Source organism: Calliopsis andreniformis, chromosome 5 (genome assembly GCF_051401765.1).
Source record: "Calliopsis andreniformis isolate RMS-2024a chromosome 5, iyCalAndr_principal, whole genome shotgun sequence".
Taxonomy (NCBI): Eukaryota; Metazoa; Arthropoda; class Insecta; order Hymenoptera; family Andrenidae; genus Calliopsis; species Calliopsis andreniformis.
The window spans coordinates 21565967-22142682 of NC_135066.1; the positions used below are offsets into that span (position 1 = coordinate 21565967).

At 35.8% G+C, this 576716-nt stretch overlaps 2 protein-coding genes and 2 long non-coding RNA genes across 4 annotated transcripts; all 4 read right to left on the reverse strand.

Annotated features, from left to right (window-relative positions):
• Positions 1-5054: 5054 nt before the first annotated feature.
• LOC143179796 (uncharacterized) lies at positions 5055-5925 on the reverse strand. Its single transcript, XR_013002009.1, has 3 exons — positions 5739-5925; positions 5350-5483; positions 5055-5257 (listed from the first exon to the last, which is right to left on the reverse strand). It is a non-coding gene; the product is annotated as an uncharacterized LOC143179796 (long non-coding RNA).
• Positions 5926-25949: 20024 nt separating this feature from the next.
• Positions 25950-28178, reverse strand: LOC143179667 (uncharacterized). The gene has a single exon (XM_076378980.1). It carries the CDS (start codon positions 28176-28178, stop codon positions 25950-25952), a length of 2229 nt encoding a protein of 742 aa, XP_076235095.1.
• Positions 28179-56209: 28031 nt separating this feature from the next.
• On the reverse strand, positions 56210-475044 carry LOC143179325 (dipeptidase 1). The gene is made up of 12 exons (XM_076378510.1): positions 474715-475044; positions 449140-449448; positions 300039-300319; positions 296806-296962; positions 183658-183790; positions 173464-173614; positions 152346-152415; positions 99178-99354; positions 72193-72277; positions 57971-58046; positions 57128-57266; positions 56210-56299 (listed from the first exon to the last, which is right to left on the reverse strand). The coding sequence occupies exons 1-12, from the start codon at positions 474955-474957 to the stop codon at positions 56210-56212; spliced, it is 1911 nt and encodes a 636-aa protein (XP_076234625.1). The 5' UTR covers positions 474958-475044.
• LOC143179326 (uncharacterized) lies at positions 439963-441782 on the reverse strand. The gene is made up of 3 exons (XR_013001949.1): positions 441337-441782; positions 440960-441251; positions 439963-440854 (listed from the first exon to the last, which is right to left on the reverse strand). It is a non-coding gene; the product is annotated as an uncharacterized LOC143179326 (long non-coding RNA).
• Positions 475045-576716: the final 101672 nt, after the last annotated feature.

A 576716-nucleotide genomic window follows, 5' to 3' on the forward strand; every position in this document is an offset into this window, starting at 1 on the left:
ACTCTAATTCACAAAGTACTCTAATTCCTTTTCGTGGGATTTCGAGTTTTTTAAGACAGTCACAGAACTTTGATGACTGTCAGTAAGAACTAGAATGAGTATTACACCAAGGAATAAAAAGTACACTAAATCAAGGGATCGAGGAAGCGTTGATGATCCCTGAGGAATGATCCTCACGAATTTCTTCTTGCTTCATCATCCCTGATTGTCCTTGGAAACACGATTCCTTCAAGTTTAAGATCTCTAGATCACAGTGGGTGTTGGCTGCTCCTGGGAAGGGAAACTGGCTGAAAACGATACTAAATCACCGCCAGGATCAGGACTCGTGAGAGACGATCAGCGGTGACGCTTGAGGGAGTGTCTGTACTCTAACATCACCTGTTGGTATCTTATCCCGGTCAGGGTTTATACAGGGTGGCGAATGTATTCAGACTAGAGGATGAGAGCACGCCTGCGCGAAAGCAGATCGATGTGTTATATCGCACGCTTTTCTATACGAAACTCCTCTCGCTTTCTCTTCTTTGGTAATGCGCGATGTTGATGGGACGCCACGTACCGTAGATACTGATCGTCGATTTGACGAGTACTATTCAGTCTAACGTTGCATTATTTTCTGGTCACTTTTTGAGGGTTGAAGCTTCCTATTTTTGGACTTTACTTTGATTCGTTTCGTTGTTTTTACTTGTGGCTTGAGTTCACGTGAAAGGGGTGGAAACATATGAGTTACTGCCAATGCGTGGCATTCTTAGAAGAAAAGCTTTGATGACTGCTTTTTGTTTTATTGATACGCTTACTACTAGTGTCATATATGTACATTGTACATACATGTGACGTACCTATTCGATTTCGAAAGATTATCTTAAGGCCAATACAAACTGAGATACAATCAATCTCTATAAACATATTAAGGCATAAATATGTCTTTTTTCTAATGAGCAAGAAGATAGTCACTATACAAAGTTTTCAACGATTGTATCTCGTATCTTAGTCTACCAGTTTAGACATACCATTATTTGAACGAAATAAAACTGCTCTTTTAATAAGTGAAAACCTGCTCCTTTTTATGGAAAAAGAGATGAAACGAAGTATAGTATATTTACTACCTTCGCAGCAAACTTTTCAATACACAACTTTTTGATTACGGTTTTGTGACAACTCTGTTCAAAACAACTTAATCGTTACCATTCTTTTTAGTCTAAAGTATTATGCTAATTTAATGACAGATAGGACTCTAGTGATACTTTCCCTTCTAAGGAGTTAGTCCATTAAAAATATAGAACACTAGTTTCAAGATAGCATTTTACAAGGAGCAATTTCTTTATAATCATGTTCCACTTTTATAAAGTACACATATTCAATCTTATTTCAGAGTACTATTATTGCAGACTACAGAGTATTGTTATTCAATGTCATGACAATATAACATTGGTTAAGACTTTGACTATCATGTAATTACAGTACATAATACTTCAAATGAGTCTTGTGGTAGGCCGGTTAATCGGCGTCCTACTGTATTTATGTAATACTATCTTATGATTAGAGTATTCACAATCAATCTTATAATTTACTTATCTTCACACTTTTCAATCTATAGTTTGTGCTAATTTATTCAGAATCAGATTTAACTTCGAAAATAGGTAATGATTTCAAACTTTTGTATATTGGGTCTGGCTGAAAGAGGTATGAAGAACCGGAAAAATATTATAGTTGTATGGATATATCGGTTCCTGCTCATTTTGATTCTGATTCTTCGGAAATGTTTCAAGCACCAAAACCGATAAGACACCGTTATAAATGTTTTCAACACCTGAAATTTAAGTATTAAGAAACACATTTTGCACATTGGTTGGTCAGGTTATTATAACCATTTTAAAATTATTTTTTGAAATTCGATTGAAAATGAAATTAAGAATACGTTTCAATTTCATGCTTTTTTATTGTATACTTTCCTTGTATTTTAAATATTATATAATTAAAATATTTAAACTTCTTAATACAATATAATACTCCTTAATAAGTTACAATATTATTTAATAATATTAAAATAAATAATAATAACACAGATAACTGAAAATAAACTCATAAATGAACAATAGCCATACGTGGTTGACGAAAGACAGCAATATAAAGTGGCAGCCTGTCAGAAATATATGTCTTACTGTCAAGTCTGTGCTGGTACCCGAGAACACGGGTTCGTGTCGGGTCGACAAACTAAGGGCGTGATCGGGCGAACCCCCGAGAATATTTCTCTCATCGGGACTGATTGGTATCTCGAAAGTATCTAAGGCATCAGGACTAATCAATGTCCCGAAAGTATCATAAACATACGCGCTTTCAAGATCCCGAAAGTATCTTACTGTCCACAATTGTATCGGATATCAATGTTAGATTCCTGTATCGTGTTTTACGATGCGTTTAAAACGTTCCTGCAAATAACATAATTCAAGTAACCACAAAACAGTTTTATTAACTTTTTTGAGAACTAAAATTAAACAAACATTTTAAATTACCTTGAATGCATCGCAAATGATATAATACATTTTATTAATTATTATCGTACTGTGAGTATCATTTGATTCGCCGATTTTTGTATTTCCATTAATTTTTCTCTTACAGACGTTCAACACGAAAAAGCACTACTTGTGTTTTAACATTTTTTATGTACCAGGTCGTACAATTCAATGTTTTTCATTCTGTTTTTAATAATCAACTATAAACAATATGCAAATCACGGTATTCTTGTTCTGTTTACACGTATTTAGGGCTTTTAAAAGTTTTACGGCATTATCCGTTGTAAGAAAAATTGATTTTTCAAAAATAATTTTGATAAAATGTATCTAACATTTTATGTATTACGTAACATACATAAAGATAAGAAAGAGGATGTAAGAAAGTCAAAACGATTTACCTTCTTCAATATTTGTACAACTTTTGTTTTTAATCTGTAGTTTCAAATCATTATATATTTGTGAAATAATTGGTTTTGAAAAAGTCGTTACGATGTCAGTCCCGATGCGTTAAGCACTGTCGATCGGGATCCCGATCAGCCCGAAGCTCGGGAATCCCAAGATTTCGGAAACCCGCACACCACTACCTGTTATTAATGTAGCTTAATGAATTTTTTTTGTTGGAGATTTCGCAGAAAATTATTAATTTCTTATTCAAGATGAAATCCAGCGTTACTATTGGTCCTATTATCATCGAATGGATAACAGTCGAAAATATGACGACTTTACCATTATATCAGACAGTTCATTTATTTCAAACACTTTTGACACAATTTTGGTATAAAAATACGGTACTGACATTACAAAAATTAAATACTTTTCTGACAGGGCTTCTTCGCAATACAAAAATGAACACAATTTACTTAATCTCAGATTTTATTTAAAAGATTTTGGAATCCATGCAGAGTGGCACTTTTTTGCAACTTCACATAGCAAAAATAGATGTGACGGTGTTAGCGGGTCCTTGAAACGCCTTGCAGCTCGAGTCAGTTTACAAAAAGCACTACAGAATCAGATCACAACACTACAGAAATTGTTCAACTGGGCGACTGTTAACATTGAGAATTTTAATTTTAAATCCTGGTCAGTTGAAAAACATAAAGAACATTCAGAACTACTACCAGACAGGCGCCCATTAGCTAGACAAATTCTTGTAACAAGACATTTTCATTCGTATATACCAACAGACATACTGTTTAATTTGTCGGGTAAAATTTACTTTAACAGTCAAAATTGAAAAATTGTGAAGATTTTTAGATAATTAACTATTGTACACTTTCCTATACATTTAATTGGACACCCATTAATATGGTAGAATACTTATCCAATAATCCATCTTCTCATCATATTTTATTCTACACCGATGCAAGAATATTCACCTCTTCTCGTAGTTTCCATTGAACAATGACCACTTGATGTTACAAACAATAAGTATTACTGACAAAGAATGAGTTCTTAATATTTATTGAGCGAATTATATCTGGCAGTAGTCGTATACCCCTTATATTAATGCCAGGTATAGTCGCCTAGCCGCTAGTGCCGTAGGACCAGGCTACACACGGTACGCTTCGACGTGACGCAGCGTTACATTCAATCAATTTTCATTTGAACTATTTTCAAATGTCCATGTTCTTAAAAATATATTCGTAAAGAGAACGAATATATACTTAATTATATACTTAACTATACGAACTATATACTTAATTGTTATCAAATTTTTAAATTCGTGTTCAGTACTAAAAAATCGCATTTATTTAAAACAATTATAAAAAATATTTAAAAAAACTTTTTTGAAACGCAGTGCGTGAAATTTGATTTCTCATGCAATATGTAGCGTGCACGAAATATCCTATTCTCACTCTGAGACCGTGCCGTGCGCGAAGTAATAATTTCAGACACACAGGCATGAGAAATCGAATTTGTCACACTTTGTTTAAAAAAATAGTATGAGCAACACGTGCGCTCAGGTCACATTCGATGAGTGTGATTTCACACTCGACAAAAATCACTCGTTTCGCGCACTAGTTGCACAATGTATTGTTTCTACACTGAAATAATTTTTTTTAGTACTCTTATGTGTTCACAATAAATACCCAGACGCATATTCTCGTGCGTTTAGTGGTTCAAGAGTTATAATTTTCTAAAAAAAAGCTAGTCTATACTTTGAGTAGCTGTAAAATCAACAATATTCAAACTTTGAAAAATTTCTTCGACATACGTTTAAATATCATTAAAGACTACAATATATGCAAATTTGTATAAAATCCGAGGTGGTACTCCAAAAAGTGTTCGATTTACAACGAAGCTGTTCGTTGTAGCATTTATTCTAATATTGTGTGAATACTTGATTAAGCGTTAGCATTAATTTGTGATTTTTAAAATTAGCGGACTTAGTTGATGCTTGCAATAAACTACTGAAGGTATTGATATTAATTGCTATTTTTTGATTAGATAGAATTTTATTGAATAGCGGGAAAGTATTAAACTACTCGATTTATACTCAATAATAGGAATATCAAAGGACATAATTAAAGGAAAATCTGATTGTAATAAATCGTTTTATTGTTACAATACTTTTCTTGTTAGAATCACATTATCTGGTAACATTTAATTGTTTCAATTATTTTTGTGGCCTGATCCAGTCAGACATCGCTCTAACGTTCGTTCTCAATCCTAGGGAAAACCCACCTTTCTAAAAACCCTAAACAAAGCGACGGAATATTTTTTCTTTCTTCTTGTTGTTACGTTAGCTGCCAAGATGAATAAATTGATTTTAGTATAATTTTTTAGTTTAGAAATATTTCTAATCAATTATAAAACATTATTAAAAATATATCATTACTTATTTCCTTGTCTCCATCATTAGATATCCTCTTCTTTTTTCTTTTGCTCTCATCTTGTACTCTCTTTTTGCATTGTCCATATTTGATATTTCCCTGAAGGTAGTACATATACGAGTCTTCTTGTTCGTGTTTCCTACACATAAATTATAATTTTAGCTTTTAATCTTTTGTAAGGGGTTCTTCGGAAGAGAGGACAGAGGGGTAGAGAGTTTCAGAGTCCCGATGAAGACAAGTAAACACTTTATTTGGTTTCACACGGGTTCTCTCAGTACTCCGCGGTATTGACAATCTCTGCCACACACACTTTCTCTCTCTCACACTCCCATACTCGGACTCCGACTCAATTCCGATTCCGATTCGACTCGACTCTGCAATGATCGCGAATTACCTTATATTTATATGCATCGCGGATCTCGCATATTTATATCAGTCGCGTGCTAAGATCCCCGCCGCTATCGATGTGGCCAATCAATCTTAATTGATTTCTGATTCGTCACTCGATCATAGATGGGGGGGCCATATTTAGGCACTCTCGCGAGGACGAGATACCGCGATGGTCTCGCCGCGTTCTTGTAAACGCCCCAACACTTTAGTATATAAAAAATAGACATACTGTATTTTCTTCACGTAGTTTTCATTGATGCTCATAGAATATTAGGAATTGCACATTGAAAAATACGTTTACGCGAAGAAAACAATGTATGTTATAAAATGATAAAATGAAATCGAGAACATCTGATTTATGGCAATTTAGTATCTATGTAACTTCTACTAAGAAGATACAGGAAAAGATAAGTATGTAATAATATTTGTTGTATTCTGTACTATCACAGTTATAATTACGATTTTAATTAACTGTTTATTTATTTTTATATATAGAAAGACACAAGACACAAATCTGGTTGTCACGCTTTTCTATGACACGAATAATTAAAAACAAAGAGAAAAAGTAAAATCACTGCACCGAGATTCTATTACTATTGCCCAATTTGTGAGCCACGCGCTCGGACTTCGATAGTATGAATTCTCAGTGGAACGCGTCGAGCAGACAGAGCACACGGATATGAGCCGAGTACGCTGCGTGGAGAGCCGAGCGGTGCCAGTAGAGTGGGGGACAACAGTAGGTTATATGTAGTTGGGGTAAGCCGTTTGTTCCACGTTCCACGATTTTGGCATCACTGCCCGAAAGTATCTAACGCATCGGGATTGACATTGTAACGACTTTTCAAAAACAGTTATTTCACAAATATATAAAGATTGAAACTAAAGATTAAAGACAAGATTCGTACTAATATTGAAAAATTCGATTTTCTTACATATTCTTTCTTATCTTTATGTGATATTAAATTTTATAGTCTTTTCACAATTGAAAAGCATCACTTTAACATTTCTCGTCAATGGTTGGACGTCGTGCTCAGTAGAAAGTTACACATCTCTGACGCTGTATTTCATATCAAAAGATATAAAATTTTAATAATATATGTCAAGAAAATTACCCGAAAGCTCGTTCCTTGCACAAGGTTCTGGGGTAAGTGCCGTGGGGTTTATCACAGTCCTCTTACCAAAAGGCATAGCCTTCCCCACTCCGTGACCAGATCCTTTAGGAACAATATTCCCATTCTTTTGCAATACGGTATCGGACCGCTTGCCTTCTCTAAACACTCGCTCTTCTTTCAGTCACACAACACCCGATAGCTGGGAAGTCCAACGTAACCATCAGCCATCGGTTGCCAACGGGACTGTTTAGTCTCATGCACCCTCAATCAGCCACACGTAAACTAAGACCCTATCATATATTCATCAAAGACCAGTCATCATTTGGCCATCCTTCTCAAATTCTCTCTTAAAAATACGTTGACGCTAACATATATGTTGAGTTCACAAAAATTATCTGGGACACATACCCATAAAAATATTGGGGTGCCGCATGGGATTTAAACATGGAAGAATCAATTTTTCTTACGACGGATAATAACGCAAAACTTTTAAAAGTCCTAAATACGTGTAAAACAGAAGTTTATAGTTAATTATTAAAAATAGAATGAAAAATATTAAATTGTACGAATTGGTACGTAAAAAATGTTATAATACAAGTAGGGTTTTTTCGTGTTGAACAACTGCAAGAAAAAAATTAATAGAAACACAAAAATCGGCGAATCAAATGATACTCACAGTACGATAATTACTGAAATGTATCATAACATTTTCAATGCATTCAAGGTAATTTAAAATGTTCGTTTAATTTTAGTTCTCAAAAAAGTCAACGAAACCGTTTTGCGATCACTTGAAATATATGTTATTTGCAGGAACGTTTTAAACGCATCGTAAAAGATGATACAATAATCCAATATTGGTATTCGATACAATTGTGAACAGTTAAATACTTTCGGGATCACGAAAGCCCGTATGTCTATGATATGTAATTTCGGAAGCTCGATCAGTCCCGATGGATTAGATACTTTCAGGATCCCGATCAGTCCCGATGAGAGAGATACTCTTAGGAGCCCGCCCGATCCCGCCCGTATTTTGTCGACTCGACGTGAACCCGCGATCTCGGGTATTCGCACATCCCTGTTAAAAATGATAGTCTTTGTTTAAGCTTTGGCGTGTTAACGAGGTGCGTGACGTATTTTCCACCAAATTGATCGCTTTCAGTTAATAGTTTTTGGGATTTTGGTGAATAAAAATTTTGATGTAGTTCACAATACAATCAAGGGAGCAAGCGGTTATAACATTGGTTTAATGGTTTCGAACATGTTAGAGCGTAGATCACGCACGAGAGGGTAGTAGTGTATCGATTCGGTATTCAGAACAGCACGTTATATCTAATAACGTCTCGCATCGCGTCGCATACAATACAAAAGGTGAAGAACGCAGCGGTTTTTAGGTTAAGGTAACAAAAGACAAAGCCCAGCGACACTAGCGTCTCGGACGGGGGACTGTTAGAGGTCGGAATACGAAGGGAGCGAATTGTGAGCCTCAATAGAACATTTAAGAACACAGAACTTGAAATTAATTGTGCTATTTGTTATTATCGTCTCGCAAGTGGCTGTAGGTACACACTTAGAAATTTTTATTTTAGGATTTATGTATTATATTTAGCTTTTCTTATGTATTATATCTAGCTTTTCTAACACATTTTGTTTATAAACTTAATTTTGAGACAATTGAGAACTATCTAACCAAATTTGTCTTCGGCAAATTAGAGTTCGAAAGTAGGGTTTTGAAAATTTGGAAAATATTAACAAATCCTTGTAGCTTTTTTCTCAAATTTTCAAACAATCAATTTTTACTTATAATTATCACAGTAAGCTATTATAAATAGTGGTCCATTCGTTTTTTCCAATCTCTTTAAATCCATTACTTACACTTTTTAAGTCTTAAATTGATTAAGAGATATAGGGAACATTTAAAGAAAAGTAAAATTAAACAACGTACGATGCTCCAGCGAACTTACTGTGATACAGACTATGCTAGAGATGCATTAACGAGAAAAAGCACATCGGGATATGTAATAAAACTATGTGGAGGACCGAATAGCTGGGCTTCACAAAAACAACCTATTGTCACATTATCTATCGCGGAAGCAGAATTTATTTCGGTTGCAGACTGCTGTAAAAAGTTATTATATCTAAAGACTGTGTTGATGGAATTAATAGAAGAAATGGTAAAATGCGACATGTATATATATAATCAAAGCGCGATAAAGTTAATAAGAACCGGTGTTTAATCGTGTCGACTGTTTAACCGAAGGTCGAAACACATCGACGTTAGATTTCATTTTATTGTTGGAAAGGTTAGGGAACACAGTATTAACATACAGTATTGTAATACAGGCGAACAAATTGCAGACATATTTACAAAAGCTTTAGACGTAGTTAAATACGAAAACTTTAGGGATAATAAAGTATCTATTATTCAATTTGTCATTCAAATAATTTTTTATTTAAATGATACCGAACTCTAGTATCAGATATGTATCTGATTGAATGATATTTTATTTATAGTTTGAGTATCTATTATTTTATATATAAGCCCTGAATTGTTTACTGATGCTACCAAAGCTTTCATTTTCCTAAAATTTCGATACCTTTAATGTGTTAAGGATAGTTGAAGAAAAATCACGTTAGAATAACGGAGTATGTTTTTAAGTAAACGTTCGTATTATAATCAATCTTTAATTATCGATTTTAACCTTTCTCTTTAACCACGTTTCGCGGACAGATGACTTTCTTCAGTAAAAAAAATATCGATGAACGTTACCAGTCCATTGGCTTGCGAAAGCTCTGTAGTTACTTTTTGTACTTAAAGTGAAGAAACTGTGGTCTAAGCGTATTATTAATTCTTAGAATATTTCTGTATATCAGAATGCCAATATTTTGAAAAAAAAAATGTAAAACGTTCTTCATTCAAATAGTCTGTAGATACATATTGACACATTGCAGGTACAATGTAATTTTCTAATTACATATATTAATTACTAATTACTAATTGCTAATTACATTTCTTAGATGACTAGCTTCTCTTGTATTTGCTCTATCTCTAAGGTTCACATACAGTCGCGTCGGAAAGTAAGTTAACGTTCAAATCTTCTGTAAAAATTCTATAGGGATTTGTTACGTGCCGGTTTAATCATATCTTAATATCATATAACATTTTAACAGGAGTATTGCTTCAAACCGAGTGTCCCTGTAACCTGGTATTTTGACAACCTTAGCATTACACCAACCGTGTAGGTGTCAAACGTGTGTCGACTCCAATTCCCGATTCCCGAACACTCCGACGATCCCGAGGAATGCATACATAGCCTTAACCTCATATAAATACTGTATTTTGTCCCGGTAGCGTACCCGGGACGTAACAGAGTGTTCATTTGAAAAGTTGATGTCAAACTATCTCGAAAACAACGCATTTTTGGGAATAGTAAAAGATACAAAATGTTTCCCGGTTTCAAAGGAGAAATACAACCGTATTATTCATTTTTTATGTGTTGAGCGTTTTCTAGGTTATTTGAAGGTCAACTTTAATGTTTTAAGTAGAAACGTACATCTTTCTTTACAGGTAGATCAAGGAACTTTGATCGAAATACATTTCACCGAATAAAATTGATCGAATGCACATTTGTGCGAATACACATTTAACCGAACACACAATTGACTGAATAGACATTTGATCGCATTCATAGTTTGGTAATTAGTAAACTGAACCTAGTTTACTGATTAGGTTTATGTTTAGATGTAGGTGTAGATTTAGGTTTATATTTAAACATAGGTGTAGGTTTAGATTTAGGTTAGGTTTGGGTTTATGTATACATGTGGGTATATGCTTATGTTTAGTAGTAGGTGTAGCTTTAGGTTTATGTTTAAAGGTAGGTCTGGGTTTAGGTTTATGTATACATGAGGGTGTACGTATATATTTATATAACGATCTGATTTCGTCGTATATAAAATGTTCACAGATAGAGCGGCTTACCTGTGAACAGGGAGAAGGATTCGTGTAGCGTGCGGTTAAGAAATAAATTTCATAGACTAGGATCTCTCTTAAATTAATAAATAACAAAATTCGTTAAATTAAAGTTTATACAGTTAATGGCTAAACTTAAAATAACTAATTCTAGTATTATTGCTAATTAGCAAGAAAGGAACAATAGTCTGTTATATATTTTCACTAACTGAATGGGTAACTAGCACTGCTTATTTACCGACCAAATACTTATCGGCTTAAGATTACTTATGAGATCTGATTTGGGAAGATGGCAGTGTCGGATTATGATTGATAGGGATCGAGGATAGAATAAGAAGCAAGTTAAAGCTGCCTTGGTCGGTAATCGAGGAGCTGGCTAAAGCTGTCTTGATGTGGAGGATCCAAGGAGCTGGTTAACGCTGCCTCGGAGTGGTTTAGGATCAGCGGGACTGTTTGATCTTCAGAATTTCGAACTGCAGAACCCCCTTTTATAGCTGGCGACGCCTTATTTATTTTCGGAGGTTGCCTCTGTCCTTTGGACCTAGTGATTCTCCTGGGAGGGGAACAGAAGAGAAGTGTTACATTGCGCATGCATGCTAGGAAATCGTCGCAGGATAGTCGCTCCTAATAGACTCCAATACTTGGCGTATGTATGTGATAGAGGCTCGTCTGCTGGTAGGTCTGTGGTGTCATCATCCTGTCGCCATCCTGTCGTCAACGCGTGCGAAGAAACGTGCCATAGGATGTTGCTCGGATGACGGCCTGATGTTGTACGCATGCGTGGATGGAAGAGTCCTATTGCTTGTGCGCATGCGTGTTGTTCGTCTCTGGCGTGATCGTTTGAATTAGGAAATTGAAGTTAGGATATGGTTCCAGATTAGTCTTAGTACCAACTGTATATATCTATTCTAGTGCTTATTTTATTCTTAATGCTATTTGATGATCTTGATGAAAATTGTCTAAATAAATAGGTTTTAGAACTTTATGTCGTCGAAATTATTGGCGAAATTGTTATCGGTTGTTATATTTAGATGCAGGTGTCGGTTTACGTTTATGTTTATATTTAGATTTACCTTTATGTTTACGTATACGTTTATGTTTTGTTTACGTCTATATGTTTATACTTATGATCTAGCTCAGGTTTGAGGTCAGGTTTAGACTTAACAATTGTTTCCATTTTTTGTTTAGGATCAAGTTTAGGCCTGACTAATACATAAAATTATAATATTTGCGAAATAATGTTACATGCAATTTAAATATTTAAAAAAAAGTTATACAGGGGGTTGTAGTGTTGTAGTACAAAAATATTGTAGTTCCTTGAAAGGGGCGATTCAGGGGGCGAAATGAAACAACTTTTTCCTTAGCGAAAATGTTAGATGAGGCTTCGTTAACGAGTTATTAACGAAAAATACCGGCTAATGAGAGCGCGAGTTTGCCGCCCGAGCAGTTGCGGTAGCGTTGGGTACGCGCTAGGCGTTACGGCTGTACTTCGGACAAGAATTTGGCATGCATCGGAGGAAATATCATTAGTATGAAAACTGAAAGTGACATAACAAATAATACCGAGACCCAGCCAACAAAAACACACATCCAGTGTATGATCTGCAGTCTATCGGGCAACTCCCCCAATTGGCGTCTATATATCCTTCCATGTTTTCTGAAACAGAACCCCCAAAGCAAAGACCTAAGTTAATTGTACCTTTAAGGTATCGCAGAACTCTTTTCGCGGCAATCCAGTATGAATTGTCAAAACAATCATTAAATTGGCTTAAGACGCTCACAGAATGAGCGATATTCGGTCTAGTTCCAACCGCAATGTACATCAACGGACCTATTAACTCCCTGTATGATTTATTTATTTTAGAACCATCCTCAGTTTTCTTCTCTTTTAGTAGTTGAGTTCCAGCATCCATAGGGGTAGAGACCGGATTAGCCCCATTCATTCCAAATATATTCAAAATTTCCTTAATGTAATTTTCTTGAGAAAGTTTAATTTCTCTTCCCTCCTATTGTTCTGTTTGTATGCCAAGACAATAACTAGCAAGACCCAAGTCACGAACTTTGAAGTCTTTCATTAACTCCTTCGTAAGGTACTCACTTTCATTGTATGAATAATTAACCTTTTCAACAGTGTACCTTTACGAGCTGGGCCTTTTGATGCGTACACTTCCTCCAGCTTTAACCACACTTCTCGTGCAGTCAAACACGATTTAACATGTTGTAATTCTGATGCACTAGTAGATAAAATTAAATCCGATCTTACCTTTTTATCCTTGTGTGTCTAGTCTAATTGGGCGGCTGTAGATTCTTTCTCTCCAGTTCCGGCATCAGGTTTTACTCATTTTTCACTGACGTACATCCACTCGTCATTTTTAATTAATAAAGTTTCAGCTTGTATCTTCCACGTATCATAATTATGTCGTGTTAACGGTTTAATGCGTGTTACATTCATACCGAACGCCATCGAAGCACGTGTTAACTTAACCTCATTTTTCTTGTAATACAGAATATACTTGGAAATATATTTTAATTATGTAACCTGGGCCCATAACCTATTAGGGCGAGATAAGAAAATGCAAACAATTGGTAACTTATTACAATAGAACTATCCTAAGCTCTACATTATTAGATCTAATAGGAATTAAATACTGTCGTGCGCACATGTCTACCGCATAAGACTGATACTACAGACGGAAACGAAAGTCCCGTAAAAGCCAAACAAAACGTATAGAGAGCACTAACAATTTATATGTCTAACAAAGGAGAATCAAGAATAATAATTACTTAATGTGAAAGGACAAGGAATACGTAAATTTTCGTAAATACAAATTCGGGAAACGTATAAACGAAAAAGCAATGCAACAAAAAAATGAACGAGAATTGGAGAATTAACGTTGCAGATAAAAACGTTAAAAGTAGTCTGCGTTAGATTTAAAAAATAATAATCATTAATAAATTAAATACAATTCACCTGTAGTTTGTAAACTTGTGTCACTGGGTCATTGCACCGATCCTGGTCATCAACCGTCGAAATGGTCTATGCTAGGGTAGAATTTTTTCAGAGAAGTTCCTTCTACCCCCACGTAGTTTTCCATCGTTCTATTATGAGTTAACTCCCACTACGACAACAAGATTGAGAGAAAAAAAAATCAGTATCCGCCAAGAAAACATGTGCTTTGCAGAAGTGCACAACGAACGGACCATCAAGCAGTTTTACAAAAGCACTCACTCCACTCTTTTACTGCCTACGTATACAATGCTTCGAGACAGAAAACAGACACATCCTGCGTCGGTCCAAAAGTGTCCGCGAAGAAGAGAAAGTCTTTTTCGTCCTCGAAGAATAAGAGAAAAGTTTTTAGCAACACGTGTCGAGTTGTTGCTGCTACGACCAGTTTCAGCACCTTAGCAGGTAATTTATAGCTTTATTACTTTGGCTTCGAAGGAAACGTGATTTCGAAGTGTCCGAGAAAGGAAAGTCTGAGGTGCTTAAATTACGTGGGGGTACAAGGAGTTTCTTTGAAAAATTCTACTCTAGCATAAACCATTCCGACGGTCGATAACCAGGATCGGTACAGTGACTCAGTGACACAGGTTTACAAACTACAGGGAAATTGCATTTAATTCATTCATGATTATTATTTTTTAAATGTAACGCAGACTACTTTCGAAGTTCCTAGCTTCAACATTAATTCTTCAATTCTCCCTTCATTTTTTTGTTGCATTGCTTTTTCGTTTATACATTATGCCAATATTTTCATACTAATGCGATTTCTTTCGATGTAGGCCCACTTCGAATATTTCGTTAACGAAGTTTCATCTAACATTTTTGCTAAGGAAAAAGTTGTTTCAAATCACTCCCTGAATGGACCCCTTTCAAGGAACTACAGCATTTTTTTTACACCCTGTATAAAGCAGATGAACGCAAGGTGTCCTTGTCTATGCGTCCAGTGCATTCCAGCTCTAAAAAAAAATTAAAATGTTCACGTAGGTGACGCATACGTAACAAAATTTAAGATTACATAAATTACAAAACTTAATATAAGATTCTCTTGTGATTTAAACATTTTAAATAATATCGAAAGTATTGGAATAAAAATTGATATTAAATTTAATATCGTGTACTCAAGCACCTATCACTTGTCACTATTCCACTCCATATTTACATTTTATCAATCAATTCAATGTAAATGCGACCAATATACATACAATTTACGTTTTGTTAGAACATCTCATCAATGTGTATTAGCACAGTCAAGATAAATAATGTAGAAGTTTCTAATTATCAACTATATTTCAATAAGAGAGTATTAAAATTCATACGAAATTTTTATATTTCATTATTATTATCATCTCATATATCATATATTATCATCTATTATTTCAATATTATGATTTTTATATTTAATGTTTATACTAAATTTTTTATGTATGTTACAGAACTTTAATTTTGTACAACATTAAATTTTTAGTAGTTTTAATATTCACATTCATGCTATCATCCTTCCCAATTCATGCAATAATAATTCCTTTCAAGTAGCCTTCTAAGCCGCCAAATATAATTATCTTCTGCTTCAATCCAAAACCCATGTATAATTCAATCTTGTCGCCATTTCCATTGACAACTGCTAATAGCCTTTCAGTAATTGAAATTTATATAATCACTGATTGGCGGATACCTCTTCTTCTGTAAGATGGAAATTAAAGAAATATATATGATTATACATACCAAGTATGCAAATTGTTCAAGTCTGTTAAAATCTATCACTATTTTACACTTGTTTCTCCACAGAAAATGGTGAAACAATAAAAATTAACATTACATGAAATTAAAAAAATTTGTGTGGTACATTATACGTATTAGAATGAGGAATTTATTTTCTATCTATGTTTACGTTTCTACTTTCTTTTTTAATTAACAATATATGTTATAATGGATGCATTTTATATAATATTCATGGATATCTTAGGACCACTTCTCTACACAGAAAGAAACTATAGTCGAATTCTTACATTTCAAGATAACCTCACTAAATACTCTCTTGCGATACCATTGAGGCGAATAATATAAAAGAACTCCAAACTAATTCCGCTCTCAATTATTTTATTGTAACACTCAGATAATAGCTACAGGAATCTTTAAACGTTCCGACTCGGCTGCTCTGGACTAAGTGTTCCGCGCTTAGAATATTCTGCACCTGAATACTACACGAAAAGAAAGATAGCGATAGTCGAAAAAACGAAGAAGGAAAACGGAAAGGAGAGAAAACCGGAGAGAAAGTTGAAGAAAAAAAAACAGTCCTTAAGGTCGCCCTGGTCTGGTCACCAAATGTGCTTGATGATGACCAGGCCCGGACGAACCCTTGAGAGCGTAGAAATCGAAAGAAAAGACAGGAAATCGTAAATAAGTCAGGAAAACTAGAAAAGAGAAAGCTACGAAAACTAAATACAAATATATACTAACAACGAATTCATCGAAGCAAGGGTGTTCCGTACCGAGGAACACGTTGTACGAGTATTTCGAAAGCTATTTTTGAGTTTAACATTTTAATATTGCCAGCAATAGTAGTTTGCCTTTTTGTTCAATGAATTTAGAATCTTTAATTTTCGTTTCGTTCTCAATAGCTAAAACCATGTCATAAACTGGGTTTTCCCGAAGGGTGTTTCGACCGCGGTCATCTAACTGTATTTGGGCTTTTAGGGTCAACCTGGACGGAAAAACTCCGACGTCACCGGACTTTCGAGATTCTCTCGCGTACATCAAGTATCGCCCTCCCTCTCCTAGGAAAATTCGCGAAAATTCGCGAAATAACGCGTTGCTACGGACATCGCTCGGTTCGTCAACAAAGGGCGAGTTGGCTGCTACACACGCCACAGTACCCCCCTACCAGAATTCGACTCGCAGAACTAAATTAATACATGCTTAATAAAAACAATTACAGTCTTTAACTTTCACTGATACACACAATTAAACACATGGAATTTCCCGTATTTGCAAACGATTCGGAAATCGAACACGTCTACCTGACCACGTGATTCGAACCGGGGGTTCCAAAATAGACGCAGGTGATTACTGCCATCTCTCGGAAATGCTCTCGGAGTTGTTTAACAAAATCATCAGCACTATAGTCCCCTTCGACTGGATGTGGAGAGAGAAATTCCCCAGGTAAGTGCAAGGTCTCGCCATAAACCAATTCCGCTGCCGTTGATTTCAAATCTTCCCTCCAGGCTGCCCGAATTCCCAGCATAATGGTAAGAAGTGCTTCGGTCCACTGTGCGTCCTAATGACAGCGTAACGCAGCCTTTAATTGATGATGGAAACACTCCACCATACCGTTTGCTGCCGGATGGTAAGCTGCCGTTCGGAAATATCTAGAACCTAACAACTCATTTAGATGTCTAAACAAATGAGACTCGAATTGTCTCCCCCGGTCTGTGGTAATACGTCCCAAAACGGACGATCCATCCCTCGTAGAAGGCTCGTGCCACCGTAGGTGCCTCCTGATCCTTTAGTGGGATAGCTTCAGGCCATCGCGTAAATTGGTCTACGCAGGTAAAGCAATAACTGAATCCCCCCGAAATAGGTAACACCACAATGTCCAAGTGCACATGCTCGAATCTTCCAACCGGTGATACAACACATCCCAACAATGACTGCACGTGCCTGTGAACCTTGGAACGCTGACACTGCAAACAGCTACGCGTCCACTCCCTGCAGTCGGATCTGATGGACGGCCAAACAAAACAATCCGTAACTAATTTTACTGTCGCATTAATTCCTGGATGCGCCAATCCATGTACAGAATTAAAAGCTGCACGACGAAAAGCTGGTGTAACGTAAGGTCGTGCTCTGCTAATAGATATATCGCAATATAATTGAATCGCTACATCAGGCAGGCTTAATCTCTTCCAAGATAAGGAACTCCCTGATCGCAGAATACGCTGTAATTCTTCATCTTTGCTCTGTGATGCTGCAAGTGCCTCGTAATCGACGGTTACTAATTCTTCTACCCTTGAAAGCGTATCGGCTACAACATTTTGATCTCCTGAAATATGGCGTAAATTGACTGATAAAATTGAGATAACGGAACTGTCTAGGAGAATTTTGGTCTGACTTCTTTTGAAAAGCAAACGTTATGGGTTTATGATCCGTAAAGATAATAAAGGTTCTTCCCGCAATCATGTGCCTGAAATACTTCACGGCTCGGTAAATGGCAAGCAATTTCCTATCGTATGCAGCATACTTCCTCTCAGCAGGTGTCAATTTCTTTGAGAAAAACGCTAGAGATTCCCACACGTTATCCACTTGCTGTTGAAGACCGTTAAGACCGTCTTCCGTTGAAGATCGTTATCTGCCCCAATGGCAATGTCCGATGCATCGCAAACGATAGATAAGGGGGCATCTATTTCCGGGTGCGCTAATAATGTGGCTTCGGCTAGGCTGCATTTACATTTCTGAAAAGCCTCAGTAGCCGACGCAGACCAGCTAATGGGTGCGCTACCTTTTCAATAACTCGTTCAACGGTGCCTAAATTTTTGCCGCATACGGAATGAACCGCCTGTAAAAATTGATCATCCCCAGAAACTGCCTGAGCTGCTTAGCTATCTTAGGTTGGGGATATTCCTTAATTGCTGCCACTTTCTCAGGTAAGGGACGAGTACCGTCAGCGGAGACCGAATAACCGAGTAACTTCACACTAGGTTGTCCGAACACGCACTTTGCAGGATTAACCACAACACCATACTCTTTCAGTCTATTAAAAAGTGTCTCTAAATGCTGACGTTGTTTTTCGCGCGACAATGAAGCTATCAGGATATCGTCTATATACGCGAAACAGAAATCCAAACCACGCAGAACTTCATCAATAAAGCGCTGAAATGTTTGCGCAGCGTTTCGGAGGCCAAAGGACATAAATGGAAATTCGAACAATCCAAATGGTGTCGTGATCGCGGTTTTCTGAATATCCGGTGCAAAAACGGGTATCTGGTTATACGCCCGTACTAAATCTATAGTCGAAAAGACTTTTCGTGCAAGGTTTGAGCAAAATCTTCAATATGACGAATTGGATACCTGCCGGGAATGGTTCGTGCGTTGAGTGTGCGGTAATCACCGTAAGGACGCCAATCTTCGGATCCTTTCTTTGGCACCATATGCAGCTGTGATCACCAGCTGCTTTTTGAAGGTCGTGCTAATCCCAAACGAAGCATGGTCTCAAATTCCTTCTTCGTCACCTTTAGCCTACCTGGTGCCAGCCGGCGCGGCTTAGAGGCTACAGGTTGACCAGACGTTATTTTAATATGGTGCACCGTATCGTGCTTTCTCTCAACAGGTACCTCGTCTGGTTTAGTGATTTCCACGTATCTTTGTAATAAAGTATGGAACACGGAGTTTCCACCGATGGTCTTGACGCTAGCAATGGATTCGCAGTGATGAGCTGATCTTCCATGCGCTGATAATAACGTTATCTGATCTAAAAGCCGACGATTCCGCACATCCACCAAAAGTCCGAAATGAGATAAGAAATCTACGCCCATAATCGGTTTAAAAACATCCGCAACCACAAATTGCCAGGTGAAAAGACGACGAAGTCCGAAATTTAAATTTAAGACTATTGTCCCGTACGTAGATATAACCATACCATTCACGGCAGACAATTCGTAGTCCGTTTTGTCTCTTCGACCGCGAACAAATTTCCTCGGATACACACAGAGATCGGCTCCTGTGTCGATCAAAAACTGTGTTTGCGAGTCACGATCGGTTACAAATAGACGGCGAGTTGATGGGCTGGGGTCGGTAGCCGCCATTAACGACTGCCTGTGAGCGTCGGCCCCAAATTTCCAATGATACCAACATTTACCACCACGTTGCTGAATATGTCGCGAAGAGGATGATCGCGAACGCGGCCTTCTAGCACTAGGAGATCTTGGTCGATAACCCCGATCGCGACGAGAGAAACGCGATTCACTCGCTCGTTCCTGTCGAATGGCCGCTATTTCCTGTTGGAAGGACAAGGTAAGCTGGGCCAGCTTAAGATTTAGCAAAGATTCGTAATCATGACCAACCGCAGGTGTTATTTCTGTAAATGACCCACGAGCACTTGACTATTCAGCTACCTGTCTACGGGGATATGATGTCTCCGATGCCTGGCTGCGAGGATACACTGCCTTGGCTACCTGGCCGCGAGGACCCGTTGCATCGACAATTGCATCCGCTAGTTCCGCTACCTTGCCAAGGTCGGTATCTTTTTGGGTAGCCAATATTATCTGCATATGGGAAGGCAATCGTCCCAGCCACAAGGTTCGCAGTACACTGTCCCCAATGATAGTTCCTGCTAAGCCTCGCAGGTGACGCAGGAACTGCGACGGTTTTCTGTCCCCTATTTTTTTCAAAAGACGTCTAATCTTTTGTTCCTGGGATGAACTCAATCGCTGAATCAACTCCGTTTTTAGCTTCTGGTACGGCTCAGCAAGCGGTGGGCCCATAATAATATTACGTACTTCAGTAGCATACTGTGGATTCAAAGCTCCCAATATATATCCGAATTTGGTGTTCTCTGTTGATACCCCCGATGCATCGAAACTTAGTTCTACCATGAAAAACCACATTTCTGGATCTGATGGGCAAAAATCGGGTATCCGGACAGCTACACGATCCACACCTGATGTTCCTGATTCCTGATTGTTTGCCATTGTCTTTATGCACTAAATGTTCAACAATAAGAATCACAGCTGATCACGACACAGCACATCACTGCCATTAGAAATAAATGTTTTTTCTTTTTTTAAATGTCTGAATGTTCCACAATGGCACTACACTACGCGAAATAGTCCCTATCGGGGTCACCAATAATATAAAAGGGAATAATATAAAAGGACTTTGCATTTAGGAAATTCCTGATCGGGCGTATTTCGAGCCTTTGACGTCCAAAATTTAAAATCTTATTATTGTCTTTACCCGCTCTTTCCTTGGAATTTTTGTCGGTGGTCGAGGCTCTACGTGTATGTGTGTATGAGAGCGTATGTGAGTATCCGTGTGTGTTTGTTCTATGCGTTTTTCTGGAGCCTCGAGAATGTCAACGCCAGCATCTTTGTCAAAGCGAAAAGCGTTGTACATCGACATTCAAAATTTGCAGGTTCTCATTAGTCGAAATCGATGTAACTAGAGTGTGTGCGTTCTACACCTTAGTCCCAAAACTATACGTGTCGTTGCCTGTAATGGTTGTTAACACCCATTGCAAATTGTTCATGGAAACTAAGTGCATTCGTATCTTACATCATTAAAGACAGCTATGGCTGATTTCGGGAAGCGCCTTGTAACACGTCGACATGTTATAGAAGTTAAGATGAGAATCTGTCGGTGTTCAAATTTGGAGCTCGCGCAAGAACTGTAAACAGTGCGCGACACGACGACCGCGTGAGCGGCGATGTTGCATGACGAGCATGATATAAAATGTTCTCGAAAATAGCGAAATTAGGCTATTACCTACTTTTCGACCGTCTACGCGGATACTCACTTCATATATATGAGTTTTGCGTTTGAATTGCTGCATTTCATTTATCTCCCGTTGTTCTCGCGGCTTGTCCCGCGCGTAGTGTCCCATCCTCCCGCAGTTGTAGCATCTGTTTTGCCCTCGGTTACTCTCTGACCACCCTTTGGGGTGCTCCGTCGTGCCCGTAGAGCGGTTGGTCGCCTCCTTGGGACGATTCGCCATATCCTTGCCATTCTTCTTGCTGCCTGGTATCGATGGTGCTGGTTGCCTCCACCGCGAAGGTCCTGGTGCCGACTTTCGTTGTAGGTCTCCCATCGGCATCTCTCCAAGATTCCGAATGAAGGAGTATAGCTTGTCCACGTCGGTAAGTTTGGCTGACCGTATTGAACAGGCTATGGCAGCATCCGGTATGTCACCGATCACGGTATCAATTAAATTTTCGTCCGGGATCGCCAACTCGAGTTTCCGCAGTTTCTCGAGCTTCCGGAAACAATAGTCCCCGAGCCTCTGCCTCTGTTTCGCCTTGTATGCCGTAACGTCCTCCAAACGTTGGCTAAAGGACATTGTGCTCCGGAATTGCTTCTTCAACAAACCCCGAATGTCTCGCCAGGCTGTGGTCACATTCTGGTGTGTATCGAACCACCTCCTAACATGACCCTTCAGTCGCATCGTAATAAGCCGCATTACGGCGTCATCGCTCCAGCCGTATTTTTCAGCCAGAGCGTCCACTTGCTTGACCCAACGTTCGATGGTTGGGTCCTCCACTTTCGGGTCATAAATTGGTATCAACAATTCATCCCCCGGTCGATTGCGACAGGGAACTCGCGAAGACGATTGCGACCGTTGTCTGCCCAGCTTCTCCACCAATTGCTCCAATCGGTCCAACCGCTACACAATGGGGTTGAGTGCCATGGGTGGTGTGCGAGCACGCGAATCCGACCGCGAACGTGAGCGTACACGCGACGGAGAGCGGGAATACAGACGCTGATGTGAACGTGCAGAAGAACGCGTACGCGAGCGTCGACGTGAGGGCGAGAGAGAACGCGTACGTGAACGCGTTGTACGACCTAGCTGTTGCGTCCCTTATGCACCGCAATTTAGGAGTCTATCGGGGTCGTAAGGCCCAATACGTTTGATCCTGGCGATGCACGGGTCGCTGGATGACTCAATCGGTTTGATTGAGATCCTCATGGAAAGTGGCAGGTCGTGGATGAGAGAATCGATTGGTTAACGAATAACAACGATTTAATTACACTTCTACAGATCACGTCGCGTATTTGAGTATTCGTGTCACGAATGAATGGTGAATGTCTGATGTCTGATTGATGTCGGAATAGTGTCTCGCTAGTGTCTCAATAATGTCTCTTATATACTGATTTTTGTTGGCATCGGTCGACCAATCAGGAGCTTGACTAATTTCTATTGGTGCGGGGCTGCTTACATTTTCCGCAGCTAAAAATGGTGGTCAGGGAATTCGCGATCGGTGGGAAAACCCTGACCTAACGGTACGGAACGCGCGGTGTCCTGCGTTTATTGGGGGTGGTCATAAACGCGACGCAGAGTCGAAAGGTGTTCGTTTAGAAAATAATTGCTATGGCTAAACTTCGATTCTAAACCGAAACAGATGTGGTGTTTAACTAAAAAATGGTCCGATGGTGCGGGTTTTACAATGCTCTTATACGTCTAGAAATCGGTGTACTTTCAACAAAGTCCTTAGGACTGAACATGCCGCCCCCCTTGAACTATTTATAGTTCAATGTGAGTCCGAGTGATATATGTATCATGCATAGTACAAACTAGTGGGTGATAGTGTAATGTGAATTCTCAGACTTAATATTACGCGGTATTATGAAGATGAGTTAGTGTTACAGTTTTAACTTAATAACTACGTCGATATAAGAAAACAAACAATGGCTAAGCTAGTGTCGCACTCTTATTCATACAGTGGCAGGGGTGCTACTCGTTTAACGCAACGTTTATATTACCCTCTGGATGTCTTGATGGTAATGACACGGACCACTCCGTCGTCACCTGGATGAACTGCCGTGACACGTCCAAGAGGCCAACACATGGGTGGCACATTATCTTCCTTCAGGATGACTAGGCTGCCGATTGGAAACTGAGGAGCCTTTCCTGCATGCCATTTTGCTCGTACTGTTTGCTCCTGTAAATAGTCTTTCACCCATCGATTCCAGAAATGTCTACGCAATTGCTGTACATGTTGCCAGGAAGACAACCCTCCGGTTGGGACTGCAGATAAATCGTGGTCTGGCATACTCGTCAAATTTTCGCCAATGAGGAAATGACCTGGAGTGAGAGCGTGGAGATCGTTGGGAAGAAAGCGGAGTGATAGGACGGGAATTTAAGATAGCTTCTATTTGATTGATGACAGTCAACAATGACTCGTAAGAGAGTAGAGTATCACCGATTACTCGTGTTAGGTGGTGTTTTGTCCGTCGTACGGCAGCTTCCCATAATCCGCCAAAATGTGGAGATCTGGGAGGAATCGTATGCCAACTAATGCCGTCATTGGTTAATCTCGCGGTAATTGTATCGTTCGTGTTTTGTGAATTCAGAAACGCGTATAATTCCTTAATTTCACGTTTTGCGCCTATAAAATTTGTTGCATTGTCGGAATAAATATCGGTAGGCAGACCCCGTCGGGAAAAGAATCGACGAAGAGTTGAAATGAACGCGTCTGTTGTTAGATCGCTAACAATTTCAATGTGGACCGCCTTTGTCGTGAAGCAGACAAAGATGGCTAAATATACTTTGATTTTGTTGCGGTTCCTGTGGAGCTTTTCTTTTATGAATAGTGGACCACAGAAATCTACACCGGTTTGCATGAACGGTCGCGAATACGTTACACGACTGGCTGGTAAGTCACTCATTTTGTATTTACTGTCAGGCGGATTGGCTCGATAATAACGGATACACTTGTGTAAGATATGCCTGATAAGGGTTTTCCCCTGCGGTATCCAAAATTTTTGGCGTACTGCATTAAGCGTGGCTTGAATTCCTGCATGGAGCTGTTTCTCGTGTTGTTCGAGAATAATTAATTTTGCAATATGGCTACCCTTAGGTATTAATATTGGATGTCGCGTGTCGTAACGTACGTTCGCGCGAGATAATCGCCCACCCACTCTAAGCAATCCGTCGTTATCTAGGAAAGGGTTTAAAGGCGCTGTTTTCCCGGTTGGTGTACCTGCATTCTTTAACGCGTGAATTTCGTGATGGAATTCGCTTAATTGGACAACTTGCACGATGCAACGTTCGGCCCGGTGAATTTCGATTACGGATAAATTTCCTTTGTTGGCTTCCTTGCGTGAACTATTGTATCGAAATCGTAGTATGTATGCGACTATGCGCTTGAGTTTACTGTATGAAGAAAATCTTTCAAATATCTCTTCATTGATAGTGTGTGAGGATAGAGTGACGACCGGTCGCGTTTCGGGTATGTCGATCGGCTCTAAAACAGACTCCGGCCATTGGGAATCATCGTTTCTTAACCAGGGCGGTCCGTAAAACCACAGGTCATTGTGTAACAATTCTTGAGTTGTCAAACCGCGGGATACCAGGTCGGCTGGGTTGTCTAATGACGGGACGTGACGCCATTCTATGTTGTTTGATATGTTTTGAATGTCAGTTATCCGATGCGCTACAAAGGTTTTTAATGTGTGAGATGGAGTTTTTATCCAATGCAACGTAATCGTTGAGTCAGACCAAAAGGTGATTTTTTCAAACGAGATTCGACGTAATGATTGGACCGTGGTTTGATATAGCTCGAGACGAGGTAACGTTATCGTTTTTAGAGGAGCCACGCGAGATTTTGCCGAAATTAGCTGTGTATCTACTGTACGGTTCTGATCTACGGAACGCATATATAAACACGCACCGTATGCCTGTTCGCTTGCATCACAGAAGCCATGCAATTGTAATTTCACATGGCCCTTTAATGCCAGCGGTCTTGAAACTGAGATTTTATTTATTAATTCTAGTTCCCTGCAGAAGCTAGTCCATTTAGTGTGAATGTCGATTGGAACTGATTCATCCCAATTTAATTGTAATTTCCATATGTGTTGTAGCAAGACCTTTGCCCGGATGATTATGGGACCTAACAGTCCGAGAGGATCGAAAAGTGAGGCTGTTAATGAGAGAATGTTCCGTTTCGTGACGCGCGCTTTATGGTCGATGTGTTTAATACTATACGTGATTTTATCGTGTCGTGGGTTCCAATCTATACCGAGCGTCTTTATTGTGTTGTTTAAGTCGAGTCGTAAATGTGTAGCGTCTGTGCAGTCGTCCAATGTGTCAACCAGTGATTGATCATTGGAGGCCCACTGTCTTAATTTGAAACCACCCTTTTCGCATACCTGAGTCAATTCGTCGCGAATTAATTTGACTTCTTCTCGCGAGTTCGCGCCTGTCAACAGATCATCTATATAAAAATCTTCGCGTAAGGTTCGCGCGGCATGTGGGAATTGCTTTCCCTCGTCTATGGCAAGTTGCTGCAAAGTGCGTATGGCTAAAAACGGAGCGGCGGAAGTGCCGTATGTGACTGTATTGAGAGTGTATGTTTGAATGGGATCGTTAGTGTTGGTTCGCCATAGTATTTTTTGATATTTACGGTCATCAGGATGAACCCACACTTAACGGTACATTTTCTCTATGTCTGCGGTTAACACATAGGAATGGGATCGAAAGCGAATAAGCAAAGCGTATAATGTTTCTTGTACTGTTGGGCCAGCTAGCAGATGCTCATTAAGAGATGTTCCCGTTGAGGTTTTGGCGGACGCGTCGAATACTACCCGTAATTTTGTTGTTAAACTCGATTGTTTAATGATCGCGTGGTGAGGTAAATAATATCCGTCGTCCGTTGAAGAGTTCTCGATCAGCGTCATGTGTCCTAACCGAAGATATTCGTTTAAGAATTCAAGATATTGAACATTGAGATCCACGTTTTTCGAGAATTTTCGTTCTAAAGAACAGAACCGTCGTTTCGCCATTGAATAGGATTCCCCGAGCGCTGGTACGTTATCCTTTATAGGTAACCGAACTACGTAACGTCCAGTCTGCGCGTCGCGTGTGGTGTTCAAGACAAAGTGCTGTTCTGCCTTGCGTTCTTCGACAGAATATATTGCCTCGTGATACGGTTCCTCTAATTCCCAAAATTTCGCGAGTTGATCGTGAATACTTTCTTTTGCTAAATTACAACGTACGGGGTGTGTAGATTGAAGTGCGGTGACTCTACCTGCAAGAATCCATCCGAATTGCGTCTTCTGCAGCGCGATCGCGTTGTGATTTAACCTAATTTGTCCTACGCATAATAATTGTAAATATAGTTCTCCACCTATTAAACCGTCTATTTCTGCAGGAATGTTGAATTTCGGGTCTGCTAGCGGGATATTGTTCGGAATTGAAAGTTCTTCTATTGCAATAATTCGAGACGGTAACATTTCTGTAATGTGTTCAATTACTAAAAACGTGGCGTCGGTCCGGAATTTATTGATGCGCGATCGAATTGTAGTGGTAACAGAATGCTTTATGTTAGTCGTACCCCGGTTAATGCCTATTACTGGGATATTTATCCTTTTACGTGGTAATCCTAAACGTAATGCGGTGCGTTCACTTAAAAAGTGTGATTGGGAACCTGAATCTATTAACATTCGACACGGTTGAAGTTGACCCTTATTATCCACGATATGGACAATAGCGGTTGACAGTATAGTTTCTGACTTGATGTTCGCGCTCAGAACCGATGCGTTTACCCGAGTCGCGGTCTGCTCCTCAATATTCGGTTCTTTATGTAACAATGTATGGTGACGTCCATTACATTGTTTGCATGAACCCGAGCGACAGTTTTTGGCTGAATGGTTCGGGCGTAAGCAATTTATGCATAAACCAGCGTTTTTTACCAATTCCAGCCGTTGATTGACCGTGATATTTTTAAACTTTGCGCAGTTTGAGGTGAAATGATTGTCCTTGCACAAATTGCAGTGGACATCCATTGTGGCGTACGCGAAATTTGTCTTAGCACTTGGCTTTGAGAATCCATGTGCTTTGACTTCTGGCCTATGGTGTGACGCGGTCGCCACTTTATTAGATCGTTCACGCGTGTATTCTAATAATTTTCGATGATCGTGTAGAAATTCAAGCAATTCTGTCATGGTCGGCAGAACGCTTCCGTGAGTCCGTTCTTTCCACTTCAATCGCGTCGGTTCGTCAAGTTTTGATGTTATAGCGTAAATCGGAAATGCTTCTAGAAATGGTTTGTTTAATGCCTCTAACGCGCGATAATGTTTTGTAGCTTGATCCACTAAATCACCTAAGGAGCCAACATTGGACCGCGATTGAGTAGGTAATTCAAAAATTGCCTGAATCCGGTTGTTAATAATGATTGAGGGGTCGTTATAATAAGTATCCAGAATCTTCCATGCGACTAAATAATTCGCTGATGTGGTTTCGAGTGATTCTATTTTCTCCGCTGCCTTTCCGGTTAAGCATGATCGGAGATAGATAAGTTTTTGAGTATCACGGAAACTGGGATTTTCGTGTACTGCGGAGCGAAACGCGTCGGAGAATCCCGGCCATGCTTCATAAGAACCACTAAATTTTGGTAAATGCATGGTCGGTAATTTTACGTGTAAGTCGGACGAAACGGTTAACGGTGATTGTGATATGGGTAGTGCATTATTACTGCTTGGCGCGGCCATCGAATCGGTAGGGGCAGAATCGTTCGCGGATTGCAACATCATCGGCTGTGGTTGTGTTACGGCTTGCGATTTTTCCAGTGATTCTATGAGTAATTGTGCGCGTGTAATGTATCTAAGATAAGTTTCTTCGAATTCAACCCGTTCGTTGAGACGTTGTTCATGCATGTCGTCCGACGCGAGCATTTCGAGCGAATTTTGAATTGTTTCAAACGTTTAAAAATCGTGATCCATTTTTTCGCGACGTATGCGCAACCCAGGTACACCCCCGTCGACTACGGCATTGAATTCATCAATGTACTTCGTAAACTTCGTTAGTTTACTTTTCATCGCGGCACGTTTCCTAATCAGGTCTCTTTCGATTATTGCGTCTCCCTCACAAGCCATGGTTGTTAAGGAATGGTAAATAGGACCACGGAAAGGATAGCGCGTTTAACGAGTATGAAAGACTCACCGTTCTACAGTACCACCGGGTGAAGTCTAGTTCTGCTTCTGCGTGAAGTCCTCTGGTCAGCTGTACGACGATGACCTGGATGCTGCGTGAGATTGCCTTTGGTCAGCTATGCGAAGGTGACTTGACGGCTGTGTGTTCCGTGATGTTTCCTTTGGTCAGCTATGTGAAGGTGACCTGGATGCTACTTGTCAGTATCCCCGTGTTGGAAGTTCCAACCTCTTGCTGATCTGCAGCCGTGGCGACGTGATGTAGTGATGTCCAAGGGTGATGCACTGCCTGCCCAGCCGAATCTACCCTTGATGTCGTGATTGAATTGGACCCAAGTTTTCCACAGGCACTGAATCCGGCTCGAAGGACCAAAATGTTGCGTCCCTTATGCACCGCAATTTAGGAGTCTATCGGGGTCGTAAGGCCCAATACGTTTGATCCTGGCGATGCACGGGTCGCTGGATGACTCAGTCGGTTTGATTGAGATCCTCATGGAAAGTGGCAGGTCGTGGATGAGAGAATCGATTGGTTAATGAATAACAACGATTTAATTACACTTCTACAGATCACGTCGCGTGTTTGAGTATTCGTGTCACGAATGAATGGTGTCTGATTGATGTCGGAATAGTGTCTCGCTAGTGTCTCAATAATGTCTCTTATATACTGATTTTTGTTGGCATCGGTCGACCAATCAGGAGCTTGACTAATTTCTATTGGTGCGGGGCTGCTTACATTTTCCGCAGCTAAAAATGGTGGTCAGGGAATTCGCGATCGGTGGAAAAACCCTGACCTAACGGTACAGAACGCGCGGTGTCCTGCGTTTATTGGGGGTGGTCATAAACGCGACGCAGAGTCGAAAGGTGTTCGTTTAGAAAATAATTGCTATGGCTAAACTTCGATTCTAAGCCGAAACAGATGTGGTGTTTAACTAAAAAATGGTCCGATGGTGCGGGTTTTACAATGCTCTTATACGTCTAGAAATCGGTGTACTTTCAACAAAGTCCTTAGGACTGAACACTAGCGAAGCCTCTATTAGTCGTTCCAAACGTTCTAAACGAGCGTTCTGCTCCCGCACACCCTCTTCGTACGTATCCGAAAAGACGTTATGTCGCTTTTTACTCATTTCGTTCTCATGACTGTCGTTATCACGATGAGAGCTGCGGTCCATCTTGTCACTTATCGATAACTAACTTATGCACTATTATATATAGAATATATACACAATAGAGTCACTGTCTCTTCCACTATATACACTATACACAGCTCACAGTGAAGTAGCGTCTCTGTCGCGTCACCGTGAGCAGAATATCCGTTGGCCGTTCCACACGAAATCCGCGAAAGCGGCACAGCACGTGGCTGTATCCCACTTCTGATATGTGAGAAAATCTCAAAAACGAGCTGAGGACGTGGCGTGGCCGATCGGGGCTGAACACGCAGACGGGTATTCAGTGGAATAATTTCGGAGTGTAATATACTCGAACACAGATACAGAAGTACGCGAAAGGCTTCTACGTCGATCTATCCAGCTCGAAAGGTTGACTCCAAGTGGTCCTTGCAAAAAGGCCTGCCTATACCTCCCGCGACGCCGTTAAGGGATGACCTGACCTCCGTGGGTTTTTCCCGTGAGGGTCCTGGTCACTGTTGCTAACCAGCTGAGCGGTAGGCCGCTGCTGGCTGAGGCCCTCGAAGCTTCTCGAATATTGCAGCGCGTATCCGAGTTTTCTCACATTTGCTTAATTTATTTCCGAAAAATAATTTGATGTTCGCTTTACAAGTTTATTCATTTCAAGTGTATTCATTTCATTCACACGTTTGGTGTCTTCGAACTTTCACACTAAAACAGTAATATTTGTTCAATATCAGAAATACTCAGGACAGCTACAATGTCATTATCTATGAAATGAAGAACAAGGTAATCATTCTGAACACATATTTAACACTATCAGGCTATTTTTATTAGGCTAATTAATTCAACAAGGTGAAAGCTTTTGCTGCGTCGAGTTCGAGGCAGAACGGCTTGATAACTTCGCCGTATCCGCCCTGCACGTTGCTCAACAGAAGGACAATTGTCCGGCTGGGCACCAGGCACATTCGTACCAACTACTATGAAAATCGGCAGCAATACGTGACTCTTGCAGCGCAGGTACGGCGGAAAACCTCGACTAGCGTGAAGGGAGAAGAAAGGTCGTAGTCCGGATGCGCGGAGGAATCTAGCCTTCACGGCAAGGCAATGATGAAATGGCGAGTATCTTCCACAGGTGTTTTATTATACAAAATTCTCGACCGTGCAGATGGCACGGTTACGGAAGATTTTACAGGTGGTCGGTAGTAGCAACAAACACGCATCCTATCAATATCGGCACGCGCGGATTCGCCCGTTACAAAATTGTGTCGGTCGCAGTGACACCGGAATAAAGCGAAACTTTAGAGACGATTACACAATACCGCGATATCGGAGACGCCCTGGAGGAAATCCGAATCATGCCTAGCACCAACGGCACTCCATGCCTTATAATTAGGTCAAGGTAATGTATGCAGCTTACTCTAATTTCGCTGGTCGCTTTTGCGTCAGTCACTTATCGGCAACGAGTGACGACGCTCGGCACACGCACATGCGACCCCCCAGATTCGCGGCATGTCCCTCCCGCGCGCAAGCGCTACAGCCCCTCGGCGTACTCGCTATGGTCTAGGCGCGTATGCAAGAAGAGTGGAGATTTCCCCAGGACTTCCTATGGCTCCTGCCACTGGAATCTCGAACTCCGGGCTTGTTTGCACCCTTGTCTTCCTTTTGAGCCGCTGTAGAAGGGCAGCAAGGGCAGCCTCCTTTGGCTCCGCTGATCCTCCGCGGAGGCGGCAAGTCCCTCAACTCCGAGGGTGGAGGGCCCTTGTACCATCCGGTGTAGATACGATATCCGGAAACTGCACGGCCGGGGGACAGGGACGGCCTCAGGGTCCCTCAGGTTTCCTCTAGAGCCCTGAAACGTTGTGCAGGCTCGGCACGGAGGCACCCGAAATTAGCGGCGATTGAAATTCATGATGTTTTCCTCCGAGAGGTGTCTCTCGACATGTGTTCCGCACGGGGACCGTACGGTCCTTCTTATCACTTATTTCCGAAATTCACCAAAATGGAGACAGCGCAAATGCACAACGTCACAACACTTAAATTTAACACTTACAAAATAAGACGAAAATCAAGAACAACGATTTCGCGTTTGAGGTTTCATTTGTTAGTTATGAGCGTCTAGAAATCTGGTGAAAATCACCAAAAATGTTCTCGCGCAGTGGTCTTGAGAAGTAGTTATCTACACAGTATTATAGGTAACTCACAGTCAAACAGCTGATCTGTCCCCTCCCTTGCGTCTGGGCTGCACTGCTGTGCGGATAACTACTGCTCGAGACCACGACGCAAACTCGTTTCTGGTGATTTTTACCAAATTTTTGGACGCTTATAACTAAGAAACTATGCCTCAAACGCGAAGTCGTTAAAATTGATGTTTAGAATCACCCTGCAAAGTTATGCCGTGCTGTTCAGAAATTCCCTGTATGTATAAGATTATATGGAGCACTGGGTACACTTTCAGTGAGAGGCCAATGAAGGCAATGCCACAGTACAGATGTATATCTTTCTGTCTCTTTTCGTCACCTCTTTGACGCATGCGCATTACACTTCAGGGTATATGAAAGAGATACAGCTATACACTTCCTATATATTTCCATCCTTCCATAACGCATGCGCAATACGGTCAAGCAGACGTAAATATATATTTCCCATGTACACTGCGGGCAACAACAAGCCACTGCAAATCACGCGTTATTGGAATGGACTTGCTCGCCATTGCGTATAGCTCGTGGCTCGTAATTCGGTGGATCGTTTGCAAGGTGAGAAAGAAGCACAAGCCCACGGGCTGTTTTTGTTTGAACTATTCCGAATTTCGCACCAGGAATGCCAAAAGGAGTATTATCAACAAAACAACATTGTCAATTAATAACATAATAATTATGTAGAAATATTTAAAGGGTTCTTTACTATTACTAATATATGATTAATTAACAATGGCGATAATGAATTGATGAATAATGAATTTTGTAAGATTAGAACCAGGGGTGTACTACTCAACCAGTCTAATTGAAGCCAACGCTGTTTAGTTTATTTGGACTTTAGGGGCCATAGGTGGCGCATTTGTACCAGCACAGCGACCAATAGACAGCGTCAAAAGTAACGCTAAGTAATCGGTAGCCATTTTGATTTGGAGTAGTTTGAAGCAGCGTGATTTACATGGTGTATGTGCTGTACAGTGTTTGCGACGTATCTATTTGGTGTATTGTTATAATTTATAAGGAACTTTATCTTAGTATTATAAAACAGTGCAGGTATCTTTACAAATGTTAGTTTATGTATAAATATTGAAACATGTCATGTATTTATAATATTAGACAAAAATAGGTAATGGGCAAAGCGTGCTGCGTGATAGGATGCCTTTCAAGGATGAACGTACTCTTGTACTAGTTTTCGAAGGATTCAGCTTAATTTCAGCGTTGGAAACAAGCAGTTTCATCGGAAAAAACTGAAAATTCAGCTAACTACAAAATTTGACTAGTAGGATTACCATTGGTAAGAACTGCGAAAAAAAGTGTAATGGGAGCCTCTCATTATCATTTAAACATCTTTTAATAGAAGTAATAAATGAACATGGTGAGGAAGAACAACAGATAGATGTACTTTTAAATTTTGAATTTATTACTGACATACGGTATTACAGTAGATTGTCTTGTTAAAAATTAATAAATATTATGCTAAGACATAAAATCATTAAACATTGTAGGAGATGTATTGATTGCATATCAGAAAGAAACATATCTCTTTTATTTCAAATAGCGAATAAATTAGTAAATCATGTAATAAATACAATTACAAACGTTAAACAGATGTATTTACAATTACAAACGTTAAACAGATGTATTTACATTTACAAACTGCTATGTATATACATTTAGATTTTAATTTCATGTGCTGTGAACAACACGTTATTTTATTACAATCTGTTATGGTAGATAACATTGTACTTTTATGTTTACAAATATTATGTAATACTATTAATGATATTCTGTGCGGTAAGCAAACTGTATTTTTAAGAGATTCTAAAGTAACAAAACTTGTTTATATAACTGTAACGATCTGACTTCGTCGTACATAGGATGTTCATGGATAGAGCGGATTACCCGTGAACAGGGAGTGGGATTCATGTGGCGTGAAATTAAAAAATAAATTTTACAGACTAGGATTTCCCTTAGAATAATGTGTAACAAAATTTATTGACTAAATCTATTCAGTTAACGGTTAAACTTAAGGTAACTAGTCCTAATATTGCTACTAATTCAGTCTTTTAGAACAAAAGGAACAACAGTCTGTTGAGTATTCTCACTAATTGATTTGGTAATTATCACTGCTTATTTACCGATCGAATGTCTTTCGGTTTAAGAGGATTTATGAGGTCTGGTTCGGCAGATGGCAGTGTTGAATTATGATTGATAACGATCAAGGATGTACCAAGGAGCTGATTAAACCTGTCTCGGGCGGTAATCAAGGAGCTGATCAAAGCTGCCTCTATATGGAGGATCCAAGGAGCTGGTTAAAGCTGCCTCGGTGAGGAGTGATCCAGGAGCTGAATAATGCGGCATCAATCAGAAAGAACCAAGGAGCAGGTTAAAGCTGCCTTGGAGAGGTTTAGGATCATTATGACTGCATGTTCTATAGAACCTTGAACTCCAGAGCGCTCTGCTATGGCTAGCGCCGCCGTTATTCATGGAGGTTGTCTCCTTCCTTTGGAGCCAGTGATTCCCCTCAGCAGAAGAGAAATGTTGAGTTGCGTATGCGTGGATGGGAACCTTCGCAGGATACTCGCTCCTAGTAGGCTCCGACTTCCTGGCGCATGCGTGTTACAGTGTTCACGCATGCATACCGAGAGTCTCGCCTGTTGATAGGTTCGTGGTGTCATCATTCTGTCGCCATTTTGTCATCAACAAGAGCAGAGAAGCACGCCATAGGATGTTGCTGGGATGATATCCTGATATTGTGCACATGCGCGAATGAAGGGTTCTATTGCCCGTGCGTATGCGCATTAAGCGTCGCCGGCGCGATCGTTTGAATTAGGAAATTGAGGTTAGGACATGGTTCTAGGTTAGGATTACTGTCATCTAGGCATATTTATTCTAATACTTATTTTATTATTAATGTTGTAATAGAAATTGTTTAATTAATTAGGTTATTGAAATCGTCGTAGGTTGTTACATAACTCATTGTCGAAAAATGTGCGACGCGATCCTCACGGCCTTCAGTCTCGGGTACGGATGGCTCCTTCAAACTTGCAGGGCAATACCTGTAATCCTAAACGGTCACATGTGCGAGACACTCGTTATGGTCTCCTACACTAATCCGATATGCCTTTTCTTTCCTCCATGAATTTGATTTTCGACTTTTTCGACTTGAAGGAGAGACTACCACCTCCTCTAGAAAAAGTAATCAAGGAAGATCCAACCTCGTTGTTATTAATTAACAAATCAAATTCGAGTATTTCGACGCAGTTACACCTCAAGAAGTCGCGCTAGAGGAATGCGAGGATACGAGGAAAGGGACTTCGGACAAGATCGTCAGTATCGGTCCTAATTCCGCCGCTGAACTGTATAACATCTTGTTTTTATTTATGGAATGTTACGGCATTGCGAACGTCGCGCCGCAGAACGTTTCAAAAAATTCCACGGCCGTGGGGTTTTGAATTTAATGCGTTTCGCGATTGTTGGTCATTAGAAAGTCAAGTGCTCGTTTGGTGAAGTGATCAGTGTTAGTGATTGCAGAGTGATACGATGCAAGGTAGTTTCCTGTGGTGGTGTATACCTGCGATTAACAGGATCTGTGCTGTACGCTACCTGTGCATCATTCTCCAAAGATCGGGATCGGCACTATGACTCAATGGAGCAAGCGTTCAAGCAGCAGGTGAATTCCTCTCGGAATGGGTGAGTATTACCGATAATAATTACAAGTCTACTTATTCATCATCCAATAAAGGGTACAACCGGATGAGGGAGACATATTATTAACTTCAATTTATTTAAATATTTCTTGCTTTGGTCCGTCATAATGAAAAAAATAAAAACCGATGTTTCCGTGCTTTTTACCAATCACAGCAACTAATATGTCCAATTTTCGTTCATTTCTTATGAAATAAGTATTTTTGTAGAATTTTCAATGTTTTGATACACGGTAGAATAATGTATAATCCATAGGAACACTACGAAAACATTGCTGTTCATTCTTTTACTATGACGTATCAAGTTAAAAAATGTGAAAAAGAATGTTACACAATGGTATTAGTGACATTTATGTATTGAATTAATATGGTCACAAATCCGGTTTTGCTACAATACTAAATCGTCGTTTTTACATTCTTTTTCTTCGTTTTTCATTTTTGCGACTTGGATAATTAATTTAAAAATCTGAAAAAATTTCATAATACGTGGGGCGATAGATAACGTGTCCCCGACTTTTTTCATAATTTTCCATCTAATACTTTAAGAAAAATTGGGCAATAACGTAGAGATCTTGAATTTTTTCTACAAGACTCGACCATAGCGAGTAGTAAAATCGTTGGTGTCGGCGTCGGCGAATTGGAAATAATTCGCCACATATACAAAGAGATAACTAAAATTCGTTTACTCTTATTGTTTGTAAGTAAATTAATAGGAAATCATCACGAACTTGTTTTAATTGTTTTTAAAGGCTGGTATCAAGAACGTAGAATGTGTAAAACTTGTAAGTATATCATCTTTTACATTCAAGTTATATAAATTCGAAAAGTAATTTTTATTAAACTGATTTACTTTTGCAGATCAAATTAGAGTTTACACTCGAAATATTTTTCGGGAGTGATTCGTGCCGCTCAATGCCGTTTGCGGGTGACTTGCACCAAACCATAATAGCGTTTTAGAAACACGAGAGTAAGATATGACATTTGCCTTCTCTCTTGTCTTTCCGAAGCTATCCGAAGTGATCCGAAGGGCCGAATTCACGTACATACAGCTCGTATAGTAGTGTGTATAATGGAGGGGGAATCACAGTGTGGCTCCATCTCACATTCGTTAGGCAGCCACATGTCTGTGGATAATTTTATTTCTGTAAAGAAAACTGTAACGGCAGATACCGACCAAGAAATTTCGTAAAGTCACGTGACTACCCTAGGCCCTTAAGGACAGAGGAAAGAATCTCAATTGTACGATTATTTGGTTACCATACCTGTCTCCCCAAATCAAGCCGATGTTAGAGTACCTAGATTCTCTTCTAAAAGTATACCTATATGTAGTTTTTTCCAATACCTTGAGTACACGATCGATTTGTCTGAACAATTTTCGGGATACCACTTACATACAGTCAGCGTAAAAAGTATTCGTATAGTGTCTAAATTCAGTGAAAAGACTGTAAATCTTTATTTATAAATGAAATTTCAACGAATAAAAAATATGTACATACTTTTAGTAACCTTCAGAATAAATTTCGTAAAAAAAATTGTCCGATACTTATATTTTTTATAAATACAATAACAAATAACCAGAGATAGGCAAAAATATATGCGTAAGTAGTATTCGTACAGTTACTACTTTGTAAACATATTTCGAAGGCAGCAGGCACGGATGTAAACAATACCAGCGTTAGTTGTGATGATGATATTGTTAGAGTCAGCAGTAAACGAACTTGTGTGTTAACGTTGCAATACAGAACGAAAAGTCAGAAACAGCTGTAGAAAAAAAGAAAATTGTTATATAACTGCATAATGAATGTAAAACATTAAGTGAAATTTCTCGTATTGTACGTAGATCACGATCTAAAATACAGAGAATTATTAATCGACATGGTGAACGCAAAACATTGAGAAATAGTAGTCAAGAAGGATGTCCGCGTAAGATAAATTTAAAAAAATCCAAGAGCACCTGCTTCAGAAATCGCTGTTAATCTTAAAAGAGAGCTGAATATTATTTTAAGTTCCAATGCAGTATGCAATTTTTTATGGAGAAAAGGACATTATGGAATAATGGCTAGGAAAAAGTACTTTGTAAATGAAATTAATAGGAAAAAAAGATTGAATTTTGCGCAAAAATATATTAACATGGAAACACGTCATTTTCACAGACGAAAGTAAATGTGATAGTAATGGCAGTGATAGTGATGGACCTTCCAAAGTGTGGAGAAAGACGAATACGGCATTTCCGAAAGAGAATTTGTTACCCACTGTGAAGCATGAAGGTGAATCAGTTTCAGTATGGGGAAGCGTGAATGCAGTCGGTGTCAGATATCTTCACTTTATTGATAGAATCATGAACCACAACATGTATGTATATCGGTATCCTCAAGCAGAATATTTATTTAAGTATAGAAAAAATGGGCTTGATAGATAATTTTATCTTTCTTCAAGACAACGACCCAAAACATAGTCCGTATAACCCACGGACATAGATCCTATATAATGTTCTAAAGTATTTAGTAACACCTCCACAATCGCCGGATATAAATATTATCGAACATGTATAGAAATATTTGAAAAGAAAAATTCGATCACAACATATTTCCACAAAAAATGGTTTTAAAAACACGTTGTCAGAAGTGTGGAATAAAATCCCCAATACATTAACGAATAAATTGGTAAATTCTGTGCCATACCGACTGAAAGCTATAATAAAGTCTAAGAGAAATCAGACTAACAAGGAAGGGCATTTAGGTATCCCCCTTTGATTGTTTTGGTTGTTAAATATGTTATAGAGGACCAAAAAATAAGAGATACGTGTTTTTTTATATTGGTCCGTTTTTATATTTATGGGGTAAAATTACCACTCGAAGTTGATAAGATAAAATACGATAAATAGCTTACGTTAAAAAATTATTATCAGATTTGATATAAATTTAATTTGTGGCATATCTAAGTGGGTGAATAACGTGCCTGTTGTCAGTCACACTTATCATGGGGTAAACTACAATTAATGGTTTAAATACACATTTAAGACTTGAAACCTGCAAGAAGATTCTTAAAATCTTTAAGAAACCTTAGATTTTAAGAAAATCGACTGTAAGAAAAGTCTTTAGTCTTTTAAAAAAATTTATTAAATTTATTAATTATTTTAAAAAAATTATATTAAATTGTTGTTAAAAATGTAAGTCGAAATCAAAATACTGTAAGAAATAAAAACATGTAAAGAAATCAAGTGTCTATAAAATGAAACTTGTTTCCGTTCATACGGAATACATATAGTCAGCTGGATACTTTTTATTTTTGAAACGTTGTCAAATTACACGTTATTTTTGGCAAGACGTTGTTATTCTCTTCCTCGAAAACGTGTTTTCAAGTCATAGCCGACTACTTGACGTATTAGCAGAAGTAATTTTGCTATTCCAATGATTAAAAATGATTGTTAATCCGACAAACGTGTTGAATTTGTTATTAGCAACATTCAAAACAATGTACTTCATGGAAACTTCGATAACAAGGGAAGAAATTCAATTGAAGGAGTCTGTAGAAAAAATTTTGCTTCATAGCATATTTGAATTTAATGCAACTGAAATTTTGGAAGAGCCTTCATTGGATTTTCTCGATCAATTTAAAGAGTGTGAAGTTGAAGCTGTTGATGAAAATGATAACCATGAAAATTAGTCTGAAGAAACATACGTAGGAGTTTGTTTACAGCGTGATGAAGGTGTTGATATTGACTATAAGCAGAAAGCTGTTGCAATTTGGAAAGGTGGAGAGAAATACGTAAACTTAATACAGTTCAACATAATTTTAAACTTGTTTTTTCCGAACTATATGACGTAAGCGGACAATTTGGACCAACAGTTCAGAAAACATTACTCACGCCGATAAACGTCTACGTGACTGCATCAAAATCTGGGACACTCACTTCAGGTAATGAAGTATTTTGCAATTATCTTAATTAAGATATTTTTTATTGATAATTAATATATACATAGTTAATGCGAATGTTATTTTAATATTGCAGCTCATTTCAAAATCTGGTTGGAAGTGGTATTTTTTCCTAAAACTGGAACCATAAGTGTGTTATTATTAGACCCTTGGAATGGACACTATGAACAAGATGAATATGATGCGAAACAAGTCGGCAAAAAAGTTGCAATTAAGACGATTCCAAAGGGCACCACTGGACGAATCCAGTCTCTAGGTGTTGACGGATTTAGAGTGTGGAAGAATTACGTTAATCAGATGTTTTCACCAAGATATAAAAACCTATTTCAGTATGCTTGGTATAAAAGTGGATACATAAAAAATAAATTAGGAGATTTTGAGAATCCTGTAGATTTTGCTTTTGATCAGAATATGCAAATGAACTATGCACTATGTGATAATACACCGATATTTCGATGCTCATGGTGTAAAAAATCATTTTGTTTTAAATATTTTTATCATAAATACCACTTCTATAACAAATATGAACCATAAGATTTCCTGTATACACTTAAAATGAATCATTTAGTGAACTGCATATGTACCTTCTGCAAACAATACAGAATAAAATATGTAATACAATACGTATTGGTGTTTCTTGTTTATAATTATGTAAATGTGCCCTTGAGAGCGATTTTCTCAATAAGCAAGACTGCATATAACAATCGTTATCATTTAAAATTCAATTTTCAAGAAAAAATCTTTACTTGAATTTGATCGGCTCCTAGTAAGACAAATGTAGTTCACCAATTAAGGGTGGTGTACCCCTCGGTAAGAGTTGGAGGTAATAAAACCAGCAATTTGTTATTATGCAATAATTTATTAGCACAAAGTCTAAGGTTTCTTAAAGATTTTAAGAATCTTCTTGAAGGTTTCAAGTCTTAAATCTACATTTAAGCCATTAAGCATAGTTTACCCCATGATAAGGGTGACTGACAACAGGCACGTTATTCACCCACTCAGATGTGCCACAAATTAAATTTATATCAAGTCTGATAATATTTTTTTAACGTAAGCTATTTCTCGTATTTTATCTTATCAACTTCGAATGGTAGTTTCACCCTATAAATATAAAAACGGGCCAATATAAAAAAACACGTATCTCTTATTTTTTGATCCTCTATAACATATCTGAAAACCAAAACAATCAAAGGCAGACACCTAAAAACTCTTCCTTGTGAATCAAACACTGTTGTACGCATCTAGAGTTGGGTACTCGTCGGGTTATGCACCGTGCCTGCCGTGTAGTACTTTTTTTAAAAATTGGACAGTAACAAATTGTGTATTTTATTACTTAAGAATGTTGTCGTTTATGAAACGTGCATCTTTTTGTTAATTGAGGTAAATCTAATAGGTATAGGTATTACTGTCCTCTGTTTATATAGGTCTGGGTTAGGTCTGGGTTAGGTCGGGGTTAGGTGTAGTACTTTTTTTAAAAATTGGACAGTAAAAAATTGTGTATTTTATTACTTAAGAATGTTGTCGTTTATGAAACGTGCATCTTTTTGTTAATTGAGGTAAATCTAATAGGTATAGGTACTACTGTCCTCTGTTTATATAGGTAACAGGTAGAAATGGCGTATGATAATAGGTAAATGTTCTGTAGCATTAATAATTAATTTATTAAAACTTTCTATATCATCTTAATTCTCATAGTCTCTTTAGTATTTGCCTATACATTCCATTTTGCCTTTCTCTCTCACTCTCTCACTCTCTCTCTCTCGCTTTACGGTTCCTTTACAATATTCTCGTAAGTAGCTGCCATTCTATCAAACTCTCTTCTCCAGTTAAATTTATTTAAAATGATCGTCGAACAGCTCGAGACATATCTGGGCTTTACGTTCACTTTCGTCTGAAAGTATACTAGTACCGTTGTAAATGTACTATTGAAAGTTCTTTTTCATGAAAATCAAAATTCTGTATAAGAGAAAATTGTGTTTCGTGTCTTCAATTTAGATAATTTCTCACGTAGAATCTTTCTATCTCCCTAATTTCATATTAACCCTTCAAGAATGGTGTTTGTGTACTATATTTTTTTATGTATCATCATCAAATGCAGTAACTTCTATTAATATTCGGGCAATAGTATAATTTTAGCTTCAAACCTTTATATTCTGAATATTCTATATAAAACGAGTAACAAAAATATATGACATCTTATTATAGCGCAATATATAGATACTGAAAATAAAACAAATCGTTAATTTATTAGTAGACTGTGAATCTTTATGCATTTATGGAAAATTTCAATATGCAGAATAGTACACAATCCATATAATATGGACAATTGTAGGAAATATCGGAAGGTAAACAGAGTTTATAACATTTAAGGAATGAAACAAGTCTTTAATTAGATTCCATTTCTCTAATTTTGTACTCAAAAAGAGAAAGTTGCATAAGCATCCCCAATTTATATATTACATATGTCTTTTTAAATTTCAGAAGAGGATCTAATGAAGAAGCAATTTTCATGTGTCACAAACATTCAGAAAATATTTTTACGCGAATTTAGAAGCAGTTTTAATACCATTTTTGTTCAGTAACGCATTTAAAATAGTTTGACATGTTTGAAATTATTTATTGTACCCATAAATAGTCAACATTGAATGTTATTTTTCTGTCACACAGTCTTTAAAATCATTTTTAGTGTTGTTGTTTTTTTTCGAATTCAGTTATTCCTTTCATACGAATGCTTATGCTTTTGCAGAGAAATCGTTATCTTACTTTTGAACGTTTGTAAAATTTTCGAGTATTTGTGTAGTATTAGAATCTGTACCTTTTCAATTTTTTTCTATGTACTGTATTGTAACACGGTGCAATATATTACTGATACTCATTACATAGTTATTCAAAACAGGGAACTTAGAAATGAAGATCATATGATCAAATATTAATAAAAGTGACTGTATACACATATAGCTGTGTTTAACAGAATTTTTCTAAATAATCTTTTAATAATTAAAAATAATCTTCCAGTAATCAACTTGCATTATGGGAGTGTACCATTTAACTTTAAACATGCAAGCTGATAAAATTTTCATATTCATTTGCACAATTCTTCTGCAAGTGAAAGTATTGCGTTCTTAAAGGGTTAACATGTCTGGTATCACAGTAAAATCGGAGGTTGTCGTTAGAATTGAATATTGATCAGTTCAAAACTGATAAAAAAATTAATTATTAACATTTGGTTATAGGAAGATAGAAGTTACTTCAAAACTGTTCCCTCTTCTCTACTTGTTGTTTTACGTGGCATCAATTCTTTTGCATTTTGATCATAACTTTGATTAAGTACGGTAAACTTTACATGATTCTTCTCGAATGTTTGACGTTATGGCAAATCGAAGGGTTGAACGGACAAAGCGTATCGCGTTTTTCCGCTTTTACCAATTTACTTCGATACATAAGGACAGCATGTTCCGTCGTCTCGGGAATTGACAATATTTGCAATATCGCTTACTTGTTCTTACTTTAAGTATTAGTCAAACTCACTGTTCCATTCTTTCTGCCCGACTTAAAAACAGCCTGCGAATCCTTTAAACTTTTAATAGTCTAATAAAATTTCAGATCTAAAGTTCTTTCTCGTGAGATTTTACATAGAAGACATAGAAATCAAGAAAACTGTAGAAAAAAGAAGACATACACTAATAAACTTAAATATAAGTGTAACATAATAATAAACTAGAACATTGTTGTGCCTGAATATGATTTATATCAAACTGTTCGGCAATTTACATTCTACTTGAATCCCATTCGATCTAAACTGTCAAAGGGTTAAGTTTGAAACAATTTCAAAGTTCTCCCACTGTGGTTACTTAAACGACGAAAATTCGGGTAAGGTAAAGTACTCAATAACCAACACCTTGAGCAAAACCTAACGAATTGTTTACTGGTCAAATATGCTTAATGTACTACACGTATAGCACGTATAGTGTACAGTAATATCGTTACCATGGTACATTATATAAATTTTAAATTAGTAAATTCCAAACTAGAACCTTAGTTGTGAGTTAAAGTACCGTTTATTCGGTATTTTACCTTACACTGAATAAAGGAAACGAGATGAACAGAAATTTGATCACTTCATCCATTTATCCCTTCGATATTATAATCTATTGGAGGTCGCTTCATCACGAGTGATTGCATGTATACAACCGAAGGTCTTCTGAGGAATAAAGTGAAAAACCTTCTCTATGCTCAGACATAAATGGCTTCGAGTTCTCCCACGTCTGACTTTCGAGACTCCTCTTCTCCTTCTACTATATACACGTGGATTAGACGTCGATATATTCTATTTACATGCGCATATCTCGGTCTTGCCAAACTTGCCCTTTGTGCGTTTGGACATGTCGATTACAATTGTATATAATGTAGTAAGTTACAATATTATTAATCTGAGTTTCTAGGCAGTTGTGTGTTGTTTATATTACGTATGATAAGATTTATGTCTAAAGTCTCTCTCTCTCACTATGTCACCCTATCTTTCAGCGTGTCGCTTTCATTCTTCATGCGGACTTCTTTGGCTTCTGTGTTCTCGCTGTCTGTTCAAAACAGAATGTCCACGCATGTGTATTCAATCATTTCGCTACTGACTAGCTGGCGGGAAATGAACACGTCGAATGGGCTTCTGTTCGATGCTCGAGCATTTCAGGAAGATGGAATAATGACTAAGAAAACGTGTTCACTTAAGAGTCTCTCACAAAGGTTGCTTCGGAAGGCATTCTTAATATTATGCGAGACTGATTCAATTAATTATATGCTGAGAAAAAACGCACAGTGTTTCATCATGGTTATCTGGTTGCTAAGAAAACAATATTTTATTCATTTCTAATTATTTGATTTTTGGTGTCAAGTTACCGAACCTTTGAAAATCTGTATTTAGCATATTATTTATCTATAAAAGTTCTTTCATCTTTTGTGATCCTATGTTTGATTCTGACTCGATATCACGTTTCGCTCTAGCTGATCTTATGGTGAGTCTGACTCAATCAATCCCAAAATAAATAAAAGAACGTGGGCTAGCTGAAACAAAACGATGAAAGTAGCTCTGACTGCAAAGTGTTAAATTTTTAAATAGAGTAATTGTTAGACAGCATTCTGCAATTTCTATCATCTTTCAAAATGTTACTTAGCGGACTATGTTTTTCTTTCTAATAAAACTGACCTTAACTTTGAATCATTTCATATTTCGCGGATTATGTGCAATAAATCTACATACATTATTACTGCAATAAAAACAATTAGAAAAATTTATGATAGTTATGAGGAGATATACTTTTTAACTTGCAATTTAAGCTTAGTTTTTTTAGTTCTTTTTTTTTTTAAATTAGCTGCTGATTACTAATATAACCTATCGCTTGATTATTATACATTATCTGTAGGCTATATACTGACTGTACAGAGAGTTTATTCCTGGAAGAATTATTATTAATTTTATTACTGGTACGATTTTTATTGGAGATAAATTTGTGCTGAATTTTTTGTCTTAATAACGGAATTTGCTAGTAATGAAGCATTATCTTTCATCGGACGATTAATTCTTTAAACGTGAATTGAAGAACAGTACAAATCCAAAACCCACATTTTACAATATTTAATCCCAACGTATAGTTCTGGATATTTTATGTACATATCTGGACCTCAAACTAAAAGTGTATTAAGTCCACGTTTTCTATATGTCCTAATGCACTTTAGCTTTGGATTTCAGTTTTAGTTTTGTGGTTATTTGAAAATGATTAATTTTGGACTTGTGCTATTATTCAACTCACCGATTCAATGACGGGAAACGTAAATATTATACAATGTAAAATTGAGATACTTATAGACCTTATAATAGACTTTCAGAACCTTCCTTTTTTTGTCAGTTACATAATTCAGTGCTTCTTCAAGTATTCCAAAATCATAAAAGACTACTTGTACGTAAGGATTGTTGTAGTCCTTAATTCGATAGCTTATTCTCCATGACTTGTACACTTGTAAGGTGAAATATTACTTTTAGCGATTGGACAGCCATTTCAGAACACTGTGAGACATGAAGGACTAAATAGTTACAAGTTACCGTGTTTTCTTTACATAGGCTTTATGGTGAATTTACAGCATGGTTTTTAAATAATTTTAAACTGTAACAAACAGCAGCAAGACTAGAACCAGGAAGTATTCTACTCTTTCATACATTACTGAACTTGACTCTCGCAAATAATTTGTGATAGTAGTACTCTGATATGGACACGTATTCTTAGTAGTTAGGACATAGAATAGAACTAACTTCGAAAAGTAACTTTGACTGTTCGTAATTAACTTTTAACTACTGACACAGTTTTAGAGTACAAAGGCAATTCGACTTTCATTAAAACATATTGAACATTTAAAAAAAATTAATATACCACTAAGTACTAAAAATATTTATTAATAAATATTTATATATTGATATTTATTAATTTTATATTTATATGTTTATATATAAGATATAAACATAAGATATTTATATTTATTTATTTATTTATTTATTAATAAATATTTTACAGTTACATAAAGAAGACTTAAAATGCTTACTTACTATGAACAAATTTCTAAACACTAAGTCGTCTCTCAAACTTCATGTCAGTAGTTCAGGGTTAACCAAGTTTCATAGACGAAGTGTGTTCAGTCGGCTGTGGAACCAGCTAGCCTGTTTTATTTCCTTTCTTGAAATGCTCGATAATGTTACTTTGGGTTCCTCGTTTATTTGTATATGACGATTCACTTAGCTCACATTCGTTATTCATTCTTTCTCTCGCACACGTACTGACGCACACTCGAAATGATTATCTAGAGTTCTTCTTTACAAATCGTTTTGAAATATTTCTCCTCAATATCTCATGCGGCTTCGAGACTTATTCCCGTCAATTTCCAACCGAAAGGAAAACGATGATTTTTCCCCGTTCTTTCATCTTCTTTATACAAAGAATACATCATTGCAACTATATGAAACTAGAACGGTATCATTTGTCTACACGTGAGTAACTTGATGATTCGTTTAGTTGTAACGCTATCGTAAACGGAAGAGTGAGTCTTGGGTTCATTTCCGATCAATGATATTGAGCAATGTTCTGTCGTCGGATCGATTGTTTTGAATATACCTTGCATCTTTATCATGTGTCAGCTGTTAGCTGAATCGCATGATATCTATGTTTTAATTATAATTCATTTGCAATCGAATTACAATCTCAAATACAAAAAAGTTTAATAGGAAAAGTAGATCTGCTACAAATTTATTGAACCTAAGAATTTTTAAACACGGTGTTTAAATAACAGCACTACACGCGTAGTATTTGATTAATTTTATTTGATGAAACGAATGGTTGCGAGAATATCAATTAAATTGTTTACTCAAAAATAAAAAAATTGTTAATTTGTGATTGAAATCTTTCTTGACAGAGAAAAGAAAAATTAGCATTTAGCACTTATTAGAGCAATATTTCCCATTGTATAACTTTATAATTGGAAAAGAAAGTATAGGAAATTTGGTTGATAAATCTCTTTTAAACTTTGCTCTGAGTTAGTGTAAGTCAATAGTGTATTCAACTTGTAAAATATAATTTAGAAAAAAAGTGAGTTTCAAATTTGTACTTTTATGCAAATTAAAAAATTATTTAATTTAAATTAAAAATTCAAATCCATTAAATTATAATTCGTTAATTAATTAAGTCCTTTACAAGCTAAACTGATCAACTTTACTTTTGATGCAAGTTCAAATTTTATCATCAAAGCATGTGAATAATAGTCAGTTTTGTATAAACCAAAAAATTTAATTACATAATGACATTTATTATCACAAAATTTTAAAAATTGACATATGTGGTTTTTGATTAACATTTAATATATTTCTGAAGCTGTTTTGACGACTTGTAAGTCGATTGTTAATATTTCAGAAGCTAAGGAACAAAGCTAATCATCTTCCAAATAAATCACTACATTATATCAGTTTATTTATTTAATTAAATTGAACTTTGAAATACATTATTTATTATATTATCATTCTTTTTTGCTTCTTGTTTCATAGAATTGATCAGTTTGCTGCCTGAGTGATTTACAACCAGAGATGGTTATTAAAATTTATTAGGAAATTATAATGGATTGTGATTATAATGGAATAGAAAGTAAAGGCTGTTGAAAATACTTTAAAATATAGTAACAGTATGTGTTAACCAGATGACTTTTTAAGTAATCTTGATAAAAATCATTATAAGAACATTATTTTAATAAACTTCTAGCAGTCCAGACCTACGAAAAGATTTATAATTGTACTTAATATGAATAACTTAATTAAAAAATGATATTTCAATTTTCGGTGCAAGGTATTTATCGAACAATCCATCCAATCGATATTTTAACATGCTAGACTTACTCTTTATTAATTAGAAATCGTGTATATCATCCTATTGGTCTTTTACGCTACTTAATCATTCACTACATGGCGGTTATCAGTGTTATTGCTGCTAAGAGTTCATTCAATAGAATCCTGCGGTCTCGCTAACGTTACTTTAAACGGTAGACAATTAATCTTGCTCATCGGTTCGCACGTGATCGTTGCTAACGTCGAAGAAAATGCAAGCATTCGTATTTTTGCTTAGAGAAAAAAAGCTTTCGCTAACGATCGTACTCAAGACCTTTCGTTTCGTGCAAAATTAACAATGCGTCTTCCCTTTTAAACTGACATTTCATGACGGCACCTGGATTCACGTGAATATCAACTACTAGCTATTTTTCAATAAAAATATTTTGACGGAATAGATTATCTGATTATTTAAGGTAGTTACGTAAACATTAATTTTATAACAAAATTTTATTATCACATTAGGAGAAAAAGTTAATAAAAAGGATTGTAAAGTTTTAATCTTATCTCCTTATTAACATACATGTACAAGTTGTACGAAGAATTTCAGTTCGAAAGTTTTATTTTTGCCAGAAGTATTTTAAGTTTAAAATTAATTGATCAGAGAACTAATCATTTTATTTAATAACAATAATAATTTTATTATAAATTACAAGTAAACAAAATTTAGAATTCTTTATACTTTGTAAAGCATGTTATGGCAGTGCTCACTTTGCAAAACAATTTAATGAGCTAGTCCATGCACTTTTTTACCCAATTACATTTGTGAGAAAATCTGGCCATATTCAACATATTTTATACGCTTAGAACAAATTTGTACATAAGTATACATATAAATTCGTTAAAGTCACGTAATATGATTGATTTTGGTATAAAAAGTAAAATAGAAGTATACTAAAATTTGAACTCAAAAATAATCGTAGTTGATTTTCACTTGAATACTCCTCTTAAATGTACTGATGACTTATCAGTTTACGAGGTAAACCCTCTTGCTAATGTTTCTTCACGGGATTATCTGCTATCGAAGGTTCATAGAATGGTGTTGCGAGTCGTCGAAGGCGCCTTGGTTTCATTTATATATAATATATGTATATAATATATATGTATAGTCGTTAACAATATTAATTACAGGTACCTAAAATTTTCTCGCACGCGTTCCCCACGTCGGAAAAAGTAAGAAATGTCGAAATGTTTCATATATGTTAAGACAGTCTACACTAGCTTTCCGATTCACTCAGTTTCCTTTTCTCTTAATCGATCTAACCTTAATCGGGCGCCTCTGTACTATTTATCCGTGTACGTATCGTGATATTACAATGTCGAACTGGAAAAATGTTGCGAAAACGCAAAGACGCTGCAAGAGTGTCCCTGTATCGAATGAACACGAGGATCATCGATGTTTGGTAATACTAATGTAATACTGATGCGATCACACGTATACTGGTTGCCTTAAGTTACGTAGCAAATTTAAAACATTTCACCTCCAAAGAAGATTAAGAAACTTCACTGTTTCAAAATTCTGTAATTCGGGTTTAGAATTTCGAGTTTCGACACGCGCTGCTTTATCCTTACTCTGCCTGACACATGTGAAACCTTTCCTACATACATAGTCTTCTTTTAAATAATAATAAGTCTAAAACGTCAAATTTACTGCTTTGAAACTAATTTTGCAATGTAGGATATTGTTGCTTTGAGGCTGATTTTATGATGTACTTTTTCACATATACACATTGTCTAAAATATTACAGTCTATAAAATTAATGATTACAGAAATTAATATATCTCATATAAATAAATGCTAGTCATATACAGGCGCAAAAATCATGTACAGAAATCTTTCAGCTATATTTACTTAGTAATTATCTATTCACCAAATACTTATAGATGTTCACTTTCCACAGAACCTTTCTCTATATATCTTAAAGTATTTATTATTTGAGAAAGTGTTTCTGATGAAACTTGCAAAGAAATATTCCGAAGTAACAATCAGGGATTTCGATAAACTTTTGGTAGTATTTAGTTATGAAAAAATATTCTAAACGTATTTTCTTTTAATCGCAACAATACATGTTGGAGAAGCGAAATTAATCCTTAAAATTAGAGTTGTGAAACATATTTTATTTGGAAATAAAGAAGTGATTCAAGTGACAACATTGTGTATTTTCCAATAAGGAAGCCAGCTATATAATTTAACTATAAACCCAGAAGAATCCACTTGTTTAAAGAGTATATTACGAGAATTAACACTATTTTGATGACTTTTATGGACAAATGTTAATCTATTTCCTTATATATTTGTATGAATAATACATACTCAAGTATGTACTTTTATAAATTACATACTCAACAATTGACATACTCAAGTATGTACTTTTCATACAAAACAAGATGGAATTTTTTTTGCATTATAGAAGTTATTATTGTTGAGTAGTTGGTTTCGAATAATTTTATGAAAACAATCTGCTTATTAACGAAGTTTTAAATCAATGATTTTCACTTCGGGATATTCACTTCTTAATTCGTTCTCAAAGAAATATCTCCTAAAGTTGGTTATTCTCCAATAGTGCAAGTTCTTCCTAAAAAATTGTGCAATATAACAAATAGTTTGAAAGATAATCATATAGAAAATTGAGTGTAAAATCTTTTATGCGTACGTAACTAGGAATATCATCTTTGAAAGTTATAGCTACAATGAATAAAAAATGTATACTACTCATGATTCTTATATCTACTAATAAGTACAAGTATCTCTAAAAAATGTTACTAATTAAGCAGCGCGTGTCGAAGATCTAAGAATTCTATGATTTTAATTGCTCATATCATATAAATAAAGTCTAAGATAGCAAAATACTCAGAAACTTTGTGAGTTCTTTCGACAGGGAATTTACGTTTCGACTTGTCATGTGATTTTAAATACAGGTTTTATAGAGCATTTCAGAACTATTGAGCACGGGAAATAGAAACTTTCATTTCGAAGAACCTAAAATCAAACTTTCGTGTGCCAATTGGAAATCAACTTAACGTAAATTGTTCGGAGTTATTAAGAGCTATTGAAGAAATCGCATGTTTTAAGTTCTCTCAAAGAACAAGTCTGAGAGATTAATACATTTAAGGATTAGAAACTATTAGTTTCCACTATCTAAACAAGATTTATTTAATAAAAAAATGGGATGACATTATATTAAAAAGCCTTTAATTATATTAAAAAACAATCTATTGTTTTCTGTAAACACACGTGGGAATAAATGAATTCGATATTAAAAATATATTTTCATGTGACATTAAAAGTCACGACTTTTGCTGTCATAACAGTGCACAATAATGCAATAGCATGTTTCACTGTCACATTTAGTTTTCACGACGACAAAAGTCATAACATTTACTGTCAAGATCATGAAAGTCACGATTTACTATCACGTGAAATAATATCTTAAAGGTATTATAAACTCATGTATTAATTAAGAACCTGGCTAATAGTTCTGAAACACACACGTATCTCTACAATGTTTACAGTAGTTGATTTAATGTTGTTTCCCAATGTCTACAATATAAGTTTCGTTTTTTTCCATGTTCCGTCTTTTTCTAATTGAAATCTGCTTTTATTTTTCGTGTATGGAATCTTTAGTAGTTTTATAATAGAACGATCTAGGGCAGTGTCTAAAAGTAGTTGGCAAATCAGATAAAATTTTAGTATTGGTCGACTATCTAGTTAGATAACATCTCGAGGAGCTTCTATAGGTTTGTATAAGCATGTATTATGCTTCCTATTCATGCTTTCGTCCTCGAATTTTCAGCTTCTTTGGTGATTTAGCGACTACAAAATTTATTACTACTTGTTGGCTAGTATATCGGAAAAGGATTGGCGATATCAGTTCCTGTGTTAGAATGTTTCAGTACAAAGTGGCTTGACAGTGTTTAACATTGATGACCGTTTGGTGTTAAATAAGTCTGCCAATTTGTCTGAGTAATTATTTCACGATAGCGATTTGGGCCTAAGCGATATTCGAATATCCTCATTTAAAAATTAAAACATTCAAAGTATGCGATATGACATTAAAATAAGAATGTTTATATAAATAAACAATTTTTTTATAAAATAAATTTTAAATTTATAAAATTTTATGAGTGTAGTGCTTAAACATTTCGATAGGGAGAAATACTTTTTGATATTTATACAATTGAAATATGCATGTCTTGTGATTCAAATCTAATCAATTTAGAAATGTTTCAGACAGAGCCTCAGAAAACGGCGGTGTCATTGGTGATTTTAATTTCTTACTTTTGATCCGTGAACTAAACTGTACAGGTTCTTAGGAAAGTAGCGTAAGTGCCAGAACTGAAAAATTTAAGTATTCTTGAAAAATATTGGCCCTTATGCTACTTTTCGCAAAAGCGCTTGAATTGGTGTTGTACAACATTGAAGAATACCCACTTAATAATATAAATGAAGGAAAAATATAAAACTTGTTGTATAAGAATCACATAGGCATAAAAATGAATTATAAAATGATTTTTGTAACCTATTGTTTAACATTTATAGAGAATATATTTTAATAATAAATATAATGCAAACTCACTATCCAGGCTTCATTTCTTGAGTTATAATGACTTTAGAAATATGATTAATGTATTATGTAGAACTGGGCGTTATTTAAATGAATATTGATATAGATACGCATAGTAATGATTTTCGTAGAAGACGAGGAAATAATTCTTCGAAATTTCCTTTACTTTTTTAATTCCACTTAGTAAGTGGATTGAATCGATTATTAGAAGAAGATTATAAATGAAGTTCTATCCGCATAAATATTACTAGTTCTAGGATTTAAAAATTGTAAATAAAATTTTGTACGCTAAAATTCTTTTATAAAAAAAGTTCCAATTTTATTAAGTGTTATTTATTATTAAAAGTCAAATGTGTTCAACTTTGACAGTCTATATTTAATTATTTGGTTTTTGAACACTTTAATTATTCAATTTATCAATAACAAAAGAAGAGTTTCAGTAATAATCAAGCCAAAGTAAGCCCCATTGATTTTACTTCTGCCTGTTCCCCATTTTCTCGTAATTTGTGAAATGAAATCTCGATATTTTCTTATATTTTTAGCTTTTCCTCTCAAACAAATGCCACGCAATTGTTAAAGAGAAGTGATTGATTGTAAATTAAGTAAAATAAAAGACACGCATTCGATTTATATTTGGATATTCGAATATGGAGGGTGTCCGAAAACTCGCAGTCCTAACATGTGTTTCGCATAGAAATTATCGAGCAGTGAGTGCTTCGAAACAATTGCGCGATCCAGCTTTATTACGATAAACGCTTCAAATTGGTAATTTAAAATGATGAATAAGTCTTTCTCAGTTGTTCTAGTAACAAACTCTATAAAAGCTGCAAATTTGGAAAGTCTATAATCTTCAGATCTACAGGGTAATACAAAAATACGTGGCCTCATATTAATAACGTATTCGACTCTTCCTAAAGATCAACAGATTTGTAAACATTGGTCAGAAAACTCTTTCTTTTTTAAATAAAAACGTTTTTTTGTTAAAAATATTTTAAATTTAAAGAAATTGCTGGAAATGATTTCCTTTTGCAATAATACAACTAATGTTCTGACAACTATGTCTGAACTACGTTTTTATCGTACGAACAAGACAAGTTCGGACGTAGACGTTAGAATGTCAGTTCGTCAGAAAACGCATCCACTGTAATTGCAATCTTATGGACTAGTGTAGTACGAACTTCGTCACATGTGCTAAGAATCGAGTTTCTCTCTGTTTCCAAATTATAAATTCGTAAGTTGTAATGTATAAATAAAAATTTAAAGATGTTAGATCTAGGAAATGTTGAGGTTATGTAGTTCGATCTCCTCTGTTAATTCATCGAATGGTGTAATCATTATTAAAATAATCTTGAAGAGACCGACTAAAATACATAGACTGAAGTTTTATCGTGCATAAACCACATTCGAGTGCTTATTACCAATTCTACGTCTCCGAATAGGATAGGAAATTCACTTTCCGAAAACTGTATTCTTATCTTACTGTTAGAAAAGAAGTGTTTCTGAACCTATGTATGTTTATATGAGTTTTTTCTAAGCTTAGGAAAAGTAAAATATGTTATTAAAGTAGGACCACCTATTTTGTTACCCTGTATAATTATGTGTTAGAAATTTTACTCTGTTGTGTTTCTTTGATGTGTTTAACTCTTGTTTCTGTTGTATTTTCTCGACCTTAAGCGCACTTATTTAATTTTATACTATTCCGGCGTTCTAAGCGTTCAACTGAGGATCAATCGCGTTTCAAAGATACCATTTTTATAATACTATGTAGTGTTAGCAATTATTAATGTAAGTACTATTAAATGTAGAAAAGAAACAGATCTTCCGAAGAGAACCTAATGATAGCATTTAGAAAATTTGTCTACTTTAAGTACAATTAGTCTTAATTATTGTAATTCCTTGTTGCATTAATGTTACATTAACTTCAGTAGCAATAACTCATGCAGTTATTTACGAAAGTAAAGAAATTTAAAGACCTTCTTGATCGTTAGTCTGTCATTTATGGAATAGTCTCCAGTTTGTATTCTGTGCTACATAATCATCGCTTCAGACCTTACGGAATTATTCGCAGATATATGTGTATTGAAAAACGCATACTCTCACTCAAAATGAATTTTCTCGTGCGAGCAGTTCTGCTGCTTGGATTGTCCGTATCAATATCAGTTATTCTTGTAGGAACGCTGTTCTTACGTTTATAATTACTCGTTATTACGTCTTCGAGACTAGTTCAAATTTCTGAATGAAAGTTTTACCTATTCGTTTTGAATTATTTAGTTTTCTATGTAGTTATGCTTCCCTTAAAGGCAAATTAATTATCGATACTCTTGAATATTTTTTATCATATTTCGGCGTTTTAAACAAAGTACGTATTGTTTAGATACGATGATTTGTACAAGTTGAAAAGTTGAATGAAAAAATCTGTAAATAAGATTATCTGTACAAAGAAGTTAAGCTGAAACAAAATTAAGTGACTACTCAAGTCTGAAATTTCTATTATATTATATAATTATCACTAATAATACTGACTCATCTTTCAGAGGTGAACTTGAGTATTCCATCAATTTTGCTTCGAGTCTCTGTAACTGAAACTGAGAACGAAGAAATTTAAATTTTAACTAAACATTTCTTGAAATTCTCGCAAAGATAAATAATAGTAATATTTATGCGTACAATACTGACAAATATTTGTTCTCGTATTTTTATTACTATTTGTAATATTCGTTAGTATTGCATCGCAATAATACAATGGGTGATTAAATTACTGTGATCATTTTAAAATTATTGTTTGAAGTTTGAACAAGAATGGAATTGAAAATACAATCAAAATGAGACCTTCTCCTGCACTCAGAAGAATGATGTAAATTTTGCAATATTATTAAAAATGTATAGGACTATAAATGTGTTAATAGTATGTAACAATGATTTTAAAACTTCTACGAACCACTTGTAATTTTTTAAAATACAAGCATAAATCAATATTTCCTGAAGTCATCACTTGGATCTATAATTTTTCGAATACGTCTTGGAATACCTTCAATATTATATAATAATACTAAAATAAATAATAAATCACCATTAAGTATTTAAGAAAGACATTTAAGAAACTAATTAGTAATACTAAATTTAGTATCTGTACTTAGTGATACAGGTATTTAGAAATTATTATTTAAGAAATACAAATAAATAAACACAAACTCATACATCACTCATATCGTGTCACACTGCTACTAATGAACAAGCACCATAAAGTAGCAGAAAATGGCAACTTGTCAGAAAAATGCATCTGTATGTTGATTATACAACATACCATAGGTACTAAAACTAAATAATAGAATGTTGTTGTCGATATATTAAAATACAATCAAATTAACTAGCAGTGCGTTGAGTGTAGATGTATATTTTAATGTTAGTGTTGTCATAACATCATCGAAAGCATAAAATACGTAACTTTTTCATCTGATCATAATAATTTGATTACCCTTTGTATTACAAAAAATTTCATTCGTAACTAGATTCAGACGTCAGGAAATAAAAGTCGGTGAAACGCAGCGATGAAGAAAATTGAACTTGCTCTGAAAGCAATTCTTCGCAGTTTCGCTCTTGCTTACTTCGTAGGTGAATCTTATATTCTCGTTCGATTTTTCATCTTTCATAAGGCCCGATTGAATTCCCCAGAAAAGTCAAAAGGATTTGATCAGGGAGGAATGATGTTTCAGTCAATCCGGTCTGCGCGTTTACAGGGTCCTACAGTTCCATGAAACGTATCGAATCTTCGGCGATCGTGCAAAATCGAGGAATCCTTCTGCGAATGTCCTCAAAGAAGATCAAGACGCTCCGTAAACGCAAGCAGAGTTGTCTGGTGGACTGATCTTTTCCACTGGTAAAACTGCTGCTCTGTGCCACTCATCTCGCACCTAAGATTTAAGAAATTCATTTATTTGAAAATTTTATTATTTTACAAAAGGCTCACGTTAGAGATAATTGTGAAAGAAAGATATCAATGATTATCACTGAATATTATAAGAGTGGAAAAATGTGAAAAGTTATATTTTCAATTTTTGCAAGAGAGCTTTTTTGAAACTTAGAACGTTCTCAAACAATTGTATATTGTCAAAACTGAATTAAACAAACTACTCAGATATCACATCGAGTAACTTTATAGAAGAAAGAGTAGAGAAAACTAATGATGGAATAAGTCATTTATTTTAGAATTCAGATTTGAGGAAACTAACAAATTAACAAAGTGTTGTGTTTTATGTAAGATATGATTAGTTTTATTTTTAAAATATTAAATCCTTGATTAAGAACTTAAATTTCGTCAGGATGGTTTCGACAATGTATTAGTCATTATTTGACAGTAGATGTAAGTATACAGGTAAATTTTTTGATTTTTAAACAATTAACCATTAAATGTTCATAAATTTAGCAGCTGTCTTTCGTGTTTATAATCATTTTTTAGGGTTGTCTTAAATAGTCAATTTTTTTATATAGTTAATTTTTCGAAACACTCTATAGACTATGAACGATTTTAAATACAAGCCTGGTAAAATTTCAGAGAAACATATACGAGCTTGACACATTTCCAAAATCTGCATTCCTAAAATCGTACAAATGAAGGCTTGTGTAAAATTGGAAAGATAGATATAATATAGTATATTAGCTACAAGGAATTAACAGTTTAATTTTGCATTGAATTCAATGATAAATATCTGCACTCAGTTAATTAAAAACGTACAACCAACCTGTTCTACTTTAGCAAATACCCTCAACAAATTGAGGCCAGCTAATTTTTTAATGTCTTCCTCCGTCCATGTTGGATCCTCCAGCAGGGTAGCCAACAATTGAGGATACCTTGAAACGTCTTCCAATCCAGTAGGAGTACTGAAATCAATATCAGTGTTGATAGATATTTCTAGTCAGTTTTGCCATTCGTTTTACCACTCAGAGAATGAAAGGTCACAGGCAAGGTGTAATTAATTCCGATGCTGCGTATCAACGAAAATAGTGATGTATAAAGCTTAAGTCTTTGAAGTTGTACAGCTTAATCTTAACTCTTTATTAGCAATTATTTTGTTACTAACACGATCAGCAATCTGGATCGTTTATGTCCACCAAAGACTGTTTTGATGTTTTAAGCTTTTAAAAAATCTACGAAAATCCTGTGTTATTTCTCAATGTCTCTAGATTACCGTTTAATAGTTTTCATTCGTAAACGTTGCATGATTTCTATGTCTTAAAATATCCAAATTGCTGATAGAGAGTTAAAGGCTGAGAGTTTGACTACTGTATCGTTTAAAACTCAAGTTTTCGAAGCTTTAAAATTAAAGCTTTAACTGTTGTTCCTTGAAGCTGTCGAGATTAGAGTAAAGATATCGACAAGAATTCTACTTTTTGACTCAGTGTGCTTTAATAATACTAAATGCGAGCAATTTCATGATTTACAAGCTCGCCTAAATGTTCATGTTCTTTGCGAATTATTCTAAATTCAAACATGGGCACAACTGTTAATGCTTCATTGAGCCCAGCATCGGTAATGAGGATTCTCTGAATGCGCAATGTATCGAGGAAACTCAAAAGATAATTACAAATTTATCCCGTCGAAGCCAGCTCCTATTCCAACGTGATCGATCCCAGCCACCTTCCGAATGTGATTGATGTGTGCTGAAACAGCATTGCCCTTTAATAAACTTCATCGCGCCGAGGCGTTTCAAATGTCGACTTCATTATTTCCAATTTGCAGTGTTGCTAGCGTTTTACTTTTCAAGTAAAATGCGTCTCTGTTTGACTCTTAATTAATATCTATTCAATGGTTGATCGGTTTTCCGTCGATACATGCAAATACAGTTGAACCGAAGAAACGAATCAATTTATGCGAATTTGAATATGTTTACGTACTTTTAAAAACATTTATGTCTATATTTTTACTAGTGGCTGCAATATTGAGGCAAATATTTAATTAGATTATCTTTCGTGTACAAATTGTTTAAATTGTACTTTACAGATTTATATTTTAACCTTGAATATAAGCAAAATTAAATGAAAAATCATGCATGATCTGTTTGAAATGTATGGGTATTGGAAAATGTAGATAAAAAGTTTACAAATATTTTAAATGATTATATATAAGTTTGAAGCTTTAATAATTTGTAATTAACTGATGCTGATCTAATAATTCTGTTTTATAGCAGACGCATTTTCATTTGTGAGGATTTAATGGCTTTTAAATTAGTAACATCGAAATTATACATAATACTTCTATAAATATATAATGTATAATGTATAATGTATAATGTATAATGTACAATGCATAATGTAGAATGTATAATATACATATAATATATTGATAAAAGTAATTTCTAAGGTGAATGTGTGTCCTTTTAAAAACTGAATATGTCATTGTGTAAATGTTTTGATAATATGATATGTCTACAATAATGTAATGAGAATTAATTAATTTTGCTTTTGTGTTTTACATATTTATTTTTCCATAAAAACTTCCAAAAAGTTTGTCATAGACAGGTACGTGTTTGACATTTATTTTAATGTCTACTACAGCGATGTTCAAATACCTACAAGGCGAGCGCGAGTGGCCAAAAATGCCCGGAATTGCTGGCGAGCGGTTTTAAGGCTGACTTTGGCAGCAGAGAGGAGAGTTGTCGAAACTACTGTAAGGCCCTGCCCAGACAGGATTGCCGCGAACGCGACCATAGCTGAATATACCCCGCGACGATAGATACATAAAGAAGACGTGCTGCAGACAGAGTTAAAAGATTTCGGGGATGACGGAAAATACCTGAAAAACTTTGAAGGAATGCGTAAGCAATGTTCTGGGCGAACATCTCGAAGCTGTCTGAACGGGTGATCGCCCGCGCGGTGTCCAGATAGACCAAAGTGGCGCTGTCCCGTGCGCTGCGATGGGTATTTTTAGAAAAATGAAAAGCAAGTCGTTGTTTGTATATAAAATGCAGGTTACAACTACGTAGAAGTATGGCGCAAAGCACTATTTATATCAAAACTGCAATTGCAGTCGGATACAGGCAACTAGAATTAATAAAAGACCATGTATGTTATCATTAATACGAGTTGACTTAAAGTCGAACCGATCGCTGTACAAGGATTAGTGGTAAGTAACGGAAAAAACGTTCAACGGAAAATATATAACAATGTTGTACAGATTATTAGTAATGATAGTAATACTAATGTAGGAACAGAAAAGAAGTGCGAGTGTGAATGTGAGAGTAAATGCAAGTGTGAGTGCGAAGACAAGTGCGAGCAGGTCAAGGCGAGAGGCCAACGTACGCGAATAATAACAAACAAGAAAATAGCCGAATATGAAGAAGAATTATTAGGTGGAGACGTTAGTGTAACAACACACGGTCTTCCCTCTCACTCTATTTATTACTATCTCCCTCTATCTATTACTATCTCTCTCTATCTATTGCTATCTCTCTCTACCTATCACCATCTCTCTCTATATTTGTATCTTTCTAATACTTTATTATTCTATTACTGCGTATTCTATTACCCTAACACTAATTAATATTTTTGTACGTTATTTTTATACCATATATTATAAGTTTCAATTATATGTTAACATAAAAGCAACGTATATCGTCCGATTTCATTCACGATTAGAATAAGAACACTATTAGAAAGTAAGACATTACGCATGCGCTAACTCCGACTAGCGGGTATATAAGGAGCTGCGAAAGCAGCAAGACACACTTTTCTCTGGCATCGGGTTCCGAACAAACGAAGATTTTGGAGGCAGCTGATATACTCATCCAGTGAGGTCGAGACTGCTCCTCTAGAGGTAGCGACTGTTTTCCAGCGATCAACAGTATTTGATGTTCCTTTACAGGTTCAGTCTGAAGTAACCTTATGACAGGTGCACTACGACGATTCCTGTGAAGTGCAGTACGGGCGACATCTTGGAGGAAGCTGATATACTAATAGATCGAGACCGCTCCTTTAGAGGTAGCGACCGTTCTAGCAAATAGTAGTTGATGCTCCTTTAATATAGAGTTCGTGCTCGCCAGAAGCAGACGAATTGCCTGCCAACAAGCGCTAGAAGCCATTCCTAGTCGGACACACTTCTAAGACCGCTCCTGAAGAGTCTTTTCTCCAAGGTAGCGACTGATGTAGAAAAGACAACGAAGGGCTTACGGATGCTTAGGCAATTAAGGCAAAGATTATATGTTTCATGGAACCTTGAGACCGGTCTGAGGTTATAGCCACCTATAACTATGGCAGCGACCAGAGCGTGCGAGACAAGATCTATTGCATAAACACACATACAATACACTTCGCCTTGTATAGAGGATCCTCTACCACGAAGAATATAAATAATCACATAACCTAACTCTCGTTCAACGACATATATATCGTATTTTCATAACTCTTGCGTTGTCGAGATAATTGGTAGATAATTATAATGGTAGATAATTTATAATATATAAATAATCACATAACCTAACTCTCGTTCAACGACATATATATCGTATTTGCATAACTCTTGCGTTATCGAGGTAATTGGTAGATAATTATAATATAACCTCACATATAGATAATCACACATAATATAACCTCATATTATCTTATGATTTTATTTAACCAAATGAGAATAGTTATCAATGTTGTATTAACGTTAGGATTAGAATAGGTATTATTGAATAAATTATTGTTAAGAAAGATATAAGCTTTGGATTTTAACTCCTTAACCGCATGCCACACGAACCCCCATCTTTTCGTCCATTGGAAAGCCGCTCTTCCATGGACAACGTAGCATCGGTTTAGGGACGTTACATTAGTAAAAATAAAAGTCCGTGCTTTGAACTTAGGTATTGACAACCCACGAGGTCGAAGTGCGACCGAAAGGCGAAAAACGGAGTTGAGTTGCAACCGTCATGGTGATAAGTCGAAGCGAGGCGATAGGAATTTATCGTAGGGTTATTATAGCTGTAAGGTCCAGTTTCGAATATAGTGATTAAGACAACTTAGTGCAATTCATTCTGTACCATGAACTACTACACTTTCGAATCCCTGATCCTACACTAACAATAGTAAGTTATGTAGTGACAATTATTGTGAATTTACATGCTGTTGTAATAGAATGGGCGAAAGAAATTGGAAGACATTTGGTATCGAAAGGAATTGGATATACCGTTCTAATGATCTATCTGAAATGGCTTTCTGGATCACTGTATAGGTAAGTGTACATAACAAGTTCGACCAATGAATGAAACTGGTTATAAATCTCGTTTGCGTGGAAAGGACGAGTAAAATTCTGAACGAATAAGATTCGCGCTCTTATCAATTGTCACCTCGCTTGTTTCTACTTCAATTAGATAAGAAATTCCATGAGATTTGTAAACAAATTTCATTCATTGGCCGAAAGTGATGCACTAATATCTGCCTATTGGCTCGCTGTCTTTCAACACTAGTTCCGATCTCGGAGTTGTTTTGTCAAGTCGAAAGCGGTAAATGATACAAGGGTTCGATGCGACGAGCTCACTCACTCCTTTGTAAAACTATGCTCTGCTGCTCTCGCTCTAGCTTGCTACGAGCATAATGACAGTAGAACTTGCACTCCTAACTGTAGGTCCGCTACCTACCTTTAGCGTGTTCGGGCATCTTTTGCGTTCAGCGATTATGAATTAAATGCAATAAACGCGCACAAGTATCGGTCATTTACTTAAAACTAGGTATACTGTTGCTTCCACTGTTTCATTTATTTTTAAAAAAGATGCTTTTAAAATGGCCAGAGATTGAAAATAGGTGAGACAAATTTTTCAATGCAACAGACAATATACATCGCTATTAAAGGTATTTCTGTTCAGTCTTCTTAAGTCAACTCGTATTAATGATTACCTACATTGTCTTTTATCAATTCTAGATGCCTGTATCCGTCTGCAATTGCAGTTTTGATATAAATAAAACTTTGCACCATACTTCTCTGTAGTTGCCACCTGCATTTTGCATACAAACAACGACTTGCTTTTTATTTTTCTAAAAATATATCCCGTCGCAGCGCACGGGACTACGCCAATTTGGTCTATCTGGACACTGAGGTAAGCGATTCACCGCGCTGGCGATCACCCGTTCAGACAGCTTCGAGATGTTCGCCCCGAACATTGCCTACGCATTCCTTCGAAGTTCCTCGGGTACTTTCAGTCATTCTCGCAATCTTTTAACTCTGTCTGCAGTACATCTTCTTCACGTATCTATTCTCTCAGGATGTTCTCAGCTATGGTCGCGTTCGCGGCGATCCTGTTTGAACGGGGCTTAAAGACAGTCCTGAAGGAGTGAGGAAACCGCTCGGAGTAGGCCGCTTTAGAGCGATTTCAGAGAATGCCAGACGCCCGCGGGTACTCAACTTGAGAATATTTTCATTCGTGTTTATGAAAAGGTACAATTTAAAAAATCGGTTACTTGTTTTCTTCTTTTTGTATGTTAAAGGAACCATGAAACGTTCATTTTTCCTTGACAAAATGTTTATATGTATACAACAGTGGGAACGTTAAATGTCAAATTAAAATCTTCAGTACTATAATATTTGCACATAAATCAGTACTACATTATAGATATTATTTAAAATAGTATTTTATTTATTTATTGTATTTCTAAAATCATATTCACTACTTGTTGCATCGTTTTTCATTATAGATATAATATAATTTGTTTATAATCATTTCTATTAATTTTTATTCATAAAAATTTCCTAAGTAAAATGCAGCAGTTCTTGTCACTAGAATAATACTAACTTACCACATCAGATTGTCTTACATTTTACGAATATATTTACACTTTCAGCGTTAAGCTTCTGTCAGACACTCCTAGAATTTTCTTCGTATTTCACCCCAGAAGTGTAGGCATCTGGCCATCGTCAAATCCCAACAGTTCTTTCCAAACCCATCCCTACAACCATAAACGACCTCCCTGCCAAAAACACAAAACTTTCTCTTATCCATGTTTCCCCACTAAGCTTTTCCCTTGTCCTTTCACTTGCTCATTTCAGGCAGATATAGCTAGACCTCCGAATACTTCACATTGCTTTAGTGGAGAATTTTAATAAAGACTATCGAAAACTATACCTTATCATTTCGTTTCTAAATTTGTCATTCTCCGGGTATACGACACGAAAATTTTGGCGCGTTCGATAGGACCCGTCGTTGGTAAAAGAATAGTTAGACTTTAAAGTGTTCTTTACCTGTGGATTTTTATAATGTCGGAAGACAACAGTGTCGACCCCGAGAGTCTGCATGGATCCAACATCCATCACAGCGAAGTAAATCGACATTGGTACATCCAGAGGTGTACACATTCGGCAAGACGGCAAGTACACATTCGAATTTTGTTGCTTGATAATTGCCTTTGTTACTCAGTATCATATTACGATGTCGACACCAACTTCCCCAGATAATTTCTTAGATCCATCCAACTCTTCATCCGATTTCCCGACACAATTTTTATGTAACTTAATTCCTAAGAAATTTACCGATAATAGATTCGAGCTTGGACAATTTATAGCCAATTGTAATAACGCGGACGAACTAGCTTCTGACAGGCAGAAAACCCTATTATTATTCTTTTATTCTTTCGAGAATTTCCGGAAACACGAAGGAACAACTTGCTGTTTAAAATTTTCGCAACTGAAGAGAATTGAAAGAACAACTCAATAGGTTATACCGAGATAAAAAACATTACTGTCAAGTAATGGAGGAGTTAAACAACAGTAGGCAACTATCTGCTGAGACCATCAGCGCTTTTTATCAAAGGCTATTAACATTGTCGTCAAAAGCACTCAGTGCAATACAGTAATACGCGACTGACCCTTTAGAAATACCGGGAAAGAAAAAATCAGTGAAAGAGACGACTTTAAATCGATACCATACGACGTTTACCATAGTCACCCACAAATCTCTTAGATGCTCAAGTAGGATTTCGATAATTTAAATTCCGCGTATACCGCCGCGATTTCAGAAGAACGAGCTTTAAATATGCATAGATACACTAGGCAAAAATCTTATAATATTTGCGGACGGACTAATCACGATACATTCCAATGCAGATTAAAATCATCTATTTCCGCTTGTAATGGAACTGTTAATAACATTCAAGTTTCGAATCAAAACCAAAATCATTTTCGCAGTCAACGTCAGTATTAAGCCCGTAATGAAATTCAACAACTCTATACGCATAATCGTTTTCAACCAGAAAACCAAGTTAATTCGAACTCAAGTGTCAACCCCCCTAAGGTTTATAATTACTGTAAAAAATCAGGTCACTTGGTCGTCAAACACAGAAAAAGACAGAATAATAATAATCGAAAGAATCAATTAGCGAGTCAAAGCACCCCTCGGGCGGAATATGCCGCGGTACATTTAAACTCTCAGGAATCCCCAGCGACGGACACTACGCTGGAGGACCAAATTGCACAATTAACGGTGTTCGAGAACTAAACGTTTCAATCCAACATAATAACTTGGATTATATTAAAGCATATTCACTGTACTCGAAAAACATTGATAAAACCTTCAAATTTCTAGTAGATATAGGCGCAAACGTCTCTCTCATTAAAACTTGTAAATTAGATTCGAATACCCCCTTTAATTCAAAGCATAAATTGATATTACACGGTTTTAGCGCAAATATTCCCATAGAGATGGTGGGCAGCTGTCAGATCCCTATACAATTTCAAGATTGTATTATCGGTATTAAATTCTAGATCCTAAATCAAGCAACAAACGTCCCATTTGATGGCTTATTAGGAAGAGATTTTTTGCAGGAAGAATCTGCGACTACCGATTATCAATCTCATACACTAACACTTAAATCATTGCCAATTTCAATTCAGTAAGTCCTCAAAAATTCGAAAATCTAAGCATAAACCTAATTAATCTCAAAGCTCGAACAAAGACTCTTATTGAGATTGAGGTAAAAAACCCCGAAATTCGGGAAGATATTATTCCGGAATTTAAATTGCTAAAGGAAGTCTATTTAACAAAAGCAATCACTAAAGTAAGAGAGAATAATAAAGCCTATGCAACCATTTTGAATACGCGAATAATAGATCAGAAAATAGAGTGAATTTCTGTATGTTTAGAACAACTTCCGCAAAAGACTACCCCTCTGTTATTAAATAACTCAAACACTTTTCAATCAAATCGTAATGAGCTGTTGAAAGAAAATCTGAGGTTAGATTCATTTGAATTTAGATGAAAAAATGTTAGTCTTAGATATTTGCACAGAATATAACGATATATTTCATTTACCAGATGATATTTTAACTGTAATGAATGCTATCGAACATGAAATTTACGTAACCGATTCTACTCCTGTTTACACAAAATCTTATAGATATCCAGAAATCCAAAAGGTTGAAGTAAACAAATAGATCGACAAAATGCTCAAACAGGGAATAATACGACCTTCTGTATCTCCATGGTCAGCCCCCTCTGTGGGTTATACCCAAGAAATTAGGTTCGTCGAGTGAACGAAAATGAAAAATCGTAATTGATTATAGGCGATTGAACGAAGTAACGGTCGGTGACGCGTTCCCCCTACCCAACATTAAAGATGTTCTAGGTCAGGTAGACCATTCGAAACATTTTACAACTCTAGATTTAGCCTCCGGTTTCCATCAAGTTCCGATGCGAGATTCTGACAAACGGAAAGCCGTCGGGTCATTATGAATTCACAAGAATGCCATTTGAGCTTAGGAACGCGCCTGCAACCTTCAAAAGGCTGATGAACGCGATTTTAACAGAATTACAAGGTCTTCAATGTTTTGTCTATAACTATGATATCGTTTTTGCGCATCATCAGTTCAAGAGCATCCTATGAAATTGAGGGCAGTTTTCGATCATCTCAGAGAAAATAATCTCAAATTACAACCTGACAAATGTGAGTTTACGCGACAAGAGGTGGCATATTTAGGCCGTATTATATCAGGTAAAGGTGTACAGCCGAACCCAGAAAAGGTTAACGCTATTGCTAAATTTCTCACTCCTAAAAATCAGAAGGATGTCAAGGTTTTCTTAGATCTTATTTGTTATTATAGAAAATTTATAAAAGACTTCGCGAAGGTAGCTAAACCTCTAATAGCTGTATCCCTAAAAGATACTCCTTTTGCGTGGACCTCCCAACACTCAAATTCTTTCGATGAATTCCGGCGAATATTAGCTACGCAACCAATCCTCCAATATCCTAATTGTAATAGAGTATTTCTTCTCACTACCAATGCTTCTAATTACGCGATAGGTTCTGTATTAAGTCAAGGTACAAGCGGGAAAGACGTCCCCGTTGCGTACGCTTCTCATACATTAAGTAAGAGTAAACAGAATTATAGTACCACGGAAAAGGAGCTGCTCGCTATTTTGTGGAGCGTTAAACATTTTAGACCCTACCTATACGGCAGACAGTTTACCATTATAACGGACCTCAAACCATTGATTTGGCTGTTCAATTGCAAGGACCCGGGAAGTCGATTAGTACGCTGACGACTAAAGCTAGAAGAGTACAATTATAAAATAGTTTACGAAGCAGGGAAACTTAACTCAAACGCGGATGCACTGTCCTATTATCCGACAATAAACGTAGTTCAAAAGGCTCATTCTTTCGAAAACTTAATAGAGTTTCATTATAGAATTCTTAATATTCCAAAAATAAAAACTATCCCCTATGACAAATTTAAATACTTTCCACATGTATTGTTCTATTCAAAAGATTTAGATGATAATAATTTGTTCTTTGAAACCTTACGAAACAATTATGACATGTCCAAAAGAACCCGATGAATTATACTAATTCATTAGACTTGCTAAGGATTCTCAGGTAACATATCTTTGTATCTGTAAGACACTTCATTTTGATAAATTAGAATACAAGGAAGTATTTTATTCATTGCAGACTTTATATAAACATTTACAAGAAACCAACTATGTAGAGAACCTTTACATTCACGATGTTACAATCAATAATAAAAATATAGAAAGGGATATGTTGGGAGAAATTATACATTATATCTTCAGGGACGCGAATGTCATACCTATTATATTAAATATTGAACGAATTACTCCTAAGTCGCAGAAAGAAATCACAAGAATATTACAAGAAAATCACGATTCCAAATTAGCAGGCCATTCTGGTTTCCTTAAGACGTATAAGAGAATTAAAGAATATTATAAATGGGATGCTATGAAAAAAGACATTAAAAATTATATAAAGAAATGCTCATCTTGTCAGGCCAACAAAACTAATTTCCGACCCTCGAAAGCCCCAATGGAACATCCAATAAACCATTCGAAATATTTGCCATTGACGTTGTTGGGTCTCTACCTTAGACCATAAATAATAATCGCTATATAGTAACTATGCAGGACGACCAAACTAAGTTTTCATATGCCGTACCTATACAAAATCGTGAAGCGCAAACCCTCGCCACAGAACTTTCTAAATTCATAACACTATTCGGAATCCCTAGGATTATATTTATTGATCAAGGAACCGATTTTATGTCACAATTAATGAAGGACCTCATCAAGTTATTTAACACCAAGCACTTATTATCTTCTCCTTATCACCTTCAGACAAATGGAATACTAGAAAGGTCACATTTAACTCTAAAGATTATCTTAAATACTATATTAATGACAAACAAATAGACTGAGATGAGTTCATAATTTTCGCAATGCTAGCATACAACACGCACGTGCATAAATCAACCAGTATCACTCCATATGAAATACTCTTCGGAAATAAAGCTTCCCTACCTAGTAATATAACACGGGAACCGACATTAAGTTATTCTTACGACGGTTATATAGTTAACTTAAAACAAAAACTAAATTATACACAAAAGTTAACAAGAGACAACTCAATACAGGCTAAAACTAAGTCAAAAACTTATTATGATAATAAAATTGTTTCTCATAATTACAAAATTGATGACTTAGTTTATGTCCTAAACAAACAAGTTACTACGGGATTAAATAAAATAACTCATACCGAATTATAAAGGTCCATCCAAAATAGCAAAAATTAATTCAAATAGCAGTTCAAATTTTAAAAAACAGAAAATTAATAACTTACCATACTAACCTACTGAAACCTTCTGTTTCAGGAGATGAAGACGAATAAATACCAGCACCTATTTACTCTATTAACAGTAGTAGTATCCATCCTTACTATCCCTAATCATGCGTACGAAATTAACAAACCTTATTATGAAATATTTCATTTAAACGACCATACGGGATTATATTACAATCAAATGGGAACCATAAAATTATCGAATTCTCAACTCACTCTATTAACCTACATTAATCTCACCATAGCAGATCAAAAATACGACCTATTATTCCAGAGTTTATACAAAATCTTTGACTATGTGTACTTACAGTTCCAAAGAAACAGTATATAACAACGCAGATTTTTGTCAAAGCTCTCTCAAAAACATACATTCGTATATCATAGCAATCAAAAATAAAATTGAAACCATAAAGTATATGATAAGTAACCAACCGAACATAGGGAAGAAAATAGTAAAAAGAGCATTATTTGACGGCACGTCTCATGTTTTACGCTGGCTATTCGACACTACTAATACTGAAGACGCTAAGTTCTACAAAGAAGCCATAGATTCGATTGTTCTCGAAAACAGAAATATTAATTTACTAATGAAATAGCAAATAGCGGTTATAAGCAACACCATTCAAAATTTTAATTCATTTATCCAAAGCCTCCAAGCTGACGAAGATAAACTTAACGAAAACGTAAAGTTACTTAATAGTTTCTCAAACTCGATGAACAATTATTTAAACGATATTTTTATGCAACGTCTTATTTTAGAATAAATATTCTCATTAACATAGATGCTTTTAGAATTAGATGAGTGCTGTAATTTGGTTACTTCTTCCATTTCACTAGCAAGGTAAAATATATCACACCCACAAATAATATCTCCTCAAAACCCTTTTTCTCAATTGGGCAACATTGTTCTCCAGAATAGCTTGAAATGGCCCATTCCACTAACATATTCTGCTGTATATCAACTCTGAATTTTCCTCTTCTTTCTAAATCTCTATTATGTATCTCCTGCAAAGCTAAACTAATAGTCAATATGTACCCAAATTCTTTCCTTCATAAGTCCTTTCCATGAGTCATCCGTGAACCCTGTCCTCAGTTACTCATTCCTTATCCATTTTCAAACCTTGACCTCAGTGTCTCATCCTCTGATAATCTATTACATCCAAAACAACCTCACTCTTAAAATTGCCGAACATATATATAGATCTAATGCTGATTTCGACAGTCAGACTTTTACTTCTATTCGTCAACAACAGACCATTTAATTGTCCTAAGACTTACATATACGAATATCTATTATACGTTGACAAGTGTACGTTTTTCGTTTAATAATAATATAGTTGTAAGTTTCGTACTTGTAATAAAACATAAAGTTCACGGAACACAACAATTCTAATATGTTCAAATACGACAAATTATATAAATTAAGCGTGGCCTATATTAATAATATATTAGTGTTCGCCATCAAAATCCCGTTAGTCGTAGAAATGCAATATGAGTTTTACAAAATGTCTCAACCACGTAAACCAGACAACCGGACGACCAACGTGCGAGACAACGCTATTTACATCCAACACAGGAGAAATACCTTCATCATATCAGACCTGTACAGTCAAAGGTAACTTTGAGAGATGGTACCACATTCGAAACAATGAATGGATCTTCACCGCCACATATCCATTACATTTGACGCTTACATGCTCCTCGACGCATATCGAGGACGTCAAATTAAAATCAACTGGGATTGTCCAACTCGAGCCTCAATGCAAGGGTTATACCAAGCCGATTATTTTGGAACCGTCGCAAGGCATTATCGCAAATTACAGCCACAGCTCCATAATACATAAAATTCCTGAAGAAGATTGCTGCCCAAAGCATCATGAAAACTCCACAATCATTCTGATACGGTTAGCACCAATGAAAATTACTGATGTCAATACTGAGGAACTCAAATTCTCCAACCATAAGCTTATCCAGTTGAATAACCTCTTACAAAAAGAGCTGAATAAATCAGTCATCGTTCAGCACAATTGGTGGTACACTATCATATTGAGTGCAACAATATTCATTGTTGGAATAATACTCACCATACATTTTTTACGTTCGTGCGGTATGCTCCGCTCAACAGCCAAGTGCCTGTGCCACACTAAGGATCCGAGGTCAATAAACGACGCTTGCTGTTTCAAAATCATTAATACAAACGTCAACGCCGGACCCATAACCAGAAGGCAATTATCAAAACTCCTAGAAGAACAGGATAGATCCAGGTCAGAAGAGAGAACATTCGACCCACTACCAGTCTATTCTACCGATGAATGACGTCTAGACGACCTTTCAACCAGACCTGCTGGACAACACGGATTAAGAAGATCAAAATTTCGTGCACCTTCAATAAACATGGATTGTCCCAATTGCGACTCCCTCGAAAAAGAAAAGTTGAAACCCTATGATTCAGTCCAGTCACTTATTATTTGTTTAAACGATAAAGTAGTATAAGCGTGGATAGAAATGTATAGGACTAATAATTACTATTACTTTCAATTTCTCTAGATTTACTGACACTTACTCTTTAGATTAATCGATTATTTAGACATAAGCAAATATTTGTATGCACTTTATTCATACCTTTAATTTCAGAAGCATTCCAAAGTCCATTTTGTTGACTTAAACCTTTATAATATTTCTATAAAACTTAAACGTGTAAAGCAAATTTTAAATTTTACAAATCGTTTATAATGTTATATATAATTCAACGATGAAAAGAGATCCTAAGTATTCTAGAAATTGGTAAGACTTTATATTACCGTAACATTCTATATCATTCACATATTGTTAGAAAAGAGTTAGCATAGAATTTAATTAATTTACGTTTTGTGGAACCGTAAATTAATCTTAGGATGGGAGGTGTCAGATACTCCTAGAATTTCCTTCGTATTTCACCCCAGAAGCGTAGGCATCTGGCCATCGTCAAATCCCAACAGTTCTTTCCAAACCCTTTCCTACAACCATAAACGACCTCCCTGCCAAGGACCCAAAACTTTCTCTTACCCACTTTTCCCCACTAAGCTTTACCCTTGTCCTTTCACTTGCTCATTTCAGGCAGATATAGCTAGACCTCCGAATAGTTCACATCGCCTTAGTGGAGAATTTTAATAAAGAGTATCGAAAACTATACCTTATCATTTCGTTTCTAATTTCTCATTCTCGGGGTATACGACACTTCGCTCATTACCATTTACAAATATTCCTTTATGAAAAATTAATTAATTATACGTAAATAGAGCCACAGTGAATATGTCACTTAAATATTTTCAATTGCATCAGCATAAATTTTTGTTAAATATGCTAACAGTATCTTCAGATTTTCTAATGAGTAGTTTGACAAGTAAAAAACGACAATGATATCAGTTTTGCCAAAGGTGGATACACTACAGGGAGCAGTGCTGGGTTTCCTGAAAAATGTAGGTTGTAGATGTGTGTACAAAGTACAAAATATTTTTTTTTTAAAAGATCTATTCTAATTTAAACATTTTTTTCGTCGTATATGCATTCTCTGTCATGAAAACAGATCACTGATAATGAGAGTCAAAGTCAATATGAATCTAGGTGAATGAAAAGTTGCGAAAGTATAATCGCATTTCAATCGAAGCTGTTACGAAAAGATGTCTCTTACACAATCGATAGTAACATAGAGTATGAATGATAATATTTTACTTACCAATAACGTCTTTTATGGTGGCGGTGCTGTTGCACGTTATAAAGAATGTATAAAACGGAACCATTGCCACTCCGCCATTTTTAGCCTGTGAACAAATACATCATTGTTAGCTGATCATTGATATATACACACATGTGACATATATTTTGTTCCTATTATTTAGATATTCGAAGTACTCAACACAACTATTATTAAGGTAGTTCTTAGCGAAACGTAGACCTTATAAATTTCGTTAAAATTTTGAGCAGCACTAATTTGGACTACAAGAAATTCTTGTGCAAAGTATGGAATCAATTTACCGAAATTTTAAATGTTAAGAAATTATTAATAAAATTTGACGCATTTTAATACCGTAACATACGCTAAAATCGAAAAAAATGATTCTCAGACATTTTCTATATCTGAAATAGAAACAATATATATTCAAGGATGTTACCAAAATTGGAACGAAGTTATATGGAAATGTTATGAAACGAATGTATGTATTAATTTTAATAAAACTGTCCGAATAGCTTTTCGTAATTGCTAATGAAGACAGAGATTTGTATAAAAATTTGTCTCTCAATTGCAATAAAGCTATTCAATTGTAACTAAACACTAATTATATTAGTTGAATATTCTCCTTTTGTATTGCAATTATTATATTAAAATTTAACCGTTTTCAATTTTATGTTTATTGTTTAATAATGAACTCTCATTTGACCAACATAGTTGACTGAAAACTATCTTAATAAATTTTGAAACTGTTTTTAAGATATGCATAGAAAGTTTGTAAAAAGAATTCTAAGAAATCTAAAACTGTTTCTTTGCAAATTTCATTAATCTTGTTCAGATCGAACTTAAATATCGTACAAAAAACTAATACCCAGAGTCAGTCACACTTTTCAAAAGAGAAAGGTAAACCAAAGACACAAAAACCTTATAACATTGGAAGCCTTAAGTACCCTTAAGTAGCTTTACGAGCTGCAAATATGTCGATCTTGTTGCTGGTGTTATTTACGTATGAACAAATTTTGTATAAAAGGTTTGTCGAGTTAAATCTCGATGAAAATTGATATTTTTGATAAAAAGTGGAGTTAGGAATACAAGATTTTAATTTTTGTATCACTCTTGGTCCAGCAAACCTTTTTTTAAAAGTAACCATGTTTCACTGCAAATAAGTAGTACTGAATTATTAGCTCAACGTATCGCTGGGACTTCGTGGCGTCATTTTTTACTGCGTTATTAAAATTGCAATAACACGCAGGCGCAGTAAGTGCAAAAGTGGAAAGAAGGACGAATTCGTAAAGCCTACAGAGATTACAAGGTACATTCCTGGAATTGAACACGTAGTTTACAATTTCCTCAACTTTAATCTATAGTTCGGATGTATTACGTCGGCAAGGGATATTAAAAAAGTTGCGATTCGAGATGGCGTGCTTTTTGAATACGTCTACTCGTGTACGACTGCAGAACGCACATTAAAATTCGATAAGCAAGCTTGTTTGAACTGGCGTCGTATTCGTAGTCATTCATATTAATTTTATTTGACATCCATTTCCGAAAGACAATTGGAAACGATTTCGATGTTATCGAAATCACCAATTTCTGCCTGATTTTACGTCTATTTCTGCCTTTAGAGTAAAGGGATTGGTTTTCTAGTTTCTTTTTCTCCTATATCCTTCTTTTTCTTCCGGGGACTTCACAAAATATTTGTAAATAAGTACAGCATAAAACAGTAGTTAAATCGTTGGAGATAGAAGGAAACCTTTCTTATCATTTTTTATCCAGACTTTGATATTTTTGAATCTAAATCTCTGCCACATTCTTCAGTTATTTGTGTTTATATCGCGGTTATTTTACGTACGTTGTTTCTCACATATTAAATCTTTATTTTAGTAGATTAGAATTATTACGTTAGACTTTGGGTAAATATTTATAACATCCTTGTTTCAGTAGAATGAAAGCATAGAAATCGTAACAAAGCATAAAAATGAAAACACTGTGCAGGTAATTTACTTCACATCTATTTCGTCTATACATTTTTAATTGATATGACGTCAGAACTAGCTTGAGTGAATTATCAGTGCCGAATTCCCGATAAGAATCGAAAGAGTGGAAGGACATAATATTTATCCATCTCGGGCAGCTTGGAATGGACCAAGCCACTGTGCGATAGGTATCTACTTTTATCTGGTCCTTTTTATCCCCATTTCCCATCGAAAAGTACTGAATGAACTAATCTAAAAGAGACAATGGTCTGTTATCTACTCCATACCTAACCTGACTTAAACTATGTGGTAGCCGGCATTAATTGCGGCAGTAGTGTGCCCCAGCTAATATGTTACCAGCTAGCTCATCGTTCGCGTTCTGATTATTAGTGTAACTCATTCGCCTTGTTTCTTCGTTATGATCAAGCTGCTATTAATCTTGCTGAAAGAAATAGGAAGCATTTCGCTTGCTTATCGCAAAGAATTTTCCACAGAAATTGTAGTTAGGGCAATCGTTACACAGAGAGAAGCATAAAGAGCTTCATGTACCCAACTATTCAGTATCCAAATGTCCGAATATCTTAATATCTGAACATTCTACTTGAATATATTTCTTGGATATGTATAGACTCGTTGTGGTCATTCTGTACTTTAGTGACTTCTCCCAGTTTTTACTATTTGATTCCGAAATTTTTGTAGGAGCTTTATTTCACCCCAAAAGAAGAAATCAATCGGCGGAACTCGAAAAAATACTGTATTTCGAGGCCTTGAAATAAAATGAAGTGGTTAACACCGAGTTGTACGTGATAGAGAATATGAGGTGTATGGAATACGAAAATGAAATATAAAACATTCCCACGGCGATCGAAATTTGAACGATTAAACGGTACGGTAGTGCCGCCATGCCAAGTGTATGCGGGACGTAGCCGGCACTATCATGTATATTGTTTGGAATTTTGCGCATGAAAAACTTAATTGTGTGTATCATTGGATCCATCACTCAGATCTAAAATTCAGTGGAGAAAGCTACTAACAGCTAAGCTGCAGCATAAGCAATAACTTTTGTAAATGAATTTCCTGTCATAAAATAGAAGGCACACTTCATAGAGTAAAATATGATTTTCGTGTAGTATGTGCAAGTAGCGTCAAAAATATTTTTAATGGGAGTCACACTGTAGCAGTAGAAATAAGATTAAAAGTGATACTTCTTGGGAGTACAATATCGGTAGTTATGGTAGAAGATTCTATTATTGCGCTTGACGTTTTCCAATCATTTCAAAGGATTTGTTTGCTCTAATATCTTTAACTGGTTTTTTAAAATGACTGATGCTTTGTGAAAGATTGGATTCTATAGGGTAGAATTTTCAAGGAAACGCATATATGTATTTGGGGAGATTTCACACCTTTCTGTGTAATTGAATAAATGATCGATTATTGTTAATTAAACTAATTTTAGCCTAAAGGAGAAATGCTGTGCACTTTTAAAAATTGAAACAACTTATTTAATAATGTAAGGAATTGTTAATTTGATTCATGAAGTTTTTTAATATATCCTTGAATAAGAAAAGAATCCAATGTTGCTAGTCGTCAAGAGAACGGGAATTGAAGAGTTTGCAGAGTATATAGTTGACAATAGCTTATTAATTTCATAAATGGCTGCAAAATAAATACTTTTTCTTTTTCCTTATGTATAAATGGATTAAGCGTTGATTTGTGTTAGCGGAATACATACGGTCAGACATGGAAAGTGTATTACTGGTTTACAGTGCAGAAGTAATTATTATTGTCATGAAAGTAATTTGTTTAATTTTATTATTCTCTTTAAGCATATACACAAGCAGGAAGAAGAACGACTCTTATTCTTTACCGGTGCCCACACAGGATAATTAATATCATCAGTATCGAAAATTATTGACGACATTATTGATCGTTTACAGTCGATATTAATGTTGATGAAACTTCGATTTTTAAGAACCAAGCGTCGAGTACTGATTATCTGCCGTGCCAGGTATCTCTCGCATAATGTGTGGTTGTGCCTGCGGCTAGACGTAATGGACATGCAGCTATGCAGCATGCGGACATCCAGTCCTAGGAGAAGAAAGTCTTGAACTTAAAATGTTGATAGTGGTACTTTTCTAGATCGCATCATGAGATCTCAGTAACAAATGCACCGATTTTGATGAGACTAGGCTTAATCGAAATATCGTTACCACATTATTTTGCTATAATACTTGATTGAATATTGAATTTAGATCTGAGCTGTGAATACAATGATATACACGATGAAAGTTTTTCATGCTCAAAACTCCAAACAATATACACGGTAGTGCCGCTTATGCTCTGCATATACTTGATGTTAACGTACCACTGTGCCGCTTGATAACAGAATTTATTGAAACTAAGTTCTATACAATTAATATCTAAACTTAAGTTCTGCGCAGTTACTTCTAACTTATAATTTATTCAGTTTTTTAAGTTAATATTGTAGGATGGTAGATACGTTTAGTTTTAAGCATATTGTTGGGCATAGTAATTTACGACTGAGTCGCGGCGCGCGTTGAAGGACTGCAGGCCTGGCGAAGCGAAGAGTGCAACGTATTTTCTTCGCCCAGATAGTGCAGTGTTCTTGGTTTTGGTACGGGCAGTCGGTAGAAAATCTCGAAAGGAGGAACAATCAAATCGTTGTCATGTCGTATTGGGCGATATGTCATTTCGTCGCTAGATAGTCGCGTTTGTGTGGCATTATTACGTTATACTTATGTTTTTTCTGTGTGCTTATATTTTAAATACATTTACTTAACTCTAATTTTGATCGAGCTGACACTGTTTTCCACTTCACCATCTAAATAAATTCCACAATATACAAAGAACAATGGTCTGATAGGTACTTCGCTAAATTAAGTTGTTAATTAACACGGCTTACTTCGCGTCCGAATACTTTTCGCTCCGAGATCACTTAAGAGTTCTGCTTTAGGCAAATGGCAGTGATAAATTATGGTCAATAGTGATCGAGGATAGGCCAAGGAGCTGGTTAAAGCTGCTTCAGTCGTAATCGAGGAGCTTAAAGCTGCCTTGATTCGGAGGATCCAAGGAGCTGGTTAAAACTGCCTCGGTTAGGAGTGATTCAGGAGTTGGTTAAAGCTGCCTAGATCGAAGGAACCAAGGAGCTGGCTAAAGCTGCCTAGATCGAAGGAACCAAGGAACTGGTTAAAGCTGCCTCGGTATGGATTTGGGAGTTCAAGTTGGAATTCGAAGACAGAGAACTGCACCACACTCTGAAAAACTGTCTTCGTTCTATCTGAATACTGGTGCTGACGCCGCCTTATTTATACCAGAAAATTGTCTCCCTCTTTTGGGCCCGATGACTACCCTAGGGGTAGCGCTGTGTTGCACCTGCGTGTTTAGGAGTCATCGCAGGATGTGTGCTCTTAATTGGTTCGGAAATCTTGGCGTCTGGTGGTGCTCGCGCAGGCGTATTGAGAGTATCGTTCGCCGATTGGTTTGCGATGTCACTGTTTGATCGTCATCGTGTCGCCAATGCGTGTTCCATCGCATTCCATAGGATGTCGTTTCGGTGACGTACTGATTTTGTATGCATACGTAATGGGAAGCGTCCTGTTATATGTGCGCACGCGCGTTGCGTGTCGCTGGCACAAGGATTCAATCTAAGGATTTGAGGTTAGGGTTATGAGTTAGGGGTTTAGATCACTGCCACTGTTCAGATTTAGTTATCACTCACTATTTATTAAGGAAGAGATTGTCTTTTTTCTTAGAACTCGATTTCTTCGTAGACGAAATCGCAGCTAGTTGTTAGTGTTTATTTTTTATATCTGAAATAAGATACCAAACCACTAATGGTGTATTATTTATATTAATTTAATATTTCACTATTATTTCAGTAACTGTTACATACAAATATTTGTAGTACATATATATATTTCTATTGCACAGAATAGCATAACTCGAACTGCCTGATGAAAAAACATTCTTTGAGTTGTCCACCATTTCTTCTATGTGACACGAACCTTCTTAAATTACCATTCGAAATCGATACTTTTTTCAGTGGCCATAGAAAGGATGTTGGGAGTGCTTGCGGAAAAGAGAAGACGATAGATGCCAGACAAAGATAGACAATAGGTCAGGTCCCACAACTAAGCAGTCATAAGTAATTGGTTAAGATTCATTGAGAACGACGCGTAACCCGTGGAAGGAATACCTCTCACAAGTCAGAAAAGCGACAACACCGCATGTTAGATGCCCCGGCCACCAGCAATTTTCTTTTGAAATACACACAATATTTTCTAGCATCATGTCTTCTATTTGTAGATCATACAACAATAAAAATATATCCCTCATGAATTGATACACTGTTAACAATTCGCCTGGAAGTTCATGCAAGCATATATCAAACGATTTAAGAATACATTCACATTGTTCTCGTCTCAAATTTAATCCCAGAGATTAGTTTCAAGCATCTATAGAAAGTGATTGTCATTTCGGCATCAATGATTGGCAGAGCTCCAATAGGATTACGTTTTAATAGAGTTCCGTGTGCCAGGCTTGAGCACTCATTTTGTCGAGTATTGTGTCCTTAATTCGATACCAGTTATAAATCAAATATTTGCATAAAATCGCAGAGTCTGTCAAATATCTGAATAAAACTAGGCTTGGAACAAAGAAATATGTTTAAATAATTCTGACTTTTTACATGGAAAATTTATTATTTATTTTCTTATAAAAGAAAAATCATTAAACAACTCAATAGCATAACAAAATATACTGTAATTTTTCAATTTGTCTTGTAGCATGCATTGCAAAATACATATGTATGTAGGTACATTAGCATTTGATAGCTGGAAAATTATACTTTTGTTGAATAACATTAGATGCAAATATTGCAATGTATGATATTCGAATATTGAAGTTCTTAAATACATTTTGCGATTATTCGAATATTTGTTTTAATATTCAAAGAAAGAAATTTAACGAACAGTAGTCGTAATACTTATTGCACATTTGAATATAAAATATAAATAGTGAATCAAAGGATAAAGGTAATGCACAGAAGAGTACAACAAAAAAGGGATACAATTATAAATCACAAATGTAATATAATATTAAGTTGTATTTACCGAAAAGATCATTTATCACTGGCGTATGCTTTGTTTATCATTTACAATGATTGTTGGTTGCTTTTTATACAGAGATCGGCTATCTTGTTATAAGAAACCGTTCTAAAATTCTCAGTCTTCCTTTCAGTGAGGGACGTTCGATTATTTTAATTGAATGCGATACTTAAAAAGCTTCATGTCTGAGTTGCATCGAGCTGGCTTTTAATTGGAAAAAAAACAGTGGTAGGAACGAAATGATTTATTAAAGACGCTTATAGTAGGCGCACTATATTTGGAGGTATGTGTAAAAAGTGATTGAAACAAGTCAAGAGAGGAGATTTTGACTTAAGTGACAAAAACGCAGTGAAAAGTCCGTACAGATGAAAAGAGATGATTTGTTACTTGCAAAGCAGCTTGGAGTAGGAAAACTTGGCATGTGGAATCGGTTCAAACAATTAGAAAAAGTACAGAAGGAAAGAGAGTGGGTTCCACGCATTTTGACCCAAAGTACAATTTTGAATCGGTATAGAATTTGTTTCCTCCTGACTTATAGGTCAAAATGAGAAATTATTCCCCACCTAGCCTATTCTCCAGATGCTATAGTTCATTATCATTACTGTTAATTGATGGAACACAGTTTCAGAGAACAATCATTTCGAAAATTCGATGGAATGAAAAATTGAGTGAATGCATGCTTTAAATCTAAACCCTCATAATTCTAAGGAAGTGGAATCCAGTTCTTACAGGAGAAATGGAAGAAGGTAATAGAAGGTACCGATAAATTAAGGAACTAGAAAAAAATTGTAATCGTATTAGTTTTATACTAACTTCAAAATAAAATTCGCAGAACTTAATAAACGACCTAATAGTAACATCTGGTAATTCAAATTTAAAATTCAAAGCAATTCTTTACACAATTTTATAAAACACATGAATGAATTTACCATATTTTTATTTTATCAATTTTTTTATCGGCGTGTGTAATTTTCAACATATTCAAGATAATATACAATACATATTATTAATATTTTAAACTAAAATACAAAAGAAAATTACTTATAATTTCTATTGAACTTTCTCTACGCAAGATATTGCAAATCGAAATTTTTGAAGCTTTTTTTATGATCAGCTTTACTTCGTTACACTATATTACTATCTACACATAAGTATAGATGTAGGTGTCTACTTTATTTTTTCGCAATAGTATTTAAAAGATATTCGTAGTGCTAAAGATCTCCTTTACCTTGAAAAGTAAATTTTTGATCGTAATATGCATATAAGTGAAAAGAAAAAAATGAATTCCAAAACCTCTTAGCTAATTCCTTAATTCTAATACGAAAAATAAAATATCTTTAAAGTTTGAACATGTGAGGTTACAATATTACATTCCTATCTATATACATGTGGGTTACGGAAGCCTGAACGATGATTCCTGACACTTCCATCACATACTTGTTAAGTTCTGGTAAAAAATGTGTAGGTCTTGTTGATGATAGTACATTGTCCCCATTTTTTCGATTCGATGTTTTTATTAATTTTGTGAAACTCCTGTATCACTTTCTTTAATACAGAGACGAATGAATACGCTTTCGGTGAACTGTGTATCGTGTTAATAATCCTTCCTGAATAAATTCGTGAGTCACTGTGTATGAAATATCTTTTGTCTTATTTCTTGCCGTAACTTTGTCCTATGAACATGGAATTATAATACGTTGTGTGTTCACCGTTTTTAGGTCATGCACTGTTTCCCGTGAAAATAGGGAAGCATCGTACGCAAAATGGAAGCTTCACGTTTGTAAGGTCGTAAATATTTAGGCAATTGTTTTTCCAAGTGTCTATAGTACGCGTGAATATTTTGCAGCGGGTTGCTCCAATTGGCTAGCCTCTGTCGCATAAATCACGCAAATCCACGTATTGCAATCCCAATTTAATCCTACAGAATTCTCTGCGAAACTATTTTTTGCTGGCCTCATTGACCCGGGCCATTTGTTTTTTAATACAACCGCACCAGTAGTCCTCGTGACTTTTTTTTATTATTCACGTGTGAACTCTTCGTCGCTATTGATCATGTACACTCCCGTTCAAAAATATTAAGCCACTTGCCTGAACATAACAAATATCTGGAGAAAATAATAAATTCATAAACGAACTTCAAAAAATGTTAAGTAGATACTTTGTTTTTACTTATATATCTGTCTCCTGTTTTTATCACTATTGTTACAATTCTGGAAATCTTCGTTATTAATTTTTGTATTGAGTCAAATATCAAAACGAAACACAGTGAAGACATACCTTATAAAGGTCTAACAATTTCTTGAATTATTTTTTGTAAATAGTTAATGCTAAGTGTCAGATCATTTTTCATCTTTCTTTAGTGTTTATATTGTTTTTTGGAAACTATACGGACTGATTCACTTCTTAAGGTTAACCATGTCTTTGCAAAATAATCATCATTCTAATTTTAAAACAAATTTGTAAAGTCTGTAAGTATTTGTGTAACATTAAAATTTGCAAGTCTTCGATTTTTCCTCTAATACTTATACAATAGTATGTAACAAATCAACAATATTCTTACTGTTCTTCCTTTTGTGTATTCATATTCATGTACTGTATTGTAACTTAGAGTAATATATTTTTGTTACTCATTGCATAGCTATTCAGAACATAGCGCTGAGAAATCAAAACTATACATGCTTCCGAATACAGAGCGGATAAAGGTTATGTGACAGTTTAGATCGTAATTATTATTTTTAATAAACAAAGTACATAAATAAAGTGAAAAGCTTTGATTCAAGCACATAAAGGTAAGTTAGTTTATAAAATTTTCATCACTGTTACCTTATTTTTTCATCAATTCTTATGTTTTCATGACACTCTGAACTCATTCCTTGCTCACGTTGAGAACTCTTCTAAATTGTCTTTCAAAAATATAAAAGTTTTTTTTGATAATTTCTATTGTTCTTTTGACATGTTTATTTGTTCGAACTGATTTCAGTGAACTAACGTTTCGTTCACGATTATTGAAAACGACTTATGTACTTGTTTCAAACTTTTTAACTACCGTCATCAAACCTAATCTTATTGTTCTTTTTACATTAACTGTAGCGAACTTTGAGGGTTCTTGCACTTCTAAAGTGCTAAAGGACACCTTGATTAAACTTATCTTAGAAGAAATGAGTACGAGAACAGGAATAGTGAGCAGGTAGTTTATGGTTTGGGTTAACAGTTTCATATATTTAACAAGATACAAATTACGTACCAACTCCTCTGTGCTATCTGTACAGTCTCGTCACCTTGTAGGTTTAGCTGCTCTCTAGTCATTTCTGGTTGCTTTGCGACGCAGTTTCCTTATGGTACGCACTTTCCTATTTCGCACTTCGCGGATTCTCTCGACGCGGTCTAAGGAAGCGGATTCGGACATTGCGAAGTACACTTGCGACACCCCACGACTCTTAGGCGGTTTTCTGCTAAACGTTATAATATGCGATCGTTGTTACGGTGTTACAGCTCTCGCGTGGGTGATGACCAGAGATTCATTCTGATCCTCGACTGACTCGATATAACTCAAAATTCAATTTCCCTTGCGCGCTGTCAGTTCTTGCTCTTATAGTATTCCCTTTTGAGCCATAATTCCTAACACCAAAAAGGAGCATGCTTACGTACTGTTTTGTCGAAAACGAGAACTGCGGTCTATTCCCACTACCTTGTTTGATACGTGCCGCCGAGAAACCAATTCTTGGAACCATCGCGTTCCAGCTCGACGCTCGAGGACAAGGAGGACATAAAAAACAAGAATAGCATTAGGGATTTAAATAAGAAAAATTGATGTTTCTTATTCGCAAACGGATTTGCACGTAAGTAACACCAGTCAATTCTTTGTGCTCTCCCGATGAAAATGATATCAAACACGATATGATTTCGATTATTTTTAACAAAGATACATAAAACTTGGTTTGTAGAGAGAAAGGTCATGCTCATCGCGTTATACAGTAATGTTATGAACGGGAGTCGCGACCAGACTTGAACGCGGCTCTCGTCCGTAATATTACTGTAGCTCGGAGAAGTTAGTCGCAATGGTTCGCATACTTCTTTACACATTTCGAAATGCATCAACATTTCTCGTTCATTGACACCGAAAAAGGGGACCAGCTAAAAGCCGGATGTAACAAATGTATCGTCAAATGATTTCCTTTTTTAATTTTCGACTCTTGTGTGAAACAAGCGACCTAAATATAGTATTGTCAAAATGTTATTCTAATATAAAGTTATCCTCCAATATTTATCCACCCTATATTAATGGCATTCATACTTCTTTGGTGATAACACTCTTACCTACCAATACTTGTATTAATTGCAGAAACATCTCTCATCATGAGGTCATCAATGAGTCGTGCATATGTACGAAGGTCAGTCAATAACTAGCTGCAATGTAGCTATAACTTTTATTTCAATACAAATAGAAATTTGGTATCACCAACATTTTTTAGCATGGTTCTTTTACTTTTCAACATACTTTGTCCATCGTCCGAAAACTTTTTTATGTTCCCAGAAAATATTTATGGCTGAGCAATAAGCCACGCATCGCTTTCTTCATTTTCTGGTCCTAAGTGAATCCACAGTTCCTTACTCCTACTTGGGCTGGAACTACTCGAAGTAACAATTTCCGATTTTTATGAAACTTGGTTGGTTTGTAAAGTAACCGAAAATATTGGATGTGTATTTTTTATATCACTTCAAATTCACGTTAAGGGGGTGAAATTGGCCCCTAAAGTTGAGGTTAGAAACCGTATTTTACTTAATATCTCGGAAGCCTTTGGATGTAGAAAAAAATAAATAGATATGTCCAAAAACTATTTGCAAAGATGGGTTCGACGTTCAAAAATACATAATCGACTAATTTAAAGTTTGTTTCTACATCCAATGACTTCATAGATAGTAGGTGAAGTATGTTTTCCACCCCCAAGTTTGGGGTCGATTTTTGCCACCTTAATATGGATTTGAGTCAATACAAAAGATACGTGTAGAATATTTTCAGCTACTTTACAAACCTGTCACATTTCATCAAAATCGGATATTATCACTTCAGGTAGTTTCTTTGTTAGACAGAATCATCGTTATTGATAAAACATGGAATCTGAGATAAATGACAACATGTAATGAAAACGTCCACAATTGCCTAGCAGAAAATGTTCAAAAGGTAACCAACCACAGGAAAATTGATATTTATAGTTTTTCAGGAATCACATGGCTCACTACTGTCTCGTCTTGTCCCTTTTGTATATTACAGTAATGTTGCGGACGAGAGCCGTTTCGTCTACACGGACGAGAGCCGTGGTTTATCCCCACTACCTCGTTTGATACGTGCCGCTGAGAAACCAATTCTTGGAACCATCGCGTTCGAGCTCGACGCCCGAGAACAAGGACGTCATAAAAAACAACGATAGCATTAGGGATTTAAATAGGAAAAATTGAAGTTTCTTATTCGCAAACGGATTTTCACGCAAGTAACACCAATCGATTCCTTGTGCTCTCCCGATTAAAATGATGTCAAACACGACATGATTCCGATTATTTTTAACAAAGATACATAAAACTTGGTTTGTAGAACGAAAGGTCATGCTCGTAAACAGACCCGGGCGCGACTCTCGTCCGCGAGTGGTAGTCGATTTTAAGCACGACCAGTCCCGAACGCTGCTCTCGTCCGTGAATGGTAGTCGATTCTAAGGCACGACTAGACCCGAGCGCGACTCTCGCTCGCGAGTGGTAGTCGATTCGACGAACGCGGCTCTCGTCGTAGGGCTAACTCCCTATTATGTATTCCCTCATATTTTTGTGTTTAATTATTTAATGACTGAAATTATTAAGAAAATGAAAGCGTAATACAAAAAGTATGTATATAAGTTCCGTTTTAAATGTTTAGAAATTTTTATTTTTTTATTTTTAATATCTTCTTTCCGACATCGATTAAATATAATATACATAAATTCTGTTTATGTCATTTTTAGCTCGTAAAGAACTGATAGAAAAGTAACTTTGACGATTCTCCGTAACCGTCGCAGGGTTCCAACCTTTATTATTTAAATATCTTTATTATAAATAATAGGACTCATGTCGTATTTGATATCATTTTTATCGGGAGAGCACAAGGAATCGATTGGTGTTACTTACGTGAAAATCTGTTTGCAAATAAGGAACTTCAATTTTTCCTATTAAATCCCTAATGCTATCCTTGTCTTTTCTGACGTCATTGATTTCGGGCATCGAGCTCGAGCGAGACCCTTTTTTTTGCTTCCCCGGTCGTGTACCAATTATCTCGGCGACCGAGAGCAAAGGAAGCCGAATCGACTACCAGTCGCGGACGAGAGTCGCGACCAGACCCGAGAGCGGCTCTCGTCCGCAACATTACTGTACATGTTTAATCCACCCAAAGTAGCATCAAGGAACTGGCGATTGACGTTGAACCATGAACTGATGAAAGCAGTGACTGCGTAGATCACTGTTCAATCAAAACTGTCATTTTCTGAGAGCATGAGGAAGCTTTGTGAACAATGGACCAAATAAGTTGCAAAACAAACGGACTGAACTGAAAAATGATATTAACACTGATATTCTATTTATATTGAACCGCAAATAATTGTTGATTTTCTTCCGTATGTCAAGGAAACACTATGCATTTATGGAATCAAGCAATTTTACTCACTTAAAGTAATACTCGGTCGCTTAATACGGTTTCACATTTTAGTAAAAGAGTGGAAACGAAATTGCATGCTGCGTTCACCTGTCCACGAAATTTTACAACGAGGTTGATTGAGATCAACCCAGAATTTTCTAAAGCACACGACCTGGTTTTACTCACACGTTTGTTGAAGTAAAACCAAATAATCTCTTTATTGACCAAAGTGTACGAGCAGTTACTCGAAGAGACGTTAGAATTTTTAGATTTCAAATCTTCTTTTTATGACTAGAAAATAACATTAAAAAAAATTGTTAACACTCAATCATTTCACATTTCGTAAATTTAGTGCGAGACGGTCCACAGGTTATTTTTGCAATAGAAAAATTTAAAAAAATGTATGACAATTACATATAAACGTACTTCAAATAAGCCAATTTATTAGTGTAGTTACCTTGATTTTTGACATAGAATTTATGGTGTCTATAAATTCTGGCCAAAATTTCATCATCGACTTTAATTTGTGTTTATTTTTTTGGTTTTTGTAACAATCAGCTGCTGCACTTTGCTACTTTTTTATAACATAACTCTAAACTTAACGAACAGTTTGTGGATCGCTTAAAGATTAATATCGTCTATCATTTGGCCATTTGAAAACATTTGCAATTTATAGGTAAACTATATTTCCAGTGCCTCTATAACGTAGTGCTGTACAAGAGTCAAAACAAGACAACATTTGCAAGAATATTATCTTGTTCTTGAAAAATCTTGAAAACTTATATATTGTCTTGGTCTTGGTTGAAGGAATCCTGTGTTTTCTTAATATTATATCTAATTTAAGATACAATTTGTTAAGGTAATTTTAAAACACAGCAGACTAATTATTTAATTTATAATTTACTTTCTATAATTTTATATGAATATAATCAGCGCAAAGCAAGTAGCAAGTGGGTCAAACTAAGAACGTGAACGTCTTTTTAGAATAAACGTCACACAAGGTTTTAATTTAACTCTTTAAATTATAATATAATCTATGATGCCTAATAGTAAAAGTATAAGAAGAAAATAGTAAGAAATAACAACGAAGAAGGAAGCACATCTAAACGCCTTGTCTAGGTCACAGCCGACTCTAGTACTAGCCATGCTGAACGAAAAGCAACACTGCGGGAGAGCGATTTTGTACCTGTCAGAAAGAATACGCTGCATGGTGCATCTGTGTCTATCCAGTACAAAATCGGACACACCATGCGGCGTATTCTTTCTATCAAGTACAAAATCGGTGTCTCGTAGTGTTGCTGTTTTTCGTTCAGCACGGCTAGTACTAGAGTTGGCTGTGCTTACATATCAAATATATTTTCGTTACAAAAAAAAGTAAATATCGAGAAAATAGGAATGTGCTTACTATTTAAAGAATAGAACGTCACAAAAGAAATTAAAATGCAAAAACAGGAATATACCAGGTCTTAAATTTGACATGAATGACGATAAGGCGTTGTTACGAGAAATATTTTATATCTAACGTACATTTATGTATGCCCTGTGTTTTGGCCAGGATTTCATTCCATGCTGGATTCAATTAATGTTAACTCTTAACTATTGACAGAAATTCGGACAACCTCCTAAACGAAATTTTGCTAAAAATTTACAAAATACAAGTTTTATTTTTCTTGTAGATTTTTTAGTTCTCTTTTTGTAAGTATAAAATATTTTTTAATACAAATTTGTACCATATGTTATGTCTAATGTTGATAGTGGAGGATAATTAATGTCACAATAATTTTTCGTGGTTAAGAGTTAAAATAATTCATGCATTTATATACACTGATGCACAAAATTAACGGTCTACTAAAAGTTTGCGAAAAATTTGGTCATTTTCAAGTGGTTGTATCTCCGTGAAAAATAGGTATAAAAAATATTGAAAGCAGCCATATTTTAGCCTGAAATTTCTAGTTTCGAAATCATGTACCCAGCTAACTTTTTGTGCAGTATAATGCCATTCTTTTCAAGATAAAGCGCAACAAAAAAATTGTTAAAAATTTTTGTCAACTTTGAAATGATACATGGGATGAAAGAAATTTTTCTTCGCGAATCCATTTAAATACTTTTACGGCGGCAACCTTTCCCTTTAATTTCCTTTTTTTAGATTTGTTCTACCATTTTCTGTTACCACATTATGTACTGTTGCATGAAAAATGACACCTTTAACGTTGAGCACCTATAATTTACGACTGAGTAATCATAGGAAAATTGCAAAGGATGTTTTGGAAAGCTGAAAAGTTTCCCTTTAAGTGCATTTCCTCGGAAATTAAGTGAGAATTTTTTTTTACTTTGTGCCTTTGGTAGTTGAATACGCGATACGATCTGAAAAACGGCTAGATCACTTTTTCTTATGTACGATGCTTCTTCTAAACTCTTCCTTTCGTTCTCGCAGCGTGTGAACGGCAATATCATCTTTTTTTCTTGGTTTCAGTTTATTTACAAAATTTACAAAAACTGCAGGTACGAAGTGACGGAACAGTGCATATCGACTGCATATCGTGCTTTTTCTTAGTTATTGCAATAGATTTACTTTTTTTTATTGGACTTTATTTAAGATCGTCTAAGAGTGGTAATTCACCAACGAGGGGGCAATACCCATTATTAGACACTGTCGAGCGTACATCACTTGTCCTCCGGGTAGCGAATCGTCTAGGATGGCGTAGCCTTGGTCACAGCCGTGAGGATTTTACATGCGACGTTCTCCTATGTCTTGTTCAGTACGTCGGATATCTCTTATTCAGGGGATAATACAACTATCGTTTCAGGACAACCGTATTCACGTGTCAGACAGACGACAATGTCTGTCATCCTGAAGAATAAGTTACGTGGCGAATTTGTTTAATGCAAAGTGATGAACATGTGTTTGGGCAAACAATAAATCGCGTATTCAACTAACAAAGGCACAAAGTAAAAAAAATCTGATCGGTTCGGCTTTTGGCACAGGTGTTATGGGTACTTTAAAGTAAAAAAAAAAACGTGGACACTTGAATGTTTCCATGATTTTTCTAAAACTGGCATCATGTTTTGTGAAATATGGTAATTACCTTATTTTCTAGGTCATTTTGAAATGGCTTGTATACGATGAAAAAAAATTCTCACTTAATTTCCGAGGAAATGAACTTAAAGAGAAACTTTTCAGCTTTCCAGAACATCCTTTGCAATTTTCCTACGATTACTCAGTCGTAAATTATAGGTGCTCAACGTTAAAGGTGTCATTTTTCATGCAACAGTATATAACGTGGTAACAAAAAATGGTAGAACAAATCTAAAAAAAGGAAATTAAAGGGAAAGGTTGCCGCCGTAAAAGTATTTAAATGGATTCGCAAAGAAAAATTTCTTTCATCCCATGCATCATTTCAAAGTTGACAAAAATTTTTAACAATTTTTTTGTTGCGCTTTATCTTGGAAAGAATAGTATTATACTGCACAAAAAATTAGCTGGGTACATGATTTCGAAACTAGAAATTTCAGGCTAAAAAATGGCTGCTTTCAATATTTTTTATACCTATTTTTCACAGAGATACAGCCACTTGAAAATGACCAAATTTTTCGCAAACTTTTAGTGGACCGTTAATTTTGTGCACCAGTCTACATAAACAATATAGATCTAACAGTTGAAAATTAACTTACATATAAATAGGTAATAATGGTCTCTAAATAAATCATAGTGTTTAAAAAAGCGATGACATAACAAGCCTTTATCTCGTTCGCGAAATCCGTTGTCTGTTGATATACATGACCAACAGAAGGTCGCCTTCGGTTGGAGATTCCTTTGCACTAATAACAAACACGGTGAATTTGAAGTATGACTCGTTTTTAGCTTGTTACGAGTCCAGACGAGTTACGTAAAGTAACTATGAAAGGGCTCGATTCAAAGCTCCTTCCGTTAACCTTTGACTTTGCCTGGAAGTCACCATGTAAGGGCTGATAGGCATTTCCATTGCACCCAATTAATAGAATTCTTTGAAAGTAATATCCTTGAACTTTTCTCGGAAACTCTGCGATGCAACCGAGTCCCCACCATTTTTCCCATAGATTTTTGACTATAAAAAGGCCAAAAAATTCGGTCTAGCGGGTTCATTTCCAATCTAGTTCGAGTTTAGTACGCGGCTTAGACTGGAAGCAAGATCGAGCATTAGTTCTCCTTCGAGTAGAATCATAGAGTACAGTATGTAAAGTAAATTCACTGCAACGTAGTCTCAATGACGCGTCCCCCGCATACCTCTGTGCGTAATCTAGAGACAGAGGACTTAGTTCCGTGACACGTAAGTTCATCAACAGTTGTATTCCTTCGAGTCAACTTAAGCTCGGAATAATATACATTTTTATAAGGTTTGTTAAATTGGACTTAGTTCAATCAAAATCTTTCCTAAATCCAATAAGAAGCGAACGCGTAACGATCCCACAAATATTATATTTTTACCGCTCGAGATATATTATAAATTGGAAAGTTACGAGCCCATACTAATATCTTCGCAATCCTTGTGAAGATTCCCTTTCCTAACCTACAGGTGGCTCTCGGTGTTGGCCATTGCGCACTGGTTCGTCTACGTTCCGTGACTCCTGGCGAGTGCAAAGTTACTCACTGGTTCGTCCACAGTCTTTATTCCATCCTAGTGGCTCCCGATACTCGCCAAGTTCAGTGTCGGTTCGTCCACGAAAACCTATCTAAAACCTAAGGTGGCTCCCGGTGTTGGCCGTTGCGCACTGGTTTGTCCACAACCGTGAGGTGGCTCCCAACGAGTGCAAAGTTACCCGTTGGTTCGTCCACGAAACAATAACAATATTCCAAAAACCCTGACCCTCGGTCAGACTATCTAGACCTCGGCTCGTAACAAGCTATTACAGGTGAAGTCGAACAGGTGAACGACCTGTATCAACTGTTCGAATTTCAGGCCCGACGTCGAGTGGGGACGTCAGAGACTGGGAGACAGAGAGAAACTGTCGAACATTAGACAAAGACAAAATATAATAAGCGAGCGCCACGTAGTGACTAATTAGCGTGTTCCACGCTTTCGTGGAGACACACACGAATCTTGCAGTCAGTCTTGCGCCAGTCCTTCGACAGGTAGCAGGAAATCAGCGGGTTCATAACCATTCCGAGCCTATTTCGCTAAGAGCACCTTGGTTTATCCAAACGTTCGAAGTCCTCGAAGAGCTAGAAATCTAGCTGTCTGTTCAGTCTCTTGCGGCCTGATATCTTCGTCTGTTCGGCTATCACGTATTATACATGCGACAAATGAATCAGATCGCAGTAGAGGAATTTTTTGGCGAATTAATGCACTCTTGGAGTCGGTGATTGTCACGATTCTCTGAGTTTGCCAATCGTCATAAGAGCATCGAGACCACTGCTTAGGTGCATTGGTTGACGAGTACATTCGGACAGGGCTAACGTAAGTGCATATCACCTCTGCGTTACCCGCGCTCTACCACCCCGTGTAGAACCACCCCCGTGTGACGAATAGATACACACGGTGAGGTGAACGGCGAGTTGTAGAGCTTCTGGCCGTCACCAGCCTCTAAACCTACCACCAGCTAGGGACGGTGCATTTCAAGGCTCGCGAATCCCTGCTCTTGCGGTGATTCGCACGAAGCAAGCCTTTTTATAAGATGCATAACACGTAGAGAAGAGGTTTCCTCCTCTCTGTGCATTCGCCTATCGACGATTCCTTTAATTGCAAAGGAAAGTCGAAAATACAGTCCACTGCATTACCTTCGCGTTACAGACAAGGTATTGCTATCCCCTCCACATAGGCTTGTTGTCAAAGCCTGGAGTCGGAAGTCTTCGGTACAGCGCGAACTTACACTTTCGCTTACCGGTGCGGTTCCACCGCTATCTTCTGTTTTGAGGCGCTAGCGTCGCTGATCGGCGTCGCCGCCAAACGAGGACCCCACACTCTCCCAGCAGAACGAGCGCCCGCGAAGGACCATTGGAGCCTCAGCCTTTTAAAGCTTTAAAGTTTAACATTAAACATCGTATTTAAGCCCTTTCTAGAGCCGACTCAAATTTAACTAACGTTATAGTTTCTTAACTTAACAAATTTTATTATTTGTAATTAATTTATATACAGAAATGTTCTTATACGTAATTTTAGGTATATATTTATACGTAATTTCGTATATTTCTTAAACTGAAGAAAAGACTTAAATTATTATAAGAAATATGATATTGGTATTGTCTTTAAACTCGAGACAAAACAAGACTATATCAAGATTATAACGGAATTTCGTGTAACGGAATTTCTTAATGATTAAGCAGTATCTTTTGTCTAATAGTTAATTCTTTAAACTTAAGAATTCCAACGATATAACAATGTGACTTTTAAAGCAACATAATAATGTAGTAAAGGTAAATATTATGTGATATAAAATAGTTTTAATTATTAGTAAATTAGCTTATTCTCAGTGAATAATACACTTTTAAGTTGAAATGTTTTGTCTTGCGGATAAACAGCTGTTTCAGTATTGTGCTTGTCGTTTTTTTTCCCATCACTTTAATTCCCTCCAGTTTTATCTGTCACTTTATGGATGTGTCCTTCGGATTTTCTTCTTTTCGCATCTGCATGTGCGTGGATCCTTGTATCAAGTTTTTTGCGATATCGTTCCTTTTTGCCAGTTCCCCTCTGCTATTTGACTCTTCTTGTTTTGTACGAGCTTAGTTCATTTGCTAATTGAGATTTCACCGTTGCTCCTTTTGTCCGTTGTTTCTGTGTTCGCAGCGGTAGAAATAGCCGAGGAAAGTTTGGTGAGACACTGTTGGCTGAGAAGCAGCGAAAAAACGAGAAATTGCCAGGAAGCAACTCGTACATAATGAGTTGGTTCAGAATTGTTTCTCATTAACAAGATAATAAAATTGTTTAATTAGTGTTTGAAATTCGATTACGAAGTTTATAACTGCTCGGTCTGCGTGTCTTCTGAGGTTCTGAGAGTTCATTGCTCGTTTTTCTTTTAAAGAAATTCATAACCAAAAGAATTAGTTACTTCTATTTTCTATTCTGGTATTATAAACATTTGTCTGTATAGTTTGACAAAACTTTAATCAATTCTGTATATACTAATACAGTAGGATCTTGATTATTCGGAATATCACTAATTTGAATCTGAAACAGTCTATGATAACTAGTTTTATTATTTTCGATAGACAACTGTTAAATTAATTATTAATTAACCAGCTTAATAATAAATTTAATACACGAAAGAAAGCTCATAGTAATAGTCCATTAGCCCTGTTAATTGCTACCTTTTTGTATCTTTGTATATCATTATTAAATCATTATTTGAGTTTATCATAATACTGTACTCTTATTGCTAATACAACGAATAATTGAGAATCTAGATATTAAAGTTTGTAAGTAATTATGACTCGGTTAATGGAAATTCTATTGTATGTTCCTATTGTTATACCAAATACACAGAGTGTCCTAGATTTTTCCGTGTAAACATATCAGACAATAGCAATGTGTTCCTACACTGTGTCAAAAGAAATACCAGCTCGTCGTCATTTTATACGTTTATTTCAACTTTTTAATAAAGTATTTAAGAGTCTATGTTTATGTAACATCTTTCTCTTATTTTTGCTAATAGAATATCTATTTGTTTATCGTCGCATCGACTAATGTCATTAGCGACCACTATAAATTTAGATATTGTTACATATTATTTGTACTTGAAGTATTATATGTGTATGTATGTGTATGTATTGTAAGAAAAATGTTGTATATTATCTAAAATATTGTATATTATCTATTTTACTCGAATGAATTTATACGTTATTCTTAAGTTCTGTGCCTGTGATAAAGCTTAAGATCTTTCTATTTCTTCAGAATTCTCTAGGCAGATTTTGACGTCATTGATTAGTCTGTATCTTTCCCTCAGGGTTGGTTTTCTCGAATATGTGTATATGAGTTGCTGTTGGGTGTCCTATTCGTAATCTGTTAACAATGATTTATTGTGTCTGTTTAGTTTATTGGCTGGATTCTTAGATGTGGTGTTGCCCTTAATTTCATATAGCGATGTCTTTTTTGAAGTTTTCCATTCTTGGTTCCATTTGTTGCTTGTTATTTTGGCAAAGTATATTTGCGCATCTTCGTATGGTACTTTGGTACCCAGGGTGTTGTGTGGAATTTCTATTAAATCACTTGAATTGTTGGGTGGGTGTTTTAGATAGCAAAGTGCTATTTTAACTTCAAATTCTAGACTTTTGTTTTTATTTTGGAGGGTAATTGCTATGGTGTTTCTTGTAAAAATGTTTTTTACTTCTTTTAAAGCTGTTTTAGAGTCCGTCGATATGATGTATTTTCTATTTCTTTTGGATTCGAGTTTATCTATAGAGCTATTTCGACTGCTAGCATTTGGGAAAGGAGTTGTGATAGTGTGGGTGAAAGTGAGTACTTAATTCTTTCTTTGCCGATTATTAGAGTGATTTGATTTACTTCTTTCGTTGTAGATCCAAATGTGTATATATTCAACCTGTTGTTGTAATCTCTATTTATGTTGTGGTCTTCTAATATTTTGATTGCTAAACTAGATTGTTGATGCAGTGGAGTGTCTTTGACAAGGATTTCAGGGAATGTAAGGTTGTTTGTTTGTAAGCAATTCCTTAACCATGTACCCAGAGAGGCAGGGAATTGAGGCTTTTCGTGGAATAGAACTTGTCATTAGATGATTCGAATATACATTTAAAAGTTGGGTTTTTTAGTGAAGCCGCTTTCTTGTACGCGTAATTGAGCATTAGTTTGTCTCGTCTGTATTTTAAGGGCTCTGTTTCATTTTCGGCTAGTATGCTGGATATTGGGCTCGTTCGAAATGCACCTAACGTACAATTCGGAGACCGGAGTGATGGACGGAATTTAGACGAGTTACTTCTCTGCTTGTACTATACATGATAGATTCGTAGTCTAATTTTGACATAATTGTTGATTTATATGTGTTAATTAGAATTTTCATATCAGCATCCCAATTCCTAGCTGCAAGTATTTTTAAGAGATTTAACCGCTTCGTACAGTCCTTTTTCAGTTCTTCGATATGTTTTTTCCAGGATAACTTCTGATCAAAGGTCATTCCTAGTATTTTCATATTGGAGACTTCTGTAATTGATGTGTTACTAAGTGTAAGTGAGAGTTCGTTCAGTGGGGTATTATTTCTAGAGAATACCATATATTCCGTTTTGTTGAGTGAAAGTTTGAAACCAGTTGCCTTTGACCAATCAAAGAGGCTATTTAAGGACTGTTGTATTGTTTCTTTGGTAATATTAGTATTTTTACCGCTGCAGAAGATTGTAAAGTCATCAGCAAAAAGACAGCTTTTAATTGGGGATTTCACTTGATTAACAATGTCGTTTATTGCTATTAGAAATAGTGTGACACTTAAGACAGAGCCTTGAGGCACTCCGTTTTGTATCGGCGATTTACTGGATAGCAATCCGTTGATCTTAACTTAAATCGATCGATTTATTTTAAGAAATTCTTAATAAAAACTAATATTTTCCCTCTTACTTCCAGGTTGTACAGTATGTTAGTTAATCTATCACACCATATCATTTCGTAGGCTTTTTCTAGATCAAGGCGTACAACTGCTACGTGAACCTGTTTTATGAAAGCGTCGGTTATAAATTTTTCGACGAAAACGAGATGATCTAGTATTGATCTGTTCTGACGGAATTCACTTCAATTCGGTGAAATTAAGTTTCGTTCTTCTAGAAATATTGTATGATTCATCCATTGACATCGATAGAGATATTACTGTTAAATGTTGAATCGGCTTTTTCCTTGAGATTGTAATTGCGCTCTTTGTATTTTGCTTTTTATTGCCTAAACTCTTCTTGATAATTGCTGTCATTTGAATTGGCAACGAACGTTTTGGCTAGTTCATTTGCGATATCGATTGATTTGCTTATGTTATTTCCTTTATCGTCAATTAAGTTATTAATTTGGGTCGAGCGTTTTTCCCCGTGAATCCTTCTTATTCTGTTGAAAATTATAGAAGATGAAGTACTCTGGTTTAATTGATAAGTGTATTCTATCCACGATTTCCTCTGACTTTGCTTAAACACTTTTCTGCATATGGCTTTTGCTTTATTGTGTTTCATTTTATTTGCGATAATTTTGTGCTTCTTGTAGACGTGTTTGCAATTTTTCAAAGCCGTAGCGCATTCATCGTTCCACCAAGAAACTTACTTTTTATTTTTGTTAGTTTTAATTTCTGGAATTGCTTCGTTTGCACAGTTATTTATTAAAGATGTAAGTTCGGTCATTACGTCATTTATGCTGTGATTATTTATTTCCAGATGGTTTATTTTTGATAAGTCTATTTCTATTTCAGATTGGAAAAGTTGCCAGTTTGCTTTCCGAAAATTCCAAGTCGTGAGTAACGCGATGTATGTGCGGCTAATGTTAGATCTATAGCGCTTTCTTCTGTATTGTATTGGTTGAAATGAGTCATTTCATTAGTGTTTAATAAGACAATATCATCGGATTGATCGATAATTTCCTCTATAATTTTTCCTCCTGTATTAGTATTTCTTGATCCCCATAATGTATTATGGCTGTTAAAATCTCCTAGAAGAATAAATGGTTTAGGTAGTTGATTTATTAATTGTTTCATGTTATCTGATGAAAAGGTGAAACTATTTGGAAGGTATATGTTGCATATGCAAATTTTTTCATGTAAGTAACAGATGGCTGCCGTGGCTTCAATATCAGTTTTGATGTTAATTTCTTCAAAGTTATTATTCTCTTGGATATAAGTTGCTACGCCTCCACTCGCATGATTGTTCCTGTTCCTATTTCTAACAATTTTTGAATATCCTTTGATGTTAGCACAGTGTTTGTGTTTGAAATGAGTTTCTTGTAGACATATAATTTTAATTTTCCGGGCATAAAAACCATTTAGATTCCACTGTAGTATGTTGGTATGCATTATTGGTTTTTTTAGGTGTATTTTATTATTTAAAGATTAGTAGTATTCGTCTGAACTTCCGTTTTTTGTGTCCGTTGGAGTTTCGAGTTTTTTGATAATTCTAATGAATTTGTTTTTTAAGCTACGTTCGGTTAGTAGCGGATAAATTTCTCTCATCATAGTAGCTACTGCTTTAGAGTTTGTAGTGTATTCTTTGACTGTATCTTGAACAAGAGAGTTAGAATAGGTTTTGTCTATGAAATTAATCAAATTTGTGTAATCAAGAGGAAATCTGTTTTGGTTGTCTTCTATTTTTTGTTTTACAGTTAAGAGGGCTAATTCTATATTCTTCGTTTTTATTTTATCTTCTTCTTCTAGTTTCTTTTTCTTGGGCTTTGTATTGGGCGATTTAAAGGTTTTCCTTGCTTCCATTTACTGTTCTTCGTCAAGTTGCAACAGAGAGAATACGTTGGATTCGGAATCCGAGATTTCCGAATTTTCGTTGATTTTATGTGAATCGGCCTGGCTAGAAAGAGGCCGTTTCGATCTATTTGTATTCAAATTGTTTGTTATAGATGAAAGGATTTCGTTTAAATCATTAGTTGTATAGTTTGTTTTGTTATCAGTGGTCATATCGGTGGTTTCCATTAAGTTAAGTTCTTCATTATTAGAGGCAACTGTTTTTTCTTTTGGGATTGGAGTTTGGTTTACTATTTTGTCACTTCCTTGATTATTTGCTATTGAACATTGCCTTGCTAAATAATCTTCCTTTTTGCAGATGAAACATGTTAGGCCATCTGGTGACAAAAAATCCAGTAAGTTGAATTCTTATAGGTAATCGATATTGATTCGGGGATCTTTTTTACGTCGTCTTGATGGATATAAACTTGTTTTCGAAAGCTACAGATTTGAGACAGTCCAGGCTCAGATAATCCTGCGCTTATGAATGAAATTTTTGATTCAAGACGGATTCCCAAATGTTTTAATAATTTTTCGATTATTTCATGTGGTATTTCTGGGTTGACGTTGAATATGGTGACCCTTTTTGTACGTGCTATGAGTGGAGTTATGCTAATATTTGTATTTCCTATTTTGATCTCTTGTTTTGTTTCTATTAATTCATCAGCTACTTGTTTCGTGAATAAATATCTGCAAACTCTGCTATTTGATATTTTTGATCTAAATCTAATATTGTTCTGGTTCGTTAATTTTACAATTTGGCTTACGTACTCCTTAAAAGAGGTTCTTTCCAATGCCTGTAACACAATTGCTTGGTCTCTTTTGAGGAAGATTTCACTTTTTGTAGTATTTGCGTAGTTTATTGCTTGAGTGGTACTTGGCTGTTTTTCTTTGTTTGTCGGTATATCCTGAGACTGTAGCACTATTTCTCCTCTGTAGTCAGAGGAGTGCTTACCCCTGTACTCAGGGGTAAGGGGGGCACCTCCTAGAGAGGTGGTCATTACTTTAATACATTATACGAGGTGTTGGTAATGTATGTATGGTTCGTATTTAATTCACCGTTCACTTCTGTACACACGCGCGCGTCAAGACTCGTTCGGAAGTATTTTGTTTACTAACACATCTGGATTCTACGACGGTCGGAACAGGAATCTAATAGAATATGTTTGCTGTATATAATTTTTGATCAAAAGAATTCAAGTTCTACTGTATAAACTTAAATGTAAATATAAAAGGAAAAAGTAAAATGTCATCAGATTGTAGTATTATTATTCAATATTATTAAACTGTTCTTGAGACTATGAATGAGTTTTATTTCGGTTTGAATTGTCAGAAACTTAACGTGTTTATCTCACAAAATATGGAAGAAAGTAAGAAATAATTTTCAAATATTACTATAGTAGTTATTAACCATTTTACATGAATTATTTCCAAGATTCATTTTAATAAGCATTTATATAAGACAGCGCATGATACGTGCGGAGTGGGGAACGCGAATTTGTTTATGGCGGTACTTGGAGCGGGTCCCGAGAGGCATCAGCCGATTCTGGATAGACGATAATATTCATTCATGACACGACAGTCGAACCGATAGTACCTGGTATCGCGTTATCTTTGTTGAAACACATAGTTCTGTTTTGGCTAGAACGATTCCGAGTCCTTTTCGATTCGCCTTACTTTTTCTTATATTTATGTGCTAGAAATTCTAGGGAACCGGAAGCACATAATATTTATCCGATCAGATATCGTAATTCGGTGAACTTGTCTATGTGATTTTCATATAGTATTTTCATGCTAAAGATAAGTTTCGCAGGTTGGTAGTTGTTCGGAAACTTACCAGACTTCTAAGCACGTCGTCTGGCACGTTTCTAGTGGAATTGCAGAGTGCCCTGGCAGCACTGTGAGAGAAAATCACCGGTGCCATCGTCGTCTGCAGTGCAGCCCTCATAGTCCTTGTCGAGACATGAGAGAGGTCCACTAACATTCCCAATCTGTTTAGTTCTCTGACAACTGCCTGAAAAATAATAAAAAATATGCACAATTCGTAACTTTTACACGTTTGTAGAGAATGAAACATATTTTACTGATCAAGGAATCACTTCTTATCAGTGTTGAATGAATAATAAAAAGTTGTAGTCGAATCAAAGTTTCAGACTTTGTTTAAGAAACTAAAGTAATTCATTATTCAAATTTGCTTTTATATACTGTAGTTTATTTATTTCTCGTGAAATTTTAACAAACAAATAATTGAAACGTTCATAAAAGTAAGAATCTATATCAGATTTTATGATATTTTTAAAAACACTAATTTTGGCGGTCGAAAATGAGACTCAGAACATAATGGAGTTTTTTGGTTATAAAACCTATAACATATTGGAAAAGTATAAAAGATACTAAAATATTCTTTTGCTTTCCTGGAGAAACAAAAATTTATAAGCGCCGTTTCTATTATGAGCTCCTTAATTTAGAATAGTATCGTTAGACGTTGTTTACTATTATGTTGCAGATGTTACACATAGATTATGTACTACAAATATGAAAAGTAAGCCAAAAGTCATTTTTTGTTCTCTTTTGTCGCAAATAGTGATTAGGAAATTATTGGTCAGTTGAAATATTTTTTTTTCTTAAATCGAAGATTCCATTTTTTAATTTCATAGATATGGAAAATCCTTTTCGACCATTCACAAACTTCAATTCTTTCAACAACACTTATTTCTATTTAAGTTAATGCATCATGTGATTCTTTTCATCAAGTGGCACGGTATACTTGGCCACGACGCCAAGTACACAACGTGTTCCAAAATAATGGGACAATCCAAAACATGCTTATTGTACATGCAAAAAGAAATTAAAAAGTCCCACGCCACTTTTCAATTTGAGGCTTAGTTTCCAAGATATTAGCAGTTGAAAATTGGAAGATTGACTTCCGGAGCGAGCTTCTTAACCTTTTCACTACGAACGGTGACTATAGTCACCCAACGCCCGACGTGTTAAAATTTTTGACCAGATGTGTCCAGCGATGTCTAAATTTTTTCACAGATGTAGCCCACGTGCAATTACGGACGATTAAGTCCGGCTTTCGCTAGTATCAAAGCTGTCCTTTATACCGTACATTATTACAGCATAGTGGTTTGTTGTTAGTTAATTAGAAGTTTCAGCGTATTAAGGACGGCTTTGATACTAGCAAAAACCAGACTTAAACGTCCATAGTTGCAGGTGGGCTACATCCGTGAAAAAATTTAGACATCGCTGGACAAATCTGGTCAGTTGGTTTGGAGTGATTCATCTGGACCCTCCATATTCTCTCACAGGCATTACAGTTTCTTTATCATATACGTGGTAGAAATTTCTTCTATTATCCGAAATCATGACTTTCAGTTTATTACTTTTAGGACAATAGAGTTATTTTTTTGACATATCGTAAAACATTTCGGGAGAGTTTTGTTTGAAAATAAGAAAAAGTATTGACCTAAATAAGTTACTGATAACTGCGTACTTTGCAACTCTTCAATTCCTGTTCTTTTGATGACTAGCATCATTGGATATTACTAACTGTAGCATAAGCAATGATTTTCATAAATTAATACCTTATCATAAAAATGAAGACCTACACCATAGGGTGAAACATGATTTTCGTATAGCATGTGCAAGTAGCGTCAAAAATATTTTTCATGGAAGACACGCAGCAGCGGTAGAAATAAGATTAAAAGTGATATTTTTTGGGACTACAATAGTAGCAATATTTTGGCAGAAGATTAAATTTTTGTGCTTAGCGTTTTTAAATGATTTTGATAGATTTGTTTACCCTAGGCGTTTTCAAAATGATTGACGCTTTGTGGTAGATTCTTCAAGGGATCGCATATACTTGACGGATTTTTGTTTACTTTTTTAAGGTATTTGGAGGGTAAGATTTATTTCTGCAGTAATGTGCATCAACTTTTAACTCGCTTAAAGTATCCGATTTATCAAAATGTTAATTATTAATAGTTTGTTCGCTTTATAATTAACATTCTAATATATAATACGGACTGAATTTAACATTACAAATAATGTTAAAATTACTCCAAAATTGTCCCTGACTGGAAATAATTTAACAGCTGTTTCTGGAGTAACTTTTCACAATTCTTATATTCTACTAACATGTGTACCTATCTGTTATAAACTTTTTGAGTTAAAATTGTTTTTGGGAAAGAAAAAAATGCAATAATTATTGCATAAAAAGTATACGGTTTTTTAGAATGAAAAAGTGATTTTTGACCCACTCTATACAAAGTGTTACAGAAATTGTAACATCCTGTTTAATACTGAAACTATTTCATTGCCCTATTCATTTAAACTATTCACTCAGTATTAATAACAGATACCAGCTAGGAGAATTATTTCTTGGATCTTTTGATATTTAGAAGATGTTAAATGGTTCAGAAATTTTTGTTGTTGCTTGTTTACTATTCATAATGCATAATCGAGTAAACATTTGCTTATGATTAATCACTAAAGATGAATTATTTCTAATACAATTAATATTCGCATGTATTATACTCTTATAATAAGGAACCCATTACAAGTTGAAAACGTAAAATTGTTCAAAGATTGGAAAAATATTTCTATTTCACAATTATTTAATTAAAGTATTACATTATTGTATTCAAAAGTTTATATCTTAAATTTATACATGTGTATCAGAAGATACTTTGTGTAATTAACATCTATACAGACATCTATACAGACATTGTACGAACGTAAATGAAAATTATATCATTACAAAGTTTGTGCTTGGTAAGTTAGATGGTTCATATGCATTTTACAACTATTGAAAAATTATTCAGCAAAAATTTCTTAAATCGAATCGTGATAAGGTATTATTCCAGATAGCACACGTCTTGAAGACGTCTATTTTATGTTCATTTTATGCCTAAACGTCTTACGACATAATTTAGACGTCGTAAAAACATCCAAGAGCGTACATCTTAAAGACTTGCAAAGTTTACGTCCATAAAACGTCTTAAAGACACACTACATGGACGTCCTAAAGACTTACGCTTTTAGACGTCTTAAAAACGTATAATTTTTGTCTGAACGTCTTATATACGTAATTTGGACGTCCTTAAAATGTCTTACAAATGTTTCTTAATACGTCCTAAAGACATACTGATTTGTAACATCGGACGTTTCAGAGACGTTTTTTGGACACTTTTAGGACATTAGTAGATGTTTTTAAGACGTTTTTAAGACGTATTAAAGACATCCAGTTTTTAAAACGTCTAAATTATTTCGAAAGACGTTCAGACATAAAATGAACATAAAATAGACGTCTTCAAGACGTCGTATGCTATCTGGGTATACCCATATGGCACAGAGATGTCTTGAAAATGTTTTAAAGACATCTAGTAAAGTCCTAAAAACGTTCAAGAAACATCTGTGAGTCGTCCGATGTACAAATGAGTATGTCTTTAGGACGTTTTAAAAGACATTTATAAGACGTCTTAAAGACGTTCAAATTACGTTTATAAGACATTTAGACAAAAAATAGATGTCTTTACGATATTGAAAAGCATAGGTCTTCAAGACGTCCTTGGAGTGTGTTTTTAAGACGTTTTATAGATGTAAATTTCGTAACTCTTTAAGACGTATGCTGTAGCATACTCTTAACTCTTTAATACGTCCAAATTATATCGCAACATGTTCAGGCATAAAATAACTACTTAAATGTTTCATATTGATATGGAAAATAACGAAAGTCCCTACAATATACCAAGCTTGCCGAATAAGTATTTAAACCGTGCCCAGAGGACACCGAGTAAAAAATGTGAGTCTGCGAGCTAAACTTTGGTTTCTATTACTGAGATCGTCACGGAAAAAGGACGGGGAAGTTCGCGGACGATCTCTCCGACACCAATCATATGCTGGTGAGTGTGAGGGGTTCTCACTTCAGTTCGGATAGCAGTTTGTGGATCTCCGTTTCGGGCGACCAGGTCGAATTTTGATACCGACGATTGTGAATTTCGAACGGAACTATACACACACATATGCACTGTAACGTTGTACCAGTGCATGTCATAAAACCGAATCTTTCCTGGGGCAGGGGCGGCCTTTAGTGCGTATCAATAGGAGTATTACACCAAACTAACATCTATTTTTACGTACGGAAGTCAAGCGTCAACGGATATCTCGGTGACAGCAATGTAGCCATTGCCAGAAGAGAGCCAACTGCCCAGAAATGGAAGTAGCAGAGGATATGTTACGGTAGGTCTTTGGATTGGAGAGTAGCTTAGGTACCTGCCACTCCAGGATTACTGCGTCCAGGGAGTGAGGCGATGTCTCAAGGATAAGGAAGAGGCTGTTGTTGCCCGTCGAGCAGAATCACAAGAAAACGCCGACGAGATGACTGCACCACGGTTCTAGGGGACCTGCCAAGTCAAGGTATCCAACCGACGTCACTCAAGGAGGGTCTCCTCGGTCAGTATTCCGGGGGAGAAGTCCTTAAGGTGGAGGCGCTAGGGCCCAGTCACAGGCGCCACATCGCTAGTAGATGGCGGTGGAGGAAATCTGAAGGCTTAGAGGACCTGCGTCTCTTGATCACGACCGTGAGAAATGCCCTAATCATCGATCGATATCGATCTGTCGTCGTAATGAATTGGCTGCGATGTCACACGAACCGCGCGGTCCAATCATGAAAGTGATAAGAAAACGCCGCGTAACGAGATCCTGCTGCGAGCAGCGATCTCATCCTTCTTCTGGCGAGGGATGTCACTGAGACCACAGGTACGTTAATAGTTTCCCTACTTCTTCCCCCGTGTATCATAAATTCAAGAATATCGTGTGCGAAAACTGCGTATTCTCGGACTCCTGGTAATCGCTTAAGTCCGGGTGACAGAAGGAAAGCGATTTCGCGTGAGGATTACCTACGGCCTGAAGACTACGACACAAGTCGAGTTTGCGGTCATGTGCGAAATTTGGTTACCTAAAAATGATTAATAGTCAAAACTCTTCAAATTGACACGTAGTTACAGTTAAATGCAAAAGTTAAGAGATCGATTGGTTTTAGTTTAAGCCAACATAAAGCAATCGTTTTTACAGCATCCTCGAATATTCGAAAACAGTATGACAAATAAATCCTTAGACTTTACGTTTTTATTGTCTACGATATGATCTAACGCCGAACCTTTTCTCATACATTTAGAGTACTCTTTACCATCCTTCACCTTCAGAAATACCATCCTGTCTTAATGTTGGACACTTATAAACTGTATTATTGTATAGAACATGCTTTCCGCTTGAAATAGGCGGAAAAGCAGGTACACGAGTACTGGAGTGTGAGACGTTAAGCAAAGCGAAGTACAAAATAGTATTTTCCATATCATGTATGCACATTTCCAGTCTCTACTACCGAACATACCGGTTTCAATGTTTAAAAATTCGGAATTAGTCAATCACTATGTTTGTACTCGGAAGAGGGTAAGCCGGAATAAAGCACGTTGAGAAGTCACAAAACAAACTTTTACTTTATTCTAACGAGATCCAAAATGCAAAGACGCGACATATACAGTAGATGATTAGGATCTAACCGCTCCGCGATCGATCCGTTCAATTCGGCAGTGTAGCGGTGGGGGGACTCATCGCAGGTGGGGCCGATAGGCAGTGCGTCGATCACCGGCGATAAGGACGAGACGTGAGGTTACCGACCGGTGCCGAAACACACTACAAGATTGAATGCTACTCTGCGTCCTTTTAATGTTTTTTGTGAAGTGTGATGAGACCACTTGGCACAAGTGTAAACTTCGGCTCAAGTATCGGCGGTATCACAGGTCTCATCTGTTTAAGAAAGGATAAAATGTATCGTGCTTATTCACTTACTCTTAGAGAAATCGTCCTACTCTGACGATCCAAGATCATTGAGATCAGCGTGGCTTAATACGGACGGAACGGAGTCTACGAAACATCGTTCCGAAACTCGATGCGAATACTATTGTAATGTTAATGTTAATGAGTTCGTCCAGGACCTTTCCGTCTGCTACGCTCAAGCATTCCGTGACCATTTCTTGTACAGTCATTCTCTCGTCAGTGAACTCAGAGGCAGTGCCGCCGCCTAAACAACACGACTATAAACCCGTGTTCATATACTCGATCTGTCGATGTGTCTTTATTAGTACTTAAATAGCAGATATCGTCCCAAACCCAAAACTGCTATGTGCATATATGTGCGAACTGCAAGCGAGGGTCCCTCACTGAAGCATCGAGAAAAGAAAAAGAAATCGTTGCGAAATGTTCCGAATTTCTAGCGAGGAAATTTCGCATGGAAGTTTATATGCACTCATGTTTTTGAAAATTTTTCCTACAGAAAATGTCAAAACTGGTTTCTTCTGGATCTCGTTCTGCTGGGGTTCCTGATGCAACAGTAACTTTTTACCTACGAATAATCTGACTGTCGTTTATAAATTTCCACATCTGACAAATTTCGCTGTAAACATAATCTTCTGTGTTTTCATCAAGCAATGTGCCTCTTCCGGTCATAATCATGAAAGGATAGTTATTGCACTGCAGTCAGTAATAGTACACGAACTGACACTCAGTTCGGACACCAATTTTTGTTCCCGACTCACGAAACAATATGGTCGTAAACTAACGGTATCTGCAAAGCACTCCGACGATATCATTATCGCTAATCCGGAGTATCATTCTTTCTCCCCAAACTTTCCGGTACCTTTTTAACCTCAGAAACAGATTTCCTCCTCTAGCAGAGTGAACAAGGAAAATTCTTCTCCTTCAGGTCAATAGCCAATAACTATATATTTTCTTATCAACGTCCAAAACCAGTAAAACGCACTTCGGAAGAACGCATCAAAACTATTTGAATCGTTCAACGAAGCATATCGTTTCATGGCCACCGACAAATTCGACGAAATATTTATATTGTCCACAGAAATTAAAACACAGTGACATAGTCAGACTCGCGGGTTCGTACAAGAGTGTGGTTGTTGGGCGGTTATCGTGTAATTGCGACTTGTAATATTTGTGTAAAATGTATACCACAGAACAACGCGTTTTTATAGTACGAGAATATTATAGGAACGGTTCTGTGATAGAGTGCAGAAGAACATTTTGTTAGGAAATTGAGGTAAGCAAATGGCTAAGACAGGCCACGTGCTTTTTGTCAACGCGCTTTCGCCATCCGCAGTCAAGTAAGGTACCTCTGAGGGTACCATAAACATAGAAAGAGACAATACTGACGAAGGCGTCCTCACAGCTAACGGACGGTCAAAAGACCATTCTTGTACTGACTTTCGTCGTGTAAAGTAAACGTGCAGTCTTGAAAATGCCTTGTGTCTTTATTCGAAAAAATTCCCTGATTGCGTCTTACAATTTCAAGAAACGTTTAGTGAAACAATACCATGCAAGTCCTATATATTGCAATTAATTAAGAAATTTGACACCACCGGTAGTGTCCTAAGCCAACACGATGTAGCTGAAAAATGCCTGAAGGGACCGTGTAAACTGTAAAAGACCGGTTGTTAAAAACTCCGTCGATATCGCTAAGAAAATTGTCGCAACAACTGGAACTTCCGTATTTGGTGTACCAACGGGATGCTAAAAAAGCTTATTTTAACGCATATTAAGAGTTCACAGTTCAGGAGTTGCTATCACTAGATAATGCCAAGCATGTCTAGAATTTTTTTTTCGTTTCGGTGCTTCATGCTGGAAAATTCAGGTGTATTAAATGTAACATAGTTTACAGATGAAGCATAGATTCACCTATTGGTATATATGAATTCCCGAAACACCCGTATATGAGCAGGAGAAGACCCACATCATGTGCTTCCAGAACCACTACATTTGCAACAACTTGGAGTATGGTATGCTGTGTCACGCCGAAGGATCATTGAGTTAATATTTTTCAACACAACATTAAATTCGCAAACATATATTAATGTGCTATTTAACGATTTTGTGAATCAGGTTACCGACGATGAGTTAACGGTAGGCTGCTTTGAGTAAGATGAAGCAACATCTCACACGTTTGCAGCAACTTGGGAGGAATAGACACATCTTTTGATAATAGAGTCATTTACGAAAATGTCTGGCCACCAAGATCACCAGATATAACACCACCTGATTTTCTCTAGTGCAGATATCTTAAAACAGGCTTCGGAATTAACTGCTCTTTTCGGCCGATTTTCGAAGGCAACGTCTCCTTTCTCCCTCGCATGTTACTTCTCTCCGCGGCGGCCCTAGTGCTCGGAAGGCCTCAGGTGCGTGCCACAATAATCGCGTGTCAGGGGATACCACTCACAAAAAAAAAAACGGATCAACAATAGTACCTCAGGGGTGATGTGCAAATCTATTGATATAAGTGTCGTCGTCCTAATGCGCTACGCGCCTAAAACCAAGACTTTAAATGGTAAGAACCGACCCATCAGTTTGTACACTTTACACCTACGTTTTTGGAATATTTAATATAAATATTAAGTATTTTTGAAAAGTAAATATTACACAGCATCATAGATGCATCGTTGCATTAAAACTTGGTTGTAATAAACATATTACATCGATCGATGTCATATATGTTAGAGGGGCGTCATAGAATAAATCCGGATGAAGTGTTGTACAATTCGTTAATTTAATTCTTGTTTTGAGTGAAATAAATTCGTGTAGTGCACAGTTAGGACGATAAATAATTGTCAAATAGTTAAAAGTTGATGTGGGGAGAGAGAGAGAAAGAGGGGGGATACATGATTTTACAGCCGACAATGCGTTTGCCCTCGAAAACTTTATTAACGTGTGGGAAACAAGTCTAATTTTATTTCGGTGACAACATTTTAAGCAATATATTTCTGCTTTGCATTCATTGCTGCAGGTAATATCAGAGGAATTCACACCTAATTAAACCTAACAAATTATCCATGCTTCTCATCAACGTACCATCATACATGGTGTTGACGACACAGAGGTCTAAGGACTGGTTTTATTTTGTGTGATTATTACAAGTGTCGTTTGTGTTAATTAGCTGTATCGTTATGATTAGTTTATATTTTGTGTGATTATTACAAGTTTCGTTTGTGTTAATTATCTGTATCGTTATGATTAGTTTATATTTTGTGTTAAGTTCTGAGATTGTTACGATATATATGTAATCATTGTTGTCGTTATTATTAACACTGCGTTGCGTTGTACCAATGGTTGCATTATGTTCAGCCCTATAATTGTATAGTATTATTGAAGTCTGACCCGGGGTAGGGGAAGTAGAATAAGGCGCACCGCGGGGTCAGAATAGGGGCTTTTACTTTGAGAGAGGCACGGGTGACTGACGGAACGGTCTGGAAACGGGGGCTCGTGTCTTCTTGACGTTTTTCGGGCGTGGACAGTGGTTGAACATAGCAGAGTCGTGTTAATGCTCCGATCAGAGCAACCTTGTGCCAAGTAACACGACTCGGTGTAATCGCTCGATGGCAAGAGCTCATATCTTGGGAGAACATTCAGGGTCTTCTCCTGAGGCGCGTTTATGCTCGGTTAGGAGCAAATAGTGCCAACAAACGCGTCTCAGCAACCAGCTACCCGATGGCAAGGGTCCCTAGGAAAGACAAGCAACTGGGAAAGGTTCCAATGGATAAAACGGGTGCAGCCACTGTCCGCTGATCTTACCGTAAGCGGGAAAGAGTTAAGACGACCGTTTATAACTAAGCGCGGGTATGACCTATGAAAATTAGAGTTCCATCGGGTCACTCCTGTCTCTGTTCAACGTTTAATAAATCGGCCATAACCAGTGAAAGTGTACTATAAGAATCCTAAGAAATGGTGTCTGAGAGTATAACCCCTCCATTCGAAATTCGGTCGTACCATGCCGTAGTGGGAATGCCTGGCATTGTAACCCTACGGTGATGCGGTCCGGTACACATGGTCTTGAATTATTAGAACGAAACAGTGCATGCTGATTAGGCAGACCGTGTGCACATGCCTACTTTGACCACCTTGGACTGTTCTTCTTCACTCCACATACTACATTTTTACTTGTCTTCATACCTTGGCTGGCTGAATTAGCGAGAACGGACTCAACTAGACGCGAATTGTCTAGTAGGGCTGCGAGCCACGTACAGTCAGTCACTAGTTCGTGTAGGTCACAAATTAACCACTGGGTTTGTTACTCGCCAAAGCATTTGTGATGTTAATAAATCGTACTGGTAATGAGAGGCACAAGAAGCCACGGTTAATAGATTTATCACGAGACAGAAATTTAAAGCATTTCTCATAGCTAATTTTATTATTTTGTTTAGGTTGTCAATATCAAATTGGTAATCGTGATAAGGAGAAATCAAAAAGTGCGGTAGTCGCGATCCGACTTGCTGTGCTCGAGTCTTTTACAAGAAACTCAAAATCTCTATATTATTGCGCAATTTCTCTTAAATTATTAGGTGGAAAATTATGAAAAGATCAAGAACACGTTAACTATCGCGACACATATAGAATTTTTTCAGATTTTTAAATTAATTATCCAAGTAGTGAAAAATAAAAAACGAGGCAAAAGAATTTAAAAATGCCGATTTAGTAAAGTAATGCCATAGTAAAAAAAATAAAAAGTAATGCTTTTGTAGTTCCTCCGGATTTTACGTTATTTTACTGTGTATCAAAACATTGAAAACTGTACAAGAATTCTTATTTCATAATGAATGAACGAAAATTGGACATATTAGTTGCAATAATCGGTAAAAAGTACGGAAACATTGATTTTTATTTTTTTTAATTATGACGGACCGAAGCAAAAAATGTTTAAATCAATTGAGATTAATAATATGTTAGCGTCAATGTATTTTTAAGAGAGAATTTGGGACGGATGGCCGAATGGTGATTAGCCTTTACGTAAATTATGATAGGGTCTTAGTTTATGTGTGGCTGATCGAGGGTGCATGAGACTAAACAGTCCCATTGGCGATCGATGGCTGATGGCTACGTTGGGCCTCCCAGTTATCGGGTGTCGTGTGACTGTTTGGAAGAAGAGCGAGTGTTTGGAGAAGGCAAGCGGCCCGACGCCGTATTGCTAAACAATAAGGATATTGTTCCTAAAGGATCTTGCCACGGAGTGGGGAAGACGATGTCTTTTGGTAAGAGGACTGTGATGAACCCCACGGCACTTACTCCAGAACCGCAGCGCGATAAACCTCGTTAATTTGAACACGTCATTTCATTTCTAACAAATATGACTCTAATAATACGAGTAATGCTACGTTGTCCATGGAGGAGCGGCTTTCCAACGGACGAAAAGGTGGGGGTTCGTGTAGCGTGCGGTTAAGTAGTTGAAATCCAAGGCTTATATCTCTCTTAACAATAATTTATTTAATATACCTTAATCCAATCCTAACGTTAACACAATATTGGTATCTATTCTAATATGGTTGAATACTAATAAAATCATAAAATAATATGAGGTTATATTATGTGTGATTATATAAATGTGAGGTTATATTGAACGTGATTACAATTATCTACCAGTTATCTCGATAACGCAAGGGTTATGCAAATACTTTATATATCGTTAACCGAGGGTTAGGTTATGTGATATTATTCGCTGCAGAGGATCCTCTATACAAGGCGCAATGTGTTGTGTATGTGTCTGCAATAGGTCCTGTCTCATATACCCTGGTCGCTGTCAAAGTTATAGGTGGCTATAACCTCAGAGCGATCTCAAGATTCCATGAAACATATAATCTTTGCCTAATTGTCTAAGCATCCGTAAACCCTTCGTTATCTTTCCTACATCAGTCGCTACCCTGGAGAAAAGACTCTTCAGGAGCGGTCTTAGAAATGTGTCCGACTAGGAATGGCTTCTAGCGCTTGTTGGCAAGCGATTCGTCTACTTCTGGCAAGCACGAACTCTATATTAAAGGAGCATCAACTAGTATTTGGTAGAACGGTCGCTACCTCTAAAGGAGCGGTCTCGATCTATTAGTATATCAACTTCCTCCAAGATGTCGCCCGTACTGCACTTCACTTCGTAGTGCACCTGTCATAAGGTTACTTCAGACTGAACCTGTAAAGGAGCATCAAATACTCTTGATCGCTGGAAAACGGTCGCTACCTCTAGAGGAGCAGTCTCGATCTCACTAGATGAGTATATCAGCTGTCTCCAAGATCTTCGTCTGTTCGGAACCTGATGCCAGAGAGAAGTGTGTTTTGCTGCTTTCGCAGTTCCTTATATATCCGCTAGTCGGAGTTAGCGCATACGTAATGTCTTACATTCTAATGGCGGTCTTATTCTAATCGTGAATGAAATCGGACGATATACGTTGTTTTTATGTTAACATATAATTGGAACTTATAATATATGGTATAAAAATAAGGTACAAAAATATTAATTACTATTAAGATAATAGAATACGCGGTAATATAATAATAAGATATTAGAAGGGTAGAAATACAATGAGATAGAGAGAGATGGTAATAGATAGAGAGAGACAGTAATGGATAGAGTGAGATAGTAATGAATACAGTGAGAGGGGAGACCGTGGGTCGTTACACATGGAAGAAAAGGGTTCTGTGAACTATTGCGTATCAAGTACACGTCGCCCCGGTACAAGATGTGCAAGTTTTGAGCTACAAGTAACGTCGCGCGAACTTGCATATTATACGGTCAGAGGTATAAACAGCCATTATAAAGACATCCCTGGAATTTTAAAAACGCAAAGGCATAAGTCAATAGAAGAAATTCAAGAAATATTGAAGGAAATCCTACAAAAAGCATCAACTGAAACGATGTTATGAGTGTAGACGAATCGGACATATCGCAAAAAATTGTTGGCACTGCAGATGTGAGAAGGAAACGAATCAACACGGACGCAGCCAAAGCAAGAGCATATCGGGGAACTGAACTATCGCGAAGGGAAAACAGCACAACAAAGGAAAATCAGCCAGTAATATTGCAGAAACAAGCGACGATAATTATAGTAAGGTATACGCATTTAATATAAATAGCTTTACGAACGAAGGTAACGCACAATATATTATCCGTATATCTCTTTCTCTGTTTCAGGCTCCGGATATCGGATATCGGAGCCTGAAGGAGAGAGAGAGTAAAATCGGAACACTAGACACAGACAGACAATGATAAGCGAGCGCCGCGTAGCGGATTTTCGGGTGCTCCGCGCTTTTGCGGAGCGTCTCGAGCTCGTGAATCAGAGTCAGTCTTGCACCGATTGCTCGATGGGTCGCAAGGTTTCAGCGAATATAAAAGAGTGAACCGAGTTAAGAAATTTGGGCACCAGATTCCCGAACTCGCGACCTCTTCTGCGCTGTGTCTGTTCACTGCAACTCGTGAAATTGCTCGACTCGATTATCACGTGGGATACGTGCGATAGAGCAACGAGTGTCCACTGACGCATTATTGCAGGCGATTAACTGTACTCTTGGAATCGGTGGCTACCCTGATTCCCTGAGGTTGCTATTCGTCAGAGGAGCAACCATAGACCACTGCTTGGTTGAGCCTTGATAATTGGCAAGAAAACAGAGAGGCACCTCGTGTTGACGTAAGTGCGGTACCTCTGCGTTACCCGCGATTTGCCACCCGTTTAGTAATAGCCCACGTGTGACGAATAGGTGCATCCGTTGTGGTGAACGATGAGTGGTAGAACCTTTGGCCGTTATCAGCCAGCAAGGCTAGCAGCAGCTAGTGATAGTGTGTCTGAAGCTCGCGAATCTCAGCGGAAAGCCGAGATTCGTACGAAGCAAGCTTTCTTGGAAGGCAAGTTAAACAGAGAAAAGGAGGATCCCTTCCCTCTGTACATTCGCCAACCGACGACCTCTTCAGTGCGAAGAATTGTTGGCAATACAGTCCACTGCACTACCTTAGCATTACGACAAGGTACTTCTCTCCCCTCAACATAGGCTTGTCGTCGAGGCCTGGAGTCGGGAGTTCACGTTTCAGCTCTATATAGTCGAAAGCTAACTATTTTGGCTTTGCCAATCCCTCCTTGTTCCACACGCCAGCGTCGCTGACCAGGACCTCGGAGGTGACCCGTAGAGGACCAGAAGCGGCCAAAAATCCAGCACCGGATTGTTCCCTCTTCCTCCAATTGGGTTAATTTCAATAAAAGGTCTGTCCTTTTAAAGACAGACGAAAGAAAAATTAACGGCGTACACCTTTTTTGATTTACTCGATCTCTACAACCTATTCCGGACCTAGTTAAATCCCTGTATTCAGCGATTCTAACAAAGTTAAAGCAATTATGTTGCATCTTAGATTGACGAGTAACAGTGCAAGCAGACACATGGGAGTAAAGAAGGGTACCATTGATGTTGTTATACGATATGATATTCGGCAAGTTAAAATTACCAGCTAGGAGGAGTTCACTGCCGAAGGAGGAATAGAAGACCAGAACGAAGTAAACAGACTAGGATCACTGTACGGAGAATTATACACGGCACCTATAATGACGGTTCTAAAATGGCATCGAATGAAGACAAACAACTGTTTGATACATTGTACAGTGATCAAAACAGTACCGCCCAATGAGGACACGTGTCGCAATGTTAAAGTTATTAGGCCCAAGCTCAGAGGTCGGAATACTTTTATAAAGCCAAGTTTCAGTCAGTATAACACTATTAAATCGCTTCACTGCTCAAACAATAGCACTCCTCAGGTCGAACAATTTTGAGGACGATATGTCTAATTCCTATATGACTGAGATCCATTATAAAGACGATACGTTGTTACAATTTTTGGATTACCGTTTATAAAACGAATTGTTCTGTTAGAGATATCGGCTATTTGAAGACAATGTAACTCAGCACTTAAGTTTTATAGATGAATACGCTGCTTCATAGTGCGATTCTCTCCGATAAAGGCATGTGTGTTCTTCAGTTCTTCTTGTTCCTTAAGAACATTCTCCCCCAAGTTACAAGTTACAAGTGAGTCTAGGAGGTCTGGGATGGTTTCATCGCATAGATCCTATGCGGATCTGGTGGACAGACCCGATAGAGGAGGCTTGTGAGACATATGACCCTTTGAGGTTAAAAATAAGAATATTGGTAATTGTTTAGGATTAGGGCCTCCCCATCATTTTCTTTTGCATCTTTGCTACATTGTAGATTTTGATGTGCAGATTAAGAATCTGGAAGAAAAAGTTGTCACTCTTTTCTCGTTTTCGAAATATAAAGGTTTATATTATGTTGCGGACGCAGGCGTATCAGTTATACAATACTGGCAAAATGGAGCTCATGCGCATGCACATCTTACGCGGAGTCATGAGATGCGTATGCGTGCTAGTAAAATATAGTTCGCAATATAGAAAAAGAGCATTAGTTTATGTCCTCGCTAAACAAGTATTACACATAAACTATTGCTCTACTTTTATATTGCAAATGTATGAAGTGAATCGATGATTGAAAATGCTTACATTATAAGTACATAAAGTAATAATGTTCTTATACTACCATACGTTTGAAGTTAGCGTTATTGAAACTACTTGCTTTACGATTATATAAATTAATGATGGTTTTCATCAATGCGCCAAACTAATAAAGTAAATATCATTAAATATGCTCTCTTTATCAATTCCTTGCATAACAATACATACTCTGGTGACCTGTGCACGTCCACAGCGCGGCGTCACATTCCAAAGAATTCGGCGACGCATCAATTGCCTTTCATACGCGAGCAATTGTATATATTGCGTGTCACCGTTCTCCCCCAACGCGATAAGTCATCGCCTAATTGTCGCGTAGCTCTTCAATTGTTTAGAGAAAAGGCTACGCGACAGAGGCTGAGGTGAGGACCAAAGGGTTCGAAAGGCAGTCAGTTTTGGAACGACGACGAGCAACGATACTCTGAATAAAACCGAGTTCGCAGCGACTTTATGTGTGGAATTGATTTCATCTCCTTTTCCCACACATGTATTGTACTATGCTCTTCTAGAGGAACTTTTTATAATACTAGCTGCTGAAGTATGTAATACGTAGCAAACATATTAGTCTATGTACTGATAAAACAAACATGTACAATATCTACTTTACTAATTTGCAACATAGAGCAAGCACATGAACTTATATATTTATAAAGCAGGGTTTGTAGTCAAACTATTTCTTTTTATTTCCAGAAGCAAAGAAGTCAGTACTTATATGTTTATTTAAAAAATAATTTTTTTATAACTATTCCAAAACACATGATGAAGTTAAACCAAATACTTATTTCTACGTTAATTATTGTGACTCTGAAAAGAGCCGGTTTTTAACGATCAATATCGATTGTTTATATTCTAGGATATGTATCACAATTTAAGTAAAACATTCTTTTATGGAACACCAAATAGGAATACACGCGGTTCCGCCTTTCTTCTCCATACGTTACATCGGCCAAATACTTATAGCGAGCCGCTTTTTCATATCGTCTTCTTGTTGTGTAATTCTCTTTCAAGGTAAATCGTAATACCTCACGGAGGACGTGTTTGGCAACTCCATTTAGGTAACAAAAATTTGCAATAATTATTCTGTTGTGATCATTGAGATTTCTGTTTCCAAATGTTTGTCGATAAACAAGGGCCACTCACTCGCATTTCCAATTAAATCTTGAAGCAATAGCCAAGGGTTATTCATCATCTAAGTCACCGAATATTCCGCAATTACGGTAAACTATTTTTGCTAGATTTTCAAGTTTTGAGAAGCAGACATGCGCGTTCTATAACTCCGCAGAACTTGCGCATGCGCATGAGCTCCATTCTGCCAGTACTATACAGGGTGTTTCTAAATTCGTGGGAAAACTGGGAGATGTAGGTAGAAGACAGGAAAATAAATTGGAAACTTCATATGCAATATTCTCGGAAATGCTTAGTTTGTTAGTTATACGCGGTTTTATATTTCGTAAAATACCGAGTGACAGTGGCTCATCCTCTTTAAGTCTGTGGCGACCCATGCACGCGCATGGCGTCACATTTCGAGGAATTCGGCGACATGTCAATCGCTGCCTTTCACGCCCGGGCAGAACGGTAATTAGATTAAGATTGTATATATTTCGCGGCGCCGTTCTGCCCCAGCGCGATAAGTCGCCGCCTAACTGTCGCGTAGTCCTCGAGTGTTTAGAAAGAGAGGATACGCGGCAGGGGCGATCGAAAACCAAAAAGGTTCGGAGAGTCTGTTCCGGAACGCCAGCGAGCAAAGACGCTCTGAATAAAATCCTCTGGTAACAAACCTATATGTGTGAAAGTGATTTCATCTACATCACCTTTCCCACAAGTCAATGCCCGGGCTCCGACGAGGCCTCGAGCTTTTAACGGACTTGGCATCTCTGGGCCTAAGTGAGCCTCTGGCGACTCGCGACGCATATCGAGAGATACTTCATCAAATGGGAAAGCATACTTTCTAATTGAAAATACTATTGAAATTTATCTACGATTAAGGGGTTGATTTGGCATTTTTAGAAAGTCGAAAATTTTGCTTTCTCATAAAGGGATAGTTTGAACCTGTTTAAATAACATGGAAAAGATTTCATACCAAAATATTAAAAATGAAATTCGGTTTGAATAACCTGTTATTTCTCAAAATGTATTTTTACATGTAAACTTTTAACGCGACTCCGACTAGAGTATTAAAGAAGAACGCTATATGCGAATAATAACGACTTACCATATGTTTATAATCGATGTTTAAAATGGTCTCCACCCTCACGCAAACATATCTCTAGTCTTTTCCGAAAGGATTCCTGAATTTTCAAAAATATTTCCGGATTCACAGATGTTTTCAAAGTGCGTTCATACGAAACGTAACATAAAACAATAAAACACTTGCTAGGCTAAGAGTTCTTTCAATAATAGTCTTCGACGACTTTTAAACATGATTAGTCACATATCTAGACAACGTTCTTGCGACTTATTGAAGGGCTGTGAAAAATGGTCTATCTGTTGCTTGAGGAAAAAGACCGGTTCGTTAAAGGTTATTATTGAAGGAACTCTTGACCTAGCAATTATTTTATCGTTTTATGTGCTATACGAACGCACTTTGAAAATATGAAGGTACCACATGCAAAGGATTTGCGAACCATAAGAAAAGCGAGGGTAGCTGCCAATTAATGGCAGGTAGATAGCTCTGCGCGGACTGATGAATAGCCAATGAATACAATTATTTTTTTATCTTTCGCCAATAGCATTTTAGAGCTTGGAAATTAGCGTTTGGATGCTTTGACTTATGCCCCTTCTTTTTATCACGCGTAACGTAGTTTTCCTGCGAAAAACGCAACTCACAAAAATTCAGTTCCTGGCCAACGTTTTTGAACAAGGCATTCAAACCGAATTTCATTTTTAATATTTCAGTATGAAATCTTTTCCACGTTATTTAAACAGGTTCAAACTATCCCTTTATGAGAAAGCAAAATTTTCGACTTTCTAAAAATGCCAAAGCAACCCCTTAATCGTAGATAAATATTAATAGTATCTTCAATTAGAAAGTATGCTTTCCCATTCGACGAAGTATCTCTTGACATGCGTTGCGAGTCGCCAGAGGCTCACTTAGGACCAGAAATGCCTAGTCCTTTAAAGGGGATGGGCCACTGTCACATCAGTATTTTACGAAATATAAAACTGCGTATAACTAACAAAATAAGCGTTTCCGAGAATATTGCATATGAAGTTTTCGGTTTATTCCCTTGTCTTCTAGCTACATCTCCGAGTTTTCCCACGAATTTAGAAACACCCTGTATATCTGATACGGCGGCACCCGCATCGTAATATAAACTTTTATATCTCAAAACCGAGAAGCGAGCCACAATTTTTTCTTTCAGATTCTTAATCTACACATCAAAATCTACAATGTAGCAAAGGCGCAGAGAAATTTGTGGGGAAGCCCTAATCCTAAACAATTACCAGAATATTTTTGGCTGTATTATTTCTGTCCAAAATTTTGGCTATGACGTTCTCTTCAATTGATGAAGACACTGAAGACTAATCCTTCGAGCCAGATTCAGTAAGTTAAATTTGCAATGAACTTTAAGCGCTGTTATATTACTCAAATTGATATTTTAGTGTGACCTGTGTTCTGTTAAACGTGTATTGAATAACATTGTCAATTGAATTATACAATTTGTTGCTAGAAGACAGTCGAAGGAAATAAAAAATTACAGATCAACTTACGGATGTTGATTAAGATAGGCTTGCACCATCGAATTGCCAATCGTCCCTATAAATATTTTTTTCCTGCTCGTTAAATTTTCCTATCATTCTAATCGCTAATATGGAGGCCGACAATAATTCAAAGAAACATGTTCGCGGCTTGAAATAAAAAAGAAGAACATTTAAAGCACAAATAACATCGATGAATAATTATCTGGAAGTATATCAAGACTCTCCGAAGGAACGAATGAAATTACGAGAAAGAATCGGTGGAGTTCGCAAACAATTTGCAACTTTTAATGATATTTAGGATAAATTAGGAGCTGTTGAAGATTTTGATAATGCTGAAACCGAATGTGAAGCAGTTGCAGAGAATTACAATAATGTCATAGCTATCGCAGTTGCTCTATTAAAATAATTCGATAATCTTGCAAATTCGACTCAATCAAATACCGAATCCACATATTCTAGTTCATTTACACCCTCGACATCAACATCAACTCTACAGATAAACTTACCTAAGATAGATTTACCTAAATTTGTCGGGCGTATTGAAAGTTCGATAACTTTTAGAAAAGCATTTATATTCAAAAACACAATTATTTACGATTATCTATGTCTGGCAAAATTGAAATCGCAATTTGTGTGTTTACTATTAATAATAATAATTATAAAACTTTATAGAATCATCTCGTTGATATTTACGTGCTTTCATTTTACGTCATGCGTCTCTATTACGTGATTCTCCCATGATGCCTGATGATTTTAAGAATTCAATTAGAGATCTTATAAATCATATGCAATTGCATGTCCGATCATTACAAGCTTTAAGCAGAACGTGGAAGGATATATTAAATGTCTTACTAATTAGCATTATGGTATCAAGAAATAAAAAAATCCGTAAGATACGGGAAGAAACTTTATTACATATTGACGTGTCAAAAATTCAGACATTTTTAAACATTTACTTACCGCTTCCCATCAAGGCGAGGATTACTACTCAAGTTCTTCATACAATAGCAAGTCAATAATGGTAGATAAAACCACTGACCGAATAAATCGACCAATAAACAAAAGCACCAGACGTCATAATTCACCTTCTTCATCACCTATAGCTAAGAGACGTCAAGCATATATCACCAATATAAAACCAAAATGTGCGATTTATGATGTCGGTTCACATGCGACGTATCAATGTCAGAAATTTCATAACATGTCAGGTGAAAAAAGAATGGAAGCCGCACGTAACACACGACTATGTCTCAACTGTTTACGTTCAGGTCATTCCACAAATGAATGTAACTCTGGAAAATGTCGGGTTTGCAATAAACAGCATAACACACTACTTCATAAGGAATCAACATCGACTAATAGTTCTTGACTAAATGAATCCAAATCAAAATCATTTATTTACACACAGTGAAACTTTACCACCCGCACAGATATATTAACAAACAGTGTGATGATTACAGCAATTATAAATGTATTAAGGGGGTAGACCAGTCACGTGGCTTTCCGAGATTGCCAAGTCCGTATCTGCTGTTACAGTTTTTGTTACAGGAATAGCATTATCTACAGACACGTAGCTGTTTATTGAACGCGAGATGGAGCTATACTATGATTTCGAATTTGGGACACGGCTCAGAAAATTTCTCCTTCAACTGTACACACTACTCCACGAGCTACGTGTATGTGAGCTCGGCGCATCAGCAGCTGAGAAAAGTCGAGAGAGAAAGCAAATGTGATTCATACTCTCTCGCTTTTGAAACGCTGAAATTCAACTGTTCAAGTTACCGGCAAATGTCACGAGCGACACACGATCTTTTCAATTGCCCAAACATTTTCATTTTTCGAGCTGTTCAAAGGGAGCAGTGGCGGATCTACTGTTCAAGCGGCCCAAGACCCCAGCAATTTTTGGAGCCCCATTGTAATAAATAAACTATGAGCAATATGTATTGTTTTATTTTTATGCAATATTAAATACACATAAAATTAAGAATATTTGGTTCAAGTATTTGAAAAGGCATTCGTTTCATATTTATCGCGACAATAATGTAACTATGTAATCCACACTCTAGATGCTAAAGGTTAGCAATAACTCAATATACTTCCATCCGATTTTCTTGAAATTTTTGGTAGTTCTTGATAGTGCTTTTCTGTTCAATTGCATTGTTACACGTACGGAATTTTTGGCGAAATAATGCATATGCACGTATTTTTCGTGAACCTATCTTACGAGTTCCAAGGTTTTGTGGAATACCTCTATGTGTATTTTTTTATGAATAATCAAAACAAGTATATATATCTTTGAAAATTAATAATAGCATTCTGAATGAAGGCTGTTGGGTAGCTGCGGATGATGATTTCTTTTTGAGTGACAGATCCTGCGTTCAGTATCTAGTATGGAAAGAACCTTTTTTCCTGTTTAAAATATATAGATTACATATAGCATTATTTCAGAAATACTGCAGTTGTTTTATAAAATAAGTATGTACATATGTTATGTATGTATATACCAAAATCGACATCTTCAAGACGTCGTGTGCTATCTGGGAAGTGGGTGTGTTACAAACGAGTTATTTATGACACAAATATGTACATATTCTATATTCTAGATCTCGGTTAAGGCTTTAATTCGAACTTTTTGACATTGAAAGTGTGACATTGGGTCGTTTCACCTTACACCCGCAGGTATTTGTAAATTCCTAATTGGGTCAACTGTGACAAGTACTAATTTGTACTAACTCAACTTTCAATGCTTGGTATAAAAAATATTCGGTGTTAATTTACAGAAATTAATGAACTGTAAAGTAAAGAACTTCCTATATGTTACTATTAGCGAAGTTTAAGTAATTTTGAATGAAGTTTCAATAATTTAGCTAAATTATATTACAATATTAAAACCACATCAGTTAAGTGCTAAGAATTCAACTACAACAGTTCTAGACTCCTAATGTACTAAATCAAGGAAAATTAGTCCGAAGATCTCGACAAACATTTTCGTCCACACTCTATAAATAAGGCGTCGAATATCGAAAAACTACAGAAGCCGTTGAGTAAAGCCAGACACCATTAAATATAGCCTCAACTAGTCTGTAATTCTTCGTATCCTACGAAACGACGAAGAAAAGTGGAAACTGTAAATCCCACATGTGTTTAAAAAATGATTCTATATCGGCAAGAAAATACAAAATACTTAACAGCTAAAAATTCCATGACTGCCTTTGTATTCGTTTTTATAAAGCCGCGAAGTTTTTGCAGAAAACCGTTTTCCTGTTCTGACTCTCTTACTACATGGAACATATATTTTAAAATGGGTCTTCAATTCGATACGTATAAACCGTAATATGACACATGGTACGTTTCACACCACTATCGTTCATTCTATTGGAACTCAATTTTTCTCGATAATTCTGAAAAACTAACATGTAAAATTTCAGCCTCTCGATCGGTCAATTGATCAATTGATTGAGTGCAGTCGACATCTAATTTACAATTCGATAACGTACTGTGCCAGTAGTTAGTGCTAGGATCAAGTTCAATATTTATGAATTTATATCATATGAATTTATAAATTCAAATCAAATTCAACATCTAAGCTTCACTTCATAGAGCTCGAATATTATTTATAAGATATAATAGTTTCATAATAGAGCCTCTTACAAATAATAGTCGCAACATGAGAGTCGGAGAGTCACCTAACCTTACAGTTTTAATCATTACTAATGCAGTTATCATTCTTCAATTTTTCATTGCATTCTAAACAAGAAACTGCGGACCTAGAATGGTATTGTCAACTTCACGAACAACAAGGCATATGTACCTCTCATTGTTGATCATATAACATACCTTACATCACATCAAGTTATGGAATTAATTAGTTATGGAACTAACTGATAGGCAAACACACACGGTACTTTTTTCTTATACAGAACTTGAAATAAATAAATCATTGTACATGTATTTCGATGTTTACTAGATTTTTGAACTACGTTCATTATATTTTCATGAAATTTAGAATGTCAGCCAGAAGTTGAAAACTATAGCGAAGAAGGTAGGAATTTTTATTTCTTCAATAACAAAACTAAAATACACACATTAATTAGTACTCTTTAATGCCACAAGACAGAACTGGCGTGATTTGTATGCTTACTTTTGTCGAAAAATTGTTTCAAGTTAAGATAAATCCATTTATTTTTCATATTAATTGAAAAATGTAATATGTTAGTTATAGAGGTATAAGTAGTTATAAGGTTTAATTTCAAAATGCTGTATTTAGGTATTTCGAAATACATATCTATTTCACGTTAGCATTTCTAAGTTATTCCGGAAGAAAGTGACAATATGAACTGAAGCGATTTACAAACATACATAGAGTGTACAGAAAAAAGTAGCACATTTTTGGAAGGTAGATTCTAGACAAGAAAGCAATAAAAAAAATTCATATGTACATATATCCGAAAACGCTTAGCGTATGATACTTTTTTTAAGACCTACGATTGTGCGGCACTCATTCATTGGGCCCGGATATCTCTATTGGAAACACTTCATTGGATACAAATATATTTACTTACCTACATTTGAAAAATTTTTTTCCCTTTGCATTGTTGTATTTTGATTTGAAGTTAAATACTAAAATTTTAGTGTAAAGTATCATTGAGATTGCTTCAAGCTAACACTCTATTTTGACAAGATCTACTTTTACCTTTCTCAGGCCAGTCGTTATGAGATTTCCTACGTTACTATTGAAAGCCACATGAATTCAATATTGAGAACAACAGGAACGTACAGGACGATCCGTTCGAGGTGCCTGGTTACATCACGAAATTATTTTCAGTCTCTGGCGTAATAGCATCGTCGAAAGAGGTAAGTGCAGAACGGAGACAGCTGAGATAGCCTTAAAATCCTCAGATTAGTGGAATTTTGTAGTAAATCGTCTAGCAGCATTGCTGTACAATTCACAGAAACGATTCTATATCGATGTCGTTTTGATAGAGCTGACGTTCGCGTTTGAACAATCGAGACACGTTTAGCAATGTGGTTTCCTGTTTCCACACAAATGACAGATGCCACAGTCGAGTGTATGCAAATGAAGGAGAGGAAAAGGCAGTAGAAGGGTGAAACAAGAGAAACAAAAAGAAAGGAAATAAAGAAGAGGGTCGAGAGAGACAACAGAGGATTTCGGAGGAGAAAGATTAGAAAGGAGAGAAAGTAGGCAGGCTGGGGATGAGAAAGATAACAGAAATGGTTTACTTGATTTACGTTCCCGTTTGCATTGCTTCTTTCTCTCTTATTCTCTCTCATTCGTGGGTTCTAACGTTTACTGTTTTTTTTTTGTCATACGACACAAACTACCAATAGGAGGCTACAAATTTCGGGTAATCGATGAAAAAAGACTCTTTCCTGTATCCTTCACAAAAAGATTCACCACTGTATTTTTTTCTTTTTATCGCTGATATATTGCGTTCCCACCACTGACATCAGAAATTAGACAGGTAGATTTCTCCACTTTACATGAATAGTGTTGTTTAGGACCATACTACAATGCTAATAACTAAGAATGAAGTCAAGCTTAACAAGCAATCATTTATATGCTTCTTATTAGCTTCTGTAAGAGTTTCTTATCCTAGTCTAGTTTGCGATTCATCTTTTATGAAAATGCACTTAATTACTGTAATCTTTAATTGCTTGATTTTTTATCAATCGTTGGCATCAAAATTGGCAAATTTCGAAATGATAGATTAAGAGCTTAGGTTTTACGTAACTCAAAGGTAGAATTGCATAGATAGAATCCCCCCCCCCCCCCCCCCCCCCCCCCTCCCGCCCCATGAACTTTGCAAAACCATTGCACCATTTCAATTTACGAAATTGTAGATAAGGCGTACAAGTATCCACTATTTTAGCTTACAATGATGGGGCATGTAATATGTACACAATAAATACCGTTGCAACTTGGTTGGATTTTGTTAGATAACTGCAAATTAACTATAATTTTTTCTAAAATATTTAACTACTTGCATAGTCAGATTTAACCGGTCTGTGAATAGGTATAATAGAGCGTACTATAAGCTAAAATAGTGGGTACTTGCGCCCCTTATCTATGATTTCATAAACATAAATGACACAAAATTTTTGAAAAGTTCATTTTTTTCTAGAACAATTTTTGAAAGGTATAAAAGCATCTTAAGTACTTCATAAAGGTATCTGCATATATATATATATTAAATAGGGAGAACTTTACCATTGTACGAATCTTAAAATTCACTTATCTTTGACACACTATAGCTCAGCTTTCCGTAGACTAATTTTCTACCAGTTGCACTCACCTACTCTTCTACATGCCTCATCATTGTCGTTTTCACTTTTTTGCCGAAAAATGTTTTTTGCATAGTTTTTTACATTCCCGAAGATGGTTAATTGTTCGTAGCGGAAAGAGAATCTTTCTTTCTCTTCGAATGTTCAATAAGGGTCAAAATGATGCGAAGTTGTCTGGTCCCATCATTTGTTGCGAGGTATGACTTGAGGCAGGTCTCATTATGTAGAGCCGGGTTTAAAGTAATGCCTCAGATAATTTATAATTCTATTATGTCAGTTGCATCAGAAATACTGTTTTCCCACAGTATTTCATGCACACGAAGCCAGCCGCACACTACCGAGTAGTAAATATACCAACATATCTGCACTACATATAAGCACATACTGTCTCAATACCACCTTGCGACTTGGAATCAATTACGAGTTTTGAAATCGTGAGTAATTTGTTTTTGATATCAATTAATTCTATAGGGAATTTGAATGTGCTCTCTTAAAGACAAAAATCAGTTAAAACCAGAATAATTCCTAGTAAACATAAATGCACCATCGAGTTTATATCGAGACGACATTGCAGAGCGTAAATAGGTTGGCGATGAAATTAATTTAAGACGTGTTAATAAACGTCGATGAAAATTTGTAGGGAGATTGTTTTGGTTTATTACAATTTTCGATTTATCACAATACGGTTGTCTTTCTGAGGAATTTAAATATGATAATTTATTGTGTCGAAGTAGAAGTTAGTTCGTTTACATAAAATAGCAGGTACATAAGCCACATATTCCACTGTAGTTATCTTGTAACCGAAAGAAATAAATATCAAATACATTCAGTTCAGATTTTCGAACAGTATTAAACAGTAAAATCCTTTGCAAAAAGTTCCTACTGCTACTGAAGGAATTAAATTTTTCCTAATAAAATCTAGTAATTTTTCCCCTTTTCCTATTTTTTCTTTCCTTTTTTACTTATACTCCCTCACTGTACATACAGGGTGTTTCATAACATGTGGGACCCACCTAGGGAGTTAATTGTATGCTTAAAAACAATGAAAAAATGTCATATAAACACATACCTTATCTGTCTTTGTTTGTGAGATATAATGAATTTGCTGTTTTAATTACCTTTACAGAAGATGCTCGAAATGACCACCATCCATTTGAAGACAAGCCTGCGCCCACTTCATCATCGATCTTGTTACTCTCTCTATCATTCCTGCTGTTTCTAAAATTTCTTGGAAGTCTTGCTCTATTCTATTTTGTAGTATTTTACCATTTTCAATCGATGTTGCGTATACAATAGTTTTTAAATGTCCGCACAAATGAAAATTTAATAGATTCAAATACGGAAAACGAGCAGGCTACTTCCATGACCAGTCCATTTATTTACAAAATGTTGATTGAAAAATTGCCTAACTATTGCTCTATGGAAAGAGAGACCGAACGGAGAGTTTGCTGTGTTTATAAGATTCATCATGTCTCATAAAAGAAGACAGATAGGACACATGTTTATATGATATTTTTTTATTGTTTTTAGGCATACAATCAGCTCCCGAAATGGGTCCCACATGTTATAAAACACCCTGTATTACGAATTATAAATGAAGTATGTAATAGCAATCACTAATAACGGAATGGTGAATGTAGCTTTAAAGAAAGAAATTAAACAAAAATAACAGATAATTGCACTGCAACCTTTTATACTGAAATTACCAATTATTTTATTTGAATAATTTTATTCTAATAATATGTTCATAAATGATTTATTTGATCTCTACATAGAATATAATTGTTATTTATCCTACATTATGTCTAAAATAAAAATAATTAAATAGTTAAAATGCTTCATTATTTCAAAATGTTATATCTTAGTGTGATTTCGAATAAAATTTGTTTAAGTCTGTCGTCGAATATTGTCTACAGATTAAAAGTTTCTTGATTTTATCACGACCTACTGTCATAGGTAGAGTTAAAACTCATCGCGGAAGAATTAGTTGATAATTCTTTAATCTTTCCATGCACACACCCATGAGGTGCGTAGACATGGTTGACTGATTTGTGCAAGTTCATGATAATTGCATGCACAGTCAATGTACTCTAAAGCAGTGCTGCTCTAGTTTTCTTTGTGAGCAAAATGCTTTTCCTCTATTGTATCTCCTTTATCATGCGCATACACAGATAGATGTGATGCTGAACACATGTGTAGTCCATACAAATGGCATACAGCTTGCAAAGCGGCATAAAGCGCATGAGGCCCTACTCTTGTATTTCAGTATCAATTTTAAGTAGAAATGCGTACTAAAAACATACGACTGAAAACTGTACAGCGGATATCAGAAAATGTTGGACATTTTTGGAAGATAAGTCTTAGACATGAAAACTGTAGAATACAGGAGGGTAAGTTCAAGACAATGAAGGATATTAATGTGCACATACACTTAGATACGTTTAGTTTTCTAGTTATGCGCTACTTTGTATTGTGTCCAGTGTGCTAACCCCTTTAAGGTCGATGACCGTGCCGCAGTCATACACTTACCGACAAAAGTTAAGAAACAAACCACTTCCACATAATTCAATAACAGTTTATCATTAGGTTAGAAAAATAAATTAACATTATTTAAATTGTAGGAGTAGTATGATCTTATGATATAAAAAGTAATAAATATTATTTCAAATTTACGTGTTAGCCGGATTCTGTATTTAACAACACAAACGTACACTTAGCACACGGACAGAAGTTAAGAAACTGTATGTTTACATTGTTTTTTTACGGCGGTTGCGGCTGTGTGACTTCGCAGACGAAAAATACGATTTCACTGCAATCTTCCACTGATTCCTCTGCGTTCAGAAATGATATTCTACGATACAATACCAGACCATGTTATCATTTGTATTTTGAACTCGAATCGAAATGGACGTATATGCTAAGAAACGTAAATCTTTTGCATGTTTGGTTTATAAAAATTTTTTGAAAAAAAAAAAGAGAGACAATACTAAGTTCAATCTTTCATGAATACTCATATTTTAAAAGGTGCATTTATAACAATGTTTATAGACCTAAGAGAAAACTAAAATAAGTTTTTCAATTACTTTCAATGCCAATAAAGTCATTTGATGAATCGAGCGCCAAATCAAGAAAGGATACTGTTGTTGGCAATTTTGCAGAAATGGTACCGCCAGTAATCAAAATCATCGCTCAAAAAAAGAAAAAAAAAAATAAAAGAAAAAGGACAACCCCTCCACGCTGCGCTAGCCACTATTTAGTTTGCCTACGCTGAGTTATAAAAGGCGTTGCTCGGAGTGATTGAAGAGGTTTGTTGTCTTCGATTCGTTCGTGCGATAGTAGTTGAAATTCACCGCCCTGTATTACGTCTTTCGACAGCAGTTGATATACATAGTAGTACCTATCCAGTGACGTATGTTCTAAATGTTTTTATTTTCTTACACTGTCATGCGACATGCAATACCTCCATTGGAAATGCTGGCCCTCAGTTTACGATAAGTGAAAATATGTTATTATCTACATTATTTATATAGTCAGGTAGTTTGTATATTAAATACATATATATGTATATATAATTACTTATTTATGAAATCGTAATAACATTAACAGAAAAGAAGAAAAGTTAACAAAGAGGATTTTATAATATGGGAAATAAATCAAAATTTTCGTCCGTAGAATCTTGATTTGAATCTAATAAAACGGTACTATTAGGTGAAATATTTAAGGTATTTTTGGTTACCCCGTGTACGGATGTCGTTTGTGTAAGACAAAGTCGGAATGTTGTCTATATGAGTATGGTGAATTGTAGGTATGGAAGTGTTCTGAGTGGGATGCCTTGGTAGTAAGCATGTTTGAATTGATTCTGATTGATAGGGATGAGTGATCAAACTAAGTATGGACGAATATGGTGTATTTTGCTTCCTCATACTTGCTATTAATTTTGAAACCTCGCATCTAAAGCGTATTTTTTATCTAAAGTGAATAATGATACAACCGGCGATATTAATTAAAAAAATGACCTGTCTTCGTTAAATGCTTTCATTCTGGGGCTGCGGCAACGTTTTTGTTTCATTTTTGTAACTTATTTTTCAACTTCTTTCATTTTTAATAAAAAAGGTAATTGTCTAACATATATGTATGTGCGTGTTGAATCGGCTGCTTGTCTTGATTTTGATTTTTTCCGTACATTTCGCGTAAATGTACCCTTCATATTTTTTCATTTGTTCAACCATTTTTGGTCTGTAACTAAAATTGACATTTTCATATTTTTACAGATATCTAGGAAGTGCACGTAACCTCGTAGATCTGCATTATAGTTATAGAATTTGACATTCTGCAAATGACGTAATTATCAAAAAAGTTTGTAGAGACATCTGGTTTTGTATGAAAACAGAATATTTCCCTGTATTTTCAAAAGAGAAATGGTTAGAAATAGTGGATGGTTTTCAAAAAGTTGCTAATTTTCCAAATTGTTTGGGGGCCACAGATGGCAAGTACATGAGAGTAATAAAACCTGAAACAATTGGATCTTTATATTATAATTATAAAAAGTTTTTTCTCCATCATATTATTTGGAATAGCAGTTTCAAACTACAGACACATATATGTAGATATAGGAGCCTCCGTTCAAGAATTTGATAGTTACATATTTGAAAGAAGTGAATTTTATAAAAAAATAATGAATAATGAGATGGATATTCCAAGGAAACAACCATTTCCAGGAACAGAATCACCAAACATGCCATTTGTATTTATACGTAATGAAGCTTTTGCCCTATCACACAAATTAAGGGGGCAGACTCCTTCGGGGCCTACTCCGAATCGATCGAAGCGCTGTTGCGAAAAAACGGGCATTCGTGAAAACATATAATTTATACATGCGACATTTGATAATGTGGCATCTAGCGTTATCCTGTTGAATTACAAATGAGAAGTGCGAAGGTATAATTGCCAAATCGCATCGTAGGAAAGTTCTGTCACACTGTTGCCACATCAATTACAATTTTATGCATCAGTAAATCTGTACTGAATACGCCTTGAGCCGATATTTTGCTTCATACGGAATATAGAAAAGGACGGTGCGAGCGAGAAAGAAAGAGTATCACGAATGAAACAATACATATGTGCCCAAAATTATGAAAGTGGTCTAAGAAACAACATTTTCGTATGAGATTCACACAAAATTTCACATTTATAATAAATGTTCATTAATCAAGACTAATTATAATGTTACGTAATATAAAAATATTTTCCAATTTATTTAAGTGTAATCCTTTCAATATCCCAAAATAAGAAATATACAATTTAGACCACTTTCATAATTATGGGCATATATATATACAGGGTGTCCCACATAAGGTGGCGGAGCCGAAAAGGGGAGATTCCTGAGGTGATTCTAAACAACCTTTTCCTTTACAAAAATGTTCTCTGAAGTTTTGTTAACGAGTTATTAACGAAAAACATCGACCAATCAGAAAGCGCGGATAGCGAGCGCTCGGCCGACCAGCGACAGGGCACAAGATACGCGGAGCGTCTGCTATTCACCGTGCTCGAGGCTTGTACAAGAAACTCAAAATGTTTACGTCAATGCTCAATTTCTCCTAAAGTATTGGATGAAAAATTATGAAAAAAATTAAGACCACGTTAACTATTGAGACATATATTATAGAATTTTTTCAAATTTTTAAATTAATTATCTAAGTTGTAAAAAATAAAAAACGAGAAGAAAGAATTTTAAAATGCTGATTTAGTAAAGTAATACCATAGTAAAAAAAATAAAAAGCAATGTTTTCGTAGATCCTACGGATTGTACGTTATTTTACTGTGTATTAAAACATTGAAAACTCTACAAGAATATTTATTTCACAATGAATGAACAAAAATTGGACGTATTAGTTGCTGTAATCGGTAAAAAGTATGGAAACATTGATTTTTATTTTTTTAATTACGACGGACCAAAGCAAAAAACGTTTAAATGAATTGAGATTAATAATATGACTATAGTAATATGAGCAATTACTATCGGTAAAACTCACCCATTCGGAGAAGAATTCACCTGCTGCCTGAACACTTGCTCCATTGGGTCACTGTGCCAATCCCGATCACTGAGGGATGATGCCCAGGTAGCGTTGATCGCAGGTACAACAGCACGAGAAACCACTTTGCATTTACAATACTTCGCGGTCACTAACACTGATCACTTCACTAAACGAGCACTTAACCTTTTAATGACCGACAACCGATTACTTTGAAACATTCTGCGGCATTCCGTAAATAAAAACAAGATGTTACACACTTCAGCGGCGAAATTACGATCGATACTAACGATTTTTTCCGAAGTTTCTTTCCTTGTGCCCTCGCATCCCTCCAGCACGACTTCTCAGGGTGTAGCTTCGTCAAAATACTCGAATTTGATTTGCTAGCTGACACCAACAAGGTTGGATCTTCCTCGGTTACTTTTTTTAGTGGAGGTGGTAGTCTCTCCTTCGAGTCGAAAAAGTCACAAGCAAATTCATGGGGAAAAGCAAAGGCATATCGGATTAGTATAGGAGACCGTAACGAGTGTCTCGCAGATGTGGCCGTTTATGATCACAGGTATTGCCTTGCCTAGTTCGAAGGAGCCATCCGTACCCGAGACCGAAGGCCGCGAGGGTTGCGTCGCGCTTACCATGGAAGACCTTTCGATGCATTCGGACGGATGAAATATGGAATTGCCCGTTGTTAAAAAGCGAGTTGGGGAAACTCTTTTGCCCTTAAACATTTGGTCAACGAATGTCTGGCAGAGACTAATTCGTCACTACATCGGGGGTTAAATACATCAATTGTATTCGAATCCCTTTAACTATTTCGATGTCTGCGTCTTGCGACCGAGCCTTGCTTTTTATTACGCTGCACATGTAGTGACCGTACATTTATTCTTATTGTTTGCCCTGCTATCTTTCAAAATATTTTTATGAAACAAAATCGAAAAAATAAACAGATATTCGTTGAAATATTCCGAAGGAAAAAAAGTATTGCCATTGTATTGAATTTAATTTCCAAGTGGTTTATAAAGAAGGTCCTGAGTTTACATGTACCTAAATGCATTTACGTGTATGTAAAAGATCCGTCAAATCTTTAATACATGGGTAAGCCTCCCCTATAGGTCGAAAAGGTTTACGAAAATTGGGGAAGAGAGAAACAAACATCGGATGATCACTGTGTGTGTGCCGTAATAAAATGCATGCAAGAATGAGAATACAATTGCCGTATTTTCTCCTCATCGACGAGTTTGTCTGTCTATCCGAGACATCCGTTGACCAAATGTTTAACGTTCAGAAGCTTTCCCCAACTGGCGTTTTAACAACGGGCAATTCCATATTTCATCCGTCCGAATGCATTAAAAGGACTTCCATGGTAAACGCGACGCGACCCTTGCAGTCTCCAGTCTCGGGTATCGATGGCTCCTACGAACTTGCTGGGCAATACCTGTGATCATAAACGGCCACATCTGCGAGACACTCGTTACGGCCTTCGTTTTTCCCCATGAATTTCCTTGTGACTTTTTCGACCCGAAGAAGAGACTACCACCTCCACTAAAAAAAGTAACCGAAGAAGATCCAACCTCGTTGGTGTCAACTAACAAATCAAATTCGACTATTTCGACGAAGCTACACCCCGAGAAGTCGCGCTGGAGGGATACGAGGGCACGAGGAAAGAGACTTCGGAAAAAATCGTTAGTATCGATCGTAATTTCGTCGCTGAAGTGTGTAACATCTTGTTTTTATTTATGGAATCCCGCAGAAGGTTTCAAAATAGTCGATTGTCGTTTAAAAGGTCATTAAAAGGTCAAGTGCTCGGTTAGTGAAGTGATTATTGTTAGTGACCGCATAATGTTGTAAATGCAAGGTGTCTTTTTGTGGTCTTGGATACCTGCGATCAGCGCTACCTGGCCATCATCCCCCAATGATCGGGATCGGCACAACGACCTAATGGAGCAAGTGTTCAAGCAGCAGGTGAATTCCTCTCCGAATGGGTGAGTTTTACCGATAGTAATTACTCGTATTACTAGAGTCATATTATTAATCTCAATTTATTTAAACATGTTTTTCCTTGGTCCGTCATAACTAAAAAAATAAAAATCAATGTTTCCGTACTTTTTACCGATTACAGCAACTAATACTTCCAATTTTCGTTCATTCATTATGAAATAAGTATTATTGTACAGTTTTCAATGTTTTGATACACAGTAAAATAACGTACAATCCGTAGGAACTACAAAAACATTGCTTTTTATTTTTTTACTATAGCATTACTTTATTAAATCGGCATTTTGAAACTCTTTTTCCTCGTTTTTTATGTTTTACAACTTTGTTAATTATTTTAAAAATCTGGAAAAATTCTAAAATATTTGTCGCGATAGCTAACATGTTGCAGCATTTTTTGTTATAATTTTTCCACAAATAGTTTTAGCAAAATTGGTCAGTATCCTTCTTGTCTCTCGTTTTTTATGTTTTACAATTTTGTTAATTAATTTAAAAATCTGAGAAAATTCCACAACATTTGTTGCGATAGCTAAGGTGTTCCTAATTTTTTTCATAATTTTTTGTCCAATAGTTTATGAGAAATCTACACTAACATTGTCTTTTATTTTTCTACAACTTGGCTAATAATTTAAAAATCTGAAAAAATTCCACAATATGTGTCGCGATAGTTAGCGTGTCCCTAATTTTTTTCATAATTTTCCATCCAATACTTTAGGAGGAATTTGGCAATAACGTGTAAAAGTCTTCAGTTTCTTGTACAAGCCTCGAGCACGGTGAGTAGCAGACGCTCCGCGTAGCTTGTGACCTGTCGCTGGTCGGCCGAGCGCTCGCTATTCGTGCTCTCTGATTGGTCGATGTTTTTCGTTAATAACTCGTTAACAAAGCTTCAGAGAACATTTTTGCAAAGGAAAAGGGTGTTTAGAATCACCCCAGGAATCTCCCCTTTTCGGCTCCGCCACCTTATGTGGGACACCCTGTATACTAATATGTGAAATCCTAAAACTTATATATATAGAATAAATAATTCATTAAATTCATGCTATTCATTCAATCATTCATTCATACTTTTTAAGAAATAAACAAACGAAATTATTTTAATTTTTTTTATTTAAAAATAAAAATGTTATGAGTGGTATAATTGTAATCTGTGAAAAGGTATACAAAAATTAGAATTATTTAAAATAAAAATTGAAAACAAAAAAAAAATTAAAAGCCATTACGAGATTCGAACCAGGCACCTACAGATTATGAGGGAATGCCTAATTCACACTCAACTAAGATACTTTCGTGTAAAATTAGTGGATTAAACTATAACTTTTGGAACAATTCCAATTGTTTGTTTATAGTAAATAATAACTATTGAAGAATAATGATTTGTAAATCACCTTTACTTGCTACATTTTCATCGATGCAAGGGTCACTCACAATGAACCTCTCGTACTGTTTGCAACGAGTGCAAGACGTTGCGAGTATTCATTAGCAATGTTATAATTTATACATTTAGTGAACAATAAACAACATGTATCATAATATAATGACAAAAACATTATAGGGGTATATATTTTTCGTAAAACCACTCGTTTCAGGGTCCAATTTCGCACAAAATGCAGTTTAACTAGGAATGCTATTATTTTGTTTATGACGTAAAAATTCAAAATTCTATTTTAGCCGTATTTTGTGTTTTGGTTCATAGTATTTGCATACAAATTTGCAAAACGATCGATCAGCATGTTGTCAGTGAAAACAACGACAATATACTATTTTTTAATATATTTTTTAAATAAATTGATATTTTTAAAAACTATTTACACAGGTGGATTCGTCGTTCTAAAAAAAACAATCGCCCCATGTATATCATTTTGCTGTACGCACTAGTTTTGGAGATATTAAACGAAATATGTTTTCCACCCCCAACTTTGGGGGTTGTTTTCATACCCTTTAGATGAATTAGAAGCAATAAAAAAAAATACGTGTCGAATATTTTCGGCTATTCTACAATCCTACAAAGTTTCATCAAAATCGGAGACTTTCACCTCGCGATGTTTCCTTATTAGTAAGAATCAAAATCTCGGCTGGAGTTGGATTCGTTCAAGTTTTCCTGATGGGCAGAATTGTAATATGTACATACATATATGTGGCAACAGCGTGACCAAACTTTCAATACGTTTTGGCAACTAAGCCTTTCTTGCGTCTGCATTCGTGTATTCGATGAATACGCCATTCAGCTGTCAAATTCTAGATTACATTTACCGACTGATCTGTATTTTTATCGATGCTGATGGTAATATGACCAAATTAGTTGAGATATACCATCAACGCTTCTAACGGCAAATCGTTGAACTATTTTTGTGTCAAAACGGGTGCACAACGAAAATTACGCTTTACGCCTTCAAGAAGTGTTAAATTGAGGAAAATCGCATTTCCACGATATTGTGCTAATTCAAGGAAGGGTGCTCTGGTGTGATATGAGTGAAAAAACCATTAAATCGTGAGATATTTGCGAAAATGTCACTTCGGCAGCCATCTTGCTAGTTTAGAACAGCGTCTGTTTCATGCTTACAGTTTGTAATTTTACAGGTTTGTCAACGTATAGTGTTTATTGGAGTTTAAACGGACCAGAGCACCCTGTAGTGAAGTCTACTCGTGGGTTCTGTACCCGCGAAAAATTCATTTATGCAAGTATCGAGACGTAAAGCATAATTTGCGAAACCGTTTGTCTCTCTCGCTCATCGCGTATACGTGTATGACTTTCTTTGCTTGTGTGAGCATACGCACATAGCTTAAGCTTAAAACATGAAGAGTCTGCCCCCTTAAAAAAGTGCATTCAATTACAACAGATAATGCAAGCAACATGGTGAAGTCTATTCAATTATTATCAGAAGATGTAAGTGAAGAAGAAACTCATTTCACTGACGACGACACTCCAAATGACATGGACGATTTACCACACGATCCAGACAGTTTGCATGTTGAAGGAGTTAGATGCGTAGCACAAACTTGCAGTTGACAACGACGTTTTACAACTAAATGCGTTTAACCGAGTCATTGAAATGGCAAGAACACTACTGTAACGTCCCTAAAACGTTACGTTGTCCATGGAAGAGCGGCTTTCCAATGGACAAAAGATGATGGTTCTTGTGGCGTTCTTTCTTTCTTAACAGAAATGTATTCAATAAAAAAAACCTATTCTAAGCTTATCATTATTACAATATTAATATCTATTCTAATTCAGCTGAATTTTAGTGAAATTATAAAGCATAAGGTTATATTACAAAAATGAGGTTATATTGATCGTGATTATTATCTATCTATCAATTCTCTCAGTAATGAAAGTGTTCTACATCTACGCTTATTATGTCATTGAACGAGAGTGTTAGGTTAAGTGATTACGCTATCACTAATTATAGATATGTTAACTTATATAATTAGTGGTAGAGAATCCTCTGTACGAGGCACAGTGTAAGTGTATGTGCGTGTATCTGCAATGGATTTTGTTTCGTGTGCCTTAGTCACTGTGAAAGCTATAGGCGGCTATAATCTCGGAACGGTCTTAAGTCTTTGTGAAACAATTAACCTTTGTCTGAACTGTTTAAGCATTCGTAAGCCTTTCGTTATTTCGGTTATATCAGTCGCGACCCTTGAGAAAATACTTTTCAAGAACGGTCTTCATATATGTCAGACTGAGAACGGCTTCTAGCGCTTACTGACAGGCGATTCATCTGCTCTACGGCAAGGGTAAACTATAACCTTAAAGAAGCATCAATTACTATATTTGCTAGAACGGTCGCTACCCCTAGAGAAGCGGTCTTAATCCAACAAGGCTTAGTACATCAACTGCTTCTAGGATGTCGCTCGTACTGCACGAGCAGTAAGTCTGTGAAGGAGCATCGAATACTCTTGCTACCTCTAAAGGAGCGGTTGCGATCTCTGGATGAGTATGTCAGCTGCCTTTCAAATCCTCATGTTCTCATAACCCGATGCCAGAGAGAAGTATGTCTCCTGCTGCTTTTGCAGCTCCTTGTATACCTGCCAATTGGAGTTCGCGCATGCGTAGTGACTTATTCCTAATGGCGCACTTATTCTAACCGTCAATGTTTTAGACGAAAAACGTACGAAATACGTTATACTTTGTGACGTGGCCCAAGTGCCAGTAACAAAGCCGAACCCTTCCCGGAGCAAGAGAGGCCTTTAGTGTGCACCATCGGGAGTCTACGCGTTACTAACACCTCTTTTATGCTCAAGCTACCAGGGTTTTCTCGTCGGCCCAAATGCCAGCATTGGTAAGAGACAGGTGTGAGACAACAACGGAGCCACCGACAAGGTCTCTTGCGACGGATCTTCGGAATCGAGGAGCGGCCAAGCTACCAGCCGCTCCAGAGTCACTCCTCCCGGCAAGTGACGCGACGCCTAACATGGAAGACTGTCGTGGCCCATCGAGCCAACTCAGGGAGGATGCACGATGGGTGGGCTGCCCCACGGTTGTACGAGGACGCACCGATGGATGGGAACCAGCCGACGCGCGCGAGGTTGGCCACCTCGCACCGCGTTCTGGGGAGAAGTCCTTACCGGAGAGACGCAGGGACGTTGCCACGGGAGCCATCTCGCGGGCAGATGATGGCAGCGGACCCCAAAAGTGCGACATCTAAAGGTCGCTTCCCATTGCTGTAAGTTCGGGCCGCGAGAGCGTTCGCCGTCCACTTGAAAGTGTCAACTCTACGAGCAGGAGGGTCTGAAGTGCCCAGCGGACCTGCACCGTGATCTGCTTAATCACCAAACGAGCCCGACAGACCCAAAGCGACCATGCACCTATGCTCGCCTAGTGGGAACGTCTTTTCGAATAAAATTCGCCGAGCACGCACAATTTATGACCGAACGAGCCCGTTACAGCAATGGGAAGCGACCTTAATACTGTGTCTCGGATCCCCGCCGCAAGAAGAGTTTCAGGGGGACTCAGGGAGTCCCTGCCAATCAACCATAGACATTCGAACTGGTCGCGAGGTCGCGCGACACGAGCGAGCCAATCGGGGCACGGTGGGGGTAGCGTCGCGTGCCGAGATCCTGCTGCACGCAGCGATTTCGGCCTTCTTCTTGTACGGGACGCTGACCAGGTCGCAGGTGGTAAGTCTTCCCCCATTGTTCTCCCCGTTTAACTCAGAATAGCTCGGTTCGAACGCGAAATTTTGAGAGGGCAGACTCCTGGGGGTCGTGTAGGCCGTGTAACAGGAAGAAAGCCTTCGCGTGCGTGTTTCTCGAAGCCTGCGGACTCGAATAAACGGCGCGTCCGCGGCTTAGCGGCGTGATAACGAACGGTTGTCGCGTGTGGGTACATTGTCGGCTTGCTGGTGTAACCTCGTTGTAACAGCAGTCCCTCGGGCGGGTCTCTTACGCATGCCGAACGTGCGTTTCAACCTCGTCGCCGCCCAAAAACCATTGTAATGCGATCGCTGTAGCGGGAAACGAGTAATTGCCCGCGGCTACGTGTCGCGGGACTGTGTTAAATTTCGGTCGTTAGACATATTGTTTCAAATTAACGATAAGATCCCATTTAGAAGATAACAAGGTTATCACATTGAGGCGAATAATATAAAAGGACTCCAACTAATTCCGCTCTCAATTATGTTAAGGTAACACTCAGATAATAGCTACAGGAATCTTTAAACGTGCCGACTCGGTTGCTCCGGACTAAGTGTCCCGCGCTTAGAATATTTTGCACTTAAATACTTCCCGAAAAGGAAGATAGTACATTGTAATGATAGTAATTTTCGTTGTGCACCAGTTTTGACACAAAAATAGTTCAACGATTTGCCGTTAGAAGCGTTGATGGTATATCTCAATCAATTTGGTCATATTACCATCAGCATCGATGAAAATATAGATCAGTCGGTAAACGTAATCTCGAATTTGACAGCTGAATTCGTATTCATCGAATACACGAATACAGACGCAAGAAAGGCTTAGTTGCCAAAACGTAATGAAAGTTTTGGTCACGCTGTTGCCACATATATGTATGTACATATTACAATTCTGCCCATCAGGAAAACTCGAACGAATCCAACTCTGAAACGAGTGGTTTTACGAAAAACATGTACCCGTATAATGTTTTTGTCATTATATTATGATACATGTTGTTTATTGTTCACTAAATGTATAAATAATAACATTGCTAATGAATACTCGCAACGTCTTGCACTCGTTGCAAACAGCACGAGAGGTTCAGTGTGACGACCCTTGCATCGATGAAAATGTAGCAAGTAAAGGTGGTTTACGAATCATTATTCTTCAATAGTTATTATTTACTGTAAACAAACAATTGGAATTGTTCCATAAGTTATAGTTTAATCCACTAATTTTACACGAAAGTACCTTAGTTTAGTGAGAATTAGGCATTCCCTCATAGTCTGCAGGTGCCGGGTTCGAATCTCGTGGTAGCTTTTAATTTTTTTTGTTTTCAATTTTTATTTTAAATAATTCTAATTTTCGTATACCTTTTCATAGATTACAATTATACCACTCAACTTAATTCACCAATTTATTATTGGGTCCAATTTTGCCAGTCGAATGTCATTTACTACCATGTAGTATATTTTGAGTAAAAGCATTATTCAAGTTTGGATCAGATCGAACCCCAAAAGCTGTAAATGGAGTCGACATTATTACGTAACATTGTAATTCGTCTTGATTAATGAAAATTTATTATAAATGTGAAATTTTGTGTGCATCTCATACGAAAATGTTGTTTCTTGGACCACTTTTATAATTTTGGACACATATGTATTGTTTCATTCGTGATACTCTTTCTTTCTCGCTCGCACCGTTCTTTTCTATATTCCGTATGAAGCAAAATATCGGCTCAAGGCGTATTCAGTACAGATTTACTGATGCATAAAATTGTAATTGATGTGGCAACAGCGTGACAGAACTTTCCTACGATGCGATTTGGCAATTATACCTTCGCACTTCTCATTTGTAATTGAACAGGATAACGCTAGATGCCACATTATCAAATGTCGCATGTATAAATTATATGTTTTCACTAATGCCCGTTTTTTCGCAACAGCGTTTCGATCGATTCGGAGTAGGCCCCGAAGGAGTCTGCCCCCTTAAGTCGTCATTTATTGAGATACGACAATTTTCATGCGTCGTTATAACCTAGCAAATTGACACGTGTGACCAACTTCGCGTCGGTGCGAATAGCACGATGTTTTTTTTACAGATTTCTCGAAAACTAGAGGTGAGCAATTAAAACTAATTACAGAGCAATAATGGGCAAGAAAAGAGCATTTTTTTAAGCCATTCTGCAATGAGATAGAGCAATTTTTCGAATCGAAGAAAAATATTAGACTGGTCAATGTTACCAACCTAATGCAGTTGAAAGGACATCACAGTTTTTCGGAAATTTCTCGAAAAATAAGAGGGAGCAATTAAAATTAATTACAGAGCAATAATGGGCAAGAAAAGAGCAATTTTTTAAGCCATTCTGCAGTAAGATAGGGCAATTTTTTGGAAACTTGTATAATTATAAACTAATATATACTGCCAACTTAACGCAGTTGTAATTGCAAGATCATTCTGCCGAAAGTTTTAGAAGATTACGAGTGAGCAATTAAAAGTAATTGCAGGGCAGGAACGAGCAAATAAAGAGCAATTGTTTAAGTCATTGCGCAATGTAGTGGAGCAAGTTTTTGAGTTTTCGTGTGGATGCGGACGTACGATCTGTATTAATGTTACTAAAGATTTGCACATGCGCATTTAGAAGTTACTAGATTACAGTTTCATATTCTTATTTATAAAATTTGTTGTTTATTGGCCTAATTGTTGCGTATTAAAGGTTGAGCAATTAATTCTGAGCAAAGAGCAATTTTTTTGTAGCTTGTGTAGTTCGTTTTGTACATTATTTTAGAAATTTCGGGATATTGTATGTCGTTGCCAACCCATAAAAGTTCCTAGATGCCCAAAAAAGTTGTTTGGAAATATTTCGAAAACGAAAGGTGAGCAATTAAAAGTAATTGATGAGCAATTATGGGCAATTAAAGAGCAATTTTTTCACCCATGTTTTATTGGATTTGGTTACTAGTGTGAGCTAACTTCACATGAGTAAAGATAGTGATAGTAGAAAAAACGAAGCAGGAAAACGGAAAGGAGGGAAAACCGGAGAGACAGTTGAAGGAGAAGAAACAGTCCTTAAGGGGGTACGGTAGTCACGTGACATTTCGAAATTGCCAGGTCGGTATCTGCTATTACAGTTTTCGTTATAGAAATAGTATTATCCACAGACACGTGGCTGCTTGATGAACGCAAGATGGAGCCTTTCTATGATTTCAAATTCGGGAGGTAGCTTAGAAAATTTCCCCCTCTACTGCACACACTACTATACGAGCTATGTGTACGTGAACTCGACGCTTCGCGACCGACTTCGGACATTTGCGGAAAGTAGAGAGAGTGCGAATATGAGTCTTACTCTCTCACTCTTGAAACGCCATATTCAACTGTTCAAATCCCTGCAAGCGGCACGAGCCACGCGCGATGTTTCCGATTGCTAAGATATTTTCTGTGATACAATATAGCACTGAATCGTGTGAATGTAGTGGTATTTATAAAACGACACATGTCATTTGTATGTGTATAACTTTTACGAGTGTCACATTCTAAATACCACTACATTCATATTATTCATTGTTTGCCCACGTCGATGCCTTTCTCGAGATAGACACTTTTTCCAAATATCGTTTTTATATTAATATGAAGATCACGCATATGTGTGCGTGTACATAAGTATACGTATACATATACAGTAATGTTACGGACGAGAACCGCGCTTGGGTCTGGTCGCGGCTCTCGTCCGTGACTGGTAGTCGATTTGGCTTCCTTTACTCTCGGTCGCCAAGATAATTAATGCACGACCGAAGAAGCAAAAAAAACATAGAATATATAATATAGAAGTATATATTATTTTACATATATAAGTAGATACTAATGAAACTCAAACCAATTTTAAATAGAAATATTAATATATATATGTATTTGTGTATGTATATTTTGAGTTAGGTCTGGATTAGGATCGTTGGATTCTAAATACAGTAATAATACGATCGAGGGCCGTTTCGTTCACACGAACAAGAGCCGTTACGAGACCCGAGCACGGCTCTCGTCTGTAACATTACTGTATACGTAAATGAGCGTGACCTTTCTTTCTATAAATCAAGTTTTATGTATGTTATAAAGAATCGGAATCCTGTCGTGTTTAATATCATTTTCATCGGGAGAGCATAAGGAATTTACTGGTGTTACGTGCGTGAAAATCTGTTTGCGAATAAGAAACTTCAATTTTTCCTATTTAAATCCTTAATGATATCTTTGTTTTTTATGGCCGCCTTGTTCTGGGGTATCGAGCTCGTACGCGATGGTTCCAAGAATTGGTTACACGGAGGTACACATCATACGAGGTAGTGGGGATAGACCGCGGCTCTCGTGCGTGTAGACGAAACAGCTCTCGTCGGCAACATTACTGTATCTATACATATACAGGAAAAAATCTATTGGCTAGATGAAATTATCTTTCAAATTATTATTTTCAAAGATATGATAGTCAGGTTCACAGGAAAACCATTTCCAGAATTTAGGCCTACTGTTCCTGCAGCAGACCCTCCCGTATTGGTTTCAACGAACAATGTATGGCATGTGGCACTTGACGCGTAGGCGAGATTTCCTGCGGTGCTCTCTACTCGAGCAGGTTTTCCTGTGCTGAAAAACACTAAACTTTCGTATCCAATATCTCGAAGACCATTTGAAAACAGATACATAATTTCTATGTCCTTAAATTTATCTTGAAACGCACTACAAAATGATTTGAAAAAAAGTATATAGTTCTATTTAAAAAACTAAACTTGATTATCATATCTTTGAAAATAATAATCTAAAAGATAATTTGTTATAGCCAATAAATTTTCCCCCTTATACCATGCAAATGACATGTAAACACTTTTTTAATTTTGTGTTTTTCTTTTGTGTGTTACACGGGACACCCTGTACGTATACATAAGTGATAACGCGCTAGGTTAGGAGCGAGCAATGCGATATGCGACACGAGCCGAACATGACCGAGTGTTACTCGAAATCGCAATAGCTAATCGACGGTATTGAGATATTTCAATTCCCTATGCATGTCTGGTGGTGTATCCAAACGCACACGACTGTTTTGATATACATACATGTGATCTACTGCATTTATTTCTTCATTATACATAATCTGACTGCGACATCAGACGTGTATAGGATCTCACAATCTCACCTCGTAACCGTAATGAAATGATGAACGTCAAGATGCACGGATCCTATACCTGTCATCTATGTCTATACCATTGATCGAGTTCGGATCCCGTTCAAACCTGCAACTTTTTTTTTATTCTACAAGTAATTTTAATATGCAATTCCAATCTTTATATAAATTTGATTTTATATTATTATAACTCAAATTATTATTTCATTCCATAAAAGACTGGTTGTAAAAAAATGAGAACGATGCAACTGTGTTTTATGGCTATCTGTGTGGCTAAAATATGAATTATATTTTCTACAGTATTTTATAAATGAAGTAATATATGAAGCGAGGAATTCTAAAGTTAAAAAGCTACTACAAATTATGTATGAAATAAAAAAGTCACAGATTTGAACCTGCATGATAGCAAAAGACGGGCTCCGTATTCTAGTCTTCTCGGGCTTTCGTAAATATGTCTGGGCAAATGAAAATATAGCGCGCGGTTTGTGTCGTTTGTCGGCAACTTGGACAGTATTTAAAGAGCGAGAGAGTAAGGTTCACTTTACACTTGCGTTCTCTTTTGACTTTTCGAATATGGCCGGAGTGGCCCGAAGCGCCGAGCTCACGTACACGCGACTCCTAAAGTGGTGTGTGTAGTGGAGGGGGAAATTTTCAGTAACTCGCATCGTTAATTTGGGTATCACAGATTCCGATTCCACATCGGCAGCCTTTCAAATTAGGCGTCGCCTGGTTTGCAAATGCTCAACTAAATTTGTCACATTTTTTGCTCTGTTTTATCGATAACCCAGCCAAAAGCAATACTGTTGTATGGTTTTACGGCCTGACACTTTTCGTCCTTATATGAGAACATTTTGAACTGGGAAAGGGTTCATTCGATAGAAAAAAGTACAACGCAGCGCAGTCAACTCGCGATTTCGTTCAAAGTACTCTCTGAATTACATAAAAATGCTTGAATTTCCATAGCTGTCAATGGTAGATTTTTGCTCTACTTTACAACACTCGTATTACTAAATATCAGTAGAATTTCGTTAAATCGCGAGTTGACTGTGCTGCATTGAACTGTTTTTTTTAGAGTGAACCCATTCCCAGTTTAAAATCATCTCATATAAGGACGAAAAGTGTCAGGCCGTAAACCCCTGTTTTTGCCTAATTTTGTCGGTAATGTCGCCGCTCTGACATATCTGATCGTACCCCCAAGGTCGCCCTAGTCTGGTCGCCCTGGTCTGCTTGCCAAATGTGCTTGATGATGACCTGGCCCGGACGAACCCTTAAGAGCGTAGAAGTCGAAAGAGAAGAGAGGAAATGGTAAATAACTAAGGAAAACTAGAAAAGAAAAAGCTACGAAAATGAAAGACAAATATACACTAACAACGAGTTCATCGAAGCAAGTGCAAGTAAGAAAGTATTTAGTTTAAAATCTAAATAGTCCCACAAATTTGTTAACAGTAATAGCTATTATAATTACTAGTTTTTAATTATAGTATATTTGTTATATGTTATATCACTTATATTCATTATGTTTGTATGAATATACGTATATACGTGTGTACCTACGTACGTGTGTATGTATGTATTGTATATATATATACACACAAGAAGATATCTACGTACTGTGTTGTATTGTTTTCTATTGTATGGTACATATATAAGAAGGTATATATGTATACTTATTATAATATGGTTATTGCCTGATACAATCTTTACAATAAACGGGGCCGCAAAGTGCGCAAATTACGAAACAGAAGATTGATTAAACACGAGAGTAAGTGCGAAATGAGCGTCCAGAAGGATTTGGAATTGTAAAAATAAAGGAGTATAATGGAAGACTGAACGTGTCACAGATTTCCTCACTGCCATACATGCATTACTTTTTGTTTTAATATTTTACTTTTTTTACTACATATTTTGGCTATAGTCCCCTTTCGTGTGTTGATTCTTCTAAACGAAATCTCCTTAATTCACATAAGTAATGTTACCGACGAGAGCTGCGCTCGGGTCTGGTCACGTCTATCGAATCGACTACCAGTCACGGACGAGAGCCGCGTTCTAGTCTGGTCGCGGCTATCGAATCGACTACCAGTCACGGACGAAATCCGCGTTGGGGTCTGGTCGCGGCTATCGAATCGACTACCAATCAGGGACGAAAGCCGCGCTCGGGTCTCGTCGCTGCTCTGGGTTGGGTGCGCTCAGGTCTCGTCGCGGCTCTCGTCCGTAACATTACTGTATACGTGGATAAGTATGACTTTTCTTTCTACTGTAGCGCACATCGGCACACACAAAGGGAAACATTTAGGCCTCAATAGCTAATACAGGCATCATAAACCCGTGAATTTCTGAAAGGCCCTACGGTGTTGGGTGCGCGAGAGCGGGACCGGCGGTGGACACCGAGCTCGACCGCGCCGTTGAGCGAGGGTCCAGAGGAAATTCCGATGAATCATTGGGGTTTTTATGGGGGTACCTTCTCCCAAGTTGTCCCGCGCTTGTTCTTAGGTTAGCTTACGGAGTAAGAAAATAGAGGGTGCGAAAGTAAGTCGACGAGCTGGCTGATTGGTCAGCACTCGCATGCGAAACAAAAAAAAGAGGGCGCAAGGTTTCCACGCGCTGTTTTCGAGCTGACAAGAAGTGCGACCAACGACGGTTGACTCAAGCACTTCCAATTGTACTTATTGAGAAAGAAAATAAACTGTTAACGCAGTACATAACGCAGTACTACACAACAATACCAAGTATTATGTATGTTATAAATAATTGGAATCATGTCGTGTTTGATATCATTTTCATCGAGATTTGGATCACAAAATCCGTTTGTGAATAAGAAACGTCAATTTTTCCTATTTAAATCTCTAATGCCATCCTTGTTTTTGTGGCCTCCTTGTTCTCGGGCGTCGAGTTCGAACGCTATGGTTCCAAGAATTAGCTTCTCGGCGGCACATATCAAACGAGGTAGTGGGGATAGACCGCGGCTCTCGTCTGTGTAGACGAAACGGCTTTCGTCCGCAACATTACTGTACTCGTTTCTATAGAGCTATTTTTAGTATTCTACTACCCTTTTGATTCTCAAGGATTTTCGTTAGTTCAGACAATTAGTTCTTTCTATCAGTGTTATCTCTTTGATATGTTTGTATAGCTCGCTGTAAATAAATTTTATTTCCCTTTCTTCATTTTCTTCAAATAATTTTTTTAGAACGCAGTGCGCGAAATTCGATTTCTGGTGCCTGTGTAACGTGCATGAGATATTCTATTCTCCCGCTGGGACTGGACCGTGTGCGAAATAATAATCTCTGGCATAAAGGCACGAGAAATCGAGTTTCTCACACTATGTTTCAGAAAATAGTATGTTCAACATGTGCGCTGAGGTGACTTTCGACGAGTGTGATTGTCACCCTCGCTTCGCTCAGGTGACAAATTTCACACTCATCGGAAATCACCCGTTGCACTAGTTGCACAATGTTCTATTTTGCTTCCTCAGCTAGTACTTTCTGCTGCATACTTTCATATAGATTTAGTTTACTTCTTATTTGGGTGCTTCAATTCTTCTTGCCCGGTTTTGCCCTGCCCAATATTATTAGTCTTTCTCGGCATTACTATTATAATTAATATTTCATGAATTATTTGTTATTAATAACCGTAATACTTTCATTATGTCATATGCACAGGATGCTGCATTTAAATGGAATCATCTAAATATCTTGGTTATTTTTGGTCTTATGAAAAAATCCTCAAGACAAAATTACAGTATGTGAGAAGACACATGTAATCGCGGAAAGAATTTTTGATCAAGGTCAATTTTTTACAAGATTTCAAGAACATCGGTATATTTTAAAATTAAATTCTATATATTTTTTTCTTATTCCTAGAGAGCATAAGAATGTAAATTCAACGACCATATTAACCATACGATTATTAAATCTCGAGATATTTGCATTTCAAAGTTAAAATTTTTTGAAAAATCACTTGACCTCTCGAGTCACATTTTCATATAGAAACATAAACATTAGCTGTTATTAAATAAAAGCAAACATACAGAGACTTGTGTAACGAACCGCGCGTCGTAGTACATAAAACGTCCACAGATAGAGCGGCTTATCTGTGAACAGAGAGTAGGATTTGTGTGACATGCGGCTAAAAAATAAATTTCATAGACTATGATTTCTCTTTAAAATAAAACATGAAATGATTTATTAACCTAAATGTTTTACACTACTAAGGTACTTAATTCTATTCTTATAATCATACAAACTTCAGTCTTTTAATGAGATAGATTCTTATTAACATATGAACTGATATTTGTTACGAGGTTCTATATCCTCTTTAGTCATCTATTAATGACTTATAATCTAAGCAGATGGCAGTGATGATCAATGTCAATGTGGATCAATGAAAGGCCGAGAAACTGGTTAAAGCTGCCTCAGAGTGGCAATCAAGGAGCTGATTAAAGCTGCCTCAATTTGGAGGAACCCAGGAGCTGGTTAAAGCTGCCTCGGTTAGGAGTAATCCAGGAGCTGACTAAAGTTGCCTAAATCGAAGGAACCAAAGAGCTGGTTAAAGCTGCCTCGGTATGGATTTGGAAGTTAAAGAGAACTGCGCTGCGTACTACTACTTCTGTCACTCTCTGACTTTCTCTGTGTCTCTTTTGCTGGTGCTGATGTTGCCCTATTTATACGGGAAAATTGCCTCCCTCTTTTGGGCCCACTGACTGCCCTCGATGTAGGGGTAGTGTCGTGTTGTGCCTGCGTGTTCAGGAGTCATTGCAGGATACGCGCTACCAATTGGTTCCGAGGTTTTGGCGCATGCGTTTGGTGATGTTTGCGCAGGCGTATAGAGAGCGTTGCTTGTTGGTTGGCTCGTGCTGTCATCATCCGGTTGTCGTCCTGTCGTCAATGCCTGTTCCATCGCACGCCATAGGATGTCGCTTTGGTAACGTACTGATTTTGTGCGCATGCGTAATGCGAAGCGTCCTGTTATGTGTGCGTACACGGTTGCATGTCGCTGGCGCGAGGATTCGATTTAAGGATTTGAGGTTAGGGTTATGAGTTAGGGATTTATATCACTGCCACTCTTCAGATCTAATTATCACTTATTATTTATTAAATGTAATAGAAAAAATGTCTTTTAAAACTTGATTTCTTCGTAGTCGAAGTCGCAGCTAGTTGTTACATTTGCATTAATATTTAGATTCTATGATGTGTTCATAAATTTATTGTTGTATGTACATATACCTTTGTCCCTAACAATGCTAACTTATTGACTGTTTTCTATTAGGTAGATATATCAAAATATTCATTCTAAATAGTACAAACATATATTTTATCCATTTAATCCATATAATTTTTGTACATAACATGCATTAAGTAAGTATTCTTCAAATTTGACGTAATACTTTGTTAAATACCGTTTTTTGTGAGTAACTTGTTTTAAAGGTTACGTGTGTTAGAAATAATTTTTTTTAAATAATCGTGTGAAACAGTCTACCTCTTTTCTGTTAATTATATTTTCAATTCTTTCTTTGATTTTATTAATGCTTTACAAATATTATAATCTAATAACTAAATGTAGCGATTGTGTATTGACAGTATATTGCACTTATATCCCAAATAGCACAGAGACATCTTAAAAACGTCTTAAAAACATCCAATATAGTCCTAAAAATGTCCAAAAGACGTCTTTGAGACGTCCGATGTTACAAATCAGTATGTCTTTAGGACGTCTTAAGAAACATTTGTAAGTCTTTTTAAGGACGCCCAAATTGCGCATATAAGACGTTTAGATAAAAATTAGACGTTTTTAAACCGTTTAAAAGTGTAAGTCTTTAGGACGTCCATGTAGTGTGTCTTTAAGACGTTTTATAAACGTAAACTTTGCAAGTCTTTAATATGTACGCTCTTAGATGTTTTTAAGACGTCTAAATTATGTCATAAGACGTTCAGGCATAAAATGAACATAAAATAGATATCTTCAAGACATTGTGTGCTATCTGGGATGTATATTAATAGTTATACTAATATTTCTGATCGATTTTTGATTTATATGTCAAATCACTGTCTTGTTAAATATACAAAGTATCGCATATGTTCATAATTTTAGTATTTTTTAACGAATTCTCTGTCAAAATGACTATACGCTTGTTCTTCAAATATCTTGAGACAAAGTGATTGTATGGTTAATATGGTCGTTGTACGTAATCGTCTTTTCATGCTCTATAAGAATATGAAAAGAGATATACACAATCTCATTTAGAAAAAATTCTGATGACCTCGATATCTCGTAAAAAATGACCTTGAGAAAAAATACTTTCCGCGATCAGATGTGTCCTCTCCAATAGTATACCTTTATCCTGACTCTTTTTTCCGAAGACCAAACATAACGGATATACTTAGTTGTTCCTATTTAATGTAATAATTTACATTCCGCTGTATGAGACACATGTGCCTCATTGATAGTCTGTGTTAATTAGTATAGTATACTATATTCTTACATGTAGATACTATTTTCTCTGTTAACCCATTAGCTGCCACGATCCCCATTTGGGGATTTTGGAATTTTACGTAGACCACTCGGCGCCAAAAATATATTTGGTGTATTTTATCCGACCAAAAATTTCAAAAAAAATATCTTTCAGTTAATGTGTTAATTATCATATTTTGTTATGTATAATAATACATTGTTTTAGACGTTCTTTATATCAGACTAATTATTAACTATTGGTCCATGTATATAATTCAATATCAATTGAATTTCCTTGGATATTATAATACATATGTCTATCTACCTATTAATCAGACAATATAAGTTAACTCGTAATGTATTTAGTGTTAAGTAAAATAATAGTTGGTTTAAAGATAATTAGTTTCAATTTTATTATTGAATTTATTTCGAAAACAGACAATTGTATATCGTATCGTATAATTTATATCGTGTGTTAAGAGTTATATTTGTTGCATATTTTTAATACAAATAAAAATTAGACATTGTTTAATTATGTTTAATTATGTCAAGAAACCGTGATCAAGAAGTATAAACAAAAATAGCTTCAACGATTCACTTGTATCATTTTAAAATGTATTAAATAAATTTTTACTGGTAGTTTTTGTCAAAAGCTTGTACATATTACATTAAAAAACATGAAAATATATCAAAAATTGGAATTGATTTGGTTGATGAATTAGATTATTTCTTTATTTTCCAAGGTTTACAGCTCTCGTTGCATTTCACAAAATGTGTACTTGCATTATAATTTCTTTTTTGTATTTTAATTTTTTCTCCTTTGAATGGTTAGAAAAGCGTTTAATTGATACTAAAATTCATATAGCCCTTACTGCGTATAACAAAAGACCGAACATGAAACCTCTCGAGATTACGGTCAGAATTTCGGTACTCGTAAAATGTGGTCGCAGACTCATGAGAGAAATACAAAACGGTCAGCCGCTTTAAGTTATCAACAGTTCCTGTATAGATATTGCAAGCTGATTTTCGGTTTTTCGGAATTATGGTACCAGACAAATGACCGTAAAGGAACCAGTAATATATTCTGATTTATATTTCGGATTCGATTCTTTAATTTTGTGGAATCTGGAACATCCCTTAAAACATATGAATGGAAGGCTATCTACTGTGAGCCTAACAAGGGAACATCGCGAGGCATAAATCTCTGATTCTTGTGAAATTTGGCAGGACTGTAGAATAGTCGAAAATATTCGATACGTATTTTTTTATCGGCTCTAATTCATGCTAAGTTGTGCATACCAACTCCAAACTTGGCGGTGGAAAACATAAAACACAAAAGTACAGAAAATACAGAAAAAATTAAGGAAACATAATAACAGTATACTTTCGTTGTTTACACTGACTGAATGTTGATCGACCGTTTCACAAATTTATATGCGAATAGTATGAACCAAAACACAAAATATGAATAAAATAGAATTTTGAATTTTTACGTTATAAACAAAATAATAATATTCCTAGTTACACTACACTTATGCGAAATTGGGCTCTGAAACCAGTGGCCTTAAGAAAATATATATTCTTACATATATGTAATGTTTTCGTTATTATATTATAATACACGTTCTTTATTATTTACTAATTGTATAAATAATAACATCGTTAATGAATACTAGCAACGTTTCGCACTCGTTACAAATAGTACGAAAGGTTCAATGTCAGTGACTTTTGCATATATGAAAATGTAGCAAGTCAAGGTGGTTTATAAATCACTTTCCATAAATAATTATTGTTTACTATATGCAAACAATTGGGGTTTCTCAGGAAAATGTGGTTTAATGAAATAAATTTATGAGAAAGTCCAATAACCGAGTGGGAAGTGCTGACTCACAATCTGCAGGTCGTGAGGTTGAAGCTATAGATAGGTTTTTACTTTTTTTCAATTTTTATTTCAAATAATTTTAATTTTCGTATACCTTTTCAAAGATTAGAATTGTTTCATAAGTATAAGCGAGTCATGTGAGATTCAACTTCTCATCAATTATATTCGGGCATAATCACATTTGGAAATATTCTCGATCTGTGCGGGACCGGTTTAGAATGTACGGAATGCTCGCATATGCAAATGTACATTAAGTATCTAAAGTACCATACAGTTAGAACATTGGAAGGGTGAAACAAATTCCTACTTAGGTGCCATTCCCTTATTGAAGTTTATGAAAATATGATCTTGCATAAATTCTCGCAGTCCATTAATGGATAGCCCATTAAAAAAGAGTACAAAAAATATTTTACTTACAGCATAATAAAAAGAATAAATTAAGTTTAGGAAGGAATAAATTAAGTTTGTTCAAAAAAGTTACTACTTCAAAATTGAAATTAAAACCATTCCTAATTCAACACTTTTATTCTTTTTACTAACATATCAATTTGTTTAGTTGGATATAGAGACATTTTCAAATATTTATTATCATAAATAGTTAAAATATTTATTATTATTATTATAAATAGTATTCTCGCTGTAAGAATATTCCGCAGTTTCGCAAACTGTACCATTTATTACGTATTATTTCAAGAAAGTGCAAAATAGAAGATTCAAAGAGCATGGATGAAATGATAGTAATGCATAAACCACAGACCTTTATGTGCTCATAAGAAATTTAAGTACGCTAAAAAGTATAGAATATACATAATATGCAAAAACGTAAAAAGTATCAAAAATAAAATGCACGCTATAATTTTTGGTGACTGAAATGAATTTTCAATTCATTTTCATTTTTCTAATAGTGTCTATAAAAATTTCAATTTGTATAAATGTCCGCAGTTTAATAATGGGAAGAGTGTAGAATGATGGGGACATTTGTTAACTTACCTTTCCGAACTCACTGAGGCCTGGCGTCGAGTCCTGGGTACTGTTCGTTTCGCCAACTGAACAGACTGCCCTGCCAAGAAAATATCTGTTAGTACTTCTTCCTTCTCATGTGCAGAACCACTGGAAAATTTAATCATTTTTCAATGGCTCTGCACTTTTTTCCATTACAAAACAAATATCGATAATATGTACCAAAAATTCAATCGAGTTGTTTCCCAATGAACTGTTATTTCTTCAACATTTGTGACCTTGTTTAAAGCAGTAGATGTAAGTTTGAAACATTGCGATACATTATTTTATGAATTTTGTTATTGTAGGTACAGTTTAATTAAATACAGAAGTATAAAAGTAATATCTATAAAGTGTACCGATTAATATTTAAGAAAAAGAAGGGAGCTTGAGAAGAGTACAATTTCTATTATTGTAAATTCGTGTGAGATCACTAAGAAATACATATTCTACTTAAAGATACAATATTCGACGTTAGTTAGAAATTTTAAAGATGATTTGGAAATAAGACATGAAAATGAAGAATGACATCATTACGTTTTAGACTTTGTTTCTGAGTTATTAATAGGTAAAAAAAACGCCTAAAATGTGTGTAAAATGTGTCTGACTTGACACGTCATTGACTTGTTCTACTGATAGTACTGCGACTAACCTGCTTCGCGAATAGAATAAGTTCCATGTTAGAGATATCGTCCATATGCTCAAATATTTAAGATTTTTAAATTTTCTAGTTTTCGAACCTTGAAATTTTCAAAAATTTAGGATATAAGTCTTCAAAATTTCAATTTAACTTCTTAATTTTTTAATTTTTAATTCTTAAGTATTGAAAGCTTTTAGATTTTTAAATATTCAAATATTTTGGATACAAATATTCAATTTGTCAAATTTTTAAAGTTTAAAGATTCAAATGTTCAATAGTACCTAAAATAGTATTTTGGCAGCTTTGAAAAAATCTGACACCTGTTGTCGAACATCTAGTACATTGTATACACAGAGAAATATTTGTTCAAGTAATTTTCTACTACGTTATATGTTGCTACTTGAATGCATATAGAGCATACTGGTTTTAATAAGCAGTTGTTTTATTGAACGGAAAACATTCTCAAAGAGTGAAATGAAGTCTTAAAATTTATGTACTTTAAGTATAAGTATAAGTGTTAAAATTCACTTATATTTATATAAAATTCACTTATATATTCACTATATATTTTATAATGCTGGAATTAAGTTACTTTTCGAATACAAAATTTTCATTCTTTCTAGGATGTGATAGTAGTAACGAACATTTCAAATAGAGTTGAAAGAAGTTATATTAATAATAATATCCAATAATAAAAGTATAATACAGTTCAACGGTAATTAGTTTCTCTTATAGGCTTTTACTATTGTCATCATCATTGTCATCATCATCATTATTATATCAATGATAATTTTAGACCACAAGAACTTTAAAACGTCCTGTATCTAAAATAAACTATTATACCTTGGTCCATTGTCAAATAATTCCTTACGAGTCATTGCCAATAATACTATTACTTTCATGCAAAAGCAATTAAATGTTCATATTTAGGCTGAGTCTAATCGAAAACTACCTTCCCCAAGCTTTTCTTTCTGATCAGCTTTTTGTTTCCCAAAGTTTCAGCAGTCGGAGGAAAGGACTCCGAGACGCGATCTTCTGAATCACTTTAAATTCAAAAAAGAATTTGTCACAACGAGAAGTAATACCCAAGCTTAAGGAAGAACATATAATGTTCGAGGTAGTCACAGTTCAAAAGAAAAAAGGTCGAAGAATTGTCGATGACTTGCGAAGCCGTAGAAAATTTAATCCACTCGACGAAGCCGGTAATCTTTCTTCTACACTCCATTTTTGCTCGAATGCTGCGGTCCTGTCGCCACGAAAACGCTTCAGCAGAACGTTGGGAGAGGTCGATAACTCGTCGTCATCGAGAATTGCGAAAAATGCAATCGTCTCTACGATTCCCGCCGTTCCCACAGGGAATAACGCGGAGAGACAAAGAAGTATATGAAAAAGGTGGAAAAAAAGAGAGAGGAGAGGCCCAGAGATTGACGTTGGTTTGGGAGAACACTTTCTCCGATGCGACTCGGTCTATTGTTGTAACGGAGGTAGTGTTTTGGCAGTAACCGCGATTGGATGAAGTTTTATTCTTTTTTTTTTGGAGCGTATTCTGTAGACAAGGAAATTTTTGTATCTCTTAGGCTTTTATCATTTTTTTAGTGTCGAGTTTGTAAGGTGTATACAGAGCGTAAAATGTGGATTCATTTTGCGGATGGTTTTTGTACAAGTGATTCTTCAATTAATCTGATAGGAATATACAAATTTAAGAAGATGTGGAAATGCAGGTATAGTATAATTGAAAATGGGAAGGAAAATGGTGAAATAAAATGCTGCACTCGAAGTCACAATTTTATTGGATTTACTGCAGAACTGTTAAACTTTTGATATATCTACATGGGGTTAACGAGACTAGATAGCAATACTATTTTTCACCAATACAAGTAATTCTACAAATTTCCAAATTTCCAATCTTCAAAATTTAGAATATTTTAGACACATGTCTTCAATTCCTTAACAATTTTTAACGAATTTTTAATTTCTAATATGTTCAAAGTATGAGTTTCCAAATTTTTAAATCTTCAAATTTTCAAGTATTTAATACATTAACCTTGAATTTCTTAAATTATGAAATATTTTAATTCAGTTTATACGGGAATGACAAATAAAAATCAATTGGCTTTTAATTCCCTACGACTTACGCACATGCTTAATTGCACAATATTTGAAAATCACTGATTTATGTGTTAAAATATTATAGAAAAATAATTAGGAAAGATGGACATGTTGCTCAGTAGCAACACTATGAGTTTGAAGCTTAATACGTTCAAAAATTGTGAATTTTCTATATATATTATGTAATTATTTTCTTAATTACAATTCGGTCATTAAATGACTAAAACTAACAGTGAACACGTACATACATTCATGTACATACATCACATTGATTCCTAGTCATTGAATATTCTCGTTCTTTCGTTTACCTGAATTTCGAACACTGAGTGCAGATAAAATAATTCACAGCGATCGCGTAGTGGCTCCATACAACCAATACTAGAAAATTTATTGAACGGCAGAAGGAACGGAGTAATGAGCTCTTTTCAGATATCGGATTCGCCACTATTATAGTTAAGCATCAATTTTATAGGTGATATCTTGCTACCCTTCTTCTCTGAGCTACGAAGCCTTAAAGCATGTCCGCAGAACGACCCACATACTTTCTGCATCGGAAACTCCCCATTAAACCAGAATAATTTCGCGATTCCTTCGAGGATCAAACCTGGAATTTATACCCCGAAGAGTTGTATGAGATAACCTCGGCATGTCCCTGAATATCGTTGGCTGTAACTAACAATTCGAGGTCGAAGTGTTACACAACAGCGACCATCGATCCGATTCGACCAGGTTTTCAACCCAGACCTACTTTATGAGTCCCTCGAGTATCGCACCGCGTACCATCGTAAATAAAGGGTAGAGTCATGTTGCGCACGAACAAATTTCTTTTTTGATGCCACATATTTCTCTTTTCAACAGCTCGCCTAATGCTCGTTGCTTTGTGTTGAAGCGCTACGAAGGAACAAATGCATACATAAAACGAAACATGACATACAAGACAAGATTAATTTTAATGATCGAGACGCATTTTGTTAAAATCGGCGTTGTATCTCTCGTTGGTTAACATAAATCATGTATGGTAAATTTCTCAACAGCCGGATGCTTAAGGTGTCATATGTTCCAGTAAATGTACAAGCTAGAAATGTCTATCTAGATACTTGAATTATGACATCCCAGTAATTCAATATTATTATTATTGTAATCCTGTTATTATGTAATCCTATAATTGTAATCCTGTTTTTTGTTTTTAATTATATTAGAATTTAAGGTTAAAATTAAATAAGTGTTTGGATACCGGAACTTGCTTGGCTACTGGGACATTCACTTTACCTGCTTCTATTTTCAAAATACTGTTAGATTATTATGTAGATACAAATGCTCAAAGAATTATCCAGTCATCCTAATACAATAGTATCTAACCCAGACCATCATTTATTTATTACGCATTCATGTGACAATATACGGAGTTTGTTCGACGACTAGTGTCAGAAATTTTAATACGCGTATCTACATGCTAAAATAAAATGAAAATTAAGAATGACGAAAATGCGTTTATGGTTTCCTTTGAAAGTTGTTAAGTACTGAGGAAATGACTAATATTCATGGAAAGTATGTCTAACTTGAGACTTATACTATTTTTCTTTCTTTGCGTCTTATCTAGCTAATGCATGTCAGCAGTAAAATAAATCATAAATCAGAGACATTTCACACAAATTATTAGGCGTTTTTTCAACAATTAATAACTCTAAAATGAAACCTTAAACGTAGTCTTGTCGTTCATGATTTTCATCCTATTTTGATATGTAGAATTACCTCTTAAAATTTCTAAAACCTGTTATCGAATTATATATTTATTATAAATTTGTTAAAAATGCATTAGAAATTGTTTTCCTGCTTATAATTGTATACATGCAAATACTTACTGAACAGTTAATCTGGTCAGATATTTTTATGACTACCTGTATCTAGGTGGTGAAGATGGTGGAACATCAGATGGTTCTACAAACCAATTCGATCGAATTCTTTAGTCACATTTAATTTGAAACATATCCGCTCGTACTATGAACCAAAAAACTTGGAACGATTCATTGAAATTGACTAAATGGCGATGAAACCATTGACAGGAGAGTTGGTTACCCAGAAATGGAGCCAACTGAGGATATCTCACGGCGGATGTTTGTATTAGTGAGTGGTTCTGGTACCCGTCGCTTCAGGATCACTCTGCCCGGGGAGCGAGGCGGTGTCTCAAGGACAAGGAACAGGCTGTCGTTGCCCGTTGAACAGAATCACAAGAGGACATCGACGGGAGAGCTGCACTACGGTTGCAGAGAACGCGTCGGTTCAGGTGTCCAACCGACGCACAGTGGTGAAAAAGCCGAAAAACGTGGCAATAAGTCTAAAAATTAATTTTTAGCTAGAATTTCAATATTTGTCAAAATTTATTTATTAGTTAACAGTTTAATTATTGGACAATCAATCGCATACGAATATATTGTCTGATATATGTTGTCCGGATACCAAATAAATATTAAGTGTACTGTTGTTGATTCTACCTCGGTATCAATAATCACCAGTATTCCATAGAAAAATTAAGTTGATTATTTCTGAAATTTTTTAATGTACATAATATTAAATAAAAAGATTTGTATAGTGTATTATGTAATTAATTATTAATAATAGGAAAAAGTACATACATTTAATTAGAAATATTTGGCACTTTAAAGAATCTTATAACTTCCAACGGATAGTTTTTTGGCTTTTTTCGTTTCAGTCTTCTAATACTTGAAATGTATGGGTCTGAAGATGTCATGAGACCATGAAATACATCTTTTAAGTTTTGAATTCTAGAAATTTTACTTGCGTTATATTGCTTTAGCGGTTTGATATCCTTATTTCGTGCTTCCAGTGCCTCTTCACTGAGTTGACCAATAGGTAAAAGTGAAGGTGAAATCACTTCCGAACTATTATCAGGTGTTTTATTTCGGTAGGATGTTTTCCGAGAAGTTTTCCTGCGTCGAGTTGCCGTGAGCTCGAGGCACGACAGCCTGACAACTTCGCCGTATCTGCCCTGCAAGTCGCTCGTCAAAATGGACAATCGTCCAAATGGGCGGCAGGCACTCTCGTGCCAATTATAAAGAAAAACCAACAGCGATAAGCGGCACTTGCAGTGCAGGTACGGCGGCAAACGTCGACTAGCTCGGCAGAAGAGGAGAGGTCGTGGTTCGGACGCGCAGAGGAATCAATCCTTCACGGCATGTCAAAGACGAGACTTCGATTATCTTCCACAGATGTTTATTCGGCAATATAGGGCCGTGTAGACGGCACGGTTACGGAAGATTACAGGTGGTCGGTACAGAAACAACCACGTATCCTCACAATCTCGGCACACGCGGACCTGCCCGTTACAAAGATGTGTCGATCTTACTGATTCCGGAATATGCGAAACAAGACGACAAATTATACAAGATCGCGATATTGGAGACACCCTGGGGAAACCCGAATTGCGCCTAGCAATATTGGCACTTTGTGCCCGGTAATTAGAGACCAAAGTAATTTATGCAGCTTACTCTGATTTTTCGCAGTCTATCGCCTTCGTCGTTTCGGCAAATAGTGACGACGCTCGGCACGCGCGCATGCGACCCTCCCGATTCGCGGCACGTCCCTCCCCGCGCAAGCGCGTCAGCCCACGGCGTACTCGCTATGGCTCAGGCGCGTATGCTAGGAGCGTGACCGCTCCTCTCCGGCATTCTCTCGGCATCGTGGCGACTTCCCTAGGACTTCCTCTGGTTCCTGCCGCCTGGGCAACGATCTCCAGGCTCGCCTCCAGCCTAACCTTCCTCTTGAGCCATTGCAGAAGAGCAGCACCGCGGAACCATCCCTTAGCTCGTTGTTGGCAGAGTTTCCTTTGGCTCTTCTGGTCCTCCGCAGAAGCGGCAAGTCTCTGGACTCCGAGGGTGGAGGGCCTCTGTTCCCTCCGATATAGATATAACACCTGAATCCGGAAACTGCACGGCCAGGGGACGGGGATGGCCACAGGGTCCCTCAGGTTTCCTCTACGGCCCTGAAACGTCGTGCGCGATCGACATGGCGGCACCCGGAATTAGCGGCGATTCCAAATTCATAATATTTTTCCACAGGAGGTGTCTCTCGGCATGTTTCGCAAGGAGGGCTATACGATCCTTCTTTTCACTAGTTTCACTTACTTTGACAAACCGGGGACGGCGTTATATGCAACGTCACACTATGCATTAAAATTTTGTGCACGGTTGTAGGCATATAGTGTGTCCCAGAATAAGTGTAAGACCCGAGAAGGGGCATTCCTGTGGTGATTCTAAGCAACTTTTTCCTTAGCGAAAATTTCCTCCGAACTTTCGTTAACGAATTATTAATAAAAAACATCGACCAATCAGAGAGTGCCTATAGCAGACGGACGACTGTCCGGTGACAGGGCACAAGCTACGCGTAGCGTTTACTACTTGCTGTGCTCGAGTCTTGTATAAGGAACTCAGGATCTCTACGTTATTGCTCGATTTCTCTTAAACTAATAGGTGGAAAATTATGAAAAAAATCAGTAATACGTTAGCTATCGCGACACATATTATAGAATTTTTTTCAGATTTTTAAAGTAATTATCGAAGTTCTGAAAAATAAAAAACGAGGAAAAAGAATTTAAAAATGCTGATTTAGTAAAGTAATGCCATAGTAAAGAAAATAAAAAGCAATGTTTTCGTAGTTCCTACGGATTGTACGTTATTTTCCTCTGTATCAAAACATTGAAAACTGTACAATAATACTTATTTCATAATGAATGAACGAAAATTGGACGTATTAGTTGCTGTATTCGGTAAAAAGTACGGAAACATTGATTTTTATTTTTTTAATTATGACGAATCACGGCGACAAATGTTTAAATAAATTGAGATTAATAATATGAGTCTAGTAATACGAGTAATTACTATCGATAATACTCACGCATTCGGAGAGAAATTCACCTGCTGCTTGAACACGTGATCCGTTGGGTCACTGTGCCCATCCTGATCATTGGGGTGTGATACCCAGGTAGCGCTGATCGCAGGTATAGAAGACCACAAGAAGACACCTCCCATTTACAACACTTCACGATCACTAACACTGATCACTTCACTAAATGAGCACTTGACCTTTTAATAACCGACAACCGACTATTTTGAAACGCTCTGCGGCATTCCGTAAATAACAAGATGTTACATAGTTCGCATCCCTCCAGCGCGACTTCTCGGGGTGTAGCTGCGTCGATTGGTTTGTTATTTGACACCAACGAGGTTAGATCTTCTTTGGTTACTTTTTTCAGTGGGGGTGGTAGTCTCTTCTTCGGGTCGAAAAAGTCGCAAGCAAATTCATGGGGAAAAGTAAAGGCATATCGGATTAGGTGTAACCTCGTCGGTGTCAACTAACAAACCAATCGACGCAGTTACACTTCGAGAAGTCGTGGTGGAGGGATACGAGGTCACGAGGAAAGAGACTTCGGAAAAAATCGTCAGTATCGATCGTAATTTCGCTGCCGAACTGTGTAACATCTTGTTTTTATTTACGGAATGCCGCAGAACGTTTTAAAATAATCAGTTGACGATCAATAAAAAGTCAAGTGCTCGTTTAGTGAAGTGATCAGTGTTAGTGACCGCGAAATGTTGTAAATTCAAAGTGGCTTCTTGTGCTGTTGTACCTGCGATCAACGCTACCTGGGCATCATCCCTCAGTGATCGACATCGGCAGAGTGACCCAATGGAGCAAGTGTTCAGGCAGCAGGTGAATTCTTCTCCGAATGGGTGAGCTTTACCGATAGTAATTACTTATATTACTATAGTCATATTATTAATCTCAATTCATTTAAACATTTTTTGCTCTGGTCCGTCATAAATAAAAATATAAAAATCAATGTTTCCGTACTTTTTACCGATTACAGTAACTAATACGTCCAATTTTTGTTAATTCATTATGAAATAAGTATTCTTGTACAGTTTTTAATGTTTTAATACGCAGTAAAATAACGTACAATCCGTAGGAACTACGAAAACATTGTTTTTTATTTTTTTTTTACTATGGCATTACTTTACTAAATCGGCATTTGAAAATTCTTTTTCCTCGTTTTTTATTTTCTAAAACTTGGATAATTAATTTAAAAATCTGAAAAAATTCTATAATATGTGTCCCAATAGTTAACGTGGTCCTAATTTTTTAAATAATTTTTTATTCAATAGTTTAGGAGAAATCGAGCATTGACGTAGACATTTTGAGTTTCTTGTACAAGCCTCGAGCACGGTGAATAACAGACGCTCTGCGTACTTTTGCCCTCGCTCGCTATTCGCGCTCTCTGATTGGTCGGGGTTTTTCGTTAATAACTCGTTAACAAAGCTTTGGAGGATATTTTTGCAAAGGAAAATGTTGTTTAGAATCACCCCAGGAATCTCCCATTTTAGGTTCCCGCACTTAGTTTGGGACACCTTGTATATGTATTTTCTAAGTATACAAGCAGATCTGCATGATCCTATTGAATCCAGGGTCATTTCTAATAATTTCGAATTTTTAGGAAAAATCAATAAATTTTTTATTTTATTATTGTAGGAAATATGTATGCCGTTAATACCCAACATATGTAGTATAGCGCGGCGGAGTATCAGGAGCGAGCCTCTATCGCCCAGCCGCACAGTGGAACGAGTAACGTAAATTTTTGGACATATGCTAAAATCTGAAGTTTTGAATTCAACCGAATGCTATATTTATACTTGTAGCCAATGCGTTTCTCTGATAGGAAATGCAATTAAAAGCATAATTCCTTTGATTAAGCTATCCAAAAAAGTAGTGTAAAAACCGTCATCGTTAAGGTGACGATAGTGAACCCATTTTCAAGCAAGTTTCAATTAACGTAAGTTAGTACTCTAGACATTGTACTTTAATAATATTGTAACACTTCTTGCCACCGCGTGCCACCTTGAAAAAAAATTGAAATTTTGTAACTGGAAGTGTTACATAACCTCATTGTCCGGCGAGCGCTCGAGCCCAATTACTAATTAATTAAAATACTAATTAAGATAGCTGAATTAGATTTCGGACTGTGTTTCAGAAATGTTAAGAAAATATTGACGAAGTCGTGCTTGAAAATGGGTTCATTATCGTCGACCTTAAAGACGACGGTCTTTACACTACTTTTTGATATGCTTTAATCAGAGGAATTACGCTTTTAATTGAATTTTGTATAACGGAAACACATTTGTCACGAGTCTAAATACAGAATTCGGCAGAATTCAAAAGTTCAGATTTTAGCCTGTGTCCAAAAGTTTATGTTACTTGTAAATCATTTTACAATGATTTTGTTCAGATAAAATTAATCCAATTAATCTATATTTTGTCATTTGTTGAAAAAAAGTTCACTTGTTAATGCTACGTCTGCTTAGGCTTTTCAGAAATAGGCATGTCCAGTTTTACAGGCGTTTCATTCCACTGTGAGCCGTCGCGAGCCGGTAGACTCGCACTTTTTTCGGAAACCGTCGTTCGACAGTTAGTCGTTACTCGTCGGTCGGCCGATCGCTGCTCATCGCCAACGAATAAACCATTTACATTTCTCATATGAGCTTTATTAAATCGAGGCCCATCCTACATTATAAAAAAATAATTCTAAGATAGGTTATTTACGTCCTCGAATAACTTATGTGCCGACAAATGTTTTATTATTAATTCTTAAATGTGCAAAACTTATTTTTAATTTTGACAGCTGATACTGACATCTTTACTGCGTGCATATTTTTATAGTTAGAACAGTTTTCTTTGTCTAACATCAAACTATAGTTAAATTATTATGAAAATTGAGCTCAGAAAGTTTTTTCATAAATTTGCCTTTTTTCCGCATTTTTCGGTTTTTTCACCACTGTGCGACGTCACGTAAGGAGAATCCCCTCGGTCAGCATTCTGGGGAGAAGTTCTCAAGGAGAAGGCGTAAGGGTGCAGTCACAAACGTCGCATCGCTCGCAGATGACGGAGGAGGAAACCAGTAGACTTAGAGGCCCTGCGTCTCGGGATCATGACTCTGGAAGGAATGCCGAGGGGGGCCAAAGGATGGCTACTGCCAATCATCGATGGGCCCCAGTAACCTCGCGAGTATTGTTTTTTCAGAATAGTGTGTTGCTGTGGCCTTAATTCTCATGTAGTTCTGCCACATGGGCCCGCAAGGGACCCAGGCTGACGATTCCGCCTTCTCATGGTCCCTATTGGAAACGTCGCCTATGTGATCCGATGCGCTCGATATTCCGATACCTTGGGCAGAGGAGCACTGAGACGGCGACTAAGGGATTGCCTCCCGCACGGGACGGGAGGCTTCCCCTCTGATGATCTTGGAAAGATGACGGGAGGGCTTTTCCTGATCGGTCTTCCTTCGCAGCTATTTCGCTTCGACACCCCCGGAATAGGCGAAAATCTACCCGAAGAGCTGCACGTGGTGCTTGTACTTTAGCTCATATCTAACAGTAATTGCCAATCATCGATTGTTATCGATCTATCGCCGTAATGGATTGACTACAAAACCACGCGACAGGCAATCAGATAATCACGCAATCACGTCACACGCTAATCAGAGTAGTGGTACGTGAGCGGTACTGCCGCATCAACGATCTCGTCCTTCTTCTTGCGTGGGACACCTACGAGGTCACAAGCTTCCCTACATCTTCCCCTTCGTAAGCGGAATTACAAATTTCTTGTGCGAGAACTGCGTAGCGTTGGACTCTCCTGGTGGTCATCAAAGGCCGTGTGATAGGAAGAAGGTGATTTCGTGTGAGGATTACCTACGGCCTGAGGACTACGACACAACTTGAGTCAGCGGCCTGGTGTGAGGTTAGGTTACCGAGAGATTTTTTCGAACGCGAATACCTTCGGTCGCGAACGATGAATAACGAGTACCTCTCTCGCAACCACTTGTCGCAGGACATTCCGCGTGTAAAAATTTTGTCACCATCTTTTGTACGTTACTCGCCAAAATATACGCATTCATTTTAACCGAAAAACGGAGTGTTCACTGCCGTTTCGGTTAAAATATGCCGTAAGCATAGTCGACTTTAGTACTAGCCATGTTGAACGAAAAATGGCAACAATGCGAGAGTCCGATTCCGCACTTAATAGAAAGAATACGCAGTATTGTTCGCTCTGTCTATCCAGTACGAAATCGGATTCTCGCAGTGTTGTTGTTTTTCGTTCGGCATGCACAAAATTCGGTATGCACAAAACCATATTTATAAACGTAAGTAATGTTTGTTGCTAATTTAGAAACTAAGGTTGAGCAAGTGTTACATGTATAGAAAAGTTGTTCAGAATGTTGAGTGAGTTTTATAACATATTCCAATTTCGTAAAATTCGGAGAAGTAGCTTATTTTCTGCGTAATTAATTATAAATATGAACAAAGGAATCCCAAAACATTGTCAGTATTTTAGTCCCAACAAATATCAGTATTAATCTCATTTTTACCGCAACTGCGTGTCTTCCACGAAAATATTTTTGACGCTACTTCATCTTTGTAACAAGAAATCAACTGACAAAAATCATTGCTTATGCTAGAGTTACTAGCTTACTTGACTAAAAAATACTTGGTGCACCCTTTTGTAAAGAAGTTCAGTCATAATGGTGACAGAAAGATCCTCTGGTGACAGTAACAATAGTCAGGGGCGACGAATTTCTTCTTCACCGTGGGTCGCTCTCATATGGTCAATGGGTAACGAACAGACTCGCGGGCCACCAGTTCGTCACCCCTGCCCAAAAGGAACTACCGTATTGACATTTGCACCCTTGATGCACACATAGGGTTTCTATAACCGATTGATGTAAACTTAAAGACATTGACCACAATATTATGTGAAAGGTCTGTTTGTCTATAGCTACAAAAGTTTGGTTTGTACAAAATATTAAAAATGTCTACTTCTTCTGTAGTAACCCTATATTTATAAAAATTGAATTTCTTTACAAAGATGCCCACCAAATATTTCTTAGTCAAGTAAGCTACTAATTGTAGCATAAACAATGATTTTTGTCAGTTAATTTCTTGTCATAAAAATAAAGGTGTAGTTCGTACTGCGAAACATGATCTTTCTGTAGCATGTCCAATTAACATCAAAAATATTTCTAATAGAAGACACACTGTAGCGGCAGAACTAAGATCAGAGAGATGTTTGTTGGGATCATAATATTGGCAGTGGTTTGGTAGAAGATTAAATTATTAGGCTTAGCGTTTTCCAATGATATCCATGGATTTGTTTGCCCTAATATCCTAAATCGGGGTTTTCAAACAATTAATGCTTTTTAGGAAATTGGATTCTATAGTGTAGATTTTTCAAAGGATCGCTTTTCTTTACCTTTTTAAGGTTTTTTGAGGAGATTTCTCGCCTTTTTGTAGCATTGAATAAAGGTTTAATTATTGTTAAACAAGCTAATTTTAGCCTAAAAGAGAAATGCTACGCACCTTTTTCAATTAAAGCAACTTATTTAATAAAGTAAGGAATTGGTTAATTTTTTTCATGAAGCCCCATGATATACTCTTGAATAAAGAAGAGTATCCAACGTTGCTAGTCATTAAAAGAACAGGAATTGAAGAGTTGCAAAGTACACAGTAATCAATAACTTACTAATTTCGTAAATAGCTGCAAAATACAGATGCTGAAACATTGAAAGTATACGACTGGTTTACAATGCAAAAGTGATTATTATCGACATAAAAGTAGTACATAATTTGTTTAATATTATTATTCTCTTTAAGCCTGTATACAAGTAGAAAGCAAAACGACTCGTACCAACCACACTGCTGGGGATAAATAACAGTATAATATATGAGGTTTGGATTGCTCTCACCTTCCTCAAAATTGTCGAAGTATTCGTGATTAGGAATTTGTTGAACTGGTCGTCACTTAAGTACATGCGTGTAAGGGTACAGTTTATTTAATTATATCTCTTTTCGGAGATAGTGTAGATACGTTATTCCAATTTTACCTCTTTTCAGTGATAACAAATACACTTTAAGTTACACGACATCTTTTTTAGGAGATACAAAATGTAGTATACAATAGCTGACTATGTTCGGTTACCTTAAAACTAGCTTGCGAGGGAAAAGGACCCTAATGGATCGATATTAGAAGACTTACAAAGGTGTCTCTTCTTCTCGTTCCACAGTTTTCACGTTGCGTGGAACGCTAACTAACAACTGTGCACACGACGGACTTAGTATTCGATACTTATGTTCAAAAGAACACCAAAGCAAAAGTTACAACAGTTTATAAAGGATTTGATTGAAATTTGACTAAGTGGTGCAGCCAAATGACCTATTGCAATTAATGCTTACCTCTGCAGTATGTACAGTGCGTGTTCTGTAATCGCTAAGCTATTATCTATAATTTTGATTAATTTGGAAAAGGGTAGTTTTGGAGTCCTGAAATAAAGTATTCGCAAGAGCATAGTCTAATCTTCTTATTTCCTCGTAAACTACCTGCTGTATAAAATACCAAATATATACTAGGTCAGTCATCAACATACATTAGACACGCATGGTGTCTGAACTACTGATTCTGCCAAAATACCAGGTTACAGGGATACTCGGATATGGAACAACGTTCGTGCCAGAATGTTAAGCGAAATTATGATGTCATGATTAAAGGAAACGTAATAAATGCACCAATTTTGATGAGATTAGGCTTGATCGAAAGATCGTTTCGATGTCAGGGCGGTGACATTAGCGATTAAATTAGGCAACAACAGAGATTTATGCCCTGATGCTTTACGTCCTTATATTGAAAGATTTTGAACTGAGAAAGGCCTCATTCGACAGAGCAAGGTACAATCTAGCTCGCTCTGGTCATGATTTCATCAGATTCTGCTGATGTTCAGTAATATGAGTGTTCAAAGTAAAGCAAAAATCGACAAATTCACAGCCATGAAATCTAAGCATTTTTAGCTAATTTAGAGATTGTTCTGGGCGAAATTATGACCAGATCGGGCTAGATTGAATCTTCCTCTATCGAATGAGCTCTCTCTTAGCTCAAAATCTTTCAATATAAGGACGTAAAGCGTCAGGGCGATTTGGCAGTGTTTTTTGCCAAGTTAGAGGTAAAACAAAGTAAAAACCTGACAAGTTTAGTTCGGCTTAAGCACGCCAGGCGGCGCCTAACCAGGAGGCCTGTGTTGCCCTGATTTGACGCGCGAGTTTCGAGAATTTGCCTACCGCTACACATGCAACTATACGAGCTGCGTGTTTCGTTCATGTCCCACAAGAAATCCTACGAATAGTCATTCCAAGTGACATTGTGAGGTTCGAACAGAAAGTGAGCTCGGCGGTTCGGACCGCTTCGGACCCTAGGCTCTTAAGTGTATACACTTGAGTACTTCATTAACTATTAAAAATATAAAGGAACTATTTACATTAAAATGATTTGTTTTTGAAAAAATAATTATAAAAAAGAATAAAAGAATTATGAAATGATTATTCGCAAAGATATAAATATAAATTTTATGACTTCATATGCGAATACATATTATTAGTAACAATTTGTTACCTCTGTCTGATTACAAATTTTTGGGTGTATTCAATAAAGTGTATAAGGTATTTAATTAACAATTTTACAAATATTTGTATGAAGTTTATGTTAAAGAATGGACTGTCTATAATGAGTATTATCAGCTTAAAATTAGAATATAGAAACTATTAAATGATACTAGCAAGAAAGACGAAAAGTAATTGATATTGTTTGTAGCATACAAATATTTATTACAACAATTTTTTATCGAGAGCATACTTTCTATGTCTCATGGAATGAGTCCTAACACGTATAATAAATTGTATATAAAAAAGTATATTGTCTTATTTAAAAGAGGAACATAGAGATTGAAATCATTGATTTAATAAAGAAAGTTTCACTTTAAGTGTACCTTCGACTTCGTTCTCATTAAAACTTTTACCAATAATTTCAAAATGACCATAATAATTTATCACCTATTGCATAGTGACTGAAAAGGATCCCGCAGAAAATTTCGCTGTGGTGAAATTCTGATAAATCAGCTTCTCATAAAAGAAACTGGTTATCGATGTAGGGGCATCTAGTAACTTTTTGAAACACATTTTAGCTCATCTATTGCATGGCGCAGGGATTCTAGAGGAACTTTTATACAGCTTTTGGTTTCTAGCTATCTACACTGACATGAAGAATAGGAAGCTTCTCGACAGAAAATCCGCAAAATTTTGGTCGATACTATACGAAAGGCAAAATCGATAGGAAATTTGCTTGGTGGGTATTGAGTACGGGTCGCTAGTCCGAAGAAAAGTGCTTTCCTTTCCATTCCTTTCGAAACAAAGTTCTTTGGCCATTTCTTCGAATGTAGGACGTAAGTGTAGTTCCTGTCAGGACACTGAAATCGTTGAAATGAAAGAAATTTCTGTGCGCCAATGTTTCAGATTGCTTCGAGCTCTTTCAGCCTGATCGGTTGCGGGATAGCTTTTTCTATGACAATGGATTGCAGTGTAAAGCGGAACGAACGGACCAGCTAAAAGTATTTGTCTCGATGAAACAGCGGACTCTAAGTTTCGTTTGGCGATTAATCGTAATGAGAAAGGGTCTTTTAGAGAAATGTACGTTTCACACGAACTCACGAACTTGTTCACACAATTGAAATGGGAAGGAGTATTTACTGTCCGATCTTCTACATAAAATTGTGCTCTAGTGGCCGGAACTTCTGACTTGTAATGTGCCGCTCTTCTGGCTCCTGAATGGTATTTCACTCACGGGGCGCCCACCCTGCTCAATAGGTCTTAACCAATTATCTATGTTTGCTCAGTTGTGGGACTTTACCCACACTCTTACCCGTGAAACTTACCCGTGTGTTTCAAAGCGAATCCAGCAACGTCTAATTTATGTACCCTTTTTAATTAAATTTCGAGATATTGTGCCTACAAATTTAGTAATTTTCGTCAGAAGAGAACCTTAGTATTGGTTTCAAGGGGTAATTCGCCATCGGGAGGAAATAATAGACAGCCCGTAGAACCTGCTGGTCAGAAAGGTTCTCTTCCGACGAAAATCACTAAATTTGTAAGCACAATATCTCGAAAATTAATTAAAAAAGGTATATAAATTAGACGTTGCTGGATTCTCTTTGAAACACACTATCCACTGATCTGTAAGAAAATATATAGTTCCATTTAAAGAACCAAACTTGACCATCATATCTCATGTAATAATAATGTTACAAAAAATTCGCCTTCGCTAATAAATTGGCCCCTTCGAATTACGCAATCTTATATGAACAATTTTTTTTTTTTATCTCTAATACTTTTGGAATTAATGCACTGTACAGTGCTCGCTGCGACACCCTGTATATGAAAAAGGTAAGTGTATATGAAAATTTCAATCTAAAATATTCGTTTTTCTCAATGAAAGTGAAAGGAATGATTTCAATCAACACGCTTTCACGAAGAAAAGCAGAAATGTCAGGTTTCAGTGTCCTATGTGTAGTAGATAAATTCAAAATAAGCTAAACAGCGTCTTTAATTACCTTGAAATTTTATTTAAATCCATTTAAGATTGCATCGCGATCTAAACCTCTTACATTTGTTGAAAAAGTAAGTACATATTAATTAAGTATCGGTTAATTCACGATCTGCTAGTAAGTCATTAATGTCACACTTGTTTAAATTGGCAAAGCATTCTGTTTTAACCTCTTGTGATAAAGTAATAACACTGGATATTCCTTCTTCAGTTGTTGGAACAGTACTTTAACAGTATTTTACATTGCCTGGTGCAATTATTTGTGGCCATATTGCTTTCCAACAAGAATTTAGAGTTGAATGTTTTACATCACTTAAAGCTAAAGCAATATTCTTAGCATAACATAAAATATTATATTGTTTCGAAGCTTCTAAAATCGTTAAATGTTCATCATCCTCTAATTTATTATAAATATCCTGGAAAGTACGTTTAATGCAGTTAATTTTGAAGGTAGCAAAGGCTGGATTAAAGCACTTGTATTTGATGACAAAAAGATTATTTTCACGTTTGGATGCTCTAAGTTGGGTGGATGACATGGAGCATTATCTAATATTAGTAGTATTAAAAAAAAAAGACTTGTTTCCTTCATGTAATTTTCTGCTAGTACAAGAAAACAGTTGTAAAATCAATTACAAAAAATCGTATCAGTTATCCATGCCTTTTTATTTGCCACCCAATGTACGGGAAGATCATTTAAGTTTGTTCCTTTCATTACTCGCGGCCAAAGAGCTCGATTTATAAGCAGTGGCTTCATCAAGTGGTCCTCTTATGCGTTACAGCAAAGTAGCAATGTTGTACGACTTTTATTGATCGTAAAGCCACTAACACTACTTGCAATTTGTGTTACAAAAGTTCTGTTGGGGATCTTCTTCCAGAAAAGTGCTGTCTCGTCGGTACTAAATACCTGATTCGCAATCTGTCCGTTTTCTTCAATTATTCTAGTAAATTTTTCAAAAGATGCAGTTTCACCTTTGAATTTAAGGTTCCGTAATGAATATCTCTTTTTGAAGTTTGGAAACCGCCCTTTACTTGCAGAAAAGGTACCCATTTTATCAATTGATTAAATTTGTTCTTTTAACCTGTTAAAAATACGTACACTCTTTTCTCTTATCATTAAACTATCCATGGGAATTTTTTTTGTATGTTGTCGTCAATCCAAATCATCAGTGCTTTCTCCGTATTTTCTATTTCAGGGTTTCTTGTGTACAATAAACACTGTAAACTTCATAAGGTTCCAGCTTATAATAATCCTATCCAGCAGTATAGTAATAATGTCGTCCTCTCAACGTCCAAAGTCACACTGTTTGCTTCCGCACTACGGCCCAGTGGCCAAACACAACGCCTTGTGCGGGTCTAATGCAACAGAATTTCTTTTTGCACCATGCGTTCCGCTAACCGATCTTACAATACTGACTGTATAAAACTGTCAATTTTTAAATTTATAGAAAAATATATACACACTTGACCGCGTAAAATAGGATCGCGTTAATCAATTCCACGTAAATTCAGGTAAATTTGCCGCGTAAAACAAATACTCGCATTAAAAAAGTGCCGCGTAAATTGAGGAGCGAGTGTATTCGATTTGGTACGGTCGTCATTGCTTGAAGTTACCTACGGAGGAGTCTATGAGAGAGACGAATTTTCTCTTAAAGTTAGAACAAGAGACCCGATCTACTGCACAATCTGGTAACGTTGCGGGAAATACGCTTTTAGCGTTGGGTCCTCTCAGAGTTAAGGGCCTAGGGTAGTCACGTGACTTTTCGATGGTTTCGTCAGTATCTGCTGTTACACTTTTCCTTACAGAATTAACATTATCTACAGACATGTGACTGCTTAATGAATGCGAGATGGAGCTACACTGTGATTCCCCCTCCACTATACACACTACTGCACGAGCCGTATGTACGTGAATTCGGCCCTTCGGATCACTTCGGATAGCTTCGGAAAGACGAGAGAGAAGGCAAATGTCAAATCTTACTCTCTCCCGCGTTTCTAAAAGCGGCAAGCGGCATTGAGCGGTACGAGTCACTCGCGAAATATTTCGAGTGTAATTCGAATGTAAAAGATGATATACTTACAAGTTTTACATTTTCTACGTTCTTGATACCAGCCTTTAAAAAACAATTAAAACAGGTTCATGATGATTTCCTATTAATTTACCTACAAACAATAAGAGTGAAAGGATTTTACTTATCTCTTTGTATATGTGGCGAATTATTTCCAAATGGTTTTTCCTCCGGGTTTGGTCTGGCTATATGCAAAATAAAAGGAGACGTTGCTAAAAATACATTAATTTAATAGATTTATTTTCTAATTAGTTATAATAAAACTAATTAGTTATAATAAAACCAATACTGCGGCTTCTCCTGTACTTCTATTTACGGACTTTCTTTTTGAAGTCCTGGCACTGTAATATAAAAAACAGACACATGTTATTCCCGAAGTTTACTTCGTTCTTGAACAAAAAATGAATAGATGAATTACTTAGCGCTTTAGCATTAGATCATCTATGATCTACGTACCTTTTGTCGCCATGCCTCCTCTAAAGCTTGCGCCGACGCCGACGCCGACGCTGACGCTGACGCTGACGCCGACGCCGACGCCGGAATCGGTACAAGCTTTAGAGGAAGCATGGCGACAAAAGGTATGTAGATCATAGACGATCTTATGCTAAAGCGCTAAGTAATTCATCTATTCATTTTTTGTTCAAGAACGAAGTAAACTTCGTGAATAACATGTGTCTATTTTTTATATTACAGTTCCGGGACTTTAAAAAGAAAGTCCGTAAATAGAAGTACGGGAGAAGCCGCAGTATTAATTTCATTATAACTAATTAGAAAATAAATCTATTAAATTAATGTATTTTTAGCAACGTCTCCTTTTATTTTGCATATAGCCAGACCAAACCCGGAGGAAAAACCATTTGGAAATAATTCGCCACATATACAAAGAGATAAGTAAAATCCTTTCACTCTTATTGTTTGTAGGTAAATTAATAGGAAATTATCATGAACCTGTTTTAATTGTTTTTTAAAGGCTGGTATCAAGAACGTAGAAAATGTAAAACTTGTAAGTATATCATGTTTTACATTCGAATTACACTCGAAATATTTCGCGAGTGACTCGTACCGCTTAATGCCGCTTGCCGCTTTTAGAAACGCGAGAGAGAGTAAGATTTGACATTTGCCTTCTCTCTCGTCTTTCCGAAGCTATCCGAAGTGATCTGAAGGGCCGAATTCACGTACATACGGCTCGTGCAGTAGTGTGTATAGTGGAGGGGGAATCACAGTGTAGCTCCATCTCGCATTCATTAAGCAGTCACATGTCTGTAGATAATGTTATTTCTGTAAAGAAAAGTGTAACAGCAGATACTGACGAAACCATCGAAAAGTCACGTGACTACCCTAGGCCCTTAAGCGCCGTCGTTTGGCACGGGCAAGTCTCAATTTTAAAAAATCGGATAGTCATGGTTGTATATCCACACTGATTTACGAATTTATTTATACTGCGGTGTTCTAGGTTGGGCGTAATTTTTCAGTTCTAACTTGATTTTTGAATTTTCGAACAAAATTTCGTTTAAACAAATTTTGATGCAATTTTACATATTTATGCAATAAAATGAATATTATAAATGTCTTCATTTGATCAGAATTAATATCATATTATTATAACATAGAAGTATAACTTCATTATATTCATTTCTGAAATTCGTTTCAGTGACCCAGATTAAAATTGAAATAAAATTTTGTTCAGTAATTAGATTTGTGTATTTATTTTCAAACTATTCGAATTATTTTTTTTTCTCTCACAAATTTTATTAAATCATTCGGCGTGTAATATTTATTTTTGCAATGCTATGAAAGAGGTATGAAGTATACTCACCAGGAAGTATCGCAGGCATGTGTCAAGGTGAGGTATCTCGCACCCAGGCCGTAAAATGTCCTGAGAACACCCAAAGAATTCCCGAGGGAGTGACCACCTTCGACGCCGATAAGACTCGCGATTTTGCCTTCTCGGTGCGCCTCGATAAGACCTATGTATATGAAAAAAGTATTCGTCACTTCATTTTTCATCAAACGAGAGAGAGAGATGTTCAAAGCATCTACATTTAATCTTCTTTTATACGATTTGAAACTTGCTGGAAAATTCATATAATGCTTGTATCTAACACTACAGTCTAAACATTTAAATTAAATTAAATGTTATTACACTTTGCCCCCCCCCCCCCCCCCCCCCCCCCCTGTAGCTCCCACTGGTCTAAATAGCTTTGAGACGAATCCTATTTGAAAATATTGACAAATTATAAACTATGGATGGACATACAGTTAACAGTGACATACAGAAAGTTCTGGTACCGATATCGTATGATAGTATATGTACTCATATTTTATAAACGGAGTTTCTGTCTGTTTTATGAACAATGTCCAAAAACTGACCACTATGTTTTAATGACGTTTTATCTACCTTTTTATACATATGCTTAAATTTTCTGCAATTTGTTTCGTTCAATAATGCTAGACTTTTGTCTATAAAATTGTATAGTCGAATAGCTAGACAGAAAATTCCAGTGTTAGTATTATATCATTAAAAATACAGACAGTCACATACAAGGAAAACTTTTCTTTAAAGAAGTAATGAATATCAGTGAAAAATGCAAGAGAAAACATAAGTGCTTAATGTTTACGTTCCTTGTTAAAGTTGTTCAGACATGTTACTACTTTTTATAGTAAGGAATTACACTACTTCATACATAAATTATGTATAAATCACAAATAAGAATTGATAATATAGATTTATGTTGATTTTCATTAGTTTCAATAAGTATCCCATTGTATCCTACCAATTCGACAAAACGGGATGATTTCACTTTTTTCAAAGAAATACAATTTCACAGAAAATGATCAATCATAATTAAATGAAAACTATATATTATACGTTATACTAAAGTCGGGCCGCTCTGAGAGAAGGAACCGATTTTCCTTTCCTTCGGTCTACCGTTTCCTCCCACTCCCACGACCATTTCTTTGGGCCCAGCCCTCTTTAGTGCTATAGTCCTTCTTTGGTATGTGTAGGTACTAGAGGTGAGCGGGTACCCGGAATTTCAGGTTCACGTGAGTATCTGACATATATTTTACGGCTAGCTCAACTATTCTGGGTACCCGACTCTTTGTCTATCTCTCTTGATTCTTTCTTTCGAGCTATCCGAAGCAGTCGAGGTACCCGATAATTTAGATGTGTTGGGTACCCACCCGGGCACCTACCGGTTTTAAAAATAACCGACCTGATTACTCGGGTACCCGTGACTTCGGATACCCTAGTGGTTTCTAGTATGTGTGTATACCGAGTATCTTTTACTCCTCCAGGCACGTTTTGATTACATTTTTTGCGGCGTGTGTCGAATAGACAATCAATGTCCTGCTGGTGAGAATGTAGGAAGAAGGGCCTGCGCTCGCAACAACACAAGAGGGTGGCGAGCTTGAAGACGTGGAGGTGGGCATGAAAGGAAATGACAGATCGAAAGAATGGGAAAATCTGTTGCCGATTTTAGACATTTTCTCATGTATGATCAGAAGATTAAAGGCGTTTGATGCTCTTTTTGGGATTAATAGCGAAGGCGTCCAAACATACAAAAACTCGGAGTAATAAACCCAACGAACACATTCTGCAATTGTAAAAGACCACAGACCGTTCCGTTCGAGACAAGGTCTCTACAACTACAGCGATTGGAAACATCAGCAAGCCAAAGTGCAACACGAAGAAGCTTAATCGAGCATTCATGCCGTAACAAGCGCAGATAAGCAACTTAACGTTGGTGAGAGTGGCAGACCGTTCCGTTCGTGACAATGTACCGACCGTTATAGCGACTGAACTCTATACAAATCAAAAGTCGCTTAGAGATGCATAATCCATGAAGTCGATTATCTTTCTTATTCTAAAAGAATCAGGGGACCGCTCCTAAGTTATTTTTAATAACTGAGGCAGCGACTCAGAATTCAGCAGATCAAGATTGATGTTCGACATAACTTCTCCAAATCTCACGCCGCCTACATTATCGACATCAACAGAACACGTCGCGCTAATCTCACTTTCTACGTACTCGTGTATAAAATACGACTCGAAACGGACAATCATTATTGTTATTAACCATTAGAACACATCCCGCTAGTGTTTAAATTAAGAATTGGTTACAAATGATATCGATACTCGATGTTTAAGTTACGTCACGCACTACCGTGCTCAAGATAGTTAATAATTGTTGATATCATTTCGTTCTTTTCAGTATTTGATTATGCAATAAGTTTGAATAAATTATTAATGTTAAAGAGATCCAAGTCGTAGATTTCACTCTTTTACCACAAGTCACACGAACTCACACTATCCTAAATTCATGAGAAAGCCCCTCTCCTCTCGAAACCTGTTCCTTCCTTTTCGCCTAATGCATTGGAACATTGCAACAGAGACAACCAGTAATAGAATACATAATCCTAACAAAAAACTTTAAAAAAGTAAAAAGATTACGCCAAATACATGAAAAAGGCGGTACTGTGTCACAAAAAGATGTGAAATCGAAATCAGATGCAAGTACATACAGGTGCTTTCCAGCAATGTGCAAAGGCTACACCGTGTAGTGTAATGTACGATTCGGTGCTTTTTAACTACGCTTAAGATGACACATCTATGCACAGCTAAAATGCTGTGTTCGATTTGGCGAGGCCATGCAAGGTTAAGGCGTCGATGAATAAGAATTATTTAGAAATTGCAAACTAATGAAAGTGTACGCAATGTGTTAAAACTTTATTTAAATTAATGAGTCAGTTGCACGTCTGTGAAAGGCAAGGTATTGATATCGATAAATGACCTTAGAAATATTTTAAAAAGCAGCAATGAAAATCTAGACATATTGTCAGAGTTTTAAATTCACAAATTATCTGAAAGTCTGCGAGAGAAGGTATGTTGTTAATGATCTAAGAATACCTTGCCTGGCCACGCCAAGTCGAACACAAAATTTTAGCTGTGCATAGATGTGTCATCTTAAGCGTAGTTGGAAAGCACCGAATCGTACATTACACTACATGGTGTAGCCTCTGCACATTGCTGGAAAGCACCTGTATGTACTTGCAACTCATTTCGATTTCACATCTTTTTGTGATACAGTACCACCTTTTTCATGTACTTGGCGTAATCTTTTTACTTTTTTGAAGTTTTTTGTTAGGATCTCACTTCTTTTACAAAGATAATTTGCATAGGAAATGATCTCAGATAATTTTTAATATTATACATTATATAGTAAAATATACAAAATGGTTTTTGCACATTTATCGTGCATAAACATCCGCAGTTTAGTAATAACAACCATAATTAACACCTTTCGAAGTAAAATATATATGCATTTTTAGCACTTTATGGTCAAACTTGCTTTTCTATTCGTAAATCATCAACGGATACCCATGTTGTGCCCTTACCCCTCACCATACTCATGTAATGACTCGTGTAATGGTAGAAATTTTCCACTTTTGTTGTTCCACTACGATTGTGATCGAACAAAAGTAATTTTGCAATAATAATTTCTTTAGATTCAGTTATATTAACTTTCTTCATTATGTTTGTATTTGAACTATCATAATTATTGCAAGCATCTGTCATGTTTATCCATCCTGTGAAATTATGTTTTATTATGTCTTGAAATTCAAATGATTTTTTTAACATCTTGGACAGTGCAAGGTGTACCACACAATTTATACTGATAGTAGTACTTGTATAATTATATTTGTTGTAATAACCATACATTTCTATAATAGTAATTTTTCTTCGAATATTTATTATATCAATATTTGGAATTTCTGTTGCATTACAGAAGAGAAATTTATCAACTAGTTAATTACAAACTGAAAGCAGTTAAAACAATGAAATGATAATGTTTTAAATGAGAATTCTGGCTGCAATTTGTTGGAACATATTTCGCACAAGCATGTCACAAGTTTTTAAAAACTTGTGCGAATGAAGATGCTTCTCCGTTCTATAACCTTCTACTACAGGTAACCTCCCTGCCGGTGCGTCCGAAATGCCATTCGAAACTTGGCAGGTTCTCTTTCCAGTGACGACCGCCGAGCCCTGCCGGATGATCCCAAGAGTCGACGAACGAAACATGTGTTAGTTCCTTTTGGCTGAATGTGTGCGTGTAACGTGTATACGTATTATGTTGACGAAAATTTTCCTGAAGAATAAGAATCATATGAAGAATCAGAAGAAAAATCATATAATTTTCGACTGATCCATGACATGATATTACGATATCTCTCTCATAGGTTGACCGATTTTATTGAATTTGGTCTTATTGGAAATCTCAGATGCGGTTTACATAAGAAAAATGCTTTTAAATTTAGAAAATATTGCCCGTGTGATGAGATATTAATGAAATAAGTTTCAGGTAAGGTTGGAATTGCCGATTCTCCTGTAAAGATACACGGCAGCGACAGTCGACATATACATATATACAGGGTGTTCTTCTTCATGTACTTGGAGTCGAGACACTACCGCGTGTTTAGATAAGTAAATTGTATTGCGTAGTTGAGCAAATTTCAAATTCGATTTTCTCGAAAGCAAAGCCTCGGATGAAAAAATTGAATACTAAACTTTTTCCTTATTTTTTTTATGTAGAATTTCTGCCTAGTCAGTTGTACCATGATTTCCCACCGACCCTGTATACAGGTCTGCGCTTTCTATGGTACTCTAGAAGCATTCCCATTTCCCCGTTTACCCCTCATACGTCTAAAACTGTACTTCGGTACACCTACTGTATTCGGTCAATATTTAAAGTCAATTTTCTCTAAAACGAAGTAGTCTAAAATATCGACAATTTTTATTTTACATATTCATCTTATTTTTTCATGTAGAATTACTCCCGTTCCGTTTATGCCATCAGTTCTGACACACCTTGGATATTTGTACTAATATATATCAATAATTCAGAAACGACTATTTCTTTAATTATGTCAATATTGTAAGAGATGAGCGACTTTTGATTATTCTTTAGAACCAATAATATTACAATATTGGTAGAAATGATTGTTATGATTATTAAACTGCGGATATTTATGTAAATTCAAATTTTTATAAATAGTGAATTAGTAGTAAAAATAGTAAAGTAACGTATACTTTACTTTTGATGTGTTGAATATTTATGCATGTTATGTTTTGTTTCATATTATAGTAAAATAGGCCTGAAACGAAGGAAAAGCCTCAGCATGTATGTATTTTAAAGAAATCATTGAAAAGAAAAGGCCCTGTTCTTTCGAATCATGCGAATCGACTGCTCGCGATTAAATGAGCGAATGAACCGTTCACGTTATATGAGTTCACATATATGCGTTTTGTCCGCGCAGATTGAGGTGCTTAAGTTTCTTATATGTGCCTGATAGTGCGTTCAAACGTGCACAACGTTATACATGTGATCTATTGTATTTGTTTCTTCACTGTGCAGCGTCTGGCTGCAATGTCAAACGTCTATCGCTGCTCTACTCTACATGTTGCTCTCATGCACTTCGATCTTAATGATCAACATCAAAGTGAACTGACTGTCAGGATATGTTGAACACACTCCAGTAACCGGATTCTGTTAATTTCTACCGATAATTGTCGTTGCCGATAGCGAGCTCTATCGACAGTTGTCGATGAATGCAATTCTACAACATGAACCTATCGATATTTGATGTTAAAACTCTCTTAAGGGGGCAGACTCCTTCGGGGCCTACTCCGAATCGATTGAAGCGCTGTTGCGAAAAAACGGGCATTAGTGAAAACATATAATTTATACATGCAACATTTGATAATGTGGCATCTAGCGTTATTCTGTTGAATTACAAATGAGAAGTGCGAAGGTATAATTGCCAAATCGCATCGTAGGAAAGTTCTGTCACGCTGTTGCCACATCAATTACAATTTTATGCATAAGTAAATCTCTACTGAATACGCCTTGAGCCGCTATTTTGCTTCATACGGAATATAGAAAAGGACGGTGCGAGCGAGAAAGAAAGAGTATCACGAATGAAACAATACATATGTGCCCAAATTTATGAAAGTGGTCTAAGAAACAACATTTTCGTATGAGATTCACACAAAATTTCACATTTATAATAAATTTTCATTAATCAAGACTAATTACAATGTTACGTAATAATGTCGACTCCATTTACAGCTTTTGGGGTTCGATCTGATCCAAACTTGAATAATGCTTTTACTCAAAATATACTACATGGTAGTAAATGACATTCGACTGGCAAAATTGGACCCAATAATAAATTGGTGAATTGAGTTGAGTGGTATAATTGTAATCTGTGAAAAGGTATACGAAAATTAGAATTATTTAAAATAAAAATTGAAAACAAAAAAAATTAAAAGCTACCACGAGATTCGAACCCGGCACCTGCAGACTATGAGGGAATGCCTAATTCTCACTAAACTAAGGTACTTTCGTGTAAAATGAGTGGATTAAACTATAACTTATGGAACAATTCCAATTGTTTGTTTACAGTAAATAATAACTATTGAAGAATAATGATTCGTAAACCACCTTTACTTGCTACATTTTTATCGATGCAAGGGTCGTCACACTGAACCTCTCGTGCTGTTTGCAACGAGTGCAAGACGTTGCGAGTATTCATTAGCAATGTTATTATTTATACATTTAGTGAACAATAAACAACATGTATCATAATATAATGACAAAAACATTATACGGGTACATGTTTTTCGTAAAACCACTCGTTTCAGGGCCCAATTTGGCAAAATGTAGTCTTAACTACGAATCCTATTATTTTGTTTATAACGTAAAAATTCAAAATTCTATTTTCACCGTATTTTGTGTTTTGGTTCATAGTATTTGCATACAAATTTGCAAAACGATCGATCAGCATGTTTTCAGTGAAAACAACGACAATATACTATTTTTTAATATATTTTTTAAATAAATTGATATTTTTAAAAACTATTTACATACGTGGATTCGTCGTTCAAAAATACATAATCGCCCCATTTATATCATTTTGCTATACGCACTAGTTTTGGAGATATTAAACGAAATATGTTTTCCACCCCCAACTTTGGGGGTCGTTTTCACACCCTTTAGATGAATTAGAAGCAATAAAAAAAATACGTGTCGAATATTTTCGGCTATTCTACAATCCTACAAAGTATCATCAAAATCGGAGACTTTTACCTCGCGATGCTCCCTTATTAGTAAGAATCAAAATCTCGGCTGGAGTTGGATTCGTTCAAGTTTTCCTGATGGGCAGAATTGTAATATGTACATACATATATGTGGCAACAGCGTGACGAAACTTTCAATACGTTTTGGCAACTAAGCCTTTCTTGCGTCTGTATTCGTATATTCGATGAATACGCCATTCAGCTGTCAAATTCTAGATTACATTTACCGACTGATCTGTATTTTTATCGATGCTGATGGTAATATGACCAAATTGATTGAGATATACCATCAGCGCTTCTAACGGCAAATCGTTGAACTATTTTTGTGTCAAAACGGGTGCACAACGAAAATTACGCTTTACGCCTTCAAGAAGTGTTAAATTGAGGAAAATCGCATTTTCACGATATTGTGCTAATTCAAGGAAGGGTGCTCTGGTGTGCTATGAGTGAAAAAATCATTAAATCGTGAGATATTTGCGAAAATGTCACTTCGGCAGCCATCTTGCTAGTTTACAACAGCGTCTGTTTCATGCTTACAGTTTGTAATTTTACAGTTTTCTCAACGTATAGTGTTTATTGGAGTTTAAACGGACCAGAGCACCCTGTAGTGAAGTCTACTCGTGGGTTCTGTACCCGCGAAAAATTCATTTATGCAAGTATCGAGACGTAAAGCGTAATTTGCGAAACCGTTTGCCCAGCTCGCTCATCGCGTATACGTGTATGACTTTCTTTGCTAGTGTGAGTGCACGCACACAGCTCAAAACACAAGGAGTCTGCCCCCTTAAAGCTATTTACTCATAATGATAATCATCGACTTCGGAACATCGAATGTTCCGAAACTCATAAAGGTTGCCAAAGATGCTAACGACAGTTTTCGAAGAGCACGTTAGTCATATTTTGAAGGGTTATTTTGGTTATGTATGCTACGGTTATTCGAAACCGTGGCGTATAAGATTGTGAAAAAAGATTATACATTAACTTGCTTGTGAGTTACGCGAGTTGCTTGTTATGGAATAGTAATTCATATAGTTTTGAATATTCCCAATACTCAAAACTTGTATTTGACGAATAAATATTTATGGGTCCAAGCATTTTTACATTTTCGGTAAGAGAAATAGAAGAAGTTTCAATTACTGAGCGTGTAACTACATAGTCTTGGATACTGTCGATTTATACAAAGCAATAACGTAATTCCATAAGAAGAAATTTAAATTTCCCTCTGTATTATGAAAGTGCAACTAAATCTATTTTCATACAATAAGGAGATCGTTGCATATATCTCAAAATAAAGATTCACTACTGCAATGATCATTGACGCCTCAAAATCCTAGTAATATTCAAAAACTCTAACAAATTTATCGATACCACCAAATTTCCGGTTTGCATCGCTAAGCCTCTATAACGCTGTTTAACAGAATTGCCGTTTATCGACGCCATCGATTGCGTAGGCTACAAACATTAATATGTATCGATACCAATAATTGTCGGTAGAAATTAGCAGAATCCCGCTACAGGCGGACAAACCGTGCCGGATCACAATATGGCACGAATAAAAATTCATCGCATGAATCAACTGCTTTAGTGTGACACCTCTCATATTATTCTGTGTGTTGCTGAAGTGCAAACACGCTACAGGCGATCGATCCGTGCAGACGAAACGCAAATGTGACGCTGGCCTAATTGTTATAAACTAATATAAATTATAACAAACCATTAACTGAACAAGAGGGAAGAATTTTTCACCTATCCATATCTGAGGTCTATTTTTACTTGAGAATTTGTCAAATGTTACTTGTATCACCATAGAATTTATTACAATAAAACGGATCTCTTAGTAAACAATATTTTTAGTCCATCAAACAATAAAGAATAGATATTTCTAAAGACACTTTTCTCGTGTCTATTAAAATTTCTACTAGCATACGTAGCTTTGTAAGTATTTGTTTTCGAGGTATGTTTATTTATTATGTCCTACAAGGTCAGAAAAGGTTTTACTTTTCTGTACAGAAATAATGGAGTAAGACTGATGTTCTGTCTTCCATGTTATCAACGGAACAATTTTATCTTATAGAGGGTGTCCCAAAATAAGTGTAAGTCCTGAAAAGGGGTGATTTCTGGGGTAATTCAAAGCAACTCTTTCCGTAGCGAAAATTTCCTCCGAGCCTTCGTTAACGAGTTATTAATGAAAAACATCAACCAATCAGAGAGCGCCTACAGCGGACGGACGGCTGTCCAGTGACAGGGCACAACTATAATATCAATGTTTCAGTACTTTTTACCAATTACAGCAACTAATATGTCCAATTTCCGTTCATTCATTATGAAATAAGTATTATTGTACAGTTTTCAATGTTTGAATACAGAGGAAAATAACGTACAATCCGTAGGAACTACGAAAACATTGCTTTTTATTTTTTTTACTATGGCATTACTTTACTAAATCGGCATTTTTAAATTCTGTTTCTTCGTTTTCTATTTTTCACAGCTTAGATAATTAATTTAAAAATCTGAAAAAATTCTATAATATGTTTTGCGATAGGTAATGTATTCCTGATTTTTTTCATAATTTTCCATCTATTAGTTTAAGAGAAATTGAGCAATAACATAGAGATCTTGAGTTTCTGGTACAAGACTCAAGCACAGCAAGTAGTAAACGCTACGTGTAGCTTGTGCCCTGTCACCGGACAGCCGTCCGTCCGCTATAAGCGCTCTCTGATTGGTCGATGTTTTTTATTAATAACTCGTTGACGAAGGCTCGGAGGAAATTTTCGCTAAGGAAAAAGTTGCTTAGAATTACTCCAGAAATCATCCCTTCTCGGGACTTACACTTATTCTGTGACACCCTGTATATGTTGGTCTTACAGTACTCACCTTTTACGGAGGTAACCAAAGTTAAATGTTGAGCATTCATCTCGGCGAGGCGTCGGATCACGTCGATCTGTTCCAGCGAAAGTTGAACTGCGTTTAGTTGGGCAGCACCGCAAGGAACATAGGCGGACCAAAACTAAAACACAGATTTAACGAATGTTATCAATAAATCGTGTTTCAGAAACAAATCAGAGAATCAGAAATCAAGTAGTTAGAGATACAAGTAATAGCTACAAATAAATATTGGTAGGCTGTATTTAGGTCCTAAATTATATAGCAGGTTCCTACTGCTACAACTGCACCACGCAGACGAATTTTCGAAGTACGCAGTCAATTTTGTTCGCAATACTGTTCCCACTGGCGCAATATGCGGCCACGCATGGTCCTCAGGACCACTTGAAAGAGTCGAATTAGTGATGGTATGGGGTCCAAATTTACGACCACTCGCGCACGGATAGGATTGTATGCGCACCATGTCTAGAATAACATGCCATCTCGTGCATACGCAAATGCAGACGCACATCGATATTATTTATTACTGTTAACTAAATACACATTAATACAAGTAAAACCATGATACTTGTAGTTATAAACAACAATAATTATGTGATTATTATAGCTAGACAAGTTATTTTTTAAGAAATCGTGTAATTGTAATGCAATGTTTGTATGTATTATTAAATTATAATTATATACTTTTTCAACTTCAAATCATTCTGTAGTTTAAAGAAATATAATATCTTGTAGCCACATTTTTTTGATTTTTTAAGAAGGTCGTAGTAGATATAAGAAATGTAATTTTTCCTTTAATTGTAATTTTATTTTTGTTGTAATTGCAATAGGAAACATCTGAACATTTATGGATATAGAAAATTTGTCACAGAGGTCAACTAAATATTAGAACTCGAAATGCTTGGAATACTCCATACGTACTTCTTCGTCCCAAAAATGAGAATGACTCCCAAATGAAATATTATTCAAAAACTCTACATAGAATAATGTCATAGTTTCACTTGAATTGTTAATCAATTTTTAGAATACTTTCAAAAGATAGGGTAATTATTAAGGATTACGTATTCCTCATAAATTCCTTTGAAACTTTTTTATAACATGCATTTTGATACGTAGATTAATTAACCTAAATGAAATAATTGTTGCTCTCTTTTGGTTTTTGAGATAAAAATTGTGATATGTTTGAAAATTATGGTCACGGGCACTTCGATATCAGTCGTACAGTACTGGCAAGATGGATACTGTACGCATGCGCTTAAAGTAATGCGCCAAATGATGCGCATACGTATTGTTACAGTTTTAACCGAACTGTTGTTGCGCAACTTTGAGAAAATAAATAAAGACAGCAACTTATTAATTGAGTTCTTAATCGAACATAGATTGTTATCTAGAACAATAAACTGTGAAAAGCATGGGTGTAAAATACACATATGTAAAGAAAATTTATTATTTTCTTGTCGAAAGACATTTTATATAAAAAATGCCCATAAAAGACGGCAGAAAATGCAATGCGATTTTCGAAGGAGTACACAAAAAGGCACATGGTTTGCATATTCCAATTTGGATACAGCAACAACATGCCGATTTGTTGCATACTTTTTACTAATAAAGCCACCACGCTTAAAGTTTTTAGAAAATAAATTACAGTTATCTGAACCAACAATAGTAGATTGGTCGAGTCTTTGTCGTGAAGTAAGTGTTATTTATTTATTTATCATACAATGTTTCACAAGAAATCAAATAAATCCACTTTATATAAACCAACTGTGACATATATTGTAATTATAGATAATTTTGTTCAAAAAAATTCACAAAAATTAGGGGGGTCAAGGACAATCGTCGACATTGATGAAGCCATAATTGGCCGTAGGAAATATAATAGAGGCCGAATAGTAATAGGAAATTGGATATTCGGTGCAATTGAAAGAGATTCTAAAAAATGTTTCTTAGTTTCTGTGCCTAACAGTGTTACGTTCCGGTTAAATCATGCCGTAATATGTATAACATTTTAACAGAAGTATTGCTTCAAACCGAGTGTCCCTATAACCTGGTATTTTGACAACCTCAGCGTTACACTAACCAAGTAGGTGTCAAACGTGTGTCGATGACCGACTTAGTATATAATTCGCGTTTTCAGAATAGATTTCACCAGAGTAAGCATCAATTGCGGCAGGTCATTCGGTCCCACCATTCGAACAAAAATCCAATCAACTCCTTTAAAACCTGCCGTAACCTTTGTCTCACGCCGATTCCTTTACCAATATTCAAGTAAGGAATATTTCGCCCGTCCGTAGTCAGTATCACGCGACGTAAAACCACAAGTGAAAACCTTTGTAAGTCTCCTAAAGACGAGCCATTAGGTCTTCGTTACTCGCTACCATCATAGTTATAAGGTAAATCAATTATTGTAGTAACGTCTCATTTTATCTCCGAAACGAGATATAATAAATTAAACTATTGGTACACATATACGTAAGGGGTTAAGTGATAACAGCCTGACCAATTCCCGATTCCCGAACATTCCGACGATCCCGAGGAAGGTATACATAGCCTAAACCTCTTATAAATACTGTATATAGTCCCCGGTAGCGTACACGGGACGTAACAACAGAAATCTAGCAACGTTACTAAATATCATACAAGAGTGAATTTCGCACGGGACAACAGTTATTTCAGATTGTTGGAAATCATATGATTGTTTATCCAACCATAATTTCCTGCATTTAACAATAAACCATAGTTACAATTTTGTGGATCCAGACGTAGGTACGTTTCGCACATGAGCTCATTACATAGACTAATTAATATAGTATATGAAAAAACGTGTTTAGGTGCACACATTCAAACAATTGAACGATTATGGAGAGATGTACATAGCAATGTACCACGGTATGGAACTCGAGAAGCGCATATGATGGCGTACTTAGTGGAATTCATCTTTAAGCGAATGTACCCTCATAAAAAACGAATTTCTGCAATTTTTTAAATGCATTTCGGATTTATACCCATCAAATCCACAGAGTAATGAAGCAAGCAGTTCTAGTCATGAATAATTAACACTCTATGTTCGATTAAGAACTCAATTAATAAATTATCTAATACAAAACAGCCCTTTTCAAGGCTAACACATTTCAACGTAGTGACACTAAAGGAACAAACTATTATTTTATGCTTCACAAATGTAGAAAGTCTTAGTTTGCGAGTTATATACCAAGAGGTTTTAAATTCCTTCTTTAGAGACCATAAGCGGGGTGTGAGGGCGCAATTCTCACGCACACCGGAGGCCAGGGGCAGATAAATCTAGCAGGCTAGATTGAACCTTCCTCTATCGAATGAGCCTTTTTCCAGCTCAAAACCTTTCAATATAAGGACGTAAAGCGTCAGAGCGATTTGGCAGTTCTTTTTGCCAGGTTAGAGATAAAACAGAGTAAAAAACTGACAAGTTTAGTTCGGCTTGAGCACACCCGGCGGCGTCTAATTAGGTGGCCCGTGTTACCCTGAGTTGGCACGTGAGTTTCGAGAATTTGACGCACCACTACACATGCAACTATACGAGCTGCATGTTTTGTTCATGTCCCACAAGAAGTCTCATGAAAAGTCATTCCGAGTGACATTGTGAGGTTCGAATAGAAAGTAAGCTCAGCGGTTCGGATCGCTTGGGACGGCTTCGAAAAGATTCGGAAAGAAGCATGAAATACTTAAGTCCAAGTTACCGGTAAGCGCATCGAGGCACACGCAGTTTTTTTGATATACATATTTTCACTTTCCGACTCTGAAGGAGATTCTTTGGTGAGATCTCCAAAAATTTTTAAGAAATTTTGAGGGATGAGTCTAAAGATCAAATAATGACATTCTGTGCGTACTTTGTATAAAGAATTAAATGAAAACAAAATTATGTACAAGCTGGTACAATCGAGAAACGGCAATTCTACATGAAATAATAAACCAAAAATAAAGAACATAAATTGTTTATAAGATTTATAGTATTTTCCATGATATACGTGAAAAAGTGTGACATGTGGTATTGTGACTCTGCCTCCGAGCGAGTGAAAATCAGTATATATAAAGTGCTGAGATATATATGATATACATGGAACGTGATGAGGACCGTCTTTGACGGGGGTGGTGGTGGGTTTTTTCACACTCTCCTATTAATTTTTGCTTTCCGCTGTTTCTTCCTTACTTTATCCGAAGGAAAAAAGATTTGGAAATAATTCGCCACAGATACAAAGAAATAAGAAAAATCCTTTTACTTTCATTGTTTGTAAGTGAATTAGTAGGAAATCATTATGAACTTGTTTTAACTGTTTTTCACAGATCAGTATCAAAAACGTAAATCCTGCCGTAGGAAGCGAAGAAAGGAGGCAATAATATTTGCAACACATTTGACAAGATAAGTTAATTACGTACACTTTTCGTCGAAAATAAATTCATTGGAAATCGTTTTCACTATACTTGAAGTTTGATCATAGGTTTTGTGGCACCCAACTGTAATTCAATCCAGACCTAACCGAGACCAAACCCAGACCAAACCCAAAAGAAAAAAGACTTGAAAATAATTTGCCACTATACACAGGGATAAGTAAAATTCTTTTACTCTTATTATTTGTAAGTAAATTCATAGGAAATCATCATGAACTTGTTTCAATTGCTTTTTACAGGCTGGTATCAAGAACGTAGAAAGTGTAAAACTTGTAAGTATATCATTTTTTACATTCAAGTTATATAAACTCGAAAAGTAATTTTTATTAAACTGATTTACTTTTGCAGATCAAACCAGAGTTTACATTCGAAATAGTTCACGAATGACTCGTGCCGCTCAATGCCGCTTGAAGGTGACTTAGACCAAACCATAATAGCATTTTAGAAACGCGAGAGTAAGATTTAACATTTGCCTTTTCTCTCGTCTTTTCGAAGCTATCCGAAGTGATCCGAAGGGCCGAATTCATGTACATACGGCTCGTGCAGTAATGTGTATAGTGGAGGGGGAATCAGAGTGTGGCTCCATTTTGCATTCATTAGGCAGCCACATGTCTGTGGATAACATTATTTCTGTGAAGAAAACTGTAACAGCTGATACCGACCAAGAAATCTCGAAAAGTCACGTGACTACCCTAGGCCCTTAACGATTACCAAAGATAGTAATATTTGTTAATCAACTTAAAAGAACAAGTGTTGTAAAGAATTATTTAGCACTGATGTAGATATTGAATTGTTCAATAATTGAGATTAAAACTATTTCGCAAAACAGGAACATTATATTTACTTTATGTATATTAGAACATTAATAAATGTGCAGTACAGTCTTATAGAACGTTCTTCCCTACTTTCTAAAAATACTACAAGTTCATTGTGACTAACAATGAGCATATATGTTTATTAAAAGTAGAGCTAGGTGAATGTAAATGAAATATTTGTGTAATCGATATTTATGATAAAAGTAGTGTTATCATGACGTTTATTCTTATTCTTTGGTCGAAGAGTCAGGTATGGACTGGTGTGTGTATTCTAAGTTCAGATTTATCAATGGATTTTCATGCAGGGGTTCAATGAATACCCTTCGCCCTTGCCGACTATCAATGTTGATGACAAGGACAATACAGCAACCTCCTAGGGGCAGTTTAACACGTTGGGTACGGTGCCGATTTCGATATCCTTTCCGTTCGAACAGAGGGACCGATACTTAAACAAAAAGATCATTGTCGGTTCCTGTGGACGTGTTAAGTAACACAAAATATGAAAACCTTGTTTCGGTTACAGTACTGTTCCACAAAACGGTCGAATTTCAAGCTCCCGAAAAGGCTCGTGACTATCCGCATCACTTAGCGGGATTCTTGTCGTCAAGCGACCGAGAGGGTCCTTACAGTGACGAGCCACAAATTTTTCTGTGTGCTACCAAATTACCGTACGCCAGGAAAAAGACGGAATTGAGATATTTTTTCTCACTTTGACCAGTCAGTGCGAAATACATTTACAAATCACGCTCCGACTCAAATCACTGCCATGCACCTCTACTTATTTTAAAACATTAGTTGTAGTTACAAATAATAACTACTCTAACATTAAAGATAATATACGTACGTACTGTGACGTGGCATTAGTGCCAGTCACAAAGTCGAACCTTCCCTGAAGCAAGACGTGCCTTTAGTATGCCGTAGCGCGAGTCAAGCGACCTCAGTTATCTCGGCAGTCGAGATGAGAGCATTGGTAGGAGACAGGGGCTAAACAACATTGGAACCATCAGGGCGGTCTCTTGTGGCGGATCTTCGCAATCAGGGAGCGGCCAGGGTACCAACCGCTCCAAGGTCAGTTCACCCGGCGAGTAAAGCGACGCCTAAACTGGGAGGCTGTCGTGGCCCATCGAGCTGGTTCAGGGACGACGCCCTAAGGTTCTGCGCGTCCTCGAGCCCCAACTGCTAAGCTTATTTAATGGCTGCATGCGGTCGGGGCGGCTCTCACTTCTTTGGAAGCGAGGATGGATGGTCCTCGTCCCGAAGCAAGGAAAGCCCGCGGATTCGCTCTCCACGTACCGGTCCATATCCCTCCTCGACGAAGTCGGCAAGCTGTTCGAGTGCGTGCTCGCCCGCCGAATTGAGGAGGCAGTGTCCCGCGACGGTCCCGGCATAGCCGACTGTCAGTTCGGCTTCCGTGGGGGAAGATCGACGCTAGACGCGATCGATCGCGTCAGTTCGCTCACGGACACGGCTGTCCCAGCCAACCCAACCCAGGGTGGGGTTGCGTTGGCGATCAGCCTTGACATCGCCAACGTATTTAACTCCCTGCCCTGGGGGGCAGTAAGGGTGGCACTCCGAGAACACGGGGTGAGGGACAGGGAAATCGAATTCCCGGGCCGGGATGGCACCCAGCGGAGGGTGGTCAGCCGGGATGTGCCTCAGGGTTCCGTATAGGGACCACTCCTTTGGGACCTAGGGTACGACTCTGTGCTGCGCGGACCCCTCCCCACCGGAGCGAGCGTTGTCCGTTACGCCGACGACACGCTCCTCTTAGTGGTGGGGAGGGATTGGACGACGACTGTCCGTCTTGCCAAGATGGCCGTGGCCCTGGTCGTCGCCAGGATCCGGGCCTTGGAGCTTAGGATCTCGCCGCAAAAGACGGAAGTAGTCTGGTTTCACGGGCTGCCTCTGTCGCGGCCTGGCCCCCAGGCTCGGGTCTGGGTAGGTGATGCCCGCATCCAGGTCGAGGGAAGGTTCAAGTACCTCGGCCTGGACATCGATAGATATTTCGACCGCCTCGTCCCCCGGGTTGTGGCCGTGTCGACCATGCTTGGTCGACTTTTGCCCAACCTCGGGGGACCCAGTCAGAAGGTACGCCGCCTATATGTGGGAGTGGTGCGGGCCATGGCCCTCTACGGGTGTCCCGTTTGGGCCCGCGGCCTGGTGGTCAGCCGGAGCATGTTGCGCCGCGTGCTCAGGCTTATGGCTATCCGGGTCTTCCGTGGATACCGCACCCTAGCCCACGAAACGGCGGCGGTCCTGACGGGTGTCGTCCCCTTCGACATCAAGGCGGAGGCAAGCGCCGATGTTTATCGGCGTCTGCAAGCCCTTCGTTTGGCTGGGGACGACCCGCCGGACATGGCGGTCGAGTCCGAAATGAGGCGTCAGTCCCAAAGATCGGCCTGCGAAATATTGCGGCGTCAGCTCGTGCGGAGCGGCGCCGACCGTCAGCGGGCGGTAGGGGCGGTCCTGCCCAGCTTTGACAGCTGGCTGGACCGTGAGCACGGAGGGCTCATCTACCGTATGACCCAGGTGCTCTCCGAGCACGGTTGTTTCGGGGAGTACCTGGAGAAAATAGGCGCCCAGCGGACGACCAGGTGCCACCTGTACGGCGCGTAGCTGGACTCCGCGCAACACGCACTGGAGGAGTGTTTGAGTCTTTGCGGCTTAAAGGCGGGGCCTCCGGTGGGAGATGGGTGGCGACCTCTCGCTCCCAGCCGTGGTGGCCACGATCGCTGGCGATCGCGGCGCCTGGCAGGCGTTCGCCTCCTTTTGTTAGGAAGTAATGTCCCGGGAGGAGGCGGACGAGCGTAGGCGGGAGGCCGCAGACCCCGCCCAAGCAGAAAGAAGACGGGCGCGGCGGGCAGCGGGGCGGCGAATTCGTGCCGCCCCAGTCACGGGTGGGGCTGGTCCCCCCTGAACTGCTCGCCGGTCACTCCGCCGGGCGGAACCGTAATCCACCCGGCAGAAACCGGCGGTTCCCGCGCTCACTACGACGGAGGGCTCGGCCATTGAGCCCGCCAACCATGCGCGGGGCCGCCAGGGCCTGAGGTCACCAGGTTGGGGACCCGGTGGCCTCCTCTCGAAAGGCCCAAAAGGGGCGACGTCGAGGGTGTGGCCCCCTCGGCGGCGACAATCCCATTAGGGAAACGAAGGGATCGCAGGCGCTGCGCGCGTAGCGCGAGGCATCCGCGGCCCGGTGGGGAGGTCAAGCTCGCCACCCATATGGCACTACGTCGCGCTGGTAGTCGCGGAGGTGGCGCGGGGGGCTCCGGAAGTATTCGCAAGAGTTCCCGGAGTCCCTCCTCATGCGCCGATGACGGCCACCGTGGAGTTTTAGTAGGTGCAAGCCCCACACTACCCCGGGACTCCCCCCCCCCCCCCCCCCCCCCCGGGAGTGTGCGTTAGGCATTTCTCCACGTTAAAGAAAAAAAAAAAAAATGGGACGACACTCTATGAGATGGCTGCAGCACGGACACACGAGGACGCACCGAAGAATGAGAACCAGCCGATGCGCGCGAGTTTGGCTATCTCGCTCCGTGTTCCGGGAAGAAGTCCTCCACGGAGAGGCGTAGGAACGCTGCAACTGGAGCCATCTCGTGGGCAGACGATGGCAGCGAGGACCGGAAGTACAGTGTCTAATACTACGCCTCGGATCATCGCCGCAAGACGAGTTCCACGGAAACTCAATGGATGAGCACCAATCACCGATGGTTACTCGACCTGCGGGTATCTTACGCGTGCCGAAACATGCGTTTCAGCCTCGTCGCCGCCCGTAAACCATTATAACGCGATCGTCCTAGGAAGAAACTGGTACCTCCCCGCGACCACGTGTCGCGGGCCCTTGCATGTAAACACCTCGCCAAAAGCCTGTACTATAACATAACAATGTCGCACGACCTACGCAGACTGTGTTTCAGCCTGCACCGAACTACGGACCGACTGACCGCTACGCCTGAAGTTTCTTCTTTCGAAAATGAAAGTATAACAGGTTGGATCGCTAAATATTTTCTAACACCTTGTCCTGGGAAATGTCCTGGGAAACACATTTGTGTTTCTGTAGGTCGAACGTGATCCAACCTGCTAGAATATCTTTTTGTCTTTTTGTGTCGCACGTGTACCCTGGCAGTGCCAAACAAAATTTATGGCTCGTCTCTATCCTTCGCTGTGCCGTACGAAAGATGAAAGAGCAAACTATAGTATACCAGTTCTGTAAAAGAACCGTGGACAGTTTCGATGTGCGGCTGTTTTACGGGACAGTATTATGCTTACTACCAACAGCCGACCCAACCAACACAAAAACAGATGTTTACAATACGCACAAACCTTTCTTTGGGTCCAATGTGCGCGTCTAGCACTCACGTGCGAGGTTTGGTAATTTTTCAGAGGCTGATCGTAAAAATCTACTTTTTCGAATGGTTCAGGAGTTTCCGTGATTGCATTAGTGGGACCTTACCTTAAGGTGTTGATCCATTAAAATATTATAATTGAATAAATTTGAAATTATTTTTAAACTAAGAGTGGTTATACGACACACTGCATTCAGTTATAAATCAGTTCTAATGCAATTAGAGTCCGAAAACTGATGAAAAATTAATAACGATGACGAATATGAATTTAATAATAGATCAATTTCATTTTAGAAAATAGAACTTATTTATGACTCAACCCAACGAATATAAGTATGCGCAGTTTATGGTTGACATTAAAAGAATATATTTGATTACTATACGAACAAAAATCTTTTTTGTATCCTCTTGCGTGTAACATATGTTCCACAGATATTATTGTAATACTGTGTAGTTACGTTGCGTCGATTTGGTCGATACAGGGAACAATTTTTTGAGGGATAGTCAATTTTGTCAGAAGTTAGTTAAAGAGGAGAGTATACGCATGAAGCAAAAGAATAATGTTCACTTGTGCTAAGAAAATAGAAAATTTTTTTGTAGGAAATGTAAGAATACAGAAAGTTATATAATTAAACTGATAGAAACATATTCTTATCTTATTTCACCTTATAGCAGTAAGACTTATGTTAACAACTTAGCGACACATTCACTTTCCAATTTTTGTATCGTTTGTGTCACGGGGTTTCTTAGAAGTCAAATTGTAATAATGCAGTTTAGATTTTCTCAATAGTATACAGTGTACACCTTCATATAATTGACATTTAACCTTAAGTTATTTTCTTGCTTTATAATGTGCGATATATGTACACGTATGTAATTAATAGTAATTTTCAAATAAAATGCTGTATTCAGACAAACGCCAACTGTAGAAGTGTATTCATAAAAAAGCTTGTTTCTTTGTTCAGCTGAGTATAAGATAAACTAATTGTAAAAAAAAGCTATCAAAATGGAATAACAATCACGTATGAAGAGAACCTATCCATTTTGTATACAAGGTGCACACATTAAATTCTATAACCATTTTTTTGGCATTTTCGGTAGTGCAATAAAAAAATGTTTCAGACAAAAGTTTACGAGTTTCTAGTGGGCTACATGTTCGCCTATTATAAAATTTCAAAAATGCTTTTTACATTAAAAAAGTCAAGGTCACTTTGTTGGATTCCCAGGAATAATTAACTTGTATGTTAACTACAATATGCTTTATAGCAACAGTGCGTACAGTTCGACAGTCAACCAAAATCTGCCTTTCTCACCGAAGGCAAGCATCGGACCCTCTTGAGGGGGTAGGTGGTGATGGAAACTCTGTAGGCCTCTTCAAATGAGTTTATGGATTTTTCCATGGTTGTGCTTGTAAGGAAAAGCAAGGTTGCCACACGAATTATCGAGCTGAGAAATGCTAGGTTTCCAACAACTTTTAAATAATATCATATGTTTCGGACACCATCGAATTGTTGCTGACGTCAAGACGAATTCCATAGTGTAACACATTATGAGCTTCAGATGATCTTGGATTCAAAAATTTTGTATAAACGATATACAGCTCCGCTCTTTGTATTATACTTATTCGTTATTGCTTTATTTAGGGCGTTTTGGTTTATGTCATCACATGCTGTACGGTTCGCCATCACGTTTCTGAAATCTGATTCGGCTAAACTCTTATCTTAGAGGGTGTTTGCATTCTGCTGTATATACGAAACACCGGTCAATACTGTTCAAGAATTTTGGAACCGCATTAGAACTGTATATGGTAACATAAACCGAGACGCCTTATTAAAGCGACAACGAAAAGTCTAATTTAAATAGCCGAGCTCTGTATCACAGAAGACGAATTGCAGTCCGAACATATGATATAATCTGATTTAACTTGTAGATTTAAATAAACAATTTTTCATTAATATTACTGTCGCCAATAAATTTTAACGAATCAGACCCTCTACACAGATCTGTTTTTGGTTTATTCTGAATAAAACTTTACGTGGTCTTTCTTATTATAATATATTCACAACGATGTTACTTGATCAGCAGTCAAAGACAAAGTGCTGACTTGGCCTTACCTCTGAACGTCCTACTCTGAGGCATGAGATTACCCGAACGAAATGCGGAAATCCTGACCGTCCTATCGCTTTTGTATGGCTCATTGTATTTCTTTTATGGCCTGATGAACAACAACAAAATTCATGCCACATTACGCTTTTACAAAATTTTTGAGTCCCAGATCATCTCAAGCTCATAGCGTGTCACATTGTTAAATTCGTCTCGACGTCAGTAACAATCCTATGATGTCAAAAACATGTAGTGCCGTTTAAAGGTGACCTTGAATTTTTTATGTAAACAAAATTTCTTGAAATTTTATAATAGGCGAACATGTAGCCCACTAAAAACTCGCAAACTTTTGTCTGAAACATTTTTTGATTGCACTATTAGAAATGCCTAAAAATTGGTTACAGGGCTTAATGGGTACATCCCGTATACGCTAACTAAAATATTACACTATTAATTAGTGACTAATTTGAGAAAAATGGCTACAAAATCAATTCCTTTCACTTGTACACCTTGCAAACAGGACTTGTCATCAAAGTAACAACTTCTGTTTATTGTCTGCTTGAAGCAACATTTTTAGCCTAATTAGATTAGCTTGTAACTTTAAATGTAATATAACGAATCAACAAATAAAAAGTGTGAGGAAAATATTTCCTCAGAGATTTCTACTTGATTGCAATTATACAGACAGTTAAAAAAAATTGCCGAATGTCTTCAAGACAAATTACAGTGTGAAGAAGTAGATAAAAAAAAAACTTGACTCCAATTAACCTTTTTACACTGCTCAATTTAACATAAAACTTGAATTTAGTATTTAATACTTTTTTAATAAGTATTCAATTTTCATAGAATTCATTATCTTTTATTAATAGTATTTAAGTTTTGCATTATTTACATTGATTTATATGATAAAGATTTACTCAATTATTCTTGTATATGATATTTATTTCAACAATATACAAGCGTTAAAAATCTCATAATGTTACATTACGAAATTTTGTGAGCAAATATAGCTGAGGGAAAAATTCTTCCGCAGCAATTTTTAAGAAGGCATTCGCTACGGTTCAAGGCGGAAAGTAAAGAAGTAAGTTGCCGTGTTTTACCACGTTCCGCTTGGAGGAGCAACGTTATCAATTAGTCGGCAGGCTGATTACCGAAGAGTTTCTGCACCAGCGTAAATATTGAATTTCAGCTTTAGTCTAACCCGATTGGCATCCTCAATTCTCACGGTGTAGCTAGCGCGAAATCGACGTTATTATATTAATCGCCTGGGTGATACGGGGTCGACAGAAAGGTGCGGAAATATTTATGGAATGCTACCACAAAATTGTAAACAGAATAAACTACTTCTTCTCGAAAATATGACTTAAAAAATGACCCCCTTTGGGCTTTTTTAGAAAAAAAGATATCCGCTGAAATGAATTTCTGTTTCGTGTTTTAAATATATTTTGAATATTATTTAAAAAAAAAAAAAATATTGCAAAATTTCTTTGCAATCAAGACATGGTACTGAATATAGTCTATTTGAAAACAAGATTTGTTGGTCGATAGGGCGTCTTTAATATAACTCATCTAAAATAAGTAATTAAGCTATTTGCAAAGTCGTCTTATCAGTATCTGTCAAATTTTGAAAACTAATTTTTTATTTCGAATGCTATACTTTCCAAGCGAGGAAAATTGAACAATCAAGTAGTTTTAACCTTTGGAATACAGGCGATGAGAGTTGATACCTGGGTGATCCAAACCTTTGGAAATCTAGTTTCTGGAAACCTATTTTTTTGTGAGTTACCCTTAATTAACCGACAACAATTTCATCGACAATCGTTTCACCCATACGACTTCGTCGACACCTAACTTCGCTGACAGTATTAACTCACCGACACTTTGAGATCATCGACAGTCATTTCCCCGACACTTATTTCAATAGTCATTTTATCGACAATCATTTCACCGACAAATGTTTCCATTGATACCGAGTTCTACCGACAATAATTTCAACGACACTTTATAATTATTTATGTAGATTGCAATTTTCATTTAGCTAGTGATAATGTAGTTATCGGTACATGACAATGTATCATAACATCTATATTTATATCCTTGCATAGAAAAATAGCAATGCTACTGATATACCATTAGTTGTTGTTAAGCATTAACAATTTCGCTTTATTAATACCAATAATAATAAAAAATAATAATAAATGAAGATACGATATAAATTACCGTTTGAATTAAAATTTCATTAATCCTTACATTTGTTAATTTTTATTACGTAAACTGTTACATAAATAAACTCAAAATAACTTTATTTATAATGTAAAAAAATAGAACATCTTACATGATTAATACATAATTAATGCGAAATATGAAAGCTGAATCATTATATACGTATATTGTGAGCCTTGTATTTTTTCTTCTCTCATTGTATCTTTCTGTTTCTTTTTTACTGATAGTTCACCACGTAATACACGTTCAAGTGTATTTTATACCATAATTTAATATGATAATCAACTATGTACTGCCAATGTCGATGCCATGATTCAATGTAGTTTTACGTTCACTGAAAATCGTTTACTTTGTTGTCATACACTGACCACATATGGGGTGGAAAAAGTGGTTGCTGAATTACTAGACTCCCATTAAGTCTTTGTTTAATAGTACTATTGACATAATATTTATTGAACCATGTAAGGATAGGTTCGACTTCAGAGTGAAATAATGTATTCAAACTATTACACGTATCCTGAATTTCTACAAGTTGTAGGCATACAATAATACCTATTATATAAAAATATTTATTTACTAATCTATTCTTTCGTATGTTCCTATATACTGTTTGACAACGGTGAAAGAAACATACTTTTATTTTAGTGGATGAGAAAATGAATTTGACTGCAGTTATTACTGCAATTTCGAAATTTGTAAGACTGAATTCTGAACATAAAGTTATGTACAATGTAGCAGCTAAACATGAAATTTCTTTCAGTAACTGTTTAATCAAGGTGTAGTAGTTGTGACGGCGGCCGTACCAAGACTTTGGAATCGATATACTGATCGAGGATGGCGCGTGAAGCTGGCGTCCCAACAAGTGATCACGCCAAGCGACAGTCTCTCAGCTAGGAGAGCCCGGCCAATAAAGATGGTGCAGCAGGGCACAGTTTGGCCACGGCACTGTGTGCAGCAAGGCACAATACTCACAATCGAGTGCAGCAAGGCACGATAGCAGTACAATGTGTAGCAAGGCACAGAGGTTATGAACCTTACAAATGGGTGTAGCGACGGCACGGAGTCAAAGGTACCATTCGCGGGTGCAGCCTGACACCTTGCACTTAACTCGATCGTAATCTATCACTTGTGTAGCTCGACACGGTTAATTAGATTGTACGGAATTTTAACACAACAAAGAAAAACTATACGAAACTCCAAGCGGAGTCACAAATGGATCTTCCTACGTGTTTCAAACGGGATGAACTCAGCGCTTGACGCCCGAAGCCAAAAAAAAAACAAAAAAACTGCGAGCTGATATCACCGCCGTGCCGATGATGATACCAACCCTGCTCCTCTGATTTCTTGAGCCCTTCGTCGTATGAGCTACTCTTTATTCAGTAGCAATTTACAGGTTTCCTGTTTTTAGATGACAATAAAGCATAAATTAAAGGCATAGCTGCATGTTTTTCATTGATATAGCCATGTATACTGTATACTTGTCTAAAAAAAAGCAGGAACTATTTCAAAAGGTCCATCCATGTATCACGTCTTCATTTTTGATAAAATTTTAATATTGTCATGTATAGTAAATAGTATTATCTTTTCTGATTCTTCTCTTATTGTCCTAACAAACGAGTTTCCATCTAGGCTTTTACATTGATCATCAGACAGATTAATTTCATCTATGCTTTGAGGTTCTTGATGCTTATTAGTCTCTCGCTTCCGTAATATTTGTTCCTTCAAAGCATCGTTCGAAGGAAGTTGTGGCTGAATGGTTATCTTTGTTTCGGCAATTACATTTGTAACTATTTTACACGGTTTCTCGTCCGTAAGTTCAGCTAACTGTTTTATTTTGTATTAAGCTTCTATCACTAGAGACTGAGATACTTCTGGAGGATGATTGTGTTTGGAAGTATCGTGAGAACGAATGAACCCGCTTTTGAAAATACTATATTGACATCTATGAAAAACTGAACGTACTACGTTGCGAATTTCTTTTTCGTTTTCTTTCATTTGTTGGCAGATAAACTTTCATTTGTGAAACCGTAAATAAACTGAACCCATAAAAGACTTCACAAAAGTAAAAAACTTACGCCAAATACATGAAAAATTCGAGGATGAAAAGAGGTACTACAAAAAAATAGAAGACCCCGAAAAAGAATAGAGAATTACAATATAAAAAAAAATGTGAAATCAACATGAGCTGCAAGTACATATGATATGAATCACAAAAAAATAGAAGATAATAATTACAATATAAAAAAGGATGTGAAATCAAAATGTGTTATAAGTATATGAATGTGCTTTCCAGCAGCGTGTAAAGGCGACAATGTATAACACAATGTAAGATTCGGTGCTTTCCAACTGCGCTTATTAAGATAACACTACTATGCACAGCTAAAATGCTGTGTTCAACTTGGCGTGGCCAGGCAAGCATCAATACGTTCATCAAAATTGTACACTCTTTTAAATAAAAATTCGGTGATATAATTAGTATAATGGTAGTCACGTATGCCGTAGCGAGGAATGCTTGCTCTCAGGTCCTTCCTCGAACTCCAGTTTGAGGATTAACAAAATTAGTTAAATGGTTCACTGTTTTATATGTATAATTTTCATTAGTCAGATCGTTATATGCATGCCCATTGTCGTGTGCATGATTGAACCGGCAACAGTATGTTTTCGAATAATCGGTAGCAGTGTTTCAGTTGTTCGGTCTGATACTGGCAAAACAAAGACTTTTTTGGTGTTACGCTCAATACTACCAAGAATCCATTGTTCTCGTAATGTGCATCCTCTGTTATATTTTCTTTTGCCTATTTTAGCCTCATCTTTTTTAACAATTTTTGCTGGCCCACCAATTGGCTCTTGTTTAGTTAAAATCCATTGTTGAAGTAACTAAAATTAATTGAATGAACAAACGAATACCATTACTTAAGATCAAATATAAATGAATTACATAAAATGGTATCTACGGTATATACTACTTACTTCTCGACAGAAGTTTGTCCAATCAACTACATCTCTATACGTTAATTCTAATTCATTCATTATACATAGGTGTCGTGGTAGTTGTAATAATAAGAAATAGACAATGAAACGACATATTTTTGCAATACTCATGTGTACTTTCTCAAACCATGTTTCGTGAAGTGCACTCATTTTGAAATTGCATGTCACTCTTCGTCGCTTACGACCTTTTCTAACTTTAGAACATGTTTTTGTACAATGAAATAAACGATTTTCGGCATTGTTGAATAGTACTAGACACATTTTTGCATCTTGGACATGTAATATCTTTAAGAACCATTTTTTTCTCACACAGAAAGTTCCACAAGGAATCAAAATTGTGTGTCAAAACTTATAAATTCATGTATATGCATATTAAAAATTTCAAAAACTTACAAAACTTGCGACTAACGCACCGATGTATACACTGATCGCTATGGTACTGTAATCTGTTTATACGTATGTAACGAATCGTGTGTCGTTGTACATAAAACGTCTACAGATAGAGCGGATTATCTGTGAACAGGGGATGGGATTCGTGTGGCGTGCGATTAAGAAATAAGTTTCATAGACTCTGATTTCTCTTTTAAAATAAAACATGAAATCATTCATTAGGCTAAATGTTTTACAATACTAAGATTCTTAATTCTATTCTTATTGTAATACTGCCTTTAGTCTTCGGCGCGATAGATTCCTATGACTTTACAAATTGATACTTATCGCGAAATTCTGTATAGACAGAATATTAATTATTTTTAATTTGAGCAGATGGCAGTGATGATCGGAGTCAATGTGTGTCGAGGAAAGGCCAAAGAGCTAGCTAAAGCTATCTAGACCGAAGGGATCTAGCTACCTTGAATGAGGGAACCAAAGAGCAGGTTGAAGGTGCCTTGAATGAGGGGACCAAGGAGCTGGTTGAAGCTGCCTTGAATGAGGGAACCAAGGAGCTGGTTGAAACTGCCTTGGTGTGGTTTGAAATTTTGGAGAGAACTAGTATTTTAATTCTTATTATTTTCCACTATTCTTCTGATGCTGGCGCTGCTCTATTTATACGGGGAAACTGCCTTCCTCTTTTGGGCCCAATGACTGACCTCGGTGTTGGGGTAGCGTCGTGTTGCGCCTGCGCGTGTAGGAGTCATCGCCGGATATGCGCTCTCTATTGGTTCCGGGTTTTCGGCGCATGCGTCTTGTAGTGTTTGTGCCGGCGTATAGAGAGCATTGCTTGTTGATTGGTTTATGCTGTCATCATTCGGTCGTCATCCTGTCGTCAAGGTGTGTTCTATCGCACGCCATAGAATGTCGCCCTGATGACGTACTGATCCTGTGCGCACGCGTAATGGGAAACGTTCCGTTGCGTGTGCGCACGCGCGTCGCGTGTCGCTGGTGCGAGGGTTCGATTAAGGATTCGAGGTTAGGGTTTTCTATCACTGACACTGTTCGAATTTAATTATCACTTGTCATTTATTAATTATAAAAGACACCACTGGATTTCCTGTGGACTGGATTTCCGCGACAGGTGAGGTCGCGGCTGGTTGTTACACGTATATATGTACAAGGGTCACATTTCGATACGTGGATTCTTGTTATGTTTATCTCTTTAAGGTGTAGCTCATTCGAAACTATGTATGTAACGCTCACTCACATATATATACACTGATATGTAATAATCAGTAATTGTCCGGACATATGGGCGACTGGGGTGCTTCGCCCAAAAAAACCTAACCTACGCTTAACCCAGATTTCAAAAATATTTAATCCACGTCTAACTTGGACCTAACGAGTGTTGGAAATCTATAGAAATAACTATGATAAGTAGCACATATGTGAAAATTATTTTGTTAATAACTTCTTAAGAAAAAACGAGCGGCGGCTAAAACCTTCTGCAGGTCACTCAGGAGGGTGACCTTGTCAACATATGTCAAGGTCAAGGTCATCGGAACAGCAGATAGACGATGAAGGTGACTTCGTGATAAATTTGCAGCTCATTGTGCAAGCTGTATTGTAGTATAAAGGGTTAACTGTAGACACTGTTAAGATTACGATATTTTTAAAGTGCATACTTGTCGCAACTGGTCAACTTCGAGTACTCGTTTCTTATTTTGAATGTTATATATGTTATGCGAAATCTTGACTGATCAGTTAGTTTTATACATGAGATTTTATTAAATTTAATGTTTTGGACAAGGAATAGTAAGAAAGCCAATTTTGTTATGCAATTTTTGCAGATTCGGAACTTTGTGAAAGATGTTTCATCCCCGAAGAAAAACTGTCGCAAGTAAGAAATTTTCAATTTATAATTTTAAACACTAAATTTTCGAAGAAACGTTAGAGCCATTGTATGTTTTGTGATGTAATAATTAAAAAACTATGTAAATATAAATTTACTTTTCATTCTTTTAAAAAATGTTATGCTTTCGACTTGTGTTAGTTTTCTCATAGGGGTGCAATGTGCTAGAACTTTAAAGGGTTTATTAAAGACATTGGTAAGGAACATTGATTAGGATAGGGCCAGCCCAAACGAAACACCCTGTAGAAATAGTGATTCGTATTCAGCGGGAACTTATGCAGCGTGACAGCCGCAGATGAGCCTGTATGTATGAGTCTGTCTACATGTCATGACAGAGAGATTGTTATGTCAAGTTAAATTTTTGTATCCTGCCGACAACAGAACGTGCGAAATGAATCTTCACGTTTGTTCCTTTTATTTGTTTAATTGCTAGATTGTCGATGAGCGTTGTAGTGTATAAAAACAGTGTGTAATAAAAGATATGTTATTCTGTGTATATCTGCCTTTGTTTGTTCTAACACAACTAAGGTTTACTTTCTGAGACTGAAGTATTTCAAGCTACTATGTAAGACGTCGCATAGAAGAAATGAGTTCGTTATCTTCAGCAAGGGAAACGTATTGAATATGATGTGGGAGATTTCACGTGTGGCTTTTTACGCTTTTCATCATAAGCAGTGACGATAATTAAATTGTTAACGTCTTGTTGAAACTTTCCCAGTGAATTAAGTGTCTTTCAAAAAGTGCCAGGCTCTAGTGTATTGTAAATCTATACTCTACAATTAATTCATAATTCGCGCTATGTAAATCTCATCAAATTTTCATCATATTTCCCTAACCAATAAAACCATATCAGTTTATAATATGGGTGCAATTCTGTGATGTGTAAAATATTACTGCTCCAGAACTCTAAACTTAAGTAAATAAATTTTTAATTCAGTTATTAAATTTAATTGGCCCTACCTCTAAGACTATAAGATTTACGTAGATATAAATTTTTAAGGATTCTCGAGCTGCTTATACATTATTTTAATTTCTTTAATATTTTCATACGTTTTTATTATGTTTTATAAGACAAATGTTCCATAAAATTATTATTCTCTATATTCTCCTCCCAATTAACACAAATATATCATCTTCCTTTTGTTTCATACAACCGGCTTTCCATTGTGAGGTTTGCGAAAGAGGAAAACGTAAAACTGAACGGTTGCTAACTGATAGAGTTAGTACGGTGTTCAGTCGAATGAACCCTGACATTTCTATTTGCTTGACGCTATGTATAAGTATCGTCCTATAGCCCCGTAAGCATACACACACAGTAGAAATCAGAGTTAATAAGCAAGCGAAAGATAAAGCCGTCCAAGTGGAAAGAGACGTTCGTTCTTCCAGAAGGGAAGTAGATAATGTTGACAGGCTGGGTCACGTGTTTAGTAAAAACATGCAACCAGTGACCGTGAAGCATGCCTTTGATAATGAAAGAAAAGGAATACAATCAGATCGATAGGACTTTCAATAAAAACTCAGCCCACCCGTGTGGCTCTACTAGTCTAGCAAAAAATCTGCTTCTGGCTTTTAGACTCCTACAATGAGTGTTTGCAATCGAGCTTGTTAGAAATTTTCAGATTTTTCCTATTTTTGGAAGAAAGTAATTTCTTAAAAATCTCGTTGACTTGAGTAACGGACTAAAGTTTCTGCTTTATGCTAATTGTGACATACTCTGAAGTTCTTACAGAGTCACTGAAGTTCCTTGCAAAATTATAAGTTTCTTTGAGAATAGTATCGAGTAATGTAAGAACAGGCACAAACTGTTCGTTTAATATCGTTAGAACTCAACTTGACCTTAAGACTGTAACTGGTAGAATGAGGTGTTTCTTTAATGATGAAGAACTGCTTGAAAGGGATTACATGCACTATAATGAAATCTTTTATCAGAGGTAGGGGAAGAAGTTTTGGCGTTTTCCTCAAAGTTGCAATATTGAATAGGAAAATAGTATGTCTGATATTCTAATTTCGTTGTGCGTTGTCACTTTGGTATTCAAGATTTTCAAACTCTAGCATTGAAGAAATTAAACAGAATTCCAAGCGAAACTACCATGAATAGAATTAAAAATATTCAATTGTCACCCTGTATGTAACTCTTTTGGTATGTATTTATACAGGGTGTAACAAAAATGTCGCAGTTCCTTAAAAGGGGTGATTCAGGGGGTGATTTGAAACAACTTTTTCCTTAGCGAAAATGTAAGATGAGGCTTCGTTAACGAGTTATTAATGAAAAACAACGGCCAATGAGAGCACGAGTTTGCTGTCCGAGCGACTGCGGTAGCGTTGGGTACGCGCTGGGCGCTACTGTTATACTCCGAACAAAAAAGTCGGCATGCGTCGAAGGAAATAGCATTCGTATGAAAATATTTGCATAGCGTATAAACGAAAAAGCAATGCAACAAAAGAAATGAACGGAGACTTGGAGAATTAACGTTGAAGATAGAAACGTTGAAAGTAGTCTGCGTTAGATTTAAAAAATAATAATCATTAATGAATTAAATGCAATTCATCTGTAGTTTGTAAATCTGTGTCACTGGGTCACTGTACCGATACTGGTCATCGACCGTTGAAATGGTTTATGGTAGGGTAGAATTTTTCCAAAGAAGCTCCTTGTACCCCCCACGTAGTTTAAGCACCTCAGATCTTCCTTGTTCGGACACTCCGAGATCACGTCTCCTTCGAAACCAAAGCAATAAAGCCATAAATTACCTAAACGCGTGCTCTAGCATAAACCATTTCGATGGTCGATGACCAGGATCGGTACAGTGACTCAGTGACACAGGTTTACAAACTACAGGTGAAGTTTGTTCTCTTCTTCCTTTATTTTTCGTTGTATTGCTTTTTCGTTTATACGTTATGCGAATAAGAAATTTACATATTCGTGTTTTTACGTTGCACATAGTTTTCCTCGATTTTAAGTAATTATTCACTTCAAGTGATACACAAAAAAAAGGACTCGGTATTATTTATTATGTCGCTTTCAGTTTTCATACTAATGCTATTTTCTTCGATGTATGACGACTTTCTTGTTCGGAGTACAACCGTAGCGCCCAGCGCGTACCCAACGCTACCGCAGTCGCTCGGGCGGCAAACTCGGGCTCTCATTGGCCGATGTTTTTCCTTAATAACTCGTTAACGAAGCCTCATCTTACATTTTCGCTAAGGAAAAAGTTGTTTCAAATCACCGCCTGAATCACCCCTTTTAAGGAACTGCGACATTTTTGTTACACCCTGTATATTATGCAATCCCTTTAACTACCAATAAAACATAGTGTTTTACAGACTCTGCATAATACACTCCTTATTTTTTACTTCTACACATATTCTTCCCTCCATATAATTGCGAAATGTATTTACTAACAAGTTTCACTTCTACATACTAATTAGAATTTTAAATTTATTACATTAATTTTATAAGTATTTAGTAACAATATTTTTCAATGTGACTGTTCGTATTAAGATCCATTTATACACAATCGTGTCGTGTTCCGGCCACACCTCAGATCCGTATTGGGTATAAGAACATATGAATTTGTAAACATTATAACTAGTTCAGACGATGCGATTTTTTTACGGATACGGTCATTCTGACGAATCGATAATAACTGAAAGTAGTGCTCACACATTTTTACATTTTTGATCTCTATTCAGTTTCTAAATATATGAATTAATACCGATTCAGTTTGGTGTGAATAAGCTTTTACTGTTACACTTACTCATTCACACTACGATGAATCATTGATTTGCCAACTCAACTGTCTTATTGTCTTGTGCAATGGCAATGGCACATAAATTTTATATGTGAATGTATGCTGTAAAATCACAGATTCGGTCACGTTTTGATAGCCGGTTTTGTCAATGATCAGAGTGGTATCCGTATTCGTAACGTCTTGAAGTGATTCGATAATAAAACTGAATCAGTTTTTAGTAGTGGGGTCAATCAGTCAATTGACCCCCTCTATTGATTTATCGTACCTACTGGAAAGGGCGACCAGTCTGTGCAAAACGGAGAAAATAGATACAGATTTATTAATAACTTAAATGGAACAAAGGCTCGCTATATACGACAAGAAATTAGACACATATGAAGATAAAAATTTAGAAAAATTCGCATGGAAGAACATAGATTAACATAATTATGTGCATACTACCTTGTTACAGGCAGAATTATCGAAATGGTCAAAAAACCGCATCGTGTAATTATGAACTATGTAACTAGTTACGCTTGGATATGGTATGGACTCGAAACGGTTGTGTATAAATACATCTTTAATACAAGAAGATAGGTAGCAGTAGTTAAGCATTAACAAGCACATAAACGTGTAAAGTATACTAATTTTCTATCTGGTGGAGCATATAACATTTACACAATAAATATTGGTGCAACTACGTTGGATTTTGTTAGGTAGCAACAAACTAATTATAAGTTTTCCTAAAATATTCAACTACTAACATAGCAGATTTAATCAACTTATGAATACGTATAACAGAACATACTGTAAGCTAAAATAATGGGTACTTGCGCGCCTTATCTATGATTTCATAAATTTAAATGGCACAAAGTTTTCGGGAAGTTCATTTCTTTCTATAACAATTTTTGAAAAGTTTAAAGACATTTTAAGTATTTGGGGCAAACTTTGCATTTTTAATTCTTTGGGGGGAGATTTCACAAACTTTTGACAAGGTATCTGTATAGCTATTTAAGTTGAATAAGAATGTAGCAGTAGTGGAATGACGGAAAAATTGGTTAAACATAGTCAATAATAAGGAGAAGAACAAATTAAGATGAAGAAGTAATCGATCGTAGACATTGCTAAGTAGTACTTCTGATCTTTCTGCATGAAGGATTAGCAGCTCGAGGGCGAGGAGTCACGGAGAAGAAAGAATCGAGTCATAGAGAAAAAAGTGGTGATCACCGATGGTCACCATGTCAATTGATGTGTTAATTTTTGGACTACGTGTAAACCAATTTGTGAGAAACTGTATAGTAGAAGTTATACTACAGTTAAAATTTTAGTAGTTGGGTTATCACGATATTACGGGATGCATCACAAAACGATGCATCAAAATGATGCATGACTAGATTTTTTTATACGAAACAATGAAAAAGTTAATGTGCAAGTTGAGCTGTTTACTTATATACTATTTTATAGACCCTATGGTGTGGTACTTTCTTTAACTTCTTAAAGAAAGAATTTTTTCGAGGCCAAACAGAGTAATAGTATTTCACTTTGTAAATGTATTGGGTTAAGATGTATTTAAATAACTAAAAGATAACTGAACAGATAATTGGGAATTTCTTAGAAAACATTTACCCCCAAAAGTTTCCATTCCATTTTTTGTAATTGTGCATGAATTTAAGAGAAATTGAAAGTACATGTATGTATTAGTCTTTTTCAAAAGGTTAAGATCTAGGACGGTGCCTGACTCATAAAAGTTCGAGATATTCGTAGGCCTATCAAGATCGTGAAGGGAGTAATACATCATAGAGGCAAGTACTAAACTAGAGATTCACGCAATATAAAATACTGTACAAATAAAAAATTAAACGTTTCCAGGTAAAAGTGTACATGAACTTTTCCATTGTTTACTGCCACGTACATTCCTATCGTGCCATAGATAATTCGAACAGTTATGCAAACTAGACTTGCACGTTCCTGCCACCGTTAATTTATTTGAGTCGCCAAGTATTAAAGAGACCGGCTCGAGAAACGTGCGCCCCGATAGTTCCTACTGTTCGGACTCGCTGGAACCGCGGAGAGAAGGCTAGGTCATATGAGATGGAAAGAGCAGTTCTGGAATTTAAGTTCTTCATGGCGAGAACACCAATTAAATTATATTGTTGTGATAACGTTTACAAGTTTGAATGTAGATGTTACACGCAGGTTTGTAGACGCTGGACGAGAAACGAATTGCTGACACACATCATCAACGAGGACAACTGGTGAGGGATTAGATCTTCCATGTCAGTTACACGTGTAGTCGTGAAGCTTTTGAGTTTCATCGAAGCTTTGAGCAATCGCCAGGATCTGTTAGCGTGGGTGGGGGAGCGAGAGGACACGAGATATTTACAAGATGTTTTACAAAGTTGGCATCACTGGAGAAGTCGAAAGAAAGTGCTTACCACAATGCTGTCGTCAGGAGATCGTACAGATGAAGAAGCACAAGGCTTCAACCTTGTCAATATTGTTACGCTACGCTTCCTTACGACTACGACCACCTGGATTAATTCGTATGCATCACACCATTCCGTGGCCAATCACCAGCAGTGGCTTATGGATCCTAATCGATGATTGAGAGAGCTTCGACTCGACCACCGTCACGGCTCACAGCTGTGATCGAAGAACGGTGTTTGTTTAAGACTAGACTTGAGTCTCCTTTGTCGCCTTCTGCCGTCGTTGCAATGATCCTAGGCAAGCAGCATCGCTTCTTCTGTGGGAGACAATTCCCGGAAGGCGTCACGAGATGACCAGCGGTGGAGCTGCATCTCACCTGAACCTGGTGTAGTGAATCGTTAGCCGTCTCCCAACCGCGGATGTCTCTGATTATGACAGTTTTCTCCGATTGCCAGGGTTTCGTACTGGGTCTGATGCTGGGCAGCCAACTTACAGCATACCTACCAAGTGCTATCGGTGATAATTGCTGAGACGTGGTCGAGTAATTTCCCATACGTGGAACACATTTACGATTACTTTATGACGTGGTACAAGTGCGAGGGCACTTCTGGCGCCAAGAGGGGCCTTTAGTGCGCACCACCGGGAATCTAACGCGTTATTAATATCTCTTTTACGCTGAAACTACCACGATGATCTCGACGGCCTAGATGCGAGCATTGGCAGGAGACAGGGGCTAGACAACAATGGAACCACCAAAGCGATCTCTTGCCGCGGAACTTCGGAATCGAGAAGTGGTCAGGGTAAATTGGGAGGCTGTCGTAGCCCATCGAGTCAACTCAGGGAGGACGGACGATGAGAGGGCTGCACAGACGGTTGTATGAGGACGCACCGATGAATGGGAACCAACCGACGTGTGCGACGTTGGCCACCTCGCCCTGCGTTCCGGGGAGAAGTCCTTACCGGAGAGGCGCAGGGAGATTGCTACGGCAACCATCTCGTGGGCAGATGATGGCAGCGGACCCCGGAAGTACAGCGTCTGATACCGCGTTTCGGATCCTCGCAGCAAGAAGAGATCCAGGGGGACTCAATGCGTCTCTGCCAATCACCGGTAGTCATCAAGAAAGCCTTCGCGGACGGATTTCTTGGAGCCTGCGGGATCGAACGAACAGCGAGCCCGGCTTCACGAACGGTTTCAAACAGTTGTCGCGTGCGGAAATATCTTCAGCTTGCTGGTGTCGAATCTTTGGAATAGCAGCCACCCGGGCGGATCTCTTACGCATGCCGAGCGTGCGTTTCAGCCTCGTCGCCGCCCGAATCGCTGTAGCGGAAAATGGATGCCTTCGCGCGACCACGTGTCACGGGATAGCGCATGTAATAATCTCGACAAGAACTTGTAGTTTTCTCGTTAGAATATATTCCTCTTTACATCAGAAAACCGTGTTTTGACTGGGGTTCTCGCCGTGAGAACCCAAATCCTAGACACGTTCCTCACCCTGCGCCTGAAAGAACCTCGCTCCTCTCCGCGCAAAGAGCTAGCCTGGGCCCAGATTCAGAAAACGGGAGACGCGTTCCACGCTGGTATCACAAAATACCCGGCGCCCAGGAGAAATATCAAGGCATGGGACGCGTAGTGGCCGGATCCTACACACCTTTCCTAACCCTAATACGGCTCGACGGGGCGGTCACGATGCAATTTTAAGATCGCTAAGGTCCGGTGGTGCGCATTAAAGGACCCCTTTTCACGAGGAAAAAACTTGGCTGTTTTCCCTGTGTTACAACAAGGATCGATATATGAGGAAAGACATCAGTTGGTTTGTGTTTTCATGCAAATCTCCGTTGTGATGAACAACAAGGTTCTGTAATTTCTACATAAACATGGAACTTTTTGGTAAACAGGGTAATTTCCATGACAATCAAGCGGTACGGTAGTACCGTGACGCATAGTGTAGCCGGCACTACTGAGCACATTCTTTAGAGTTTCGCGTATGAAAAACTTTAAGTGTGAATATCATTGGATTCGTAACTCAGATCTAAAATTCAATGGTATAATCGTAATATAATGTTCGTACGATCTTTCGATTATACCTAGTCTCACTAAAACCCATGCGTCTGTTACCAAGATCTCGTGATGCGATCCAGAAAAGTGCCACTTTTAACATTTTACTTCGATGATTTCCTTCTCTTAAGGGGATACAACCAAACATGTCAGAGCGGCGACGTTACCGACAAAATTATGCAAAAACATGGGTCATTACGGTTTACTGTGTGTGTATGCGTGCATATGCGTACGCATGTGCATTTACGTGCGCGTGCCTGTATGTGTGATCACACTAGAGAGCGAATCGATAGATTGATGAAGGAGTTCAATGCATAAGCCAAAGATGTAAAGGCTTGTGTAAATTGTTATAATAACTAGTACTTCAGTTTATAGTAAATATGTTTATATACTGCGACGTTACGCATAGTGTAGTACCCGTTTTAGTGAATTTCATGAAATCAGTGATAAGAAGGACCGTACGTCTCCCTTGCGGAACACGTGCCGAGAGACGCCTCCTGGAGGAAAATATCGTGAATGCGAATAGCTTCTAATTTCGGGTGCCTCTGCGCCGAGCGCGCACGACATTTCAGGGCCGTAGAAGAATCTGAGAGATCCCGAGACCGTCCTCATCGCCCGGCCGTGCAGTTTCCGGATTCAGACGCCGTACCAACACTGGATAGCACAGGAGTCCTCCACCCCCGCAGTTGCTGAACTTGCCGCCTCCGTGGAGGACCAAAGGAGCCAAATGAAAATCTGCCAACTGCGAGCCAAAGGATGGTTCTGCGGTACTGCCCTTCTACAATGGCTCAAGAGGAAGGCGGGGGTGGAGGCGAGCCCGGAGATCGTTGCCCAGGCGGCAGGAGCCATAGGAAGTCTCCACGATGCCGAGGAAATGCGGATCGTCGCTGGAGAGGATTTGCCTGCCCCGGGGGTGCCGCTCCTCGCATATGTGCCTAGACCATAGCAAGGGACGTGCCGCGAATCGGGAGGGTCGCCTGCGCGCGTGCTGAGCGTCGTCACTCGTTGCCGACATGCTGACGATTAGGGACAGGCGATTCGACACCAGCGTAATTAGATTCCTCCGCGCGTCCGGCCCACGACTTTCCCTTTTTCCCTCCGATGTAGCCGAGATTTTCCGCCGCACCTGTGCTGCAAGGGTCGTCTACTGCTGCCGATTTTTATTGTAGTTGACAAGAAAATGCCTTGCGCCCATCCGGATGATTGTCCTTTTGTCGAGTGACTTGCAGGGCGGATACGGCGAAGTTATCAAGCCTCCTTGCCTCGAACTCATAGCAGTTCGTCGCAGAAAAAGCTTTTCCCAATCCATCCGGGAAAATAATCATCCTGATAAAAGTAACTAGCCTGATAATACTTAGTTTAAAAGTATAAATGTGCTTTATTAAACCGACCGACCAACAGGTTCACACCCTGAGACATTTTGTCTTTATATGAGAAGGTTTTGAGCTAGGAATGGATTTATTCGAAAGAAGAAAGTTGAATGCATCATAGTCAACTTGTGATTTCACAAAATTCTGCTGATATTTAGTAATACGAGCGTTATGAAGTAGAGCAAAGATCTGCCATTTACAGTCGTGTAATTCAAGCATTTTTATGTAATTTAGAAAGTGTTTTATATGGAATAATGAGTTGATTGCGCTCCGTTGAACTTTTTTCTTCCGAATAAACACTTTTGTAGCTCAAAGTCTCCTCATAAAAGGATGAAAAGTTGCAGAACGTAAACCCATGCCACATTACTGCTATTTGCTGGGTTATCGATCAAACAAAACAAGAAATATGACAAATTTAGTTGGACTTTCGTGAATCAGATGGCGCGGCGCCTAATTTGGAAGGCTGCCGATGTAGAATCGGAGTCTGTTGTACCCGACTTGGCGATGCGAGTCACTCCAAATGTCCCCCTCCACTACACACCATACGTCAACTATTATCACTTACCAATTTACAGTTAAAAGAGGACTCTTGAGTGTGGTTCTGAATTTAGAAATTAAGAGCGGTGTGCGGGTTTCCGAGTTTCTGGTCGGTTCAGCAAAACTCAGGCGCGATCGGGCGGGCTACCAAGAGTCTTTTTCGCAACGGGATTGATTGGTATCCCGAGAGTATCTAATTCATCGAGACTGATGAGGTCCCAAAAATATCATAGGTATACAAGCTTTCGAGATCTTAAAAGTATCATTTTTTACGATGCATTTCAAATGTTCCCACAAGTAAAATATGTTTTATTTAACCGCAAAACAGTTTTATCGACTTCTTGGAGAACTGAAATTAAACAAACATTTAAAATTACCTCGAATGCATTGAAAACGTAATGATACATTTTTATAATAATTGCACTTTGAGTAAGTAGAGACTATTTGTGTCGAGAAGTTTCCTAGAAAGCATTGCATTAAGGACAATGCGTATCCACCTCTTGTATTACTGGTAGGGACATTGCGTTCGCCGTTCGTGTCTATACATGTTTGTATTTTCATTAATTTTTCTCTTGAAAACGTACTACAGACAACGTAAACATTACATATTTTGTCTTGTCCTGTACTGAACTGAGAAAAATAGCATTATCATGTTTTACTTGTTCCATATTTTTTGTTATAACTTCTTAGCAAGGCATTTATGGACCTCTTGTTATATGATTTTTTAATCATTTTTACTTATACAACAGACTGCCAAAGTATGTCCGAAAAATGTGGGACACTCTGTATGTGTATTATTTAGTATTGAAGTATTACAGAAATTAACACTAATACTCACGTATTACAGAAGTAAGAAATCAATTTTTTAAGATTTTTTTATTAAAGTTACCATATGGTAAGTTATTTTTAATTTTTTTGTATGCTTCTATCTTTTCATTGTATTGCACATGTACTTCAAAGTGTCACAATTCAGAAAACATGATTTTTTAATTACAGGTATCAGTCAGTTTAGAAAATACATCTCTATTCATTATAAGAAGTTTGCTAGTTAAATATCAAAATTATAGAATTGGTTCAAAGAACTCTTCAAATGTAAATTACGAATTATTTAAATAATAATAAAAAAATCATTTACTGCAAACAACGCATAATTTCATTAAGTAAAACTACTTTTTATGTTTACATAGTATATTTAATAAATAATTTTTTCCTAAACTCATAAATAGTTTTTGTTTCACTTCAAAAACATACTTTTTTTAATTGTGTCACTTTTGAAATACATGTGCAATATGTTCAATTAGTTTTACAGAAGATTCTACTATACATTTCGAATATACATATTTCTCCTCATACAATATGTCCATTTTTTGCGGATTGACAAAATACCAGTCATGATCCTTCGAAATTGTTCTGTGACTAAGATTCCGATATGATCATATGCAGTAGAATACTTTCGGTGTCTCGAAGATCCGTATGCCTATGATAATTTCGGATACCCGATCAGTCCTGATGTATTAGATGCTCTCGGAACTCCGACCAGTCCTGATGCGAGAGATATTCTTGGGAGCCCGCCCGATTCCGTCCGAGTTCTGTCGACCCGACCCAAACTCGTGATCTAGGATACCTGCAAACTCCTAGAAATTATAGCGCGATTGTTTAGAGTTAAGCCCCAGGTGTGCCAAGCGGCCGACACATGGCCCAACAGGGTCCCACCGTTAGGTGCATATTTCAAGTAAAGTTGTCAGATTATGTACGCGTTCGAACCTCTCTTTCTATCCTTGGAAGCAATAGCGTCTCTCTCACTGATAAATTACCCATGATAAATTAATTACTCTTTGGGTATTCCTTTACCAATCTAAGAGATTCTGATAACGATTCAATATTGTACGAGCTTGCATAAAGTTGCGAAGTAATTTAAGACACTGTTTAACCTGTTTTGAGTTTGCGTTAAATGAAGCCGAGTTGTCCGCCATTCTTTCTGTGCGACACAAGCGTGCCTAAATTGTCAATAGGATTCGACATCTTCGACGATCACAATTAAAATAGTGCTAGGTGGTTCCACTGAGAAGGAAAACCGGCAGACGTCAGAAAAAGATAGGAAATGAACAAGAACCTGTGAAGACCGACAACTAAGTGTTCGTATATAATTGGATCAATCCGTATGAGTAGGGTACGCGTTTGTAAGACAATCCACGACAACGCGCAGAGTGGGTACCGGGAATTGGTTTATGGGAAATTGGTACCTGGAACGGGTCCCGAGAGGCATCAGCCGATTCTCGAGGGATGATAATATTCATTCCTTAAACGACAATCGAACCGATAGAACCATATATTGCGATGCCTCTTGTAAAATATATAGTTCGTTTTTGGTTAGCACAATTCCTAGTTTTCTTTTCGCTTTTCTTTACATTTCAGAAGTGTGATCAAAGTTACGTACTTAACACTAGATTGCCTAAGCAAGTCATTTTGACTGCTTTTGAATTTCAATTAAGAAAATAATGATTTAAATAATGACACAGCTTCTTATAATTTTGTGACTTTTTCTACAACATATAAATGGGTTAATTAATCATTGTTGTTGCCCCCCCCCCCCCCCCCCCCCCCCCCCCCCGCCCCGTCCTTCACTTCCGGAATATATATGTGTTATACCTATATTGCCGAAAAGCAGTCATTTTGACTGCTTGGAAAAGACCAGTTCGGCTCTGGATTGGAATAACATGATAACATACAAGTTCATGATAAATTGTCGATTTCGACATATTCTTGATAAGTTGCAGTTGTTCAATAACTAAAGTTATTGTTATTGTTATTGTTATTCGTACTTGTTATTCGAATCTTTATGCTAGGCCTGGCCACGCGCTTTGTTCCCTTTGAACGCGCTGTAACGTCATTCAGATGGGAAGGAGGATCTCTGAGTTTTTTTTCGAACTGAAATACATTTTTTTTATTGTTAATACTTATTAATAACTTGTTATATGACTGTAAGTGATATAAAATATATTAAAAATTACTGTTAAACAAATTTCTTTGCGCATTAGTTATTTTTTCACAATGCAGTCATTTTGACTGCTTTCAGGCAATATAGGTATGTACTAAGCTCCCGTCTTTCTAGTGTTAAAAAGTTTAACTGTGTTGTGCGATGTTTTCGATTTGTGTTAAGTTCAAAAAGAAAAGAGAAAGTGAATAAATGTGGTCGATCATAAATCGCGATTCGATAAGTCAAATTCCAGAAGAGCGAGTAAGAGGAGAAGAATTTCCCGTACAAATTTAACCGAAATCCGACAACGAGAACGTATCGAGCAATTAGAGAAAATGGTTGAGGAATTGCAACATGCTTGCCCGTCGGGATCACGTTCAAACGTTCAGACTGGGGATGAGAAAATGATCCCTATTTTCGATCCAGCGCAAGACGATCTGACGGTTGAGCGATGGGTAGAATACGTGGACGGATTGGCCGAACAATATGAATTGGACGAACGGTCCATTATGAGACTAGTAACAGGACAGCTACGAGGCCATGCCTGCACGTGGTACGATACTAACCGACAGGTAACAGCTACATGGGTCGACACAAAAAGCGAGCTAATTCAACTATTTCGTAAATCCCTATCTTTTGATAAATTACTTAGAGAGGCGGCGAATTATAAATTTAGGCCGGGACAATTGTTAGGTGATTGTTTTCAAAAGTTAAGTAAAATGAAGTTATTATACGTTAGTATATCCGACAACCATATCATCGACCTGATTATCAGTGGCGTAACCGATGAAAACATAGCACGAACTATACGATTGGCTCAACATACCAAATTAAATTCATTGTTCGCGTTTATGAATACTATGGGGTCTATACCCATGAAAAACTTGATTCAAAAAACTGTTCACAACCCCAAAACTCGAGAATATTTACAAAAACCACAAACACCGAAGGTTTCCACAACAGTTGAACAAAAAACGGAGAAACAAATAATAGGACGTTCGGTAAAGTGCTTCAACTGTAATAAAACGGGACACATAGCTAAAAATTGCTTTAAACCCCAAATTCAGTGAAACAGTTGCCAAAGACTAGGACACCAAAGCGATAAGTGTCCTGTTACTAGGAATAAGTACATTATATCTGTAACGGCCGATGCAAAATCGAATATTTATGAGCAATACGTGTATATTAATAATCATAAAATTAAGGAATTGATTGATACCGTTAGCGCGTGCACAATCATGCGCTCGTCCGTAATTATTAAATTAGGGATGGACGTACGCACGACTACAGTGGTCGCGTTGAAAGGGTTTTCGGGTCATACAATTTGTTCGGACAAAGTGGTTCAAATCGAACTACGAGTACAAGACGTTATTGCAAAGATAGATGCTTTGATTGCACCAACTGAGTATCTAGCGCGCGATATAATCATTGGACAACATTTTCTGGATCAAGATCACGTTGTAATGATTAAGACACAACACCAGCTGATATTTAACGGTATTGGGAGAACAGCCGATGTCTTTGAAGTAGTTGATGATAGGGAACATGGTGAAGAATACAATTTTGGAAATATTACCGCGAAAGAAAGATAGAGATGCACAAAACTACTTGACGAATTTAGTGATAGAATCTCCCGATCCATGCGATATCTTGGCAAAACGAACATAACGTCCCTTTCAATAAAGTGCATGACAGACGCATCCATAATTTACCTTCCGTATCGTATGACGGAGTCCGGAAAAATAGTTCTCAGGCAAATGATAAAAGAACTACTAGGAAATCGAATAATTTGGAATTCGCATTCGCCATACGCGAGTCCCATTATTATGATCAAAAAGAAAACAGGTGACTACCGGATGTGCATTGACTATCGTAAGCTAAACACGATCACAATTAAGGATAGATATCCTTTGCTGTCAATAGACGATCGATTGGATCGATTAGGGTGCCATTGATATTTTACGGTATTGGATTTAACTTTGGGCTACTATCAAGTTCCGGTAGAAGAATCGTCCATACCGAAAACTGCATTCATTACTCCTGAAAGGCATTATGAATTTCTGAGGATGCCTATCGGCTTCGCTAATGCTCCTACCGTTTTTCAACAGCTGATGGATGTAGTACTAGGGCCGTTAAAGAACATCATAGCCTTTCCATATCTAGACGACATCATAATTCCATCTAAAGAAGTTCAAGAAGGTTTGCAACGTTTAAGATGTGTCTTAGAAAAATTTGGGAAACATAATCTCACGCTTAAAATAAGCAAATACTCATTCTTCAAATCACGGATAGAGTATCTCGGAAGAGAGATAAGTGAGGAAGTAGTAAGACCAGGCGAAAGAAAGATTAAGGCATTAGCGCAGATGCCAGCCCCCAGTCATGTGTTTGGGAGAATTCTCAACAAAATGCTTTCCAAGAAATGAATGGTAGATTGACCTCTCGACCAGTGCTAGCAACATTTGAACCATCTTTAACAACAGGATTACGTACAGACCCCAGCACGTTGGGCGTGGGAGCTATGTTGATGCAACGCACGAATGGCGGAAAAACGGTGGTAGTAGTATTTTATAGTAAGCAAACTACGCCCGACCAACGTTGTTACCACTCTTGTGAATTGGAAACGATGGCCTTTGTGTTAGCACTAAAACATTTTTGTGTTTATCTATTAGAACGGTACTTCAAGATTGTTACCAATTGCAATGCGCTTAGCACTACGTTTGCAAAAACGGACTTGTTACCTCGCATAGGGCGCTGGTGGCTAGAGGTCCAAGATTTTGACTTTGACATTGAATATCGTTCAGGAACTAAAGTGGCACATGTGGATGCTCTGAGCCGAAATCCGCTGCCTATTGAACTTGAAGTAGACCGTATAGTTCTTACCGAAGCTGATTGGATATCGGCCGCTCAATTACAGGACGAACAACAGGATAGGATTAGGACCATGCTGACCGTAAACGGACTACCGATACAAAACAATACTTTGATAGTTATACCATTAAGAACGATAAGATTTATAGACGTTTGGAAGACGGATCTATGGCATGGGTGGTGCCTAAGAATGCGAGGATGCAAGTATGTAGACTATGCCATGACGACGTAGGACATTTGAATGTAGAAAAACTGTGGAGAGAATGAAGCCAAATTAATGGTTTGCCGTGGTGAGAAGATTCATTCTAAAATACGTACGAGCATGCTTGAACTGCACATACTATAAGAATACGAAGGGCAGAAAGCAATGTAAACTGAATCCTTGAAAAAACCCCGGCCGTCTTTCACACAATACGTTTCGACCACGTAGGTCCATTCGAGACCAGCAAACGCGGAAATAAATTTTTACTAGTGATGATTGATGCTTTCACCAAGTTTATCATCATTGAACCTTCAAAGGATCAGAAAACACTATAGGTTGTAAAAAATTTAATGAATATTATATATCTCTTCGGCTGCTCAGCAAGAATAATCAGTGATCGAGAGTCAGCTTTTATATCGAGATCTTTTAGAGCCTTTTGCGAAGCATACGGAATTAAACACGTACTAGACGCCGTTGCTATCCCAAGCGCCAGCTGGGCAATGTGAGCGCTACAATAAAACAATAGTATCTGTTCTAGCCACAACCACAGCTGGAAAAGATCCGTCACTTTTAGATGAGGATAGCAAAAGAGTTCAGAGTGCATTGAAGGCATGTCTGAACAAAGGTACAGGTACTACAACCATCAAAGCACTTATTGGGTACGAAACACGAAGTCCCGCCGAGGGATGATTATTAAGTAAAATACAGGAAAAGGTGGACCGTGTGGATCTAATACTGTTTCGGGAACAAATGAAAGACCATATTTCAGTGTCACAACAGAAACAGAAAGAATACTATGATAAGACGCGGAGAACCGCGTTCAAATATAAGCAAACTGAACTTGTTCTAATGGAAATCACTAGTGAGGCGGCTACCGGAGGTAGTCGAAAATGACTATCTAAGTTCAAAGGACCCTTCCGAATTACGAAAGTTCTACCCAACGATCGGATGCAACCGTGGCGGATCGGATGAAACCGTGGATAACGGTACAAGGAAACGTCGAAAAGGAATAGGCAGAGCGAACGTTGCTCATATACGGCGAACGTCGTCAGGTTTGAAGTAGAGCGAACGTCGCTCATATACGGCAAACGTCGTCAATGTTGAACTGAAGCGAACGTCACTGGTGTACAGCGAAATGTTGCTCGTTAAACAACCGGAAATTTTACGTCTGAGGACAGATGTATCACAGGTTGGCCGAATGTAAGACAACATATGACAACGTGCGGAATGGAGACCGCGAATTGGTTTATGGCGGTACCTGGAGTGGGTTCCCAGAGGCATCAGCCGATTCTCGAGGGACGATAATATCCATTCCTTAAGGGGGCAGACTCCTTGTGTTTTGAGCTGTGTGCGTGCGCTCACACAAGCAAAGAAAGTCATACACGTATACGCGATGAGCGAGAGAGACAAACGGTTTCGCAAATTACGCTTTACGTCTCGATACTTGCATAAATGAATTTTTCGCGGGTACAGAACCCACGAGTAGACTTCACTACAGGGTGCTCTGGTCCGTTTAAACTCCAATAAACACTATACGTTGAGAAAACTGTAAAATTACAAACTGTAAGCATGAAACAGACGCTGTTGTAAACTAGCAAGATGGCTGCCGAAGTGACATTTTCGCAAATATCTCACGATTTAATGGTTTTTTCACTCATAGCACACCAGAGCACCCTTCCTTGAATTAGCACAATATCGTGGAAATGCGATTTTTCTCAATTTAACACTTCTTGAAGGCGTAAAGCGTAATTTTCGTTGTGCACCCGTTTTGACACAAAAATAGTTCAACGATTTGCCGTTAGAAGCGTTAATGGTATATCTTAATCAATTTGGTCATATTACCATCAGCATCGATAAAAATACAGATCAGTCGGTAAATGTAATCTAGAATTTGACAGCTGAATGGCGTATTCATCGAATACACGAATACAGACGCAAGAAAGGCTTAGTTGCCAAAACGTATTGAAAGTTTGGTCACGCTGTTGCCACATATATGTATGTACATATTACAATTCTGCCCATCAGGAAAACTTGAACGAATCCAACTCCAGCCGAGATTTTGATTCTTACTAATAAGGAAACATCGCGAGGTGAAAGTCTCCGATTTTGATGAAACTTTGTAGGATTGTAGAATAGCCGAAAATATTCGACACGTATTTTTTTTTATTGCTTCTAATTCATCTAAAGGGTATGAAAACCACCCCCAAAGTTGGGGGTGGAAAACATATTTCGTTTAATATCTCCAAAACTAGTGCGTACAGCAAAATGATATACATGGGGCGATTGTGTATTTTTGAACGACGAATCCACCTGTGTAAATAGTTTTTAAAAATATCAATTTATTTAAAAAATATATTAAAAAATAGTATATTGTCGTTGTTTTCACTGACAACATGCTGATCGATCGTTTTGCAAATTTGTATGCAAATACTATGAACCAAAACACAAAATACGGCTAAAATAGAATTTTGAATTTTTACGTTATAAACAAAATAATAACATTCCTAGTTAAACTGCATTTTGTGCGAAATTGGACCCTGAAACGAGTGGTTTTACGAAAAATATATACCCCTATAATGTTTTTGTCATTATATTATGATACATGTTGTTTATTGTTCACTAAATGTATAAATTATAACATTGCTAATGAATACTCGCAACGTCTTGCACTCGTTGCAAACAGTACGAGAGGTTCAGTGTGACTGACCCTTGCATCGATGAAAATGTAGCAAGTAAAGGTGATTTACAAATCATTATTCATCAATAGTTATTACTTACTATAAACAAACAATTGGAATTGTACCAGAAGTTATAGTTTAATCCACTAATTTTACACGAAAGTATCTTAGTTGAGTGTGAATTAGGCATTCCCTCATAATCTGTAGGTGCCTGGTTCGAATCTCGTAATAGCTTTTAATTTTTTTTTTGTTTTCAATTTTTATTTTAAATAATTCTAATTTTTGTATACCTTTTCACAGATTACAATTATACCACTCATAACATTTTTATTTTTAAATAAAAAAAATTAAAATAATTTCGTTTGTTTATTTCTTAAAAAGTATGAATGAATGATTGAATGAATAGCATGAATTTAATGAATTATTTATTCTATATATATAAGTTTTAGGATTTCACATATTAGTATATATATATGCCCATAATTATGAAAGTGGTCTAAATTGTATATTTCTTATTTTGGGATATTGAAAGGATTACATTTGAATAAATTAGAAAATATTTCTATATTACGTAACATTATAATTAGTCTTGATTAATGAACATTTATTATAAATGTGAAATTTTGTGTGAATCTCATACGAAAATGTTGTTTCTTAGACCACTTTCATAATTTTGGGCACATATGTATTGTTTCATTCGTGATACTCTTTCTTTGTCGCTCGCACCGTCCTTTTCTATATTCGTATGAAGCAAAATATCAGCTCAAGGCGTATTCAGTAGAGATTTACTAATGCATAAAATTGTAATTGATGTGGCAACAGCGTGACAGAACTTTCCTACGATGCGATTTGGCAATTATACCTTTGCACTTCTCATTTGTAATTCAACAGGATAACGCTAGATGCCACATTATCAAATGTCGCATGTATAAATTATATATTTTCACTAATGCCCGTTTTTTCGCAACAGCGCTTCGATCGATTCGGAGTAGGCCCCGAAGGAGTCTGCCCCCTTAAACGACAGTCGAACCGGTAGAGCTTTGTATTGCGTTGTCTTTTGTAACATATATAGTTTGTTTGTGGCTAGAACGATTCCGAGTTTTCTTTTCGTTTTTCCTTACACGTCGCGTGGGAGAAGCATCATTCACAAAGTAGGGAAGCGACACAGTAAAATTGTCGACTATAGCAACTAATACGTCCAATTTTCAATTATGACAAAATATTTCAACTAATACTTATCTATTTGTTCAACTTTGTTACATTAAAATATTTAAAAACGTAACGAAATTCGTGTAATGTATTTTTGTCTCATCGTCCAGTTTTTCTGTGCGAGATATCCGTTGACCAAATGTTTAACATCGAGAAACGTTCCCCAATTCGTATTTTCACAACGGGAATTTCCATATTTCTGCTGTTCCAATGCATTGAAAGGTTTGTAGGGGTGATCGCGACACGACCCTTGCAGCCTCCAGTCTCGGGTACAGATGGCTCCTTCGAACTTGCAAGGCAATACCTGTGATCATAAACTGCCACATCTGTGAGACACTCGCCACCGTCTCCCATACTAATCGGATATACCTTTGCTTTCCCTCATGAATCTGTTTGTGATTTTTTCAGTCTGAAGAAGAAACTACCCCAGAAAAAAGTCTGACCGAAGAAGAACCTCCATCGATCATGCCAACCGTCAAATCGATTTTGAGTATTTTGACGAAGTGGCACCCCTAAGAAGTCGCACCTAGAACAATGTGAGGACAGGAGGAAAGAGAATTCGGAAAAAATCACCAGTATCGATTACGATTTCTGCTGCCGAAAGGTACAACTGTTTCTTTTCTTTTGCCGCGAAGTGCCGAGGCAATGCAGGAACCGTGGAATGGATATACTACGAAAAGTACCCGAACCGATCGTCACATTTCAGAACCAGATTGTTTTTAAACGTAGGAACGATCTCGTCCCAAAATAATCCACGAGCGTGGGGTTTTTAATTCGGTGCGTCCCGCGGTTGTTAGTGGTTAGGAGGTGAAGTGTTCCTCTAATGAAGTGATCAGTATTGGTGACCGCGGAGTGTTATAAACGTAAAGTGTATTTTTGTAGCACTGTATACCTGACGATTAGCAGGTCCTACGTTTGCTCTGCTTTATACCTCAAAGACCGGGATCGGCTGCGTAACCCAGTGGAGCAGATATACAACCAACAGGTGAATTCTTCTCCCAATGGGTAAGTTTGAACAATAACAATTGCGTGTATATTTATTCTCTTATCTAGAATTTTGGCCATCTTTTGAATTAGTGTGCTATAGTTAAAGAAATAAAAATCGTAGGTTACGTAGTTTTTACGGATTATATTTTGCAATATATGGCATTTACGGATTAGCCTCACATTTCTTAGGAAACAAACATTTTTACACGATTTCCAATAATTTAATACGCATAACAATAGTGTAGAATGCGTAAAAACTACGGAAACATTGCTTTCTATTTTTTCACTTGAGAACAATAGTATTAGTGATATTTATTTGCTAAATTAATACGATTATTATTCCGGTATTTGTACCATACAATATCAACATTTTTTATTTTTCCCCCGTTTTTTAGTTTTTACGATATGAGCAATGAATTAAAAAATCTGAAAATGTTTCACAATTTGTGTCGCGATAGCTAATGTCTCCCTCATTTTTTTCACAACTTTTCATGGAATTGTTTAAGAGAAATTGGGCAATAACGTAAAGATCTTGAGTTTTAAGGCTCGTACACGGCGGAAGCAAACGCCATGTGTCGCTTGTGCATAATCACTGCTCGGCCGAGCGCTCACTACTCGCGCTCTCTGATGTATCTACGTTTTTCGTTAACAACTCGTTAACAAAGCTTCAGAGAATTTTTGTAAAAAGAAGAGTTGTTTCGAATCAACCCCCCCCCCCCCCCCCCCCCCCCACCCTCAACGGCTTTCGCACTATGTTTGGAACACAATGTATACAGGCTGTATTATAACGCGTGTTGCACCTGCAAAAGACATCGACATGTACAAATAAACCGAAAATAATGACCACTATGGATATATGAAGTCCTGAAACAATAAGGTACACAAATACCAGATAGATGTTTAAATTTAATTTTCCCGAAAACTAAGTACCTTATAAAAAGGATTGTATTTTCGATTTATTTTTATATGTATGTAGAATCATCCTCTTCTAAGTTATAACGCGCACCCTGCCACATCGTACATGTTGAGAAGATAGTAGTATCCTCGAAACAGGCGGTTAGGTAACTACGGATCATAGTTACATTATAAGTAACACGTCCCAGGTTTGATACCCAGTATAGAAAGAACTATTCTTTTTAAATATTTAAATTACATGTAACAATATTTTACAAATATTGTATTTTCTTTATACAAATTTTCGTTTATGAACACATACCTAAGACATACGTACAGTATGTTACACATAAAGTGAACTACCCTGGTCTAGACAGTTCGTTTTAAGCGGGGTGGGTATGCGCTTTTCATACCTCTGATTTCTCGCTTGACCAGTTTTCTAAAGATTTCAGGGACGAAGAGTAAACAGTGTTATTTTGGATAAAAATTGATAACTCATCGTCCGAGCGACCTTCATCATGCAAGGATTTTCACGACGACACGCGACAAAGATGAAAAGGCATCCTGCAATGAAGCGTGAAATATTCCATACTGCCTAATTGAAGTTATATATTCTTCGTTGAATCTTCATGAAAATTATACAAATGCATTCTTTATATTTTTCTCACTTAAATGATATCAAACACTACATAATTCGGACTACTTTTAGTTATCAAAATAATACATATGTAAATCAAATATACGGTGATTTTTTTCGCTACAGACCCTGTCCCTTTACTCGGTAAGCTATTAAATGAGTCATCAACGGCGACGGCAGCTCCAGCGAACAGGTGACTTGTAAAGTGTCAAATGCTAAGCGTCCAAAAAACGAAAGAAATCGCTGTGAAATGTTTTGCGTTCCCAACGAGAAAATTGTTTTAAAAATTAATGCTTACTTCTTTGTAAATTCTTATTACATTAAACGTTGGAAGTGAACCCCTCCAACGTATATACAATTTACAAAGATGATATATAATCATGCATCTAGCCCTTAAACTTTACAGCATTTTAATATCATACATATGTATCCATCTATTATTTGAATTATGTATTGAGTTGATAAATAGACGTAGCCCGAAGTACTTCGTGTTTAATATTATTTTCATCTCAAAACCATAAGGAATTCATTCATTCTATTTTCATGAAGATCTAACGCAAAATAGATAACTTTGATCAGGCAAGAATAAGTATTTCGTGTTTCACTGCGAGGAGCCGTTCCAACTTCTACTTTCTCCTTATACCGATCATTCTTTTTTTGGGTTTCTAGCGTCGAGTCCTTCATTGTGGGGTTCTATTATCCAAGTGGACAGAAACTGGTGGATGGAATTAGACAGTTCGTGTTTATGTGAGCAGGACAGTTCATCTTAGACGTGAGTTACTCTACATGCATTTGAACATTTTTCCACTTTTTCCTATGTATTTTATTGAGGAATTTTAACTGCCCAGAGCCTAGATCACAGATTTCTATATAATATACACTACAGTGCTAGCTTCTGTTTGCGGGGGGTCGCAACTTTTATGTACGAATTTGGTACATAGACTAAAGCACATGCACGGAGAAAAGGTGTAAAATAAGCTCTAAAATTTGAACATCCATTCAGATATGTATTTATGCGAAAAGTCAATTTTATATAATCTGGTAAAATATTGGATGAATATAGTACTTATTATTAATAATTTTAAAGTTGACATGTCGTCGGCATTAGCACTACACGATGTGCATCATGGAAACATTACTCGGTCAAATTAGCCACCTTATATTCCTTATTTTGATATGTACCCACACTCCCATCACTTTTTTTTGTCAGTCAGTTTTTTTCAAAGCCACCGTGAAGCTCAATGTCTGACTGAGTAACCTACGCATGGTGTACATGGGACAACGCTAATGCCGGCGGCACATCAACTTTAAAAGTTAATATCTTAACAACGATTTAAACATGTACTGTTTTGAAAACGTTTCGATATCAGCTACAAAAAAATGCAGTAAAAAATATAGGGTTTTATTGAAAAATTTAAATATGACCTTCACAGAGCCCTCCTAGGTTATCACAATGTCAAATGAATGTTATTACCATATTTTTCCCTTAATGCTATACAACTTTTGTCTAAAATATTTGTTTGTATTTTTTATACTTAGAGAAATAACCACCTGTACATATTGTATGTATGTACCAAATATATACTTATTGTAGAAAAAAATTCAAATATATTTATTAGATATGTATTTACAAATAGTTGTGTACTAGCTGCCGAATGTGTCGGACGTGTTTTGATAATATAGCTAGAATTCGTGTGTTTGCGTTCGTGTTCGCGATCAAGTTCTAACTAATAGACTAGAATACAAAGCCGTGCTGGTGTGATGCGCCACATATTCGCAGGTACCATATAAATATCACAGCCATGCCGAGTAGTATACCTGTCTCGCTTCAAGATATAGTACTAAAGATGTACTAAAAGATCATACAATTCAATTCGCGAAGTGCAAACGAGTGTAACTAATAAAGCAAACTTCCAAGATAGCTGGGAAGTAATCAGGAGCAAGAAAGGACGACTAGAGTGTAACGCATCAAACAGCAGCAGCTATTACTCAACTCCTTCTAGTAAAAAACAAGAGGGTTCATTAAGAATGACGTTAAGAAAATACGTAAACCAACCTTCCAGTCCTGAAATAGCAACTAGTTCTCAAAACTAGTTCTCTGCCTACGTATGAAAGAAGTAACAGTAGCAAATGACTACAAAACAGAAGTAAAATCCCAACCCATTATCATACCCAATGTGAATAACATCAAAAATTTAAAAACTACGCTTGATGCTCTTAAAGTCACATATACATGTAAGGTAATAGGTCATCGTACTATTAAACTACAACCTGACACCATACAAAGTACAGAGCAATAAGAAAAAAGCTTGAGGAACTTGGTGTCGAATATAACACATTTCAGCTGAAAGAAGCAAAACGCTTCCGCGTAGTCATAAAAAATTTACACCCAACGACAGCTTCAAAAGCTATAGCTGATGAATTAAAAGAATATCGTCACAGAATTACCAGAAAATCCGCACTTGTAAACGAACAGAATAATGTTAGCAACACCACTGCTAAAAATTTCAAGCAATTCGGATAAATGTTTACGCCAATTTATAGAGTTATTGCTAGCTGTTAACACCTAGAGTATGGATCATAAAGCTACGTTATTATACCAATAAATGTGAAACAGATGTCTTTTCAAATGCTTGATCTAAATATTCTTAATTTTATGTGTAAATAATTTTGCATAAAAATAAAGTAATACATATTCTCCACAATTTATTTGTTTCAATGGAACTCCAGAAATTTGGAACGTCGCGGGCCTTTTGAATATTTCGGCAATTGAAAAAATTGTGCCTAGCTAGTGTCGCTTGCCAGCAAATTGAACAGCTGAATCTTAATGTTTCAAGAACAAAAGAGTAAGGATAACATCTGCCTTCTCTTTCGACTGTTCGCAACTGTCTGAAGGACCAAGTTCACGTACACGTAGGTAATATCGTATTACACGTAGTGAAGAAGGAAATTTCCTAAGTCCGGATTTCAATTTGGAACCATAGTGTGGCTCCATTTTGCCTTTATTTGAAAGTCTCGTGTCTGTATAGGTTGTGATTTGCGCATAGCGCCGTCACCGGGTTTAGTAAATTTTGTGGAATTTGTGACAAGAAGGACCTTACGGCTCCCTTGTGGAACACGTGCCGAGAAACACCTCCTGGAGGTAAATACCTTGAATTTGAATTGCTGCTAATTCTAGGTTACTCCGTGTCGAGCGCGCACAACGTTTCAGGGCCGTAGAAGGAACCTAAGGGACCCAAAGGCCGTCCCCGTCCCCCGGCCGTGCAGTTTCCGGATTCAGGCGCCGTATCAACACTGGATGGTACAGGGGCCCTCCACACTCAAAGTTCAGGACTTGCCGCCTCCGCGGAGCCGAAGGAAAATCTGCCCACAGCGAGCTAAGGGATGATCCCGCGGTACTGCGCTTCGACAACGGCTCAAGCGGAAGGCGAGGGTGGAGGCGAGCCCGGAAATCGTTGTCCAGGCAGCAGGAGCCACAGGAAGTCCTGGGGAAGTCTCCACGATGCGAAGAAATACAGATCGTCGCCGGAGAGGAGCGGCCCGCCCCGGGGGCCCCGCTCCTCGCACACGCGCCTGAACTATAGCGAGTACGGCGATGATCTGTCGTGCTTGCGCGGGGAGGGACGTGCCGCGAATCAGGGGGGTCGCATGCGCGCGTGCCGAGCGTCGTCACTCGTTGCCGATACGTGACGAAAGACGCTACTGACAGCGAAATTAGGGTAAGCTGCACAGATTACTTTGGTCTCTAATTACCGGTTAAGTGCCGTTAGTGCTAGGCGCGATTCGGGTTTCCTCCAGGGCGTCTCTGATATCGCGGTATTGTGTATTTTGTCGAATGTATCGCTTATTCTGGTGTTACTACGATCGACACGAATTTTGTAACGGGCGAGTCCACGTATTCCGAGATTGTTAGGACACGTGTTTGTTACCATTACCAACCACCTGTATTCTTCCGTTACCGTGCCGTCTGCACGGTCCAGTATTTTGTCAAATTAACATCTGTGGAAGATACTCGACGTTTCGTCTTTGCCTTGCCGTGAAGGCAAGGTAATGATTCCTTGATTTCTCTGCGCGTCCGAACCACGACCTTTCCTCTTCCGCCGAGCTAGTCGAGGTTTTCCGCCGTACCTGCTCTACAAGGGTCGCGTATCTTTATCGATGTTCATTATAGTTGGCACGAAAGTGCCTGGTGCCTATCTGGACAATCGTCCTTTCTGTCGAGCGACTTGCAGGGCGGATACGGCGAAGTTATCAGGCTATCCTGCATCGAGCTGCCGTGAGCTCGAAAATCTCTTGTCTACCACCCTATCGAAAAATTAACTTGATACCCCCCAAAAAACCTTAAAAAACTAAAAAGAAACACGCCAAGTATATGCATTCCCTTAGAAAATCTACTCTACAGAAACTGTTCAGTCCTAAGGACTGTATTGAACCTTTTACTAATCTCTAGACATATAAGACCATCGTTGAAGAGCTAAATATTAATTTGCGAACCCGTAAACCGTCAGACCCGATACCTCCATTTAGTTCCGATTGCTTTGTGACTATTACCTCGACCTCGCGTACCGCGCCATCCGGACGCCAGATGCGACGGACTGCTTTAAAGGAACAATGCCCATCGTAAAATATTGTTTCTTAAACTGCAAAAAGAAATTGTTAATACCGAAACCCCACCACTTTACCGTAGTCACTAAGCCAACCCACTAAGAAACACGACGACCAATAGAACATCTCATCCACCACCAACTTTTTCAACCCCCAACAAATGCTGATAAAAATCCGGATACAGCCGGAGCGGGCAAAATTTTAAAAAGCGACTCTCGAACGAAACAATAGCATAATTCGGAACTTGTTTCGATCTGTGTAGTTGTGATCATTAAGTAGTTGTGATTTTTGCTGAATAATCGATGTCCGTTCAATTTACGACCTGTCGCTTTCAACGAGGATTGCATTAAACGATTGATGCAATCCAGCGACCCGTGCATCATCACGGACAAGTGTATTGAGCCTTACAAATCCAATATATTTTAAACAAAGAAATTGCGATGCATAAGGGACGCAACAGAAACCAATCTCCCACAAAGTATCAATGATTTGAAGAAATGAATTTAAGATATTAGGGCAAACAAATCCATTGAAACCATTGGAAAACGCCAAGCTCATTACAGTACTCCCGGGATATAGCTTCGCTGCTCGGGACCGGTTTGCAAGGGTTTATTACGGCTGAGGTACTAGGTTCGCACCTCATTTGACTTCAACTGGATGGTTTATTAAGATGATAACGTCGGCCCTTGATGATCGAAGACAAGGATGGTTTTAAGAAATGTTGAGAGTGAGTGAGATAGAATGAATCACAGTCGAAGGAAAGGATAACATAGGGAAACAGTAAGAGCGAGTCAGAAAGAATGAAGCGATACTAAATGCACGTGATCTACGGCACGAACGACGAACCTATGCCATGAGAAAGAGTAAGAGGGATTGGGGCTGTATACATGTAGCATCGGTTCATTTGTACCTGATTACTTCCTCTTACTTTTTCTTACACTATAAGCTCGGTGTTCTGGCCTCAAACCGTGTGCATTTAGCATCGGCTTATTCTTTCTTTCTTATTCAGTCTTACTCTTATTCACAGCATAGGCTCGTTGCCCAAGCCTCTGTCCGCGCGTGTATAGCATTGGTTTATTCATATATTAGTTCCTTACATGATCAGAAAAGTATTTTTTGTATCTTATCATGAAAGTTGTTAAAATACTCACTTAAAAGTATTCGAATCATTTTGTCGTTAGTTTTATTTCCATCAGGAAAACTACAGAGTAATGTAATACAAATAATTTCAAAAAAATAAAGCTAGGAATTAAAAACTTTAAGTTTTCATTTTTAGTTCTAGTCTTTAAATACCTCCTTAACCTTTTAAATACCAGTTTACGACTGTTTACAAAGGAGCATCACGCGAGCCGAATCGTATCACATTTTATGCCTCATTGATTCCGAGGGGTCCCGAATTTCCTTGCTGGTGGGGATAGTGTTACGTTCCGATCAAGTTTTAACAAATTTTTCATCAAAATATGGAGCGACGTGATTCAGCAATGCATTGCATTGTGGAGTTTTCCTAGTTGAACACGTGCGCAATAGATTTATCGAACGTACAGGATGTAGATATCAAATTGTAAACCTCTTCTTCTTTGAAATGATGGTCGCTGAGGTGGTCCATAGCCTATACTCTCGTCGTAATATGCGATAAAATCGTTTACGAATTCCTCTGGCGACTACGTGGCGCGATAGCGCGTACCGCCGTGAGAACCTTCTTCAGCGAATGGAAAATTTGCGTCATTAAATTATTGTAACGTATCAATCAGTTCAGTCTGTTAAATTATAGTACTTTCGTGTGAATGATCGAACCAATACAATTCGGAATTGTTACAAATGCTATTATAAATGCAACGAAAATGTATGGAGGGACTCTCTCAACAATGCGATGTTGATAGTGCCTCTCTTTCGTAGATTATTCAGTATACGTAATAAAATTGCGAACCATCAAGGTTTATTGCAACAAAAATTAAGTATAAAATTATAATCAGGTGTATGAGAGTGAACGAAGTGGTATATGTGCATTGAGCTAAAACCGAACATATATGTATGGGTAATGAACATATGAATGAGTACTATGTGGGAGTCTGGGAGCCCGGGAGGGAGATGGACGCATAGTAGCGCACACTTCTTTCTCTTGGATCTGATTTGACTTAACCAATCACGGATCGTCGAGTGCCGAAAATCTTACTCTCATTAGCTAATGAGAAAGAACAATGCGGTTACGTCTTAATCGGAGCGGTCCGACTCTGGACGCTTCCGAACGCGCGAAGCTGCGACACTTTTTGACGAATAATCGCGAGGTGCGTGTCGATGGGTCCGTGAGTGGTGTTAAGCTAGAGTTTGTACGATAGTGCAAAAACTTTGGCTCACGTAAAGCCTAGTTTATAGTTTCTGCAAACTCATTCATTATTATATACATATATTTTTTCCTTTAAAATTCATTTTTCTTTTATTTCAAGTCAGTATTTTTATTTTCATTTTTATCATCGTGTGCATATGTCTGTCTGTCTTCTGTCCCTGGAACAGGATAGTCAGCCGAGCAGAAAAAGAGAGAGAAAGAGAGAGAGAGAGAGAGAGAGAGAGAGAGAGAGAGAGAGAGAGAGAGCAAAAAGGGTTATAGAAAGAAAGAGGAAGTTGCTATTATACAAAAATCCGATCAATTTGTATAGACAGGGTGAGTTCTTTCAATCATTAACATCTTCCGATATGGGTTTTATTTTATTGTCCGATAATAATCAATGGCAATAGTAATCTTCAGTAGTTATTATTAACTTTGGATTACCTGACTGAAGATTCCGTTCTGTTGCCTCATACTGTATAAAGAAAATGTCATTGGATTTTGAACTCCTTATAATACATATACATATATTCACAATCACTTGTAATTAAATTTCTTTATTTCTCTATAACAAGCCTCGAATTCCAATAGACAGTAAGACAAGCGCGAGAATTTCAATAAAGGTCCAGTTCCGGATTAAAGCGTCAACGAACTCACATATAAAAAATTATGTTACGTTGCCCGCCGTAACAATAGCAACGAGCGTTTATCCTGGGAGTACTGTAGTATAATCTTCTACCAAAACATTGCTAATATTGTAGTGCCAACAAATATCACTTTTAATCTTATTTCTACGGCTATAGTGTGTTTTCCATTAAAAATATTTTTGTCTACAGGAAAATTATATTTCTTTCTATGGATTATGTCTTCATTTTTATGATAAGAAATCAATTTCCAAACATCATTGCTTATGCTACAGTTAGTAGCCTACTTTACTAACAATAAGAAATACTTGGTAGACCCTTTTGTAAAGAAATTCAGTAAGAACAATGACAACACAATCTTCTTGCAACAGTAGTGGTAGTTAGGGGCAACGAATTTCTTTTTTACCACGAGTTGCTTTCCTGGGTCTAGTCCAGACAGGATCAACCTGAACGCGAACAGAGCTGATAACACCCTGAAAGGATAAATAAATGGAGAAGACGTGGTGCAGACAAAGTTAGAAGATTGCGGAGATAACCGAAAATAGCTGAAAATCCTCGAAGAAATGCCTAGGCTGCATTCGAGGCGAACACTTCGGGTCTTTCTGGACTGGTACTCGCCGCACGTGGTGAATTGCTTAATTCCGAGTCTAGATTAAGAGTGCCGATCTTGAATCCATTTTTCAAACGATGGATTTTTTCAGTAGCAGATTGATTTCTTGTATTGGTTTTTTATTAGCCAATTTGATTGTGAATCGATTTTTGTAATACAGAATTGAATCAACTTAAAAAAAACGCAATTTAAATTATTTAGTAAAAAAATTTATATTAGACAGTTTTTATTTTCACATCAAAGCACATGTGATAAAATATGATCGCACGTATAAGTAATATTTCCTTCACGTGGTAAGCGTAACAGAAATACGAATCTAAATCAAAAAATTATGCCGATACTTTATAATACGAAGAGCAATATACCAGCCTGACAGCGGTGATAAATCGGCGAGGAGACAAGCAACCGAAAAAAGAGGATAGGTGATGAGGTGTCGCTTTCTTTCACCGCGAGTTACATTTGTTTTTGGTCCATTTCTCGTGTCTCGTATCGGTCCTCAAATAAAGAACGCATAATACCTCACGATTTCACATTGCATTTTATAACAATTTTATACAATACATAGATTGATTGTGAATTGTGATTGTAGAAGTGTGCGAAAGCGTGTGCTTTTTTTATGAAACGTGACGTGGAATGTGTTTTTTTTAAACTTAGTCAGTATTCTTTTTGTTTCAATATAATTGTGTCGAACGCACAATCTTACCAATAAGGAAGAAGAAATAAACTACTATATGGCTGTTTGCCAGTAACCAAAAGAAACAGAAGAATATAAAAAACATGGTAGGTAATGATTATGTCTTTATTACAATTTTCTTTAAGTTAATACGCTTAGATATCTCTCTTGAGATTTACAAAATTGTCTAGTTATGCATTTTTTTTTTTAAATAATGCTAAACGTATACATCTGAGGTTTATACTTTATAGATCTTAAACTGTTGTTATCTAGATGTGTGTACTTTACACAATATATTTCTACTTAATACTTGAACCTTATTTATACATTAAATAATTTTTAAAGCGATTAATTATAAACATCGTTAATTAGTTCTAAATGCAAGCAATTTAACACAATCAAATATTCGTTTTGTTTGGCGCTAATATTTTGTAAAAGTGCCGAAGAATGATATTTGGTTACATTTTATAAAAACTCTAAATGGAGGAGATGTAAGCACTGTTTTATTGATGTAAAAATAAAAGGAAATACAACAAACCTTCGAAATCACATAATGAGAAAACATTCAAAGCTAGCGTCAAGGTATTTTTAAAAGCGAGTTTATGACTGGAGTTGAGGATGAATGGTTCCATGCCGTCCTACCTTCGAAGATTTTATGATTGGGACTTTGTCAACAGTTTATAAAGAATTTGATTGGAATTTTTCTAAGTGGTGGGACTAAATGACCTGTCGCAACTGATACAAGTTTACCTCTGCGATATTTATAGCGCGTGCTCTGTAATGGCGAAGCTATCCATAATTTTGATTAATTTGGAAAACGACAGTTTTGGTGTCCTTAAGCAGAGTTACTAGCTAAGGCATAGTCTAGTCTTCCGCCCAACTGCATTTTGTACTATAATGTGTTGCAATATATTTTTGTAGCTCGTTATATAGTTATTCAAAATACATATAAAGCTTACAAATAGATTACTATATATTTGAGTCATCGTGTTCAAATAAAAAGGATTCCATTATGAAATTCCTTATCATATAACATACATCTAACATTCACCGTTCATCAAAAGTTATGCACTGTTTGCAAATTACGTCATCTTCTATTATACAGGAAAAAAGAATATAAATGAGTTTGTACCATCTTGCGTCCTTTCTCAAACAGAAATACTGCACCATTCACAGAGCTTTTCTTTCACTTCCAGAGAAAATCACTTTGTACTGCGCTTTTTGCAACGTAACTAGCGCTTGTATTCGTTTTCCATGCAAAACACTCTCCAAAACAGTCCAGTTTCTGTATTCCCGGGGCTCTGTCGCGTAAGGGAACTTTCCCCTCACCGTGATCTGCATTGAAATAACTCGAAAAGGCATCGAAAGTGGATTAACACACGAAAAGAAATCTGCATCAGCGAAGTTTACTCCTCGCGGGTACTTATGCATAGATAAAAGCTCGGCGGGAAAATGGAGGAGGACTGAGTGCAAAATCGTTTTCAACCCGTCACTGAAACTCGAAGAAAGCACATAACCACGAAAGAGTTTCGGATACGGATTTCCACGAAAACTGGGAACAATTTACTGGGTCATTTGAGATCCTCCCCTGAAACGATCACAGAAATTTTGAGGTTTTGACTAGCGTGAATTCGATTAATTGCTCGTAATAGAACAATAGATATGCAGGTGAAAAGATTTAGAAGTTGCTCTATGAAAATGTCTGTTTTATATAAATTGTTCTGTAACGGATGGTGGAAGTGAGGATTTTGATTCCACGTGAAAAGTATGAAATAAAGTTGTTTAATACAGTATTATGATTCAGAAGAACAAATTCAAAAATTGCGCAAAATTGCAAAAGTGTACTACATACTCGGTTATATAAATGGAAAAATGCTGTCACACATTAAATATAAGAAAAGAACAGTACTTTGATGACAAGAAATCCTTTGGCAGGAATGCAGATCTGATTAGCCTCAGGAGAAATAACAACTTTTTCTGTTATGCAAAAATTGAAATTCCATTTTATCTGCATCTTATATTTCGGTACATACTTTTCATCTACAAGCGTATTGGAAAATAGATTAACTTTTCACTAGAAAAACCATTAAACTCCTGCTATTTCTTAATTTAATCTAATCTAATCTCGAACAAATGGATTTTTCTAGGATCTGATTATACAGTTGGCTTTCTTATTAAGAATTATCCAATACTGTCCTTAAAACGACTTTTCTAGTTCTAAAAGTTTCCGAGGTATTCAATAAAATGTTTTTCATTTCTAATTTAGTGGGTTTGTTTCCCCCAAAAATACATATCTAATATTTTTGAAAGAATTACTCGTTAACAAAACTTTATTGAAATTTTCACTTTGGTATGTTCTCTTGTTATTTGGGAAAAACAGTCGATTGAATCAGAAATAAACAATTTCTTCATCGTTTTGATAATGATGAATTTAACAATGTTCGCTATTCCTCGCGTCACATACATATAATGCATGATCTATAATTTATGGTAACGCAGAGTACGCTAGGAGACTAAACAGTGAAGCATTAAGAAATAAATAACACCAAATTAAAAAATATTCAAAATAATTTCTGGAATGGGAAACTGTTTAAATAAATTTGTATTTCGTACTGAACAAACGTACTCTGTACTTTCTACTTTCTACTTTGTATCAAAACTGATGTATCTTTTCAATCTAAAGATGCAAGCAATTTTATTTTAAAGTAACCATCTACGGATATTTTATTCACTCGTACATATGTTCCTTTTATCTTTTTGTTAAATTAGTCTTTTAACAGTAGGCAAATGTTAACATTAATTCTTTATGAATTCATTCAGAGAATTGTAATTTTTCACAAAATATAGTACATATAAGGAATTTAAGAAAATAATTGTTCGTTAATTGTATCGCAATGTAGCAAGTTCGCCATCCATTTAGTCAGAAACAAAGCAGATTTTTGAATAGTCTTTTATGGAGGAGTGTCGTGTAGTTAATTCTCGAGTACTCCAGGTGATTACACGTGAACAGCGGTAATTATTAAACTACAACGCTTGCATATAAAAGCTGGCGCATTTACGCTAATGGTTTCGAATGCATTAAGCGAAACTTGAAATCAATTTCCGAAAGAAAGGAGAAAACATACCGTTACACAGTTTCAGAAATTTCTATATTTAATAACGATAATTCTATCCTGTTTTTGTTACCAAAGAAGTTGGAATTCCTTCAATTTTATAGTTTATTTCTGTAGTAAGAAAGCAAACATCAGTATAAGAGTAACTTCATTCAAAAAGATAATATATTTTTACTAATTTATGTATGTGAACTCCTAATAAACTTATATAAATAATATTTTGTTGGTATAACGTTTTAAATAGTTAAATGTATAAACTTCTATTAAACATCTCGTTCTATAAATCACTTTGTTAAGGTTACTTACAAGGAAACATCTCGAACCCGGAAATTCAAAAAATTATGCAACTTTGCATAACTTTATTTTATAACTCGTGAACTATGCAAGATAGGAAAAAGCTTTCGAGACAAAAGTTATTTCTTTCGATTATATCTACCAAATGGTAAACTATTGATCAATTGTTTAAACAATTAGAAAAAAGTCATAAACAAAAATGTTGATAACTTTTAATAAAATTAGTTATTCACGTGAAAACTTAATCGGTGGTACAAATAATTATGAAGAAGCATAATCCATGTTTTTTTTCATATGTATATGTGTAACCTGTGTAGCATTGATTAGCTATTCCTCGACAAATTCTGGATACCATTGTATAATTGTACAAAAGCCGCACAAATTCTGGATACCATTGTATCTTATTAAATTGTATTATTGTATTATAGATGCGTGAAGAGCAGTATTCTTCTAAAATATATTAGAAAATACTACATTACGCAGTAGAACAACAAACCAAGTAGGAATAAAGGAAAAGAAAGATTCTGTTATATTTAGCTTATTGTTATTACAACTTTTTGTATTTAATATAATTATCATAATAATTAATATGCAGCAAATAATATTTGACGTTAAATGAAATAGAAATTTGTTCCAATAATAAATTTTACTTAACTTATGTCAATTCTACATAGACAGAATAAGAGTGATCATTGTTTTGAAATGTCATATTAATAAAAATTAATTCGCAGATTGAAGTAATCATCAATATCGATCTATAATAATAAACGTAAGTTTTACAAGTAGATTTTGATATTAAATATTCTGAACTTATTCATGCATCATGGTATATAATAATGAACCTATAATGACGAAATATTTTATTTTGAATTTTTGTTGTAACTGCTAAATGAAATATAAAATTTACTAGATATGAAATTAATTGTATACGGCCAAATATTTTCAATTGAAGGTATTAAATGAAAAGTTTAAATAATTGTTTGAAATACATAATGTTACTAACTACAAAACTTTGTTTTCTCATAAATTTTATGAATAAAACAGTCATTCTTACAAAATAATACTACAGATTATCAAATACCTATAGTGGCCCACAAATTCGTTCCTGGTAATTAGAACTTTAGTTATCCCTATGAATTATCGTAGTACTTTTTTACAATTTTCACATTTATCTCTTCTTCAGTTTGCTCGATTGTCACGCAAAATATAGAAAAGGTATCTCAAGGATTTAAATATATGAGTTTAATACTCCTTGATGAACAAATTTGTGAGTAACTGTATCTTTTTAATATAATTTAATATAATTGTTCACTCGTTTTTTTGTTTTAACTTCCGTTAAAAGCCGTCTTTGAAAATCCAATATTACAAGACCTACAAAAAGTCAGTACTACTCATCGTATTTGAAGTTACAGAGTCGATTTACTACACTGATCATAGAACGAAGCTGTATAGCGAGTTTTTAGTACAAAGGAAAGAAAAGTGATCCTTTAGGAAACCAGCTCGGATAAAATCTTCTCTGGAAACTATGAAATTTCCCACTCTGCCTTCGTGTTACCGTTTCAAGAAGGTGAAAATGAATCCGCTCCTGCTCTTTATTTTACGTACACACCCTTTTTGTTTCAACCCCGTCGATCAGTACGCTCGTTCTACTTTCGATTAACTTCGTACCTGGTGGTGGTAAAGTAAAATTTACGGTGATCCCCGGCCAGCATAAAACGAGTAAATATAAGCATCGTAAATCGCGAGCCTCGTACAGGACATGAATTTATGATGGATGAAATAGTTTTACAGGTTCAGTGGCTTTTGTTATCAAAGCATGGGTATTTACATTGTTAATGACATAATGGAAACTGTCGGACGTCGAAAGTTATAACTGGAACCCGTGTGTGTGTCCTACCGCAGTCAGGAAGTTGTCTTCCAGTTACTGTTAGGGTCATAGAAACGGTAGAGAAACGAAAATGGTTTCGTATCTGCTTAGAGTTCTATACTTCGCTACAGGAAAAGAAGATAGTACGTAATTTAAAAAAATAGAAATGGTAAATGTATACAATTACGTGAACAATAACATATATGTCAATTGTCCTCCGTATCGGTTAAAATTATTTATGATCCACGTTGTTAAATTAGTTTAACGTGAGGAAAAATACAAATTTTTTAACGACAGTAGTAGGGAATTTTGTATGTAAATAAAAAATTGTTCGTACTTTGATAGTATAATTTTAAGAAGCAAAAGGAGTATTAAATTTTCAGCCCAACCATTTTTTATATCTACTGTAGTTTCAAAGGCATATGTATAGAATATAGATAAATAAGAAACACCTAAATATATGCAAAGGTCATTTTCATCCTTGTTAATACCCCTCGTCCTACTCTATCGCCATCTCTCTCTATCTCACTCTATCTCGATATATTTACTTCGCTCTCTCTCTATTAATATTGTACGATCATTTATTACTTCATATTCTATTAATTATAATACTTATTAATATTTGTATACTTTGTCATATATTGTATATTATAGGTTTTAATTATATTTCAACATAAATATAGCGTATTTCATGTGTTTCTTATCTAAAACACTTACGGTTAGAATAAGTGCACCATTAATAACAAATCACTGCCCATGCGCGAACTCCAGCTAGCAAGTATATAAGGAGCCATGAAAGCAGCAGGAGATACACTTCTCCCTGACATTGGGTTGCGAGAGTACGAAGACCTCAGAGGCAGCTGAGGCACTCATCTAGTAAGATTGAAACTGCTTCTTTACAGGTAGCGACCGTTCTGCAGAGAACAAGAGTATTTGATGCTCCTTTGCAGGTTTAGGTTTGTATACATTTTATGACAGATGGTCTACGTTGATTCTAAGTGTATGCAGTACGAGCGACATCTTTGAGGCAGCTGATGTACTGAGTCTTATTAGATTGAGACTGCTCCACCAGAGGCAGCGACCATTTTAGAGCGAATTAGCAGTTGATACTCCTTTTAGGGTTATAGTTCGTGCTAGCCATAAGCAGACGAATCGCCTGTCAATAACCTCTAGAAGCTATTCCAAGTGTAACGACTGCACGATAACAGCTAAATTCAGGGCCCAGCCTAGCAGCGCCCTGAACACCACCTAGCGGGCGTTACACGAGAACACGTGTTCCCACTTAGGGAGCCGCCTTTCTAGAGACAATATAGAAATAGTCGTAACTGTCGCAATAAATGCACGTGTCGAGATATTGTATGTTAAAAAACCCTCTTATCGTTGAAAATATATTTTTATTACATTACATCATTTGTGTGATCATTCTCACCAAGCACGTTTTTGTAGTATCCTAAATATCACTAGGGGAAAGACCTACACAAGTATGACAGCTATTGAGACCGCTCCTGAAGAGTATTTTCTGAAGGGCAGCGATTGATGTAAACAAAATAAACGAAATGCTTATGGATGCTTAGACAATCGAGCAAGAAATTATTGTTTCATAAAGACTTGAGATCGCGCCGACGTTATAGCTGTTAGAGAGTATAATCTTAGTTCTATATACTTCATGTATAATGGATTAACGTTTATACTATGAATGATCTATGGTCGTTTTCTCTGCGTGTGTCATCTCGATGTTGTGGTGATCCGTGTGTGTATGTGTGTGTGACTGCCTGTGGTACAGAACACGTTACTATTAAAAAGGTTCAATACAGTTCCACGTTTATACAAATGCACGCAACTCATCTCTTTCTTAAATTCCAATATTCCATCAGGTTATGGGCCCAGGTGTGTTCACAGCATCTTATTTTCGGGCGATTTGTTGGATTTATTCTGCGTAGTGCATAATTAGTGAAAGAGGTTATACAACCACGTGCTTTTGCAAAAATGGAATCAGAAAACGCAGACACAGCTAGAACTAACGTTCAACAGTTACCGGCAATGGTATCATTTATACCACAAGTTAGAATCCTAAGCATTAATAAAATATTGAAAAACTTTCGGGCTCGGAAAATTACAACTGGAACTTTCTCATGAAAATGATGTTGATCAAGGAAGGCGTCTGGAACTGCGTTGTAGGAACTGATACCGACGCAATACATGATCAGTTGGCCCTTGCTATCATTTGTCTGAGTGTTTCACCAAAATGTTTTTCTCACGTCAGAAGCGCAAAGACGTCTAAAGAAGCCTGAACAAATCTTTAAAGTGCTTTCGCTAACAAAGGAGTTAGTAGACGAATTAATCTCATAAGAAGACTGATGAGAATCAAATTGGAAGATTTTGCAAATATGGCAGAATATGTAAACGGTGTGCTGTCTCTGGTTCTACAGCTGGAATACGTGGGCAACAAAGTCGATGATGAGGAAGTTGCGATTGTGATGCTGGGAGGACTGCCAACGGAATATGGGCCTTTAGTCATGGGCATTGAGGCTACGCAGGAGAAGCTTTCAACTGAATATGTGAAGAACCGCCTACTACAAGAAAACTCACTGAAGTCGTCTATTGGGACTACTGTCTCTTGTGAATCCGCATTTGTTGCGGCTCGTGGGCAACTAAGAGATACCTCTACGAACAAGGAACAGAAGAAACCATGGGAGCGGAAGCAGCTGATTTGTCATCACTGCAAGAAGCCGGGGCACATCAATCCTCATTGTCTTTTACTCAAGAAATCAAACAACAACTCCAACACTGAGAAACCTAAAAAAAACCCTTTTCACTGCCACATTGGAAACGTCAACGTTTGGTGACGAGGACTGGTATCTAGATTCGGGTAGTACCTATCATATAACCAAGTATAAAGACTGGATTAGTGACTTCACTGATTCTGAATTTAAAGATATTACTGTAGCTAATGATCAATGTACGCCGGTATAGGTAATGTTAAAGTTGTTTGCAGCGATTCTGAGCATAAGACTCTTGTTGACGTTAAGTATATTCCAAATAGTGCTGCGAATCTTCTGTCAGTGAGCAAAATCACAGAAAAGGGGTACATTGTTGTATTTGATAACGATAAATGTTGCATACAGGGTGTCCCAAACTAAGTGCGGGAGCCGGAAATGGGAGATTCCTGGGGTGATTTTAAACCGTACATTTATTCTTATTGTTTGCCCTGCTATCTTTCAAAACATTTTTATGAAACAAAATCGAAAAAATAAACACATATTCGTTGAAATATTCCGAAGGAAAGAAAGTATTGCCATTGTATTGAATTTAATTTCCAAGTGGTTTATAAAGCAGGTGCTGATTTTACATGTACCTAAATGCATTTACGTGCATGTAAAAGATCCGTAAAATCTTTAATACATGGGTAAGCCTCCCCTATAGGTCGAAAAGGTTTACAAAAATTGGGGAAGAGAGAAACAAACATCGGATGATCACTGTGTGTGTGTGCCGTAATAAAATGCATGCCGGTCGCAGGACTCTGATATTGAAGTAACTAAAGCATGAGAATACAATTGCCGTATTTTCTCCTCATCGACGAGTTTGTCTGTCTATGCGAGACATCCGTTGACCAAATGTTTAACGTTCAGAAGCTTTCCCCAACTGGCGTTTTAACAACGGGCAATTCCATATTTCATCTGTCCGAATGCATCGAAAGGATTTCCATGCTAAACGCGACGCGATCCTTGCGGTCTTCAGTCTCGGGTACCAATGGCTCTTGCGAACTTGCAGGGCAATACCTGTGATCATACAGGCGTTACGGCCTTCGCTTTTCCCCATGAATTTGCTTGCGACTTTTTCGACCCGAAGAAAAGACTACCACCTCCACTAAAAAAAGTAACCGAGGAAGATCCAATCTCGTTGGTGTCAACTAACAAATCAAATTAAAGTATTTCGACGAAGCTACGACCCGAGAAATCGCGCTGGAGGGATGCGAGGGCACGAGAAAAGAGACTTCGGAAAAAATCGTCAGTATCAATCGTAATTTCGCCGCTGAACTGTGTAACATCTTGTTTTTATTTACGGAATGCCGCAGAACGTTTCACAGTAATCGGTTGTCGGTCATTAAAAGGTCAAGTGCTCGTTTAGTGAAGTGATCAGTGTTAGTGACCGCGAATTATTGTAAATGCAAGGTGGCTTCTTGTGGTGTCGTATACCAATGATCAGCGCTACCTGGGCATCATCCCCCAATGACTGGGATCGGCACAGTGATCCAATGGAGCAAGTGTTCAGGCAGCAAATGAATTCCTCTCCGAATGCGTGAGTTTTACCGATAGTAATTACTCATATTACTAGAGTCATATTATTAATCTCAATTCATTTAAACATTTTTTGCTCTGTTCCGTCATAAATAAAAATATAAAAATCAGTGTTTCCGTACATTTTATCGATTACAGTAACTAATGCGTCCAATTTTTGTTCATTCATTATGAAATAAGTTTTCTTGTACAGTTCTCAATGTTTTAATACACAGTAAAATAACGTACAATCCGTAGAAACTACGAAAACATTGCTTTTTATTTTTTTTACTATGGCATTACTTTACTAAATCGGTATTTTATCGGCATAAAATCGGCATAAAATTCTTTTTCCTGGTTTTTTGTTTTAAAATTTTGTTAATTAATTTAAAAATCTAAAATCTTTCATCCGATAGTATAGGAGAAATTGGGCAATGACGTGTAAAAGTCTTGTACAAGTCTCGAGCACGGTGAGTAGCAGACGCTCCGCGTAGCTTGTGACTTGTCGCTGGTCGGCCGAACGCTCGCTATTCGCGCTCTGTGATTGGTCGGGGTTTTTCGTTAGTTACTTGTTAACAAAGCTTCGGAGGGTACTTTTGCAAAGGAAAATGTTGTTTAGTATCGCCTCAGGAATCTCCTGTTTCCGGCTCCCGCACAGGGTGTTTGGGACACCCTGTATATAGAACATTCATATATATTCATATATGGAACATTCTTATAAACAGAGACACTATCATGTCGACCTTCATAGTATCGCGTGGTTTCCTTGACGACGGAAACGGCAGTGGAAGAGCCCACACGGCTCGCAAGCCCTTGCTTGTACAGTACTGTGATAATGAGTCGGCGGGGAACCCTCGCGTGCAACCGCGACCCAAATACCATCATGTCATCATGAAATCGGATATGATATTTTATTTTCTAAAATGTATCCACATGTTGACTGATTTGATATTCCATTTATTTAAACATCTATAAAATACCTTTACCTCTCAATTTTTTGCAACAATCGTTCGGGAAAGCAAAGACTGCTAAGGAATAGTGAAATAGGCGTAAACGCCGAGCGCCATTCAAGTTATGTAGTAAATATAATTTTGTTTACAGGAATCATTAAAGCCAGGAATTTGACTGTCAAACATTTAAGAACTTTCTTCGCGTATGGACTCGGGTTCTAAGCCTTCAGTAAAGTTAACGGCCTTTAAGCAAAGATCCAAGTAGAGTCAGTCACAAAAATATTGCAACACCAATATAATCATGCATTATAAACCTTATACTTTGAATAAATGCACAATCAGCGACAAATCAATTTAGTGTTATATTATAATTAGTTATATTATATTACAGTACAGTATATACAGGGTGTCCCAGCAAACACTGTACAGTGCGTTAATTCCTAAAGTACTAGAGATAAAAAAATTGTTCATATAGGACTGCACGGTTCGAAGGGGTCAATTTATTAGCGAAGGCGAATTTTTTATAACATTAGTATTACATGAGATGTGATGGTCAAGTTTGGTTTTTTAAATGGAACTATGTATTTTCTTACAGATCAGTGGATAGTGTGTTTCATAGTGTGTTTATTAACAATAAAGTTAATAATAATAAAATTGCCATTCACAATGGATGCATCAACAACACACAGTGTTATGGGGAATCCCTTATTGATTGCATTCGTTCCCGTTATTTCCACATGAACAATAGTTTTGCGAATATTTCTCAAATCCTTGCCGAAATACTGCCTCATTGGTAAAATTATAATGTTCACCTTTGTATTATCATCCTCTTAATTTTATATTTTATACATATACATATTTTTATATACATATATCCGGAATTACTATTGTAAGAATGAATGCGAGTATGTAAGAATGTGGACTCAAAATTTAGAATGGTTGAGAGCATCACCAAACCTACTGGTTGAGGAGTGCAGAAGTCAAAAGAACACATATACCATGCACACACGCGTGATTTTAAGCGAGCCTCGTAAGAGCAACCGCGACTTGCCGTCGGGTTATAATATGCAGCATCAGCTTTTTGGTAGCTAGCCCAGACTAGGTCCCACCCGAGTGCTCCAAGCCTCGACACTCTTCGTTGACAAGTCGTGATGTATGCGACAAGGGGCCCGTGGGCTAATTATCCTGTTTTCTCTCAATAGTTTCGAGCAGAAATTCACTCAAAGGTGCAGTGAGCTAGGAGTGAATAGACTCATAGCCGCACGTTAAAATCTCAACTAGTTTTAAAGTTTCAAATAGTTTTAAAGTTTCGAATAGTTTTAGAATTCAAATTGTTTTTCTTTTTCTTGATTATTTCTTAATATCCAATAATATAGTACTCGGCTCAATAATATAGTAATAATATCTTTAATCGTGTGTGTGTATGTTTGTGTGTGTAGTTTTCCAGGTATATTCCAGTCTATAGTACTCCAGGCTTTTGGAAATAGGATAAAGATCGGATAAAGATCCGATAAAGTAATTCAAGGAAACATATAAAATTTCTATGAGAAGTAACCAGTAGATTGGTGAGTCCCTCATTGTACATTCTTTTCATTTCTTTTATGATTGTAATTCTTTTATTATTTTGTTTTACTTGACTTTCCTGTTTAATATTCTTTTAAAATGTGTTTATCATCAGAATATATTCACCTCTCTTAATATTGCAAACGCAATACAGTATATTTAATAATCAGACCTTCAAACAAGCCTCCACCCTTCCTCGAACAAGCATCCACTAGAGGGTCTGTATAGGACTAGACGAAAACGAACCCACAATAATTAATCTATAATCGAGGGTGAAGTAACTGCTCTACTTCATTGTCGAATGTACTGTTAACGCGCGTAGCGTTTGAGCAGAAAACATTCTGCCGACCAATGCGACCGCGCTACGCACGTTACAGAACAATCTAGAGAGAGAGAAAGAGAGAGTGTGTGCATCGTGACGATCATATTTCACGCAAGAGCCGGCAGTCGTGAACTACAGTATTGTCTCGATAAGTGTGAAACTCTCGAGTCCGAATAGTCACATTTATCGTATAGGTACTACATTATTTATGGATTACCAAACGTAGAAAGAGACAATTAGGCGGCGAAAGAGACGGACTAAGAGGCAAGGTAGTTTGGTGAAGATTAAAGGTCGTGCATTGGTGAACAATACTAATACATCAGCAAAACCTTTTCATTTGTGGCTTTTTTACACAACTTTTTTAACATATTCGTGTAATTTTTCTACTTAAAATGACGCTAAATACACTATAATCTAGGTTATATTTATTTATGTTATACATATAATTCTAGGAATCCATACGTTTCACGTACGCCTTCTCCATTCCATAACCAGATGTGAGGTGATATACTTGGTGAATAATGTGTTTGTATGTATTCAGAATAAAATGGTTTTTATTCAAAAAGGTCTGTAGCTTTTACAGAAACAATGCTTGTACAAAAACGACTAAGCACATCGTTTCATAACTGCACTTATTATGTTTAGTGCTTCGCCAAAAGTTTCTTTGCCCAGTATGTACATATTGGAATTTTTAATTTTCCGAGAGGGAATGTGACACAACACAGAGAAAAATTAGGGGTCAGCAACACTTTATTGCATGGTCTGTTCAAGGGCCTGAGGGCCAACTCGATGTTACTTGCAACGAGCCCAAAATTTTTTCTACGCACATCATATGCATCGCTACAGAAATTTCAAGAATAGAAGTTCATACATACTATTAAGATCAAGGCTTCTGCTTGTGTCGCATCTTACAACTCACGGCACAATTGAGGTGAGAAAGCTACAAAATTTCCTGTTTACATTTGCATTTATCATGTAGAAGACACAAATTCTACATCACATTACATATATTGCAGACATAATATGCAGACATAATCTTTATTAAAAACTTCTCTATTTCTAATTTATTAATAGTAATAGTAAAAGGTAATAAGTTATAATTTTATCAGTACACATAATCCGAATTATATCATATTTGATATCATTTTAATCAGAAAAATATCAAGAATATGTTAACGAAACTTGCGTCCAAAAAGAACCAAAAATGAAAAATTTTTGCCATTGCATTAGTATTGTCTCATATAGTAATACTCACATAATATTGTCACACGCTCCCGGATATGCGCTCCCAGACCCTATTCACACTGTTCGGCGGTCGAACTTTTGTGAGTCCCCTGTCGCCGCATTATTCGCTTCACTGGTTCCAAAGTTAATTATCCTAGTGGTGGAAATAAAACTTTCACATTTAACGCATAGGACTTTTTCACATTTATTGAGAAAATACTATACAATACTATAGACGAAGTACGAAATGTGTTACGACACAAACAAAATGATAGCATACGATGTGCGGAATATTTCGAAAGGAATACGAGATGGGCAAAAGAACGTTGCCGAATTTTCCATTACTAACCAGTATTACTTATGTGCTATGGGCAATGGAAATGGAGGCGACTTTAAGTTTGAAAAAATTAGATTAGGCAACATATAAGACGCGTCCAAAAGATTCAGCATTGGAGAAATTAAAAATGGAATGGAAAGCAAAAAACAAGGACGCAGTGGCGTACGTACATTTGCATCTATCCAATGAACAGGTACTTCAGTTCGCGACGGAGAATAATGCTCAAAATTTATGGCCGTCAATAAAAAATACATGCGCCTGGCTGACCGAGGATCAAGAGATTGATGCAAGAAAGACATAAGATTTCTACACATCGAAGAAAGTGAGTCGATAAATGATTATGTCGCACGTGCCCCTCCTCTGGGAACAAAGTACGTATCTCTCGGCGCAGATGTATCAGCACAAGAAGTAGCATATTATATAGTACATGGTCTTAATAACCTGTATAAAGACGTTTGCGAAATTTTGAAGACGCAGAGAGACAAATCTTTGGAAGACATGGAAGAAATTTTGAAAAAACATGAAAAAAATTTAAACCGATGGGTGAACTTCAGAAGAACGTGGAAGGGGCCGCCTATGCTACACGTAAAGGAAACATTAAACGATGTTAGGAGTGCGGCAAATTGGGTCACCTTACAAAGGCGTGCTGACACAAAAGGATGAATAAACAAACATAACAGGTAGAGCAAAAAGAAGATAGACAACGCGCCGATAATATCAGAAAGGTGAAGGATTCAATATTATGAAAACGATTAATGATAATGATAAGTCTTATGCGTTTAGTGTAGGTAAATATGATCATAAAGGTAATATTACAATTTTTCCTAGTAATTCATGGCTTTTCGATAGCGGAACATCGAATCATATGGTCAATAATTTGAGATGTTTTGATAATGTCGATTTACAGAATGGCAATCTAGAACAGGTTGGTGAAAATTTTAAATTACATTACAAAGGCGTTGGCACGGTTGAAATTAAAGTTACACACAATGCGGATAGTAATGAAGAACGTCCTTTACGTATCTAAGTTAAGAAAGAATTTATTATCGACGACAACGTTGATATTGAAAGGTTATAGTGATATGAAAAGGAGATACAACTGTGGAATACGACCAGGAAGGTACTCAAATATTATCCATTAAGCTTCGCGACATACAAGCAAATTTATAGCAGAAATTTGTACAAATAACAATGTCAAATGTTTGTCACTTAATATAGAGAAGGTTGCGGATACATATGAAATTTGGCATAAACGTCTCATATAAACGACGAATACTTTAAAAAAATGTGTAATCGCGATATAGTTGAAGACGTTAACGTCAATCGTTTTGATGAAAAATACATCAAAAAAGGTAGTTAGAAAACATCATAAGAACGTAATGATAGACCAAAGTGAATCACCGTTAGAGCCAATCCATGCACATATTTGCGGCCCAATGCCAATTGCTTCATTATGTGGATCTCGGTATATGTTAATGTTTGCGGATGATTATTTAGGGATGTACTTCACATTTTTTATGAAGCATAAAAGCGACATTAAAACTTAGTTGCATTTAAGGAAAAGTATGAGAATTTGCTTGATAAAAGAATTAAACGCATAAGAACGGATAACGGCCGTGAGTTTGTAAATAAAGACGTAGATGAGGTATTAGAGCAATACGGTATTACACAAAAAAAACTGTTCCATATAACCTGGAGAGTAATGGCAAGGTAGAAAGAGCAAACAGAACGATACTAGAACGGGCAGAAGTTTTGTTACATAATAGTTAACTACCCACTAGTTTCTGGGCGGAGTCAGCAGCATGTAGCAGTCACATTAGCAGCGTTACCCCACGCAGAAACAAAAATAAGACATCTTCTCAGTTATTTTTTAATAGAAAACCAAATGTCAGTTACCTAAGAGTTTCTGGGTCTGTTGCATATTACCATGTTCCCAAAGAGAAGCAGAATAACCTTAGTTTATCCGATAAAATCGGTATCATGTTAAAGTATTCACGGGAGAGACAAGCATGTAGAAGCTACAGTTTAGAAAGGCAGAAGTAGTAGAAAAAAGATCAGTTAAATTCGATGAAGAAGCATTAGACAGTAAACTTATCCGAAATATAGATTACGATGTAGGAACGTATCATAATGATCGCAATAGAGTGGGATACGATTTCCAATACGATAGTTTATTTTCAGACATTGATCAAGAACTGGATGCTGATGCAAACGACATAGCCTACGAACGCGATAATGTCAAAGAGTGTTTAGATGATAATTTTCATTCACAAATAGAGAGATCGGATAACAACGACGAATTAATCAAAGAAACTGTTGAAACACCACGACGGCCAAGAAAACCCCGAGGTACAACTAAGGAACATATAGAATTAAGAAATAAGTTACGTAGAATTCAAAAATTCGAAAGGGATACTTACAATGAATTTCGAAGGTCTGAAAGAATTAGGGAAAGAGAGCAGGCCAATCTTATAGGCAGTTGTAACATACCGATAAGTTACGCCAAAGGAAACCGTAATAACGATTGGCCAATTTGGGAACAAGCGATGACAAAGTTATGTTCGTTCGATAAACATTCGGTATGAGAGGTAGTGAAAAGTCCTCACGACAAAAGAATTATTAAGAGCAAATGGATTTTAACGACAAAAAACAATAAAATAAATAATGATATTAAATTTAAAACACAGTTAGTCACAGCAGGTTACAACCAAATTAAAGGGAAAAACTACGAGGAATCTTATACACCTGTTATAGTAATAGAAGTTTTGCGTATAGCGACAAATAGTTATTCGTAAAGATAAGTTTATTTTTATCAAATCACAACTATTTCACATAACACAGTTAACAATTAAACTTTTACTCCTCTTTTTAGGCATTTCATTTAAAAATTTTATTGAGATGAGGAGTAGTTAACATGGGAGTGTTTCCTGCTCCGTTCGTTGTAAATTCTCAGTTAAGACTGACTTTAAAGGACATATGGGGTTGTTCCTTGTGCAATTTAGGAGAGCGGGAAGGTTTAAGTGCAACGCCGAATGCAGTGCGTCCACCCAACTTCAGGCAATTCCTATTGTTAAGAATAACGAGACACAAACCAGCCGAGACACTCCGACTCTCCAAAACATCCAAACACCATCAGTCCCAAAGATTTTTAGAATCCTTGAGCGCTCACTCTGGTTCGTGTCAGGATTATCGTAATGAATCCAGACGACCGTGCTTGTACCATTCGGATAGTTCTGCAATGCGCGTGTGCAGTATTTTTTGGGCACTTTGTTTCTTTCCTATGAACGAAACGAATGCTTCGTTACGGACGTAACAGAAGCGTAACGATTGCTAATGGCTGTAGCCGTGAAATTACATTCGGATTTTAGATTTTTCGATATTAAGACCGCGTACTTGCACGGGGATCTGGAGGAGACCGCATATCTTGCCTTGCCTTCAGATTTTGAAGAAAAGTATGGCGAAGAAAACGTGTTTATGCTTGTTATGATACCAGGGTATGAGGACGAAAAAGTGACGCGCAGCAATTCACACCACTACATGTACAGAAAAATATATTGAACTTATTGAAACAGCGTTACATCGTAAAAAAATACCCGCAAGCTTCCTCAGCGTTCGGACGCGTTCAGAAGCGTTCGGCACGTCAGAAGACTACTAACATTGACCAGGATTACCGCGATATTCAACACTCCCCCTTAATCTTACAGTATGTGTTCAAAACAATAACTCATTTGCACAAGCCCAGTAAGTTTATATATTTGTTGTGTTTATCCTTTTGTAACAACCAGCTGCGATTTCGACTATGAAGAAATCAGGTTTTAAAAGACATTCTTCCTCAAACCATTCTTCCTTTCTAACCTCAAATCCTTAAATCCAATCCTCGCGACAGTGACACACAACGCGCGTGCGCACACACAACAGGACGCTTCCCATTACGCATGCGCACAAAATCAGTACGTCACCAAAGCGACATCGTATGGCGTGCGATGGAACACGTATCGACAACAGAGTTTTTGAAACAAAGTGTGAGAAATTTAATTTCTCACGCTTATGTGCCTGAAATCATTATTTCGCGCACGGCTCCGTCCCAGTGTGAGAATAGGGTATTTCGCGCACGCTGCATAAACACGAGAAATCGAATTTTGCGCAAAACATTTCAAAAAATATATATATCGACTTATTTTCCGTCTAATGCTATATAACACTTGAACAATGTATGCTTCTATTTTACACTAAAGGCAAACCTCAATTGTTCGTACACGCCCACGTTAAATGACCCACGTTCAAATGCCATTGAATGGTACGAAACACTATTGGAATGAAAGAAGTATATATTTCATACAATAATTGTATATTGGATCTTCATAAACAAACAAATTTTGCGCATAAGTAAATAACTGTTACAAACATAATGTTTCATTTAATGTTATCAATTCATTAGAGTAAATCCTCTCTTTATTGAATTTTGCAAATATTTAAACATTAAATTGCCCATCGGTATTTCTCTTAACAAAGAACATTTGATTTGAATTCTGAATGCAAATACAAAAATAGATGAACACGCTGTGCCTTGGACACTTAATGAACTATTTGTATTTGTCGAATCTATTTCGGCGCACAAAAGGGAATGAGGGTGTGTTAATTGGTGATGTACTTGAAATTTATCTTTGACACAATATGGTTGACTAATAAGTACCAAAACAATCTCATGTGCACACGGGAATTCGCATTTGTCTTTACGCATAACCATGCGTTGCACATGTTTCGTATTTATTGCGTTTGATGCACGCAGGTGCTCACTGATGCGAATCATTTCTGAGTGCATTTGGCTGTTACTTGTTTATTTGAGTTAGGACGTTCCAAATATTCAGTCTACATTCTCGCGTAGACTGATTTTTCTTAAGAACAAATTTGCAACAGAAGAGAATTTTACTATTGAAGAGAAAATGCTTGAAATCTTTTGATTAGTATTCTTGCACTGTTACTTTATAATCAAATACCTGTGTCTGAATATCTTTATTTATTGTTAGCTACGTCAGAAATAAATGATACAAGATAGTGTTTATATATTTTATATGAATAGATTAAATTAAAAGAACTTTTTCCTCAAGAAGACCAAAATATATGAAATTAATATCTTTATTGCTCTAGCTCCAGGATTGCCACCATGCACTTAATTTAGATGTATTTTCAGTTTTGCATTTAATTTTCTATATTCGTTTTCTAATTTTCACTTTTCTAGATTTTCAATTTCCTATCTATTCTTTACCCTTTATTAAGGTTTGTACGAGCCTCGTCATCATCAGACACATTTGGCGATCCCTAATTAGTCAATGCCTTTACATGGCGAATAAATAAAAATATTTTAAAATTTAAATTGTTGTTATTAAATAATATATAATATAGCATAATACATAATGCAATACCATTTTTGTAACATGTATGGACCATAACACTTCCAGTAATATCTAAAGTAAATCAGTTCATAAACTGTACGTATATATTTTGTAAAAAATTCGAAACAAAATTTAAATAACTTAGTACTTATTGGTGTTTATTGTTTCTTGGCGTATTGTTATTTACAGTAAGATAACTGGGCTTTTGAGGATTAGTTTCTTAATAAGCGAAATAAATTATAATTATCATTATTATTTGGTACTCATTTTTCAGAAAATAAATTTTACTTGAATTTTGTAAGCCCGTAGCAAGCTAATGTATTTAATTAATTAGGGACGGTTCACCTCCCTCTGAAAAAGAAGAGGTAAAAGGTTATAAAGTCACTAATTTGTCATCAGAAAACAATTTATATCTAATTGTAAGGTTTCGTGTGGATTTTATAAATTTTCTTTCAGGTTTCAAGTCTTTTAAATATGCATTTAAACAATTAGAGGCATTTCGCCCCTTGATAAGGGTGATTGATGACAAGAACATCATCCATACAGCCAATTATGATGCAGTTTTAATTTATATCAATTTTTATAATGATATTTCAGCCAATAATGTGAGTTTTCGTTTCTTACCTTATAAACTTTGAGGGGTAATTTCACTCCCTAAATATGAAAACGGACCAAAATAGAAAGCACGTATTTCTTATTTTTCGGTTCTCTATAATATCCGAAAATCAAAGCAATCAGAGGCGGATACGTAAAAATCATTTTGTCAGTGTTTAACACTCTTTTCCATTATAGCGTCAAATTTTAGTTCTATATGGCAACTAAGAAACTCAAAGTGACGTACTTACCTTACAACTTTTGTTTGAAACATTTTTCCACGTAACAAACAGTTTTCAGGTAATTTGGGTGGTCGATTTTTTTTATTTACCTTCTATATCTTCAACTTATTCTTCCGTGTAAAATAAGTTTAATTGTTGTACTATAGAAAAAGTTATTACACATAGATTTTTTTAAAGATTTTTTTATAGTAATATGCATAACCATTCAACCAACAATACATTAGCGCTGAATAGGTGTGTGAAACTAGACATGATCTGTTCCATTTTGACCAATAATCCCGCAATCCTTCCGTAGCACTTTTTTCTATGTATCTCTGTATAGTACAGTTCTGTTCCGGTAAAAGACCTCGCATTGGAATTTCGCTGATGGTACTCAATTCGGCATATCCTTAATCCCTGGAGCAGCGTAGTGAAAAAAAAGAAACTGAATTGTCGCTGTGAGGTCTTCTCAATCGCTTAATGAGATTCTGGTTATCTACAGTAACTACAAACACAGTGGCAGGTATAACACAGGATTTTATTTCGGCATTTAGAATTATGTAGAGTCTTATTTCGAGGACTGGATTGTATTTAGTATTTTCATCCGATCATAATAATTCAATTATTCACTATATGTATGCGATGCACGTAAATAGGTCGCTGAATTCAAAGGGTGTATTTGCCTGAAATGACTGGGATCTCCCGATGGACATGAGTGTTTCGTAATATTCGAGAAACGAGGGGTCATATTAAAATAAAAGAAATGGGGTGGGATATCGCAGGGTCAGGCAAAGAAGCAGCCCGCAGGCCGAGACCTTCTTTCACAAGTTCACTTCTCGAAGGATGTTTGCAAATCCTGAACTAACGTCGAAAAAAACAAACACTCGGAATGAACTAACGTAACTGCCAAGAAGTTTGTGAATGCAGGGTGCCTTACGCGTACATAGATGCATGTACGATGGATGTATCTTTGAATTACGAATGATCCTGTCTGGAAACTTCTTGAAAAAGTTTCGCAAGTTTCTGTGCAAACACCGCGTGGAAAAATGTGTTTCACATTTTCCGCACGAGCTACTCTCATGATTTTCATAAGTCTCTTCTATCATTTTTCTCGTGCGCATAGCATATGTGCCATAATGATAGATATGCGCACTGTATTCATAATATTCTAAAGGATAGGTACGTTGTGATAAATGTCGCAATAGTAAATATATTTTTAGCCTGTTCAAAAACAGTTCGGTTAAATTTTGAAAGCCTGTTTCCTATAACTGTTTAGGGAATTTATTAAGAAATTTATTGTACTTTTTAATTTTTCAATAAAAAGTCTGATTTGAATATTTTGGGCTTTCTATTTAGAAAAATATTACAAATGCTAGAAATCTTTTATAATGTTGTTTGTAAGTATTATAAGAACTAGAAGTTATTAGTTTTTGGGTTTTTGGAGGAATTTCAGATATTATCTGCATATAATAGTGTCTTTCGTTTGATTTAAAGTTCAGGAATCCTTACTTTAAAGGTCTACGCCAATAATCTGTCTTAACCCTTTGTCTTATGACATAGAGTCACAATCATGTCATGAATTATATTTCGAATATTGTAACAAACGGTGTTATATTGAACTTAGAAATAAAAAAATTACAGAATATTTAAATAGTTAATTATAGGTAATTTCAATAGATTTTGCTAAGATAATTTTGAATAGGTGCAACTTAAGAAAAATTCTTAAAAGAGATGAGATAAATATTAATTCATAAAAAACATAGATACTATATTGATAGTGACATAGAACACATTATCTATGTGAGTATTTCACTAAGGTTAGCACATAGATAAACAAAATCAATAAATAGATCATGCCAATTTTTCTTCCTTCACTTGTAGAAAAACACTAACATCAGTAAAGAAAACTTTGAGAAATATTAACTTAAAGAAATATGGGACATATGTTGGTTTATCTTATAACTACAAGAGTAGATATTTTCCAAACGTATTTTCCGAAACACGTACTATCCTTAGTTTTTTTCACATCGCGAGTTACCCGTCTCGTCGAAGCAACGAATTTAATGAAATCCAATCGTTAAATGGTAGCAGACAGGGCACGTTTACTCCTTCAAAATGGTTGTGCACATCAGCACTAGTATGACCTAATTATGATAGCGGTATGTCGGCAAAATGCCATGTACCTATTACAAATGAACGCCCGTAAACCAGTCTTCCATGTGCTGCATCATGATCACACCCTCTCGTAACAACAACCAATCGGTCTCACTCTTCCTGGTCCCCAACGTAAATGATGAGGAAAGGTGCATCTGCATGTGTAACGTTTCGTGAATCGAATATCCCGCGCGCTAGCTGATTGGCGTATCGATATTCCTCGGTACTTTTACCTGATTTTACCGTCACGCTGTAAAATTTTCATCTTCTAGTAGAAATTAACCATCAATGAGTCTAATCAACTGTGATCTACTACTGCAGAATAATTAACTTGATTTCGTGCTTTTGAAATTGCTTTCCATGTTTTAGACGTGCAGGTTTCTCATTCCTGCTGATCTCTGATGTGTCATCCCACAAAACGTTACTCATCATGTTACTCATGTTCTTCATCAGGTTCTAAGCTCTTGATATTTTTCATTGTGGAGTCTATCTCATACCCTTTATTGCTGCAGACAAACAGTCGGAAAAATTAAATCGATGGCTGCTCGTACGTGATTAATCATAATAGGCAATAATTTGACGCGTTGCTTGTAAATGACATTTTTGGTGGTTTATCATCACGCGACATATACATGTAATTTAATAATTTAAATGTACCATCAAAATTTTGCTCGTGAAGCGTCAATAGCTATATTACGCAGAGAAGCATATTTCGATGATGATGACGGTGCTTCATGAATGAACAGGAGGTAAAAAGGGGAGGCATGTTATGCAGGTTGGATTCCAAGGATTTCTGAAGTGATTGACATATCGACATGTGCCATCACTTTCAGCTCGCATCTTCGTCAATCGTACAATGAAATTTTAGCTTTTTATTTCCGATGTTCAATGTCGAATTAATGAACCACGAGAGATACACGTTTCAAGCAAAGTTAGTTACGATCAGACCGTTTGAGTAGAAAATTCTTTACAAATGCGTTGAAATCTTTGCAGGTTTCATAATTTTCCAACTTTTATTGATTGAGATCAAATACAGTATCGGACAAAGAAAATTTAAAATAGTAAAGAGAACAAAAAGACACCATAATTTGATGAGATATCCCAGAATAAATGACGATTACTAAAGAAATAAAATATTTAATAGTGCGTTTAGACCAAGAGAGCAAATGCTCGTTTTTCTTTCATTTCGGTAAAACTCAATACTATTATCAATGAATAAAATCGATAAATGAATGAAAGAATGCTCCTGTCATTTGAATCTTGTTTAAATGGGGTAACGATAAGTATACGATAAATATACAAAGTGCTTTCGGGTTAAATGGCCAAACGTGAACTATAATCTTAGGATCTAAACACAAAAACTTTTTCCTCTAGAAATATGTTCGTAAAACATTCGTTCAAGAGATATTAACTTTCAGTCGGATGACCATGGGTCGGATATTGTGTTTTAATTTTCTATATTAGCAATCAAAACACAACAGCATTCTATAAACTAATTTGATAATTTGAGAATTGTATCAGATCTTAATATGACGTAATGAGGTCTCTTCTGACGACAAGACCTCCTTCAATTAGTCTATAGGTCTGCTGGCTAATTTCCTTTTACTTTTTTCCAATCCGTAGTTGGAGCAACGACTGAAGTGTGGAATTTTTGTGGTTTATTAGTTTATTATGATGATTGGTGCATCTTCCCTTAATTTCGTCTTTAACATATGGTATTTTTAAGTCGCTATGTAGAGTTGAATTTGAAATATATCACGAACAAAATATAGTTTCTATCAGTGTTTAGTATAATTACGAGTTGACAACCAATTGTGAAATATGTACTAAATTGTACCAAATGAATGTAAAATTCATTCTATATCAGGCCATAGTAGATATTTTCTGTGTACATTGAGCAAATGATGAATAAAGAATGATTTCTTTTGTCGTTTATATTAGTGTTATTTTTTAACTACCCTTTGGATGTGTAATAACATACAATTTTGGTAAAGAAACTATTTTCGAAGTTCTTATATTCACACGAGGTCAAAATAATCCCGGGTCGGCCATCTGCGTCGATGTCAAATTGTCGGCTGTCCGAGAATTATCTTCTAAAATTATAAGACTAAAGAACAAAGAACATGGAAATAATAATAATAATTTATTGGAAAACATTAAGATGAAGGAACCATTTTTTACTTTCAGTCAATAAGTACACAGTACTTCAGAGGACAAAAATAATCTAAGTTTATCCTATTCATTGCTTTACAAAAATGAAAATGTAATTATATTAAATATCAGGTAAGCAAGAAAATTCTACCGTTCGTGAAGTTACAGTAAGATCGCTTATATTTGTTAAATAAAATAATTTTGTATTCCAATTCACATTGAATTACACTTCCCCGACAAAAAGACGGTATACAAATTTTATTGTCATAAAACTCAGAATTTTTGTTATAATACAAGCGATCTTTTAACTTCAAATGTGACAGAATTTTTTTGGTTACTTAATATTTTGTTCAAAATTATGGCCTCCAGCATAGAGATAAAATATTGCATCTATCGATCTTATTGCAATTTTAAACTTTCCTTTACCCACTATTGCATTTCAAAAGAAACTACGTACTTGCCTATTAAATAGTTAATCATTTTCGTCTGAAAACATTCAGAATGATCAACTTCAGATAAGCTCACTTAATTATCGTATTGATAGTCAATGATCGAAGTTCCTCTTCGCCTTTCACGGCCCGTTGACACTAGCAGTCATTAGCAGTAGGACTTCTTGCTTCTTCTCAAGATTCAAATGCTACCATTGCAAACTTGTCAAAGTTTTAGAGTTCAAGCCGAACACGTAGTGAGTACCTTGTGTCTTGTTTTAAGGTCATTATTCTTTCGGGATGTTTTGCGATTAAGGCCGAGCAAATATTTCCTGACGAGAAAGATTGTCCAAATAAAGAATGAAAATTGTGACTATTGCCTTCGATTTACGCTGATGGTACTGCAAATCGAACGTTTTCAAGCTTAAACTTTTTTTTAAGAATGAGTGGTTGCTGATAAATTGGAAAAATGTTTGAATAGATGAGTTACAGAAAACTGGGACTATGAGTACACAGAATTATCTAATTTCTTTTCGTTATGTCATTACTACATTAAAAGCTTCTCGGCTTTGGGCATCTAATTCAGGCCTTTAGTAATAATTAAGTTACGAAGGTTTATGTATATTTCTGTTTTAATTCTTCTGTATTCTATATTCTTGAAAATTTTACGTGAAGTAATGTTTATTAGTAGTACGTTATTTGATGAATGAGATCTTAATATAATACCAAGGATTCAGAAATATAGATATCAACAGAGACTGTATTACTTTTTTCTTCAAATTTAAAAAGTTTTTCAAAGAAATAAAAACTGTGATGAGTCGAGGAAGATTCGAGTAACGTAATAGCGTTAATCATATCTCACAAAGCAATATAATAATATACCGAAACTGATGTGGTATACGTATGAAGAACATTGTAATGAAATCTTGTAAGGAAACAGGTACAAGTACAATTTGAAAGTTTTCGATGAACAAGTACTTCTATTATTAAAATTTCAATTATATATATATCCTATTATCTTTCACAAAAAGCATCAAATTAATTTTTTTTTCTGTTGTTTATAGTCGCATCAACTACAGGGTTATTAGTGACTATCTATAATTTACTTGTTCTATACTATTCTTCTCAGTAATTTGGCGACTTTTAGGAATTCAATGAGTTTCTCTATTTTTTTATTTATTTGTTTATTTATCAAGGTCACATCCACCTTCCGGTTATTAGTGACCACAGTTACAATTTCGTTATCTTAATGTAGAGAACATAGTTTGCGTAAAATTATTTTTATATTAATTCAAAAATTCCGATGTGTTAGAGAAACTTTAATACGTTAATGCTGGAATTTTTATCTTTGAAAAGTTCTCTTAATTCGCCGTTGATTTGATGCATTCTTCTTTCTTGCTGGTATTTCGCACATGCGTGAGAATATGCTCCATAGTGTCCGGTGTGTTGCATACAGTACAAGTTGGTCTAGTTTCTCTTTTTAATAGATACGTGTGTGTAGCGAGTATGGCCAATTCTTATTCTAGTTAAGGTAACTTGATGTTTTCTGTCGAGTGAAAGAGCAGGGCTTATTTCAAATATGTTATTTCTAATTTGGTGGATATTTGACGGACGTATATTTTTCTATGCGATGTTCCATTTTTCTTGTAGTTTTTTTATAACTGACTTGGTAATTTCTTTATGGTACATTGAGATGTTTGTGAAATTGGTGTTAGTTGCGCTGCTTCTTTTGCAGCTTTATCAGCTGCTTCATTCCCGCTAATTCCTACATGCGAGGGAGCCCATACAAACAGAATTTCAGAGGCTTGTTAGTTTATTAGTATTTCGTTATACTTTTCGATAATTTGTTTTATAATAGGGTTTTTGGACTTAATTTCTTTTATCGCCGATGGTGTACTTTTAGAGTCAGTGTATATGATATACTTATTTTGTTTTATGTTTAATTTTTCAATATGTTTTAATCCTTCTAGTATTGCATAAGCTTCGCATGAGAAAATTGAATAATAGTCTGGTAGTTTGACTAATGTATTTCCTACTTGTGATATGACTGCACAGCCAGCTTGAGTTTGCGTTTTTGCTCCGTCAGTAAAAATTTGTAAATGGTTTGGGTATAGGTCATTAGTTTACAGGAAGTTGGTTTCAAATTCTTCATTGCTATTTAATCTTTTTGATAGCTCTTTCAATGAATCAATTTGTTTCGGTAGTTTCAGTGTCCAGGGTGGTAATTTAAATTCTTCCCTCAAATAGATTTTTGGAAATGATAGTCCTAGTTCTTCAAATAGCTCTTTGACCCGGATATTAAGTGGTTTGATTGCGTTTGTCTTTTTGTTAAATATATTAGTAAATTTGTCTGAGAAGATAATATCTTTTATAGGGTTTTGTGTACTGGATGCTGCAGACATAGCGTAAGAAAGAGTGAACTGCTTTCTTCTGTAATCCAGTGGTAGTAGATTTGCTTCGCTTAATATGCTTGAGACTGGACTCGTGCAGAAAGCTCCGGTTACAATTCTTGCTGCGCTATTGTTTATTGTTGAAAGTTTTTTTAATATACTTGGTTTGGCGGAATTATATATTATCGATCCGTAGTCAAGTTTTGATTGGACTAACGCTTTGTAAGTTTTCATTAGGACATTGAAATCAGCTCCCCAGTTTCTTGATCCTAAAACTTTCATGATATTCAGTTTTTTTGAACAGCTATTTTTCAACTTTGTGATATGCGAGTTCCATGTCAATCTGCTGTCAAATGTCATTCCAAGAATTTTAGCTTCAGTAGTTACCGAAAGTATATGGTTTCCTAATAATAGAATTGGTTGATTGTATGTTGTATTTCTTTTTGTAAAAACTGTTACTGTTGTTTTCGACTTTGAGAATTTGAAACCTGTTTCTAGTGAAAAATCATACAGTCGATTTAGTGTTTCTTGCAAAATATCTTGTGAAGTTCCTATATCTTTGCCAGAAATAAAAATGGTGAAACCATCTTCGAATAAGGTATTTTTTACTGCAGGTTTGATAGTTTTTGTGATATCATTTATTGCTAGTTTTTCTATTTTGTCTTGCTTGAAATTGTCTTTTAAAGGTGGTGCGATTTTATATTTTTCTCTGTGGGTTCTATATTTTGTGCATTGTAAGAGTAAGTGTTCCACTGTGATGGTTGAGTCACAGTCAGTGCAGGTAGGGGGTGGATTTCTGGATAATATATGTGAGTGGGTGATTTTCGTGCGGCCTATTATTATTAGTCTGATTATTGCCACCTGTCCTACCCTTGGTAGGTTGTAGGAGACCCTGGATATTTGGGAAAATCTCTCCAAAGTGTTTTTAATGTGTAGTGGCGCGTTGTTAAACCACTCAGTTTCCCAATTCGTCATTATTTTGGTCTTTACATATTTTATTAGATCTTCATAGTGGTGCCTTGTGTGCTCGCTTGGATATGATTCAGTGGTTGCTTCTTTTGCTGCTTAGTCTGCCTTCTCATTTCCTGTGATTCCGATATGTAAGGGGATCCATATTAATATTATTTTTCTTCCGTTTTTTACTAGCTTAGTGTGGATTTCCAGGATTTTCAAGATAATATCATTTGTGGTGTTCCTGTTGTTGACTGATACTATTACATTTCTCGAATCTGAAAAAACCGCTATATTCTGGTAGCTTTCCTCTTCAGCTATGTTTAATGCGTGGTATATGGCCATGAGTTCTGCAGTATAACTTGATACTGTTTCTTGGAACTTCCTTTTTATCGTAGTTCGGGGGGTGATTACAGCATATACTGTTCCCAATTGATTCTTGGAGCTGTCCGTATATATGAGAGTGTAGTCATGAAATTTGTTAAGAAATTCATACAATAGCGCGGTGAATACTTCGGGGTTTGTGTTTTATTTCAGGAAATTCGAAAGATCTGTGTTAATTTGGATAGGTGGTATTGTCCAAGGTGGGAGTTTTGGTAATCTTCTGCGCGATTGGTTTGCGCGAGAAAGTTTGATGCCTAATTACTGTTCTCTATTGTATATTCTGTTGTAGAATGGTTTCGGGTACTTTTTTCGTTGGTTGTATTTTATTTTGAACCGTTCCGAGAAGGTGTTTGAATAAACCTGTTTATTGGGTGTTGTTGCGTTTTTGATAGCTTGGATAGCGCTGAGCAATTTTCTTCTAACTGTGAGCGGTGGTTCGTTTGCTACTTTAAGGATGCTGAGGATAGGGCTAGTACTAAACGCTCCAACAATCGTTCTGATAGCCGAGTGGTGTACAGAGTCTAGTATTTTACGGCACGTGTGGCTTGCCGAGTCGTAAATTATCGACCCATAGACAAGCTTAGATCTAATGAGTGCTTTGTATGTATTCATAGGAGTGATTTGGTCTGCTCCCCAGTTATTTGTTGCTATAATTTGTAGGATATTTAACCGTGAAGAGCACTCCTTTTTTACGTTTGATATGTGTGTATTCCAAGTAAGTTTTGTGTCGAAGGTCTAAAAGTTTTACTGTGTTAACTCGCTTAAGTGTAGAATTTCCTAAGAGTAGCTTTACATTGCTTATCTTTTTTTGTTTAGAGAAGACTATGATTTCGGATTTGGTTTCAGAGAATTTGAATCCTGTGGAGTTTGACCAGTTGTACAGTTTGTTTAGTGCGAGTTGTAAGATTTGTTGTGTTGTTTCTAGGTTCTTTCCTTTGCATATAATGGTTAAGTCATCGGCGAAGAGGAATGCTTTTATTGGTGGGGTTAATAGCGATGTGATCTCTTTTATCGCAATTAAAAAGAGAGTGACGCTTAGAACTGAACCTTGTGGTACCCCGTTCTGAATTTCTACTGTTTGCGACATAGAATTGTTAGTTCATACTCTTATGTATTAGATTTTTATGCAGTTTTCTATAAAGTTCAGTATGTTTCCTCGAAATCCCATTGATTTGGTACTAGCTACTAATCGTTGTCTAGATATCATGTCGTATGCCTTCTCAATGTCTAAGGCTACCATTACTGTGTGTTGGTGTGTTACAAGGCTATCACATATATTGGCTTCTACATTTAGTAGCTGATTTAGCGTTGAGTGCAGGTATCTGAAACCACTTTGGTAGGGAGACAATGAATTACTTACTTCAAGAATCCAGCGGAGTCAGTAGTTTATCAATTTCTCCATTATTTTGCACATGGTGTTCGTTAAGGATATGGGTCGATAATTGCCTGGTGTTGTCAGGTTTCTTGCGGATTTGACAATCGGTATGTCAGTGGCGTGCTTCCAGGATTCTGGGAACAAGCCATTTTCCCAGATGTTATTGTAGAGTTTTAGTAAGTATTTCAGTCTTTTGGTGGAAAGGTTTACTAAGAGATAATTAGGGACTTCGTCAGGTCCCTGGCTGGTATTCTTGCATTTTGTTATAATAATATGTAGTTCTTCTTCCTTGAAGGGTGAGTTGATAATCTCCATATCTTCGTTGTTTATTACTAGGGAATTCCTGGTAGTGCTGTTTATTTGGATATTTCTGCGTGTTAAAAATTCCTCATTGTAGTTCGAGTTGCTGGAGTTTTTTGCGAATGTGTCTGCAAGTAAATTTGCTATTTCCTTGGAATTCGAGGTGGTTGAATTATTTGGTTTTGTTAGAAATCTAATGGTATTGGTATGGTAGTTTCCTTGTATTGATTTTAGTTTATTCCATACTATTTTTGTAGGTGTTGAACTGTTTAATGAAGACACAAAGTCGAAACTGTTTCTTGCTTTCTCTTATTATTTTCCTGGATTCAGCTCTCAGTTTCTTGAAAGCAATAAGATTTTCTGTAGTCTTGTGTCGTTTATATTTATTGAAGGCTCGCTTAGTGTTTTTGATGGCTGTTTCACACGTTTTATTCCACCACGGTACTATGCGATTTTTTTGTGACTTCTGTGGATTAGATTTGGGTAGCGCACAGTCTGCTGCACTCTTAATGATGGTTATAAATTCTTGTATTAGGTTGTCGATTTCTAGGGTCTCTATGTGAAATTATTGGAGGGGATCAGAGATTTTTGAGTTAATTATGTCACGATATTTATCCCAATCGGCATTGGATAGTATTATTCGTTGGGTTGGGTAGATTAGTGGTTTTACCTCTACGTTTGTGCCGTTGATATTTATGCTTTCGTACCTGTCCGTTAGGTCTGTGACAGTTTTTTTTTTATCCTAGGTAAAGGCATACTCTTCCGTTTGATATACGTGATATAAATCTTATTAAATTGGGCCCAACTAATCTCCCAATTGGACTTACGTAGTCTTTGATAGTTAATCCTTCTACCGATTCCATAATTATGGCCTGTTCTTTCTTAGGGAAGACAGTTTTAGTAGTGGTTTCTGCGTATGATCCTTGGTTAGTTTTTTGGTTCATTTGGGGTTCCTTGTTTCGTAATTTAGCAGCAGTTTGGGTTTCATGATTCCTGTACTCAGAGATCATTTTTGCCGGTGAATTGAGAAACTCACTCATATGTTTTATGCGGTTCGTAGTTCGTCCGTTATTATAGGGGCACTTGTTTGAACTTATGTATGTAAACACTTTGATAGCGGCACTCACGGACAATGAACTTCTTACTACGACGGCCGAAAGTGAACTGATGAAATTAATTTTGTTACTGAAACTTTATTGATATTAGTAAAAATTATAAATTCAGTTCATTTCTGGTTGATTGTTGTAGTTAAACGCTATAGTATTTTTTTCGAATTACGTAAAAATACAAGAAACATAAAGTTATGAATAGAAATTTTGGAAGATTTACGTAAACAATGATAATAACCCTTTTAAAACATGCTGTTTACAGAATGGACAAAAGTATAAATTGAAATAGAAGAAACCATTTATTTATAAACTACATAATTGCAATAGAAAGTATTGTTAATAATGGATAGTTGATCCGTGACTGTGAATTAGTTGAACTTTTTTTTACTGTTTACGTGTTTCTATCAAATTTTGTTTAATTTCTTGCCAAGTACTAATAATTCCTACTCTGAGTATAATTCCTGGGCTGTAGAATATTTTTGATTACTTTTATCTATCTAGATAAAATTTCAGAAGGTACTTTTACATTTGGAACTTAACTTCAGGAATGAGACCTGTTTTGCGCATAAAAAATACCATAAAAATTGAAAAAGAACCTACTTATTTAAACTTAAATTTGAAACAGCACCAGGCTTTTCCCAGTAATAAATGATTATACTATGTTGAGATTGTAATTGTTATTTTAAACATAGCGCGATTGCGATCAAGAGGATAGGCGGAAGTAGCGCGCGTCTACTGTTTTTTCTTTTCTTTTTTTTTTTTTTGCATGTCGGGCGGAGAAGTTGCATTGCGAAGCAGCGATGCATGCGAGCGTCACTGAGTCTTATTATATTCTTGAGTTATGTGTGTCTTTATAATAAATCTCATATATTTCTGTTATTATCAGTAAAAAGGTCTTTTACTTTTAAAACCACAACGTACTAAATATTACGTCACAAGGTCCAATGGATCTTGTTGATACAAATACGGCCTCAACTTCTCAAGAATCTGAGGATCATTTGACAAATAAGTATGTACTATGAGATTCCACACTGCACCTAATCTTTACTGTGTCATGCGCTGAACTTCGTTGTTAACAACTTAATTGTGAATTTTTCTGCTTTGCGAAACATTTAAATATGCTAAGAAGTAGGATAGAATGCATATAATATGCAAAAATGTATTAAGTAGTGAAAATACAGTACACGATATTTGAACGATGAAATATATCTTTACTTATTGTCACATTTTAATTTGTTAGGTATGCTTATAAAGATATGAATGTGTATAAATATTCCTACTCCATTAATGATGAAAAAATAGAAATTAGTTTTGTCGTTAGTGATAAAGATTTCGACCAATGATTACATCAAAGGTAATTTTGCATTCAATTTCGACAATCTTAATATTGCTCGCTGGCAACTTAGAATTAACCATTTCCCTGGAGAACTGTGCTTGTAACGACATCGCGCCATTTGATCTATTACCTAATCTCGAACCTAAGTGTGGTCCAGCTACTCGGGATTACTGAGCACGTATACACATCGCCGCGAAATTGAACGAAGAGGGACAGAGGTGAAAGATCACGTTCCTGAGAGGAACAGTGACAAATATGAACAGAGGGAGACAGGTAGATGAGGACGAATAGAGGGGAGGACAATGAGGAGAGACAGAGCGCTCAGGCATTGGAAGCAGCAGCATCGTATTAGTGCGGCGATTGCTCGCAGCAGGCTTGGGCTAAGTGAATGGCTCTACCCAGGGCTTTGCTGATTATAGTGTCGTCATTGATCCAGATCCAAATTGGCTTACTTCTGTCATGAAACGCGCCCAGAGGACCATTAATATCTTCCTGTAAACTGTGAAATAGCTGCAAGTAGTGATATATAAAGCTAGAGATTTTTGAAGCTTTAAAGCTCAACCTTAAAAGCTGAGTTTTTAAATCTAATACCATATAGCTCAAGTTTTTTAAGCTCTACGATTGTAGCTTGATCCCTTAGTTGTCAAAGCTTTTGAGGATGAAGTAAAGAAACTTATAATAACTTTGTAACATTTTTTATTCATTTTACTTTGATTTGAATTTTGTAGTTTGAACTTGGAGTTTGAGAAACCTTTATAGAAAGCTTATTTCAAGTAAACTAGTCAATTAAATTATTGAATTGGTTCGATGACTGAAACATTTGTAATATAGCAATGAAACGTAAAATTCAACTAATTATGCATCACTCGACTCGTGTTGATGAGCATATTACGGAAACAAAACACTTTTTTTAACGGAAATGTATTTTAACTGAAAATTTTCATTACGAAATCTTCATACTGCTGCCAATACTCTCAGCGCGGTAGTCTGCGGTAGTTATCTTTCTTACATACTAAAGTGTGGCGTTCAAATGACAAATGGCTGCTTTACTTACAAATTAAGTTTCTGTTTTAAAGTAAGTGTAATAGTAAAATTATTTTTTTTGTATAAATATTTTTATTTCTCTGACATGTAATATTTTTTTGTTAAAACAGTTTTTTTTGTATAAGAAATATACAAGTTACATTTATTTTCCCTTAGCATGGCGATTTTACTCTGATTCCTCTTATTCAGGGTGTAACATGTATACGTTTCAATATTGTAAGAGGTGGTGGAATACTCCAATTGGATTATAAAATGTCCTAAATGTCCGATCTGTTTTTGTTTTGCAGTAATAAAGTTTGCACTATGTTCTGAAATAAAGAGTAGCTCCTGCATATTGGTAAGGCAAATATATTGAAAGAGTCCGTTGACGTAGAGAATTCATTTACTTGACAAAGTTGTATTTGTTTCGTCAAGCCCTAAACACGTGTTAAGACCCTCATAGACACAATTTCTTCAACGATTCCTATTGTAAACGGTCTCGACTGAGTCGATCACTGCAGTCTTTTAGGTTACACTACATCTATGCGTGTTACCTACGTTCTTTTCCAAAAGCATATTTGGTCTTTAAAGCTTTATAAAAATTAAATCGTAAGAGATATAATAAAATACATTAAAACTGTTGTCTTCTATTAAATTATTTTGCGAATACTTAACCATCGCTCCAAAATCAGTTGTCCTTAGTACAATCTGATACAGCTAATAAAGCTCAAAAGGCAAGTACTTAACGCTCAATAAGAATGTTATAGTATTAGTTATGTTCCACACGAACTGCAACTGTTGCAATAAGCACGTTTTACTTACTGAGTAAAATATTCTATGTATGAATATTTGTCCTTCCAGAGGCAACTGAAAAGTCAGTTGAGAAAGAAAAACATGTAAATGATACTAATATTTTACTTGAGAAATCTCAAGGTGATCTAAATGGTATTGACAATAAGTCAGATACTTCGAATGACTTTGGAGAACTTATTAATAGTGAGAATCAGACGCAAGAATTTTCAGTAATGGAAGATGAAATATTGCAGAAACTGGGGGAACACCCATCTGTATCGACAGAACCTTTAATAAAAATACATCCCGACATTCTAGTCAGATAGAAAAAATTGATGGATGAAGGCTTATCAGAAGAAGCAAGAAGCAATTTATGAAAAAAGTATCCTCGCAAATTTGATTTGTGGACAGAGGCTCCAAAAATTAATTTGGAACTGCTTACAGCTATGACGGATATAGCTAAAAAAAGAGAGATCGGCATTTTGTTGAACACAAAATGAAATTGGATCTGCGTTATTTGCGTTGGGTGGTGCATTATCGTTGCTTCTTAATGATGCTGAGAAAGAAATAGATCGTATGATGTTAATAGAACATTTGTGCGATACGGGAAAACTATTAGCTGATGTTTTTAATCAAAAGTCGGTGTGTAGAAAATCGTTTATTATTCCTGTGTTAAATAAGGATTTGAAACCAACTCTGGATGCGATTACCACAGACAAGTGGTTGTATGGAGTCAAATTTGGAGAGCAAATAAAAGAAGCAAAGTCAATACAAAAGGCTTGTGCTGTTATCAAGGCTTCAGACAAACATATAATTAAAAAATTACCTCAAAAAATCCAGAGTCAGGGAAAATGCAGAATCCCATCATCGAGGACCCGTCAGGTGGGAACATATCAACGAGCGAACCGAGGGTATCAGGATCTTCGTTTCAAGTCGTTCAACAAGGGTCACCGTCGGATCCCACAAATAGTCAAAGGTTCACAAAATCGAAGAACATGTTACCCGTTGAATCAGAAATAGTAAAGGTAAAAAATCATGCCGGCAGACTTAGATATTTTATTAATAATTGGGAAAATATAACTAAGGACAATAATATACTGGAGTATGTAAAAGGTTATGAAATCAAATTTTCATCTCAGCCTTATCAGACTAAGTTTCTATTTGAGCCCTCGAGGTCATCCGAAGAAATTTCGAACATAAGGAATGAAATTAATCAGTTGTTATTAATTAATCAGGTGATTTTATGTCTTCACTAGATTTAAAAGATGCTTATTTTCTAATTCCAGCTCATAAAAGGAGTAGGAAATTCCTACGATTTAATTGTGAATAGAAACTGTATCAATTTACTTGTTTACCGTTTGGTTTATGCACATGCCCTTATATTTTTACAAAAATACTGAAGCCAGTAATAAGTGTATCGAGAGGGAAAGGTCTTATTTCTGTTGTCTATCTGGATGATTTGTTATGCATGGATAATACGGTTAAGTCATGTAATTATAATTTAAAACAAACTATTTTATTATCAGAAAATTTAGGCTTCATTATAAATTATAACAAAAGTTAACTTATTCCGAGTCAAAGATGTAAATATTTAGGTTTCATTCTAGACTCAAATAAGTATTTGATAGAATTAACAGATAAGAAAAGGTATCAGATATTAAAGCCTTTAAAGCATTCTAAAGTAAATACATAGTCATTGTAAAATTAGAGAATTTGCTCAACTTTTAGGAGTTTTAACTGCAGATTGTCCAGCAGTGGCTTATAATTGGGGATACTGTAAGAGAACAGAAAGATTAAAGTATTTATCACTTTTAAGTAATGATAATAATTATGATGTTACTCATGATAAGAGACGACTTTGCAGTTCGTCGTGGACCGTTGCCGAGTACAGACGTGTTTTCAGCGTTCACGTGTGAATGTTTTTGTTTCAAACGTGTGTCTCCGACCAATTCCAACCAAGAGTGTGTTAGTGAGTGTGAGTGAGTAAGAGGCAGCACCTCTAATGCCTACGAAAGCAGCGAAAACGCTTTGCCACAACGACAACAACACAGAGACTGCGCTGTATAAGAACCCGTATTACGAACACAATGAATTGGAAATGAATTCTGAATACAAGAGTCTTCCAACCAAACCCAAAAATGCAACGATAAACTCTCCAAACCTTCCACAAACGCCAGAACCTACGCACATGCTGCAGCAAACGACACATTCCCCAAAAAAGACCAGGCCATAGTCATTGAGGCAAAGAATGAGATTACCATCAAAGAGTACGTAACTGCCTTGGGATTAATAGTTAAACCCAGCGACATCAGATTCGTATCCCGCATTTCAAACAACCGCATTTCAGACAACCTAACAGAAAAGCACAAAGTACTAACAATCCACGATACACAGGTAGAAATTCGGCCTTTAATAAATAAGCATAAAAGAATTATACTATCCAATGTTTGTCCTATTATCCCACACTACATCATTAAAGACCATTTCAAAAAATTACAAATAAACCCTACATCAAAAATTTCCTTTTTAAATGCGGGAATATCCGACCCCGGTTTCTTGCACATCTTAAGTTTGCGAAGGCAAATGTACATTAACCCAAAAGACGAACATCTCCTTCCTGACAAAATCCCAGTAGAATTTGATGGCACACAGTACTGGATATACTTATCGACAGACTCACTGATTTGTTTTACCTGCAAAAAAACTGGACATATAGCCCAAAACTGCAAAAACGCTCCCCATCAAACAAGTGAAGTAATGGAATTCACAAAACCAAATAACACAGTAAAACCCTACACGGTACCAATGGGAAACCTCCACGACACCAACACAGAACAGATGGATATAGAAAGGCAAGTTCCAAACAGAAAAAGACCACTGTCAACCCAAACGGACTCCACTAAAAGTCAAATACATGTATATGAAAGTAACAGTGTCTTAAATATGGAATACGAAGAAACAAGTGAAGACGATAACTCCACGGACAAAAAAAAATTGGTGAGTCACAATCCAGATAAAGAACCAAAAAAAGTTAAGAAAAAAGTCAAACGCAGTACCCCATATGAACCAGCTAACAATATACCTACAGAAGACCTCCTAGAATCAGCAAGAAATGAAATTTAAGCTAAACCTGATCATTATATATTAAACTTCACTCAGTTCAAATCATTCATTGAAAACGCTTATGGATCATCCAACACCTATGAAATAGCAATGGAATATACCAACAACATAGGTAAGCTTGCAACTATGATCTCTGAAATCTACCCATTCCTTACTGATCGCAGTATAAAAAATAGATGTACTAGAATATCAAAAAAACTGAAATTGAGTATTAAAACGGTCGAAGCAGTAAGGCAGACTACCATAGAATTTTTAAACAACGAATCTCCAAGAGATATATCATCGAAGACAGTAGACCAAAACAACCCTGCACAAAGTGAACAATGAAAAACGTATTGCAATGGAACATAAACGGATACTCCACACATTACGAACAACTACAACTACTTATTAACGAACACAACCCAGATCTGATATGCGTACAGGAAACGAACTTCGAACCAAACCAAAGTGTCAAACTAAGAAACCACACCATCTTCGCCAAGAACAGACATAACGCAAACCATGCAAGTGGTGGAGTTGCAATTATAGTAAATAATAAACATAGGGTTAAAGAAATTCCACTTACTACTGACATGGAAGCTATACTAATTGCCCTCCCTATCCCACATAAAAACCTAACTATCCGTATACGCAACATATACATACCGAACACATACCTCTTAAATATCACAGCGATGCAAAACCTCCTAGTACAAATCCCAAAACCATTTTTACTACTAGGAGACTTCAATAGCCACCATAAATTATGGGGATCCAGTAGAACAGACTCTAGAGGACGAATAATAGAAAAACTTCTAGAAGACCAGAATCTAATCCTTCTAAACAATAATAAGTCAATTTACCTCAATCTAGCCAATCACACTTTTAGCGCCATTGATCTAACACTATGCAGCCCCCAATTGAAGAACTCAACAGAATGGGACGCACTACCAAGTCTTCACGATAGTGACCATTTCCCAATTAAAATAGAATATAACGATGGTATCCCCGTAACAGAGCAACAGCTTACACCGAATTGGAAAATAAAAACAGCCAACTGGGAACTTTACAGAACAACTGTCGCTGACTATATCTCACAAATAAAAAACCCAAATTTCCCAGACCCAAGCGACGTCAACAATGTAATCGACACACTAGAAAATATAATAATACAAGCTGCAGACAACGCAGTCGGAAGAACATCGAATAAATTAAGAAAAACTCCGGTCCCATGGAGAAACGAAGAATGTCGCATCGCTCTGAAAAATAGCCCCCAAGCTTTCAACAGATACAAAAAACACCCGACCATTGAAAATGCCATCAAATTCAAAAAACTACGTGCAATTGCACGAAGGACAATAAAAGATAGCAAGAAACAGTCCTGGATTATTTTCATTTCTACACTGACGCACACTACTCCATCTGCAGAAATATGGAACAAACTGAAACGTATATCAGGAAGAAACAAATCATCCACAATTACCTCACTTACTAAAGAAGACAACTCCACCGTCTTCTCCAATAAAGACGTAGCTAATGCTATAGTCGAAAAATATCAAAAAAATTCCAGCGACAGCAATTACAAACTATCTTTCCTAGAATACAAAAACAAATTTATACCTTATTACACTACAAGCAACTCAACACGGGATCACCACCACTCCCTTAACAAAGAAATAACTTACGATGAACTAGCAACAATACTCAAGCAAACAAAAAATATCTGTCCAGGACCAGACGGTATACCAAATATATTCTTCTAAAACTTACCGAAAATAGAAAAAAAACTACTCCTCAAAACATACAACACAATCTGGACTAAACAAGAATGCGTCCTATTCACAAGGAAACGCAAGCCCCAACCATCCCCAAAGTTATACATTGATAACCGCGAACTTAAATTTGTAAACGATATTAAACAACTAGGAGTACATATTGACCAGAAGCTCACATGGACAACACACATCGAAAATATCAAAAACAAATGCATAGATAGACTGAACATAATCAAAATCCTCGCATATAACAAATGAGGAGCTGACCAGACCATCCTCTTAGAAACATACAAAGCTATAATCAGACCAATTATCGACTACGGATGTATCGCGTACAATTCAGCCAAAGCCCAGACACTCAAAAAACTTGATACAGTGCAAAATTCAGATCTTAGAATCATGTGTGGCGCTCACCGCACTACCCCAATAAACAGTATCGCATACCTAACTAAAGAAATACCACTACATCACAGAAGAGTCCTACTTATTGTTAGTATTAGGTACGCAACTTCAATAGCAACCACACCCAGCAATCGAGTATACAACAATACCTTCGACAATAGATTTATAGAACTCTACAACAAACACTCAAAACTCCACCGCCCGTTCTACCAAAGAATCCACAAACACTATCGAGTTAGGTATCCATCTCCCACCTTTCCTAAAGCGAAGACTTTCCAGGACAACACCATGGACCACCCAACCTCCTGACACTAACCTACAACTAACTACATATAACAAAACACAAACCAGCCCAGCAGAATTCAAACACCTGTACCACAAAATTTGTACGAAGTACACAAATCATATACCAATATACACTGACGCATCCAAATCAAAAGAAAAAACACCACAATCCGAATCAACACCCCGAATATTTTTAGCATATTTATAGCCGAATGCTATGCAATATTAAGAGCCCTCCAACACGTCAAAGATAAGAAGTACAGCAAAAGTACCATCTTTAGCGACTCCCTAAGTGCAATAAAAGCTACATAAAACATACCAGCTATAAACGAGATAATAAAAAACATACATGAGTTATACAGCGACCTATTAAGCCAAGGATCAACAACATCAATAATATGGATTCCATCTCACCAGGGAATACCAGGCAATGAAAGCGCAGACCAAGCAGTACTATCGCTACAACCCTCCGAAATAATTCCAGCCGAGCACTCTGATTTCCGAACGTTTCTAAACCACCACTCGAAACAGAAATGGAATGACAAATGGAAAAAGGACATACCATTCAAAATACGCGACCTTACAGACGACTTCTATACTAATCACGACACAACCAAATCGAGCAGAAAAGAACAAATAATAATCAACAGACTAATCACGGGAAACTCGAAAATAACCCACGACTTCATTCTAAACAAATCTCCTCCGCCGATTTGCGAAATGTGCCAACAAGGACTAACCATCAAACACATCTTAACAGACTGTCAAGACACAAAAGACACAAAAGACACGAGAGAACTACAAATCCCAAACCAAGCTAAAAAAATATTCAAGGACGAACAGAATATAGGAAAACAATTGAACTCATACATAAACTAAACCTTTTACACAAAGTATAGACCCACCAACCGTGGTCGCTAATAACCAAGCAGTTGAAGCGACCCTAAAAGGTCTTCATATCAATTATTTAGAACATTTAGCAGCCTTTCTTGCTCTTAAGAGTTTTGTTTCACAATTATATAATTGTGAGGTGTTATTACGTATGGATAATACCACGGCAAAAACGTATATAAATAGAGCAGGAGGTGTACGTTTTCCACAACTAAGTGAATTAACACTACGAATTTGGCAGTGGTGTGAGTTGAGAAAATTATGTATATGTGGCGACCAGCTGTACGTACAGGGCAGTTTCTGGTGTGCAAACGGCTAAGTCAATTTATGACTCGTATGACTGCGAAACTATTTGTGAGGAGACGTTTTTAAACATTCTTTAGCTGTAGCATATTGTAGAGTTTTCGTCAAGAGTCCTCAATAGCAATTGCGACCGTCATTAATTAAGGGATTTCTAAAGGACACTCAGAGCGAGTCTATCGGGTGACCGAGTGAGCATCAGATGAGTAAGTCCAAAAGAAATCCCTGGTCGTAATTAAGTGCGTAAGGGTCCAGCTGGCCTTACCGACCACCTCGTCGCGCGAAAAAATTGAGGAACTGAAAAAAGGACCTCATCATGGGGGTGAGTGTGGCAGGACGACCAGAAAGTCGTGAATCGCCGAAGAGCTAACTTGTACCTCACGAGTAAAGTTCGCATGAATAAATACTTGTGATTGTAATAGTGCACGTCAATCTACCCTATCCTCCACATAGTAGCTTCATACATACCATCTAAAAAGAATGTAGAAGCAGACGCGGCATCTCGAGTTAAGAACGTAGACACCGAGTAGGAATTATCCACACAAGTATATAAAAAAATAGTAGAGACCTTCGGTGTTCATGAAATCGATTTATTTGCATCTAGAATAAATTCAAAATGTGAGAAGTTTTGTTCAAGATTTCAAGACCCAGAAGATGCGATTATAGATGCCTTTACAATCTTTTGGGAAAATATAAACAGAGTGACAAAACGTAAACAGTGATTTTAAAATCGTTGCAAAAAGTAATATATGATAGTGCAACTGGAACATTAATTGTTTTATATTGGCCTACACAACCATGGAGAAAGCATCATCCGATGGCAACAAAGCTGCAAATGGTAGCAGGAAAATGATCAGACAAGCGTTTTTGAATCAAGATGTACTGTACAAGAGAATCAAGTGAATCAAGTGAAGTTATCAGAAACCACGTCAAAGCAATATAATGGATGTTCAAAAGAATGGATATCCTTTGTAGAATCAAGAAGTCATAATATATCACAACTGAGTATTTCAGCAGTGTTAGAGTTTCTCACAAATAAATTTAACGGTGCAGTAACGGTGCTAACGTTAGTTACTGCGCATCGGTTACAAACTCTGGCACTAATTGATGTCAATAACATTATTATATCAACAACAGGTATACAAATCAAAATACCAGATTTGATTAAAACATCAAAGCTTGGAAATGTACAGACAAATCTAGTGTTACCATTTTTTAATGAATGACCAAAAATTTGCCCAGCAAAAGCGCTTATACAATATTTGAGTTATACTAAGGATAAACGCATAAATAATAATAAATTATTTTTATCGGTTCGAAAACCTTTTTGTTCGGTAGGTACACAAACCTTAGGTAAATGGTCAAAGTCTTTGCTGGACAAAGCAGGGGTGGATATCAGTACATTTACGGTTTATAGTACCAGACATGCTGCTGTATTCACAGCCTGCAGGAAGAGCGTAGATGTAGGTAGTATTAGGAGAACTGCGGGTTGGTCTGATAGTTCTAAGAGTTTCGCTAAATTTTATAATAGTCCAATTCAGCAATCAGGAGAATCTTTCGACTTAGCTATGTTAAGACTTGAAAGTGAAACAAAAATTAGTTTGTCACTAAAATTAATGACATATATATACGCACACAATAGACCAGAACTATATATATATATATAGTTTGATCGTATAATTGTTCTTCCTTAATATATCTGCTAAATCACAAAATTCTTCGGTTCGGAATTTACCATATAGACATGTTAACTTTAAAGCATCTTTACTGCAAAATAGAAGCAGAGCAGACACTATGTTATGAGACATTTTGTAACCCGTCTGAGGTCTCCTGCCATCCCTTAAAATACTGACACGTATATATGTTACATCCTGTACAGCTCTTTTAATTCAAGGCTCGAATCCAGAGAGTTGTAGCGTTTACGACTTTAACTACGGTTTGAACTTTCAAAGCTTGGGAGACAAAACCAGTGTTTTAGCAACTTTAGTTATTATCACATTGGCCAAAATTTAAACACATTAAATATCTCAAGCATTACTCAGGTCCTTTCATATTACCAAGCACCAAATACTTGAGCTGCTCTTCATAACGGTGTTGCTACTTTCAGACTTTCAGCGTGCACAGATTCATAGCTTTAAAGATGTCGTAGTCTTAATCATCATTAGTTTCCTTTATCCCGAAGAATGAGTACCCCGAATGCTACTCTTCTTTTGATGCCTAATTGTATAAATTTTGTTAGATTTCGTTACAACTCTGTGATGGTATATTCGTCATAGCTTTTGATCTTTCCCTGATCCCGACGATGTCCTGGTGAAGTGTCCTTCCTTCTTGTACTGCACCTATCTCGTTGGATACTTGCAAAGAATATCAGCAAAGTTTTCTTTGCCAACTTGTCATGAAATTTTACAGGTTCGTGAAGTAGCTAACAACAGGAACCTTTAACTTTTTTAGTTACTCTAACTCTAGCTTAGGGGACAAAACTGTCCGTCCAAGTTTCATCGCTTTGTCGTCTTGGAGGATATACAAAAAAATTTCTCGGGCTAATGTCCTTGGATGTTTTATTGAACATAAGATAATGTGTAGTGTTAAAATTAAAAATCGTTTTCCAAACTTATATCTTGAGGTCAGTGACCTTTTAGTAGAGATAATAGCGGAGTATTTATTTTTATGAAAAGTTTTTGTCGTTATAACAATACAAGTATAGTTCAATTTTAAAATGATTTTACGTTATTACAATTCTACACTCCTGGGCAGTTAATAGTTCGGAATCTTGCAAAATCTCATCAAAAGTTTTTGTCGCTAACTTTGATAAGACTTACATCGAGAATCAATTAAAACGTTCACAGCCTATCAAGAGAGTACTAATTCACAATTTAAATGAAAGAATGTAAAGAGATTGTACTATTATTAATAAAATCTATTTGATTTTTGATCGGCAGTTCAGGAAGAATTTAATTAATCCGGAAGAATCATCCTTAAAATTATATTAACCCACATGTGAATGATAGAACCATGAACCAGTTAAGTATTATGATTAATAATGAATAGTAATAACAGTAAAGGATTTTATTTTCGTTTTGCATTATTTTCATACTCTTCTGTGCTTCAAAAAAAATAGTTTCACCAAGTATTGACAGCTACAATGCGGTCTATGGTCGAAGACAGCACGAAAAAGAGTAAAAGAAGCAAAAGCGATTACAATGGTAAATCCATTGAGCTTCTACATTCGGTTCGTAAGATTGAATTGGTTTTGTTGGGTACGGAACTCGCTTGAGATATATGGTTCGATAATGTACGCTAACGAACTTCATAATTAGGGGCAAGAGTCAGTTACATATACAGGTTGTCCCAGAACTGGTGATACAAAAAGAAAAGTAGTGATTCTATACGAAAAAATCAGTCAAGAGTATAGAATAAAGTTTTTTTCATATTGTGTTTCATTTGCAAGAACACTGTCTTTGAATTACAATCAAGTCCAAGTGTACGGAAATACAGTTTTAGGTGTTTCCAAGGTACTTGGGGTAATGGTAACATTCACAGTCTGATCGTTGACTTTCTCGGGTCCCATGAAAATCACCTACACAAATTTCCCCGACACGGTTTTCACCGACATTTCACCGACTCCAGATTTAACCGACAATAACTTTTGCCGATAAGGCGCTTAACTGAAAACGACTTTGATCGACAGTGATTTTGATCAACAACGAATTTGACCGACAATGACTTTAGCCGACTACAGTAATAACCAACAGTAACATTATCTACAACGATATTCATATGATGTTTACTACTGATGTACTATCTCATTGATTATGTACATTTTTCTTATAGGGAATGAGAGTGTATGAGTGTGAGAGCATAGTGAATGAGAGGACAGATTTACGAAGAAACGCAATTAAACGAAACTGAACAAAATATATTTATATATTATTGATATGTACATAAAGTATTAGATACAATATATAGGTTCCAAAATAGTAAAAAGAAGATCCATTTACATAATAATAAGCATCACAAATATTTCAAATATATTCAATGGACTGTATAAAGAAATATTAATTGCAACGAAGATATTAACATAATAAGTCAATGTAACAAGAATTTAAGCTTTCTTCAATTAATTGTGCAACGAAAACAATAAACACAAGGATAATAATATTCCCGTTGTTAATAACTTGTATAAATCCATATAACAAATATTTTAAGTACCTTCGATGAATTGTGTAACAAAAACATTAATTACATTAAATTTACTATAACCTAACATTGTGTACCGATGCCTGCAAGAACCTTGTGGTGGTGTATTATGTACGATTTCTGAGTATTTGTTGAATACGTTCCTTTGCAAGTACATGTTCTAACGAATGTGTACGATACGATTCAGATCTCAGCAATACGCTAACTGAGGCAATGTTTATAGGAGTATGACATTCTAATGCACTAGGTGTAAAGGAAGGAACAGGTTTTGAGAGGAAAGTGGCTTCCTTACGAATTTAGGATAGTGGGAGTTCGTGTGGCGTGCGGTGAAAGAGTGAAATTTACGACTTGGATCTGTTTAACATTAACAATTTATTCAAACTTATTAAATAACCGAGTACTGAAAAAAAACGAAATGATATGAGTAATTATTAACTGACTTGAGCACAAGTCAGTAGCATTGGGTACGCGCTAGGCGCTACGGTTGTACTCCGAACAAGAAAGTCAGCATGCATCGAAGAAAATAGCATTAGTGTGAAAACTGAAAGCGACATAACAAATAATACCGAGTCCTTTTTTTGTTTATCACTTGAAATGAATAATTAATTAAAATCGAGGAAAACTACGTGCAACGTAAAAATACGAATACACAGTATTTTTGTTTAAGGAAAATCAAGAATAATAATTACTTGATGTGCATAACATATAAACGGAAAAATAATGCAACAAAAAAATGAACGGAGAATTGAAGAATTAACGTTGAAGATAGAAACGTTGAAAGTAGTCTGTGTTAGATTTACAAAATAATAATCATTAATGAATTAAATGCAATTCACCTGTAGTTTGTAAATCTGTGTCATTGGGTCACTGTACCGATCCTGGTCATCGACCGTTGAAATGGTTTATGCTAGGGTAGAATTTTTTCAAAGAGGCTCCTTCTACCCCCCATTTTTTTTTTTTTTTTTTTTTTAGATACCATTCAGTTATTGTATTAGGACATGTAATTGTAGTATTAGAAATAATATATTATATAGTGTGAAAAACAAATGTTATCCCTACAAAAAATATAGTCCAGTATAATTTCTGTTAATTCAATGCTTCTGTTCATTCAGTATTAGTTTTTCTTTTGTATTTTTTGAAAAGTAATATCTCTAAAGCTTGAATAATGAATAATCAAATTTATGTACGTATCTAATATTATTGCTCCTTCTATTACACTTGGATTAAGAGGGATCAGCATTCAAGTTTTTTACCTCGTTTCATTTGGCCTGTCAAATCATTTTCAAATTTAAAATAGTTCCATAATATGCCATAGGCGGAATCACTTATCGCCCACGGGCAACTGTCAACGGCGATTACTCCACACTTTCATCTATGACTGCCGTCACCCCCTTCCCTTGAGTGACGCCGTCCTGTAGATCTATGTTCAGATCAGTTAAGTTACTTGAATTCATGTGGCTTGAATGGAAGTGACTTGGAGCAATATGACTAATGTGAATATGTTATATTTTTCTTAAAATAAAGAAAGTTATAGAGGGAACATTTCATTGTTTAATTGTTAAACTTTTAACAGGAAAATATCCGATGAGCATTTTCCATGCTGCATTTTATGGTTTGAGTAAAAATACTAAAATTTGATTAGCTTTGTCTTCTGGATCGTCATAAGCATAACCATATCTTTTTTCATTAATTGTAACTCGTCGAATATTAATGTAAACTAGCATGCATTCCATAAGATTCAATTTTTAATTCTACTGCCTCAAATGATTTGACAGTGAAACCATAATTATAATTAATTTTACTGTACCATCGTAACACTGATTTTGAATGGGGCAATTTGTTTGAGGAAGTATTATGGACAAAATCATATGTTTTTGACGAATAAAAATTTGCTGCAAAACTCATTACTTCATTACTGTACGAAAACTTGTGTTTCGAAAACTGATTTAGTATTGGATTTACATTTTCTCTGTCAATTTGATTCTTCTCTAAAAATATACTTTTTTCTTTAAGCATTTTAATTTTCTCTTTCATTTTAATTAATATTTCTTCATTTCTGGAATTTTTTTGATTGATCAATTTCATTTTTTTTCGTATATTGTAATTGTTGCTATGGTATCTTCTCTTCAACTACATAAATAAGGTTTTCGAAATATTACTCTTTTAGTAACTAGAAGGCCCGTTTCCTTGAAGTAAAGAAAGATCTTTCTTCTCTCTAATTGTAAGCCCGTTTCAAAGTTAAGCGGAGTGTTCACGCGTTACAACATATGTAGAGTAATTTCGTTCGCGCACGTAATTCGGACGTGGATGCGGATGCTCCATTCATCTCTGAAACGCGTCTAAATTTAGAAAACAAAACTTATTAAAATTTACTTTTAATGTGGGTATCGCATTACGTAATAGTTTTTTTTTTATTTGACGACAAACTATAACATTTTTTTCCGAAAAGTTCGGATTCTTCAATCTTCTCGAGCACTATTATAACAATAATTTAGTTTGTGTATTTTATAAAAATATTAATTTCAAAAATTACGTGTGGAAAGAAACCTGGTCTTTTCGACTATCATTACTGCACAAAGTACATTTCATTTTAGTAAATCTAGCCTCTAAACTTTAGCTGTAAATGATAAACAGAAATAATCTGACAGATTTTATTTCTTGAAACAAAGCTGAAACTGTCGATATAACCGCCATGTTCATCTTCCACAATTTTTCCTAAGAAAAAATACCAAATATTTCCTCCATATTCTATATCATTCTTTACTCTGAAACTTCGTTCAGACTAGTCCAGTTACTTTGATTCAAGTATCTTGATGTCAAGTTCGTGTTCACACAAGTCAAGGTACTTAGATTCAAGTGGCTTGTACTGAAAAGTAACTTGTATTGAAACTGTCAGGCAAACATAGTAAAAACATAATAAAAAGTGGTGCATTCCAGTTATTTGGTTATTTGAGACAGCTTCCTTGACATTTACGTATTCGTCTTTTTGCTTGAAATTTGCCCTATATGATATAGTACAAATCAATCAAAATGTATATGTCAAGGCAAAGGAAGGTCAACTTCACTTGTAGCTTGAAAGGATATTTCAAGTCAAGTAATACAGAACGTTCACATTGGTCAAATTGTTCCAAATCACTTGATTTAAGCCACTTGAATTCAACTAATTTGACTGATCTGACGGATTTATTTCGTACCTAGACAAAATAGAAACTTAAAGGGATGTTTCAAGTCAAATGAAGTAACAGGTTCACATTAGTCAGGTTGCTTCGAATCACTTATATTCAAGCTGCTTGAATTCCAGTAACTTGACTAATCTGAACAAGGCTTAAGATATTACTTGACTTGAAATACCTTTTGAAGCTTCAAATGAAGTTGACATCCTTTCAAGTTTTCCTTACCTTGAAATACACATTGATTGATGTGTACTGTACCATAGAGGGCAAGTTTAAAAAAAAAAACAACAAACATGTGAACGTGAAAAAAGCTGTTAAAAGTATATGTCCTGTTTGGTAAACAATCAAATAACCATCATACACAACCTCTTCCGACGCAATTTTTGTTATTTTTATATGGCAGCTTGAATTCAAATTACTTTTAAATTCAAACCACTTGAATTCAACTTGACTTATACGAACACAAACTTGATGTCAAGCCACTTGTATTGATTAATCTGAACGAAGCTTTTAAAGTCTGTTTATATGAGTATTGACGAACAATTATAGTTATGCCTTTGTTATTTTCAAGTATCCTGCTTATGTTTCTTTTGAAACAGTGTAACAGCATAATAGGTTTCGCGATTAAGGCAGTATTACTCCTAAAGCATAAATGTTATTTTATTTGTTTTTTATTAGTTTTGATATACATTTAGCTATAATGGATAATTTTGTCACATGCAAATATCTATCCTATAGTCCAATTATAAAAACAGTATTCATACACGCTGTAGAGATTTGCGGATGTCACAATTAGTTAAACGCTATTGAATCGATTTAGTTCAAATTTGATACAGCTATCTTTTACATTACTACATACTTTTTGACGTAGCCGTCTTTTAAAAAATCTATTTTTAATAAACCCTGTACCAAATTCGAACTAAATCGATGGAATAGTTTTTCTGTAATAATGACAATCACAAATCTCTACAGCAGAGAAAAGTTGTTTTTATGACTGAACTGTAGGATACGCATTTAGGTGTGCAAAAATTATTTATTATAACTAACTGTACGGATATCAAAACTAATAAAAAGAAAAAAAAACAGATATAATAACTGTTGGCAATGAACACATTTCTAGAATTGGCGGCAGCAAGCTCATCTCGTATACTCATGAGAGGGTGCTGCGTTCGTTTTCGGTTCTATATTTTTAACACGTTGCGTATAGAGTCGAAAACTCAAACTCTTAGATCGCGTCCAGATAGGCTCGCCCCAAACGCGAACAGAGCTGAGAGCATCCTGACAGAATAGACAAATGCAGAAAACGTGCTGCAGACAGAGTCAGATGATTCTGGAGATGACCGAAAGTACCCGAAAATCCTCGAAAAAGTGCGTAAGCAGCATTCGGGACGAACAGCTCTCGGGGTTATCTGGGCGGATGTATACCGCGCGCGTCGAACCCTCTAGCTCAGCGTCCAGATAGACCGAATTGGGGTTGTCCCGTGCGCTGTGATGGGTATTTTCAGAAAAATGAAAAGAAAGTTGTTGTTTATATGCAAACTTCAGGTTACAACTACGTACAAATACAGTACAAAGTTTTATTTATGTCAAAACTGCAATTGCAGGCGGGTATAGGCATCAAGAAGTAATGAAAGATAATGTTGGCAACCACTGATACAAATTGACTTAATAAGATTGAACAGAAATATTGATTGTGTGTCTAATTATTAGTAGAATTTTCTTGTTTCTATATTCTATTTGTTCCTTAAAAAAAAGAAAGCAGGTATAGAATAGTATCGTGCGAGGTTCAAGTTATCCCGTGTACTTTTCGTGGGATTATCGTTTTAATAGCGATGTATATTGTCTTTCGCATTGAAAAATTTGTTTCTTCCCTACTTTTACTACATTTCGGTGGTGCGAAGTCTACTGTCATTATACCCGTAGCAATCGAGAGTGAGAGTAGCAGAGCATGGGTTTACAAAGGAGACAGGAAACTTGTCACACCGAACTCTCGTATCCTTTATCGGTTTCTACTTGTCAAAACAAGCCCGAGTTCGAAAGTGATGTTGATAGACACCGAGCCTATAGGCAGAAGTTAATGCATCGCTTTCAACCACTGAGTGAAACTGTTTATAAGTCTTATGCAATTTCTTATCCAATCGGGGAAAAAACAAGAGAAATGACAATTGATAAGAGAGCAGATCTTATTCGTTCAGAATTTGATTCCTCCTTTCCATGCGGACGAGATTTATAAACAGTTTCATTCATTCGTTAAACTTGTTGAACCGGGATGCTATTTCATAGGTGTAATATTTTCCGTATTAAGTATTTTCGGAGAATTATCATGATTTTCGACTTTTTGTCCATTCCACTACAACAGCATGTGAATTCACAACTGTCACTACATAACTTACTGTTGTTAATCTTACTATCATTATTAATACTAATAATTTGTACAACATTGTTATATATTTTATGCTGAGTGTTTTTCCCTCTACTTACTACTAATCCTACATGGGAAGAAGGGATTGAGAGTCAAATATTATTACCTCGGATTCGTCACATTGGCAGTGAACCATTGCTTTCGAATGAATGGATTTATAACTAAAACAACCCGTAAATCTACTTTCTAGCTAGGCTGCGTGTTTATCATACAAAATAGATTAATTGAAAACAAAATATTACATTATATTGGAATAATGCTTGTCCTTAATTTTACGCTTCGAGTAAAATATTGATATGGTTGCGAAAACTTATAAGAACGACTTCCAAGATTCTCCACCATAAATTTGTTTTTAGGTAGCATTCGAACAAATTTAGATCCGAAATTATATGTAATTAGATCCCTCGATGCCTCTCGATATTCAGTCCGAATGTCGGAATCGAAAGTACAGTTGACAAAATTCTCGATAATAGGACGTATTATTTCTTCATTAGCTGTACTTTTCATCAAATGAAATAATCGTCAGAAAACTTTAATACATCCAAAACGATAGCACCAATGTACTCGTAGACCTAGTATAATCAGAATAAAACCTCTCAGAGTACATATTATTTTCATATACCCATTTGTCTGTTCTGTTGCAACTGACTCCTTGAAATTTTCTATCAATTCTTTTTCAATATCTTCCAATTGTTTACTTGTATATTTTAGGTCAAGTAAATCTATATTTGTTAACTTGACAGGTTGTAACGGAGTCGAAACAAATGTATTCTCATTAAGAGTATTTATACAGCGGTCACTTTGGATGATGCTTATTGTAGGAATGTAGTAGCTAATGTTTTTTCCTATGTACCTCATTAGCTCCGTAGTATCTGTGGTATCGAAATAAAGAAGTGCCATGTGGTACGACGGGACGTGATGTTGCGGGGGATGAGACAGATATCTGCAATGCTCGTCTCTTTTCCACAGACGGCCCAGTATTGACTGGGCATTACAAGTAGACAAATGAGTCGTGTCAGTGTATTTATTTTATACCCTAACACAGGACACTACAGGCTCCAATAAATAATAATTGGTATATCCCTTACATTGTTCATCCAATTGTAATATTCCTGGTGAAGTATTACATCTTCTGTATATTTCTTGAGTCCTTTACAGAAAATGATAACAGTAGACGGTTTCTGAGGTACATAAATCGAGCGATTATTTCCTATATATTTGTATGTATCAATGGTAGCTCTGGTTGTTCTTGTGCTGTAATTCGCATAAATTCGGTTTAATTGTGGTAGCAACCATTGTAATTTGCATAACTCCTTCTCAACGACTTGGTTAATATGCACATTTCTGAAGACGTACTTCCCATTCAAATACTCGTCTCATTCAGATAACAGTTTCAAACGTATAAAATAGGTTTTAGATTGGGATAATAATAAATATGGATATTCTGGTTTAATATAGGAAAAAAGAGAGGGATTGTTATGCTGGGTCGGAAGTGAAATTAGTTCATATAGATCGAAATACATGTTTTTAATTAGTGGAAAGATAGAAAATATTATATTTTGCTTTGTAATTGTTATTTATATTTTAAGTTGTTTATAAATAATCAGCATATTTTTATAAATTGTTCAATTAATAATTCATATTCTCTTTTATATTTTATTAATTCCTGGTATAAGGTTTTTGGTCACTGTGGGGACATCCCTGGAAGTCCTAACGAAAAGTTGACCGTCGCGTCGTCATAGGCAATGGTCACGTTTGACAAAGAAATGTTTTATGACCTTTGCGACTAGGCCTCGAATAGGAAACTTCGAGGGTCTGCAAAATGTCTGTTTTCCGTACGTCAGTGTCTTCCAGTGTCAACACTCTCACCAGTACCGTTTTTATAATTTAGTCTAAGTAGCCAAGGTGTTTTGAAGAGAAGCGAATTGTATCTAAGGGCAGTCCATCCTAAACGTTTTCGTCGATAACACACGTGTATTCACTTCGCTGAATAATAAATCTAATCTAATAACTTTAATATTCCTTCAATGTGATTGTTACTTACTTCATTTTTAAGTAATAAGATATAGAAGTTTTATGTTTTATATAGAATTCCACTTCAATTATTTAAAAATGTGTTAGACAGATGTAAATTAAGTACGGAAATTGGAAGTAGAAAGAATTCCAACATGTCAATATCATCTGTAACAAAACATTTCAGAATATTAGTGTGGTAGTTACGTAATTTATTTCTGATTTTAATCTAAACTGTATTCTTTGGAAAAACCTAAACTATTTTAAATGGTCCTTTAAAATTTGGTGATAATTTTTCATCAAACCAGGTTTTGTTTGCTTTTGATGTATACATATTTAATCTCCTACTTGAAAGTATAGAAGATTAATATTTGGATCGTAATATGTTTTACTTCTGATTTTTGAGCTTATCAAATTGTCTCTTGCAGTTCTAAAAGATGTGGTCATTCGATGAGTTAAAGATTGAATAAAATCATCATAAGTATAACGAAATTGTGATTCTTTTGTTATAAAGGAAGGTGAATATGGTTTATGACCAAAGAAAAGTTCATACGGAGTATATATTATGTGGAATCGACGTATTATAACTAAATATCGCCAACTGAATGTACACGTCTCAATTTGTGTTGGTTTAATAAAATGATTCAAATAATCCTTAAGAGTTAAGTAATAGCTTTCTAAAGCGCCATTGGTTTGTGGATGATAAGGTATACTTGTTAAGTGTTTTGCTTTGTAAACATTATTCAAGTTCTTATTAAATCCGACGTAAAATCTGCTTCTTGATCAGTTTTCCTGACTTAATCAGAGAACCCATAACATCGAGTGCTACTTTTTCGAATGGTGATTCAGATGTTGATGTAATTTCCATTGCTTGCTTAGTAGGTTTAAAATTTGTTTTGTTTATTTAGTAAGATTGACGTACCTTTATGTATTTCCTAATATCAAATTTCATACTTGACCAATAGTAATTTTCCTTAATTCTAGGATATGTTTTGTGAAATCCAAAATGACTCGCTAACTTACTATCATGTTTTTCCTGTAAGATTTTATTTATCTCGTCTTGATTATTAGGAGTAAATTTCGTTGTATTATAGATTTTTATTATATTATTGGAAAATACAAACTTAATCATATCTTAAAATTGTTGTGTTCTAATATTAGTGGGTCTTGTTGAAGGCATTAATATAAATTTGTCATTATTAATTAATTTTTTTTTTAGAAGAGATTCAAAAATATTGTTGTATTCTAATTTATCAAAATGTAAACCCAAAGGAAACAATAAATCAATTGTTTGGTTAGTGTTTTACAATTTAACTACTCCATTAATGTTTGGTATAATACTTGTGACATCAAAAGAAGAGCTAATATAATCTGCATAATCATCATTTTCGTTTAGATCTTGTGAACACATAACTACAATAAGATCCGTAACTTTTGTTAATGGACCATGTTCTTTATCAAACACTATTACTTATAATGAAATTTAATGAAATCCTGATACATTGGTTCTTTTGAAATTATATTTATAAATTCTTGACTTTTTGGTAATAAATGAGATAGACTACTATCGTTACACTTCTTCATTCGTCCTGGTTTGTATTTTAAGTCATAGTCAAATTCATTGAAGTCGCTACCAAACTAATTTTGAGGTTGGGTTTTTGCAGCTAAATAACCATTGTAATAATCTGTGATCAGTATAAATTGTAAATTTACGGCCATATAAATATGGTCTAAAATGTTGTACCGAATTAATTATTGCTAGCAACTCCCTTTCTCAGTGGAATAATTTTTTTCAGCATTATTTAATGTTCTTGAATAATAAGATACCGGCAAATCTTGTTCATTATGTAATTGAAAAAGAGCACCACTGATGCTAACATTCGAAGCGTCAGTAGCTAATAAAAACGGTTCCGAGGAATTTGGATATTGTATTTAGACTTGTCTGAAATAATATGTCCAAGTATTCACATGAACGTTGCAAAAACTCACATTTGTCAGGTTGCAACTTTAGATTATTTTTCATGAGTCTAGTGAAAATGTTTTCTAATTTGCGATTGTGATTCTCAAGTTTTGAACCACATATAACAATATATGATAAATATAGACAAAATATTGTTTATTAATTAAACCTATCAAAACAGAATTGATGAGTCTCTGGAAACAAGCATGGGAATTTTTAAGCCTAAAAGGCATTTTTGTAAACTCATAGTGACCGCTGGAGTTGTAAACGTAGTCATTGGTGTATTCCTTGGGTCTAAACAGATTTGACGAAGCACATTGGCAAGGTCAAAATTCGTAAAGTAATGTGCGTGAACTAGTTGATCCAAAACATCTTCAGCGTTCAGAAGAGGGTAAGCGTCATCGACTGTTTTCTTTTTTCTTTTTTTTTGTCTATAGTATGTTACGATCCTCTTTCTTTTTTCCGAACCATCGAGTTTCTACAGTACAACCTAGAGGGAACTCGACCATGGACTAAAAGTTGATTTAATTATTGCCTGCTCTAGCATTCTTTTGATTTGTTTGTCAACTTCATTCTTATGAATCTCTAGATATCGATATGATTTTACATATATTGGTTGTTCGTACGTAGTATTAATTTGATGAGAGGTTGCGAAAGTACAAGTGAACAAATCCATTGATAAATGAAACATATCGTTACATTCCTCACAAATGGATTCGATCGAAGAACATTTTTCCTACTTTAAATGGGACAAACGAAGATTCTGTTTTAAATTGTCTAATCTTTTTCTTAAGATATTATTACTTTCCTCCTGCGCTAACTTATAAATTGTTGCTTGCTTAGACAATAAATTTATTGGAAGTTCTTCATTAGATTTATTAATTATTTTGATAATAGATTGTTCCGAACAGAAACAACAGAATTTGGTATTCTAAGACAATTACCTTCAATTAATTTTGTAAAAAATATAACTTCTTCTTTAAAAGCATGAGGATTTTGAACCTTTATAGGAATTATTGTTTCTGTCCCTGCAGTGATTGTAATAAAATTATTCGAAATTTGAGGTGTATTAAAATTTATAGGGATCAGAAAATGAATTGAATTAATTGAAAGTGTAAGACTTAAATAATCTATCCTATCATTATTAGTTTTTAGAAAATAACTTGAATATTTAAGTTTTGTGCGAATTCGTTGACGCTTTAAATTACCTGTTTTGCTGTTTATTGGAATTCAAGGACATGATATTAAAATAAAGATCTTAATTGAGCAGTGATAGTAAGTAAATATGTATTATAAAGACTTCAAAATACAATGACAATATGCTTGAATAGAATATGAATTGAAAGAAACAGTACCTTCAGTTAGGTAATCCAAAGTTAACAATAACTTCTGAAGATTACTATTGCCATTAATTTACATCAACCAATAAAGAAAACCAAATTGGAATCTATACGAAATGTTTAAATTTAAATTTATAGAAACTCTCCCTTGTAATCTTATTATGTCCTGTCTCTCTATTTCTCTGCTTTTGCTGTCTCAGAATCCTGCTCCAGGGAAAGAAGACGCATACTTATTCACACGTTTGATTAAAAATGAGAATAACTTGGAATCAGAAAAATAATAAAATCTAAAGAGAAAAATATTAATAAAGTAATAATACATGTGTATATATGTATAATAAATGAATTTATTATTAACAAGCTATAAACTAAGTGATTTTTACGTGAGATGAAAGTCTTTTGCACTTTTAACTAGTACAAACTCTTGTTTAATACAACTCACGGACCGATCGACACGCACCTCGCGATTATTCATAGAAGAGTATCGCAGATTTGCGCGTCCGGAAGCATCCAGAGTCAGACCGCTCCGATTAAGGCGTAGCCTCATTGTTCTTTCTCATTAGCTAATGAGGGTGAGATTTCAGCGCTCGATGATCCGTGATTGGTCAAGTCAAATCAGATCCAAGAGAAAGAAACGTGTGCACCTACGTGTCCATCTGCCTCTCGGGTACCAAGATTCCCACGCGGTGCTCATATCCATTATAGTTTTATCATTCAAACAGAAAATTAATATTCATACATTTCAGAAAAATCACGAATGTCAATGCAATACATAATTAATTTTTAATAATTCTTCATCAGTTCGAGTGGTTCGCAATTTCATACTGATTATATACACATCACCGAATGTACAGTTTAGAATCGATAAGCCGAAACATTATGTTTCCTTTCAATATTCTAAGAAACAGAGAAACTATCAACATTTCATTACAAATATATGCATGAACTTGGTAAAGATTTTCCACAACCTTATACATTACCAAGCTACTTATGTTACATTCATCTGTTGAGAGAGTCCCTCCCTTACATATGCATTTTACGTTGACTTTATAATTGCATTCGTAACAGTTCCGAAATTGTACTAGTTATTACATGTGTCGATTATTTATGTGAAGGTACTATTGTTTAACTGACTGCAACAGTATAATAATTTTGGTGACACAATTTTCAATCCGCTCGAGATGATTCTTACGGCGGTATGCACTATCGCGCCACGTATTCGCCGAAGGAATTCGTAAACTATTTTATCGCGATACGCAGTACTCATACTAAGATGAGAGTTTAGGCTATGGACCACCTTGACGACGACAGTTCTAAAGAAGAAGAGATAAATCTATTGCGTCGATAAATGCATAGCATATGTGCTGAACTAGGAAAACTCCACAATGTAAATGCATCGTTGAATCACATCGCTCTATATTACAAATTTGTTCAAATTTGTTCAGAACGTAACCTTATACTAATATATTTATATTTTTTTTTTATTATATAAAGGATGACATGATAAAAGAACAACAAAAGATTTGTACATATAAGTTAAGATTTAATAACTCAATTTAATTTTTAGTATTACGACTTAGAATTTAAAATTACAATTGAAGATTTAAAATTATGAATTAAAATTTTTAAATGACTTAGCATTTCAAAATTTTGATTTAGGATTCTAGAATTATGATTTAAAACTTACAATTAGATATAGGATAATTTACAAGGTTGCAGCATTTGAAAAATACTTAAAGTTTGGTACTCACAATGCAATTATGCTTCATCGTTACTTTTAATCTTTTGAAATCCAAATCACAGCTGGTTTTGAGTGTAATTCCAGAAATATTCCGCAGTTATGAAGTTAGTTTCCGTCCATACCTCAGTATTTCTTAGTTTTCAATTGTCTAATTTGATATTGATAAGTTAAATTGTCACTCAAATCAGTAGAGAATTATTAATTCTATTTATCTGACTGATAAATATAGTGTCAAGTTGGATATTCCACTTCTTTTACCAATAAAAGTATGTGGTATTCCAACATACAAAATTAAAAAGACTTTGAAAAAAAAAACTTTATTTAGTATTCGTAGACTTGTGTACAGCACAATAACCAAGCTCAATTTGTCGACCGAAAAATTCTCTGAACAAAAGGTACGCACTTAGACCATACATGCTACATGTACATGTATACATGCTGTGTATAGAGAATCCACGAGTTCGGTTAAGCAAAGATAATTGACCAAGTGTGACGTTACACTTGGACAAAAGATAGATAATCATTCAAATGCATCCGACGCTGAGACGCTACTGGACGCTACCAACCCTCACAATCCACATGAATCTACGAGCAGCTTGTATAAATTTAGTTTTGAAATAACTATTAATAATGGTGGGAATCTATTGTTTCAAAGACTGTAAGGAGAAGCAAAAGAGTGGTGCGAACATATGCATATTTCATATTTAATCAATTCAGTATGTTTTCTGAATATTAAACATTTTCACACGTTTATTAATGTTGAACAGTAAAAAAGCTTATCACGTTCGGAACATCGGTGTGTCACTCTTCCGAAATTGCAGATATGTCATACTAGCATAGTTTATACATCTTGCGTGTATGACGTTAGGTAGATGATTTTATCTTTGCCTAAAGGAAATTATTTGATGCCGTGTCCATAAGTATGTATGGTTTAAGGGTACGCAGAATTAATCCTACTTCTAAGGAGTGGGAATACCACATGGTGAAAAAAGATTTTAGCTCGGGGTTTAAAATAGCCTGATTCAAGCAATTTACGAAAGTGCAGACCACCGGCTAAGAAACGCTTCTCTAACGCAAAGAAATAAGATTCTAGCAGAGTATATTTCCAACACAATCTTGTCAAGCCAATTCGTATCAATGATTACCTATATTATCTTTTATTAATTCTAGTTGCCTGTATCCGTCTGCAATTGCAATTTTGACATAAATAAAACTTTATACCGCATTTCTGCGTAGTTGTAACCTAGATTTTGCATACAAAAGACAACTTTCTTTTCATTTTTCTGAAGATATCCGTATCAGCGGACGGGACAACACCAATTCGATCTATCTGGACATCGAGCTAGGCGATTCACCGTTCACCCGTCCAGACAGTCCCGAAAGCTGTTAGTTCCGAATGCTGCCAATATACTCTTTCAAGAATTTTCGGGTATTTTTGATCATCCTCAGAATCTTCTGACTCTGCGACACGTCTTCTCCATTTATCTATCCTGTCAGGATTTTCTCAGCTCTGTTCGCATTCGAGGCGAGCCTGCCTAGACGCGACTTTAGGGATCGACGTCGGCCAAACGTGTCAATGTAATCGAAATGTGTGTGTAAGCCTTATATTATTAAAATATGTATGACAAATCGAAAATCAAAGTTTATATAGAATATATTTATCTATATACAGAAATGGTATCTAAGTCGGTTTCTGTTATTATTCCCAAGATTTACGTATTCCTTTAAGAATAACGTTTATATGTATTTTAAGGGAAAAATACAGAAAGATCATCTGTTTCTTGTCCTTTCTAGGTACATATCCCCCTTAATTAATTTTTCGCTTACACATGACAAACTCATAAGCCACTGTAACAGATACTATGATTGTGGCAGAGGTTCATCAAATATTCCATTGCAGAGGGTAGAGTGGAAATGGCACTATCTCGCGTAGAGGAAGGTTCAATTAACTGAAAAAGTAACGCTGTAAAAAGGTCTTTCTGCGATACACATTTGAAATTGTCGGAAGATCGGGAGCTTTGTATCCTAATCTATTGATTAAGTAGAGATCTCAAAGGAGATAGTTGGTAGATATATTTCAAATCAGATTAAATGCCGTCTCGTTATTTGTGTTCAAAGGACTCCATTTTCTAATGGTTAAGTAAAAATACTGTATTCTAGTTACACATTCTCGGTCATTTCCCGTTAGATACATATATAGAATAGGTTTATACGTACCCTTGTCATATTTGAGGATCGTTCTGTCATTTTCTCTTTTCCCTATTCTCTTTCCGTCCTTTAAACCTCCTATCTGTATCTGTCGATTACAACTATCTTGCCAAAATGAGGAAAACCGACGGTACAAATACGATCTCTAGGTCTGATAAGAGTTATAGTGCTCACTTCTTGGCCCGTTTCAACGATCATCATGTATCAAGATACATGACAGAGGTAAGCTTCGGTTAGTTGTTGAAAATCCAGTCTAATTGCTGAATTTTAATTGGAATAAATAGAAAACGTTTCTCAGAGTGATAATGTAGTTGTTATATTCAGGTAATTCAATACACCATTTGCAATTCATTTTCATTTTTGAACGAGTACAAAGTTTGAACATAAAAATTATAGGTAGGTACACTTTAATCTTAAAAAAATTACTTAATCTGAAACGAGTGGAAAATAATCAAAAATCAAGATTAAAATCAAGATTTAGGCGCGCGTTATAAGATTTATAGCACCGAAAGTAATAAAATACTTCAAATAGTGTTCGCTCAATTGTTATAAAACTTGTATTTCCCAAATCTTGTCGACGCATACAGTAGTTACTCTATTTCTTGATTTCAAAAGGAGAAACACTATAATATTAAAAATCTGCTGAATAAACTGCTCGTTGCAATATCTTCACTTGACACTAAAAGTAATATTTGAACTAAAAGTATCCACATAACGTAACATTTTCCAGAAAATATCAATATATTTTCAATAAAATATTGATAGATATATTTTACTGAAATAGAACCCATCATTTACTGCCAAATTTGTACCTAAATATAGTTTACAATCTTCATCGAGTAAATTTGGGATTATCAACGTATTACAGTTAACAATATTCAGGTATTAACTAATCGCTTATGCATATTGCAGCGTTCTTGATTAAACATTATTTAGCAAGTAAGTAAGCGCAAACAGGAATATTACCAATTATATTTTGTTTGTTATGATTAATATCGTAGCACTCAAAAGTGTTCTGCAAGATCTCAAAATTGCTCTTAAATATCTTTATTAAAAATATACAAAAGTCTGATTCCTTTGTATAATTTCCATTTATGTTCATGTTGTATCTGTGGCTGTAAGGTAAAATGTCCTATGTCACACTTCCTAAATATTTGAATTAAGATCTTAATTGAGATTTACAATATAGAATATACGTTCTTAGAAAGAAGAAAGAGTATTAAAAGAACTTTTTTTTTAAATAAGGGTTCAAGAACGGTATTAAAGTTGAAAACTTTATACGCCAATATCTCGGAAATAAAAATATGTGACACAAAATACGTCATTTTTCTTCATTATAACCTTCTGCCATTTCTTTGGCTAGTATCGGATGTATATCCAATAAATTATAATGTATATAAGTAATGTCAAAACGATGAGAAGAAGTCTGAAGCTTTTGTATATTTAAAACTTAAAAAATAAAGTTACGATACGTAGAAAACTGGAATACTGTTTTCAAACTCTTTGCTTCTAATTATTTTATAAAGCAAGGATATTAGAAGATCTAAAAATTTGTCAACCAAAGTTGTAACTTTACGTTAAACTTCTTCTTAACGTTTCGTGATTACATGCACTCTATAAATGCTTCCAAACAGTTTCTGTTTCCCACAGTTTGATGAGTTCTTTTAGAATTCAATTCAACGAAACTCCTTCAGAGGGTTCAAACATGAACTTATGTAGAATTTACCGATATATTCTTCCTGAAACCGTTCAAATAATTTTCATCAAAAGTTTGAACAATTAAACAGCAACTAATCTTGTTGACGTTATTTTCAAACAGAAAACTGAAATGATTAACGGATCTGCAGTTTATAAATGTTCAGAAGTATGAGTACGGGAGTAATTCGGGAAGTAGAGATTCGTTTCGTGTTATGTTCGCGGAAAAGAGGCCAAATGTTGGTCCTCGGGCTGTAACGATATTTGTGCAATTTAGTTGGATAATGGTTGAGAGCTGCTTGTTAAAACAGAGGTTGCAGAGTCACGAGATACTTCTGAAGTTTGTTCGAAACGCGGAACAATAATGTTAAGTTAATTCAAAGCAATTAAACCAAGAGATTACGTGCTGGAAAAGTTGAAATTGCAATCAGAGATGACTGAAAAAGCTAGAAAGGGAATGTTACGTTACACTTACCTGTGCACCCACAAGACCAGCGCGTAATCTTGGAATATCTGTGTGACTCCAGTCAGATCTGGCCCAGGGATCAACCCTGCCTAGGTCACTGCTCAGATTGACCTCGCCCAGTTGATTGTGTACGAATTTTCTGACGTTCCAGGGCAAATCGTTGTGCCTGGGGAACAAAACGATAGTGAACTTTGAGATATCTGAACTAGTGATGTATAAAACCCGAGTTGTTGAAATTTTAAAACACAATCTTAAAATCAAGCTGAGCGATGACTCTGTTAAGGACTTAAGCTTTAACAGCTGAAGCGGCGAACACTAAAGGTTCCATTTTATTTTAATAACACTACCACAAACTATAACACTTACAGTACATACATCTAGACTAATTATCAATAATATTATTAAAAATTGACGATGGTCGAAAATAAATAAAACATTTTTTTCGTTGTCAATAACGATTATCAATAATTAAAAGGATTCTCATCACGCAGTAACAGTTAACTCGTAATTAAAGTAAATTTTCCCAACTAATAATAATGTTCATTTATAACCAAAAATTGTAATAGTTATGGTTTTTACTGCATCTGAAAAGTAATAATACGTAACTTATGGTGTTTGGCTTTACAATTATAGAATTGTTTAACATCCGTCTACTTGATTGAAATGTTATAAGATATAAGATAACGTTGAACAAGATGAACTTGAGAGCTTAAAATTCCCCTTCTATTCTACCTTGGCTGTCATTGTACAACGAATCTATATAGCTACTGTTTTATGTATAAATTAATGTAGCTTTTATTTTTAAAGTAGAATTTCCTCTCATTTATTCTTTATTTTGGGAGAATAGACTTTGAAAACGGACATGCAGCTTCAGAGATATGTAATACTGATTCAGGACGTTGACATATACATAGATTATAGTTGAAATCCTGTTTATTCGAAAATTTCATTAAATTCTCTGACGTGAATTAATTTACTCACATCTAAGCGTAAGCTATAAACAGAAACTTATGAAACCGATGGTACTATTCTTGTTTTAATTATGTCTAAGATTAGACTAGGTATAATATGTATATGAATAAACAGGGTATTCCAGCGAACACTGTATAGTACGTTATTTCCTAAAGTATTAAAGATAGAAAAAGAATTGTCTATACAGAATTGCATGGTTCGAAGCGGCCAATTTATTAGCGAAGGCGAATTTTTTGTAACATTATTATTACATGAGATATGACGGTAAAGTTTGGTTTTTTAAATGGAACTATACATTTTTTTACAGATCTGTTGATAGTGTGTTTCAATATGAATTCAGCGACGACTAATTTATATACTTTTTTTAATTAATTTTCTTGTTATTGCGCCTACAAATTTAGTGATTTTCGTCGGAAGAAAACCTTAGTATCGGTTTCAAGGGATAATGCCTTAACACGTGCAATTTGTAAATCTGTAAGCGCAATATCTCAAAAATTAATTTAAAAAAGTACATAAGTTAGACGACGCTGGATTCGTTTTAAAACACACTATCAACTGATCTGTAGGCAAATATATAGTTCCATTTAAAAAACCAAACTTGACCATCATATCTCATGTAATAATAATGTTATAAAAAATTCGCCTTCGCTAATAAATTGGTCCCTTCGAACCATGCAATCCTATATGAACTATTTTTTTTTATCTCTAATACTTTAGAAATTAACGCACTGAACAGTATTCGCTGGGACACCCTGTATATGTTCTGCACAAAGTATTTAGGATATTTTGCTTCATTCTAGTATTGTAAAGTTTCTATAACGTTATAATGGGTGATCATATTACCATAGTCAGATGAAATATATAGTTTATACTTTACATGGAATTAATTTTAATAATAATAAAACGTAGCTTCTTTTTTAATATATAGATAACAAATTTTAATATATTTTGATATGCCAACAACATTGTTCTATTTCTTGAAAGTATACTTGAGACTTATTTTTATTTGCTGATTTGATTAATATTCGTTCAACACATTTATTGAAATATATATTTAAAAAAGTTTTTAATAATAATGTGTACAAGTTTTAACATCTTTGTTACATTTTATTAACCTCTTGCAATACAACTTAACACGGCAAAATGTGCTGACTCATTATATTCACGTTTGGTCCGAAATTGTAACCGCGAGTCAGACTCGTCATTATACGCGAAGGGGTTAGGCATATAGCAACATTGATTGTACGAGGGCGGATCAAATATAAACGAGATTTTTATTTCTGTGCGCGTAAGTTTAAAGGGAACGAGCGGCCGCTTCTAGAGTGCATTGGTAGTGATGCCTGGAATGGAGTAAGCTGGACGTTTTTCGGTTCAGATAAGTTTGGCGGTAGTGTTTACAATGTCAAAGCAAGAAGTTCACCGCCCAGTTGCGCAACGTGTTATCATTAAATTTCTCACTTATGAAGGCGTCAAACCAGTGGAAATTCTGCAAAGATTAACAGCACAGTTTGGGGATCAGCGACTGTCAAGGGCTCGCGTGTTTGTTTGGCATAAGAAATTCAAAGAAGGACGTGAACAGGTTGAAAATGTGGCACATGATCGCCGTCCTCGAACCAGCATTACGGAAGGGAATATTAGTATGATTCGTAACCTTCTTGAAGACAGCTGCAGCTCTAACTTGCACAACATTACAGGAAATGAGGTGGACTTCACTAGACCACCTTCCCTACAACCCTGACCTATCGTCCTACGATTTTCGTCTCTTTGGACCACTTAACACATTCACGCCGGCGTGCATCACCGGCAGGTCACGCTTGAACATGTAATAATCGTGCGCCGCCGGATGAAGCGCAGCATGAATTTGAGGGCCGTCTCATAGCGAAAAACATGAAAATTGGCGTCGGCGTGAACGTGTTAAAGAAGCACTTGGAGGGCAACGATTCCAAGACGATGCGGCGGTGGAAGCCTTTGTGCGCAATTGGCTCCTGATACAGATCCCTTCGTTTTACGATGATGGAATAAAAAATGTCCCAATTCGCTGGGAAAAATGCATTGCCAAAGCAGAAGATTATGTTGAAATATGATGTGTACTTGGCTATTTTATTATACCGAATAACATTATTTTAAAAATAAAGTCTCATTTATATTTGATCTTCCCTCGTAATACAAGTTGTTTCATTTCAATTCAATTTTCGTTCAGACTGCGAATAAGGAATCGTTTGTCGTGATTATAATAATTTCATCAGTCACTGTAAATAGTGTAGGCTTACCCATCGATCAGAGGCACTTCAGTGAGAATCCTCCTGATCACATCCAGCCTCTGCTGATGCGTCACAGGTGCGGATTGTAGAAGCAACGGTAGACAAAGTCCTCCGAGAAGTAAAGCTGCCACTAGGAGGAGGATGGGCGCCAGTACTCGGCATCTTCTACGAGGATTCTCTTCCCTGCGATCTTTGCTGCTACCGCTACTAGGAGAATCCTCGCACGGTGGGGGAAGCCGCACTGTGCCGTTGCACGGTGCTACATCTGGCAATTCTGTTAGGCACGTCGTCTAAAAGCAGAAAATCAAATTTTAATTATTACTAAAATTGCTTAAGGTTTCAGATAATGCAACGATAGAGGTTATCTCAATCTATTTAGGAGTCGATCGAGACTACATCATCATTGATAGTATTTATTCGAGAAAACTTTTTTAAGACTTCATAAGGTCATTTGAAGCAGCCAAGGGGGCAAGAAGGATACTTCGTAGGCTCCGTATGAGCCTGCTGTGTTATTCTATTTACGAATTAATAACAAATTTCTAATATTGCAGATATATGGCTGAGAAGTCGGCAAATGGTATAAAAGCAAGACGAGTCCGCACTGCTTACTCCATCCGTCTTCAACTTTTGTCACACGATGTTACAAACAACGATTAGTAAACGTGACTGATTCGACTAATAACGAAGATGCGTGTATTACCAACATAATTACAAAAAAAGAGCGTGATAGTACTAGCATATCCGACTCAGAAATAGATAGAACGTAGGGAGGAAATCATATTAAAATCAATCGGATTCATATTTCTTCTAAGTAACTTTTTTCTAGTTTTGCATAGTACTTAAATACAGATATGTTTTCTATTACCCTCTGTAGGTCTCTGCATGACAACTTATACTGTTACATACGGAGAATACTTTCCGTTACTCTCCCAAATATTCAAATCTCTGCCTGTTAAAAGAAAACGCTTTAGCACTTTTATTTTTTCATTATCCTAATAGGAGTGCGACTCCGAACAGCTGGGTAGCAACCACGACGCTGTATCAACTGTGAGAAATTTCCTTATATGGAAATTCTAACGAATCTCCACTTATTTTTCAGCCTATATAAGTCCCGAGATTTTAGTCTTAGAGGGTTCAGAATAATATCGTCATGATGACAGTCAAGTTCATCAGAGTTAGTTGCTATTCAGTTAGATCGGTCTAAAATTCCCTTTTGAGTCTACAATTTAACCTTATAGAATTTGCAAGTCGGCATAAATTCTATCTGGCAATTTCTACGACCACTCTGTACGTGATAACACTACACCATAATCTGTACGTAAAGAGTGATTTTAGTATATACGAAACTATTCCTTGCAATTTGACTAAATTGTTTCCCATTTGAAGTTGACAGATCCCTCACGATACAGCTTAATCGCTTAAGTTGTATCAATTAATAATTAACAAGTTACGAGGCTTACTAACATTTGCTTTGGCTCTCTGATTCCACATCAGATTCGTCCGCATGCCCTTACTTCGAAAGAAAATTGTATTTAACCTAGTGGCTACTCGATTTATTCGAGTTTGTCCATGAAAGTTAATCTATCCAGCAGCTATCTGATTTTACATCAGGTTCGTCCTCGCCTACAATAATCCATTAATAATCAATTAATAATTAATATTAATTAAACGTACTGAATTAAGAGAATTCATAATTAATTATTTCACACAAGTTTTACAGTTTTATTTATTGGAGAGACAAAGTTTTTTGTTTTAAGTGATATGATGTCAATATGGATTATCTGTAATACGTTACATATAATGGAATTTGACTTACAAGGGAATATCAAGAAGTATAAACCACCGATTTTGATAAAACTTGGCAGGATTATGGAATAGTCAAAAATATTCAACGTGTATTTTTTTATCGGCTCAATTTCATGTTAAACGGGTGAAAACTATCCCTAAAGTTGTGCGTGGAAAATATATTTGACTTAATATCTCGGGAACTATTGCGTCTAGCGAAATGGCGTACATAGAGCAATTGCATATTTTTGAATATTGAATCCTCCCCCGTAAACAGTTTTTGAAAATATTAATTTGTTTAAAAAATACATCTAAAAAGCAGTATATTTTTGTTGTTTCCGCTGACTAAATGTTGATCGATTTTTTTACAAATTTATACGTGAATACTATGAACCAGGACACAAGATATTGATGGAATAGAATTTTGAATTTTTGCACTATAAATAAAATAAAACAATCCTGGTTAGTAAGATAAAATAGAAGAGGGTGAACTCGATCCGAGACCGAGCATCGTCAAGTTTTCGTATAAATTTCTCTTGAATGTAAATTCGAAGGCCACCGCTAGCGTTCAAAGTTAGTTTGAAGGGATAGTTGAGACAGGACATGAACGAGAATGGGCGATTATCGTCCATTACTGGCGATTAATGGAGAACAATTAACGATCCACGCTAGCGAGAAATTAATATTGCTGTTTTTATTCCCTCCCCTACCATTTTGTATGCTCCCTGGACGTCTTCCTTTCTGTTCAATGCTTTTTTTTGCTTCTTTTCAGATCAAACATGTACATTGCGAGACATGATCGACAGATGCACGAAAACAATTCTTACCTTTCTTTTTTGGTAAAGAAAGATCAGCAAAGATTGACCAGCTTAAATTGCTTGCTTTTCCTCTTTGTTTTGTATGTTGTATGCTTGTATTGTTGTTTATACGTTTGTTTGAAGATTCCTGTATGTTTGAGGTTGTCAGTTTATTAGTGACTATGTATTTTTTATCGTACGGAAATAGAGTTTTCTGTGAGACACCCGGGTAATTATCTTAGATGACAAAGAAAATATTTTTCAAATAGATCAGAACTCTGGGATGTGAACATTCTTTTTACAGCGCACTTAATGAACTCGATATAGAGTTTCCATTTTGACATGTTTTAATCACTGTATTGGGAATATTGAATTAAAATATATTCAGTTCACTCAGTGCAGATAGTTCAATTAATTGTATTAATGACGTAACTACGGATCTTTATGTATTTATGGAAATTTTAAATGAAAATCAATTTCAAAATTTAGAATAGGGCACCAAATTTCCATTTAATTTCTATTTAGTTCTAAATTGAATTTTATGACAACTTAATACACCTATTTCCTGTTAATTAAACTGTGAGTTGCATTTATCCTAATTTAGAAAATAGTTCCAAATTTTAACATTTGGCCAGGAATGTAAGTGGTGTTTTAAAGTACCTTCAACGCTTAAAAGATTATGTTCTAATTATTAAATATAAATTAGACAAATACAGTGTGCCTTCAGTGGGTTGTTTCCTCAACAAAAACACGGTTCGATGTGAAGATTGGACTGATGCTTTACCAGAAAACCTAAATATTTTAGTAACAATGTAAGTCTACCTGGGCCGTGCAGTCACTGTTCAGTGGGACTATGTACACAGTCGTTCTGTGGCTTAACTTCTCGACAACTTAACTTATATGCATTTATACATTGTGAACATTTTACAAAAATGCTGGCCTAGGTAGCGCGTAATAAGGGCAAACAGTATACCGCAACTAAAAAGTTTATGAATTAAAATTGTAGTGTGGCCAGAGTATCTCATTAAATTCAATTTAAAAGTATTTGCCTGGAAATAGGTTTTTGCAATCATTAACTACGTAAATTCTACTTTTTACTTGATTCTACTTAATACTACTTGGTATCACATACCAACTTAGAAAATTATACACGTAATGGTAGTTAAAAGAAAAGATCGATTTTTGACTGTAGAATGATAGATTGAAACTGTGCAAATTCAAAGTTAGGAAGGACTTTGCATTACGATTATAAGCGGGATTTATAACTGAAAGCAACATACGTATTTTAAAGAAGGATAGCAATTTTTATTAACTTTTACAGTGAATATTCATTTAATATTTAGTTAATAGTTCACGTTTTAATTCAGTAGAATTATAGTGGTTTTATGTTATTTATTTCAGATGTTGAATCTAGATAGAGATTTCTGATCTTTACTGAAATTGAAACGAGACAGGCAGTTCAGTGAAGGACACTTCCTTTCGCGCTTTTCCTCCCTTTATGTCACCACGCGTGAGAACGCATACTATGGCATATACGTATAATACGTGTAGGAGAAGAGCCAATATCGTGTGTATATGTCATACAGAGTGTGCTCACGTGAAAGAAGAGGATGTCCTTCACCGAATTGCTTAACTATTTTCGATTTTTTAGTATTACAGATGATGAAGTAATGAGTAAGATTCACGTAATTTTTAATAGTCTACTGTGTCGATACAAATTCATAATTTTGAATCAGTCTGGAATTTTCATCGTGAAAGAAAGTCATTTCTGAGATTTTATGCACTAACAACTTGAATTCGTTTTTTTAAAGCTAAGAATAAGGCAAATGAATAAATAATATTAACAAGACAAGAATATCTCACTGAGCTTGTATAGAGACAACACTGTACTTGTATCATTTCCCATCCATTAAAGTTCTACGTTTAAAAGATTCATACATTATTCAACTAAAATAGAAGAGAAGGGGCGATATTATTTCTGAGATAGTGTTCCAAAGTGAATTTGACAAGCTTCAATCTCTAAACAATACTATAGCACAAGGGGTTAAACCAACTTTTCTAGATGTATAGTAGTTTATTTTAAAACGTGATTACTAGATTGTAAATATTTATATAAATTCATATTTCCATAAATATAATTGGAAGAATGGAACCTAATTCAACATTCACAACATTTATTTTATTTTATATTTTTGTATTTTTGTACAACTGTATAGATTTTATACGAGTACACTGTAGTGGAACACGGTTTATTATATTTCAGTTTTCGAAAGATTGACTTGCAGCTGTCGAGAACTAACGTAAAAACGTTTCATTGATCTCTACAAGTCAAAATTGATGTCAAATGACTTAATTAATTTATGGCGCAAACGGGGCTCGCCAGATGTGTAGTGCCCTACAATAAACCTTGGTCCACTCTGCGACAATTCGGCGAGTGTAAAGCCTGTTAAGTCGTAATTTGAAAAATACAGTATTTTTCCACCTTTTCTTTACTTTAACACTCACGCTAAGGATGAGTTAGTTTGACCAATTAGAGTCATATTTTAAATTTCTGACTCCATCTCAGCTTGAAACGCCTTCCACTGTTGGGTTTAAAAAGGCTTTCAGTACGAGGTAGTAGATGTTCATAATTTACGAAAGAACACGCACGATAATAAACAGAACTTTTGTCAAAAGTAGTCACTTTTTAATTACTAGTTACCCTTACGTAACAACACCTTTACATACTGAAATTTTCCATAAATGCATAAAGGTTTCAGTCTATTAATTGCAGTAGATAATTTATTAGTTTCATTTTGTGAGTAATCAATTTGATAATCAACGAGCAATTTGTTCGAAGATTTCATTATGATGTTTGACTGTGACTAAATTAAATTACAGGATAATTTACGAGATTACGGAGCACTTCATAATCTGATCGTCTAATTTAACGATGCGGTTATTTTCGCTGCGTTAATACTGCTGCTAGCATCGTATTTGCAGTAATAAAGGAATACTATTATCATTTTCAGCCGTGTATTAGAACAATGTGCGTTATGCATACACGCTGCCATCGAACAGAGGAATGTAATATGGTAAGCTTTGTTTCGTACATGGTTCACGGAATGTAAATAAAGTTTACGCACAGTTTCCTTCATTATGTTTCATTGTAATTACGCAAATGTATCGGGTACATTATCCATTGCTTGTTTAACGTAGTGAAAATCCTCGTACACTCTTGAAGGAAACTTCATTTAGGATTATTTCCTAAATTATTGGATAGTTCAAATACCGTGACATACGAGTTTTTTTATAAAGGAGTAACGTACTTATACATAATAAGCTTAAGTATCATTTATAGTTGATGTCTTACAAATCAAATTTTAGTTTATAAGAATAAGTCAATTATAAGAGAATTTGTTTCAATGAAATTCTGCTCAATTTACAACATTTTAATATGTTTCTAATACTTGGGAATCATCTGCAAAATAATAAATGACTAGTAAGATTTAAATGCTTCAAAAGTAGACAATAATAAATTATTTGTTAAGTAAACATGACCGTTAATACATGGTCGTATTTATATTTAGGGAAGTACAACTTTTGCATGTTGCAAAGGGCCAATTTAATGGACAGAAGTTGTTGATTCTCTATCAATTATTCAAAGAGCAATCTTTCTGAAAGTATAGTGCTCGAAAGAAAGCAGCTATTGACTCGGTATTAGTTAGGAGTTTAGAGTTGTGAGAAATTCATTTTTAAAATCAGCGTCAAGTGAAGTGAAAGAATTGTTTCAAGGAAATGTAAGTACCTATACCACCGAGCTTATGTCGAGACAACACTGTAAGAGACATTTGTGAAACTACTTTTCCAGTGACTAATTAATATGCTTGCGAGGGTATCATTCCCATCATCAGTAATCGTAGATACCCACACACAACGCACAGTATATTATTATTATCAACGGGACAAGTTTAGTATACACAAAAAATGACTGTACTATGTAATAGGAACAAGAAACATGTTGTATATTAGATCGTTGAGTTGTGCTTATTTAATGACGAATGACTTTACGCCAAGTGTTCCTGAATATAAAAGATTGATTACATTACCCTCCAAACGCTCTATAAACGTGTTGCAAAGAGGAGAGATACAGAAAAAAGACGACAAAGAGTAAAGGTCAGGGGTTCCGATAATACTGAATAAAAAATCTACTAAAAATAAGGGGCCAAGACAGTTTTAGAGAGGCAAGAGTTCAGAGTTTGATTACTTTTCTGTGGGCATTTTTCATAAATGCTTCCTGGTCTGAAAGCTGCTGCGGAGTAAGCAGTGAGAAGAGAGAAGATAGCTTCTCAATGGGAGAACGAATGCCTTGAACAGAACACCGCTAATGTTTTATGCATCTTTCGCTCTCAAGTCATGGAAAATGCGAGCCAAGAAAGTCAGCTTCGGTAGTTTCACGCCAGTTTCTTCGCATAGCTCAAGCTTTTGCTTTTATTTAAGAACAAAAGTCTTAGTTGCGCTCCCGTGGCAGAACTAAGAATTCGCTGGAACTTGGGGAGCAACGCCCACTACTGGATCCTTTCATTCGCTTTTGCTTCACCTTGGTTCCTCAACTTCCTTTTTGTACTGCCATTATTTCTAAAGCACGTCCTAAGAAAATCGGCTCAAATGGAAGCTGCACTTTATGTTCAAATCGCCAATAAAAGTCGCCGCGATAATCGCGCGCAAGACACGATAATGACTCGAGTCGACGCTCAAGGAAATTAGATCACCTAACGGTGACTTCCGAAGAAAATGCGATTTAAATTGTGATTCAGAAAAAAGTATTAGCGAGAACCTCGCCGAGGCAAAATGAAAATATGTATAGTGTCGAAAAACTCTATATTATTGAATCCATACTACGCTTTTATCTTTAGATTTAGATCATACATACCTAGAGTCAACACAAACTACTGTTGAAAGTGTAATAAGTTTGTAGAACGAGATGGAGTGTAAGTAAGTATATCCTCTCGTATATGATATTAGAAAGAAAAAATCGAGAATGGTTAGTCAAACCATGCAAACAGAGGATTGAAATTTGATATTTAAGATTCATAAGATTCTAATTAAAAATTTATTTTATCTTCACTTTAATACTTTCTTCAAATTTTTATTCTTTTACATGTTATAGAAACGATTATTGTAATCATGCTTTTCTTAGATATATTATTTTTAATAAAGTAATACGATTTATCTAAATAATACAAAAAATTTGATCACTGAAAAAATATGTACAGGCTTACCGCCCTGACGTTAGGAGAGCATGTACTTACTTACACTCTATCTCTTTCTACGAATTTGTTACACTTTCAACAGTAGTCTGTGTTGCCACCAGGTATATATGCTTTAAGTTTTTATCACACACTTTTTTAACCTAATCTTTATCTCGTTCACCCTTCAGTTAATCTGCAGACTTATTGCAACATCGTTTATCTCTTTATTACGAAATTTTAATACATTGCTTGTATTTAACTTTTCATTGAATTTGATTCTTGCTAAACTGATTCGAAATTAATAAATGAAAGAATAATTTTCTAATTCAATATGAACTGATATCATTAAAAAATAGTTGGTATACATTTATTTTTTCAATACTAGTAAGAAAATTAGTGAGTTTAAAGGTGGTTAGTCCTAGTAAATGTATCATGATTACGACTTGAAAATTTCAGGAAAATTATGTCGAAAATTAATTTTTAAATGGTATGTAGAAAACTGTTTTAGTTTCCACAAAAATGGCAATAGAATTATTTCATATATTAGAACAATAAGTTATACAAGCTAACTAAAAACAGTTAGCTGTGCAAAATTGAAAACAATGCAAATAAAAACTGAAATTAGACATAAATTTATGTACAGAATTAAAATTGACATAGTTTATCCATTCTTGAAGCCTAATAATGCTACTGGAATAAATGTTAGTATTGCACTTTACTACTTTTTATTCAAACAGAGGGTTTATATTTGTAAAATTATTTTTGGTTACTTTTTTTCAATTCCAAAGTTAATTTTCAATTGAATAATTTTGCGATGAATATTAAGTACATGTATTTATTTATAGTCCTCATCTTTTTTAGTTAGTTTCTTCCACAGCTGTAATTCTGCAGGAATTTCGTGAACAGTATTAAAATAGTTTTTTATAAAATATCATCATTAGCTCGTTATTATTGCTTGTAAATTTTTACAATCAATGTTAACTAATTCTATTAAACAATACATTAAAGCAATGGTTCATGTATGAGGTACAGATTGTCGGGTTGTAAAGTGTAACAAGTTATTATCAGAAATTAATTACAACAGAGATCACAGTAAGTAGAGGTTTACATGAATATTGTAAATGTAAATTATGATTATGTTAAATTATCAATAAAGTGATCCTTGAAATTCTCATTAGCCATGGTAATTAATCTTTAAGTAACAATAAGTTCATAATTATTATCTTACTATTATTATCAAATAATATTTTCGAAATCGTATATCACAATCTCTATTTCTTGTTTAATAACTTTTTTTATTACAGAAAAAATTGGCGTTCAATATTTGAAAATAAAATTTTTCAATTACCTATAATTCACATTTACATATTAATATATTTAATTAATATTTTTATCAACGTTTCATACGTTTATTAATCTGCTTTTAATAATTTATAATTGTATATTTAATTAATGTGATGGATCATATTGTTATGTCATTAACGATTTGATTTATTCACTTTGCCTGGATTATTATACTATCACGTACATTGTGTTTCATTTTTTAGTTGTTAATTAAACACAATTATAGTAATCTATAATCCAGTAACTGCAGTGAAATTATTGGTATTGGAAATTTTAGGGGATACTCTTATTACATTTCAAAAATATTTCAGAATATCTTTTGTAGGAAAGTATCACAAAAATTTTATCAGCCAAAGGTTTGCTACGACGAAAGTTAAAATGGTCTACAGTAGTTTGATGTACATGTACCCACTATTTCTACGTATACATACATACATACAGGGTGTTCCGTTAACTTTTAACCACTTTTTTCGGACGCTTCTACTAATCTAACGAAAAAATATTTCCAACAAGTTTCTTAGTATCTATAGTCGAGTACACGTTGAAGCAAAAAATTTCAAAATTCTTAGTTTCTTAGTATCTAGTCGGGTACATGTTAAAGCAAAGAATTTCAAAAACATTTTTTTCTCAATAAAATATCGAGGTCATTGACTTTTTAAAACTGTAATCACTATCCGTTGATCTTACTTCTAAAAGTTGTTTAAAGAGTTCTTTTTTTCAAATTTTATCCCTATTCTACGTTAAGTAGTAACGTAGATACCGTTTATATAAATGCCCTTGCATTCGACAGCGATGTAGAAGTTGTTCTCTCTAAATTTGTCTTACTAAATCAAGCAAACTTTAACTCTACTACATTTCTCTTAAAAATCTCGTTCACTACAACTAATGAACTTTTAATAGCTATATTTATCAAATTAACGAAAGTGTGCATATGAATAGAACTATTTTACAGTTTTCTCCAAATCAAGAATACTGTTGAAAGAAGAAAAAAGATTGGGCCAAAAAAGGCCAGAAAAATTTAGAGGTCCGCTGCAGACGAGCAGTTTTTTGCCTACGCGTCATGCACCAACAAAGACAACTCCTAATTTTTAATTGTGAAAAACGAGCAAAAGTATACGTGGCTCGTTCGCGTCAAGTTTTAGCAGCAAGTTCATGCAGAGCGGCAAAGCAGGATCTGTGTCCTGCCTAGTTGTCGCGTTCGTATGTCTTTTCTTGTTTTCCCTAATTGGAAATTGGAAATTGTCCACAGACTTCTATAGAGGTGGGTGAAAAATCTTAGTACAATCGGTCAAGGGGTAATTCTACGTAAAAAAATAAGGAAAAAATTTGGTATTCGATTTTTTCATCCGAGACTTGCTTTCAAGAAAATCGAATTTGAAATTTATTACTTTCATTTTAGTTTATTACTTTACAATTACTGTTGGAAATGTCCTCGTTATGAACGTTTTCCTTGTACACTTCTCCTTCAACGTGTCTCCATAAGTAAAAGTCCAGGGGTGTGAGGTCCGGATACATTGGAAGTCAGTGTATCTTATCAATACGACCTATCCAGCACGAATACTTTTCATTTAAGAAATTTAAAGCTGGTCTCGTTAAATGTGGACGGACACCGCCATGTTGAAAAATAATTTGGGTTTTGATATCTAGAAATACTTCTTCTAACGATGAAGACAACGTATCATGTAAAAACTCCAATCATCTACTTCGATTTAGGTTGTCTGGGAGAACATAAGATTTTACGATTTAATTGTCAATTATACTTGCCCAAACATTGGCACTCCACCTCTCTTGAAAGTGAGTTTCACGATACATACGAGGATTTCTGTCTGACCGCAAATCCGTATTATTAACATTAATAATTCCATCTTGTATAAATTTGGACTCGTGTCATAAATACGTGATAGAAACCGTTGATCTGCTGCGTGACATTCGAGTAACCACTGACAAAGTTCATCTTTGGCAGATAGTCCTGTTCCAGAAGATTTTGTACTCGCGTAATGTTGTATGGATGCATATGGTTATTGTGCAGAATACGACGGATTATTTCTGTACTAATATTATGTATAGAACTAAGATTTCTTGTATTAATACTAAGTGTATCATTTACACTCTGAAGAACACTTTCTTCAATGCTGCTGTACGGTCGTCTACGACCACAATTTTCATGACACAATATAAATGAGCCAGTGTCAGCTGCCATTTGTTTCACTTTCTGTATGATTCTTCTATTCGGATGTCCGCGATTAGAACATGTTTTGAGTAACATCTACTTGCAGCTTGCAGCAGAAGCGTTACGTCCACAAGCTCCCAAAGCGAGTAACATGTCAATTACGCTCGATTAGAATACATAACTTAATCATTTGCAACAAACGAAACGAAATGAACTGTTATGCAGTCTGATAAATTATGACTTCTGTCAGACATGGAACTATTTCAGGATTTCTTACAGTATCCTATTTATTATCGATGTCTATATACACTAGCACGGACAGAGACAACCGGTAATAGAATACACGACAAGTAAATCTCATTGCGTAGTTGAGCAAACATCAAATTCGATTTCCTCGATGTTAGAATAGGACTAATCGCGACATCTCTTGCATTGCATTTGTATTTTCGATTATGTGTAATCACGTGTTCAGGATTGCAAGGTGTTATCTGTTTAATTTACTTTTCGAACGTCCTTCTCTTTTCTGCAGTCGACAAACTAACACGTGTTGTCTATATAGTAATAAAACGTGTATAATATATATAAAAAGAAGTTGCTTCCTAACTCACTGCAAATATCCATCACTCGAAAACGAAGTCTCGGATGAAAAACTTATATACTACATTCTTTTTATCTATTTACATAGAATTACCTTCTGACCGGTTGTACTATGATTTTTCACCCACTCTATACAATAATACACTAGAGTGCGAACTCCCCGTATTTAGCTGCAGACGAATGTACCCAAAAAGTGTGTACTAGTCTGGTATATGTGCGATGAAAAGATGCAAGTATGTAAGTACCTACACATACATACAGCAAGTATACCGATACCTAGAGTTGCATACGGGAAATGTGTTGCATACCTTTCTACGTGGCGTTCACTGTAATCCTGATCGCATTGAAGCTGATTGAAACGTCGGTCAACATAGTTTTTCGTCAACGTGTAGTAAAAATTATTTGTGTAATTATGCGTATCAAATATGTAGTTGATCACTGCCGAAGCACACAAACCAAATGTTCAGGAATTGGTCTCTTCCAGTGAGTATTATATTATTTTGAAATTGTACGAAACATGTTTTATATTATACTGTATATGAAGCTTAACTTCTTACATTGGAAAACTTTTAGATTTTCGATAAATGAACCACAATTATTGTCCGTATGAATTGCAATAGTGAACAGAAAAGACTGGCTACTAAATAAATTGGGTATAATTTTTGCAAAACATTTTAAATCTACTAATTTTGATAATACTCCAGAAGCGAAAGTGGACAGACTAAAGCCAGATACAATCTCGGAACTTCAGAATGCAAAATGTCAAACTCTGCCATAGATACATGTAATAGGAATAACAATTCATATTGATATATATTATAAATATGTTACATGTACAAATGTATCAAACAGTATTTACTGCATATACCTGGGTATAACGAAAATGTTGCAGTTCCTTGAAAGGGGTGATTCAGAGGGTGATATGAAACAACTTTTTCCTTAGTGAAAATGTAAGATGAGGCTTCGTTAACGAGTTATTAACGAAAAACAGCGGCCAATGAGAGCACGAGTTTGCCGCCCGAGCGACCGCAGTAGCGTTGGATACGCGCTTGGCGCTACGGTTGTACTCCGAACAAGTAAGTCGGCATGCGTCGAAGGAAATAGCATTAGTATGAAAATATTAGCATAACGTATAAACGAAAAAGCAATGCAATAAAAAAAATGAACGGAGAATTGGAGAATTAACGTTAAAGATAGAAACATTGAAAGTAGTCTGCGTTAGATTTAAAAAATAATAATCACTAATGAATTAAATGCAATTCATCTGTAGTTTGTAAATCTATGTCACTGGGTCACTGTACCGATCCTGGTTATCGACCGTCGAAATGGTTTATGCTAGGGTAGAATTTTTTCGGAGAAGCTCCTTCTACCCTCACATAGTTTCCCATCGTTCTATTATGAGTTAACTTTCACAACGACCGTAAGATTGAGAGAGAAAAAAATCAGTATCTGTCAAAAAAACATGTGCTTTGCAGAAGTGCACAACGAGCACCAACAAGCAGTTTTACAAAAGCGCTCACTCCACTCTTTTACTGCCTACGTATCCAATGCTTCGAGACAGAAAACAGACACATCGTCCATCGGTCCAAAAGGATCCGCGAAGAAGAGAAAGTCTTTTCCGTCTCCGAAGAATAAGAAAAAAGTTGTTAGCACCATGTGTCGAGTTGTCGCTGCTAGGATCAGTCTAACCACCTTATCAGAGATCAGGGTCACGCGTTTAGGTAATTTATGGCTTTATTGTTTTGGTTTCGAAGGAGACGTGATCTCGGAGTGTCCGAACAAGGAAGGTCTGAGGTGCTTAAACTACGTGGGGGTACAAGGAGAATTTTGGAAAAATTCTACCCTACCATAAACCATTTCGACGGTCGATGTCCAGGATCGGTATAGTGACCCAGTGACACAGATTTACAAGCTACAGATGAATTACATTTAATTCATTTCAATTCAATGTAATTATTATTTTTTAAATCTAACGCAGACTACTTTCAACGTTTCTATCTTCAACGTTAATTCTCCAATTCTCCGTTCATTTGTTTTGTTGCATTGCTTTTTCGTTTATACGTTATGCAAATACTTTCATACTAATGCTATTTCCTTCGACATATACCGACTTTCTTGTTCGGAGTACAACTGTAGCGCCAAGCGCGTACCCAACGCTACCGCGGTCGTTCGGGCGGCAAACTCGTGCTCTCATTGGCCGGTGTTTTTCGTTAATAACTCGTTAACGAAGCCTCATCTTACATTTTCGCTAAGGAAAAAGTTGTTTCAAATCACGCCCTGAATCACCCTTTCATCCGCGAATATTGTAACACCATGCGAGGGTATCGTTGAATAACACTAAACCTGTTTACTCTTTACAATCTAGAGGGCAAGTCAAAACGCGCTGTTTCGTCGTAAGCGGAAAAGGGCAATAAATAAGGAGAAAGTTGGTGGTCGGGCGTTCGTTTATTTTGGCCTACAATTAGGATTGCCTGTCGAAAGCTCGTTGACAAAAGTGGACGGGCTCGCTGTCCTTGTATGGGGTCTGGACAAGCTCACAGCTTGCTGACGTAACCGAGATTTCCTGGGAGAATTTTATCCCCCTCCTGCAGCACTCGGCGACGATAACAAGTCATGCCTTAAGTGTGACTACCAATTAGGTCCCAAATTTTCCGCCAAGAAAGCTGGCTCCACCCACACGGAGGCTGCGAGACAGGTGCATTTTCAGAGATTCGTTAGATTCGTTGCAACTTTCTACCAGAGAACATCAACAAAGGACACATTTGTATCACAATTACAAGTGTAATAACACCTTCACAATCCTAAACCCTCTTCGACGCCATTAAATTGCCGTCGAAGGCGTAGTAGCTGCACGCACAAAAGTGTACTTGCGCACGTGTGTCGCGACAAAGTCGAATACACGGAAACACACGCCCTATAAAATTTCGGAGCAGAAAGGGATAATGTCCGATTAATCTTCTGGTCCAAATCCACACACGAAAAAACTACACACGCTATTATATGTCTTGGCGTGAAATTTGAAGGAACCTTTGTGGTTGGCAGTTTGGGATACGCTGTCATTTCAGATCGGCAGCGAAGATCATTATGTTACCAAAGGCAATTGAAGGTGAAGGTTAGTGTCATAAACCGATTATGAACGTTGCCTTATGCAAGCAATAAGTGACTATTCAGAGTTGGTTATTTAAAAGTGCGAGTATCATGTCGTCATAAAATAGGATATGATATTTTACATTTCAACATGTATCCACGTGTTGATTTATTGGAAATTCCGTTAATTTAAATATCAAGAAGATACCTCTACCTCTATCAATATTTGGCAATATTCGATCAGGAAAGCAAAGGCCGCTGGCAATTACTGTAATAGTCGTAAACGTCGATCGCGATTGGACTTATATAGTTAGTTTAATTTGGTTTACAGAAATCATTAAAATCAGGAATTTCAATGTAAAATAGTGAAGAACTTTCCTTGCGTATCGACTCGGTTTTCGGAGAGCCTAAGCCTTCAGTAAAGCTAAAGGTCTTGGAAAAAGACACAGGTACCTAAGAACAGCAGGTGTTGTGGAGGATTCTTTACAAGTTTTTCAAAAAGCCGCAATTAGTTTTTTCGCATGTTTGTGCAAATATTCGTGATACGTCCCGAGTTCTCTTACAAATGTAATCCTTTTCTTGCGATATTCCCGTTGTGTGTGCGGTTTTCCTTCAAATTTTACGTCAAGACTGATAGTAGCGGCTGTAGATTTTTCGTCTGTGGATTTAGACCAGAAGATTAATCGAAGGGTGGACACATTATCCCTTTCTCCTTCGAAATTTCATCGGGCGTGTTTTAACTTGCCCTCTAGATTGTAAAGAGTAAACAGGTTTAGTGTTATTCAACGATACCCTCGTATGGTATTTCAATATTCGCGTTAATTTAGATGAAGATGAGCATATTAACCCTTTCTGTCTCATAGTGCATGTTTTGCGTTGGCCTATGGATTGCAACGAATAGACAAGATTACTGTGATTCAATGTAGTTAATAAATTTTAATTGAATTCTGGATCCTGTGCCCTTTTTGAGTGTCGTAAAGTTTCCGATCACCTTTTTGACAGCGAGTGACCTCTCTACTCTCTCACGTCAGTACGATACTGCTGTTCGAGCAATCACTGCTCGAGGCCTTTACGCGGACTCATTTCTGATGATTTTCACCACATTTTTAGACGCTTATAACTAACAAACGAAGCCCTAAATAACATATCATTATTCTTGATTTTCGTCTTATTTTGATTCATGGAACTACATCTTTAAATGTCTCCTACCTGTAGCCGAATACCCTATGTACCAAATTCGAAAGTTGTAATGCTTCGTAGACACAAGCTAGCAGTCTAGTATTATATAAGTCTGTAGAATTGTCCGTATTGCCACAATTTACGGTGACGAATTGCCTTTGCGGGAAAAAAGTACCCGCCTGAAGCGGTCCCAGCCAGAAATTAAAAAAAAAAAGAATAAAAATAAGAGAAATGAAGTTTATTTTCCTTTATTTGGCCCGTTCCTGATAATATAGGCATTCTGCATCTAACAGAATGTATCAGGACGGGCAACTACACTTGACCTGGTCATTCTAATATCGGGTTGGCCTGGTCAAATGTAGTTAAACTCTCCTGTGAAGGATTCGAGTGAATTCGTTCCTATACAGGAGCCTGCAAGAGACCGAGCCGTTGTGCTGGTGATCCCGCCTGCCTGTGGCCCCCGCTGGAACGTTGCCCCCCCCTGAGCCGATATCTGATATCGTCACGGAGGGGGGGGGGGGGGGGGGGGGGGTAGTAACCAAGTGGATCACTTCCCTATTGGGACGGTCTTCCCTTTGAGTGATCCTGTAGGAAGGTTTTCCAAGTTTGGCGTCCATGGATTCCAGACATGTGTGCAACCCTTGTCGGTGGATTAAGCTCCGAACACCGGCCGACATGGGCGCAAGCCTCGTTCGGGATGCTCACTTTGGCTTGCAAGCTTTAAATACATTCAATGTTTTCTTTTATTTCTTTAGTATAGTTCTTCAGTATGATTTCTTTCTATTTCGGAACGCTCATCAAGTGGTGAATTGTTTTTCTCTACTTATTTTCTCATAGTTACTGTTGATATTGGGCTTCAGCATCAGCTAGTGTCCCTATCAAGCAGTGACGAGGACTTACGTGTAAAAATGCCGATCGGTTTGACAAAACGTAATTACGGTATTCCGCGTGGAAGCATCGAAGAATGAGGTTGCCATCCCCATCCCGCGGAAACCACTCCTGCTAGAAATCCATTTTACGCATCGCTGTCATTGTAATTTCTAACGAACAGCCGATACATTTTAGCGCGGCTTATCTGAATATCATACTACTACAGCTGAGAAGCTCTCAAAGAGAAACCTGTTACGATCAAAAGAGAACATTTTAAAATAATGCGATCGTCCTGCCTGTTTTATTTCATTCTTAAATTTGACTAGTTCGATTTAAACTTAAATAGAATAGAACCTCGATCAATTGAACCTTAATTATCCACATATTCTGTTATTCAAGATTTCAATTAATTGATGTATTAATGATACAAAAAAAATCGAGAGTAGGACTTGAATCATGATTTAATCAGTGTTATGAAATTTAGAAAATGAGTTATCACATGGACACTTTAATTTCAATTTTGAATTCTATACTTATATATATTTATCAACATTTTATACAATAAATAGGCATACAAACATTAATTTATAAATTTACAGTGTTTGGATAAAAGTGTCAAATTTTCTGGAAACGCTTAATTAAATACAAATTTTCACAAATTTCTTTGACTTGTAATTGCAATATTCTAATTCAATGCTTTGAGGTTTCATGAATTTCATACCTTTAATTTCTAAATATTTGTATACCTATGTTTCTGATATGTATGTATCAGGATAAATGAAAATGCTACGATGAATGTATGCATCACGGATTAAACTTCTTGTCAGAAACACATTTTTGATATCAGTATACGGGTTACATAAAAGTAATTAGAGTTTTAACGCAAAAATATGAAGTGTACGTAAATATACATGTGATTACTATTGTATGTATTTCTATAATTATATCTTTAAGTATTTTTCGTTATTTCAACTCATAAACCTGTTTACAAATATCAACCATAGTAGATATTTTATGCTTAAATTGATATAAACAGCAATGATGTGTTGAGCGTTGTCCAGATCACTTTTCCTCAAATGACATATAGCGAAGGGATTGCAATTTCGTGACACCGAAGTATCACGATACTTTGAAATGCCCTCATAAAACAAGCGATTCTCCGGGAAGCTATGAACTTGGTACGAGCCTATGAGCCTACGAAGTGATATGAAACTTGCCCGATGATGCTTTACGCCCTACCTTATCTGTGTTATTCTTTTTTACGAGTTCATTGCGGCCAAGTAGTTAAGTTTGAAACCTCTTTTGGAGGAAACTTTTTATTGAAACAATCGATCTGATTCCAAAACTAGGATTCGTTGAAGAAGAGTTAAAGAACATTGAAACATACAGATAAATATAGTTGTTGCTGTTTCTAGAAAACTATGTATTTATTTTCAGTCACTTCTACTTAAATCTAAGGAATGGTGACTATGCATCCGTCATTCATATTATAATCTGAAGTATTGTAACTCAAACACTGTTTTTTGGTATCATTTTAAACTAAATATTCAACGTTTACACGATAACTGTTCTACTCTATCATAGACTTCGCAGTTACACTTAAAACTGTGACAGATTTATTACATACATGCATTCACAAGCAGGTTTCATTCCCATATTTTGCTATCTCGATCCTGATTAAAACGATCACAATTTACATTTCAGTAGCTGTAAAATGTGTAGCATTTAAATTAGAAAACACATGCTTCCTAATAACATTACTCTTAGTGGCATTTTCATAGCACTTCTATTGGTGAAAACGTTTCAATTTTTAAACATTAATCACGAATTTACACATTTATGTCCGAAAATTAGCAGAAAAAATTAGTCAGTGATTGACAAAACAGCTGTCGTGATTCAGGAAAGTAAAAGCGGCACTTAGAATCGGATTCAGTGGAGTTAGTTCGAAATTCCTAGGAGCTGCAGGGTGAAGAGATTAGCGAGTGGCGGTAATAACGAAGCTGGGCCAACACTGCGACGGTGGCCACTTAAAAAAGGGACAACAAAAGAAGGAGTAAGCCCCCGTTCGCGGCCGCTAAGATATATTTCTGGTTCGTGGGGAAGGTGACAGAAAGAGGTGTGCGAGAAAAAGCTCCGGAATGACAAGGATGAGAAAGGAAAGGACAGATGAGGAGGAAAACTCGAGCACGCGAGAAAAAGACAGGCTTGGTGAGACAAGAGTAAGGAGTACGTGTGGAAAGACAGCAAAGAGGAGCGTCCTAACTGCTAAAGTGCTCCCGGTTCTCCAGATTCTCTCTGCCGCTCTCATCCCGTCTGTCCCTCTCCCACGATGCCCGGGAGGCTATTTAAGAGTGAGAGATTCTTAAAGCACGACCGCTCAGTTTCATAACGAAGCAAACAGCGCCAGTGGGCGGTTACGTAACACGGTCCGCTTTTAATTTCTTTGTCGTTTTATTGCTCGTGAAAAAACGCTACTTGACAGTCCACCGAAAGGACCACGCGGGAGGAAAGGCAAGAGGGATCGCTAAAGAAAAGGCGAACGGAAACAGAAATGGCAAAGAAAAAGACAGAGTGGATTCTGTTGGCATTCCACTTGGTCGGTTTCCTTCCTGCCAAACTTTTCCCTTCGTCAAGCCAAGAAGCTTGAAATAGGACTGTTCAGAATTGAAACATGCATTTAGTGTTGTTGAAATAAGTTTTAAGTCCTAAGATTTGAAAACTCGACCCAGGATTGAAGCCTTAAGCCCCGGAACTCTTTGGATTTGAACCGTGAGGTATAAGAATTACATGTGTACATACTGTATATTTTTATTAAAGTTTGAAACATTCTACTAGTTATTGAATCAATTTGATGTTAATTAGTCTAGTTAAAATAGGCTCCGCCTATGGTCTCTCAAAATTCAAGTTTAAAGTTCAGAGTTAAATTAAGACAAAGCGAACAAGGTATATTAAAAAATTGTTATTAATTTCATTACTTTAAGTAAAAAGTGTTTAGAGGAATTGAAGCTTCAATTTTACTGCTTCGAAACCTTGAGATTCAGATGATATCGGTCTGAAAAGTGCAGCTTTTAAGGTTAAAATTTATAGCTGCAAAGACTCAAGCTTTATACCTACATCACTACCTGTATACTGTGTGAAACCTGCTGGGGATCCAGAAATGCGGTGGAATATTGTTCCAATAAATTAAGAACTGAACTAATTAATAAATTAAGACCATTAAAATCTGTCAAGTGAGTTACATATTTTTTTTTTTCATAGAATTGGTGACTCTGACTAGAAGCTTTTGGCAATTAGATGCTAAGACAGATTGTTACCTTTGGCAAAACTAGTAATATAAGCTTTCTTCGTATTTGGAATATCCCGACGTTACCCCATATTAATTTTTGATTAACTATATCGTTTAAAAAAGTTGTCCTAACGCATACCATAAAATATTTAAATATATACCAATAAAGAAAACTTCTTTTAAATAAATTCTGTACAATTTGCAATGTGTTCACTTATTTCCATTTTAGTTTACTTGATAGTTACGGTACTATTGATTCAAGCGATTGCAAGATCGACATTGTGATGTGCATAGTGCGTTCGCGTTGGTGGGCGGTAATTTCTTTGCTCAAACGTTACGCACGTCAACAGTACAATTAAAAGTGAAATAAAGTAGTTACTTCACTTGCAATGATAAAATATTTTGTAGGTCCGTTTTCATCTAATCCTAAGAAAGCCCCGGAATGAATATTTGTTCAAAGGAAGGTGGAAGCTTTGTATGAAGTCTTCTCCGATGAATGACTCTGAATTGCGGTTGCAATGTATGTGAAAATCTAGATATTCTGTTTGATATACGGGAGACTGGAGTAAATTGGAACATTTCTTCAGTTTTTGATTTGTGCAATCCCTATTCGTGTTAATTACTTAATAAAAAAATATTAAAATATGCTTTCGTTTTTTGTCTTTACATATTCTAAAGGAAGATTTCAAAAATGCATACAATATAAAGTATAAAATATTTTCTAAATGATTGCAAAACGTATCAATTTACCCCACTGCGGGGTAAGTTGATATTGTTCTGAAGCAAGGTAATATTTATGTAAAATACCTTAACGGATTGTTAATAACTAACTTTACTACTTAATATGTTATTTAATTATGTTTGTTATAACATAACTGTAATTTAGTTGGTCCTACGAAAATTACCAACACAAATTTCCCCGACACGGTTTTTACCGACAACATTTCACAGTCTCCAGATTTGACCGACAATAACTTTCGCCGGCAACGAGTTGTTTTTTCAATAAAATTTTGAACCATTTCTAGAGAAATTAAAGAAAGGAGTTCAATTAAAAATCGTCAAAACAAGTTGATACACAGTATTAAAGGAACTGTAGGGTCACCGCAAAACCGCAGCAGGCTCAGAAGGTAATAATATTGCAATTGCTTATTAAGATTCAAGAACAATTTCGAGATCAACCCGTTTGAAGATGAATATCAAATTCAAATTAATATCATAACCGATTGTGAACATTGTTTTATGCGAACAAAAAGTAAATATTCGTAGTTAGTTCTTTAAACGTACGAGTACCATATCGTCATGCAATAGCATATGGTATTTTACTTTTTAAAATGTATCCACGTGTTGATTGATTGGAAATTCCTTTTATTTGAACATCAACACAACACAACACAATAGGCATAAACGTCGAGCACGATTTAACTCATGTAGTTAGATTAATTTTGTTTACATAAAACATTAAAGCCAGGAATTAGACTATTAAACATACAAGAACTTTCTTCGCGTGTGAACTCGACTTTTGGAGAGCCTAAGTCTTCAGTAAAGTTAGGAGCCTTTGGGAGAAGACCCAGGTAACTAACAACACCAGGCGTTGTACGGAATCCTCGACGAGTTTTTCAAGAAGCCGCAGTTAGATTTTCCACGGATCTTCGTATCGAACGTTTGTGCGAATATTCGTGATACGTCCCGAATTTTCCTACAAATCTAGTCCTTTTCTCGTGATATTCCCGTTGCGTATGCGGTTTTTCTGAAAATTCTATTCTTCTTCTAATTGTGTGTTCAGTTTTCTCATTTCTTGATTTAGACCAGAAGATTAATCGGAAGGTGTACACTTTAATCCTTTCTATGGCGAAATTTCATAGGGCGTGTTTTAACTTGCCCTCTGGATTGTAAAGAGGAGGCAGGTTTATGGTGATTCAACGATATCCTCGTATGGTCTTTCAATATTCGCAGATGAGAGAATAGTGATGTGTGGATGTATGAAGTGAACAGACAATTTAGATGAAGATGGACATATTAACTCTTTCTATCTCATAGTGTGTGTTTTGCGTTGGCCTATGGATTGCAACAAATAGGCCAGATTACTGTTATTCAATTGATTCATCAATTTTAACTGAATTCCGGACCCAGTACTCTTGTCGAGTGTCTATAAAGTTTCCGATCACCTTTTTGACGGTGAGTGACCTCAGTATTCCTTTACGTCAATGCGATACATATTGCTATTCAGGCAACAACTGCTCGGAGCCTCCGCGGGAGCACATTTCTGGTGCTTTCCTCCAAATATTTAGATGTTTATAACTAACAAACGAAGCCTACTTTGGTCTCTAAAATTATCCCTTAAATTTATCTCGTGCTGTTTAAAAACACTCTGTATACGCTGTACCCTGATAATTTCACTGTATCAACGTAGTTTTTCCTATTATACAGGATTTTCGGCTACAAGGGGGGGGGGGGGGGGGGGGGGGCTGTAGGAGCTGATTCTAGACGTCAAAATAAGACGAAAATGAAGAATAACGGAATAGCATCTGAGCCTTCTCTTGTAAGCGTATTTCAAAATTATGTGCCATAACCATCAATGGGATTCTATACCTTCGAATCGATGGAAATTTGTCAAAAAAAGTGGAGATGAAATTGTTCTTGACCAATTTTTGTTATGATCGCAACGTGTTGTATGATCAATTGTGAAGAACAAACTTGCAAAGGAAACCATGAGTCACGACTCAACCATTCTTTTGTTAAATAATTCCAATAATTCAAAATGATTCCAGTTCCAAAAAATTCCAATAATTGAAAATGATTCTAATTCCAAAATGTTGCAATAATTCTTAAATTTTACTTTAGTCGTATGGACGACACTGAAGGAAACTATTCTTTATGTTCGAGAAATATACCAGATTGTAAGAAATAATGGGAGATCTCTACGATCAGATGAAATTATTACTTGACGCGATTTTCAACAACTAAATTAATAGTTTGGTGATCAACAATTAGTATTGCAATATACATATTTCCATACATCGGGGTGCGACGAATAATTCGAAGAGAAGATCTATGGCTTTATAGAATTCAATGCTTTGAAGTACTGTACCGTACTGTTCAACTACATATACAGTATGTAACCGTATACACTGTATAAACAACTAAAATGTCATATTCCCAAATTCAAACCAATAATCAAATAAAAGTCTCCACGAAGCAGACTATCTCTAGGACGGAACTAACAATTATTGACGTTTCACTACCCTCATCTAAGGAACAAAAGGTTAGTTAATATAAACTCATGTAGTTTTAGTCGTCAGAATGTTTTAACCAAAAACCATCATACTTTGATAGCCTTTAAATCTCGACACAAAGAAGAATCTGTCCACAATAAAGACACTAAGAAAATGTATTCCTGCTGGATCAGTGTTTTTCAAAGTCTAAGTAACAACATTTGTACCCTCGATGCACGCGATGTATTTACTGTTCTTCCACACTTATCCTGGAGCGTCATCCTTCTTCAACTGGAACTCTTTTAGACCTATCGGTCGCTCCTTAGACCATGTACACTTATAGACACGGCGTCAGATAATTTCTTTAAAGAAAAGATCTACGTGACGTCATATATGGACAAGATATATAAGCTATGTTAATACAATATATACTACCTATGCAGTTTCAAAAGAGCGATATACCAATATTTCAAATATGTAAAACTATTTTAATGTTTGACTTGAATATGTTATTAATTTTTTTAAGAAATAAATAAATGTATACATATATTCTTTTTGAAGTATACAAGATGGAACTTTTTATAGGTATACATTTGAGTCATTAATTTTTACTTTACTTTCATAATTTTGAATAATGTTCATTATAACATTTGGAGATTTTATAATTTCATAAAATTTATTTGAATGCGATAATACGAATAGTATACAAATTTTGCAGAAAAATTATTTATTTCTAATTGTAGATTATAAAATAAAAGTTTTGGTTAGTCTGGTGGGTATTTTATTTTTATCACAAACTGAATTATTGCCTATGCATTGTTGTGTTTTTTCCTGTAACCTTGAACACAACATGTTTGCACCATTTTTAATAATTTATAATGTAAGTTAATGCCGTGTCAACCATTTTGAATTATCTTTTGCCCAGATGTGACGTCACACTTTTAACGTTATCTTTGCTTCAGTCGATTCCTGAATTTCCTACACATGCAGTATACACAGGCCATGTCTAGTAATATATATGGTCGAAGGGTCGTTCCACAGACGAGCAATTTCCCGTTATATCAGTTGAGAGGCAAACTGAATGAAAACGAGATCTTGATGGTGTAATAGGGTCTTTCTTCCTAGTCTCTGCTATCGTCCAGATTAATGAACGGTAATGGACATTGGAATAATCCCTAGAGGCCCAACCTTTGTTCCATTTTTTTTTCCATCGATTGAGCTGGTGGCATCAGAGGAGATGCGCATAAAGGCAATGGGTTCAGAAGACTAGTAGCAAAGGCAGCCTCCCAACACATTATGTAACGATGTTGAAGACCAACGGGGCGTGAAGCTCCCTTCCGCCTTGTCGTCGGCGTTCTTGGTTACTTCCACCGATCTCTCAACACTTAATGCATACACAGATGAGCAGCCGGTAGACGGCTTACACGCCGTCGTTCAGAGCCTCGAAGGTCAATGATCTGACAGAAGTGTCTGCGAGACGTGTTTTTTTTACCTAGCCTAGGGTTTGACATTGCTTGAAGAGGGAGAAATGAATCGTACCCACGCGTGAAAACTATAGGTGTTACGAGACGAAAACACAAAATTCTTATGGGAAGGAAAAAGAAAACTTGTATTTGTATGATTACTGAATTATAGTACTATGAAATATAGATTAACTCCAATTGTTTAAAAAATTTACTGTTTAAAATTAACCTTCGAATGACTTCCGCGAAACTTTCTATATAGGGTGTAACAAATATAGCGTTCAATATTTTAAAGGGTGATAGAAAATCCAAATTGGAGTACAAAATGTCCTATATCCTAATAAAGAGAAAGAAGAACATAAAATGAGTTTGGAAAGGGACATGAATGAAAAACTGCTCTAAAACATAGATTCGAGTTGACGACTTTCAGATTATGAAACTAATGCCTTACGCTCCCGGCTGCAAACCGCTTCATGTTTGACCTCTCGTTCCTTTGATACCTCAACCAAGGAGTAAATGTTTAAAGCCATTTTTTACAAAAACGGCTGATGAGTAACCCCGAGTATTTTATATATCTTTAAGACTCACCTGTGCCTATATCTGACTGCGGCTTAGCCCACAAAGTGGGGGTCCAGTTCATAGTTTTCCCTTGTTAGTTCAATACGACGAACAAACCTAATCCAATTGCAAGCTTGAATTGAGACATTGAAATAACTCCAAGGAAACAGACAACGCTGTAATTGCAGAAGTAAAAAATAAGAAATAGCAATTGTTAGCGCTATAAAATACTTTATATCATCACATTGTCCACTTTTACAATTGGTTTTTTTTAAGAATGTTGATTACAATATGTAATAAAAAGTCGTATGTACAAAGATTAGCCAATGACTTTTATTGTATTACAAATAAAAAATCGTCATTGATATAATTTTTCAGTTCAATCCCTTTACTTACTTATTGTTTCACTCTTTGAATGTTATAAACTGTGTTTACTTTCCAATATTTTCTACATTTTTTTCATAGTACATGAATTTTGTACTTTTCTGCATATTGAAATTTCCCATAAATGCATAAGAATTCGTAATCTATTCATAAAACATGATAATTCTGCCTAAGCAGACGTTAAGAGGTATAAGGCGAAACGCTCTCTTACGTTTTCAAAAAGTTCGAGTTATGGTCTTAATTCAGATTTAGAATGCAAAATTTATATTTTCAGAAAGAAGAACGGACATTAGAAAAACTTTTTTTCTTAAAAACAAGGGTTCAAGCAGATACAAGTCCATAAAAACAGTATGAAAATTGAAAACTTTAAGCGCAAATATCTTGGGAACAAAAACATTTGACTTCGATCATTTTGCCTTGCAAGTACAAGTATATGAACGCAGGCGCTACACTCTTGAAAATTATTTTATAAGTCTAAATTCAACAACCAGAAGAATTAAGAAAGTAATTTTAATCAGACCGTTAAGGTTTCTCTATCGCGAAACTTTAATGTCTGTTTTCCTAATTATAAAAACCAGTTTTCCAGTACGATGAATTCTCTCAATTTTGTGAAACTTTTTCACCCCTCGGCTCTTTAGAATTGGCCACTTGAGCTATGCGCCTGAAGATTGAGGTATTCTATGCTAACGGGGAAGGAAAAAATTCGGCAATTCATCCGAAGTAAATTGAGATTAAATGTTCGGAAAAATGTGGCTCGTATTCCGGTTGTTTAAGTTATGAATAAGTTGGGAGAATAATCTCATCAAAAAGTTTTCCTGGAGAAAGGATATTCTGATTACGATATCTGACGATGTACTTTTTCTTTCTGATTTTAGTAATATCAATTCAAATAAATGATCGTTATCATGTGCGCTCTTAACTACTGACAATATATGACAAAACGATTCTTTATGTGTACATTATACTTTTTTACTTAATGTTCTGCGTTACATTTTCTTTATGTTCTGCTTCCAAGTGTTTACATACTAGTGTGTATAGCGTACATATAAAAAGATGGATTTCAAATTGTTAACACCTAGTCAGTAATCTTATATATTTGATTAATTATACGTATAGACATCTAAAATTCACTTTCTCCCTTGTGCTAGTATAGCCCATTTCAATGTTTTAAATTTGAGTAACAACTCCCACAGATTCAATTATTGTCTAACCGGTTTTTAACTTTAATTGCTTGAATGAACTTTCAAATTTACGATCACTATCATATAAGAGGATGAATGTATATAATTTCATTACTGGTTATTTTAATTCCTATTTTCAACCATTTTATGACCCAATTTAGAATTGTTTCCAATTTACGATAGGTATACCGATATTTTTATTTGCGTGCTTGTTGGATTAAGCCACGGTTTCAATTTCGCTGAAAACACATGTATATGCAGTAATAATTCTCACAACTTTCGATTGAAAATCGTACATATGAGAGAATATGAGAAAGGTAGTGGTTTTATGTGAAAAAATAACTCAAAAATACGGAATAAAATTGTTTGATGTCGTGCTTCTTCTTTGAGAAAATTAAGTTTGAAGTATGATCTGCTACGGAGATATAGTTTTGTGTGCTTGAAAGGTACATGAGGTACGGGAATCGCTTTTTGCCTAACCGTTGACTTTCTTTACTGTAAGCAAGAAACATTCCTCTCTCCCGTTTACTTCTTAAATATCTAAACCTGTATGGCGTGTCGCGCTGGTATTTTCGTCCTCCATTAAAATTCAAACTCAATTTTTTCAAAAACAAGGCACAACATCAAAAAATTTTATTCCACATTGTCAACTTATTTTTTCATATAGAATCACTATCTCTCCTTTTATACCCATCAGTTGTGAGACACGTTGTATATTATTATTTCACAGCTGCATTATAATGTCACCTCGAGAGAAAGATAATGATATACTCCATATTTCTTCGACTTCACTCCTTTAATTTATCTGGACTGTGTATCCAGGTGATGTACCTGAAATGATGGCTTCAAATTGGAGTTCAAAGAATCTTCCACGTATGCTACATTTCCCTTAAAATTTCAGTTCCTTGAACTCTATGTTGGGAATATGTTTTTTGAGTTTAATGAACTGACTCCAAATGGTAAGCTTTATTAAGATAGTAAAATAGCTTCAAGGAAACATGAAGTTGCAGCAAACCCAACAAATCTGTATCGAAGTAATTTGTATTTATTGTCGCAATTGCGAACAAATGATGAAATTACTTAGAATGAATATTAAAAAAGAAAGGTGAGCGTTAGATTTCGTATTATTATGCAAAATGCTTGAGGATCAAATTATATGTCCTTCATTTGAGATGCAGATTTATATAAGTGCTGCTAGCAGGAAGTTCGGGGACTTTTCAATTCTTAGATCTAATCTTATTTCCAACTGGAACTATAAAAATCCTATCATTACTAGTTTACTCGCTTCATATGATGCAAAAGGGGAATATTGGAATATTCAACATCTTACTCTATAAATGATATGAAAGAGTCAAAACATATTTGCCAATTCTGTCTACGTGCATTCTGAAGAGTCAAGTGTTTTTTATTAACTGCAGTGTCATCTGGATACAACGTCAGCTAGACCCTCATGTTTCTTTGGAACTATTCCTTTGCTTTATGTGTGCCGGAAGGTCAATTATGTTATACTATACCTTTCAAACAAGACAAATCTGTTCATGAAACAATTTTGATGCAATTGATGTAGAATAATTTGTAGCATTTGCTAGCAAACTTTAGAATGATTAATAGTAACTAGCTAAAAAATGAAGTAAGTGTTTTAATTGTGCTATTAAAGAGATTATCTAATATAGGTTAGCCATAAGAGTTATAGCATTAATACAGGGTATTCCTTATAGTTCTGGTATGTAAGTAACCATGTATTTTTAGAAAGAGTTTGAGAAAGAATGACCGAACAATATTTGGTCTTTGAGGAATTTATGGTAGGGACTCAGAGTGTGTGGCCCTGGAGGAGGGCGAATAAGACTAAACAGTCGCGATAGCAACCTATGGCTGATGACTATGTACGTACGTAGGACTTCCCAGCTATCGAGTGTAGTGTGACAGTTTGGAAGTAGTCCCAGTGTTTAAAGATAGCAAGCAGCCCGATGCTGCATTGCAAAAGAATAGGAATAGTGTTTCTGAAAGGTCCGAACACGAAGTCCCACAGTTACTCCAGAACCACTATTTAAGACTGTATTTTAAAAGAATGTGTAACAGGTAAAGGTCTATTTGCACATATCCGTCCACGTCCGTCCGTCTGTCTCTGTGAGGTTCCGTCCGGCTCCGTCCGTCTTCTTCAGAGGCCTGATGCAGATGAATGTCTTTCGCTACAGAATTGTACGCCTGTCTTTATTATTTTCTACTGAAAAAACAAGAACAGAAATCACTTGCATCAAGCCTGAATTGGATGCACACCGTAATCTGTAATCTGTCCTGACTACAATTTTTGAATATCCGTTTATTAAATAAGTTTAATGGAAAGGAACAAAATCACAAAACAAGGACATAATTATTTCAAATTTTTCAAGTTGATCAAGTACTAGACCGAAACACTGTCCATTCTTAAGTTACTGTTACTTTATAGAAAGAAATCATACATTAACGTTCCTGAAGTCATTTAAAGGGTCAATCTTCTATTTTCACATCTTTAAGTTAAATTTCCACAACGATGTTTCGACACTGATTGTGGGAAATATATTGGAAAGTTTCTATAAAACATTGTATTTTTTCAGAACGCTGGGACCGTTTGAATTTTTACAATATATTAGACAAAAATTATCTTTACCTTCCCATCCGTTTCTTAGTGAAGAAACATCTTCCTGAAAATTCAACTAAGGAATGTAAAACTAGAGGATTCACCCTTTAAAATGACTCGAGAAAGGTACTACTTTTTCTTAGGATGTGACATTAATTAAAAAATGGACAATGATTTGATCTAGTTTGATCAATTTCGTGAGTCACTGTATTTTTATTATTTTTATGTTCTGAAAATCTCATTTGTAATTTACGGGAAAATTATTCTGAGGAATCTAAGATTAATCTGAGGAACCTACACGATTAAAAAAAGAAGCCGAAATCCGTTTTTTGATGGTTTTGGAAATAATTAATTTACGAACGCATTTGACATACATATTAATGAAAGCTGTAAAATTTTGGGGGTTTATACTTTTTAAATAATTTCCAAATGAAAAAACTGATGCTTTGATTCCCCTTCTCTAATCACACGTGAACCACACCGTAGTTTAATATTATTAAAATTACTAATATTAAAAATCAAAAGTAATCGGGTTGCTGCGAAAAGGCCCATGATTACATTATGTAAGAACGTTCTCAATCGGTCATATTGGTATCGTACAAAATTGAAATATCTATGTCCCGACGTTTTTCATTATAATTATTAAAAATATTCCGAATTATGTCACGTTTGATATTATTTTCAACAGAAACGTGAAGAATCTGTAGTTTGATTTTCACATGAAAATACTTCAAGCGTGGCGATCAATCGGTCCGTAATTTTGTAGGGACCCAAATACAGCCCGCGTAGGTCATGCGACGTTGTCACGTTGTGTAGCGAATCAGATGTGTGTTCTATCTTTGAGAGCAAGTGTATTTCTTTCTCATTGTCCCAATCAAATACATTCCTTCACTTCATATGTATCAATAATTCGAAATTATTTCCCTTTTATATTGAAAAATAACGGTTCCTACACTTTTTATTGTTTTTAAACGAAAATTAGTTTCTCTCTAGAGTAATATTGCTAAAACTGGTATCAGAATAAAGTGTTAAAGGTAACAGGGCATTCCGGGCCAGGTAAGCGTATTATGTGGATTGTATTATGGCCAGGTGTCAATATCATTGCTGTATAATTTGCCTTGAAAGAGGACCAATAATGTTTTTACTACTTCAGGATCATTCTGCACGAATTAAAGAGAAGAAGTGAGGGAACTCCTATGATGAAATGTCAATTTTAGAGAACGAAATCTTTGTATTTGCAATGACTAAAACGTGTCATTAACTGAAATGTTCATTGATTTCTATTTAACATGATCGCAACATCGCAAATAAGCCGTTCCCAGCTCAGGTCTTTTCTTCCGAAAATTAGACTATAGTAGTGATACTTTTATAAAGATCTAATGAGAAAAATACGTAGATATCTGCATGTTTATGCGAAGTTAGCCGACTGCTTCTCTTTATGACCGTCTCCCATGATGCGTCTTTCCAGACGGTTAATTTGAAAAACCATCAGGGTCATAAAAAAAGGTCTGCTTCGCTCGATTTCAAGAAGCCTTCCGTGAGTTTGAAGCAGAAAGCAAAAGTTTCGCTGCCATCGATATTTAACTTTTCCGGATGGGTACGGAACAAAACGAGCCAAATGTGGGCAGTTGCGTTAAGAAACAAGGCAATGACATTTCTGCTTACCGGACGACATTGGACGAGACGGAAGAAAATTGATGTGCAAATGCCGAGTGTAAACTACTCCATGCAAAAACAAAAGAACGATATTTTTACTTTTTTATCAGCAGGACAAGACGGACCAGTTCGGATAGCAACAGATATCTGCGAATCTCTCTTAATTGTACAGATAAAGGCACACCTCACCGATTTGAATGGCCTTCATATACATTATCAAGGTAAACATTCTGAGTAATTTCAGTAACAAAACACTCGGCCTTAGTTTTAGGGATATGTGTAATGATTAAGACTTGGGACAAACTTGATATAGATTCGTGTTGCGTACCGACAATATTAAACAGAATTTTAAAAACTATGTTTACATCATTATCATGTTCATATTGGTGAGAAAGCAAATATTTGAAACTTGGAATATTGGCCCAGAATTTTAGAATTCTGAATTTTCTTTCTGAAAAGCGGTATGTGAATAGTCAGTATCAAAACACCAGGAATATATTATCGATGCTATATCAAAGTAGCATCGTAACTCAGTCAATCAATGTACGAAAGAGGGCAAAGTTGTGATACGATGACAATAAAAAGAAAGTATAAAATAATAAGATATGCGCTAAGGAACAGAATGTGCAAGAATAAAAGCATACGAGCACTTCGTTAGTTCATCATTCATCTGAAAAGATGCTCCTTCAAGTAGTTAAGATTCACAATTTCTCAAGAATGGAAAAAATGGGAAAAGAAAATTGTAGGTAGAGCCTTTGTGTGGGTGAAATCATGGTCCTCAAACTTCTCGCATCTCGAAGACGCTATTGTGTGCACGTATTGGCTAGATCGTACGCGATTTTTCACCCTTCCTTCCCATCATCTCCTTTACTTCTTCCTCATGTTAGACACGCCCCCTTCGCCATTTCGTTAAAGTTCCCAGCTTTGTTAAGAAGTGATTTATTAGAAGTGGGAAGAGAGATCTTAGCGTCGCTACGTTTTATTAAATTATTTTTGACATCTTTATCTAAGAATGAAATGGATAGGGTGGAGAAATCGATACAGTATTTCCCCTTTATAGAATCATTGAAATAATTTAGAGTGAAAGAGTTTTATTTGCGCTCAATCATTCACAAGTTTTGATACGATCAAAGTGGGGTACCATAAGTATTAGTTGATTTTGAAAACATGTTCCTTAATAAGTGATCTTCATTAAGTCTGTCATAATTGTAATTTTTGCTAAATAAAAAATGTCATTAAACCAATATACGATACCAAAAAAATGTACATACGAAATTGGTTATGTTTTTTATCTTTCATTATGTAAAATATATCTCTTTTTATCGTTACTTAAAATACGTTTATTCGAATTCTGATTACTATCATTTTTTATAATAAAATATTCTATTATTGCATTGGAAAAACTGTTTTTATGTAATTTTTCTCGAGACAATTAATGTTACTTTTGTCCTCATAGTGTTATTTCCGTCCCCATCGTCCAGGACGTAAGTAACAATAACAGTAAATGCGGAAAATCGGCATAGCTCTTTAACTATTTATTACAGTCTCATGTTGACGGTCGAGGTGATAAGACGTTTATTCTGTTGCATGAGTTATACGCTATTAGTGTAGTGGTAGTACTGTTTGTTGTGGTTTCTTCAATTCATAGCTCAACACGGTTAAGCTTTTTAGTTTCCTTCTTTTAACTCTGTTAATTAAGAGATATATTCCTGTGTACAGGAATCTCTCCAATTGGAATCATAGCTACAGAAAATGTACCTCAAGACAAGATTTCTTCGGAATCTACATACGCAAGTATAATGCAAAAAGACAATTTCCTCACGAAAGAACATGCTACAGTATTAGACGCATAGGACGACATCACCATTAAAGAATACATAGTCGCAGTTAGAAAAGTTATCAATCCTATCAACATAAGGTTCGTCTCAAGAATCTCCAATAACAGAGTTTGTTTGCACTTGTCGGACAAATCCTTGGTAAACAAGCTTACGTCAAAAAATGTTAGCATTAGTATTAAAAGATGTCTCCTCTCTGCTAGACCTTTACTGATGAAAACTAAACAGGTCATTCTCTCCAACGTTTGTCCCGTTATTCCACACTCTGTGATATTAAATACCTTTAAGCAAATGAGTATTAGAACAGTATCGCCTATGTCTTTTATCCGGGTAGGATTCTCTGAAGCAGGCTTCTCGCATATCCTCAACTTCCGAAGACAAAGTTACATCCATCCAGATGGTACAAACAAGCTTCCAGAGAATTTACAAGTCAATTTTGATGATACCACCTACTGGATATTCATTATAACGGACAGTTTATCGTGTTTCTTATGTAAGAAGGAAGGTCATGTGGCAAACATTGTCCAACCATTAACAATAGTCTAAATCAACAGAATTGTAATCTTTCCTTACTGACTCATGAAGAGAAATCTGATTTAAATATGGAAAGCTATTCTCAATTAACTGATTAGAAAAACTCTCAGAAAGCTATATCAGATCTTGATGAAATAATGGATTTTGATGTAACTAAGGTGTCTAATAAAAGACCCGTTTCCTCAACTACATCAAATACCACTCACAATATTCGGAGGAGATTAACAAAGAATTCGCTCCGTCACTCTTAAACACCAACTCATGTAAAGATACAGCTGGCTCGAGCTTCATGAGTGCTATCCCAGCTAAAAAATTAATTGTTCCTGTCAAGAAAAAGCAGAAAATTAAATGCTCCGAAGAAGTGGCTAATTCTAATGCAATGGATGATTTGGATCAAGTCTTAAGACTAATCAAACATACGCTTACCTAACATCCAGATATTTACGTTCTACGGTATGATCAATACAAAGAATTCTTAACTAAAGCTAAAGGCAATACAAATATCATTCAGCTGGCCCAGTCTTATACTGATAATCTAACTCAACTTGTTAAGATGCTTCGTGAAACTTACCCCAGTGTTTTTAGTAGATTTATTAAAAATAGAATCTCTAAAACTCTTAAGAAATTGGAACTCAACGCCGCCTGGTCCGAAGATAAGGACGAAGATATATCTGGCTCATCTTTAGATTTTGGATCCGACTCTCATGTTTCCTTCTCATCAGAAGACCTTGCTTGCAATATACAAAAGACTTAAGCTTATCTATAGTGAATCATGAACAGTCTTGATTCTAATCCTCGCTCTAGTCCTGACCTTAAAGTTGTTTTTTGAAATTGTAGAGGTATTTCTGAGTGCGGTGCACTCCAAAAATATTTGGAGAATGTTGACGTATTTATTGGCGTAGAAATTATGCTTAATAGTAACAAAAAATTTGATATTTCCGGTGGTCACTTTCTTAGAATCGACAGAAATAACAGACCTGGTGGCGGTCTTATCTTTTTGGTAAGAAAATCTCTTAATTTTTGTCCTGTACACGGATTATGTAATGTAGCTAATAATTCGGATACTGGAGTTATCAAAATTCATTGTGTAAGTCCTTCTTCAGTCTTTGCAGGTTGCTACAGGGTTCCTGACACTTATATTTCTCAGATGGGGTGGGATCAGCTCTTTTTAACAATAAGCTCCCATGACCCTTGTTTTATCATTGGTGACTTCAATTTTCATAGCACTCATTGGAACTGCTCCATAACAGATCCCAATGGTACTGGCTTTTGAATTCCATAAATGATTGCGACCTAATTTTAATTAATCACAACACTCTTACGCATATAGATACATACAGGAACAAATTCTCAAACTTAGACCTTCCTCTTTGTTCGCCTGAAATTTTCGACATTATCAAATTTAGTGTTTTTGATGACACCTGGAGACCGGATCATTTTCCTTTAAGTTTCAATCTAAGAGTAGAAACGGTATACTACTTCAAACACCGTCGCCGACTCCCTTCCAAGAAAACGGATTGGACGCAATTCCAATCTTTATTGGAAAAATCAGATAATAGTCTTCTTGATCCTCGCTATAAATTACTAAGCACCATTGATAAATATAACTTTTTTACCAAATTAATAACTGATACTGTTGTAAAAAGTACTTCTACTCTTAAACTGTTTAGTCCTAAGCAATACAGAAATTCTGTACTTTGGTGGGACAGTGAATGTGCAAAACTCATTCGCCTTAGAAAGGTTACCTTTAAAAAATGGACTTATACTAGTTGTATAAATGACTATATTGAATATAAGAAGCGTAAGGCTACTGCTAGGCAATATATTAGGAAAAAGAAAAGAGACAACTTGAGAGAATTTGTTGCAAGCATCAACTTTCAAGTTGATGTATTATATGTTTGGAATAAGTGTAGAATTTTGACAAAGAAATGGGCTAATATCAAACCAGACAAAAGCAGTTCCTCAGATCCTATAATTAATATTCAAGAAGCAATTAACAAGATTAGTCCACCCTGGATACATACACTTCCAACTACTTCTCTTTCTTTTACGGTTAATAATATAAACGATCGGTTTCCCAGCTCCACATTTAACCTACGTGAATTTAATCTGGCTCTTAATAGTTGTAGTCTTAAGACATCTCCAGGGTCCGATAATATTGAATATAAAGTTATCGTTGTGTTACCTTTTAAGTTTAAGCTTATTCTGCTTGATCTCATTAATGAAATTTTCCTAAATAGTACCTTCCCCTCTTGGAGGGATAGCCTGACGTATTTTATTGATACAAAGGATGGTAATGTTCGACCCATCTCACTTACATCTTGTCTCTGTAAAATTTTGGAAAAAATGATTAAGCTTAGACTTCAGTGGTGGGTGGAGTCCTTTGGTTTTCTACCACCATCTCAAGCTGATTTTCGTTCCGGAAGATCTTGTTCCGACAACCTTGCAGCAGTAACTTTGACCATTGAGGAGACTTTCTACATGAATAAGGATGTTTTGTCATGCTTCCTTGATATCAAGGAGGCTTTTGACAATGTCAACAGTGATATTCTCCATCAGAAATTGCACGATATGGGATGTCCTGGCAATATTATTGATTTTGTAGGTGTTTTGACATATGAACGGAATGTTACGTTTATTCTTAACTCATCGAACACAGTAACAATCAAGATATTTAAAGGCTTACCGCAAGGTGGTGTACCCAGCCCCCTTCTCTACGATATTTCAAAAAACGATATGTCAAAAATATTGTTAATGGGCTCGATAGTTGTATCAAAATTTCCCTATTTGCAGATGATATCACGATCTCTTGTCAAGTCTCTGTTTCTAACATTGGAAGAAAAGCCTTGAAGGATGCAGTCTCTGTCATTAGTAGAAATCTTACTCTCCTTGGACTCTCACTATCTCCCGAAAAGACTGTTTTAATATATTTTAACAAAAGAGGAATCTACCCAGTAGTGTTTGCTCCATCAAAATTGATAATTATAGAATTAAATCTAGTGCTCAGGTTCTTTTTCTGGGAATTCTGTTTGATTATCAGCTTAAATTCAGCAAACAGATTGAATACATACGCAACAAATGTTTTGATAAACTTAACATCTTAAAATTTACAAGTGACATAAGATGGGGTGCAGACCCATCTACTCTGCTTACTCTATGCAAAAGTCTTATTCGTTCGATCATTGATTACAGCTCTTATATATATTTCCCTTCATATCGCCTTGGGTTATAGATCTAGCACACGCAATAATTTCCTTTTGGGAGAGTCCAAATGCTGTCTGCTTCAACATAGATCTGCTTTCCTATGTAACAATTTTCTTATAAAAAATTTTTCGAACAGGAGAACAGCTCTTTATAATTTAATACAAAGGCTCATAGAATCTACAAAATGATCCAAATTAGTAAACAAAGCTCGATCTATACTTCCAAGCCAAATTGATGGTTTACAACAACCTAGAGCTTGGCTTAGAACCGAAAACAACTTCGCTCTATAACTCTGTAAATATATTTTCCTTAGTACTTTCTCATTATATACGCTTTGTTTTAATATCTTTAAAAAGTAATTGATAGTTAGGCTAATTGTAAAAAATATTACTTTTGTCCCCACTCTCCCCTGTCATATATGAAAAAATTTAGTGTAAGTTATGGCAATCATCTGATTCAATGAAAATCTCTCCCCTCGATACTATGTTAATTCACAAATAACGTGTTCTTGCTAGCTCAAACATTTTAATTTTCTTTCCCCTTTGTGCTGCCGCAGCATTTGTTGGCAGGTGTTTTAATTAAAACCGTTTAATAGGAAGCTCGACACAGCGGAAGTCAGGCGGAAAACAAGGAAACGTCAGGATCAATTTTTAACTCCTCGTAAATCTATCAAATTTACCTGGCTTCGTCACACATTGCCATTAATGGCATTGATTTTCGTGGCAACGTAGCCGAAGTTCAGACTTTGTGAACTCATGGTTTCCGATTAATTCGTGGAGATAGCAGACGTTTCCAGCTTGAACCCTTTACCTTGTTTATACATATACCTAACACACTGGCACAGCATTGTGACTGGAGCGGCAGCAAAAAAGAAGATGAAAACAGGGTGACTGAATGAGGAGACAAGATCGCCTCTAATCCCGCCCCAAACCTCCTCATCCTCCTACCTCCATCTCTCTCCTCCTTGTTCACGATCAAGAATTTAATTTTCTCTTGAATTACGACAGTCCTTGCTAACGTGAAATAATGAACAGAGCGGGTGGCAGTGCTTCTTTCCGCTGCAATTGCTACTTTTCTTCTCCTTCCTGCCCTTTATCCTACACGACCTGCGTTGCTTCGTAATTTGCTTACTTTCTTACCACCAGCCAACTCCCCCGTCAAGGTCAATGATATACTTTTGAATTGAGAAAATCGACCCGATCCAGGTCAAGAGGGTAACGAAGCATCCTTAACTTAAGAAGTTACTATGTAGTGTTGAAATCGAGAATTTCTGGGACACTCGCAACGGGCAAAGGTATTTCATGATGTAATTAGGCTCCTACTTCCATTCACAATATAGTTGGTAATCAAATTATTCTGATCATTTTAAAATGATTGTTTGAAGTTTAAATGAGAATGGAATTGAAGATTCACTTACAATAAAAACATTTTTATTACAGAAACTTTAATTGCTCAAATTTTCCAACAATATTATAATTTTAAATGTTCAAATTTTCAATTTCTCATGTTTTCAAATATACAAATGTAATAGCTAATAATTTTTCATAAAAAAAAAAACAAATAATGGTACAGTGGGTAATCGAATTATTTATATAAATTTACTTAAATTTTAACGAGAACAGAATAGAAGAATTCTTCAAACAAATGTTATAAATCATAAAGGACTACTTTGTCCATATATGTATAAATATATACACTGTATAAATATATACATAAATACTAATAATAATAATGTTCCGCGTTATACGTTTGAACTTCTTCAAATGCTACTAAAGTTTGGCTACTGAAACGTATAATAATTTATGTAACAGTAAACGTTTGTACGAATTCTTTTCATGGTACTGACACAAAGAACATTCTAAACGTTTACTAATGATACGTCTTAGAAAAAGCACTAGTTTTTAAATTTCAATTCTGAATTTCAAATTGTTAGATCTACTCAATCAGAGAGATATTGTCAAAAAAAGTAATTACAGGTATACATAGCTGCAGCGATGCGAGTGGTATCATATTGTCGAAGTGGAAATTCCTGTTCCACCAGCTACTGTGATGGAAAAAAAAGTTTTCAAGCATGCGTCTATATCATATTCCTATATTGTGTATTGTGTTTTTCCTGCATGTGCTGAGCGAACACTTTCAGCTACACGCTGGATATTTCTGCGCTGACCTCGCTGTCGTAATATACTCATATTTGAGCCATCTCTCACTGATCCAGATTCTTTAAATTTGACAAGTATTTTCCAGCTAGTACGCGGTAAAAGAGCATTTTTAGCGTTTGAAAATTCCTTGTCAGTGAGATCAATCCTCCCATTCTTAAATACAATACCATAATTATAATATGTTCTTTTGTCGTTCATATTGTTCAAATTAGTAAGGAAACTCGTTTGATTTTATACTGAAAAATCATCTACTGTATCATTTTTTGTAATGTATGCAGAATATCGTCTAATTCGTACTGTAATAAAAAAAATGAAAATTGAAATGCTTATAATAAACACAATATATATCAACTTTTATTTTCTTTGTAGGAGAGTACAAAAATACTCTAGTATCTTTAATTTTTGTTTAATACATTACAATTTTGTGTAACAAAATATTTCTGAAATTAACTCGTTGTAGACACATTATACAGCAGGTGTGCAGTGCAGCACCTGGCAAAAAAGACGAATAACACATCTTGTTTGTAACATAATAAACAAAAAAGAATTTCAACTTCTAGGGATGGTCGTATAGAAATGTTGATATTTGTCTTTTATAAGGGCTCCACCTCCGACTTTGATTGTTTTCTTACACCCGCGGCAGCGTATGCGTGAGCCCGATGCCGCCACTTATCTATTATTTCTATGAACACGTCGTGTCAGCTGGCAGACAACTTATATAACGGATGAACTGAAAGATTAAACTTGGCCAATGTCAATATTAAATTTCAACGAAATGTTCATTCTATATTTTCCATAAAGTTTTACTATATGTCATTGTTTTCCTAACATGAAAAGAAAGACAGATCAGAGTTGATATGGGTTAGGCTCTTTTCAGGGAGCAGGGGCAGGGCACGGCTCTGTCCTTCCCCTGCTCATGCTTCGAAATTTTGAACCTTCCCTAAGGGAATGTGTTTAGTGAGTGCATGTATAAACAAAATACAATGTACTAGTAGCAACAGTATTTTGCAAATATCTCGAAAATTAAAGACCTATCTCAGACCTAATCGAGGCTAAGTATGTAATTATAAAAAACAACAGATAAATGGTGGTCATGGCATTCGAAACGCTGCTGAGAACGTGCACATATAAACAGAATTACAAAGATAATTTGTAAAGGGAATGACCTCAGATAATTTTTAATATTATACTTTATACAGCAAAATATACAAAATACTTTTTGCATATTTATCGTGCATAAACATTCGCAGGTTAGTAATAACAACCACAATTAACACCTTTCGAAGTAAAATACGGATGCATTTTTAGCATTTCATGGCCAAGCTTGCTTTTTTACTCGTAAATCATCAACGGATACCCATGTTGTGCCCTTACCCCTTACCATACTCGTGTAATGACCATCGGCAATACTTTTACCATGGTAGAAAATCGCTGCCTTAAGGTTATAACAGTGATTTCCCATTTGTATTTTAGTAGTAGGTATTGTTTTGACGTAGAGATTTTCCACTTTTATTATTCCACTACTATTGTGATCGAACAAAAGTAATTTTGCAATAAGAATTTGTTTGGAAGCAGTTATATTGACTTTCTTCATTATGTTTGTATCTGAACTACCACAATTATTGCAAGGATCTGTCAAATTTATCCATTCTGTGAAATTATGTTTTATTATTACATTACATTACACTTGGCAGGTTCTCTTTCAAGTGACGGCAGCCGAGCCCTGCCGAATGATCTCGAGAGTCGACGAACGAATCATGTGTTCCTTTTGGCTGAATGCCAATTTTTAAATTGCTAGCCAAGTCATAAAAGAAAAAAGAAATGTTGGTATTGATTTCTCATAAACTATTGGACAAAAAATTATGAAAAAAGTCAGGAACACCTTAGCTATCGCGACAAATGTTGTGGATTTTCTCAGATTTTTAAATTAATTAATAAAATTGTAAAACATAAAGAATGAGAGACAAGAAGGTTATTCACCAATCTTGTTAAAACTACTGGTGGAAAAATTAGAACAAAAAATGAAGCAACACTTTAGCTATCGCGATAAGTATTTTGGAATTTTCTCAGTACAATCCGTAGTTCCTACGGATATACTGAAAAAATCAGTGCTCGTTTAGTGAAGCGATAAGTGTTAGTGACCGCGTAGTGTTGTAAATGCAAGGTGTCGTCTTTGGTGTTGTACCTGCGATTAGCGCTACCTGGGCATCGTCCTCCAATGATCGGGATCGGCACAATGACCCAGTGAAGCAAGTGTTCAAGCAGCAGGTGAATTCCTTTCCGAATGGGTGAGTTCTACCGATAGTAAGTACTCATATTACTAGAGTTGTATTATTAATCTCAATTAATTTACACATTTTTTGCTTTGGTCCGCCACAATTTAAAAAAAAAAACAAATATCAATGTTTTCGTACTTTTTACCGATTACAGAAACTAATACATCCAATTTTTGTTCATTCATTATGAAATAAGTATTCTTGTACAGTTTTCAATATTTTAATACACAGTAAAATAACGTACAATCCGTAGGAAATACGAAAACACTGCTTTTTATTTTTTTTTTTACTATGGCATTACTTTACTAAATCGGCATTTTAAAATTCTTTCTTCATTTTTTATTTTTTACAACTTGGATAATTAATTTAAAAATCTGAAAAAATTCTATAATATATGTCTGAATAGTTAACGTGGTCCTAATTTTTTTCATAATTTTTATCCAATAGTTTAGGAGAAATTGAGCATTGACATAAACATTTTGAGTTTCTTGTACAAGCCTCGAGCACGGTGAATAGCAGACGCTCCGCGTAGCTTGTGCCCTGTCGCTGGTCGGCCGAGCGCTCGCTATTCGTGCTCTCTGATTGGTTGGGGTTTTTCGTTAATAACTCGCTAACAAAGCTTCGGAGGATATTTTTGCAAAGGAAAATGTTGTTTAGAATCACCCCAGGAATCTTCCATTTCCGGGTCCCGTACTTAGTTTGGTACACCCTGTATACTTCATGTACTTGGCCTCGAGACGCTACCGCGTCTCTAGATATAATGTAGTAACAATAATAGTTTTTTGCAAATACCTTGAAAATTAGAACCAATCACAAATTTTTTCAAAAGAAAAACTTGTTGAATATAACGTCCTTTATAATACATTTGAAATTCATAAAAATCGGAAGTGGAGCCCTTATAACAGATACTTATCGAAATCTTTTGTTTCGAGTGGGTTCTTAAATCTTGGTATTGGCGAACAGGAGATAATTTCTCATACAAAAATAGGATAGAAATGCAGAACGGAATTTGTTTGCAAGGGCTCGGTTTTCGAGAAAATCAAATTTCAAAGTTTATTGTTCAAATGTAGATGCGTTTAGACACTATCTATTGTGCTCAGTCAATATACAGTCCGATTTTCTAAAATAGAGCCCTGGTGGCCAGGACTTCAGACTTGCGATGTTGCCGCTCTTCTGGCTTCTGAGTGGTACTTCTCTCACGAGGCGCGTGCCCTGCTCAATGGGTCTTACTGTCAACCAATTATCTATGTTTGCTCAGTCGTGGGACCTTACCTATTCCTTGTCTTTGTCAGCTATCTATCGTTTTTCCTTTTCTACATTCCCACCCACTTCCTTGTTCATGACGGCTAGAAAAAGTGTCGAATCTTACTTGCAATTTCAGGAGGTCTGTAGCGCACGGAAGAAATGGCAAACAACTCTGAAAATGTCACCTCATAAGACAGTACGACTTATGCGACTTTATACAACAGAAATATATTTATTGCAAATATGAGTATGTAAAAGTTACTCCAATAATGCTTAAGAATTAAATTAATATAAATAACACACTGTTATTGATTTGTATTACATTTCAGAAATAAAAAAAGATAAACTGTAGTAAACAGTAAATAAGAAAAGAGTTGGAAATTGAAATATCTCTGAAACAGTGAAAGACAAAATTTTGTACATTTATATCACTGTTACATAGAAAAAATATATTTTTATTGCATAAAATAGGAGAATACCACCTGATCATTTCTATGTATTTACGTTCGTGAAAATATTCTTTTTCATTGCTTTCTACCGCGAAAAATTTGTTCCTTTCTTCTACATTAACATGAAAGATCTACCCTATTGTCTAATGATTTTTATTTGGTCAATTTTACATTGTCGACAAATATTACACTCGACTGAATGGTGTCATTTGTAACTACAGGCAAGTTCTACTATTTAAACCCACTCTTGGTAAATAACTACTTTTATTGTAATTAAATTTGTACACACGTACAAATTGTTTTTCAAGTATATATGAAAAAGGTAAGTATATATGAAAATTTCCATCATAAAAAAAATACTTATTTTTCTCAATTAAAGTGAAAAAAATGATTTCAATCAACACGTTTTCCCGAAAAACGGCAGAAATTTCATGTTTCAGTGTCCTATATGTAGTAAATAAATCCAAAATAAGCTAAACAGCATCTTTAAGATTGCGTCGTGATGTAAACCTCTTACATTTGTCGAAAAAGTAAGTATTCGGTTTGGTACGGATGCCACTGTTTAGAGTTACCTACGGACGAAGAAATCTACTTTACCGAGTCTATGAGAGACGAATTTTCTCTTAAAGTTAGAAAGAGAGATCCGATTTACTACACAATCTGGCAACGTTGCGGAAAATACGCTTCTGGTTTTGGTTCACTCTCACAGACAAGCGCAGGTTGCCTGACACGCCCAGGGCTTAATTTTAATAAATCGGACAATAGTAAGCCACCGCTATTCATTTTCACATTTGATACAAATAACATTGGAAAAGATTTGGCCTAATTTTAAAGAATAATTAACAGTAATTAAATAGTGTAACTTAAAATGTTTATTACTGTCTAAAATTATAACATACCCGGATTGATAATGTTTATAAACACAAATAAGAATGATATAGTTTAATTACAATTAGGTGAATGAAGCAGATTGTTTAAATACATTTATTTTTAGAATTGATTTTCTGAAACACGGAACTCTATATGAAAAAATTCTATTCTATATTTTCGACACATTTGCACAATGTTTGTGTTACATTCTATAACTGAGACAAATTCTAATGTAAATTTGAAATATTTTATACTGAAGTTTCTATTTCTTCCAGTTCTTAAACAATTTCAATCACTGCGTGTTCTCTTGTGCTAATAACTGTAATTTAAACTTAAACATGCCTGTGAACTTGGTTCTCAATAATCCAATAACAGTGATGAGACACATTAACGGGACACGGATTATATAGTAGAAATTTTACACATACAGAGTGGATATTACAAAGCGTTACAGACAAATATCTTCAGAAATATTGATTATACGCAAAAATGTTTCAGATGAAAGTTGTTCAGCACCAAGAGGTATATAACGTGGTGAGACTTTTATTTTTTCCGGTGGACGCACAAAGATGACGGGACGGTCACGATCATTTTTTAAAATGGAACTGTACTTTCATTTTTTCTTAGTATTGCAGCTTATTTTAAGACGAATTTGAAAACTCTCTACAAGTCATTTAAGGTCAAACTTATAGGGAAATACAGAAAAGGTGCAGGGTGAGTATACGGTTTTTACATTTCTGATTTTTCGGTTGGCCGTTTTTCTAAGGGTTTCAAGGTTCGACATTCGGGACTCCCAAAAACCTGCTTGGGATAAGGTGGAAATAGCAGACCATACAAAATTGCTGAGGAGCAGTTTGTGCTGAGGAACATCGTACAGGTGCTGCATACTACATTATAATAAGTCTTAATATGGATATATATATCAATCTCTTATATTTTATTTGTACTGAGGAGCTTTGAACCATATTTTAATTTAAGATATATTTTAAATAACTTTGGACCTAATAGAGACCATTGGGGAATACCTGCTTTCATTCCCCTTTGTGTGGATTTAACATTATCGTACAGGATGGAAATTATAAAGCGTTACAGACGAATAATTACAAAAATATTAATTATACGCAAAAATGTTTCAGTTGAAAGTTGTTTAGCACCCAGGGGAATGTCATGTGGTGGGACTTTTATTTTTCCCGGTGGATGCGCAAAAGGTGAGGTGAAGGTCGCGACCATTTTTTCAAATGGAACCATACTTTTATTTTTTGCTAATATTATAGATTATTTTAAGAGGAATTTGAAAACTATCTATAGAAGGTCCTTCAAGGTCAAACTTGCAGGGAAATGCCGAAAAGGTGATTAAAATAAAAAATTAAAATTAAAAAGTAAAAATTCACTTGTTCAAATGCGAAATAGTAAAAATGAGATTGGGTCAGAACGAACGCGTAGTTCGCCGTTTGATCACCAAAGCGGACCGTCGGCATGGTTTGAGAGTTGATATTGTAGATACTTGAATATCTAAAGATTTAGATATTTTAAAATTTAAAACATTCAAATATTCAAACATTAAAGGTTTAAAGATTTGAAAAATTGTAGATTGTACCTTAAACGTTTGAAAATTTCAAAATTTGAATGTTCTGAATATATAAAAGTTCATTTCTTCGAATTGTCTTTTTGCTACACTCATTATAAGTTCTTCCGTTGGTAGGCCCTTCGCTTAGGCCTTTGTTCATTATCAGATCTAGAAGCTAAGGGAATTTCAGTTCCAAAATCTCTTCATTTACTATCGTGCTTCGTTGCTATGCTATACATTATCAATTTTTCCTCTGGTAAGCTTCCATCCTTTTTCTTAACTGTTTAGTGAATCCTTAAAGTGAAAAGATCTCGAACTACTAAATTTCTCTCTGTTCACTTTTACCATACCCCAAAACCTCTATTATTGAAATTCACCCTTCGCGCAAGCTCATATCAAACGTGATCTATCCGGAGCCCCCATTTGTAAACAAAAATAATTGAAATACACATTGAAACTCGCTTCACGGTTCTTTTCATAATCACTCGTATATTCACTTGAGGTTGGTCTGCATTGCTCCATTGCCGTAGATACGTGGCCGGTGTTTCTCCAGAGAGGTTACGTACAAGGCGGCAAACGAGAGTCGAATGGAAATTCGATAATAATTATTGCAGGCCGGGCCGCAAGGCTGTGGAACGTTGAAAAGCTATGGTGTGAGTTAGTCGCGCCTGTGGCGGCTATAAATTCTAGCACGCGTTATACGGGGCTGGGGCTACGCTCAGATTGGCCAAGGTACACCTAGGAGCTTGACGAATGTGCACATTTATCAGCGACCCCCGCTTCGCGGCTGATAATTCGATTAAAAAGTCGTCGAGTACGACTACGGAAGACGAACACCATCCCGAGGAACGACGTCCATCTTTTTTCTGAATATTTATTTCGCTGACTAATCCCTTCTTTCCGCTATCGGCTTCTATGCAAATTACTTGGAGGGACCAAAGACTGTATCCTCCAGGGGATTATTCTTTCTTCGTAAGAAAAGAAATTTCGTAATTCATGTTTCCTACGTGGATGCTATCTTTTTTTTCAACTCGACGTGGAATTTACGTAAATGGTAACAAATACCTGTGTTTATTCTGAGAGCAACGCAACTTTGGGAAAGGAAGAAAGAAAATGTGAATGAAACTTTTCGATTGTTTTTCGTGATTGTTTTGTTATTCTAGATACGTTAAAACCTTGATTAACTAGATTTGGATTTTTTTGTTCAGGGTTAGTTTTGTTCGATAGAGTAAGAATGAGAATACAGTAGAGGACTGATTAAACTTTGTTATTTAACGCTTATTATTCTACGGTGAAGTCACATTAACTGAATTCTCATTGAACTGGAATAGACCGAAATGGCAGTAACTGCATGAAGAAACGTCCAAGATTTGAAATGACAAAACTTTAAGAGTTTGTAAGCTTAGAAGTAAAAATTTTAGAAATGAAAAATGTATTAGCAATTTTGAGAGACAATTTTCATGGTAAAATGCGACACAAATAAAAAATGTCGAAATTGCGTTTGAAGATTTGTTTCCGAGTTACTAATTCTTAAAAATTCACTTAAAATGTGAGTGATATTCTACTGACTTAATGACGGTCTGTGTTCGACCGTCTCGGCATGGGTATCAATTCTGCGCAGGGATTTTAACTCACAGGGAAAGATCGCGATTTGGACGGGCTCTATTGATCGAAGAATATATTTTTTACTATTTCTAATTTTTTAGTTTCTCCTCCACTTAAAAGCATAATACAGTTATATAATAGCTTTATTAAATTTTATATCCGGGTTACAAGTCCGCGGCATTGACGTCTAAATATTTAAAGTCATTTTTTTATCAAATTGCAAAAGAAATGCTATTATAAGTAAGAGTTGGCTTGTCAAATGCAAAAGAGAAAAATCGCAGAATAGTATATCATGTTTAAGAATTGTTGAGACATCAACAGGTAACCAAATTTTTAAAACAAGAATGTCTTCATCATTTTTACTTAAAAAAATCTCTTTGCAATATATGAATAATTTATTTTGAGAAATCTAATCTTCGCGATTAAAACAAAAAAGGCCAGGGTCCGGCTTTTTAATGTTTGCGAAGGTTAAGTTCATTTATGAATGCATTTTACGTATATATTAATGAAAGCTGCAAACTGTGTGGATTTGTATTTTATAAATAAGTTTGAAATTAGAAAACTCATGCTTGAACCTATCTTCCTTAATTATACGTGCATTACAACGTGTTTCAATATTGTCAAAATATCTACTATTGAAAAGCAAGTTCTCGTGAAAAAGCTCATAAAAATATATACATTTTGTAGTTACTGAAAAATGATTTAGAGTAATTCTGTTAAGCAGAACTATAGCACGATATACAGTACGTATGGCTTAGTTAGTTATATTATAGGTACATGTAACTGAACAGCTCATAACAAAAAAGACCCTTGTCAGTTTCTGTCTTCTTCTAGCTGAACAAGGAAAATACAGTAACATCTTTCATTCCTATTCCATTGATTGTTTTTTTAACAAAATACATATTCATCATAGTACATACGTTTTTGATAGGATAGGTTCTACTATGTTGTTAATTCCTTTTCTGACCACTAGAATGTGTTCTTATTAAAAAAATTACACAATTCGGCAAGGGCTGTTTTTGTTGTGGGCTCTTCAATTATTAAGTGTTATCCAAATCGATATATTGTATTTATGTAAGTCTACATAGCTCACGTATTCAGATATTTATAAATCATAAATTCATATTTATAAAACATAAATTCAAAGCATCCATTTTCAAATACAAGTTTTGCAAGAATTAGAATACGAAATCTGTCCTATTTTATCTATCTCTATACAAATCCTCCCAATATATTTGAAATAATGTAAGTTAGTTGTGCTAATATTTAAAACGTTGTGTAGTATTTCTAAATAGATATGTGGTGAAACTATTCAATGTTTCATAAAGTTTCGAGTCTTATCAGACACATACAATAAATTATTATCCATAAAAGAAATTCTTAAACATAGTTTAGAACAAAATGATGAAAGGCTGCAACTGGCAAAAATTGCCATACCCTACGTACACAATTTCACAACATCGTAAGCAAAACAGCTGCTAATTTAATCTAAGAGAATTCTTTTTTAGAGTTCACTAGTCAAACTGATCAGATTGTCTGTTCTAGTATCAAATTTACATACAAAACAAGACAAGTCTTATCAAACACAGAGCTTTGTGTAAGCTCCGTTTTGCAGTCTTGAACCGTAGTAAAAGATATGTAAAACGAGAAATGTTCTAATAATAATATGCACCCCTAAATAAAAAGGGAAACAACAAATACCTAATACAAAAAGTGTAAAAACTCTCAGCAGGGTTAACATGAAAAAAAGTTATAATTAAAAAAAGAAGAAGAAAGCTTTGTGTAAGTTATCTTGAATCCCTTACGCGATCATGTCATGTTTTACAAAAATGTTTATTATTCATGAGCATATTATAATTTTTGGTTGAAACACTAGTACTATTATGTGATTTTATATATGAGTTAATGAATTTCTTATGGCCGGCGAATTTGAGAACACTGATGAAATTGGGATCACCGACCTTATTGTTAGAGAGAATTCGGTTCTCACTTAAGTCGAACCACGTTGGAAGTATATGATAATATTAATATATAGTTATTCTTTGGAATTAACAAGATTAGTATTGTTCGTGGAACTTGAGCAATTCAGATTAACAGGATTTAAAATTTAAATTCTGTCTAAAATATTGTATCCTTCAAACTTCTATTTTTCAAGCCCAGAAAAAAACAAGGGAACATGCTGATACAAGAAGAATCGTGTTATCTTGCTGTTTAACTACCGGTTTCCATTATGAATAATGATATAGACTCTGGATTGTTGTTCTATCAATGCATCTACATACATACAGATGTGACTGGAGACTTTCCGTATTATCGATGAATCAGGAAGCAGATATGCATTGCTTCGATACACTACTAGGGAATATTCTCGTGGTATCTCGAGTCTGACGGAAATTTAGTAACGCCTGTGAAGCCAGTCTCGTTATCACTGCTGTTAAGCGAGCTTGTGCCGCAGATAGATACTTGTCTTCCGGTTTCGAAGTAATTTTCGTATTGTTCTGCTTTCTCTACTTGTAACTGGAGAAACATTCGGAAGATTGTTAATTATCTATGTAATGACGTGAGTTTTTATTGCTTTTATTTCTACATATATTTTAAATTCTTAGGTAAAATTGTCATTTACCTGTATTTTGTACCACTGTTAGCTACAGTTTTACAAGGGGAACTTGTAATACTTTATTTATCTGCTATGGTAATATACACGTATATTTGTAATACCTAAAACTTATTTTTATAATTTTTTTAAAAATATATTAGGTAAACAATGAAGATATATTCTTGTTATACATAACAAGAAGAATGGCGACGAGGATGGGATTCCCATGTTGCGGAAACGTCGAGATACGAAAACGACGCAACATAACCTCACTTTCGCCACATGGTCAGAAGGTACGTCTGATACACAATTTTCCTACGCAGCACATGGTACCGACTCCTTACGTCTTACTTCGGAGAGTCTGAGAATATGGAAATCACAATGTCCGAGGAACGTGTCCAAGCAAATTTTAACATAGAACCTTTCGAACCTTCTTTAAATTGGCGGAGCTGGTTGAAAAAACTGGAAGGCGCGTTCAAGCTTTTCAAGGTGGAAGAGACGGACAAAGTATTGTATTTTCTCCATTACGTGGGTGCTACAGCATTCGAAGTGATGAGTAACAAATGTTTGCCAACGGATCCGCACGATTTAAGCTACAAAGAGTTGGTAGGGAAGCTTAGCAAATTCTATGCACCAGCACCGCTCGAAATTGCCGAAAATTTTCGTTTCCATCAATAACGACAGCGTGAAGGAGAGGGTATTTTACAATACGTAGCAGCACTACAGAAATTGAGTGTCAACTGTAATTTTGGTGACTACCTCAATACAGCATTTCGCAACCAATTCGTTTTTGATATTACAAGTACTAGAATTGAGTTAAGGCTCCTGGAATCGAAGGATCTATCTTTCGACAAGGCAGTTCAAGTGGCTACTGGCATGGAAATGTCAGCAAAGGACACGAATCAATTACAAGGAACTTCACCATTGCATATACAGTCAGTCGATACAAAAAGAATTCAAGACATCCGTCAGGCACTAAGCAACATAAGCAGATGAAGAAGACACAGGGCCAGCGCTCGACACACACTTCTACACAGCAAAATCTATAATTCAATCACCGAAGGAGCACGGGTGGCTCAGGGATTAAATAAATCTCATGTTTTAGATGTGGAAAGGGACACTTAGCAACTCAATGTACGTTGAGACGTAATGTCCAGTGCGCTGCCAGCGGAATTCAAGAACACCTCCAATCGGTTTGCTTTAAAAATAAGGGTCAAACACATCAGATGTAAACATGTGACTTATGAAATTCAGATTTCTTGTTAAAGAGGAAAATGAGGAATATGGTGACACTTAGTTTTATATTGTAATAAGGCTAAGACTCTTAAGTAGACCGATAGATTATAAGAAAATGAAACATTCTGTTTAAAAAATATGTAATTACTAACAAAAATAATTAAAATCTATGAACTTACATGAAAAGACTATAAAAATACATTCTAGGTGTAAGAAGTATATACATTATATTAAAAGATAAACAAAATAGTAGAAGGTAACATGAAAATCGTTAAAAATATCTAAATCTAAATATAAAATTACAATACAAATTTTTAATTAATTAAAAATTAATTAACATATGCAGTTCTCTGAACAAGTACATCCATCAAGTCACATAAAAGTACATCCATATATCATCCTTTCCTTTAACACTGGTGCAAGCCTCATGGAGCTATCTTATTTTAGTGTTCCGTTTTACCAAGTGAGGTAATACACTTTTCACGTTGCTAACAACAATACAACATTAAATATTGAACACCAGAACATTTTGTAACTCTATCAAACCAAAGGCGGCTTCCCACGGCACGGCCAGGGAAAGGTACAAGTTCGCAGATTCGGATTCATATAAGCTTCCATGAGACGAATCAGGCTTGCTGAGGCAAGTTCGCCAAATCACTCGACAAGCTAGGATTACATGTGCATCTGGACTATTTGGTCTCAAGTTATACGATAAGGATTCATACACAGCTATTATCTAAAAAAATATTGATGTTTTGCTTTGCCCATCCATTCAGTTTTGTCCATTCGTTCTTTTACCCCACTGTTTAAAAGCGGTAATGTTCCGAGTCCTTGTCTCGTCCGCGAAAACCGTCGTCTGTTAGCATACGTGACCAACCGAAGGTCGCCTTTAGCAAGAGATTCAGTTGCGCCAACAACAGACACGGTATATTCAAAGTACGCCTCGTCAGCTAATACAGTTGACGTTCGAACAGGTGAGCGACTTCGATCAGCTGTCCGAATCTCAGGCTTGATGTCGATTGGGGATATCGGAGCCAGAAAAAGAGGGGGGGGGGGGGGGGGGGGGGGACTGACACATTTGACACTGACAGTCCATGATGTGCGAGCGCCGCGTCGGGACTTTTCAGGTCTCCGCGCTTTAGCAGAGATATTCGAGCTCCAGAGTCAGTCTTGCACCAATCACTCGATAATTCGCAAAGAATTCAGTACTTATAGAATAGTCCAACGAATTCAAGTAGGTTGGCCACCAGACTCTTGAACTCTCAATGCCTTCTAAAGCTGAGTGTCTGTCGGCTGCGACTAATGCAATTACTCTGATCGGCTAACACGAGAGATATGTGCGATAGAGTATCGAGAACGCAGTCCAGTGACAATTTCTGGCAACTATACTCTTGGAATTGGTGGTTTGCCTCCATCCCTGAATTTGCTATTCGTCAGCGGAGCAACCATAGACCACAGCTTGGTTGTGTCCTGATAATCGGCAGTAAAACAGCGAGGGTTAACATAACTGAGGCACCTCTACGTTACTCGCGATCTGGGACCACCTTTAGCAGCAGCCTACGTATGATGAATAGATGCACACGTTGTGGTGAGCGGCGCGTTGTAGAGCCTGTGGCCGTTATCAGCCACCAAGACTAGCCGCTGCTAGTTATAGTGCGTCTCACGCTCACGAATCTTAGGGAAAGTCGAGATTTGTACAAGGCAAACCTTATTGTAAGGTACATTAAACAGAGAAAAGGAGGATCGCTCCTCTCCTGTACGTTCGCCAACCGACGATTTCTTCAGTGCGAAAAGACGTCGGTAATACAGTCCACTGCACTACCTTAACGTTACGGGAAGGTACTGCTCTCCCCTCCACATAGGCTCATCGTCGATACCTGGAGTCGGGAGTCGCTAACCGGCGCAGCCGAAGGAGGAGGGCTACCAGCATCAAGGACCAGGAACAGCCCAGGGTCACCACAGGACCGTTTCCCCTTCCCTCCTTTCGGAAACCCTCTCTTTGATTACAAATAAACCGTCTGTCCTTTTCAGGACAGACCAAAAATTAAATTGACAGCGTACATTTTGTTTGCGACACCCAATTTCTAATACCTCATCCGAACCCCATTAGATCCCTGTATTCAGCGATTCTAACACCCACTCGCCCCAATACTATTATTTATTGATTATAAAATGTTAATTACTTTTCACTAATCCATTTTCGTTAGCAAATATTACGTGTGGCACATTTGCACTTCCTTAACTGATACTAAAATGAGCGTAAATACTGAAACACAATCGAAGTAACAATAAACAAGTATATGAATCTTTTCTATTGCACTGATATAAAAAGCTTTGAAAATAAGATAAAAGTACTAACTTCATACCAAATACAGTTTGCTCTGCGACTAATAAGCAATGGTAAGTTTTCAAGTTTTTGAGATATAATACAAATTATTAGTTAGAAAATTGCCTGACAAAGTAAGAACTAGCAAACAAAATAAATACGTAGGTATTAAAGCTAAGTATAAAAATTTTACGTAGAACTTACAATCATACGTTTAATCTATGGTTCATTATTAGTGAAAATATTTTACAAAATGTGAGCAAATTTAAAAAGAGATTCATAGTCTATTTTGAACGACGTGCTTAGAAGTTGTTAGGTAAAAGAAGAGAATGGAGAACGTATAATAATTTTCCTGTGAATGAGTTTAAATAATGAATTTAGTGGGACAGAAGTAAGATTAATGAAAAGGTATACATTAACTCATCTATTAATCGATTCTTTTTCGTTCCAGTATAGCAATACCGACGCAAATAATACACCGGAATATACATATATTCCAGCAGGCATTATAGAATGTTACTATAACCGAGTGGAATTCTGTTGCGTGTACTACAGTAGATTGTCGACAAGACTAACGAGGAGGGTGCAAGACCTTCAGGTTACCGATTTGGTTGGGACTTTGCACACTGATAGATTTCATTATTGTGTCTACTAAAATGTCTATTCATAAACTCAATATTTTTTAAGATACTCATGATTGAAGTCGTAATATTATGTTGAAATGTAGTCGAATAAAAAGTGAGATTAAGCACCGCTATAGCATAACGGTAAAGTGTCGAGTTATCACAGCAGAGATCTCAGGTTTGTTCTTGATTGTACGCAGTTTTTTTCTCTTTCACTTTCTTTTTTTCTTTCATTTATATGTGTAAAATAGTTAGACAATACACGCAAAAACGTGTGGTAGAAGTAAAATACATTTTATTACAAATTTTACAAAAATATCGTTCATTACTGTTAAGATTTTAGTTTATGTTTACAAAAACGGTACCTACCATTATACATATTATATCGAAATGCTATTTGTCATGAAAACAGTAAAAGTACAACGTGAAGACACATGTAGCATGACAAATAAATATACAAAAACAAGACTTATCATTATATACATATAATAATACTATCCAACAAAAAATTAGTGAAAATATAATACAAAAGAGCATTTGGCACAACGAATAAATTTACAAAGACAGGCTTTATAATTATGTACAAGAATGATACTTGTCAAAAAACATGGTAAGCATAATATAGAAAAACATTTGGCACATCGCATAAATACAGATCCATATTTATTGGGTGTGCTATGTGTATTTCCGTATTATATTTTCACTGTTTTTGTGACAAATAGCATTTTGATATACAATGATAAGTACTGTTTTTGTGAACAGAAAATAAAACCGTAATGATAACCAAAGATATAGTGGTGCTGGCGTATTGGTCCAGAATTATCCCGGGTTTACGGTCCATTTCTATCCCCCCCAATTCTTGGAACTGACACCCCCGAATGACACACGACAAACCAATTAACCCATAACGAGCCTCAATGACCTTGATACCTCGTGTCAGGTATTCGTGTGACACTTCCACTCACTTAGTATTTCTCATTTTACCTTTACACCTGCTCCGATGAAAGCGAACCCGAAAAAAGAAGATTCGAGTATTTCTCGAAGTAGAACCTCCCTTGATAATAGTCTAGATACGATCCCGATCTACGAACCGTTAATCCAGCATCACTGTAGTTTGATAAGATTTGTAATAAAATGTATTTTACTTTTACCATACCTTTTTGCGTATACTGTCTAACTATTTGACACACATAAATGAAAGGACGAAAAAGTAAAAGAAAAAAAATAGCATACGCATGAAAACGAACATGTGACGTCTGCTATAGTAACTCGGCGTTTTACCATTACACTGTAGTGGTATTTGATCCCATTGTTTATTCAACTACATTTCAACGTAATATTACGATTTCAATCATGAATATCATAAAAATATTAAGTATCTGAGTATATAATGGGTATTTTAGTACACAGTAACGAAATCTATTAGTATTCAAGGTCTCAACCAAATCGGTGACCCGAAGGTCTTACATTCTCCTTATAAATACCATTTTCGAATGATGTTAACATGTGATTGTTCAGTTAATAAATTGTGGGAAATCGTAACCAGGTTCCTTTCTTTATGTTCCTTTTAAGGGGAAACGGTAGACAATCTGTACCAGCTCTCAAAAGTTTAAGATCACTTGTTTGATGTAAATGAATTTTGAATTTATTAATTGAAAAGATACGATTGGATGTTTGAGTGGTTATATATGTACATATTAAGTTGCTATACAGGGTTTAATAAACATTGCCTTAAGGAGTGGGAAGGAAACCAAATTGGAGAATAAAATGTTCTGTGAAATAGTGTCCAGTCTGCTTTCGTTTTGCAATAGCAATGCCTTAAAATTAATATATCTGTATGCTAAACGAACAATCAGAGGGTTGTGTAATTTTGCAAACGCATTGAAGGGCAGGAACAGAACATGAAAAATTGTAATACACATCGCTGTATCTTTTACGGTTTAACTTGTACAAAACTTTAAAAATTGGAGATGTTTGCAGGAAATGAATCATTATTATCACAAAACGAAGGCAGACATTATGTCATAGTACATTTTATGCTCCAATTTGGTTCCCCTACCACATCTTAAAGTATCGAAAGCTATATTTGTTACACTCAGTATATTACTATCTAAAGATTTTGAAGCAATTAAGTAAAATCTTATAAATTCAAATTAAAGATGTTTTATACTTTATTAAATTCAAAGTTTTATATTCTTTTACGGTTTATATATATATATTTTACACATATTAGACAAATGTATACGTATATATATGTGTGCACTTCTGTTGTAATTTGTTTGAGTAGTATTCTTTATATGCAGTTACTTTCTAGGTATTAACCAGGAAATATTTAACTAAAAACTATGATTGTTCGAACAGTAATATTGAAGTATGATAAAACAATAAATATTAGTTTATATTTATTTTATATTTTTGTTTTAAACAATTTTAACACTCCGTTTACTCCGTTTATTAGAGATATATTTATCTCTACGGATACGAGTCAATTTGACGCACGAATAAAACCATACATTTTCTTCAAAAAAACAATATAATTATACATTATTAACTTAAATATGAAACTCATAAATGAAAACTGAAATTAAATATTAAGTTATTTATTTTAAATTTATTATATTTAGGATACTTGTCCATCAGTGGTTCATGACCTAAAGTGTGTAGAACAGAAATAGTGCTACTGGCTCTTTCCTATCAGATGTGACATATCGGATTGTCAAAGTATTGCCGCTCGCTACATTGTTCATTTTACTTTCAACGGTTACTTTCAATGGCTACTTTCTCTAAGAATTAACTCTTTCATTATATTTAGATTTATTGCTGCAGCAGTGCTTTAGTGAGATCAATAGTGGAACCAATCTACTAGTATCAATACTTATTTTACTATTGCGTCAAATTGACGCATATCCGTAGAGATAGGTATATCCCACAGAGAATTTCAAAATTAAAAAATTTTGAAGAAAATGTATTTTGATATACATTTCTCTCGTTGAATGGAAAAAAGTCAGTATAAGTGCCAGAAAAAAAATGTAAATAGTCTACGTAGTTTTCCTCATAAAATTCGAAATGCGTCAAAATGACGCGCTTCGTAAACAGAGTGTTGTTTTCATCGAAATAGTTTCTTTCTTCTTAACAAGAATTTCATATGTTCCGCCATTAGCAGTACAATATACATAGTTTTTATAGGTAATGTCTTTTATTCAGTATTCCTCCAATTATTTTGTAATAATTCCCAGGGGTGTGTTTTAGTAGTTAGGTTACATTTCCTCGCTTCTCTGTCCCATTCATTTCATAATCGCATAATAAGATTAAGATCGAGTGGTTGGGATAGCAAATACGCACATCTATCGATAATTGATGACCGACAGTTTTGTCGGTACAAAGGCTGATTACAGACTGAACAATTCTTTTTCTATCTAATGAATAAGAAGACAATCCGTATATAAAATTTTATTAAGCCTATAACCAGCCTTTCGACCAACAAAATTGTTGGACACCAATTCACGGTAGATATGCGCCTAAGCTAATACTTTTTTCGCTTCTTGTTTCTAGTGCAAATATTGTTCATAAAGTTTTGAAATATGTTACATGATATTGTTTTGTGATAAAAGATTCTGAAGAGTTACTTTATCAGTCATTACGTTATCAGCCATACTTTATTAACGAGAATTTTTAAGAATAACTGTACTCTCCTTTGAAATCAATGAAATTTCATATTTATTTTGTTTTAATTTTGCTACATATAAAGATCCCAAATATCCGTTATATTTACATTAATCTTTATCATACCAATGTAGAATCACTCAGGATTCAAATACAGACTGAAACAAATATCCGGTCGTCTTATAAGTCCGTTTCGTAATTTGCACGCCCAGCTTAGTGAAAAAACAAAAAGGGCTCATGGGACAATCTAATACAAGACTTCGAAAACATGTAAATTAGATTTGAATATTCGAAAATTTAAGGATTTGAAAGTTTTAAAACTTGAATTCATTCCTGTTGGGGAAGCAGTCTCGGGATCCCTGAATGGTAATTTAGTATACTGACAAGGTGTAAGTAGGAATTCGAACAACACTGTCTTACATCCTTTTCAAGTAAAGTCAAATTCCTAATTGAAGACGTATCATTACATTTGCTTTAGACACTTTCATTTAAGTTTAGAGCAACGTCGTCTGAAGAAGGTAGCTCACAGAAACGAGTTTCACACGAGGAATTACATTGAAAGCTTGGGACGTTGAGCGGAATTATGAGAATGCAGCGTGGGGTAAAAATAATTATTTAAATATACGCCGACCCTGGCGAACTTCAAGCGGGAATATCTCACTCCTCGCGCCATATTACACCAGTAACTTACGTCTTACGTTTGGTCATATGGCCCAGATGTTTCTAGAAGGTTCAGAACGACGAATATTTACGATGAGAACCGACCTCTTCCGATTCTCTTGTTGCCCCACTGCGATTCGTGTCACGTGATTCAGGGAGTTGAAGAGTAGGGGCTGAACAGAGTCTGGAGGAGGTGGCTGTCACGCCTGATATTGATGTCAAGGTCTTCCATCTCGACCGTATTCTCTTCTCGTGTGGGTCACGCGAAATCAATAACATAAAATCGTTTCCAACAGGCATTGCCTCACACTTTTCAGCTTCTCCAATCGTCCTTATGTTTTAAACGCGAACCCAATCGCGATTAAAGTGCTGCGCCGTCGTTTATTTGGAATTCAACTTTTGGAATTTGACTGTTCAAGGAGAAGAGGAGTGACATTAACTATTAAAGGATGAACATGGCTCAGGACTAACGACCCAACCTTGAATGATTTACGTCTGTTCTGTGAAGTGCATAATTCATGAAAAATTTTAAAACAGAAATCATATTATTTTTAGCTTTTAGCTTTAGGTAACCTTATTGATAAATTCACTAGCATGCTCAGAACCAAATCCATTCTCCTCTCTCTTTCTCTCCCCCTCTCCCCCTTCTCTCTGTTTTTCTCTCCCCTCCGTTTCCTCTTTTTTAGATTCATAAAATTCATCTTCAGTCGTCATAAAAGAAAACCATTCGTTAGCTTTTAAAAAGACACTTGAAGACTTGAGGGCTGTTTAAGACACTCTAGATGGAGTTGCAAATAAGTTCCTTATTAAGACACAAATTCTTTTGCTGAAAAAATATAGAAAGATCGTAAGCTGTACTTTAAACTACGGATCTATCTGATTCAGCGATACTCACAAGGGGACATCGCGAGGTGTAAATCTTTGATTTTTATGAATCTTGGCAGGACTGTAAAGTAACCGAAAATATTCGACAAGTATTTTTTTATCGGCTCTAATTCATATTAAGGAGGTCAAAAACATTCTCAGAGTTGGCGGTGCAAACCGTATTTCGCTTAATATTTCGAAAACTGTTACGTGTAACAAAATGGTGTAAATGGACCACTTGCATATTTTTGAACAATGAATTCACCTATGTAAACAGTTTTTAAAAATATCAACTTGTTTAAAATATATATTAAAAAATAGTATATCATCGTTGCTTTCACTGACTAAATACTGATCGATCATTTCACAAATTTAGTATATCCGAATACTATGAACCAAACCACAAAGTACGGATGAAATAGAATTTTGGATTTTTATGTTATTAACGAATTATAACATTCCTAGTTACACTACATTTTGTGTGAAATTGGGCCCTAAAACGAGTAGCCTTAAGAAGAACATATATCCTTATAATGTTTTCGTCATTATATTATGATACATGTTGTTTATATAATATATAATAATAACAACGCTAATGAATACGTTTCACACCCGTTGTAAATAGTATGAGAGGTTCAGTGTCAGTGACCCTTACATAGATGAAAATGTAGCAAGTAAAGATGGCTTATAAATCGTTTTTCATCAATAATTATTATTTGCTATATGTAAACAATTGGAGTTTCTTCAGAAAATATGGAGTTTAATCGAGTAAATTCACAAGAAAGTTCGATAGCTGAATGCAAATAGGTACTGACTCGGGCAGAAAGCAGCGGTTCTCATCTGAGTTGGTTTTATGAAAAGAAATAGTAATTAGGAATTCACTTTTAACGTTCAAACTGAGATCATATGTAAATAAATATTAACATAAGAAAAAGTGTAAGTTTAAAGATGCAAAGGAAAATTGAAACATACGTTGAATAATAAAAATAATCAAGCGGGCAGAACGTGGACAGAAGTTAACAGAAGTAGAAAAAGATAAAATACCTTTTAGTGAATTACTAATATCAACTGCCGAAAAGAGAAAAGGTAGTCCGATAACGAAAATAACAAAAGAATAAAAAATGAAAAAACCCGAAAAGTACAGAACGGCAGTACCACTTAACAATCGGTATGAAGCGCTGGGAAACGAAGAAGTTATGGAAACAGATAACCTATGTGAGGAAAACGATGCGATCGAAGCAACTAATTTTAGAGCCGGTACCAATAGTGATACACACAAATAGTAAAGCACATGAAGGATTGATTGATAAAATCAAAAAACATGTCAAGGACAGATTTCATATAAGATACAATAAGGATAGAATAAGTATATATACAACAACAATAGGAGGTTATAAGAAACCACTAAGGAACATATATCAAAGAACTAAATAATACATACATACATACACAGTAAAACAAGAAACGACCAAAGCATTTGTGTTACATGGAATAACGGTCAATTTAAAAGTAGAAGACATAGAACAAGAACTCAAAGAAGCAGGAGTTGATATTACAAAGTATACAGAAATGTACAGTACATCTAATGTACTATATATGGTGACAGCAAAAGATAATGTAAATGCACATATGCTTAATGAAAAAGCGAGATCTCTCTATTACACTAAAATAAGGTGGGGAAAATATTATAATAAAAAAAAATTACACAATGTCCTTGCTACCAATAGGTGCATGCTACATCTAACTGTCATATAGTACCAAAGTGTCTTAAATGTACAGAAAACCACATTACCAAGGACTGCAAAAAAAATAGATAGGAATTTGCAAAATGTGCTAATTGTGGAGGAAGTCACCCTGCAAATTATACCAAATGCGAAACTTATCTTCAACGTTTTGAACGGATTGATAAAAATATGAATATAACTGATGGAGCCGCAGTATTTCAGAAGAAATAACTTCAACAAATACAACAACACCCACAACAACAGACATTAAAAATAAACATTGATGAAGGTATAGGTATAGCTATTGGTTATAACGAAGTCCTAAGTAATAATAATAACAGTAATAATGAAAAAGATAATCGATTAAATTATTTACAGACATTATTTAACACATATTTCATTCAATAGTAGTACATCTACAACTACTGACATAGCAATAAACAAACAGGTTACAAACATCACACAATCTATTACAATAAGTGAACTGGACCCAAATTATTTACCAGTACTATTTAAATTAGGGAATGAACACATAGATAAAATAAAAAGGAGGATTTTTGGATATAAACAGTACACTGGAAAAAATTTAGGGAGATTCTAGATAGGAACATTATCATTAAAAATAGTATAAACAATAAAAGGGAAATAGAAATAGTAACTAATAATTTAACAAAAGCCGTATAAAAAGCAAAGGACAATACAGTCAGAACGAAAACAGCATTAGCTCACGGTATACAATTCAGTGATTCTATAATAAAATTAATTACAGATTGAAATTACATTAAAAATAAATAGCAATGAACATGTTTACTGGTCTACAGAGAACTTTTCAAATTTTCAAGATATGGTGAGAGATGCAAGAAATAAAATTAAAACATATAGAAACGAAAAATGGATGCAGAAATTGTCAAAAATCAATGTAAAAGTAAAAGTTTATAGAGACTGACTAAGGTTTTAGAAACACAGTTTGAAGCTATCCCCACTTCAAAAAATGATAATAGAAGTGCACTAACAGATGAGGAAAAAGTCAATATGGTAGCAACACAATTTGAAATAATACACAGCATTGATTTAACTAATAATACACTTGAACAAAATAATATAATCCAACATATACTCAATTTTATCAATAACACTGACGAACAAGCAAAAGAGAGCAAATAAAATCATCCATCTCCACAGAAATTGAATAAAATAATCAAAACAGTAAGTTCACATGAAGCCCCAAGAGTAGATAGGATTAAAAGCGTAGTAATTAAAAATCCATCGAAAAAGCAATAGTTCAGTTAACTTATATAGCGAATGCAATTTTTAAAGATATGTATTTTCCTGAATACTGGAAAACAGCCAACATAATTCCAATTCCAAAACCAGGTAAAAACAAGCTATAGATCGATAAGTCTGTTAACCACGTTAAGTAAAATTACTGAGAAAATAATTTTAAATAGACTTCGTGAACATGAAGACAAATACAATCTTACGAAAGACGTACAATTTGGTTTTAGAAAACAACATAGTACAGTTCAATAAATAATACGCATAGTAAATGATATGTCTAAATTTAAAAAAAAGTAAAATAAGAGTTTTAATCTTATTAGACATACAAAAAGCGTTTGATAAGGTATGAGTGGATGGATGGATAGAAAATGATTAAGCAAAAATACCTAGAGCACCTAATGAGACTAATTTATTCATACATGGCAGGAAGAAAATTTAAAGTGACATACAGGGTAGAATTATAAAGCGTTACAGACGAATATCTCCAAAAATATTGATTATACACAAAAATGTTTCAGATGAAAGTTATTCAGCACCGAGGGGAGTATCATGTGGTGGGATTTTTATTTTTCCCGATGGACACGCAAAAGTGAGGTGAAGGTCACGACCATTTTTTCAAATGGTACCATACTTTCATTTTTTGAGTATTATAATGTATTTTAAGACGAATTTGAAAACTATCTATAGAAGGTCATTCAAGGTCAAACTTCTGACTTTCATATACCTAACTTTTATGTATTCTGATTTTCATGTACCTGAACGAAGAAAACGCTGTCCTAGTCTCTTAAATGCTATATTCGATTTACTTGGTTGATCTGAGTAGCATCGTGCATACAAATTTGCAGCCATTCTGTAATTTTTCCTGCACTCTCCTAGTACCACAGAAATATCGAAAGAATTTTGAAATATTTCCATTCTTACAACAAATTTAAGAAATACTACTGTTTAGCGATGGATAACTTAACACGAATAGCGATGAAAGTAAACTTACTATCTTGTAGAAAAATACAATAATACATAATACGTTTGTTTTCATTTCATTGATAATGACTTGGATGTTGTCCTTAGTATTGCTGATATTAAACACACATTATTGTTCTAGTGTGGTAGTTCGAAAGCACGAAACGTGTGAACGAAATGACTACACAATAATCTTGTAAAGCGAAAATCAAATTATTTTTCAGAAATAAATTAAACAAAGCATTGTTAAGTGCATCGAAGTATAAGGTAATCATTTTGAACACTTACTAAAGCACAAATAAAATGCAATCACGTTAAACTATCAATACATTTATTTCAAACACCTTTTCAGCATTTCCCTGCAAGTTTGATCGAAATTCGTCTTAAAATAAGCTATAGTACAAGCAAAAAATAAAAGTATGGTTTCATCTGAAAAAATGGTTGTGACCTTCACCTCACTTTTGCACATCCACCGGGAAAAATAAAAATCCCACCACATGACATTTCCCTGGGTGCTAAACAACTTTCAACTGAAACGTTTTTGCGTATAATTAATATTTTTGTAAATATTCGCCTGTAATGCTTTATAATTTCCATCCTGTTTGATGATGTTAAATCTACACAAAGGGGAATGAAAGCAGGTATTCCCTAATTGTCTGTATTAGGTCCAAAGATATTTAAAATATATCTTAAATTAAAATATGGTTTAAAGCTCCTCAGTACAAATAAAAAATAAGAGATTGATATATACATCCATATTAAGACTTATTATAATATAGTATACAGCACCTGTACGGTGTTCCTCAGCACAAACTAATTTAAAACTTTTACAAGTCTTTCAAAATACGTACTTTAGATTAATTTTAAGTAGGGGTAGGTGTAAAAGAATAAAAACATTACACGAAGACGCACCGTTGCCGTTAATATGGGATTATACTAAAAAAAATGTTTCAAGAATTTTATACAACCAGGCTTAATAACGATAACAAGCTTCTGAACAATATAAACAAGATAAGATATAATAATACAACATTCATGCTTAAACACAAACTACTATACTAAAGGCTACCATTATTTTATCAAAGTACTTAAGCACAATTAATATAATTCATATATAGTAATATTAGTACTATTCATAAATAATATACTAATATGATAGCGTAAGTAGTAATATAGGGGTAAAATATGAATGAGTGTGCATGTATGAATAAATGAATGAGAGAATAAGAAAACACTACAAATATATTTGTTTAAGCATTAATTTTGCTTAAAGCATTAGAATCAAAAGGTATGAAGCATTTGTGACTGTAGAAACACGTTTTTCCTTCTGTGTTATTGTTTTCCAGTAAAATTATTATAAACAGACATAAATCAGATTCAGAATTTTTATACACAGTATGCCAAGAGTGTTAACAAAGTGCAAATCAATAAAAGACGCAATTGAAAGTAGAGATCTTCAAGAGTAGGCAGGGACTTTTAGTTTATAGAAAATTTGCGACAACTGTATGATTTAATTAGGTTAAGTTAAGGTTAAGTAATAAAAAGGACCGTACGGCCCCTTGCGAGAAACACGTGCCGACAGTCGCCTCCTAGAGGACCTTACCGTAATTCCGAATTCACGCTAATTTCGGGTAACTCCGTGCCGAGCGCACACGACGTTTCAGGGCCATATAAGTAGCCTGAGGGACCCTGATGCCGTCCCCGTCGCCCAGCAGCGCAGTTTCCAGATCCAGGTGTCGCATACTACCGGAAGAAGCAAGGGCACTCCACCCTCGGAGTTGTGGAACTTGCCACTCTTGCGGAGGACCTAAGGAGCCAAGGAAAAATCTACCGTACACGAGCCGGGGAAAGGTTCCGCGGTGCCGTCCTTCTGGAGGGGCTCAATGGAGAAGGCGAGGGTGGAGGCGAGCTCGGAGGTCGTTGTCCAAGCGGCAAAAGCCATACATGGAAGTCCTGGGGAAATCTCCACGATGCCAGAAAGCGGATCTTCGCCGGAGAAGAGCGGGGCCCCATTCCTCGAGTGCGTACCTGGACTAGAGCGAGTACGCGTAGGGGCTGTGGCGCTTGCGCGGGAGAGGGACGTGCCGCGAATCGGGGGGGTCGTCTGTTCGCGTGCTAAGCACCGTCACTCGTGTTGTAGCTAGTACCGAGCTGTTACGTAGCGAAAAGTACGAATTGCCGACTTGGGATTCTCTAGTCTACTGTCCAACCCACGACCTGTCTCATCCCTCCAGGAGCTGGCCGAAGTTCTGCCGTGACCTGCACTGCGGGTTGCATTTGGTTGTCGATCCTTTACATGAATCGGCGTGAGAGTGCCTGGCGCCCAGCTGCAGAGCAGATCGCCCGAGGTTATCAGGACCCCTTGCCTCGAGCTCACGGCAGCTCGACGCAGGGAAAACACCTGATAGTATATAGAAAATTATATTTGTTAATAAATACGTTGAAAAAAGGTAGTGACTCAAAATCTGCAGGTCCCAAGTTCCAAACTCTCGATAGATTTTTATTTTTTTTTTCAATTTGTATTTTAAGTAATTATAATTTTGGTATACCTTTTCACAGATTGGAATTGTTTTGTAATAAAAACTTTCCTCATTTTCTTCAGACGTTAAATTTTTATATTAATTATGTAGAATGATATTAATGTGTTTGAGTTGTTCCAGCTCCTACAACAAAGATGAAGATATCATCGATGATACATCTCACAACAAAAATGGAGCTTTTCTGAGCTACCATATTTCCTTAAACGTATTTCTATCGTGCAAGGTATAACCGGCATTTATAGCCTTCTTGAAATCTTTTATTACATACTCGAAAACTTTTGCTAATTTTTCTTGTTTGGTTCCTCCTCTTTTGATCTTATTAGCTTATCGACGTAATTGCTATTCGGCAGAAATAAGTTTAAAATTATGTTGAACTGTATTAAGTTTACGTCTTTTCTTTCCCACCTTTTTAGAATGCAACAACCCTCCACTTACAGTGGAGATATGTTTCTTCGGACCAGTTTTCATCGTTATCATTTTCATTACAGCTTCAACTTCACACTGTTTAAATTGGTCCAGAAAATCCAATAAAGACTCTTCCGAAATTTCAAGTGTATTAAATTCAAGTATGCTTTCAAGCAAAATTTTCTCTATAGACTCCTTCAATTTAATTTCCTCCCTTATCATGGAAATTCCTATCAAGTACATTGTTTCGAATGTTGCTAGTAACAAATTCAACATGTTTATCGAATTAATAACCATTTTTAATCACTGGAATAGCAGAATTACTTCCATCAACACGTCAAGTACTCGGCTGTGACTAAAGAACGCGTTTTCGAGGAAGAGAATAACAACATCTTGCCATAAACAACGCGTAATTCGATAACGTTACAAAAATAAAAAGTAGCCAGCTGACTATGTGTATTCTGTACGAACGAAATCAAGTGTCATTTCACAGATATTTGATTTTTTCACATTTTTTTATTTTTTACAGTATTTTAATCTCAACTTACATATTTAACAATAATTTAATATAATTTTTTTTAAAATAATATTATTTTTATTAATGAAGTACTTATGCAAAACTCGATTTTCAAGAGAAAATCTTTTCTTGAATTTGATCGACTCCTAATAAAAAAAATGTAGTCCACCAATCAGGGGTGGTGCACCCCTCAGTAAGAGTCGGAGGTAATGGAACCAGTAATTTGTTGTCCTGCAGTAATTTATTCGTATAAAATCCAAGGTTTGTTAAAAATTTTAAGAATCTTCTTGCAGGTTTCAAGTCTTAAATGTACATTTAAACGATTAGGAGTAGTGTACCCCGTGATAAGGGTGACTGACAACAGGGACATTATTCACCCACCCAAATATGCTACAAATTAAATTTGTATCAAGTCTAATAATAATTTTTTAACTAACTTAAGTTATTTCTCGTATTTCATCTTATTAACTTCGAGTGGTAGTTTTAGCCTATAAATATGAAAACGGGCCAATATAAAAAAGCACGTGCCTTATATTCTTTGGTCCTGTATAACATATCTGAAAACGAAAACAATCGGGGGCAGACATCTAGAAACCCTTCATTCTTAGAAAGAAAGTATTATTGGCAGTTATCCAACCGCCTTTCTTGAGAAATCTATTATCCTCTAAATATACATATGTCCAAAGACTTTGTTGTAATTCATGAAAACTGTATATTGGTACACGATATTCTATAGAATGCCATCGCTCTATCTTAATACTCGTCACTTAAAATGTTATAAAAATCTCTGGGAGTTTCAGCGAAAGGTCCTGTGGCGTGTGTTAACAGCCAACTCGCCCTTGCTTCGATGAATTCGTTGTTAGGTATATTTGTCTTTAGTTTTCGTAGCGTTCTCTTTTCTAGATTTCCTGTCTTTTTTTTCGACTTCTTCGCTCTCAAGGGTTCGTCCGAGCCTGGTCATCATCAAGCATATTTGACGACCAGACCAGGGTGACCTTAAGGACTATTTCTTTATATTCTAAGCGCGGGATACTCAGTCCGGAGCAGCCAAGTCGGAACGTTAGAGATTCCTGTAGCTATTTACCTAAGTGATACAATAAAAACAGTCCCTTTATAAGATAAGTCGGAAAGTGAAAATATAAGGGCAATCATGAAGGTCGCGTGGCTCATGGCTCATGGCTCGTGAGTCGTGATGTTTGTCGGCGACTTGAATAGTTGAATACAGCGTTTTAAGAGTGAGAGAGTAAAGCTGACATTCGTCTTTTCTCGCGAGTTTCCGAAGCTATCCGAAGTGGTCCAAAGGGCCAAGCTCACGTACATGTGTCTCTTGCAGTAGAATGTGTAATGGAGGGGGACTCACTGTGTGGCTTTATTTCGCATTTATTGGGCAGCCACGTGCTTGTAGGTAATATTATTTCTATAATGAAAACTGTAACAGCAGATACCGACCAAGCAATCTCGAAAAGTCACGTGACTACCCTAGGCCCTTAAATTAGTTTTTTCAAATGATTGATGCTCTGTGGAAGATTGATTTCTGTAGGGCGAATTTTTCGAGAGAACGCATATACTTGATGTGCTTTGTTTTACTTTGTTCAGATTTTTTAGGGGGATTACATATGTCAGAAAAATTGTATTACGTATGTATATCGCATTTCTTAGTCTACCTCGAAAACAGAGAAGTTTCGTTATTTCTTACTCTCGTTTCATGTTTTTGTATTCATACATCGTAGCAGCAGTTAATCACAGTGACTATAATTTCAGTGTTATCGCATGCAGCCTTTTCTCTCCGTCGTTCTCAGGAGAATAAGTCGTCGTGAGTAATAAATTTTGCCTCCTGCTTCGTTCCTGTACCCGATTGTTTCCCTTCTTCCCTTCACCCCCAGCAACTAGACGTCGTCTCTCGCAGTACCTACCTACATTTCACTTTACTTCAGGGAATACTTTGTGCAAGTTCTGCGATTGTTTACGCCTTCGTTAGCTTTACGCGTTCACTATCGTTGTGTTCCAAGTGTAGTATCAAGTTGAAAAGAATATGTTTCGTTAACAAGGGGGAGGAGGATGGATTATCATCTAAAGGGAACAATTTAGAAATTGCATACAATTTTATTAAATTTAGTAGCCTGGAATATAATTTTATACATGCATTAAACACTATTTTGTTTAAATTTTGTTTTTGCGAGAGAATATAAAAAAACACATGCTAATTTTTATATTCCATTGTTTTGCATTTGTTTTATCAATGAAGTAAATAATTCAAGAGTGATCATATATTGCTCATTATGTGCAACAATATAACCATAACTCGAGAATTATAATTTTTCGAGAAATGAGGCAATAATGTTGGATGACTAACCTTCTGTTAGCTCTGTGTCATTGATAGGCACTAGTTGCTATTTAGTTACTCCTGTTTTCACTTTTGTAACACTCAGACAATCTCAGACAATTTCATCTATTCTTTTCTATCCTTTTCTTTCTCCTATTATTGACTTTCTTCTCTTCCTACTCTTTTCCATCTTCATTTGTCACTTCTATTCTATTCTAACGCTACTTTCTATCCCCCTTTTTAATGGATGCTATCCTTTTTTCTATTCATCTTTCTTCAAATCATAATAATTGATATCAATAATGCGGAAAATAGAATAAGATAAGGCGTATTCTAAGAATTTCAAATTTAAAAGGAACCGCACGACCGTCAGAGATCAGATTCCTTTCCTGGCAATCGTGGTGTTAGCACGAATATCTTGAAGGCAGCTGATATACTCGTGCAGTGGTAATAAGACCGCTCTTTTAGCAGGCAGCGATTGTTCCGAGGAGGGGAAAAAGATAGTTTATGCTCCTTTTGAGACTAGCCGTTCGTACACTGTAGCAGACGAATCCAAACAGTCAACAAGCACCCAGAAGCAATTCGAGATCTCGAAGAGTTTTGAGACCACTAATACAAATAATAAATTGGGAATACATTACCAAAGCGTTTAAATCGAGGATCCTCGTACTACGAATTAAATTATAAGACTGGTTGGCATTCTTGTCTTAAATTCTTAATCATAATAGCGACTTCCTTAATTATTACATAGATTTATACCATCGTTATCATAATCATTAACTATTGTTAATCGAATTTTCTTTATTATTATATTGTAATTAAGAGTAATTATACATTTCAAGTTAGAAATTATTATTAAAAGTTGCCAATAAAGTCCTTATTTAAAAAAAAAATAGTGAATATTGTCAAATAAACTAATTATTATAAAACATCTAAGCCTGTAGATTTTATTCTTTATCTTCACGTCACCCGAATCCCTTTCTTTTCGTTACATGGAAAGCCTCTCTCCCATGAGCAACGTAGCTCCGCACACCTAGGTCGTTCCTAGTACAAATTCGTCGGGCTTACTCATACTTATTTAAGGACTCTGGTCATCCTCTTCCTACTATACTAAATAGCTTATACGGTACTAACTGTAGCATAAGTAATGATTTTTGTAAGTTGATTTCTTGCCATAAAAGTGAGGGCGTACTCCATGTGGTGAAACATGATTTTCGTGTAGCATGTGCAAGTAGCGTTAAAAATATTTTTAATGAAAGGCACATGGTAGCGTTAGAAATAAGATTAAAAGTGATAGTTCTTGGGACTACAATAATGTTTTGGTAATGTTTTGTAATGTTTTGGTAGAATTATTGCGCTTGGTGTTTCCCCATGATTTAAATGGATTTGTTTGTCCTAATATCTTAAATTGGTTTTTTTCAAATGATTGATGCTTTGTAGAAGATTAGTTTTTGTAAGGTAAATTTTTCAGGGGAAGGTATATACTTGGCGAATTTTTTTTCACCTTTTTAAGCTTTTTCGGTGTTCAGATTCAGGCTGAGAACATTTCCTTAATTTTTGTCACAGTCAACCTACGTTTCACGTGACCTGCTAACATTCTTCTAAGGCCTCGTTTAGGCAGGGTTGTCTTGAAGTCGAACAGAGCTGAGAACATCCTGAGAAGATAGATAAATGGAGAAGACGTGCTGCAGACAAATTTAGAAGATTCCGGGGATAATCGAAAGTACCTGAAAATCCTCTTGGCTGTCTGGACGGGTGTTTGCCACACGCGGCGAATCCCCTAGCTCGATGTTGAGATACAGTATTCTCTCGATAAAGGTGAAAGCGTCCTATGCGTTAAATGTGAAAGTTTTACCGTGACCACTAAAATAATTAACTTTGGAACCAGTGAAGCAATTAGTACTGCAGCAGAGGCGGTACAAAGGTTTGTGAAACAGTTAGTATTGTACCATACATGTATGTAATGTATACATTACATACTACATTACACCATTACATTAGTATGTAATATATACATTACATACTACATTACACCATTACATTAGTATGTAATGTATACATTACATACTACATTACACCATTACATTAGTATGTAATGTATATCTTTTATTATAAAGTTTAAAATAATACTACGTTTGAAACGTATGTAATGTGATGTAGAATTCGTGTTTTCTATACGATGAATGTAAATATAAACAGGAAATTTGTAGTTCTCTCACCAACAATCGTGTCAGAAGTTGTGGAAAGCGACACAAACAGGGAGCTTAATCTTATGTATGAGCTTAATAGTATGCACAGACCTCTGTTCTTAAAATATTGGCCCTTAGGGCCTTGGGCAAGCCATGTAATAAATCGTTGCTGACTCCTAGTTTTTCTCTGTATTCTGTCACATTCCCCGTGTTTTGCAGTGATATTTTAACCCACAAATAACTACGTGTCTGTATGCGTCAAGTACGTGCTGGGCTCTGCCTGAGTGGTGTCGCGCTGTCTCATTCTTCCGCATATTTTGACAATTTTATAGCGCTTAAACGGAGCGCTTTCGGGCCATGGTTCCTTTTAGACCTTTTTCTACTCGACACATAGAACACATTTATGCGAACAAAATTAACAATTTTTTCCAATGTTATAAACAATTTTGTGGCAACTCTTTTTTCAAATGTCCACCGATCTAGAAGTCTATTTTCACCTCTAGGAGCCGCGACCATTACTTTTTCCATATTCTATACATACCGGGTAAAAAAATTTTTGGTGAAACGCTAAAAATAATAAGTGCCCTTGTCAAACGACATGTCGAGTTGTTCTTGTACAATCATTGTTTATGTAAAAGCTATAGACCTCCCTGAATGAAAACTATTTTATTCTATATATATACAAACGCATTATTCCCCACGCCATATCACCTCATATCTGGTTGTGAAATGCGGAAGGCGTACGTGAAACGTATAATTTCCTAGAATTATATGCATAACATAAATAAATGTAACCTAAATTATATCGTGTTTAGTATCATTCTAATCAGAAAAATGTCACGAATATGATAAAAGAGTAGCGTAAAACAGAATCAGAAATAAAAAAGTTTTCCTTATGTATTATTATTGTCTCGCCGATACGCGACCATTAATCTTTGCCCAATTACCTCGACTCTCAGTCCCTCTCTCTCGCCGACTAACTATCTATTTACACTTTTGGCAAACTATAAGCAATGTAGTACCTGTGCGATAAATGTGACTCATCGGACCCGAGGGTTTCACATTTATCGAGATAATATTGTAGACCCAATTGGCGTTGTCCCGTACGTTGCTGAAAAGAAAGTCTTTCTTTTATGCAAAATTCACGTTACAACTATGTAGAAATACTATACAAAATTTTATTTATACCAAAACCACAACTGCAGACGGGTATAGACATTTAGAATTAATGATAGACGATATAAGTAATCATTGATACTAGTTGACTTAATAAGATTGAACACACGTATTAATTGTATGTCTAACTATTGTAGAATTTTCTCGTTTCTGTATTCTATTCGTTCCTTGAAAATAAAAAGTAAGTTTAGAGTAATACCGTACGAGGTACAAATCATTCCGTGTTCTCAACCTGGAATTATCATTTTAATAGGGATGTATATTGTCTTTTGCATCGACAAACTTGTTTTTCTATCTGTTTTAAATTTCTGGACGTTTTAAAAGCGGTTTATTATCCGGAAATGTATTGAAAGGCAGCCTAGCTAGAAAGTACGTTTATGGACTGTTTTGGTTATAAATCCATTCACTCAAAAACAGTGGTTCAATGTCAAGGTGACGAATTACTGTAATACAGTAAAAGTTGGATAACAGTTTGAAATTTGGGACTGGTGGCAAGCAGCTATCGAACGTAGGTAAAGATTCTTTCCCCTGATTGAACTCGAACCGAGGATCCGAGTTTCCTCTTGAAGTGTTTTGAACGTAGAAAAGGACAGTGAGTGAAAGAGAAAGAGGGTAGATAGTGAAGGTGATGCAAAGGAAACATCATTAACATAATGCCAATGCAATGATAAAACTTTTTTAATTTTGATAATTTCATATTGAAACTTTTACGATCATATTTTTGAGGTCTTTCTGATGAAAAGAAAACCAAACACGAAACAATTTGGATTGTAATTGCTTATTTAATGAATGATAATAACTTTCCTTTTCACCTACTAAATAAGTAAATATAATCCGAAGTATATTATGTTTGGTCACATTTTAATTAGGAAACCCTCACAAATACGTTTGTGAAAGTCTTTGTATTAGTGTTGTTTCTCTAATACACGAGCTTAGCCAGAGTTACAAACCTTACCTGACCATCGAGCATCGATGTAAAGAAATGTGTCCTTCGTTTGACACATCTGTACTTTAATTTTCGAAAGAAGAGCCTTCAAGCGTGGCGATCAGTCGATCCGTAGTTCAATGAGGACCCAACTTGCGTAGGTCATGCGACGTTGTCAGGTTGTGTAGTGGATCGAATGTCTCATTTTATCTTTGAGAGCAAGTGTATCTTTCTCTCACTGTCCCGATAAAATAAATGCCTTTACATACTTCGAAGTATCAATAATTCGAAGTTATTTCCCTTTTTTATTGAAAAGAAGCGGCTCCTACAATTTTTTTTTGCTTTTAAATGAAAAATTAGTTTCTCTCTGGAGTAGTACTGCTAACATTGGTATCATAATGAATTGTTAAAGGTAGCGGGGCATTTTGACCCAGGTAAGTGAACCTTCTGGACTGTGCTATTATGACCAGGTGTCCATATTATTACTGCTGTATTACTTGACTTGGAAGGGGACCAATAATACTTTTACTACTTCAGGATTATTTTGCACGAATTAAGGAGGAGAAGTGAGGGAACTTCTATGATGAAATGACAATATTAGGGAACAAGGTATTTGCATCTACAATGACTAAAACGTATCATTAACTGAGGTGTTTTCTTATTTCTATTTAATTTTTTTACTCCTATTTATTAAATATTTATGTACTTTTTACTTGCATTAATGTGCAAAGTTAATGTAAACCAATAACTCTGTATAGTTAATATTTACATTTAATTTTTATGTACTATTCAAGTAAGTATCACATCGGAATTTTAATACGTTTATATTTGTCGGATAAAAGAACATAATATGCATCCTCCCACCGAGGTATATTGACCCAGCTTTCCGCCATTAATTCTATGCGATGCGTACTTTCCGCTTTACTGGATAGAATTTGGTACCTTGTGCAGTTATTATGACAACGACATTGATTAGGCCATTTTAGACAGAGTAGGACTAAGAATCAATAAAGACAAGGAATGGACGAGACTTCATCACTTAGCTGTCGAAGGATATTGATTAAGACGCAAAGAGTAGGGAAATATGCCACGTTGGAGAAGTACCAGAAATTAACCGGGAACGCGGCAACATCGCAAATAAGCCGCTTCCAGCTCAGGCCTCTTTTTGCAAAAATCAGACTGTAGACTTTTCGATCACCGCATTTCGTAATTGCTTGTTAGAATTTCTTCATTTTTAAAGGTACAAACTTTTACTCGTGTAGTCAGTTGATCTGAATTCGACCTGTGTTTCATCACATAGGCATATCATTTGGATCATGTTTACATATTTAATTTTTTATTTATTATGCAAAGTATTAAGTGTTCATGTATAGAACAATTCCGTAAGATAGTTCCATGAGGAACATACTCCAAGTTCATTCAAATTAGTGAAAAGATAATCCATTGACAGGTTCATTATAATATTGTTGAATTTATGAAGCTTATTTAGAATCCGAGGAAATTAATATTTATACTTAAATTTAATCGCCAGTATGCGAATTACTAATTTTTAAGACTACATATCTTTTATTTCTGAAGATAAGTTTTTGATCCTTTTCTTTAAAAAATTACTTTTTCTGATTAAACTGAATCGAGTAACGATACTAGTTGTGGGGTGATTAAATAGATATTATAGACATTAAAATAATGAAGCACATTCATTGCTACTGCTCAAAAGTTTCGAGCACGCTTTATTACTAAAACGGTATAAAACTTTTTCTAGTTTTGGGAACCCGCGAGTGAAATACTCCGATAATATTATAATAAATATATTTCGGGACTTGCACGGATTTATAGTTACAAGTACTTAGATTCGGACACGCTGAGTACTCCGTAGATGTAGGATTACAGATGAGAACTGTCTTAACTAGCTGATCAATTCGGAATGAACCCTTTTTACAATTTCACGACGCCTTATATCTAAGTGTTTTGTGTTGGGGAAAGGATGACCCTAGTCCTTAGTTACGTGATGACTAATTCAATTTTCTTCAGGAGTTTGGACTCTGATATTGTCAGTCAATGCAGGGCTGACGCAGTTGTTTTGGACCCGATCGCAGTTATCTTTTAAGTGAGTCAGTAATACTAAATAGTTACTTAAGTTGGTCATCCAACATTAAATATGCAATTTTTTCCAGAGAATCGAGATCGGAATTTTGACTGGAATTGCTAACCGTTATAACCTCTCAACGATCAGTAACCATAATGGGAAATGACCGAAATTCTGACCATAAAAGCGCGAACAGTGAAAAAGTTAACCGGAAAATCTAATCGGTTGAGTTTTGGTCAGGAATGTGTGACCACTTGGTGAGAGACTGAGTCTGAGAGGTTTTAAGAGGTTACGAGAGAAACAGTCACAGTTAAGGTTTAGGCCGGGAGTTCACTTTTACAATCAACATAGTTGGGTTAGGCCGCTCACACTGCTTATACCTGAGCTCGATGCCAAAAAACAACAGAGGATCATAAAAGACAAGGGAAAGATGGAATCGAAAAGGTCAAGTTCCTTATTTGCTATTGGATTTTCCCGCAAGTAACACCAATCAATCTCTTGTGTTTCCCAACGAAAATGGTACTGAACTAATGCTGGAAAAAGCTCGAAAAGAGCGAGCCGGCTACTCGAAAAACAACAAGCAACTCGAATTATTTCGAACGAATCGAGTAGCTTGATAAAAATCGAGAAGACCGAATTATTCCGGTTTGTTCGAATCGTTTTGAACGGCTCTTTAGAACATACATATATACTGTTGGACACGACATGTATACAGGGTGCAGCATAAATTAGTCCCCACGATTTTTAGCCTCTTCGAATAGTCTGACAGAAAACTGTTTCCTACCAAAGTTAATCACTATTTAACGGACAAGAAATTGCAATTTTTTAAATTAAAAAAAATTGATTTTTAACAAAAAATCAAGGTCGCCGTCATATCTTTAAATGGAACTGGATATTATTAATTTCATAATATTGTAGGCGATGTCGAAACGAATTCAACGACTTGCTATACGATGACTTTCAGATAACCTTAAAAGAAAATATCGCCATAAATCAGTTGCAGAATATTTGAAATAATTCGGTAATACGTAATAGCAACGTCTCGCATTTTGAGATAAACATTGTGAATACTCATTTGTTCAACTGTTGTCCGTTTGTGTCGCAAGATCTTAAATTTTTTAAAACATGATCTTCCTATATTGTTACAAGAAATTCCGGAAAACATTAACGAAGATATGTATGTATTTCCAACAGGACGGCTGTTTAGCTCATAATGCTGCAATAGTAAAAATGTATTTAACTACAGTTTTTGGGAATCAATGGATCGGAACATATGGTCCAATTTGATGGCCAGTTCGCTCGCCGGGTATAACCCCTTTAGATTTTCATTTTTGGTGATATTTACAATCGATTGTATATGAAAGACCTGTGGATAGTATTGAAAATCTTAAAGAACGCATAATTCGAACGTGTGTAAAAATGTAAAAAGAAGTTCCTTAATGGAAGCTACACATAAGACTTTGTTACAAAGAGCAGAACTTTGCGTTGCAGAAGATGGGATGCAGTTCAAAAATTTAATTTAATTACTAATTAATTACATGTACATTTCTAATATTTGTGTTTTCAATTTGGCTCCAAATAAATTTGTTTTTTTCTTGTGAGTCAGGTTCTGAAGCAATGTTTACGTTCATTTGTTTACCTCAAAATGTTGCTATTACGTATTGTCTAATTATTTCAAATATTTTGGCAACCGATTTATGGCGATATTTTCTTTCAAGGTTATTTCAAGTCATCGTACCCCAGGTCGTTGAATTCGTTTCAACATCGCCTACAATATTATGAAATTAATAATATCCAGTTCCATTTAAAGATATGACGGCGACCTTGATTTTTTGTTAAAAATCAATTTTTTTAAATTTAAAAAATTGCAATTTCTTGTCCGTTAAATAGTGATTAACTTTGGTAGGAAACAGTTTTCTGTCAGACTATTCGAAGAGGCTAAAAATCGTGGGGGGATTAATTTGTGCCGCATCCTGTATAGTGAATCTCGTGAATCTCGCAATCCTCATGAAGTTACGAATAGCTTGTGCGAATCTAGTTTTGAAATAATTATTATTAATAACGGTGGAAACTTGTTCTTTTGCGAAATTATAATGTCCAAAATATGCATATTTCATGTTTAATCAATTCAATACGTTTTCTGAAATTGAAACAGTTTCATATTTTCATGAAGATGTCAAACAGTAAAACAGTTTAACACGTTAGGAACATCGGTGTGTCACTCTTTCGAAATTGCAGATACTAGCATAGCTTATACAGGGTGATTTTTTTGTTAGTGGACTCAAAAGCGGTACCGCTGCCTAAACATCATAACAGAGACCCTGTCCCTCTACCTGATAAGTTATAGAGTGTGTAAAATTTCAAATGCTAAACATCCAAGAAACGGAAGAAATCGCTGCAAAATGTTTACAGATTACATACACAAACATATTCACTGCAGTTGTTGACGTTGTCGATGACACATTCAGTACAAGTGGTTTGTACGATCTGATTCAGAGAATTGCAGATATAACGTATGTCACATGACATTAAAACAAAAAGGTGGAAGTACAAGTTCATTAAAAAGGTAAATACGAGGTTGTACTTGAAAATGATTTGGAGGACCATGCGAGCGGTGGTGCAAGTTCTCACTACAAATACGAGGGAGAATACAAATAGCTGTGTGACAGCCGTGCCACTGATAGTATTGAGTGAAAATTGTTCAAAATCAAAAAATATTACATAAGCAATCGCTCGCACGATGCTTACAGATTGTCAACTTTATTCTGTTGTGGAGAATAAGGGATTTATAAATTTAAATACAATAAATATTACATAAATTTGTAACAAATACTTTATCTGAATGGGGCTTCGACAATAAAGAGTATATAATATACTTCGTAACGGATAACCATGCAAACATTGTAAAACCAATAAGATTAGGTTGCATTGGTTACACATAGGAGCGTATTTCATGTTTTACCCACACTATACAGGTAAGCAAACAATAAGAAAACAATTACATACTTTAAAATTGACGTACTGAATTTAATAATATTAAGTAACTATTTCATATCTACATAAATATAATAAATTTTTTCACTTAGTCATAAAATACGCAGTCAAGGAATCAGAGGAGCTGCGAAATATTTTAAGAAAATGTAGAGAAATCGTAAACTTTATTCACCGCTCACGCGTTAGTAATACCGGGTCTATTCCTACTCCTAGTGAGAGGGCCCTTTGAGTCGGGTAGGATTCTAGTGGCGGTTTGGCTGGGGTAGTGTAGCTGATTTCTCTGATTAAAATGGTACCAAACACAGTATAATTTCGATCATATTTACTTACAAATGTACGAGAACATTTTCTGAACACAAGGAATGAATTTGTCAATGTGCGTAGTGTAACGTCCCTAAACCGATGCTTCGTTGTCCATGGAAGAGCGGCTTTCCAATGGACGAAAAGGCGGGGGTTCGTGTGGCGTGCGGTTAAGGAGTTGAAATCCAAGGCTTATATCATTCTTAACAATAATTTATTCAATAATACTTATTCTAATCCTAACGTTAATACAACAGTGATAACTATTCTAATCTGGTTAAACAAAATCATAAGATGATATGAGGTTATATTGAAGGTGATTATAATTATCTATCAATTATCTCGATGCCGCAAGGGTTATGCAAATACGATATATACGTCGTTGAACAAGAGTTAGGTTATGTGATTATTTATATTATTTGCGGTAGAGGATGCTCTATACAAGGTGAAGTGTATTGTGTGTGGTGTCTGCAATAGATCTTGTCTCGTATGCCCTGGTCGCTGCCACAGTTATAGATGGCTATAACCTCAGAGCGGTCTCAAGGTTCCATGAAACATATAATTTTTGCCTTAATTGTCTAAGCATCTGTAAGCCCTTCGTTGACTTTTCTACATCAGTCGCTACCTTGGAGAAAAGACTCTTCAGGAGCGGTCTTACAAATGTGTCCGACTAGGAATGGCTTTTAACGCTTGTTGGCAGGCGATTCGTCTGCTTCTGGCGAGCACGAATCTCTATATTAAAGGAGCATCAACTACTATTTGCTAGAACGGTCGCTACCTCTAAAGGAGCGGTCTCGATCTATTAGTATATCAGCTTCTTCCAAGATGTCGCCCGTACTGCACTTCACAGGAATCGTCCTAGTGCACCTGTCATAAGGTTACTTCAGACTGAACCTGCAAAGGAGCATCAAATACTCTTAATCACTGGAAAACGGTCGCTACCTCTAGAGGAGCGGTCTCGATCTCACTGGACGAGTATATCAGCTGCCTTCAAGATCTTCGTCTGTTCGGAACCCGATGTCAGAGGGAAGTGTGTCTCCTGCTGCTTTCGCAGCTCCTTATATACTCGCTAGTCGGAGTTCGCGCATGCGTAATGTCTTACTTTCTAATGGCGATCTTATTCTAATCGTGAATTAAATCGGACGATATACGTTGTTTTTATGTTAACATATAATTGAAAGTTATAATACATGGTATAAAAATAAGGTACAAAAATATTAATTAGTGTTAGGATAATAGAATACGGAGTAATGTAATAATAAAGTATTAGAAAGATACAAATATAGAGAAAGATGATGATAGATAGAGAGAGATAGCAATAGATAGAGAAAGATAGAAATGAATAGAGTGAGAGGGAAGACCGTGGGTCGTTACAGTAGAATACATAAGGAAATCAAAAGCGCAGAAACGTTTCTTCTACACGTTACGGGTTTCATAGATCGATTTTGTATATTTTGAACAGTTTTGCTTTTTTTCCGTTGTCACTTAAATGTTCTTTAGCTTAAATGTTACAGCAAGCGAAAATGAAACCAAGCAGGACATAATTTGGACCATTTGTAAATTATGGAGAGTAATATGTATGTAATGAAAGAAATATTAACATTCGTTAAACCTGTAAATATAATTCAAATCATATCATGTTTGGTATCCTTAATTCAGAAATTCTACCCAATATGATAGTCAAATTTTTATTCACAAAAAACAAAAAATAAGAAAGTTTATACTTTTTCATGACGTTACGTTATTGTTGTCTCATGGATATGTAGGCATTTAAACCTCTTCGGAACTTCGACTCTCAATCCCTCTCTGTTTTTTAACCACTGCCCTTTTTTGCAAGAACAGCAAGTCGCCGACCCTCATTCCGAAATAATCTGATGCCGAAGTTCGAAGAATACTATACATGCTATCAAAAAAATACTATTATATATGACCGTTAATATTAATACGTTATAAACATTTACGCAGATGAGCCTGGATATAAATGAAACACGAACATTAGACTTTAAAAATAAGCTATTTATTAAATTAAAGATTTCAATTTGCTAGGAATGTCACATGTTATTAATAATAATGATCGTGGACCTGCGAATGAAAGTTAGTCTCTCATTATGCGAAAAAAAGGCTGTCGTATATAATCTTGTGTGTTTACACGTAAAGCAATTTATTGAACTGCAATTGCAATTACAAGCAAGCGATACTCAGCCAACAACCAGTCGAATGCCTCTTGCAGGTAAATACATATAAAACTGTCGGAAGCTTACGTGACATTCTGTTTAATGTTGTATATCAAATATTTTATTTGTTGCAAAACCATCGCAGCTTCAGCTGATCAGGTTTAATTTTTTTCCGAACAGACCTTATGATTATTCCGAGTATGCATTGAACTGTCAGATGAGTTTGTACCTGCATATTATTTTACACTGATAAAATACTATAAGTAAGTATATTATTTCTTCTTTTAGTATCTACGTCTAATTCGAGAAGCTATGAAGGATAGAAAATGATTGTAAAAAGCTTCACAGTGCATTATATTACAATTAATATTGAAACAGAATGAATTATTAGGATTTATTAAAAAGTAAATATGATTGAAATTATATCGTATTTGGTATTATTTTAATCAGAAAAATCCCACAAATCAATTTGTGAAATTTTCATTTATGAAAAACTAAAAATAAAGAAATTTTATTAATACATTAGCATTGTCTCATTTATACAGAATCTGGATAGATTAGCACGGACAAGCTGTCACCAGAAACCCATCCGTTTCAAGGAGTTTCCCCTGTACCCCTAACTTGTAGCTCCAAAGGCCTGCTAACGCCAGAATACTATAATACGCACATAGACCTAGATCATTCCATGCAAAATCAGACACTTTTCTGAGTAACGTCTCAGATCTTGTTCACATATGGATATGTTGTAGGCTTTAGCGATGTTTAAACATGTATCAAAGGGTTTTCCAAAATTTTATCAATTGTGGATTTTACAGCTACTTGAAGTAGAGTACTAATTTATTTTCAAAAGTTCATAGCTCTGAAACTAATAAGAGCACGAAAATTAGCTTGTACATGCTTATAGTAAAGATATTGAAGTATTGAATAAAAGCTATTTCATTAAAGAAAAGTTGTTTTTAACTATTTTTTTGCAATTGTTTTAAACAAATGCGTTTTTTAGTGGGGAAATCTCTAAAAATCTGGAAAAATGAGAATATAGTCTCATTTGTAATGTTTATAGACAGCTTTTCAGAAATACGGAGATTTTAAAATTGGCTCTATGAAAATTCGTTGGAGTTAACGTTGCGTCGAAATTCACCGTAAACTTGCAAATATCCTGCAAACATTATCTACAAACATTGTAAACGTTATACGTGTCTAAGAGAATCTTAGCCATTAGTGCGTATAATACGGAACAATGTTTAACAAAACATAAGAAGAAAACGAAAACATTTTACTCTTTATATTTTTTCTTATTTTTTCATAAGGGATCGCCTCCTGTCCTCTTGTACATGTTATTTTGAAACACCTTATATATTCTGCAATAAAGTTCTATAAATTAATTTGGACGATTGTTCTGAATTCTATAAAATTCTAGAATTCCGAAATTATGTTATACGATTATAAGATGAGGAGAAGAATTCTTCTACGAAGGGATATTTTCATAAACTTATACTGTTCTCCTAGTACATAAGCAAATTATACAGTAGTGTAACGCATAACCGCACCCAGTACTGGGTTCGCTAGGTGCAAATACGTGTTACATGGACACTAATTTTGTATTTAGTCCCTTGGCCTGCTAAGGGTTCCTATGTGCGAGAAAAAGAAGACCTCTAAAACAAAAGTAGCACTAAACCTTAGCAAACCAAAGTATTCAATCCTATATTTCGTATCATATTTTGACATAAGTGCTACCAATCGTTTCCTTATTTTTTTTTCGATGAAAATGATACCAAACGCGACACCGTACCGTTTAGATAATTTATAAAAAAATTATGTATAAAAAATGATTTGCAGAATTTTAACTTAATTCCCTTAAAAATAATCCGATTAAGAATATAAGAATATAAGAAATTCACCATTATAATGATAACCCACATAATAATAAAGTTGATATTTTCAGGCAAAGCCATAAATATTCGATTGCTGGGCTATAAATCAGCACAATGTGCGTTCGACGCCAACAAGCAAGTGACACATGGAGCTTTCCTTCAGACTACTGTTATTCGCGAAAATGTTCATTACTGCTTATTGTAAATCTCTAATTATGATTTAATTCTTTTAAAGGTACTTAAGACTAAATTTCTACATATTTCTTACATATTCCTATGTATTCCTTAAATAAAACTGAATTCCTTATATTCTGCCGACAAAATAATCCCAAACACGACACAATTTAGATCGCTGTCAATCATCTGCACCATACAGTTGGATGTCAGGTGCAGTTAGGCGTTACATACGGTACTGCGTATTAAAAACCCCCAAAATTTTTACTAAACAATTTTGAAAATTTCTACAAATGCATGGCTGGTACTCATAACTCCAAACACGGGCACGACAATACTCATGTCAGTTATACAATCAGAACTGCCCTAGTATAGTTTGATGCAGCTTAGTGTCGTAGACGGTACCGTGTATTAAAAATTTGAAAATTGTATTAAACATGACTTCAAATAAGCTTCATCACTGTAACTAATATTTCTCATATAAAATAAAGAAAATGAATTTCACACTTGTCTTCCGTTCTCTTTTGTTACCCAGTGTACCTGTCCAGATTATATACCTTCCGCAGCACGTAGAAATAAATATTCTAAATTATCAAAGTAATTGTAACGTATTCTAGTATACTGTCGCATTAACATCAACACGTATACTTAGAATATGCGAATTGAATAGAAATTATAGATGTTGAATAGGCTGTACCGTCTGTAGCACCAAATCTCATCAAACTGCATCAGGGTACTTCCGATCGCATAACTGATATGAGTGCAGTCGTGCCTGGCGTCAGGATTGCCGAGAAAGTACGAGCGCTGCATTTGTAGGAATTTTCAAAATTGTTTACTAAAAGTTTCGGATTTCTAATACACGGTATTTTCTGTAGCGCCAATCTGCACGAAATTGCACCAGGGCAATTCCGGTCGTGTAACGGACGCCAGTGCAGTCGTGTCTGGTATTAGAGTTGTCGGAAGGGTACGAGCAATGCAGTTGTAAAAATTTTAAAGGCTGTTAAATAAAAATTTTAGGTTTTTAATACGAGGCATTGTCAGTAACACCTAACTGCAACCAGCATCCAACGGTATGATATAGATGATTGGTATCATCTGATACAGATAATCATGATACGTGTATTTAGTATCACTTTTGTCGGCAAAATATAAGAAATTCAATCGTACTATTTAAAAAAAGAATGAGCCAGTAAGTAGCAACGAACATTTTCGTTAATAACAGCTGTTTGGATGAAGGCTTCTTGTGTCCCTTGCCTATTTGCGTCGAGCGCACGTTTCGTCGATTTATGGTTTGGTAATCGAAGATTTATGGCTTTGCCTCAGAATATCAACTTTGTTATTATGTATGCTACCATTATAAGAGTGATACAGATGAATTTCTTATTTTTTATCTATAAAAATGATATCAAATTCTGCGTAAATCGGATTATTTTTAATGAAGTTAGGTAAAAATTGCAAATCGTTTTTTATGCAGAATTTCTTTAGAAAATATCCAAATTGTGTCGCGTTTGATACAATTTTCATCGGAGAAACATAAGGAATCAATTGGTAACGTCAGAATGTGAAATTTTCAACCCTACTTACTTTTTGGCCACTACATCGGCTGGGATGTGTCTGGACGATACATTGCATTTTGGATTTACCTAACTGAGCACATCCTGGGTCTTTGTATTCTAGATTCGAAATCTGAATTATTGTATGATCCGCTCTCTATTTGGATTCGTTGTTGGAGGACAATATCGAGCGCGTATGTGTGGGAGTAAGAGCGTACGTGTGTGTGTTCTTTTGAAGTCTTGGGAACATAAACGTTAACATGTTCAACGTTAACTGTCACGAATTGCTCATGCAAACTAAATACATCTGCGTCTTGCATTATTGGAGACGGTTATAATTGATTTCGGAAAACGACATTTCATATGTTGACGTACTCTAGAAGTCGAAACGACAATTTCTCAATTTCGGAACTCACATAAAAAGTGTAACCGCCCCTCCTACGTCTGCACCATTGCCCTAAGGTGAATTGCCCATTACTTCCTACACCACGTATATAACTGTCTCTTTTTTCGTCTAATACGCACCTTTTCTACGATAGCTACTCTACTCATGTATAACACTCTTTATTGCGTTCGTAATATTTAGTTAATTATAATTGCCTTCAATTATTAGTTTTATATACTTTTTTCATTACATATATTGTAGAATTTTAAGATATACATATTCAGTTTCCCATCTTTTATAATATTTTATAATAACGGTTAATTTAAGTTATTATTGCAAATATTACAATAGAATAGCGACTACTCCGACTTACTGCGGCTGCACGTGCTCCAATTATTTCGAGTATACAAGGGGATGCTTCAGGTGCATTTATTAGAGAGAGAACAGATTTGTATGACAAGAATAACGCTTTGACTATCTCGGAGGGAGCTGATACACTTCCAGTGATTATTAGAGACCGCTCCGCTTGTGACAGTCCCGGCGGCTATAGCGACTCAATGCGCAGAGAATTAAAAGTGTTTGATGCTCCTTTTGGGATTGATAGCGAAGGTGCCAAAATATTCATAAACTCGAAGTACTAAGCCCAACGAACGCATTCTATAATTGCAAAAGACCACAGACCGCTCTGTTCGAGACTCAACAAGGTCTTATTAACAAGGTCTCTGCGGCTATAGCGACTGGAGGTTTCGGCAAGCCAGAATGCATATCGGAGGTGCTTAATCGGGCATACATGTCGTAACAAGCGCAGCCAAACAACTTGACGTAGGTGAGAGTGGCAGCCATTCCATTCATGACAATGTCTTGACGGTTATAGCGACTGAACTCCATATAGACTAAAAGTCGTTTAGAGATGTTTAACGCGTGTAGCCGATTATCTTTTTTATTCTAGAAATATGAGGAGACTACTTGTTCGTTTCGCGAAATTAAGATGTCGTATTCGTGGATGTCGTGTGCCAACAGCCAACTTAATATTAGGTGGCTAGTTTAAAAATTATCGTTCGAGTTTTATGTAGTTGAAACAAGTCTAACTGTACGTCTCATTTCGCGCCGATGTAAACCGTCATAAGACTCGGACGATTCTCTCTTTAATATCTCGAAATGTCACCGATTTCGTGTGACGATACAAATCGGCATTGATTAGTCTTCGTTCCAAAGAAGGAAGATCCTCTTGGCTACCCTGACAGGGACTGAAGAGCCGCCCAGACTTCTTCGTGGCGAAGGTGGAAGAAATCTCTCCTTTAGGTCGAAAACCGTGAAAATTGGGGAGGAAGAAATGGTATTCCGGATTAGCACGACAAGACTGTACAAGTGTCTTGCAGATGTTTTATGGTTATATTGATTCGCGAATTGGCTGCAACTCGCAATGGTCGTGTCGAGGTTGGCCCTGAACCGTTACTGACCGCGGGCCAATATGGCCCTTCGAATGATGATTATTGCCAGGGAAAAACATGCCGTTCAACAAATCTCGAAATTATCTTATAAAAGGTAACGATGAGAAAAGGAATAAGATTTCCACATCTAACAACAATAAAGGTATACTTCGTCGAAGGAAACACCGCTCCTGCGTTATTTTCATAACTGAAGCAGCGACTCAAAGTCTGTCATATCAAGGTCCATGTTCGACGTAACCTCTCCAAATCTCGCGCCGCCTACATTACCGACACCGATGGTACACGTCGCGCTAAACACATATTATACATACTCGCGTATAGAATGTAACCTTACTACTCGAAATACTACCTAAGCAATTGTTATTATAAATTCACAGCGTTAATTAATTATTCTAACACATTATGAATTTAATTAACCATTCCGTATTACGAAACATTTGACTAGCGTTTAGGTTAAGAATTGATTACAATAATTATATCGATACTCGATGTTTAAGTTACGTCACGCACTACCATACTCAAGATTAGTTTAATAATTATTGATTATACCATTTCCTTTTTTTTTTAATGTTTAATTAAATTATTAATGTTAAACAGATTCAAGTTGAGATTTCATTCTTTTGTCGCACATCACACGAACTCCCACTATTTTAAATTTGTGAGAAGGCCGCTCTGAAGAGTATTTTCAAGATAGGTTTCGAGAAGTCGAAACCTGCTTCTTCCTTTTCGCCTAGCTATAGGACCATACACTTTTTCGATAAATCATTTATACCTAACTGTTAAATGTTTAGATATAGTCACTTAAAATTTTATCTCAAAATTTACTGGCATACAATTGGCCTCCGTTGCACAACTTGGCGACTATTTGGCCGCTCGTTTTTGTTGATGCCCGTGTAACGTCCGTACAACGATGCTACGTTGTCCATGGAAGAGTGGCTTTCTAATGGGCGAAAAAGGGGGTGTGGCGTGCGGTTAAGGAGTTGATATTCATAGTTTAGATCTTACTTAACAATTTATTCTATAAAAACCTATTCTAATCGTAACATTAATACAATATTTAATACCTACTCTAATTTAGTTAAATATTAATGGAAGTATAAAATGGTTATATTATACGTAATTGTATAAATGTGAGGTTAGATCATCAGATATCTATCAATTATTTCAGTAGTGCAAGGGTTATACGTCTATGCTTATTATGTCGCTGAACGAGAGGTTAGGTTAGATGATTACGCTATCATTAATCGTAGATATATTAATTTATATATAATTCAGGGTAGAGGATCCTCTATACGAAACGCAGTGTGTGTGTGCGTGCGCGTGTGCGTGTGCATGTGCAAAGGATCTGGCTTCGTATGTCGTGGTCCCTATCAAAGCTATAAGTGGCTATAACCGGCGTGGTCTTAAGCCTTCGAGAAACGATTAACCCTTGCTTGAATTGTTTAAACATCCGTAAGTCTTTCGTTATCTAAGTTATATCAGTCGCTACCCTTGTGAAAATACTCTTCAGAAGCGGTCTTAATATCTGTCAGACTGGGAACGGGTTTTAGCGCTCGTTGGCAGACGATTCGTCTGTTTTATGGCAAGTGCGAACTATAACTTTTAAAGGAGCATCAATTACTATATTTGATAGAACGGTCGCTACCCCTAGGGGAGTGGTCTCGATCCAACAGGGCTTAGTACATCAGCTGTCTCGAAGATGTCGCTCGTATTGCATTTCGAATCGTCGTAATGCACCTATTATCGAGATTACGCAAACCCTAAGTCTGTAAAGGAGCATCGAATAATCTTGATCCCTGGAAAACGGTCGCTACCTCTAAAGCAGCGGTCTCTATCTCTGGATGAGTACTTCAGCTACTTTTCAGATCCTCGTGTTCTCGCTACTCAATACCAAAGGGAAGTGTGTCCCCTGCTGCTTTCGTGGCACTTCATATAACCGCCAGTGCTATCGCGCACTTATTCTAACCATAAATGTCTTTAGATGAAAATGTACGAAATATGTTACATTTATACTAAAATATAATTAAAATCTATAATATGTGACATATGACAAAGTACAAAAATATGAATTAAGTATTTAAAATAATCGAATATGGACTAATAAATAAGACAATATTAACAGAAAGAAAACAAAAATAAATAAAACCAGAGGGGGGGGGGGGGGGATAGGGAGAAGGTGTAGAAGTGAAGAAGGGGATGCGAAGGGATGTGGAGAGGGGGATGGGAGGGGATGTGGAGAAGGAGGAGATGAAGTAGACCGTGAGGCGTTACACCTGCAATAATTAGATTGTTACACTACGATATTTGTTGTGTTTCTCGGAAGGTTTTACTACGAAAGTGGTGTATTGTAGTAAATTAAGTTATCAATTGCTTGTTTCCGAGTTAATTTTTCATATATAAATTGAAGAGAGTAAAATGGAGCTGAACGTACAGATGAGAAGAAAATTTTACTGTCATAATAACTCTAAGATACAAGAAATTAAAAGAGTTTAATGTATTTTTTTTTTTACATATGTAACATATGTTACGTATTTCTAGCATACCTGATAGCGAATTACTCCTTTTTTCTCAATTTATAAAAGAAGGGCCCATAGAACTGTCAAAATATATTAGTCTATATTCAAAACAGTATTCTTAAATGTAATAAATGTACGTTAAGGACTTTCTGAGAACAGGGAAGTGCATTATAATCTACTTAGTTAACAATTCAATCATAGCCATAAATTGACAAATTAAAATTTAAACTTCTGACGCGATTTATCCAATTCATCATTTTGGCCTATAGCCCTCTTTTTCAAGAAAAGTACATTTACATTGAAATTTTTTATTTCGACATTTCAATAAAAGGACAGTATTTCGTCTTTAAGAAGTAAACTGACCCAAAGACCGTGGAGCAAAATCTGTATATTACTGGAAAGATCTTGCCAAGGCGAAACAATTTTTAACATTTCAACTCGAAAATGAGATCGCGCGATTGCAAAATAACAGCATGGGAAATGACCTCAAAGTATGCGATCTTGTGGTTTTGAACAAAAGAAACCTGTAGTAAAATTCCATCTGGTGCCAGGGCTCGAGGCTTTACGTCCAAGAAAAGTCCGATGATGTCAGCGATACTCTAACTGTGGTAAAATTAATTTCAACAGGCGGCTCAGGGTTACTCAGCTCCTCACGCGCCTTTCTGGTGGGTTCCCCCACCGCGGCAGTTCCCCGTGCGCGGGCGCACTTGCCGCGTGTGTGAAATATCCGTGAGCTCACTTCTCTGTCCCATCAGAAAGGCGCATGAGGGGCTGAGTGACCCTGAGCCGCCTGTTGAAATTAATTCTACCATAGCAGGTTGGATCGCTAAATACCTTGCGAAGCATATTCGGCGATCTAAGCATTAAGAGACAAATACCAGTCTCGTAAAACGGCCGCGGACAGTCCCAATGTGCGGCTTTTTTGCGGGACAGTACAATAGAGTAATGTTGCGGATGAGAGCCGTTACATCTACACGGATGAGAGCCGCGGTCTATCCCCACTACGTCGTTTGATATGTGCCGTCGAGAAACCACTTCTTGGAACCATAGCGTTCGACCTCGATGCTCGAGAACAAGGAGGCTATAAAAAACAAGTATAGCGTTAGGGATTTAAATAAGAAAAATTTACGTTTCCTATCCGCAAATGGATTTTCAAGCAAGTAACACCAGTCAATTCCTTGTGCTCTCCCGATGAAAATGATATCAAGCAAGACATGATTCCGATTATTTATAACAAAGGTACATAAAATTTGGTTTGTAGAAAGAAAGGTCATGCTTGTCCACATACAGTAATGATACGGACGAGAGCCGCGACAAGACCCGAGCGCACCTAATCCAGAGCCGCGACGAGACCCGAGCGCGGCTCTCGTCCGTGACTGGTAGTCGATTCGATAGCCGCGATCAGACCCACGCGCGGCTCTCGTCCGTAACATTCCTGTATATTCAAACATTTTTGTTCATAAATGTAAGTAAGTTTTGTTACTAATACTTTAGAAACTAAGGCTGTACGGCTACTACATATACAGGGTGTTTTTAAATTCGTAGGAAAACTCGGAGATGTAGGTAGAAGACAAGAAAATAAACCGAAAACTTCATATGCAATATTCTCGGAAACGCTTAGTTTGTTAGTTATACGCGATTTTATATTTCGTAAAATACCGATGTAACAGTGACCCATCCCCTTTAAGGTTAGTGTCCGGGCTTCGACGAGGCCTTGAGCTTTTAAAGATCTGGGCATTTCTGGGCCTAAGTGAGCCTCTGGCGACTCGCAACGCGTGTAAAGAGATACTTCATCGAATGGGAAAGCATACTTTCTAATTGAAAATACTATTGATATTTATTTACGGGATTAAGGGGTTGCTTTGGCATTTTTATAAAGTCGAAAATTTTGCTCTCTCATAAAGGGATAGCTTGAACCTTTTTAAATAACGTGGAAAAGATTTCATACTAAAATATTAAAAATGAAATTCGGTTTGAATGCACTGTCATTTCTCAAAATGTTTCTGAAAATTCAGCAATCTTTTCGGAAAAGTCTAGAGATATGTTTGCGTGAGAGTGGAGGCTATTTCGAACATCAATTATAAACCTATGGTAAGTCCTTATTATTCACACATAGCATTTTTCTCGAATACTTTAGTTGGAGTGGCGTTAAAAGTTTACATGTAAAAATACATTTTGAAACATTTTGAGAAATGACAGTGCATTCAAACCGAATTTCATTTTTAATATTTTAGTATGAAATCTTTTCCACGTTATTTAAAAAGGTTCAAGCTGTCCCTTTATGAGAGAGCAAAATTTTCGACTTTCTAAAAATGTCAAAGCAACCCCTTAATCCCGTAAATAAATATCAATAGTATTTTCAATTAGAAATTATGCTTTCCCATTCGATGAAGTATCTCTTTACACGCGTTGCGAGTCGCCAGAGGCTCACTTAGGCCCAGAAATGCCCAGATCTTTAAAAGCTCGAGGCCTCGTCGAAGCCCGAACACTAACCTTAAAGGGGATGGGTCACTGTTACATCGGTATTTTACGAAATATAAAATCGCGTATAACTAACAAACTAAGCGTTTCCGAGAATATTGCATATGAAGTTTTCGGTTTATTTTCTTGTCTTCTACCTACATCTCCGAGTTTTCCCACGAATTTAGAAACACCCTGTATAGAAAAGTTGCTCAGAATGTTGCACTGAGTTCTGCAGCATATTCCAATTTCATAAAATTCGGAGAAGTAGCCCATTTTCTGCATAATTAATGATAAATAGGAATAAACGAATTTCTCATATTCATCCGATAAAAATGATAGCAATCACGACATAATTCGGATCATTTTGAATCATTCGTATCATCCCATCCAAATCGTGTACTTTACAAAAAGCAAGATCGAATCCAGCTGTTCTCTTACCAAAATTTAACAATTGCTTATTTTTTCAATCTCCGTCGAAGACAAGTCACACGTATTTACGAACATTACAGTCCCTTTCCCTACTAACACTACGTTGCTGTTTAGTTCTTCAACTGACAGTTATTCATGAGCAGAGGATACCGAAAACATCTTCGAATTTTGAAATCGGTACTGCAGTTACACTGTAGACATGAAATTCTGCAAGATATAAAGTCTATTCGTATACTTAGTTAATAAGTTGGAAATGCGACTTAGAAAATTTCCCTCTCCACTACATATATTACTATACCAGCCACGTGTACGTTAGTGTCTGTCAAAGGAGAGTTCGGTCATCGGCGGGCCATCTTTTAATTGGTTGCCGCCATTTTCAGGCAAAGCTGGTTATTTTAGGATACGTTGGTACTATTACAGTGTGTTGTGATAGGGGCGTTGATTCTATTGGGTCGCCTCCTATGTCAGATCAGGTTCCAAGTGTAGCGACTGCTATATACAGACGCATCTTTAAGCAACAGAAAGAAACTTGGGCATGATGCTGTGACGCCTTTAGATAGCACGTGGTTTGTAAGTAAGCTCTAATACAGAGAATATATATTTTTTTTTATCAGAAATCTGAGTGGATACATTTTCCTTTCTTGAACGGAACAAGTAACATCTCTAGCCATGTATAGTAACATATCTAGCCAGAGAATATTCCTATAAGAAAATTGGTGACTCTGAACAAAACAATTGGTGACCCCAAAGGAGAAAATGACTCATACACCGGTAAAAAGACTGGAGACGAAGGTGACGAAATGACATATCCAAGTGGAGAAGAACAAAAGTGTAAGGAATCGCAAATGCAAAACCAAAAAAAAAACAACGATTAACGCTACAAGGATCGAAAAATTTCCTCCTCTCTGGAAGGGAAACCCATCAGTATGGTTTATGCAATTGAAAGCGGTACTAAGGGTTGCGAGAATTACTAATGCTGAAACTAAGTACAGATATACTCAGCAAAAAGATTAAGGGGTCACCTCTACAGAACCAAAAAATGGGACTAAGTTCAAAGTTTGGCAAAAACGGTCGTATAGATAATATTGAAAAGTCGTTTGAAAGCGTGAAATCTCTATTTCCGCATACTGTTTTCAGATTTTAATTTTGTTGTTTTGTGGCAAAGTTAGAGTGATATAAATGGCAGCTTAAACTTTTTCCAAAATTTCGACCTACTTTCTAATACTCCACGGGGCGCAACAAATTGTTTAGACACATTGCATTTATACCAGTCGAAAACAACTTCCTTCCTGTGTAAAGTAAGTGTTTGCAGAATGTTGAAACAAAAGCAGAAACTTTAATTGCTGCTGAAAGACGATAGAATCATCACAGAACGTAGATAGAAAAAGCAGTAGAAAGTTTAAGCTTTCCTTTTGAAGATGCATTATTTACTTTAGCAGTTTAATTAACATTTCGGTACACTAGATCTTTTCGAAAATATGCTTAAAAATAATACAATTTCCATTTTTTCTTTAACTCGTTGTATCTCAATAACGGCTGATCGCAGCATCATGATCTTAAGTCCATTTTAAAGCGGAGGGTCTGCCGATTTGATTAAGCTCTGAATGAACCTGCACGCAACAAAAGTAAAATATGAAAACAGTATGCGAAAGTAGAGATTTCAAGCTCTCAAACGACTTTTCAATATTATCAATATAACTGTTTTCGCCAAAGATAAGACTATTTGAACTTGGCCTCATTTTTCGGCTTCGTAGAGATGATCCCTCAATTTTTTTTACTGAGGTGGTTATTATAATGAATGTAGACCAATCAGTGTTGCCATTCGTTTCAGATATTTTAGCGTCACCACCAGTACAAGATAAGAATGAGATTTTAAAAAGGAGAATTACTGGCTCTTTTGATGATACATTAGAATCTAAAATAGACGGTTGTTAACAGGTAGCGATATAGGAAGCGGAAAGTCCTCTAACTTATTACAGCGATTGAGAAACTTACTGGAAGGCCAATGCGATGAGACGGTCCTAAGGACACTTTTGTTGGAACAGCTTCCAAAGAACGTTCGAGGAATTTTGGCCATTTGTGAGACTACAGATTTACCGAAGTAGATGTTACAAGCAAACAAAATATTACAGATGACATCTGGTAATGTCGAGGCTATGGAGACAGCTATGCCAATAAAACAACAGGAGGTCGTAAACTTGACAGATGAAAAGTTGAGGCAGGAAGTGAATCAATTGCGCATAAGGGATCGAAGTCAGAATGTAGACCTCGAGAGAAAACGCCGATCAGGTACAGGTACAGGTCAGGAGAGATCATCAGCAAAAGAACGAGAAGATACGGCAGGAAACGGAGTATGTTATTGTCACCGAATATACAGTGATAACTCGTACAAATGTACTAAGTTCTAATCATGGACGTTCACATCGGAAAACTAGCGGGTTTTTCGCCAGTACAAGCGTTGACGGAAGACGGACCCAAGCAAAACCGCCTCATCATTACAGACAGGAAAACAAAGATACGTTACCTGGTGGACACCGGAGCTGACATTTCTGTGTTACCGAGGAGATAAAAAAGACAGCAGCAGTAGTGACGTCAAACTATACGCAGCCAATGGAACTGCTATAAGAACATATGACATTAAGAACATACATGTAGATTTTGGCCTGAGATGAAATTTCAATTGAGACTTCATTGTGGCCAACACGCAAAATGCAATATTGGGTACCGATTTTTTGTGCCATTACTACCTGTTAGTCAATCTGAAAAATAAAACTCTCTTCGATGGTATAACGCAATTAAAAACCGTGGGTCAAGTCGCAGTAGCAGGTGCTATAGCACTATCTATCATTAATAAGGGCAGTAAATACGCAAAGTTATTAAAAGAATACGTAGAAATTACAACACCCACAGGAAAAAAGCTCAGTAAGCACGACGTCTAGCACCATAGTTACACTAAGGGACCACTCACTGCGGAACCAGCTAGACGATTACCACCAGAGAAACTAAGGAGTGTAAAGAAAGAGTTCATGTGGTTGGTCGCTGAAGGAGTCTGTATACTGTCGTGAACGTGGGCAAGCCCACTACATTTGGTACACAAAAAGAAGGGAAAATGGAGACTGTGCAGCGATTACTGCAGACTCAATAACGCTACAATACCGGATAGGTATCCAATACCACATGTATCTGATTTCGTGTATGGTTTGTAAGAACGTATAATTAGATCCCAATGGCAGTAGAGAATAGATCAAAAACAGCAGTAATAACGCCTTTATAGCAGCAACGCGGCCCAAACGTTTCAGCGGTTCATCGATACAGTCCTACGTAGATTGGAATTTTGCCTTTGTTACATAAATGACATCCTAATCGTCTTCATAGACGCACAAGAGCATAAGAAACATCTTCGTATCTTATTCGACAGGCTACGACAATACGGTTTGACAATCAACGTTTCTAAATGTTTTTTTGGAAAGAAACAAGTACGAAATTTAGGATATAGTATAACTCTCGAAGGACTGTTATCTTTAAAAGAGAGAGTAGAAACAGCTATGTAATTTTCGAGACCTAGGAACATGGTCGAGCTTCGTCGATTTTTGAAAATCGTAAATTTTTATAGAAGGTTCCTTAAGGGAGTAGCTGAAGCTCAGAAACCATAACAATGCGACGCTGACGGGAGTAGTAAAAAAGACAAGCGACCGATAACGTGAACGGACCAACTAGATAGTGCTTTCAAAAAATGTAAAGTACAACTGGCAGAAGCGACATTGTTGGCTCACCCGGTAGAAAACGCGTTGCTGTAGATACACACCGATTCTTCAGGTACGGCGATAGGAGCAGTCCTGCAACAGTTTCATGAGGACACATGATAGCTGTTAGCATTCTATTTAAAAAAGCTCAGCGATGCATAACAAAAGCATAGCACATACGATAGACAGCTACTAGCGGTATACAGCAGTATTAAATTTTTCAGACAAACAATAGAAGGACGCCGAATAATCATCAGGATTGACCATAAACCTATAGTGTACACATTTCAACAAAAACGTAATAGAGCTTTTCCTAGACAGCAGCGACTATTAGAGTTCATAGACTAATTCAAGACTAATATCGGATATATAAGTGGTTCGGAGAATATGGTGGTAAACGGATTCTCGCGAATAGAAGAAATCGAAATGCCAACAATAATCAGCACCAAAGAAATTATAGAAGCCCAGAAGTCGGACACCGAATTACAGGAACTTATACAACGACCGGCGACTACTTCAGTAGTTCTTCGCAGAATCCACGTAACAGACGTAAACGACATATTATATTGCGACACGTCGGGAGACGACATGCGACCTTATACATGTATATATGTTATAAGCAATAAGACGATGCATTTTCAACGGAGTACACAGTTTGTCACATGCAAGTGGTCGCAGCACGCTGAAGACAATCGGAAAGAAGTTCGTATGGCCGAATATGCGAAAAGACATCAAAGAATGGGCCAGAATATGTCTTTAATGTCAGCAGAGTAAAATCCATCGCCATACGAGAAAGCCATCCTTACTTATAGATATCACTAACCACAGATTGGTCGCTGTACATGTAGACATTGTGGGACCGTTGCCGGAGAGTTACGGATTCGGGTATTGCCTCATGATGATGGACAGGTTCACGAGATGGCCAAAAGTAGTATCAATAACCAACACCTCTGTAGAGACGGTCGCCGCAGCTTTCCACAGCGGTTGGATCGCACGTTTCGGTTCGTCCGCAACAGTAACAACAGACAGAGGTACGCAATTGGAATCTCAATTATTTATGAACTTAAGTCAACTTTCAGAAATTAAAAGAGTAAGGACGACCGCTTACCATCCACAAAGCAACGGTTTGGTCAAAAGATGGCACCGATCGTTGAAAAGCGCGATTATCTGTTACGGCACAAAAGACAGAGTTAGCGTATTACCAACAGTATTACTCGGATTAAGGACGTGTTACAAGGAGGATACAAGAGCATCAACAGCGGAGGTGGTGTACGGCACGACGTTCCGCATGTCAGGGGAATTCTTTATAGACTCAGAAGCTCAAACCATTGCGCACACGTTCGTCGAAAACTTCAGGTAACATATGATAATGATGAGGTCAGTATTGACAGTACATAATAAAAAACCAAAGACATTCAATTTTACAGCTTTACAATGCTGCGCATACGTATTCGTAAGAGTGGACGCAAGCAGAAGACCATTGGAACCTCTATACAAAGGACCGTATGAGGTATTGGAACGTCTGTCTGATGAACAGTTTCCACGGAGAGAATAAAAACAGCTTACTGCGAAGAAAACGGAGAGCAGTCAATACCAAGTACCTGTATAAATGATAACGACAAAAAGACTAACAGGTGTAAGAATAGACAAAAAACAAAAATAGTCATAATTTTATGCCTCGATAACTCGAGCCACTGGAAAGGGAGTTATGTAGCGACTGCTACATACAGACGCATCTTCAAGCGACATCACGACGCTCTCTATAGGCGAAAGAGAGAAGCTTTGATATGACGCTGTGACGCATTTAGATAGCATGTGGTTTGTAAGGAAGCTATAATATATATTTTTATATTATATCAGAATATATATTTTTGTTATCAGAAATCTGAGTGGATATATTTTCCTTTCTTGTATGGAATAAGTAAAATCCCTAGCCATATTCCTACACAGGTTTAATTTTAACCATTTCAATTTCTTATAAAATGTTCATGTTACAGTTGGGCAAAATGTAATCTAATTACTAATTATGTTTTGTTTTTAACGAACATTTTATCATAGTAGGATTCGTCAAACAGTTTCAAAAATAAAAATTTCAATAAAGAATCATAAATTTTAGAAGCGTTCATGATATTGTACAGAAAATAAATGTATGTTACTCATTCAATACAGAGCACTTGTATTATAATCCACCTCATGTTTAGATATTTATGTATATTAATTATTGAAGGAAAATAAATCATTGATATTAAAACTTTTATTATGCAATAAAAAGAATGATTACAGAAAGATATTACAAACTGTATTCACTAGTGATCATGCACCTAAAGGCACTGGAAATAAATTATAAACGACGACAGAGATAGTTTGCTGTTATATTAAAGAAAGCACAGCAATTTATCGCATTGCAGTATTCATTGCTTGTGCCTAAGTTTGCTTACAAAAGTATAAACCTAGCCATTTCCATTAGGTTACGATTTGTCCTCTCTACCACACAATTTTGTTGCAGTGTATACTCCACTGTTAATTTTCTAGACATTTCGTAGCTCCTTAAACTATAAAATTCGTTTGAAAAATATTCTGCAAACTAGCCGCTTTTAATTGTTCATTTCTTTTTGGAAAATACTTACATATTGTGTCATTTTTCAGCGGATCCTCTGATACGTGTACTTTCTTCAAATTTATTTTACACTGATCAAAATTAGTGCCCAAGCCCGTTTGTACTTGCTGCTACATTCATGTGCGCTCTTTACGGTTTCAATATTGTTTCACTCCTGTATGGCCATTGGTTCTAGATTGGGATGCTTTTCAATTGTAATTTTCACGTTACCTAATTAATTTCGTCCAAATTCACAACGCATTGCATAATTACGTAGCCATCTCTATTATTTTTTTTCTTATCTACTCTTAATATTCTTTATGTACCAATGTGGTGATCCTATTCTCATATCCTGTTACACTTTTACGGCAGAGCACGTAGAAAACGAAACTCGTACCACAAAATAAACGCAAATCATAAACGATACATATTAAGACATCTCAATATACATAGCGATATGTGCTATGTTTAACATTTAACTGAAATAAAATTAACCAGTTTTATTTAAAATACTTCAAAATATTTAATTTTACAAATACATCTAGATCTGCTTTTACATTCTTTTTCTTTCATTTTTTTCCTTTTACTCAACATAGTAAATTTTCTCTTATGTGTATATTAAATAAAATATCATTAGTGAATGTATTTTTGCGTTCCAAACTGCTTTTCGTATAGTTTAACATAAATTTTATACTTTGTTGCAAATTAATTCTAACACTACTTTGTTTACAAATCATGAATTTGCTGCATAAAAAAGTACCCAGGTTCATAGCGTTCAAATTCAACCATTTTGCTATTCTCCATATTCGTTTTCGATTTGCCTGAAAATGGCCGAAGTGTTTGAGTAGACTTTTGACCGGGTGGAAGGGATGGCGACGTCTTACAGAGGGCAGTAGCGTCCACCATATGCATGTCGACAACACGCAGTGAACATTACAGCTCAATTTAGATACTAATACTAGTCGTGTGATTTGAAATTTGAAGTCGTTTGGTTACGCGTACCGTTATTATTGTATGTTGATTTCATAAAACGATATCGTAATCTAGAGACGCAGTAGCGTCTCGTCGCCAAGTACATGAAGAAGAATACCCTGTATACATATGTCGACTGTTGCTGCCGTGTATCTTTACTCGAGAATCGGCAATTCCAACCTTACCTGAAACTTATTTCATTAATACCTCATCACGCGGGCAATATTTTCTAAATTTAAAAGCATTTTTCTTATGTAAACCGCATCTGAGATTTCCAATAAGACCAAATTCAATAAAATCGGTCAACCTATGACAGAGATATCGTAATATCATGTCATGGATCAGTCGAAAATTATATGATTTTTCTTCTGATTCTTCATATGATTCTTATTCTTCAGGAAAATTTTCGTCAACATAATACGTATACACGTTACGCGCACACATTCAGCCAAAAGGAACTAACACATGTTTCGTTCGTCGACTCTTGGGATCATTCGGCAGGGCTCGGCGGTCGTCATTGGAAAGAGAACCTGCCAAGTTTCGAATGGCATTTCGGACGCACCGGCAGGGACGTTACCTGTAGTAGAAGGTTATAGAACGGAGAAGCATCTTCATTCGCACAAGTTTTTAAAAACTTGTGACATGCTTGTGCGAAATATGTTCTAACAAATTGCAGCCAGAATTCTCATTTAAAACATTATCATTTCATTGTTTTAACTGCTTTCAGTTTGTAATTAACTAGTTGATAAATTTCTCTTCTGTAATGCAACAGAAATTCCAAATATTGATATAATAAATATTCGAAGAAAAATTACTATTATAGAAATGTATGGTTATTACAACAAATATAATTATACAAGTACTACTATCAGTATAAATTGTGTGGTACACCTTGCACTGCCCAAGATGTTAAAAAAATCATTTGAATTTCAAGACATAATAAAACATAATTTCACAGGATGGATAAATCTGACAGATGCTTGCAATAATTATGATAGTTTAAATACAAATATAATGAAGAAAGTCAATATAACTGAATCTAAAGAAATTATTATTGCAAAATTACTTTTGTTCGATCACAATCGTAGTGGAACAACAAAAGTGGAAAATTTCTACCATTACACGAGTCATTACACGAGTATGGTAAGGGGTAAGGGCACAACATGGGTATCCGTTGATGATTTACGAGTAGAAAAGCTAGCTTGGCCATGCAATGCTAAAAATGCATACGTATTTTACTTCGAAAGGTGTTAATTGTGGTTGTTATTACTAACCTGCGAATGTTTATGCACGATAAATATGCAAAAAGCATTTGGTATATTTTACTGTATAAAGTATAGTATTAAAAATTATCTGGGGTCATTCCCTATGCAAATTATCTTTGTAAAAAGAAGTAGGATCCTATCAAAAAACTTCAAAATAGTACAAAAATTACACCAAGTACATGAAAAAGTCGGTACTGTGTCACAAAAAGATGTGAAATCGAAATGAGCTGTAAGTACATAAAGGTGCTTCCCAGCAATGTGCAAAGGCGACAACTACACTTAAGATGACAGAACTGTGCACAGCTAAAATGCTGTGCAGAATATTATCGCTTGATCTCATACTAATCCCTTATTTCATAATAATCTCTGGGGACCGCATCAGTAGCCACTTTACACAGAGATACTAAGTGGTTACCTCGGGATTCATAAGACAGGGAGCCCCCATATAACAAGAAAAATATACATCATTTAACCAGAAATTCAGTATGTGTAAACGAACAGAATAGTATTAGTAACCATTGTCAAAAATTTCAAGCAAATCGGATGAAAGTTTACTCCAGTTTAAAGATCTTTGTTAACTTTTAAGACCTAGAGTGTAGATTATAAAGCTACATTATTATCGCGATAAATGTGAAACAGATGTCTTTTTAAATGCTGAATCTGAATATTCTTAACTTCATGTGTATTTAATTTTGCATAAAGATACAGCAATACATATTCTGCATAATTTATTTATTTTAATGGGGCTCCAGAAATTTGGAACGTTTCGGACCCCTTGAAGACTGGGTCCGCCGCTGCCCATTTTACATATCGAAAAAGAAATATTTGAGCAACTGAAAAGATTGTGCCTGGCTCGTGTCACTTACCGGCAACTTGAACAGCTCAATCTCAACATTTCTAGAGCGAGATAGTAACAGTTACAGTTGTCTTCTCTCTCGACTTTTCGCAACTGTTTGAAGCGCCGAGCTCGAGTACACGTGGCGAGTATAGTAATATATGTAGTGGAGAGGGAAATTTTCTAAGTCACGTTTCCAACTTAGAATCATAAAGTAACTCCATCCTGCCTTCATTAAACAGCCATGTGTCTGTAGGTAATACCATTAACTAAGTATACGAATAGACTTTACATCTTACGGGATTTCGCGTCTACAGTCAAACCGCAGTACCGACTTCGAAATTCGAAGCTATTTTCGATATCCCCTGTCATGAATAACGGTCAGTTGAAGAACTAATCAGCGACGTAGTGTTCGCAGGAAAAGGGACTGTAATATTCGTAAATACGTGTGACTTGTCTTCGAAAGTGATCGAAAAAATAAGCAATCGTTAGGTTTTGGTAAAAGAATTAAACAGCTTGATTCGAGCTTGCTTTTTGTACAGTATACGATTACAATGGTATAATACGAATAACTAAAAATGGTCCGAATTATCTCGTGATTGCTATCATTATCGGCATTTTTAAATTCTTTTTCCTCGGTTTCTATTTTTTACAACTTGAATAATTAATTTAAGTATCTGAAAAAATTCCGTAATATGAGTCGCGATAGCTAACTTGTCCCTTAATTTTTTCCCAATTTTCCATCTAATAGTTTAAGAGAAATTGGGCAATAATGTAGAAATCTTGTATTTCTTGTACAAGACTCGAATACAGCGAAAAGAAAGCGCTACGCGTAGCTTCTACCCTGTTACTGGACGGCCGTCCGTCCGTTACAGGCGCACTCTGATTGGTTGATATTTTTCGTTAATAATTCGTTAACAAAGCTTCAGGGAACAGCAAAGGAAAAAGAAAGATGTTTAGAATCACCCAGGAATCTCCCCTTAACGGCTGCGCCACCTTATGTGGGACACCCTGTACAAACGTCGTGCATATTATTTGAGTACAGCAGGATATCTCGGAAGGCGTTTTTGTTACCAAGAAAGTGTTCGTACAAAAGTTATGTGGCAGGGTGGACTACATCATGTAGTATTAATTGTTTTCTTATGAGTGAAGCCAGTGGAGACGATCTGAAGGTCAATTTGCTTTTCTTGAATGGAATGCTATATATTTTTCTTCAGAAAGTAACAGCAGACATCGATATAAATCCCAAAATGTGTTATACGATATTATTCTGATTTTGATAAAGGTAAATTGTTAGCTTTTGTTTACATCCTGCATCGGCCGACGGTCAACAGCCAGCAGCCACTGCTGAGCAGCATCGGTTGTGTCCGTATCGAGTTACTGCAACTATGATATTATAAATAGAGATAGAGGATTATTGCCGATGCCATAAATTATCAACTGTAATTTTCACTTACTAGTTAAATAAGTTTCATCCTTCTACGTGTCCAATATCATTGAAAATACACATTTAAAATCTTTTTAAAAATTGTTTCTCCACACTTTTTAGTATATCTTCCGATATTGATCTTTGATTGCGATCATAATTCTTGTTCGTAAACCGTTTACGTTTTCTATTGGTATCTAAAAAACTACTTGTTTTAAATAGCTCTACAAAAAAAAGTCGCACAAAGAAAGATTTGCCGACCTTGTAGGTCATGTAATTGGTCCGCCACGTTCAATCCATTTATTTCCGAAATTATTATTTAGCCACTTAGGAACTACTATAGCATAATGAGAAGGAGCTCTGTCTTGTTGAAACCACGATTTTAACCTTGACCTTTTAACCTATTGGCATTTCATCCAAAATATCAGATAACTCTGTTTCGGGAAATCTTAAATACGATGCTGCATTTACGTTTCCTTGAAAAAAGTAGGTTCCAATTGTTTTGCGTTTATGGATACCGCACCACATCATAACAGATTTTCGATATTGAATATTGCATTGTTGAATCCAATATGGATTATTTTCTGACCACATCCTAAAATTCTGATGGCAAATTACACTGTTCGTATAAAAAATGCATTTAACCTGTACCGGACCGTTTATACTCTCAGACGTCATTTCTTAGAATTCTTATATTACACTTTCACTTGTTATGACCGATTTATTAAACGTTGAACAGAGACAGGAGTGATTCGACGGAACTCTAACTCTCATGGGTCATACCCGCGCTTAGTTATAGATGGTCGTCTTAAATCTGTCCTGAATCCGTAAGATTGGTGTACAGTGGCTGCACCCAATTTATCCACTAGAACCTTTCCCAGTTGCTAGCCTTTCCTAGGAACCCTTGCCATCGAGTAGCTGGTTGCTGAAACGCGTTTGTTGGCACAATCTGCTCCCAACCGAGCATAAACGCGCCTCAGGAGAAGACCCTGAATGTTCTCCCATGATATGAGCTCTTGGCATTGAGCGATTACACCGAGTCGTGTTACTTGGCACAAGGTTACTCTGATTAGAGCATTAACACGATTCTGCAATGTTCAACTACTGTCCACACTTGAATCCCGTCAAGAAAACACGAGTTCCGTTTCCCGACTGTTCCGTCAGTCACCCGTGCCTCTCTCTCACGAAAGGGCCCCTATTCTGGCCCCGCGGTGCGCTTTATTCTACTTCCCCTACCCCTGGTCAAACTTCAGTAATACAATACAATTATAGGGCTGAGCATAACGCAACCATTGACGCAACTCAACGCAGTGTTAATAACAACGACAACAATGATCACATATACATCGGAACAATCGTAGAATTTAACACAAGATATAACATAATCATAACAATACAGCTAACTGTAACACAAGTGAAACTCGTAATAATTATGCAAAATAAAGTCAGTTCTTAGACCTCTGTGCTGTCAACATTATCATCAATTTTCGAATAAAATTGGGACCATATGCAATTTTATCGAAAATCTGTAATGAAAATTCTATTCGAGGTCCAATATCGCGAGGAAAAATTTGTTGCACGTCTGTTGGGTTGTAAGCTTTCAAATTATGCTTCTTAAGAATTTTATGAACAGCCATTCTTGAGGGTCCACAATTGGCTGAAACGCTACGAATGGATGTTCGAGAGCACATGTTAAAGGCGACCAGAATGTTAATTTGGTCGTCTTCAGTTCACAAAATACATCGATGCTTCTCTTATACAATAGCTTCTAGTGTTCTTAAATAACTCAACAATTTTTCGAATAATTGATGTTGACAGGTTTAGTGTATCCGGATACCGTTTATGGAATTCACTACCGACTTGTCTATATGATAGCTATCCATCACCCAGTAGAAAAAATAATTCTACCCTCTGCTTAACAATTAGAGACATTTGAATTTATTAAACAGGCACACAACACACTAAAAGGATTAAACAAAAGAATCACACTAAAAGAAAGGAATTGAAGTAGTACACTGAAAGAACTAAACAGAACAGTACAATAATTAAACAGAAATAATAATAACTATGAACTAAAAATTCTGATCCTTTGGCTTCTTCGCTCACTGAATGCACGTCTCAAACTAGTTTGTCGACCATGAAAGAACTAATGAAAGAAGCACGTGGAAAATAAATTCGAACTTTGTTTATAGTATCGAGTCTCATCACAGTAATTTAATACCGACGCATTCGACGCCACTCAGCAGCGGTTGCCAGCTGTCGGCCGTCGGTCAATGCAGAATGTAATCTAACGATTTACCTTTAACGAATTCAGAATAATATCATATAGTACTTCTTTAGACTTTTTTTAATACCTGTTGTTATTTTCTGAAGAAAACAATGTAGTATTCCATTAAGAAAAGTAGATTGATTTTCAAATCTCCTCCACTACTCCACCCAGAAGAAAACAATTAATACTACATGATGTAGCCCGTTGTACCAAACAACTTTTGTACGAACACTTTTTTAACAATTAGGAGTCCTTCCGAAATATTCTGCTGTACTCATTTAAACAAGACACCCTGTATGTATATGTTGGGTGGCGCACACGCTCTTGCGCGATTTAGCCGCGGCTGGCGACACGGTCGCGAGTCTGATCATGGCGGCCTCCGAGCACGCACCCGACACGATTACGATAAAATAAGTGTACACTAATTTAATCGGATCCTACTCCCGAACCTGCGGATACCCAACAGTATATACATATATATTATTCTTAATGTTAAAATAATTATTATTTGTAACTACAATTAATGTTTTAAAATGAATAAAATGTGCATGGCAGCGATTTAAATCGGAGTGTGTAAATATACTTTTCCGCGCGGATTGCGTATGTGCACAGGTACTTGAAGGTCAAAGTGCGAAAAAATGTGCTATTTCCTTTTGTTTTTCTGGCATACGATACTTCTGTAGCACCCAGAAAAATGTGTGGTTCGTCACTGAAAGGACTCTCTTGGTCGCTCGACAGAGAGGACCCCTGCTGAATGGTGGGTATAGCAGAGAGCTTTTTCCGGGGCCTGAAACTCGGCCGTATTACAGGATAGTATTGTATTTTGGAAAATAAAGCTAAGCGGCGGTAACATGTGTAGGAAAACGTTACTCGAAATTGTGTCTTTTACAGCATATTTCAAAGTTATTGAAATCAGTAAAGTGGTCCTATTTCTGTGTAATGTATGAATCGCCTATATGACCATCTTAACCCTTTTTGGGAGCTAGAATACACAAGACGCATAGATAAGAACCCCTCGTGTGCAATAATATCTTTAGTGCCATCTATTCTTCCATATACAGAGTAGAAATTATAAAAACGGATATTACAGACGAATATTTTTAAAAATATTTACTATACGCAAAAATGTTTGAGATGAAAGTTGATCAGCACCAAGGTGAATATCATGTGGTGGAACTTTTATTTTTCCCGGTGGACACGCAAAGATGAGATGACAGTCACGATGATTTCTTCAAATGGAACTCTACCTTTATTTTTTCTTAGTATTGCAGCTTATTTTAAGACGAATTTGAAAACTATCTGCACGTCATTTAAGGTCAAGCTTATATGGAAATACAGAATAGGTGAAGGGTGAGTATACGGTTTTTACACTCCTGATTTTTCGGTTGACTGTTTTTCTAAGGGTTTCAGGGTTCGATATTCGGGACTCCCAAAAAGCTGCTTGGGATAAGGTGGAAACAGCAGACCATATAAAATTGCACATTTCTGATTGGATTTTGATAAATATTACACCAATTGATTTCTTGCATTCTCCCGATGAAAATGATTTAAAGTTCGATATCATTCGGATTATAATTAATGAAGTAAAAGTCAATCAATGATTCTATATCTCCCTTAATAATAGTGCAATTTCTTTGACATTTTACATGATTTTCAACGGGAGAACTCAAGGAATTCCATGTTGTCACTTGTGTAACGATATGACGAAGAATAAACAATGTTATTCTCGGTAAACATTGGTAACTTGTTGTCCGAACGACCCTCATCGCGCAAGAATTTTGATAACGACACCGCGGCAAAGATGACCCGTAATGAAGCATGAGATATTCGTTACTGCCTGATTGAAGATATATATTTTTTGTTAAATCTTTATGAAAACTATATGAATAGATGATTCCTTATATCTTTACCACGAAAATGATATCAAATACGACGTAATTCTGACTGTTTTTAGTTAACAAAATAATACATAGTTCAAATAATACATATGTAAATCAAATATAGGATGATTTTTTCGCTAGAGACCCTGTCCCTCTACCGGATAAGCTATTGTATCTGACATCGACGACGACGGCTATTGCAGTGAAAACGTTTGTGAGCGTGGGACCTGTAAAGTTTCAAATGCTAAGCATTCAAGAAACGGAAGAAATCGCTGTAAAATGTTTTGCGCTTCTAACGAGAAGATTGTTTTCAAAATGACTGCTCACTTCTTTGCAAATTCTTGTTACATTAAACGTTGGAAGTGACCCCCTCAAACGTGTATGCCAGTTGCAAACATAATGTATAACCGTGCATCCAATCCTTACACTTCACATTTTATTATTATACTTGTATACCCATGTATTATTTGAATTATGTATTATGTTGACACACAACTTTTTCACACAACTGTTCTTTTGGTCATATTCGTGGCATTTTTCTGATTAAAATAATACTAAACACGATATAATTTAGGTTATACCCATTTATGTTATACATATGTATAATTCTGCGAATGCATACATTTCACATATGCCTTCCCCATTCCATAACCTGATGTGAGGTGATATACGCGGGGAATAATGCGCTTGTTTATATATAGAATAAAATAATTTTTATTCAAAAAGGTCTGTGGCTTTTACAGAAACAATACTTGTACGAAAACGACTCGGCACATCGTTTCACAACTGTTCTTATTATGTTTAGTGCTTCGCCAAAAGTTTCTTTGCCTGGTATGTACATACTGAGATCTTTAATTTTCCGAGGAGGAGTGTGACACAACACAGAGAAAAACTTAGGGTCAGCAACGTTTTATTATATGACTTGCTCAAGAGCCTAAGTGCCAACTCGACGTCGCACCTAGCCTGAAATTTTCTGTATGCATATCGAAAGCATCGCCACAAATGTTTCAAGAACTATACATACTATTAAGCTTATACAGAAGATTGAGTTCTCTGTTTGTGTCGTATTTCACAACTCTTGACACGATTGTTGATAAGAAAGCTACAAATTTCCTGTTTACATTTGCATTTATCGTGTAGAAGACATGAATTCTACATCACACTACATCCACTGCAGACGTAATATTACTTTAAACTTTATTAACAATTTCTATGTTTCTAATTTATTAATAGCAATAGTAAAAGATAATACGTTACAACTTTATAAGTAAATGTAATCCGAATGATATCATATTTGATATCATTTTAATCATAAAAATATCAGGAATATGATAACGAAACTTGCGTTAAAAAAAAAACCAAAAATAAAAAATTCTTGCCGTTGAATTAGTTTGTCTCACTCGGATATGGGCTCCCGGACCTTATTTACACTGTTCGGCAGTTGAACATTTGTGCCACCCCTGTCATCGCATTAATCGCTTCATTGATACCAAAGTTAATTATCTTAGTGATGGGGACAAAATTTTCATATTTTTCACATGTTCACTTTTTTACATTTATCGACATAATACTGTAATCAGTGCCGCCAATTAGTGCAATAAACGTAAACGTCGAGCGCGATTGAATTTATGTAGTTAGTTTAATTTTGTTTACAGAAATCATTAAAGCCAGGAATTTGGATGTTAAACATTGAAGAATTTGAAGACAAAGCATTTGTCGAATAAATAATGGCCATTCGCTCGCTCTACCAATTAAGTCTTGTATTAATAACCAAGAGTTATTAACAATCTGTTCTACCGAATATCCTGACATTGTGATTATTCTTGCCAGTTTTCAAATTTTCCAGAACAAGTAATAATACGCATGCACGTCCCATCATTACGTATGAGGCGCATGCGCATAACCTCCCTTCTGCCAATACGGTATGACTAATATAGCGGTTCCCAGAGCCCTTTTTTCATAAATATAAATATTTTTATCTCGAAAACTAAAGAAGAGCGAAAATTTCTTCTCGCAGATTCTTAATCTACACATCAAAACACACAATATAGTGAATATGGAACAAAACCAGTGCGGAATAAGGTATTCTAAACAGGCACCCAGAACATTGGATGTTAGGTTTATTCGTATACTTAGTCATTGGTAATACTATTCCCATAACAAGTCAGATAATGTAAAGCCATATTCAGATTAGTTAAGTTACTTGAATGGAAGTGATTTGAGGCAATATAATCAGTGTAAACGTTATATTATTTGACTTAAAATAGCCTTTCAAGTTTCAAGTGAATTTGACGTTTTTTCAACTTTCTCTTACCTTGAAATACACATTGATTGATGCATGTCATGGTGTATACTGTATTATACACCGCAAATTTCGAGCAAATCGACGAACATGTGAACGTCAAAGAAACTGTCCCAAACACTAGGATGCACCACTTCTTCCGACGCCAGTGTTACTGTGTTTGTCTGACCGCTTGAATTCAAGTTACTTTTGAATTCGAACCACTTGAATCCAACTAACTTGACTTGTCTGAGCACAAACCTGACATTAAACTACTTGAATACAAATGGTTTGAATTCAGGTAATTGCATTAATTTGAACATGGCTTAAAGGGGCAGACTCCTTCGGGGCCTACTCCGAATCGATCGAAGAGTTGTTGCGAAGAAACGGGCATTAGTGAAAACATATAATTTATACACGAGACATTTTATAACGTGGTATCTAGCGTTATCTTGTTGAATTACAAATGAGACGTGTGAAGGTATAATTGTCAAATTGCATCGTAGGAAAGTTCTGTCACGCTGTTGCCACATCAATTACAATTTTATCCATCAGTAAATCTCTACTGAATACGCCTTGAGCCGATATTTTGCTTCATATGGAATATAGAAAAGGACGGTACGAGCGAGAAAGAAAGAGTATTACGAAAGAAACAATACATATGTGCCCATAATTATGAAAGTGGTCTAAGTCTATTCATATACTTTAAAAACAACATTTTCGTATGAGATTCACACAAAATTTCACATTCATAAGAAATTTTCGCTAATCAAGACTAATAAAATTCTAAATTACAATGTTACATAATATAGAAATATTTTCTAATTTATTCAAATGTAATCCTTTCAATATCCCAAAATAAGAAATATACGACTTAGACCACTTTCAGAATTATGGGCACATACATACTAATGCGTTAAATCGTAAAGCTTTTATATATAGAATAAACAATTCATTAAATTCATACTATTTATTCATTCATACTTTTTAATCCTTTAGTGTAAATTGTTGCATTTTGTATTTCGTGTTTTGGTTTATAGTATTTGCATACAAATTTGTAAAACGATCGATCACCATGTGGTCAGTGAAAACAACGACAATATACTATTTTTTAATATATTTTTTAAAGAAATTGATATTTTTAAAAACTGGTTACATAGGTGGATTCGTCGTTTAAATATACACAATCGCTCAATTTATACCATTTTGCTACACGTACTAGTTTTCGAGATACTAAACGAAATATGGTTTTCACCCCCTTTACATGAATTAGAACATAACAAAAATACGTGTCGAATATTTTCGGCTATTCTACAATCCTGCAAAGTTTCATAAAAATCGGAGATTTTCACCTTGCGATGTTTTCTTATTAGTAAGAATCAGAATCTTGGTTGGAAATGGATTCGTTTGAGTTTTCCTGATGGGCAGAATTGTAATATGTACATGCATATAGGTGGTAACAGCGTGACCAAACTTTCAATACGTTTTGGCAACTAAGCCTTTCTTGCGTCTGTATTCGTGTATTTGATGAATACACCATTCAGCTGTCAAATTCTAGATTACATTTATCGACTGATCTGTATTTTCATCGATGCTGATGGTAATATGACTAAATTGGTTGAGATATACCATCAGCGCTTCTAACGGCAAACCGTTGAACTATTTTTCTGTCAAAACGGGTGCACAATGCATATTACGCTTTACGCCTTCAAGAAGTGGTAAATTGAGGAAAATTGCATTTCCACGATATTGTGGTAATTCAAGGAAGGGTGGTCTGAAAAAACCATTAAATCGTGAGATATTTGCAAAAATGTCACTTCGGTAGCTATCTTGCTAGTTTACAACAGCGTCTCTTTCATGCTTACAGTTTGTAATTTTACATTTTTCTCAACGTATAGTGTTTATTGGAGTTTAAACGGACCAGACCACCCTGTAGTGAAGTCTACCCGTATGTTCTGTACCTGTGAAAAATTCATTTATACAAGTGTCGAAACGTAAAGCGTAATTTGCGAAACCGTTTGTCTCTCTCGCTCGTCGCATATATGTGTATGATTTTCTTTGCTTGTGTGAGCGTATGCACACAGCTCAAAACACAAGGAGTCTGCCCCCTTAACAACAGATACCGACCTGTCAATCTCGAAAAGCTACGTGACTACCATACCCCCTTAAAGGCTATTTTCGTCCTGTACGTATAGACGATTGTCGATAAAAAAAATGTGAATGAAATATTTTTTCGAAAACTATATCGTCTGTAAACTTCATCAAAATAGATTATTAACACTTGGTAAACCTCCTTTTTAAGTGAAGCTTAATTTAAAATTTTAATCAGTCTAACTCTATTTTCTTATTCAGATTTTGTATAATACTTTTTCATTCTTTATTGAAATCTAGTAAAAGTATAGTATGGTTTCCGTCCTGTGTAAACATATAGAAATGCAAAATTAGTCATTTATCATAATTATAATACATCGAAGAAGATGAAAGATTATATATTCAGCTCTAGATTCGTTAACAAACAACACTGCAACTCCACATGACTAAAATCGATTATTGTCTATCCCCATCAACGCACGAACATGATCGTCCATGCACAAAGAAGCTTCATGACAAACAAGAACTGCAAACAAAGGTAAAAATACAATCGGACATAGGCACTCATCTTTTAAAAATACTCGATTCATGTAAATGTCAAACAAAGCTTTCTATTGACCTGACGACATCTAGAAGTTACTCACTTATGAAGATATTAAACGATTCATCTCCAATTTTTTAATTGTCTGCCTATCGAAACCTATCTCCATCTCGATGACCACAGACAAATAAAAGAGTCAATTTAGGTTGCACGCGAGCACATATGCTTTTAAATAAATAGCATCCTTGTCTCCCATTGATCAGCTTCGTAAAGCGAATTTACTGGCAACAGGTGCACAAGCAAAAGGGAGGAGAAGAAACGTTATGTCAACTCCACGAGGATTTCAAATTAATGGAATAACCCACAAGGGAGACTATGGAAGAGTGGCAGTTACAAAATGGGAAAAAACGATCTACATACGGTGTGAATTGCAAACGAAATTTCGGAAAAAGATACTGTTTTAAGAATAGATGTTTTTTACATAGTTTATTTTCACATGGAATTTTTTTCACTCTCTTGAGAGTTACTTTACTATTTATAGTATAGAAGTAATTTTGTATTAATTCTTATATTTGTGATTGTATAGCAAAATGATATGAGGCACATTTTCAAAATATTTAAGTTTATATCTTGATTGAAATCTAGAGGGTCGATTAAAGAAATCTTTCCCTTACAAATGAGAATATTGTAAAATTTAGGTCTATAATAAGGTATTAAGATTCTAAACATCAAGCTCCAATATCTTGAAAGTAAGAACGTGTGACTTCTGCTAGTTTACGTTCTAATTCGAGATAACATTTGAACTTGGAGGGCAGATTCCTTTGAAATTCTGTAGAATTTACAAAATAACAATTTTGAATACAATCAGTTTTAGACTAATTTTCTTTAGTACTGGTCTAATGAAAAAGCCATGATTGGATAACAAGAATCCTGAAGAACGTACTATAAAGCTAGGAAAGGACACTTTACATAATGAAAGAACAGAAAATAAACAAATTATTGAATATTAAACATTACAGTTGAACGTTCTGCAGCGCAGAAAGCACAAATTATTAACTCTAGAACTATGGAAATATTTCGAGTAACTGGTACAATTATTTTTTATATAGATTAAACTTTTTATAAGTATTACATTTTTCTTAATTAATGTTAAATAAAATTAAAGGCAGTAATGTCACGTTTAAGCATATGCCAGTCTGAAATCACACATCAATATGTTCTCAAGAAGACGGAACTATCTATTTGCGATAACTGCCATATATCTATGACGATCCAGCATTTCCTATACGAATGTAGAAGATTTGAACTTCAAAGGTGGAAACTTGGGATTAATTCAAATACTGTCTCATCCTCAAAAGAACATATACAGGATACCATTAAACATTTAATTGAATCAAATCTATTTGATAAAATGTGAACGTTCCACATATACAGGGTGTCCCAGCGACCACTGTACAGTGCGTTAATTCCTAAAGTATTAGAGATAAAAAAATAGTTCATATAGGATTGCATGGTTCGAAGGGGCCAATTTATTAGCGAAGGCGAATTTTTTATAACATTATTATTACATCAGATATGATGATCAAGTTTGGTTTTTTAAATGGAATTATATATTTTTTTACAGATCAGTTGATAGTGTGTTTTAAGACGAATCCAGCGTCGTCTAATTTATGTACTATTTTAAATTAATTTTTGATATATTGCGCTTACAAATTTAGTGATTTTCGTCGGAAGAGAACCTATCTGACCAGCAGGTACTGCGGGTGGTCTATTGTATTATTTCCCTCCCGATGGCGTGTATTAGGCATTACCCCTTGAAACCGATACTAAGGTTTTCTTCCGGGGAAAATCACTAAATTTGTAGGCGCAATATCAAGAAAATTAATTAAGAAAAGTAAATAAATTAGACGTCGCTGGATTCATCTTGAAACACACTATCAACAGATCTGTAAAAAAATATATACTTCCATTTAAAAAATCAAACTTGACCATCATGTCACATGTAATAATAATGTTACAAAAAATTTGCCCTCGCTAATAAATTGGCAGCTTCGAACCATGCAATCCTGTATAAACAATTTTTTTTCTATCTCTAATACTTTAGGAAATAACGTACTGTACAGTGTTTGCTGGAACACCCTGAAGAATCCTGTCGCTAATGATTCAAATGTTGATGCGACATTAAATCACTCACCAAGAAAAAAGAAAGCTAAAGGAATAAACCTTATAATTTTAACACAATGTTAAAAGACGATTACGTTAGATGAAAAAAGTAAGTGTGTAAATCATTATATAAAAAACTCCGAACTAACAATAAGTCCAAAAAGAGTCAATCGCACATGAAACATTAAGATTTATTAAAAGTATTGTTATAAAAAGTGTTAAGAAACAAGTTTAGTATCTTTCAAAGAGTCAAATTTATCTTTCTTTATTGCAAACATTATGTAAGAAGCTTAAGTACAAATTATGTCACGGAGGTCGTTTTAAAGGCAAAACATCGTCTTACTCTTCAGTTTCTTCTTTCGAAACGGTACAACAGCAGCTAGTTAGCTTTTAAGTCCATGATTCAATTAAAAGTTGTTCGAGGTCCGGAAAGCGAGAAAAATCGGGCGAAGTAAAAAAAACCTGAAGTGCGCCACAGTAGCGAATAAAATGGACAGTAACGGCGTCCAACAACAACGACTGATCATCTTTGTTTCCTGAAACATTCCCACGGCATTCGTTCATTTCCTATTTCCTCACTAATCGTTTCTCCCAACCTGATCAGTCCACCCACCCCTGATTCAAGTCTATGTGTTTCCATGTACAAGTTCCTCACCTTTGAGTTAAATATTTAAATCGACCGTACCTAGCGAGTAAAAAACGAAACTTGATGCCAGACATGACGAATGCTGTGTTGGGAGGGTAGTTTTATAGCCTGGAGCTAGGGGTGCGAACAAAAGGCGCAACCCTCGCACCTCTAAGGCAGCCACGCAGAAATATGAAGACGCTGAAACGTGGAAGAGTAAAACTGATTTTGTTATCGAGCTCTGAGATGACCAGTATTTGAATAGTTTTCTACTTTGATAGATTTTCATAGCACGGCTTGTTATTATTATAATTAGGGCTTTCAAACGGAGAACTTTGTTTTTGCTTAATTTCTACGGTTTTGGTAGAATTGATGTGAGCACAGGGTCTATTTAGGATTTTCCTATGTGGGGAAAATTAATTCAATGCCGAAACAGGAGTAAACACTCATTGACATTGAAAAACACATTTTTTATTTGCTAGTGAACATAGAATATTGTATACCTACTTAAAACTGATTTTATGGCCAAAGTATTTCGATGAAGAAAGCTATGCTGACATTAAGAGTTCTGTCATGCGAACATTGAACTTACGAACGTTATGACAGACAACGAATTGGACGAACGTCATATTGCATTGCGTCGTAGCTACAGTTACGTGAGCATTAATTTCATCGTCCGTATTTATGAAAAGATTCTTCCATCATCAAACGATAGATGTTTACTAAAGGTGACATACATATAAGCAGCAATTTATAGTGATAATTAGTTAAAAGAAAATTAAGAAGAACATCAAATTAAAAACTGTTGGACGCATCTTAAAAATAGTACACGTTTACTACAAGGTGTACTTTATATACTTTTTAATCAATTGGAATCTGACGAAGTAAAATTTTGTTAACATGTTTGTGTGTTCCAAACATTGTTATGCTATGCTCAATTAAAGCTTTTATTATATACGAATTTTGTATTGGTAAATTAAAGATATTTTTAGCAATAGAAGAATTTAAGTTTGTCATAAACACACGTTAATTCGACGTCCGTGTGACCAGATATGTGAAACGCAACAACGTCCATGGCGATCGATAGACAGACGTAGCGTTTGTCGTCCGTCGTTGCCGTTGCACGGACATAAAATTCGACGGGCCTTGCTCGTGAAACTACTCGTATGCATTCTATAATCTTACACTATGGTGGACATCGTAACGTTCGTTACATTTACGCTTGTGTGGTTAAGCTCTAATTCGCACAATACTACCCATTAAAATACATCTATGAATTCGATTTTTGGAAATAACTTATTCGAGTGTATCAGAAAATGTGGAACATGTGCATATTGCACAGAAAAAAATACAAGACATAGTGATAAAAAAGTAATAATACATATAGGATCTATCAGAAAATGTGTATCATTTTTGCAGCGTAGATTCTACATACGTAGGTATAAAAAAAAGTTCACGTGCCCACATATCAAGAAACATCTAATGTTTTAGTTATACGCTATCTTTTGTTGTATAAAACGCTGGCTCAAATCTCATAAAAAGTTAGAAAAATATCAGATGTTTTACTACAATATGTACAATATAACGTGTATATAGTTATCGATTGTATATCCGAAAGATGTGATGAACAGAACTTACACAGCAACGTAATATTTTAACCTTCGCTTGCTCAATGCTGGGTCATTTTGACTCATCGTCGGCTTTGCAGCATAACAGTTCAGTTTGTGATCCGAGGATTAAGGCATTGCTAACAGTTGCACTAATCTAGTAGCGCAAATTCATCATTCTTTGGTACTTTGAAACAGCTCGAAAAACCTTAAAAAGATAAAAAAAAGCATGGCAAGTATATGCCCTTGAAAGTATATTTCCTTGAAAGATCTACTTTACAGAAACCAATCTCCCACTAAGCATCAATCATTTGAAGAAACCAATTTAAAATATTAGGGCAAACAAATCTATTGAAATCGTTGGAAAACGTCAAACGCAATAATTTAATCTTCTACAAAAGCATTAGCAGTATTATAATCCCAACAAAGCATCCAGAAAAGATCCCAAGAAGCATTAAACCAAAAAAAATATCCCCAAAAACATGAAACTATTTAATCTGAAAAAAGTACTCAAATCAAAGGTATTTGACCTGTCTATACAGGGTGCTCCAAAACTTGTGGAATACAAAGTAGGTGTAAGCAATACACTTCATTGTCGACCAAGTGGATTCCTCCGTTATAAAAATGTCGAGGGTTTGTTATGTTCCGGCTAATTACGACATCATAATTTCGCATAACATTTCGACACGAGCGTTGTTTAAAATTCAAGTGTCCCTGTAAGTTGGTATTTTGGCGGAATTAGCAGTTTACTCACCGTGCAAGTGTCAAATGTGCATTGATGACTGACCTAGTACAGTGTTGTTGCATTAACGGTTCGTAGGTTTTAACCATGTCTGAACCGTTATCAAGGGAGATCCTAGTTCTAGGAATATTTAAATATTGTTTTCTCAGGCTTGCTTTCATGGGGGCAGGTATGAAGGTAGAGTGAGAATTATTGAGTGTAAGTGAGACACGGATACCTGACAGGGGGTAGGGAGGTCATTGAGACTCATTATGGGCTACTTGGTTTGTCGTGTGTCACTCGGGCTGCAAGTTCTAAGAATTGGTGAGGATAGAAACGGACTGTAAACTTGGGAGAATTTTGAATTGGTACACCTGCACCGTTGTATATATTTCGCGTTTTATCGAATAGATAGGTTACAAGGAAGGAGGAAGACTAGGCTATGCCCTCGCTGGTACTTTGCTTGAGGACACCAAAACTATCGTTTTCCAAATTTACCAAAATGATAGACAATAGCTTCGCGATGAGTCTTACTGAGGATGTCTCAGAGTCAAGACGTGTTTACAAACCGCTCCGCGAGTGCTACTAGTTCAGCAACCACGGAGATGACCGCGTACAATATACGATTGAAATCCAAACTACTTATGATAAAACCAGTGAGTGAAAATAGATATATTCTGCACTTCGATGCAAAACTAGAAAAATGGCTTCTGCTCACGGAAGGCATCCACTCACAGGCACTGCTTCTCCTCAAGTTTCTACAGTAAACCGTCCCAGTTACAAAAGTGTCGTTCAAGGTGCTTGTTTCCCCAAAAAAGAACAAGCCATAGTTATCGAAGCCAAAGATGGGATCTCAATTAAAAACCATGCATTCACAATTGGAAAAATTACACCGCCAAGAAACATAGGATTCATCTCAAGAATTTCCAACGGCAGAATCTGCGTCTTCTTAGTCACTAAAGAAATAGCTGAAGAAATCGCCAAAAGTTACACAACCATTGTAATAAACGGACTAAACGTAGAAGTTCGACCGCTGATAAGCAAATACAAAAGAATCATTCTATCAAACGTCTGCCGAATGATCCCACACACATTATTAGAAAATATCGTCGATGAACTAAACATTCATAGAGGCTCCTCTTTAACGTTCCTAAGAGCAGGTCTGGCAGAAGAAGGTTTCTCCCATATACTCAGTTTTCGCAAATACGTTTACATTCACCCAGATGACGTTAACAAATTGCCCAAAGTTATCAAAATAGAACACGAAAACACCACTTATTGGATATACTCATCCGCAGAAGCATTAAAATGCTTTCTGTGTAAACACGAGGGGCATTTAGCAAAAAGTTGTACAAACGTGGAAAATGATAATTTACCAATTTATTAGACATATTTCCACAAGCAACTACGATTTCAATCACACCAAAACTTCAAAGACAACAACACACCATTGAACACACATTGAACACATCACCGAAACAACCGAAGATTCAAATAGCTTCGTTAACACCGAAGACAACTAATTCAAAAGAAAATCCAGACATATCGAATAAAACTGACAAAATAAAACATTTTAAGAAGAAAGTCACCAAAAAATCGGAAAGGAACATCGACGATATGCTCCAACCAATCAAAGGAATTATAGAAAATACAGACTCAACTTTAAACTACAACTCAACTTTTTAAGGTTTCTTAAGGAATTTCACTGCTTTCTATGACGTTGAATAAAGGTTTGATTATTGTTAGTCAAACTAATTTTAGCCTAAAGGAGAAATGCTATGCATCTTTTTTAATTGAAGCAACTTATTTCATAGTGTAATGAATTGTTTAATTTAATTCATGAAGCTCTGTATTGTATTCTTCAATAAGAAAAAGATTCAATGTTGCTAGTCATCAAAAGTACGACAATTAACGAGCTGCAAAGTACGCAGTTCTTAATAATTTATTAATTTCGTGAAAGTCACTGATTTGTATTAACATAATACATTGAAAGTATACATAAAGTATAATAAAATTTTCACAAGCGTATTTGTAAGTGTTTAATAATCGAATTATATTGAGCCTTTGTTTTGTCTGCTAAAAATTGTTGTCGGTTAGCAGGTTAGTATACGTGATCTACCAAAGGTGTCCTCGGTAGAAGATTCCGTTGCGCTAATAACAGACACGGCAAAAATGACGTATGACTTTTATTGGTTAATACAGTTAAAGTCAACCGGGTGAACGACCGGTATCAGCTGTTCGAAGACGTCGGACCGAGGTCTCTCGCGACCTGGTCATTTCGTTCTATTGAAAGAATACATACTGTGCGTGCTACAAACGAAGAAGCTCACCCTTAGAATGACAGTTTGGTGAACCTTTACATTTACGGAACCGGTAATATTACCTTCATTTCCTGCGTTGGTTATTCGTCTTTGCAGCACCCGAGGCCACTCCTTGGATGATCACAGGTTAACGGTGCACTCATCAGACAGCGTAAATGTGAGCTAGTAATACACTACTTTGTTGTCCAAGCTCTACTACCTCGTCTAGGAGCAACACCCGTGCGACGAATAGGTGCACACGTGTGAGGTGGATGCTGAGTCGTAAAACCTCCGTGAGATAAACCGCCATTATCAGCCACCGAAACTAGCTCTGCTAGTAACCGTGGTTCTCACCGCTCGCGAGCCATAACTCTCGCTGCGTTTCGTTCGAGATCATACGCGACAAAATTCGTCACGTGTAGAAAACAGTACCCCTCGTCTCTCTACGCTCGCTATCCAACGATTTCTTCGCGGAAAAGAGTCGTCGGTAATACAGTCCCCTGCTCTACCTTGCGCTAAGCAACGAGGTATTGCTTTCCCCTTCTAATAGGCATGATTGTCCGTAAGCCTGGAGTTGGGTGAAACGAAAATAGTATGAGTTATGAGTTATGTGCTGATCCGTGCGGATCCACCGATTTTCTGTTCTAGATGTCAACTACGCTGAGCAAAGGACCCGTACCATCCAGGAGGCACTTACCTCCGAAAACCCCCACAACCACCTTGGGATTTCATTGAATTTAAATAAACGTCTATCTTTTTCGGTACAGACTAAAAGAATTTTTCTTGTACGTTTTTTTTTATTTAATCTAGCTTTTCATTCAATCCGGATTAAAACCCCTTTAGCGATTGTAACAGTCACAGTTTCTTAATTAAAATATGATCAAACATAATATACTTTGCATTATATTTACTTATTTAGTAGATGAAAAGAAGAGTTATTATCATTCATTAAATATACAAATATGAACCAAATTATTTCATGTTTGGTCTTGTTTTCATCAGAAGAACCTCAAAACTATGATTGCAAAGATTATAATAAAAAATTATCAAAATTAAAACAGTTCTATCATTACATTAGTATTATGTTAATGATGTTTCCTTTACGTCTTACGTTTATCTACTTTCTTTCTCTTTCACTCACTGTTCTTTTCCACGTTCGAAACACTTGAAAAGGAAATTCGGGCCCTCGGTTCGAGTTCAATTAGCGGAAAAAATCTTTACCTCCGCTCGACAACTGCGTGCTACCAATCTCAAATTTCAGGCAGTTATCCAACTGTTTCACCGTTGTACTTGGCATCGCGACACTGTCGTGTCGCTTGATACCAGCTGATAGTTTAAATTGTAGTCAATATTTCTGTAGAAGTATTTACGATAATTGAATATTTCTATTGCTTCTCGTTCCTAAAGAAGTACCCTTTAGGTTTAGCTATTATTTTAGTATTTTCAAAGAATTTTTTTGAATAAAGAAAATCATGCTGTGAACTTTACAAATTGAAGCTTTTGAACTGAAATAATAACATTCTGGCGAAAATACGGCGACTCATGTGAAATGAACTGAATCTTAAAATTCATACAGTGCAATAAATGCTACAGAAAAATTAAGATATTATCTAGTAGAACAATAACACCTAGCACAAACATTTACCAAAGTACTTTTTGACATTCTTATCCACTTAAAACGTGTTATTAAATAGCAATTTTCCTTGAAAATATACATAAGGAAAGATATAAAAAAGTAATAATAAAAACTTGACCGATTTATGTAGTATTTTTTGTCAGTAGGACGTCACTAATCCACCAGCAGCATTTTTATACAAATAAGACGAAAATTACAGAAATTAATATTGTTGAAATTGCATGTTGTATGTAATGTATAATCGAATATGTTGTGTTGGACACCGCTATCCCTTGTTTAGGAATTCGATTTTTGAACGCGAACGAATAACTGAAATGAAATCGCTACCTGTAACGCGAAAATTACAATACGGACCTCCGACTTATTGTAATTTAAAAGTGACATTACTGTATTTGGATCTTCAGTTAGCCAGCCTAACTATTTCGACTATATCTGCATTTTTATTAGAAGATAACTCACTATTTCCTTTTACGACGGTACCATGTGGTTTATCTTTCTTCGAGACGTTCGACTCAAGAGCCCCATTAGGCTCATAAAAAAGGGTTTGTTTCATCCGGTTGTAAGAGGCCTTCTGTGAATTTGAGGCAGTAAGCAAAAGTATTGTTGCCAATGATATTAGCTTTTCTGGACGAATACGGACCGAATGGACGAACTGCCCTATTTAAAAACAAGGGAGCGATATTTTTTTCAACACGGCGGGACGGGGCGGACCGGATCATACAGCATGACCGGATGTGCAAATCGGCCTTTAGGCAGGATAGACGAAACCAGGGTCGACGCGTATCGGTGGCATGTTGTTGACCGTACAAGGGCGGTTAGTAAGAGTACGTGAGCAGACCAATGTCTCAATATCCCGACGGGACGAGACGGAGAACTTTGGGCAAGATCAGGCGGGATACTGAAGCAATACGAGCGTTCGGGATCTCGAGTCCTCCCAGGATGCCAAGTGCCTTACATACTCAGAAACAAGTTAAGGCTCGATACGGGGTTACGGTTCACATTCGTTTTAAAGATTTTGTTGCTATCACAAAAATAATTTTAAATATCTTACAAATTACATAAGGTACGAATTGAATAATCTACATTAGTCTATAACATTACATAAAATAGTTTCCCTCTATTATTAACAAGCATTAGGAGCATGAGAATGCCTAGTAGCTGTGCAGTAAAAGTTCCATACCTGCCTAAAATTCGGGACTAGTGTCGGGCAATTTAATAGAACTTTTACGATCATATTTATGAGGTTCTTCTAATGAAAACAAGACCAAACACGAAATAATTTGCATCATACGTGTGTATTTAATGAGTGGTAATACAGTATTCTCTTGATAAATGTGAAAAGTCCTATGCGTTAAATGTGAAAGTTTTATCCCCACCACAAAGGGAACTAACTTAGGCACCAGTGCCGTACACAGTATTGACGGCACAAAGGTTCGTCCACCCAATAGCGTAAACAGCGTAATTCGGGAGCGAATATTCGGGCTACATTCGGCCTTTACTTGGTCTCCTTTCTCGCTGATTGACGCCGAGGAAGGGGACCAGGTGAAGGCCGAAATGCTGATGCATTTCAACATATGTAACTAAGCATGAGAACGATTGCAATCAACTTAGTCGAACCAATTCGGCAAACTATTGTGTAAACGTTCTTTCTTTTGATGTTATGACCCAAAAAGGAATAATATAGGAATAACAACCGTCAGCGCACTCAGAGTAGAAAAAGAGTAGAGAGCAGAAGTGACAGAAATGAAACAGAAGTCAAAGACCAGAGCGAATCTCTGATTGCCACCTCCGCGAGAGTTGTAACATTGTAACAGCGAGGGCGTATTGTAACGTTTAACCGAAAACTAAGTAAGAGTCGTAAGGCATCGCGAGCATACTCCACAAAATCCGAATCCGCCTCCTTAGACCGTGTCGAGCGAATCCACGAAGTGCGAAATAGGAAAGTGCGTGCGACAAGGAAATTGCGTCGAGAAGCGACTAGAAGCGACCAGCGATCCGTTAACTTACAAGATGACAACGATGAGACTGTATAGACAGAAAGGAAGAGTTGGTATGTAATTTGTAACTTATTAAATATACGAAACTGAGAAACCTAAGCAAAATCTACCAGCTGACTTCCTCCTCTTTCCTTCCACTGTGCAATTACAAGATAAGTTTAATCAAGGTGAGCTTTAGCACTTTAAAGAAGCAAGAACTCTTAAGGTTGACCTTCGCCGCTCGAGACGACCACCTGTCCAGTTAGGACGTAACATGTGTATAAAAACAATACTAATGCAACGGCAAGAATTTGTTACTTTTGGTTCCTCTTGCACACAGTTTTTATTAACATATTTCTGATATTCTTCTGATTAAAATGATATGAAATATGATATAATTTGGATTATATATAAAGTCATAACTTATTATCCTTTATTATTGCTCTTAATAAATTAGAAACACAGAAGTTGTTAATAAAGTGTAAAATAATATTACGTCTGAAACATACAGTCCGTTCAATAAGAGCGTTGGAACGATATCTACAAACATAAAACTATTTCTTAATAATTCAAAAGTTATTTTTAAATATACGTGTAATACTACATTGTAATAGCTAATATTCTGTAAAATCACTATTATTTTGTAATATGGCCTCACATCGTCTTGGCATACTTTTCACCAGGTTTTCTGCATACTCCCTTGGTAGAGATTTCCATATCTTTCTTATTTGACAGATTAGTTGTTTTTGCATATATGGAGCTGCAGCTGAAAAATTTAATTTTGGCCCCTTTGGGTGAGTGTAAAGAAACATTGCTTCAAAATGTCAAGCGCAGGCAGCACTCATCGAGAACCTATACCGATTATTAAGACAAACAAAGCAATTTAGAGTAACGCACTATAGTGTGTTCACTCTGGTCATCTTCACCCAGTACAGGTTTTTTGGTCCTTATTGCTCTCTATGACATATACACAAAGAAATCGTTCCAACGCTCTTACTAAATAGACTGCATGTAATGTGATGTAGAATTTGTGTTCTACACGATAAATGTAAATGTAAACAGAAAATTTGTAGCTTTCTCCTCAACAATTATGTCGGAAGTTGTGAAATGTGGCACAAACGGAGAACTTAACCTACGTATGAGCTTAATAGTATGATTAGACTTCTGTTCATAAAATATCTATGGCGACGCTTTCGATGTGCATAGAGAAAATTTTAGACTAGGTACGACGTCGAATTCGCGCACAGAAACTTGAGTAAGCCATGTAATAAAGCGTTTTTGACTCCCAGTTTTTCTCTGTACTATGTCACACTTTCCCTCAAAAAATTAAAGGTCCCAGTATGTATAGGCTGTAAAAATACTAGTGGTCACGGCTGAAGGGGGTAAATCTACACCCGAGGATCAGTAGACATTTGTAGAACACCCATCCACAAAATTGCTTATAAAATTGAAAATTAATGTTAATTTTTTTATTACATAATCGTATTCAGATCGTTTAGTAGAGAAAATTTTTGAAAGAAACCATCTGTCGGGAACGAACCGTTTACTCAGGTTTAACGCCCCACAACATCCCTCTCTATCTCTATTTCTGTCTATCTATTACTATCTCTATCTATCGCCATCTATCCTTATATATTACCAGCTCTCTCTATCTCATTGTATTTATTTCCTTCTCTTTCTACTAATATCGTATTATTACATATTACCGCGTATTCTGTTATTTTAATATTAATTAATATTTCTGTACTTTATTTTATATCATATACTATAGGTTTCAATTATATTTTAATATACGTATAATGCATGTAGTACGTTTTCATTTACGATTAGAATAAGACCACCATTAGAAATAAGACATTACGCATGCGCGCACTTCGACTGGCGGGTATATAAGGAGCTGCGAAAGCAGCAAGAGACACACTTCTCCCTGGCATCAAGTTCCGAATAGACGAAGATCTTGGAGGTAGCTAATATACTCGTCCAGTGAGATCAAGACCGCTCCTTTAGAGGTAGAGACCGTTTTCCAGAGATCAAGAGTATTTGATGCTTCTTTACAGGTTCAGTCTAAAGTAATCTTATGACAGGTGCACTACGATGATTCTGGTTAAGTACAGTACGGGCGACATCTTGGAGGAAGCTGGTATACTAAAAGATCGAGACCGCTCCTTTAGAGGTAGCGGCCGTTCTAGCAAATAGTAATTGATGCTTCTTTAATATAGAGTTCGTGCTCGCCGAAAGCAGATGAATCGCCTGCCAACAAGCGCTAAAAGCCATTCCTAGTCGGACACATTTCTAAGACCGCTCCTGAAGAGTCTTTTCTCCAGGGTAGCGACTGATGTAGAGAAGACAACGAAGGGTTTACGGATGCTTAGGCAATTAAGGCAAAGATTATATGTTTCATGGAACCTTGAGACCGCTCTGGGGTTATAACCACCTATAACTTTGGCAGCGACCAGGGCATACGAGACAGGACCTATTTCAGACACACACACACAACACTCACTGTTCCGTCGAGGAACAAAGACCAGGGGCAATCGACACAGTCCTTCCTCCGCTCGAATAAGCAATCGTTTACTTTATTGTTGCCAGATGTGGAAGTCAGACTCATTCGAAATTCTGAACTTTTATGTTTTCAACAGTTAAGGGTTCCGCATCTGGCGACTTTAGTTATAAAACAATTTTGGACTTTCGTCAAGCGGCGGAAAAATAAGTAATAAAACATCTGGGAGAGACTCGTACGGACTCGCTGGCTAATCCGGAGTCCCGTTATTCCTCCTCAATTGCCTGGCCTCCGACCGAGAGGGTGCAGGCTTCCTTCACCACTGTCACCGCGCCATCGAGGACTTACGTCACCACCGTCGCGGGACCAAGGAAGTAGGGGTACCATCCACCCTTCCAAGGTGATTCAGAAGGATGCACCTTCCTGGATCGATGTCCAATCAATCCTACTTGTCAACGCCCAAAAATCGAGGTGACACCCCCTGAATGCGTATCTCGGAGGGGATGAGAACTAAGGAGGAAGCGGACTCCGGAAGCATTTACAGACGTATAAGAATCGTTGTACAACATAATCGTTCTCCAATCAAAGAACAACACGAATTATCGCTTGGACTTCTAAAGTCGTCGTTTCGGACTTTAACATGTTCGTTCGTAGTCAATTGGTCACCTCGCTTTCAAGATCCATCCTCATATTGAACTAGCCATTCAATATCAAATTGGCGAGTAGCGAAACGAAGTTTGGGATTACAAACTGTTAAGCGCGAACCGAACACTCACACTGCGCCTTGTATAGAGAAACCTCTACCGCGAATAATATAAATGCATAATTACATAACCTAGCTCTCGTTCAACAATATATAAGCGTAGTTATGTAACCCTTGCGTTATTGAGATAATTGATTGATAATTATATGTTAGATGATAATCACGGTCAATATAACGTCACATTTATAGAATCACATATAATATAACCTCATGTTCTTTTATGATTTAACCAGATTAGAATATATATCAACATTGTATTAACGTTAGGATTAGAATAATTTTTTTTTATTGAATACATTATTGTTAAGAAAGATATAAGCCTTGAATTTCAACTCCTTAACCGCACGTCACACGAAACCCCACCTTTTCGTCCATTGGAAAGCCGCTCTTCCATGGACAACGTAGCATACGTTACTCAGGACGTTACACAGAAAAAATTGTTAAAGATTTAGTATCGTTTGACACACATAGGGCTATGGGCCTACCACTATTCTGTTACGCGGCAACGCTACCCCAAACGGTGAGCCCTGGTACAACGTTGTGTGTGCTCCAAATGAAGATGATACAGTGTTTAAAGGCACAGGTCTAGCAAGGTGCATTGACCTAATGCCGAAATGGAATGACCTAATGCCGGAATGGAGTAACTTTCTTTACATTACACGCCCCGACATATGTTCTGTTAAAGCTAGTAACCTAAAATTGTAAGACTATATGTAATTATAATACATTTACTCACTGGTTCGATGCATAAATGTGTCACCTTCTGCGTCTGACCCACAGGACACTACCGTTTACGTTAATGTCTCTTAACAGTCTTGCCGGGCCACCGGTTTCAATATGTCTACCACCACAATTTGCAGTTTTCTATTCGATGCTTCAAATCTCTACGCACTTTGTCAAATATATCGCTTCTGTTACGTAATGTACGAAATGCATGTTTTATGCACCGTTTCGGTTTGGCAGAAATTTTAATTTCGGCATGTGATTTATAAGTAATGTCTTTAACTGCTCCCCACAAAAAAATCCAGTGGATTTTCATCCGGAGAGCGTGGAGGCCACAAGTGCGGAACAGGTCTTCTTCCGATCCATCGGGATTCAAACTTGTCGGGTAGATGTTCTCGGACTGACCTGCTGACATGCAGCGATGCATCATCGTGTATAAAATAGTTGGATGTCCGTCTTCCGCATGGAATAATCTTACGTAATCTAGGTAGCAGTGAATTTTTAAGAAAACTTAAATAAATGTTAATGGTCAACGGTGCTGGTAGATAAATAGGGCTAATTATATCGTTGCTGATGATACCAGCCCATACATTTACAGTAAATCGGCCTTGATTAAACTAGTGCACCATGTCATGAAAATTTCGTTCCATCCAGATTCTTGAGTTCTGCCTGTTCTGGAGATTGGTACTGGAGAAACTACTTTCATCTATAAACAGAACGTATTTCGGAAAATCTTCGTTTTGGTGCAATTTCCGTAGCATCCAACCCTTGCCAAATAACTAGCCTCCCTCAATGCATGGACTGTCTTTAGTCGATATAACATAAGTAACGTAAGTTAACATAAGTACGTATAATACAAATTATATAGTGTTTAATATCATTTTAATTAGAAAAATGTGACGAATATGGTAAAAGAAATTGCGTAAAGAAAGTCACAAATAAAACATTTTTGCTCAGGCATTAGTGTTGTCTCGCCGATACGTGACCTTTAACCTTCACCGAATTACCTTAATTCTCAATCCCTCTCTCTCTCTCTCTCGGCGACTAATCATCTCTTCCTACGTTGAGTAAACTGTAACAAATGTAGTACCTATGTGATAAATGTGATTCTCGGGAGCCGAGGGTTTCATATTTATCGAGAGAAGACTGTACTTAGTGGGTTCTCGCAAATCCTTGCTTACTCCCTATTTTTGTTTGATGTGTATTGTCTTACCTTCTCAGGGGGTTCACTTAGCACTCTTTCAATGACGGTTGAAAATGGTGTTGAATCCTATCGACAATTTGGGGAGGCCCGTGTCGTACAGAAAGAATGGTGTACAACTCGGTTTCATTTAACTCAAACTCAAAACAGGTTAAGCTGTGCCTTAAACTACCTCGTAATTTCTTGCAGGCCCGTATAATATTGAATCGGTATAAAATTGCTTAGATTGATACAGGAACTTGATAAATCAATTTAGCATAAGGTGTCTTGTAGATGAACGAATCTGCTTTATCGCATCACTGAGAAAGGCACAGTTGCTCCTATAGATACAAAGAGATATCCGATCGGCTTCACAATCTGATAACGTTGCTTGAAATACGCATCTAGCGCTGAGTTCCAGCCAGGTCATTAACCGATCGCTTGGTACGTTTAGAGCTCAACTCTGGAAAATCTCGCTGTAGTTCGCAGACTTTAGCATCGTGTTTTCGCCTCTGAAGCACATAACTCTGGCAAGTGTATTTAATCGTATAACCAGATTTGTTTTTTCAACTGAAATATTATGCATTTTATATTGTGTATCAGAAATATGGACACCTCTTTTTCGTATTCAAGGTCACCTTAATGTCGTAATTTAGATACATTAGAATGCATTCTAATATATTTATGCTGCAAAATACAGCACAGTACACGTAAAGGATTTGCCAATTAAATGTGATCGCCTAAATAACAACCTTGTTTATTATTGTATGAAAAAACTTCACAAAACAGAATTACACCGATTCAAGGAACATGTATAACCGTACAAAAAGTTTTTCTCAAGGTCATTTCTTTTTATTAGATTACCAGGTTAGAATTTTAGAATTTTAGAATTAGAGGTAGAATTTTACGTTCTTTTTCATATTCGCATAGAGCATAAAAAAGTAAATCTAATGACCACATTAACTATACCCTTATGATTAGACTGCGGATGTTTATACAATTATAATATGAAATAATGTATGGAAAATATGTAAGCTTCAATGTAATTATACTACTTATATTTATCGTACTTTATTATATACTTTCATTGTATATTTTTATAGTATACTTTTATTGTACTTCTTATATATTTATTACAATTATTATCGATAACAATTATTGATGATATTTTACATTTAGGCGTGCTTTTACACTAAATTTCTATCAAGATTTTTTTTCTTAAATGATGTTTAGTGTCGTATCGACATTGAAGGCATTAGCGACATATTGGTTTGGTTTTCTTTAAGTTCATATATTGTTGAAGAGCGTGGTTCCTTTTAGGTAGCTAAGAGTATGCTTTATGTGTTCCTGGAAGGTCAAAGCAGTACTTGAGTTTAGCTTGTATTTACTTCTTTGGGTCTGAGATTTTCTGTACTCATACATGAGGTGTTTGGCCGAGATTTGTTGGTTGCACGTGTTACAGAAAAGGGTGATTCAGCATTGGTTAAACGATATTCGTAGGTGATTCTGAAGTGTCCAATTCTGGGACTTGTCATTATTATTTTCTCTTTCCTACTCATATTGAGATTGAGCATTTTTTGGTAGGAATTGTGCACTAAATCATGGATTTTAGTCCTGTTGGTCGTAAATCATATTCTATTTGATTCTTCTCTTTCAGCTTTAAGGATTGAAGTCAAGAGGTCTTAATGTGGGATTGGAATATTGGTTTCGTTTGTTGGATCTGCTGCAGCTACTTTCGTTGCAATATCGGCTCGCTCGTTTCCTTCTATGGCGTGATGTGATGGGATCTAGGTAATTATTGCTTGTTTGTTGTCCCTAGTGAAGTCAGTGTAGGTTTCCTGAATAATTTGTGTGACTTCATGTCTTTTTGTAGCATTCACATTTTCTAAAACGTTGGTTGCGGACATAGAATCAGTGTAGATTACAGAGAGTTGCAGACTGTTCGTACATTCATATATAATATAGAACTTCGAATATTGCATATGATTCGACAGGGTAGATGCCTGGTTGGAGATGCGTTGTTTTTTAACGGTTTTTGCTGTTATGGTGGCGAATTCATGCTCAGTTTTAGATGCGTCTATGTAAATCTTATGGTAGTTCTCATAGTTGTATTTAAATTTAAGAAGTCTAATTTATGTTCTGTATTACTTTTTTCATTCTTTCTATATTTTGCCAGATCAGTGTTTGTTCTCGGTGTTTTTAATGTCCACGGTGCTATTTTTCGAAATTTACGTTCGATAGTTGGAATTGAAATAATTTTAGATAAACTGGAGTATCTTTTAATTTTGATGTGGAATTGTACCGGAAATTTACGTTTTTTGTTGACTAGGTTGCTATACCTGCTAGTAAATGTACTGTTGAATGCTGGTTTGTTTGGGGTCGATAATAGCTTTATTGCATATCTTAAACTAAGCAGCTTGCTTCTCTGTTAAAGGAATGTATCTTTGGCTTTGAATAATATACCAGGTATTGTATTTGTACAATAACTTCCCGTGGCGAGTCTCAGTGCCGTTTTCTGGATTGGTTCGACTAGTTTGAGTGTATTAGGTTTTGTTGAGTTATGAACTATTGAGTGATACTCTAATTTCTTTCTTATCAATGCCTTGTAGGTTTTTACTAAAACTTCTTGGTCCGCACCCCAATTGTACTGAGGTAGTGCTTTTATTATACTTATTCTTTGTCAGTACATTTGTTTTAGTGATTTTAAGTGAAGGACCCAAGTCAGCTCTCTCTGGATCTCTAGTATGTCATATGCTTTTTCAATATCCATACATACTTTGATAAGGTGCTCGCCATTCAAGAACGCTTCACACATCGGTCAATATATGGTTGACCGAAATTGTCTAAATCCAAATTGGTTGGATGTAAGGATATTGTTGGATTCTAGATACCATCTTAGTCGTTTGTTGATATTTTTTTTTTTTTCAAAATTTTACATAGGCAGTTTAAGGCAATTGGTCTGTAATTTCCTGGTACGTATTTGTCTTTATTTGGTTTGGGAATCGGTACAACGATCATTTTCTCCACGCATCTAGGAACACTTGTTGTGTTCATATGCTGTTGTATATCTTCAGGAGGTATTTAACCCGATGATGGAAAAGTGCTTCAGAAATGCATTAGGTATGTTATCTGGTCCTGGAGATCTAAAGTGTTTGAGGCGAGCGGTAGTGCATAATCTGGTGTTCGTAATCGTAATCTGCAGTCTTCATTCCATCATTAGATGGTGCGTTTTATATTGTTATTATTTGTTTTTCTTGGAGGGGATGCTTCATGTACTGTTGTGTTTATGGTCGATTCAAGTGATTCTATTATGTAGTTTATGTTGGCTGACTTAATGTCATGAAGTAGAGAATTTTGGAAAAGTTCAGTAATTTTTACTTGATATTTAAGAAAGTTTATTTTTTTAAGGTTGTATTTGGCTGTAGGTTGAGTTGAATACGAGGAAGTATGATCATCGTAGTCTACAATTATTGGGAAGTGGTTGCTGTCGTGAAGATTTTCTAAGGTGTTTCAGTTCAGATACTGTGTAATTATACTGCTGCAAATTGGTGTTCCAGAGCTTACCGTAAAGTGTGTTGGGGTTCCTGTGTTGAAAAGAAGGTTCGGATCCTACACTAATTCTTTCAGAGTTATTCTACGAGCGTCAGCTTTTGGTGAGCCGCAAAGGGAATTATGGCAGTTAAAATTGCCTACAAGTAGTAATGATGGTGGCATCTGTTGTAACGGTGCGAATAGCGCCGTCCCTAAGTTTAGTGAGTTTCGTGAAATCAGTGATAAGAAGGACCGTACGGCTCCCTTGCGGAACACGTGTTGAGAGACGTCTCCTGGAGGAAAATATCGTGAATTCGAATCGCTGCTAATTTCGGATGCCTCCGTGCCGACCGTGCACGACGTTTCAGGGTTGTAGAAGACACCTACAGGATCCCGAGGCTGTCTCCGTCCCCCGGCCGTGCAGTTTCCGGATTCAGGTGCCGCATCAACACCGGATGGTACAGGGGCCCTCCACCCCGGGATTTGAGGGACTTGCCGCCTTTGCAGTGGACCGGAAGAGCTGAGAGAAAATCTGCCAACTACGAGCCAAGGGATGGTCCCGCGGTGCTGCCCTTCTACAGTGGCTCAAGAAGAAGGCGAGGGTGGAGGCGAGCCCGCAGATTTTTGTCCAGGCAGCAGGAGCTATAGGAAGTCTTGGGGAGGTCTCCATGATACCGAAGAAATGCGGATGGTATTCGCTCCTCGCATACGAGCCTGGACCATAGCGAGTACGCCGAGGGCCTGTAGCGCTTGCGCGGGGGAGGGACGTGCCGCGAATCGGGGGGGTCACATGCGCTCGTGCCGAGCGTAGGCACTCGTTGCTGACACGCTGCCGTTTCGAGAGGGATCTGCGATCAGCGAATAATTAGGGTAAGCTGCACAGATTACGTTGATCTCAATTATCGGACACAGAGTGCCGTAGTGCTCTGCGCGATTCGGGTTTCCTCCAGGGCGTCCTCGAATATTGCGATATCGTGTAATTCGTTTCAATTGTTCTCGCGAAATTCCGGTGTTACTACGAACGACACAAATTTTGTAACGGGCGAGTCCGCGTGTGCCGATTTTCCCAGGACACGTGTTTGTTTTCTATTACTGGTCACCTGTAAAATCTGCCGTTCCCGTGCCGTCTGTGCGGTCTAGATTAATTGTAAAATAAACATCTATGGAACATATTCGACGTTTCGTTATTGCCTTGCCGTGAAGGCTAGATTTCTGTGCGCGTCCGGTCCACGACTTTTCCTCTTTCCCTCCGTGCTAGCCGAGGTTTTCCGCCGTACCTACGCTGGTATAATTGTCGAATTTTACTGTACTTGGCACGAAAGTGCTTGGCGCCCATCCGGACGACTGCCCTTTTGTCAAGCGACTTGCACGGCGGATATGACGAGGTTTATTAGGCCTCCTTGCCACGAACTCACGGCAGTTTGACGCAGGAAAAACTGTTTTCTCCATCCCATCGGAAAATAAGTAACCTGATAAAAATAATTAGCATGATACTGTTTAATAATATCCCTTAGATCTGTAGGTTTAAACGTTGACTGTTAGGAAGGTATACAGGATGTCCTTGACCATTCGTCCACCCCTATTAAAATGGAGAGATGTGATTTTTATTCAAAAGTAAAAAAATGTTAATAATTAATTCGATTACGCTGTATCGAATGGTGGTAGTTGTAACTTTCGCTACCGATCGGGAATTGGGATTTTCAGACTGGAAGATAGCTTTCTAAATAAGACCTGGTTATTTTTTGTTGCTCTTCCTGATTTATTAGAAAATATTCCACTACAATTGCAAGTGGACCTGTGGTCCCAGCAAGACACGTATCCTGCACATACATCGAGAGCTGCTTGTACAAAATTGAATGCAATATTTCCCTATAAGCAGATGAACAAATATGGTCCAGTTACATGTCTTCCACGGTCACCTGACCTCACCATACTTGATTATTATTTGTAGGGAATAGGAAAGGACCTGGTGTATCACGAACGTTCAACAATAAGAGAGAATATAATGGAAAAAATGAAAGAAGCGATTCGAATATTAAATGATGATAACATTCTTCGTGTTGTCGATTCCTTCCAAAACAGGATAAACTTCTGTATCTCGCAGTATGGTGATCCATTTGAACATCAACTTAATTTCCAAAATTAATATTTGTTACTCTTTTGTTTATTTCAACAATATATTTCTGTTAACTTATTTATTAATTTATTTAAGAGAAGCTATTGTCATTTAATTTTTCTTCTATATCTTGTTCAAATTCATTATTCAAAATTAAATCTTTAATTTGAAAAATGTGAATTCATATATTGCAGATTATTTTCCGTCCAATGGAGGCATTTCCGAGGAAAACGTTCGAGACAAGATTATTATATTTCTTTGCGTGCAATTCGAATATGTAACAGAAAACACCAGGTCTCATTTAAAAATACCTACTTCCGGTCTGAAAATCCTATTTTTAGTCGGTACCAAAAGTTGCAACCACCACCATTCGGTAGAGCGTACTCGAATTAGTTATTAAAATTTTTTTAGTTTTTAATAAAAATCACTCCCCTCCATTTTAATGCGGGTGGACAGATGGTCTAGGATACTCTGTATATTACAAATATGTATTAGATTTGGGAGGGACACGGTCACTGCAATCGCCGCTAAGTTAGTGATCAATGGAATTTCCATAGCTCTGAATTTTTCTGCAACCCTATGGTTATTTCGCCTCTGACATGGTTCGTGCTTTCCCTATTTTTTGTGAAGGTTGAATATCCATTTAGAATTGGATGGTGTTGTTTCTTGAAATTGGTTTCTTGTAAGCAGAGTATTATTGGGTTGTGTTATCTTAAAATAACTTGTAGCTGTTCGTAAAGTTTATAGTAACCATTTATATTCGACTGAATTAGTTTCTTCATTTTATGTGGTTGTAGTTATGGAGTAAGTGTTAGTTTTCTTAAGAGGCATCACTTTCTATGTCTGTTGACCGTAATCTGTGTAATCGATTTTGAATGTTGTGTTTTTTAAATAGGGGGTACATTTGGTGAAGCAATCCTGCTAGACCAGGGTATTGTCCGTATACGATTTGCAAATTTCTATTAAGTTGGGTAATCCGAAGGGTTTTTATAAGAGACTTTTCAACTGAGTATAGATTAAGATACAGGAACTGTTTGGATTTTTTATGAAGGTTTTTACTGGGTTAAGCATTTCTTCAATTCTTGTAAAAGGCGGGGACAGTGATACGGGGGCGTCTTATATTTTGTGTATGTTCGCTTTTATGTATCTCCCCAAGTGGGTTTCGCTCGGTACTGGTTGCGTGTACTCTAGGTCACTTAATTTTACCGGGTAGTGAAGCGACTGTTCAGAGCAATTTGATAGCAGTCTTTTGACTCCTGTTTTGATTGTCTTTAGTTCTATTTCTGTATTGCTCGTATTTCCGTCGGTATTTATGACTTCAGGAAAGTTTGCGTTTGTATTAGACTGGGAACTGATCATGTTTGTATCTGTGTTATTCGGACATTGTTTGGCAATACGTTCTTCCTCTTTACAACTAAAGCATATCTATTTATCTGTGATGGTGAAGATCTTGCGGTCGATGTCATAAAGCGTGGTTACGAACGAACTTGAAACTTTGTCCATCTTCTGGATGTATGTAGACTTGTCGCCTGAAGCTAAGCATATGAAAAAAGTCGGAGTCAGAAATGCCTGCTTCTAAATAAGTAATTTTGGAACAGAGTTTGATGTTGTTAAATCTATACCTTATTGCTTTTGATCCAATTATATGTCCTATAGCTCGGGCATATTCTATTATGCTAATTCCATCGGAAGATTCTAAGATGATGGCTTGGTCTTTAGATGGGATGCATTTTTGTCTTGTTGCATTTGCGTAGGAAGGTTTTGGTTTGGGTTTATTTTTAGGTTGGGTTTCTTGGTCGTTGCTTGTATGTGTAAGATAGATTGAGTTATGGTTCTAAACCAGGTGACACGTATATCATACGTATAGACAAGCTAAGAGGGGTATGATGGTGTTGGTACTACCACTACCACTGTTACTTTATTGCCACTAACACTGATTGCGATTAGTAGCTATGATCCTAACAAGAAACTTCAAATTAGTGAAAAAATTACGCGAAGTACATGCAAAAATTGGTACTGTGTCACAAAAAGATGTGAAATCGAAATGAGCTGCAAGTATATAAAGGTGCTTTCCAGCAATGTGCAAAGGCGACACTATGTAATGTAATGTAAGATTCAGTGCTTTCCAACTACGCTTAAGATGACATAACTCTGTACAGTTAAAATGCTATGTTTAACTTGGCGTGGCCAGGCAAGGTCAAGGTGTTGATGAATAAGAATTATTTAAAAACCGCAAACTAACGAAAGTGCATTATATAAATTGATGATGAATTAGCTATACGCCTGTAAAAAGCGAAGTATTGATGTCGATAAATGACCTTAGAATTATTTTAAAACGCAATATAATAAAAATATACTCATATCAGAGTTTTAAATTGACAAATTATCTGAAAGCCTGCGAGAGAGAAGGTATGGGTATTGATGATCTGAGAATACCTTACCTGGCCACGCCAAGTTTGTAGAAGAAGATTCGAAAAGAAAAACAGATGCAGTTCATTTCAAAATGAAATTAAGATTATAGTACATATGTTCTAGATTAGGAAGACGGCCATCAACCCGTACTAGAATTCCATAGACACAGTATGAGAAAAAAGAGGAAGTTGGTTATGAAAAGAATTTTAGTTCGACATGCCAAAAAATGATCCATGTTCATCTATATGATTTTTCGCATTTTATATTACTGGAAAACAGATCTTAAAGGAAAATGATCACAGTCCATACCCTATTTTATTTCCTTAAAATTACTTGTAATAAAAGACTGGAGTATTTTTTCTGTTGCATGTATACCTTTCATTCTATGCAATAATCAAATTCATCCAACTTAAGGATCTTTCTGATTTTCAATTTTAAATAAACAGGATGGTCAAAATCATGAAAAACATGGAAAGACTTCCTTCGCAAGTGATGGTATTTATGATGTAAAACTGTCTATAATATTAATTCTCATGTTTAAAAAAAAATTTATAAATGACCTTGAAACTGTTTTGGAAAAAAAGACATTAACTGTTGGTCAGTATATGATCACCCAGCTCAGACAAATTTGGTTGTATAGATATTATCCATTTATTTCTTTCACAGGAGCCATTGAACAAAAGAGGGAGAGGGGAGAGAGAGAGAGAGAGAGAGAGAGAGAGAGAGAGAGAGAGAGAGAGACTTTTGAGCTTGCCGTACATATATTTGAAGCACTTATAAAGTTTGTTATTCAAATATTTTTTTAGACTGTGATTGTTTTATTGAACTCTCAAATTAGCATAATAAATACACTACGTAAGTGATGCTGTGTTATTATACTCTAAATTTATTCATACAGATACCAAAGCTTCCAAAGAATTTTGTAATATTTGAAACAGCTGAAATAACAATAGAAACTCTAGGAAGTCATCAAAAGCTCAACACCGTTTGCACAGTACCGTCATAATTTCAGCGACAAGTGTCAAAGATTCTTTCAAATTTTACGATTCAAAAATTGTGCGAAGACCAAGAGACATCGTGTCGTGGATTAACAGAAGCGATACCATATCCAAACCCCGCTAAAACAGAATGTAAATTAAAGTAGCAAGTTCCATCGAAGGACCTCATGTATGTCTCCTCGTGACGGCCAATGTACACACACGCCGCTATACATATGTATATTGCCGAAGTTTACTTGCTGCATTGCAGTAGTAACTGCATCGTGTTCCCTTCTCGCCAGCCATTCTCCGCCCTCTCTCTCTCTAGCTTCACTTTGTGCCTTCTCTCATGCACCATTTTCTCTTGCTCCCACGGTTGTTCCAATAGCGTTGTCGTGGAGGTATCTCTGCTCTGGTCGTATCCACCCTCTATTTATCTCGGTTCATCCGTTATCATCCAAGCTCTTTCTATCTCTCTCTCTCGCTTGTTATGCAGCAACGTCCAAAAATGGGTTCTCTACCCACTCGAAATGGTTTTCGGAAAGTTTTGCTCACATGTGGCCATCCAATGGCTTCCCTGGTCTGTTCACTAGCTCACACGCAGCGAACGAGCTGTCCGCACACAGAGGCCCACCTGAAAAGTATTACGATGATAGATACGCGCGTACCACTTTTTTTCCAGTGTGGTGCTGGATCTCTTCCGGTCCTTTTGCAAGTAGCTGGCGCGCGGTCAGAATTTACGGTGCTTCTCCGATGTAGGACACTGGAGTTCGACATGTAGCATCTCCGCGAGCAGCGCCATTTCAAAATGAATTTTTCTTTCCTCTGCCCGTCCCTTTCGTCGCTTGCGCGCGTGGTTTTTTCTATTCTAACCGCATGGCTTAGCCGGTCAAACGAGGGCACGATAGCGGAGGCCAGAGGACACTATGGTCTGTTCAAAAGGATTCGTTTCCATGAGAGAACACTCAGCCGCCTTTACGAGATCTTTTTTTTCACTCGTGTGGGTTTGAACGGAATTGAACGGTTGCTGGAATGTGTTTTTGGCCTTTCCGAATGCTTAATTGATAGCCATGTGCCAAGTGGATTTGCCGTTGCTGACGATGTAGAAACTCTCATTCTTCCTAGTATCATCAAATACGATAGCATACACTGAGTTTCTATTCTATTAAAGCGAACCTTTTTTATAAATAGTATTTCGATAATTGTGAAATACGTTTGATAGAAACATAGAGGTATATTGAAAAAGTTGATATGAATAACGAGAAAGCCAAAGTACTTTTTAACAAGAAACTGTAACTAAATGAAAACGATAATGCACTGAACTATAACAGAATTACATATTTTCAATTTGCTCGAAAATCTATATACAGTAATTATACTTTTAAGTAACGATATGTCTGTTTACTTTGAACTACTTTCTTATAATGGCCTTTTGTTCTTCTTGGTTTTCCCTTTTCATTGCTAAAGTTTGCTGGATTTTGAACAGCGGCGACTCGTCTTTAACAAATTTCAATATAAATAATACCGCTAAAATTGTTAATACTAACACATTCATAGTATTTAAGTTAAGGAACACAAGAATTTTCTAATGGTAGAGCTTTCCTTTCCATCTATACAATGTTCTTGCAGCTGAATATTATGATACTATACAAGCTTTTCAACCCTCGAGCGGCGGACAGTGGACCGATTGATCAAAAGGCTATCCTTGGATCTGTTTGAACTCAAATACCACCGGTCGAAGGTTAATTAGTGTCGACCTGGAACCTATTACCTAGAATATCTACATTGTAGGTGACTGGTTAGAGGTTATTTTGTTTCTTAATAAACTGTGTGAAGATTAATCTGCTAAGTATTCTTTAGTTACGAGAACCTTTGTCTCTTGTACAAACGTCAGTATGAAACTTCAGTTTCAGTAACATCTAAGCTGATTTCCTGAACAAAGGTTCCAGTTAGGGAAATTGCGAGTTTCAAACATAGCTTGCGAAGACTGATTTACGCGAATTAGTTTTTTTAATTCGAGTTTCTTGAAATAAAGAACTAATTTGCGAAATCTCGAGTACCATAGATTGTAGATTGTATTTTATTTCACAAGCTTATACATGATAACCAGCATTTAGCAATTATACATTGCAGTGAGTAGAATAGTATTTAAAGGAAGCTTGTAGTCTTTGAAACGGAATTGCAAATAATTTGTGAAAAAACAAAATAACATAATAGTTTTCAGATGTTGTTTTTAAGGACCTTTATTTATAATATCGAAATATTACTTCAAGTAACAATATATTGTGCACAAGAGTCGTTTTGAGACATGCACCACCATGTCCAAAATTTTTCTTGGCAAAGCCTGCTGCTCAGTACTCAGCTTTATGTTCAATTTTGTGTAAAAGATATTGTAGCCAGTCCTATAAACAGAGAGTATGCTACGAAGACCCCTGCATAATCGTAAAGAAACAATGTTGTTACGTTCACAACATGCCAGAACGGGCAACTACTTTGCCTTGTCGATTTCGCTTACACGTTTTTCACGTGGATAAAAGTTGTTTTATTATTTTTCAAACCGTATTTAATTTTGATATAATAGTGAAGGATTAATTGCTGCAATTACGATATCAGCAGTGCATTGATTACAACTATATCTGTTAAACTATATTACTTGTTAATACGATTGTTAATCATGTTGTAAAGATTGCATTCTAAGATCGCAAGTTTTTTTTAGTAATTGAGCAATTGAGGATACATGTTTACGTTGTATTTCGTAAAGTGAATGTTAGATGTTGAGCTCTATCTATAAAGCAATTGGAAACGAAATTATTCATTTAACTTCTTCATGACAATTTACTCCAGTCGTTTGCCTATTCCATTAGGATGTTCTGAACTAGTTAAACTGGGTGACTGTACTCCTGTAGTTCAGATCTATTCCGTATATTAACGTCTTCATTTAATATTTCATGTTTTATATTATATTTTTGTACATACCCAATAAAAAATGAATCGAAGATAAATATATTCTTGTCACAGCATTTACATTAACATATTTATACAACATATATATTTTCACAAAGTTAAAAATATCTTTTTTAAATAATGTTGACTTAATACAACCTTGCGTCTTGAAATAAGTTGGGAGCTTGGAAAATGCAAAAAACTTCTATCTCACATCAATTTATTCACGATTAATTTGACATTCTTTCTTAAAAATCGAAAATTAAGCAAGAATACGTCAGTATTCTAATGCTTTACAATGTCTGTTTCCCTTTCATGAACTCTTTACTTGCAATTAATCGAATTTAGCTTAAATTTGGAGAACTAGAAAACTAGTATATACTTAAATTTGCTATAAACAAAGTATCTTAAGAGAAATACTTATTATGTGTACATATACAGTAAGTCCAGCATAAATTGAACTATCCAGGTTCGGATAGTTCGTCCTAAGCGGGGTAGGTATGCGTTTTTCACACCTCTGATTTCTCGCTTGAACATTTTTCTAAGGGTTTCAGGGCTCGACATTCGGGACTATCAAAGAACCACTTGGAATAAGGGGAAATAGAGGGAAATTTTTGATCGAATTTTGGTAAATGTTATACCAATCGATTTCTTGCGTTCTCCTGATGAAAATGATCAAATATTCGATATAATTCGGACCATAATTAATGAAATAAAGAAAAATCAGTGATTCTATAGCTTCCTTAATACTAGTGCAATTTCTTTGACATTTTACATGATTTTCAACGGGAGAACTGAAAGAATTGAATGTTGTCACTTATGTAACGATACGACGAAGAATAAACAATGTTATTCTAAATAAAAATTGATAATTCATTGTCCGAGCGACCTTCATTGCGCAAGGATTTTGAAATATTCATTATTACTTGATTAAAGTTATGTTTTTCGTTAGATCTTCATGAAAATTCTACGAATGGATTCCTTATATTTTTCCCACGAAAATGACATCAAACATGACGTAAATTGGACTATTTTCAGTTATCAGAGTAATATATATTTCAATTAATACATATGTAAATCAAATACAGCGTGATTTTTTCTCTAGAAACCCTGACCCCCTACCCCATAAGCTATTGAATGTGTCATCAACGACGATGACTACTGCAGTGAAGACTTTTGTATGCGAGTGACCTGTAATATTTCAAATGCTAAACATCTAAAGAAGTAAAAGAAATCGCTGCGAAATGTTTTGCGTTTGCCACGAGAAAATTGTTTTAAACATATTTTAGTGCTTACCTCTTTGCAAATTCTTGTTACATTAAACGTTGGAAATGTTTAAATGTGGAGTCATTTCGAGGTCAATCCCTCATCCGCGAAATCCATTGTCAATAACCAAACGTGACCTACCAAATGTTTAACTTCGACAGGTTGTTCTGATATGCTTAAGAATAAACACGGCAAAAGCAACTGCTTTAGTTTTTGTGTTATTATGGTTAAATCTCAACTGGGTAAACATGATCTGTACCAGCAGTTCGAATGGAACGCCTGAGGTTGCGCTGTGACATCAAAGTACAAGAGAGAGAAAGCGCTGGAACAATAGAGAAAGAGATATGGGAAAACAGCGAGCGCCGCGTAGCGGTTAATTAGCGATCCGGGCTTACACGGAGACATACCTGCCCGTCGTTCGGCAGTTAGTGAATAGAAGTGATCAGTAGCACCTTGTCAAAGCAAATCGGCCACCGAATCTCTTTCGACAAAGTAAGAGCGCTGTCTTTGACCACCTGATACATTCGATTTGTCCGAATTACACATTCTTTCGTGCGACAGTCAAATTAGTTCGCAATTCGAGTCACGGTTTGTGGCAAATTAATGCACTTTGGGAATCAGTGATCTTACTTTGATTCCCTGAGATTGCTATTCGTCTCTGGAGCAACCAAAGACCACGCCTTGGTTGACCACTGGTTAACGGTGCACTCACCAGACAGCGTCAAAGAGAGCTAGTTGTATCAAGGTTCTACCATCCATCTAGTAACAACGTCACCTCTGTGACAAATAGATGCACATATGTATGGTCGACGAAGAGTCGTAGAGTGTCGGTGAGATAAGTCGCGGCTGTCAACCACCGGGACTAGCTCTGCTAGTAACTATGACTCTCACCGCTCACAAGTCACAGCTCTTGCTGCGCTTCGTTCGAGGCAATCCGCCATAAAGTGAATCCAGCGCAGAGAAGAGTCTGACTCGCCACTGTACACTCGCCAACCGACGCGACGGTTTCTTCGCTACGAAGAAGCGTCGGTAATATAGTCCACTTCTCTACCTTGCGCATCGCAGTGAAGCAGTGTTCCCTCTCCTGACAGGTACGGTTCATGCGAGAACAAGTACGATTTTTATGGTACGCTAAACGGTGCGGTTCCACCGACTTTCTGTTCCAGACGTCAATGACGCTGACCAAAATCGTCGCACCCCAGGGGAGGCTACACCACGAGAGAGCCCCTTCACTCCTCTCAGAGAATTTTATGGAATAAACCTCTCCTTTCAGGACAGACAAAGAGAATTGGACTTATACGTTTCTTTGGTTTCACTCACTTTTCTCCCTAATCCAGATCTTAGTTAGAACATCTTTATCGATTCTAACAATTACTTTTGTTTTAGTTTATTACATTACAATTATTGTTGAAAACGCCCTCCTCGTTGCTATGTTCGAGGAATTAAAGGTAACTGTACGGATTGTAATCTATTATGGTTTTTTAATTTTTCAAACACTTGAAAAATTTTTTACTTTAGCTGTGCAATGTTGTGAATACTTTCTTTGGACACTTCTTAGTGGATTTGGACTAGTTCTTATGTGTAGACGTACTTCTTCATACAATGAAGATAACGTATCACGTAAAAACTCTAAATTGAAATGTCTGGGTATTTTCTACAGTATCCTATGTACTGGATACCGCCATAGGTCAAGCAAATACTTTTATACTTTCTGTTTAGGTTAAGATAATTTAACTCCAAATTCTGTTTCTAGTCGTTCTATCTTCCATACACAATTACATATACGACCCTTGAATTCCTTAGTCATCAACCCTGAATCACACGCTTCAAACCTTAGTAATACTCACGAATTTCTATTGGTCCTTATCCTCAATCCCATTACCTTCATAATCAGATCTTCGACCCTTTAAAAGAAGTACAAGACCGCTTTTCGTCAACAGTTTTAAAATTACAGTTTTCAATGTAAAGTAGAATTGCTAGCTTCAGAAATTACACGTAAGTGTCTTTTGTAAGATACCCGAGTATAAAGTTTAATTACTGATAAAGTATTTACTAAACACCGGAATCTAACATATCATTGTCAATGTTTATAAACATTAGTACAGATAGAAACAACCGGTAATAGATTACACGCTAAGTAAATCGCATTGCGTAGTTGAGCAAACTTCAAATTCGATTTTCTCGAAAGCGAAGAATCGGATGAAAAAATTTTATACCTCATTTGTTTCATATTTTTTTTTTTACGTATAATTACCCCCGACTGGTTGTACTACGATTCTTCACCCACCCTGTGTATTTCACGTTGAACGTTTTTCTCTCTACTTACTCCTAATTCTTGTACATACAACGAATGGTTCAAGCGATTGCACCGGAGAAAGGGATCGATGGTCAAATGTTATTACCTCGAATTCGTCACCTTGACAGTGAACCGTCTTTTTCGAGTGAATAGATTTATAACCAGAACAGCCCGTAATCCTATTTTCTAGCTTGACTGCCTGTTTTCAATACATATTCGGATAATAAACCAATAATCCCGTTTTTAAAACAGCTAGAAATTGAAAGTAGGTAAAAGACAAATTTTTCAATGCTAGCCGAATTCTCAAACAGTCATGAAAGGAAGGCCCCTTTCGGTGAAAAAGTAAATACCCTTTACCAAGAAAACCTAACTTTCACGGTACAGGTACGGTTCACCGCCAGAAAAATATGGACTCATATAAACCATTACATTCGAAAACAAAAGTAACAATATTTTTACTCAATTTTACTCAATTTTATTGAGTATTTTGCTCAATTTTACGGTACGAGCATGGTTCGACCATGGACAGAAAAAAGTACGACAAAGTGTAAACCGCTCCATTCCAAAGCTAGAGAACGATACTCTTTAGCATTATCAGGGGCAGCACTGGGCCGTCACGGTACGATTATGTGTGAGTCCTCCTTAAGGCTTCGCGAGCCGCCACAGTTCTCATATGCGCAGCTATCTAAGGGCTTTACAAAACGTCAATTACAAATTGAATTCCAGGAGAAAATCTGAAAGTGTTATGCCCTTATCGTAATTTGGAACGTTTTCTATATACGATACTGGATGCTAACAATTGCAACAATTCCACGAAGACGAATTTCTTAAACTCAAAAGTAGTGAAGGAGTCACGTCTGTATCCTACATGTACTTACTAAAAAATACATCATACATACTTCAATCAAAAAGCCATTTACCTGCGTATAATACTTGCAAACGTCTTTATAACACGTAGTAAAACTTAAAAATTTTCGTCGTACAAAGAGGAAAGGAGAGGTACCGAAAACAAACGTACAATAGCTTTCTATAGGAGTAGAAACCCTTTTGTGTAGGTTCCATAGAGGCTTGTACGTTATCGCAAGTACGTTATCGTAAAGACTTAAGGTGTAATGCCGTGGGGTCCTTTCTTTCAGGGTGGAGACTGTCTCATCATACTTTCTCCTTTTATCCTTTCCTATCTGTCTCTCTCGGTCCTTCTATTCTGTCACCCCTCTCGGTGTTTCTTAACTCCACAGAAGAACGTCAGACGGGCCTGAAAGACGAGACGTCACGCTGGCAGGAGCTTGAAAGTTGAGAACGGATGGGACACTCTGTGAATTTTTTAGACTGCGATCAATTACATGTCACAATTGCTCAAACGACACCGGAAGTGAAATGACAGAGAATCTCAGCACAAAACTGTAATAATTTGTAAAGCTATAATGCCGTCATTTATTTCCATAGTAGTAAATAGTGATATACAGTTTGAATCCTTGAAACTCTAAAGCTGAACTTAAAGCTTGATTTTTCAAGAGTAACATCATATAAAACTCAAACTTTTGAAGCTGTAGATTGAAGATTCAATGAATTATGCTTAAAGCTTACCAAGATAAAGTAAAGAAACTGGCAATAATACTCTTTATTCAGTTTGACTCGATTTAAAGTTTATGCTTTGAACGTGAACATGTGAGAAATCATTACACAGAACCACCTACAACAACACCAGTCAGTATTAAATTGGGTAAAAGGCTAATAAAATACTTTCATGAAGTCACAGAATATACGTATAGAACCACAGGTTGTCACAGTTTCGACTATTAAAACATATATTATAATTTGAACGATAGTAGAAGAGCTGAAATGGAACAAAATGTCATATGATATAATTGTTCAATCTGTTTCTACTTTGTAATAATAAAGTTAATGTACCTATATGTTAAAGTAACAATCAGAGGATTCCGTAATTTTATAGACATACTGGAGGACAGAAGTTGAGCTAAAAAAAAGTTCAATTATATTGTGTCTTACCTCTTACGGCTTATCTTTTATAAAGCTTTAAACATCCAAGCTATTTGTAAGAAATTAATCTGAGATATTTCAAGCTTTGTAAAAGTTAATCCGTAAGGGATACAATAAAATATATTAGGACTTTTTTGTTTGACTTAAACCCTTCAATGCGTTGGTAAAGCTATAGAATTCTCTAACTGTTAGCTTAGCATATACAAGGTATATTAACCTTAAAGCATTATTACTGCAAAATAACGGTAGATCAGACACTATGTCTTAGGACATTTTATGTTTCATTTGAGTTCAATTACCAGTCTTTAAAATAATATATTACTACGCTATTGTTTATACCTTGTATAGTATGTATATGTACTAATGAATTTATTGCATCCCTTGAATAATAATAAAAATTGTCAAACACCTTCTATAACTTTGTTAATCTTCACACAAATTTGATGCGATAATGAATATATTGAAGCTTGAACCTCCTACATTTTGGTTCGCTTATTCAACTTCACTTAAGTTGGTACCGAAGAAATAAAATCTTCTCTTGAACCGAGGGGTTGTCAAATCGTAAGTAGGTATATGTGACCTGGTCTATGAAAAGGAGGCTTACGTGCGAAATCAAGTTATCGAGAAAACAGCTGTTAAAGGTAAACAATTCGTTTCGTCAGTTTCTCGTTAGTTATTCCCTTTTCTCCGCGTTGCTTGGTGTCTAACTATATTAAAGGACGTGAAGTGTTGTTTCTGCTCGGAATATTATCGTAGTTAATCGCTTTAAGTTGCTAGTTTTGCATTTCTAAACTTTTTTAAAACTAGATTTCTAAATAATAATGCTTTTTTATCTTATGAACCGATGTACACAATACCTAATTTAGGCACTTGAGTCCTAAAATCTCGTGTATAGTCCTAAGGACTGACCCGGAATAAAGATTTAATCTCTTGACTTTCTGGTTTTCACCATATGACAGAGCGTCTTAAACTCTATCCGAATCGGCAAAAAAGTGGAAAATGATTTTTTAACACCTAAGCCCCCTTTTCATAGACCAGAATATAAAGTTTTGCATTCTTCAAATATTTAAAAATTTGAAAACTTGTGAAAATGAAGATCTACGTCTTAAATATGTAAAAATTTAAAAGTTTTAAGTATTAATTCAATAGTTTGAAATTCAAAAACATGTGAAATTGAGCATTTGGATTTTAATTGTTTGAAAACCTATAAATTTTGAAATTTGAAATCCCACATGTTAGAGAAATAATATTGGGTTCCTTCAATTATTTCACCTCGATATGCTGAACGTTAAGAGGCGTTAGATTTGTATGAGTATGTTCAATTAAACTGAAACGTGCTTTGATGACACAAGTTGAAAACTGTTGTGGCTAATTTACAACTCATTACACCTACTTCATTTCCTATAACAAGTCTGAGTAGCACTTAACGTGCATGTAACTGAATCCTATCAGTATTATATTTAATTCAACAACCAGCTTTCAGACTAAGGGAAAAGTAGGGATATTTTTGCATAAGCTGATTTACCAGCTGATCCTCCTAAAATATTCAGCGGCGAGCTTTCTTACACGTCCTATCACGCGCGTTTTAAATTATTCCGAGTTTCTTGAAGATCCAGTTTCAGAGTCAACGAGTTAAAAGCCGTCGTTCAATGAAGTTCGGACACGCTGGAACTTTGACACTTAAATGTCGCTTATCGAACTAGACTCGAGTGAAGGTACCGTCTCTTCCCCGTACTAGAATTCCATCAGCCCCGACCATCGATGGTGAAGCATTTATTTTCACTAGTAAGAAAAACAATTGAAAAGCAAATATTTTTTAGCTTCAAATTGTCACGTTCACAGTCCTGTGACACATATCTCGGTTACGGCAATTTTAATGATAATTTCTGACGATATGTTCATTAGTTTCTTGTTTTTCTGGTGAAAATATATGTAAAATTTTATTGGTGATGGTATATTCTCTTCGTTACTTTTCAGGTGACAGTTTTAATAATTTTGCAAAACTTGTATTACTTTCCTGAATATAAAAGTGAATCAGTACGATTTCGATAGTTTGAATATACTAGCGTATTTTCCTGACACTTTGTGCGACATTCAGGTTGAACATATTGACCCGTGCATCGTATTATATAGAAAATGCATTCAAGACAATGTTCGACTTTGATTTTGTATTGTTACATATTAGATGATTAGTCAGAGGGAATAGTGGTAGAAAATAGATGAGATGTTTCGAAGACCAGTTAAGGTCGAAAGTCATGTATCAAAAACTGATATTGGGTCATTCACCCAACAGTGCACAGTAAAAAGATTACACTGACAATGAGTGTGCTTGAGTGAAAGAGTACAAACATGCGCATAATTCATTTAATTGCCAATGCTAATATACATATTGTATATAGCATATACTCTAGTTCTACAAAACATAGATATCCTATAACTCCTTTTTTTTACTATCCCAGGTTACATACTCCATTCCACCCGCATCATTTTACACCAAAATGGTTATCTCTTCAAGAGAAATTCTCTCAGTAACGCCATTATCCACTAAATCGTTTCCCTTCATAATAGGAAGACACTTTCATGAAACTCTAGTCTGCATTCGTTACTTGTTTCGCCTGCCATGTGATTATGAAATTTCCTAAATTCATTTTGTTGCAGTCAATTAATGTGATAAAAGCTTTCAGGGATGGATGAAATTTTGAACAGCATTTGTGGTTTCTCAACTTTCTCACGTAGCTTCACTTTCAAAGGTTTAATCTCCCTCAGTCAATAATTTCATTAAGATAAAGGGCGCGAGAGCTAATTTCATTCAACTTCGCGACACCATCATTTCGTCAGGAATAATCTATTCAGTGAGTGTGACAAGGTGTGTATGGCTTAATATAGAAAAACAGATCGGCTTCTTGGCAGCGTATTAATGTTATTACTAGATTGCGAATTTTTATACAAATGGACATTTTCATAAAAACAACTAAAGAAATAAAACTTATAGTGGCGAGTATATAAAATAAAGATAAATAGTACGTATAACTATATAGTATACAATACATAAGAACACATGGTGAGTCAATAAAGACTATTATCTACAATCGCACCTTATCCTCTGACTGTATTAGAAAATGTTTTAAATGAAATATGTTGCATCATCAGATAGATACAATTGGATTCTTTTATACCTTATATTTTTGGAGATATTAAGTTGATCTTAATTTTTTTTTTCTAGAATAATGCATTTTTTAAACGAGTGAACGTGTTTCTACCACCGCGCCAATTTGCCGCAGTGTGTTGTAGGAACAGGAACACTTTCTAATTTTCGATTGTGAAAAATAAGGAAAGACATACAAACGGGGCAATTTAGCGGTACGTTTGCGTATTTTCAAAAGAATACAGATCCTGTTTTGCCACTTTTCGTGAATTTGCCGTTAATACTTGCCGCAAACGTCTCACGGAGCCACCTAGTTGCTACGTTCGTATGTTTCCTTGTTTTCCACAATTAAAAATTGGGACTTGTCTTGTTGTTACAACGCGCTGTGGCAAATTTCCGCGGCAGCAAAAAAACGCTCGTCTGCAACGGGATTTAACTGATGTGGTATTACTATGATAACACATCGTAGTAAGATTACTGTAATTCTATATATAATAAGAAATTGTTAATAGCAGTTTATAGAAAATTCCCCGTTTTTCAGTTTGTTCAGTTTTGTTAATTATTCATAAATATTTTTCATGTCAGATATTGAAATGTAAGAAATAACTTTAGATATTTGTTTATTATTGTTTAGATTACTACCTAGAGTTTGTATTTCATCTTTCAAATACTATAATTAGAACTTTACTTTTTATATTGCATAACAATCCGTAATTTAGTTAATACCTCGACAGAAAAAAGAGAGGATCGATTAGGAAGTCAATTTACCTGATAGTCCATGTAATTTCCGTAACCCATGTGGTTGCAGGTGCAAGCACACGCCTGAATGTGCCTCCGCATGTCTAACTCGACCTCCTCGCCACAGACGCCTCTGCTCGCAGCCATCATGGTGTCCCCCATGCAATAACCGCTAGTGCAATACATCCTCGGGTCGCTCTGGTCCAGGTAACCCCCGCCCGTATCGTCGTACCCGAGTCCACTGGCACACCTGGAATCCGTGGTATATCCCACACGAGATTGGGGACGCTCCTCGTATCCCAGCCTGGACTGGGGCCGATGGAAGGTAGGAGGCACGTCCTGCAACAGAAAGTATTTCTACGTGAAGCATCTTATACTGGCTAGTACGTTTGCCAACATTTAACTGTTTCGCATCTTTTAAGCTGGAGCAGGTTTGCAGCATTATGCGAATTAATATGAACACAGCGATCATATAGGATTTTCATATGCAGAAAGAAATAATCGATTTCATGTTGAAATGAGTGCACACATTTATTAATGTCAAAAGTATTTCTATCTAAAATTTGTTTTTTGACCAACGAAGTATTTCAATAAAATAACATATGTTCAGATTAATTCGCATAATACTGTATTTCAATAAGCCCCACATGTATGATTTGAATTTAAACTACCGTTCTCAAGGATCATTACTAATTGTAATGTCAACTCTGTAATGTAGGGTGTCCTGGGATTTTTCCGTCAAACTGCGAGGGTTTAATCTAAAGGCTGAAAGAAGAAAGAAATGTTATAAAAAGTTTGCGAATTAACGCTTTATTACAGAGATATAAACGCACAATGTTCTTGATTACGATCGAACGAGCCTTTTTCATGTAATTAAAAATGAGTGCTGATGAACACAGATCTATCCCGTATTCTTCCGTTAGGATATCGGGATCAATATTTTTTCACTGCAATTCGTGCATTTCCATTGCAGAAACCGTATACAAAGTGAATATTAGCGTATTCGGCTTTCGAAAATCTTGGCATTTTGATATTAGCTCACTCGATAATTATGTATCTGTTAGTAAAGCTATTAGTATCACCACGCAACAACACAGACTGGATCGCAGCTTGATAATGTTTATCGTATGGTTTGGGTAGTTACAAGAATATCGGATAGATCTGTATTTACCAACATTCATATCCAATTATGAAACAGGCTCATGCAAAGAAGAGGACTAACTGAAATACTGAAAGTCAGTAAAATACTAAGTACCTATTTTTGGTTATATGTATCTCTATAACAAAGGGTTAATTCGGAAACTTCAAATAACATTTTTTTCTTCTTTTGGCTTCTAGATTAAGCTGTCATAGTTTGAAGGGAAAATCCCGGCGCCCCTTGTATAGTGCTCTTCCAGCGCGGATCCGCGAGATATTTGGAGTGCTCACACTTCTGTTCCTATCGTCAGGGAAACTCTACGATGCTATAAGGGGCGCTATGATAGAGTAGTATCTCTACTTTTAAGAAAGCATCCGCAACCGATCGATATGAAGTTTGGAGGGGTGAGAGGGGAGGGGGACTGTGTTATAAATGTGATGGATGCGGACTTATAAAATTTTAGCTTCAGGAATTAAATAGTTTTCGAGGTATGAATAAGCAAATGCCGGTACTATACATGGAATTCTGCCTATACAGACGTTACTAATACAACTGTTTTCGTCGTAGCAGTCGTCGTCAACAGTCGAACAACTGATGACACGATAGCGATATTGCTCTTGGTATCTACAAAACGTTCTGCAAAAAATTGGAACGTTCAAATCAAATGTTGTGAATTTGAACAATATTTTCATGTTCAACAACTAAAATTGTACCTTATTTTAACTTTATACATTGGGTTCTTATAATATGTTGGGTTGTCTGCGGGATGTTTTATATGCTTTTACGCATTTCGATCAAAGAATATGCACGGAATGCTCAGGTATGATACATATTAACGTAATCAACTTCTATAAGTTTACCGATACGTATTTCGATTTTGAGTTACTCTCAGAGTGAGTCGTTGCCGACCAACGAATGAAGTAACTACCTCTGTCTGTGTACACCGTCACATATTTGTATGTATACATATGTAGAGTGCAATGTGGTAGTACTAATATATTTATGTTAATATCTCGAAAACTATGAGTTTCGGACTACGACCATTGTAATTCTTGAAGTATAAGTTTTCGATCAGAAACTCATGTAACATATCCTCCTAATCATTGTCCCAATAATTAAAGTGGAAGCAGTGTTTCATTAATATTGTAAAAACTAATACACACGCCAAGCTAAAATTGTATACTTTGAATCCATCCCCCTCACCCATCCCCCGTTTCGAAACATATTGTATCGCTCACTAATTCATTGGACAGTTGACACTAGAGTAACCCGATTGTTCTATTTCATCCTGCCGATAATCAAAATAATCGGCGACCGCATGATGACACTCTCACTGCCATAAGCGTGTACGTATACGCACAGTACGATTGTATAATACCGAAAGTTTCTTAAAGTAGATCCGGATATGTCACGGTAGCACCATTATCGACAAAATTAGGCAAAAACAGTGCTTTACGGTCTGACAGTTTTCGTCATTATATGAGATTTTGAGCTGGAAAAATTTTCATTTGAAAGGAAAAGCTTTAATGCAGCGCGATCTGGATATGAATTCATGAGATTTTGCTGACATTTAGTAGTACAAGCGTTACAAAGTAGATTAAATATCGACCATTTACAGCCGCGAAATTGAAGCATTTTTATGTAATTTAGAGTATTTTGAATGAAATCATGACCAGACCACGCTATATTAAAGTTTTTTCATTTGACTGAACCTTTTTCAGCTCAAACTCTTCACATATAACGACGACAAGTGTCAGGGCGTAAATCCATGGCCAGTAATTCTTTTTGTTGGATTATCAATAAAAGAGTAAAATACGCGACGCCTAATTAGAAATGCTGCTGATGTGGAGTCAGAATCTATGATACCATTGACTAAGTATACGAATAAACCTAACATCCAATGTATTTATCTGTCTTCTGTCGGGGCTTTAGAGCCCCATTACCATTTTCGTATCACTCTCGATGTTATTGCTTCAGCCGGAAAATTTTGTTTCTTCGCCAATATTTGAAACATAAATTACTTTGAATCTTAAGATGAGTTTTAAAATATAGGTTATATAACTTATTTTATTAATAAATTTCATTAAAAGAGTATTGTTTTGCTTCAAGAAATTTTTAACGTAAGAATTATGTAGACATTGTGTACACTCTGATAACTATACTTTGTATGAAAGTATTAGTGAAAATAAAAAACGGTAGAACGTGCATTTTTTGTACGAAAATTCCAAGCGTGACAAATGTTTAAATAATTTCCTTATACATATTTAATACAGTTATTTTTACATTTATTGATTGATTTTAGCTTCTATCGTATTAAATTAAGAAAACTGATTGCAAGAAAAATAAGAAATTTCGTATTATTCTTTCAAATATTAAACGAAACATAAAGAATTCAGACATTCGTCTGAAACATAATTGGTCATAACTGGTCATAAATTGACACTTACAGTTTAACGTAAAAAATGCATCATTACGTTCAAACAAATAGAATTGGCCCTGAAGCGCTATTGCCAGTAGAGCTCTTAGCATGGGGCAAACAGGGCACTTGCCCCGGGCCCCGCCCTTAGGGGATCTCGCATTTATTCTTATTGTTAGTTAATTTCACATTTTACAAAAATTAAATGAATATAATTATAATAACTGAGATAATTTTTTAATATCCTTTTAAGACTAATATATTAGGTGTTTTGGCTAATCGTAGCAGAAAGCTAATAGTCATTGTCACAAATTAAAAGAAAAACGACTATTCATAGTTTCGATACTACTGCGTGGTCGTCACGTAGTCATTGTGCGTCTAAGATGTCGATTATAATTGCGGCGATCACGCAGCGAAAAATGTGGGTGTGCATCAAACTATATTTTAGACTGTGACCATGAAATCACGATGAGGTCGTTGGAGCGGTTGCTTAGCGACATTCTTTGCCTAACAATGATTTAGGACTTTAAGTGCGTGCCTGTTCGCAACAGTTTCTTGTTAATCGTGACCTTATATGCATTAACCTGTTATCTATTACTTTTATAATATGTATTTTGATTAACTCTATCATTCTTCTACTTTATTATTATTTAAAAAATTAAAAGGAGTTCAAGTCGAGAGCGTGATACATATAGAAAATATGAAAGTGGTGCTCAAAAGATGAAAAAGGCAGACCGGAAGAAGAAAATGGACCAGTTTCAGAACGACAGCCTAGTGAAGTTCTTAAAAAACGATAATAACAAAAGAATAAACAGAATTTATTTAGATAATTATTTACATTAGGGGACATAACAGCGATACAGCTGTTACGTTCCGGTTAAATCAAACTGTAATATGTATAACATTTCAATAGAATTATTGATACAAACCGAGCATTACACCAACCGAGCAGGTGTCAAACGTGTGTCGATGAACGACTTAGTATATAATTCGGCCCCACCATTCGAACAAAATTCCAACCAACTCCTTTAAAAGCTGCCGTAACCTTTGTCTCACGCCGATTCCTTTACCAAAATTCAAGTAAGGAATATTTCGTCCATCCGTAGTCAGTGTCACGCGACGTAAAACCGCGAGTGTAAACCTTTGTAAGTCTCCTAATGCCGAGCCATTAGGTCTTCGTTACTCGCTACCATCATAGTTATAAGGTAAATCGATTATTGTAAATCATACTTGTAATAACGTATCATTTTATCTCCGAAGCGAGATATAATAAATTAAACTATTGGTACACATATACGTAAGGGGTTAAGTGACAACAGCCTGACCAATTCCCGATTCCCGAACATTCCAACGATCCCGAGGAAGGCATACATAGCTGAAACCTCTTATAAATACTGTACATAGTCCCTGGTAGCGTACCCGGGACGTAACACAGCAATTTCGATGATTTTCAAATATATTGTAGAAGCCAATATTTTGAACGACTTTTTTTATTGATAAATATGTATTATCTACAAAATAAGATCATTGTAATCGCGGTTGTCTGAGGATTGTTCTGTATTTTGATTCCATATTTCACGAATCCGAAGGATCGCAGATTTTACGCAAGGGGTAAAATCTCTATCTGATTCATATATAAAACAAAGTTGTTCAAGATATTTCAGTATATTTATAATAGTATATTTCAAAGTTATTGAAACCTACTTGGAAAAAATTAAACTGTCTGAGAGATTGAACACCTTATTCTTTGTTTATAGTTTATATAAACAGCTTGTAGAAGAACATACAGTACGATACGATAAAAAGCAGTTTCATTCAAATGAGTTGATAGGAAAAACGCACATCTACAGGCAAAATTTAGTTTAGTTTTTGGCAAATCTCGGAAACTAATATATAAAATTTTTGGAATTAAAGAAGAGACTAAATAAATATCGAGTAATCAATACCCACCAACAAAGATTATTAAATGCCGATGTAGAATATTGGCGAGATGTTCTCAAAAGGATAATTTTATGTATTCGATACTTAACAAAACTTTTGAAAAAAGAAATTCTAAATTTAAATATTCACTTATAAGACTCCAGAAGACAATCTTACGATAAGAGAGCCAGCATTATTGGTAAAAAGAAGAGTTCAAACTAGAATTTTATTAGAAAATCCTAAAGCCTTCGTTGTACCGTGTACCGTACATAGTCTCAATTTATTACTTGGAGATATGGCTTCAACTGTTCCGGTAGCAATGTCGTACTTTGGAACAGTTCAAAGTTTATATACAATATTTTCCGGATGTTTTAAAATTCTTTTGATAGTTTCCAAATTCGTCTTAAAATAATTTACAATACTCCCACAATACTTACAATAAGCTACAATAGTCCCACCATATGATATTTCCGTCGATGATGCACACCTTTTATCTGAAATATTTTAGCGTATAATCAATGTTTTTGAAGATATTCGTCTGTAACGCTTTATAATTTCCGCCTTGTATGTATGTATGAAGCCCAGTGACATACATCGGACGAATTTTTAAATCCAATATTCCATACTGGATATCGAAAGCAAGATCCGTCACTTACGATTAGAAAAAAATTGTCATTCGCAACTACTCAACAAGCCTTAATTAAGAATGCTATGATTAATTTCCAAAGATACGTACATAGACATGTTTTAATTGCTCATAAAAAGTACGCGTAAAGATATTTTACAAAACGTCATCACTCCTAGACTCTTCCCTCAGAATTTCATAAAAATCTTTGGAAGTCTCACCAATAGCGAATTTACGCACAGGTGGTCACCTCCACAACTGAACAGAACAATTGAACACAAGCAATTAGCAGCAACTACCAAATTTGAAGCAAATCGAATAAAAGTTGTCTGAGTTATTGTCGCATTATTATAGTTATTACGTATATAGCTATATATTATATACAACAGATATTCCTTCAAATACTTGATCCAAATATTCTTAGTTTTATGTGTAAAATAATATATATTGCCCGTATTTTATTTATTGTAATTTAGCTCGAAAAGTTTGTAAGGTCTCGGCCTTTTGAAGAGTAGGTTCTACTGCTTCCTTTCAACAAATCGAAAAATGAAGATATTTGGGCAAATGAAAAGAGCGTTTCGATCGAGCTTGGACAGTTAAATCTCAGCATCTCAAGAGCGAAAGAGTAAGCATCACATTTACCTTTTCTTCTGACTTTTCACAGCTGACCGATGCGCTGAGTTCACGTATAAAATGAAATTTTTTAATAAGGAAGGGTTTTCAGCTGCCCGCCTCAAATTGTTTTATTTTTCAGATATGTTATAGAAAACCAAAAAGTAAGAGATACGCGTTTTTTTTATATTGGCCCGTTTTCAAATTTATGGGGTGAGTCTACCACTCAACGCCGATAACAATTTTTTAACTAATTTAAGATATTTCTCTTATTACATCTTATCAGACTTGATATAAATTTAATTTGTGGCATATCTGGGTGGGTGAATAATGCCCTTGTTGTTAGTCACTCTTATAACGCGGTAAACTACCTCTAATCGTTTAAATGCACATTTAAGACGTGAATCCCGCAAGAAGATTCTTAAAATCTGTACGAAACCTTGGATTCTATACTAATAAATTATTGTATGATAACAAATTTCTGGTTTTATTACGTCCGACCTTTACTGAGGAGTACACCACTCTTCATTGGTGAGCTACATTTGTCTTACTAGCAGCCGATCAAATTCAAGTAAAGACTATTTCTTGAAAATTGAATTCCAAATGATAATGATTGTTAGATACAGTCTCTCTTATTCAGAATATAATTCTCAAGAGCACAGTTACAGAACTGTAAACAATAAACATCATTAAGTATTTTATTATATGTTTTATTCTGAATTGCTTGCAGAATGTACATATACAGTTAACAAAATGATTCATTTTAAGTGTATACTGGAAATCCTATGATTCATATTAGTCGCAGAAGTGGTATTTATGATAAAAATGTTTAAAACAAAATGATTTTCTACATCAGGAGCATCGAACTATCGGTGTATTATCACACAGTGCATACTTCATCTGCGTATTCTGTTCGAAAACAAACTCTACAGGATTCTCAAAATCTCCTAATTTATTTTCTATGTATCCACTTTTATACTAAGCATACTGAAATAGATTTTGATATTTTGGTGAAGACATCTAATTGTGTAGAAGTCATTGTAATTTAATAATATTGTTCTTTAAAAGATGGTTAACGTCGTAGTCATGTAACAGTACATCGTCGGAGAACCGCCTAACATAATTCTTCCACACCCTAAATCCGTCAACATCTAGGGGCTGGATTCGTCTAGTGGTACCTTTTGGAATAGTTTGCATTGCAATTTTTTTGCCGACTTGTTTTGCATCATATACATCTTGTTCACAGTGTCCACTCCAAGAGTCTAATAATAACACACTTGTGGTTCCAGTTTCAGGAAAAAATATCACTTGCAACCAGATTTTGAAATGAGTTACAATATTAAAATAACATCCGCATTAATTATGTATATATTAATTATATATATATATATATATATATATATATATATATATATGTATATATTAATTATATTAAAAAATATCTTAATTAAGATAATTGCAAAATACTTCATTACCTGAAGTGAGTTTCCCAGACTTTGATGCAGTCACGTACACGTTTATCAGCTTGAGTAATGTTTTCTGAACTGTTGATCCAAATTGTCCGCTTACTTCCTGTAAGACCATAAAGAGGGGCGACAACAATCTTCCATCAGCAGTTACCGTTGATTGTATTGTATAACTATGTGACGTTGAAGATACAGATTGCACGACACATTCTACTTTTTTCACGCCTTCCAGTTGTAAGCTTGATCCATAATGTATTTTTAACTGAAATCCACTTCGGTCTGAACTGTATGCATTTTCTGATCCATATGTTGTGATCAGTGCCTTTACCACATTAACAGAATCTGCAGCCTTAGTTTTCAAAACTACATCATCTTCTATTGCCTTTCGTGTAACAAATTTAGTTCCTTTTCGTGAAACAATACGATTAGCTTTTTCAAAATTAGGTAACCATGTTCTGGAAACTACAAATTCGTTATTATTATTATTCTGCTCTGCATATGCTTTCAATATCCGTTCTTGAATATTTCTGCCGTGTAAGATATAGCAGATAACAATAGCCTTCTTGAAATTATTTATTACATGCGCGGAAACATTTGCTAATTTTTCTTGTTTGGTTTCTCCTCCTTCGGTCTGATTAGCCCATCGATGTCATTGCCGTTCGTAAGAAACAAGTTTAAAATTATGTTGAACTGTATTAAGTTTACGTCTTTTTTCTCCACTTTCCCAGAATGCAACAGCTCTCCGTTTATAGTCAATATCAACATCATCACGCTGTGAACAAGCTCCTGTATATGTTCCTTCAGATCAATCAACAGCTTCAACTTCACACTCTTTAAATTGATCTAGAAAATCCAATGAAGGCTCTTCCGAAATTTAAATTGGATTAAGTTCCAGTATGCTACCAAGCATAATTTTTTCTGTAGACTCCTTCAATTGAATTTCTTCCCTTGTTGTGGGAGTTTCAATCAAGTACATTGTTTGGAATGTTGCTAATAACAAATTCAACACATTTATTTGATTAATAATCATTTTTAATAACTAAAATAGCAGAATTACTTCTGTTAACATGTCAAGTACTCGGTTGTGACTAGAGAACGCGTTTTCGAGGAAGAGAATAACAACGTCTTGCCAGAAATAACGCGTAATTTGATAACGTTCCAAAAATGAAAGATATCCAGCTATGTGTATTCCATACGAACGAAAACAAGTGTCATTTCACAGGTACTTGATTCCTTCACATTTTTTTTATTTCTTACAGTATTTTAATTTCAACTTATATTTTTAACAATAACTAAATATATTTCTTTTTAAATGTTATTTTTATTGATGAAATACCTATGCAGAACTCGATTTTCAAGAAAAGATCTTTACTTGAATTTGATCGGCTGCTAGTAAGACAAATGTGGTTCACCAATCAAGGTTAGGGTATCCCTTAGTCAGAGTTGGAGGTAATAAAACCAGAAATTTATCATGCAATAATTTATTTGTACAAAATCTAAGATTTCTTACAGATTTTAAGAATCTTCTTGCAGATTTCACGTCTTAAATGTGTATTTAAACGATTAGGGGTAGTTTACCGCGTTATAAGGGTGACTGACAACAAGGACATTATTCACCCACCCAGATATGCCAGAAATTAAATTTATATCAAGTCTGATAATAAGTTTTTAACTGACTTAAGTTATTTCTCGTATTTCATCTTATTAACTTCGAGTGGTAGTCTCGCCTCATAAATATGAAAATGGGTGAATATAAAAAAACACGTATCTCCTATTTTTTGGTCCTCTATAACATATAGGAAACAAAACAATCGGAGTCGGAGACCTAAAAACCCTATCTTGTAAGTGTAAGGGAAATGTGTTGTTGTCTCAGGACTCAGGATTCAGGACCGCCGTCGCGCAGAGACATTCGCCACACATCAAGGTCTGATGCCGATTCCGTACGTTTGCCCGTGTGTGTATGTGCGTATGCGGAAACGGATGATTGAATTTTGAGAGGAACACATAGGGTCGAACCAGCCAGTTCTACGGAGTCACAGAAAATACATCATTAATCAAAGCAATCGTGTCGTTTTCTTATCCCGCTGGTCATTCCTTACGTAAATCACATTCCCAACTTGGAATCATAGAGTGATTCCATCTCGCTTTCATTAGATAGCCGCGTGTCTGTAGGTAATACTGGTCCTGTAAAAAACTGTAACAGCAGGTACCAACCTGTCAATCTCGTGAAGTCACGTGACTTCTCTACTTCTTTAATTGTGGAAGCTACAAATTCATTTATCATTTGGAGTTTATCAGAATGTTCTCACTGAATCATCCACTATATTTTCTTTCCAATACATCTGTACAAGATACATGTACTTAGTACTTAGATTACAATCATAATTATGGTACATTGTAACATAGCACCTACATGTCTAGTGTGAGCTTTTTATTTATACAAGGGATAATAATTCGACAAAATGATCACCTCTATATGAATTCAATATTTATTACATCTGTATATGTAACAATTGTTTAAATCCAATTCTTTGTTATTTTGAAAACCATATTTAATACCATTTTACATACTCACAAATTCTGTGGAAAATAAATTAATAATTAAAAATATTGATAAATTAATGTGTAAAGTTAGTAGATATTAAAATTGAATTCGTTTCAGTATAGAAAATTACATGAAGTCAGTAATAATGAATTTTAATAATGAAGGATTTGCAAATTACCCCTTTGTTTATCTCAATACACGAGATATCTAATGGTACATCGAACCGTGATTTTCTGAAACAAAGGCACCATTTTGTCTCTTCGAAGTAGTTTTTAGGAATGCTAACGGAAAGACAACGAAGGGAAAAGAGAATGACCAGCTCGATGACCAGTCACTTCAGCACCAACAGACAACGAAACATTTCAGAGCCTCGTTATCGATCTGTTGCGTCTCTTTCACCATCAATATTTCCATCATTAAAAACTGTTCTACTGGCACACATGCATCTCCTTCAAGCTTTATAAAAAAATAATGTATTTTCAATTTTTTAAAAGTCTGCTACTATACCAAACATATTTTAAATAACTAATAGGCATTTAAAATTTAATATATCTACGTATCCTCAATCTTTTAAAACTGTTCTATTCATAGAACACTCTTCGTTTAAAAGTTTAGAGCATCCTTCATTCAAATCCTTCAGTGAAACCAACCAATTTTCTAGAATGGACCTTTGATTTTTTAAGTTGCACCATCAGAGTGGTGCAGTTAAAATTTTGTTAAGAACAAGTTTACAAAAAATACTACATAGATATAAGCACACCTAGTTTGTAAAATCTCATAGTAATGATCAATAATCTATGTAATAGTATTTTTTTAGCTTTATAGTTATCTCTGTATAGTGTATAAACCCAAATGCAACATTTTATGCGCTCCATCATATTTTTTTCTTTGATTCCTTCAAATAAGATATAGATTTGTTGGATTCCGTGTGGTTGGAATTAACAACACTTTTTTAAACAAAATCGAATGAAGTTTTTATTTAAGAAAGTTGTTAGGCTAGCGTCGTCCAAAAAGCTGACTAGTCTCTGACTTGGTATAACTTTTTCTGGCTTGGTGTATTGCAAAAGTAGTGATTTTATAATTTTATAGTATAACAACAAAATAGTAAAAATTGGAAAAAAACTTTTTATTCGATAAAAAATAAAGATCACTTAATCTTTTCTTAGTTAAGCTACACATTTTTTATGCATCAATCAATACAACACTGTATTATCTTTTAAATACTATTGAAGATTACAAGTCGAAAATTAATTAGTTTAAACGTTATGATTTTGATTCCGAACGCCCATATGATGTAGGTGACCCCAATTTCGTCATGTTAATAGTTAAAACGTTGTATAGTATTTCTAAATACATATGTAGTAAAATTATTGTATGTTTTATAAAACTTAGAGTCTTATCTGATACCTATAATAAATTATTACCCATATGTTACGAGCCAAGGGCGAGTGGAGTTCGGTCGCATTGCCGAAGATTAGTCTTTTTTAGTAGAAACTACTAACAGATAAGCCCGTATCTTACAGACACGGGGGTACTACAGAAGATCGAATGGTTGACGGTGAACAGTTCGTGCATGGCTAACACAGGGAATCACAGGATCAGATAAATTTATAGATGAGCCCGTATATTATTATATGGAGGTACTGTATAGGGAGAGTTTCGAGGACAGGCCCATGTCCAAAATACTGAGGTACCTCCAAGGAGTTTGGAAACGTGAATAAGGCCGTGTTAGAAATACGGGGGTACCATTAAGGATCCAGAGGATAGGCCTGTGCATTAAATACAAGAGTACCTCTGAGATTGGTAATAAAAGCATGATATTTACGTTTTAAAGAACACACTCTGAGCAGCTAGAATATATTATTCTGGGTTTGATATAATGAGATTTGAAAGCTGACTTTTGGTTCTTGAATAAACTAATCGTAATTCAAATTTACAGTTTAATAACTGGGTTGTTAAGCAAACAATAGACAATAGACTTTTACAATTAGTAGCTATCTGAAATTGTCGCGGAGCTAAGCCACTCTCAGTTTTAACGCACCGAGAAATGCGGGAATCTCAGAGCAAAATAATGCCTAGCAGCAATTGATACGTACTGTATGGTTAACCGTTTTGTTTTGAAAGAGATTGAAGCCCGTTCTTACAATTAGTAAATCGAATAGGGTAACGTTCTACCAATATTCAAGAACTAACCCACGAAGTTTTATCTACAGTCCTTTACATACCCAAAATTTGGCTGTTAAAAATGGTGGGAACACAGGCGTTATCTAACATCTTCGTTAGGATTCACCAAGAAATTATTATATAAAACAGATGCATGCGAGGGGTCCTTACCTATGCGTCCAGTGCATTCCAGTTCTCAAGAAGGGTTAAAAAGGTTACGTAGGCGACGCATACGTAACACATAAAAACGATTTTTAATCATAGTCTAGAATAAAATAATGAAAGCCTGCAACTGACGAAATTTCCATACCCGGGGTACGCAATTTTGCCATATCATAGCGAAAAGAGTTGCTAACTTGATCAGAGACAATTTTTTTCAAAGTTTACGGGTCAAATTGAAAGTATTATCTGTCCTAGTACCAATTTGCATATAAAATAAGACTTACTAAACAGAGATATTCGTATAAGTCATATTAAACTCCTTACGCGAACATGTTGCGTTTAGCATATTGTAATTTTTGGTCGAAACATTGTAAAACGAAACCCATTCTCTCTACAAATCTTACACTGGTGTTAACTTACGATTTTAATTATAAGTTAATGAATTTCTCATGGGTGGGGAATTTGAGAGCCGTGTCGAAATTGGGGTCACCTACTGTGCTCCGTTGAAGAGATGATTCCCGAAAGGTATGCAGGTCTAATTGGTCAGAATGGAAGAGGAGATCCCCAGTCTCACATATATTTTCGGTTCTCGCATACGATTCGCCATGGCAGCCACACACACAATGTAGGCCCAGAAACCCTTCTTGCCCATGTGCCATCCCGGAGATCATCTCTTGAGTGGAACACAGTACCTTACTTGAAATATTGCGCGCTGGTTTAAATTTGGCAATCTTCCCCTAAGTACAGATTACGACTGAAACTGAAGTTAATTATGTACCCTATATAACGAATATTCATAAAAAATGTAAGAGTTATGCTACCGGAAGACCACCATTTCGATACAATCATCTAGCGATAAAATAAGTACCTATTGCGTAGTGGCGAACATTCATCTTTTATATTACAGCACCGATAATTTCGGATACTGTGCAGAGATGTGAAGAAGTTCAGCGAAAGGAATACGGACGTAATTGGCTTTGGTTAATTTTCTTTCTATGATCCACTCTTGTTAGAATTTAATATATATTATTGTATATATTATTATATATACACATATATAATACATAATGTATATGTGAGTACATTTACGAGATTAGGAAACACATACAGGACCATGCAAAGTCAACGAAATACCTCTTTTGTCCTATGTACATCGTCCCACTAGATTTCTCATCACCGTACTGTTTACTGTGATATGTACAGCTGGGAAGAAGTCATACAAAAGAAAGAGGGATCTGATTAGTCATAGTGGAATAGGATACGTCTCGTTTCACACACTTGTTTGGCTGTAGTATATTATTGAGCGAAGCGGTAGCACACATTAATTTCATCAAATAATTCCACTTCTCCCTGTTGTTTCGCGTTCCGTGGGACTTCTTTCAGTACTACTCGATACGTAATCGCGAATGAAATAGAATATTCATGTTTGTTAATTGCATCATTTTATTTAGACCCATTCTGATATTGTTGGTTTCGCGATTTAGTATTAAAATTCATTTTCTGTAACCAACTATTCAATTGTTTCTACTTTAACACTTGCATGGCAAATGCCGAGTCCATTTGGACCCAATATGTGCCCTGCACATTGTCAAAACTAAAATCATCCGCCGTTCGAGGGTTAAATTTATACAACTAAATAAAAAATTGAAAAAAAAAATTAACCGCTTGTTGAGTTCTATTATATCGTCATACAGAGAAAATGAAAATTCTTTTGTAAGAAGACATTTCCACATGCTTTTCATTATTTTTCTAAGTAATGAATATAATATAACTGTTCTTAAGTACAGTTTCATTATTATAGAAGAATATTTTCCACAAAATATTTATTTATTTAAGCAAAATCTTATTTGTTTCAAAATCATAACATGCTTCAGATTTTTGAATAACAGTGCATGTCAAACGTATTATAAATGATGAGTGAACGTTTAAAGGTTTTAGTTCCTAAAGTATCAAGAATAAATTTACATATGTTACATTTATGATTATATTACAGTTTGATTTTCGAAAGAAGACACCTGAGCTGGGAGCGGCTTATTTGCGATGTTGCCGCGTTCCGACTCATTTCTGGTACTCACTTCTCCCACGCGGTACATTTCTCTACTCTTTGCGACTTAACCAATATTCTTCGATAACTGAGTGATGGAGTCCCAGACCTATTCCTTGTCTTTGTCGATTCTTAATCTTACTCTGTCTAAATGGGTTTGACTAATGTCGTTGTCATAGTAACTGTATAGGGTACCGAATTCTATTGGGTAAAGCGGAAAATACACATCGCACAGAATGAATGGCGGACAGCTGAGTCAGTATACCTCTGTACGACGATGCATATTATGTTCTTTCATCCGGCAAATATAAATGTATTAAGATTCCGATATGAAACTTATTTGAATAGTACATAACAGTTAAATGTAAAAAATATAACTATGAAAAGTTATAGTTAGGTTAGTTTTAGTTATTGGTTTACATTAACGTAAAAAAATTAAATAGAAATAACCGAACATCTTAGTTAATAACACATTTTAGTCATTACAGATACAAAGATCTTGTTCTCCAAAATTGTCATTTCATCATAGGCGCTCCCTTATTTCTTTTCTTTAATTTGTACAGAATAAACCTGAAGTAGTAAAAGTATTATTAGTTCTCCTTCAAGACAAATGATACAGCAGTAATGTATTGACACCAGGCCATAATAACACAGTCCACACTGTACGTTTAGCTAGGCCGCAATACCACGTCACCTTTAACAATTCATTATGATACCAATTTTAGCAATACTACTCTAGAGAGAAACTAATTTTCGTTTAAAAACAATAAAAAATGTAGGTGCCACTTCCTTTCAATATAAAAGGGAAATAATTTCGAGTTATTGATACATATGATGCGAAGTATGCAAAGGAATCTATTTTATTGGGACAATGAGAGAGAAATACACTTGCTCTCAAAGATAGAATAGATCCACCGAACTAGGGGCCAATCATTCGCCACGCCTGAAGTGTCTTCTTTCGAAAATCAAAGGAATACGATTCGAACTTAGACTTTCGACTAGAATAGATTAGACCAGTGATTCTTAACCGGTGTTCGTGAAACACTGGTTCTCTGTGCACTTAGAGAAAGTGTTCTGCCAAAATTTGAAAATACGTGAAAAATTAAAACAGTTATTAAGACAAAAAAATAACGGAAAAGCAAAAGCAATTGTTTTTAGTTTTATCGTCTTTACTTGTACTTATGTGCTTATGTTGGCTTTTATTGATTTCTATAATGTATGGGCGAAGCCTGTGTGCAAACAGTTGAATGACAACAATCGAAGTGTACGGACGTGTTTTTTATTAAAAATAATTATTCGACACTGCAAAGTGGACAAATTTCTAAAACGAAAATATGATTCTGACGCTGATAGTGCTAGTGCAAGTACAAGCAATATCAATAATAATATAATAAAAAAGAGAATTATACATATGTCGGATGATACTGTGAAAACAGTTATTGATAAGCCACTGATGACAGCGGTATAACTCACGTATATAAAATAATAATGCGTTCGTTTCATTTTTATGCTGTAGACAACTCATCGAAAGCTCAGTAGGACAGGATATTTTTGACTCCATTTCGTCATATTTAGGTTTTGATATAACGTGGGACCAATGTATAGGAATCTGTAGTGATGGTACTCCTTCAATGGTTAGTTCTATTAAAAGATTTATTACTTTTGCGAAGAAGAAAAATCCTAATATCATATTTACACACTGTTTTTCACACCGAGAATCACTTGTCTCAAAAACATTAACTACGGCATTAAAATCCGTATTAGACCAAATTGTAAATATGGTAAACAACATCAAATCGCGACCGTTACAAACACGCCTATTTGAAACCCCCTGTGCATGTATGGAAGCTAAGCATAAATTTTTACTTTTACATATTAAGGTGAGGTGGTTCTTGCGAGATAAAGTGCTCAACCAAATTTTGGAACTTAAGGGTGAATTGTCAACACTTTCCCGAAACGAAGGGAACGATATTTTTAAAACTTTTCTTACAAACGATATTTGATGTACTGAAATGGCATATTTAGCTGATATTTTCAATTATTTAAGTAACGCGAATACTGGTATGCAAAGTAAAAACGAAAATATTCTAACATCCATTGACAAAGTCAACATTAAAAAAAAAAAAAAAATACTACTTTGAAGAACGCGTATAATTCAAAAAAGGACAGTGAACATGTTTTTTTCAGTCCAAACTAACAAAATCAATGAAATAATTTCTATTATAACACAACATTTAGCAGTATTAGAAGAAAAAATTGCGAAATACTTTCCTGCATATATCGAAATTTATCTCAATATCGAAAATTATGATTGGATACAAAATCCATTCTCTGCAGTCAACACATCAAATTATAAGTTTTCGATGTAAGAAGAAAAATTCGTTACGTTGTCAACAGAACGTCCGCTCAAAATGAAATCTTCCGAAATAACAGTTGAAGAATTTTAGAGTTCTGTTCAGACCGAGTTTAAAACTATTTCTGAAAAAGCGATTAAAATTTTGTTACAATTTTCAAAATCGTACTTATGCGAGCTTGGTTTTTCAACATTAACGAACATTAAGGCAAAGAAACGTGAAAGACTGACAAATATGGAAGTGGAAATGAGAACAGCTAGTTCACACATAAGACCAGATATTGAAAACGTTTGTAAAAGTCATCAGGCCCAAATATGCTATTAAAAAAATTGTGACAATTTTTTCTTTTCTTAATTTCACTTACTGATTGTTATTTGCTATTGACTGATATGTAAACTGTTATGTACCTAATTTTTATTTTTTATGCAATATATATGTATATGTATGGTTTTAGTTGACGACTATGTTCTGCAAAAACCTTGTAAAATTGTAAGTAAGACCTTTACGGTTTACGGAAAATATTTCAACGCATTATTGACATAAACCCGTCCCTATATTTCTTGTGCAATGGCAGTGATTCTTCAGTCGGGTACTTCTGATAACTATAAAAAAGTTGTCTGACTGCTTAATAAGTTCCATAGTATTTGTTACAAAACCTATTGTTATGCGTTAATTATGTATTACGATGGTTATAAAGCTTCTACAATTTTTTATAACATATGCATGTAAATATTTCATCGTACTTGAATGTGTCTCGACATATGTATTATATATAGACACTACTATTTAACAATGTTACAATACATAATAATTAAGGGAAACAATTCTGACCCGGACGTCGCGGTGTTGCCTGTCAACTGGTTGCATTTCTTTCACAGTTAAGCTTACGTTATCTCCACCAATGCTTCCATGTACTATTTTTTTATATTTTATTATTCTATCAAACTAATAACTCATTTTATTTTTTGAATGAATGTTATTATAACACAAATGTAGAAAACAGGGACTCATACTTTCACATATTACTGAAAGATTTACTTATCTATCATGATTGATATCTCATCTTGTGCATAAAATTTTAGTTTCTTTCGTTGAATATGGTTTACAAACCTGGTTTCGATAATTATTACATATAATACGATTAATAATGATAATAATATTTATTATCATTCCCTATTTATACTAGTTTTTATGTCTGCTTTCTTATTTATTTTCCTTCCATTTATTTCTATCTCAACTGCTACGTGTTTATGAATAGCAATGTCATTATTTTCAAATTATACCATTCGCCTTTCAATATTGTTTGCGGCTAATTTCCTTCCTAGCTGTTTCCAAAATGTTTTCCTCCATGATTTCAAACAAAAAAGGAAACATCCTAAAGTGTAAATGTCCGATTTTGTTAAAATATAATTTAATAGTAATCTACTACAAATGATAAAATTAAATATCGACTGAGTACGTCATAAACAATTCTCATATTAAGTTTTTTAATCGAGGTCCAGTAAACAGTATTGTGAGAATGTTAGGTCATTTTACAAATATGCGAAACGTGAGAAAAACGCAATAAACTATACATAAAAAAGAATGATAAAAATTCAGAAGCACTGTGCACAGGTACCTTCTCGATGTAATGCACTAAAAGATACCTTAAACTGATTGTGAATGACTAGAGGTACAAAGAACTGAGAAGTTAAAAAAGGTTCCACAGAACTGAGAAGGTAAAAAAGGTTCCACAGAACTGAGAAGCTAGATACTCCCTGGTATTGAACAGAGCTAATTAAGCGCTTTCAAAGAACCCTTCCAAGATATTAACTATGCAACTCTACGAAAGTCTACAAATCTCATCGAATCTCTCAAATGCAAAGTGGAAGCACAGTAAAACCTCAAATAACAGAGTTCCAATTATTCTTATTACGCTTCTTAATTCAAAGTTACAATGACAGCCAAAAGAAAATTTAACTGGCGAGCTACACGAAAAAATGTAATAATTATGAAATAAAATATCTAGTATAAAAGTAATTAACATTCATATATGTATGTGCCTAAACAATTTGGAACTGTCTTTTGTCCACCATTGTATTATGTCTACTTGGTATACTATCAATCAGAGCACAGTTCTTCGATTAAGACTTAAGCTAATTGTAAGATGTATCTAAATTTAATAATCCACTAAAAGTGATTAATGTAGGTATCAGAATGTTGCTGGTTAAGTAAACCAAGGTCCTACTATATTTCCAAATTTGTACGTGATACAGTATTGTTGCGATAAAAGCTCGCTCCTCGGAACCAGTTAGGAGTCTAAAGAGTATAGAAAACTCGTTTTTAAAATCAGCCTTCGTTCTAGCAACTTGAGTTTAAATTCTAAAATCATATATCGCAATCATGTCAGTAGCAAGCGACATGAAAGGCGCTGCTATTTTCAGCCTTATTTGTGAAGAATAGGGATGATTTATTTACTACTGTAACATTTTCCAGCTCACTTTCATTTTCTCTTAGCTCCTCTCTTTCCTCCGTTCTTTCCCCCGCTCGTGTGCGCTCGCTGAAATCCTAAAATATGGCGAGGAAACGAGAAACTGGGCCAAATCGATACCGGCCAGATATACGCGCAGTAAAACTTCGAACTTAAAGTATGCACGGGTCGAATCAATTTTCGGCAACCGAAAACCCATAATAGCTACTGGAAGCCAAGCCGAATCTGCAGAAACTCAAATGAACTAGGCTGAAACTCACGGATTCTGATGCTTTCCACTGGATGAACGAGCTTCGATGACTGCTCTTGAATTGGTACGTGAGATAAAGGCAGTGTTATTAGAGTGACTTCCATTAATATTTGAACACTAGAATAATTCGAACTTTAAAGCTTTATAATGTTACGGACCCAGGGCGAAGGTCTTTAACTATTGCAGACGAACCGACGTATAGCTAACTTGATTTTTAAACAATAATAAGAGTGTGGAGAAACCGATGTATGGCTAATGCTGGTATCCACTGTGGGATAGGATAATAATTCGAGTACACTTCGAGCGGTAAAAGTGTCTTTTTTGTGAGATCATCTTTTCTGGAGGATCGCATTTGAGTTGAAGAAATTAAACTGTGATAACTTAATTAAAATGTATATATTGTTACAATAAAAGGTCTTTACAAGTTTTTGGTGTGCATGTGTCGCTATGCTAAGTCTGATTCCCTCGGTTTTAACGCAACGAGCGTGGCGAGGTACTCAAAAGAATATGTAGGTGTACATGCTGATTTGATATATCCTTTATAAGTGAAATTGGTGTCCTTTCAACTTTTCCTTGCTTTGAAATACACATTGATTTATGTATACCAAAATGTATACTAAAGCATACAGGGCGAATTTCAAGCAAATCGACAAACATGTGAACATTAAGAAATTTGTCAAGTGCATGTCTTATTTGAAAAATATATAAACCAATAACCAGCATGCACCACCTTTTCCCACGCGATTTTTATTATTTTTAAATGAAAGCTTGAGTTCAAGTTACTTTTCAATTCAAGCCACTTGAATGCAAGTAACTTGACTAATTTGAACGAGACTTGAGATTCATGACTGTGGGCCACTCATTCATGGAGCCGGAATATCTCTGGGCCTAGTAGAACCTTAAAGAGGACAGCACACTGTACAGACAAAAAGTAGGCCAGTCTTTTACGCAATATAAAATAGCGTATAACTAAAGAACTATACGTTTCTGGACATATGTGCACATAAACTTTCTGCATTGTCTCTACGTACGTAGAGTCTAACCTCTAAAAATATCCCACATATTTGGAAACACCCTATGTACATATATCTATATATTATTATACAGGGTGAGGCAAAAACTTTGTCCACCAGAAATATCTTCGTTGTCTATGTAGCTAATTGTAATTTTATTGTTTTATTAGTTAGATCCTGTACAAAGGAACATGCTTTTATACATACAGGGACAGATTCCGATTTTTATGAAACTTGCCATGTTCGTAGAGTAGCTGAGAGTACTCGATACGTATTTTTTATCAGCTGCTACTGATGTTGAAAAGGTAAAAACTGCCGCTTAGCTAGAAATGAAAAACATGTGTGATCTACCGTCTCAATATTTATGTAGTGTAAAAAAATAGTTTGAAATTTTTGAACGATAAATTTACTTGTACTTGGTTTAATAAACATACAAAAAGTGACATATTTCTTATCATTTGTCGAATAAAGTGTTAGTTAATCCTTTTGTAGTCTATGGTTAGGTCTACGACACCCCTTAAAAAAGTATACGAAAAAATTAATTGATATTTTACTCGGTAAAAGTGTACCACTTTTAATATATGTTGGATTTAATGGATTCGTCATCGAATTTAAACTTTTTTTCTACACTCAACAAATTTTTAGATATTAGATCAAATATGTTTTCCATGTCCAACTATGCGGAATGGGGGCGGTTCTCACCTCCTTTAACCTTTACAAGTTATCATTAGGATAGTCCTGATTTTGCTTTTATGTATATAACAAAATATGTGACAAAACTGATCTATTTTACGATACTACTTTGAATAATCTAAACAAGTAGTCAGAATATCTAAACAAGTAGTGTTATTAGTCGTTACGTTTGCCTACATGTAGGCTGAAATTTTATCCATGGTAGCTTAAACGTTACCATGGATAATAGCCGATAAAGAAATTACATATCGAATATTCTTGGCTGCTCTACAAAACTTATCAAGTTTGATTAAAATTAGGGAAGTTGTATAAGAATTAAACGTAAAGTCCTATAAATAATATAAATACAAATAATAAATATTTCATTTTTAAAGGACGAGATAAAATGTATATTTATACTTTTTTTTTAAATTTTTACAGTAATTTCTTATCTGTCTATTAATTTCCTAATCCTTCTTTCATAACAATAAATACTTGCTGGCAAATTACAGTACTAATTGCATTACTTATGGAATAGTCTGCAACTTCTTGGATATTTTTCAATAGTTTCCTGTTGTATATAAATTGACAATTCTGAAGTATTTCATTGTTCCTGAAAGAATCATATACCTACAACATTAAAACCCCTTGGAATTATTGAATATTCTGTTATCAGGATCTAGGTTAGTTTGATGAAACACAAATACGGGACATTTAAATGTTCAACGTATGTGATGAGATACATCAATAATTTCACTTTGTTTCAGTTTCTTCTCTTTTTATGAAACAATTGAAAAGGAGATTGCAAATAATTGTGCTGATTACTTCGAAAAATAAATATTGCTTTGATAATACCTGTACAATGCACTTCGTACGGTTCTATTTCTCTCCGCTGTGCGGTTTCTGTTTCAATGAAAGCTCCTTCGCTTTTCAAATTTTGTGGCTGTGCATGCGCGCAGCCGACTTTCTTTGATCCCCGCTTCAGCGAGCATTACTACTCCTGCGCTTCGTTGCATCTAAAATTAACGATGTCCACATATTTCTTTGACCTCGGGAATATTAACGTGGTTGCACTTCGTACTGCGCATTTTTACATTAAACTATTCCTACTGTTATACATTTCCTCTGTATCTGTTTGCCTTCTTCAAGTGCATTTCGAGTCAAGTTCTAGCGACCTAACTGGCAATGAAGAACTGTTGTATTTTGGAGTGCGAAGCACTAACTAATTATGATTAAAGATAAGGAGTTACTCGCTTCAGTTGAGTCAAAAGAATCGACTGTTTATTTTCTTTATCTTTTGTTAATACGAAAATTCTAGAGTATTCTGTTAAAAGAATTTTTAAGAAATTGCAAATATGAGTAAAGTTGTACAAGTTTGAAGTTCGGTATTTAAGTACTAAAATCACCTAAAGGTGCAATACAGTAGAGGGCTGGCAATGAGTGTTTCTCTTGAAACAATGTTTTTGATAATGGTTTATATGATTTCTCATAAATTATTGTGGTGGCTAGTTTCAAATTATACAAGTATACATCTTCTGTATCCATCTCTTTACCGTCCCAACCAGAATAATTATAAAAGAATCAACAATATTTCCATACCTTACAATAGATTCAACAAAAAAACTATTGATTTACCCTTTCTTCCTCAAACTATATTTAACAAACATAGAGAAATATTTATATTTTGAGCATTTTGTATGTCAAATATGTGTTCCATGAAAGTATTTTAACATTTTCAAAAGAGTAAAGTCTTCCTTGAAGAAAATAAACGTAACTACATCAATTGTAAGGACAAATTTTTGGAAATAACTACACACTAATACGTCTATCTTAGTCAATATTTGTTACTATTTCATGTAACGGTGTAAAATTATCAGTGATGTTTTAATAAACAAATTCTATTTTTCGGACTCCTTCAAGCAAATATCTCCTTAAGAGGAAACACTAGACTACATATATTTCTATTCTGTCAATGCTATTTCTTCATTTCTTTAGCTACACTTTTAGGGAAAACTATTTATAACGTAACGGTAAAATTTGTATTCACAGTAGAATAGAACAACTAACTTTCGTCCAGAACATCGTCTGCGTGGATGTTGTGGATTGACTGAAACTCTGGTTATTGTTTTAAAAATAGCATAGATATAGTAAAAGCGTGATTAAAATTTTCATCAATGTGAAGTTTCAATCAAACACTTAACTTATGGACTCTATATACGTCGGAATATATTACATTTTCTGTTTTGTCACCTTGTGGTGTCAAAATATATTGATTTTCACAGTTTGCAGCTCTAGATAAACCAACATTTAATTAGTCGTGAGAAAAACAATGAAGAGTAACATTCGCATCTATCATCAATCTTTCGCATAATTTCCTGACAAGCCAGTCTCGTATGTATATAAACGACCTGCCATCGTGTTAAGTACAAGACTTTAACCTATATCTTAATGAGAAGCTTTTCTGGGATTCTAATCGCTTTTAGAAAGTTGTTGCGAATCGTAACATAACGTTCTCGAATTAGCTAAACTGAAATGGTTCATACTGCTGGCATCAGAGTGTCGAACAAACTTTCCTGCTGAATCATCAGTGGCTTAAAGTTTCCCTTCTCGGCGCTAATTAACTTCCTTCTCTGGTAGAAACGAGAAATTTCATTTCGAACATAACAATAACTATAAATATTAAAATCGAGAAACGCGGAATTGCGAACTCTGATGATTTTATTAAATAATTAAAGAAACCTACATGCACCTCAAGTTGAGATTAAATTTCATTAGTGCGCGCGCATTGAGAACTATATATAATACAAATCTAATTTTGTAAGATTAAAGTGAGAGACCCGATCAATTTATTCCTCTTCTTCCTTTCATACGACTTTTTATTATGCTGTTTCATATAGTAATACTAATAATTTGAAATTATTCTTTGAAACACTACAATTTTTAGAAACTGCAGTGATGTTATAATTATTGATGTTTTGTAATTTACATACATTAAGGCAAATCCTCATGTATGTTATCTCTCTGTAGTCATGGCGCACTAAGACATAAATATCCTTTTGATCAGAATTGTTTTGTAGGGAACAATACGACACTTAGCAATTAAAGTTTATTCTGTGAAATGTATAATTTTTTGTTACTATGATGGAACTTTTTTATTTTTATAGGAAATAAAGTCTTTTAGCTTAATATTATCGCAATCTATAATCTTTAGTAGTAATAGTAGATCCGTCGCAAAAATGAGCTAGGTGATCTACTAGTTATAATAAAACTTCGAATAAGTCATATGAAGTTTATCTCCTTTCTTTAATAACTCCTTCTGCAATACATAAAAATTTATTTCACACATTTCTGATCCACAAGAAAATAATTATCATATTGTATTGCTGATTGTGTAACTAAATTATTATGTGTACTCTGCATAGCCCGAATTACACCCAGACTGGAAAAAATGTTTTCTTGGGCATAGTCCGCCTTAAGATCGCAAAGTATTAAAACGTTAAATTCAAACGATTAAAACAGCAATTACTGAAAAACAACTCAACCCGTTAGGTAAGATTTCTTAAGTCTCTATATATTTGTATTAAAAATTTTGTTAAACTCCTAAATCCCAACATATCATTCTAGAGACAGGTCGCGAATTAGTGAAATACAGTGAAAGTAAAATAATTGTGAAAGTGTTTGTGCTTTTTAAATTCAGAGTGAGAAATAAAAATGAATAATAGAGATCATTGGGACAGCAGAATGAAGTTGCATACCTGAGAGTAGGTATCCTCCTGATAGGGAGCCCTGCGGTGACAGTCATCATAGCACCTTGCGTCATATCCGCTCGGTGGTCGTGGATACGGATCCTGCACTGCGGCCGCAGCTGCACAGCAGTCTGGTATTTGTGCCTGGTAGCTTTCATATGGACACTTGTCAGGCTGGCTACCAGTTCGCGAAGCCTGGTGCACTCGCTCCTGGGGTCCGGTCCCGTAACCAGTACCTCCAGAATGATGCATTGTCCTCCAGTCGATCCACTAGTCACTGATCGATCACTGCATCTTTCTGCCGTTCATGCGATCTACGACCACCGTCACATGCCTCGTCTTTATCGCGGCTCGCCCCTTGTCAGGGACCATCATCACTTTTATCGCGTCTTAGCTGCACCAGTTGCCGTTATCCTGCGCCTAAGGTCAACCTACATGGGCGTAGAGTGAGACAGGGTGAAACTGTCCCACCCTACATCTAACAACGTGCATATGTACACAGGGTGTAACATGTATACGTTCCAATATTTTAAGGGGTGGTAGGAAACCTCAAATACATCACACTTTTGATATATATATATATATATATATTTTGATATATTTTTAGTGATCTAGGGTAGACCGCACTTTGTGACCCAAAGTTGTTACTTTTAAGGTTCATGAAATACTCTTCCCTTACTGGATGAGATGGGATAAAATTGTCCCACCCTGATATCTAACTACGTACGTCCATACAATGTTACTGAACAGTCTGGAGTATACTGTGACTTCACTACAAATGATGTTGTGTTTCAAGTAAATAGCTCTAATATTGAGAATATTATGTACGTACATATAACAATATTGTCGTTGTAAGAAAAACCTATTTACTTACAATTAAAAGTAAAAGTTGAAATTACAGTACATTTTGTTTTTCTTTTTTTAGAAAAATATTTTTTCGTAATAAAATTATTCTTTTGTTTTCATAATTACACACTACGGTTTCAATGTTGTGTTGTGAGAATTAAGTTTTTAATTGCTTGTAAGATATGAAGATAAAATCAATTGAATAATTGATTGCTAAAATTGAACTATGAAATCACATTACAATATTTGAAGTTTTCGAGAAAATACAATTCTTAACAATCTTAAATCATATTTGTGTAATACTATTTTAGTGTAAAAGTGCAATAGCTCTGACGAAATAACTGTCTATGTAAGAAGATGTATTTTTTTCAATAATGAAGGATACTCCAAACTTTTGAGTAACAGTGTATAATAATATACCGAAAGTTATGTCTTGTGGTTGCGAATGGAGAATATTTATCCAGTTTATGAACTACAATGATTTCTTCGTATAGACATACAGACTTCTGACAAGTTCATATTGTAATGTAGTGTCAGAAGGGACCCAGTTTTGACGATGAATTCAACTTGTATACTGGTAGCACGTTATGGTCTTCTTATAGTGAGTATCCCAGTGACCTTATAAGAAGACATAAAGTACAGTAATTTATTCGAAGAACGATGTAGAGAAAAAATCGAGCAAACGAGAAAAATGTTTTGATAAGATGTTGGGTATATGAGATTTGAAGATGCGAAGACTTCTTGCACTGCCATTGTCAGTTACAGTTTAGCTTTATGAACTACAGTGTAGAATTGTCACTATAAACTCGTTAATAAGTTTATAGTCGGGAACACTTTCCTTGGATCGATTATACATATAAGTTGTGTATGTATTGTATACAAGTATACATATAACGTGTGAATATAGTAACGAAATTGTATTGAGACAGTATTCTATCAGAATATTCAAGTAAAAGAGAATGTAGGGAAGAAATAAGAGAGAAATAAGATTTTGACTGCAAGAGAATTAAAGATTCAAAAGAGACTTCTTTCAATGTTCAATAAGAATCTATATGTATAATGTATAAGTACCTACACCTACATAGGAATCTGTGACTGCAACTCCAATTCACCTCAGGTTATTCGTTCGAGACCATCGTTTTTCTGTCATATTTCTTACAAAAATGTTCCCGAAATGTTTTTCATTTCTGAGATCCTCCTGGTGAAGTGAGATCGATAGGTAAGAGCTTGATTTGTTAAATTGAACGATTGAAAAATTTCCTGGAAGAAAGAAAGTCTGCATATACCTTGAAAGATATCGCTACCTATTTCGGTACATGTAACAAAAAGGACGCGTGTTTCAGCCAACGCTATTGAACGTGCTCGGAACTTTAAGGCAATTACTGTTTTAAATTGTTACTCAATTATAGTCTCCAGAAACACTTATACATCGCTAAATTTTAGTTCTCAAATTCAATAGGAGAGAATGAAATGTATTATAATTGGATATAACAATGGGATAAAGAAATTACGTTTTTTGTTCTTAAAATATTAGATGTACAAATTAATTCCTGACCAGTTTTGCAAAATTCAATATTTATGTATAGAAAATTAAGAATAACTTTAATATTCAAAAAGGTCTTCATTGCTATTAATAATTGAATTTCATTTACTTATATTCTTCACGGTTGATACTTGAAAATTGCAAAAGGACAATGTTAAGTATCTACGGTGTTAATTGACTTAAACAGCGTGCAATAAGATCCATATTAGATGTTTTCAAATATGTGCAACATTTTTGGAGGATACGTTTTAGACGCAAAGACAATGAAAAAAGTTCATGTGCACATATATCCGGAAACGTTCAGTTACGTTCTTACTTAAAAGCTATTTTATATTGCATACGGTGTGATACTTTCTTTATGATCCATGATTGTGTACCACTCATTCATGCGGCCAGAATATTTTTGGGTCTAGTAGGAGCTTAAACGGGATAGCACACCGTGAAGTCAAGTAATAGACTAGCGTTCTCGGTAATATTAAATATTAAGGAACTGGTATAACTAAAGAACTATGCGTTTCCGAGCATATATGCACATGAACTTTTCTCATTGTCTTTATGTCTAGAATCTATCCTCAAAAAGTGTTCCACATATTTAAAAAAACTCTGTTTGGATAAAAGTAAAAATGATATAAATGGACTCGTCTTAACGAGATTTTTCCAATGATACATAGATTTTACTGAACGCTCTTTGGGTCAGTTTACATTTTAGACACTTAACATTATTCTTTAAAGTAGAAATATTTTTGGTTTACCATATTTTGGACTGGTTTACTATATTTTGATCACTCTCTGTTTTCAAGACTATATCTGAAGCTATAAAATAAAAATCTTTAACAAATGTTGACTGGTTCAAAGAAGAGTTCTCCTTTATAAACGAGAATATAATAAAATGCAAGGCCATAATACAAAATTTGTGTTCTAAACGATATATGATTTATGCTGATTTACCTTGCAACCACAGGTGTTAAACTCGATTCTTCCGAAAATAGTTCCCCATAAAAAAAAAATGATTTTGAATTAAATCACTCCTTCCTTATTTATGTGACGCTTCCTGCTGCAATTGAGCATAAAAATTTGTTATAACTGAAATCACATATCGCAAAAACTAAGAATTTTAAGATCGATTCCCTCAAAAGTAGAGCCTTATATAGAAAGACATTATTTCTTAATGAACTATTTCTTTCCTGTTTCCATGAAAACTCTTTCTGCTATAAATTGTGGCTAAAGTCTAGTAATTTCATCATTTTGTATGCGGATAGATTGAAAATCTGCAATTGGTAGTTTTGGAACGATATAGGGATTAACGAGTACATACCACGTAAGGTAGCTTGAAGAATCGGAAAGGGGAAGTTATTTTTGGACATAAAACGCGTCGTCTCTTTGGAAACTCTGGTATATGAATTCTAAACAATTAAACTGAATGTGATACTGTAAGTTCAAGGAAAACAGATAGTTCCCTAAATTGCTATACTTATAATGATTGAGTTTGCGAAGCCTTTACGTTCATAACTCCAATATTTGAAAAAATCTACTGTACTATAAGTACATTAAATAAGTAAGGATCCCCTTTATATTCACTTATTTCATTTTCTGCTCTTTCTTGCGTGTATTCTAATACCAGATCACAAGCTTTCTCATGAAGGAGACCCCTCTAGAGTTCTCCATTTATCAGAACTCTTAGACTCTATCGTGCTCTCAAAAGGAAGTAGAAAGTTGGCGTAGAGGAATAGAACGAGCAAACAAAGGGAGGACGAAAGCAGTAGTAAAGTGAACCAGGAAGTTCAGATAATTCGCCGGTATGATTTCTTTGGCGAAGGAAATCTCACTGTTTTATTCATTGACGTAGTCACAGTGGTGAAATACGATTGGTCGGTTTCAGTCGGTGAACGGGGTTGTCCTATGGACACTCGATTAACGAAGAGAATCTTGTTTTCATTTCATTATCTTGAAGCCTGTACCAGAGATGAATTGTTTTCTGCCAGTCAAGTCGACCTCTCCATTCCTCTCTTAGCTTCAGCCTGTCACCTACTTTGTCTTCCAGCGTTAATCGAAACGCCGCCTCGTTAATTTATCTGTCATTCATTCTTCTCTGCATGAGCTGCTTCCCTTGGTTTGGCATCTGCGAAACCGATTCAAACTTCGAGATGTAACGTGTGTTTCGAATTTAAACATACAAATTGTAGATCGCATAATTGCTTTTCTACTTGGTAATTTAATTAATCTTTAAATTTTACTAATACAATATTTTATAGTTTTATTTTGAGTAATACGGGTACTTCATACATAACCTAGCTTCGATATAAGCTTGACACTTACATATGTATGTGTCACTTTACACCAACTCGATCACCTTTGTATCTCGATTTCAAAGATTTTGATGATATTGAAATATGATGTAGCCTGTGTACAATTGAGGAGGAGCGGTTAAATCGTTATTTTGATAATTTCAAAATTATTAAAGAAATACGAGCTCCAAAGTGTACAGTTTTTGTCGGTCTTCACGTTTAAATTTATATCCCCGAAACTACTAGAGATACAAAATTCAGCTTCTTTTCTATTAATCTTAAAGGATATACATATCTAAATAATTTTTTTTGTATTTCAAAAAAGATTTTTCAATACAAAAAAAAAATTAAAGTATTAACGTTTTGTAAATTTGAACCCCTGTTCACAAGTCAAAAAAATTTGAAAAGGTGTGACCGTATTCTCTGGTCTTTCCCCATTCAATTCTAATTTTTTAATTTGCGGATGCTCAAAAACTACAAATGAGGCACGCCGGTAAACTTAACAGTGTAATTTACACTGTCAGCACCTATCTAAATCCGAGCACACCGCGATATTTGTTGGCGTACCCTACTTACAGTTTTTGAGCGTCAGCGAACTAAAAAATTGAAATGGAATGAGGCAAAACCAAAGGATACTAATATTTTTTTTAAATATTTTTGATATGTGAACCAGGACTCAAATTTGCAGAACAAGAATATTTTTAATTTTTGTTGGTATTGAAAAAATCTAAAAGGATTTATTCAGGTATGTACATTCTTTAATATTAACAGAAAAACCTGAATTTTGTATGTTCAGTAGTTTCGGAGATATAAATTCAAATGTGAAGGCAGTGTCGTAAAAGTCAGCAAAAAACTGAACATTTTGGAGCCTTGTATTTCTTAAATAATTTTGAATGTATCAAAATAATGATTGAATCCCACTCCCCTAAATGTACATGAGCTGCGTCATATTTCAATATCATCAAAATCTGACATCGAGGTATAAAGGTAATCGAATTGGCATGGAATGGGTCATATAGCTTCTTGTGAATAGTGAATAAGCGAGTTAAGTTCTTAATACGAACTTAGTATTAGATTTGAACGATAACAAATTGATGTAGTTGATAATTATCATGTTATGTATTTATTTATTAATACTAATTGCTTCTATGAAAATATCATAACTCAGAAGAAAATAACTTATTTAAAGATTTAGTGCTAAGGTTGTCCCTATTCTTCTATATGTTTATAATGTATCTATATATGTACGAATTAATATTGTATTATATAATAGTATATTTCTTTTGTGCAGTTGTCGTACTAAAAAAATTTCAATCGATGGAAATGGCTTATTTAGTCCACAAGCAACCGAAAATATTTTGGGAAAGTTCAGAATTGACGTCATATCAGACCGTTCCTTGAAAAGTCCAAATATAAATACACCATTTCCTTGATGAAAATTCAATAAAATTATTGAATAGAAGTAGGCAGAACCAAGAAATTGGTCAGCTGTTCTCTATAGTTAACTCAAGCTGTATATAAATAGCACTATGTACGGAATATTTAGCAATTAAAAATATATCCAGAATAGTTAATATGGTTACCGATTAAACTATAATCTAAACTATAGTCTAATGTAGACAAGCAACTTTTTTGCTGCGCGACCGTGCGTCTTTCCTTGTATCCTAGTTAAAAATAACAAAGACAGACATAGAATCGCGCTGTGAAAGGTTGCTTGCCTGCATCGAATCTAATGCTTTCTAGCACCAAAAGCTTTCAATGTAGAGATAGATTTCTCGAACTGAAAAAATTGATTGACTAAGAGCCTATATCACAAAACAGTAAATACCTACAGAGTGTCTCAGTTTTTTCTGCAAAACTTTACCAGCATATTTTACATGTAAAAATAAGAAAAAGATGTTATATGAGCATAGGTTTTTAAATGAATTGTTAAAAGTTACGACAAAAATCTGAAATCATAACGGACTGCTTTCTTGATTGGTATCTTATGTAACGACTCTATTTCAAAATGTCTGTTATTAAGAATGCACAACTGACATCTACAAAAAATTGATTCGTCGGTGTTGTATGTCTTTTCATGAACTCTTACAAATACTGACCGATCAGGGACTCTCCTTTGATGGAACCTTCGCCAATATTCCTTTACAGCAGCTAGAGCATTTCCATTACAAAAACCGTAAATAAAATACATGTCATCATATTCACGATTGGAAAAGACTCGTGGCATCTTGTTATGAAATCGTACAGCGTATTAACGATCCAACGACCAAATTGACGGTCTCAGCAAGTAAACATTAATGTTTATGGAAACATACAAAATAGATAACAGCAATATGATCGTATGCTGTTTCGACGAAACACCACTCCATTATCATTTCATATTTCTATTATAATTTAACAGAGGATTTAAACCCCAATGTCTATATAACATTCTTTTCTTATTTTTACTTGTAGAATATGCTGGTAAATTTTTGCGGAAAAAACTGGGATACCATGTATGTTTCCTTAAATACATATTTCCTTGCTCGTGAAAGAAAGTTACAAAGCATCTTTCTATTACATTATTCCTAAGTACTTGCAAAATATAACCATAATGAAGCAATATTACCATTGGGTGTATTTAACTAATTGTAAGTATCATTACTCCTAAAGTCAACAACAATGAAGTGCACGTATTGAGGTATGTTGAGGACTTCATAATTTTTCAAAAATTCGTTTCATGTTATGATAGTATAGGGTTCAATTCCTGTCTAATACTGAATCTGTGTAAGTACACTTATTACATTATTTCTGCAATATTCTGGTAAGAAGCAACAGTAATAATCTGTGGCAAATACTTGCCGAAACTCTTTAAATAATTATGTTATAACTATACTGCGGATATTTATGCAAATTCCTATTTTCACAAACAAAATTAGAGAAATGGAATCTAATTAAAACTCTCAACATATTAGAGGCTGTGTTTATTTCTCAATAGTTCATATACTTTTCCATGTTGTTCTGATTCTATAGGTACCTGTTCGGATATTATAATTTCCAATAAATGTATCAAAATTCGCAGTATAGTTATAACACAATCTACGTAATACTAAACACTTCACGGTACTAGTATTTCGATTTCAACAGCGATATTTCGTTAATAGTAAACAGAATAATTCTATTTACAAATAAAAACAGACAAATAATACTTTCCTATCCTTTTTCTTTTCTCCTAGCCTTTAAATTAGACATACAATTTGTAGTATTCTATCTTTTTCTTTTGTCTTCTTCTCTTGTTTTCTTTTCTTCGTTTTGATCAGTCTAGTAATCATCAACTAATCGCAAAATAAAGGTAATGTTACTCTAACTTTAACGCACAACGTGTTACCTCCGTAAGCCATCACGACGTGATGCTACACGTGTGAAATCCCTGTTAGATCGGTCAGATAATTTTCTCCCTGGCTGGATCCAAAGGCGGCTCGCTGTAGCGAGACGGGTCTTCATCGTTTAAGGTGAAGCTGGTGTTCGTTTCTGCGTCGAGCGCGATCATCAATCTTGGAGGGCAAGGGTAATACGTTCATCTCCCAATTACGGAGGTCTTTCTTCGGAGAAGAGGGATTTGCATCCAGGAAGAGGCACCGTGCATCAACCAAAGACCCTTCGATAAATCGACTTCTTGCCCGTATGTTTTTCAACACTCCGTTTTAAGAAAATTGAACCCTGTGATGGGAAGTTTATAGACTGTACTTTTTTACTTTCACTTACTATTTTTATATTGTGAAGCATTCTCGTCCTTTGATCATTTGCTACTTATTTAAAAATTTGTGGTACAAAGGTAATCGATACTTTCTTTTGGAGTGTATCACTTGATTCTCTCATCTTAACCCCTTGCATAATTATGAGTCACACATAATACCAATTATTTTCCAAATATTTGAGGAGATACCATACCATTCTAGTGAGAATGGTGAAGTTGTAGAATCTCTGAATAGCTAGTGCCAGCTAATTTAACCCTTAGATAGGTTGGTATGATGTTAGTATTACGATATATCTACAATCATAGGATAAAACTACGTAAATCATATGTACATTTCTATTTTTGAGATATTGATGTTTAACGTTTTGAATCTTAATTTTGTATTATAAATCTATATCTTCGTTGAATTCATTTTCCCTCTAAAAAATAGTAATTCAAATTTCCTTACAAACTTTAAGCACAAATTCAAATTTATTACAAATGTGATATACGTCATTTCGTCTTTTAACCATGAATATTATCATAGAGTTTTTATAATTTTGCTACAAAAATGGTAATCGTGATGTGTAGCAAGTTCACAGATTATCAATTTTTAATTTCTATAACAATTTCTACAACAATTTTCAGTAATTAATTGATATTCTTCTTTTATTGAAAATAATTTCAGTGAATGAGACCTAAGAAAAGCTCGTAGAACAAGAAATGTAATTATTCGTAAATTATTCGTTATCGAAAAACGTATTTGTAATCAAAGTTGTGTCGTATCAAAGAGGCATACGATATAAAGAGTAACTTTACATGTATACAGTTTTAATATTTATAAGCAGTACAGTATTTATATAGAAAATTCTCCATGTAATCATTGTTTATATCATTATCGGTTATAAAAAAAAATCAATTAGTCAAGGTCTTACTAAACCTAACTTTCCGCATTTGCATAACACAAGCGTCCGTCGCCAGTAACATTTAATTCGATTCACTGGAATATCGATAACGTATTCCAGCTACATACTACAAAGCAACGACAGTCAGATGACATCTCGAGATTCGATGAATCCTCTTTGTCTCTGGCTACTCTTCGTAATCGACAGTTGCTTCTATGAAAACGCGAGACATACATCTTATGATTCTTAAGGTAGTCTCTATCAAAGAATTACGACCTGGTTCCGTACGAGCGTTATACTTCAGAGTGGAAACCTTCGATTTCAAAGAGACAGAGAAGAGCAAAAAGGAGTCGCCTCTTCTTTGGCCCAAAGAGGATTAGAAGATGCAGGAACAAGAAGACCTTCTTTCGAAGGATTATTGTCTAGTTTTAGACGTCTACGATGGGAAAAGATTGCGCCAAGGTGGTGTCAAAATATTACAGTTGTTTTTACCTCATTTGCTTTTTATAGAAAAGCTTCAAATTCAACAGTGATTACGTTAAAATCATAAGAACTTTCAGAGAATAATTTAGACATCTAGTATCATTTATTCAGTCGCAGTTAATATAATTTACTCGAATAATATACAGGATGTTCCATTTGAATCTATGAACACAACCACCTCCTGATCAATTATTGTTCCAAAAAATAGTTCCAGTAGAATTTATTTTGTGTCGAAAGGGTTATTTTATGACCGTGACAAACCTTATTTAGATGAATGTACTTTCTCAACAACTTACAATGGCTCTAATTTGATGGTCAGAGACTAGAGATCGTAGTCTAAAATTTTGTACTGTTTTAAATATATAGCTTCTAACAGTACAAAGTTTAATTTTTATTTGGTTTCTATTACTACAATTTCGTCAAGTGTAGTTTCTTTTAAGTTTTTAAAATAATATTGTACAATGTTTTGATAAGAAAAATAATATATCAACATTGCCATGTGGTCCTTAAACGTTTCTACTTATTGTTGTGCCCCGCGAGGTGTTTCATAGGACGAGATACGGGATTTGGTCTTTAAAGTTCGTGAGCGGTTAAGAGATTAGAATCCACCGGGTAAATTCAACAAATCTCCGTTTATTTAACTGTATAACTGAACAAGACAGGATGCGTACAAGCTTCGACCTGTATTCGGTCATGGTTGCCTTTGAAGTTCTCGTTTCCGCGAATCCTCGAATTCTGTTAGGCATGGCGATGGGGTCACATTTTATCGTACATGGTCATGTTAGCAACATCGTCAACGGTGAAGATATCGGTACTGATTTTGCAGAATGTGCTTACATGTGGCTTTCTAAAATGTTCTCGAAGTGATACAGCTATGTTACAAATGGGCATTGTCTGGCACAATATTCTAAACACAGAAGTTATGCATCAGATTCTGATTCATCGAGTTTCCACTACCTACTGTAACTATTATTTTGCACATTTTCAACAAATTTACTAAATTCTAACAAAAGCCGAGAAGAAACCTAGCAATTTCATTACGCTGATAATATTAGTAATATGTTGTCCAAGAAAGGTTTGTGGCATATCCTTCGATCCGAATTAGAGTTCACAGAATTTAATAAATTAATAGCTTATGGTTATCTATCTGATACAATTTCTATCAAGAAAACTATTTCTTCTTCTTCCTGAATTGAAAGGCATGAAGAAGTGATTAAATTTCCAAGTTTCTATAAAATTTGTAATTGTGTTTTCCAAGTAATTGACCTTTTACTTACTCAAAAAATTCTTCAAGAATACACGTGCATGCGGAAGCACGATTTTCCACTTCCTTTCGTATTTAGTGCATTGCCGATAGTAAAAATCATGAAGGAGCACTGCAGAATTTTTACCTAGGCACCACAGAAGAGTTCTAAAAGCGGATTTAGCTTAACGAACCCTCGTTATATTCAGACCGCAGTTACTCATAAATTTTCTAGACAGATAAAGCTCGCTGGATGAGATAAGCAGAGAAATGGAGACTTGTGTTTAGCTCGTCGAATTTCGAGAATCTTTCAACGGATTTGCGCGTGAATTAAGTTCTCCACGATGTATGTATAAAATGTTTAACGACAGATGTCAGAAAGAAGGAATTCTAGCTACTGAAACGAGACAAAATTGCGTTCGAAGCTTCATTCTACTGACTGATTTCACTGATATCGCTACATATGCTAACTAATACATGTCGATAGTAGAGGAAGTCCTTAAATCAGACATATTTCAAACGAACTTTAAACAGCTTTTCAACAAGGAATAACTCAACCGAAGTCTCCAATCCAATTTTTTTACATCTCACTTTAAAATTTTTATTATAATTTTCCTGAAGGCTCAAGTCCCAACATATCACAAGCTAAACTCGTTTGCTCTAAATAGTTTTAGAAAATAGTGAATACAACAAGGAGTTTATAGCGAAACAATACCTATAACGAGACTATAGGTATATATTGTGACGTTACATAAATACATGTAACAAAACCAATTCTTTTCCACAGAAGGAACGCTACTTGAACAGGTACTAGTGGTAGTTAGCGATTCAACGTTAATCGGAATCGTATTTACGCATGAGAGAATCGTCGACCACGGCCCAGCGGTGTATAGCGATGACACTATTGGTTGGGGTCGAGTCCTTTGATTTTGCGGGCGACAGCGGCACCACGGCTTTCGAGATCACTTATTAGCTCAGGAACTGAGAATAATACCCCGAAAACAGAAGAAGGCTGTCATAATTGGAGGCCTCCGAAGTTGGGAGAAAGCTGATGATTCGTTGTGCCAAGTTCGGGAGGTGAGAAACAGTTCTACCACGATTACGAGGAGGTCAGGCTGATCTATGGTGAAGCAGACATTAAGTAAGAATAGCTACCTCGTGGTGCGTCCGGGGAGTTGTCCCCAACCGAAGAAGCGGTGTTGCTTGACTACGGGCGTCATATCGACGGCAAAGGGTGACGAAGGAGACCCATGGCCTAGATCAAACCGACATCGTTAAGGGAGTACAATCGTAAGCTGTACTGGTGGCCGTATCGAAGCTCTCACAGTCATCGATTAAGATCCATAAGGACCCGTAGAAATTGGCCAGGGAATCGTGTGACGCGTGCGAACCAATTGGGGAGGTCGTAAGGAGGCGTAACGTAGCGATAATACTGACGAGAGCAGAAGCCTCGTCCTTCTTCGTGCCTTCTGGCGACAGTATTAAAGTAAGAGCTTCCTTGCGACTCCTCCGACGATTTCGACTTTGTGAAATATCTGGTGAATATCTCTCTCCGCCAACAGGTCCTGGTGATCGCTTAAAGCCAAGATATAGGAAGCAGTTTTGCGAAATAGTGAGTACCTTCGACCAGCAGGCTACTGTGTGCAACTGCCGCAGAGGACCTGTGCTCTCACGCATGGTAGTTGCGAATCGGTCGCGAGTAACGTGTGATTATCGACCTGCGACTTCAAAGTCGCAGGGAATTCATGTGTAACATGTGCGTTCAAATTGATAAACGTTACTCAACGATATGTTTTATTTTATATCAAACGAAACTGTGTATTGTCTCGCGTTCTGACCATAAAGAACCAAAAATCTACAGCTGCTTCCTGCGTCTTCGCTTCATACAACCTAATACTCTGTTTACGGTTCTAGTTAGTACAAGCAACGGAAGCTATCTGGACGCTCGCTTTTCACGTTGATACCTGACGCCTCAAATATGAATAAATTAAAGAGCGTGCGAGGCTAATTTGAACGGTCGTTCGAATTATTTACGGCCTGATATGAGCGGTTATGTCGAAACACATAAAGATCGCCAATTTCGAAATGTAGAAAATTTTAAACTGGTAAGAGTAAGTAGAGAAAAGGGTAACATTTTTTACATTTGACCTAACTGCCAATTACCTTTTAAAAATATAAAAACGAAACATATATCTTACGAAAGTATGTTTATGGTTCTACCATTTGACCCACGTTTTAGCCTCATGTGATAAGTAGCCAACAGCTATGACAGTTTTCTACAATTACTGTCATTGTTACTTTGTTCCTGGAGGGTGGGGACAAAAGTAACATACTATGGTGACAAAAGTTACACTAATTATTTCGAGGAAAACGAAGAAAAGCATTTTTTCCAAATGCAGTAACAGAATAGTTTATTATAAAAAAACGATAGAAACAAGCATTTACATAAACATATTTTAAATAACGACAAGAAGAAATATATTTTAAGCGATGAAAGATAAAAAGCATAACCAACTTCAAATATACATTTCTCTGGTATCGTGTATTGGTTTAGTGATATTTCTTAACTACCCCAAATTACAATTATGACAGGCGTAATGAAGATCACTTATGGTGCAGTTTTCATGGGACCAACTCTTACGATTTGGACATTGGATTCACTTCTCTCTCGAACAGCTTTCTCTGAAGGGTTCTAAAGAAACCAGACACTTACAGTCATTATTATGTGAAGAATTCCTATTCTGCATGCTATTTTGCATGTCGTGTTTCTTCATTGTTTCCTTGTTAATATGTACACATTGAACTTTCATATGGACAAAAAAAATAACATACTACTCTCATTTCCAAAGTGAGAGTGTTACTTTTGTCCCCGCCCAAGTTTTTCAGAATAAAAATGATATACCCTATAAACTATAAATAACTTATTGAAAACTAGTACCAAAACTTATAAAGATATTATCTAAGAATGCTCTGACAAATGATTGACTCAATATTTATAGTTTAACTATGAATATTAACAAAAATCCAAAAGAGCAGAAAATTATCTGGATAATCTAACTATACTAATTTAACTTGATCACTTGCGATTCGTGTCACTGCTCAATTCGAATTAATGAAATAGGAGAAACGTTGCTATACACGTGTAACTGTATAAAAGAGACTTTTTGGAAATGTTTGTAGAAGACAGAAGGAGACTTGTTACTTTCATAACGTCGTTACTTTTGACCCCACTCTCCTGTATGTAATTCCGTGTGTTACGAGTACGAATGTTTCTAGATTTATGAAAAGTTTATACCAAATTTTTCATTTCCAATGCACGTATCATGTGTTACGTGCGACAACCTATAAGAAGGAAATATGTGATAGGAAAGTATCCTGCACTGGACTGCTTGAGACAGTTGATTGAGTCACAAAGTGACTCATACATTCGATCATATGTAATTACAATACTAATTGTAGAAGCTAATGTACTGTGTGTTCTTCCTGTAGGTTCCTGCCTCATTTACAGCTTTTACATTTAGTTCTTGCCTAATTTCCTTAATTATTGTCTAAAACGTAGGACATCTTGATACACAGATTCAATACAATGTTCCCCATGAATAACTTTTTGGATCACTGAATTTACAGGATGAAACAAATCCCTATTTAGGTTATATTTTCTTTTAGATATTCATAGAAACCATCGCGATTATCTCCAAATAAGGAATAATTCCTACATAAACTTCATAGGCGAAAATTCCTATTCCCATGAAGATTCTCTCCAAGCATCTAAGGTTTAACCATTATTTTTTTCGCTTCCTATTTTCTACTTCGAAAATTCTTCAGCTTCCAACCGACAGAATTAAAACCGATACAAGTACCTGTATAAAAGTCATAAACAGGAGGACAATGTATATAACGTTTGGTGCATTTAGTTGATGAAATCAATTAACTATCGAGTAGATAGCAAGTACTTTATTCAATCCCCCAGCATTGTCAGATCTTCGATCGACAGCTTCAAATCGATTGGAAAATATTATACTTGAATTATATTCGGGAATAATTCCAGCAAACGAGTAATGCACGCATCTTGTTATGGGATACGTGGAACAAAGCTTCAACAGAGGAACGCTTTTCATGATTGAAAATTCAAATTAGCGGGCTTCATTCGGAGAAATAATCCAGAGAATAACGGTGAAATGGTCCTACGAACAACGGGAAGAGTATTTGCAGTAATCTACTTTCATTTGTTGTCCGTCATAATGCAGCCTAAGCAGTTTGATCAAGCTTAACTAGTGCTGGAGTACTGTCACAATTTCAGTTCCCGGACATGAGAGTTCAATGAAATGAGTCATTTGTGGTCAGATAACCGCACGCATACTGTGAACTCATGTTCATTCGAAGTTCGCACAGTTTTTGCCTGCAGAATTTAAATTAATGAACGAAGTTGATTATACTTACTAACAGTTTAATTAATTCTAAAGAATTACGAGTCCCATACTTTTCATCAGCTGGAGAAAATAATTCTGAATGGTGTACTTTAGATGTAGAAGCTATACATATACATATAGTATATTATACTATATAGTATACAGTATAATATACAGTATAGGAGCTGCTATAGGCACTGAAAGCAAATCTAGACAAATCTTCAGAAACTTAGATACTTTGTGCCGGTATTCTATTTAAAATTATTGTTTTATCTTTTACTTATAATATTTTTAACAGCATATAGTTAGTAACTATATCTAATAATTGCAAAATTATTAACAAATTAGGAAATGTTTATCTAAACTATAAATTGCTCTATAACCTTCTTTGTTATTTCATCTGGTTTATGTAATTTGACAAATTTTTCATATTGAGTCAAAATTACATTCATGATGCAACTGCGTTTATGTATAAATGTAAGCAAACATGATATAGAAACACGCAGTACTTCAAGCTACAGTAGAATATTGATTGACTGAGTCTCGATTATTCACATTTCATTTTCATTCAAATTATACATATTTAGTATAATAATAATGAAAGTTTAGCAGCATATTGGTTAAGATTTAAAAGCTATTTAGTAGTAGTTTGCCGAAAATAATGGAACTAGCCATAAAAAATATACCTATTTCAAGTTTGAATCTCGTGTTATGCCGAATACCCTAGGATCTATTGTATTTTATTGTAAAAGCTTTTTAGGTATTATAGATACTGAGATTTGAGACTTATCTTACGAGTGTTCGAATGCTAGGTGAAGAGATCGAATGAATGAAAAGCTAGTAGCCACTACAATACAAAGCAAAATGAAAATTTCATGGAAAGAGAATAAAAGGTACACCAAAAATATTAAATCCCTGCAGCAACATCGTAAATAACTTGATATAGGATACAGTACGCACTGTCGGTGCGACGGGGTTTACGAGAGCAGAGAAGTTGCACGTAAAATAATGTTGGGTATCGATTTATGCATACAATCGCGAGACGAACGCGGTTCATGCAAAATTTCTGGTGAAAGAGATTCACTGTACGCTCTATTACAAATGGCTGAAGAGATAAATAATGAAAAAAGGTATCTAATACGAGAGACTACGATTACTTCTTCAAACTAACAAGAGATTAAAACCGCTGCCAGACGAATGCGGTCAGATTCGCGATCGCGTTTGTGCAACATTATCATATTTATGAAGGAGGAATATTCAGCGGGGAATTTAATCGATCTTTGACGAGCAGCACGCTTATTGACGACGCCTAGTCTCCACTCGAATAATTAATCTGACAGCAATTCGAATTAATTTCAGAAAGTTCCATCTATTTCTACTGGGGAAGCACTCCGCGGTTCTTTGAAAATTCTAATGAAGAATCTAAAGGAGCGACGTTTCCTTTTATACGTTACTTGAATTGTTATTGTAGAGAAACTTCGGTTACAAGTTATGGAAATTTCATTGGAACTTGAAAGGTGTATCGAATAAAAGAAGTTGATACTCGATATAAATGATAGAAGAATTCAATTTTCCTATTAGGGTAGTATCTTTGTCAAAGAGGAGATATAAATGACAAATAAATTATTCGTGTTAGTACAACTTGTGTTACTACAGTAAGTGAACTGAAGTTTTCTTCCAATTTCACGTAATGATCGTCTAATAATCTTCTTTCTTATTTTAACATTTGTTAAATTAACATTGAACAATAGTTATACCTAAACACAATATCGTAGTTAACAACTCTATTACACCTTTATACTCTTATAATTTTATTTAATGGATTAGTAGCATTAATACAAATATCTTTTTAAAGAAAATTCCAGTAACTAACGAAGTTGAAAACTTTCAAATTTTCTGTATACTACTGTAAAGTATGTTTCATAATGGAATCGCAGTAATCTGATCGTACTAAGTAGGTCACAATATTAACGTTATTCTTCTTTTATAAACCTAAAAGAAGAAACTCCTAAACCTCCTCTTATAAAACCTAAGTGTTCCATTAAGCTTGTACTGAGACTACACTGGACTTTATTCTGTATTTTAAAAATGTGCTGAAATAGAATAATAAAAATGCTAATTAAGATCAGTAAATTTGTCACACCTGTGACAAGATATTCAATTAAATATTTAATTATTTATACTAAGTATGCATGTATACGAACACCTGATTAATTGACATAAAATAGGTATTGACTCTTTTACGATGAAAACAAAGAACTTGTTTGAGATACTTTAAAATCAGGTGAAGTATTTTAACATCATGTATTTACGAATCGATTTTAAATGCTGAGTTGAAAATGTTACGAAACAGTTGATATTTATTGATGTTCACTTAGCAATCAAAGATAGTAAGCTAAGCAAACATAGATTCAAAGATAAACCGTCCTAAATTGGATCTAGACAAATGTTCGATCTGTCTCCTATCGTTTGTTCCATTAGACACTTCAGCACGTTTCATACACCCACGCATGTTCAGACACTGTGGTAGAATTAATTTCAACAGGCGACTCATGGTCACTCAGCCCCTCACGCGCCTTTCTAGTGGGATAGAGGAGTGAGCTCACGGATATTCAACACGCGCGGCAAGTGCGTCCGCGCGCATAGGGAACTACTGCGGTGGGGGAACCCACCAGAAAGGCGCGTGAGGGGCTGAGTTACCCTGAGCCGCCTGTTGAAATTAATTCTATCATAGAATCATCTGTTATGTATTTGTCAACGACAACTCATGAACCGACGCGGTGTTTCAATTCTAATCGACGTGTAGCTATGTGAGAAACCTATATTATAAAAAATGAACTTCGGACTTTGTTAGATACTGGAAAGTTCGTAGCATTTATACATAAAACAAATAAATTTTTATTGCTGGGAAAATACATTACTAAAATTCAAGTTACATACGAGTTGCAGTTTACATTACTTCGATGCTTTGAGTTCTTAACCCTTATCATAGCAAATTGAACACTTTCCAGGAATTGGAGTTCAAAAATTAAAATGAATATATAAAAAATATCTTTTTAATTGAAGATTCAGAAAGTTAAAAATTTGAATACTCTGAACACGACACAATTCAAAATTGGAACATTTGTAGGATGAAATTACTTGACTAGAACACGTTTAAACTTTAGAAGAAAGATTTAAAATAAAATTTTTAATTCTCATAGTTACAAAATTTCTTCCTATGTTAGAAAAACTTAGAAACCGTTTCTATTTGAAGAAATAGCTTGAAAATACTTAAATTATGAAATAAAGTTTCGTTCCCTCTCTGAATATTCTCTAGCAAATTGCAACTCACAAATTTGTCAGCGAAGAATTATTAAATTTACTCGTTCAAATTCTAACAATATTTTACTGTTCGTTATTAAAATTAACGTTTAAGAAAGTAAAGCATAATAGATTTCACAATTATGTAATACTCTGACTGCCTATGAACGAATCTGTGAATCAGTGTTCATGTTCATGATACAATTAATACACGTATGATATCTCGAAACAATATGAATCTTAAAATTTGTAAAATGATTAAAAATAGTACTACATTGAGCTCAAGATATGACTTCCACGTAAGTTGATGAACTGCGGAGGCCATTCAGTAAGGAAGTAAACAAAAGCTGTAGATTAAATACACCTTACACGCTTAAATTTCAATAGAGCTGTTACAGTTAAATTTCAATGACCTTGAGCCACTACTTCGACCCATTAATTTGAGGATCAGTGAAAGATAAACCTATTGCAATCTAGTTGAACTTGAAGTTTTTCTTGGGACAACATTTCTACCGTTTACACAAGAATTCCTATGAAAATCCCTGACTCTACTGAAATTTAAACGTGCATTACTGTAATATCGAAATAAGAAGTACAATACTATCAGAATTGTAAGTTAGCATCCTTGAAATTTGTTTAGAACAGTAACTTTACAATTATTTCTGTATGCATAGTCATACTGTATACATAATCATAGTAATAACATCTCTTCTCGATATGGGCACTTTGAAAGAACAGTATCCTGCTATGACATTTTGTATTTCTGAAGATATTAAATCACCTGAAATTTATTCTAAAATACTTAAACAATATGATACAAGTTGCATAAACCGTACAAATTTTTATAAGGGAATAGATCAATTAAAAGATGATCGTACGGATTGTACCGAAAGGCATTATGTGGAACGGCCAATCGAGATATCAACTCCAACTCTGAAAACTCGCATTTATGGATTTACATTCTTGCTGAGAAGCGAATTACTGCTGAAAAAAATAGTTGAAAATTGTAATGTAATATTTGAAAACAATGTAATACCTATGGTACAAAGAAAAAAGTGTGAGATTTACAGAGAAAAGGATTATCTTTTCTTCAAAACCACCGAAATTAACACTACACAATTATTACTTCAAACTGTAGAAGAATTAGGTTGAATAATTTCACATGTATTGTATAATATTGATCTTGCTCCATTAGACTTTCTTTTTGTTTAGTTGCATAAAAAATTTGTGCACGAAGAAGTGAAAATAAGAGAAACAATTCTTTGCAACTACTATAAAACAATTAGTATAATTATGAAACAAGTACATAATTGTAGTATGGAATTATGTTGAAAAATAGATAAATTACAATACTGAATAAATTATATTAAAACAACAATCAATTATCTCTTTACTTATTGAATAATCTTGGTGGATAGATTTACCCTTGTTCTCAGACCCGTATTCAAATATGAAAAATTTTCTTTCATTTATCATGTTCCAAGTCGTTACGTTTAATTCACCCAACTTCTTCATTTCGATATGACAGGTAAATATCCTTCTGAAGATATTTGCAACATCTAAAAGTATATGTAGTTTGATTTGTGGTGATTTGTCATACTTATTGTCATACATAATGTAGAACTGCGTATCCGCTTGTATATCCGCATATCGCATCAACGTTGCGTATTGCATTTTTCTGTATCAAAACGTGATACAGACGAGCAAACGTTGCATCGTTGCATATCAAAAATGTTATACAAAGATACCGAAAGTACTCATCCACTGGTTGCATGTCATCGTTGTGTATTACATATTCTGGACTCAGTAACATTGTATCGTTTTGTATTAAAACGTGATATGAAGCTATACAACGGATCGGCCAAATATTTGCAGGTTTTTCGTTGTTCCTTTTTTTGGAAAGCAATGTCATTTTATTCGATGATCTCTGTGATACTCGAGTCACCAAGTCATCAAGTTTAGTCGCCGAATTTAATCGTCAATAACTAGGGTAGAAATAAGTGTTACGTCATTCTTTGATGCAACGGCGAGAAACGATGCAATGCTTGTCCGTCCAAAATTATTCGGAACGGTGATACGCAACAAATGGACATGCAACTAAGGAGTGTGTGTCACGTGTAAAAGGTTTCTATTTTTATTTTCATGGACTTAGCAGTTCTAATTTTTAATGTACAATTTTTAGTTTAATTGAAACATTTCAATTCAAATAAATATATGAAATTTCACATTTTTATAATTCGGGCGTATGGATTAAATATAATACTTAGTAAACAAATTCGTAAATCACTGTACACGATTGTAATTCTGACATTCATGAAGGAATAGAGAGCCTGTATGAGCTTCATAGGAATGCAATGTAATTGCATTACATATTCTCTATTAGGTATTTCTTTTAATTAAGTTCTAATTAATTTCTAATTAACTCGTTTATTATATCGGATTGCCAGGAAAGTTCATGCCGATTGTTAAATAAAATAAGTAGCCTTACATTTTAATTAATTTATGTTTTCATTCAATTAGATCTTCACCATTTTTTTATATTCTTTCATTACCTATGAAGCAATTTGAACATTCCATTTTTCCGGAAAGTATCAGATTTTTTAGTAATATATTATTACGTACTGATCAATGTCTACCATTGCGGGAATTTCCCTAGTGGAGACATATACGCATAATATCTAGTAATTCGGATTCTTTGTTTCCTTAGAGTTATCGTTACCTGAAAAACCCGATTAAAATCTTGTTATTTATTACCGATTGCATTCTAAGTTCAAAATTCTCAACCGCTAATCAGCTTAACCACACTAAATTATTATTGTAAAATTATAATATCCGCTATAACCAAAAACTGTTTATAAAGCGTCTTTCGATAGTCTGCAATAGAATGTGCTGTTTCAGAAATTCGCGTTCCAAGTTGTAGACATAGTTTCAGCAAAACCGTATACATACTTTACATCCAGAGCACTGAGTTATGTAGGTATTGTTTCTATGAATTTCTCTCTTTATAAATCAAAATTTAATTTTCCATACGATATATGTTTATTGTAATAATCTCCATCATTCAAAATACCATGAGATTTAAATTTGAAACATCCTTTTAATAACTAGCTTCATTTTCATTAGCGAACTACTGTTTATTGTTTCACTGTTCAAATCACAATCGAAATTCTGCTGTAATGGCATTCTTGTATGTGTATGCGTGACATGTATGGTTTGAATCTGTGAGTCGTTTTAAGTATTAAACAAATATGTTGTATAAATTTTATATAATATTTTAAGGAAGAGACATGTGGAAGCCGGGTGAGAATGGAGACGAAAAAATCGCGGACACATATGTGTGATCACGTTAATAGCAGGACCTCAGCCAGTGCATCTCGCAACAAAGTCGCTTCGGATTGGGCGCAACAAAAAATGCATAAACAATTTCGAAGCAGACGGCTTCTGGACGCTTTCGAAAGCGCGAAGCTGCGACACTCATTGACGAAAAATCGCGAGGTGCGTGTCATGAGATTGCAAAGTTAGTTAAGCAGAGTTTTCTTAAATTTTTCAATAAAAGGACTTTGATTTTTCGCGACAGTTAATAGTTATCATTATTCATTTTTTTTTTTTGTAGTTGACATAATTTTTATTTTAATAATATGTGTAAATTCTCAATTCTTATAATTATTGTATTAGTATTTTTATCTTTAATTTTAATTCTTGTTATTTGTGGTTAAGATGTGTTCTTCCTACAGCTATGCGAGACCAAGAAATGAATGAAACGCTTTTGGGCAGTCGGCGGTAAAGGTCGTAAACCGTCTCATCTAATTGCAAGTCAAAAGAAGGCTTTCATGCTCCAACGTATTTACAAAGCAAGTATTCACCAAAGAGTTTCAATTGATTGCCGCGAAATGATAATTCCTTTGACGACAGCATTACTCGTCTGGAAGATTGAATCGAGGCCCGGGTGGTAGATGCATACTGCGAAATTCGATTGGGATCGATTTGCGTGGACACAGAGAAAGAAGGCCCGCATACTTGCGGCCAGTCAGCTCTCTAACCACGAAGAGAGAACCTTGAGTGATTGTCGACTAGCGATATGTCCTTTGACCACGACCGGACCAATCTCGTGAGAAGGATATAATCCGTATAGCTTGACATGATTCGATTAGTATCGATTCTCTCCCGACTTCCCTATTCCCTCCCGCCTTCATGTTCGATTACGTAACCTTTGAAATGCTACCAAACGATAATAGAATACAAAGCGATCTGATGACTTCATAAAAAGAGAATGTTAGGATCTCGGTTTCATTTTTAATATCAAATTTCTATGGATTTGAAGCACTGAAGATATTTTTCAGTATATCTCAGAAACTAAAGCCGAGCAATGGTCATATGTATAGAGAAAAGTTGTTCAAAATGATATATCCCCGATAACATATTTCAAGGTCATTGAAATCGGTGCTGTGGCTGCTATTTTGAATAATTACCAAAATTGTAATATAATGCGTAATATAAAGGATGTCCCAGAATTTATGGTATAGGCGGAAAGCAAGTGATTCTACATGAGAAAATAAGTTGAAAATATAGAATAAAACGTTTTAATAATATGCTTTCTTTACGAGAAAATTGAGTTTGAATTGTGGCTAGGTCCAAGCATACGGAAGTGCAGTTTTAGGTGTTTGAAGGGTACACGAAGTCAGGGGAACTCTCTTGATCTGACCACTGTCCCTACGGTGAGTTATTGTAGAGCCGCTCTGAGACAGGGAACAGATTTTCCTTTTTTTCCGAATTGCCGATTCCACATCTACCACCACTTCTTCAGAGCCGACACCCTTTGATGTTGCAATTCCTCCTTTCTATGTTCTCACAAGCGGGACATCGATTGTCCATTTGATATGCGCCGCAAGAGATCTACCCGAAAGGTGGTTGAAAAAGTACAGTGCTCATGCGAAAAGGCTAGGTAAAGGAATGCGGATCTGATTGACGTGTAAATCCCCACTTCAGTTCAGAAGTCCTACACACCGAACTGCCGTCACACGTATTGTCTGTATTGGCTGAAAGAAGTGACGAAGATCGACATCGGATTGTGTCAAGAGCGAAATAGATGATAGTCAGAGGTGGGGTTAGACGGATCCCTCTTGACTTCTCTGCCGTCACGTTAGCCTTCTCACGTGAACACTATAGAGGATACATACGTATATATATACAGGGTGTCCAACACAAGGTGGTGGAGCCGTAAAAAGGAGATTCCTGGGGTGCTCCTAAACAACTTTTTCCTCTGCAAAAATGTTCTTTGAAACTTTGTTAACGAGTTATTGCCAAAAAACATCGACCAATCAGAGAGCGCCTACAGCGGGTGGACGGCCGTCCAGTGACAGGGCACAAGCTACGCGTAGCATTCACAACTTGCTATGCTCGAGTCTTGTATAAGAAACTCAAGATCTCTACATTATTGCCCAATTTCTGTTAAACTATTAGATGGAAAATTATGAAAAAAATCAGGAACACGTTATCTATTGCGACATATATTATCGATTTTTATCAAATTTTTAAATTAATTATCCAAGTTGTGTAAAATAAAAAACGAGGAAAAAGAATTTAAAAATGCCGATGTAATATTGTAGCAAAACCGGATTTCTGATCATATTAATTCAGTACATAAATATCACTAATACCATTGCGTAACATTTTTTTCACATGTTTTAACTTGATACGCCATAATAAAAAAATAAAAACCAATGTTTTCGTAGTTCCTACGGACTGTACATTATCTTACTGTGTATCGAAACATTAAGAATGGTACAAAAATACTTATTTCATAAGGAATGAACGAAAATTGGACGTATTAGTTGCTATAATCGAATAAAAATTACGGAAACACCGATTTATATTTTTTAATTATGACGGGCCAAAACAAAAAATGTTTAAATAAATTGAGGTTAACAATATGACTCTCTCATCCGAAAGTAAAAGTAAAACTTACCCATTCGGAGAGGAATTCACCTGCTGCTTGAATACTTGTTCCACTGAGTCACTGTGCCGATCCCGGTCGTTGGGGGATAAAGCAGAGATACCGTAAGATCTGCTGATCGCAGGTATATAGTGCCACGGAAATACACCTTACGTTTATAACACTCCCTGGTCACCAATACTGATCACCTAACCAAATGAGCGCTTGAATTTGTAACGACCGACAATCGCGGAACGCGCCGCATTAAAAACCCTACGGTCGTGATTATTCTGAAACGTATTGTGGCGCGATGTTCGCAATTCGGTGAAATTCCGTAAATAAAAGAAGATGTTACACAGTTCTGCGGCGAAATTACGATCGATACTGACGATTTTTTCCGAAGTCTCTTTCCTCGTACCCTCGCATCCCTCCAACGCGACTTCTCGGCGTGTAGCTTCGTCGAAATACTCGAATTTGATTTGTTAGTTGACACCAACGACGATGGGTCTTCTTCAGTTACTTTTTTTAGTGGAGATGGTAGTCTCTTCAACGGTCTCTTCAACGAAAGGACTTCAACGGTGAGCGCGACGCGACCCTCGCGGCCTTCGGTCTCGGGTACTGATGGCTTCTTTAACCTTGCTGGACAATACCTTCGATCATAAATGGCCGCATCTGCAAGACACTCGTTACGATCTCCTACACTAATCCGATATGCCTTTGCTTTTCCCCATGAATTTGCTTGCGACTTTTTCGACCCGAAGAAGAGACTACCATCTTCACCAAAAAAAGTAACCGAGGAAGACCCAACCTCATTGATGTCAATTAACAAATCAAATTCGAGTATTTCGACGAAGGTACACCCCGAGAAGTAGCAGTGGAAGGATGCGAGGGCACGAGACAGGAGACTTCGGAAAAGATCGTCAGTATCGATTGTAATTCCGCCTCTGAACTGTGTAACATTTTCTGTTTGTTTACGGAATGCCACGGACTTCACGTCGCAGAACGTTTCAAAATAACCGGTTGTTGGTCATTAAACGGTCAAGTGCTCGTTTAGGGAAGTGTTACTGACCGTAAAGTTTTATAATTCCAAGGTGGCTTACTGTGGTGTAGTATACCTGCGATCAGCAGACTTTGTGCTGTACGCTATCGGGCATCATCCCCAAACGATCGGGATCGGCACACTGACCTAATGAAGCAAGTGTTCAAGCAGTATGTGAGTTCTTCTCCGAATGGGTGAGTTTTACCGATAGTAATTATTCATATTACTAGAGTCATATTATTAATCTCAATTTATTTAAACATTTTTTGCTTTGATCCGTCATAATTAAACAAATAAAAATCAGTGTTTCCGTACTTTTTACCGATTACAGGAACTAATACGTCTAATTTTCGTTCATTCACTATAAAATCAGTATTCTTGTACAGTTTTCAATGTTTTAATACACAGTAAAATAACTTACAATCCGTAGGAACTACGAAAACATTGCTTTTTATTTTTTTTTTACTATGGCATTACTTTACTAAATCGGCATTTTAAAATTCTTTTTCCTCGTTTTTTGTTTTTTACAACTAATATAATTAATTTAACAATTTTTTTAAATTCTATAATATGTGTCGCGATAGCTAACGTGTTCCTGATTTTTTTTCGTAATTTTCGATCTAATAGTTTAAAAGAAATTAGGCAATAACGTAGAAATCTTAAGTTTCTTGTGCTTGCTATCCGAGCTCTCTGATTGGTCGATGTTTTTCGTTAATAACTCGTTAACAAAGCTTCAGTGAACATCTTTGAAAAGAAAAGGTCCATCCCAGGAATCTTCCCTTAACGGCTCTGCCACCTTGTGTGGGACACTCTCTATACCAAGGAGTGGCTGTAACGCCAAACGATGCTGGGCCTGAAGAGTAGTGGTTGGTGTAGGAGTTTCCTCAAACTGAAGGAAATGGGAAATTCATTTCGTGTTTCAGAGCGGCCCGACGATAGAAGCATTCCCCTTTCCTCGGTTGCCCCTCAAATGCCTGAAACTGTACTTCGGTATACAGCAAAAGTTGATTAATTGCCTGAATCTATCAATGGTGTAACAGCCTGGTAGTCATCCCCACCACTGAGGGGGAACCCCTCTCGATATGCCCCGAAATTCATCAGCGAAGTAGGGACCGAGCAAGGTAACCATATCTGAGATCGTGTATCGGTAAGACAATACTAATGCAAGGACAAAATTTTTATAAATATATTTTTTAAACGAAACCTTTATTAGCGTATTTGTGAGGTTTCTTTGATTAGAACGAAACCAAACAAGATATAATTTGGATAATACAATATTTACTTATTAATATTAATAATTGTGTATCATAAATTACAAATATGGATTGTATGGTACATTGAAAATAATATTACATTAGAACATTTTTTTTCGACGAACTATTTGTTTAAGTTTGTCTTGCTGTCTTATTCGCTAGTCGTACATTTTGCTGTTTCACAATCGCACCCATCCACTGTTCACTCTCTCTCTCTTTCTCTCGTACGAACACGCTCTCTCATATGTGTATATGTGTCGGTAATTATGAAAGTGGCGTAAGTCTAACATTTTCAAAAAATTTACGTTTTCGCTTTTTCTGTGATTTCATGCAATTTGATTAATAAATTCACATTTTTAAAGTTTTGAATGTATACCACCATGAAAGTTACTACATGGGTAAAAGTTCTTACCCCTAAAAATGAGGAAATTGTACCAGGCAATTACAATTATCTAGAATCTAGAAGCAGCTAGTTACGAAATGCGGTGGTTGAAAAGACCGGATGTGCTAAACAAAGGACAGATTTCTTTACATCGATACTCGATGGTTGCGTAAGATATTGTAACTCAGTGTTAGATCATGTATCGGAGAAACCACATTAATATAAAGATGAAATTTCCGTAATTTTAGTTATTTTATAATAAAACTTTTCACAGGCGTATTTCTGAGTGTTTTCTAATTGAAACAGGATCAAACACAATATACTTTGGATTATATTTGCTGTCGGTAAAAAGTAAAGTTGTCATCACTTATTAAATACACAAATATTGTCCAAATTATTTCGTGTTTAGTCTTGTTTTCATCAAAAGAACCTCAAAAATATCATTGTAAAAGTTTTATTAAAAAATTATCAAAATTGAAGAAGTTTTATCAACTCATTAGCATTATGTTAACGATGTTTCCTTTACGTCACCTTCACTATCTACCTTCTTTCTCTTTCACTCACTGTCTTTTTCCACGTTCAAAACACTTCAAAAGGAAATTCAGGCCCCCGGCTCGAGTTTAATCAGGGGAAAGAATCTTAACCTCCACTCGATGACTGTCTGCTACCGGTACCGAATTTTAGGCAGTTATCCAACTTTTACTGTACTCATACTAATTGTAAGTTAAAATTCAGTCAATCTTCTCGAAAACGACACATGATATCTAACAATTTTGTTTGATATTTTCGATTTATTTTTTCATGTAGAATCACCCCCTTTTGCGCTTGTACCATCAGTTCTGAGATACCTTATAAACAATATGTAAAAGTGAGTTTAAGTCTGTCAAATATGTTACTGGTTTCACTACATACATAAATATATTTAATGTTCTCAGGAAAACTGAAAAATACTGTTGATACCATAAATACTATTGAAATATAATACTTTATAAGATAGATGTAGCCAATTATAAGTAGATGATACAATTATGCGTAAAAATTACAGTAATTGATTTTAGAAATAATGAGAAAAGATGACTTTAAATAACTGAAGACTTTGTAGATATACTGATAAATTTTCGAATCTATTCTATCAATATCCAATTCTAGATGAAAATAGATACATTTTTTGTTTCTCGAAATACTCATAGAGAGTTTCAATCTGTCTCGTTCTTTTGCGAGTCTACTTCAACGAACTACTTCTCTGTTGTGCTACTTACAAGGTGTTCTAATTAAGTTAGTTAATGTTTAAATCTACTCGCGATGTACTTGAACTCATTACTAGTAATAAGGAAAAAAATGTTGCCACAAACAATTCGTTGTTTGACAAACGAATTTTCTTTTCCCCTTCTCCTGGTTCACAGAGTTTCTAAAGTAGGTATTAAGTTATGGAACACATGTAGCTCGTAGGAGAAAGAAGTTGAAGGCCAGAAAAAGGGCGAAAGAATGTAGAGCTTCGTGAGCGATGATAAGAAGGGAAGGAAAACTCGAAGCATTCGAGGAAATGGCCTACAGACTCTTCTACTCACGTTCTACGCTTCACGACGCCGTCTGCAACGATATTTCTTGGAATTTTACCCAGAGAACTCGAGATTCGCGGCTCGTTAGCGGAAATCGCGTGAAAATCGGCTCAGTCGGCGATCGTCGGGCTACCGACTAGACGAGATCCGACATTTGGTCCGAAAATGGGAAACGTAAGGGTGGTTCACTGTGATCGTTAGAGAGGGTGGAATCGATATTGAAGTCGAGGAATCCGAAACGCGAAGCCTGGGGAAATGGAGAAGCGAATAAGGCAAATACTTTGGAAATGCCTCTTCCAATTCGGTAACTGTTGCAGGGGTTGTTTGGGATGGAACTTACGTTTATTTGAAGTGATTGAATATCTCAAAATAGCGAGATTAATTAAAGCATTCCCATATTTTGAATAATGTATAGCAAGAATTTTGAAAGTTTCATAAACTATTTAAAATTGTTTAAAATGTATATCAATATTTTCCTTACGTTACTCTTTGCATACATAGCTTTTTAAGTAGTACATTTCAGTATACTTCCAATATTGCTTAATAATACTAAAATAAATAATAATAAACTTCCTTCAAGAAACAAAATTATTTGGCACATTATTTTAATTTTCAATTACAATATAGTTCCGTCTTCCATCTTCTTTCCTTATTTTTATTTTTCTTTCTCATTTGTAATCATTGCAAACAGTTGATGTAACATCAAGTTCAAATACAAACGAAGAAAATAAACTTACAAGTTAGCAATATCAAGTTACACTATTGCTAATTAACAATAATAGTACGAAATAGCACTTCGTAGGGAATGTGTGTTTTAATGCAGCCTGATAATAGAACACGTAATAGATAATAAAATTAGATACTAGAATAGTATTAACATTTAAAAATATAATCAAACTATCTGCCAATACAGTGAGAACAGAAAGAGTACATTTTACTATTTGTAAAATAATACCAGTGAAGACGTAAAATAAGTAACATTTTTATCTCATTGTAATAATTTAATTGTCCACTATACATATGTATATCTATTTATTCAAGATGACTGAATATTTTGGAATGTAAGTGTAATTAAAATAACTCACATTAAAAGCATTTTAGAAAAAGTGCTTTTTGTATAGTTTAGTGAAATTTTATTTAAGTTTTGGTACTAAAAGTGCATAAATGTTTATATCAATGATTGAATGATTTACGAATGAATTACAAAATACAGTTTACTTAGATTTTCTGTCGAGAAAGATACATCTTGTGCTCGTCAGAAGTATTTGTAATTTTTCGTTTTTACTTTCAGTTTTAGAAAAACATTCGTCCGTTAAGTTTCCATAGCACTTCAGTAATGAATTCCTTTAATTCAGTATCATCTACAGTACTGTACAGAGGTGGTAAAATTGCTTCCGGGACGCATGTTGATATAGTAGTAATTTTCCGTATATAGGAGATACGTCGTTTCAGTTATATAGTAAATATGACTAGTTTGGTTAGTGATACGCTACGTCTGAAAGTGTGTGTGAAATCAGACGGCCCTATATACTGTAATGATATAAAACCCACCTTTCTTCCAGCTTCAACCTTACCAGCTCTGTACAGTACACTGTTCAATTTGCAAAGCAGTTGGATACACATACATATGTATAACGACGACCACATGTGTTTCGTAAGGTCCGCTGCAGTGAGCGTTTTCTTGTTACACAGCGCGTTGTAGCAAAAGAGTAATACCAAATTCTCAATTATGAAAAACAAGGAAAAACATAGGAACGCGGCAATTTGGCGATACATTTGCGGCAAGTTGTTGCGGCAAATTCACACAAAGCGGTGAAACAGGATCTGCATCCTTTGGAAAATACGCAAATGCGTCGCCAAGTTGCCGCGTTCATATGTCTTTCCTTATTTCCCACAATTGAAAATTAGGAACTGACCCTGTTGCTACAACGCACTGCAGCAAATCGCTGTGGCAGCAAAGAAACGGTCGTCTGCAGTAGGCCTAAATATGGCAAAAGTACATCGTACATGTTCAATTTTTGTTACCAAAAAGAGGGAATCCATAAATTATATTTATAAATTTATTGCAAAAAGTTTTTTTCTTTATCATTTTTTACGACACTTTTAGATTCACGTAATAAGTATTCACAAATTATCTGAAAGCCTACGAGAAAAGGTATGGTATTGATGATCTGAGAATACTTTGCCTGGCCACGTCAAGTTGAACACAGCATTTTACCTGTGCATACTTGTGTCATCTTAAGCTTAGTTGGATAGCACCGAATTTTACATTACGTTACACAGTGTCGCCTTTGCACATTGCTGGACAGCACCTTTATGTGCTTGCAGTTCATTTCGATTTCACATCTTTTTGTAACATAGTACCGACTTTTTCATGTACTTGGTGTAATTTTTTTTACTTTTTTGAAGTTATTTGTTAGGATCTCACTTCTTCTTACAAAGATAATTTGCATAGGGAATGACTTCAGATAATTTTTAATATTATACTTTATACAGTAAAATATACAAAACGTTTTTTGCACATTTATTGTGCATACACATCCGCAGGCTAGTAATAACAACCACAATTAACACCTTTCGAAGAAAAATATGTATGCGTTTTCAGCATTTCGTGGCCAAGCTCGTCTACTCGTAAATCATCAACGGATACCCATGTTGTGCCCTTACCCCTTACCATACTCGTGTAATAACCATTGGCAATACTTTCACCATGGTGGAAAATCGCTGCCTTAAGTTTATAACAGTGATCTCCCATTTGTATTTTAGTAGTAGGTATTGCTTTGATCTAGAAATTTGCCACGTTTGTTGTTCCGCTACTATTGTGATCGAACAAAAGTAATTCTGCAATAAGAATTTGTTTAGAAGCAGTTATATTGGCTTTCTTCATTACGTTTGTATTTTAACTATCACAATTATTGCAAGCATCTGTCAGATTTATCCATCCTCTGAAATTATGTTTTATTATGTCTTGAAATTCAAATGATTATTTAACATCTTGGGCAGTGCAAGATGCACCACATAATTTATAGTGATAGTAGTACTTGTATAATTATATTTGTTGTAACAACCATACATTTCTATCGTAATTTTTGTTCGAATATTTATTATATTAATATTTGAAATTTCTGTTGCATTACAGAAGAGAAAATTATCAACTAGTTAATTACAAACTGAAAGCAGTTAAAACAATGAAATGATAATGTTTTAAATGAGAATTCTGGCTGCAATTTGTTACAACATAGTATTTCGCACAAGCATGGCACAAATTTTCAGAAACTTGTGCGAATGAAGATGCTTCTCCGTTCTATAACCTTCTACTACAGATAACCTCCCTGCCGGTGTGTCCGAGATGTCATTCGACACTTGGCAGGTTCTCTTTCCAATGACGGCAGCCGAGCCCTGCCGAATAATCTCGAGAGTCGACGAACGAAGCATGTGTTAGTTCCTTTTGGTTGAATGGCCACGTGGAATGCGTATACGTATTATGTTGACGAAAATTTGCCTGAAGGAGAAGAATTAGAAGAAAAATTGTACAATTTCCGACTGATTCATGACATGATATTACGATATCTCTGTCATAGGTTGACCGATTTTATTGAATTTGGTCTTATTGGAAAGCTCATATGCGGTTTACATAAGAAAAATGCCTTTAAATTTAGAAAATATTGCCCGCGTGATGAGATATTAATGAAATAAGTTTCAGGTAAGGTTAGAATTGCCGATTCTCGGGTAAAGATACACGGCAACGACAGTCGACATATATATACAGGGTGTTCTTCGTGTACTTGTCGTCGAGACGCTACCGCGTCTCGAGATATGCAGATATATACATAATGTACATACAGCATATTGATTTGTTCTCAACATGTTTTAATTCATCAGTTTTATGTAGGATTCTTCGAAAAAACAAGAAAATTTTAGGAATCATTGTGTTTCGACTCGTATCAATTAGCAAACTTATTTAATTACGTTGGATGCTTGACGTTGTCTAATTAACAATGAAACCTGCTTAGGTCACTGCAACGAGAATAGAATTGTGTTATGAGCGTTAAACTATGCTTATACAAATAGACATCTATAAAGGAATGTTAAAGTAATAAAACAGTTCCTCTAGAAATGCAAAAGAAGATTACTAACTATGCAAATGAACGAATGATTCTGTCCAAAATTGAATTCCTGTTGATGAGAAGTTGTTTACGTGCTGAAATTTAAGTTTTCTAATTACACGCATATTTTTCAGCTACAGATTTCTATCTATTAATTATAATTGTCGCATATAAGCATTTATGGTATCGAAGAGGTTGATAACGGTGATCAAAATAAACATGCAAAATTGTTTTAAATCTATTTTCAAGATATTTATCTTGCTGTTTAATCACTTCTGTAGACTTCAAAATCATGTAAAATGACAGTAAACATCACGGTAAACTTGCAGTGTTTCGCAATATTTCATTAAAAGACAATAAACAATCCCTAAAAGCTATTCACTTGTAGGTAAGGTTAGTTAAAAGTTAATTAATAAACGAGTATATTGTTGCGGATTTGGGGAGTCGCCGGTGACTCCCCGCACTCACCGCGAGCTCGTAATTGTCGTGTTGACATTAAAACTTTAAATATTAAGTAATACAACTTTATTCACAACTTATAAAACGTTTCGTATGGGCGTTCAATACGTGTTAGCACTTTGACAATTGTCAGAAGACTGCTTGATCGATGCTGAAGACGTCTTCCTCGACCGTTTTCTCATATTTTGTTGCGAGCACAGTAGGCAATGAGCATGTACATGGTGCTTATAACAATATTATTAAACTATGAATTGAAATGTACGAGACAGTAAGGATATAAGGCACATTTTAATAAAATTTGAGATATTCTATAGAAACATGCCTCTAGATAATCGCAAACCACCTAGCAAAACTTGTTAAAAAAAGTGAAAATTTGCGACACTGCATTTGAAGGTCTTTATTTTATTAGTTTAAACATTTACGTTATTTTGAGTCAATAATATCGTAAACCACGCAGAATTTAACATGGTGGATAAATAAGAAGCTGCCCGTGCATAGAAACTGTATGAAAATGCGTTATACGTGTAGCATAAATTTAATAAATTTTTATCTAATTTCAGGATTTAATGAAAACCTTTGAAGTCGGTTTTCTCAATGTAAGACCAACGTAGCTTTTGCCTTTGCTGCTCTAAACTCTTCAATTAGTTTCTTTTTCGCACAATTACTTTCTTTATTAGTACACTGATTCAAATTTATGTTTTTCTGTTTTTTTTTTAAGTATGTTTTCAAAGTCACCCTTAATCTGTTATGTATTACTCTGTAATTTTATTCTACTATTAAAAAACGAGAAAACCAAATGTCATTAGCTCAAAGAAGCAATGACAGTAATTGAAGAGGTTATATTGAGTAGTACGTATAGCATAGTAATGTACAGGATGTTGTTCCACAAGTGTCAGACACTTTAAGAGGTGATTTTACCTGTCAAAATAGAAATAAATCAAGAGTGACAAAATTACGGTTCAGGCTTTATTTCACAGTTATTAATTGTTATAAAAACGTCTAAAATTTGTGTGAAATATGCCTAACTTGGGACTTATTTTACTGCTAGTGCGCATTAGTTAGATTAGACACTACTTACATGACACTACTTAGACAGTAAAATAAGTCTCGAGACGAAAACATTTCATATGCGTCTTTAAGCATTTTCTCAACAATTATTAATACGGAAACGAAATCTGAAACGCAATTTTGTTTCTCTTCATTTTCGTCTTATTTTAGCATGAAGAATCACTCCTTAAAATTTCTGACATCTATAGTCGAATATCATGTACACGTTATATATCTCATAATCAAGATAAAATATATACCCTACAAATTGAGATTATACGTTTATTTCGGAAGATGAGTTTTCTTCAATGTTTGAACAAATTTACAAGTCTTGTACGTGTCATTCACACGACTCTTTAGCAAATTCCCCGTTTTCCTTTGTAATGTAATTAAATGAAGATTCGGTTGAAAATTTTGCTTCTGAAATTCGTCAAACAGCATCGGATTAATTTGGATAATCCAGAACCCAGCACAACATGCCATAACTTATCTTGAATGAATGCATTGACATTCAGATCGTCTAAATCACTATTCATTTGTGGTGATTGCTATGCAGCAAACAATAGAATCTCGATAATCCAGCACGTAATAATCTGTCATCGATGAACGATTCAATTGAACATCTATCAGTTAAATCCTTTATCAATGCGATCAAAACACATTTTTATGCAGTACAACGTAAAGTTCGTATTTTAATCGCTGTTTCCCAAAAGTTTTTATTCAGAAAACAAGCGTGGAAAATATCAATCGAACAGTTACAGTCTGATAGATATGTATGACTGTACAGTATAAAAGATATTCAATGGGTCTGTAAAAATACATGCAAGTGTTTTACAAGAGCCGTGAAGGTCTCAAATTTCTAATGAATTTGATAACAATTACACGGTATAAGCATCTATAAAACTTCTAGCAGTCAGTACTACTTTAAATAATTTTTACCTTTGCTGGAGCTTTTATTGAAGTTTTCATACGTAAAATCATATTTTTTACGTTCTTAGATTATTATTTTATTATTCAACACCCTGTACTAGGGTGAAATATAACAGATGAAAAGATTTTTTTCCATTATTTAAGTCTTTCAATAGTGGATAAATGTTGTCTCTTATAGCAGTATTCAAACTGATAAAAGATATAAAATTCTTTACATTTCAGGAAACAAACAATGAAAACAGCAAGGTCCATGCCACACTTTGAAAATTAAATTAGTCACTAAATCTACATTTTTCTTGTAATAAAAAATCGTATGAATTTTCACATAGAGTGCAACATTTGTAAAATTGATTCAACTGAAGAGAATTTACTAATTTTTGAGGTTAAATTAGATTTGAGATGTTTCTATATAAAACGAAAATCGTAATGCGGTCATTGTTCTGGACATTGGCAAGCATTGTCAGAAACCACTGCCCTTGAACGGCATGCGAATAATCGCGTTCGATTCCTGGAATTTACCACCTGCAATTTCAGGAATCAGGAATACGCGTTGTCCACTCCAAAAAGATTTGTCAGAGTCCTTTTGTTTTCCCTCGCTAATAATCATCGAAACCTCGAAATGTTCACACTTGTAAAGAATTGCAAGTACATATATGTATGTACTGAATCGTTTTAAGTTTCTAAACTTGATCAAATTAAGTGAAAATTCAAAAATTTATATATCAACTAAAATAGGATAATCTGGCGTAGAGATATAACTTTTATATGATCTAATTATTCAGAAAAATAATTCAGAACTGGAATGCCAATTTCCTGCGTCAATGTATTAATTTAATACATGAATTGTCATATAAAATGTCGCTTTTTCAAACTTCAAGATAGACAGACTAATAATATGCGTTAACTACTTTTATAAATCATATTAAAGAATCAAGAAAAATGAACAAAGTATTTGTTGATATACAACGACTCATATTAATATGCAGATACTAATATAATTTTAACTTCTAAGCACTTTTATAATAAATTTAAAGTGAGCAACAAAATAGTATTATACAATATTACAGTACAGCATATACCGAGATATCAGAAATAAAAGAGAATTGTTGATTTATTACATATGATTGTTTACATTTTAGAATAAGAAGCAAGTAATAGACATATTCGAATACGCTGCACACTTAAGTAATGAGATTAAAATTACAATACTTTTACAAGGAATAAAGTTTCGATGAATACAAATTTAATTCAGTAACACGTTTGTAACAATCTAGCATATTAGAAATTACTTTTCATTAGCATTCCTTTACTATACAATTTTCTAACTTTTCTGCAGTATCTATCGTTTTCTTCACGAATTAAGGTCTATTTACACAGGATCCGATCCGTTCCGTTCCGTTACGTTCCGTACTGGTCCGTTGCTTGTCGTTTCGTCCCGGCGCCTCCCGGTGATTTAATCGAATACTTGAATATTTTTGGACGTAGTTGCTGCAGTAGTATTAATAGTATTAAACAATACGTGCACATACAAGTGATGTGTAAAAATAATCAACAACTTTGAACTGAAAAGTACTTACAAAATGACGATGTGCATTCGCTTGTATATGGAATGGCAAGATATTCTTAGCATAGAACATCCGTCAATCGTTAAAAATAGTTAGAATTATATCATGTTCAGTATCATTTTTATCAGGGACACATCAGCAATTTATTAGTGACACGTTAATGAAAATTTAATGCAAAATACGGAAATTGGAATTTTGATTATTGAATGACCTATCCTTGTTTTTACGACTGTTTCACGAGAGTTTAAGACCCGCGGAGTGCATCGTTGGAGAGGTTTCCAACCGAGAACCCCGCAGCTTCATAAGAAGTGGTCCCGCTTAACCGATTTAGAGAGGCATTCCGTAGGTAACCGGCAGAAAGCCAGAGAATCATCGCTAACGATATTTGACTTTCCATGATGGCAACGGACCGGTTCGGAACTGGACGGAACGGATTCAATGTAAACTGCTCCATTCAAAAGCAAGGGAACGATACTTAATATCGCCGGAACGGGACGGAACGGAACGGAATAGACTTGATGTGTCTGTAAAACCGTCTGGCATTTCGCCAGACGGACACTGAACGTTCCGTGTAAACTGCTTAATTTGAAAACAAGGATAAGATACTTCTACCGCCGGCATGGTTCGAAACGGAACGGAACGGAACGGACCTGTGTAAATCCAACTTATACAACCTATTTCATTCCATAGAAATGGGTATGTCTCATACTAACGAAATTGTTATCTTACTTTAACAATTTTGATTTGTAACATATCTAAATGTTCAGGTAACATTAGAATCTGCATGGTTTTGATTTTTCATTGAATATTTCAAGAATGGTATATAACAAAATAAAAGGTTTTTCATGTTTAACATCTGTCCACTGTACTGTAATGTGTTGCAATGTATTTTTGTTATTCGTTATACAGTTGTCAGAAATATAAAACCCAAAATTCAGAATTGTTTTTGCTAAATTAGAGAGATAGAATTAACAATAATGTTATTCAATTTCCAGTATTTCATAGGTACGAGAAACGTAAAATCGGGGTATTCGAGTAAAATCTGTTTGAGATTAAACTTGAAAAAGTGTTGTAAAAGTAGTTAAAAAAATAAGCTTTTTTAATAAAAAGTGGTTTTTGATTGTATATAATTTTTATTATTCATATATAATTTTACAATCACTTTTTCATCCTTCGGTTGAAATAGAAAGGTAAAGAAGATAGATAAATGGGTATCGCATACCTATGTTTAGTAAAAAGTAGAACTTAGTAAATGGTAAACAACATCGAAAACGGTTGAAGAACATTTCATGAAATAAAATATTAAATTATATGATATTCTTCCTGTTAACACGATTTTGTGCAAACTATTACATGCACGTTTGAGAATGTTTCTTTAAATGCAGTAAAAAATAAGTATTAAACATGATTGAAAAACAATTAATTTTTCTATTTATGTACTGTTTATTTTACTCGTATCCAATATTTAAAATCGTGACAAAATTTGATCGCTGTGTTTCATTGAAAACGAAAATAAGTTCGTATTTATTTATTTACTTATAAATAACCGTTTTAAAATATGTCTAAAAATATTCCCCCAAAATTTAAACATAATATTTCAGCAATTAAGATAAATACAGTCTTTTCTTTGCTCGTATATATCTCGCCTCCTCTGCGTAGTTCAGCAACCGCTTGTTCGTTCGAATTTGTTTACGTCCGATTTTTGTGAACGTGATGTATTGCAGCATATTAAGGTGTCAATTACTTTCAAGTAATTCAGTGTTTTGCAGTCGTATCGTAAGTAATTTAATGTTTTTTAATGTTTTTTAAACTCACGTTTCTTATTAATTTCAATGTTTTATAAACTGAAAATAGTGAAATGGAGCTAATCGTAAGAAAGAAAAGGAAAGTATACTCTGATAACAATTTTAAAAGGGAAGAAATGGTAGGGTATATATTAGAAGCAGTGGAGTTATAGAAAAAAAGGAAAAAATTTGCACCAATTGACTCATGTAGTCCGAAAAAATGTTATTCCATGTTATCTCATGATCAAAAAAAGAATCTATTCAATCTTTTCTACAGTGGACAAAACAAGGAATTACAAGACACTTATCTAGCACGATGTATGAAACTGAAAGCAAAACAGCCTTCCAACAAAATAATGGCAGATCCTAAGATTTATCGGAATAATACATGGAAGTATGTACTGTGTTTTGAAAGAGTTAAAGTTAAAATCTGTCGTGTAATCCTTTGTACAATTTTTCAAGTGTCAGTAAAAAGATTAAGGGGTATGCAAGGAAAGATATTAGTTAATGATACCTTCGAAGAAAAGCGAGGAAGTCATAACAATCGCCCACATAAAATTGAGATACATGTTTGGAATTTGATAAAAGAATACTTAGAAACGATTTCTAGTAAAAAAACCATTATTTTGGGAATAAATCGAATTTGATTTATTTTAAAAATCCGTACTTGAGTGTCAAGATTCTGTACAATTTGTTTTCGGAATATTATTTTTTAAAAACAGGTACTAACCTCTTAATAAAGTATGTAACTTATTTTAAGTTTTTCAAGCAACACTGTAGCTATTCTTTCAAACAACCAAAAACTGACATGAGTAATTTTTGTTCAATGTGTGAAACAAAATTAAAAAATAACCCAAATGAAGATTGTAAAGCTGAATACATGTTGCACGAGAAAGAAGTAAAAGAATATATGGTTTTAAAAGATTTCTTCATGAAGAATGCTAAAACAGATTTACTTTCGTTGTAACAGAGTTCGATTATGCACAAAATTTTCCAGTTCCGAAACTAAACGTTGCATCTCAATTTTACAAACATCTATGGTTACATGCATTTAACATTCAGACACATAATGATGACTCGTCGTTCCTGTATTGCTTTATGGAAATGTAAACTAAGAAGAATTCTAATTCCGTTGCATCATTCATCAATTAGAAAAAAAACTAGTTGAATTTCCTAATGTAAGGCAGTTGATTTTGTTTTTTGATGCTTGTGGAGGACAAAATAAGAATGTTGCCATTATTTCATTTTGTTTGTGGCTAGCTAAAGTTTTTCAACTAGAAATTACCCATGTTTTCCCGTCCGGAGGAACTCTTTTAATCAATGTAATCGGAACTTTGGTTTAGTTAAATTAAAATTAAAGAAGGTAGAGAATATTCTAACTGCTTTACCTTGTCTAACAGCAATGGTTGAATGTCGAAATCATTCATCGCCGTTCGAAGTTTGTATGGACAAATACTTAATAAAAGATTCGAGAAGAGGACTAGAAAAATATATTTTCAAAAACCCGCATCTGAAAGGCAGTATATTCAAAATATAAACATACCGTCAAATTAAATACACAATAAGTGGCACCCTTCTTTGTTTCACAACATATTCCAATAATTTACAACGCTTGATTTATGAAGGAATCGATACGGTATGCAAAAATTAAAAAATATTAAACTTTCTATTATGGAATATACACCAGTAAAAAAAGTAAAAGAAAAGGATGTTCGTGATTTATATCAATATTTAGATAACGAAAGTTGTCAATGGATAAATCGAATATGCAGAAACTGTAATAAAATATTAAATATTAAGTATATGTTAAAATTGGGTAAAAATAATATTTTCTAGCATTTTTATTATCTTTAGACAGTTTAATTATCATAAAATGTTCATTTCTTTTTGTATGCACTATAAATGTATTTCTTTTATACGTTTCTTGTGTATTTTTAGCGTAATTACTATACATTTATATCTGTTTCCTCTATTTATGGAAAAAGAACCTACAAAACTTTTAAAAATTATTTACTTATTTTCAAAATAGGACTAGTGTACGTAATAAAATCATGTTATACATTTCATGACGACAACAAAATTCACTAAGAACCACACAGTTAATAATTTAAGAACAGCTATATGCTGACAAAATTAAACCTACAACTTCTGATACAATTTACTCATTTCGTCATTTTGGCTTGTGGGCCCTTTTTTCAGAAACGTCATCAATTACAGAATGTTCGTACGTCCACTAACGGAAGATATTGCCTTCGCTTATTTAACTGCGAAAGAATAATTCTCAAGTAAAAGCTGTGATCTAAGAGTCTCAACTTACAAAAGTGAACAATATTTAATTTAATTCATTCATAAATTCTAAGTTGAAAGAAAATCAACGGGCTTTCTCTTTTCGCTAACAGTAGTTTTAATGGGAAAGAAAACAATCGTTTTTCATGAATTCCGTCAAGAGAAAAAAAGAGCTCCGGCTACGGAGGTCGTTGCACTACGAAGCCTTCAGCAAATACCTCTGACCCAAAGGTTCAACTGCGAAACCTTATTGACCAATTCGATGAATAGCTTAGAAGAAACAGGGACTGAAAGGGGGAGAAAAAAGAAGGATAAAGGGGAAGGCACAAAGAGCGTGAAAGACTAAATGTGAACTCGATAAACACAGGAACAATAGGATAAGCCGATAGTTGCACGCTAGGAACTCTGTGCTCTACTAGGAAACAGGATTTGTGTTCTGTATACGTATCCTCTTGCACCCTAGTTAAGTTGGTTGATGTTCTAGGCAATTCTTTGTTCCTCTGCTGTTTTATAACTTGAATCAATGAAACGAGTCAGCAAAGAAAAACAAAATTTCTGCATATCTGTCTAATGACATTCTAGTGATACATTCAGGACGAATCTAGGAAAATACTGAAATAAACAGTCAGATTTTCATGAGCCATCCAAGTCTACGTTTGCCTTTTTGCCTTCGCTGTGTGCTTTCATTATAACTTCCTCAAGTTTTAATTATGAATGAGAAAGTATTAGAACGCCACATTTTAAAAAACGCACTAAATATTAATTTCCTGATACTCAAACAGGGATCTGGAAACTGTATACTCCTCCTGCTCTGCCGCGTCAAGCCCGTGCATTTATTTACATCTACTGACTCGTTTCGTTGACCCGACTACACAATACTTTTCGAGCTCTCGAAACCCCTTTGCTCATGGTACTTCTCAACTGATATTTCTGTTAGCGCTAACCATTAAATTAGAGTTGTCTAAAATTTTCAAATTAATCTTTTACACTTAACTTCTTCCCAGACACGAACAATATTTGACGTACTCGGTATGTGTTTTTTATGCACATTAGTAAACTATTGAAATAAAAACAAAATCTGAGCTGCTACAAGATTTAATCAGGAAAGCTTGAATTTAGAGAGTTAATTAAATACTCTCCATTAAATACTCTCCATAGAATTGACGGATTTCATTATTCATTCCTCGAGATCTGATACTGGGACAGGTTGCTACCGTTAACAAGATCAGCTTTATCTTATTTTGGGTATCCTGTAGTCCTTAATCTTAATTCTTGGTTGATTAAGTTCTTTTTATTTCGGGGTCGTAAGTATTGAAACATCTAATAACTGTATCTTTTTTACATCTCATGTTATTACAGAATATTTGTTTTCATTCCCGAATAATACAAACTGTAACAATAGTAATCTTTATAATAATACTTCGTAACGTTTGTGTATAGCAAAAAATTGCTCGAAATTATATCCCTGACAATATATTTTAAAGCCCACAGTGAAAATCGATGAGGTTATCCCTGTTTTATATGTATAATTACCTACTTTATAATGATTGGTGAAATAAACCGTTAGTTAGCTACCATTCTTATAATTGTGTTTATAAAAATAGAAATTTGCATAAATATCCGCAGTATGCCACAGTATAATACAGTTAGCAACTGACAAGGGTTAAACGCTTCAAAGGCACTAATAAATGAATTGCTATGACATCATAATAATTACCCATGATTGTCTACGTACTTAGTAATAATTTAGACAGTCAAGAATAATTTACTACTTCTGGCACAGTACTATACTTACAATTAGAAAAGTATAATCATTGTATTTTAATTCGATGATCAAAAGCTCTACATAGCGTTTTGACAGCAATTGAATAAGTTGTTAGATGCCCATAAATAACAGTAGATATCTAAAAAATCAAATTGAAGCAATCTATTCTTATGTACACATGAAACTATGTTGAAGATTCCTTAACCTATTTGAGACAAAAGATTTCTTATAAGATCATCTTAAGTTTTCCTTTTCATAACGAAGACTGTCAGAGATCTAGCAAAAGCATACACTACTTCAATAAAGATAAAAATCAAAATTCAAAAGCGGTGCAAGAAGAGACAACAGAAATATAGGGACTTATGTTAAATTGTAATAAACAACTAGTTTTGAAAATTTTTCTTTATATACGAAAAGATGATTTAAATATTGTGTTGCATATTTTACAAAAATATCTATCATTTATATTACGAAACATTTTGACATGTTTACACTAATTCTAATTTTGAATTAATCAGTGTTTTTCGAATCTTTTATGTAATTCTTTTATGTATATTCCTGTACTATTTGAATCCAGTGCCTTGGATCATTATCCTGTGCGAATACTCGTTGTCAACAATAATCGTGTTACATGGGATGATTTATAAAAGTCGATAATAATAAACCTAGAGAACTCGGATCGTAACTGGGTAGGAAACAGAAGGCATCGAGAGAGATCTGGTAGATTGGACATGGACTTGATAAATAGAAAACTAATAAAATAAGTCACTGCTTGTGCAATACGGGAACGCGATGCATTCTGTCAAGAAACGAAATTTATGTTCTCACATGAGTCTGCAATGCACTGCAAACACTTACGTGTCTTCGCACATATCTATGTTTCATCTGTCAATCTTACAAAAAATCTCTTCCTTACAAAAATTATTTCCGCATCCATAAATTTCCTATCTCGCAGGGAGGTGTCGTTTATTAAAAAATTTCACTGGCTTCAGAGACTTCCTGTATAGCGTAATGTATCTGCATTTATATTCGTCCTACGAGAGAGTGCGAGTCGTAAAAGTAATTTTATTTTTACCGTCGAAACTTTCGCTTGCCTGTCATATAACTTTTATGACTGTTCTTTGTACAGTTCTCAAATAAAATTTAAATAAATGAGTGCGTTTGATTCAAAAATGCATTTTTGTGCCTGCTGGCCATTTCCAGGTGATTCTTATCACATGGTCAATTTTATTTACTGCTATGGAATACATTTTGCGATAACGATGCTTTGATATTGAGAAGAAACAGATTCAGGATAATGAAAATAATTATTAAACTTTATTATACAGGAAAGGCCACTTGACGTGACTACCAAAATTTTTATTATTAATAGATCGATCAAAACATTTGTCTCATAAATTTAATAAAAAAAGAAACACTGATAGCATCATACATGAAAAGATTAAAGGTGAACCTGAAAACCTATTTAAAAAGAGATAGAGAAAAAATGAAATGTCATAACTTTGAAGGTCCACCATATCGTCTATGATAAAAAAACTTTGATCGGTCCATTAATAACGAAAATGAGTAAAGTATTTATATTAGTTGGTTTGCCCAATACATTATTGCTGTATAAGACAACATAAGATTAAAACTTCCCTTCCTGGAAAACAGAAGAGTACAAATACATCAAATTGCTTATGGAAAACCTCGAATTAAAAAAAATAGCATAAAAGTACTAGGACTCATTATCAACAGAAAATTATCATGGACCTACTACATGAAATATATTAAAAAATCGTGCTTAAAAAGAATCGGCATTATCAGATACCTTTCAAACGTTAACTGGGGAGTCGAAGAAGAAACTCTTCTCAAAACCTACTAAGCTATGTTTAGATCTAAAATAGCCTATGGTTCAATTGTATATAACTTGACATATCACAACACACCGAAAACAATAGAACCAATCCATAACACATCACTGAAACTAATTACCGGAAATTATACAACACCAACAAGCAACATCCTTTTTGAAACAAAGGAAATCACACTCGAATAGAGAAGAAAATACCCAAACCTAAAGTATGCGGCCAAACTAACCTCCACGCCACACAACCCCACCTACAACAATGTGTTCACAAAGAAATACACATAATTGCATAATAAAAGCTCAAAGTTGCCACCTTCATTCTATGTTAAGATTTATTCACTTTTTTTCAATTTTTTCATTTTTTTCAAAATTATATCAACACTGATCATTACATGCAACTATAGAAAATTAGTACCTTGGAGCTTAAAGACCCCGAAAGTAAACATAGAATTAGCAAACAATTCAAAACAACTAAACAATAGCATAACATATAAACAACAAATACCTCCAATACAACAAATTATACACAGACATTTCCAAAATTATTAAATATTGTTTTCCAAAGCAACATCCACCTTCACAGCCGAATCCTATACTGTCCTTGAAACCCTCCACCACGTACAATTAATGAACCTCCAATAAACTGTTATTTATACCGATTCAATGTTCACAATCAACGCCATAGGAAACTAAAGTAACAGAAACAAACATAAAATCATTCAAAAGATCTACACAGAACTTAACAATGGAAACAAACGCATAATCATCACATCGATAGCTGCCCATCAAGGAATAACAGGAAACGAAACAGCGGACAAACAGCAAAGCAGGCAATATATCTCTCGATATACCAATTTTTAAAATCCATCCCTTGTCATGATCTTAACAACGCGTTACGCATAACGGAGAAAAGGGATTGGAATAAAACATGGATTACGACAAGAAAAATGAAAATACACGACATCGAACAAGAATACTATCAACAAATAACCACTTGTAACGTGACAAGATAAGAAAGAGTTAGCATGATAAGATTAAGTACAATTCACTGTAAGATAACACACGAGCATCTGTTTAAAAAAACAGAACCGCCAAAGTGCAACTTATGTAATGAAAAACTAACAATTAACCACTTTCTACTTGAGTGCAAAAGGTATCAAATTCAAAGAAAAAAGTACAAGCTAAATCCAACCTTAGCACTAACATTACCAAATTACACCAAGGATACTGTAAAATTTTTAAAGGATACCAATCTATTTAAAAAATATAAGTCACAAAAGAAGTTGCTAATGCTTAGTAGTCGATGCAACATTAAGTTCCAGAAGAAGAAAAAAAGATTGAGAATTATCGAAATAAACCTTTATTCAAATAACTACTCAAATAAAATTTGTATTATACTTATTATTTTCTCGACGTCTCTAACTTTCGATTGATTAATCTTATTTGAGTAAATATGTATTTGAGAAATAAATTACTTTATTATTTGTTATTTTTATTTTGAAGTTATTTACTTCTTATTTTATTTCACCACGAAACTAAAGATGTTCATCCATATGCTTATAATGCATGGAAATTCAGTTTCAAAATCACAAACCAGTAATAATAATACTACCAATTATGTCGCTTGAGAATCTAGAAGAAAAACTATTATTTATTATTCTCTAGAATCATCTCGAATAATCAGATACTCTTCTAACCAATGTTCCGTAACTCTGCAATAAAAGGAAACAAACATCACCTAACACAATACTACTGCACTGCACAAAGATGACTTCACAATCCATAAACGTCAGCAGCGAATGTTCGTCCGATACTTTGCATTGCGCTGTTTATAAATCAGCGGCCAGCAATCGTTCTCGAAATAGCTTTATCCCGCGATAATAAAACGCAAAACTTATATGTGTGTAAAGATCGGCTGCATTTCCGCAAAACTTTCGTGGCAAGTCTAACCCAAGTTTTACACGAGCATTATGCTCAATGGCGCGTTTACGCAGCCCAAGGGAAGATCGGGATTACCGCAGAATGATCCTACTACGAAAACATCTTCCTTCAACAATGTGAATTGTGGATAGACGAGAGACAAGCCGGAACGTCTTTGCTAGGGTTAAGTGCACCGATAAAATCTCAACTGCTTTTTCACGATGATATCATTTCGAGATACTTTCACGGGAAATTCACCGCGCGCGCGTGCAATACGCCTGTGAGGAGAGAAAAAGGCACTAGTGACGACAAAATACAATCGGATCGGTTCAATAGATTTCACCAAAGACCCAGCGAGTGAATTTCTTCTCATATTCTTCATATGCTTAACATGTTGAGAAATACTTGACTCGATTACAAAGGGAAAATAGAAATTGAAATGAGTGACGAAAATTGAAAGACTAGTAATAAAGATAATACTTGTTTATTTGTGTTTTTTTTTTCAGAAAAGTAGAACATATTGTAGCATCTCCAATTCTTTTTCGATAAATTAAAGTTTGGTTTAACAAAATATTCATCGTATTACACATATTGTAGTTTTGATGGTAATGTTCTTGCTATGTTATTAACATAATTTTTGATCACTGAATATGTTCTCAGTAAGGAAATAGTAATGTTAGATTCGTAGAGGAAAGGAAAATAAACAAGAGAGATTTGTAATTTTAATGTAGGAAATTTAGGCAAGATCAATATAACAGCTTGCCGACAACTTCAAATGCATTTTATACATGTACTAATGACAGCAAAAGAAATAAGTTTTCTTTTCATAGGTACATAAATTTAATTTTAATAAAGTGGGAGGACTGATGTTGAACAAACTATCCTCAACAACAAATATGTCGAAACAAGGAAATACTCCTTCTGTCTTTGATTTCAATCACTCATAAATGTCTCTCTTTTTTGGTTAAACTGAGTCTTGAAGAATGGATGTATGTACATGGCCCGTTCCCTTGAAATCCAATACAAAATAAAATTCCTTGCAGCGAAAGAGTAAAGTAAGTCCTACAGACCCACTCCCATGATTTCTTTAAGAATGAGGTTTAATTCATCCTTGTCCAAGATTCGATAGTGATATCTCTTGGGGGTACATTTCTATTGCAGTACCCTGAGTAAGCAAGCTGCTTTAAAAAGGTGTGGGGCCTTATGCATCTCAATGTCTTTTTTATTTGAGATACTAGGACTATAGCTTGTGTATAAACTAGTAATAAATCTAACTGACAGATTTTCTTCCTTTTTTTCCTAAAAATAAGGAACCTGATATTGATATAGGCGAGAGTGTGAACAATTGTACCGGCAGCATGAAAATGATAAACCTTTTCTCCATTGCCACAAACATTTTCAAAAAATTTCTACAGCAACGTTTCTTTTATTTCATCAATTGGAGTTAAGCAGTAACACGAATTGCAAGTGGACAAGCTAAATTTGTGTATTTAGATCATCTAGATAAGTTTCTGCACTTTCATTTTTTCTTTGTTAATATTCGTAGTTAAACTATATATATTGAATCAACCATTTGCCAGAGCAGTCGTAAATAGCTTCTTTATAACTCCTTCCATTTGTTTTCAATAAGTCTTTTGTAGTTCGTAAGGATACCATTTTTATTTTGAAAAATTCGAGTGGGGACGGAAGTAACACGTCACTATGGGGACGGAAGTAACATGTTACTTTTTTTGTTTACACGAATGTTTAGTGTGTACATATTGGCAAGGAAATAATGAATAAACAACGAAGCAAAATAGCATACAGGATAGGAATTCTTCACGTAACAGTGACTGTATATGTCTGGCTTGTTTGGAGCCCTTCAGTGAAAGCTGTTTGAAAGAGAAATGGATCGACTGTCTAAATTGTAAGGGTTGGTTCTATGAGGACTACAGCATAAGTAATCTTCATTACGTCTGTCATAATTGTAATTTGGAGTAGGTAAGAAATATCATTAAACCAATACCCGATATTAAATGTACATACGAAATTGGTTATGTTCTTTATCTTTTGTTATTTAAAATATATTTCCTTTCATCGTTAGTTAAAATCCATTTATTTAACTGCTTATTTCTACCATTTCTATAATAAAGTATTCTATTACTGCATTGAAAAAAATGTTTCTATTTCGTCTTTCTTGAAACAATTAGTGTTACTTTTGTCCCCACCCTCCAGAACGGGGGTCAAATGATAAACTAATAAGCATACTTTCTTAAATCATACGTTTTGTTTTTATACCTTTAAAAGGTAATTGGCAGCTGGGCCAAATGTAAAAAATGTTACTTTTGTCCCCACTCTGCCGTATGAATCTCTTAGCCTAGAAAACACAACCTTCTAAGATTGTTTTCATTTTCCAGTGTTACTTTTGCACATAGCTTTTGCAGGTGAGAATACGTAGTTCAAGTTATTGCAGGTAGAATATTTAGTGTACCAATGACAAAAATATATAATGTAGCTGAAAGCAAAACTTCAGCCACGATTTAATCGGTCTCACAAAATTTAAAAAATGTGATATTAAATAATTTGTGCATTTACAAATAAACATTAATAGGTTTATTGAAATTCAACTTAGTTAAGCACAAATTTGAATCTATACGAAATATCGTTATTTGAAATACTATTTCATATAATGTATTGTTTTATTCTCTAACTATTTCGGTTTTGAATACAATCGTTTAGATTAAGAAATAAATTTGAACATAATCATCTTGGTATCTGAAAGAAGCAAATAATCAAGTATTCTATAATGTATCTCATTGTGCACAATGAGAATAAGTAAAATTATTTTGATAATTATTACGTTTTCAGAGTTTCTAATTATCAAGTAATGAAGATGTGTGATTCAATACTTAAAATTACTGTTATCAAATAAATCGGTATGTCTCATATTTTTAATTTAACAAACCTGAATATTATTTTAAACAGTTATTTTTCATTTTAATTACAAATAAAATTTAGCCATGTCTGATTGCATAAAACAAAACAAAAAATATCAGTGTTCCATAATAGAAACTGGAATCAAAACAACTCGTAATAAATAATTCAAAAATGATATGTAAATTACTTTACCAGTTATACATACGTCCTGAATAAAAACTCTTTTACTTTGCGTAAAAAACAACTGATAAAATTGAAAATATTTTGGTTCTCATGTAAAGTGAACATTAATCATTCCATATTTTAAGTTTTCGTAAAGGTCTTTAAAATATACTGGACTGTCGTAAAATTAACGGCATCTATACATGTAGGTATACTCGGTGTTTTGAAACATGTGAAACACTTTTAGAAAGTAGATTCTAAATACGAAGCAATGAAAACGTTCATGTGTACATATGTTTGGAAACGCTTAGTTTTTAGTTATACGCTATTTTATATTGCATATGGCGTGATACTTTCTTTAAGACCTATCAGTGTGCCCCACTCCTTCATGGTACCGGAATATCCCTGGAGCATAGTAGGATTTTAAAGAGGATAGTACATCGTGCAGGCAAGCGTTGTACGCAATATAAAATAGCATGTAACTAAAGAATTATGCATTTTTGGACATATGTGCATTTAAATATTTTTCATTATCCTTATATCTAAAACCTACTCTCCAAAAGTGTCTCACATAATTGGAAACCCCCTCTATATGCATTATTACAGCATGCAGAGCTGTGAATGCAACTAGAATAATTGCTGTAACACGTTTCAACTTTTGCAAAACAGCAGAATATTGCATTACGGAAAGTGGAATGCACTTTGAACATGTATTTAAAAAAGTATACTTTTTTCATGTTATCCTATCTAGTCCTATGTTTACATTCAGTAATATTTTCAGTGTCAAATGTTTACATTGTCTAGAAGTAAAATACGACAAAAAGCTAAATATTTCCGTTACTATTACTGTAAATCAAGTAATGTGTTAATAAAACCATCAAGTAACATGGGCTTTGAATTCGTTTTGACGTTCCCAACAATGTGGTAAGAAAAAAAATATGTGGTTCTATTTGAAAAATCCAAGATGAACTTGATTTCGCTATGAAAACAAACTATTTTCGAAATTTGTATTATTGTCGTCTATTGCACACTCGAAAGCAATATATTTTTGCTCAAAACTTTTCTTTGTTAGATGGCCATAAATGGCTGAAAAATCGTGTGTCGCATTACAGGATACACCGTATATACACAAATTTACAAATTCTATAAGTTCAAAACTTTAAATTCAAATCAATCGGTCATAATAAAAACAGACTGACAGTTAACAAGCGTGCTAACACTTGCAGAAAAACTCTACACTTTCTCATAGAACCAAAGACTTAAATGAATAATTTTCTCAGAAAGATATACCTTCAAAGGATTAAACAATAAGAAGCGAAGTAAGTAGTAAGTAGAGTGAGAAGCGAAGGGACTGATCCAATTAAATGGCGTAACTCGCACAGTACAGAAATATTATCGCAGGGAGTTTTAAATCTCAGCTTTAATACCGTATCGATCACACTTCCCTAAAAACGTCCTCAGAGATTTAGTTGCCATTAATTCCATTTTAGTGATACTTGCTAAATGGTCGTTCGAATATAAATAATTCTCTGTCCATTGAAAGAAAGGAGAGAAGGAGGCTTGCGTACACATATACATAGGTATGTATCTTCATCTAATAAGAAGAGGTCGCGATCTGAACGAGCACTTTTTAGACATGAGACATGAGTTAAAGTGTGGAAACCAATAAGCCAAGTCATTTCGATAGAAAATGGCTTTACATATTTAGACGTTGACCTCGTGGACTCGTAATCCGGGCATAAAAGTTAACACAACTATTATATTATTTTTGAAGCTCTCAATATCATACTTTTATGTGGAGGAAAAAATTAATAAAAAATATTCATAGATCAATTGGAACTCAAACTAACGACCACCGAATTACGAGTTCTCGACGTTAACGTCTTAATGTGTAAAATAATTTTTTATATAAATGTCTGGTCAGATACGGCTAATATCCTACAGTCTATTTATAGTTATTAGTCTCTGCACTTTGACTTCTATCTCATTCAATAAGCGCTCGTCCAGATCCCAGTCTCTCGTCGTAAGTAGAATAAGATGACAAATGATTGGACAGGCACTCGAAATACATTCGGTGACAGATGCGAAAAGGACATCGATTTAATGTAAATACGAACTAGTTCTTCAATCTCAGTATAGAATCACTGTGAAAAAAGTTTATTCTCTCAGACAATTGGAATGTGATTGCTTATCCATTAACGACATTAAATGACTCTTTCCAATTACAAATACTATAATTGTACAAATATAATGCATTTTCATCTACACAGAAATTCCGTATATTTGTGAAATCCTTCATGTTAACACATTGGCTGCTGCATTATTCGCATGTTGCTAAAACCTCGTTCAAATTACTCAAGTTACTTATACACAAACCATTTGTCCTCAGATAGCTTGATGTCAAGTTTGTGTTCACCTAAGTTAAGTTACTTGAATTCTTGTCTTTTGAATTCAAAAGTAACTTGAATTCAAACTGTTATACAAAAAGAATTGAACTAATGTCACAAGAAATGGTGCATGCTGGTTATTTGGTTATGTATTTTTCAAAGAAGGTATGCACTTTTGACAGCTTCCTTGACGTTCACACGTTTGTCGATTTGCTTGAAATTTGCTCAATATGGTACAACACACATCAATCAATTTGTATTTCAAAACAAGGAATAGTTGAGAGGATATTAACTTCGCTTGAAGCTTGAAAGGATATTCAAGTTAAGTTAAGGATAACACGTTCACATTGTACAAATTGTCCCAAATTACTAGCATTCAAGCCATTTGAATTCAACTAACTTGTCTAATGTGAACGTGCCTAGACAAAATAGAAACTTGAAGAGATGTTTCAAATTCAGTCAAATATCACATTCACATTGATCAAGTTGCTTTAAGTTACTTGCATTCAAGCCGCTTGAATTAAAATAACTTGACTAATCTGAACTAGACTTAACAGTCTTTAGCTGACTATAAATAATATGAAGTCATTTGATTACGAACATTCAAGTACTTATGAGGACAGTCATGTAGTAACAGAAGAGAAGCAAAATACAGTAAAATTGATGTTATTTAACGTGGCAATGATAAAAACTATAAACATAAATATAAATATGCAGTGTAAGACTTCAAAAACTTCACGTCTTATTCTATTTTGCAATCTTATGTACCTTGATAAGACTGAAACTTTTCAAAGTACTTCAGATACATACAATATAATACTTTCGTTATAATTTCGAAATTTTGAATTTTCTGTACATTAGAGGGGAATCGTTATCACAAGTTCAAACAATGACTACGTTACCATGTCTTACACATTTAAAATGATACCAAAAGCTTAAATTAAATTTCTGAATCAAATTAATTTCAAACATTGAATTTCGTGGAACAATTTTAAATTGAAAAAAATGTATGAAGGTTGTTATCAAAGTGTTGTAAAATTCTCTTTCAGAACAAACAAAAGAGTTTGTTTTTCTCTTGAAAGTCAGACAAACCCTTGAAAAATTACAAAAAATAGAGAAGTTTACAAAAGAGACTTGTTTAAAGATTGTGCAGTGTATAATTCAGAAGTGACATGACACATATTAAAACTGAGGCACAAAAACATGATTTTTATCGTAAAAATTTTACAAACTGAACCCCAAAATCCAAAAGTTAATTCAAAGTAAGTGAGTAAGTAAAAATCATTTTAAATAGTTTAGAAAAAAAGTCTTTCTTTACAAGTAATGAGTAGCTTTTTCACACAAATTATAGGAATATATAGTATATTCTATTAATTATATTACTTCAGTATGTGACTTATACTAAGTTTACAAATGATTTTTTGCTTTTCCTGAAAACAATAACTTTTTTAATTGTATTGCTTTTGAAATACATGTACGATGTAATATTTTTCCATCTTTAAAATTTAAAATGAGTAAAAAAATGTTCATGACCTCATGTCCCAGACAATTTATAAGAAATACATCAATTTCGAATCTCCAGTTTATTAACGAAGGAAACCAGGAGACTCGCATCTGACTGAAAAGATATAGGATGTACATTATAATGGTGTGTCGATAATACTTCCGCAAGTCAAGCTATCAATTTGTGTACCTGTATTCAATGATGAAGAGTATATTTAGCGTCTTGACCTACAAGGATATCATTGACACTCCATTCGAGTATGCTCCTAATATCCTCTTACCCAGATGCAAGTTCACTCCTAGTTTCCTTTCTTTTCTTTTTCCACAATAAAAATTATTAGTTTACTGGAATCGAATGACCATTTCAGAGATAGACAAGTTTTCTGAATTATTGTGATAATAAGTATTTTATTTCTTTAATTATTTCCCTGGCTGTGCATTTCTTCTATTTGCTTGCACATGTACAAGATATTATTTTATGTCACTCTTGAGTTTACACTGATTTACAGATTCGTTCACGTTTAATTAGGATATTAATTAATCATAGAAGTTACTATATTGAAATACTGAATTAAATAGTTAATTTTTATCTTCGTTCATTAGCAGGTAAGATTTTCAGCTTACTTTTAGTAGATATCAATAATATTCGTTAATGATAGTGCATTTATAGAGATATTTATTAAAATAATCCATAACTGATGAGTTGTTCGTCACAATATTTATACTAACTAAACTTTCATATGCAAATGTACATGATTAGAATACAGATCTTTTTGAATTTATGGAAAATTTTAGTACGCAAAAAAAAGGTACGGAATCCAAATAATATACAAACATGTACAAAATATAGAAAGTTAAATACACTTGATGATATGTAAAAGATGAAACAAATTTTAAATTAGGTTCAATTTTTTGTAAATGTGTTTATGTAAGGAGAAATTTGAGTAATTATACACAGTCTATACATGAACAATTTTATATACTAATAAAATGAACAGTTACGAATGTATGATCTGCCACTATCACTTTTTACTATAAAAACTTAGCAATCCAACTAGATTTTATCATAATATCGAATAATATCGCATCAGTTGAAAATATTTTAGTACTACTGTACTTTTACATTATGTATTTCACATTATATAATTTTCATTCTCCTCGTGTTGTCTTTTTGCGAAGATATTTGTAAAGCAGGCTATGTCAACCTCGTTATAGACTAATTACCTAACACGAGTTCGCTGCCCATCAAATGTTACTACCACTCATCGCCAGCCCAAGGATCAAAGAGGAAAATGTAAATTCTGGCGCATTCTCATTAGTCAAAATTATCCAATGCTTTCTACTCATCCAGAGCAATGTTTGCCCTCATCGAGTCTTCCTATTTATCTAGATATCGTACAAATCTCACCGCCACATTTCATTTATGACATCATTAAACCATTGCCAATCAATCCATCGCTTTCACGTGTTTCCGTCGCACGACACAAGATGAGCATCCGAAGAAGCTGCGACCTCCTTAACGTAATATTTCGTGATCAATATCCGTGACATCAAGACTTGAGCCGATCGTTAAAAAGAAATCTCCGTCAAGAGCGCAGGAGTACAAAATATCAAAATTCGAGAGAAAGAATTATTTAGTTCGTGGCTATTGAACATCTGTTAGAAATGTGTTCTCTATCCCTGTCTTCTTGACGATGAGGCCAGATTCGTCAGGAGAGTAGAGCCAGTCATGGGTAAAAGAAATAAAGACTGATTAACGTTTCTTCGTGAAGGTTGATTAAAATATTTTGTATGATATTATTCATTCAACTGAAATCTAGAGAATGTTTTAGGAAGTACAGTAACAGACGCAATTAATTTACCAGTAATATAAAAATATTTACAGCTATTAATTACTATCAACCAAATATTACATAAAATACTGACACCATCCTTGAGTTAAGTTAGAATAAATTAGATAGAATAAGCCGTAAATTATATTTTACTACTTCAATAATTTAAATATTATTACCATATCAGCAATAAAGAGGTCATAATTTTCACTCTTCTAGTCAACTTCAAACTTTTGATAATTTTATAAAAGTCATTGAAACAAAAAAATTAAATGTTACGTAACGTAAATTATGGTTTAAAAAGTTGAGTTCATAGTTTAATTCAAATCTACAAGATACAATGTACGTTTTACAAAGAGGAATTTAACTAAAAAAATGTTTCTCTTGAAAACGAAAACTAAAACATATGTTGAAAATCCAGAATTATTGTTCACGATTGTCCAGAAAAGTTCAAAAGTTCTAGTTTCAAACGTTGAATATGCCGAAAATAGAAATATATAATTTACATTGTTTAGCCTTATAAATACAGTAAATCCACGAATTAAACAATTTGCTTCGTTTGAACTGTTTGTTACGAAAAACTTGTAAGCTATATGCGTTCAAGGAAAATTAAATTTTTTAATTGGAAATATTTACTTTAAATCCTATTTTCACGAGCAAATGAATTTTAATTAGTACTGTAGAGATTCTGTTATTTTATTCAAGGTTAGTCGTTTGATAAATGTTAGGAACTATACCTACATATAGGTATACTTATTTCCCTCGTATTAAATTCAATTCAGTTTCAATGAGAAATTTTCGATAGACGTGTGAAATACATACAGTGTGTCGCCTGTAGCTCATTTAATGGAGCATAACAGAAACTAATATTACAGTTTTTGTACGAAATAGCTCACAATTATTTGTCAATGTTTTAGAAAATCAAAGTGCAAAACAAGAAAAAAGTATTTAAGCTACCTACCATAAATCCCAAATTAATGTAAATAACATAAATAATTATATATACCTACTTGTGATCAAATGTTTTTGACGAGTTACATTATTTAAATAATTGAATATACTTGAGATGATGTACAATACATGCAACGTATATACTAGACATACATTGCACCAAGCACTGCATTGTCATACAATTTGCCTACAGTCACGTAACGTTCTACTTCACAAACAAAACTCTCTCTCACACAATGTTAAACTAAAAATTACTGCTCTCACAGACCATTAATATTATTTTACTCCAAATTCATTACATACAAAACATCAGCCATCTTAGACCAAAATTAATCTCAAGAAAGTTGTCCAATATTTTTCCAGCAAGAAAGTTTGACTTCGCAACTTTTTGGTTTCTGTACATGCCATACTATTTGAAAGTGAGAAGCGACATTCTCTTATATAGGAAAAATGATTAAAAAAGAGAGAAGGCGTCCGGTAAGCTGGCGAATACTCAAGACGTGAAGTCTACTTCAATTTCCAAAATTGTATTCCTGCGCTTATCTCCCGGCGACAGAGGAAATCTTTGCTAACCGTATTGTGTGCCGATCTTCGCGATGTGTCTGCTAAACAGATTCTCCTGGACGGAAGCGTAAACTTGTTAATAGAACCAACGATGTACTGCCAAGGTAGAAACTGTTTCGGCGCGATTAATGAAACCACTGTGATTCAACGAAATCAATTTCGGAATATGAAATTGGAGTATTACATCGGAGTATGTAATATACGATATATAAATATCGTCTTGATATTTTAACTGATTCTCTCGTTTGAGAAGACGAATGCAATCCTTCACAGATGAAACATTATCACTTGCAAAAATATTATGCGAACGGAAATGAAAATTATATCTCACAGATTTCAAAAGTGACAACTCAAAATTGTTTTCAGTAAAAAAAAAGAAAACAAAGAAATTAGGCACCAAAATTAGGTATCAAACAATAATATTAACAAAAAGTATAGAATGATCTAACAGAAGTTATCTAATTAATACATTAGTATTAAAAAAAGTTTCTTAGATAAAACTGCTAAATATACGTTCAATAATGATATATAAAAAAGGAGGTCCCTGCATTGTGTACACTACAGACTTCGTCTTTGAAAGGTTAAGTTTCTGAAAGGTCAATTGATGGCTGGTACAGTATAATCTCGATAGAAATTTGCGAAGTGGTATCAATTGGGACCCTGCAGGATGTAAGAAACTCATTTCTTAAATCAGTTTTCAAACCAGCAATTTGAGTTTAAATTCTTAAAGGCGAGGATCACGTTAACTGAATGAACATTTACAAGGAAACGTAAGTGTACCATTGAGTTTCCATCGAGAGTATTGTACAATCATGTTTTTGTGGAATTATTCTTTAACTACACTTTAATGGGTCCTAGTTAGAGAGAATGCAAATTTAAGATCCTGGTACATTAAGAAATGTCAGAAAGGGGTTTTTAGCAATTTCTAAGCTCTTAAGTGATTCCAAGCAGCGAGCTTGTTTCGAGATAGTACTATACACTTATGCTTTCTGGGAACTATTCTTCCACTACATTTGTCTGATTCTACCTTGTGAGAGGATTCTAGGTCGTTAGAGCATTAACTGATTTTGAGAACCAGTTTCTCAGAAATTTTAAATTCTTTATCGGTTGCAAATCAGCTTCTATCAAAACAGAACAGTGGTTTAAATTACGTAATGGCGAACGGAAAACTGATAACTGGTTTATTTAAATTTAGTCCTCCTCGATATCGAAGCATTGTTTTCAAAATTGCCATTTCATCACGTGTGAAGATATTTTTAGTATTCATATACCACTATTTGGGACTTGTGGGAATTGAGGACATCTTCTTGAAACTGAAACCAGAGATACTCAGATGCAGTAAAAATAAAACGTTCGTGGTGTCTCAAAACGGAAGTTTTCTTGACAGTCAAGAGAGACCTCATATAACTGTGCTGCAAATATAGTTGCAACAAATAGTATCTCAGAGGGTTTGTTTGTATATAAAGCCCCGGGTCAGTTGAATCGATTTTTCATAATGGGTCTGTTTTACGGATTCATCAAGTAAACGCATAAAATACGATATCATGCTTGATGAATAATGCAAATACTAGTGAATAGAAACGTTTCTTTCTCTCCTATTGTTAATTTTGAGCCAAGTTTAAACGATCGTACGAAACAGATCGTTGAAATAATTAAAGTAATTCCACGTTTAAAGGAAGTTCTACCTCTTTAAAGTAATTACATAAGTTAACAGAAATTATTACATTTTTTTTAAACTATATGTTAGAAGACACTAGCTCAAGCTATGTAGCATTGATTTTAACCCGTTCACTATGCCATGCGTCACATATGATGCCCAGTCTATGATAATGATTTATATCACACTCCACACTAAAAGAATGATCAGTAAACAAGTTAATTAGCCAAGAAATGTAGGATACCACGAAAGGAAAATACTAAAGCTAGTTCTATGCATTTAATCATAGAGTATTTAGTAGATATAAAAAATCTAGAACATATCATGTCAGAGTCTTAGAGAACGAGGACCCTAAGATTCTTATTCCTTCATGTGAAAATTTCAAAGACCCGACCCAGACTTAACATGATTTCCAGAATTTTACATCATAGCACTTCCTGAACTTCGCCTCTTCATAACCTCCCCTTGACTTTTACACGACTCTTGAACCATAGAACCCTTGTACATAAACGTTCTAAAATGTATCCCAGAGTTTCGGAGGTCAAGGGTCCTAAGACTCCTTCTCTTCCTTAATCAACGTGTTTCAAAGATTGGATCCTAACTTGATAAGTATTCCACAACTCTACATCATAGTATTTCACGATTTTCAGTCCTTTAGGATATTTTCCTGGCTTTTACACAAGTGTCCAACTATTGGACCACAAAGAGACTTATATTGCCGTACTTCACAAAACACGAACAGTGATTTAATGTATCCAGAAAAGCTGAAGAATTGCACGGTTGGAGCATCAGCTCCAAATTGAAACCTGAGAAGCCACGACTAAAGAACTGGGATCAAGATCTCCTAACAAGATGATTGAACTAGCTCGCGCGAGTTCAAGTAAAAACAACTAAAGATTACATTCTGCTGGTAGCTCTCTGTCGCGCTGTGATCCAGTTTATCCTGAATCGTTGCACTCTCCACGGTCTGTTGAACACCAGAGTAATCACCAACTAAATCAGTCACGTATATTTCACAGCCGACGAACGTAACGAGGAAACGAGACACGAAACGAAGCCGTTATGCACTCGGCGACCGCCGCGGCAAGACTGGGGTCTGCTACCCGGCCGGGGTAGCTGCCATGGAAACCCGACCACCCCCGAAACCTTCATCCCATCATCTACTCTCTCCCTCTTTCGGGAGCAGCCCGCAATCGTCGTTCTCTTTTCAGGTCTCTCTTTCCATCCCCCCGGCTGGTGCACACTTTCCTTTGCATCCCCTCGAGCCTATGTTGCTCACCTTGCGCAAGCTCCGACCGCTGCCGGAGGAAAAGTCGCAGAAGCTCGTGGCCTCCACTCCTGGAGGTCCTATGATCTCTGCTTCACAGGCTGTGCGTATCTTTGCTTCTGTCGAAAGCTTAAGTTTTCGAAGGTTCACCGCTCAGTCCTCAAAGCTCCTGAGATTGGCAATGATTCTGCAATGTATGAAGTCTGCTAGAAAAGTAACGAAACTGATAATGTGGAAATTTGTACTTGCAACTATTCTATAAATCCGCTTTATCATCTTCGATGTAATTCCTCTGGGAGATCACTCACCATCGGAGACGTTGTTTCCACTACTAGAAACCTTGTTGGAAGTTTTCAATTGATATTGTCGTTGGTTGATGGATGAGCTTTCTAATACTGTCTATTGTTTCTAAATAGCGGCCTCGAAATTGGTGTTTTATTTTTGGGAACAGATAATAGTTATATAGAGTCATATTTGAGAAGTAATAAAGTTATGATAGAGAAATACTCCGTTTGATTAAAAATTTAGTTACTGCGAATGGAATGTAGCAGGTTACGTTATTATGTATATTAATATTGAATTATTAAACTTTTTTAATATAAATATTTACTTTTTTATTATTCAACTTTTACAATAATTCAAAGACCACACAGTAATCATTTTGATTGACTCTTTGTCTATTAGGTGCAAATTCTGCATGAATAGTATCCTGACTATAAAAAAAAGTAAACATTTATTTGATTTTGAATTTGCAAATTTGTCGTTTGTCTGATATAGAACTTCATCTCTACAAGATTCTTTCGATTTATTAAATATGTCTGCTATAATTTTATATTCTCCCATATTTGCGACGTATTATTAAAGAAGTATACATAAAAATAATTGTAGAATTAAAAGGACTGAAAACAATGTGCTAAGTAAGCCTAACGTTATTTAATGTCATATACCTTTTTGATGTAGAATTATTCCACTTTAAAAAGAAGTCAGTTTCGTTATTTTTTTGACGAGCTTCATATCTTATTTATTTGCATTTTATTCAGACTTTGAAGTTTAAGCTAGGACTTTAATAAATTTTTACATGAACTCTATTTCAAGTAGGTCAATCAATATTAAATATTAGTTCATGATTAATAGAATCCTTTCATAAAGTCTGTGACATTTTACTCACCTTAGGCTTCTTGTATAAGGCCGACAATTGGTGAGCGACAATTTTGTCGGTTCTAATAGTTATAATGAATTTTTTTTGTTACTGACCATCTATTTTGTCGATCGTATATATAATCTCATTCAAATTCATTATGTCTATATTTACCAATTGTTGATCGTGTATATCTAGTTTAAGTCTCTCCAAAAAGAAACAATACATTAAACGTCAGCTAATTTTCGAACGTTACCTTCAGGTTCTCCAAGATTGTCAATACTCTTTGTGTTTACTAGTAATCATTAGCCAAAGGGTATACTTTACTCCAATAAAATATATGGAAAGTGATAACATAGTGAAATCAGCTCCTTGTAAATCTACTCATTTACTTATCTATGATGATAGATTTTACTGATAGAGTGATAGGACAATTCCAAGAAATTGTGAATGCACCAACAGCAAAACGATTGAAAACTTTTTATTTTAGCTACCACTTCTGTATTTTTCTACATTCTATCGTTAAACGTCAAATATCTAATCGTTCAAACTTTCTATCCTTTTACGATTTCTAACTTCGTTCTGTATGCTCTTTTACTTGTTGTCCAAGGTAAAACAATAGAATAGTTTTCGTTGCTTTTAAAAATTCTTTATATGTTTCTTCAATTTTTCTAAAATAACACAAAGATACTTTTATGTGTCTTTCTTTCTTTGTTTTGAAACCTTCGTTACTTGCAACATCTCAGGAACAAATTTCGCAAAAATTTACGTACATATATATTTTTTAATGCCATATTATTATAATATGATAAATAAAAGATCAATCCAATATTTAATTGTTCTTTTTTATTTTCATGCATATTCCTTCATTATCCTATACTGATTATTGTTTTGCACTAAAATTGGTATCAAGTATTAAAGATTACAGTGGCTTACAATTCTGAAGCACGGTTAAAAGTTTAAAACTTCGATGGTTGCTTTCCAAGTAAAGTAGAACTTCTACCTGCCAGAACTTAACTTGGAACAACTGTTGTTAATAAACAAATTAATATTTGCTTCTGCATAGATTTTTCTACTATTGGTATACTCCAGTAATATATTAAGTAGAGACGGTAGAAAATCGAAGATTGAGCGCATTTATTTACCACATACCCATATTCTTAAAAATTTCATAATTAATCTACTTGTATTAATTCTTTAAATATAAATAATGTTTCTTCACGCCCAAGCAGTCCTATTTTATAAATGCATAGTTTTATGAAGATGTTAAAGTAAGAAATTTGTTGAAAGATGGAAGGTAAACATCGCATTTTCAATGTAAGATCTAAGTGTAAAAGGATTATAGAAATTGATTTCTAGAACAAATTAAATTGGATTAGCACAAAATAAATGCAATCTTTTTAAAGATATGACATGCTGCTTTACGTATAACCACAGATTTATATATTCAGAAGGCAAATTTAAAGGAGTAGACCGATGTATTAGAGGCTACTTGTGGTGGTTCAATTATTAATGTAGCAATAGTCTTTCAAGTACTAGAACTGATGACATACACCGTGAATATGTTATTTTTAATTTACTTGCCGTTTAATCTTAAGAGTTGAAATCCTGTTAAAATTAATAAGTCAATTATTAAAACACTGTCTGTGAGGATGATGATAAAACAATCTCAAGATCCTAACTGATATATAAACGAGTAACTTCAAGTTATAAACTTATATGGAGACTGTAGTTCCAAGAAACGTAAGTATTTCAGTGAACTTAAATTGAGACAACACCGTATTAATGAAATAAAGCAAATATACATATAGTACTAAATTACTATACTCCAGAATCTTGATGAATGAAACACATCAATGGCTGTAAATGATAAGTAGTGGCAAAATGGAAAAACGACAGGAGGCCACTGCATGTAAAAATGAAGCCGTCTGTTTCGTGGAAGAACGATATAGGAATACAGGAAGAAGAAATTTGAGAACTAGCATTTCACACTCATTGTAGAACCACCTGATTGCTAGAAGCTGTTCCTTTGTAATCTGTACTGGATACCTCGAAAAGGAAGAGGTTCCATCAGTACTAACATCTTTTTCATCGTCTTATTCGGGAAGAATGAAACGCTAGCTTCAAGTGCATTCCACGAATGACAAAGCCGACGCTTTCAACTTTATCTTCTGGCTTCCGGTAATTAACAAATATGCAGTAGCCATTGGATAATGAATTTAGGAAATATAGATTAATAATTTGATTTTAAATTTTTCGTGAAACATTGTTTAAATCGATTTATTGACTCATTGACTGATATCAAACTTACAGTTAGTAAAATTGAGAATTCTAACGTTTATCTTTAAATTTTTTAAACGAAATTTCTCTTACGAGACATGAATTTAACATGATTTATGAGAACTACAAGTTTTTATATTTTAATAAGTTTAATGTAAGTACGGACAAACAATTTTTATTCGTGACAAAGTACGTCATTCATGCAATTTAAACGACATAGTACTATACCCTTTGTACTACTTTTCTCAAATGGAAAAACTCAAATTTGGGAATCAGTTACCAATTTTAAGTTTATTTTTAAATAAATCTTGTTAAATGTGATAACACTGACTAAACTTTATTGTATTTTATACTTAAATACTTCTAAATAACGAAAAATGAAAATGATAAAGTGGAGTGGTCTTTGTTACCATGCAAATAATCTCTGATGCAAAGTCTGTATTAAAAGTGGTAATGAATTATCCATAAAAGAAGAATGAAATGATGTCACGAGAGGATAATAATAGAATCGTTGTTTCAAAATCGAAAAATATTTATGATATAATGGTGCTCTTAACAAAACGTGAAATTACTACAGTGCTTGGTTCGAATTCACTTACTCGTCATCGCCGAGGCACAAAATTGAGGCCATTACCTGTTGTTGAATATAATCAAGGAAAACATGGCATAAGCCGAGATGGACAAAACCGTGTCATGTGCAGCGTTGCTATGGGAATGTATAAAACTATTGCAAGTTGGCATTATTTGATGCAATTTATATTCTAGTTAAACCGAAAAATTCAAGCGACAAGATTTAATTAAGGTCTGCAAAATATACTTTTATTTATGACATAAGCAGATTGAATTAAAGCAACTTTTTCCTTTAGGAACGTGACTCAAATGAGATGCAAGTCCATTGTACAAAATTAATGTTAAAAATGTTGTACATTACTTTTCAGGAATAGAAATAAATGTATGACTTCTACCATGTTGTCTTACAATTAAAGAAATGTAAGTTAATAATAAAAAAACAGGTTATTCTTTCATAAGCTAGAACCAGCTAGATGGAAGAACAGTTCCACAAAAACATGTGTGTACCATCGAACTTCTATCAAGATAACACTATAGCTTTACGAAAACACGAGTGACTCAACGAGCTTGTATCAAAAAAATAAAGTAATTCAAAGAAAGCCTGAATACACTATCGAGCCTGTATCGAGACAACATTGTACGTTTACACTGAAAACCCAGTTTTCAACTCTAGTCGCTCGTGTTCGGACAGAGGTGGTGTCAGTGCATAGAAGTAGTCTACCGTAGAGTGAAGACAAATCGTCGAGTGGCCACCGTTAATTACTCTCTTAATTATCCTTCTCGCTTCATAGTCATTAACTTATACAGACCACCCATGAAATGCTACGGTTGCGGAAGTAGCTTCCAGTCTTTTTCTCGCGGGGCATATCTCGCGGGGCATTCCTTGGCTTGCGAGAGAAATACTCGCTGGGAACGTTTACGTGGAAAAAAGGGAAGGTTTTAAACGGTTCTTAATTTAATTTTAAGTAGATTCAGATCCTTTCTTTCCGCCAGTCTAACTATTATTCTGAAATTCTGCTGAGACACTTGAATCAAACAATTACGGCTGAGGTTGTCTAACTAACGCGATTCTTCCTGTTGCGTAAACTTTGGTATCTTTTAGAAATATCATGGATTTGAAAAGAAATCGCGTAATTGTACAAAAGGTGCAAAGGATGCAAATGAATGAATTTGTATGGTCTGTGTTCAGTCGAGTTGCGAAGGCCATTCATTGTTATGTAAGTCTTAAAGCTTTCAAATATTCAAAGCTTTTTTTTTAAATACAAATCTATATCTCGAATTTTCCAGCTTTGAACTTTAAAATGTTTAAGCTTATAAAGATTTAAAATTCTCAAATTTTCTAATATTTCAAATACAAGTCTCCAATATTTTAATCTTTGGAATTTTGAATTTGTAAACTTGCAAATTTTTCAAATTTTCAAATTCTTAAACTCTCAGCTATTTAAAACAAAAATCTTCAATTTCTCAAAGATTTAAATCTTAAACTTTTAAACTTTTAAATATCTTAAGTACGCATTTTCTATTTCTCAATTATCCCAACTTTGAACTGCCAAAACCTGTAAGCTTTCAAAGCTTTCAAATTTTTGAATCTTCGAAGTCTTTTTACATACTCGTTCTCATTTCTGGTTTCCAAACCTGAAACTTTATATTTCAGTTCTGACAAATCAATAAAGATGGTTCCCCCCTGGTCTGATAACAATTAACAAATAATTAGTATGGCGTTGAAATGATACAAAAGTAAATGAAAAAAAATATCATAAACGATTTCGTCTCTGTCAAAGACAAGAAAGGTTGACAGCAAATAAAAGAAGACACTATACTGACGGTATGTCGAAGCGTACAAAACAAATGGAAATATAAACTCTTTCCAATCCTTCCAGCAATCGACTGGTGAAAAACGAAAAAGGGAGAAAAGAAAAAACCATCCAGACAGGACACGTATAATAGCTTTTCATTTGGCGGGTCGATTTAAACGAACCATAGGTTCGAGGTTCGATCAGTTCTCCATTGCTAAATCCCTGTCATGACGCTATCCAGAATGGTTGAGATTCAGGGACGGATTTCAATGAAGCTGCAATGGGTTTGCTCGTCTGGGCATCGCGTTTTGCGAATTCGCTTTAACAAAGCGTGCAGCTGATTCACCGTGTACATGTACTTATGCGTGAAATCGTCCACTAAGGATTATTACATAAGGAAATAAAAACGACTGTTGACCTTTCAAGGACATGCGGAAAGTCGGGCTCAATGTTGAATTACTTCAGAAGTAGGTACTTCTCACAGCTTATACTATAAAGAATAGATTTGTAAAACTTGCAATAATACTTAAAAATTTAAAGATTTTAAGCTTTTGACTATATTGAACTCCAAAGTTTGAAAATTGGAAAAGTGGAAGATATGTGTCTTAAATATTTCGAAAACCTGGAGATATGGAAGTTAGAAAATGTTAATATTTAAAATCGCTCATATTAGAACAGTAGTAGTGGAATTAACCACTCTACCTTGGTATACTAAAGGTTAAATGACAACACCGTCTTCAAATCAATCCCTTGTTTGGTTGAACCTTACTTTGGCGCACACAAATTTATTGACATTTTTTTTTGTATATTCGTACAGTATTCGACAAGGTGAGTCCAAAAATATCTCTCTTAACTCTAGGAATTTAATAGTTAAAAAGTTATGCAAATATAAAACGTGATGATTTTAGCGTATTTGACAAGTGACTTTAAAGTTATATTGACTTATATTCGTACCTCGCTCAGTCTGAGCAGTTGCTAGCTGTGAGCAAATCATAGAGAGACCATAGGAATATGTAAACAGTTCTTAGAATGTTAACTTTGTCAGCTACGTAGCACGGCTATGGTACTAACCTCTATCGATTATTTATCGAATATTTATCGATGGAAGTTAAAGTGCAATTGGTGTCTATCATGTCGTTTCGTACCAGGTTTAGGTTACCTTTTCCTGTTTGTGTAAAATATATATGTAGCATAATATGACAGTTATTATTATTGTCAGTATTATTAAGAGTGGTGCAGTGCTATCTGTTATTAGTGTTTTAGTGTTTAATCGTTAATGTTTAACTATCAGTATTAGCGTATTTTCATTATTAGTCAATTTGTAACAATTAAGACTAAATTAGTGCTTAATGGAACGTGTTCCGAAAAGTAAGATGAAATAACAAGGAGATAGAAGATTTAAACATCGAATTGGTAAGTAAATATATTATTACTATATATTGTATAATTTAATAGTTCACGACTGTTAATTTTGCCATATCATAAAAGATACGCAAATTCGGCCTATTAGGTCAATGCACCTTGCTAGGCCTCCTGTATTGAGGTACGTACACAATTGTGCTAGACTTCACGATCAGTCTTGACGTTGCCGCGTACCAGAATAGTGGTAGACCTATGTTCCTATGTATGATTTTACACAGTCAAACCAATGTCCAATGTGTAACACTTTTCTTAATCAAACAGTTTATTTGCGGCATATGGTTCCTCCCAATTATTTTCTCTACTCAACGATTTAGATATGATTACGTAATAAAGAAAAATTAACATTGATTTTCAATGTTATAAACGATTTTTCGAACGGCTTTTTTTGCAAATATCCACCGATTCAGAGGTACAGATTCACCTCTGAAAACCACGACTATTAATTTTCTTACACCATGTAAGGTTAGCTCGGACTAGGTTTTTAAAAGGAACTACCCATTTATAATTATTCCTAATTTCACGCTTTTGTGCTCGCAATAAAATCGACCTAATGTCATTGCTGATAAAGGCGATCCAAATTATCCATTTCACTAAGCAGAAGACAAACCATTCACGTAAGTCAATATATACAGTTAAAATATATTGCAATCTATGTGCAATTAAGGGGCAGTTAATTCATCATTTTGATAATTTCGAAACTATTTAAGAAATACGGGCCCCCAAAGCGTTCAGTTTTTGCTGATTTTCACAACTGTCTTGAATTTAGATCTCCGAAACTTTTAAAGATACAAAATTCAACTTTTTTTCTATTACACTTGAAGAATGTAGATATCTGAATAAATTCTGTTTATATTCTGAAAGTGTTGATAGTGAGAAGGTTACAGCGGGGCACAATGCAAAGTTGAGACAATAGGTTTAAAGAATGGAATATTAAGCAGACTTGTTACAGGGGGGAGTAGCGTTCGCCATATGCATATGCGTGACACGCAGTGCATTCCATAGTCGAATTTAAGTATTAATACTAGTCGCGTGATTTAAAATTTGAAATCGTTTAGTAACATGTGTTACCATTATTGTAGATTGGTATTATAAAACGTTATCGTGATATACACTGCTTTAGTCTACGTTCTTTTCTTTGAATATCATTTAATTATTGTTTTGAGATACGCAATTGTAATATTAGAAATAAAGTATTATATAATGTAAAAAGCAAGTGTTATCCCTATAAAAAACACAGTGCAGTGTATTCCCTGTTAATTTAATGCTTCTGTGCATTCAGTATTGTTTGTTTCTCTTGTACTTTGTGGAAAGTGATATCTCTAAAAGTTGAATAATGAATAATTAAATTTATGTATATATCTAATATTATTGCTCCTTCTATTACACTCGGATTAGAAGGGGTCAGTGTTTGAGTGTTTAACGTCGTTTAATTTGGCTTGCCAAGTCATTCTCAAATTTAAAATAGTTCCATGATATGGTATAGGCCACAGCTATCGCTTACAGCCAAGTGGCGGCGGTGATAACTCTGCCCTTCCGTCTATGACTTTCCCTCTCATTAAGAAGACTCTCATTCATGGTTGACACATATTTTACTGTAGAGAATGGTTAAATTTAAGGGGATAAGAAGAACATCGGATACAATTATGCACGCATAAAACTAGTGTGTTACCGAAGTGAACTTAGGCCCAATATTCCGCGCCATACATGTATAAGATTATACGGGACATTGGGTATATTTTCAATAACAGCCCAATGAAGGCAACGTCAGAGTACAGATATATATCTCTGTCTCTTTTCGTCACCTCTCTGACGCATACGCATTACACTTCAGGATATATAAAAAAGATAGAGCTATACACTTCCCACATACATAGTTATGGGTGTAAATACCGAAAGACAAAAGAGAACCTTTACGCCCAGACTTTACCCTGATACCCACAATCGAATAGCTATTGTTGAGGTAGTTTTGAAAAAAGACTATATCAAAAAGAAAAGGAGATACAATCTTTTAGAGTTGAGTAAAAACATTTTCAAAATGAAATGTGGTACCGTGGTATTAAAATCACTTGGATTCAATAAGGCTGAAGCGATATTTGAAAATAAGTTTTCTGCTAATAGCTTTGTAGTATATAATAAAAACGAAGAGAACGTCATGATTGAGGCTTTTGTTCCTCGATACAAAGTAGAAAGGAACGATTTAATTAGGGAATTTGATTTAGATTACAATGTCGACTTGGTGAATCACTCAATCTCTATATGTCGCATTATTAGTGCAAAAAGGATGAACAAGTGGAATCAGCATACGATTAATTAAACGGCTGAGGGGATACCTATAGACATGGTAATTTAGGACTTTTAGAATTTATTAAGGCATATGGACTTTTTAGTATAAAGGTTGAACAATTTGTGGAAAGGGACAAATGTTGCACGAACTGTTTCACTTATGGACATTCAAAGGCAAGATGTCAAAAAGAGCAGATGTACGAAAGGTGGGATGAAGGGAGAAGACGGCAGAAAACTGCTCAATAAAAGAAGTTAAGTGTATTCAGTGCAACCGAAATCATAATGCTTTCGACAAAAAATGCATCTACCTTCAGTATTATAAAAACATCCAGACATACATGGCACACAACAATGTGAACATATATTAGGCCAAAAAAATGTCAAATCAAAGGGAGGAATGCTCAAAATTATTTGGAAGGTCAAAAAAAATGTTCGTATAGAAATAAATGTTACCAAAGAACAATTTCCCCTTATGAGGATATTGGTATTAAAAAGAAATTTGATTTAAAGAAAATAGATGGGGTAGCAATTCCTCAAGTGCCTTTGATTAATAAATGGTTGAACTTACATGATACGATGAAATTCAGTAGTAAAGTAGGGAAATAAACTGTGACGACTTCAAAACACCCTGGACAGTTAGAATATCTAGGTAAAATTAACAAAAAAACTAAAGAAATAATATGTCAGAATAATGAGTATGACACAAAAAAGGAAAATATGGCCTCGCTTTAAATTATAATTTAAGAAGGGAAGATCAGATCAGAAGATCAGAGGAAGACCAGAAATGATATCAGATCAAAACTACAATGAAGATATACTGACAAAATCAGCATCAGTTAGGAAAGAAGTATCAGCAGGCATTTCATCTAAAATCAATGCAAATTCGTTACAGATTAAAAAAAGATACAGTGATTGTGTTGAATAAAATAGTAAGAACATACCTAGCCAAGCCCAATATATTATCAAGAACCCTACTAGAATATAATGACAATGCCACATCATCATAATACACAAAAATATAAAAATCCGCGTAATAATTTATAAAAATTTGCGTAGAATCCTGGCTTAAATCTGAGATAACTTTTGAAATATCAGGTTTTAACATATATAGGAAGGATAGGGAAGGGAAAACAGAAGGAAGAATTATTATACTTATTGCAAAGCATCTTCAATATAAATTTTTAAAGAACATAAATAAAAACAATTCTTTGTTAGAGGTTTGTGGAATTCAGATACAAAAAAATGGTACAGCACTAAACATAATACCTTGCTATAAACCACCAGATTTTAAATTGGATAAGACTAAATGGGATACATTTTTGGATAATATTATAAATATTAGAATAATATCTAATTCTGGGTAATTTTAATTCACATCACATAGCATAGAATTGCAATTATACTGACCAAAATGGAGACAATTTGTATGATTTAGTAGAAAATAAACAATTATAAATTATTAATTATTTATGACACCAAAACACCCACTGATTTAAGAAACAATACTAGTCCAATTTGGATTTAGCAATCCAGAACAAACTGAATATAGTGTCCATATATACAGGGTGTAACAAAAATGTCGCAGTTCCTTAAAAGGGGTAATTCAGGGGGTGATTTGAAACAACTTTTTCCTTAGCGAAAATGTAAGATAAGGCTTCGTTAACGAGTTATTAATGAAAAACACCGGCCAATGAGAGCGCGTGTTTGCCGTTCGAGCGACTGCGGTAGCGTTGGGTACGCGCTGGGCGCTACGGTTGTACTCCGAACAAGAAAGTCGACATGCGTCGAAGGAAATAGCATTAGTGTGAAAATATTTGCATAACGTATAAACGAAAAAGCAATGCAACAAAAGAAATGAACGGAGAATTGGAGAATTAACGTTGAAGATAGAAACGTTGAAAGTAGTCTGCGTTAGATTTAAAAAATAATAATCATTAATGAATTAAATGCAATTCATCTGTAGTTTGTAAATCTGTGTCACTGGGTCACTGTACCGATACTGGTCATCGACCTCTGGAGTGGTTTATGGCAGGGTAGAATTTTTCCAAAGAAGCTCCTTGTACCCCCCACGTAGTTTAAGCACCTCAGACCTTTTTTGTTCGGACACTCCGAGATCATGTCTCCTTCGAAACCAAAGCAATAAAGCCATAAATTACCTAAACGCGTGCCCTAGCATAAACCATTTCGACAGTCGATGACCAGGATCGGTACAGTGACCCAGTGACACAGGTTTACAAACTACAGGTGAAGTTTGTTCTCTTCTTCCTTTATTTTTCGTTGTATTGCTTTTTCGTTTATACGTTATGCGAATAAGAGATTTACATATTCGTATTTTTACGTTGCACGTAGTTTTCCTCGATTTTAAGTAATTATTCACTTCAAGTGATAAACAAAAAAAGGACTCGGTGTTATTTATTATGTCGCTTTCTTGTTCGGAGTACAACTGTAGCATCTAGCGCGCGTACCCAACGCTACCGCGGTCGCTCGGGCGGCAAACTCGCGCTCTCATTGGCCGGTGTTTTTCGTTAATAACTCGTTAACGAAGCCTCATCTTACATTTTCGCTAAGGAAAAAGTTGTTTCAAATCACCCCCTAAATCACCCCTTTTAAGGAACTGCGACATTTTTGTTACACCCTGTATATCAAAAATATATGGATAATCAATATGCATCTTTTATTATATCTTCTGGTGACATTCAGGAAAGTTACTGTGAAAGTAACTTCACAGATAGGATGAAGGAATCAATCGAGCAAACTACTCCAAAATACTGTTATGCCTGATCACATTCGCAGGTACCCAATTGAATGGTGGGACTCTGAATGTGATAAACACATAAGGCTAAGGAAGGCTACATATAAAAAATGATATAGTAACTCTACACTAGATAATTGGGTGAATTATAAAAAAACAAATCGTTATCACTAAATAGCAACTTAAAAAGAAAAGAATCGAGAATTTCAAACAGTTTGCATCCAGTCTCAACTATAAAACAGCGATAAAGTACTAACATCTAAATGGACAAATATAAGCAATAATAAATATTTCGATCCAGACGAAGCCAAAGAAAATATTAGTATAACAGTCGATAGCATTTATCCTCCATGGGTACCATAAAAATCTAGTCATAATGTTAATGTACTCAATAACGAATTTCTGGATTCTTCATTTGACTTCTTGTCATTTAATTATGCTTTGAATACAGTTAATTTAAAAGTTAATCTAAAATGAATTACAGAATGATCAAAGCCTTATTAACAACATGCAAACTCCTAATGCTGGATATGTTTAATGAGATTTTTGAAAGCAACAGACTACCAGAAGAATGGAACAAGGGACACATTTTAATTATTAAAAGATCGAATGGTTAGGATTTCAGATCCATTACGTTATGTTTATATATATGTAAATAAATACAAGATTGCAATGGTGATGCAAACAACATAGTATGATTCCTACAAGTCAATCGGAGTTCAGGAAAGGACGATCATGCATTGATAATTTGACAAATCTTACATTATACGTCAAAACTGGTATGATACAGAAAAAGCATATAGCAGCGACTTTCCTATACGTAAGTTTAGCATTTGATAATGTACAGACTAGTATTTTAGTAAATAAGTTACCCAAGATAGACACCTTTCCTAATATTGTAAGCTTTATATATAACTGGATGTATAGCAGGATGGTTGGGGTTATGAATATGAGTGGTAATAGCGTGACATATAAGGATTTACCTCAAAAAGGGGTCTTGAGTTCTCTTTCATATAACATTTACGTTTCTAATACATTCGAAGATGTAGCAAATGACATTCAAATATCTTAGTATGCAGATGATATTGCCATGTATTGTAGAAATTCTATTATAGATAAGGCGAGACAATCCATAGAAGGTGTGGTAGGAATAATTAGAAGAAACGTAAGAGAATTAGGATTGGAACTATCCCCGGAAAAGAGAGAATTTATTTTTAGTAACAGCAACATTAAAGCAAATGCTATACCTATAATGGTGGGTCAGCAGTTGAGATATAATTCAAGTGTTAAATTTCTGAAATTAAAACAAACCGTATGTGACAAACTTTGCAAATACTGCGTGAAAACACTTAATGTGATTAAATTTCTAAAAGAAGTCTGGTGGAGTTACCATCCAAATACACTCATCACAATATATAAAGTCTTAATTAGATCTAACCATGATAGAGTATGCTTCTTTTCTTTAGATCCCCAATAAAGAATATCTAAGAAAGAAGCTAGAAAGTATTCAGACAGCAGCACTTAAACTAGCATTAGGGCTTAGAATGAGCATTCCCACTAATGTTGTCTTGGCTGACTCCGGTATACCATACCATGTGGATAGATCTTCTTTAATGGGGAAAAATTATCTAGTCAAAATTGTCCATAATACTAGCCATTATACTAATATTATTGTTATTAGTCTAGCTCTCACATTCTTAAATTATTCTTTGGGTGTTTAAGGATATTCTCTGTATAGTGGATCTATATTATAAGGACGATAATTATAATCGTTTAAGATATGACTATCGTATATTCTTGACGGAAATAGACTGTAGTACTAATCAAGATGCATTATTGCAAAACTAATCAGTTTTGCAAGAATCAAGAGTACCTGATTTTAACATTAACAATTTAACTGTTAAGTTGTATAGAGATTATACTCATATATGTACATATAGACCCAAAACCAAAGAGGCACCCTCTCCGGGCGTAGCTGTGGTTTGTCCTGGTTTTAATGCTTCAATCGCAGTCAGTATAAACAATACAAACTCAGTTTTTACTATGGAATGGATAACAATATCATTCGCTGTTGATTTAACTGTAAAAAATAAGAACAGATCGTTCCTCATATGCTTGAATTTACTAATTGTAAGTACAATTCTAAGTATAAAAGATCATAATTACAATATAAAGACCAATACGTCCATATGTGATATTAAAAGTAAGTTCTTAGAATTCTATAGAGATAGTAATAGTAAAATAGTCCTCCTTTGGATTCCCATCGGGGAATGAATTAATTGATAGTTTAGCTAAGAAAACCATGAAGACTGACTAGCCAGATAGCTATAAAACACCCTTTACTGATTTTAATGCGACATTTTCTAAAAAGATGTTGAAAGAGTTTAAAGACAGACTGAAAGTACAATTTTGCTCCAAGGGAAAATCTTACTCCAAATGGTATTATGAACCAAGAAAAAACTTTGGTATCACAAACTTAAAGCACCCGGAGAGATCATAGTAAGATTTGTTAGACTTAGAACAAATCATTTCAATTCAAAGGAATCATTAGCTAGATTGGGTATTATTGAAAATGCGAGCTATGAATGTTCCTATCTCACCAGAGAGCTAGATCACATTTTGTGGTATGCCCAGTAATAAATAACGGAAGAAAAGTCATGGTGCAAAAACCTAAAAAAGCTCACTGGTAGCAACCGTTCTGTATAAACAGTATTATGAATAGTTTAAACATAATGGCGTTGAAAGCAATTAACATTTACTTTAATCTTAATAACATTAAACTATGAGCTTACGTATTTATTTTTCTAAGAGGAGAAAATTAAATATATGTAAATATAACATAATGTCATTTTAGTTTTGTATACAGGGTGTAACAAAAATGTCGCAGTTCCTTAAAAGGGGTGATTCAGGGGGTGATTTGAAACAACTTTTTCCTTAGCGAAAATGTAAGATGAGGCTTCGTTAACGAGTTATTAATGAAAAACACCGGCCAATGAGAGCGCGAGTTTGCCGTTCGAGCGACTGCGGTAGCGTTGGGTACGCGCTGGTCGCTACGGTTGTATTCCGAACAAGAAAGTCGACATGCCTCGAAAGAAATAGCATTAGTGTGAAAATATTTGCATAACGTATAAACGAAAAAGCAATGCAACAAAAGAAATGAACGGAGAATTGGAGAATTAACGTTGAAGATAGAAACGTTTAAAGTAGTCTGCGTTAGATTTAAAAAATAATAATCATTAATGAATTAAATGCAATTCATCTGTAGTTTGTAAATCTGTGTCACTGGGTCACTGTACCGATACTGGTCATCGACCAGTTAAAAATGTACCCAACGCTACCGCGGTCGCTCGGGCGGCAAACTCGCGCTCTCATTGGCCGGTGTTTTTCGTTAATAACTCGTTAACGAAGCCTCATCTTACATTTTCGCTAAGGAAAAAGTTGTTTCAAATCACCCCCTAAATCACCCCTTTTAAGGAACTGCGACATTTTTGTTACACCCTGTATAAAGTTATAGTATGCTTATGGGCTCATGTAACTCAAGGCAGATTAATTTTTCACTAAAAAAAGAAAATAAAAGTAGAGTTCCTCAAAGGAGAATCCGGTCATCGGCGGGCCACCTTTTTATTGATTCCGGCCATTTTCAAACACAGCTGATTATTTCTAGTTACGTTGGTACTGTTACAGTGTGTTGTGTTATTGTTGGGTTGCGTTTGGAGTGTTGATGCTACTGGATTGCTTACCATGTTCGATCAAGTTCCAGGTTTAATTTTAAGCATTTCAATTTGTTATCAAATGTTCATGTTACAGTTGGGTAAAATGTAATCTAATTACTAGTAATGTTTTGTTTTTAACGAACATTTTATCATAGATGGATTCGTCAGGCTGTTCCAAAAATAAAAATTTCAATAAAGAATCGTAAATTTTAGAAGCGTTTATGTTATTGTACAGAAAATAGGTTAATAATTAAAATCATTGGTACATGTACTCACTCGATACAGAACACTTGTATTGTAAACCGACCCATGTTTAGATATCTATGTATATTAATTATTGAAGGAAAATAAACTATTGCGATTAAAACACATATTCTGCAACAAAAGGAATGTTTACAGAAAGATATTACAGAATGCATTCACTAGTGATTATGCACATAAAGGCACTAGAAATAAATTATAAACGACAACAGAGATGGTTTACAGTTACATTAAAGAAAGCACTGCAATTTATTACATTACAGTATTCATTGCTTGTGGGTAAGCTTGCTTATAAAAGCATAAACCTGGCCATTTCCATTAAGGTACGGTTTGTCCTCTCTACCACACCATTTTATTGTAGTGTATAATCTACTGTTAATTCTCTATATATTTCGTAGCTCCTCTGTAGCCATCTCGTCTAATCTTTTGTTACTCACTCTTAATATTCTTTATGCATCAATCTGTAGATCCTGTTCTCATAACATGTTACATTCTTACGGTAGAGCACGTGAAAAACGAAACCCGTACCATAAAATAAACGCGAATCGTAAACAATACATATCAGGACATCTCAATAGACACATCGATATATGTACATGCTATGTTTAACATTCAGTTGAAATAGAATTAAACAATTTTATTTAAAATACATCAAAATATTTAATTTTACAAATACATGTAGATCTGTTTTTATATTCTCTCTCTCTCTCTTTTCTTTCATTTTATTCGGCACAGTAAATTTTCCTTTATGTATTTATTAAATAAAATGCCATTAATGAAATTGCTTTTTGTATAGTTTAACATAAATTTTGTACTTTGTTACAAATTAATTTTTGCACTACTTTGTTTACATAGTACGATTCCATTGTGTAAAAAAACACCCAGGTTTGTAGCGTGCACATTCAATCGCTTTGTTATTCCCTATATCCGTTTCCGTTTTTCTAAAGCGCTAAAAATGGCCGAAGTGTCCGGACTCCCTCTTGAGGGACTCTATGTATAGTGACTCAAGTTTTTTAATTCGCGAATGCTTAAAAATTGTAATTAAAGCACGCCAGCAAGTAGATGCTAACAATTTAGTTACACTATTAAGTTTGCCGGCGTGTCCTAATTATAGTTCTGTGAGCGTCCACGAATTAAAAAATTGAAATCGAAAAGGAGGAGACAAGAAAATACGGACATATTTTTCTTTTTTCTTCAAACTTTTTGACACTTGAAACGGGTTTCCAATATACAAAACAAAAATATTCTTGTTCTTTTTGTATTGAAAAAAATCTATTTCCTGTTGTATATCAACACTGAATTTTCCTCTTCTTTCTAAATCTCTATCATATATCTCCTGCAAAGCTAAATTAATAGTCAACATGTACCCAAATTCTTTCCTTCATGAGTCCTTTTCATGAGTCATCCGTGAACCCTGTCCTCAGTTACTCATTCCTTATCCATGTTTAAACCTTGTCCTCAGTGTCTCATCCTTTGATAATCTATTACATCCAAAACAACTCCACTCTTAAAATTGCCGAACATATATATATAGATCTAATGCTGGTTTCGACATCAGACTTTTACTTCTATTCGTCAACAACAGACCATTTAATTGTCTAAGACTTACCTATACGAATATCTATTATACGTTGACAAGTATACGTTTTCCGTTTAATAATAATATAGTTGTAAGTTTCGTACTTGTAATGAAACATAAAGTTAACCGAACACAACATTCTGGATACAAAAAAATGAAAAAGAAACTAAATGAAGGCAATTGTAAAAATTGGCAAAAATTGTACGCTTTGGGAGCTTGTATTTTTTAAATAATTTCGAAATTATCGGAATGATGACGCCCCCCCCCCCCCCCCCCCCAATCACACATGAACTGCAATATATTTCAATATTTATATATATTTATCAAAATCCTTGACTTTGAAATACAAAAGTGATCGAGTTGGCGTGGAATCATCTTATACATTAAAAGTACTAACCTTTACATGTGTATAACTTTATAACGGATAAATTCGTAGAGTTAAAAATGTTATTTTTATTCTCAACTTGTCAAATATTACAAGAACATACAAAAAAAAGTTCAATGTTCTTGTCTGCGATAAAGTAAAGTTTACCCCCTTCGTCTTATGCGATTGTATATTCCAATAAACCACTATGTTTTCAAAGATTTTACAATTTTTGCTTCTGCGTCAAAGTAACATAATTTGTGTTACAAATGTTACTCGTTATATAATAAAAAGAGAACTGACAACCCGATTTTTAATGAAGAAATAATTATTCATTTTATTTTTCATAAGGTTCAGATGCGACAGCGAAGAAGTCGCGTGAACTTCTAACAATACTAACAATAAGTAAAAAGTCCAATAGGATTCACCCGGAAACATAGGCGAAGGATCTAAAGTGTCTTAACATTCTAATTGGGTCAATTTACCTTGCAAAGTTCCCACTATTGTGTCTATTGTGTCAGCAATTCTACTTGAGTAACAAGACGTGAACTGAAGCAAGCGACAACACTCAAAGCAAGGCACAGATAAATTGGGTGAATCAGATATTGAATATGATCGTGAAGTTTGAGTTTGCCTTGTCCTGTGACATGACACCTACATTTTGCAGCTGCAGTAAACTTTGTTAGTAGGTTATTAAGTTATTGTGTTACTTGACGGCTCCACTAATAATTTGCGTTCTTTGCAAGCATACAGACAAATGAAACACGATGATTAGAGTGGAACCTTTTCTACCAATCACCAATACCTTCAATGGCACTACTGTACTTATACTAATGTTGTAAATAAGTAATTAGGTCCGATATTTCGGTGAAATTTAGCTATTAGCTGTTCGATTCTATTAATCGCTATAGTTATACGTTAAATGAGGAACATTCAAAGTTTTTTGGACAGCTGAAACAGTGTTACCCGTAATGACAATTGCTAGCTGAACCAATGATCGTTCCGATATTGTAGAAATTTACGTACGGTGGTTCATGAAAGTATTCGAAACGTTCTCAATTTTTAAATTACTGTAAATTCTTGAAAAGTAGTTATATACTAATCCCAATAAAAAAATTTCAAAAATGAAAAAAAGCACGTCAAGTAAATGAAAAACTCCAAAACGAAAATATCGCAGCAGTAATCCAAAAGTACCACAGGTACATTTAAACGTAATTTAAAACTTTTCAAGCTTTTTATGTACACAACCACACACAACATATAAGAAAACAAAAAACGAAACATATAGTAGAAACGAAAAAATATAGTAGACCACATACAAATGGAAACGTTATGCCTAGTTCAACGCTGCATCTAGGCTTTAGGTAGTGGAAATTATTCGATAAAATACAAGCAGAAGAGCAGAAAAAGGTCCAAACATATGTACGTGTAGATTAGATAACGAAAATTTGTATAAAGAAATTACAACATTTGTAAAATACTGTTACATGCAATTTAAATATTTAAAAAAATAACTCTGTCCATACTAGGTATTGAACCTGAAACGTGTTACTTATAACGAAATTATGATCTGCAGCTACCCAACCGCTTGTTTCGAGGATAATACTTAATTTTGAACATATCATTCTATATACAGATAAAAACAAACGGAAGACAAAGAATACAATTCTTTTTATAAGGTACTTAGTTTTTGGGAAAATTAAATTTAGAGATTCGTCTAATACATGTGTACATATTCCATTATTTCTGGGCTTTCTTTATGTATAGCAGTCATTATTTTCGGTTTATTTTGACATATAGACGCCTTTTGCGGTTGTCCAACGTGCTCTACTACAGCCTGTATATAAATTGGTTTTAATTCTTAATAAGAAATATGCATTGGCGTATTCCACAAAATTTCATCCTTTAATTTCTAGATTAATCTCACAAAATTTCATACAACCATCTGAAGATCACATGGAAAAGTCCTTTTCTGACTGTAAATTGGAAAGTGAAAATGTTTGGACAATCGAGAAAATCGCACATGGCTCGTGCCGCTTACCTGCAACTTGGACAATGTTTCAGTTTCAAGAGCAAGAGAGTAAGGTTCACTTTACATTCGCTTTCTCTTTTGACTTTCCGAAGCTGCCCGAAGTGGCCCGAAACGCTGAGCTCATGTACACATCTGCGGTAGTGTGTGTAGTAGAGAGGAGTTACATTTTCAGCGACTCGCATCGCCAACTTGAATATCACAGGTTTCAACTGCATATTGACAGCCTTCTAATTAGGCACCGCTAGGTTCGCAAAAACCCTATTAAATTTGTCACATTTTCTATTTTATTTTATCGGTAACCCCGCAAACAGCAACATTGTTATGGATTGACGCTTTGCAACTTTTCGTTCTTATATGAGAAGATTTTGAACTGGGAAAGAATTTATTCGCATGAAAAAAGTTCAATGCAGAGCAATGAACTCGTAATTTCGTTCAAAACACTCTCTACATTACACAAAAAGGCTTGAATTCCGAGGCTGTGAATAGTCGATTTTTGTACTATTTTGTAACACTCGTATTACTACATATCAGCAGAATTTCGTTAAATCGCGAGTTGACTACGCTGCATTGAACTTCCTTCTTTCAAAGGAATCCTGTCTTAGTTCAAAAAAGTACGAAAAGTCGCAGGGCGTAAATCCGTGTGTTTGCCTAATTTTGTCGGTAATATCACTTTGGATCACCTCGGATCACTTCGGATAGCTTCGGAAAGTCGAGAGAGAAGGTGAATGTTAACCCTACTCCCTCAATCTTGAAACGATGTACTTAACTGTACAAGTCGCAATCATTAAAACATGCTCTACGTATAAAAGGCCAAGGTTGTACAGTGTTCCATCACTATAGACTCATTGACGAATTCATAGAGCAAGGGATATGTTTCTGAACACAACACGTGTAGGGGAGACCGGGAACAAACGTAACACGGGACAAATATAATAAACGTTATAAAACAAATATCAATCAGTCGATAATCTTGTGTTCCCATCTTTGCATTTCACTTCTATTTCTCCTCCATCTTAGTTTTTGGCACACGTGATAATAAGCGGTTCTTCGTACTTTAACGCTTTATTCAAATAGTAAATTAAAAGTAAACTTGTAGGGTCTATTTCAATTACGTATTCTTTTGTCCTGGTTTCTTAAAATTCTTTGACTTCTTTTGTATTGTATTCAATAGACCTTATAGGTAAATATAAAAATTGTACTAAATCTTTAACTCAAATTACATTGAAATTAACTCACACTTACATAAACCTCCTCTTTGCCCACAATTCTATAATTCGTGTTTACAGGGTCAGCTAAAACATAATTGTGATATTTAAATTCGAAATTATTAATTTGAAAAATAGGAATCCAGTAAAGGCACAATGGAAAATATTTCAAATCGAATTTTACTCTAATATTTTGCGTAAATTATTCTGATTTGTTACCTCTTTATCCAACTTTCGTTAGAGACACGGAATTTGAAAGAGTGGAACGTCTACGTTATTGAGAAAATATGAAGTTGAAGTAATTTATTGAACCATATATTGAATACGTCCAGTTACGTCGCAATCTCAGAAACGATTCTCTATTTTCGGTTTATTGCTATTACATATTTGAAATTACATATTGACGTTGTACACAGAGTAGCCAATATTTCTGGTGGCGCAATAGATGGAAAAAATATTTTTTCTATATTTTACGAGAGGAATAACTCATAACTCCATGGACTGGACAATCTAGAACAGTGTTTTAGGTCTGAACATTTCTGACAGTAAAACTATTCAAGCAATTAACAGTTTGATTAAATTATCATCATATGTACGATCGTTTACTACTATCATATCAAATACAGTTGAATAACTTTTTGAATTGTTCTTTATTCAATTATTTGCATTTTGATATTAGGTTAATATGATTGAAATATTTGCCTCTTTATATCTATTTAAGTCTTAATCTATTTAATATATTTAAGTCGACATTCTATTTAAGTGTTTCTGTATTTATTAATTGAAATTTTTGTTAAACTTATTTCAAGATTTCTGAAGAAAAAATTGCAATATCTTATTATAATTTGTAGGCTACACATTTGTAGACTATCTTTTTGCATTTATGGAAAGCTGAAATGTAAAAACAGTACAGAAAAATACAAAATATTACCGAAAAGCAGAGTACACATTATAATATAGGATGTGTATTGATATATGAAACAAGTAAAAATTCAAATGAAACTCAGAAACATGTGATAACGCAACAGTATTTATTAAACTTAAGATGCTTGTAACTCCTGTATATTGTTACGAGCGGACTTCGTCACCCGCTCGATACTTACAGTTTGTTACGGGCTAGCTACGCAGACCGAGATGTATTTTATAAATTTAGTTTAGTTCAAAACTAGGAATATTATGATTCATGTGTTTTTTCTCTCAATATCATTTATCCCGAATTTTGAAGGTCATCGCAATTTTTTATATATTAATATCTATTTCTTATAATGCAGAATTGTAATGCAGTTCAAGACGAATTCAACGACCTATAAGACTATTATAATCTAAGAACGAGTGGAGTTCGGCCGCATTGGTGAGGATTGTTTTTTTTAGTAGAGGCTGTTAAAAGATAGGCCCGTGTCTTACAGACACGGGGGTACTACAACGGATCGGATGGTGTGAATAGTCCGTGCATGGTTAACACGGCGAGTCACTGAATCGAATACACTTACAGATAGGTCCCTGTATTACTATACGGAGTACTGTGCAGAGAAAGAGTTTTGAGGATAGGGCCGTGTTTTAAACACGGGAGTACCTCTGAGGAGTTTGGAAGTGTGGGCAGGTCCGTGCCAGAAACACGAGGCTACCACTAAGGAAGATCTCGAGGGTAGGCCTCTATATTGAACGCAGGGGTACCTCTGAGATTGTCAATAAATGCACGTTTTAAACAACATACTTTGAGCGGTAAGAGTATATTGCTTTGGGTTCAATATAATGGAATTCGGATGTTATCTTCTAGTTTTTAAATAAACTAATTGTGATTCAAATTTACAACTTAATAATTATACTGTTATACAAACAATAGGACTTACAATTGATGATCGTATGAAATTTTCGCTGAGCTAAGCCACTCTCAATTTTGACGCATTAAGAAATGCGGGGGTGTCAGAGTAAAATATTGTCTAACAGTAGCTAATACGTACTGTATGATTTTTCTATATTAATCCGTAAGTGACTTAAGGGCCTAAGGTAGTCACGTGACTTCGAGATTGCTTGGTCGGTATCTGTTGTTACAGTTTTCTTTACATAAATAATATTACCCACACACATGTGACTGCCTAATGAATGCGAGTTGGAGCCTCACTGTGATTCCCTCTCCACTATACATTCTCTTGCACAAGCCGTATATACGTGAACTCGGTCTCTCGGATCACTTCGGATAGCTTCGGAAAAACGAGTGAGAAGGCAAATGTCAAATCTTACTGTCGCGCGTCTAAAATGCTATTATGATTTGGTCCAAGTCGCCTGCAGGCGGCATTGAGCGACACGAGTCACTCGCGAAATATTTCAAGTGTAACGACCCACGGTCTTCCCTCTCATTCTATCTATTACTATCTCCCTCTACCTATTACTATCTCTCTCTATCCATTGCTATCTCTCTCTATCTGTCACCATCTCTCTCTATATTTGTATCTTTCTAATACTTTATTATTATATTACTGCGTATTCTATTATCCTAACACTAATTAATATTCTTGTACCTTATTTTTATACCATATATTATAAGTTTCAATTATATGTTAACATAAAAACAACGTATATCGACCGACTTCATGCACGATTAGAATAAGATCGCCATTAGAAAGTAAGACATTACGCATGCGCGAACTCCGACTTGCGAGTATATAAGGAGCTGCGAAAGCAGCAGGTGACACACTTCCCTCTGGCATCGGGTTCCGAACAGACGAAGATCTTGAAGACAGCTGACATACTCGTCCAGTGAGATCGAGACCACTCCTCTAGAGGTAGCGACCATTTTCCAGCGATCGAGAGTATTTGATGCTCCTTTACAGGTTCAGTCTGGGGTAACCTTATGACAGGTGCACTACGACGATTCCTGTGAAGAGCAGTACGGGCGACATCTTGGAGGAAGCTGATATACTAATAGATCGAGACCGCTCCTCTAGAGGTAGCGACCGTTCTAGCAAATAGTAGTTGATGCTCAAAGGAAGGCTATATTACGAAAAATTTTGTGAAGCGAAACAAAAACCCTTGTTCTATAAACTGGGATTACCTAGAGAAATAATAGTAAGAGTGAATAGACTGAGAACGAATCACTATAATACAAATGAATCGTTAGCTAGACTAGGTATTATCGATAGCCCTGAATGTCAATGTGGTTACCTAATCCAAGATCTTAATCATATTTTATGGGATTGTTCTCTATTTAGCCGAGAAAGAGCTATATTAATACATAGGTTGATAGAGGCCAAATAGAAACCTCCATTGGATATACAGGGTGTTAAAAAAAAAACTATTCAATATTTATATGGGATATAGGATACATTGTACTGAGTAAAAAAGCTTTATTATACATAGGTCGAAAGGTCAACCGTTTCTGAGATATAAACATTTCTGTTTGTTATTATCATAATTGATTTACTAGTGAATTTTCGATGTTTACAGAAGATTTTCCACGTGTCCACCTTCCATTTCTACACACGCTTGGCATCTTCGTTTTACAGAGTCGCGAACTCTCTCGAAAATTTCACATTTCTGTCGAATTTTTTGACAAGCATGGTGGATTCGGTTACATAATTTTTCTAAATCATTTATTGGCGAGGTATACACTAGGCTTTTTAAATATCCCCATAAAAAGAAGTCCAAAGGGTTTAAATCGGAGGATCGAGGAGGCCATGCAACTGGTCCACCACGTCCAATCGACCTTTGACCGAACACCATGTGTAAGTGGTTTATCACATTACGCACAAAATGAGGTGGTGCCCCATCATGCATATACCACATCGATAATCTTTCTGCCAAAGGCATATCATCCAAGTACTGAGGTAATGTACTCACAAAGAAGTTGAAATAAGCAGCACCTGGAAGCCGATTTGGAAGTATTACAGGGCCAATAAGGCGGTCTCCCACAATGCCCATCCAAACATTTAACGAGAAACGGTGTTGGCGATTTGTTTGAATAAATGCATGAGGATTCTCTTCCGTCCATACGTGATTATTATAGAAATTTGTAATTCCATTTCGCGTACATGCAGCTTCATCAGTAAATAAAATGCAAGACACGAAATTCGGATTCACAGCACATTTTGTGACTAGTCACTGTGAAAATTCTGTTCTTGCCTGATAGTCCGGTAGAGTGAGGGCTTGTACCCGTTGGATATGGTATAGATAGAGTAACTGCTCATAAAGCGTCCTCCACACCAGAGTAGTACCAATTCCTGTGGTATCGGATATTCCTTTTAAGCTGGTTCCAGGATTTTCTTCTACAATCCTTAAAATACGATTCTCCGTATTGGGTGTCGATACAGATCTAGGTCTGCCAGAGTTTCGATGGCAAGGTGTAAGTGAGCCTGTTTCACAAAGACGTTGGTGAAGTTTTTGAAACAGCATGTGAGAGGGACCCCTTCGATTAGGAAATTTTTCCGCGTAAAGACGTCGTGCAGATAAAGCACTTCCATTAGCACGGTCATATATAAAATGCATATCTGCCATTTCTTCATTCGAATAATACGCTGACATTTTCACGATACTTTGTAACTGTGTAATATCTACAATCGCCGATTCACAACTGACTGATTCTCAATGAAATCTACTGTCGGCACTTGAATAAGAACATTCAGAACGCGGTTTGTAAACACTAAAGTAAACATCGCATGCGATAAAAGCAAGTAAGTCAATCATGATACTAGCAAACAAAAATGTTTATATCTCAGAAACGGTTGACCTTTCGACCTATGTTTACTAAACCTTTTTTACTCAGTACAGTCTATCTTAGATACCATATAAATATTGAATGGTTTTTTTTGGACACCCTGTATACAAGCTAATAAAAGAACCAAAAATTAAAACCCTGAAAGCTATTAACAAATATTTCAATAGGATTAATTTTAACTTATAAGATGTATAATAACCCTAACACAAAGTTCCTAATAGATTTAGTTAAGATAAACTTAAATGAGAAAAGTAAGGTATAACCTAGAGCTATATTAAGAAATAATGTGTACTAACATATATAAAGAGCGTGTAGTAATGTAAATTTAAGATATATATTGTAATAAAAACAGGTAGATAATCTAGTTGTAAGAAAGTTTGAATATTGGCATATGTATGGGTTATGGATCCAGAGGATTCAAAGTTTTGAATAAATTTAAAAAAAAAAAAAATAGTTGATGCTCCTTTAATATAGAGTTCGTGCTCGCTAGAAGCAGTCGAATCGCCTGCCAACAAGCGCTACAAGCCATTCCTAGTCGGGCACATTCCTAAGACCGCTCCTGAAGAGTCTTGTTTCCAAGGTAGCGACTGATGTAGGAAAGACAACGAAGGGCTTACGGATGCTTAGGCAATTAAGGCAAAGATTATATGTTTTATGGAACCTTGAGACCGCTCCAAGGTTATAGCCACCTATAACTTTGGCAGCGACCAGGGCATACGAGACAATATCTATTGCAGACACACACACAATACACTGCACCTTGTATAGAGGATCCAATACCGCGAATAATATAAATAATAACATAACCTAACTCTTGTTCAACGACGTATATATCGTATTTGCATAACCTTTGCGGTATCGAGATAATTGATAGATAATTATAATCACGTTCAATATACCCTCACATATAGATAATCACACATAATATAACCTCATATCATCTTATGATTTTATTTAACCAAAGTAGAATAGTTATCATTGCTGTATTAACGTTAGTATTAGAATAAGTATTATTGAATAAATTATTGTTAAGAAAGATATAAGCCTTGGATTTTAACTCCTTAACCGCACGCCACACGAACCCCCACCTTTTCGTCGATTGGAAAGCCGCTCTTCCCTGGAGAACGTAGCATCGGTTTAGGGACGTTACACAAGTGTAAACTCTGGTTTGATCTGCAAAAGTAAATCAGTTTAATAAATTAAATACATGTATTTTTAGTAACGTCTCCTTTTATTTTGTATATATCCAGACCTAACCCAGATCTAACCCAGACCTAAGAAAATACTATAAATCTTATAAACAATTTATATTCTTTATTTTTGATTTATTACTACATGTAGAATCACCCTTTCCCGATTGTATCAGCTTGTACATAAAGTTGTTTTAATTTAATTCTTCATACAAAATACGCACAGAATATCATCGTTTAATCTTTAGACTCATCCTTCAAAATTTCATAACAATTGTTGGAGATCTCACCGAAGAATCTACTTCCGAGTCAGAAAGTGGAAATATCTATAATATCAAAAAGACTGCGTGTGCCTCGTTGCGCTTGCCGGTGACTTGGATCTAAGCATTTCAACCTTCTTTCCGAAACTTTCCGAAGCGGTCCGAAGCGATCCGAACCGCCGAGCCCACTTTCTGTTCGAACCTCACAATGTCACTCGGAATGACTTTTCATGGGACTTCTTGTGGGACATGAACAAAACACGCAGCTCGTATAGTTGCATGTGTAGTGGCGGGGCAAATTCTCGAAACTCGCGTGCCAAATCAGAGCAGCACGGGACTCCTGATTAGGCGCCGCCTAGTGTGCTGAAGTCGAATTAATCTTGTCAGTTTTTTGCTCTATTTTATCTCTAGCCTAGCAAAAACACTGCCAAATCGCCTTGACGCTTTACGTCCTTGTATTGAAAGATTTTGAGATAGGAAAGAACTCATTTGATAGAGGAAGATTCAATCTAGCCCGCTGTGCTCATGATTTCGCACAGAACAATCTCTAAATTAGCTAAAAATGCTTAAATTTCATGGCTGTGAATTTGTCGATTTTGGCTTTACTTTGAACACTCATATTACTGAACATCAGTAGAATCTAATTAGATCTTAAGGGCCTACGTTACCGGTGACATTACCGGCAAAATTAGGCAAAAACGGAGGTTTACGCGATTACACTTTTCGACCTTATATTTTGAGTTGAGTAAAGGCTCATTCCATAGAGAAAGGTTCAATTCAGTGCGCTTTGGCCATAATTTAGCCAGATTCTGCTAATATTCAGTAATATGAGTGTTCAAAGTAAAACAAAAATTGATAAATTCCCAGCCATGAAATCAAAGTATTGTTAGGTAATTCAGAGATTGTTCTGAACGAACTCATGACTAGAGCACACTCGTTTTAACATTTTCTACCGAATGAGCCCTTTCGCAGCTCAAAATCTTCTAATATAAGGACGAAAACTGTAATGGCGTTACGGCAAAGCTTTCCGCCAGGTTAGGAATGAAACAGAGAAACAAGTGACAACTTTACTGTGGTGCATACTAGGCGGCATCTAATCAGGAGGCCTCTAAACCCAGATTTGTCACGCGAGTTTCAAGAATTTGTCTCTCCACTACATATACAACCGTACGGGCTGCGTGTATCGTTCATGTCCCACAAAAAGTCCCATAAAAATTCAATCCGAAAAACACTGTTGTGGTATCAACAGATGGTGAGCTCGGCGCTTCGGTTCGCTTCGGACAGCTCCGGAAAGAAGCCTGAAACGCTTAGATCCAAGTCACCGGTAAGTGGCGCGAGCTACACATGGACTTTTTGATAGTATAGATATTTTCACTTTCCGACTCAGAAAGTGATTCTTCGGCGAGATCTTCAGAAGTTTTTATTAAATTTTGAGGGATGAGTCTAAAGATCAAACGATGACATTCTATGGAATGTCTTATGCCAAGGCGTATTTTTTTTTTTAAGAATTAAATTAAAACAAGTTTATGTACAAGACGATATAACCGAAAAGGGGCGATTCTATATCATAATAATAAACCGATAACAAAGAATACAAATTTTTTATAAGACACTTGGTTTCTATGGAAATTGAATGTAAAGATTCATCTGGTATGCGTACGGAAAAATAAGCGGTACCAATATCACGATAAATGTTGATAATACATTTATTAATAATTTTATTGCTTTACATTTACCATATATATTACAAAATGTATTTTTGAAAGTACCATCCTTGTTGATACTTATAAATTCTTATTCTTCGAATCAGAAAATCACGTACTAAATAGTACTAATATTATAGTGCTCTGATGTTTTAATTTCTATAACACCTGTATTATTTCTTCTAACTGCAGAAGTTCTAGAGTGCTTTCTGCGTACATTAATTTTTTTGTATGATCGATGAATAATTTAACATTCGAGAAATTAGAGCATCATGATATGGTAACATCAGTCTATGACTCTGTGATTCGAAGAACAAAGATTTGTATATATCAACAAGGATAGCACTTTCAAAAATTCATTCTGTAACGTAAACGTAAAACAATATAATTATTAATAAGAAGATAATCAAGAGCACACATAACAGACGAATCTTTAAAATCAATTTTCCCGAAAAATAGGCGACTTATACAAAAAAGTTATTCTTTACTTTCGGTTTACACATTTCTACAGGTAGTAGAATGAATAGAATGAATGTTTATTGTTCCCCTTGGGGTTACAATTTTCTCCCTCTTCTCTTACCCTAGCTTCACCCATCTTACACTCTACATCTTACATCTACTTATGGTCTACGTCTTAGCCTATATAACGCGCCTCCTTCCTCTTTGTCCTCAGTCCGCTCAATTCTCTCCACCTGTCTCTCTGTTCTCTCCCTCTAGAGCCCGCCACGCTCTCTGCCGCTCGTTAAAGATCTGCCGCTCGCTACCGTTCCGCCGCTCGCTACCGTTCCGCCGCTCGCTACCGTTCCGCCGCTCGCTACCGTTCCGCCGCTCGCTACCGTTCCGCCGCTCGCCAGGGTTTCGCCGCTTGCTATACGCTCGCCTGCTCTCCGCACGCTACCTCTCACGCTTGTCGCTCCTCCCATCGCTCGCTGAGGCTTATAATGCTCTCTCTCTCTCCGCTCTCGCTCGCTCACCACCCTTCTGTCCCTCTCCGAACTTCCGTTTTCCTTCCCTCTCACTCTCATTCCTCCTCACTCTGTCCCTCTTCCATCCTTATTCTCTATTCCTCCCCTCTACCCTTTCTTATCCTCTCTATCTTTCTCATCCATTCCTCCACCACCCCTCTTTCTCCCAGTATTTCCCTCACTTTCTCTTGCCAGTTCCCTTCTTACCCCTCACCTCTCGTATAGCCCTCCTACACGTGTACCCACGTCTCCACTTCCCATCCACATACCCTGCACATCCTCTCCTCCTCCGATCTCCAATACTCCGACTCCTTAACCTCGTTCCCCAGTCGGAATCTCACCACTCTCCACCATCTACTGTCTCCGCAATCCCTCCTCAGATACTCCGGCACCCCCTCTGTTCTTATCGCCTTGTACCACCTATTCCACCTCGACTCTATTATCCTTTCCCACCTTTCTCTTGCCTGTTTCTCCCTCTGTCTCCGCTCTACCTTTTCGAATCCCTGTTCACTCTGTTCCCTTCCCCCTCTCTTTTTCCCCTGTCCATTTTTTCATCCCCCCCTACTTTCCCTGGCCCTACGCATTCCCTTCTTTCCTCTTCCCATCCAGTCAAGTCGCCCTCCCTTCTCTCCCTTTCCTTGACCTCTCTCCAAACCCTTCTCGCTAGCCCACTCCCCCTCCCTTGCTCTAGCCTCCTTTCGTACCTCCAAGCCTTCTTTGCCGCTCTCAACCTCAACTTGTCTCTCTTCAATGCCTCCATTACCAGGTACCCCGGCGTTCTCCAATTTACCCCTAGCGGCTACCACAGGTACCTCTCCTGAACCCTCTTCATCTTCTCCCTTTCTTTCCACCCCTATGTTTCTGCCTCATACCCCATTATTGGCCACACAATTCTGTCAAATAATCATATCCTTGTTCTGCAATCTTTTCCAAATCTCCTCCTTCTTATTCCCTATATCTGATCCATCGCCATCGCCGGTTTTTTTGCCCTATCTCTCACCTGTGCTTCCTGCACTCCTCTTCCGTTCAACACGTATCCCAGATGTTTAAATCCCTCCACCTCCTCTATATTTCTTCCTTTCGACCTCCAGTCCTCCTCCTTCCATCGTCCGTTTCCCCCTTTTCTGAACCTCATCGTCTTCGTCTTTCCCACATTCAGCTCCAGCTTTTTCCCTTCCAAATACCGTTCCATCCTACTTATCATTGACCTAATATCGTCCTCCCCCTCCACCCTGCATCACCACATCGTCAGCGTAAGCCAACGTATATACCCTCTTTTCTCTCAGCCTTACCCCACCCCATTCTCCTTTTCTCATATATTCCTCCATATCCGCTATCAATACGCTGAACAGTATGTGGCTCAACGGACACCCTTGTCTAAGTTCCCCAGCTGTCCAACCCCCCCCCCCCCCCCCCCCCCCGCCATTCTTCTTCGCCCTAACTGTACTCTTCGTTTCCCTGTAAATGTCTTCCACCCTCTTCATTAGCCCTTCCCTTATCCCTCTTCCCTTAGCGTTGTCATTAGCACCCCCCTATCCACAGAATGAAACACGTCCTTCAGGTCCATGAACACTGCCACCATTCCCCCCTTTCCCTTCTTTTCCGCTATTTTCCTATTCACTATGGTAGAATTAATTTCACCAGGCGGCTCAGGGTCACTCAGTCCCTCACGCGCATTTCTGGTGGGTTCCCCCATCGCGGCAGTTCCTCGTGCTCGCGGACGCACTTGCCGCAGGTGTGGAATATGTGTGAGCTCACTCCTCTGTCCCACGAGAACGGCGCGTGAGGGGCTGAGTGACCATGAGCCGCCTGGTGAAATTAATTCTACCATAGGTAGTTCAGCACATATATATTATCCATCGTCCCCACCCGTCTCCTGAAGCGCGTTTGATTCTGTGGGATCAACTCCTTCCCTTCCTCCTCCTCCCTCAACCTATTTCCCAGCACCGTTGCATGAACTTTGTACACCAACTGCAACAGTGTTATCCTCCTGTACTCCTCGACTCTACTCCTCTCCCCTTTCTTTATTATCGGTGCTATAATTCCCTACCTCCACTTCTCTTGCCATCCCTTCCCTCTCCACACCTTCCCGTATATTTTCCACACCCGCTTGTGCACCTGTTCCCCTCCGTATTTCCATACCTCACCCGGTATCCCGTCCGCTCCTGTCGCTTTTCCATCCTTTATCCCAACTAGCGCTTCCCTTATCTCTGCTTCTTCTATCTGCCGCTCGTCCCCTGTCCTTCCTATCCGTCCCCTTCCCCTGACTATTCTCTCTTCCACTAGCAGGCTCGTAAAATATTCCTTCCATTCCTGTTCTCCTATATCTTCATTCATCTTCTTCCTCCTCTTCCTCTCCCTATTTATTATACCCCACACATCTCCTTCTATTCGCGTTCCCTCTGCCTCCCTCTCCCATCTTTCCCTCTCTTCCCTTTTCTTGCTCTTACAAATCTCCTTGTACTCTTTCTTCTTTTTTTTATACTCTTGTCCTTCTCCTCCCTGTTTTCTCCACCTTCTCAATTCTCTCCTCACTTCCCTTTTTCTCTCCCTACATTTCTCATCCCACCAACTCCTCTCCCCATTTCTCCTCCTGTCTCTTATCCCCTCCCTCTTGACTAACGCTTCTCTTATTCTCCTTTGCATTTCCTTCAACTCTTCCTGTATCCCCCCATCCAATTCGTCCACTCTTCCCAACTTACTTCTGAACTCCTGTCTCTCCTCCTCCTCCCTCTTCCCTTCTCCCTTCTCCCTCCTTCCTTCTCCCTATCTCTCCTTTCACTCATACTACCACCGGGTGGTGGTCCGACTCCACTCTATCCCCCACTTCCAACCTACACGCCTTATCCCTAACCTCGTCGTCCCCTATTGCGTAGTCTATGACCGTGTTCCCTCTCTCCCCCGTGTATGTATACTCCCTCTCCTCATTCCCTATCATCCCTCCATTCAGTATCGTCCGTCCTATCTCCCCGATGAACTCCAACATCCTCCTGCCCTCCCTATTCACTTTCTTGTCCTTTGACCTTCCTTCTCCTCCATTATCTCTAACTAACATTCCTTCTAGTTTCTTTTCCACATATCCGCCTACATATACCACTCCTATCCTGCATCTCCCCCCCCCCCCTACTTTCACGTTTACTGACATAAGCCCTTCCACTTCTTCCTCCTTCTCCCCCGTTCTCTCTTCCTCCATCTGTTTCCTCACCCCTGCCACAAGTCCTCCCATCGCCCTTCTTTTTTTATTCCTCCTCCGTGCCCACTGCACTTTCCATGCGTATCCTACCGGTAACCTCCCCTTGATCCTTCCCCATGCTTTCTCGTCCACCCATGTCTCTATCAGGACCATCACGTCCCATTCCTCTAGTCCGTTCCAAAACTCTCTATGCTTCCTCTCCAGTCCTGCCACGTTCCAGAATACTACTTTCCACCCCTCCTTTCCTGCTTCCTGTCCTTCCCCTTTCTTCCCTCCTTCACTTCTATGCACCCTCTCTCCTTGTTCCATTCTTTCCCCTCCTTCCTTCTTCGAACCCCCCTCTATCCTCACTTCCTCCGCCCTTCCCCCCCCCCCCCCCCCCCCCCCCGTGTTTGTTCCCCTGACTTTCCTCGTTTCTCCCCTCCTCTCTTACGTTAATTAATACCTCTTCCTCCTCATCCCATTTCCACCACTCCCATTCAATCCATATTCTCCCGTACCTTACCCACGCTCTTCTTCCTTTCTCCCTTTCATTCTCCTTTACTTCCCTCAATTTCCATCTCATCCTCCTCTCCTTGAAGGTGAGAATTTCTTTCTTTCCTTCTTTACGTTCTTTCCTTCCCTTTAGCTCCATTTCTCTCTCCATTATCCTTCTCTTCTGCTCCTCATTTCCTAGTTTCACTACTATTATTTCTCCACCCTTGGCCCTTTTAACCTCCTCTATGCTTACTTTCCCCCCAATCCTCTCCAATAGTTTCTCTACCCCTTCCCTCTCCTCCCCCACTTTCACTTTCATCCCTCTTACCACTATATTTCTTCACCTTTCTTCTCTGAAAATTTCTTCGCTGTTTCCCTTCTATCATTTCGTTCACACTTCCTATCTCACTCCTCCCTTTCCTAACACCTCACTCTAAGGCACCTATTCTTCTCTGAATATCCTCTACTCCCCTAACTTCTCTCCCTCTCATCTTTCTTTTTAATTGCTCTATTGCCTTCCATATCTCCTCCTTTTCGTTCCTCCACTTCTCCCTTACCTCCATTTCTTTCCTTAGAGTTTCTATCTCCTGCTTTAGTTCCTTCTTTAATTCCTCTTTCATTTCCTTCCTGTGCCCTTTCATTTCCCCTACCCCCCTCTGCATGCCCCCTCTCATCTCCCTCCACATTCCTTCCATCATCCTTTCCAATCTTCCCACCCCGTCTCTCTCTCCTCCCGCCCTTTTTTCCGGCGAGTGCTGTACCTTTTTGCTTCTCCTAAATGCCTGATTTTCGCTATTTTTCTGCTCCGAGTCCTTTCCCTTCGTTTCTACCTCTTCCCTCTTCCTCTTCGATACGTCATCTAAGCACGACCTGCGCCTCCGCTCTCTCTCTATTTTCCCTAACGCTTCTGCCTTTGTTGGCTTCCCTTTCCTTTTTTCCTCTTCCTTTCCTCCCTTTTCACATTCCCCTTTCCCTGTTCCTCCTTTCATTATTCCCTTTTCCCGCCCTACCTTGCCGATCCCCTCGCTCTACTCTCTCCTGCTCTCTCGAGGTGTCGCTCTTCCTTCACGCACGTCTTTTCCCGTGTTCTCCCAGCCGTATCTAACCTCTGCCTATCCTACCTTCCACTCGCATTCACTCCACCCAGCACCACCACTCACACCTCCTTTCTCTCTCTCCCCAACTGCTACTTCACCCGCTCTTCACTCTCTCACTCCCTTTTCCGTGTTCTGCAACCTATTTGCTCTCTTTCACACTTTACTTTCCCATACACGTGTTTTCTCGCCTTTTCACCACGCACCGGAAAACGGAAGTTCTTTCTACAGGTAGTAGAGTCACCTTTTTCGAAAATGTACTCTACTACGAATTAAGATTTCGAATAAATTTTTATTCGTAAAATCTTCATTTTTTTCTGATCTGGAGATCTGGAGATCTGGAGAAATGTTCATAATACAAGAAAATAATTAAGACAAAACTTGCAGGGTTCGAAGGGGCACATATGGTGCTTATATCAAATTGACCCTGTGATGACCTTGAAAAGCTGTATGAAGGTCACCGGTACATTTTTCAATGGAACGCTATATTTTTTATTTTATATTCATATAGCTGACGTAAAAATATTTGCAAAACACTATCTACACATGTATTTTGTGCTAACCAATCTGGAGATATTAAATGAGAAATCTTATGTGCCGCCGGCATTAGCGTTACCCGACATACATACACCGTGAGGAGGTTGCTCGGTCGGACTTTGTACATCATGGTGGCTCTAAAAATGGAACTTCTTCTAATGAAAGATATAAATGTGTATCTAAAAATCTAAAATCCACACACTATATTATAATAGAGCGTCCGCTTGAAAGATTCTTTCGCTGTATCATACATGAATCTCTTCTTTAGACACAGCCGCTAGTTTGTGCCGTCGTATCCCAGGGACTAAAGCTGTTGTATACCTGAAATGTCAATTTGGCATCCACTTTTACACACTCTACTCAAGCGCATGTGAAAGAATAACACCAGAAATGTTAAAAAATGTAGAAAAGGAATTTTCAAGAAAAATGTATCATATTTGATGGGAAACAGGTTGAAGTGCAAATGAAAACTTAGGTACGACTGCTTATAAACATATAAATCAATGCAAATGCACAAACGGCTCTTTTTTGAGCCACCACGATGTACAGAGTCCGCCCGAGCAACCTTCCCGCTATGTACATCGGGTAACGCTAATGCTGGCGGCTCATAAGATTTCTCATTTAATTTCTCATCGTGTTTAAATCATATTATTCCTCGGTAATATAGAGGTGCATCATGAAGGAGCAACTTCTTTGTCACAGATCTTGTTTCTTCAAACAATTTAAGTTAAAATGTTAAAAGGTTAAAAGTAAATTTGGATGGACACTTGCAATCGACATATCTTTCTGCACTTAAACGTTGTGCTCAGTTTTTGGTTAGAATAACTTGACTTGAACTGTTTATATTTGTGTAACAACCAGCCACGATCCCATCTGTGGGAAAATTCGGTGTTGCAGGACATTTTTCCCTTTGTAGTTAATAGATAATAAGTGGTAATTAAATCTGAACAGTTGCAGTGATATAAACCCTTGACCCATAATCCTAACCCCAAATCCTTAAATCAAATCCTCGCGCCAGCGACACGCAACGCGCGTGCATACACACAACGGAATGCTTCTCATTACACATGCGCACAGAAGCAGTACGTCACCAGAGCGACATCCTATGGCGTGCAACGGAACACATGTTGACGACAGGATGACGATCGGATGATGACAGTACGAGCCAATCAACAAGCAACGCTCTCTATACGCCGGCGCAAACACTACCAGACGCATGCGCCAAAAACCCGGAACCAATAGGGAGCGCATATCCTGCGATGACTCCTACACACGCAGGCGCAACACGACGCTATCCCTACACCGAGGTCAGTCGTTGGGCCCAAAAGAGGGAGGCAATTTTCTCGTATAAATAGGGCAGCACCAGCACCAGAAGATCAGAAGATAACAAGAATCGAAGGTCTAGTTTTCTCCAATTTCCAAATCATTACCAAGACAGCTTCAACCAGCTCCTTGGTTCCCTCGATCAAGTCAGCATTAACCAGCTCCTTGGTTCCTTCGGTCTAGACAGTTTTAGCTAGCTCCTAGATCACTCCTAACTGAGGCAGCTCTAACCAGCTCCTTGGATCCTCCGAATCGAGGCAGCTTCGATCAGCTCCTTGATTACCGACCGAGGCAGCTTCAACTAGCTCCTTGACCTTTCCTTGATACACATTGACTCTGATCGTCACTGCCATCTGCTCAGATTAAAAATAATTAATATTCTGTCTATATAGAATCTCGCGATAATTATCAGTTCGTGAAGTGGTAGGAATCTATCGCACCAAAGACTAAAGGTAGTATTACTATAAGAATAGAATTAAATATCTTTGTTCAGTCCTAAGGACTTTGTTGAAAGTACACCGATTTCTAGACGTATAAGAGCATTGTAAAACCGCACCATCGGACCATTTTTTAGTTAAACACATTGATAATATTATTCGGAATGGTAGTGTGGTCGCAATGGCAGAAAGGTTTATAGGTAGAGAAAGAGCTCGGTCACGATACGCGGGTATATCCATGATGTTTATTGATTAATTATCCCAAAAGGATAATGGTAAATAGGTTAGGAAATTATCTAATCCCATACGGACCCCACGCTACAGATGATTACTTCTCGACAGGCGAAGACTTATAACTGTATTACAATTGGAAAACAAATGAGTTGACTCAATGTAATGGAAAGACAAAAGATAAATGTATTCTGAGAATTTATGAGTTGCAAAGAAGTTATTACCGAAATTCACATAATTCATTACAGTATAACATTAAGAAAGAAAAATGTTATTATGAAAATGATAATAAAAAAAGGGGTACATTATTAATGAAAAACAAACAATATAAACAAAAGTGAGTCGTGTGAACTTACAAAATACAAAGAAAAGAAATATAATACCTTATGTACGAATTTAGATTTTAATAAATAAATAAAAATCGAAATATATGAAGAGTATAAAAGAACAAAATTGTAACCCGTTTTCACGTGCTCCTATACGTCAAGGTGGCGTATATCCAAAATGTCTTGCGACATTAATGTCCTTCCAGCTACGTAAACATACAAGGCGAACACATACATTCGGCAAATTGGAAATGTACAATAATCCCAACAAAATCAACCAAAACTACAAAATGAATGTCAATACATAAATAACATCAAAATCAAATTAAGTAATTTGTGCAACTTACGCAATTGAAGAGATAAATACAAAGGTCAAATCAAATCCCAAAATCAAGGTCCAAAACAAAGCCATGTGTCGTAATAGAATGCCACGAAAAATACTCGGAAATGCTAGGAAGACTGAAGGTATTGCTGAAATAGAGGAAACATACACGTACAGATATTATTAACAAATAAACTACGACTTACGGTTTTACATGGGCAAATGAATCCTTTCACTCCTGTACACTGCATTCTACGAGTGAATCTACGCTCGAAAGAATTATGATAATGAGAAGATGTAATAGAATTTTAGGAAAAAAGAAATAAGTAAGAAACAACCCACGGGCACTCGTCGCGCACATCGCGACTCGCGACCAATCGAACGAAGAGTAGTTAGAGTGGTAGTTAGTGGAAGCTAGGACAGGCAGGATCCTTCGCGCATCACAAATACATTAATCCTCTGTCATATCGATGCGAGATTCTAGCAAATCAGTACGAGGTATCGTCACGGAGCCACCGCGTAATTTGTAAATTCATATCCGACGTGTTGCATGTGTTCCTCTCGCCACTCCTGCTTATAATTTTCTAATTATCGATTTATACACAAATCTCGCATCATTCATTGCTGATTCAATTTATCGACGGTCAATTTTCATACGTTTACGGGAAATGTTTGGTGCTTTCGTCACGCGTTATCGTTGTGTCGTGTTGCGCGCTGTATACAGTTTCTACGTACGTTCCAGAATTTGAGCCCTGAAAGGTTCTCATCTCGATTTCTAGATGTTTTTAGACGTTTTTAAGACATCCAAAAGCGTAAGCATTTAGGACGTTCATATAGTGTGTCTTTAAGACGTTTTATAGACGTAAACTTTGCAAGTCTTTAAGATGTATGCTCTTGGATGTTTTTAAGACGCCTAAATTGTGTCGTAAGACGTTCAGGCATAAAATGAACATAAAATAGACGTCTTCAATACGTCGTGAGCTATCTGGGATTGAGTAGTGTAGCGGCCAGCAGTACGTACAAATAAGAACATTTGGCGTGCAGATGGTTGGCAGGATTTTTAGACACGTGCGTAAAGAAAGCTATTTTTGAGAAGATTGTTCCGTTAGCTGTTTCAAACAATGCATGTTTCCTTTTGTTCAAGACTTTTATTTTTGGGCCTCAATAGCTACGGCGGGTGTCATAAAGTCTGGAATTTCCGAGAGGCCTAGGCATTGCGAGATTGACAACGTGTGGGCCAAATGGTCAAGCGACTCGGGCCTCTGGGAAATTCCGCTGCGTTGCCAAGTTGGGCCAGTAGACCGTTCTCCGTAAGGTAGTGACACGAGGTCACCGCCACGACGGTTGAAATAGAGGGCGCAACCGAGCTGGAATTTTCCCATTGGTCAAAGAGCGTGAGCATTGGCCAATGGGAAGGTAGGGATAGGTTCGGCGCGCTTTCGTGGTAGCGAAAAAAAAAGACTTAAGGGAGTTGACTTGTAGACGCCTACGCGACAACCAGAAAAAATAAAACACCTTCTTTAGAAGCAAAATAAGTGATTTTTGGAAACGCATCCTTTCGCTACAGTAGAAAACTGGGACTTGTGAGGAACAGAAGATATATGATACACCTCGTAGATGTCTAAAAGACAATAATTTCAGGCGCTTCTAAAACATCCATCTGATACGTATTTGATACGTCTTACGGACGACAGTTTCAGAAGTTGTTAAAACATCCATCTGATACATCTTTTAGGTATCTTAAGAATATAAATTTGAGACGCCTTTAGGACGTCCACGTAGCATGTCTTATAGTATGTCTTATGAACGTAAATTTCGCAAGTCTTTAAGTCATACACTGTTGGATGTTCTTAAGACGTCCAAATTATGTCGTAAGGCGTTTAGGCATAAAATGTACATAAAGTATACGTCTTCAAGACGTCGTGTGCTATCTGAGAAGTTAAAACGTTCACGAACTTAGTAGAAGAAATTCGATGGATGTCCTTTACTTATTAAAGCAAATATTTTGTTTGTTTTCATTATTCTAATCATTTTTAAGAAACCTTTAATTTCCCCAAAACATACACAGTATACCAATTAGCATACAGGTGGTTCGACGATAGGTGTCAGAAATTTTAAGGGGAACATTTCTGCGTGCTAATATAAAACGAAAATAAAGATGTAAAGAACAAGCAATGGAGAACCATTGAAAACCATAAATTATACTGCGTGTTCAATGACAAGTGTCAGATATTTCCAGGGGTGACTCTGCATGGTAACATTAGACGAAATTACGTTTCAGACTTCGGTTCCGAATTATTAATTGTTGAAAAAGCGTTTAAAGTATGTATGTGTGAAACATGTCTTGGGACTGACTTCGCTGTGTTTGACCTGACTAATGTACGTCGACAGTAGAATAAGTCCCGAATAAAATATACTTCACGTGAATTTTAGACGTTCTCTTAATAATTCGGAATTCTGAAACGAATCCTCAAATGCAATTTCGTTACTTTTAATCTTCGACCTACTTTAACATATAGAATCGCCTTTTAGAATTTCTGATATTTGTTGCCAAATACCCTGTAAATTATACTAATAAGGTGGAGTTACCTTAATTGAGCTGTTAATGTTCAAATACAGAGCATCAGGAATTGAAAATTAGAAATGAGAACAAATACGTAATAAGATTTCGAAGACTTAAAAATTAAACATATAAACTTCAGAATATTTAAAAACTTTCATGCTGAAAAGCTCAAATTTGAAATGTTCGATAAATCACTTTGCATTTTAAATACTGGAAAATTTGAAAATTTTGAACAATACTTGGGAGTTTAGAATTTTTGAATTGATACTTTCAACATTTGAATAATCTAAATATTTAACAGTTTGGAAGGTTTGAAAATGTTTAAAAGTTCAAAACTTTCAAAATTTTTTACATATTATCAGATATTACCATGGTTAATGCATACATGAAATGTGAAGATGGATGAAAAGTGTTTACTTCAGAAACTATTGAACTCATTTTTGTACCAGCTAGAAACATATTTTATTAGGTATAATAAAATTAAAAAATATATTATCCTGTTACAATCGACTTAAAAAAACTATCCCTTGTTTCATAAATTCCCTACACAGAGGCTAAAAATATTTTTGACACATAATTCGACAAAACTCTCAGTCGAGATTCATCAAAATTTCAACCACTTAAAGAATTCTAATTTCTAAAATGGTCAAATATGTACAACATATTTCTTCTTTTTGAACTCTATTATCCCGACCAATCATTCAAATCCCCATCACAAGGCTGCACTTATCCACTACAACAATGAAACCTTTTTGTTCAAACTCCGCAGTGGTTTTACGAAACGAACGATTCTGTTTATTTTGTGGAACATTATTTATGGTTTCATGAATATTTATTAATTATTGCGCGCAATGTAGCATCGTTTTGCCAACGTTTTCAACAATATAATCTCATCGCGGTAAATAAAATGAACGCCAACCTGAAACAACATCCAGCTTCTTCGAGTTAATCAGAGGAATCTTCTCATAATTGTGAGTAAATCATTATGAGAGTTTTCTGTCCCTAATGTACAGAAATCTTTATTCCAGTTGTAGCGAAATTGGTCAGAGATTGCAGAAAATGTCGGTCGTGGGATCAAAATGCATACACTGTAATTACAGAGACTTTTTCCGTTTCTTTTTCTAATAAAAGAGTCGGCTAATCAAGAAAACAACAAAACTCGAAGCATAAAGGGAAAGGAGATGTCTTATGGACGTGCAAATGAGAATTGCGGAATCAAGCGGCGTGGCTTGATAGAAAAGCGAAGTGCTGGGAACTGTACCGTGTACGCAGAAGAAGCAATCGCTTTGAAGTTTCGCTACCGAAATCTATAGTAGTCGAAAGTGAAATATTAGATAGATATTATTTTATGGGATAATTTCTACACATTATTTTCAACAATTTCAACTCAATATTTTTCTTTATATCTGCAAAATTTTCATAAATAGAATTAATAAA

Coding starts and splice junctions, on each gene's coding strand:
- LOC143179325 (XM_076378510.1), bottom strand. CDS start 474,957: ATGCATCATTCTGGAGGTACTGGTTACGGGACCGGACCCCAGGAGCGA. Junction 152,416..173,463: donor CATGCCTGCGATACTTCCTG/GTGAGTATACTT, acceptor TTTTCTTGGCAG/GGCAGTCTGTTCAGTTGGCG. Junction 99,355..152,345: donor GCCTCAGTGAGTTCGGAAAG/GTAAGTTAACAA, acceptor ATTATTTTTCAG/GCAGTTGTCAGAGAACTAAA.
- LOC143179667 (XM_076378980.1), bottom strand. CDS start 28,178: ATGCATGAACAACGTCTCAACGAACGGGTTGAATTCGAAGAAACTTAT.